Source organism: Sceloporus occidentalis, unplaced genomic scaffold, assembly GCF_023333645.1.
Source record: "Sceloporus occidentalis isolate IW3139 unplaced genomic scaffold, rSceOcc1.0.p SCAF_9, whole genome shotgun sequence".
Lineage (NCBI taxonomy): Eukaryota > Metazoa > Chordata > Lepidosauria > Squamata > Phrynosomatidae > Sceloporus > Sceloporus occidentalis.
This window is the reverse complement of record NW_028316989.1, coordinates 21180358-21757073: the sequence shown is the minus strand read 5'-3', so window position 1 is coordinate 21757073 and position 576716 is coordinate 21180358. Positions and strand designations below refer to the sequence as shown.

The following is a 576716-nucleotide window of genomic DNA, read 5'->3' as shown; positions in this document are numbered from 1 at the left end:
ATACAATAACAGCAACTAAAGAGGCTATTTGAAAGGTGCAGGCCTTTCTTCCTTTTGAAATAAATAAATCTGGAGGGGGGATTCCCTTTCTTTACTTCTCTTCCACATGAGACAAGGTTCATGAGGAGAGAACCACAAAGGACCTCCATCTACCTTTATTTTGTGTGGGGTGCTTGCATTTGCATATAAGGTAGCAAATTAAAAGAGAAGAATTATATGTGTGTGTGTGACATTCAGGTCCATGGGTTGAAATAATGTACAATTTTGCAGCTATGATATAGAAGAATGAACGATTCTGTGAAAAGTAAGAAATGAATGTGTGATTCTATCTTATCAGAAATACCCACCCATCCTTTCACATTTATTAACAATCAAAATATCCTAAACCAGACACCCCCAACCTAGTGTTTCAAATGAATGGAACTACACTTCCAATAACCTGCAGCCAGTGTGGTTGCCCTGGGGATGATGTCAGTTGCAGTCTAAGAAATCTAAGGGGCACTGGATCGGAGAAGGCCACCTTGTAGGTTCAGAGCAGGGCTGTATAGTAATGGGTTCTTTTTGTATTATTGGTCTGTCACTTCTATGACCCTTTGCCTTTGGCTATGCTGGCTAATGCTGATGGAAACTGCAGTCCCATCAACATTACATTTTACACTCCTGGCTTAAATGGGAGAATCATATAGCTCAGTCTGCTTTAATATCCTGAATGCACCAGATGCTGTCTGATCTCAGAAGATAACCAAGATCAGTCCTGGTTTGTACTCAGAAGGAAGACTACTAGGACATATCAAATAAAGGTAAAGGTAAAGTTAATCCCTTGACATGAATATCTAATCGTAACCGACTGTAGGGAGTGGTGCTCATCTCCATTTCTAAACCAAAGAGCCAGTGTTGTCTGAACACTGCTCTGGTGGTCATGTGGCCATCATGACTTCACCAAATTCAGTTACCTTCCCACCAGAGTGGTACCTATCTACTTGTATTTGCATGCTTTTGAACTGCTAGGTTGGCAGAAGGTGGGACTAATGACAGGAGCTCACCCCATTATGCAGCACTTTAGCCTCAAACTGCCAACTTTCCAATCTTCTGATCATCAGAACTGGCGTCTTAACCGCTAAGCCACCACATCCCTAAAATACGAAATGCTATAGCCTATATTCAGAGGAAGGCAATGGCAGACTATCTCTAAGTCTTTTTCCTAAGAAAACTATGAAATTCATGGGATTGTCACAAGCTGATTGTGACTTCAAGACTCATACATTCCATTCCTTTCATATAGTTCAAGAGTAGAATGTGTGCACAGCATACAGAAAAGCTAAATGTCAGTCCCCAGTATTTCCTTTTAGAGATAAATCTGTTCTGTCTGACTCCTTGGACAGTCACTGTCAATCAGTACAAAGAATGTGAACCACTGGTCTCCAGTTTTATATAAGACAGCTTTCAAGATGTCAGGATCCAAGCCTGAAAACTGTTCCGTTTTACTCCATACATCCGCATATCAGAGGTTGACAGAAGGCTGATCTGGATCTAGGAGTAGATTTTTGGGTGTCCTGCAGTCAGTCAGCAAGGATTGCTGAATCCTAATTGTTTCAAAATAGTAGCAGCAAAGTGACTCCCACCCCACACCTGAAATAATACTGGTGGAAAAATGAAAAAAATCTTGGTGTAACCAGGAGTGTATTACACTACACACTTGCAATAGTTTGAGACCCTTCAGTTGTCATGAATCTATCCTTCTGAATTCTGAGATTTGTAATTTGGTGAGATACTCCAGCTTCTTTATTAGAAAGCTCCTCTAGTGCTGTTGTTCAAAGGAGGGCTCTAGAACTGTTTAGTCCAACAGCAATGTCTAAGCACTCCTTATTAAACAACAGGTCCAAAGATGCAGCCATGACATATCAAAGTACTATTACCATGTATGTAGATATACTCCAGGCATGCAAAAGGATTGTGAACTCAGATTCCTGGACTCAGAACTCTTTGGCTAGAATCCTGTTGGTGTCTCACATGTGTGTTAAGTTCTTGTATAGAAGCAGTTGGACAGGTTTTTTGAGAAGTAGGCTGTTTGCTTTCAATTCAAGGTTTTGTGGTGTTCTGTAAGTAGCAACATTGCACATGCAAAAGCACAGTTGCGTGTACAGGAAGATGCAGACACATATGTGTATATACATTCTCTAACACATTTCAGTGTGTTCAGCTGCAGAACTTTGCCATTCAATCTGACACTTCTTTGTTGCTTTCAGACATCAACCCTGATACAGCATATAATGTTGCCAGTTCTGTGCAGCTGTGATTAAAATTTGCCAGGCAATGACCTCCACTGTGGACTGATACCAATCTTGTCCTGTTATACTGAATCAAAACTGTGTTTAACCTGTGTTCTTACCTTCTTATATTCATGTCCCCTTTTTATGTGTGTTGGTCTATGACCCTAATAAAGATTCCATTCTATTTCACATATGGAAATTTACACAACTTCAATGTAAGATTTTGTCCATTAATTCCAAAGGTGTTACCTTTTGCATTCTTTGGTGATTCTTGGCTTCCTAGAGAGAGAGAAAATCTGCCCACTTTCCCAGTATGAATGTTTGTGTGTATAATGCAAAGCAACAGCAGCTTACTCTTGCTATTAAAACTTTCCTCATTGCTTCTGAATCTTCCGCTTACCATGGCCACCTTGAGTCCATGTATTCTGGGTCTCTGATGGTGATGGTCTCCTGTTTTTCACATAAATAACAGCCATGTGCCCACCAGTATCTAGAAATAGCATGAGAGAGGTAGAGAGTCTCCCAGCCAGTGCACTTCATAATTCATTTTACACATGATCTTTTTACTACTCTCCAAGCATTTCAGAGCTGTGGCCTTATGCACAGCATCTCAGTGTTCAATACTTTGGACGCAAATTATTCAAATCTCAGAGCGTTTTAATGACTGTTCCTGCTTCAGGGAAGGAGGCTGGTGGTGATTGTTTTGAAGAGACCAGGCTGTTATTTTTTACAGGTTGGATTTAATGAGTCTGTTGATTTGATTTCCTTTCAGACTGGCAGCCTGCTTGCTAGCCTGTTCCGTGGTTTGAAATTGGCTCGCAGTAAAATTCACTATCAACAGGGTTCTTTGTGTTGAAAATTCACCACCACCATCACCACTACCAGACAAGTGCTTGAATATAGGAGACGGCAGAATGGGGGTGGGGGACATTTTACAAACAGGAATTTGGATATAACTTATTTAAAGTAGGAAATTTTATAACAGAAAGCCTTGAACACCTCTTTCCACATTTTCTCTTTGTGTGTCCTTTTTTTAAAAAGCACCAATACATTTTGCTACACAATACAAACAGCAAGATAGTGACTTTTCCATTCCATGTAAAAAGCTAACAGTAAACACTTCTAGCCGTTGCATGTATCTGAGCTATCATTTGGAGTGAGGGATCCAGAAGCACCCCAGGCTGTGAATACAGTCTTTCAGGGGGAGTGTAACCCTATCCAGGACTGTGCGACACACCACCATGCCCTGGCTAGGATCTTTGATAGTTAGCACCTCTGTCTTGTCTGGCCTCAGCTTCAATTTGTTTTTCCTCATCCAGCCTTTTACTTTCTGCAGGCATTCATTCAGAGGAGACATATTATCCTTAGCTGAAGCTGTATCTGAACATGTAGAGAAATATATTTGGGTATTGTCATCATACTGATAGCACTCCACCCCGTGCCTCTGGTTGTTCTCTCCCAGCGGTTTCATGTAGATGTTGAATAGCACTGGGGATAGAATGGCACCTTGTCATATGCCATATAATAGCTCTTTTTAAAAAGGATCAGCTATCCCCAAGCACTACCATCTGGAACCTGCTGGAGAGATAGGACTAGAATTACTGAAGCACAGTGCCTCTGATTCCTAAATTCCCCAGGCATTTCAGAAGGACATCATGGTCAATGGTAATGAATGCCACCGAGAGATCCAAAAGCACCATGAGGGACACACTCCCCCTGTCAATGCTCAGGCAAAGATCATCCATCAAGGCAACAATTTCAGTCTTGACTCCATATCCTGTTTTGAAGCTGGTTTGAAATGGGTTTAGATAATTTGTAACATCCACGATGACTTTGCAGTAAATGAAATAATCTGTGGATAAAAAGAGAAAGTGGTAAGTGGACAGAGAAAACAGGACATTTTAAAGCAGCTGGAAAAGTGGGTTAACAGAGGACTAATCAGGACTGTCCTTACCAAATCCAGACAGTTGGAGGGTATGATATAGAATCATAGAATCATCATAGAGTTGGAAGAGGCCACAAGGGCCATCCAGTCCAACCCCATTCTGCCATGCAGGAAATCTCAATCAAAGCATCCCCGACAGATGGCTATCCAGCCTCTGCTTAAACACCTCCAAGGAAGGAGTGTGTTCCACTGTCGAACAGCCCTTACTGTCAGGAAGTTCCTCCTAATGTTGAGCTGGAATCTGGAGCTTGCATCCATTGTTCTGGGTCTTGTTCTCTGGAGCAGCAGAAAACAAGCTTGCTCCCTCCTCAATATGACATCCCTTCAAGTATTTAAACAGAGCTATCATATCACCTCTTAACCTTCTCTTCTCCAGGCTAAACATCCCCCACCTCCCTAAGTTGTTCCTCATAGGGCTTCATGGTTTCCAGACCCTTCACCATTTTAGTCACCCTCCTTTGGATACGCTCCAGTTTCTCAACATCCTTTTTAAATTCTAGTGCCCAGAACTGGACACAATATCCCAGGTGGGAATATTTCTATTATCACATCCATATATTTCTGATATCACATCCTAGCTAGACATGACACAGGAGCTGAGGAGGCCATATTGTCCCCTTTGTGCCTTTAGATGACCACACACTGTCATGCACTGCCCCCATCCCATTTTTTAAAACTTTTTTTTTTTGGGGGGGGGGAATAAAAAGTTAACCTCCTGGTTTTGAAATAGACCTCTTCTTGACCTAAAACAGCCATGGCAAAAGTGTTCCCTGAGGTCTGTGGAGTCAAATCTGGTAAGAAGGCTAGAGGGGTCCAGAATGGCTCTGGGGTTCAGACTGACCTAACTGAAACAGACACCACCACCATCATCATTATTCTGAGAATGAAATTGGTTCTGAAGGAATAAAAAACAAATATGGATGGTCGGCTCATGGATACCATGTATATAAACTCCATATACTACATATATAAACTGTTTAATCTCAGTGTTTATGCTTCCTCAGATCAAAATTCATGGGATATCTCACAGTTAGCAAGCCATACATCTCCAGAGGATAACAGGATGCTGTAGATAGGAAGGCTGGGTTTAGCTGCAGGAAGAACTAATCAATACTATGGATTGGAAAGTCAGACTACTGAGTGCAGATGCTGCTTGTTTATTGTGAAATCATGTCCCTCCTGATTCATGACTATCAATGGTTGTTTTTCTTTTATGCAACCACTTAGTGAAGGAAGTCAAGGTAGAAGATGCTTACTGTGTGAAGTGTTTGAGGCATACATAATAAGAGATACAGCTTTTCACACTGCTATCCCTTGTTCTTCAATATTGCATGTGATGTAAGAGAGAATGATTCATAGTAAATGATCTGTCCCAGCAGTTTTATACATTTGAGTAATGACTTTCAAGCTGCATGCTTTGAGGAAAAAAATTCAAGTTTGTCTTGAAAAATTAAGCCACAATGTCGAATGTAGTGAATACTTGAATGGCTTTTAATAGATACATGATATATGGATTTATCCACTTTCATGCACTTAGATTAGGGATAGGGAAGAGATGACCCTTCTGATGTTGTTGGACTCTCTGCATTCTTCACTATTGACTATACCGTCAATAGTTGAGAGTTACAGTCCAACAACTAGTCCAACATCTAGAGAGCCAAACTTTTTCCAACCCTGACTTGGATGGTAACTAGCATTTCACCTGTCGTTAACTAGTCCTGGGACCCTTTCATTTTACAGAATTATAGTGCTATCATCCCACTTCAACTACCATGGCTCTATCTTATGGAATTCCAGGTTGTGGGCCATTAGAGCTCTCTGGCTGAAAATTCTCAATTCACCTCTCTCAACCGCAAAACCCAGTATTTCATAGAGTCTTCCCATGGCAATTAAAGTGGAATCATAGCACTATAATTGTGTAGTCTGAAAGAGTCCTTTATGTTTTTCGGGATGCTCCTGCCTTTTCTACTGAACGCAGCCCTGTCCTAAAGTATTGCCTAAAAGATCCTAATGAGCATTAGTGGAAGGCAAAAATCTATTCATTTACTGACTAGAAGAGGGAGAAATGGAACATCAAGAGGCTGCACCTCCACTGCCATCCTTCAGTAATTCTATAAGACCTTTTTCTTGTGAGACTTGGGATTGCTCTGACCAAAAATCCACAACAACTTAATGTAAAACAAAAAGTTTATTATAAAGAATAAGGTAGAAGCACTCTGGACCACGTCTTTGCAGAATCTGAGGCACTCAAAGGGGAAGCCTTAATTTAAACTGACCACTGACCCCCACCCTTTTTTCCTTCACCCCCCCTCAGCAGAGGTTGAAGCCCTACATCAAAGCAACCCAAATGCAGGCATCATTTGGTCTCCAGACATCCTCTGCCCTGGGAAAGCTATTGATGCCTTAATTGATGACTTGTATCTGTGGAACCTCTTCCAGTCATAAATCTTTCTCAGGGTGTGAAGGATTCTTTGCCCTGCTAGCCTGTGTTCTACTTACGTGATACATTCGATTACAGATCATGGCCGCAGATGGGCATTTCCCATAATGCTTTTCCAATTGAGTCCTACAGATACATACCTTTATTTATACATACATATATTGCTAACACACCCTAAGATTTATATTTATATATGAGAAGATATATATATATATATATATATGTGTGTGTGTGTGTGTGTGTGTGTGTATGTTCACTACTAGATATGATCAGCAGCTTTAAACAGTCTGCCACTCCTAAGATGCCGCCTTCAAACATTCCAACACATCATACAACAAAGTAAAGGTTGTATGTACATATCATCAATGTGCATGTAACCAATTACTAACTTAAATGACTTAATCTAAACTCTTTACCTCATCATGACAGAACCCCGAATGAATAAATGAATGAAGGGGATTTCTGACATTTCTCACAGTTATAAAATGTCCAGAAAACAAAATGATCAGGAAAGGAAGTTGTAATTACAGCCAGCCTTCTGTATTCACAGATTTGATTTTATCATTTTATATTTTATTTTATATCATGCCATCTATGCCATTGCATTTAATGGGACTTGAGCATCCACAAATCTTGGTATCCACGGAGGGTCCTGGAACCAAGCCCCACAGAATACCAAGGGCCCATTGGAAGTAGTGGGTGATGATTCCCATTTCTATGGGGGACAAATCCTTTTTAGCTTTTTAATTTGATCATTAAACATACATAACCAATTTAGGGCTAGGCCCAGGGGAGAACCCTGTGGCCCCTAACTAGTCACTTCTCTCCAGGATGAAAAGGAGCCATTGTTGAGCACCCTTTGGGTTCGGTCAATGAACCAACTACTAATCCACCTAACAGTTGCATTAAAGAAGAGTTCTCTAAAAATTCAGACTAAAACCCAGAAGGGATTCGTTGTCTGATTAATAGCAGAGCAAAATGTGGAAACTGTGCTGACTTTGATGTGATGAGTGTCTGGCGGGAAGGCCTCTGAAAGCCCTGGGATATATGTGCAACTATAGTAAGAAATGTTTTAAGTTGTTGCTGCTGTTCCTCCTCCTCTATATTTAAGAAGATAAATAAAAGCAAGAATCAAGGAAGCTTATCAATTAAAATATAAAACAGTTCAAACTTACAAGAATTTGGCATTCAAATGGAATAAAAGATCAACATGAAAATGAAATTATAACTGCCGGCATGTTTTTTTTAATGAAAATGTCCAGTTAAAAATAGAAAAGGCAATTTAAAGGAACAGAACAGTTAAAACAATAAAAATTGTAAAGCATCTTCCTAAAAGCCCTTTCAGAATAAAAAAGACTCTGCCTGCCAATGGAAGGATTGTCCGATAACCTGGACCAAAACCGTATAGGACTTTATAAGTCATAACCAGCACTATGAATTGTGCCCAGAAAAAATATTGTCAATTATGAACACTCTTTCTGCAGATCTGTGTAAACCCCAGCAGGTCTGTTTATTTATGACATGGTATAGTCACTATAAAATGACTTTCCCCCCTATTATGCTTTTATCATTCTACATAGGAACAGATGTTGCTGCCTTAGTCTGTGCTTGTATATTTCTCTACTTATCTTAGCAATTCCTACTCTTGACAGTAGCTCTTGGGGACAGAATAGGATGCTAAATGCATCTAACTTTGTGGAGGAATATTAGCTGTAGGTGCTAGTAATCAATGGGATCAGAGAAGATATACAAGCAACCTAACTCTTTCCTCCCTTGCTACATCTTAAAGCAGGAGGGAAACACTCTGTCTTGTATTTACATTGGAAGTATAGAGAATTTGCCTCTGCACATAGCAGCTTCAGAACAAGGACTTCCCAAAGGACTTCAACAGGGGAGGAAAAGCTTATATACCACCACTGACTCTTCCTTTGATCACATTAGTCATCAACAGAACCAAGGGTGCAATTTTGCATACAATGGCCTATTTTAATGCATTTAAGTGTAGTTCATTGCTCATGCAGAATCTTTCCAAAATAAAAGACATTTATTCAACCTGGGACATTTCTCAAGATGTTTCTATCCTCATATTCTGAGACTAAGAAGTGATATGATAGCCCTGTTTAAATATTTGAAGGGATGCCATATTGAGGAGGGAGCAAGCTTGTTTTCTGATGCTCCAGAGAATAGGACACAATGGAGCAATGGATGCGAGCTCCAGGAAAAGAGATTCCAGCTCAAAATTAGGAGGAACATCCTGAGAGTAAGGGTTGTTCAACAGAGGAACAAATTCCCTTGGAGTGTAATGGAGTCTCCTTCCTTAGAGGTCTTTAAACAAAGGCTGGATGGCCATCTTTTGGGGATGCTTTGACTGAGAGTTCCTGCATGGCAGAATGGGGTTGGACTGGATGGCTCTTGAGATCTCTTCCAACTTTGCGATTCTATGATTCTATGATTCTATGACTTAACATTGTGTCTCTAAAAAGCTTCTTAGAAAAGAAAAACAAGCATGTAAGGTTTCTATTCCCCTAGCAAATTGATTATTCTTTATAAGGAGACAGACTGAGACTGTGTTTTAGCATCTGGATCCATGCCTTGCATATGGCATCATGATTTTCTGCACAAGTAGCACCTATTGCAAAGGAAGACGTTCTTGTTTCTGTTGCCAGTACAGGTTTGGCAGAATACAAGCCTGAGTGAAGCAGGCAACACAAGGGAAAACTGAGAAGAGAGCGGAGACGCCAAATGTCTGGCATCTGAGCCCAGCTGGAAAAATCCAAGAAGCAGTGGGAGACATAGAGGGCAGTGCCTTTGGGGGGAAAGGCGGGTGTCTTTCCCTCAATTCTAGGTCATGTTATTATCATATATAAAGAAAGAGGGACTTATTGTAAATAATCAAAGATGATGACAAGTATCAGCATCATCTGGCATTCTCTCAAAATGTTGTTCAGAATTCCTACTTAATATATGAGGCAGAGGGAATATTTATACAGTGTAAAATCAAATGCAAAAGAGGGATAAACAGGAAACAAATGTTATAATTTAATTAGTTATAAAGGGGGGGGGGGCTTTGAAATCTGTTGCTATCTATGTTGCATCTGGCTTCAATAAAAGGATGCCAACCATTAGAAGAAATAGGCAGTCTTGCCTACTGTGTTTTAACAGGCTGAAATCTGTTGATTTAATCATTTTCACAACTTTACAAAACCATACTTTACAGAATTATTCTTTCAAATTCTGTATAGCATGACACTTATAGTTTCTGGTTATCATAATCCAAGAAGAACTCCATAGACTGTGAACTATTTCTTTATGTAGAGGATCTTCTTTCATTTACATCACTAAACAGAACAGCAAGATGGTCGTGTAATATAGAAAAAAGGTAACGGATATTGCATATGTATCCTTTTCTCATAAAGAAATTAGTTAATAGATACTTCACCAGTAGGCATGTAAGGGGAATGCACTCACGGGAAAGAGCTTGATATTATAGATGCAGTCCTGAACACTCTTCTCTGCAAATCCCTTTAAATTCACAGAGACTCCCATTTGAGTCAAGAGAGGTTTGGGCTATGCATGTCAGAATCTCCTCCAGATCCTGGGAGACATCCTTGGCTTGGAGATTACATTTAAATCATCCTTAATTATGTGCAGAGTTGCTCAAGGCTGCACTGAGGAAAGTGCTCCTGTTCACGTCTTTTAACTCTGGCTCCTAGAGGAGGTCATTTTTCATTTGGTTATAATGAAGCAAATGAGCATGGACATAAAGAGTGACAGCATGGCCCATTAAGCGTGCCTTGGGGGAGAAAAGTCAGATGGCCTGCTCCTGTGCTGAACAGAGGGCACCCAAGAATCCTGAGCCATAAAAATGGCATTGGATGCTTGCTCCTTTTACTCCTCCTGTAATTACTCCTTTTATTTCTGATGTTCAGGAGGCACATAGAATGAAGGCCAGCCCCAAGATTTGAAGAAGTGTCATGCAAACACACAGACACACACACACACACACACACACACACACAGGTAGGACAGGAAGAAACTAAGGGGAGAAACCATTAAAACCAACCCACTAAACACGCTCAGAGACCAGTGAATGCTGGTTGATTGCTCAAGTGGTAGGCAAAATTGAATGGGAGGCAGAATGGAATGGACTACACCAGAGATGAGCATGGGTCGAACCCTGAAGAGTACCACATTGTAACATTGGGTTTTCATTTCTGCTTGTATCAGCTTACACATTGGAGAGAGCTACTGGGCAGATATGCATGCATTCAAAGCCTCTGGAACCCCCTAGTCATAAAGCCCCAGCACCCCACGATAATTAATCCTAAGAATTTGTAATTGAAATAACACATTCTCTTTCTCTATTTAACCTCATCACCTTCTGTTGCTTCCCCTTTCTTGAATTATTTCCCATTCAGTAATCACTTGAGGCCAACAAGGGAAACCGTTAGCATCTGATGGCTGTCAGATCAAGACAGTAAATGACCCACTAGGAAACATTGGCAGGTCACACTAGGAGAGATCAAGTAACCATCTGATCAAAGCAGATACTGTCATGTCAAAGTAGATCTGTTAGTTACAGAAGAAAAGGCAACATCATGCAGGAACAGGACCTTGGACAGCTCCAGCTCAAGAAAGACTTTGAGCCTGTGCTTCACCTTCACTGGAAACCACTGTTGTGGAAGATCTATGAACATGGGACCTGCAAATCAGCATGAATATTGATGTTGTCAAGCGAATAAATAACAACACATTGCTATCTGCATCAGAGGTTGGAAAATTTACTTTTTTACAGTATAAATATCAGAGCAGTGACCATGGGAGCTAGAAGAGTCTGGCAATTGCAGCCTAAAACATTAACTCTGCCAACCTCTGATCTGCATCAAAATGTCCCTTCAAGCCATAATAATAATAACAATAACAACAACAACAACAACAATCCTTATTAAACCTGTTAAATGTGCCTGCTGTGGTTGAAGAAGTGACATTGACAAGCTAGAGGATGGTGACCAAGATGGTAACAGGTCTGAAAACCATGAGATACAGTTGAGGGCCATGAATAGGTTCAGACTAAAGAAGAAAAGAATAAAGGTGATATAATGACCATCTGTAAATACCCGGAGAGATGTAATTAGGTGACTATGTTTTCTGCTGTTCCAGAGGAAAGGACTTGAACAGTTGGAACAAATGGATTGAAATTATATGAAAGAAGAGTCGAACTAATCATGAGGAGGAAACAGTGGAAAAGATTACCTGAGAAACTGATGGATTCTCCTTCATCGGATGTTTTTAAGCAGAGATGGAATGTCCATCTCTCAGGAATACTTAGCCATGAATTCCAGCACTGGCCAGGGGTTGCATTAGATGGCCCTTGGTGTTCCTTCCACCTCTATAATCATATGATTCCAAATGTAGACTGGAACTGTGAAGACCTAGATCCAATTCATGCTTTCTTTAGGACCAACACAGTCTTTTATTCCCATTGGCTGACAGTGGTGTTGTGAGAATAAAATAAATAGGAAAGGCAGAGAAACAGCAGTGCTTAAAAGGAGAAGGGACAAAAACAAGTCTGTAATGCTTATACGTAATACAAATAAAGCCATGTGAATCAGCATCTGCATTATCCATTATTATGGATGACTGGTTACCCAGTACTACAGCTGAATCAGGACTTTAAGGTGGAAGGCATGCTTCCTTTCCCCAGCTGTGTATTTACTCTAATGTAAATCCCACCATATTAAAGGGAATTTACTGCCACATAAATGGGCGAACAGTGCTGAAGCTTTACAGAAGCAACATTGAGCTTGACACTTCTTTGAGTGTGTGCTTGTGTGTTGTAGCCTATGGGCTTGACTTGAGTTGCATCAGAACAGCCAAGCTCACTGCCATGTCAGCATTGCCTCTATAACTTGACAAATCCTGCAGTGTGTGAACTTCTTTCACCACAGTGCAGACAAGTTCAGACTATTGCCTTCCTCCTGTTCCTATCTGGAGCCCTGTTTCCCAAAGAGATACCTTTGAAAAGTTGTTTTTATTTATGGCTTCCCTACTCCAGGGGTTTCTGGATGAAACAAGTTGAAACTTAATCCAGACAACACAGTTGGAAGGCAGATCGGGGTATAGGGATCCAGCCTGTGTTAGATGGGGTCACACTCCCCCTGAAGACACAGGTTTGCAGTCTGGGGGTACTCTTGGACTCAGCTTTGAACCTGGAGGCCCAGGCCTCTGCGGGAGTGCTTTTGCACATTTAAAGCTTGGGCGCCAACTGTGCCTGTTCCTTGAGATGTCGGATCTGGCCTCAGTGGTACATGCCTTGGTTACATCCCATTTGGACTACTGTAATGGGGTCTACATGGGGCTGCCTTTGAAGATTGTTCAGAAACTTCAGCTGGTCTAAAGAGCTGCAGCCAGGCTGTTAACTGGGGCAGGTTACAGAGACCACACAACACCTTTGTTGAAACAGCTCCATTGGCTGCCAGTTTGTTTCCGGGCACAATTTAAAGTTCTGGTAATGACCTATAAAGCCCTATATGGCTCAGGTCCATGCTATTTGGCAGACTGTATCTACTTGTATGAATCAGTCCAGCCCCTGAGATCCTCTGGAGAGGCCCTTCTCTCTGTCCCATCACTATCACAAGCACGGTTGGTGGGGACGCGAGAGAGGGCCTTGTTGGTGGCTGCCCCTAGTCTCTGGAACTCCCTTCCCAGGGAGAGCAGAGTGGCTCCCTCTTTGTTGGCCTTTTGCCGGCAGGCTAAGACCTACCTGTTTAGACAGGCTTTTAAAACAGAATAGTTGTAATTGGCTGTGGTGTTGTTTCATTTAAAAGTGTTTTATACAGTTTTATCTTTTTTTAAAAAATGCATTTTATTCTTTTAATAACTATCTATTTTAACACTGTAATTCTTTTTTTAAATGTACTTCATTTCTATGTTTTAAATTGTATTATGGCAAAGCCGCTCTGTGTCCCAGTTCTGGGAAAAGAGCGGGATACAAATAAATATAATAACAATAGCAATAACAATAATTCTTTTTGTGAAGTCGAAGGCTTTCGTGGTCGGCATCCATAGTCTTTTCTGGGTTTTTCGGGCTATGTGGCCATGTTCTAGAAGAGTTTCTTCCTGACGTTTCGCCAGCATCTGTGGCTGGCATCTTCAGAGAAGTACGCCATAGGCAGGTTTACTCTTATATATGTCTTGTTTTATGTACAGCGCTGTGCAAATCTACAGCACTATATAAATAATAATAATAATAATAATAATAATAATAATAATAATATGCCAGCCACAGCTGCTGGCAAAACATCAGGAAGAAACACTTCTAGAACATGGCCACATAGCTTGAAAATCCCACAAAAAACTAATAATTCTTTTTGCTTGTTTGTTTGCAGAAATAGAGGGACAGACAGCATCTGCACGCACGCAAACACTGTACTCATCCTCAGCTGCTGCATGCCATCCATCTCCTGCTTTCTTGAGATCCATCTCCCATCTGCTAAGGAAGAGGATGAAGACGAGGACAAGGAGGATAGGCCTACTGGGGAGCAGAAATCCTTGTGGTTCATTAGGTGGGCTTAGAATGAGAGCTACAGAACTGGCAGCAAGGGATGCTTTCTAGCTAGAAAGTACAGGCATCTTGTTTTATCAAGGCAACTGATGTCTAATCTCTTTCCAGCCACTCCCCCGGCCATCAGATAGGGCATTGGTCCTATCTGTGCAGCCTCTAATGCAAAGCATCCAAACCCCTTCTTTCTCTAGTCTCCCCCCTCTAGCTCCACTTCCACCTTTTCTTTCCCTTCCCTTCCCTTGCCTTCATGTTCATTCAGAACAGATGATGCTCTGATCACATGGACCCATCAACCTCCCCTCCCTTCCCCTCCCCTCCAGCCTTTTAAATAGCTATATTACACAGAGAATTCATTTGTACTATACACTCAGAGAGAAAGGGGGAAGAGAGAGCAGCAGCAGCAGGAGGCATGGAGAGGGAAATTTAACAGGCAAACATGACAGGGAGGTTTAGAGATGAGGTTTGACAGAGCTCTCTGGAAGAGCAGGGGTGGCTAAGAACAGGGGGGCGTGAGCAATGGTGCTCCCTGCCTCTTTTGTTGTAGCAGGCACAAGGCAAAAGGGCCAGCCAGAGGAGTCTTGCTGCAGAAAATCTCTGGAGAGGTTGATGGCATGGACTGGACAATCCGAGAGCATCTCTTTTGCCTTCAGCCCACCTTTGGGGTCACCGCCAGCAGCCCTCCAGCATGTCTTATGATGGAATTCCCAATTCCAGGTAAGGCACCTCCTCTGGAGTGTTTATTTCTTCATTTATTTCTCTGCTCCTTTGGTGAAGGAATCCTGGAGAAAGCAAGAAACGATAAGATCAGCCAAGGAGGGAAGAATCATTACCCTCTTACCCCCTTCATCTCCCTGCTAGCTTCTTCCAATGTAAGCTGTGCTCTGTTCTTAAATCTAGCAAGGCCCAAAGATCAGAAAAGTATGCAAAGTTACCCCATGTTAGAATTAGCTCTGGAGCATCCAGAATTGAAATATGGGTCTGCAATGAATTCACAATTTAATTAGAAATGCAAAGAAAGTTTTAGCTTATCTTTTTAAATGGCAGGCTGTAATATGCAGAGCTCACTGGTATAATTGGAGATACTCTGGATGTATTATTCCATGATCATTCACCTTACTCTAATCCTGTAGATGGCAATCTGTGTCACTTCAAAATGTAGTAAACCAGCCTTGATACGGCTGTGCTCTCTCTCTCTCTCTCATGCCACCCTGGACCTCTGTTCTGAAGTCCTGTCCTGATAGCCCTGGCAGAGATTCATGACAGTACAATGTGACAGTCATTCATACGGATTAGATAAAACCGTATATTTGAACCTCCATCAATGAAGGCACTATACCTCCAAATGCCAGATACTGGTGCTATGTAACTGGGAGGAGATATACCTTCTATGCCGTGCCTCTGGGTTTTTGGAAAGCTATGGTTGTATTCTGTCTATCAAAATCTTATACTACAGTGAGTGTTTGGGGTGATACACCTGGGGATCTTCTTATGTTCCTGAGCAGCTGAAATGACCATTTGGAAGCAGACAGTAGGTCTTTTCAACAGTCTGGATGATCCCAGGGATTAGAAAATAAAAGTGACACTTAAAAAGAAAAACTGTGTGATTACAAGTATGTATGTTTGTGTGTGTGATGTGAATGTCCTTTTCAACTGTAAGGTGAGATGGGAGCCAGAAGCAAGACCAACCATTGTAATCTCATCAGATTGCAACATTCAAATCTTAAATATCTAGATCCAATTTCTCTTTCATTTATGGACCCAAAATATGGTCTGTGACTGTCCTCCCAAAACAGTTGTTGTTTGCACCACAAGGGTGTTGTAGGAGGGAATTTATCCATTCCCCCTCCCCACAAACACCCACAACTTCCCTTCTTCCATGAAATAATTTAGCCTTGCAGTTTTGACTTTCTGCTGAAAGGAAGCCTGAGTGTATTTCTGTATATTTGCTTGCATGTATTCCATGTTATTGTGGATTCTTTCCTTCCTCCTCTGTTCTTTCATCTGCCCTGGTCCAGACCTAGCTATCTGATTTGTAGGATTTATAGGGAGACTTCTCTAATCATAGATGAAACAGGAGTGGGTCTGATTTTTAGAGAGAAAATAGGAACTGAACCATCTCTGCACCCCGTCACTCCTTCCTCCTAGTCTTTCCTCTTGACACACCTCTTCCAGATATAGAGGCATCAGGTTGAGAGGAGGCAAAACCACAAGTCAGAGATTTTAGCAATTGTCTTTTTGCTCTGAGAGCCAGACCCCTGCCCTTTTACGCATGGCCAGCAACAAGCCAGATCTCCTTTTATCACATATAGTATTATAAACATCTTGGCGTAAAGATTGCTTTTGTGTAGGGCGGGGATCATGTTCTTCTGTGAACTGCTAATACATTCTTGCTACTAGGTGTTTTTTTAAATATCTTTTTAAAATTAAGAATTTTAAAGATTTTTTTTTAAAAAAAATAGTGCGTGTTAAATATAAGTGCTATTGACATGGCAATAATGATCGTGATTTATATCAGTGTTGGAGATATGCAAATTATTATTGTTCTTCTACTGATCTAGATAAGACTTTAGACCCACTTGGACATCCAAGCACATGGGGGTGTGTATGAGTGCAAACATACTTTCTGGCTTTTTCTATGTGCTGGAAGGAAAACATTGACAGTAGGAAGGAGTCTGAACTGATGCAGCTTCTTTGGGTTCTCAGTCTTCCAGGGGGCTATCAGTGAACAAGGTCCCATTCTCTTTCCTAAAATGACATGTGCTTTAATATGCAAACACAGTTGTAAGTGTTTAGATGCAGGGCTGGTCTTATCACTAAGCATAGAGAGGCGTTGTCTGAAACATTTAGGGCCCTTCCACACTACACAGTTAGAGCACTATGATTCCATTTTAACTGCCCTGACTGAGTCCTATGGAATCCTGGGCTTTGCAGTTTGGTGAGGCATTAGAGCTCTCTGGCTGAGAATTTGAAATACTTCTCCCTAAACTGCAAAAGAGAACTAGAGTGGTCTAGTGATTTCAGTATTGGTCTAGGACTCTGGAGAACAAGGTTTGAATCCCCACTTGACCACAGAAACTCTCTGAGTGACCTTTGCAAGTCACACTCTCTCAGTCTCAGAGGGTAGCAATGGCAAATCCCCTCCGAAGGAACTTGCCAAGAAACTCCCATGATAGGTGCCATAAGCCAGAAACGACTTAAAGACACAAAATGACAATAACAAACAACATATCCCAGGATGAATCACAGCGCTATAATTGTGTAGTGTGTGAAAACACCCTTAGATAGCTTAGGTCCAGGGTATCTGATAGTTTAGCATGCTGTATCTCCATGCAGGAGTTTTCTAGGCCCTGAAATCATCATCGGTAGCACTTCTATCAGTCCCACCACCTTGATATGAATGGTTGGTGGGGACATGAGACAGAGCCTTCCTGGTGCTTGCCCCTAGGATCTGGAACTTCCTTCCTTGAGAGGCTAGAATAGTTCCCTCCTTGCAGTCTTGCAGTCAGCAGCCAAAAACTGTTTTATCCTGACAGGCTGAATGTTTTTAAATAAAAGCCTCTTAAGAGGCTGCTGAAATTTTTGTAAATTTACTGATTTCTGAAACTAGATGGGGGACACCTGGCTGAATGAGACTAAATGCGAAAGTGATCTAGGAGTCCAAACAGACCACAAGTTGAACATGAGTCAACAGTGTGATGCGGCAGCTAAAAAGGCCAAAGTGATTTTAGGCTGCATCAACAGAAGTATAGTATCTAGATCAAGGAAAGTAATAGTGCCACTGTATTCTGCTTTGGTCAGGCCCCACCTGGAATATTGTGTTCAGTTCTGGGCCCCACAATTTGAAAAAGACATTGAGAAACTGGAGCATGTCCAAAGGAGGGAGACTCAAATGGTGAAGGGTCTAGAAACCATAAAGCCCTGTGAGGAATGACTGAGGGAGCTGGGGATGTTTAGCCTGGAGAAGAGAAGGTTAAGAGGTGATATGATAGCCTTGTTTAAATATTTGAAGGGATGTCATATTGAGGAGGGAGCAAGCTTGTTTTCTGCTGCTCCAGAGACTAGGACCAGGAACAATTGATGCAAGCTCCAGGAAAAGAGATTCCGCCTCAACTTTTGGAGGAACTCCCTGACAGCAAGGGCTGTTCGACCGAGGAACACGCTCCCTCAATGGAGGATGATGGAGTCTCCTTCCTTGGAGGTCTTTAAACAGAGACTGGATGGCCATCTGCCAGGGATCCTTTGACTGAGAGTTCCTGCATGGCAGAATGGGGTTGGACTGGATGGCCCTTTTGTCTCTTCCAACTCTATGATTCTTTGATTTTTAATTTATGTTTTAAATGGATTGTTGTCGACCATTTAATTCCATTTTGATATTGATCTTTTGTATGTTTTGACTGTATTCTCATTTGGAAGTTATTCTGCATCCCAATTCTGGAGGAAAGGAGAAGCACAGATGATGATGATGATGATGATGATGATGGCAACAACAACGAGTTGTTGTTGGGGTTGAGATTAAATAATATTTGCAAACTTTTTCCTTCTCAACAAGAACTCGGTGCCTTTGGTGTAACAAATTAGTCTCCTCCAAAGAAGCAGAGTCGCAACTCCATCCTATTTCAAAAATAATTGAATGCCATGAGATTTTTGCTTTGTTTCTGCCTCGGAGCATGAAAGAAAAAGGCCACTACATTTTTAAAAGGTCTTGTTAGTTTTTAAAATGACAAAACAGTAACTTTTCCCCCAAAATAAATCTTTTGTGGGCAAAAATGTATTTTCTGAGGAGCCCAGTATTTTTCAACAAAAAGTCCCATGGGCAACTTTTGCAAAAGAGATTCAGAGAGATTCCAGAATTGTAAAACAAATGGTTTAAAATGCACAAATTTGCTTACCAGAGATGTTAATTTTTATTTATTCATTTATTTAGCCCTCACATACAGCAATGAAATTAGCAAAGTGTTATATCCCCCCCCCCCCCATTTCCGGTGTCATGTTTTAAAGTTATGTAATTTATTGTGGTTGTATTTTTACTACCAGAGAAAGGGAAATTGTGGGATTAACCTGGATGTAAGAGAGGATGAGTGTTATTTGCTGCTTTACATAGGCAGTGAAGTGTACCTACCAATATAAATGAATATGTGTATGTGTGCATGCGTAATTTTCAAATATAAAGAAAGGACAATGTATTATTTTAAAGGTAAATATAAAGTCAAGTGCATAGATAATGTCCATTGTAATTCCTCTGCTGTTGTTGCTTTGATTAAGGTTTGCTTCCAGTCCCAAAGAAGTAACATGTCTGCAGTTTGATTTAAATTGATTTAAATTTGGAAAAGAAAACTGACTTATTGAAGAATTAAGTCTCATTAATGTCCAAAAGGATTTTAGAGGGATCACTTAACAAACCTATAGGGCATAGAATGAAGAGAGCCAGCATGATGTAGTGATTTGAGCATTGGACTAGGAGCATTGGTCTCTGGAGAACAGGGTTTGAATCCCACTGAGTGAACTTGGGCAAGTCACACTCTCTCAGCCTCAGAGAAAGGCAAACTTGCTCTGAAGAAATCTTGTCAAGAAAATGCCATAAGTTGCCAACAACCTGAAGGCATGCAACGATAACAATAGGGTATAGATTATGGGATCTGAAGTTTAGGGAGAAGCATTTAGACCTCTGGGCCATAGCATTCCTGTGCCTCACCAAAATACAAACTCCAGCACTGCATGGGAATTCGCCATGACAGCTAAAACGGAATCATTGTGCTTTGTCTGAATGATGTGAAAGGCCCTCGGTTTTTAACTTTTAGCCATTGCGGTAGCTACTTGTTCACTGACAGCACTGTATTCTTCAAACTGGAAGCCAGGGGAGTTTGAATTATCCTCACCCAAAGCTTTTGCTGTCCCGCTGGGGACAACTTGACTTTAATATGATTGGAACTCATTGGTCATTTAAGGGCAAACTGCTGTGGATCTTCTTTACAAAGACTACTTGTGATGCTCTCTTTTTCCAAGACCCTGCCAATGAACAAGGCAGAAGGCTAAGTTTCTCTTCATAGTCAATTTAAAAATAAAGCATCTTTTAAAAATAAATATATGTGCATGGGGTTCACTCCTGAATTCCTTTAAGAAATGTGAGATACTTTCTCTGAAAAAGGAAACACTTTACATCACTGACCTCATAAACACAGAATATCAATAGCAGCCATATAAACCTGAACACTTCTTGATTTATGGGACATGAACATGATCATAGCCATCTATCTCTTTTATGGACTATGTGTTCATCAAGCAATCTGGATGCTTTCTCCATTTGTGGACTATGCAATGCCATATTTTCTTCACCTTAGCAAATATTAAATCCACAACTATTATTAAAAGTTAAATTATTCCCAGAACTGATCCCTTTGCAGTTGCTCCTTCATTTATTCATTTATTTGCAATTCTTCGCCTCTGCCTTTATTTGCCTTTCTGTCACAACTGGGACTCAAGGCAACTCCCAACAAGATTAAAAATACATTCAGATGCACTAGAAAAATGGCAATGTTAAAACAGACTGAAATATACCATTGCTTTAAAAGACTGAATTTTCAAAGCAGTTTATGATCTCATTGATTATCCTTTTTTAGCAGCTAATCAATTGCCAAAAACCCACCTCAATAGTAAAAAAAGGTCTTTCCCTATTGTTAAAAAAACCAAACAAACAGGAAGGAGGACAGGTTGTCATCCCTAGAAAGGGAATTTCGCAGCCTGGGAGCAGCTACCAACAAGGCCCTGTATTGTTTTCCCATGAAATATGCCTTTGAGAGAGTCAGTACAGCAACTAAGATGTCTCTTGATGATGGCAGAATCCAGGTAAGCACACATACATCCATCTTTATTGAGTAAGTCTCCAGACCATTTCAAAGAATACAAGATAAAAGGGGGGGCATACATAGTTAAAACTTATATAAAAAGAAATCTCTATAAAATTTAAAATATATGGCTCTGATTATACTGTTCTTGTAATTTGCACAATAATCTATCTGGGGTCCTTTTCTTCTTCTCGCTTTTGTAGAATAGCAGCTTTCACTGTGAACAAGGCAAGCCTAAGAGTAATAAAAGGCTCAACTCCTCGCAATAGCAGAACCAGCTTGCTTTCAGCATCCCTTTCCCTCAAATTTCTGAGGATGGGAGCTAGATCTTGCTCTCTAATACTGTTATATAATTGACAATGCAGCAGGTAATGTGTAAGATCTTCAACTTTAGGTGCCCCACATATACAGAGTCGATCAAGAAAAGGGATATCCTGGTATCTTCCTTGAATCACCTTTGAGTCCATTTGCTCAAAGCCAAGTTTGGTAAAAGCCTTCTGATGTTCTCTTTTCATAAGGAAAAACAGATATTTTTTTCTTCCTGGAAGAACGTTTTGGCCCTTGATAGCCTGGACCAAAATCATATATCCTAGCAGTACATTCATTTGTGGCCTTTCTTCTTCTTTTGAGTTTGGCCAATGGTTGCTCAGCATAGTTGCTACTGAGTTTCATGTTTTTTGTTTCTTCTCCTGACTCTAGACTGGGAGTTGGGAATTTGGGATCTATTGACATGTCTTCCCATTCTGGTTGACTGTATGCATTATGTGCTCTTTGAGAGGTGTCTGAGTCAGGGGAATATTCTCTAGGAAATGTAACCTTCTGGGAAACAGATACTGTTTTTTGCTGTGACTTCGTAAAATCCATTGCTTTATCATACAACATTTCCAGAGACCTTTAAAGGAGCACCACGGTGTTGCCAGAGATATATATGTGCTGTAGTTTCTGGAAAATATGTTTCGTGTCACTTCTAGAAATACATTCCGTGCATCCTCCCAAGCAGATGTCATCTTCTTTTTCCTTCTTTCTTTTGGCCTTCCCAGGCAAAAATAAGGTCACAGTAAAAACAAGCCAGTGGGGATGAGTCTCCTCTCTTGACAGTGTCCTAAGACCAAGTGAAGAACTGGACTAAATGACAGCATGTACCATTCTTTGAGGACATTCCCTTGGAGATTTGGGTGTGTGAGTTGGGATATCATGCTACTTATTGTGGGATGCACATCCCTGGTTCCTTATCTGTTTCTGCATATATTGGGCACTGCTGGTTCAGAGCCTCCATATTTATGTATAAATCTCTATAAGAAGACCTGCAGAGGATGCAACACTGTGGAGTCTCGCAGACCCCTGGGGTTGACAGCACATGGAGCTAACATTTATTAGGAGGTACAGATATACTGCAGCTAACAAAGTAGATGTATTCCTGAGCATTACTTCTTTAACAGAAAAAAGAATTAGTACCAAAGGCAAAACTAACATGGCAAGAATAGAGACTGGCTACTACAACACAAAAAGAAGAGCAGCTCATCCTGTTTCAGCGAATAAGAAAAGAAAAAGAAAAGAAAATCAAAATTAACAATATGCCCATGTGAAATAAAACAACCAGGTCAGCTTTGCATAAATAAAAGAAAACATTGGCCCGTTACAAACGGGCCTTTGCGGCGCCCCCATCACGTGCTAGGGGTTGGCTGAGGACCTAGTGTCCATACCGGCCTGAACCCTAGCACGTGACGGGAGCGTAATAATGGCGGCGCCCTATACACACGGACGCCGCCATTTTGACGTATCGGACGCATAGTGTCCGTACGTTGTACCCTGGATGTGACGCTGCAAGTGCGCGAGTAGCGCCTCACGGCGTCCCATCCAGGGTGCAAGAAGAAGCGCCATTTTGGCGCTTCTTCTTTGCTGCATCCGGGAACCGCACAGTTTGGCTGCTGCGGTTCCCAGATGCAGCAACCGGTGGCGGCGGCAGAGCGCCGCTTTTCAGAGGTCTGTAACCCACAATTGTGAACTTTCTAGGGATCACTTAAGGGCTTCTTCCAAAATATATCTCAAGATGACTTTCAGCAGCTCCTCCTTTATAAGAGTTCCATTTTGGTGGCCAAACATATAGATCTATCCTTTTTGTTTGCTTATTTGTTTGTTGTTGTTGTTTGTTTTGCTTTTTTGTTAAAACTCTTGGGGGTTGTTGGTAAGTCAGGCTTAATCTGAGCTTCACTTTTCTCTCTGTTTTGTCATTCAAGCATGTTTGGCAAAGGATTCTGGAGGAGGATGCTGTTCCTCTTGCTTGTCACAGGCAGGTATACACAGCTACAACAGGATTAGCTAGAGCTGGATGTTGTTCTTTCCAAGATGAAGCAATAGTCATTATTTATGGCAGACATGCTACTGCAACCCAACACTTAAAATCTGTGTTTCTCCAACTATCCTTCAGCACATTCCCAATGCCAATGCTGCTAAAAATGTCCAGCTGGATAGAAAATGGATAGAGGATGAAAAGGGGAGTTGGATGGCTGTAAAAACACTTTGCAAAAAGGAGCTTCACTGTCGAGGGCTTTATTAACTATGAGGCTGTACAGACCGACATTATACGCCAGCCTCAGGGCAGAGTGGGGTGTGTGCCATCCAAACGACACACACCCTGATGTTGCCCTGATGCCGCTGTCACGCCATGTGCCTGGCCACAGGGCAGACAGCATCATGGCGTTCCTTTGACACTGCGTCCAGATGTCGCAGTGCCAAAAGGAGGGCTAGGAGGTGCCACTGTGGTGACAAAGGCTCCCTTTCTTCAGCACAAAAAAGAGCCACTTTTTGCAGCTCCTTTTTCCATCACAGAAATGCCAGATTGGGGTTGCGGCATGTATTTGTTGTGGCTTTTATCCGGCACTGAAAGGGGTGGCAGCAGGCCGCTCTAAATGGGCAGTTTGTTTAGCCCCATAGGCATGCCTGCGTATAGTTCCAGTTCCAGGTTCCTTTCTACATACACTGGATACCATTTGTACAGTAGCTGGCTCTACTCTGATAGCATCTGGTCCTCAAAGAAGGCACTGGATCAGAAGAAACACTATGGCTTTTCATGAAATACATTGTCCTAGAAGTGATGGGTGTAAGATTTGAGAAGAGTGAACACTTAGCTTGGACTGCATATCCACAGCTCTTTATTGATTTGTAAATACTGATTTATCCTTTTTGTTGCTGGTGGGGTCCTTGAGTCGATCCCAACTCATAGTGACCTTGTGGCTGAGACATCTCCAGGCCACCATGTCCTCCATTGCTCTGCTCAGGTTCTGTAAATTCATACCTGTGATCTCATTGAGTCTATACATCTAGCTTGTGATTTTCCTCTCTTTCTACTGCTTTCTACCTTTCCTAATATTATTATCTTTTCTAATGAGTCATGCCTTCTCATGATGTGGCCAGAGTACAGCAGCCTCAGTTTGACCATTTTGGCTTCTAGGGAGATTTCAGGCTTGATTTGTTCAAGAACATATTTGTTTGTTTGTTTTTGGCTGTCTATGATATCCTGAGCAGTCTTTTCCAGCAAGACATCTCAAATGAACTGATTTTCTTCATATCTGCTTTCTTCACTGTCCAGCTCTTGCATGATGATGATGGTGAATACAATGGTTTGGACGATTCTAACTTTATTGCTCAGTTGTATATCTTTATTCTTTAGGAACTTTTCTAGCTCTTTCATGGCTGCTCTTCCCATTGGCTGTGGTCTCCATTTTGATCAATGTTTGATCCAAGGCATGGGAACTCAAGGTACAGGAACTCATACTTAATAGTGTCTTATGCCCAAATGAAGCAGCTCATTGAAGACAGTGTGTGCATGACTTTTGGGGAATCACACGCATTGTTTTGAGGTGTACCCCTACATTTCCAGATTAATTTTTATGTTCTTTGGATTTTTTTGGCAAGGAGGCACCATGGATTACTGTATTTTGTGCTCTAGTAATATATGGTTGAGGGAAGTCCAGAGATTAATTTGAGGTTCATGTGGCCTAGTTTTGTATTTATTTTATGGTTGCTGATGATGATGGTTTGACATTCATGGCCCCATGCTTGATTTGACCATATTGGGTATATCAGGAGATTATTGCACCCAGCGGGAGAGACACGGGGTCTAAAAGACAAAAAGGGATGTTATTGCATTTACCCATGTCTGGGCTATAGGCACTCGGAAGACGTCCAAGTTGCAGATGGGCTTCCCAAGTGGTTATGGGCTGCTTACAGCCTGGACATGGGTAAATGCAATAACATCCATTTTCATGTATTAGATCCCGCGTATCTCCCACTGGGATTCCTGGGTGCAATAATGTCCTCAGACAAAGGTTGGAAATATTACATTCTCTAACTCTAAGAATCCCACATGGATCATCCAGGTGAGAGATAATTGCTCAGCCAGGTGCTCAGGTGCTGCTCCCAAGGTGACTGGCTACCTGATCACTGCTAGACTGGCTGCTTGGGTGCTGCTACCTTTCCACCTGGTCACTCTGGGAACAGCAACTGAGCAGCTGGCCTTCCTTTTACTGTAAAGCCGGTGCAGGTGAGAGGGAGGAACAGGCCTGAGTCACTGCTGCTGTTGTTTTTCACACATAAGACTCTGAGGAAGAGGAGGCAGTGGTGAACAGGGCATCTGTGAAGTAGATGTGGCTGGCTGTTGGGGGGTGCTAGGGTTTTTCCTCAAGAGGAAAGAGGGTGACAGCTCTTACTGTCAGAAGGTTCTTCCCAATAATTAGCCACCATCCCCTTTCTTATCCTTTGAATCCACTGGGTTGGATTCTGTCCTCTGGAGCAGAAGAAAACAAGCTTGCTCCATCTTTGATATGACAGCCTTTCAAAGTTGGTTATCATCTGCTTCCCTATCTTCTTTTCTGCAGACTTACAGAACTTAACATGATCAGTGCTCTCAACTATTCGTCCTAAAGGTATAAAAGAAAGAAAGAAGTATCAGCCCTTCCAATCCATTCCAGATAAGGGAGTGTGTACAACAGAGGGATAAAGTGTGTGTGGGGGGGGGGGGAGAAGAGAGTGGGGGACACAGAGGGAAAGCATGGGGGAGTTAGCTGAATGCTGATAGCAGGGTTGGAACAGATCTCTGGGCACAAGAAAATCTTCCTCATTCATTTTAGTCATATAAACCGCCTTGATTGATGCAGCAGAAAGGCAGGGTATACGAATAAAGTTTATTATTTTATTATTTATTTATTAATAAAGTCTGTTGTTTTTTATTTGTTTAATGGCATACATGGTGCTTAATTTGTGCTTAATTTATCATGCTTGGTGGTAGCAGAAATGGCTGCTGCTTCTAATATTACTCTTGTAGCATCATCAGGATGGGCATCCTGTGACATTACAAGGATTTATCCCTAGGTCTCAGGTTTTTGTCCTGAAATCTCTAGATCTGAATCATAGAATCAATCAAACAAACAAATAGCTTTATTTATATCCCACTTCATTCTGAACTAGCAGCATCTAAGCGGTTTGCAACTGTAAGCTAATTGCCCCCAACAAGCTGGGTACTCATTTTAGCAACCTAGGAAGGATGCAAGCCTGAGTCAAGCTTGAGCCTTTTCGCTGGTATTGAACTCACAGCCTTATGGTTTTTGAGTGAGTGGCTGCAGTACAGGCATTTAACCACCAGCTTGCTCCATCCTCAATATGACACCCCGTCAAATATTTAAACAGGGCTATCATATCACCTCTTAACCATCTCTTCTCCAGGCTAAACATCCCCAGCTCCCTAAGTCACTGTTCATAGTTCTCTAATTTTATCTCTCCTGTGGGACAATTAATCCTGATCTGAGAGTCGCATATGCTGCTTCCTTCCACTTTTGTGCCACTTGTGCAGCACATTATTCTTGCACCTTAGCCACTCACAGTTTATTATAATTTGAAAGGATCTCTTTTCAGCCTATGCTTTCATTTTAATTATACCCTTCATATGTGAAGCAAGAGTTGGCATCAAACATAAAGACTAGAATAAGGGGGTGTTTGTAAATACAGGGAACCTTTCAATTCAGCTCTCTATCTCAAACTTCCCATGACAGTTTTAGAGTTAATTAACTCTAGAGGACAAGTCAAATAGCTACTGTCCTATTAACCTTCCATCCCTGGAAATACACTAGCTAGATATTAATGTCTGTAGCTCCGGTTTATCGAGAGGAATACATGGGCTAATTACTAGGATTGGGTTTGGGTGCAACTAACAATTTTCACGCTGAACTTTGTCACAGCTCTGTTTTTTTGAACTGGCCTAATTCTGCATTCCAGTGGTTTCACAGTGGTTCAGTTCACCAACACAACTGTCCCAGCAGATGGAGACTGCAAAAGAAAAGATCATGAAAAAGGTTAGATTTAAACTGAACCTTACGGTTTCCCTCTAACCCATACATAACCCTGAAGTGACATTACTGTGGCATATTCTATTTAAGGCCTGATATGAGGACTCAGTGCGCACATTGTATCTTCTGCACTGGCTTCTTTAAAAAGCAGTACTGTTACGGTGTGGCATACAATTATCACATTTGGTACAGTATATTAAAATTTCACACTATTCAGATTAATTTTTTAAATCAAATTTATTATGATTATGATTATTACAAATGGAGCTACAAAGTCCTGAACTTTAAATAACACTGAATCATAAGGAACCCCTGGTTTCACAGTGAGCAGACTAAAAACTCTCCACTGAAAACAGTGGAGACCATCATCATCGGTGAAACAGAGAAAACTGTTTTGCCCCCATTCATTCTCCATAGTGTCAAGAAGACATAACACACTCATTCCCACAAAAAATATCTGAGAGAAGGAAACCAATACTAGGAATTGTACTGATCTGATATTGTATATAATCTGAAATAACAGTCTTCTTCTCATATAGCTTTTAGAAATGATTTTTGGGAAGTAATTACATACATTGGGCAATAGGCATCTTGTTGGGGTTTTGTTCCAGGATCTCCTGTGGATACAAAAATCCATGGGTGCGCAATTCCATTATATATGACTGTATAATAAAATATAAACTAACAAAAGTATAAACTAGCAAAATCAAGGTTTGCTTATATATATATAAAATCTTGATTTTGCTAGTTTATACTTTTGCTAGTTTATATTTTACTATACCGTCATCTATAATGGGGTAACAACACAAAGGAAGTAATAATTTGACATTGCCAAAGGTCACATGGAGTCTTGTGCACAGAGGGACCCTTTATAGTCTGATGGTATAAAGTAACTTGTTGAGAGAATTTGGGGAAGTTATTTTAGGGGACTATCAAAATTATCCAGGCAGCAATTGTGGAAGTTGATGTCTTTCAGCTGTTCACTCCCTTTTAATATTAATATGGTACTAACCTCCTTCTTCTTTAGTCCAAAATAGAGCATAATCATCCTGGCAGATGAGGATCAACAAAACATAATGATGCCACTGCTCTTGTATCTATGCTATCTACCCACTTTGGCGACACAATGAAGATCCTTTCCTCCTAAAAACATTCAGAACCTAGTATGCTTAGAGAATACCTTGCCCACTGGGTTAGTTTGATCACAGTCTTGACTGTATTATCCATATCAGGATCTGTTCTTAAGGGTGCTTCATGATCACCAACAGTGGAACACCATTCTGGTAGAGAAGAGATGGGCAAGTTGCTGCTTGAGAGCCTCCTGGGGTCCCTGACCTAATTTTGAAATCTGTGTGTGAGTGATTAGTTCAGACCTATGACAAGAGATATTTATGTCTTATTTGAGAGGTCACTTTGTGGAAGGAAGAGTGGAGAAGAGGAAGGAGAAAGAAAGGGAAGGGGAGGTCAGAAAATGAAAGCAAAGAGGGGGAGAAAGAGAAGGTGTGAAGATCTAAAGACATGTCCATATTCAGGCTCCAGCCGCTTCTGATATGTGACAACCAATTGCCAATGAAACAATCTCGGACTTGAGAGAGATAAGATTTCTGACTTCCTGCATGAGAGATTTGTCAAACTCTGCAGCTAAACAGAATCATATAATCATAGAGTTGGAAGAGACCGCAAGGGCCATCCAGTCCAACCCCCTGCCATGCAGGAAATCTCAATCAATCAAAGTAGCTTGTTAAGTGCCAGCGGACCTGGGAATTCCATATTTTGTCACTATCTCTTGTTTCATTTTGAATTGTCTCATCATAGAGTTTTCATGGTAAAAGATATCCAGTAGGAGTTTACCATGCCTCCTCTTTCTTTTCTTTTTATTGAGCAGGCTTCCTAACTGCCAGCAGTTGAGCAAGGGCAAGGTAGAATCATATAGTTAGAAGAGATCACAAGGGCCATGCAGGAAGACACAGTCAAAGCACTAACAACAGATGTCCAACCGGCCCGTTTTTAAAAATCTCCAAAGGAGGAGACTCTGCCACTCTCTGAGGCAACAAATTCCACTGTCATACAGCCCTTACTGTCACGAGATTCTTCTTAATGTTGAGGTGGAATCTCTTTTCCTGAAGTCTGAATCCATTGCACCATGCCCTAGTCTCTGGAAAAGTAGAAAACAAGCTTACTCCATCCTCAATATGACATCCCTTCAAATATTTAAACATGGCTACCATGTCACCTTCCCAAAGCTAAACATACTCATCTCCCTAACCCACTCCTCATAGGGCATGTTTTTCAGATCTTCCATTATTTTGGTCACCCTCTTTTGGATACGCCGCAGCTTTTTAATCAGATCTTAATAAAATTTTAATCAGGTTTTAAAAAATGCACTCTTTTTCCATTTTGAGGTTTTACTCTGCTTTTTTATTACAATGTTCTATTCTTCTTCTCTCATTTTTTTCTTTGTTCTTTTTTCCAAACCTGTTCATACCAGCTCTGAACTGCAGTGAAAGACATAACAAATTAAATTACATAAGATAATGGGGATCTTTGCCTCCACCAGGTTGACTTTGTGACATCTGAATTTGCCTGTTCCCTTTTCTGCTCTCATTAAGAAATCAAAAGGGAAGACAAAATAAAAATGCAACCATTCTCAGCAATAGCACGAGTAAATTTCAATCATCAGGAGCTCATCAGGAAGTATGTGTATGTGTGTGTGTGAGAGAGAGATAGAGCATAATTCTCCATTTATTAGTGTCAGCATGACTGTAAACCTATTCATAATTACCTGAGAGTACATAGGATTAAGCTCCATAGAAAGGGAGCCAGCATGGTTTAAGTGTTGGACTATGACTCTGGAGACCAGGGTTCAAATCCCTCCTTGGCCATGGAAACCCACTGGGTCACCTTGCGGAAGTCACACTCTTTCAGCCTCAGAGAGAGACAAGGGCAAACATTTTCTGAACAAATCTTGGCAAGAAAATTCTGTGATAGCTTGTCAGAATATGGTCGAATCTGTCATGAGCTGTGCGTATGGTTGGCAAACAGTGAATGATCAAAACAACAAAGCATGGAGGACACCTGGCTGAATGAAACAAAATCAGTGGATGCTCATGTCCCATTAAATATAATGACATACCAAAATGGTGTCTTTTATAAAAAAATGGAAAATCAAGGTTTGATATTTGAAATTTATACTTTTTTGGAACATTTTCAAACCGTGGATGCTTGAATCTGGGTATAAAAAATCCATGTCTAAGAAGGGCCGACTGTATATCAAAGGGTCTCCTAACTGTGCCATGGAAAAACCTTGTTGCAACCACTCCCTACAACCACCATACCCTGGTCACATATTGTCATGGACTTTATGCCAGACCTCCCAGTTATTAATGTAGTAATATAGAGGATATCATTTTAAAATTGTGCAACATGTGTGTACTGTAGATATGGGGAATGATGAGAGGTGAAGTGTTGGGGAAGAACCTTGATGGTTCACAGTGAAGATAATTGCTTGGTTCAGGAATGCATGGATGTGTATGAGATGTGGTTTCTCACAGAAGAAAAGATGTAGAGGGGAAAGTGGAAGTGTTTAAGGAGAGCTGGGTGATTAGACCAAGAAGATAGTACATGGTTATGTATTGATTTATGGGTGAATCATAGTCAAGTCCACAAAGTTTTAGGGTGGGGAATTGTGAACATGGGATTTGAACATGGGAATGATAGCCATTCTGTCTGCAAACATCTTCCTGCTAACACTTACAATTACCGGAATAAAGTTTCTTGCAGTTTGAAATATATAAGGCTGGTTCACTGAACTGAAGGGAAGGGCAGTTCTTGACATAGGTTTGCCTTTGGGTCATAAATCAGAAATGATTTGAAGGAACCAAAAAACAACAACAAGCTCAGTTGAACTCAGTGGCGCTTACTTCTGACTGCAAGGGATTTTGTAAATGCACTGAGATCTCCAATGTGGAATTTGGCATTTACCTGATCATAAGAAATACAATATTAGAAATCAGTGTTACCACTTAAACCCCTAGTCTGAAGTAGGAAGTGCATCAAAGGAAAATGAATAAAATTCCAATTTTGGCTTGATTTTTTTCCCCAACCTCTTTGATGGTAAACTTTGAATAAGTCAAACAAAATGTCACGAAAGCCTTTGAGTTTTTCCAGAAAACCTTGGACTTGAAGAAGGATTCTGAAGAACTTGAAAGCTCACATCCTTTGTGACCTTTTGGCCCACCCAATAAAACTGGACCTAATATTATCCACTTTGATTATTGATTATACTTGATAGCTACTTCTGTTTTGTTTTTAACAGCAGTGGCAGCCGATATCTTCCTCATCAATATCAATGGAGTGGGCATTCCACTCTAGTTTTTACTCCGAACTGTAATTGAGATATCCAAGGTGTTGAACCCAATCTGCCAAAGAGGTTCAGAATTTGGACAACTTCTTAAAAATTTGGAATATAACCTGGTATAGATTTACAACCCACTAGTATTGGAACTGCCACCCCATAGATAACAGATAGTCTTGTTATTCCCACATTCCCTTGTCAGAGCAAGGGGAGAACCAGCATTTTGGCAATAAAAACCAGCACTTCTCCCCTGAAAATAAAGTCACAGCATTTCACCTCCACGGCATTCGCCTCCTCCATACCACTAATCACTTTTTTCAGTGACTGAATGCCAAATGTTCAGCTGGTGCTTGCGGTATAGAGGGATTTCTAAGAGGCCATAGTTCTTGTCTTCCTGCCCCAATAAAGCAAATGAGGAAACCAAGAAACATTTTTCTCCCCGCTTTCCTTCTATCAATACAGTATTTCCAGGACTAATACATTACAATGAAACCAGCAGTCACCAGCTGGAGCTCTATTATACCAGGCAGTGAGGCTACTCTCTTGCTTTGGTAAGGCAACTATTGTCAATCAGTCCCCTTTGTACTTCTGGCAGTAGGTATCCCAGGCAGCCCTTGAAGGATTCCATTGTAAGCTGGCATTAATTTTCCCTCTCCGCTGTTGGAAAGTGCTACTACCAATGTAACAAAAGAAAGAAGAAACCCTCTTCCATAGATGAAATGGATGTAATTTTCATTACTTTGACACTAAGCCAAGATTACATTTTGAATAGGAAATAATACAGGGAAGATGGCAAGACATAGACTCATAGAGTTGGAAGAGACCACAAGGGCCATCCATTCCAACCCCATTCTGCCATTCAGCCTCTGTTTAAAGATCTCAAAGGAAGAAGATTCCACTACACCCTGAGGGAGTTTGTTCCACTGTCGAACAGGCCTTACTGTCGGGAAGTTCCTCCTAATGTTGAGGTGGAATCTCTTTTCCTGTAGCTTGCATCCATTGTTCCAGGTCCTGTTCTCTGGAGCAGCAAAAAACAAGCTTGCTCCCTCAATATAGCATCACTTTAAGTATTTAAACAGGGCTATCATATCACCTTGATCTAGACACTATACTTCTATTGATGCAGCCTAAGATCGCATTGGCCTTTTTAGCTGCCGCATTGCACTGTTAACTCATGTTCATCTTCTGGTCTACTGGTCTGGACTCCAAGATCACTTTCACATGTAGTCTCCTTAAGCCAGGTGTCCCTCATCCTTTTCATTTCATTTTTCCATCCTAAGTGCAATACCTTACATTTCTCCGTGTTGAATTTCATGGATGAATTTATTTCGTAGTGCTCTGGAGTGCACTTAGCTTGAGGCACACTTTCTTCATGCATCATCATCACCATCAGTAGCACATGTCAGCCTTCCATGTTCTGTTTATAGTCAGATGCACTATCCAGAATCGAGGCAAAAGATGTAAGGATTCACAACCTCAGTTATGAATGCATAACCTAGAGTTATGCATTCCATAATGGATTCATATTAAATTGTCCCTATGCATTCAATAGTGCATAAAAGTTTCTCAGTCCTGAGTTGCTGGCAGCAGCCACTACAAACAACATGGGTTTGTTCTTCTTCCAACCAGGGCATAGCAGAGGGGCATTTCCATCCCTTCCCACCATTGATCTCCAGTGTAAGGAGTTATTCTGACTGGGATCTTGTTTCCGACTGTCACACAAGAGATCACTCACAGAAAGGGGTGACAACAGTGCCCCTGTTGAGGAGAGACTCATGGTGTTCAAAGTGGCTGTTAATATTATTTGTTCCCACTTCATGACGCCGTCTTTGAAAAATAACTGTGGATGTTACTCATCGCCTGTGAGTGGAGCACCTGGAAAACCAAGAGTGAATTTGCTACTTCCATGGCAATGCACCCAGCATCCATTCCTGCTTGCTACTTTTTCACCTCTCTCTAAACCTTTTTCTTGATGAGGAAGAAATTGAGAAAGAAAATGGCATAAAACATGGGAAGAAATCTACTGAAAATACCTCTAAAATGCCCTTTAAAGATAATTTATTTTTCAGCATCAGAGGAACTTTATAAATGCTTATTGCATTAAGTTTTCTAACAGATTTTTTTTACAGTCCCATTGCTCAAACTATTAATTGTTAAAAAAAATTTAAATGGGAAAAATACGATTGAAATGAGAACAGCGCAAAACTTGAAAAATTCAAAACACATCCAAAAACACCCTTTTAATATAAATAAGTTGAAGGTAGAAACAGTCATTCATTACTCCATTAAAGGAAATTCACTTTAGTTCTTTGCAGCAACTTTTGTAATGGTACTTCTTTACAGATCGCTTGTCCCAAAACTAAATAGTTAAGTGTAGGAAATATTGGTACTTATATCAAGCAGAGTGCAATGTACCTCTACAGTGCTGTATAAATAACAACAACAACAACAACAACAACAACAACAACAATAATGTGGCCCAATGCAACATGAACCTCTGGTGTACAATAGGATAGAAATATGTAGGATGCTCTGGTAAGGCTAAAAATACAAACTTACTTTTACTGTTTCAAGGAATCCAGCAAAAGGAGGAAAGTAGATAGACAAAAGAAAGTTACCTGTACCTGTGAGAGTCACTAATGCTGGCTCTCATGTGAGTATATTATATGAACCATGCTTCCTTCCATACATGCTTCCTTCTCAGACTAAAAGAGTTGTAAAACTCTAGTACTAACTTTTGGAGAAAAAGTGAGGCGTGATCTCAAAGTTTCTTCTCAGTCAGTTCAGTCAATTTGACAACTATCATTGTTAAACAATCAGAAGTCAGAATTACCTGATGGTCTACTTCAGAATCTCCAGGGACCTGCCAGTAGATTCTCTCATTCTCTCATTCATTCATCCATTGATTAAGCTGAGTTTGTATTTAAATCCTTTCCTCCAAAATGGGCCCCAAAGCAACTAAAAAAGAAACAACTGAAATGTGGGTTTCAGCCCACGTGGGATGGTCAGTAACAGTGGATAAGATCAGAGCTTGGTAAAATTAGTTTCTGGCCTAGTCCTAGTGGCCAGGCTGGCTAGAAGATTTTGAAAACTATAGTCCAAGAAAGTACAGTGGACTCTTGTTATCTGCTGGGGTTTGGTTCCAAGATCCCCCGTGGATAGCAAAATCTGTGGATGCTCAAGTCCCATTAAATATAATGACATAGCAAAAAGAAAAAGAAAAGAAAAAAAAAAGGAAAATCAAGGTTTGATATTTGAAATTTATACTTTTTAAAAACATTTTCATACTGTGGATGCTTGAATCTGTGTATAAAAAATTCTGTGTATAAGAAGGGCCAATTGTAATTGCTGAGATCCTGCATCACATTTGAACCTATGAATGGCCTAAGGAATTGATCCCTAAAACCCACTCAGAGCAGGCAGTGCTTCTCTTTGTGACACTGTGGCCCAGGAGCAGGAAAGGGGGCTGGCTGCATAATCCTGACACAACCCGCTCAACCTTACCACCACCTCCATTGCTCAGAGGGTCTCTCAGGAGTTTAAGATGGTTTTCAGAGGCTGATTCCATAGGCCATCCATAACTTTAGGTTACAATTCCATAACTGGAGTGCAAGATGCCACCCAGCATTTTAAAATTCTGTGGCAGGGATGCTGTTGTGACATCCTGCACTGCATATTCTGCATCTGGATGGAGTTCAGCCAGATGACATCCCTCAAGGTCCCCTCCAGCTCTGTTGTTCTATATTTCCATGGCCATTCAGCAGTATTTAGAGATGCCAACTAGCTGGAATTAAATGTCATCCTGCTGAACAGTTGCCAAAACAGGAGGACATTTAACCAGAATAAAACTGTATGCTCAGCTGGTGTTGTTGTATCCCAAATTTCCACAAGATGTTTGCAAAAGGAGAAGGAAGAAAGATGTTACTCTTTGATCGGGTGGGTGTGTCTACGCATGTGTGCATGTACACACACACAGACACACACACACACACATGTAATATATATATACTATAAGTCATAAGTGGGCTTTAAGTGGCCGTAGACCATTTGAGAACCATAGCTGATTCTGAAGCCCCAAAAGCTTAATTCAACTGCCCCCCACCCCCATTTATTTTTCAAAAAAAGTGTTCTTTAATGATAAGATCAAAACTAGATAGTAATTCACTTTTTCTAATGATTTATTTTGGTAACTAATTACTTTTTGTGGCACAAGTAACTGGAACTGAGATATGTTTTTGCCTGTGACAACCCTGGCTGTAATAACACACTATTCTACACTGGACTGAAATCAAGTTTTCTGCCTGTTCCTTATTACTGGTGTGGATGTGGATATGGATGTGTTGTGGGTGTGCTGACTCAGTCTGAGCAATGAGAAGGAAAGGAGGAAAAGACGCATGGTTAGCTACCTTGTGCTCCAGCTCAGAAGGATTATTTTATATTTTTCTTTGCTTTATTTGGGAGGTGTTGTTTGCTGTTGCTGTTTGCATTTTGCATTTGGCTGATTTGCCAGGATACAATAACTGAACTGGGCATTTGGAGGAAACAGACTATTTTCAAATGGCACAGTAGTAACAGTAATCTGTTAGTTACTAAGAACTTAAAGAGTTTCCTTTCTGAACTTCAGCAATAGTAACAAAACTGTGTGGTCAGAATAATGATTAAATGAGTTATCCTGGGCCTGCCATATTGGCTTCTTAGCTATCAATGGATTGGAGCTCTCACAGATCACACCACGCCATACTTAATATAGATTTGAGCTCCCATATTTTCCCCATCTGCAAAGGGGCAGAACCAGTTATTTCTGTAACCTCTTTATAAACAGAGGATTTGTTTTTTAAAAAAAATAGAGTAAGGGGCTGTGCAGACCTACCCTAACAGCTGGCCTGCAGCCGCCTCCATCTCTACTAGATTGGGGCACGCCGCAGACCCAATCTGGCCTTTCCACTTTAAGACGCTCCTTTGCTGCTGCATTGTGTAAAGTCAGCACCAGAGGATCATCATGATGCCATGCACTGTGTGGAGCAGCGCTTAGTGTCATGCCACCATGGGGGCAGAGTCAGGGCATGCGTCGAACTGACGTGACACCCCGACTTCTCCTCCAGGCCAGTCATAATGGCCAGTCTGCACAGGCCCTAACTTTCAAATGCCCAAGTACCATCCAACCCCTACAATTCTTTTGCTTCTTGTCAGAAAGGTAAAACACATCAGGGAACGACTGAAGAATCTCTGAAACAGAATGTAAGCTTTCCTTTCAAACAATCTCAGGTTCAGTGTCTGTCTGAACCTCTGGAGGGTTGCAACAAATCAGTTTGCAAAGATATTGGGGGGGGGGAGTATAATATGCCCCACAGCATGCTTAGAAATAAAGGCAGCCAACTGAACATCCCATAGGTATGTTCAGGTAGGAATTTTATAGCATCCTCACCGAATGCACCTGTGCTAGTGGCAGGGTGGAGAGAAAGCCCTGGTTCAAAGATTTTCAATTTGGGTAGGCACATAGAGGGAGATGTAGTCCGCGATTCTGTATCACAGTCTATGCATATCAAGGCACCAGGAAGAGCATCTCGATGCGCATCGGCTCTATTGAAGTACATCAGCAGTCTCTAGCTGTTGTCCAGATGGGTTTCAGGAGCAATGGATGCACAACAGTCCCCATTGCCCCATTCATGCCCATGTGATGTCTGCCCCAATATATATAGGTCCCAATCCATAGTAGTCACTTTTCTGGCTTCTATATGTAGTAAAATCATGGCAGCCCCCCCTCCCCGCCCTTCTGCCACCTTGCTGAATGTCGACATTGTAAAACTGCTCAGTTTTATTGCTTGCTTAGGTAAGTCCACTTACGTAGACATAAGTCTCTTACTGAATTTCAGCCAGTCTCTTCCAAATAGTCTGGACTCAAAGCCATGTTGGGTTTTATAGGGTTTTATAGGTCATAGCCAGTGCTTTGAATTGTTTTCAAAAAGAGATCAGTAACCGGTGAAGTTGCTGTAATATGGTAGTTACATGTTCCCTGTAGCCAGCCCTGATCAGCAACTTGGCTGTAGCATTTTGGACCCAATATCCTGACATTTGTGCAGCTTTTCCCTTTGCACTCTGCATAGGCTCAGTTGCATTGTCCCTATTTAAAAGAGATCTCAGTTCTCCTCAGAGTAAAGGTACTATGCCCATACTCAGAGGCACAGTTTGAAATACCAGAATTATTTGAAGCAGTTCAGTGATAAGGAGATGGTGGCCCCAGCCCCCAGCTGGGTTCCTTTCCGTTCCGTGAGATGCTTGGCTTTCTCTTAATATCACTCCTACCCCCTCCAGCCTTGGTATGTCAGTAAAAGCTCCATGATATGGAGAAGCTTGATAAAAAGCCTCTTTGTGTCACTGATAACAGAGTGACACATTGCCTTTTCCTTTCCTTTTGCAGCCATGGCAGTTTTCAACAGCCTGTCCTCAAGGAGCAAGTGGCTTTATACTAAAGTGACATATTTATTATCCTTAGCCCTATTTAGCCAAGGATGGTGGTCCATGCGACTTGAGGGGTTCTATGGCACTGGAGGGCTATGGTCTGCTGTGAGAAGTATGCCATGGTTTCACAGAGCTTGCTGCTCCTGCTAGCAGGAAAATGCCAATGATATAACATTTCCCCAATAAGAAAATACTCACAAGTACATCTGACTAGGTAATTGGTTTGATTTCAGCAATGGGACTTAAAATAGCAACAACAATAAAAGTCAAAGTATGTTTCTATTAAAACATTTGCATTGTTAACATTCTGACACTATATGGAGATGGGGAAATTGCTTACAATGCAATTTTTCCCCATGTCTCCTGGGGCAAACTTTGTTTGAGTGTGAATTACATTATGGCCTTAAGCATTTAGTGGAAGGCAGGATACCTTAAACAGAGTGGGCCAGAGGGGGGGGGGGGGGAGGTTACCATTTGGACTATAGTTCCCAGAATCCACTGACAGTCATAGCTGCTGGGAATCTTGGCGTTATATTCCCCAAAAAGCTACTGTTCCAGATCTGGACTCAATCAGGGTGAGGAAAGTATGGCCCTCCACGTTGTGTTGGACTGCAACCATTATCAGTTTAAATAATGAAGGATCATGGGATTTGAGGTCCAATAACATTTGGAGGGCCACAGATCCCTTGCCCCTCCCCTAAATTAAACATCAATTTGAGGTTGAATTGCGTGACTAATTAAAATTATGAGCTGATCAGGGAATTACAAAAGCAGCATGAAAAATACGTCCTCCCTCTTCCATGCCCTACTTTTTATACATATCATATTTTGTATATTTGTACCTAATTTGTATAATTTTGCATTAAATTGCACTTCGGTTATTTTTGTTACATGTAAAAAAAACATTTTAAAAGATGTAGGCATTATGTCTGAGAGACTGCTACCAGTAATAGTGGATTGTTAGTTTTCCCATGTTTTCCTTATCTTTGCACTCTCTTACTTCTATTTCTGTAGCAGTTGAGCTGATGTTAATGGAGAAATGACTGTTCCAGGTCTAGCTAAAACATGCAAGACTACGATGGGATCTGAACTCAGGGTTTCCAGGATCAAAGCCAACATCTTATGTCTTGTACTGCACTGCCTCTCATACTGAGGTAAGGCTTCTTTCATAAACACGCATACATTTCACTCACTGTTACTGGGTTATCTCATTAGCTTCTTCTATGAAAATCAAGATGATAACAGGTTTTTATTCTGAAATATTTCCATCTTTTAACTCAAATGTACTGTTCTTGCTAAGGAAGTAAAGAACATGCACAAAAAATCTCAACTGCAATGAGAAAGTGTATCTTCACTAGAGTTGCCAGAATGAAAACTGGAGAACGCTACTGGACCTTAAATGATTCTGTAGAAGAGGCAATTTAGGCAGATATTCCTAATCAGCTAACAAGCGACAGCAGCTAAAATGTACTCTTCTACCCCACCATTAAGAGGACAGGAACCCTTCCAGCTTTCACACTGACAACTCTAGTATTGACACATCGAGGCACTGCCATCATAGAATCATAGAGTTGAAAGAAACCCCAAGGGCCATCCAGTCCAACCCCCCTTCTGCCATACAGGAACTCTCAGTCAAAGCATCCCTGACAGATGGCCATCCAGCCTCTGTTTAAAGACTCCACTAATCTTTGAGGAAGGAGTGCGTTCCACTGTCGAACAGCCCTTACTTTCAGGACGTTCCTGTTAATGTTGAGGTGGAATCTCTTTTCCTGAAGCTTGCATCCATTACTCCATGTCTTGTTCTCTGGAGCAGCAGAAAACAAGCTTGCTCCCTCCTCAATATGACATCCCTCCAAATATTTAAACAGGGTTATCATATCACCTCTTAACCTTCTCTTCTCCAGGCTAAACATCCCAAGCTCCCTGAGTCGTTCTCATAGGGCATGATTTCCAGACCCTTCACCATTTCAGTCACCCTCCTTTGGACATGCTCCAGTTTCTCAATGTCCTTTTTGAATTGTGGTGCTCAGAACTGGACAAACATCAAAAAACAAACATGTCTGTTACCATGATATCCCCCCCCTTCTGTAATCTGGATTTTAATTTGACCCAGTTAATGCTTACCTCTCCTTTGAGGCCACCATTAATGATCCACTCTAGTTCTTTTCTAGTTCTGAGCCTGGCAAACATCATTGTCACCCAGTGGCTCTGATGCCAACCGTATTTCTTTTCAGTCTCCAAATGTCTACTATTGCACAGGGTGAGAGCGTGAGCATCATTCCTACTTAGGCAATTACATTGGCTGTGTTTAAATTCTCTTGGTAAATGCCAAATGTCTGCCTCATTTACCCAAATGCCTAAAATGTATTTCTAAATGTGCATCAGAAGTGTGAAGTTACTATAGCGCTCAAAAGGACTGGAGGAAAGTTCCATCTGAGGGGACAGGATTCTTATTTGGAGAGGTCAATACCCTCATTTTGAACTCCCAATAGATACATTCCTGATTTAAAAGCTTATTGCACCCATTCCCCCCCCCCCCCCCCGTTACGGGAATGGGAAGGGGACACTTGGGGCCGTGTGTCACTGAGAAAAAAAACAGATTTTACCACACACTAAAGTGTCCTCAAAATGGCCCCATTCCGTTCCCCTAGCCCCAAACCGACCCCATTCAGTGCTGAGGAGTGCCATTTTGCTCGGCTGGAAGACTTCCGACCTGAACATTTAACGTCCCTCAGCACTAAATGGGGTCGGCTTGGGGCCTGGGAACGGAATGGGGCCATTTTGAGGCCACTTCAGTGTGTGGTAAAATCTGTTTTTTTTCTCGGTGACGCAGGGCCCCAAGTGACCCCTTCCTGTTCCCGTAATGGGGGAGAAATGGGTGCAATAAGCTTCTTAGTCTTTAAAATTTGAGCTAAAACTCAGGGTGGACATATTGCCCCGCTAGTCTTCTCCATGTTTTTGTTTCTTCTGCGACTTGGTTTAGACTTATGAGTTTGCTTTTTCAAGGCACACCAGTCCATTCACATTGTTGCTTCATCTCACTCTAAAGATGTGAGAAGATCAAAGATAGAGAATGTGCAGAGCTGGTTAGATTTTAATAGGATTTTCAATGTACAGGCATCATGATGCATGTTGCTATCTTCTTTCTTTGATGTATTGAGGCGTTGGTAAGCAGTTCTCCACAGGAGATTCTTCCTTTGTCCAAAAATGAATGAAAACTTTCATGGGAGGTTCTTTTCTTTTCCTTTCCGGCTCTCAATAGGAACAAAGGGATTCCATTAATATGTGCAGCATCTTACGGTACTTGCAAAAGATTATTGATTTGCTAGAGATTATATTTGACAAGTCATTTGCATTTATACCTTGTTATCTACGAAACCTGTATTAATTTGTCTAGGCAAATTTTTTCGACAAAAGTAACAACAACTCTTTAATGAACAAAACGTCTAAGGGATCAGAAGACTAGAGGGATGAGGGTGGCTCTAAACAGAAATATTTGACAATGATTTATTAGTACTGATGATGAACTTACAAGATATCCGGCATCTAAAAATACCTATTGTGCTGTGCCAGAAAACGTAGACAAACCTGGGTATTGCTGTACATGTTAATAGAGTTCTAGTATTACAATTTTGGATATTATAATGGCATGATGGGCAGAATAATCATTACCATGTTATAGAAAGCTATAAGTATTGCAGGAGTTGGCCCTTGGGCAAGGATGCTAAGCCTAAGGCAAGGGTAGGGAACCTCAAGCTGTAGCACTGAATGTGGCCCTTCTGAAATCGCAGTCTGGCTCTCTGGGGTTCCCAGATGGCCATGCTTCTTCCACGTGATGCCATTGCCCCCACTTTTTGTTTGGTTTCCCAGCTTGTTTGTGTGTGTGTTTTCCCATGCTCAAATGTTGAAGTGACTCTCCTAAGGCTTAGTGTCTGGCAATAAGAGCTGGAAGCTAAAATACACTAATTTCTTTTGGCCCCTTTTGTCTTTTCCTCCACCCACCATTAGAATGCACCCCCTTAAGATTATTCCTCTTTCATGCTGAAAGAGGTTCTCTCATCTTTGCCTAAAAATTACTCCCAGCTTTTGGGAGGTTATCTGCAAGATGTCCTCTGATAGGACTCCCTCATCATTGTCTCTCCTAATCTGGTTCTTGAAAATGGCTACATCTGCTAACAGATGGTGGCAACTGCTGCTCCTTGTTGCTGTCCCTGTTTATTCATCCACATGGGTGAGTCAACTTGGGTCTTGTTTTGCACCCATAACTGATTTGTATTCATGATTCCTACTTCTTCAGAATGGTGGCAATAGTTTTGGAGGTATGGAGGGATGTAAGTGTTCCCAAATCCTGCCTTATTGGACATTAGTCTCTGCAATCAATGGGATTTTGTTGTTCTGTTGATCAGAGTGCTTCAGATTGATGTTTCCACCTCCCTCCAGTACAAGGAGAAATTGTGACAGTGATCCTGCTTCTGATTGTTGCACTGGAGATCATTAGTGGGATGCAGAAGGAAACAACAGTCTGCTTTGTCCAGACCAACAGGAGAACAGCTCTCTATTGCTCAGAAGGCCAGATTGGGGTGTGGGGTTGGACCAGGAGATGCTACTTAGTTAACAGTGCAACATATACTTAAGTATACTTACCTAAGTAACTGATCTAGAATCTCAGCCATACTTCTTAAACATTTCTTCAAAGCTGCACCTAGTTGGGATAGTGGCCCTCTTAATTTGGCTGAACTACCAACTGCTCCATCTGTCACCACTGACAGACTGGCTGGAGAAGATGGGTACACATTTCAAGCACCACAGTTTCCCTAGCCTTTGTTTGAACAGCTCAGCAATAGAATCTTGGACTAGAACTCTAATCATCCCCACTGTGCATGTCTGGTGAACATGCTGTTTGTGAATTATGGGGACTGTAGTACAATATATCTGGGGGAGGCCAGGCTGAGGAAGGGTGTTATAGCTATCCAAGGGGGTCCTCTCAGTCTTCAGTTCTGTTTCTTTTTCCTTCATGTAGCCCAACCATGGCTGGAGATTCTAGGATCTTCATGAACCAGGACATGGAAATTGGTGTCACTCCAAGAGAGCATAAGAAGATTCCCAAGCAAGCCCGGGATGATATCCCAATTGCCACTGATCGAACGCGTCTTTTGGCAGCAGAAATCAAAAAGCCACGCCAACGCTACATGGAAAAAAGTGGCAAATGCAATGTGCACCATGGAAATGTCCAGGAAACTTATCGATATCTTAGTGACCTCTTTACCACTTTGGTGGACCTCAAGTGGCGCTTTAACCTTCTTGTGTTTACCATGGTCTACACCATCACTTGGTTGTTTTTTGGTTTCATCTGGTGGCTCATTGCCTATATCCGAGGAGACCTAGACCATGCAGAAGATGAAGACTGGATCCCTTGTGTTGACAATCTCAGTGGGTTTGTCTCAGCATTCCTGTTCTCCATTGAGACAGAGACCACCATTGGATATGGCCATCGAGTGATCACAGAAAAATGTCCTGAGGGTATCATATTACTTTTGGTTCAGGCCATACTGGGCTCTATAGTCAATGCATTCATGGTGGGATGCATGTTTGTGAAGATCAGCCAACCAAAGAAGAGGGCAGAGACCCTCATGTTTTCCAACAATGCTGTGATTTCAATGAGAGATGAGAAGCTTTGTCTTATGTTCCGAGTTGGGGACCTAAGGAATTCCCACATTGTCGAGGCCTCTATTCGAGCCAAGCTGATAAAATCCAAACAGACCAAAGAAGGGGAATTCATCCCTTTGAATCAAACAGACATCAATGTGGGATTTGACACAGGGGACGACAGGCTGTTTTTAGTGTCCCCACTCATTATTTCTCATGAAATCAACGAGAAGAGCCCCTTTTGGGAGATGTCCCGTGCCCAGCTGGAAAAAGAGGAGTTTGAAATTGTGGTCATTTTGGAAGGGATGGTGGAAGCAACTGGTAAGACTAATCATAGTGTTTATCTTGATGTTGCTGCTGCTACTGTTAATGAAGTTGAAGTTAGAGTAGAAACCTGACTTATCTAACTTCTAGCACTGCCTACTCTAGTTAGCAGTTCCTCTCTGTCGTCTCTAGTATGTTTTTCCCTATTATTGTATCATTAGCTAAAATTTCTAGGAATTACACATGGTAATTTATAAATTCAGCTCATATGCTCTAACATTGGGTTATGTCAGCAGCCTACATAGCTCTAAGACAGGGATGAGATTCATGTGGCCTTCTTAATGTTGTTGCTGACTTCAGCAACCCTAGCCAGCATAGACAATAGTGAAGAATGCTGGGAGTTGTAGTAGTGTGTTATAAGCCTTCTGTCATTTACATAATTGTGATTTATAGAAACTTGGGAAATAGAAATTGATTGCACAGGGTTGCTTTGGATAGCACCCAGTGGTACCATAGCTTCAGGATTTAGTTGTAGATGTTTAGGGCCCACCATGAGCAGAAAAATCCAGAATGATCAGCATTCAAGTAGCCTCCTTACTACATTTTGAATAAAAACAGTACATACTGCCACCCCTCCCCTCATAAAATCCTGAAATCCAGAATCTAAAATGAGCTAACTGCACCACTGCTAGTGCTGAATGGGCAAATATTTTAGAGTGGCTCTTATAAGCATGGTTCTTATGTTTCCAGCAGCCAATCCTTTGATCAAGAATTTGCAGGAAAGCCCTGCCCAGCCAGCTGGGAACACAGAGTTTTCTGTGCTAGTTAAATCCCAAGAGGGGCATCCAGGGTTGGCTCAGAGATGTTCATCCAGCTGGGAAGCAAATAGGTGCACCTGAGACAAGACTGATGCTGGACTTATTTCAGGAGAAAGAGTGGGCTGGCTACATCAGACAGATCTAGGTAAGGGATTTCTAAGGGCCCAAACAGACAGGCCAAAATAAAGCTGCTTTGGGTCACTTTGGAGGTATGTTGTTTAAATGCTGCATGCGTCTTAAGAGGCTGGAAGCTGCACCAAAGCCACGCTCCTGTCCTAGAGACTGGAGCGCAGCTCTCGCACAGCTTCTGGCCTCTTAAGATGCATGTGTCATATTAAACAGCACACCTCCAAAGTGACCCAAAGCAGCTTTATTTTGGCCTGTCTGTTTGGGCCCTAAGTCACTTAGAAAGCCCATACTTGATACACAAGCAGTTCAAGGCAGAGAAAGGAATGTGGAAAAAGCAATGGGCCATGCTTAGAAGAGTAAAAATTCCAGCATACCATTGAGACACATATGTGAGGAAACACTATGATAGAGAATTTCTTGTCCCTTATGACTGGTGTGTGTTAAAATTACTTCTTTTGAACTATGCTACTCAAAATCTCCTGGCCAGCATGGCGACTCTGAGAGTTGTGGAGAGTCCAAAAAAGTAGCTTTCCCAAACTCTGTTCTTGATGCAGTTGCATCATGGGCAACAGTCAGGAACGTATCTGAATGCTTGCATAGAATGGAACTTTCATTTCTTCCTTTTAATTTCTTATTCAGACTATACATACATAAACAGTCTGAAACACAACCAAAGCAGCACTGAGTTTACTTGAGCTCTGGCTCCTTAGGGAGATACAGGCTGTCATGGAAATTATAGGTAAATGAGTGCATAACAAAACAAAAACTGGGTGTTTACTTTCCTTTCCTGAGTGCTATGTATGGCGTACTCTAGGGAGAGAGTTTCACTGTTCTGCTTAAGAGGAGCTGCTTTAACATCTCTCATTTCAGCTGCATGAGGAAGAAGGAGGAAAAGGATCTACTTCCTGCAAATGAAGACTGGCATGGATTCTCAGACTAGTGGAGGTTGCAAAATGGGCAGTGAGCTTTCAATCAGGGCCAAGGGCAGGGAAAAGAACTGCATTTTTGACAGAAAGAGGGTGAATAGATACTAATTTGTGTAGGAGACTGACAAAAATTAGGTGTTGATGGAAATGTGCATAAATATGCAGCAATGTGTATAATACACTTATGTGTAGACACCTCTGGATGCCGTGCTTGTGTCCTGGATGCGTCACAGTGCCAGTGCCAATGGCTCACTGATGTCGGCATCCCCGTGCACCAAGAAGAACCCTCTTTTTGGTCCAGAGGGATGCCACACAGTTTGAGTGCTGTGGCATCCCTCCGGAGGAAAACTGGGTGCCTCTTTCAAGCGGTCTGGAGAGCCCCTCAGTTGAGTAGGAGAAAGGGGAGAAGATAGCAGAAACAATTAGCTTGGTTTTACTGGCACATTGGCCAGTATGAGACCCTGCACAGCAATCCACCTGGTGACAGTGGGGCCAGAAATTACTCCACACTGCCAGGTGGATATGCCATGCAATTCAGCCTCTCTAGGACTCTTTTGGTGCAGACAAGTACAGTGGTAGCCAGTCATGTATCCATATTACAAGCTATAGTCCATTGGGGGGGGGGGGGGGCTCTTCATAGCACTAGTCAGCTTGGGCATGTAGGAATTTCCCAGACTCTGCAAGGGGAAGTAATCTACCACAAGGTAAAGGTGCCTTTGAGTACTCAAGGGCCTAAATACCCTGAAGGCACCAAAGCCCATCTGATCTTGGAAGCTAAGAAGGGTCAGCCCTGGTCAGCCATTAGATGGGAAACTGCCAATAAATACCTGTTGCTGTCAGCTATATTTCAGAGGAAGAAACTGGCAAAACCATTGCTGAGTATTCCTTGCCTAAGAAAACCCAATGAAATTGTTGGGTTTGCCATAAATTAGCAGGAGACTTGAAAGCATGCAGCCACCCACACACCCACAGGGTCTACTGGAAGGGTTCTTTAACTTGGGTGGAGAAGGAATGAGACTAGCCTTGTGTCCATGATGTGATGAGGCCGTTGAAGTGTTAACACAGTCTGCGGCTGTCAACAAAACATTGTCGAACTACATTCTACAGTGTACACACATGGCCTTCAAGGAGCAGGAGAGATTTGGCATTCCCCTCTCAAAGGACATAACAGTGAAAAACAAGACAAGAATGCCACAATCTTCATACTCTTTTATCATTCCACATGGCTCTTTCTGGCTGGTGATGCCAGTTGGGTCCAGAGAGTAAAAGGCAATGACAGCTGGTGACTGTGATGTCACTGGGGTGGTGAATCTGCTTTGGGTTTTAGTCAACTTTCAAAGGTTATTTCCAAAGTGCTGGACTTCTTTTGGGGATAAGGCCCATCATCTAGCTCATTTGAAGTTTGAACGGAAGCCATCAGCTGGTACTGGGCAGTGGCTAAAGGCCAGAGGAGGAGGAGAAAGTGTCAAAAGAACCTCAAAACATGAAGCTGACACTACTTTTATAGGCATAGTGAAACAGATACTTGACTTGTTATGTTGAGTGATGTATATATCTGATTTATATTCTACATTTTTACCAAAACTGAGATTCAAGGAAACGCACAAGATTAACCAATACAGATAAAAACACCCAACGTTATTATATTAAAATATTATATGTAAAAACAAATTTACATATGAAAACACGACAGCATTGAAAAGAGTTTTAAAAGTACATATGTGAAAACTGAGCACACCACATCCTTGGCATCCACTTCATTGTCAAAGAGAAACAAGTCTTGTCTGGTAGAAGGACAAAAGGGAGGTAACCAACCTAACTTTGCCTTCCTGGAAAAGTCTAGGAACCGCTAGAAGTAGCAAGAAGGCCCTTCTTTTCCATCTGGTCAGAATTTCATGGGCTATGTCTGAAATACCTCACCATATGCCATGCTACTGAAAGACTCCTTCTCTGTGGGTTTTGTGTAAACTCTGTTTAAAGATCCAGTCCTAATGGCATTTCTGCATGGGGGAAGGTACTGCTGTTGTGATAGGCTTGCACACATTTCTTCACGCAGCAGTTGTTCTGAAGCAAAATCTCCCCCCTGCTGCAACTTCCATTAGCACTCTCTTGGAAACTTCCGCAGAATAGCCACTTCTGTGGCCTTCAAGGCACAGTTTGTTGCCATGAGAGCCTATAGACGACTAAAACAATGTCAACAAAGAAAATGCATTTGTTGAGATTCTTTTTATCTTGGTTGAATGCATTTTTTTTTTAAAAAAAAAAGCTGAAATTGACAGACTTGGAGCTGTGGGTTGAAAATCAATACCTGAAACTTTCCACCGTTCATGAGATTTCAAAAGGAGAATGCTGAAAATTAATCCCAACTGATTTATTGGGGGGTAGCATTCTTTCTGTCATAAAGTTACCAGATCCCATCTAATCTTGGAAGCTAGGCATGGTCAGACCTGGTTAGTACTTGGATGGGAGACCACTAGCAAATACCAGGTGCAGCAGTCTATATTTCAAAGGAAGGAACTGGCAAAACCACCTCTGAGTATTCCTTGCCTAAGAAAACCCTATGAAATTCATGGGGTCACTATAAAACAAGTGACTTGAAGGTACACACAGCACACCGCATTCTTTGTGGAGTATAAATGGATTACAGAAAAATTGCACACAACAGATTTTAATTATGCAAATAACTCTAGGTGTCAAGACAGAAGGGGGAAATGCCACAGGACTGCTAGAAATTGCTGTTGACTGTATATGCTCTCCCATGGTTCACATGTTATGCTTGGCTGCCTGAATAAAATGGCTGCATATGGCCAAACCATCTTACATAGATCAAGAATGCATTGTGTGTGCAAATGGGTGAGAGACAGACACAGAGAGAATGTATTTCTCTGCTTAACCTACCACATAGTGTTGCTGCGAAGGTGAAACGGGATAATCCTCTGCTTATAATAAATAATAATTTGCTGTAATTATATTCCTAGCAGTATACCTCAGTGTTCCATTTTCCAGTACAAAGATGAAGATGATCTCTCTAGCTTCTCAAGAATGTAACATTTCTGGTGTCAGAAAACCGACATCTGTTTACACACCAGTAATGTCAGAACTGATTCCACTTCTTTAGACCTTCAGTCCTAACAGTGCACAATTTTGGTGGCATCCAAAGAGTTAGAGAGTCAGCATCGTGTAGTGGTTTGAGCTTTGGACTATGATTCTGGAAACTAAGGCCCAAGACAAACGGGCCAAAAGGGGCGTGGCGGTGGCAATACGAGAGTTCCAGACCATGCAGCAACCACACGGTCTGGAACCTTAGTATGTAACGGCGGCGGCCTGATGGTGGTGTCCCATCCGCACAGCCACCACCATTTTCATGTAATGGACACATAGCGTCTGCATGTTGCAGTGCGTCTGTTACGTCACAAGTGCGCCATTGGCGCACTTGCTACGTAACCTGGGTGCTGGTAAAAGAACCCAGGAAAACTGGGTTCTTTTAACTCCGGAGGGACGTTGTGTGGTCTAGTGGCTGTGACGTCCCTCCAGAGTTAAAATGGGCACCTGCAGACCACCGTTTTCAGGTTGTCTGTACTGCGCCTAGAGTTTGAATCCCCACTCAACCATGGCAGCCCCCCTGAGTGACCTTGGGCAAGTCACACTGTCTCAGCCTCAGAGGAAGACAAAGGCAAGCCTCCTCTAAACAAATGTTGCCAAAAGAAAAACTATAATACGTCCTCATCGCACTTCTGTTTTCTTCCTGAGGGGCGACAGCCATGAAAGTGTGCCTTTTGTCGAATGGATTTATGCCCTTGTAGCACTCCCATTCTCTCTCCGATGGGAGACATTCATCAAAGTGTGCCTTTTGCCAAACGGAAAAAATCTGTTTGGCAAAAGGCATACTTTGACGATCATCTCCCCTTGAAAAAGAACAGAAGTGTTACAAGGGCATGCAGAACAGCACAGAGAAAGCTGCTACTCCCAATTGGTTTCACCTTTCGTTTCTCATACAGTAAAGACTTCAGGACTTAAACCCCTACATTACATACAGAGTTGCTAAATTTTATGTTGCTGCAATGAAAATAAGACAAATCCAGATTAAAAATACCTCCCTATCTTAAATACATTCGTATTTTATTTATTATTATCACTTTAATATTAAAGTTTTATAGAAATATTCTCAGGTGAAACATCATCTTAGTACTCCGTTTTAATTTATTTTACTTTATAGTACTGAAGTATTGTACTGAATTACTTCGAATTCCACTGTTGTACTTATGTGCTGGGCTTTGAAATCTTTTAAAATCTTGTGGGACATTGGCCAAATAGAATATGTCTGTTTATGCAATGCTGCCCTTCAGTCGGCATGTTGCCCTTAGACTACAAGATTTGGATAGATGCTTGTGTAATGGAAGAAAAACTACCTTTCTTTTTGCTAGTTGTGCCTTTCATCTCCACACAGTAAGTATGCTCCAGATACTTGTATCTGTTATAGAACAATAGAACAGATAAGGGGGGGGGATCCTTACCTACTACTAAATACTCTCTACCTACTAGTAATAGCTGCTGTTCTGTACCTTCATGTCATTTATGGTAACCTTGTCATGGGTTTTCTTGGCAAGATTTGTTCAGGAGAAGTTTCCCATTGCCCTTTTCTGAGGCTGAGAGAGTGTGACTTGCCCACGGTGTTTCCATGGCCAAGCGGGTATTTCATAATCATCTATAAAGTTATGCATGTGATTCAAACTTATTTCAGTGCTGTCATGTAGATCTGAAAGGTTATCATTTCACACAGTCTTAGCTACAACCATCCCAACGTTAATTGATAGAAGCAATTCCTTGAAAGCCATCAAACCTGTCCATTTGATTCTCTAGCGTCCCTTGTGTTGGTCTCTTTCTGAGGTTTGTTGGAAGGAGGGGGAGGCCATAGGTATCTACAACTTATCATCACTTATATTTTAATCCAGTCATTGAAGCTACACATCTTAGTCTACATTAACATTGGTAGAGTCTCTAAATTATAAGAAATGTCAAAGGGATGTGGTAACGCTCAGTATTGCTCTTAAGTATTGACTTTTGAGCGTACTCCAGTATGGATCACCCATAGTGCTAGGGACATTAGAACATGTGCAAGGTGTCTACTTACCTCACCTGTGTGGAAAGGGGAGAGATTGATTGGAAGCTATTCTGAGGACCAGGAGTATTTGTTGGAGAGCAACAACACGGAAAGAGCCAGCATGGTGCAGTTGTTTAAATGCTGTGCTCTGACAGCAGGATATCAAGCCCCCCTTGGAATAAATCTCACCAAGAAAATCCCTTGATAGGGTTGCTTTAGGGTTGTCATATTTCAGAAATGACTTGGAGGCCCACAATATCATCAACAACACGGAAGAGCCGTTGTCTTCACATTGTACTTATCGACATATCAGAGGCATCTTATTTGCCAACTTGAAACAGGAGGCTGGGGTAGATGGACCCATTAATTTAAGCCAGTAAAGTTCTCCTTTTGTTCTTATCTCAGCTCTTAAGCAGACATTTGCAACTCAGAACCCCTTTGGTGAGTGTGGAGTAAAGACCTTGTAATCTTTAAGAGGTTAACGTTGTGTCCAAATCAATTTTCTTCCTTCTTTGGCATTTTGGAACATTAAGAAAACATTTTTCTAGTGGTGACATTGATTATAGCTCGGGTCTTTGACATTGGCTCTTATCAGTTTAGGCTTGATGCATTTGCATATTTATGCTATTAAGTTAAAAGTTGTTCTTAACCTTTCCAAGGGCTTCCTCTCTCTTCTTGGACAATATTTCCCATTTTAATGTTGGTTTTGTTTTTGGTTATTTTCAACAGCCGTGTTGTTATGGTTTCGGGAAAACAGTGAAGGACAGGGCAGTGATTATCAATATTACTATTATTATTTTGTTGTTGGTGGCAGTTTGGGGATTGTTTATTGATTATTTTGTTGGATTACATATTGACTATTATCTTGCGTTATGTATTTTTATTTCTTTTTATTGTAACCCGCCTCGATCTGCAGGGAGAGGCAGGATAATAATAATAATAATAATAATAATAATAATAATAATAACTACATAGCCTCAAATATAAGTGGGCTCGGGACATAAAACTATAACTTCCCAGGTCCAAAACTGATCAATATACTTATTGATGAGAGACAAACACTGTTCAGAGTGGTACATTTCAAAGACATAGCTGTATTAATCTGGACAGTATGCAAAAGGATCTTGTACCTCCTAAATGAGAGAAAGAAGTTGGTATCATAAGCTTTCATAGCCCACGTCTGCATGAAAACAGACTTCTAATTCCCATATCCTCCCGCATTTCAAATATGAAAAGTGGGACTTATATGACAAAGCAGCATCAGAGTGTGGTCAAGGTGACAGAAGGTATTAATGAGGAAGAAGGAGCCCTGGTGGCACAGTGGTTAAAATGTTAGTGCTAGAGCCACGACGTTGTAAGTTCAGTCCTAGAGGAGGGCTCCAAGGTCCACTCAGCCTTCCATCCTTTCTATCCTAGGTCAGTAAAATGAGTACCCAGCTTGTTGGGGACAATTGGCTTACACATTGTAAACCACTTAGGGAGTGCTAATTCACTGTTAAGTGCTATAGAAATGTATTTTCTATTGCTATAAGAATGCACAAGCTAGGAAAGGCGAAGGATGCTGGGGTCCAATGCGGGGGGGGGGGGGGTAATACATTTTGAAAGCAGCTGGAAAAATGGGATAATAGAGGGTTAATCAGCTGCCAAATCAGGACAGTTGGAGGGTGTGAATCCCTCTGATCTCTATTTTGCGTTATTAAACTTGGCCAAATTGTTGGCCATGCAAATGGAAAGGTAGTCATTTCCAAATCATATGACTGGGCAATGAAAGTAGTGCAAACCTGCACAGGATCTCAGGAGTAAAATATTTAACCCACTCCCCATTGCCATTATGCCCCCTAAATTATCCTTCAAGTTTTGCACTGCACTGGATATTTCAACACAGGTATATATCCATTTAAAAATGTCTGTGAAAATTTATATTTTGGAAGGCACATGGTCTACAAAAGGCATAGGGGAAAGTGCTTTCAGAGCTTGCATTTATTAGAAAACACTGTACACACGCAAAAGTTGCACAAAGGGACAGGAACTGGATGGAAGGGAGGAAAAAATGTGACTATTATAGGAAGCATAACTGATATAATTGTCCATCTCAGGTCTATCCTCTGTGCTCCGTCATTCAGAAGCCCAAGCATGACTAATGAAGTACAAGAGGAAGTCATTATCAGTAACAACCTCAGAATTAAAAGCATGGTCAAAGCATATTGCTTCATAAAAGGGTCTCTTCCACTCAAGGGAGCAGATAGGCTGGTGATTAATAGCATTAAAATGCTTGTGCATGTGCAGATTATAGGGTTGTTGGGTTTTCCCCCCTCTCTAATTCCAGAAGAGCAAGCTGTATCTACTCTTAAGTCTAAAACAAGGAGCTGAAACTGCCAGAGAAATGTCATGTAGAAAGTACAGCCTGAGGGCCATAGGTGGCCTGCTGGGGCCATCATGCATCCTCCAAACCCGCAAAGCCCCATTGCTGTTGCCCATTCCAGATCTAAGTCAAGGGTAGGAAAAGGCTGTCATCCACATGTTGCTGGACTACAGTTCTCATATTCTCTTACTATGGACAGTGTTGGCTCTAGCTTGTGGGATCTGGAGTCCTATAATATCTGGACGATCATAGATTCCCCATTTAGCTACCTACCTCTGCTGCATGTGCACTGCAGAAATAATCCAGTTTGCAACCACTTTAAGTGCCATGGCTCAATGCTATGGAATTCTGGGAATTTTGGTTGGTTGTGACGCCAGAGCGCTCTGACAGAAAAGTCTAGGATGGTGAATAGATGAGGTATAGCTTAGTAATAGGTGACTCCACCCCAGAAGTGTTTCAAACACTGAAGGCAATAACAACTTCTTTATTATATTTCCATCCCAAGCACGCTCCAAAATACACTTTTCTTCACAAATCCTGCACTGGCTGAGATTTCATAACTGAGCAAGGAATTTGAGTCTGTGTTTCTCTGAAGATGCCAGCCACAGATGCTGGCAAAACATCAGGAATAAACTCTTCTAGGACATGACTATATAGCCCCAAACCCCCACAAAAAAACAATTAAATAACTCTTTGAACTGTATGCAAAGAGATCTTTTAGTGCCTTTGAGACTAACTGAAGGAAAGAAGTTGGTGGCATAAGCTTTTGTAGACTGAAGTCTACTTCGTCGGATGCATGGAGTGAAGTGCCTAGGAACAGACCCTCATAGTTATGAATAAGCTGGTTGTATGTGTTTATAACAATAGCAATGGCAAACATGTGGGTGTGGTGATAAGCTGACAAACAGAACACTTCAGCCTTCCTGGGCATTCAATCTCAGACCTCAGTAGAGCAATTGTTGAACTACAACAAGAGAAACAAGGAAGACTGGAAAGAGAAATGGCAGAATTGGAATATATGCACAAACTCCAGTCTATTGACAGTGAGTTGAACAGAGATGATGGTTTCTTGGCACACTACATATATTATAAAACTAGTTAACACCCAGCTTCATGGGTGCTCTCTTGGCCAGTTTAGCACATCACACCCAATTCCAGTACCTCCCTCCATTATCTATTCACTTAGCATTAGGCAACATCTTTCCTCCTGCATTTGTCCCACAACAACCATTTTAAAACTGAAATGGTCACTTTATCACCATACTCTCAAGTTTTGCATTTCTATTACTCTTCACAGATACAACCAGCTTATTCATCACCATAGAGGTTCATTCCTAGTCACTTCACTCTATGCATTTTTAAACTACAGGACCTTATGCTACCAACTTCTTTCTCTCAGGTAGTCTCAAAGATGCTACAAGATCCTTTTGCATACTGATCCAGACTAAAACAGCTATGTCTTTGAATTCTACTATTTTGAGCAGTGATTTTCTGTCATCAATAAGTATATTGATCAATTTTGGACCTGGGAAGTTATATGTTGAAAGTCCTGAGCCCATTTATATTTGAGGCTATGCATGTAGGGTCCTGAGAAGACACAATGGAGCTTGGTCAGACCAAGATGGTGGTGACTTTAGGGGGCTTGACAAAGACCTAAATGGATTGTCTGCCTAGGTTTACCCTGGATCTGACCAACTGAACATAAATCATGATTTGGCACAATCATCATTAGCCTTGCAGTTCATGCTTGAATAAACTATATAGAGAGGAGCAATGAAAGAGCAGTGCATACATAATGCAGCCTTAAGTACAGACTTGGTATTTTTCAAATCCCCATTACATCCAGGTGCCTTTTCAAGCTAAACAATTATAGCAATATGATTCCACTTTAACTGTCATCACTGCATCCTATGGAATGAAAGGGTCTATAGTGTGGGAAGACAGAAAAGCGCTCTGGATGAGAATGCTAAATGCCACTCCCTAACCTACAACTGCTAAAGTGGAATCATAGTGCTATAATTGTATAGTATGAAAGCACCCTGGGAGAATTGCCTCCAAAGTGACATAGATCGTTGCCCATGGCAATTATTAACAGAATTTTTTGTCTCTGTCAGTCCATTTTGCATAATCCATTCTGCTTCTGTGAATTATAGCATACCCTCCAATATTTCACAGATAAAAACTGAGGCATGTGTGGCCAAGCAACATCACATTGTAGTCAAGATGGGAAAAGTTATTGATGAGGAAGAACACACATGTTTTTGCCTGAGCGTATTAAGAGGGGCAACATTTCACCCCTCCTCTCTTTTCCTCCCTGCTGAGTTAATTGAATGAAAACTACTTCTGCCTTTTGAATTCAGGTTCCACCGATTGAACTAAATGGAGAATGAAGGGAGAAAGTGGGAGGAGGAGAAAGAAACCGTGAGATTTTAAAAACAGCTGTAAAAGAGGGAAGACAGAGGATTAATCAGGACTGTCCTTGCCCAATTGCAGTAGCTGGAAGGAATGTTGGGTGAGAGGCAGAAGGACATAAAACATTCTTATGACCAAGAGGAAACTCATAAAGCATATTTACATTCATCCATAGCGCTTACAACTTAGGCCTGGAACAGATGGGCCGAATGCATCGTGCTGGCGCCAATACTAGGGTTAGGGACCGCGCACCAACCGCATGGTCCCTAACCCTAGCATGGCATGACGACGGAGTGATGGCGATGTCCCGTCCATTTGGTGATGTCCTGCCACCATTTTAACGTAAGTGACGTGCAGCATCTGCATGTCGTCACGCGTTGCTTACGTTGCGAGTGCACCAGTGCTCCAGCGAGTGCACCAGTCTGTACTGCCCCTTAATTACAAATCTGTCTCTAAAAGGCTGGAGGGCTAGTAATTTGATTCTTTAGAAAAAATCAGTCTCTGCCAATGATGTACATTTCTGTGATTTTATGATAAGGCTGCAGAACTATAGGATTCAGGAAGTTCTTCCTGCAGCTAAGTTAATAGGGGTTAAATGTATGGGAATGCTGTTTCTATATAAGATACAGAGCTTCCTGTGATGACCAGGATCTGGGGGTGAAATTGAACCACAATTGCCAGAATTACCCAGCCAACTTCGCCAATGACCATGTTGGCTGAGTGATTCTGGGAGCTGTAGTCTCCAAAAGGGGTTTTTCCAAGCTCTGCTCATGAGTGGGAAAACAGGTTGTTTTTTTTAAACAGGATTAAATAACTGTCAGATTCCTTCCCTGTGCTTCAACATTCACATTTTTAATAATGGAGAAGTGCAAAAAACAGAAGGAGGAGAAAAACTGATGATGTGATCATAATAAGAAAACACACGTTCCTCCAGGCGAATTGGCACCTGGGTCCTGAGTTAAACATTTTGTCATTGTAGAAATGAGAGAGGATATGCTTTGGAAGAAGCTGCCTGTGCTCAATTAGTATTTATTTCCCTAGTTCTTAAAGCATTGCAGCCGTAGGTCATTTAAAAATGAGATTGTAAGCCTCCTACACATCCCAGTATTTCAGATGAAGAAACGTGGGATGCTGTCTGGGCATTGCATGGGACGTGCTCTGCTCCACTTGTGGCACTGTGTTGAGCAATATTCTCCTCTCCGTCTCCATCCGCACTTTATTTTAATTGCAACCAGCAGGTCCCAGACAGTTTTCAAAGTCAGCACTAAGACAGCCAATTAAGACTCTGGTTGTTAGGATGATTTTTGCTGTTGTGTTGTGACCTACTATCTCTGGAATTAGCAGCTACAACATAGCTTTCAATTGCATGGGGCTAAATCAGAATATCTAATCAAAATAGGAGAAGCTACAAATGGATAATATTCCACAGCATATGGAAATCCCCTCTTGTCTCATTTATTGACTCATACAGTAATACACAGTCATTCACACAGTCATACACATTTCAGCTGAGTAATAAATTGAATGTATTGCCTCTTGATCTTCCAAGCCTTTTTCACCTCAGCAGAATTTCCTCACCCTGATGCAAAAGCATAGGGACAGAATGGGGTGAAAACCACCTTCTATCCATCCCACCTCCACCAAAATCTCAAGTGGATGAATGTTTTAATTTTGCAAGTCAGATCCAGCTTTGCAAAACCCATCACTGAAATTTGACATTCACCCTTTGGAGTTGAAATGTGAAAGGAAAAAAAATAATTTGGGTTGGGTGTTTTGTTTTTGTTTTTTGGTATTAAAAATGAGGGTCTCTTGGCTGGTTAAGAGAAGGAAGCTAGTGGGCACATGATATCCTTAAATATAATGACATGTCAGCTGTCAGAGAACTGTCAAAAGCTGACTGTAAGGTGTACAGTGCTGTCATACACCGACCGCTCATGAAAATCATTGGATGTCAAAAGCTAAAACTGAATACCAAATGGTTGATGGTGTGCCAAATATTTGCACATCCAACATGTATTTGGAGAAATTTGTAGGATGTGTTCTCTTTGGTAGGATGGTTAAACAAGCTTGGAACTGGTGTGTGTGTGTGTGTGTGTGTGTGTGTGTGTGTATAGCTACTTTATATCAAGTTGGATCATTGGACCTGCCAGTCCAATATTATCAACCCAATTAAAAGTTCAAGCAGATTTTTTTCCTTGCCTCTATTCAGAAATCCTTGGAGTCATAGAACCATAGAATCACAGATTTGGAAGACATAAGGGCCATGCAGTCCAAGTCCCTGCCATGCAGGAATACACAGTCAAAGCACCTCAGCAGATGGCCATCCAGCCTCTATTTAAAAACCTTCAAAGAAGGAAACTCCACTACTCTCTGAAGGAGTGTGTTCCACTGTCAAACAGCTCTTATTGTCATGATGTTCTTGCTAATGTTGAGGTGGAATCTCTTTTCCTGTAATTTGAATCCATTGCTCTGGGTCCTATACCCTGGAGCAGTAGAAAACAGGTGTGCTCCATCTTCAGTATGACATCCCTTCAAATATTTCAATAGGGCTATTATATCACCTTTTAACCGTCTCTTCTCCAGGCTGAACGTACCCAGCTTCCTAAGTCACTCCTCAGAGGGCATGGTTTTCAGACCTTTCAACATTTTGGTTGGTGATGTCTCATCCAGGTTCTAATCAGTTCCAATTATGCTTAGCTTCAAAAGACTGGAATCTGGTTGGTGTCTTACACATTCCTAACTTCTCCAATAGAAATCAGAAGCCTAAAAGCCACATTCATTTCAAGGTTATGGAAGCAGAGTTGTGTACGTGGTGCCATTGCACATAGATGTACATGCCCATTGTGTGTGGATTCACATGTGCACTGACTTCGGGTATGTATCCATGCACATTTGGTTGTGTATTTGGCATATTTGGTATCATGATTCCATGACACAGCATTGCCCATTCAGCACAATGAGTGCATAACTACAATGAAGCATGTCAGCCAACATCAGAGGAGACTGGATGTGTTCAGCACAGCATGGTAGGCTATAATGCAATGGCATGTCTTTGAATTTCAAGTGGGTGAGATCACCTTTCTTTATGGTTTCTCAGTCCATAGAGGTGTCTTTGATCAACAGAAGCAGGGGGAATTGATTCTGAGAGCAAAACAACAAAAGCCATTGGCTGCCTGCAGCCTGGATGTATTCAGCTTTGTTGGAGTTATCTGATGAATGATTTGGCTGATTCAATTAAAGAACATTAGTGAGTACAATCTTTTCACTCCCAAGCCATCGTTGCATATGATGAAGCAGTCTGCATATTGTCTCAGACACTGTGACAGAAACAATCTCGATGCCAAACCTCCCACTCAGGCTGAGCATTGTTGACAGTTAGCCAGCTGGAGATTTATTATTTTTAGTGATCTTGACCAAATTTGCAAGCAATGGACTTGGATTATAGGCCCGAAATAGCTAAAACAAACAAACAACCCATGCTCTTTTGCTACACTTTTTTATTGCAAAGTAGAACAGCTTGAAATAGGTGATGATTAATAACAGCATACATTATGACTTGACAGTATGCTTTTTATATCAATCTTAGACTAGTCTGGGGAATCCAGAAGTTGCTATTCATAGCTACTTAGAAGCTTTAACCCTTTAAATCAGGAGTGAGGAACCCACTTTGCCCTCCACAAGTTGTTGGAATCCATTTGCCATTCAGGCCAGGAAAGGAGGTAGTATCAAGGAGCTATACTCCAACAACATTTGCATGACCTGGTTCATATTTCTGCTTTAAGCAGAATGTTGGCCCTGCCCTCTGCTTTTGCCCACATCTCCCTGCCCCATTGCGCTCCCTGCATTGGAAGTCAAATCCTAGCAACATCAGGGAGGCTATTCAACATGTGAAGGCTCCCCATGAGGACTCTCATGATGACGGTGGTGGTGGTGGTGGTGGTGATCAAAGTGGGGAACAACAACAAATATATAACATCAATTAAAACACACAACAGTAAAGAACAAATAAGATGTGCATGTATTAAAACAATTCTTATTTAAAATTCACAGTTTAAAAATCACCTGGATAAGCCTGCTGAAGAGACTGGTCTTTAATGTTGGCCCCATACAGACAGGCCAAAATAAAGCTGCTTCAGGTCACTTTGGAGGTTTGCTGTTTAAATGATGCATGTGTACTAAGAGTCCGGATGCCATGCCAAAATCCCAATCCAGTCCTAAGGACTAGAGTGCAGCTTTGGCACAGTTTCCAGACTCTTAATGCACCATTGAAACAACATACCTCCAAAGTGACCCAAAGCAGCTTTATTTTGGCCTGTCTGTATGGGGCCGTTGTTTTAAATTCAGATGGTGATGATGATCATGATGACTGCAATCCTATCTTTCCCCCAGATTGGGATTTAAAGTGGTTTACAGCAACTTAAAAAAATATGTAAAACCCCACAAGATTCACAAGTCAAAACACAATGAAACAAAAAAAATAATAAATAAAACCAGGTTAAAACACACAAACACACCAACACAACAATTTCATAGAATCATACAGTTGGAAGAGACCACAAGGGCCATCCAGTCCAACCCCGTTCTGCCATGCAGCAATTCTCAATCAAAGCATCCCCAACAGATGGCCATCCAGCCTCTGCTTAAAGACTTCCAAGGAAGGAGACTCCACTACAAGGAAAGAGTGTATTCCACTGTCGAACAGCCCTGACTATCAGGAAGGTCCTCCTAATGTTGAGGTGGAGTCTCTTTTCCTGCAGTTTGGATCCATTCCTCTATTGGGTCCTGTTCTCTGGAGCAGCAGAAAACAAGCTTTCTCCCTCCTCAATATGACATCCTTTCAAGTGTTTAAACAGGGCTATCATATCACCTCTTCACCTTCTCTTCTCCAGGCTGAACATCCCTAGCTCTCTAAGTCGTTCCTGATAGGACATGGTTTCCAGACCTTTCACCATTTTAGTCACTCTCTTTTGGACACGCTCCAGTTTCTCAATGTCCTTTTTGAATTGTGGGGCCCAGAACTGGACACAATATTCCAGGTAGGGCCTGACCAAAGCAGAATGGAGTGGCACTATTACTTCCCTTGATCGAGACACTATACCTCTATTGATGCAGCCTAAAATAGCATTGGCCTTGTTAGCTGCCGCATCGCACTGTTGACTCATGTTCAACTTGTGGTCTACTTGGACTCCTAGATCCCTTTCCACATGTATAAGTCTCATTCAGCCAGGTGTCCCCCATCCTATATCTATGCATTTCGTTTTTCCGCCGTAAGCGCAGTACCTGGACCTGAATTGTGTAGGGCTTTAATTCACAGATCATGAAGGATTCTTGATCTCATGGGAAGTTGGCACATGTTGACATAGTTCTCTGCTGCAGAACTCCTGGTGGTGCTAGTGGAGCCCTGGTGGTTGCTTGTACTGCAGCCACTCACTAACAAACCACAAGGTTGCGAGTTTAATACCAGCCAAGAGCTCAAGTTTGACTCAGGCTTGCATCCTTCGGAGGTTGCTAAAATGAGTACCCAGTTTGTTGGAGGCAATTAGCTTACACATTGCAAACTGCTTGGGGAGCGCTTAAGTGCACTGATAAGCGGTATAGAAATGTACTTGCTATTGCTATTGCTATTCTCCATCCAGGTCAGGAAGTAGCTGGAAGAGGGAGTTATATGGATGTGATGGAAGGAGTAGTATAAGTAAACACCTCTCTCTTCCCACATTTCTATTTGATGAGGACTAGCATACCTGAACGGGGCTTTATTCTTTGATACTCAGAAAATGTCTGTAGCCATGGAAACAGACTTTACATTTTAAAGAGGGCAATATATTTAGAGAACAATGGTTTAACATTCTTTCCCAGTATGGCACTTCCCAGATGTGCTCATCTCAGTGGCAGCTTACATATTACTGAGGCAATATATCTTCTCCAGATTTTAGTCCAGACTTTAAATAAGCTATTTTAGGATCCAAACAGACAGGCCAAAATCAAGCTGCTTCGGGTCACTCTGGAGGTATGCTGTTTAAATTCTGCATGCATCCAAAGAGGCCAGAAGCCGTGCTGAAGCCACATTCCAGTCTAAGGACTGGAGCGCAACTTTGGTGCAGCTTCTGGCCTCTTAAGATGCATCATTTCAACAGCATACTTCCAAAATGACCAGAAGCAGCTTGATTTTGGCCTGTCTGTTTGGGCCCTAAGGGGCTGAACCACATCCCTCAAATAGTGTCAGCACCTTGGATAAATCCTTTAACGTCCGAGCCAAAACTGAGAGCAGATTCCCTTCTCTGGAGGCAGCATTGGTTCAGTTACAACCCTCATCTTCCCACAGTTGATACATGCTCTTGGGTGAAATGATGGAAGATGTAATCCAAAACATTTGGAAGTTGCCACGTTGTGGAAAGCTACTTCAGCTTTTCTGTGACAAATTTTCTCTGGAATGAAACCTGACTGGTGAGGCGAGAGTGGTAGATTTATACAATTTCTTGAGCCTTACCTTAAAAAGCTTGGAATCTTGTTGCTTAGTCTAAACTGGAAGAGACCCATTCAGTCAATTGTTGACAGGCGAGCCAACATATTGGTAAATCCTGCTGATTTAGTGAGTCTACTCTAATAAGTATTAGCTATAGTTATGGTGTCTCATTGCTACTTTAATGAGCTATTTGTGAAGGTGACCAGATGTATGGAGGCATGTGTCAGTGTGTGTAGTTGAAAGTTCATTGGATCACTCATGGTTTGAAGTTTTGTTCAAGGAAGTGTGCTTGCTTTTCCCACCTTTACACAAATATTTGCAAAGCACTGCACAACCCACATGCCCAAAGTAGTGCATGCACACCAAAGGTGACCTATTAAGGGATGAGTACAAGTCTAGATATAAAAAGATAATTTATTGGGAGAGGAGCTTAAGATGCTGTATAACATCTGTATATTGGTAGATCGTATTGTTCTAATACTAGTACAAACAATAGTGCTTTGCTGGAAGCTAAGGTTTTACTTCAATTGAATAAGGGAAATGGGATACTATTTGTTTGCTTGTTTGCTTGCTTTATTCTTCACCGTTCTCCTAGCAATGGATTCAAAGCAGCTTGCGAATATTGGGGGAGGGGGAGTCCCACTAATATTTTATTTTACAAAACTTTAAAAAACCAATTATACAAGCAGTTTTTATTTTTAAAGCATATGGGCTAACACAGTTCAAAATACACTTTGAATTGTATTTTAAACATCTAGAAGCCTATGAAAGGCATTTTTCTATGCTCACTTATGATGACTTACCAGCCAGTTATGACAAGAGCCAGGTGGAGTTTGCACATCGGTAGGTTTTTGACAATGCCGTATAAGGTTGCTGGAATGAAAACCAGAGATCGCTCCTGTTGCTTTAATGGTTGTGTAGAAGAGGGAATTTGACCGGGTGCTTCTTGTCACCTGGTTGTGTGACAAGCAACACCTCTTCTACACAACCATTAAAGGCACCGGAGTCTTCAGTCTGGCAAACCTAGCACTGCTATAAAGTTTCAAAATCCATAGCTGAATTAGTGCCTGGGGGAATCTTAACGTAAATATGGGAACGTCATAAAACTATTTACATCACTGCAGTTGTACACTGATAAACTCTGCTATACAGGCCGAATACATCATGACACTCCCTATGGCTGAGCCTCCAAGAAAGATCCAAAGGTTCAGTCAAATTGTGTCAATCTAATTATGAACAACAACCCAGTTGTTATAGCATTTTTCATCTCCATCGAGGGGTTTTCTTGTGCAAAGGTAATGGGTCTGAATTCCCCATTCAGAACTAAGCTACCTCAGAATACTTATGACAACAAGGATAATATATTGTAATTAGGAAAAATTATTTCCATCTCAACTGCTGTGACGACTGCAGCTAAGCATGAGAAGAACAGCTATCCTCAAAGGAGATGGCAGATGGTATCATTGACCATGCTAAACAAAAAATCCAGGTTCTTTAACCCTGCGAGGCCTAATGTCACTAGTTCAAACCTCTACTTTGCCGCAAACACTTGTCAGTCTTTAGGCAAAATGTTTTTTCTCAGCCTCAGTCCTTCCCAATTTGCAATATGAGATTCATAATCATGACCTACTTTATTGAAAGGGCTGCCATGAGGATTACTAAAAGAAAATGAATGTGGAGAGCTTTTAAAACTCTGCAGTGCTCTAGAGAGGTGAAGTCTTATATACTGCACTGTGGATCTTGCACTGAACAGGACTTTGGACCAGTGGCCTCCAAGGTCTTTTCCAACTCTAAAATGCTGATTCTATAAGAATTATCTTTTTTAAAAATATATATATATCTGTGGTGAAAAAGAGATTACTAGAATGGTTACCAAAAAGAAAGAAAGAAAGAAAGAAAGAAAGAAAGAAAGAAAGAAAAAGAGAAAAGGAAGAAAGGAACAGAGACAGAGACAGAGGAGGGGAGACATTTTTTTTTGTTTGTTTGTTTACTGATCCAGTAAAATAAATCTTTCTTTTTCAAAAGGATGGCATTCTTCTTGGAACTTACACCTTTGTAAATGGTCTTATATGTGTGCAAAACTGAAATGAGCCATTTTATAATGTCAGTATTGTTGTAATATTACAATATGTGAGTGTCTGTTACACAACGGTAGCCAATGGAGTGACTGATGTGCCATGACCCAATGTTCAATAGACACTGATGCACATTGGAACAATCCGCAGTGGCTAGAAAGTCCCAGAACACAAAGGAGCATCTGATGTGCTTCAGAAGTGTCAAATGTGCACCAGAAATGTCTGATGTAAATCAGAGCACTCTTTCCCAGATACGTATCTTTGCAGTTCACCAACGAGATATTGTTGCATTACCACAATGTTACAGGTTTGTAAAGTTACAAAATGCAGAGTGTGCTGTAGGGCCTTGCCAAAGTCTAAACTCAAATGTTAGTCCAACCACAGTAGACCCCCTGAATTGATGAAAACTTGATAGGACAACATTTATTGTTGGGGTGGGATATCATGGGGCCATCTAGACCTTGTTGGACTGCAACTCCCAGCAGCCCTAGGCAAAATAGCCAGTGGTGAGGAATTCTGGATGTTTCAGTCCAACAACAGCTAAATGGTCACAGGATTCCAGTTCAATTTTAAAGGATTGTGTTGATTTGATGTGTCATCTTAGTCATGATTAGCAATTAAATTTAGGCCTAAAGCATTAATTTTTAATTTTAAAAGTAAATTAAATATTAAAGCATAAGCCTATTGAAAATTGAAGAAGTTACTTTTTAGAATACAGCTCCCAGTATCCCCCCCAGCCAGCATGTTCCATGCTGTGCATGATTTAAGAAAACACGTTCCCATATTCCACTCAGCCTAATGCACAGTGCAACTCTGCCCCACACCCATCCATTCCAGTCCTTACCTTTATTTTAATTAACAAATCCTGGGATGGTTTTGTAGCTCACAGAGTATTCGACAAAGATAGAAACATGCCATCTTTCCTCCAGCATTGAAATCAAAGTGAACTGTGTGCAGACACACTGTTCTATGGCCGAACTGTATCAAATTAATAGGGCACTGAGCCCAGACCACTTTTAAATATCTTTTTGAAGTAAAAGAGAGGAACAGTACTGACTTTATCAGAAGCCAATGTTTTAGTTAGATTAATTAGTGCAAATGGAGTACTAATGTCTACAACCATTCAAAAACATACTTTAGAGTCTTTGATGAAGGATACACATATCTAATTAGTGAAATGGTCGTTAGAATAGTTACGACTTTCCCACTCAGGCTAGCCAGCAATGTCCATTCCCTCATGTCTTCGCAGTCAACTCTCTTTCATCTTCCTTGAATCCTCTTCATATGAGTGTAATATAATTTCATTGGAAGTAACTTTTTCTGCCTGGGCACACACATGCGCATAAACACAAAAGTTGCAGCCTGTGTTTGGATTAACAGAACTTTTGCCAGGGATTTAAAACTCTTCATGAATACTTTGTGCAGATTTATTTATTTGTGCCTTTTATGCAGTGTTGTTTTCAGCACATTTATTCAGGGAGAAGCAATACACTACTCAGTGAGACTGATTTGTGGGCTCACATATTTAAGATTGCACTCTTGTGGCACTGATATAGGTCCCTTTCTTTTCAGTTGTATTGTTGCTTATTCCCGTATAAATGTGCATTGATTTGCAAGCAAAATCAACATTCTTTTATGGGGCAAAAGGGGTACAAAATTGAACACAAGAAAGATATATTCACCTGTCAAACAGAGCAATTAAATTTTAAAATACTATTTAAAAGCAGTATGCAAAGGGATCTTGTAGCACCTTTGAGACTAACTGAAAGAAATAAGATGGTAGCATGAGCATTCATAGATGTGAGTCTACTTCCTCAGATGCATAGGTCTACAAAATCTCATGCAATCAGTTGCTTTCTTTCAGTTAGTCTCAAAGGTGCTACAAGAACCCTTTGCATACTGCTTTTCCAGACTAACACAGCTATGTCTTTGAATTCTGTCTAAAAGCAGGAGAATATATTAAAGTGATCAAGGTGCTGGATCAGATCTACTGTAAAGTTCAGCACAATGCAGAACAAGGATATGGCAGGTGTTTTCATGAAGTCCTCCAGAGATCCCATATATGATACCATTGCTGTGCAGCCAGGAACATAGCAGGATGCTGCGCTCCCTCTACCTCCCATTCTCTGCCAGCCAATCCATGGCCATGGCGCAAGTGCGGCTGCAGCATCGTAAAAGGTGAGAGTTGGTTATTATACAATTAACAGAGAATTCTGGCCAGATAGAGAGAATTTCAGTTTCTTCAATAATAAAAAAAAGTGACGTGATTTGGATTTATACTTTCAGTATGTTTGCTTCCCTGGATCAAAACTTGCTACCATAAAATTGTCTTCATGGCTTACAAAGAGAAAAGAAGGAGAGCTAGTACATCTCCCCCTTCCCAACTTATTTCTTAGGGGTAGAGGTTTAAAGACAGGTAGGAGTGAATCTCAGGCTTCTGCATATTGAGGACTCCAGGAGGTCAGATTGAGGCTTCAGAGCAGGTGTTCCCTTCCATTGCTCTATAAAGCAAATTCTGTCAGTGGCTGATTGTCATGATGAAAGCCATCTAGGAGGAACCTGCACTTTCAGGAGGCACTGCAACACCGAAATCTAGTTTCTCTGGAGCAATTATAGGGAAAGGTTGTTGCACTGGGGATTTACTTCTAGTCTTCCCCAAAGCAACTGGTTGGCAAATGTAGGAAACAGAATGTGGGACTTGGTGGCCAGGCCAAGCATATTTGAAGAACTGTAGAGCTTGGTAACATTACTTTTTCTTGGATTGTAGCACCTGGTATTCCCTAATGTTTGAAAAACAATGAAGGCTATTGTGGCACCTAAAAGGTGGGCCAACTTTAGCTGAGGTATGTTTTTGTGGATGCCAGTCCAACTGTCAGAGGCCAACAAGATCATGGGTGCAGTACGTTTGATTTACTGTTAGTGCTAAGGGTCTTGAGCAGACAGGACATAAGGAGTGGGCAGAGGCTGCTCCCATTCTGATTGCTGCAGGACCCTGGCAGCCAGATGCCAGTCGCTGCCACATAGTCCTAAACAGGCTATGGCAAGGAGCAAATAAAATCTGCTCCTTTTGTGGCTGGGTTTGGGCTGCCTTAGGCGGCCCTGGTGTGGCTTCCATGCAGTTTGGGGGCATGTGTTGCCTGTTTCAGGCCTAAGTCACCCCAAGGGTTTGGGTTTGGTTTTTGCTGTAGCAGACTAACACAATTACAGTCCCACACTTTGAAAAGTAACCTTTCTCAGCTCTGGTAGATCTCTACGTCCAAGCTGATCTATCTCCTTAGAATAGGGGAAGGAGAAGTATCAACAAATAATCGACAAAATCTAAATCCTTGTGGTAGTATCTTTCTAGGACTAACCAAAAATCATTATGTTAGCTTCCAAAGCACACTGGCTTCTTCATCAGGCAAAAACGGCAATCACAAAATCATAGGGTTGGAAGAGACCTCAAGGGCCATCCAGTCCAACCCCCTGCCATGCAGGAACTCACAATCAAAGCACCTGATAATGATGATAGTGATAATAATGTCGGAAAGAAAGATGAGATTGGACTCAGGGATCTTTGTCTTGCTTTTTTGAAGTGTTATAAAGAGAGAGCCCATGCAGATAGAAAGAAGTACAGCTCATAGTTAGTACTAATAATTAATAACTAAAAGGAATAACTAACTATTAAAGCTAAATCAGTGATTTCAGTTGAGGATTCTCTTGTTCAGCCTGGCTTACTTCATTATATTGTTCCAGGTTAAAATAGGATGAATGAGAACTGTATGTCATCCATGCTTCATGGATAGAGTACAATATAAAATGTAGTAATGAAACTAACACTGATCCTATAGAAGTAATGGATCCTGAGCTCCTTGGCAGGGCTTTGCTATCTTAATGCTTGCAAAGCATTTTAAATACTGTATCCCAAAGCAGGCTTTCCCAACTTGGTAGTTTACAAAAGTGGTGGTTAATGTTGCTTAATTATTGTAGTCCAACATGTCTGGAGGATGCTACATTTGGGGAGATTTCTCCAAAGTGACACTTCCCTGATATGATATCCCTGTAATATAATATCACAGATATCACATCAGTGATAAAGTCAGTGCTATGCCATTGGCTTATAGTATCACTGTGAACGGAAAATTATTATAGTGAAAATCAAAGAGACCTTTCCGGTCTTTGCTTCATCGCTTTTAAACTCTCTGTGGATTTTAAAATCTGATGTAGTGTCAACATAGCATGATGTGTGCATCCACAAACATCATTTGGAAAGCATTCTTGCAGAGGAGGATATCAGAATTGATCCTCTGGGCCTCTAGTGTAAAACAAAGTAGATGTGGGATTATATTATCAGTAGTATTAGTAGAATCATAGACTCACTGAGTTGGAAGAGACCACAAGGGTTATCCAGACCAACCCCCAGCATGCCCCCCTCTACAAATGGCCATCCAGCCTCTGTTTTAAAACCTCCAAAGGAAGAGACTCCAAGACAGTTGAATAGCTCTTACTGTCAGGTTGCTCTTCCTAATGTTTAGGTGAAATCACTTTTCTTGTAGTTTGAATCCATTGCTCCATGTCCTAGTCTCTGGAGCAGAAGAAAACAAGCTTAATCCATCCTCAATATAACATTCTTTCAAATATTTAAACACGTCATCTCATCACTTAAATTTTCTACCCCAGACTATACCTAGCTCCCTAAACTGCTCCCCATAAGGCATGATTTCCCAGCCTTTCACCATTTGGTCACCCTCCTCTAGAAATGCTTCCGCTTCTCAACATCCTTTTTGAATTGTGGTGCCCAGAACTGGACATAATATTCCAAGTGATGTTTGATGAAAGCAGAACAGAATGGCAATATTACTTCTCTTGATCTAGAAGACACTACACTTCTATTAATGCTGCCTAGTATGATGTTGGATTTTTTAGCTGCTACAACACACTGTTGACTCATGTTCAGCTTGTGGTCTGCTCTTTGAACTAAGCAAAGCTCATTCCCATACCCTTCAGCTTTCCCAATTTGGCAAGGACAGTCCGGACTTAATCCTTTATCATCCCACTTTCTCAGCTGCTTTGAAAATGGCTCAGTTTGTTTCTCCTCCTCCCACTTTCCCCCTTTGTCCTCAACTTACTTAGTTGGCTAAAAACTGAAATAAAAATGCAGAAGTAGTTTGAACTCAGTTAATTCAACTGGGAAGAAAGGAGGAATAAAACCTTGCCTTTCCCAATAGGCTCAGGCAACAGCAGCATCTCCTAGCTTGTATGTTATTTCTTATTAATAACTTTTGCCATCTTGGCTGCATTCTGATATTGCTTGGTCACACATGTCCCAGATTTCATCTGCAAAACGTTGGAGACTATATATTTATCCTCTCCTAGCACTCCTCTTATGGTCTTCATTTGAATTGCTATATAATTATCCAGGAAAATTGAAATGCATTTGTGAGTTCAGACCAGGGAGAATGGGCAGCTTATTCCAAGCCGGCTGCTTAATGGAGTCTGAAGCGAGCGAGGACACGGCTGCGTTGCTTTTCCCAGGGACATCAGAGTTGCCAGGCAGTGCATCCCTGTACAATTAACTCCAATGAACATGGTGCTAAAAAGGAATATCTGAATGGCATTATAAAGCAATTACACATTGCTTCAGTTGTGTTGGCTCTCGGTACCCGTGGGGTTGTGAAAAAGCCGCTCCGGCAGGAAGCCGACAGAAAGGCAATGCAATGTATGAAAACGGTGAAAGCTTTCCATTGTTCCTGCCTTAATTGAATACTTACAGCAGGAGAGAACAGCAAATTGACAGTGGAGTTCCAAATCAGGATGAGGTTGTCCCTTAGGTACAGGACCAATTCCAAGAATTGATTGCAAAGCAGGCTTTACATGTGAGATTTCGGAGGCCTCCCTTTGGTGGGAGAGAAGGATAGTATTCTTTTCTGCCCATTATGTTCTGTTTATTTTTAATCATGGCCAAGCTAGCCACAAATGAGAACAGATAGGTCTGTCATGGGATTGGAAGACTTGGATATGTAAGGTACAATTTAAATCCACTGCCTGGAGCAAAACGGCATGCCACTTCATGCTGCTACTCCTGATCCTTCTTAGACTGACACAACAAAGAGAAAATGGAGAGTCAAGATAAGTGTGCCTTGTATCCTGCTACTCAGTCAGGCGTGTTACAAACGCGCCAAAGGGGTGTGCTAAAGCTGAGGAGGGGCGTCACTTCCTGACGCCCCTCAACCCGAGTACGGACCGAGTCCGTACAAAATGGCGGCGCCCGTCCACACAGGGGCCGCCATTTTGACATCGCAGATGTGTAGCGTCTGGACGTCACACAGCGGAAGTGATACCGCGAGTGCACGACTAGCGCCTCACGGCACCACTTCTGGGGCCCAGAAAGAAGCGCCATTTTGGCGCTTCTTTCTGGCTGCGCCTGGGAACCGTGCAGTTTAGCCGCTGTGGTTCCCAGACGCAGCAACTGGCGGTGGCAGCAGACCGCCCGTTTTGGGCGGTCTGTAATGCACCTAAGTTTGTTTCTTGGCACTTTTTTTAAATTAATATTTATATTATTCATACATTCAAAACATCACGTTATACAGGATAACTCACAGTACTTACAAAAACATAAACCCATAAAACATTCCAACCCCGGACATAGACACACAAATTTGTTTCTTGGCACTTTTTGATAAGAAGTGCCCTGCCTTGGCTACTAATGGCTAGTAGAGAACATTGTTGTTAATATATAAATAAATACCATTTCATGCCCTCCAACTGTCCTGATTTGGCAGGGACAATCCTGATTAATTTTATGTCACCCAATTTTCCAGCTGCTTTTAACATGTCCTGTTTTTTCTCGCCTCTTCCTGGTTTCCTCCTTCATCCTCAGCTTACATCAATTCCTGCAGACTGAGTTCCAAGTAAAAACATTGCATTCAACTTACTCTGCAGAGGGAGTTAATTGCCCTTCCCAGTAGGCTCAGGCAAAAGCAAATCATTTTAGCCTCTTCTAGCTTGTGTGATCTTACTCATTAATAACTTTTATCTTGGGAGAAAAGTGGGATATTATTATTATTATTATTATTATTATTATTATTATTATACCATCTGGACCACACTCTGATGCTCCTTGGCCACATATATCCTAGTATTACTGACATTGCAAGGCTGGAAATTGGTTTACACTTGAATGTTTTGTGCTATTGTTTAGTGTACTTTGTATTAATTTATTTCACTAATTATTTTCTATGCTGCATCGTCTAAATAATAAATAAAATAAATAATAAAACTTTTATTTATATCCCGCTTTTCTGTTACAAGACAATCAAAGTGGCTCACAACATATTAAAATCCACATTTACAAAACTATGTCCCAAATTCCCCCCCCCTTAAAACAGGATTAAACATGTACAATTAAAATATCTATTTAAAACACAATAAAAATATAACAAGGACAGAGCAGAGGGCTAATCCATGATGTGGGGGGCAGTCATTCTGTGGCTGGGCACTTTATTCAGGAAAGGCCTGCTGGAAGAGATCCATCTTGACAGCTTTTTTAAAGCTGTCTAAGCTGGCAATTTGACGGATCTCGTCCGGCAGACTGTTCCATAGTTTAGGAGCAATTGCAGAGAAGGCCCTCTGGGAGGTAGCAGTTAGTCTGGTTTTTAAAGGCTGCAACAGATTCCTCCCAGAGGACCTGAGGGTGCGGGGCGGATTATATGGAAGCAGGCGATCCCTCAAATAGGTTGGACCCAAGCCATGTAGGGCTTTAAAGGTTATAACCAACACCTTGTACTGTGCCCGGAAACTAATAGGCAGCCAGTGAAGAGATTTTAAGATGGGTGTAATTCGGTCACTCCTAGTTTTTCTGGCGACCAGCCTGGCTGCCATATTTTGCACTAGTTGAAGTTTCTGGACTAGGCATAAGGGTAGCCCCATGTAGAGCGTGTTACAGAAATCAAGTCGTGAGGTTACCAGTGACTGTACAACAGTTTCTAGGTCCTTTACTTCCAGGAAAGGGTGCAGCTGGAGTATCAGCCAAAGCTGATAGCAGGCACTCCTGATTGTCGCATTCACTTGGTTCGTCATGTGAAGCGATGGATCTAGGAGCACCCATATTGCAGAAGCCCAATTTTTGGAACTGTTCCAGGGCCCTGACCATGTTAATCTGGCATTTTCACATGTTGGGTGTTATGCTTGTTGTGGTGCTCTGCCACAACGAGAAATATATCTCTGTCTGCATGCAACCCTGATAACTTGCAAAGGTATTCATCTTTCTGACAAGCAGTGAAGGCAAGAAGACATTTGCATTGCTTGCTCCAGTGTCTGGACTCTGAACCAGCATGTTACTTTCTCCTATTTTGATATATTTTCCATTCAGTCACTCATCCAATGGTCAGGGATGGTGGGAGGTGTAGTCAAATGGAATCAGGATTCTTTCCTGACCTACTTAGGGGAAGAATCTTAATTAATAGCCATGCTTGCTGCTTCCTGAGCAGGGCCCACTCGCCCTGTTCAGAACATGCTGGATTTCCTTTCCTCCTCCGGCATATTATTTTTCATAGCAGCCTCTGCACTTCCCCGTTTCTGCATTTGCTGAAAGCCAGAATGCCATGACTAACACTGTTCTTGTTGATTCTGTCTGTCCAGAAGCCTGCTGTAACGGAAGTCTTCTCCAACAGCCAGCTGAAGAGCTTTCCAACCCTGCTTCAACTAGAGGAAGCATTGCTGAGGCTTCCTTTTTAATTGTTTTTACTGTCATCTTCTTCAAAATTGACTTTGTTTTCCACAATGTAGAACCAGCATAGGGATGAAGAAGCCCTCCAGATGGTCTCAGATTACAGGCCCCATTAGCCGTAGTGCTAAGGCATGCTGGGAGCTGCAGTTCAAAAAATCAAATAAAAAGACGCCAGATCTTAAAAACCAGGAATTTACTGTCTATGTGTGCTTGCAAGACATTTCTGACTTATGGTGATCCTAAAATGGACCTATTACAGGGTTTTCCTGGCAAGATTTGTTCAGAGGGGGGTTACTTTTGCCTTCTTCTGAGGTTGAGAGAGTATGACTTTCCTAAGGTCTGTGGTGGAGCAGGGATTCAAACCATGATCTCCAGATTTCTAATCCAACACTATGCCACACAGCTCCTGTAAAGAGTGATGCCAGCCCAAAAGGTTCTGTCTTCAGTGCGACAAGGAATATATGTGTGAGCCAGCACTGTCTAGTTGGAGTATGAGTCTGAACATCAAGGTTCAGTTCCTTACTCAACCATGGAGTGGGCAAGTCACACACTCTCAGCCCCAGAAAACTCCATGATAAGTTGGAACAGCATACACACACACACACACACACACACACACACACACTTTTCAAATAGTGCTCTCACCATAAGATTTTTCTTCTTCCGTTTGATGTATGTGTGCACATGCAATCATGCAAAAGAGGCATGGTCAGTTCATTGGGTTCTTGAGCTTTTTGTTTAAACATAAACATACTCACTTTATGTTTTTTAAAAAAGAGGGAACTTATTAAGCAAAGACTCTTTTCATGTCCCAGTGCAATCGGGTATGGCAACGACACTGAAGTGCTTTTAAACTAAAAAAAAGAGGGAGCAGAGCATGAGCATTAAGGAGACTGTCTATATACCATGTTTACCTTTTCGCCACATCCAGTAAACATCCTTCCACTCTGGAGCCCTGGTGGCGCAGTGGGTAAATGCCTGTACTGCAGCCATTCACTCAAAAACCACAAGGTTGCGAGTTCAAGACCAGCAAAAGGGCCCAAGCTCGACTCAGGCTTGCATCCTTCCGAGGTCGCTAAAATGAGTATCCAGACTGTTGGGGGCAAATTAGCTTACTTGCTAATTAGCTTACTTGCTGTTCACCGCTATGATCTTTGGAATAGCGGTATATAAATAAAACAAATTATTATTAATTATTAAATTCTCTTCCTGTAGGAATGACCTGCCAGGCTCGGAGCTCCTACATGGACACAGAAGTGCTCTGGGGACACCGCTTCACTCCTGTGCTCACCCTGGAGAAGGACTTCTACGAAGTCGATTACAATAGCTTCCACAACACCTACGAAACCAACACCCCCTCATGCTGTGCCAAAGAACTAGCTGAGTCTTTCCAGGAAGGGCGGCTCCTCAGTCACCCATCCAATGCCAACCTGCTGAGTGGGGTGGAATCAGAGAAAGGGAAAGAGGATGAGGAGAAGGAGAAGGAAGAGCAGCAGGAAGAGAAAGTCAAGGGCAGTCAAGAGGAGAACAAAGCTGAAGGCCAGGAGCCTGTTGAGTTGAACGGAGCCAACGGGACAGCAGGAGAAGTGAAGGACAACAAGTCCTTATAATGCAAAGACCTTTTTCTGAACTCTAGGAAATTCAGGTGCACCTACCACGGAAGGGGCACAGAGAGATATCAGGGAACTAAAGGCTAAGGGACAATGCTGTCATCCCCCGGCGACATTCCTGCAATTGGATGGGCCCCTCCGTATATTTGGGCTTCTCCCTCCATTCTGAAAAATGAGGGGGGCATTACTACAGGGACATACTCACCAGTCTGAGATCCATGGACTAGCTAAGAAGTATTAATTTAAGATGTGTTGTGATTATAATAAGTAATGTTGGAATTTCACTGTTACTATTATTTTATTTTTATTTATTTTGGACTGTCTCTCTTCAGGAAGAAGGAGGGTATCTCCTTTAAAACTCCTTGTCTGGTGAAAGGAATGTAACTCCAAATCTTTTCCTTCCTTATCTCAGTGCATTGCAGACACTAACTATTTAATTTTAAAAGGAGAGGGAGAGAGAGAGAGAAAGGGAGGACTGAGGAAGGTGACCTTCTGTATTCCATCAAGTAGTGTTTTTTTGTAACTTCCTCTGTGCAATACTATGTACTCTGACTATTTTGCCTTTTGGATCTTATCCACTGTGCTTTCCCTCAAGACAGGCTGAGATATACTTGATGGGAAAATGGATTTCACCCTCAGAAAAGAAGCCATTGTCCATGATGGCTGGGGATGATGATGGTTATAATATAACATGGCTGGAGGGCAGTGGGTTGAGGAATGCTGTTTTATGGTTTGCGTAAAGAGTGATGCCAGCCAAAAGGTTCTGTTTTCAATTTGATAAGAAGTTCAGTTGATGCTGGATGGTTAGATGGTTTGAGTCTTACCTTATCCAGCAGCCATTTTGTACATCATGTAGTAATTGCCAATGCCTATCATGGAACATACACTGAATGAAGCTGAAACTTTAAAAATCTAAGCAAATATTGACATGAAAGTGATTGGGTACAATTTCATATATGCTTCAGTTTATATCTCTATTTCAAACATTGAAGCCTTTGAGTATCATTGCTCATACAGTCAAAACCACACTACCCATACATATGAATATCAAAATATTCAGGTGAACACCGGGGTTTGCAGAAATACTGAAAGCCTTTGGTGGGATTAGTCTTGTGATTAGAATGTAGTAATAAAGGGGTAAAACCTATTTTGGAGAACTAGAAAAACAAGAAGGCAGGAGGAGTAGCATTAAATGTCAAGGCTATTTACACCTTTGAAAAGATCCATGACCTTAATCCTGGAAGCCAGGTTGGGAGCATCTATGTAAAGATTATGGAGGAAAGAAAAAACAGAAATGTTATTGTGGGGGTCTACTACAGACCTCCAAGCCAGACTGAGTAGGTGGATTATTCTATTCTGGAACAGATGGCCACACATTCACAAAGGAGAGCTGTAGTAGTAATGGAGGATTTCAACTATCCTGATATTTGTTGGAAATTAAACTCTACCTAAACTTTAAGGTCCAGTGAATACCTTACTTGCCTTGGAGACACTTTCATTGTCCAGAAGGTGGAAAAGACAACTAGGGGATGGGCTATTTTAGATCTGATCCTAACCAATAGTGATGACCTGGTTAATAGGATGGAAGTGGTGAGATCCTTAGGTAGGAATGACCATGTTCTCCTGGAGTTTGTTGTACAGTAGAAGGGGGAAGCCAAGCATAGTCAGACATGCATTCCACACTTTTAGAAAGCTGATTTCAGTAAACCTAGGGAAATACTGGGGATGATCCCATGGTTAGGAATACTAAAAGAGAAGAGAGTTCACGATAAGAGTTTTTTAAAAAGTGAAATATTGAAGACATAATTTCAAACAGTTCCAATGAGGAGGAAGAATGGGAGGTGTCTAAAGAAATTAGGATGGATGTCTAAAGACCTTTTAACTGAGCTAAGATGTGAAAGGATCATGTACAAGAAATGGAAAAGGAGGGATATCGCCAAAGAGGAACTCAAACAAATAGCCAGCATGTATAGGGAGAAAGTAAGTAAAGCTCAAGCCCAGAATGAGCTCAGGCTTGCTAGAGGTTAAAAAGAAGAAAAGGATCCATTCCAGACCCCCGCATAACGCAAAAAATGCATATGCTCAAGCCCCTTTAAAAACAATGCGGCTTGTGTATGCAGCACCATTCTTTTTATTACAGCATATTACAGCATAAGCTGAAAGCCGCATATGGCATGCCTGCATATGGTGCGGGTGCACTGTATAGTGTCTAGATAGAGGGAAGTAATAATGCCAGTCTATTTTGCTTTGGTCAGACCTGATCAGAGACACTTGTGTCCAGTCCTGGGCAACACAATTCAAGAGGGATATTAACAAGCTGGAACATGTTCAGAGGAGGGTGACCAAAGTCATGAAAGGTCTGAAAACCATGCCCTAAGAGGAGAGGCTTAAGGAAGGGGGGTATGTTTAGCCTGGGACAGAGAAGGTTAAGAGGTTAAGGTTAAATATCTGAAGGGATGTCTTATTGAGAATGGAGCAAACTTGCTTTCTGCTGCTCCAGAGACTAGGACACAGGGCAATGGATTCAAACTGCATGGAAAGAGATTCCTCCTAAATATTAGGTAGAACTTCCTGATGGTAAGAGCTATTTAGCAGCAGATTGTGCTGCCTTGGAGTGTAGGAGAGTCCTTTGTGGAGGTTTTTAAGCAAAAGCCAGATTAGTATCTTTTAGGAGTGCCTTTGTAGGGTATTTCTGCATGCCAGGGGGTTGGACTGGAAAGCCCTTGTGGTTTCTTCCAGTTCTATGATACTATGATGCTAAGAGAGGACAGCATGGTGAGAGAGGGCCTAAACCCTATTATTATATTATTAGGCTGAGGCCTAAACCCTACTATTATTCCATATGGAAATCAGCTGAATTTGCCTTTGTGTTAACTCACTATTCAGCCATTGATTGAATGGGTCTACTCTAGCCTGAAATGTTGGGTGATGGAGAATAAAATGGGGTGGGGGGGGGGACAGAATAGAAGTATTGGAACCATGAGTTTGCACATTTCAGCATTTTGTTGCAGGTTCTACCAGTGGTGCTACAAAAAAGATGTATAACATTTCTGTCACGCGAAAGAACAAGCTAATAAGGTGGATGGCTATTGCTGCCATGTTATTAGAAACCATGCCGACTGGGAGAGTTTTGGTGGCGCGGTTTTCTTTTTCAAAGACAGAAGGGGAACCAGTGCAAGAAATGAACTTGCCTAAAGCTAATGAATAATGACAAAAGCTGAAATGGAATTTTAAAAAATGATCTCCACTTTGGAATAAATTTGAATAAAGGTCACCATTGACAAAACTGTACTAGCTCTCCAATACTAGGGATGGGACATTTCCAGAAAAATCTGCATACATTCCACCCTTCTTATTATTCTTATTCTTGTTCCTGCAAAACAAAACAAAAGGCATCCTCATATCACCTTAGCCCTCACCTGGGTCTTATCTATAACCCAAGCAAGATGAAAAAATACTATCCAATGGTGATGGTGGTAGCAATGGTGATGTAGTCCAAGCAAGACATTTTATTTTAATGTGGCACAAGTATTCAAACAAACACTTTTGACAATTCGACCAGGTTTAATTAATTAATTAATTAAAATATTTATAGCCCACACTTAATCAGAAGATCTCAGGGCGGCTTAACAGTAAAATCAGTTTAAAACAAAAGTTTAAAAAGGTTTAAAATGTATTAAGTGGTTTCCCAATTAAAAAGAGACAATTTAAAACTGGTTAAAACAAACTTGAATGATAGAGCCACAAGACATGTGCAGCCTGGATAAAAAAAAATCAGTTTAATAAAAAGCTAAGTTTTAACTTGATGCTGAAATGATTACAACTTTGGCACCAATCCGGTCTCCTCTCCCACTTCTTCTCACAATGTACCTCCCCTATTGATAAGGCCCAAAGGAGGACTCCACAAATTTTAATGTAATTTCAGCTCAAAATGACATCTCTTGGACCTAAGGAGGAGTCCAACAAATATCTTGCAAATACAAAATAGATAACGAAATCTGTTTCGTATTCCTGATCTCTACTTCGTAACTATTTTTAGAGAGATCTTGTAGCACCTTTGAGACTGAAAGACAGCAGTTGGCAGCATGAGCTTTTGTAGAAGTCTACTTATGTCTACATCTTTGAATTCTAGTCACTATTTTGTCACGATTGCCACGATGGTAACTCCCTCCCCAGACAACTGTACATGGGGAGATGGAGGGTCATTCTGCCAGTGACAGGAGCATGCTTGAGTCATGTTTCTGTCAGGTTTTGTGGAGTCAAATCAAGGCATATAATTCAGTTAACTAAGTAGCTGATGTGGAATTCTGATCTTCATCATCTTAGAATCATAGAGTTGGAAGAGACTCCAGGGGCCATTTAGTCTAACATCCTGCCATGCAGGAACTCTCAATCAAAGCATCTCTGACAGATGGCCATCCAGCCTCTGCTTAAAGACCTCCAAGGAAGGAGACTCCACTATACTCCAAGGAAGGAGTGTGTTCCACTGTCAAACAGCCCTTACTCTCAGGAAGTTTCTCCTAATGTTGAGGTGGAATCTCTTTTCCTGCAGCTTGCATCCACTGCTCTGGGTCCTAGTCTCTGGAGCAGCAGAAAACAAGCTTACTCCCTCCTCAATATGACATCCCTTCAAATATTTAAACAGGGCTATCATATCACCTCTTAACCTTCTCTTTTCCAGGCTAAACATACCCAGCTCCCTAAGTCTTTCATCATAGGGCATGGTTTTCAGACCCTTCACCATTTTAGTTGCCCTTGTTGAACCCCATTGTTAGCATTGTCATTATTCCTGGAAACCATTTGTTAATCACTCTTCTGCTCTCCAAAATTCTTAAAGTAAGACAATCCACTAAAACCACCTATAAAGTAGATTTTAATCACTTTTTAAAACCAAAGGTCATATAAAGTAACACCGTTTTGACTACCTCCTGGAAAGATAAAGCCAGCATAACTTCCCTGGGAAATTCTATTGCCTTGTATGTGCTTGTCAAAATAACCACAGAACACCGACATGGGAGAAAAGGCCACAACTTTATTAAACCATTGGTAGGGTTGGCACAAAGCATAAGGTCAGGATCTGTGCAATCAAACAACCCGTTGTTGTTTGATTATCCAAAGTCGGGTCCCTACCCGGTGCTTGGGATGACCAAGGGGCTAAGGAACACCGCTTGAGCGCAAACCATGCCTTGCGTTCCCCAATTCACAAAGCCCCTAGTCACCGGGAGGCGCACCTGCGTTCTGGCCCCCGCAATGGCCAGACGCCTTCGCTCATCGCCCCCGGGTACCTTGTGACTCCCAAACCAGAACTCCATAGCCCTGGTACCACCAACGTTCAGATCCTGGCCTATGCTGCCGAACAGTTGTGACAAAAAACCACCTGAAACAGCGGTGGGCGGGCGGGAGAAGCTCAAGGCTATCTCCCTTCCCAGCTTGGCTCCGCACTGCTCGAAGCCAAGCGCCGACTGAGGCGGAGAGGCCTCCGAGCAGCATTATATACTGCTCGGCCCCTCCCCTCTGCATCATTTGCGGGGCCCCGCCCCCAAGGCCAAGCCCACCAATGGGCAGCCTTGGAGGACCGGAAGCCCCGCACCAGCAAGCCCGGCTCCTAGAGTGTCCCCAGGCCGGAAGGGCCGCCCCTTCCGGCCCCAATAGCCAATCGGGAGCCGGGCAAGCCCCAGAGCACTCTGAGGCTTGTAGTTTTTGCCGCTCTACAGCGGCAAAGCAGTCTGCCCCGCGAACGGGGTGACTGCATTTAATCACAGTGCTGCCACAGAGAAAGCCTTGCCTTGTGACTTTCCGATATCCAGCCACTGTTGCATAAGAATACTTTTGTGGGGATTGGAGAGGAATGAGCTTCAATTGAAGGCAGGGAAGGGAGGATGACATTCAGACAGGGTGACTCTAACTGCTAGCAGACGGAGTTGCATTTTCCTACCCATTTGCCAGTCCTTGAGGTGTTACTGTAGAACAAAACAGACTTGCCAAAAATATGCAAGCTGCCTCCTGATGCCTCTCTGCAATCTGGAGGCCATGCCAAGCAGGTGCATTTGGGGACATTTCTGGGGAATTTGTTATTGCGCAGAGATGTCCTAATTGGCAAAACACTGGTGCATTACTTCCAGTTCTGAAGAACATCTGAACTGCCATGGGACTGCAAGAGAAAGAATGACAATTGGGGTACAGAAATCTGACTTTTGAAAGCATCACTCATTGAAAAGAGGATGTGGGATGCCATTCACCATGTTCTCCTGTGACTTAAAGAGGCTTGATAAAGAAAACAAAGGGCTTTTCCTTTCCTGACAACATGAACAAAATCCCAAACTGAGTTTTAATGTATAGGGTTGAGAGCTAAATCAGGATGAACAACGAGGAAAGCTGCCTCTGATTTTCTAGGACAAATGTTGTTTAGAAGCTCTGGCGGCACAACTCTCGCTTTCTCCCTGCCCTGAAAAACATAATAATAATAGATTGTGAAATAGTAGACCATCTGGGTAAAGCAGAGGGGACTTTTTGGACAATGGGAAGCTTAAGCACTGCAAAAAAGACTGACTTTTCTGAACAGTAAAAGACCTGTCTGATGGAAATATCAGGATGTGTGTGATGGCAAGGAAGAAAGCTTCAGGGCTTGCACCAGGTTTCACCCGAGATTCATCCATAGACCACCTACATCCCTGGCCCCTCTTTGGTAGCTCTGGAAGCCCTCCTTAACCATCCAGACCCCCAGTACCCTCAGTTTTGAAAACATTAGCACAATTTTCAGGAAATCCTTTGCCCTTAAATCATGCTGAAAGTCCGCCGAACACGTGAAAACACACAAACATTCCAGAACCATGTAGAACTTTCAAATGCTTCTGTTTTCTTCTGAAGTCAAAATGATGACATGAAGGGAAACCCATCACTTCCTGATGCCATTGTGAGAGAGAGTGCAGAGGAAAACAGTTATTTGGGCACACTGGAGCCCATGGGGGTTCTGGTGAACATAGGCTCCTGGCAACACACAGTTGTACACCCTTCTCTAGTTTTTATTATAGAGGGACTGCAGAGGAAAACAAAGGTATTTGGTGTGAAGTCAAAGGCTTTCATGGTCGGCATCCACAAGCAGACAACAGCCTCTGTACATAGAGGATACATTTATATATCAGGAGAGTGGATTTATCATGATATGCCTGATTTTGTATTGGAGCCAAAACAAGTGACTACCAGTTATATTCAGCCGAGGGCTGCCAGTTCACCAGCATCTTATCCCAAATTTCATTTCCTATTCCAAAATGTCAGAAACCTGTGGAGGAAGGAATTCTTACGATTTCACAGATGGGCAAAGGTTTAGAGAGGAGCAAAATTATTTCTTGTAGGAATAGGCATAAGTGAAATCTGAGCAGGTGAGCCCAGAATCTAGGGCAGCCTTATCATGGAGGTCTCTTGGCATCTTTCTTCAGAGGAGGTTTGTCATTGCCATCTTCTGAAGCTGAGAGAGTGTCACTTGCCTAAGGTCACCCTGTGGGTTTATATGGATTCAAACCCTGGTCTCCAGGATCATAGTCCCATAGTCATAGCCGAGGGTCAGACTACAACACCTCACAATGTCATAATGGGCCTCAGTGCATGTACACACTGGCTCACTTCTTACTCCTGATTTTCAAAGGAGGGTGGCAATATTACAAAGACCCTAAACATATACAAATACCTTCATGCTGAGCTAATGAGCCTTAGTGCCATCTCAGAATGGATAGAAATAGGTGCCCAGGCTCTAAAGTCACTTCATATGTAAAACAAAACAAAATAAAACCCTTGAGAGATATCTCCTTGCTTAGAGGTCCAGGAAAGCATCACAATTCCTTGAGACCTCAACCAGAGCTCAGGATTCAACAAATCTTGTTTGTGTGAGTGACAGAACGCAGAAAAGTTCCATTGTTGGATCAGTGCAAAAAATATAATTTTTCCAAGTTCTGGTCAGTGAATAAATAATAAATAATAATAATAAATAAATGGTTTATTTGTATACCGCCCTTCCAGAGATCAGGGCGGTTCACAACAGATAAAAAATTACATAAAAGTTTCAATATACAATGTTAAAAATACAAACTACACAAAAGAAAAACAACAACAAATGCCCCCAGGTTAGATACCCATTGCCTGTGCGGTCATATGGCGGGGGGGGCTTATAAGGACTAATCGGGGAATGCGATGCCAAACAGGTGGGTCTTCAACTCCCGCTTGAATTGGGCCAGGGAGGTGACTGAGCGGAGCTCTATGGGCAGCGTGTTCCAAAGGGCCGGGGCGGCGATGGAAAAAGACCTCCTGGAAGTGGAGGATAACCTCGTCCCGGGAACCCTAAGGAGTTGCTGCCCAGATGTTCTGAGGGTGCGAGGCGGAATGTATGGGGAGAGGCGGTCCTTCAGGTAACCTGGGCCCAAGCCATTTAGGACTTTATAGGTCATTACCAGCACCTTGTATTGCGCCCGGAAGCGAATGGGCAGCCAATGGAGGTTTTTTAGAACCGGTGTTATATGGCTGGCCCTGGACGTGCCAGTGACCAGCCTTGCAGCCATGTTCTGCACCAGTTGAAGCTTCCGGGTTAGGTACAAGGGCTGTCCCATGTAGAGCCCATTGCAGAAATCCAATCTCGAGGTTACCAGGGCATGTACCACAGTTTCAAGGTCCCTCTGGGTCAGGTATGGGCGCAGCTGGCGAAGAAGCCGAAGCTGATAACAGGTGCTCTTGACCGTCGCATTCACCTGAGCAGTCAGGTGAAGGGACGAGTCAAGAAGCACCCCCAGACTGCGCACGGAGTCCTTCACAGGGAGCGTGACCCCGTTCAGGACAGGTGGAACCACCGCCATTCCTGGACCAGGGGAACCTATCACGAGTACCTCCGTTTTCTCTGGATTTAGCTTTAGTCGGTTTTCCCTCATCCAGCCCATTACTGACTCCAAACAGGCCACGAGAGGAGAGACGCCATCCTCGGTCACTGCATCAGTCGGAGACATAGAGAAAATGATCTGGGTGTCATCAGCGTACTGATAACCCTGCGCCCCATGTCTCCGGATGATCTCTCCCAGCGGTTTCATGTAAATGTTAAATAGCATGGGAGACAGAATGGCCCCTTGAGGGACCCCAGTTTTAAGGGGTCTCCCATCGGAGCACACGTCTCCCAGCTGCACCATCTGGGACCTCCCGGAGAGGTAGGACCGGAACCACTGGAGCGCAGTGCCCCCGATCCCCACCTCTGCCAGGCGTCCCAGAAGGATACCATGGTCTATGGTATCGAAAGCCGCTGAGATGTCCAAGAGCACCAACAGGGACACGCTTCCCCTGTCGATGCTCAGACGGAGATCATCGACCAAGGCGACCATGGCCGTCTCAACCCCATAACCTGCCCGAAAGCCAGTTTGAAATGGGTCCAGATAATCCGTTTCATCCAAGACCCCCTGAAGCTGGATTGCAACCGCCCTCTCGATCACCTTCCCTAAAAATGGCAGCAGTGAAACAGGCCGGTAATTATTATACACCAGGGGGTCGAGGGAGGGCTTTTTTAACAAAGGTTTTACCACGGCCAATTTGAGAACAGATGGAAATTGCCCTTCCCTCAAAGATGTATTAATTATCCGGTGCAACAATGAGGTTACAGCCGGTCCCCCCTGGGCTGCTAACCACGAAGGACAGGGATCGAGAGAGCAGGTTGTCTTCCGAACGCTTCCGAGGATCCTGTCCACATCCTCGGTACTAACCGACTCGAACTGATCCAGCTTAACTAAGTCCACGGAGGCCCTGGACGCCTCTACATTAGGTTCTGCCTGAATGTCGGCGTTAAGACCTTCGCTTATACGAGAAGTTTTATCCACGAAGAAGTCATTAAATAAGTCACAGCAGGCCTTAGAAGGTTCCAGGATCTGGTTCGGGGCAGGAGGGAGCTGAGTTAGCTCCCTGACTACCCTGAACAACTCTGCTGGACGCGACTCCGCGGACGCGATACGAGCACCATAGAACGAATTCTTTGCTGCTCGTATCACACAAGTGTGGTATGTGTGTAATGAACTCTTATTCTTTTTGTCCTGAATCTATTGTCAGTCGGTTCACTATGGTATCCTAATTGCAGGAGAGGAAGAAAATAATCTTTGTTCTCTACTTTCTCAATGCAATGGTTAATTTTATAAACATAAACCGTTATCATCATATTCATTTATATCCTACCCTGTTTCCCCCACTCTGCAACTCAAGGAGGTTTACAAAGATTAAAAGAGATGTAACTAAGCCATATATATATATATATATATATATATATATATATATATACACTATCAATGAAAGTAAAAGCAGTTAAAATAAACTAATAAAAAGAACAACAAATATAAGCAACACAGTCCATCAAAGGCCCTTTCCCCCTGAACTGTCAGCCATCAAAGGTGCTTTGAATGGGGGGGGGGGGAAACTTGCCTGCAATGGGATAGCAAGGAAGGTGTCTGTCTGAACTCTCTAGAAAATGAGTTCTGTTGACTAGTAGCAGCCACCAAGAAGGTCCTCTCTCATGTTCCCACCACAATTCAAAATTCAAAAAGGATGTTAAGAAACTGGAGCATGTCCAAAGGAGGATGACTAAAATGGTGAAGGCTCTGGAAACCATGAAGCCCTATGAGGAACGACTTAGGGAGCTGGGGATGTTTAGCCTGGAGAAGAGAAGGTTAAGAGCTGATATGATAGCCCTGTTTAAATATTTGAAGGGATGACATACTGAGGAGGGAGCAATCTTGTTTTCTGCTGCTCTAGAGAACAGGACCAGAAACAATGGATGCAAGCTCCAGGAAAAGAGATTCCACCTCAACATTAGGAGGAACTTCCTGACAGTAAGGGCTGTTTGACAGTGGAACACAATCCTTCAGAGAGTGGTGGAGTCTCCCTCCTTGAAAGTCTTTAAACAGAGGCTGGATATGCTTTGCTTGAGAGTTCCTGCATGGCAGGCAGTTGTACTGGATGGCCCTTGCGATCTCTTCCAACTCTATGATTCTATGATTCTATAATAAGTACCTGTGAGTGTGGTGACACAGAGAAGGGCCTCTCCAGAAGGTCTCAAGATACAAGCAAGTTCTTACAGGGAGATGCAATACTGGGCATGGGTCAGATAAGGCTTTGAAGGAACCAGCATTTCAAATCCTTTACCTTTTTAGTCATCATATGTACACATTGTTTAAATGTAAACCAAAGAAAACCCATTTTTTTCAAAAGGAAAGTGCTCCAATTGCTTTGCCATTTCCCCCTTGATATCAGGCTGCTTTACATCAAATAGGATAGGATATAGGAAAGTAGCTTGCAATCAATGTCTTTTGCTGTTAGAAAGAAAACCTTGGCACCAGGTGAAATCAAATATTACCATATAAAAGGCTGGACTCTGTGAAGTACTATTGCTTTTGTATCTTGCCTGCATTTCTTGTGAACATTTATTCCATTGCTGCAAGTCATGGGGAAATAGCAAAGGGCTGTGCAAGGTTACAGCTCTGTTGCTTGCAACTGGGCTTATTCTAAGTATAACTAAGCTTTGCCTTGTATGCATGGTGGAGTAAAATATCCACATGTTTATGAATTACATCTGGCCCCACCCAATTTGATCTGCTCCAACCACTTTAATGCTTTCTCATTCCCTTAGCAAAGTCCAATTATGGTATGTTTTTGCTGAGATTTTTCCTCCATTGCAGTTCATCCCAGTCTCTACCAGTTGGCTGGCTGGAGGGCCTAGGATCCTTGTCTGAAAGGGCCTTCTGCATTTGCTCAAGCCTCACCCAAGACATTGTCTCAACAGCTAGCCCCTGAGAGTCTTTTGGCACTAAATATCTTGATGGTGGAGGAAGCATCTCAAACATTAAGAACTGGGATATATCACTGTATTTGCAGAAGAGCTATAGCTTTGGGCATCATAAAGAATTAGTGAAATGGGTTGTTTAAGAAATAAACCAAGGAATTTTATTCAACTCCTTCAGATGCCATTCAGTCCAATCCATCAGTAAAAAGTGTGCAGCCCTTCACAGGTACTGCTTGAAAATCACAAGTGCATCAGCATGAAGACTGGCTGGCCCAGGTCTTGCTCCAGTTGTCATTCAACCCGAATAGCAATAAGAAAGTTCTCCCTGCAGGGTCAACATTAGCATTTGGACGAATGAGGCAACCATCTCAAGTGGCAGATCCAGGGATGGGGCAGAAATGACTGCCCACCAGCAGTGCCTCTTGTTAGTTTTCTTTTGTGTTGGAGGACAGAACATGTCCATCAAACAGCCTGCCCTGTCTCCTACCAGAGTTGATGGTTTCCATGTCAATGGGAAAATGAATCCATTCTGAGTCATAGAATCGTATAGTTGGAAGAGACCACAAGGGCCAAGGGCCTGGGTTTTAGTTAAACTTTAAAGGAACTATCTAAGTTGCAAAGACTATTTGGGAGATAGTACTCAGCATCTTTCTTAAAAGTGATGACTAGCTACCAGCCACCACAGGCTCCTATTACCGTCAAATGCCATGAAGGATCTTATCCCTTGCTGCCTGGTTATGAGAATGCATCAAGACAATGTTTATTTGCAATGGTTTCATTTTCTCCAGATGGATTTTTCTCCCTCCTATCCCACTGCAGAGAAGAATAACTCGATAAGGTTGGAAGATTCAAACCAATGGATTACAAGAAGAAAAAAGATGCCACCTAAACATTGGGATAAATTTCCTGATGGCAAGAGCTGTTCAACAGTGAAACTGACTGGTGGTGGACTTATCTTCTCTGGAGATTTCTGAATGGAAAGTTGGTGTTTATTCCTACATCCAAGTTGGACTGGATGTTCCTTGAAGTTCTTTCCAGTTCTATGAGTCTATAATTCTATTATTCTAAGACTTAAGGTCTAGGGAAGAATATTTGGAAATATTTTTTTAATTGTCAAAAACATATGTTTTGTGTCAAGAAACCCTGACAACAAGAATCCTGGACAGATGAGAATCTTTGCTGTTCATGAAGCATTCTATGTAGGAAACAACACTGTCTAGGAAAAAATAGTATTTCCTGAAAGGACATGCAGTTTTCTGCACAAAACAACCATGTGCAAGTCTTGTCCAGACTAAATCTGAAATTGTTAATAGTAATCAAAAATGTCCATTTCCAAAGACTTTCTTTGGCAAAGACAGAATTGTTAAAAATTACTCATTGCTTCCTTTAAGAAGAAAATTAGTGAAGAATTGCATCTGATTCTCATTTTTATACTGAAAGCATGTACAAATTGTTGCCTCAATGTGTGGTCAGCTGTTTGTGAGAAAAATCTTCTACATGCTCAGATCTGAAATGACCACAGGTAGCCGTCTCCAGCTGAACATGCTCTACTTGTCATAGATAAATCACTTATCACCATCTATCTCAATGATCTGGGAAAGTCAGAGAGGGACCAGCTCCTTACCCAGACCTGTTTCTCATTCAACTGGAATTGGTATTCACCTTTTCTTCAAACAAAATCCTGTTACAATATTATGCCAATTCCCCACCAGCCCTGAATCCAGTAAATTATTTTAACCTTGCTATTTTTGTTTGATTTTATGCAATGTCAAAACAAAGTGCAGAGGTATCCAGGATGAGATGAGACATACTGTTTGACATTTCATCTGAATGCAGCTGATCAGACACAGCAGGGAAATGAAGTATGATTGCAAATCATGAATTTCGTTGTTCCTCCCCAAACTAGTGATTTACATTGTCAATCTTCTCCATAACCAAACAACCTCCGCACCTCTTCCTATGGATCTGACACATATGAGATACCTTTGTCATAAAATATGGTAGCGACATATGCATTAATGAGAGAAGGAGGAGGCGATCCATCATCTTCAAAAAAGAGAACAAAAAAGATTCCAGTTATTTGCATAACTATTCTGACTTATGGTGGCCCTAAGATGAACTTATCATAAGGTTCTCCTGGCAAGATTTGTTCCGAGAGCATTTGCCATTGCCTTGCTCAAAAGCTGAGAGAGTGTGACTTGCCCAAGGTCATCCAGTGGTTTTCATGGCTAGTTCAACATCCAAACCACTACACCATACTGGCTCTTATTAATGTAATAATAATAATAATAATAATAATAATAATAATAATAATAAGAAGAAGAAGAAGAAGTTTATTTCTTTCCCACCTCTCCTCAAGGCTCAAGGTGGGGTGCTACATGTTAAAATACAAAACACAATTAAAAACGCACAAACTCACAGTTAAAATACAACACTATAAAATCATTAAAATATGCTCATTATTGCACATATACAATTAAAATGTCATGATTTAAAATTGACTGAGTAGGTCTGCCAGAAGAGATATGTCTTTAATGCTGTTTTGAAAGCAGTCAGCATTTTCAGCTGTTGTATCTCCTCTGGCAGGTCATTCCACAGTCAAAAAAGTCCTCTGGGAAGCTGTTCCCAGTCTAGGCCTGGCCAGTTGGAGCAAACATTTCCCAAAGGACCTGAGTGTACAAGGCGGACTGTATGTGAGAAGATGATCCTGTAGGTAGCCTGGACCCAAACTATATAGGGCTTTAAAGGTAAAAACCAATTTCCTCCCTACAGTATATATATATATCCAGCTGTCTTCTATGCCAACATTCTCTGAAGATGCCAGACACAGATGCTGGTGAAACGTCAGGAATAAACTCTTCTAGATATGGCCACATAGCCCGGAAAACCCTCCAAAACTATGGATGCCAGCCATGAAAGCCTTCGACTTTACATCATAATAACCAACACTTTTTTTCCTTGTTCGGAAACTAATTGGCAGCCAGTGGAGTGAATTTAAGATCGGTGTGATATGATATGATCACCCCTGGATGTACTTGTAATCAGTCTGGCTGCCATATTCTGAACCAGTTGGAGTTTCCAGACTTGGTACAAAGGTAGCCCAATGTTGAGAGCGTTGCACAAGTCCAGCCTTGAGGTTACCAGCACATGCACTACCATTTTTAGATCCTCTGATTCTAGGAAGGGGCTCGGTTAGCATATCAGCCAAAGCTGATAACAGACACTCTTGACCATCACATCCATCTGAGCTGACATTTGGAGGGATGGATCCAGGAGCTGTCCCAGACCGTGAACATAGACTTTCAGGAGGAGTGTGACTCAATTAGTGACATACATAAGCATAATTCCACTTTAAACTGGAGTAGGTCTTTTTTCTTTCTTGTTTCTTGTTTTCTTTTTTTCGTGGGAAGAGGGGAGTCATTGCAGAGATTGATATTTTCTTCAATTTTCCTCCGGCCAGGGCCTAGTCAACTGTTTTTCCAATCCTCCATGCTCTCCATCTGCCACAAAATGGTCATTCAAGAGGACTATTGCAGTAAAACTGAGTCCTTGGAGGTGGTGAGTGGGGAGCTATAGTGGATTTCCACATGCAGAACTGTTACACTATGCTGGGCAGCATAGGATCTCAGCCTTTATGTGAGTCTGCACATGGACATGCAAATGTAGAGATAATTACTATTCATTTAAACAAAGAATCTCACATTATTATGGTCACGGGCTGCAGACCGCACCCCCCACACCTCACTAGTGAAACCCTTGGTTGTGAATCCATAAGCTCCTGCCTATCTGAGTATGCCACACTGGCCTCTTGTCATTGGAACCATTGGAGGGTGCCTTCTAAAGTATGTTTATGAGAGGACTGGTGTGGTATAATGGTTAGATTACTGGACTGACGCTTAGGATAGTGAGACTCAAGGCCCCACGGAAGCATGAAACTCATAGGGTGACCTTGGTCTACTCATGCTATCTGTCAGCCTGACATACATCACGAGATTGTTATGAGGATAAAGTGCAGGAATTGGTGAACCATGCATGCTGCCTTGAGTAAACTGGAGAAAATAAATAAGAGATAGAGAAGATCTAACTGACTGCTAATATCTAGTTCCCAATACAAACTCTGCTTCTCACTTCCCTAGCCCATATTTCCCTTATCACCCATTTATTATTGAGCATTTTCATTAGCAGGAGAAATGCTGAACCACATTGCTGAGATTAGAGTGGATGTTATTTGTGCTGAAGTAATTAATATCTTATGATAAGCTTCCTATGCTCTGTTGCTGCTTGTATCTGCAACCAACAAGAGATGGCAAGAGGGCATGATGCCAGAAGAGGCCAAAACAAAAAGAACAAAGAAAAGAAACCCAGCAGCTCAGTGGGTGGCTGTGAGGTTAACTTAATTAAGGTGCCAAGAAATTTGACAAGCTTTCCATCTATTTATAGCAGTGTCTCCACTTTTTGACATCAAGGCCACATGAAGGACACTGAGTGTGTGAGCGCTTGGGCTTGCTTGCTTGGCATGCCACATCATTAGGAGCAACCTGGCTGAAATCAAAGCTGAGACATAGGGATAAGATCTAGTTTATGCACAGTGCAAACCAAATGCTGAAACTGTTCTGAGACTATACTGACTCACCTTGCAGGGTGACCAGATGTCCTAACTGCAAAGGAGGACAAAGCACCATAAAATATATAACATTTTGCAGGTGAGACAAGATCAGCGTATCAGCCTTGTGCAAACAAAGGCTGATACCTTGTTGGTAGCAAAGTTGATTATAACTCCCAGTTAGGCCCGAGATAGATAGGCCAAAAGCGCCATCTTGCTGCCGAAACTAGGGTCCCGTCTGCGTGGCAAACGCATGCTCAAGAACCCTAGTACATGAGGGTGGCAACCTAATGGCAGCCTTCTGTCCACATGGAGTCCGCCATCTTTACGTAACCAACGCACAGCATCCACGCATCGCTGCGTGTCACTTATGTCATGAGTGCCCCAGTGGCGCACTTGCAACATAACCCGGCACCACAAAAAGAGCCAGCAACATTTTTTAAGCAAATGCTAAGCAAAAGCATTTTTAAAGCAAACGTTGGTGAGTAATAGAAACTCAGAACAGCCCTGTGGAACCACCTGTCTAGTTTCCACATTTATGCCCACAGAACTGGGCTTATCAATAGGCCAAGGTAACTGTTAAACACACAGATGCATACATGTAACTTTTGTTGCATCTTAACCTCTTCAAGAGAAATTTTCATATGCTGGTTTTTAATCAACTGTAAGTTGCTGAGATAACTAGATAATGTGAAATCTTCCATGAAGAGAGCCCATCTGTCTTTGTTGTGGATTCAGCAGGATTGCGCTGGCAGTATATACAAATCAAAAATCTTGAGAGAGACAGAGGGCAAGAGGGTAGATTTTATTGATTTATTTTTAAAAAACACATCAAGAATATTGATTGCTGTAACTGGATATAAGAGGATGATACACAATTCTAAAATGTTAGAAATGTTAGTAATGGGGAACAGACTTTTCAAGCCATCTTTAAAATTCTAAAGATTTCAAGGGATGTCTTTAAATCAATATCTCACCACGAAGGATTTTCCTTCAGGACAAAGGAGGGTAGGAGTCAAGATGATTTGCCTCAGTAGGAACTAAACCTCATAATTATATCCTCTGAACACTCAGTCAGCTACAGTTTCTAACTTTTTATAAACATCTTTGAACAGCAGTTTTCAGCATTGGGTTATTTATATTTCAGGTGAGATACCTGAGAAATGATGTTTCTCTCCCCCCCCCCCTTTTTTTTTTTTTTGGTCAGCATTTTCAAACAATGGCCTTGTTCAAAACAAAATTTTTGACCTTAGTGCATATTTAAGGCCCGAGACAGATAGGCCAAAAGCGGCGTGGCAGCGGTGATACTAGGGTTCTGGACTGCGCAGCAACCACACGGTCCAGAACCCTAATGTGTAATGGAAGTGGCCTAATGGTGGCATCCCATCCACACGGGGTGCCGCCTTCTTGATGTAAGGGATGCACAGCATCTGCACGTCATTGCGTGTCGCTTACTTCACGAATGTGCCAGTGGCGCACTCGCAACATAACCCAGGTGCTACAAAAAGAACCCAGAAGAACTAAGGTTCTTTTTACTCCAGAGGGACATTGCATGGTTTGGCAGCTGAGGCATCCCTCCGGAGTTAAAATGGGTGCCTGCAGACCACCATTTTGGGGCGATCTGTCTCAAGCCTAAGTTTCCTTCCTTTTGATCCTCAAGATTTCTGGGTTTGGAATAAACTGCAAAGAACTCTGTTCTCAGACTCTTTCCTCCTGTCTTTTGCATTTCAGTATCTTAAGCAGTGAGTCAGTGTGACATAGTGATTTGAGTGTTGGACTATGGCGCGGTACATACTGCCCAAAAAGGGCAGCCTTCCGGTGCCTGTTTTCCCTCTGCAGGGAAGCCGCAGCTGCCAAACCACGCGACTTCCCTCTGGAGTAAAAAGAACTCATGAAAAACAGGCTCTTTTTACGCCACGGCTGTGCATAACAAGTGCACCACAGTGCGCCACTGGTGCACTTGTTACACAAGCACCACGCAGCACCATGCAGATGCCACATGGTGCTTGCGTAACAATGGCGGCACCAATGTGTACAGGGCGCTGCCATTGTGACACTCTCGTCATGTGCTAGGGTGGAGGGGCATGTGGAAGCGCCACTCCGAGGCAACCCTAGCATGTCACCATGACACCACAAAGGGCCGGTATGTACCGGGCCTATGAATCTGGAGACCAGGGTTCAAATCCTGGCTTGGGCACATAAACCAACTGGGTAATCTTGGGCAAGTTATACTCTCTCAGCCTCAGAGGATGGCAATGGCAACCCCCCTCTAAATAAACTTGTCAAGAAAATCCCATGATAGGGTCACCCTAGGGTTGCCATAAGTCAGAAAGTACTTGAAGGCACACAGCAACAACATCTTAAGCAAGGGAAATAGTTTTTAATAACTATCCAAGTAGCCTCCTGCATCCTCTCTTTCCAAAGCCATTGTTTTGTCTCTCTTAACACTTCAGAGATCATGGAATTGCTGAGACAAAGGTGGACAAAGTCCTGTCTTATTTGTTACTGGCTTCAAACAGAGACACAAACATATCTAACTAAGAAGAGGAGCAAACTAGATAGAGGTAAACAGGTTAGAAGAACAAATCAAGTTAAAATGAAGGTGGATGAAGCTCATATTTTCACTGCAGCTTACAGACAACATGTATCCTTGGCTCAAAGGATAAAGCTTATGAAGTTAAGATGCTCACGGGGCAAAAAGAGACATTTCAGACTAAGCAAAAAAATTATACAGCCATGAGAAGAAAGATTCTGTAGTAATTGGGATTGAGCAATCATTGCACCAAAACAAAAAATTGTATTGAAATCCATTTCCAGCCTATATATCCATTTTACTTTGCATGGGAAACCTACTTTGGTATAATCCTGTGAGAGGTTGTATTTGATGCAAATGTGGAGTGAAGCCAGGTGCACCACTTTGCAACAGAAGACGGAACTTTTAAATTAGTGCTAGGCAAACGCACAGATTAATAAGTGAGAAAGAAAAGAGCCGGCGGCTGAGATGCATGCCTGAGCAATTGATAAAGGAGCATCAGGCCAAACGAAGGGGCTTTTTCCCATACACTGCTCTGCAGAGTTCATTTAATTAAGCCATATACAGTCTATCCAAGGAGAAGTCAGTAAAGGCTAGGCTGAGGTCAGGAACAAAGGACACTTTAATTAGCACAGTGCCTTAACTTGGTTTTGAATGACGTTACTGAGTCCCATCGGACATTGAAATAGGAACTGTTTAAGCCACAACTGAATAAAAAAAGAATACAAATTGTTCTAATCTATATTTTAAAGGCCTGCCTTTCAACAGATACAGCAAGGTCCACACTTTATATGTTGGATCTATGGCCTCAGAGCAAAAGTTGATCACACTGGCTGTGTGAAGAACTTGGTAAATTAAGGTTCAACTCTGAAGCTAAGAGGACTATGGGTTCTCTACAATTTGCACATTTTGTCCCACACAAAAGTTTCTTCAGAGTCATGGGCCTCAACAGTTAGACATGTAAACAAAGCATGTGTTTAAATTCCAGTTACCAGGCATGCTAAATGCAAGATACATAGTTGAAGATAAGCACATGTTATGACAAACAAATACTTTCCATAACTTGAGGGACTAGACCTAAATATATGCTAACTGTAACACTTAAGAGTAGATGCACAATCATTTGAATGGTTCCTTTTCATGCTTCCCATATAATGTTAAAATTTAAAGTTTCCACATCTCATGAGTTGTCACTCACCAGTGCTCTACAATGCCCAAACCTTCTCAAAGTTCTGGGTTCGAATCACTGCTCAGCAGTGGATGAATGCAAGGTCATTTGCACATTAATATTGCTGTGGGTTTACACCAGGGGTGGGCAACTTTCTAGTGTGAAGAGCCACAGTTGTTCCCTCAAGCAACTCAAAGCAAAACTTGGAGCAAACCTGGATGTTCTGTATAGTTCTTAGAAATGCCTTTCATTTGCATTTTCGTTTTCTTGAGAGCCCCAAAAACTAGTGGGAAAGAGTTTATTTTGCTTGTTTGTTGTTTTAATTTATAACCCACCTTTCTCCCAATGTGGGACCAAATGTACCACGTAGAATTGGAACAAAATACAGTCAAACAAATAGGTAGTGCACTTAAAAACCAACAAAGACCATCATATTAAAGTATTTAGATATCTTAAAATGTACAGCAAACTCTGTAAAAGGACTCTTCTACCAGACCCTCTTCCAAAGATCTCAAGATTCAGGCAAGCTTCTATAGGGAGAAATGGACCATATACAATCTGGCAGAAAAATCCAGCCTATGAGCAGAGTCAGGGCGCAGCGTTCTGATGCTGAATGCCCTCACTCTGCCCCCATGGTTCCATTTTGGCACACGCTGGTCCACACAGCGCATGCCATCATGATGCATCTTCAGCACTGTATCCACATGATGTAGAGCCGAAGGGGCATCATAAAGCTGTGTCATTGAGGCTATAGCACCCCTTGGAGGGCGCAAAAAGGAGCTGCTTTTTGCACTCTTCAGAGGCCGGATCAGGGCCGTGGCATGAGGTTGCCATGGCCCCAATCCAACCAGGAAAGGGGTGGTCTGTATAGCCCCAATCTCGATAACCCCATGGTCTTTCATATAGTCTGAACCTAAGATATCTAGGGCTTTATAGATCATATCCAGCACTTAGAACTCAGTTTCCCCATTGCATTTGTGCTTAACATGTTTTCAGATGGACTGGAAAAAGTGGAGCCCACAAGCTTCATATGGCTTCCGAGACCATTTTGGCTCCAGAGTCCCTCAAGCTCTAAGAACATATAGTTTTAAAAATGCCCCAAAATTCTCTCTAAGGGTGTGAGAGGGAAATTTCTCTATGCTTTTGCCTCCCCTGGACCATTTTAGACCAAGATGGGGCTTGACACACCACCCTGAAAGGGTGGGCTGGAGCTGCCCATTTTTGCTCCTGAGGGAGCCCACAGCAACCAAATCACACGGGCTCCCTCTGCACCAAAAAAACCCTGCTAAAAGCAGGTTCTTCTTGATGCATGTGGCCACCACCATGAGTGCACCATTGGCACACTGTCACGCTTCGATGACGCAAGTGTGGCGCCATGACATGCAGATGCTATGCTGCGCTTGCATCATCATGTCAGCCCCCATGTAGACGGGAGGCCACCATGATGGTGCCACTGGTGCATGGTAGAGTTCAGTAGTGTGCTATTGCTCCGTTCTCCTGAACCCTAATTTTGATCCCAAGTGGCAGTCTGTTCTGGGCTAGATAAGACCTTTTAACAGAAATTTCCCTTTGGGGATCAGGTTAAAAAGTAAAGGTAAAGGCAGCCCCTTGACATGAATGTCTAGTCATAACCAACTGTGGGGGCAGTGGTCATATCCGTTTGTAAGCCAAAGAGCCAGTGTTGTCCGAGAACTACTCTGGTGGTCATGTAGCCAGCATGACTGCACCAAACACTTTTATCTTCCCACTGAGGAGTGGTACCTATGTATCTATTTGCATTTGCATGCTTTCAAACTGCTAGGTTGGCAGAAGCTGGGACTAGTGATAGGAGCTCACCTCATCATGCAGCACTTGAGCCTCAATCTGCCAAGTTTCTGATCTTCCTTTTTTTTTTTTTAACTTTTATTTATAATTATATATATACATACACCTATACACATATACAAAAAATACATATATACATCACAATTAACTTAAAACAAACACCACAAAACATATAAATCCTCGTATTATTGAATTTCTCTTACTTAGTGGCTTCCTCCACAAAGTATATGCATTTTCAAAATTTTCAAGTTTCTGATCTTCCGATCATCAGAATTGGCGTCTTAACCATTAAGCCACAGAGTGGAAACTAAAGATGGTTCATATGCTTGTAATTATTGTTTAGAAGAGGAAATTTCAGGAAGTATTGCTTGTTTTCTAACTGTATGATGAACCTGCTGAAATTTCATGTTCTGAAATGTTTCCAGTTTTCAGTCTAGCAGCTCTATGACCTGGGCCTAAAATGGTCCAGGAGAGCAAAAACATGGTAAACTTGCCCACCCCACACCCAGAGAACATTTTGGGGCATATGAGAGCAGGGAAGCCCTCCAAGGTCTCCTGGAGGGCCAATATGGCTTTCTAATTTTGTGATTCTAACCCTGACAATGGTCCACCACTCTTTTAAGTCTATACCTGAAGGTGAAAATTGTAAATGTGATAAACATAATCCAGGTGAGCTCATCAAAGAACTGTGATTTGCTCCACATCAGTGCTAAGTACCAATTCAGAAGCTGGCCTTGGCGCTTCTGCAGAATGTGTTCTGAATACCCTTTAGGCAAGTTACATTAACATCTACAAGGTTTCAATAAATCACTTCTGTCATCATTGAGATGGTACACTTTAAGAGAGTTGATTGATGGACTAATCGACAAGTACCTTAACTTCAGATTAATAGTCCCTTCCCAAAACCATTAGCAACATTTAGAGTGAAAGGTGCATTACCTATCAAATCTTGCTGATGCATTGACTCCCTCCGTCCTCCTTACTCCAGACTTAATGAAAAAGAAAATTAAACTTGGCCTTTCCTTCCAGTTTATATCCCAAACTTGCAGATGTTTGACATTTCAGGGTGAATCCGTTATGACCTTCCCTCTAGCAAAAAAGTGCCATCGTATTCTGTTGTAATAAATGTCAGTGTGCTGATGGGATTCTGTTTCAAAAGCAATTGATCATGAAGGCTTGGGTAAGCCTTTTCATCTTTAAAATATTTGTATAGGTTACATTCTTGAAGAAGGAGGCTTTTTGGTTTGGAATGCTTAGGGAATAATCAGCAACACCACTGTATACATATCCACTTGCATCTTTTGTGATTCACCACTTTAGTTCATTTGAAACCATCTCATATGAAAATGTCCTGAAGACGGAAGACTAGTATTTCTGAAACTAGAAATCCTGACTCTGACATCTTAACTATAACCTAGTTGAAACATGTATAATACAACTAAAGATTCATCTTTACTATCTACAACCCCAATGTAGATCAAGACCAGTGTGCATGGAGGTTAAACCTTCCCTCATTTTTTAAATTTTATCTTGAGGGAATGTAAGAATGATACATTCAGATGGCATGCATGCTTACTTTTAAGTAAAATAAAGGTCCTTAAGAGTCTAATGTAGCATGGGGTTTGACCCTTACATTAACCCATGTCAGAAGATTTAAATATCAAGACAATTTTACATTGCAGTCATTGGCATACATGTGATATATTCCTTAACGAAGGATAAGCACATATAGAAATTGTGAAAGTTACCTGGGATTCTGGAAATTGTGGAACAAAAAGGAACATTCCTGTCCCTTGGTTATAATGTCAGAGAAATGGTTATCTGAGATTTATATTTTACCCTGTTTTATTTTATTTTAGCCTGAGGATATATTGTGCAAGAATGCAGTCTAATGGATCTGCAGACCAAAGTTTTTGATTCAGATCATACCTGATATAAAAATGGATATCAGAATAAAATACTAGTATTCATATACTGACTATCCTATCCTATCTTTACTATCCTGACTATCCTAACTATCCTAATATTCTTTATATGATTTTTTTTTAAATCAATAGATTTTTTTTCCTGAAAGGGAAGTTGTATTACTTAAGGGACATAATGCCACTCTGTATTTTTGTATTCTGGGGATTATTTCTGTATCCATGGAAACTTGGGCAATAGCAGTATTTGCATGATGTATCATTTGCTAATAAGGAACATCCTCCTATTTCCAGGAAATGCTTGCATAAAAGATTTCCAGGGCAGCACCCTCAGGGCATCCTTAGAATTATGATAATGGCCACATCTGTCAATGCATAGAAATTCAGCCGCAGAAGGTAGGGCAGAGCAACTTACTGAAAGAGAGAGCTGACAAAGCATATAGCAGTTTGCCACAATGTAAAAAGTTGTAGCTCTTGTTTCAATATAGCCCTAAAATCCATAAAGCCAAATCCGGGTATGCCAACAACATTTATTGTTTTCATTGGAAGGGCTGGATTGTCTGGGGTTTCTTCATAGCTTCTTGTTTCATGGTCTTCCAGTGCCATGGACAGGGATTCACTTGAAATGCCAGAGTTCATATAATGCAAGATGTCTGTTTCTGGAAAATGTCCGACCTCCAGTTACTGCCCTTTGTTTGCTGTTGGAAGAGGACCTATACCTCCCTGAACCATACATCTTGGAAGAGGTACTTCTTGAAAGAGCGATTTCAGAAAAGGGTCCAGGGATTTCCAGAAAATGGCAGTCAAATTTTTCCCTTCAACTGGAATTGTTATTTTTTTAAATTTAATAATTAAAATATGTTTGTCCTGCCCTATATCAAAAGATCTCAGGGCATTGTACAAGTAAAATCAATACCAAAAAGGCTAAAATAATTTAAAACTTTGGAAAGAATTCAAATAGGCTAAAACTTATCAGACACCTTAATTCTTTTATCATAGGTTTAAAATATTAAAACAGTTTTAAACCATGGGCATAAGCATTTGAAGCCAATCAGTGGGGCTCAAGGGTTTTAATAAAAGAGCCATGTTTTGACTTGGCATCTAAATGAAACCAGCATCGGTGCCATTCAGTTCTCCAAGGAGAAGGCATTCCACAGTTCGAGTGCCACAGTTGAGAAGACTCTCTCACACGTCTTCACATATTTACATTACTGGTGGGTCACAGAGGAAGGCCTTTGTGTGTCCAATGATGGTCTCACTGCCATCTTTTTTGTTCTTGTTGTTGCTAGATCAGATTAGCTCAGAATTCTGTTCCACTAGTGGATAGCCAAATGCCAATAGAAATAACATAGGTAAGATATGAGTACAATTCTCTTATCCATGCTCACCACAAACTGGTGTTCAGTAGATTACTGCTTCGGATTCTCACTAAAGATATGATCCTGCCTTCAGTGGCCATACACTTCTCTTGGACATCATTCCAATTATTCCCCCAAGCTGCAGGTACCATTTATATATTTATATTGTATGTTTCCTCTAGTGAGTTCAAAGCAGTGTACGTGGCTTTCTTCTTTCCTACTTTATCTTAAGAAAAACCCTGATAGGTAGGTCAGGCGGAGAGAAAGTCAGCCAAGTTCATCCAGTGAGTTTCCCAGCTCCATGGATATGGGTTTCAGAAGTATGGGATCATAGAATCATAGAGTTGGAAGAGATCACAAGGGCCATCCAGTTCAAGCCCTTGCCATGCAGGAACTCTCATTCAAAGCATCCCCGACAGATGGCCATCCAGCCTCTGTTTAAAGACCTCTAAGGAAGGAGTGTGTTCCACTGTCGAACAGCCCTTACTGTCAAGAAGTTCCTCTTAATGTTGAGTTGAAATCTCTTTTCCTGTAACTTGCATCCATTGTTCTGGGTCCTATTCTCTGGAGGAGCAGAAAACAAGCTTGCTCCCTCTTCAATATGACATCCCTTCGAATAGTTAAACAGGGCTATCATATCACTTCTTAACCTTCTCTTCTCCAGGCTAAACATACCCAGCTTCCTAAAGTGTTCCTCATAGGGCTTCATGGTTTCCAGGCCCTTCACCATTTTAGTCGCTCTCCTTTGGACACACTCCAATTTCTCAACATCGTTTTTGAATTGTGGGGCCCTGAACTAGACACAATATTCCAGGTGGGGCCTGACCAGAGCAGAATAGAGAGGCACTATTACTTCCCTTGATCTAGACACTATACATCTATTGATACAGCCTATAATACCATTGGCCTTTTTAGCTGCTGCATCACACTGTTGACTCATGTTAAATTTGTGGTCTACTTGGACTCCTAGATCCCTTTCATATAAGTCTAATTCAGCCAGGTGTCCCCCATGATCCTATATCTGTGCATTTCATTTTTCTACTCAATGAATATAAGTTCAGTACCTTACATTTCTCCATGTTGAATTTCATTTTGTTAGCTTTGGCCCAGCTTTCTAGTCTATTTAGGTCATTTTGAATTTTGATCCTGTCCTCTGTGGTATTAGCTACTCCTCCTAGTTTGGTGTCATCTGCAAATGATGAGTTACTGCAGGACACTAGGATTAAACCCTGAGATTTAGACTCTATAGCAATTGTATTCAAACTCAACCTCAGATGTTCCCTAAATGATGACCTTGACAACTCAGAGATTCAGATGCTCATCTGTAATACAGAGAATAATAATAATAATGATCTGAGCCAGGAACTGGCCACTGTGGCCCTTCAGAGATTATTTGACTCTAGTTCCCATTATCTTTAGCCTGCATTACCAGTTGGTGAATTTATATAACTTGTAGAAAGTTAAATTAAGAGGATATCATAACAGCAATTATAAGGCACTTCTAGCAGTTTAACTGGTACAAGAAAAATATAAATAATATCACTGCAAATGCTGTCAGTTAAAAAAAAAAAAACAGATGAATCATTGCATTTCCTCAAAAACACCCTGTCCTCAGAAATGTGCCAAGGCAGCAAATGCTTCTGTAACACTAGCATTCAATGGGAGAAAATCTCTTTCACTAACTTGAAAAATTCTGAGGTTTTGAGTTATGACCTCCTGGGAAGGCAGAGTCTATCTTACATGGGCTGTTCCTGTAACTTTATCAGTATTTAGCACTGAAAATTTGTAACACAGGTTTACCAACAATGCTTTCCTACAAATTCTTATACATGTTACTTTGCTGGATCATACCTCCCAGAATCCCCTAGATAGCATATCACTTTATTGTGTTAATGCTTCATAAAGCTACCCCAAAAAATTGAGCTAAATTATTACAATAAATGAGGCTGGATTTCAGAGGGACTGTAACCCCATCCAGCACAGACAAAGTTTCTATTCCCTGATCTGCTTTTTGACTATCCAGGAGCACTTCTATCTTGCCTGGATTAAGTTTCAAGTTGTTTGCACTGATCTAGACCATTAATGACCGCAGACATCGGTTCAGGGCAGAGATAGTTTGCTTGGAATCAGATGGAAAGGCAAGATAGAGCTGAGTATTATCAGCATATTGGTGACAACAAACCCCAAATAATGATTTCATATAGACATAAAATATTATAGGGGACAGAACCAAGCTCAGAGAGACCCCAACAGCCAATGGACAGGGCATGGAGCAGGAACCCTCCAACAGCAGTTTCTGAGTTTGCCCCTCCAGAAAGACCAGAACCACTGTAAAACAGTGCCCCAAGTCTCCTTCCAGAGAGGCAACCCAGATGGCATCAAAAGGCCCAACAAAGAGGGCCAGCAGAACCAACAGGCACACAATGTGAAGTCAAAGACTTTCATGGCCAGAATCCATACAGTAGTTTTTTGTGGGTTTTTTGGGCTATGTGGCCACATAGCCTGAAAATACCACAGAAAACAACAGGCTCACACTTCCATTGTCCAGTTCCCTGCATAGCTAATCCACCAAGGGGACCAAAGCTGCATTCTGCCCTATAGCCAGGACCAAAGCCAGACTGAAATGGATCTACATAATCCATTTCATCCAAGACTTCCTAGAGCTAAAAGGCTACCACATGCTCTAGAACAATGATTCTCTAACCTTAGCCCTCCAGGTGTTTTGGACTTCAACTCTCAGAAGCCCCAGCCAACTTGGACAAGAGTTGGAAATTCTGGGAGCTGAAGTCCAAAACATCTTGAGGACCGAAGTTGGGAAACCACTGCCCTAGAACTTTTCCGAGAGAAGGAATATTGGAAACTGGCTTGTAATGCTCTTATATGGTGGGATTCGAAGAAAGGATTTTTCAGTATCAGCCTCATCCAGCCTCTTTTAGGTAGGACAGAAAGCTGGCTTGCTGCAGTTTGTCATTCACATCTCCTCTGACCCACTTGGACATTCCCTTTCTAAACGCTTATAGGAACCAGGAAGGGCAAGTTGTTAATACCGATTAATTATTTTATTTATTATCTCTCTTGTGGAGCAGTGTATAGAAGACCTCTAACCAGTCAAGACAACTGTGCAGATGCAGTGGTGGCATAGAAGTACAGTTTCTTTGCTGCCATCACTTTCACAGCATAAGCTTTCCAGTGGGCTCTAGCCGGTGGTCAGTCAGACTCGCTCTGAGTTTTCTGCCATCACTGCTGTAGTTTCCATCTCTCTGTATAGGAATATGATTGGGTGGGAGCTAGGTCAGTGGGCACAATCTTCTTCCTCTATATGTAATACGGTTTACACTGAAGTTGCACTAACATTTCCTCCTGTGCATGAGAGACTGAAGGATGTCTCTGCTTAGAGGCCACTTAACATTCAAGGGTTTTATGCGTACCTTTATTTGAGGTCATATACTTTTAGTTTGCTGCCTGATTAATCAGGACAGGTTTTTAACAAATCCTAATGAAAGTTATTCATCTGTAACTGATAAAATGATTGGACGAGGCAGCCCTAATACAACCATATTATTTAATTATGTAGAGAAATTCGTAGATATTAACAATATGAATTCATGTCAAGCTCTGTTTTTGATGAATGATGGTTATGTTTGGCAAATTGGGTAATCAGACTTTCATCAGTCATTGCTGTGTGCCATCAAGTCATTTTTGATTCATGGTGACCCTAAGGCAAAACTATCATGGAGTTTCCTTGGCAAGATTTGTGCAAAGGGCATTTCCTTTTGCCTTTCTATGGGGCTGAAAAAGCATGACTTGTCCAAGGTTACCGAGTGGGTTTCCATGGCCAAGCAGGGATTCGAGCTCTGGTTTCCAGAGTCATAGTCCAGCTTCCAAACCATTACACCATTCTGCCCCCCCCCCCAAATCAGTAATGGAGATCAAAACAAGTAGCAGACAGACTGTTCTCTCCTTCCTGCATCTTCTCTTTTAGCTCTAAGAGCTGAGGGTGATGCAAGCCATACATCTGTATGTATTTAATTTGCAAACAGGAGGTTGAACATAATAAGCTTCTGGCTTGCTTGTAATATCTTCATTGCTGTTTTCATGTCTTTCTAATACAGCAGCTGAATTATCTTGCTGCTGTGGAACTAGTTTGCTATGGCAGTTGCTTGGGACTCGTTTTGGTAATATAAAATCCTAGGCACACATTTAGGCAAACTTTGCAATTAGTTTTCCAGATGAAGAATCCGGACCCGAATGCAGATGCATGAACAGTGAGACACAACTCTCTCTTCTAATTAATATTAAACTATCCAAAGAAGCAGCTTTGTATTCAATTTTGAGGAGTGAAATTGTATTTCCCACCCACTTGTGAGATGAGCTTCTCAGGGCTGTTCTCAATGCAGTCACTCTAGGAGAAGAGCAGCTTTGATCTGGGACTAGGTGGGGAACAGTGGCCCTGAAGGATTCTGCAATAAACGGGGTGATGTTAGGAATCCAAGGGAAGAGCTTACTTAAAATCTCAAGTTTCCAGTCTGCAAACACTTACAAAGGAAATAGATCAATACAAGGGGTTACAACTTCAAGTTTGGACGGCACTTGGTTATTTTATTTTATTCTTTTACTACAAGTCCCAGAATCTTCCACCTGTCAGGGTTAGTAGCCAGGCAGATTGGAGAGTCTGGGACTCGTAATCCAAAATGTAATTTTTTTAGGCCCAGGGTTTTAGAGGGATTGGAAGAGGTGGTTTCAAAGAAGAGCAGGTCTGACTTCATTGAAAGGGGCTGGTCAGTTTAGTAGTAAACCCCATAGGGATGCTGCTCCTTGATCCACTATCCCATGGCCATGTGCCTTTCTCACCCTCCTGATGCTAGACCTATTCTTGCTGCTCATAGGCTGCTGCCATACTTCAGAAATAAAGCAGTAAGATGCTATGGAATTCTGGGATTTGTAGCCTGTCAGAGAAAGCTATTTATCTGACAAAATTACCAATCCCAGAATTCTATAGCATTGAGCCTTCAAAGCTCAAGAGTGGGGACAAGAAGCATATGTCATGTATGATCCTCCTGCTCCACACAGGAGTTTAGCCAATAAGTCTTGAAGCCTCAAGACCATCCAGCCACAAAATACTTCAGATTGAACAGAGATAGCTCACAAAAATAGATGCTTGCAAGAAAAATCCGTTCCTCTTCGGCTTCTGTAGGAATTTCAGCTAAATTCAGAGTGAACACAGGAATCCAAGAGATCCCCTGCTAATAAGAAAAGGGGGTGGATGACTTGGGATGTTCTGTATTAAATTATTCATAGCTACCAGAGAGAACAAATAATTCAATCCGATTTCTCCACACTGCCAGACATCTTTGAAAATGATACATTTCTGAGTGGTCTCACATGGGGAAGCATTGGTTCAGCTGTCTTTCGCCCTTGTCCATCTCAAACAGCTTTGAGGATGGGAAGCAGCCAATGGTCTAGAAAGCTACACCTCTTGCAAAGGGGGATTTTCAAAACTTCTTAAGGTTCATGAATGGAAGCTGATAGTCAATTTAACTCAGCAGACACAGTACTGGGTGGACTCTGGCTTGGAAGACCAAGTTCCACACTGAACAAGCAATTAAACCAACTCTATTGAATTCTTCCAAAGACACACAATGGCAGCAACTGAGCAACAAAATGCTATGACATACATATGCATTCAACACCAGTAAGGAGGGAGTACTATTCCAATACTATGTACATCAAATTTATATTTTCTATCTTATTTCAGTGTTCTAGCTGTTGTATCAGCAGAACATATGAAGATGATTTGGAACATGGCTCAGATGTTTCGTACATGTTTGACGTAACTTGAAATCACTAGAAACTTACAACATTTTTGATAACCAAGCAAACTTGTCTTCAACATAGCTCTCCCTTCCTTTGGCTTTATGGACTTTCTGACCTTTCTCCTTTGCTTGCTATCCCTCTTTGCCCATCTGCTGTGACATCAAGGCAGTTTGGGGAGGGAAGAAAGCCAAGGATCTGAAAAGCTGTACCTTTCCCCACTCCATGCGACATTCAGAGGATGCAGGGAAGGTAGCCAAGGCTATAGCCTTCTGCGATCCTTTCTGGGCTCTCTTGTGCCTGGTCACCGACCAATATTGGGAAGCAAGTCCATTTGAGGACTTGTGGAAGAATGAGAAAGGAGCTTAAGAAGGTTTTCCTCACTGGGTATTCAGAGAATTGTGTGTGTGTGTGTGATGACACCAAATTAAGAGGAGTAGCTAATACTCCAGAGGACAGGATCAAAATTCAAAATGACCTGAATAGACTAGAAAGCTGGAACAAAGCTAACAAAATGAAATTCAATACGGAGAAATGTAAGGTACTGCACTTAGGGCAGAAAAACAAAATACATAGACATAGGATGGGGAAACGTAGCTGAAAGAGACTTATACGTGTGAAAGGTATCTAGGAGTCCAAGTAGACCATAAATTGAACATGAGTCAACAGTGCGTTGTGACAGCTAAAAAGGCCAATGCGATTGTATGCTGCATCAATAGAAGTATAGTGTCTAGATCAAGGGAAGTAATAGTGCCACTGATTTCTGCTTTGGTCAGGCCCCACCTGGAATATTGCATTCAGTTCTGGGCACCACAATTTTAAAAGGATATGGAGAAACTGGAGCATGTCCAAAGGAGGGCGACTAAAATGTGAAGGGTCTGAAAACTATGAAGCCGTATGAGGAAAGACTTAGGGAGCTGGGGATGTTTAGCCTGGAGAAGAGAAGGTTAAGAGGGAATATGATAGCCCTGTTTAAATATTTGAAGGGATGTCATATTGAGGAGAGAGAAAGCTTGTTTTCTGCTGCTCCAGAGACTAGGACCCAGAACAATGGATGCAAGCTCCAGGAAAAGAGATTCCAGCTCAACATAAGGAGGAACTTCCTGACAGTAAGGGCTGTTCAACCATGGAACACACTTCTTCCTCGTAGTGTTGTGGATTCTCCTTCCTTGGAGGTCTTTAAACACAGGTTGGATGGCCATCTGTCAGGGATCCTTTGATTGAGAGTTCCTGCATGGCAGAATGGGGTTGAACTGGATGGTCCTTGTGGTCTCTTCCAACTCTATGATTCTATTATTCTATGATTACCACTTCAGCAATATCCTTTTCATTTCTGTCAGTCCCCAGGCTTTCAACCCAATGAATCCTGGTTCCACTATACCAATGGTTCCCAAACTTTGCTCCTCCACGTGTTTTGTTCTTCAGCTACCATAAACCTCAGCCAGATAGGCCAAGAGTCAATGATTCTGGGAGGTGAAGTCCAAAACATCTGGAGGATACAAGTTTGGGAACCACTTCACTACACCGTTGTCCTGTGTTATAATGGATTTTGCATGCAGAAGGTTTCAAATTCAGTCCCAGCATTGCCACTTAAAGACCAATAACTAGCTGGTGGTAAAAAGGAAGATTCCTGAGGACCTGGCTGCTAGTCAATGAAGACAAGATTTTCCCAACTTGGTAATTTCCCCATCAGAGCTTGGAAAAACTTGCTGGGCTGTATTCCAGGGATGCAATTCTTCACTAAGTTTCTTCTTGAAGATGCAATAAGTAATTTTAGCTATTTTCTTGCCACTGCAAGAAAGTCTTCAAAAACCACACCATCTTGGAAGCCTATTCAAAGTAGGGACATATTCTGTGCAAAATTCATACATGGTGTTGTTTTTCCCCCATATAGAACAGCATTTTCTGTGCCAAAAATATTATTCCTATATAGAAGTATTACTTTCTTTACTGAAAAAGTTGTTTTCTAAACAAATCACTTGTGTCAATTTTGTGCAGAATAATCCCTGAATTACAGTATATCCCCACTCAGAAAATAGTTTTTGTTGTGGAAGAAATAATATTTCTGCATCCTAATAACCTTTTCTGTGCAGAAAATGCAGTTTCCTGTGCAGAAAATTCTGCATAGAATAAGTCCCAAACTACAAAAATTCTCACCAGTCTTGGATTCGTTTTGCCAGGATTTCTCAACACTCAAAAAAGCCTGTTTTTCAACCTTTTAAAAAATATTTTTGAAATATACTTTCCACCCTTTCTGCAATCTGGCAGTTGTCAAAAGAAAGTTGTGAATGATAGCACAAGACAACTATTTCTGCTGTTTGTGCTGTTTTCTCTCACTCATTTGCCAATTCCAATCCAAATTTTTCATAGGCTCGACCTGTCTACTTCAATGTCTCAAAAGTTAATCTATGCCTTTCTGTCTCTTTATAATGAATTATATGTTTTAAAATGTCAGTGTAGTATTGGAGAGTTGCTAGGAATGTTTACTGTGAAATTACTTCCCTGAATGCAATGCCACACAATTTTGCATTAGGAAAGAGTAAGGGACGTAAGAGTGCTTAAACTTAACAGTGTTCTTTATGGGACAGCAGAGAAATCTAAATGCAAAACTGAATCAGGGAAGAGGAGATTATGTTGGTTACTTCCAAAGTGCCACAAGGATGAGAGCTATTAAAATAGTAAAATGTTAAACAGCACAGTCTAGCCAATGCATTCAGATATAGTACCAAGCTGAGCATGGAAAAGTTGCCCTTTGTGTGTTATAACACCCATAATCTGCCATCCATCATGACCATATAGTTTCCCAGCATCTGTACCAAGATTTGAAAGGGCTCATCCACCAAAGACATGTACCCTCAGGGCTCTTGGCTGGCTGGCAAGCCTGTTTATTTATGTATCGTTTAAAATATTCATTCCACACTTATCTGTCTTGTCCCTTCCCCAAGTTATCTAAAAATCTGCTTGAAGTCTTAACATTAAACCACAGATAAAACAAACAAAACAAAAACATAAGACAAACCATTGCATAGAACAAGATCACCAATTTCTGGGGAAATGTGAATCTCCAGCTTGCAGAAGAGAAGACTGAGAGATTGATATGATGGGCTATTTTAAAATCTCTGAAAGGATGTCATATAGAAGATGGGGAAGATTTTTTTTCCCTGCTCCAGAGACTAGAACACAAACCAATAGATTCAAATCAGTCCCTTCCAACTCTACAATTCTACAATATGACCAGCAAATGATCCCTTTAAGTAATGTTATACAAGAAAACTACATTTATTGTCACTTGATACACAAGGCTAGTAATTAGTAATCAGAGAGATAGCCAGGCCTCTGTGTATTCCACTGAATTGTAAGTCATTTCACAACCATTCATCTTCAGTATTTTCTTTGTGCAGGACATTGGCAAAACAAAATACCTGTTTCTTTTGGCCATTAAATGATTGCAATGCCTGTTCCAGTACTATTTTTTCCTCTGGGCACTGACAGGAAAACCCAGTATCTTTGGGTTACCCTGATCTGCAGCAACCATCGGCTTGTCTACACAGAATATGGTAAACTAGGGGGATGTGTCCATACAGTTCTCTCTTTGAAACACACTCTAGTCCATTAAATCACGGTATGTGCAGCCACACAGCCATAGCCACTCCTGGGTCCCCCCCCCACACACACATGCAAATGTACATATTTCTGAACTCCCCCCACACCTCACATTGAAATTGCTATGGAATGCAGTCCACATGCACAAATATCCAGATTTTTCACTCAAAACCGGGATAAATCCCCACTTTTGTTCCTCCAGATTAAAGTCCTGAGGTGATGAAAAGGCCCAGATTTGGGTCCAATCATCCTGTACATCATTTGAACAGCTCACTGGAAAAACTAAGGACTGTTACAGACAGGCCAAAATAAAGCTGCTTTGAGTCACTTTGGAGGTATGGTATTTCAATGATGCATGAGTCCTAAGAGTCCAAAAGCCACACCAAAGCTGCACTCCAGTCCTTAGGACTGGAGCATGGCTTTGGTGCGGGTTTTGGACTCTTAGGACGCATGCATCATTGAAATACCATACCTCCAAAGTGACTCGAAGCAGCTTTATTTTGGTCTGTCTGTAACAGGCCGACTGTCTTATTTGTAGGTGCACTGCAAGATTTTTTTTACCCTGCCCTCCATACAAGTGGCGTTGCCTAACATTATCCAAAGAAAGCATGATTTGCTTTGCAGCAACTTCTGGAAATGTCTGAGGAAGCTCAGCGCTGTTAACAGGATCTCTGCTTCTTATTTGTTTCACCCTCTCTTATCTTATCAGACCATGGGGCTTCCAAATCGGGAAGTACTTCACGGCTATTGTGAAAATTGTGAAGAGGTGTCAAGAGCAAATTAGGTGTGAACAAGAGGGCAGCCACAAAGCCACCCGCAACTGTTAATCCCTTCCTCTGTAAAAATAGAAGGCGGTGAAGAGCAGGTCCAAAACACAAATACCAAGCATACTAGAAGCACTTGTTTGAGTCTCTTCCTATCTCTAAGAGAAGGAAAGTCAGGTCAGCACATAGTTCAGTGGTGGAATTTGCTACCACAAGAGGCGGTGACAGTCTTCAACTTAGATTACTTTAAAAGGCGATTAGACACATTAATAGAAGTTCAATCTATCATTGGCTGGGAGTTGAGATAACTTATGTTCTTCCCTCCAGGATCAGAGGCAGGTTGCCACTCAATGCCAGTTGCTGGGGGAATAACAATAAGACAGGGCCTTAACTTTCACCTTTTGCTTCTGGGCCTCCAAGAGGCTTCCGGTTGGCACTATGTGAACAACAGGTTGGTCTTGCTAAGTCTTTGGTGTGCTCCAGAATAAATCTTATTTAACAGAAGGGTACGCAAAGGTTAGGGGGACACGTTGCTTCTTCAGGACAATTTAGAGGGCAATCTCCTCCACAAACTGCAACCTTTGCAAAAACAACAAAACAGTCTTCCCCAAAATGTTCTCTAGGGGACATTTGGGCAATTTCCCCATATTTGGGGCCCTCAAAACTTCCATAACATATCCCACAAAAAAAAAAAAAATTGCCTCTCTTGGACAAAAATAGCCCAGAGAGATCCCAAATCAGGGCAAAATTGACTCCCATGCCTCATAGAGAGCATTTAGAAGAATAAAAAAAGTTTTTGAAAGGATATTGGATTTGTTAGATTCTGGAAGCCAACAAAAGAGCTCTGGAGAGAGAGAGAGAGACACCCTAATATTGTTAGGTTTGGGAATGGACCAAGATGGTTGGTGTTTGTTGGAAAGCAGAGACTCCTTATTGCGGTGATGGTGAATGTTTTAGAGACTGAGTGTCCAAACTTAGTGGTGTTCCCACACCAGGTGTCACCCGGTGCCAGGGGGGGTGGGACTTTTGGGGGTGGGAATACCTCCTTCTGGTGCAGGACTTTTGGGAGGTGGGACTTCTGCTTTCGAGGGGCAGGACTTCTGGGGGGGATCCTAAAGCGTACTCTCTCAGCCTCAGGCTAGCAATAGCAAATTACCCTCTGACAAAACTTGCCAAGAAAACTCGATGATAGTTTCACCTTAGGGTTGCCATAAGTTGGAAATGCCTTAAAGGCACCACACACACAAGTCACACTCTCTCAGCCTCATAAAATAGAATCATAGAGTTGGAAGAGACCAAAAGGGACATCCAGTCCAACCCCTGTCATGCAGGAACTCTCAGTCAAAGCCTCCCCGACAGATGGCCATCAAGTCTCTGTTTAAAGACCTCCAAAGAAGGAGACTCCATCACACTCCTAGGAAGAAGTGTGTTCCATTGTTGAACAGCCCTTACTGTCAGGAAGTTCCTCCTAGTGTTGAGGTGGGATCTCTTTTCCTGGAGCTTGCATCCATTGTTCTGTATCCTGTTCTCTGGAGCAGCAGAAAACAAGATTGCTCCCTCCTCAGTATGACATCCCTTCAAGTATTTAAACAGGGTTATAGTATCACCCCCTAACCTTTTCTTCTTCAGACTAAAATCCCCCTCTGATGAAGCTTGCCTCATGGTAGTTTCACCTTAGGGTCACCAGGAATGACTCTCAGCCTCAAGGGATAGCAAGTGCAAACCCCCTCTTAAAAAATGGCCAAGAAAAAACCACTATAGCATTCCCACATAGGTTGGAAAGGACTTGAAGGCACACAACTACATAACAGTAACAATCCTTTTAAGAGAGGCTTCTCCCAAGCCTTTCCAGGGTAGGAGGGGTTCGGCGTTTAACATTCTCAAATAACCAGAACTGTGAATGTCAAACCCGTGAATGTGGAGGGCCAACTGTACTCCTATTGAAGTAACAGATGATGCACATGCTCACAGAGAGAGATCTGCATGCCAGAGAGAACACGCATGCCATAGGTTCACCACTACTGCTTTATTAGACTGGCTACCATGTATATCTATGCGTTTTGGTTAACAAGCTAGAGTTTGTTCCTTACTGTAATTATCAGAATTATTTTGCCCTGCTAACTACTTTCTAGCATGTTAGTACTTAGTAGTTCTGAGAGCCAATGTGGTAGGTAATCAGATAATTAATTAAGTATACTCAGCTAACATGTACTTCTTCACAGTTGTTCTACTACTTAGTTATAGTTGTGACACTATTGCCACAGTTGTAAATTCTTCCCTCCCAACCAATATAACCTGGCATCAGCTACATGGAAAAAGAGGTTTGGTCTGCCAGAAATCAGAACATCGATGACTGACATTTCTATCAGGTGAGCTCAGGTCAGAAGAGATTACTTAGGTCCAAAGCACACTGCAGAAATAATCCAGTTTGCGACTGCTTGAATTTCCCTGGCTCCAGGGAATTGTAGTTTATTGTGGCACCAGAACTCTGGCAGAGAAGGATAAATGTCTCACAAAACTACAGTTTCCAGAGTTCCCTAGCATCGAGCCAGAACAGTTAAAGCAATCTGGATGATTTCTGCAGTGTGTTTTGGACCTATGTTACTTAACTAAGTAGCTGATATACAGGATTTTGGCCATGATTTTGCACACGTGCACACGTGCACACGCACACACATATTTATGTTTTTGCACATGCACAATATAAATTTCCCCCAAAAAGTGCACCTATTTTTTTGGGAAACAGTGTTTTTGTGTGCCAAAAACATGTTTTGTATACCAAAATAGTTTTTAGGCAACTCCTCCCACTGATTTTAGAAACACATCTTTTTCTGCAAAATCATGCAACCCTTCCTCCAATTTTACACTTACTCCCCACCCCACCTCACTGCTTTCCTTTCTGGAAACAGAGTAAATGTGAGGGTTTTTATATGGGGAAAAAATAACAAAAATTACATGTTTTTGCACACACAAAAAAACAAAACAAAACAACAACCTCACATCTGTTTTCCAAAGATTTCAGGATGTGTGAATACTGGGGGAAACTGCAGAAATGTTCTTTTTTTTCTTGCAGCATCTGTCTTCACATGCAAAATAGTTAAAGATTTACATTCCTACTTCAGAGGTTGGTGGATGAGCCCCAGATTGATTATCCCTTGCTGGCCATTTGGAAACCATCTCTTCATCCATGGATGTTTTCAGACAAGGGAAATTGAAAGTATAATCCAATGGCAATTCGAATGCAATCATGGGGTTTAACGTTATTGCGTGATAAGACTACCACACGCAATTTTGGGCAATGGGAAGTCAGTCCGATCGCAATCATGGGGTTTCACCTTATTGTGTGAGAGGTGATCGCACGCAATTTCGGGCAATGGCATGCTATTTTCGGGCAATGGGAAATCAGTTTGAATGCAATTCGAATTCACAGAAATTCACTGAACTAGCGAATTCATGTGAATGCATTCTGGCCCCACTTTCTTTTCATTCGAAATTAAGAGAAATTCCTCCCATGTGATAAACTCCCCAATTTCCCCAGCTGCTCAGAAGATAGTACTATGTGATAAATTTACAGTACCAAATAAACAGTAACAAATATTTACAGCCCTAAATTTCAGGCCAGCTAGTGCAACATTTGTCCAAAAGGCTACAATGCTTACAGACACCGAACCCAGGGCCAAAGGAATCATTAGGCAGAAGGAAGCTATTATACTCCAGACACCAGAGGCTGAGCTGGAGTTCAACAGTAAATGTAAGGGCAGATTTTCTGAGCCTCAAGGCCTTTCCTGCTGTCTGTCTTACACCCCAAAGCTAACCTTTGAGTGTGGCAGAAAACATTGCTTAGGTACCAGTATTGAAATAAAGTCCATCTGCCAGGTATATTTGGTCCTGTGTGTAGAAGGGGACACTGCCATTTTGCCTTGGCTCAGGCAGCAAAACATCTTGATCAACTTCCAACTCAAAGGAATTTGCACCAAGAAAATACATAGTGTCTGGCTTTCCTCTTCCCTATCTGAGTTACAGGCTTTCTGCTCAAATGTGTATCTTTTCCTTTATGTCAGTCAAAGGAGGAAATGTAGACCAGTATATCTTGGGTATGCAGATGCTCCGTTCTCCTGAATGGACTACAAAGGAATGGGTTTGGGCTGGGCGTGATTAAGATACGGAGCCAAAATACCATTCCTTTTGAAGTTTGTGGGCCTCCTGCCACCGACGTCAATGGGATCCACATTTAGCTTGGGGAGAACAAGCACTGAGAATAAAAATTCAGACACCCTCTGGCCATAGATGCACTTAGAGTTTTTAAAAGCATTAGTAGAGCATCTAAATTTAGATACTGTGCTTCCCTTTCATTAAAAATTCTACTTCATTACAAAAAGATCCATGCTTCAGCTTTCTTACCACCAGAAACAGCTGGCTCCTTAATCCATCTATTTTTTTTTTCTTTCTTTTTTTAAATGGCTTGGCCTAACCCACAACTTTTCCCATCTTATCACCTTTACTGGTGTCTATGAATAGAACTTGAATGGGCACAGAATAGAGATCATGAATAAAATGCTGCTTCATCTCATTCTCCCACCCATCCTCCCAAATCTCATGTACAGAACAAAGCCAGACTGAAATGAGGCTAAGAGAAAGCTTTTAAAAAACCCTCACATTTACTAATCTGTGTTTCTATTTTCCCACTATCCAGGACAGCTAGCAGCAAATACAGCCAAGTACAAAATACTATAAAATTGCATAAAATATAATATCATCACAAGCACAACAGTATATGTGTTGTTACTGTTGTGTACCCTTAAGTCACTTACAACTTATGGCAACCCTAAGGGGCTCAGCATGTGTGATTTCCCTAAGGTCACTTGAGTTTTTGTGGCCAAGTGGGGAATCAAACCCTGATCTCCAGAGTCATAGTCCAGTGCTCAAACCACTACACCACATTGGCTCTCATAATATCTCATATCATTCTCCGATATAATTTGCATAACAGCAATATAATAAAAAGAGACCAATAAACTTTAGTCAAATTGTTACAGCAAGTATCTGTCTGAAGGTCTTGGCCCTTCCAAACAAATTTGTTGGAACAAAGACATCCACTATTTAGGTGTAAACATTAAGAAAGGCCTTCTTATCTCCATTAAATGAACATCTACTAGAGTTAGATGTAAAGTGGAGTCCCAAGGGTAAAACGTTTAAGTACCACTGGTTTATGGCAATGCATTTAACACAGCTACTGGAGCATGGATGCAGCATTCTTTGCTCACATGTATTTCAAGTATAGTCCACAAATCAAAACAGAACACTTTGTAGATGTGTAGAAGTTATTTTAAAAAAACACTTTGTGGATGGAATTAGCACACATGTGGCAGGTCTTTACCATTTCCCCTCTATACATAACTTTGACCCTTGAACATCCTGGCTTCACTACACACTGTCTGCAAGTCCCATGACTGCCAGTGACCCATGGGACTTGCAGCCTAGCACATCAGGAGGGAACCAAATATGGAACTGTGGAAATTGGGACTGTGGAATCTTGAATAAAAATTACAGCTTGGACCTTAGATTTGTATTTGTGGTGTATGAAACAATCCAATAAAACTGTATTGCTAAGGGAGAAGTTCCTAATTGTCAGAATGTTTTAAACAGGTTGCAGAAAGCATGAGGTCCTACCTTTATGGAGGGATAGCATGATGTACTGGTTTGAGCACTGGACTACAACTCTGGAGACCAGGGTTCGATTCCTGCTCAGCGATGAAAACCCACTGAATCTGATGGCAAGTCGAATCCTCTCAACCCCAGAGGAAAACAAAGGCAAAATCCATCTGAACAAATCTTGCTAAGAAAACCCAGTGACAGGGTTGCATTAAGGTCACCATAAGTTGGAAACTTGAAGACACAAAACAATAAAACCATTATGGATGGCATTTAGTAGACCACAAGTTGAACATGAGTCAACAGTGCGATGTGGCAGCTAAAAAGGCTAATGCAATTTTAGGATACATCAATAAAAGTATAATGTCTAGATCAAGGGAAGTCATAGTGCCACTCTATTCTGCTCTGGTCAGGCCCCACCTGGAATATTTTGTCCAGTTCTGGACACCACAATTCAAAAAGGACATTGAGAAACTGGAGCGTGTCCAAAGGAGGGCAACTAAAATGGTGAAGGTCTGGATACCATGCTCTATGTGGAAAGACTTAGGGAGCTGGGGATGTTTAGCCTGGAGAAGAGAAGGTTAAGAGATGATATGAAAGCTCTGTTTAAATACTTGAAGGGATGCCATATTGAGGAGCGAGCGAGCTTGTTTTCTGCTACTCCAGAGAACAGGAATAATGGATTAAAGCTAATGCCATAGGACTGGCAATCATGAAACCTCAGTGCTAATGCAACCACTGCCCCTTGCTTGGACCCTTGTCAGTATACACACAATGACAAGTGGAAAAACACATGCTGGGGCTGGATTCCACCTTAAAATGCTACTGGCAGCAACACCAAAACAGGAAGAAAAAGAGTTTAAATCCCTCCCAAAAGTTACCAACTGTCTCAATTTGGTAAGGACCATCCTGATTAAAAGTGATCCCACTTTTTCAGCTACTTTTAAAATGTCCCAGTTTTACTCTTCTCTTCCCACTTTTCCTCTTTGTCCTCAGCTTATTTCAATTGCTGCTAACTGAGTTCAAACTGCAAAAGTAGTTTGCACTCAGTGGGATGGAGAGGATAGAATCTTGCTCTCCCCGTCAACTCTGCTGAAAGCAAATTGCTGCAGCTTGTGTGTCCTTCCTCCTTAATAACTGTTACTATCTTGACCACAATCTCATGTTCTTTAGCCATGCATATCTCACTTTCCATTTGTGAAATGTTGAAGGGTATGGAATATCACTTCTGGTCACTTAAAATGGCAGCCACAGTGGGACTGTGTAGCCCTCCATAGTCTTAGAGAAGCTGAAAGTGGCCATCTTAGCCCACCCCTATTGTAAAGCCTGCACTTAACTGTGTTGTCTGATTCTTCAGCTAGAATTGTTAACTTTGAAATGGAATAATGATCATGCCTTTGAGTAGCCTGAACCCAAACCATTTAGGGAAAAGAGAGAATGGACTTGTGCAACCAAATGTGGCTCACCAAGCCCTCAGCTTCCTCCCATCAGCTCTTTCATCCCAATTTTTCTTGTTAAAAGTAGAAAACAACATTTTAAGCTCAGTCCAGCAGCAAATTGATACCCGGTGATGCTCTTTTGATATCAGTAAAATAATTCAAACCAAACCCAAGGTGGGAACCATACTGGCTTGGGTTAGGTCCCAAGTCCTTGGAACTTCCCCAAATCCTTTCCAAAATCTAAGCACAAAATTTTGGCCAAACATGCTCTTCTTGACCCCAGTTGCCTGGGAAGGGGAAACATTATTTTTGCAAGGCACCTCAAAACAGAACTACTGCTAATGTCACTTCTGCCTGTTGTCAACATGCAGGTGTGGTCCACAAGGCAACTAGCAGAGATGAGAATGGCCCTCTAACCCTTGTACCTATTCTAAATGTTTAATTGGGGGAATTCAGGGACAGAGAAGGAGAAAAGAATCTAACTGCTCCAAAGTGCTTGGCTTCAGCAGAGCTCTGCCACACAGAGTGAGTTGCTTGCACACCTTCACACTAGTAGGACATCCCAGACATATCATTTAGCCTAAAGAAGTCTGGCTGGGATCTGAGATGACACTGACGGATTGTAAAGATCTACCAGGCATTTGTAAATGTTCTCCCCCTTCCCCATACTCTTTACCTACAGATCCAGTGCAAGCGCACTGTTGTTACCATGCATGCCCTACACCCCCATGTGCCAGATGGGGTTTCATATTTGGTATTTAGTGTCAGGCATGCTTTTGAATGGTCACAATGACCTGTAGAAACAAACCTAAGGAATGTGGAAGACCTAAATAGATTTGTCATTCAGACAAATGCTGAATGAGTTTGCGGATCCACTCCAACAACCCCCTAGCCTTTTTGCACTTCCTCCTGCAATAAAGTAAGTCCCGTCAAAAAGCAGTTAAAGACCATACCTCCACCTCACAACAGGCTATATTTCTGTTCACCCTTTCTGTCTGACTATCCAGGGGTTTTCTCAGTTGTCCTGAAGTCCTTTTGCCAATTCTACAGGAAAACCACCAAAACTTTGTTATTACCATGGGAGAGCATCCAGTACCTCGTGGGGCTATGCAATAGGATATAAATATCAGCCCCAGACATAACCACCGTGCTCACAGTTTGCTCACAGACCTGGTGTGCACAGAAGGCCCCTTTCACCCCCTTTGTTGCCCTCAGATAATAATAATAATAAATTTTATTTATATACCCCTTTTCCAAAAGATCAAAGCGGTTTACATAGAGTTTAAAACCAATTACAAAACACATCATAAAATAGATAAAACCAAGAGCACTAAATACAATATACAAATCTAAAAACAATCATTCAATCAATCAATAGGGTGAGGTAGAGAGTCAATGGGATCAGAGTACACGACTTCATTTTCCAGGGGGGAAGGCTTGACAGAAGAGGAAGGTTTTAAGCCTCTTTTTAAATGTTTCCAGGGGGTTGATAAGACTGAGCTCGTCGGGAAGACTATTCCAGATTTGTGGGGCCGCTACTGAGAAGGCCATCTGGGAAGTAATAACATATTTAGAAGGTGGAATTTCCAGCAAGTTCTTCCCAAGTTCTGAGTGTGCAGGGCGGATTATATGGGGAGACGCGGTTCCTCAAGTAACTCAGGCCCAAGCCATGTAGGGCTTTATAGGTAATAACCAACACCTTGTATTGTGCTCGGGAGTGAATAGGCAGCCAGTGCAGATCTTTCAGAATAGGTGTTATATGGACAAACCTGGACACACCGGTGACCAATCTGGCCGCCATATTTTGTACTAACTGAAGCTTCTGGGCTTGGTACAAGGGTTGCCCCATGTAGAGTGCATTACAGAAATCCAAGTGAGAGGTTACCAGAGCATGTACCAACATTTCAAGGTCCCTTTGGCCCAGGTAGGGTCGCAGTTGGCGTATTAACCAAAGTTGATAGCAAGCACTTCTGACCGTCGCATCTACTTGAGATGTCAATTGCAGGGACGAGTCCAGAAGTACTCCTAAACTGCGAACTTCGTCCTTCAGGGGAAGTGTGACCCCATTCAGGACTGGTGGACAAATTTCCTTCCCCGGGCCTGGGGAACCTATCACCAGTACTTTCGTTTTCTCTGGATTCAAACTGAGTTTGTTTTGCCTCATCCAGCCCATTACTGACTCCAGGCAGGTATTCAGAGGAGAGATGCCATCCTTAGTCACTGCATCAGTCGGGGACACAGAGAAACATATTTGGGTGTCATCAGCATATTGATAACACCGCGCCCCGTGTCTCTGGATGATCTCTCCCAGCCGTTTCATGTAAATGTTAAACAAAGTGGGGGACAAAATAGCTCCCTGAGGGACCCCAGATGTTAGTTCCCTCTTAGAGGAGCAAGTGTCCCCCAACTGCACCATCTGGAATCTTCCCGAGAGGTAGGAATGGAACCACTGGAGCACAGTGCCCCCGATGCCCAACTCCCTCAGGCGTTCCAGAAGGATATCGTGGTCAATGATATCGAAAGCCGCTGAGATGTCCAATAGCTCCAACAAGGTCACACTTCCCCTGTCGATGCCCAGATGGAGATCATCAACTAAGGCGACCATGGCAGTCTCAACTCCATAACCTGCTCTGAAGCCAGTTTGAAATGGGTCCAGATAATCGGTTTCATCCAAGACAGCTTGGAGTTGGAAGGCAACTGCTCTCTCGATCACCTTACCTAAAAATGGCAATAGTGAGACCGGGCAATAGTTGTTTCTTAACAGGTGGTCCAGGGAGGGTTTTTTTGAGCAACGGTCTGACTGTTGCTAATTTCAAACTAGATGGAAATTTTCCCTCCCTGAATGATGCATTAATCATACGACACAATAAAGATGTTACCGCATCACCACCCTGGGCAGTCAGCCAAGAAGGACAGGGGTCTAGAGAGCACGTCATCCTCCTAACACTTCCAAGAAGTTTGTCCACTTCATCGGTATGTACAAACAAAAATGATCCAGTTTAATGGAGTCCACGGAAGCTCTGGACACCTCTTCTATTGTCTCTGAAGAAATGCCAGCGTCGAGATCAGCCCTTATCCGAGAGATTTTATCTGCAAAGAAGTTGTTAAAGTCGTCACAGCAGGCCTTAGTTGGTTCTAAAATAGAGTTCAGGGCAGGGGAAAGCTGAGTTACCTCCCTGACCACCCTGAACAGCTCTGCCGGATGCGACTCCGCAGACGCAATACGGGCAGCATAGAAAGAATTTTTTGCTGCACCTATTGCCACTCCATAAGAGCTTGATGGAGTGTCTTGTCGGACAAGCGCTGGTGTCTCCTCCAGCTGTGCTCTAGTCGTTGCGTGGCCCGCTTCATTTCCTTGAGATCTTCCGTGTACCAGGGTTTCTTGTTCGAAGCGGGCCGGAAAGGACACTTAGGAGTGATACTGTGTATCGCCCTGGAGAGATCATTATCCCAGATGTTAGTCAGGGCATCAACAGAATCGCCGTCAGATCCAACCATAAACCCCTCTAAGGCTTTTTGGAACCGTTTGGGTTCCATCAGCCTTCAAGGGTGGACCATTCTAATAGGTCTTCCACCCCCAGGGGGGATTTGGGTAGTTGCCTTAAGTCAGACCTCGACCAGGAAATGGTCTGTCCATGATAGAGCAGAGGTACTACAGACCTCTGCCCATGGATTATCCCAATCCGTACTGAAGACGACATCTGTCTGAGCAATTCTCCATCTTCCATGGACCATTCTCTTTAGGTAATTATCACCCCTTCTAATTCCTGATTTCTTGACATTCAACCTTTCACATCTTTTTTTTCTGTTAGCTTTGTATGATTTTTAAGGCTGCATTGATTTTGTGTGTTTGCAGGCACCTTTGCACATTTCTGAGTAAGACTCTCTTGTTCACTGAAACCTGAGTCTCTCTGCAGTTAGTACTGTTATGCATAGGTTAAAAGATCCTCAAAGTTACCCTTTTCTCACAGGCCTCCTTTTGGGGTAATAATTCCCCCAACATTCTAAGGAGATGCTGACACTTGTAGTGGGGACCACAAGTCCCCCCCACACACACACACACCTTTGTGGCCCACAACCATTTAGCAGCTGGAGGAGATGGAGGAGTAGTCAGACAGTGATTGATGTGTGTCTGCAGTTGAGATGCTGGAAGATGGCATCATTCTCATGGACCTACAGAGTACCCTTGGGAGGCTCAAGAGGATGCCTGTTTATTTCTACAGACTGCTGTTGGCACATGCCCAGCCACTACCTGCCTGCCCCTTGTGCTCTCCCAGCTACAAAATGGTCATGAGGAGCATCAGCTCAATAAGTAAAGAATGCAGGAGGTGCAACGAGAGGTGCTCAATACTTCCATCTGCAATGGCCATTAAATAGATGTGCAGGAGGAATTATACATTCTGCTTGTGTATATCACCAACAGGATTCTGGGCTCTGCTGCAGCTAAGGCGATCACATGCATAAACACCCTTAAGCTTCTAAGGAGGTGGTGGTGATCTCATGGGAACTTTTCTCTCTGATTTCACACTTTCCTTGAAAATAAGTGGAAGAAAGTCACTGAAGAAGAAAAACAATGCACTGCTACATCCACATTGGAGACTGACTGGCAGAGTTGCTTGGAAATAACAGTTTTGTGTCTATTAAACAGTTGGAAACAGCCTTTGGGTCCTTGCTCTTCTCTCTCTTATTTTCCCTCTGTCTCTTTGATGTGGATTAGAGCAGGGGAAAGGTGAAGAAAATCTCATTAGCTCTTAAGGGCTTGCTTCAGCATCCATGCTCTTATTCTCTGGGACTGAAGAGGGTTTTCCACCAACCTCTTTAAGGTTCTTTATTCCAACAGCAATTAAGGCTGACAAAGAATGAGGGCTTCTGGGATAGCCTTGCATATCTGTGACTTTCCTGTTCCATTTATAGGTAGCATTACCTGCTCCAGGTTCCTGTTATGGAGAAATGTTTGGGACATTTTCTTGAGAGCTTCTCCTTTCAGAGAGACTCAGTTAGATACCTTCACAGAATGGATTCTAGAGACCACTAAACCATCTGCCCCTCCTAAAGTACTGGTCTAGTACACAGGAAGGTCAGCCCTACCATTAGGCAGAGGGAGGTGGCTTTGCGGTCTCACAAAAGAACATTAAACTATTAGTGATGGTGGCCAGTGATGTCGGTGGCCATGATTCTGCTCCATGTTATTATACAAACTTTAAAGAACCTATACAGTTGGCCCTCCTTATGTACAGATTTTTTTATCCATGGATTCAAGCATCCACGGGTTGAAAAATATTTTTTAAAAATTAAGTTCCAAATAGCAAACCTTGATTTTCCATTTTATATAAGGGGCACCATTTTATTATACCATTATATGTAATGGGACTGGATTTTGTTATCCACAGGGGAGCCTGGAAACAAACCCCAGCAGATAACAAGGACCCACTGTACAAGGTGCTAGATTAATTCGGAAATATGTTTTTGCAACTTGGACAGCTCCTTTAAACACACTGGGGGGGAGGGGGCACTAGCTGCCACAGATTGTTAGGAATTTGAGTGGTTGTTGGATTATTGCTGCCAAGGTAAAGAAAACGTGAGATATTTTGCCATCAGATGCCTTAATAACCTAACTGGCCTTTGGTACTCTACACAGGGGTTGGGCGAAATAGGGCCCTGGTGCTGCATATGGCTCCTGAGGATGTTTCTGTGGCCTTTCACAACTTCAGAATCCCCAGTACAACCTTTATCTGGCCAAGAGAGATGGGAGTGAATTGCTGCTCCTTGGAAGCCACCAGGTGTAACACTTTGACCATTTTGTTTTATTTTCTGATAGTCCATATGGCCCCCAAAGGCTCCCAGGGAATAAACGTGGCCCCAGGACCTGCTGTAATTGCCCATCCCTATTCTACAGCTTGTCTTGGGGAAGAAGACACTTCTTTTTGCCTCACTCTCAGATAGCAAAATTTCCTAGGGCAGCTCTGCAAACACATAAGGAAACAACAATTTGTATAGATATTGGGTAAACTTGAAGCCTTGAAAAGTTAGTTTTTGAGACTTTAGCTCCCTGGATCCCTCCATCAACAGGACCAATAGATATGTCACTTTTCCAAGCTGTAGGTCAGAGCAAAGAAAGTTCAGCCTGCAGGCTACAAACATCCTTCAACCCAACTTTTGCTGTCCATTCCCAAAGCTTCCTTCTAGTGCCTCTGTTTTAATCACAATTCTTTCTAAAATAGCAACCAGAAGTGACTTGATATTTCTGGTCTTCATTTTAAGAGAGACTTAAATGGAGGATGTTTGTGTTTTGGGATGGCACAGGACAACAGGGGAAACTAGGCAGTTACCCACTCTAAGTAAACATCTGCAAGATATGGTTTGAGTCAGGAATTTCACTGGTATCTTTAGGGGCATTTTTTAAGAATTCTTTTGGGCAACAGCTAACTGTATCACAGTTGACACGAGCTTCAAGATGAGAACTTCTTCACTTCTAACTCATCATTTTAGCAATCATTTCTCTCAGCCAGCATAACCAATATGATAGCCAACACAGTAGAGTCTTAGTATCAAATAATCAGGATTTTATTACAAAATAAGAATGCATGGAAATGACAGGTCCAAGCTATCCTGCCTGGACAATTGTTGAGGAAATGATTCCTTCTGGGTACTTCCTTGTTAGGAAGTAGATATTCTCTTTATTGCTCAGAGAATAAGGTCACCCACAGCAGAGAGCATGATTGAAATTTCTGACTCAAACAATATCAGAAGTTTGCTCTACTCTCCTCCCCTCTATGCATAGCCATTGGACTTTGCTGCAGGCAGTACACAGAAAAGTGACTTATTGGATTGCAATTCCCAGAATGCCTCTCCCCAGTCAGCAACACGCTTTCTGGTGGATTCTGTGGGGTGTGATCCCAAAAGTCAATTTTCTGAGTACTACTTTCAGGCCGCTTCTATATTGCATAAATTTTCATTTCAAAACAGCATGGCAAGCATAAACCATGTTCACAACAAATCAAGATCATGTTCACCACATATCAATTAAGTCTGGTTCACACACACATTTATACTGTTAGCTTGATTGAACAGGGAAGCAACCCCTGATCTCCAGAGTTTTAATCCAACACTGAAACCAGTATACCATGCTGGCTCTGGATATCAACTCCATACTGATTCTAAATGGCCAGGTTTCATACAAAGCCAAGAAAGGAGAACTGGGAATGGCACTCACTCTTATCCACTTTAGGGCATGGATGAAAATAATGTTGTTGCTGAACTGTAACTCTCAGCATGCTTCACTGTTGGCCATGCTGCCTGGGTCTACAGCAAACCACAGGTCACCAACATCTGGAGTACAGCAAAATTCCCATCCCTGCTTAGGACTCCATTTCAATTCACATTCTCTTTTTTGTGATGGCCATCCCAAAAAACATTATATAACATTCTTCTTATGTAAATGCATTAAGGTTTCTTCCATTCCTTTTAAAAGGGATCAACCAAAGCCTGAGAAAGTTCATGGACCACAGATCAAAACACTGATGTGAGATGGACACTTGCAATGAGTGCTGGGGTGCTTAGCAGAGGCGATCTAAAGAGGCCAGGACAGCTCACTGCCACATCAGCAGTGTCTAAAAGGAGTTCGGAAAGTGCTGAGTGAAAACTAAGGATGCACCTGAATTTGAACATAAGATGCCTCAGCTCTTAAGAAGCATCAGAGCATATAGGTTTGTTAAGATGTGCTGAAGTGGCAGTGCTTCGCAGAGTGATCAGTGAATGGGGAGCTAGGTAGTCCCTGTGGTTTCTATCCCCTGTCTTCCTTACATCTTTGTACTTACACATCTCTGTCAGGGATGCTTTGGTTGTGAGTTCCTGCATGGCAAGGGGTTGGACTGGATGGTCCTTGAGGTCTCTTCCAACTCTGTGATTCTGCGATTCTGTAACCAAGTATAGCTCAGCTCATTTTGCCTATCTCAGCATGGACTTGCTGACAAAATAAATGTAACATTTTTTTAAAGCTTACTAGAGCATCCTGAGTAATTACACTTGTTTCTATCATAAGCTCATATTTCACTAGCCCTGCTGTGGCTTTGCATCATATAAATATTAAACATACCTACACTTAGGCTGTGGGGGAGGACTGGAAATGTTAGTCAGAATTCATTAGCGGATGACAAACTGACGCTTTGTATTGCACATTGTTAGCAGGTCTAGATGCTGGCGATGCAAAAATTAATAAATAAACCCCCCAGTCCAGCAAAACAAAACAAAAAACATTCTAAACCTGTTTAGTTCCAGATGGTGGGTCCTTTCTTCCTGACTCAGATAGAGACTGTTTGCTAGATATGGATATGGGTGAGGCAGAGATAAAAGCATGCTCCAAGTAGAGCCTGGGAAAGTTTGGGGTGTATTTTTCAGTGGGAGGAAGTTGGAAGTCCTAAAATCCCTCAGCAAGCCTTGCCCAGAGTACAGGTGCTTTGATTCATCTTTGCATGATAAAGAGAAAATAAGTGAACCTCCTTATAAACCAAAACCTTCCTTGTTGAAAGATGTCAAGGGGTCCATTCACACTATAGAATTATAATTCCACTTTAACTGCCATGGTTCCATCCTATGAAATCCTGGGATTAAGAGAGGAACATTTAGAAAGATCTAGTGCCTCAACAGGCTAAAGACCTCATGAATGCCAAATGATGCAGTCATGGCAGTTAAAGTGAATTAACAGCATTATAATTCTAACTGCCATGACTGCATCCTTTGGCATTCATGAGGTTTTTAACCTGGTGAGGCACTAGATCTTTCTAAATGTTCTTCTCTAAATCCCAGGATTTCATAGGATGAAACCATGGCACTTAATGTGGAATAATAGCACTATAATTCTATAGTGTGAATGGGCCCAAGATTTTGTGTCTAGTCTCAGGAAAACTTTGCACATTCTCAAGACTGGTTTTTTGCACATCTATGAAAATCCACAGCATTTAAAACCATAAAGTATTGCTTTGTGGCATGTACTATTTAGCAGCAGTGGTATTGAATGGACTGTCTGTATCTTTTTTATCAATCAGCTTGCCCTTTTGATGGGTTACAGAATATGCGTGCTTGGCTACACAAAGAGGAAAGATAGCAGTTGTCCACAGAAACATCTTGGTCAAATTGTGGAAAACACAACAGCAGCAGCATTTGATTGCTCCTAGCAGAGATAAAAACTCACACTAGGCTTGGAGAATCCTCCACAGGTTGTGTTGCGATATCAAGATGGCCCGTCTTGAAAAAAATCTCACCAATTGTGATATATGTTCACGCCCTTGACCAATGACCACTAGATGGGAATGGAGTCAGATTATTATTCCATCCCTCTCTCTGTGTGTGTATGCATGGCCACAGTACATTGCCGGTAAAATCATAGAGCTGGAAGAGACTACAAGGGCCATCCAGTCCAACCCCATTCTGCCATGCAGGAACTCTCAATCAAAGCATCCCTGACAGGTGGCCATCCAGCCTCTGTTTAAAGACCTCCAAGGAGGGAGATTCCACCAAAGTCTCAGAGGGAGTGTATTCCACTGTCGAACAGCCATTTCTGTCAGGAAGTTCCTCCTAATGTTGAGGTGGAATCTCTTTTCCTGCAGTTTGCATCTGTTGCTTCATGTCCTGTTCTCTGGAGCAGCAAAAAACAAGCTTGCTCCCTCCTCAAGTATTTAAACAGGGCTATCATATCGCCTCTTACCCTTCTCTTCTCCAGATTAAACATTGCCAGTTCCCTAAGTTTCCAAGACCCTTCACCATTTTAGTCACCCTCCTTTGGACACGCTCCAGTTTCTTTTAGAATGATGGGCCAAATACCCTCAAGACATCAGATCCCATCTGATCTTGGAAGTTAAGCAGGGTCAGTCCCAGTTTTGTGAGACATTTAGCCTTCATCAGGGAGCTCTGGTGCCACAACAAACTACAATTCCCTGAAATTCCACAGCATTAAGCTATGGCAGTTAAAGGGGTGTCGAATTGGGTTATTTCTGCAGAGCAGATGCAGCTGCAAACTTTGAGGAAGAGTTCAGGCTTGATTTGCTATAGGGCCCATTTATTTGTCTTTTTGGCAGTCCATGGTGTCTGCAGAGTTCTCTTTCTGCACAGTTTTCCAAATGACTGGATTCCCTTGCTGTCAGCCTTCTTCATTGTCCATCTTTCACCAGCACACATAAGAAACTGGATATACATGGTAAGAATTCAAGGTTCTCGGCTTATTTTTTAAAATATTCTTTTCATTCCAGTCTAAAAGTAACCCACTGCAGGTGCTAATGACAGAAGGAGGAAGAGGAGATTCCAAGGTACAAAGCCTGCAGGAGCCCTGGGGAGGGTGTGCATCCATTTGGGTCAGCTCTGCAGTCTGTTTATTTCTGAAAGGAGCAGCTGTGCTTTGATCCCAGGTGAATAAAGCTTTGGGAATTAATTTCTTTCTGGTTTCCTGGGATACTGAGTGGGTTGGAAGGCTATAATGTTTGTTTGATGTATAGGCTAGGTTGCACAATCTGGTCTTACACAGGGCATAATGTATACGAAAACATCCGTGCTGTGCTGAAACAGATGAAAGTGATCGATCCTTCTCAAAGTGTCAGCAGCCCCTGGGATCTACAGTCATGGTCTTTCATAGCTGATCTTTTAACTCAGTGGCAGGGTGTTGAGTGGCCCACCAAATGTTGTTGGGCTGTCATTCTGAGCAGCACTAACCAGCATAGCCAATCGTCAAGAATGATGGGAATTGCAGTTTGACAACATCTAGAGGGATACACAATTCCCACCTCTGCTTTAACTGGCTATTTCAGGAATTCAGTCTGGTAGGGTTAAAAGGCACAAAATCCCTTCCTTTAGACAGAGTGAGGGAGCTGTGTTTGTCAGCTAAGTGCCACAGCAATCTAATGGCTAGTCCCCAGCAGAGTAGAACCAGGGAATAAACTGGCTTTATATAAGCACAGACTTACCATTTAATAGATGATACAATGGATCTACTTTAGCTGGGACTAGCAAATAGATTCGGGCTGTATGAAAGTGAGAATCAGTTTACTACTTGAGTGAGCAACGAGGTACAACATCGCTGGCATGTTCTTCTGTTTATGTCCCACTTCTTGGCTTCCAATAGACTTTGGTGCAATCCAACATAATAATTAATAATAATAATAATAATATATTTATATACCGCTATTCCAAAGATCATAGCAGTGAACAGCAAGTAAGCTAATTAGCAAGCAAGCTAATTTGCCCCCAACAGTCTGGGTACTCATTTTAGCGACCTCGGAAGGATGCAAGCCTGAGTCGAGCTTGGGCCCTTTTGCTGGTCTTGAACTCGCAACCTTGTGGTCTTGAGTGAATGGCTGCAGTACAGGCATTTAGCCACTGCACCACCAGGGCTCCTATATTTATATTTAGAAAAGTCAGTATGATTATATCTGCTGAAATGACATATTCTTGGTGATGTGAAGTGATGATGTTGGAGGATTGATCCAGAGCAAAAAAGTGAGTTATTTCCAGTGTAGCTAGTGGTTTCTGTGTCATTTGGGCCTGTATAGTAATTGTTATGTACCTGCAAGTGGACTCCGATTTATAGTAATCCTATCCTAGGGTTTTCTTGGCAAGATTTACTCAGAGAGGGTTTGCCATTGCTTTCCTTTGAGGATGAGAGAGTGTTAAGTTTATTGCATGGGACTTGGAAAATGGGAATAGAGCAGAAGGGAACAGAACAGGGGGGAAAGCATGTTATCACATCGGAGAACACTGCCAATGCCGCCAGGAGTCCCCAATCTGTTCCCCATGCGTCCCATAGCAGCCTATTTTGAAGAATGATTCTGAACAGTTCTTCAAAATTGGCTGCTGTGGGACAGATGGGGAACGGACTGGGGCCTCCCAGAGGCATTGGCAGCATTCTCCTGTGCGATAACATGCATTTCTCCCCGTTCCGTTCCGTTCCCCTCCATTCGCTCCTTTCCCCAAGTCCTGTGCGATAAACATATGTGACTTGCCTATAGTCTCACAGTGGCTTTCCACTATGGCTAAGTGGGATCCAAACCCTGACCCCAAGAGTCCTAGTCCAATACTCAAAGCATTATATTCCTGAAGTCAAATTGCTACTGCCCACCAGTTGGTTCAACCCTTGAAGAATATTAGAGAGGGTTCACCAACAAATTCTGTGGATTACTTCTGAAACCAGGTTCATTTTAGCTCTTTATTTTGACAGCTTGTTCCCAATACTACTTTCAGCCCTTCCACTCTGGAGCTAATTCCAAGAGTCCATAATTTGAAAAGGTAGCAGCTTCTTGAAAATGATCTAAGACACCTCTAGCTGCCCTATTTCTCTCTCTTTGACAATTATCCCCCTCCCCAACTCCATCTGCCTTGAGCATTAAATGCAAGAACCTCCCTCTATTACCAAAAATAGAGACTAGGTATCAGGGGACTCTTCACCTTGGCTAAATCACTAACCTTCTTAACTTCTTGCCTTCATGGCATTTACAGAACAGTGAGACCGAGAAGAGCTTGGAGGGGAGAGAGAGAAGAAAAGGAAGGAAGGAAGGAAGGAAGGAAGGAAGGAAGGAAGGAAGGAAGAAGAAAAAGTCACACATAGCATTAGCAGAAGGCAAATATTTCAGGTTCGTTACACAAGCAGTCCTTCCCAAATCTAGAGAGCAAGATGAAATCCTTGCCTTATGCTGGCGGAAATGACTTTTTAGGCTCCCCTGTTAGTTACTATTTGCTCAAGGGTTTCTTGAAAAATATAACTAAAGCCACCATAATTCCTCTCTGAAGAGCAGACTGAGCTCTTTCTAGGCAGGTTAAGTCCATATTGATGTGTTGCCATCCTTATCAACAAAGGAAATAATCCACACAAAAATGCCGCAGAAGGAGAGGACAGATTATAGGCAAGGCGAAGGCTGCAGTGAGAGCAAGCAAGGTTGCGGGACATAAGATTGTTGTTGGTTTTTTATCTACCTTTAACAGTAGGGCAGCACATACAAATAAAGCAGGTGACTTTTCTCCTGTCAAGGAGATAAAGGAAAAATAAGCTTGACCTGATTAATTTCTTCACTCACTGTTGATGGAGGAACAGGGCATGATAGATGATGGATGGATAGCTAGCTAGCTAGCTAGACAGACAGACAAATACATTCAATTGAGTGGGAACTTGGATAGAGGCTGCTCCATGGGAATCAACTATGAAGGACAAACAAGAGGTTTGTGTCTGGAGAGCATAGTAAACTGTGGTGGTAGTGGTGATACCGGTATCCATCATCATCATCATCATCATCATCATCATCATCATCATCCCAGAAAACAAATATACTTCTGTACTACTATTCTTTGGTTTTAGCCTTGATTATACAATACAAATCTATACTTTGATACAATACTTCTATACTCCCATTCAAATTCTATACAAATCTATATTTGTATTCTTTGGTTTGAGCCTTTATTATGCAGCATCAATGTTTATAGACTAAATGTAACTAGTGTAACAGTCGGAAATATACGCTTTGTTATTTGTAATATTTGGGGGCTAGCTAGGATAAAAAAATTTAAAAAACCCTTTATTCTGTGCCTTAGGAGTGACAAATGTTAAACCCAAGAACTCTGAGACAGTGTTTGAACAAGAGGAAAAACCATCTGAACCAGCAGATGATAGAGGGTGCATCTACACTGGCCCCCTTAATGTGGATTATTATGCTTTAGAGCTGCGCCAGGTTGACACAATGCAAGCCAAATGGGCCCAGATGGGCCAGCAGACAACATCGCAGCTTCCTGTTGGGTGTTGTCTTCAGTGCCAGTGTTGCTGTCTCTACAACTTGGCCAGCCAAGCAGCTCCATGTGAGAGCCTGGCCATCAACATTGCCTCTGCTGAGGTCTCCACGTGATCAACAAGGAGGATGTGACTCCTCTTCCTGTTCTGACATCAGCAGAAGCTATGGCAATGGAGGAATGGTCCAGAACAAAAAATGAGGTATTTCCACAATGTGGCTCATGGTTTCTATGTCACTTGGGAAGCTAATCCAATGGTTTTGTTATGACCTTCAAAAGAACGATCCAAGGTACTAACCATAAGTTCAATATTTTGCATAATTACTGTTTTGCAATTATAATCTTTGGAGGATGCTGGCAGATCTCAGAGATGATGTCGTCTTGCCATGTTTGGCTATGAGAACATAACCAGATGCTTCTCTGATCCTACCCACTCCTCAGAAGGCACAGAATGGCCATATGGTTCAGCCTAGAATAGATCTGCATATGTAACTACTATGCTATACAGGATTGCAGCTTGTGCCTGCTGGCCCCCTGTGGACCCATAGCTGCTTGTACAATTGTAGACGTTGGCCCCATTCCCACTTGCCCATTTGTCCTGGATAGAACTGGGCAGATCCGGGTCCCCCAGATCGAATCTGCTTGGAAAAAAGTGCCTACTACCCTTTACCTGGATCGGGGTAATTTGACCCTCTGAAGTTCACATTTGTGGTACTGCTTTAAAATGGAGCCTCCTTTCATGCCAATCAAATTCACTTCCGCTTTTGTCAAAGGTGACGTCTCCTACAACCATTGGCCGACAGAATGGGGGCTTTCCCCCCTCCTTTTTAAAAAAAACTGGCAGCAGCGTTCTCATATTCTATCACCACCTTCTGCTCAGCTCCACTCTGCTCTGTTCTGCTCAGCCTGTGGCCTCTCTGGAGGGAGGGAAAGCCGGCTGGCTGAGCGGCCAAGGACCCCCACCTGGCCTGCCTTGCCTGCCTGCCTGCCTGCCTGCCTGCCTTGGGAGCCAAGGGTCAGCCGAGGCTGCTGCTCTTTGGCTCCTGGGGGTCACTCTCAGCCCACCCCACCTCCTGTGCATTCCTGCTGCTCCCTTTCCCCACTCCGCCGCTCTTCTGCCTCTTGGCCTCCTTTTCTGTCCTCCTCCTCTACTCTGCTCTTCCTCTTCCTCAGCTGCAGGTGTGGAAGAAGCAGGGAGAGGAGGAAGAGAGGGAAAGAGGAGATGGATGAAGAAGCTAAAAAAGAAGGGCAAGCAGCAGTAGGGCAGTGGAGAGCAAAAGAGGAGGAGGAAGAAGGAAAAGGAGGAGGAGAACAACGATGAGCAGCAGCATGGCAATGGAGGGGGTAAAAAGAGGAGAAAGAGGAGGAATGAGGAGAAGGCATGGGGAGAGGAGGAAGAAGAGGAACAGGAAAAGGAAGAGAAGGAAGAAGAGCAGGAGGTCAGGAGGAGGAGGAGGAGAAAGAGCCCGTGGGGTTGGTGGCGTTAGCAGAGGAGGAGGGAGAAGGAGAATGAGGGAGAGTGGAGAAGAGGAAGAAGAAAAAAAGGAGGGCAAGCAGCGGCAGGAGGGTGAGGGGGATAAGAGGGGAAGGAGGAAGGCAGAGAAGGTGAGGGAAGAGGAGAAGGAAGAGCCACAGCAGTGGCGACAAGGAAGAAGAGGAGGAGGAGGAGGAGGAGAGGGGGAAGAAGACAAAAGAGGTACCCCCCCTGCTGCCTTCCGCAATGAGAGTAGCGAGGCTGACATTGGGGAGGGGGTGGCAGCAAGTAAAGGAAAGGGAAATGTAGCACAAGCATACACATTCTATCCATATGTACCCATCTGTAGCACAAGCATGCACATAATCCGTCAATAAAATTACAAAAAAAAGGGGGAGGGAAGCTGCTTGCAAAAAGCCGGTGGGAGAGGGGAGGCATCATCCTCCCACTGCCTGGCCTCTGACCTAAATTCCTCCCTGAACTTGACCCAATCATGACCAGGGCTGAGTTCACATTTGCCGGCAGCAGAGAAGAACTGGTTTTTCCATAAAGAAAGAGGGGAAAGTCCGCTTTCAGAAAAACTGACCTAAGGGGGATTTTCCCTGGATCTGTTGTGCAAGCCCCTGATCGAGTTGTGTAAAAATCAGCGTGAGTGAGAACTTCCAACTTTTAAACAGGTTTGGGAACTGGGGTAAAACGTAGTCTGAATGGCCCCGTTGATTCTTCACTTCTAACATCCAGAAGAGCCAGTGTGGCATATCATTTGAGTGTTGGACTACAACTCTGGAGACCAGGGTTCAATTCCCAGCTCAGTCATGGAAACCAACTGGGTGACCTTGGGCAAGTCACATGCTCTCAGCCTCATGAGAAGGCTATGGCAAACCTCCTCTGAACAAAATCTTGCCAAGAAAAACCCATAATAGAGTCACCTTAGGTTCATCATAAGTCCGAAATGACTTGAAGGCACACAACAACAACAACAACAACAACAACAACAACATCCAGAAATGGCCATTACTCTGAAAAGACCACAGATCACAACATAATACACAACAGCCTTGTTCCCTTGCTTATCCTCCAGCAACTGGCTAGTCCATTGTGGACCATCTTCAGTTGTGGATATGCTGAAAAGTTGCAATAGAAGTGAACTTAGTAAAGTTATGTTAAAACTGGGTCACCATGAGCCAGTTCGCTGCACATGGATCTATGAAGCATAGTTTTTTAAAAATGACTTAAACTGAGTTAAATATAGGCTTTTAAAAAATAAGGTAAAATATAGCTGTACCACAATAGTGTTCATAAAACAATAAGCATTCTTGTCAATATACAGCAGAGTGGATCAACATTTAGTCACAGTTGTAGTAGACAAATTACTTCAAAGAGTGGTGAATAAACCAGCAAATTCAAGAATCATTAAAGGATTCCTTTAAACCTGGGTTGGGAAATACATGGTCCTCTAGGTGTTGTTGAACGGCAGGTCTTATCAATCTCAGCCACTATAGTCAGTGTTGAGGAATTACAAGAATTGCATCTAAGTACTCAAGGTCCAGTTGCTTATCCCCATTGTAGACCAAGAGTAGGGAAGAAATGGACTACCAGATATCATTGGATGCTAATTTTCAGCCCCCGACAGCATAGTCAGTCATTAGGAATGATGGGAACTGTAGTAAAGCAACATCTGGAGCAACACTGATCCCAGTCACTATTGAAATCTGGAACAGGTGGCCCAATGTCATGGGCCATTTTTGTACACTCCCTGTCACATTTACTGCCATTACCATTAATTGACAAAGTAAGAATAATTAAAGATCATACAACATTTTCATCCATACATATTTTGTACATGTTTGCACTGTTTCAAAGGTTTTGTAAGTTGTACCATGGTGAGGCCCTGCTATTATATAAGTAATAGAATTGCCACAAAGACTGGGACATATCTTTTCTTCTGAAGGCGAAAGATGCTATTCTTTATATAAGTAATAGAATTGCCACAAAGACTGGGACATATCTTTTCTTCTGAAGGAAAAAGATGCTATACTTTACATAAAAGCAGGGCCTCACCATGGTACAACTTACAAAACCTTTGAAACAGTGCAAACATGTACAAAATATGTATGTATAACAAGAAACAGTGTGTTTGATTTAACATCATCATCATTATTTATTACGGCATACAGCCTGTCCAAAGATTTAAGAGTGATCAGAGCAGCAGCATATCTGAAACTAGATCAAGCCAGATGATACATTTGTTATGGTCTTTTTTGTTTTTGTCTTTGTGTTTTTGCCAAGGTGCTCTCCTAATGGAAGAACACATTCTTTTGTGATAGTATGTGATCTCCCTCACCAATGCATCTTCTCTTTAGCATGTTTGCTTTGTGATTGTTGCTGGAAGGTAATCATCAGCTGAAATTGTAGACTGATTGTTGAGGTACATATATCTAAGGAAATTTCCTGTTTGCAAGAGAAAGCAGATTATTTGTAGGGTATATAAATTCCTCATTAATACTCAAACAAGCAGGTAGATCTTTTGCTGAGCTCCTCTTGAAAAATTAAGGAAGCCAATGGAAAATTTGAACTAATTTTACTGGATTTAATTCTTGCATGCAATCACATGGTATATGGACCTTCCACATTAGAGGGAAGATTGGACGTGTGAAGCTATGGTTTGTGGGTTGAGCATTGGCCTAGGACTGCTGTGCCAAAGAAATTCACTGGGTGACCTTGGGCAAGCCACACTCTGTATATTGGGTGCATGTGTCTTCCAGTTGCCTGTTGACTGATGAATGGTGAAGGGTCTTGAAACTATGCCCTATGAGGAACAACTTAGGGAGCTGTGGATGTTTAGCCTGGAGAAGAGAAGGTTATGATAGCCCTATTTAAATATTTGAAGGGATGTAATACTGAGGAGGCAGCAAGCTTGTTTTCTGCTGCTCCAGAGAACAGGACCTGGAAAAATGGATGCAAGCTCCAGTAAAAGAGATTCCAACTCAACATTAGGAGGAACTTCCTGAGAGTAAGGGCTGTTCGACAGTGGAACACACTCCTTCCTCGAAGTGTAGTGGAGTCTCCTTCCTTGGAGTTCTTTAAGCAGAGGCTGGATGGCCATCTGTCGGGGATGCTTTGTTTGAGAGTTCCTGCATGACAGAATGGGGTTGGACTGGATGACCCTTCTTGGGGTCTCTTCCAACTCTATCATTCTATGATTCTTCTATGACTTCTACCTCCTCGGGAATTGCATGGAGTTTCTTTAGGCAAGGAATACTCAGAGGTCGTTTGTCCATTTTTTCCCCTCTGAAATATAGCCTGCAGCACCTGGTATTTGTTGGTGGTCTCCCATCCAAGTAGTAACCAGTACTGACCTTTTTAGCTTCCAAAACCAGACATCGTCTGGTGCCTTTAGGGCATTTAGGCCTCAGATGTGCATAAAATTGAACTGAGCCATTTTGCAATGTCCATATTCATCTAGTAGCTGCCATGATATCACAAGGCATGGGCATCCATTGTGCAGTGCTGAAGTGACAGATGGGCCATATCCCACTGCACAATATGCACTGATGTGTATTCAGACACCTACTAGGAAGAACCAGGGCACAATAGAAATGCCCAATGCACATCAAAAGATCCTGCTATGCATTAGAAGTTCCACAGGCAATCAAAAGTCCCCTGGATGATTCAAACACTCTTGCCAGTGTCTGGATGCACATCTTCACAATTTACAAACAGGGTTTTGTGGCATTTCTGCAACCTAGTTATAGATTTATAAAGCTACAAAACATAAACTGTGATATAGTGGCCATTAATATCACCCTACCCTTTTCCCACTTCAGGACCTAGGACAGCTTGCAACAGATAAAACAAGTACAGCTAAAATTCACATCATACAAAGTTTAAACTATCGCCATGGAAAAGAAAACAACCAATTCACAATGCAGAAGCCCTTTCCCCTTGAGCAATCCATCTTCAAAAGACTGCTGAAACAAGAAAGCCCTCACCTGCCCCTGGAAGGATAGTAATTAATTAGGCATAGCAAATTGGCTTCTAATGAGTGATTTGTACATCCTCCTTTCAGCATTTTTCAATACAGACACTGAATGAGTGAAAAACTACTATGCGAGTAATCCTCCTTGTGTCTGAGCTGATGGCTTGCTTGATCTTGCCCAGTCCTGAGCCCATGACCTGGAGTAACACTTATTTTCTCCAGGGTTCTTGCACATCTATCAAACCTGGGCTTTAGCCTCCCATTTGTAGAGAAGGATGCTCTTTGCCCATGTGCTTTGTTTTTTCATGTGCCAACTCGAGGTAAAAGGGCTGCCCAGGCACACATCCGAGATGCACATGATGATAACCACATGTCATCTTCAGCTTCCATTAGCCAATATTTAAGTGAAGTGAGAGGTTTTTAAATGGGGTGTTTTTAGAGACGGTTATCTCAGGCTCTTAAAGATTTTATGGGTTCCTTGTTCTGTTAATTTTGCTATAGTTAAGCTATGAATTAATAATACCTCACTGCTGGGATTGTTGTGGATCAAAATGACATCCTCTGGATGTATCTCTTAATAATTTATACCACTAAATGAGCGTTTTTGCTGTCCAAAGCCTGCTTACCTGCTGCGAATACAGATGCTCAGTGAGCTTCATGGTATAGTGAAATATGCACTGGGGCACATGGAATGTGGGACTATTCAAACTGGGAGGGATGAAATAATTTTGGATTTGACCATAGCACAAATAACATTTATTTGTTCATTACAACTGCCTACATGGGTGGACATTCTTCAGCCAGAAGTCTGTTGATGCACTGTGCTAATGTTCGCTTTTTCTCCAAGGTCATACATGGGTCATTATGGCTGCATCCACACTGCAGAAATAATCCAGTTTGATACCATATTAACTGCCATGGCTCAGTGCTATGGAATTATGGCAACTGTAGTTTTGTGAGACATTTAGCCATCTCTGTTAGAGAGCTCTGGTGTGCCACCAAATTACAAATTCAAGAATTCCATAGCATTGTGCCATGACAGTTATAATGGTGTGGATGAAGCCAATTTCAAACAGTTACTTTCTCCAATGCCTTCTTTTCTTTTCTTTTTTCTCTTTTCTTTTCTTTCCTTTTCTGCTGCTATCACTATCGCCAGAAGCTGTGCCAAAGCTGTATTCTTGTCCTTAAGATTGGAGCCTGACTTTGGTGCAGCTTCCGCCTCTTGGGAGTCATGCAACATTTAAACAACATACCTCCAAAGTGACCCGAAGCAGCTTTATTTTGGCCTGTCTGTTTAGGCCCTGTGATAGTGAATGGGGATCATCTGGCTTTCAAAGCCAACCTAGTGAAGTTTTCAAAGCCAAGAAACCGGAATGGGAGAGGGGAAAAATGCATGTACTAATTATTCAAGATATCATAGGACAATATATGAAAGCATGATAGTATTCATTCAGGAGAGAAATTGTGCTGCAGTGTAGCTCTTTGGTGCCAGTGATGACTTTAAAAGTGAAAGACATTTAAGAGTCACACCTAAACATAAAATAGAATCCTGCAGATTAATTTCAGTTAGAGTAGACCCAATTGTTGAACATGTACAAAATCCATGTAGAAAAATCCAATTATTTCAGTAGACTTACTCTGATTGGGACAAACAATAGGACTGAGGCCTTATTCTTTCTGCACCTTGGCTGGAATTTGGAAGTTGTTTGAGGGGGAACTAAAACTCCTCCCAAGAAGCCATGCCAGTGGATGGATTTTTGGAACTGTAGCCCAAACGAAACACTTTTTCAGGTTCTAACCTGCACCCATGACTGCACAGCCTTTGAAAATCAAAATCCTGCTTTGCAAATAAACAAACATTTTTAATCCATTAATTCCTTTGTTCTTGCAGTTCTCTCTGGGTGAACCTCATTATTTCCTAAAAGGAAAGTAAAACATATTGTCAAGCATTTCTCCAGGTAAATATTGGGTTCAGTTCCATCCCACTTCATGTTTAATTCAAAATGGTAAGATTACTTTGTCACTCAGCTACTTGCACCTGTTTGAAACCGAATGTTCCCCATGGGAGAAATTAAAGCAGCAGGATATTATTTTGTTCTGGATGTAATATCATTGATTGCTGGGGGCGTGGTAGTGGTGAGAACAAAAGCTTACATTACTCTTTAAAGATGACCTCTGAAACTGTCACCTCCAGTAAAATTTTAGGGGCAACCAGGACTCTAATGCTTCAGATTTTACATCAGAGACACAATTAATGTGTGATTCTGCCAGTTCCACATCTGATTAACATTGGAATCACCCCTTCTACCCTTTACATTATGTATAAATTATATGTGCTGAGAGCGAGTGATTCATCTAGCAAAAGACTGCATAATAGATTTGCTTGAAGACACAATCACTGTGTAACACGCCCATCTAGTGCAGTTTCTCACAGGGCATAATCCCTTGATTATTCTTTTAAATATCAATCAAAATGTTATGGTCTAGCTGTAGGCTACTGCAAACTTTAAATATATAAAAGAAGATAAGAAGGGAGCCCACATTGTCCCAGCTGGATTCTTCCTGGGCTAAGAATAGTGCTCTTTGGTAGTTCTAAAGGAGCTCCGGTTTCTGTGCAGGACTGACACTCCATGGCGACTCCAGGGAGGACAGATTTATGCCATCGGTGGACTGAATGCTCTTTAGAAATAGAGGCTGTTCTCAAGATATAGCCAGGTTCATATCAAGAAATACAGTCCTTTAGATAACTTAGAATCATAGAATAGAATCATAGAGTTAGAAGAAACTACATGGGCTATCCAGTCCAACCCCATTCTGTCATGCAGGAACTCTAAATCAAAAGATGGCCATCCAGCCTTTGTTTAAAGACCTCCAAGGAAGGAGACTCCACCACAATCTCTGAGGGTGTTTTCCACTTTCAAACAGCCCTTATTGTCAGGAAGTTCCTCAGCTCCCTCCTCAATATGACTTCCCTTCAAATATTTAAACAGGGCTGTCATATCACCCCTTAACCTTCTCTTCTCCAGACTTGGATTTCAGCCACATAGGCTTTGTAAGTCACAACCTGGACTTATGTTTTGTGAATTGTAAATTGTACCTGGAAACAGACTGGCTGCCAGTGGAGGTTTCTCCATCAGTCAGAAACCTCCTTGGTATATGGTGCCTTACCAGTTTACCTTTCAGTTAAATGAGTGGTATCTGACTGGTCACATTCACTTTCACAGTCATTCTGTGAGCAGACATCCCTCCCATGGCAGCCATTTTGTAATGATGCCCTGGATGCCAAGACGTTTACTGGTCCAAAAAAAGGTTAGGGACCCCAGTGTAGTAGGTAACCTTCCTCTTTGTGAGTGCCATAACTGCAGGTGGACCTTTCTGTACCGGGTTAATTATTTTTCACCCTCTGATGTCATCACATGCTTGCAGCACAGTGGAATGGCTTGTAGAGCAGCAGATACATACATGACTTCCAGATCCTCATCTAGCCTTCTACTCAATCGATCAACATCAGCTTCAGAATATATGTAATTTGGACAGAGGGAGAAACCTGGGTGGTGATCTGGCAGGCACACAAAGATCTCTCATTTCCTATAATGGGCCATGATGATGGTTATGTCCCCTAAGGCATGGGGTGGTTAGCAGAGAAAGAGTAGGTCTCCTGAGCACCCTACAATTCCTGCCAAGTCAGGATCATAGCCAGCACATTCTGAATTAAAACCGACAAACAGACGATAACACGACTTTGTGATTCACATGTGAATAACTCTTTATGGGAAAGCAGGGACTCGTGTCTTCTTTTGCCACACCAGTCCAAGTATAACCATCTGTTGGAGTACATGCCACTAGGGATATAAATCTGGAATAATTCATTGGCTTAACTCATTGAGCTTTGCCTCTGGTGTATATGCATTTTAACATTTTGACTTGCAAAGGAGACATTCCTTTAAAAGGGTATTAATTTCTCTTGTTTCCAACTATGCCCCCCTCCAGCTCTCAGCTGTTCTTCAAAACCATCCCTTTAAATGAGGGGACCAAAAAAGAGCCTGTGCAATTTTATTTGCATGGTAAATGCAAATTTTATTCCAACTTATCTGGGCAGGGGGTGGGGAAACTGATTTGCATGAATTGTTAAACAGAAGGAACACTGGGGGTCCTGCTTAGGCAGAGTTGCAATGTGGCGATACTGACAGGAACAAGCCAGAAGTGCCATCAACTGCTTACAGCCATCCCTTTTACAAACCTGGTTGCTTTTTAGACCCTGCCCCCAAAGTAATGGCTAAAAATATTTTTTGCATAAATATTTCCTTAAATTACATTTGGAACAGTTGAGTTCCCACATCCCACCCCAACGTTCCTTCTTCCCCTCTGTGTATTTTTCAGGCTGAGAAGCACACTCTGCAAAGATTTGTATGAATCACTAGATGTGGAGCAAACCAACATTTATTCCTTGACCTCTGGCCTGACAACAGGCCCCAAAACTGTCCATAATCAGTACTGTGGCGAATATAACATATTGAGATATCTGGGGTCAAGAGAATAGGTCATTCTTAATATAACAGTGCACTGGCATGACCTTCGGAATTAAAGTGTCACTAACAGGACAATGATTTGTTACCTTAAGCCAGCCATGAGAATCTTGTGGTCCTCTAAATGTTGTACTGCAGTTCCCAGCACTCCTCACATGCTCATCCGCCAAAGTGATTTATGCCATAATATGTCATCAATGCCCAACAGAACTTGACATTGAGCAAAGAGGCCAGTCCCTGCAGCAGAGGATAAACAGACATAAATCAGACATTAGGAATGGGGACACACAAAAATGAGTTGCAGAACATTTCAATCTCCTTGGGCATTCCATTTCAGACCTCAGAACAGCGGTCCTTGAACAAAAGAACTACAAAAGTAGATTGGAAAGAGAAATGGCAGAATTGGTATTCATCCATAAACTGCAGTCCCTCAGCAATGGACAGGGACATTGGCTTCCTGACTCACTACATACATTGCAACATTATCCGACCCCATCTTCAAGGGAGCATCCTACACTCATCTGTCCTCCCCACCTACAGGCTAGTTTCCAAGGCCAAACTGGTCTTGCCACTTCATTTCCATACCCAATGGCTATGTCTTTGTGCACAAATGACTGTTGTTAAAACTGGACTTGGTATTTCATTTCTAGACACAAAGGATTTTGAATTTAAATTGACGTTCTCACATACCAATGTCATATATATGTCTGTCCCTGGCTTTCACTCCACCAAAAGCATCTGAGGAAATCTATGAAAGCTGACTGAAGTCTCCTAAAGCTCATGCTGCCAACTTGTTTAATCTCAACGGTGCTACAAGATCTCTTTTTACATATTGACTCTATAAACTAACATGGCTATATCTTTGAATTCTACCACTGGCTTTGATGGCTAAGGTTGCAGGAAGACAGTCCAACAACATATGGAGGGTCTCCTGGCTCTGCCATATACACTGATGGCCTTATGAGCTTCTTTTCAATGACAATGGTGACTTACTGAAGTGTGTGGAGCAGGAGCTGAATACAGCAAATATGCCCTTCCTAAGTTTGGATGGTGCTTCTGCAAAGACAGTCCAAGCTCTTGCTGTTTTAGAAGGTGGCGATTACAGTAGAGAATAGCTCTTTCAGCAACTGGACCAGAAAATATCTAAACTTTTTGGTCAAGTAGAAGGAAATAGAGAATTGGGCAATTTGCATCTCCTGAGCCTTCCAGCTGCACAGCAACCAGAGCTGTTGAAGAGTGAGGATGAAAGTATCGTGTGCAGCCAGGCAACACCAGAGTGTCATGAAAACGGCAAGTTATTAATGAAGAAGAACAACCAAGCTAGCAGAAGCTACAGCAGTTTGCTTTTTCATGGAGCCTACTGGGAAGAGCAAAATCCTGCTTAGTGGACAATTATGGCAACCCTACGGGGCCTCTCTCATCTCTGCTGAGACAATGGATTACAAACTATTTTTGCATTTTGAACTCAGTTTGCAGCAACTGAAGCAAGCAAAGGACAAATGGGAGATGGAGAAACTGAAAGGAGGACAGAGAAACTGGGGCATTTTAATAGCAACTGGAAAGTGGGATAACAGAGAATTAACAAGGACTGTTCCTACCAAACTGGGACAGTTGGAAGCCATTAAACACCTTTCGAGACTGCAAGACCCTTTTGATAGATCTTTGGGACTGAACAGACAGGCCAAAATAAAGCTGCTTCGGGTCACTTTAGAGATATGTTGTTTAAATGCTGCATGCGTCCTAAGAATCCAGAAGCTGCACCAAAGCCATGCTCCAATCCTAAGGACTGGAGTGCAGCTTTGGCACAGTTTCTAGCCATTTAAGATGTGCATGTCATTTAAACAGAATACCTCCAAAATGACCTGATGCAACTTTATTTTGATCTGTCGGTTTGGGCCCTTTCAGTGCAATGGTGCATTTAATAAATTAAGTCAAGCCAAGAAAGCCATAGCATTAGTGCCTAGATTGCCAACTGTCTGATAATAATATTCAGCTGTTTTATTCTCTTCTGTAACTTTTCAAATAAATTATCCCTCTTTCATTCCTTTTCCCAGGTGGATTGAGGTGGGATTACAACCCACCAGTAACAATATAATACAAGAATATTGATGCTCAGTTACACCATGGAGCATCTATATTGTAGAAATAATGCTATGTGACACTTAAGTGTTGCAGCGCCAGCCTATTGAATCCTAGGATTTGTATTTTTACAAGGTCTTTAGCCTTCTGACAATCTGTGTTCATGCGTCAGTCATAAGACTACAAATCCCAGGATTCTGTAGGAGGGAACCATGCCAGTTAAAGTGGTGTCAAACTACTTTATTTCTGCAGTGCAGATGCACCCCAGGCTAGTTTAAAGGAGATATTTTTAAATATATATTTAAAACATTTGTACATGTTTACAAACGGGACATATTTTTTAATTAACATGAGTAAGCCAATTGATTTAGAACAACACAATTCTATATCACCATCTACTAGTCCCTTAACTCTGGAGCTTCTCTCATTTTCCCAGACCTTACTATAAATAACCTTTGGTGACAGCCACTATCACAAGAAACAACGATGCCCCTTTGTTCTCAGAGGCATGGTCTTTAATGCATTCAGTAGCAATATTTTGGGATCTAAGGCAAGATTTATAGTCAAGTTATTATTAATTAGCATTTTTATTTAGTATTTTAAACTGAGTACCTTGGCAGAAAAGGCAGCACATAAACAGAGTTAATGAATAAATGAACCATTCGGATCTTTGTTTGGTTTAATTTAACCACAAAAAGTTGCAATAATTAAATCTGAAATGAAAACTGAGTGGTAGATCTGGCACAGCTACTCTGCTGATCAGTGATGGATCAGAAAAATGTCCAACGGTGCTGCAAAAACACACCTGGATCTTACTCTCCCATCGCCAATCCAGAATAATCTGTTACAAATGTTTATCTAGCTGTATGGCTGCCAAAATCCTTAATACAGTGATTGCTGCTGGTTTTCATGTCAGTGAGAGAAGGAAGTCCACTCTTCATTTTAATCTGAAATTTAAAGACATAATCCAAAGTGCTGGACCCAATTGCCAAATTAAGGGCAATTCTCAATTTACTTCAGTTGCTGCAAACTTAGTTCAAAGTACAAAAATAGGTTTGCACTCTCTTAGCTTGGAAGTGGGGAATGGAGAGAAGAAGTGACCCTTTCCCTGTAGACTCAGCCAAAAACAAATTGCTCCAGATGATATGTTCCTCACTCACCATTTTTGTTAGCTTGATAACTCTATGATGTTGCTTAGCTACACTTGTCCTGGTTTTCCTATGTGAAATGTAGGGAAGGTGTAGAAATCCCAAGTCTGCACTTTAGCAGAACCTGAAACCTGGGATCCCAGATTAGGTTCACGGTGTACAAAATGTTGGAGCAAACCAGCTCAGAGAGTTCTACTTCCCTGCGCTTTGTCATTTCACTGTGCCAGCCCACGCATGTTGTTGAGCTAGCACAGCCACCAAACCCAGCTGATGTGGGAGGAATTTGCTGTTGTTTCCATAAATTAGTCCTCTGGGGTTGTAAGGGGTTTGAAAACCTTTCGTCGTCATGCTGCGTCCTGCCACCTAATCCCGCAAGGAATGACAGAGGTATGAAACAGGGAGACTGGATCTAGTTACTCCCATATTATGCACCAGAGACGCTTCCAAGATCCAAATCCATGCTAGGCATTATTCAGTCCTGCTCACTTTCCTCCATGTCTCCTACTGTGGTGCTCCTAGTAGGGCTGGGCATTTTTTTCGCCAGGCATTGTTCTAGCATTAGCAGCAAGGTGAAAGCCACTTCTTCTCATTTCCTATTTGTTTCCTTGGTTACTGATCTCCAGCTACTCACCTGCGCTCTTCTGGTTTGTGCATGAGCAGTGTCTTACACACAGGCATACAGCAACAGAATGCCAGCAGGCCAGGCTTTGCTTTCAATCTGCTCGAAGGGCAACTTGCAGTTGATGCAAAACAAAAGCCAGAGAAGGATCCAGAGCTTCAGGTGCTATATAATTTGCTCAATGATTAGCAAGAAACAAAGTCAGGGTAAAGAAGTATTTGTCATTTCTGTTTTAGACCATGTCAAAAAGGAAAGTAGTGCCCATTCCAAAACAGAGACAGCAAAAAGACTGGGAAGGAATGGGCCTGTCCACATTGTTTTCTCCCTCGATGCTGGAGGATAATGCGGAGGAGCGCTCTTGTCCCTCTTGAATTCTTCTTGGTAAAGGAGGTTGCCTCCATTGAAACCTTATGTTTCATATCCACCAGCTTTTTACAGATTAAAACTGGAACAATTGTGACCAAGCAGTATCTGAGGTTGGGTAAGACAAGGAAAATTATCAATGAGGAAATTAGGAGGGGCTGCAGCAGTTTGCTTTTGCTTGAGCCTACTGGGAAGAACAATAAGATCCTTCCCCTTCCTCTCTTCTCCCCCGCCTCACTGAGTTAGTTGAGTTAATTCTTTTTAAACTTTTGCATAAATAACGTTTTATCTGTATCTTGATTTTTAAATGCCATAGGAAATGTGGGGCGTAAATCAAATAAGCAGGATATTAGTTCATACCACCCTTCTTTAAAGCTTACTGCTCAACCTAAGGGCACCCAGAGGGCTGGGCTGATGTTCATGGAGATAGTCAGTCAGTCAACCTTTATTGGGCATAGAAAACAACATGCGTTTACAATAAATTACAATAAAATTTAAAATAAAATTTACAGAAACTTCAGGGTCATTGTTCGAATTTGAGCCATAGTCTTGTTGCCTCCACTAGAAAATTGGCCATTAGCCTGGTTATATATGGGTTTCAATCTTCTAATAGAAATTCCACTGTTAACCCAATTAAAGAGATATTCATTTCCACTAACCTTCTTAACAATTTTTCCCTTGGAGTTATATACATTGGACAAAGCAATACAATGTGATGGAGAACGTCTGGAGCTTGATCACAGTGACATACATGATTCAAAAATGGGGTCTTCTGATATCTACTCCTTGTCAGCTTCATTTCAGGCAGCCCATTTCCCTTAGTTTATGCTGTATTTTCAGGCTAAAGTTTAACCTCTGTCAGCACTGAAGTGGAATGAAGAACAGCAAGAATTCAAAAGTGCTGTTGCTTGAATTTTAAAATGAAACGCTTTGATGAAACCTTTGCAATACACCTGACTTTCTTCTGTCTAATGAGAAAGAAATGTACAGTCCCTATCATGATAGTTTTATTTACTCAGTGAAGCCTTTGTCATGTTTAACCTGTACTTTTGTAATTAGTTAGCTCAATATCCTGCTTTTCACCCAATAACAGGGCTCAAGGTAGCTAACAACAGATTTAAAAGAATGCAAATTAAAAACAAAGTATAAATATAAGATGATTAAACAATTCATAAAGTTAAAGCATTAAACATTTCAAAATCTTAACATTCGTTAAAAGACTATCTGTCCTTGCCGTGCGCCTTCAAGTTATTTCTAACCTATGGCGAGCCTAAGGCAAACCTATCACAGTGTTTTCTGGGGCTGAGAGTGTGTGGTTCACCAAGGGTCACCCAGCAGGTTTCCATGACCTAGCCGAGAATTGCATCCTGGGCTCCAATGCTCAAACCATCACATTGGCTACCAAAAAAAAAAAAAAAGACTATACATAAACCTTCAAAACTGTTGGATCCCCTCCCATTATAAAACCTGTGGGAAGAAATTCAGCAATATCACTAAGGGGCTGTTCAGACAGCCCCAAAGGGGTGGCATGGAGCTGCCCCTATTTCAGCCAGATTGGGGTGGTGGTAACCACATGCCACAGCCCCGATCTGACCTTTCCCGGGCGTGAAAAGAAGTTGCAAAAAGTGGCTCCTTTTTGTGCCTTGGAAAGGGCATTATAGCTGCATTGCCACAGCTTGATGGTGCTCCTTTGGCACTGCGTCGTATGGATGCAGCGCCAGAGGAGTGCCATGAAGCTGCGCACCATGTGGAGTGGTGCGCTGCATTGTGGTGCCCTGGGGGGTGGAGTCGAGGCATGCGTCATGTGGATGCGACACCCCAACTTTACCCCAAGGCTGGCCTTAATAACCGGTCTGAACAGGGTCTAATTCTACTAAGATTAAAAATTAGTTAGCTGACATCTATGCTGTTATTCATTTCATATCTGCATAAGAAGTGGACTGTAGCCTGCAAAAGAGCCATGTGTTACCACTTAGGGTCCCAGGAGGAAAGCCACAAATTGTATTCAATGGAGAAATTAATTTAGATCAATAGGAAACAGCGAGAAGGCCAGACTTTTAGCCTATGCATATAGGTTCCGAACCCTAAGAACGCCAGGCAGGTCCCTGGTGAAGTTAAACTTCCTTCTATCCTTTCGTAAACAGGTGAAGAACTTTGTTTTTATTTAAGCAGGCCTTTAAGGGTTGACTGTTCAGCAGGGAAAGCTCCCTTTTTTGTGCTGTGTTGTTGATATCTGTTCTTATTATTATTATTATTGGTTACGCTTAGAACTTTTAATGTTATCAGTAGTTTAATTATATTTTCCACTTGTGTAGAATGAAAATTATAGATGTACAGTAATTCTTTTCACCATTGTAAACTGCCTTGAGTCCCAGAGTGGGGAAAAGGTGAGATATAAATCATAATCATAAGACACAGTGGTTGTGTTACACACACTTTTACTGAATTGGAATATTGTGCAGCTGACTTCATCTTTGATTATCATCCCATTGTCCAAAAAGGAGATGCCTAATAGTTGTTCTTAGAATCCTAGTCAATCAAATATTACATTTGAGGCACTGATAAATAATTAGACACAATCTAACAGTACACAGCCATGGAAAGCTACTCATTGATCTTAGGCAAATCACACTTTATAAGCCTCAGAGGAAGGCAACAGTAAACTCCCTCTGAATAATAATAATAATAATAATAATAATAATAATAATAATCCTGCAACTACCTGTGCCACTCATGTCCTTGTAACCAGTGAAAAACCCAGGCTTTTCCGCATGGAGTTTAAATTAGAGGATTTGCATCGTTGGAAATGCCAAGGCAACAGCTGCCAACACTATTACAGTGAAAGCAGACACTGGCAAGAACTGTGCAGAAGCACATTTTTGGCACATGCTAATGACAGCTTCCCACCAGAAACTAGATTAAGTGGGTTTCGGTATATGTGCGTGACACAAGGACATAATTTAAGACAGCACTACCGAATGTTGACTAAAAGGTTGGTTGAAATCAGTGGTGTTGAAGCTCCATTGGCAAGATCTTAATAGCAAGCTTAAAGGTTCAGGGAAGAAAAATTGAAATGATTGAGGGAGAAGAGCAACTATGATTACAATGGTTACAATGTTTGGGGCTTATTATCTTAGCAAAAAGGCAAGTGGCTGGAATGAATACATGATATAACATTGAAAGAGACATTTGGGATTACCATTTAGAAGGAGGTTAGGTAAATACATGGAAGAGAAAGGGAACAGGGACTACTATCGCTGGACTATGTCTCCAGGATACTGGAGTTCGAATCCCTGCTTAACCATGGAAATCCACTGGATGAGCTCTCGTCTTGGCTTCTGATGAAAGCAATGGAAAACTTCCTCTGTTCAAATCCTGTCAAGAATACCCCAAGATAGATTCATCTTAGGGTTGTTCTAGGTCAGAAATGACTTGAAAGCAAGTAACAAAAACAGCTACAGCATCAGGATTGCAGTCCAAGTTTTCTTCATTTTTAAAAAAATAAACAGCTTGAGATATGGCCATTCAATATTTATTTAAAAACCTCCAAAGATGGAGAGTCTGCTACCCTGTGAGCCAGTCTATGCTATCCTCAAACAGTTTTTACAGTCAAGACGTTCTTCCCAGTATTTAAGTGGAATCTTTTTCTTACAGTCAAGAAGTTCTTCCTAGTGTTTAGATGGAATCTTTTTCCTCTTGTAATTTCAACCTATTGTTTCATGTTCTAGTCTCTGGTGCAGCAGAAAACAAGCTTGCACCATCTTCCATATTACACCCCTTTGGATATTTAAAGATGTCTATTACATCACCAGGGCCTAAATGCCCTTAAGGCACCAGATCCTGTCTGATCTTAGACGCTAAGTTGGTGTAGGCTATATTTCAGAGGAAGAAAACTGGCAAGACCACATCTGAGCATTCCTTGCCTAAGAAAACCCTATGAGATTCATGGGGTTGCCATAAGTTTACAAGTGACTTGAAGGCACATACACACAACCACACATCACCTCAACTCTCAGTCTTCTCTTCTCCAAGGAAAACATACCAGCTTCCTGAGCCATTCCTCATAGGACTTGGTTTCCAGACTTTTGACCATCTTTGTTGTCCCCTTCTGGACTCATTCTCTCCCAACTAAGAGAAAAGAAGATTTTATGAAAGAGGCCTTTGATCGGATCCACTTGAGCCTTTATGTCCTGATGACGATGACAAAACACAGAGAGCCACATAGGTGTAAGAACTGTCACAAGTCTTACAGTGTGCAATGACCTTTGGTCAAAAACAATAAAATTTGAATTTGAAATTTGAATTCTTACAGTGCCAGTTTTTTAAAAAACTGTAGTTTCTTGCCCTTGGCTAGAATTTTGTACAACTTGGAATCCTACAAGACACTGCGCTGTCTACTTTTGAGCTATTCTTGAAATAAAAGTGCTCAGTGTTTGCAACATTTAAGATTTATGAATCCCTGTCTAATGTGGCTTGCATAATTGATTGTTCATGAGCAATTTGTCTGAAACAAGTCAGCAAACCTTCTTGCAAATATCTCTCAGTGAATAAGTGGAAGTAAACCGCAAAGTGCCCTTGAGTTAAAAGGGACAAAACCCACTGAAAACATTGTTGTTGCTAGCTGCCCTTGAGTCAACCTCGACTCATGGTGACCCTGTGGATGAGACATCTCCAAGATGTCCTCTGCTCAGATCTTGCAGGATCAGAGCCGTGGATTCCCTGATTGAGTCTAGCCTTCTTGTGGTCTTTCTCTCTTTTTGAAGCCTTCCACTTTTTCCAGCAGCATTGCCTTTTTTAAATAAACCGTAACACAAGAAGCTCCTTCTAATGGTGTGTCCAAAGTACAACAACCTCAATTTAGTCATTCTGGCTTCCAGGGAGAGTTCAGGCTTGATCTGTTCAAGGATACATTTGCTTGCATTTTTTGCCCATCCACGGTATCCTCAGCACTCTTTGCCAGCACCACATTACTTTTCTTCCTTTCTTTCATGTCCAGCTCTCACATCCGTACATGGTGAAGAAGAATACAATGGTTTGGACAATCCTAACTTTAGCAGTCAGTATTATGCCTTTGCACTTTAGGATCCTGTCTCGTTCTTTCATAGCTGCCCTATGACTAGTTCTAGATTCCAAATCCCATCAGCCTCAGACAACGTGTTCAAATGACAGGGATGAGGAGAGATGTAGTCCTGAGGGCTATAATTAAAGTGCCAGATTTGGACAAACCTGGTTTAGGATCACCATTTGTCCCTCTTCACAGGTTCAAGGTGCTACTTGGAGCATTGACATCACTGTTCCCTGTCCAGCTTTATTCAGGAAGAAGTGCTATGAAACTTAGATGAAACTATTCATGCCCATTGGGTACCAAAATACCATTTTTGCAAGTTGATGTAATTTATCCTGATATGCATCACCACCAAAGTCTCCTTTTTGTGAGACATGTGCCCTGAAATATTCTGCTTTATATCACAAAGAATTCATTGGTAGATACGACTGTCCCTTGGGACTTAAATCTTGTTGTGTGTAGACAGGTCTCTCAGGAGACCAGTCAGATGTAAAACACAATCCCTTCCTTTTTTTACAGACTGCTCACAGGCCCCTTCTGCTTGTAACTACTTTGCCTAAAAGCAATGCCCAAGTGATAGCAGATACAATGACCCATATTCCAAGTGACACTTGTGTATGCATAAAAATTACAGAAGCTTAGAATCATTTCTTTTTCAGATGACAGCTCCCAGAATCTCCAGTCAACATAACTATAGTTGTAATCCCCCAAAAGTCACTTTCCAAGCTGTAGAAAATGCTTAGTTTTCCTCCATTCAGTTTGCTTCATTTGGCTTTCCCTTTGCATTTGCAGTTTTGCTAGAACGCCTACTTCTATTCAGTCTCCTTCACCTAACTTCTGTGTGTGCATCTGCCAGCACCACATCCTGCACTACTGATAAAGTGGTTCCAGTGTCTCGGTCTTTTTATAGGCTTTCCTGGGATGTTCAGCCATCTTCTCTGAACTGAAATCAGGTCCCACTGCAACCATGGATTTGCCTCTTCTTAGCCAAACAGCAAACCAAAGTCTCCACACTGGGAAAACTCCGAACACTAATGTCAGTTTGTGCTCAGGGAAGAAGCCAGTAAGCAGATGAACTGGTGTGTGTGTGTGTGAAATCGAAAGAGACACACAAAGAGAGACAGACACACAGAGAGATTTTTTTCCAAGCTCTACTACGTCTGCTTCCTTTCAGTTCAAAAAGAGCACAGTAGATTATTCCCACCTTGACTGCAGAGAGAGTTAATCCAATACATATTTGGATCAGGCCTCATGTTCAAAACATTGGTGTGTGGATTGGGTTGCTGTCAGAGCTCATCTTCAATACCTGACATGACATCCTGTTCATTAAACAGGCATGAGTACAACTTATATCTTTGTAAGTTGTTTTTGAAGTTGTTTCCAAGGTTGTAACTTTGTGCAAAGACCAAAAACCCTCCTAAAACCCACTTTTTATCTGCTACAACCTCCCCTCTCCACTCCTGCAACATAGCCATTTACTGATTTGTGGGGTACTGGAGGAGTGGCAGAGAAGTGTCCAGCTTAGGGCTGCTAGGTCCAGTAATGGACAGGGCTCCTATACATTTAATGGTTGTGTAGAAGAGGGAACGTCAGCAGAGATTTCTTGTCAAGCAAGCACCCTCTTCTGAAATGTCCTTTTCTACAAAACTATTAATGGTACAGGAGTTGTATCTCTTGTATCACCTGGCAATCCTACTCCAGCTATGTTCCTTCAACTGGATACTGTACCCTCCGACAATTTAAAGGTAAAACTGAGACATGTGTAGCTGAGCAACGTCAGAGTGTGGCCAAGATGACAAAAGTTATCAGTGAGGAAAAACACATAAGCTAGGCGGGGATGCAGCAGTTTGCTTTTTCCTGGGCCTACTGGGAAGGGCAAGAGTCCAAAAGAAGAACTTGGAAAACTTGATTTCATTCCACTGTAATTCTCATGTATCATGCTTGATGACATTGCAAGGACATGAACAGGGGCTGCCCCTTGTGGCATTGCAAGGGACCACTCCTTGGTTTTAGGTTTCAACATGAAATCTCAGGGTCTGGGATGCTCCTGACTTAGTGCACACTCCTACTTCTGGATTTCACACCATCTGAAGCAGCTTGCTCCCACCCCTATTCCTTTTAGTATACCCATTCCAGCCCTCATTTGGATTTCCTTGATGCTGGATTTTTGTAACACAAAATCTTTGCCTGTGTGGCCAGACAGCCTTCCACTTTATTGCTAGTTCTACAACTGCCAGAGCTATTTGTTCTCTTCTTGCTCAACAGACTGATGCCATTTTAAAAAACAACAACCACATAATGTTCCCTGGTTATTGCTCCCCAGGCCCTGAAATATGCTACAAGAAAGGTATTGGGTCCTAAAACATGGGCTTCATTTGAAAGAAACCTTTTCCAGAAACTGTGACAAACAGTATCTTCCCCCCAAAGAACTTGTTAACAGGATGTACCATGTTTTCATGAGACGCCTTATTCTAAAGTACATTGAAGGATTTACCCAGGCCTGCAAGCAAAACGTGAATAACTGTAAATATTCTAGCAGCTTTACTTGTCTCTTTTGATGTGAATGTGGACCAAAAGCTTGTAATTCCCAGTTTCTTCCCAATGGTCTAAAAATACCCCCCTGGAGTTTCAGTGGTATGTTGCCGAACTGATAACAAATCACTGCAGCATTCCCTGTCTGTCAGGCATTTTGCTGAAGTCTAGTGCCCTACCACTCTGATTTAAGGACAAGAGAAGAATGCAGAAGAGTTGGTGAAAACCTCAGATACTGCAACCTCTCTAAGAAGAGAGATAGGAGGTTCTTCTATTCCTCATCTGTGCACACCAGAACACCTTCAGCTGCACCTGGAGGATTCTAAGTGTTGTCATCCAAAAAGGAAATTTCTTCAGAGATTAAATCAGGTTGATTTCATAGAATCATAGAGTTGGAAGAGACTACAAGGGCCATCCAGTCCAACCCCATTCTGCCAAGCAGGAATTCTCAATCAAAGCATCCCCGACAGATGGCCATCCAGCCTCTCTTTAAAGACGTCCAAGGAAGGAGATTCCACTACACTCCGAGGGAATTTGTTCCACTGTCAAACAGCCCTTACTGTCAGGAAGTTCCTCCTAATGTTGAGCTGGAATCTCTTTTCCTGGAGCTTGCATCCATTGCTCCGGGTCCAGTTCTCTGGAGCAGCAGAAAACAAGCTTGTTCCCTCCTCAGTATGACATCCCTTCAAATATTTAAACAGGGCTATTTGAATCAAATGTTAATCTAATCAAACTCACTAAAAGTACACTGGTCTTTGAAAATCAGAGGTGGCCTTCTCCAACCCAGAGTCAGATTACAAGTTACCCATGGAGCATCTCAGTATATTTGTTAAAATTCACCCATATTACATTTTGGTGGGGTACAGTTTTTGCAGGTCTAGTGTATGTCCTACTGATGGCCAGATCTGAATGTTTGTCCTGCTTACCTCTACTGAGGGTAGCACAGCAGGGGAATATGCAAAGGTGTAGTCCATAGTCCAGTCCAAGGGTCACACAATACCAGTCAGTCAGTCACAGCAAAGGGCAGATGCAAGAGCATAGTCACAAGGCAAGTCCAGATAATTTGAACCCAAGAGCAAGGAATACAGGAACAACAAGGCTATAAAACTGGTTGTTCACTGCAAAGAACCTCTGTAGCTGGAGGTCTTTTAAAAGGCCTCTGCTTCTCTCAGCTGAAACCTATTAGCTCTCCTCTTGGCTTCCAGCCTGGAAGAACACCTCAAGGACTCCTTGACCTGTCTTCTCTCCACAGGTCCTAGCACCTGCAGCCTAGAGTCCAGAGAGTCTGTGAAGTCAAAGGCTTTCATGGTTGGCTTCCATAGTTTTTTGTGGGGTTTTTGGACTATGTGGCCATGTTCTAGAAGATTTTATTCCTGACCCTTTGCCAGCATCTGTGGCTGGCATCTTCAGAGAATATCATATTCTCTGAAGATGCCAGCCACAGATGCTGGCAAAAGGTCAGGCATAAACTCTTCTAGAACATGGCCACATAGTAAAAAACACCACAAAAAACTAATCCAGAGAGTCTGTTTCTCCCTCTGCAGTTTCCTGAGCTTGCTCTGGGACTGCTAATCTAGGCAGCCCCAGATCTGTCTCAGCCTCCTCCATGTCTTCAGAGTCTGAGTCCTCTGACTGTGCCTCTAAGTTAGGTCCATGACACCACTTCCCCTCCTATCATCCTCCCCCCCCCCCCAGCCAACACGGGGCTTGGTTTAGCAGGATAACAGGGGTGAAAGGCATGGACCAAATCAGGAGCATGGACCATTGAGGTGTCTTCCCAAAAGCATTTCTCTGGCCTGTACCCTGCCCAGTCAATCAGGTACTGGAGCCGACCACGCTGTCTCTGGGAATCCAGGATCTGGGCCACTTCAAACTCCTTCTCCCCATCGACCAGGACCGGAGGCAGTGCAGATACAGAGCCAGCATCAGGATGGACATCTGCGGCAGGAACCAAGAGGGAATGGTGGAACACTGGATATATCCGCAGGGACTGAGGTATTTGCAACCAGAAAGCCACCAGGTTGATCTGGGCCATAATCCGTTAAGGACCAACAAAACAGGCATCCAAGGCTTTCACTGCTCACACCCCACTGCCAAAGGCAAGACTACTTTACTTATTGATCTTGGATAGCTAACAAGTACATGGAATGGTAGTGTGATAAGATTCATGGGCAACCTATCAATTCGCGATTGTGTGGTAATGTGATAAGAATAGTTGCTGTTTCGGGTGTTTAAATAGCCACAACTGCATTGGGAGGGAAGCATGTGCAATAATTTCCATAGATGTAAACAAAAATGGGGGGGGGGGGGGAACATGTGAGGTCATGGATTGATAATGCTACAATGCTGAACAGGAGTTGCCAGTTCAGACATTTCAGTACAGAGGTGAGGAACCTCAGGCCCTGCGAGAAAATCCAGACTTTGTGGGCCCTCAATCCATCCCTCTTGCTTTTTCCAATTGTCAAAGCAGCTTTTCTGTGATATTATCTTTCAGTGGTTTCCAAAGTTTTTTATGGGTTGAAATGCCACTCCTGAGGCTTAATTATTTGAGTCCCATCTATAGCAGATATTAAATCAATGGCCAAACAATAAGTCAAAATTTATGTAAATCCCATTGATTCAATGTGTCCACTCTAATTGAACCAGTAATTGGATTTAGGTCTCTGTTGCATGGCTTTTCTGGGAATTAAGAGAATTGAGTTTAACATAGGAAAGAGTAAAAGATCTTTACAAAGTGTGTGATTGTGGCAGTGGAAACAATTTAGATGGAAAACTGGCAAACTCCTTAGCCTGCCATTTATTGACTTGGATGTTGGCACTCTGGGAAATATCTATAATTTATTTTGCTGTGCAGAAAACATTTGCTGCCAACGTCACTCTTGAAAAAACAGCGTAGATAATGTAATTGAACCAGCAAATCATTTCCAGTATCGCCCAGCATTTAGAACAGGAGCAAAATAGGTGATGGGAGGGTATAGCAGAGACAGAAGGGGTCTGTTCTTTCTCATCCTGAAGGCCCTTGCTCAACGTTTCCTATATTCATTTGCTCCTATGGATGTAATGATCTGATTGGGTTGGATACCTGAAAGACACACAGGTACCTTTACTGTGAATTGCCAGTAAAATTGGACATTCATGAAAAGTTACAGACAACAGTGTTGAGCGCTGCAACTTTGCTAATGGAAAAACACGGAAAGTGATCTCTCTTCCTTTTTCAAAAGTTCAAGTTTCTGGCCTTCAAGGTATAAGAGAAATGGTTGAAAAAATATAATATAATAAGAATGATAGAGATAATGTATTGTATTTATTTATAAACCACCATTTCCCCAGCCTTGAGACTCAAGGCAGCTTGCAAAATTAAGAGGTACCGATCAAAAGACCACATCATTAAAATTACAATCAAACTATAAATGGAAATAAAGACAATTTTAAAACATAGCCATTAGAAAAGAACAACAGACAACAGAACACATGATTAAAATCTCTTTTATGATGCTGATTCGAAAGGATGCAATGGGGCCAGTCAAATCCAGAGTTTCCTCCCCATTTTTTCAGTGTATAATGGTCAGCATTCCAGGGGATAATTCTGTTGCTGATTCTACAATTAAAGGCTTTCAGAAAACAAGGGCCACTTGATAATCTGCATACAGTGCACCCTTCTTTTATGCGGGGGATCTGTTCCGGACCCCTCCTCATAAAAGAAATAGCGCATATGTTTGAGCCCCATTACAAATAATGGGGCTCGTGCTCGCGGCGGCACGGTTTCTTCATTGTTTCTTCTGGCACACGGCGCCGCTTCTTCCAGCACTGCTTTCAGCATATGCTGAAAGCAGCATATGATGTGGGTGCACTGTACTACAGTTAATCCCCTTCAACCCACACAGGATTAAATGGCCTATGGAGATTACCAAGTAGTCTGTGAGACTAGGGTTCAAATCTCCACTCAATGATGAGAACCCTCTGGATGACCTTGGGCAAGTAACACTCTCAGCTCATGGCAGGATCATGGCTGATAAAGGAAGCCACATGGCACAACTGGGGGATTGACAGCAACAGGATGCAGTGTGGCCACCAGTTTGGAGGGTTTTAAAGGGGGGGTCAGATAAATTCATGGTTAAACTCTGCGGTGGCTACTAGTCAGGATGGCTGAATTTCTCCTCCAACATCAGAGGTAATATGTCTCTGTTTATCAGTTGCTTGGAAATGCAAGACAGTAGATGCAATTTCATTCACATCCTGTTGGCAGGCTTACCATACCATAAATGGCGAAGCCATCATCTCTTAACCGACAAGGCTCTCCTAGTCTCTCTTTTAGATGACTATGGAGAGGCGATAGACGCAGCAAAGAATTCGTTCTATGCTGCGCGTATCGCGTCCGCGTAGTCGCGTCCAGCAGAGCTGTTCAGAGTAGTGAGGGAGCTCACGCAGCCTTCCCCCTCTCTGAACCCTATTTTGGAACCATCCAAGGCCTGCTGTGACCAACTTAACAACTTCTTCGTGGACAAAACCTCTCGGATAAGGGCTGATCTCGACGCCATTATTGGGTCAGAATCCGGAGTAGAGGCCTCCAGAGCTTCCGTGGACTCTATTGTACTGGATCAATTTGAGCCTGTAAGTACCGAGGACGTGGACAAGATCCTTAGAAGCGTTAGGAAGACAACCTGCTCACTCGATCCCTGTCCCTCATGGCTAGCGGCTCAGGGGGGAGTAGGTGTAACGTCTTTGTTGCACCAGATTATTAATACATCATTCAGGGATGGGCAGTTTCCAACCAGCTTGAAATTGGCCACAGTAAAACCGCTGATTAAAAAGCCCTCCCTTGACCCCCTGTTGCATAGTAATTATCGGCCTGTTTCGCTATTGCCATTTTTAGGGAAGGTGATCGAGAAAGCGGTTGCACTCCAGCTTCAATCGATCTTGGATGATACAGATTATCTAGACCCATTTCAAACTGGGTTCCGGGCGGGCTATGGAGTTGAGACTGCCATGGTCGCCCTGGTCGATGATCTCCGTCTGGGCATAGACAGGGGTAGCGTGTCCCTGTTGGTGCTCTTGGACATCTCAGCGGCTTTCGATACCATTGACCATGGTATCCTTCTGGAGCGCCTGAGAGAGTTAGGAATCGGGGGCACTGCGCTCCAGTGGTTCCGATCCTACCTCTCAGGAAGGTTCCAGATGGTGCAGCTGGGAGACGTGTGCTCTGATAAGAGGGCACTTACATCTGGTGTCCCTCAAGGAGCCATTCTGTCTCCCATGCTATTTAACATTTACATGAAACCGCTGGGAGAGATCATCCGGAGGCACGGGGCGCGGTGTTATCAGTATGCTGATGACACCCAAACAGTCTTCTCTGTGTCTCCGACTGATGCAGTGACCAGGGATGGCATCTCTCCTCTAGATGCCTGTCTGGAGTCAGTAATGGGCTGGATGAGGGAAAACAGACTCAGGCTGAATCCAGAGAAAACGGAAGTACTTGTGATAGGTTCCCCAGGTCCAGGTTTGGAGGTTTGTCCACCTGTCCTTGACGGGGTCACGCTTCCCCTGAAGGACTCTGTTCGCAGTCTGGGGGTGCTCTTGGACTCGTCGCTCCACCTCACATCTCAGGTGGATGCGACGGTCAGGAGTACCTGCTATCACCTTCGGTTGATACGCCAGCTGCGACTCTACCTGGGCCGGGGGGACCTTGAAACTGTAGTACATGCTCTGGTAACCTCTCGTTTGGATTTCTGCAACGCGCTCTACATGGGGCAACCCTTGTACCATACCCGGAAGCTTCAGTTGGTTCAGAACATGGCAGCAAGGCTGGTCACTGGATCTTCCAGGGCTAGCCACATAACACCGGTACTTGAAGATCTCCATTGGCTGCCTATTCGCTTCCGGGCGCAATACAAGGCGTTGGTTGTTACCTATAAAGCCCTAAATGGCTTGGGCCCAGGGTACTTAGAGGACCGCCTCTCTCCATATAATCCGCCCCGCACTCTCAGATCTGGGGATAAACATCTATTAAAAGTTCCAGATGTGAGACGAGCTGTCACCACGCAAAGGGCCTTCTCAATAGCGGCCCCTAAGCTCTGGAACTTGATTCCCGACGAGCTCCGCTCGACCCCCTCCCTAGCCCAATTTAAAAAAGGGCTGAAAACGTATTTGTTCAAACAGGCTTACCCTCAATAGCCCTATTATGTTCCCCTCCCTCATTGCTAGCTTGGATGCTTGTAAATGCGATTGTGTATTGTTGTTTTTAAGCTGATATTGTAACTGTTTTTATTGTATTTTATCTGTTATTGTATTTTATTTGTTATTGGGATGATATATCCCATTATTGTATGCCGCCTTGATCCCTGGAAAGGCGGGATAGAAATAAAACTTTTATTATTATTTTATTTATATGCAGCCAGTTTTCCACTCTTATGAAGTGAAGACTAAATTAGATAAGCCTTTGATCTGACCGCCCATGTCTCTTCTTCCATTCTCAGGTGCTGTTTATTTGACAGAAGAGACAGCACGAATGGACTCCATGGCACTAGACCATTTAAAAAACAGTTGGGGGGGGGGAACAAGAGGAGAAAGAGACTTGCCCAAAATGTGGCTTTTCTGTTTACAGTTATTCCATTACAAATTTCCCAGACTCGCATATTTTGGTACACGCCGTAGTCAGGAAAAGGAAAATGTTTCTTCAACAGCACCTAATTTTAAGGCTTGGCCTGAGGCAATTCCTTTGGGTCTTTCCCACCATATAATTATAGCATTACTTTAACTGTCAAGGTTCCATCCTATGAAATCCTGGGATTTGCAGTTTAGGGAAAGGTGTTTAGAATTCTCAGCCAGAGAACTGAGAACCCCCAGGCTTCCTTAGGATTTTCCCATGGCAGTTAGAGTGGATTCATAAATGCTATACATCTCTAGCATGTTACAGCTAAATGGGGCTGGACCAGCAGCATACCAAGGGTGGTGTGGTGGGAATAATCTGTCCCAGGAGCATGTAATAAGGGAGTGCATTGTAATGGGGTCTGCAGCAGCCCACCCAGATCTGGAACACAAGAATCATCAGCAGGGGAGCAACAGTGATAGTGGTCAGGGAGCAGTCTGGGCCTCTGCTAACTGGGCCACCAAGGAAACCCAGACAGACCTCTCAGCCATGGCCTTGTGGTCAACCTTAGAATCACAGAATCATAGAATTGTAGAGTTGGAAGAGACCATAAGGGCCATCCATTCCAACCCCCTGTCATGCAGGAAATCCAAATCAAAGCATCCCCGACAGATGGCCATCCAGCCTCTACTTAAAGACCTCCAAGGAAGGAGACTCCACCACTCTCCGAGGAAGGAGTGCGTTCCACTGTTTAACAGCCTTTACTGTCAGGAAGTTCCTCCTACTGTTGAAGTGGAATCTCTTTTCCTGGAGCCTGCATCCATTGGTCTGGGTCCTGTTCTCTGGAGCAGCAGAAAACAAGCTTGCTCCCTCCTCAATATGACATCCCTTCAAATATTTAAACAGGGATATCATATCACCTTTTAGCCTTCTGTTCTTCAGGCTAAACATCCCCAGCTCCCTGAGTTGTTCCTCATAGGGCATGATTTCCAGACCCTTCACCATTTTAGTCACCCTCCTTTGGACACGCTCCAGTTTCTCAATGTCCTTTTTGAACTGCGGTGCCCAGAACTGGGCACAATATTCCAGGTGGGGCCTGACCAGAGCAGAATACAGTGGCACTATTACTTCCCTTGATCTGGACACTATACCTTCTCATCATCACCACCACTGCTACTTCTGTGGAACCCCAAGGTGAGCTGCAATGTCAGTAACACCAGAAGCACTAGCAGCATGATTGTGTCATGCGGGTTGTTTGGGTTATGTGTCCGAGCCAATAGTCAATGGCATATACGTAGTGCACATACTGCCATGGATGTACTGCCATAGCATGTACATAGTTGTGGCTGCCAACTTGAATGGCGTTTAAAAAGGAGTGGCTCAATTCCTGGAAGTTAGGGATATCAACAGCTACAACTTAGGATGCAAGAGGGTAGGTGTACTTGCACTCTTTTCAGTGGGCTTCTCATAGGCAATGGGGTGGGCCACTTTGGACTGAAGATCTGGACTAGATAGGCTTTTGTCTGACCCAACACAGCTTTTCTTATACCTCTTAGCCAGCCCCAAACCTAACTGTTCCAAACTGTATCCCATTGTAGAATTTGACCTCAATCAGATTTTAAAAAAAGAGTGCATGCTCTTCTCTCTTCCATTGGCTCAGTTGTGCTCCGTTCCACTGGCAGACATGATGAATGTTTGCTTTTGCCAACCAGTTACAGAGCAAATCCTCTCCCTTCCTTATCAACCTCTACTGCTAGCTCTTTCCAGGCAGGTTAGTTCATGGGGAACACAGCCTCACAGGTTGTGGAGCTAATAGAAATTGGCCTTCAGGGCCAAACCAGTGCTCCCTTCTGACTCTCTGTAGCGGCCACCTGCACCGCTGACGTAAGCAGAATGCCGAGATAGAACCACGTAATGAGAAAAACACCAATGTGGAGATGATCTTTGCAACTTTTAATTAAGTGTAATGGTTTGGAAGTAGAAATCTCATAATTGAGTATGATTTGAAAAGAAAGGGCAGGGCAGGCACATTGCTACTGGTGAAACAAACTAAGCACAACAGCAGACCAGGCCTTTTGTGTGTCTGACTTTTCAACTCTTTTCATAGCACAGCAAGACCATTGAGGCCTTGCTGAGAGAAGGGGCTGGGAATCTATCCATTCTTGCCAATCTAAAGGAAAGGAGAGGAGTTATGGGTCATTTCGTAAGGAATTAAGGGTGACCCATGCTAATCTCACATTAGTTCTAGGTGAAGGTAGGGTGTAGCTCGATCGCAAGACTCCTGAATTTCTAGTTTTTAAAACAAAAGTTATTTTTTATTTTTAATATTTTATAACTGTTAAACATTGTTGAAAGGTAAGTCACTGCTCTTGGAGGCTCATGGGAGAGACAATTAACCTTTTTTTATTAATTGCCAGAAAAAGGGGGTTTGGTTGAAGACCACAAAGACAGTGTTGGGGTCCACTCTTTGATAAGCCCCTTTAGAATTAATTTTGTTCACTTTTTGTTTGTCCTGATTCTGAAGTTTGGAGGAACAACAGTAAGATATATAACTGCAATCCTGCAAATGCCATGCACAGAAATATATTTCAAAATGTATAGCTGAATTGGATGTTGAAAAGCAGTAGTGATGAACATGTGGTCCTCCAGACGTTGTGGTGTAAGTCTCCTACTCCTCCGGCCAACATGATTGACAGTAAGGGATTATGGAATTTTCAGTCCAAAACATCTGGCAGGTCCAAGTCACATTACATTCGCCCATCTCTTGTTATTTGTTTGTTCAAAGCATTGAATGCAGTCACACGAGGTGACAGAATTAAAAATGCTGTAGAAAACCCAGATAAATGGCGGATTCCTGAATGCTTCAACTACTTTGGACATAACAGCTTTTTAGTGAAGTTGGAGGTGGGTTTTGGTGGAAGGTGTCAATCTACATGTGACAGAGAACTAAACTTTATCTCTCTCATACCCGGTTCCTCTTGGTAAGCTGCTTTTTTGCACTCATCAGCTTCAACATGGTAACACCAGCTCCGCTGAGATGTGTATTAATAGTACGAACAAATCTTCATCCCAATGGCACCTTTCATCATAGCGCCTGTGAAATGACACCACCCTCTAGTGACTTGAAACTATAGCCTGGCAGCCCTAATCCATAAACATTCCCTCCCTTGCACATGGATCCCACATACGTTTTAGAAGCATGGGGTGCTCTTGTCCAGTTCTTGATAAGACAAATGACCCCATGTTGCTGATTGCTTTTCACAGTAGCACTTCATCAGGACAGCGCATGTTGTGATGAATAGGGCAATCAACAGTTTGAGTGCCAGAGGCTGCCATATCTTGGGAGATGACCCCAGTTCATGTGACCACTTTGCTGTTGGCAGCGTGTATGGTTTCTATTGCATCCAGATGGTACAGATTAATTAGGTTATATATGTGGAACATTTGAAATGCAAAACACTTGAAAGTCTGGATATGGACGTTCTGTTTATTTAAGAGGAACATTAGTCCAAAATCTATTGTTAGTCCCATTAGAGTGGAACCACTGAATTCATGCCACCTAACAAAAGTGTTGCTTTACCAAGTTCCCATTGTTTAGATGGATTGTTTACAACTGCATAGAAGCTATTGTTTCTGCTTAGATTCAGTTCAGTTTATTATGGCCATAGACCAGTTAGATTGGTTCTGTTGAGCAGCTAAAGTTTAACTAGCATGGGTACTGTGTTTATCTAAGCCAGTTGTTGTTGCTAACTGCCTTCACCTTGATCTCGACCCATGGTGACACTATGAATGAGATATCTCCAGGCCACCCTGTCCTTTACTGCTCTGCCTAGCTCCTACAAACTCATATTTGTGGTCCCTAAGTCCATCCATCTAGCATGTGGCCTTCCTCTCTTTCTACTTCTCTCCACCTTTCCTAACATTATTGTCTTTTCCAAAGATTCATGCCTTCTCATGATGTGTCCAAGATATAACAGTCCAAGTTTTGTCATCTTGGCTTCTAGGGAGATTTCCAGCCTGATCTGCTCTAGGACCCATTTGTTTTGGCTGTCCATGGAATCCTCAGCACTCTTCTCCAGCACCACATCTCAAACAAATTGATTTTCTCCCTATCTTCTTTCTTGACAATCCAACTATAACATCCATACATGGTAATAGGGAGCACAATGGTTTGTATGATTCTGATTTTTGTGCTGAGTTGTATGCCTTTTCATTTTAGGATCTTTTCTAGTTCTTTCATAGCCGTCTTCCCCATTCTTAATCTTCTTCTGTTTTCCTGGCTGCAGTCCCCGTTCCGATCAATGTTTGATCCCAGATATGAGAACTCTTTTACTATTTCTGTTTTCTCATTGCCTAGTTTGAATGTGTGGAAATTCTGTGGGGTCATTATTTTTGTTTTTATGTTCAACAGCCTGAGCCTGTTTGCTCTAACATTACTTCTTGCTCACAGCTGCAGTCCAAACTACCCAAGGATTAGCTACAGAGATGGAAATCTTCCAACCATATTTCTATCCTCCCCTGGGGAGAATTCCCAAATGCTTAATGTCTGCAGACCTTTCTCAATTTGGGGAAATCATTTAAGCACTGTGATTCCCAAACTTTGGTCTTTCATGTGTTTTGGACTTCAACTCCCAGAAACCCTAGCCACCTTGGCCAACAGTCAGGAATTCTAGGAGCTGAAGTCCAAAACATCTGGAGGACTAGTTTAGAAATTGTGGGGTCTGCCAAAGACCTTCAAAAGTGGGAGCAGGGAAGAGAGATTGCCTGCACCATTGCATGTTGGCTTCAGAGTCAAAGGGTCCTTTCACATTACACAACTATGATTCCACTTTCACTGCCATGGTTGCATCTTATGGACTCCTGGAGTTTGCAGTTTGGGCACTAAAGCTCTCTGACTGAGAATTCTAAATGCCCCTCCCTGAACTATAAATCCCAAGATTCTATAGGATGTTGCCATGGCAGTTAAAAGTGGAATCACAGTGCTACTCTGCTTTCCTTTTGGCGGCAGGTAAAAACATTTTTGTGTCTATAGGCGTTCCCAAACTGAGGAAGGGTGGGATTTTAAATGCTGTGCATAATTTATGTGTAATATTTTAAACTTAAAAAAACTAAATTGCTTTACAAATAGTGTAAATATTTGCACTCATTCCTCCACATTTGCTGGGGTTAAGGGCACAGGACCCCCATGAATGTGGAAAAACTGCAAATAACAAAAACACTATGTTTTTACCTGAGAGAACACCTCTCTAGGAATCTCTAGGTCCTCCAGTGCAACTCTCTGGTCAACATTTGCCATACATTGACCATAGAATTGCACTGGAGGAGCTACCAATGCCTGGTGGAGTGTTCTCTCTAGGAATCTCTAGGTCCTTCAGTGCGGCTTTTGGTTAAAGTTGACCACAGAGTTGCACTGGAAGACCTAGAGATTTCTAGGGAGAACATATTAATAAAATGTATGAGTATTCAAATCTGCAAAAGTCAAAACCACAAATGTGGAGGGATGAGTATACACTGTTTTTAATGCTTTTGCAGTTTTCAATTTGGGTGGTTTTAAAATTTGTTGCTAGCCACCTTGAATCCCTATATTGGGAGAAAGGCAGGATATAAATAAAATAATAAATAATCATGGTTGTGTAGTGTAAAAAAGCCCGAATAGTGGAGAGAACAACAGTTTTCTCATTGGATTGCGGTCAGCTTGCCATGTGACAGGATCACTGGTAGTCCAAGTCTCTCTCTTTGAGTATGTTACCTGTGGTAGCAGAAATAGGGAAGGAGCACATGTGTGAGCATACTCATGCTGTGCTGAGGACTGAATTCCATTTCAGAGAAGTTCTGGTGAACTGTATTCCACTAGTGGGTAGGGTCTAAACCAAAGGGGAGGACCGAAAATACCAGCCATGTTTTAGTGTCAACTTCTTATTAACAGTACTAAAGCCCCAAAGGAACCATTTTATCTTTCTAGAATGGGGAAAATGCCACACAAAACAGTAGGAAACCACTAAATGGTGGTGCCTTGGGAAATCCTAGGACAGTGCTGCTCAAAATGGTGGTCCCTTAGCAGATGCTACTCCACAAACGAATGGCTCTTGGTCCACAGAGTTTCCAGACAAGAAGCACTTGTAGCCAGTGGTCACAAATAAAAATGCTCAGTTTCCCACATCAGATAGCCTGATAGAGGACCAGATTAGGGCTGGGGGCTGCCTTTGACCAAAAGGGTCAAGTGCCCCCTGATAACTGATGTCAATTTGACTCCGACTTATGGGGATCCTATGAATGAGAGACCTCCAAGTCTTCCTGTTATCAACAGCCCTGCTCAGATCTTGCACGCTCAGGGCCATGGCTTCCTTGACTGGCTCTATCTACCTGTAGCCCCTGCCCTTTATTGTGGATACAAGGAGGGAAGAATTCAAAAGACCTTCTAGAGCTGCAGAAGCAGGACAAGGGTGCTGCAGGGTGCACAGACCAAATGCTATTCAGGTAGCAGGCAAAAGAGAATTAAAATTTTAACTAGAATATTTTCTGCAGCCCCCCACTCCTTGGTTAAAAAAAACCCAAGTTGTCTACTACTTGGTTAGGTCTTACACAGATGAATTTTAATAAGCTTCCCTTATAGCAGAACTCTAAGCGCAACTGTGCCTCCAAGTGGCCATAATGAGCAAAGCTGCAACACTTTCAGTCCACAGCTAATCTATCCTTAAAAATTATGTGCAGCATGAATCTCTAGTTCCATATACCTCTCTACACTCTCCCAAATGCCCTTTTAATCAGATCTTTTTTTAAAAGTAGCTACCAGAATATCTGTTTCCTAACTCAAAAGTCTTTCATGAATAACTGTGTTGTACAACTGGGAGTAAGCCAGAGGCAGTGATGGATTTGATGCAGTGTTAACAACTGGTTTTGCGGCTGTATCATCATAATGTGAGGCACTATATTGATTTATGAAACCACGTCAAGTAAGAAAATTATTTTTCTCCTGCAACGTATTTCTTCCATCACATGACATCATGCACTTAGCTTTATGCCCCATTGTGACAAAGGCTCCGGACAGACCGTCCCAAAAGGGTGGCCTGCCGGTGGCTTATTTCCCTCTGGAGGGACATTGCAGCCGCCAAACCGTGCAGTGTCCCTACGGAGTAAAAAGAACCCAGAAAAAACAGGTTCTTTTTGAGCCACCGGGCAGATGTCAGGAGTGCACCAATGGCGCACTTGTGACGTAAGTGACACACAGCTACGTGTATATGCTGCACATCATTTACATCAAAATGGTGGTGCCCATGTACATGGGACACCGCCATTAGTCTGCCGTCGCTCTGTGCTAGGGTTAGGGGCTGTGCGGTTGGTGTGTGGTACCTAACCCTAGAATTGGGACCGTCTGTCCCACGCCAAAGTTTCATGAATGAGAAGTATCATTTAAAAGCAGAAGACAAAGAAATTGGATTCAGGGGTAACAATAAGCTATGCTTTAGTGTTATGTTGATTTAGAGGTAAAATGTTAAAAATAATGTTATGAATTAGCTTTTTTGGGGTAATGAGCGAACAATGTTATCGCAAAACATTTGGAGGGTGAAGAGCATTTGGACTGGGAAGCGGGAAGCAACGTGAGACAAATCACTGTCCTGAAGGAACCCAGTGTTTCACCTATCTACCTTCTCATTTAAGACATAGTCACTTTGTGATGCTGCTGGTTCTAGAGGTAAAGGAGACAGATGTGAGGGTTATCTTGATGATGATGATGTAGACATGGGCCTTGTGTTGTGTTTTCAGTTTTAACAGAACTGCACTAAAGAGAAATGCATTGCTACCTGAGCCTTACTACGTACTTGTACAGCGGTGGGAAAATGCTAATTTTAAATTGAACTGGACTCTTACTGATTTTTGAGAATCCTCCTAACAATCTCCCCTCTAAAGGCCAAACTTTGTGATTAACATGCATGTCTCAAACTTTTATGAATGATCGCTTCTCATCTTGCATAAAATCTTGTTAAGACAGAAGATGAAAAAAAAAAGTGTGGATGCAAAAATGAAGGTGCCCAATATTTACTATTAAGAACAAAATTAAACTCAAAATCCTTGAGTCCCAGCTTTGGAAAAAATATGCAGATGATAAAGAAAATTATATAGAAAGGTAGAGATTCCACTGGCAAGCAATATTTAGGGGTGGGTTGAGGAATCTACAATTTGCAAACTTTTGGGTTGTCTAGAACTCTTCATCAGACTGGATGGTAAGAAGAAAAATGTGGGACATTGATTCCCTGATCGAAACAACACATCTGTAATGCAGACATGCACTTTTTGTACTGCCTTCAGCTTCATCCAGCATTATTTTCTTTGTTGGTCTTCATAATTGTTTTAAGGAAAAATATGTATGAATGTAATTAGTTGTTCTTTTCTCAGATTACTTAAACTGTGCAAGTAACCAAACACAGTCACAGTATTAACTCCCCATCTTCAAGGATGGTAGCACAACAGCATTAAGTGTTGTTGACTTCTCAGTGCCTTGGAAACTGCAAGCTGTCAACACCTGATTCTTGTACACGTCGCAATGTAGAGAAAGAACAAAAACACACAAAGTTAAGTTTTAACCTGGCTTCATTAATTGCTGAGCTGTACATCTGAGTTTTGTGGGGCTGTCAGGTCGATGGCGGTGGTTGTTTTAATAGCACAAGACACCTCAAATCTGATCATAGCATTACAGTACAAATTAAAAAAGGAAAGAAAAAGAAACACATCCGCCCCAAACCAGTGTGGGAAAAATGAGGTTCTAGATATTTACAAGAGATGGATGGGAGTGGGATGTCACAAAAATATTTACATAAAAAGGACATGAGCTCATTAGCATATACATTTTACACCAATTCTCACACACAAAAGTAAAAAAAATTAAAGAATAAAAAATAAGACACTATATAAATTAAAAGAGAAGGAAAGACCTAGAGGTCACCCGAGTCTTTGTGGGGTGGCTCTCTTGTGTGGCTCAAAAAGACAACTCAAGTTTTTCCACAGCAGGAAAAGAAGCTGCACAACAACCATTTCTTGTTCATTTTGCACTGGAACTATACAATATAAAACTTACTGTAGACACTGAAGTTACTGAGCACATGTTAAAAACTGTCCCATGCCCATTGCCTCAGTTTCCATTGCACAAGAATCTGGAGAAAATGTCATGCTAAAGCCACCTTTAAAATGCAAAACAGAAACCAAGAAGTCTACAATTTTGTTCCCTACCATATAATGCTACACTGTTGTCAGTCAACACTATCATTAATGTACCAAATGAGATGAATGGAGTGGGGGTGAAAGAACATTAGGGTTGCCAGGGAGGGTATGAGTTCCTTGTAGCTTTCATGGAGCAAGATCTGGTAAATAAAACTCTCTCGAGTTGGACGAAGGTACCTGTCCTCTCTTACCATTTCTTGCCTTTCAGCACAGCAGTCTCTCCTAACATGGTTCATGTTCCCTGGTTGGAGGAGCACCCCAGTTCTGTTCTTGCTCCTGGCATTTCAATGGCCTTCCCCAGCTATGCACCAATGGAGGAAGAACTGTGTTGGAAGGAGGCAGCTGAAAGATGGTGTTTGGAAGGGACATGAGGACAGGTACCTTCATTCCACTTGAGAAGACTTCTATGGTAGCTCCTTTTGCTCCATGATCTATTCTGAATCAAAATTATTGGAGTCTCATCCTGAATCCAACCTGGCAATCCTAAAGAACACAAAAGGGTCCATTTTTTCCCTCTGGCAATAAGGGTACATTATTCCAAGTACATTTTGGCTGCAGGTGGCAATTTCTGCCACAGTTGTGCAATTCTCATCTTGAACCCCTCCAGGTAATAAGCCGCCCTTGCCCCCTGGTTATGTCTGCAAAGACCTAGGCACAATTTTTTGTTTCACTGTCATCTGCATAAAATTTTTACCTGATTAAAATAGCTTACTATTAGGAACTTATTTCATAAAATCTCAAGTACTTGCTATCTCTATTTAAGGGGCCCACAATGAAAGGCACCCAATTTTGTCTCTCGGCAGACATGCGAACATGGATTTTGATGCGTGCACATGAAGTGAGAGCGACATTTGAATCTTGACCTCCAAGAGTGGGGGAAAAAAAGCTTTGCTCAAAGCTCAGCAAGCAGATAAAGGCAGTGATTGCTAAGTGTCAAGAGAAGCTGCCAAACTGGGGTTGTTGTCGCAATTACACTTACACCAACAGGGAGGCTGCTATAGGGGATTAGGGCTAGCATTTATGGCTGATAAGGACACCCCTCGCCTGGTTTTGCCTTCCCTTGGAAGGTTTGCCCTACTTTTCCAACAGATGGGATCATGCCTATCCATTCCCTCCCCATTGGATGGCAATGTCACACAACTGTTTTTAGCTCCACAGAGGTTACTACTCCTGTGAGAGTGGAGCCGTGACTGGGTTCAACCAAGAACACAAGGAATGGATAAAGAGGCAGAGTTCCCTAAAACGTTGAGAATAACAAAATTAACCACAGTACATATAAAGGACTGCATAGTTAATTTTATGGCTTTCTTGGGTGTATGTTTATGTGTGCAGGGGTGGACAAATGTATATTTGCTCAAGACATTACAGTGGCAAAACGTAGAGGGGAACAGGCAACTGTTCATTGTCCTTCAAGCTTGGGAAATGTCTGAATACATTGGCTTCCATTTATGGCCACGGTTGTACTATCACACCATTGTGCAGCACTTTCTGGGCATAGGGCCCTCAGCTAATTTGTGGTCAGACAATCTAAGTGATATGTACTATACAAGGGAAGACTGAATTCAAGGAATTGTTTTGAAACTAGGCTGGATATCCTGACTGTGGAGCATGGGGACACAAATGTGTGGTTTAAGTATTTTTAAGGAAACGACTTGAAAGTGATGAGCATTCAAAACCTAACCTGTGGGGCCCTTTCTCCTGACCAGGCGGCAAGTTTTGTGAGCTAAAAGGATTTCAGTTTTGGATTCCAATTACTACTTACACTGGGCATAAAGATGTACAAAAATTACAGCTTTATAGTAAGTTAGCTTGCTTCTGATCTTACCTGTAGGGCAATCAACATAAGGCCAATATATGGATACAAGGAAAATTAAGGCTTTCATGAAGACAGAGGTTCGCCCTGCAGCCCTCGCTACCTGAACATTGTATATCCTAAAACACACTAGTTATTTTGTTGCCGTAACCCCCGCAAGAGAACCAATACTAAGTGGAGCTATGCAGGCATTTGACAGTATGTTGAACTTAAATGTAAAAAATATGTGGTTATATGGAGGAAGCCTTTGTGGGTCACAGCCGGCTTCACTTGCTAGGATGCACAAGGTCTCAACAGATGGCAGAACAACCTTGCTCACACAACTAGCAGACTGGAATGCCCTAGCTACATATTTCTTATTTACCTACCAAACCAAAAAGACTTAAGGTTCTTCATAAGGAGGAGGAAAAGGCTGAGGTAAACATGGTTCACAGTGAGTTTTCTGGCCACTAAATATACACTTAGCACATTCAGGAACGATACCTACTCCAAATAATGTTGAGACCTTTAAAATAATGCATACAAGCAGCAACAACAAAAAGAGACAAAACTTAGTATTACAAAGCAAGTTGGGAAATCCAGAGAATCAAATAACATGTTGCCTTTAGAAAAGGCTATGTGCCCCTGCAAAATATTTTCTTATTTAAAAACATGGAATGCCAGTGGACAAAACCTTTTGTTCCAAGAGGATGAGACACAGGCTTCTTCCTTCTAATGATACACATCAACTGTGCAAGCAGCAAAGGCTTAAATGGTACAAAAGATGCCTCAGGTGCCTCCTCTGGGCTTCAACCAAGCTATGCAATTTGGGCTGGATTCTGGCCTATTGGTGAACTTCTTTCAAGCTCATTAAATCAAGCAGAAACACAATCTCTTGCCGAATGGAATGCTGGGAAATGCACAGCTAGGATCTTATTGCCCGGTTTCCTAAGGTTATGTACAAGCCTGAGGCCTCTAACTGCTCCTATGCCAGCAAGGATATAATGTTCAAAAGCACTGAATATTTATAACTTCACCACAAAAAGCAAACTTAATATACTGTTCTGTTGCTACAGGTATCTCAGAAATAAGGAAGATGATGCACCAGACTTTGTGCACAGCATCACCGATATAAATGCATAAAACACGGTATACCTTACTATAAGGCTAAAGAATCCAGTGGCCTTCCAAATGTTGGACTATAACTCAGTCATTAGCCATGCTAGCTGGGGCTGATAGAAGTTGGCATCTACTAAGATTTGGAGAGCCATGGGTCCATCTCCGCCTCAGGAACACAGTTAGCCAGGTGTGTAGGCTACACCAAAGTCACTATCCCTTAGGTCAAGCCAACTGGCATTATTCTAGGTTTGTAGTAGTCGGGTCACTAAATTCATGCCTTTGTCCTAACCAACAGATAATCAGCAAGAGACTTGTGGATAACAATAACTATTTTGTGAACTTAATTTAATGGGGGATTAAAACAGCTTGACCATGCCTTATGCAGAATGTATTGCAACTCTCCCAACTGAAAAGACTGGGAGTTGGGGCCCCAGCTATTTTGCTATTCTGACATTTCAATGGGGCTCATCCATCAAAAGATCACTGAACATTCCACTGTTAGGGGACTGCATAGGGAAATGTATTTGTTGTAAAAAAGGGATTCCTATTAAAAATGTGACAAATGTTGATATTACCAACATTTATTGGTAACCAACTAACCAACATAGCAGCTTGGGCAAAGCAGCTCCACTCAAAATAATAGTAATTAATGCTGAGGTTTATACATCCAAACTGCTTAATGTTTGAAGCAGCTTGTTTTGGATTTCTTAAGAGAAAGTACTGAAACATATATTTTTTGTTTTTCTCCCCACCTCTATGGTCCATATCCAATGTTTACTGCTATCAACTGACCAATTTCTGTTTTGGATGAGATTTTAACAAGCACTGAGAGGACATTTGGGGGAAAGGTACCATATATTTTTTAAAAATAAAAATGTAGCATGGAGCAAATAATATAAATTCATGTCTTCCTAGAATTTAGTGCGTGAAGGCTAAAAGACCAAGTTAAAGTATTTATGAAAGCATGTCATTATATAAATCTCTCTAGTGATCACATATTAAGGGACTTTTACCTGGAGAAGAAATGTCTGTATCAACCTATAAATACATACATCATGCATAGGGTTTGGAAGGATAGTGACCAATTATGGGAAATGTCATTGTCTGAAATCTAAGGAAGTGAGAACCCGTCACTGCAACCCCCCCTCCACCCCCCCATATTTCCAGCTCTTATTTCTGCTTTTCTCAGAGACTGGTTTCGCCTTCAAGTTTAAACAAAAGCCTGCATGATGGCTGCAACCTACTTTTAAACAACGTGAGAGAAAAATGATACATTTGCAATATAAAAAACGGTAAGCATCGGTGGGGGGGGGGGGCTGGAGCTGAGTGGGAGGCTAATGGCAGGAGTTGCTTTGATGTTTGCTTTTTTTAAAATTTTGTGTATCACTGAAAAAATAAACCAGTCCACTGTCCAGCAGAGGCTGCTTACACTCTACCCCTTCTGCCCCTAAGCTCACTCTGCATGGATCTCAGTCTCTTGCCGCTGTAGGCAAAGCTCTGTGGGAAGGAACGCTCCTTGGCCCAAGGCTGTGGCATAAGTCCTGCTGTGTGGGTGAGCAAAGGGGGGAAGAAAGCCCCCTCCTCCAGCATAGCCTCCTCCTCTTTGGTGCTGAGGCATGGTATGGTAATCTTCCAGATTATCATACTGGGACACTACAGTCATAGTGCTTTGGCGTTTGCCAAGGGTTTGGTACGGGTAAAGGAGGCCACCGGCATCCCGCTCTATGCTCTCTGGGTGTTGGAGTCGAAGGCTGTGGCTCCTTTCTGGTTTAGGAGGTGGCACCGCTGCAGGCTGTCCGTAGTGCTCACCCTCTTTGTAGCAGTCTCTGGAGTGCTTTTCAGCAGCAGGAAGAGGAGGAGGAGGAGGTGGAGGAGGTGGCCTGGCTCGAGGGCGCTCCATATCAGGCCTGTCCTCTGCCAGCTTCACTTCCTTATGATTTAGTCTTGAGGGATCATGGCTGGCTGGGACACACTTCCCACCAGAGTGATGATATCCAATGGATTCGGATAGTTCCTGGTGGCCCTTTGGCCGGTAATCAGGATATGAAGGTCCATTTTTAGAATCTAGGGGCTGCCTGTGGCTTGCTTCATGTGGCAGGTGTGTTCTGTACTCGGTTGAATTACAGCTCACCTCATGTTGCTTTCTACTCCTGAGGCTGCTTTGCTTTTGAGGAACAGAAGGTTTTTCTGGTTGCAGATTCCCATAGTTCCCATGGTAATGGGCTCTATCTACATCAGGTTCTGGATGTGGCACATAATAGCGTTCATCTCCTTCGGGGCTGCCTACCTTGCCTGGGTACCGCCCTTCTTTTCCATCAGCAACCGTGAGAAGTCCAGTTTTCCCAGGATCAGATTTGCTACGCATGTGAACAACATCCATAGTTCGCATATCATCCTGTAATGAAGGAGCTACATTGTCATACTGGGACATGACGGGCCCTTTCACTTTCTGGCGTGCACGGCTCTCTCGACGGATGGACTGCATGCGGTATTTTTCCATGTCCTCCAAATCCCAGGAGATATACATGGGCTTGATATCAGGGGCAGGTGGCACATCCCTGCTGATGAAGCTGTGTTCTTTACCTGCTAGGTGTCCAACAAGGCCTCCTCGTGGATATGGAGGTAGGCCTGGATAGCGATAGAGACTTTTGGTCTGCAACCTGGAGTAAGATGCAAAATCTCTGCCTGGCAAAGGATGAAACTGCCTCATTCTCATTGTACCATAAGGGTCTAGGTCATAAAGTCCACCATCAGCTGCAGTGTAGCAAGAAGAGCTGGATGAGCTTGAGTAGGGGCTATATCGGTAATGAACCCGCCCATTCTCAAAGTAAGGCTGTAGCTGTGTGACATGATAATCTGCATGGGGCTGATATGGCTTATATTGGTAGAGAGGTCTTGGACAATAAAGAGGCTCATCATCGGGAGGCACCTCTGTGCGGGAGATAGGAACTGATCGGATGGTGGAAGGAGCAGTAACGTGCAGGGAATGCACTCTCCGAATGGTGGGATAAGGTGGGGTCTCCTCAGCATAACTGGTGCTCCTCATTGGTGGGCTCATGGAGGATATGTATTCCACCCGGCTGCGAGGCTTGGGGTGATGGACAGATGAGCTCTTTCCTTGAGTGGCATATGCATTATACCTGGAGCCCATGGAAGGGGCAGCCTCTGCCAGAGGAGGATAGCCTGGATGTTGCTCAGACTTGCTGTGATACAAGTGTGCTGGGATAGTTTCAGACCTGTACTGGTGGACAGATGTTGGCTTGTGATGTGCATAGTTTTCTGATGCTGGAGGATCTGGAGTGCTCTCCGTCTTTGAATGACAGAAGTATGTGGGCTGAAGAGAAGCTTGTTTGGGTGGAGGAGGTGGCGGAGGTGGCGGCAACAGAGGATCCTCTACTGATGGTTGCAGTGTAGAGGGAGCCACATAGGAATGGTATGTTGCAGGATTCACAGCATCCATACTGTTTGAATGCATGGCTGCTGCAATTTTACTTTCCATTGTCCTCACAGGAGGAACTGGGGGGGTAAAACCATAAGAGGATGGAGCTGGAACAGAATCAGACCTCAGGTGCAAAGGTGGAGCCCTGGCATTCTCTCGAGGTTTTTCCAAGTGTGCTTGATGAAATGTGGCAACTGGGGTGGCTGATGTACACTGGATTGCAGCACTACCCTCGGGGATGAAAATGGGAGCTGGTTCAGCTGATCGAGGCTCAGGGAGTTTCTCTGGAATTGCCTCCCCTCGTACCTGGGATGAGAAAGCAAACCAAAAGTCAATTGTGGCCCTGAACTCATCAGAACCTTTTAAACTGAAGGTAGACTCTGAAGCTGGCTTTTCTGATATAAGCAGAAAAACCGGAATGAATCTGTTTCGTATTGAGACTAAGAGATGGAGGAATTTGTCTGCAAACACAAACACAAATTACTGACAACGTTGCTGGCAAGTATTTAATAATAAGCATTCATAATTTCCTAAGTATAACTGACCAAGTCCTTATATTGCTCAAAGACAAAGCAAGCCAACTGATCAACTGTAAGAAAGACATTTCAAAGGTCTGGGGTAACTCAGAGAAGGCTCCCCTTTTTTACTGGAGTTGAGGATTTAATAACATCACAGTGATGGCTAACTAATGGCCCTCAAGATGTTGTTAAATTGCAAATGCCTCTCATTCCTTGCTATTGACTATTCTGCCCAAGTCTCTTAGGAACTGCTCTTCAACAGCATCTAAAGGGCCACTGTATTGGGTGCTCTTGGATGTCACAAGTTAGGATGCAATTCAAATCTGAACCTTAAGCAAATTTTTACAAATCTCTTCTTAATCTTACGCTGCTTACAAATTATTGTTCCATAACCATGACCTTAAAGGAAGTGGAACCAAGTGCACTCCATGGGGGCAGGGGAGGTAGGAACCCAGTTTTGGTCATGTGCCCCCCCACTCAAAAAAAAAAATAAAAATAGAGCTGTGTCAGTTCCTGCTTCACCTACTTTGTGGCCACTCTTTAATATTGGTGTTGGGAGGAAAGAAGCAAGCTATCACATTTGTGTGATGTTTGGGGATATCTGCAAAATGTTGGGGGTGAAATATCACCTGAAAATTGCAGGGATTTTTTTCAGGGCTTCTGGGGACTTGAGGAGAGTGCTGGCAGGCTTCAGCAGCCACAAAAGTGGGATCCACAACACTCTCCCCACCTCTGAATAAATGGCAGAAAAAGGTCTAACTGAAAAAACATGATGGTCAAAAGGCACTGGTAGCTCTCTATTCAGGAAAGCTCACAGATCCTTCTTGGACTCTGCCAGTTACTGTGGTTAGTTAGATGGTACAACAGTGCTGCCTACTGCTTCTGTTGTTATGGCATCTCAAAGTTAGAAGGGACCAAATCTCAAAATCTGTATAGCTGCCTTTTTTGAGAACAGTTTTGACAACATTTTGTCGCTTCTAAGAATTGTATTAAGGGTGACTTATTACAAATTCCCAATTTTCATTTGTCTTCTGGCAGCACTTAGCTTCAAATAAATTCACTTCACTTTTCAAATACATTTCACGCCTATTTAAATATCTTTGGAAATTTTGGATTTAAAAAAAAGAAAAAATCATTAAAATTAAGAACAGAAAAAGAGGGGCAGGTTTGGCATAGTGGTCTGGGGGTAGGACTAGGGCTCTAGAGACCAGAGTTCAAATCCTCACTTGGTCATGGAAGCCCACTAGGTCACCTTGGGAAAGTCACACTCTCAAAGCCTCAGAGGAAGGCAAATGCAAAACCTCTCTGAATCAATTTTGCCAAGAAAACCCCAAAATAGATTCACCTTAGGGTTGCCATGAGTCAGAAATGACTTGAAATGATCTGAAAGCACAAAGCAACAACAAAATGACAGGCAAATGAAATGGAGTATTGTGGCATTATTCTAGATTTGTAGAAGTCAGGTCACTAAATTCACACTTTTGTCATAACCAACAGATAATCAGAAGAGACTTGAGGATAACAATAATTACTTTGTGAAGTTAATTGAATGGGGAATTAAAACAGCTTGAGCACACCTTATGCACTGTTATGGGTTGGAGAAATTTTTCTGCAGATACGTTTTCCATTCTATGTGTGTTTGTGTGTGTGTGTGGGGGGGGGGGGGTTAAACAAGGCTTTAGTGTTTCAGTATATCCTTTACCTGACTGAAGCCACAAGAAGTTTTAGTGGCTGGAGCTGGACATTGTCCCATGGCCGGCTGATGGTCCTCTGGTCTCTGTGCCGGAACTTGGTGGGTGTTTGCAAGAGTGTACTGAGCATTCCCAAGACCCACTTCACCCCACGCGTGGTTAGTACTGACTACGGTAGGCTGGGGAGGAACAATGTTCTGGCTGGATACTCCAGGGTCTGTTTCAGTTGCTGCCATCTGGTTCTTTATCATGTATGCCAAAACTGTGGCAGGTGTTTTCTCTCCAGCAGTAACAGGAGGAAACTGGAGTTTGTCATCTACTGTGCTGATAGGAAAATGAAGCTTGTTGTTGTGGATTTGGTTCTTCTCCAAAGGGAGACAGGTGTGGAGGGGAGGGTTTTCTACAGGTATCTCTGTGGTGGGTGGTTCTGATTGAACAGGTCCTCTTGTACAAGAATCAGTCTGGTTCTGATCTTCAGTTACAACAGAATGAGGAGGATGGTGTGTGTCTCCCAACATGCATGGATGGAAGTGGGAATGGTCCCAGCCCATGTTGTTGCCACTATGAAGGTTTCCAGGCATGTCAGCAGGGAGAAGGGGATGGTCCCGAAATCCAGGGGTGCCAACATGGAAGTGATTGCTACTCTCTGGCATGCTACTGTTTTGATCAGCAGGTAATCCACTCCTGTGGTGATCTCCAGCTGTAGTAGCTGGAAAACTGAGCTGGGTCTCTGTCAGAGAATAGAGGTGAAGCTTTTCTGGAGTAATGTTAGAATATGGATGGAACTTTTCTACCGTTCCTCCACTCTCAGTCTCTGTGCAGGTATTGCACTCCGAATGAACATCCGGTTTCTTCTGGGACTGAACAGAAGCTTGTTGGGCAGATTCTGCAAGGGCTAAGGCTAATATACGTGCAGCATTTTTGGGAGGAGGAGGAGGGACAACAGAGAGAGAATTGACTGGCACAGCATCCTGGGGGGAGTCGAGGGCAACTGCTCCTAGTGGGAGGAAGAGTAGAAAAACAAAAACAAAAGAGAATAATTTATTTTATCCTGTAAGGAGAGTGAGCAATCCCTATAGACCATTATAAAAATAAGATTCCTCCAACATTTGACAGTGGAAACTCCTTGGCGTGACAAAGTGCATCTTCTGCGTCATACATGCAAACAGGACAGCAGTTCGATGTGAAAAGTGCAAGAGATTGTCTAAAGGTTCCTGTTGCACTCCTAAAGAGCTAAGCAGTAGATAATGCAGAAAGGAAAGGTCAGATCCTTGGATAGGATCTTTTGTACAATTAACTCACTTTCAGGTCAAAAAGGTCCCTTCTTCAAGTATAGCCAGATTTATTTATTTAGTTTTAGTTAAAAATAGAAGGTTTATCAAGTTGCAAGGATCGCAAGAGATCATTTCATTTTATGAAAGAGTGGAAAGATATAAGGCTATACAAAATATTCAAGCATTTATCTTTTTAGATATAGATATATATATATATAATTGTGATGCAAGGAGGCGGCAGAGAAGCTTGGGGTTCCTTTAATGCCGTCTACTAGGGCCTGATCAACCTCCACATGCTCTGGAAGACACACAGTCTGGCTTTTTATTACCAGATTTTCCCCCTCTTAAAGGCACGCAGAGAAGCGAGAGAGCTGGTCGCTTGTGAACTTAAAGAAAGAATGGAGGAAAACACACTGTACCTGGCTGCGTCTGTCCAGAAGGTACAGGCTTACTCTGGCTGCTGCTGGGCATGGATTGTTCCATCTCTTTTTGAAGCTCTGGTTTCTTACCATCTTCTTGGTTCTGGAATTCTTGTTGGGGTCCCTCACTTGGTTTCACCTCATTGCCTTGTAATGGTGATGTTACCAGATGGGGTGGGGACATTGTTGCAGCTTCACTACTGCCAGCATTTCCTTTGGTCCAGTCTGAAGAGCCTGTACTTCCTGACACACCTCCAATGACAACATCCGGCATTCGGCTGGGTATAGTGAAGGAGACTGGCTCTGATATATGCAGCGGTGGAGATCTGATTGGCTTTCGCCCCATCTTGGGGGAGAAGGCATGGGAGACCTTCTCTGAGAAAGACTGGGGTCTGGGTGATTTGTCTTCTGTTGGGCTCAAGTCTAGAGTGAAAAAGGGACTCATGGTCTTCTCTTGATAGGGGGAAACTGGTTCAGAGCTTGTGGCACTGCCAGGGGTCTGACACTGGCTGCCTGAGTCTAGCTCCCTCTTAAAGGTACCTTGCTTGTCCTTATTAAAGTCTACTGACTCCAGTAGGGAAGTGCTGCTGTCGAGGCACTCAGACTCTGCTTTTGGTGGGCTGCATTGGAAAGACATAGGATCAAAATCCAGGCTAGCCACACCAATTTCTGGTGGGCTCAGGTCAACATCCTCAGCTGACCTTGGAGAAATGAGAGCAGGAACATGGATATGTCCTTCTTCCCCATCACTGTCATGGTCATGGGGCAGGTTATCATAGGAATTGCAGCGGTTCATGTTCCCTAGGAGGTCTCCATTAAAAGAAGCAGACAACGCATCACTGCTAGATCTTGGTCTCCTGGGTCGAAACAGTTTAGATTCACCTTGCAAGAAAGAGAGCAAATATACATTAATATATTTTGATCAGTTAAATCAAAAGCACCTCAAACATGTAAAATTCTATTGAGCTCCTCATGTCAGAGATATATAATATCCATAGGCTTACGTTTTCTTCCATATCTCCATAATGAGAATGAATGTCCTGCTCAAAGTTTAGTCCCATGGGTTTTGAATTGAAATGATCTACTCCACCTCCACCCTTTTCCCTGCAATCCTTCTGGTTTTTTTCTTTGAAACTGAGAAGGAACAAAGGTCCATGAAATTCCTGTTTTGGATAATTTTAATGGTAAAGGGGCATTTTCTGACAATTCCACTAAAATAAAAATCAAATTTGGATCATTAAAAAGTAAGCCGACTGCTTCTTTCCCAGTGGAGTGGATTCATTAAATGTTGCCATCTTACCATCAATAGCATGTAAAGAGGAGAGAGACTCTTCACTTTTAGCTGAGCGCAGGGTCCCACTGTCTCCTCGCCCTCCTGGACAACCAGAAACAGAATGGTCAAATTAATTTAACAAATTGGTATACGTTAGCAGAGACAAATAATTCAGATGAAGATAGTACAATCCTTATAGAGTTAGACTTCAACTCCCCCAACCCCTGATGTCAGGAAAGCAAGCTTCATATTACTTTGACAGTCTATAAATGTCAAACAATGTTTATACTGTACTTTCCTCAGACTATCCAAAGAGAGTATTTTACAAATACAAAGGACCTTTAAAGGGTGTCTCCTCTGAAGATGTCAGCCACAGATGCTGGCGAAACGTAAGCAAGAAACTCTTCTAGAACATGGTCACACAGTCTGAAAAACCCACAAAAAACTATGGATGCCGGCCATGAAAGCCTTCGACTTCACATCGGTACAGTTAGTGCTGTGGTCATCAGCATATAACATGCTACTCAGGTGATGTTTACTTTGCAACCAATGCTAAGTCACAGAAGTGTTACCCTGTACCCATATCTTCCTGAGACAATGGTTATCAGCACAGTGAGGACAGCATTCAAACTATTCTACAACCAGATGTGTAGTAATCCCATGATTTAAAACAAACAATATGAAATATTGGTGGAATGAAAAATTAAACTTAGCCCTGTAGTGTAAGATACCTTGTTCCTTTTGCTATCACGGACAAGGTGCACCCTCACCTGCTAGAGCGATTGCTTTCATTTCAGAAGGCTCACTTGGATTACGCTGCAGTTTCCGTTTGGAGAGAGATGAAGATTTCCCTAGATTAAAGAAGGAGCGCCAGCTGCCAACAGGTGACTTTTTCACTTTAGTGGGTGGTCTCTTTCTGTAGGGAGACAAGAAGGAGTTTCCATTTAGAGGATGTCCTGAACTGTGTATTGCATTTCTGGCTCTGGGAAAGGGAGCAGGGACACAATCCTACTCTTAAACAAGTTCTCCTAAGGCCCTCTTTTAGTCAACACCCCACAAACATGTGTATGTTATGTGCCTTTAAGCTGTCTGCCATGGGGTCTGCAACACCATGAATTTCATGAGGTTTTCTTAGGCAAGGAATACTCAAAGGTGGTTTTGCAATTCCCTTCCTCTGAATTATAGCCTACACCACCCGGGATTTGTTGGCAGTCTCCCATCCAAGTATTAACCAGGGTTGACTCTGTTCAGCTTCCAAGATCAGATGGGATCTGGTGCCTTTAGACTATAAGGTGGTATTGAATACTGTGTCAGTAGTCCAGTAGGAGGATTGCAGTGCTGACTGCACCCAGGATAAAATGACATCTGCAGATTTTCAAGACTGTCTCTCCTCCTTTTTTTTCTAAATCTGTCCTTAAAACTACCCCCCCCCCCCCAATAAAATGCAACCATGCTTCCATAACCCATCCATTTGGGTTGGCTTCAGATCTTTGGGGCATGCATAGATACACATGCACACACACACACACTTCTACCTTTCAGATGGAAAGTCTATGATAGTATGGAATTTCCCCTGTAGAGCAGCAGGTCCTTCTCCCACTTCGATGTATTTGCTGTCTGGCACTATAGGAGAATTTATCTGGGCCTGAGTCCTCGCCTGTGCTTCCTCCAAAGTGAGCAGCTTTGTGGAAGGAGAAGACACCAGCAGGGATTTAGGTCGTGACAAGGAACTGTGACCTGCCAGAAAAACACAAGATAAAAGGAAGATGAGAAAGTGTGCAAGCGGAGGCAGGAAGTAAGAAGCACCTTTTGAACCAAAGTCAGTGAGATGTTTCCAGAATTCAGTACAGTAAACCCTTGTTATAAGCTGGGGTTTGGTTCAAAGATCCCCGGTGGATAACAAACTTCGTGGATACTCAAGTCCCATTAAATATAATGACATAGCAAAATGGTATCCCTTATAAAACATGGAAAATCAAGGTTCGATATTTGAAATTTATACTTTTTTGGAACATTTTCAAACAGTGGATGCCTGAATCCATGTATAAAAAAATCTGTGTATAAGAAGGGCCGACTGTATTTTATCCATTACATGTATACAGGGGCTAGATGTCACTAAGGCACTTTTTAAAAGTGAAAATATGGATTTGAGTTTATATGAAAATGTATGTTTTACCAAATTATTTTTCTTACCCTTTAATCATGTCTACTAGGAAGCAAGTCTGGGTTTTGATACCCAATTTGATTTTAAATCCACATGAAACTGGATATTAACATACGAGTTCTCCTTTCCCTACTTATATCTGAAAGAAGGGTGCCTGTGCTACTCAGAGGTCACTGGAAGCTATCCAGCTGGTGTAGAATGATCCTTGTCAAGCAAATCAGTGGGAAACAAGTGTGAGTTTTACCCACAAATGAAATCCAAGACACAACACCAATTAGTATAATTACACAAATTACCACAGCCTGTTCTTACTTCTATTTTGACTATTTTTCCCCTACTGAGATTGATAGGAAATGGGATAATTGAAATCAGGACCTGCCAGCAATATATTAGAAGAGTCTGTGTGCAGTTTACACATCGTGACAATCACAGCAAACCAAACATTTCATCTGTATAGTTTTATACGCATATTTGTGGGAGTGAATCAAGAGTCTGAATATTTGAAGAGATAATAAAGCCACATATATTAAAGAATACAATAACTAAAAATATCAAATGTAGTAGGAAAAAATGAATAGAAGCTACAGGTCATGGTAAACTCATTCTAAACCACTATGTTGCACACGCCCCATTAGTTCTTTCAGGGCACGCGATGGGCTCTACTGGCATGGCTTTCTGCGTATGCTGAAAGCCGCGTATGGCGCGCCCACATAAAACGCGGGCGCACTGTATTTTGGTTTGTGCCAAAGGGCCATAAACTAGATATAACACTTCATAATGCCATAAAGTGAAGTGAATAAAAAAAATGACATGCAAAATCAAGATAGTTGAAATCGTGAGGTGATTTCATTTGGCAAAAGTTTGTCTTAATCCATTCTTCCCATCCTTGGACCAATAATGAAAATGCCAGCTAAAATATTATCTTCATGCCACTTGTTTGAGAATGGTCTCTATACTGATAACTGATTCTGTAGCACCAACATCTTGCCTGGATAAAGTCACAGTTTCTAGTCTTCTCAGCAGTGATCCAGACTCTGCATCTCATATTAAATAACATACAGCTGGCACTCTTCAGTGCTGGTGTTCAAAAGGATTTGAAGACCTATGTCTCTAATAAACATCCTGGCTGGGGTTGATGGAAATTATAGGCCAGCACACATGAGGGTCCCAAGTTGAGGAATGTGGTAATAGAGCATATATCATGGTGGAAGAAAAATGTGATATAAAATCTTCGAATGTCAGTAGTGCTTTTAGAATTGAACTCCTAAAACTAGAGGAAATCATCATGGATGAATATGACAGTTTAAGAGAGGGGCTGTACAGACAAGTCCCAAAGGGGCAGCCTGAAGCCCCCCCTTTTTGTGTTGGATTGGGGCATTTTTCTGGGCCACAGAGAAGTGGCAAAATGCCGCTTCTCCATGGCCCAGAAAAGAGTTGTCCTTGTGGCTTCATGCCCCCGGACACCCCAGCCCTACAGAGGAGAGGGGCAAAGGAAAGGGGCGACCCCTTTCCCCTCTGCATTGTTGGCACGGCCATGCGGTTGCCGTGCCAACAATGCGTTTGCCAAAATGGAGCTCTGAAATGGAGCTCCTTTCCACGCCACTGGTAAGGTGCTATAAGCACCCTCCAGCAGCACGGTGACGTGTCCTGTGCTACACGCTGTTTGGACATGTCACACAGGACATGTCATGGATACGTGCCGTGTGGGTGGGGCCGCGTAATCATGGCAGCGCCCACACGTACTAGGGTTAGGGAGCGTGCGGTTGCTGCACGCTCCCTAACCCTACTATCGGCCTCATGACAGTGCTTCCTGGCCGTCTGTCTTGAGCCCGAGTTCACCTTTTGATGGGACAAACTTTGGGGTGAAACAGACTACCCTCAAGCGACAGTGTGATGCTGCCCCTGAAAGAGCTGGGTGGATGCCATGGCAATCGCATGCCATGGCCCCACTCCGGCATTTTGCAACCACAAAAAAGAAGTGGCAAACTGCTGTTCCTTTTTGCGGCTGGTTTTACTGACCCCCAGGCTTTGCCGTGCTGCGTGGCATCTAAATGCTGTGCTGCCGCAGTACCATAAAACCGGCCCATGTGCGATCAGCCATGCAGCTTCCCGGCAGTGTGGGGGCATGCACCGTCTGAATGTCACACCCCCATGCTACTGTGAAGCTGCTGTATTGTGCTGATCTGTACTGGCCCATAGTTCCATTTTATAAACTTAGTAACATTAGCCTGTTGTGAAGTGAGGGGTGATTATCAACAACAAAATTTGACCTGCATGTCTCCATTTAGGCACCAAGTATAAAAACAACATACTTTGATGTTGTGTATATATGTTCTGTGTTACTGGAACCCTTTGAATTTCAGACTGTTTTTCTGTCTTGGGGGACAACATACCTGCACTTTCTCGAATGACTGAGCTTAGTTTGGAGCTGAAAAGAACATCTACATGATTGAGAATGAATTCCACAACCACTGATTGGATTCGCACCTCCATAAAGGCTGCTGTTCCACTGAAGCAAGCAGATTCTATCTGCTTTGATCTAAGGGGAAAAAACAAGAGAAATTAAATATTAACAATCACTACAGCCAAGATAATCTCTGGAACAAGATGTCCCATTATAATCAAGTCGGCATAAAATCTATTACTTTTGTATTTTACAAGCACAAAATTAGGTTTGGTGCAGAGTGGGCAACCTGTGGCTCCCAAATATTGTTGGCATATAACTCCCATAATCTCTGTCCAGTGGCTGTGCATATTAGGGATTAAACTCCAACATTTGCAAGTTTCTTACTCTTTGTTTAGTGGTTCACCAATGACATATTGCACTCCAAATTGCTCCATAGGGCACTTATTATTGTGAGTGGAAAAGAATGTCATTGGGAATAAAATATGACATTTAGTTGTTTCACAATTTGTAAATTTTCCAGTTGCTAACAAGGTATCTAGCTAATAATCATTGTGATAGAAGTTTGACACAAATCGCAACCTTTGAAAAGGAGCTTTTCAGTGACAAAATGACAAAGTGTATCAGGAAGATATAGTGTGGAGAATGCACACGAAATGGTGCAGAGACATAAGCCTATGGCTTGCACATCTCAATCTTGAGTAGTCCCAAAGCTTCTATTTAATAACACTTCTCACTGCTTTCAAGAAAGACTGTGACACAAAGTAAAATCTTAAAAGCCAGGTATCAGTCATCCCAGTTATATATAAAAGTGCTTTTAGATGTTTTATATCATCTTGTGCATAAAATATAAAACAGTTATGGCTTGAGATATTGCATCTTTGATATGATACAAAAAAGGTACCTTAGCAGGTTTGGTGCCCAGACAATTGCCAAGTTCTTGGTGTGCATGTTTGTGATGGCACAGTAATCCGCAAGATGAGCCAAGTGCCTCATTAGGAACTCTAGTGTCCTAGAAAATTAGGGAGAATTATTAGTAGTAAAAGAAAACATTTTACATAGAGACAACCTATCAAGCTACAAACCAAGTAACAAAAACTAATGGGGAACAACAAAATGAGAAACTCTGAAAAGGTACCTTAAGTAGAGATGAAATATCTACTCTGTGAAAAATAACTGAGTATTCTTTTCATTTTATGCCACAAAGGAAGAGAGCAATTTAAAAATTCCCCGAACACAACAGCGGCCAACAGAATGCAGTGTAATTCCAAATGCAGCTAATTCTAACTGTTTAGTGATGTAATGGCCATTCATTTGCACAATGAAACGTTTGAAACACCTTGGTTTGCTTCTGCAAATCGCATCCTTCTGCACTGAAATCTTTAGGTGCTTTTTATGTGGTGCATTTATGTCAATAAACCATACAAACTGTACAGCCTAAGAAATCTTGAACCCATATTAATACAAAATCCACTGTATCTTTAGTTCCTCCAAATCTACAAACTAGCAGTATGAATATCAGGTTAGTTGGTTCTCTACTTAGCAGCTTCTCAAGGAGGTGCATGCTAACCACCATCTCACTTAGCATCATGATTGGTTAGCTATGAGGAAGGCTTTTGTACTGGTAAGTACCCCAACCTAACTTGCACTTCTCAGAATAATACATGAATTAGAATGCAGTTACCTTTAGAGTGCACATTTCTCTGAATTTTGTACTGCTATTCTTGGTCTGGAAACAAACTGATTGGTATTTTCAATGAAATGGTCCAGAAAGCAGGATACCACCTTTCCTTACCCTGTTAGTAAAATGCTGACAGGTTTGATCTGACAACACTGGGCAAGGAGGAGAAAGAGTAATTGGGGAACCATCCTTTTAGGGAAAAGGTTTTGGTTCCTAGAGGTCTGGTGCCTTTTCGCCTGATCAGTTTCCCTCCAGAATCTGTATATTCAAAACTATTATCTCTGAAAATTCCAGGAAAAAAACACAGGTGCCTATATTTAATTGTTAGTCTTGACTACAGCAGATCCACTGACTTCATGGAACATATGTATAACCAAGTTTACATTAATTCAGTGGGTCTACTGCAGTTGATAGTAATTGCTGCCTTACGACAAGGTTTCTAATAGACATGTTGGCAGTTTCTGTTACAGAAAAGAGAAAAGTGAAGATGTCTCAATCGCAGGTAGGCCAGTACATCAATTCACTCTGTGTGATATGAGAATCTGAAGGCAGTGTTAGATAATGCTAACTCTGATTGTATGGAATTGTCTTTACCCAGTCTTATTTTATTAATCCCAGTGTCTCTCTCAGAAGGATACACTGTTTTACAATCTGTATTACTGCAGTCTACTTATGACCCTACTTATTCAACTTATACACAGAAAATATCATATGAAGGCAGGTTTAGACTTAGAAGAAGAAAGAGTGAAGATAGGAAGAAAGAACACCAACAATCTAAGATATGTAGATGACACCATAGTGGGAAACATCACAGGCTTGGGAAAATTGCTAAAGAAGGTCCAAAAAGAAAGGGCAAAGGCAGGCTTACTGCTGAACATAAAACAAAAATAATGAGCATGGAGTATCTACATAAATTTAACCTAGACAATGAGGAAATCTAAATAAGGAGCTCCTGTACCTTGGATTAAACACTGATCAGAGTGAAGATTGCGTCAAGCATCAAAAGAAGACTAGGAATAGGAAGCTATGAAAGAACTAGATAACATCCTAAAGAATAAAGATGTACATTGCTCCTCCTTATCCATGGATTTTTTATCCACAGATTCAAGCATCCACGGCTTGAATATATTCAAAAAAAGTATAAATTCCAAACAGCAAACTTTGATTTTCCATTTTATATAAAGGACACCATTTTACCGTTTCATTGTATTTAATGGGACTTGAGCATCCACAGATTTTGTTATCCATGGAGGTTCCTGGAACGAAACCCCAGCAGACAACAAGGACCCACTGTACAACTGAAAACTAAAGTTAGACTTGTCCAAGCCATTGTATTCCCCATCATTATGAGAGCTGGAAAATGAAGAAAGTGGAAAGAAAGAAAATCAACTCATTTGACATGTGGTGCTGAAGAAGAGTGCTGAGGATACTGTGGACAGCCAAAAGGACTAACAAATATGTCCTTGAACAGATCAAACCTGAAATATCCCTGGAAGCTAAAATGATCAAATTGAGGCTGTAATATTTTGGCGACATCTTAGGAAATCATGACTGATTTAGAAAAGACAATATTGTTAGGAAAGGTAGAAGGTAGTAGAAAGAGAGGAAGACTACAAGCTAGATGTTGAGACTCAGAGAGGGAGGTCACAGGCCTAAATCTACAGGATCTAAGCAGAACAATGGAGGACAGGGGATCTTGGAGATGTCTCATCCAAAGGGTTGCCATGAGTTGGGGTTGACCCAAGGACAGTTAACAACAACAACAACAACAACAACAACAACAACAACAACACATACCTTCACCTAAAACCATGCAACTAAATTTGATTTTATTGCATTCACAATTTATCCCAGTTGCAAACCATGGGGTTATACTAGGAGAGCCAAGGATTTTATTTTATTAGTAGTGCAAAAATCCAGTTAGGTGCACTATGCTTGACCAAAAGGCTAATTTATTCCAACAACCAGACAAGAAGAAAACTCAAGTATAATTCTCTACTTCTTTTGAAGCCACCAGAGGGAGCATTTGAAATATGCATCTAACTTACAAACTGTAATAGTACTATTAACACTGCTGAACATAGCTCTCTTTAAATTTTTCCATGGTGGAGGAAAGAACAAGACTGATCTACTCAAAAGAAAGCATAAAACACAGAATGCATCAAGAGATTACACAATCGTAGAAAGTGCAATATGCAATATTCTGGTTAAAAATCAAGAACAAGACATTGGTCTTTTTGGGGAGAGTTTGCTTACAGAACTTGTAGGTGAACCATTCAATGAGAAATGTGCTTCATGATGTTGGAGAACAAAGCAGATTCTTTAGATTCTGCTTCCTAATTTTCAATTACATGCAGTAACTAAGGCTGTAGTTTGGGGCTGTTAAGTAACTTCAAAGTCAAAGGAAGGTTCCACTGTATGTGAGTAGTTTGTAGCAAAACTGGAAGGGAGTGCAATGCCTCTTTTATTGATATGAGCACCCAGGGGTAGGATATGATAATCCTTGATCAGGAAGGCTCACTATAAGGTTCCACCAGGAGGAACTATGGCACCTCTCCTCTCTCAACTGCATCACATTTTAGCTGATACAATCATAAAATCATGGGGCTGGAAGGGCCCCATAGGCCAATCCCCTCTCAATGCAGCAACTCCACCTAGAGCAGTGATGCCCAAAATTTGATCCTCCAGATCAGTGGTTCTCAACCTTCCTAATGCAGTTCCTCATGTTGTGGTGATCCTCAACCATAAAATTGTCGTGTCTCGGTTCCTAAGACCATCGGAAATATGTGTTTTCCAATAGTCTTAGGCGAACCCTGTGAAAGGGTCGTTCAACCCCTAAAGGGGTCGCGACCCACAGGTTGGGAACCGTTGCTCCAGATGTTTTTGACTTCAGCTCTCAGAATTCTTGACTATTGGTCAAGCTTGCTGGGATTTCTGGGAGTTGAAGTCCAAAACATCTGGAGGACCAAAGTTTGGGAAACATTGACCTAGAGCATCCCCAACAGGTACCAGTCTAGTCTCTTTCTGAAGACATCCACATAAAGACACCCCACTATCTCTTTTGGAAACAGATTCCATTCTTGAACTACTTTTACTGTCAAGATGTTCCTTCTAATGCTCAATAGAAATATGGGGTCCTGTAATTTAAAGCATGAAGGGCTGGTTTTACCCTCTGGGGCAGCAGAGAACAAAAGAGCACCTTCCTCTCTCTGCACCTTGAGGTATCACCCCTCAGTCTTCTCTTTAGCAGGCTGAACATACTGAAATCTCTAAACCCTTCATGTGGTACGTGTGTGAGTGTGTGCATGTGCCAGAGAAATGTTCCACTCCATTCCTGTAGCTGGATGCACCACAACAAGCATCCTCCATGGTCTCACAGAGGTCCTCGTGAGGTCTATGAGGATAAAGTTATTGCTGTACATCTAGCTATAGGAAAGGAGAAAGACAACTCTCCACTGCTGCCCACCCTCCACTTTGCATCAGCCAGTAAATAGCCATGCTGGGATGGGGGAAACTGGGTTACAGGGGTAGGGATGGGGGAAACTGGGTTACAGGGGTAAAGGTGCCATAGTTCCTCTTGACAGAATTGTACAGTAAGCATTTCTGGTTGAGGATTGGCTAAATATGAAAGTTTGTCCTTTGTTCAACCTGGCAACTGTATTTCCAGCTCACTTGCGTCTCATGTTTTCCATCGATTTTGTGTTTCTATTATGTTTTCCATCCGCCGCCTCCATTCTCTCCCTCTTTCTCTCATACACACACACACACACACACAATCCTTGTTACTTTTATTTTTCCTCCTCCTCCCATTCTCCAGATGGAGTCAGAATGCACCTGGTCACGCGTAATCAGGGCAAATTCTATTACATTAGACAAAAAAATACTGAATTACAGGCTTGGATATGACAGGCAACAAAGTGACACCATTCCAACTGGTTACTGCAAAAGGTAACTCGTTACCAAAGAAACATGTCAGAAATGACACATTAGCTCTACCATTGCCATTCTTTGTTCCTTCTGGCATGTCAAAAGAAAAAGGAGCAGGAAAACCACAAACTCTTGAATCTTCTACTAATCGTCTCTGTTTCTACAGAACATCGAAAGAATGTGCTGTCTACTACAACTTGCAGTTTCTATATTTTACTGTATCCTTACCACCACCACCCTGAATCTGAATGCCCATAAATTACTAAGGCAGCCAAATGCTCCAAGTTTAATTAGGGAGAGCCTTGAAAGGGTTCCCAGTCAAACCACTTGTCTGACTCACTTTTGCCAGTATTCTTACTTGTGCTTAATGTGGATAGTAGCTCTGTCCTAGTTCCCTGTTGCCAATTAAGCCCATTTGGTGTCTCAACTACAGTCAGGCATTTTTATGGTTGCATTTGTGCTTTACACGGTTCACCTTAATTGACAATCAAACTTGCAGAATTATTGCCTAAAATGCTGGATGAGAGCCCCACATTTCTTGCAATTTCTATTTCACATGCTTGATTTTTCTAATTTGACCAGATATGCCTCCTGCTACCATTAAAAACTCGGCACATTTCACAGCCTCTCCTTTCCTTAGTAAAATGAGATAGTTCTGCCCTTCTTCACCCTGTTCATACTTCATAAAACATCAACTTAGATAGCTCAGAAGATACACTCTTTGTCTTGTTACTGATCTAATTAAAATAGAAGTCAGCTTTATGTAGCTATAAATCCCTCGGTGTGCATTCAACCATTTAATTTAATACATGCAAGAATAATGCTGCTTCAGTAAGCCAGCCATCTTAGAATGTAGAAATTGGAAAGCAAACAGAAAATGTTAACCCTCCTTTTAATAGCGATTATATAACTACATAATGAATGTGCAAAGTACTTTAGAAAGGAAGGCATCAGCTCAGGATCTCACACACAATACAATGTGGATTTAGATTAATATAAACAGACATGGCCCATCTTTGTGTTCTAGGAGAGACAGAACTCTACTGCAAAACCTGCAGGGAACAAGAGGGCACAGCCAAATGTAATTAAAGGCACCCTGGGTTTTTTTTAAAGGGAACCACAGAGATGTGTTAATTTTTGTTAAAAAAAAGTGGTGCATTGAGAAATAACTAAGAATACTAAAGAATACTAAGGCTAAAAAGGCAGCTAGAATTCCAATGAAATTTTAGGTTGCATCAATAGAAGTATACTGTCTAGATCAAGGGAAGTCATAATGCCACTCTATTCTGCTTTGGTCAGGCCCCACCTGGAATAATGTGTCCAGTTCTGGGCCCCACAATTCAAAAAGGATGTAGAGAAACTGGAGCATGTCCAAAGGAGGGCAACTAAAATGGTGAAGGGTCTGGAAAACATAAAGCCCTATGAAGATCGACTTAGGGAGCTGGGGATGTTTAGCATGGAGAAGAGAAGGTTAAGAGGTGATATGATAGTCCTGTTTAAATACTTGAAGGGATGTCATATTGAGGAGGGAGCAAGCTTGTTTTTTTGCTGCTCCAGAGAACAGGACCCAGAACAATGGGTGCAAACTCCAGGAAAAGAGATTCCAGCTGAACATTAGGAAGAACTTCCTGACAGTAAGGGCTGCTTGACAAACTCCTTCCTGGAGAGTAGTGGAGTCTCCATCCTTGGAGGTCTTTAAGCAGAGGCTGGATGGCCATCTGTTGGGAATGCTTTGATTGAGAGTTCCTGCATGGCACAATGGGGTTGGACTGGGTGGCCCTTGTGGTCTCTTCCAACTCTATGATTCTATGATCCTAACCTGTAGTGAGGAGGTGGTAACTGCTGGATGACATCGTGGATTTTAACTAAACGTTCTTCATCTGTAGCAGCAGATACAGCATCCTGGAAGGAAACAAAACAACATAGTTTAAATCCATGCTTTTATTTCAATGCACCACATATCTGGATGGCTTCCTTCTAGTCAAAGAAGGACCCTGCTGTCAATTACAATGAAAGTTATGTGGGGGAAAAACACATACATCAATCTAGTACTCAATCTAGCAAGCCTTGAGGGAACTAGTGGAGGGAGCACTGCATCGAGCTAAATCCCGTTAGTGTTGACTAGAGTAGGAGCCTTTGAGTCAAACTGAGTGGACTGCTTGCTGACTTACCATCCTACAATTGATCTAATGGGTCTATTCTACTGAGACAAGCCAACAGGATTTCAGCCATTCTCTGGATGCAGGAGGGTCAACTATCAGTTAAAACCACAAAGAGCTGCAGCTTGTAACTGCAGACAGTACTAGGCTATAGCAATCAATGATCTGTTTTAGAATAAACCTGCTACAAAGGCAAGGATTTATTGTTAATTAGACTATAACGATAGAAAAACAGGAAGCCACTTCATACTGAGACAGATCACTAGTTTGTCAAATTGGTCCATCATTGATCCAACAGTATTTTTTTAAAACTGATTTGTCAGTAGCTTCCAACAGGATTCTTTCCTTGCCATAGGAAAGGAAAGATTATCCATAATTTTCATCCTCAGGCTAAAAAACAACAACAACAACACAGGTTTCTGTACAATTGGGAAACCTCATCAGGAAGAATAACAGAGAGTAAGAATTTTGTGTCATTTTTTCCTGGTATACAAACATCCCAAAGTGTTGCAGAAGATTTATTCTGAGGAGAAAAACATGAGTTTCACCCCAAAACAAAACACCTCATGGATTCTGCACAGAATATACTTCTTTTCTGCATGGGAAACCTTTTTTTAAACCAAAGAATGAATACACACACACACACACACTTGCACAAAAAAAATCCAGGTGTTATTTCTGCAGAGTAATTCCTCTGCAACATTTGGGAAATGACACTGGAGGAATATTTATTTTATTCATCTTCACATATGAGCATGAAACAGTCAAGGATTTACTCCCCTATCATGCCATATGTCAAATTGTCAAACATTGAATCCAGGAATGTTTGCATGCAAAGGAGGTGTTTGCCAACCTACAGCCCTTCATTATTATTTATTGCCTTAGTATTCCGCTCTAACTGCAGCACAGTCAGAGGAAGCTGGTGCTCTTGCTATGTTTATGCTCACATTATTGCTATAAGGCAGGTCAGGACGAGATATATAACTTGCCCCAAATCACCCAGCGAACTTCACAACAGACAACATTTTTCAATAAAACAACATAGCATATTTCCCTTGTGAGTGAAAGAAATGCACATGTATCATTAGAGGCCCCAAAAATGCTGTAAAGCTTTTCCCAAGGGCATATCAAGGGCAAAGAGTCATGTCATGTGGTGTAGCAGAACAACTGTTAACCGATTCCCATGGAAATGTGTAGGAAATATGTATAGGGAATGTGCCAATTCCTAATTGGTAAGCTTAATTTAACTATTTCTAAGAACAACATGATTCACACTAATGCTACCTGTACAACGACTATTTCATGCTACCCAGTTTTAGCACTCTGATCCCACTTTAACTGTTATGGCTGCATATTATGGAATACTGGAATTTATAGCCCAAGAGCTCTCATGCTGAACATTCTAAATACCCTTCTCTAAACTGCAAACCCGAAGAGTGCATAAAACTGAACCTTGGTAGTTAAAACAGAATCATATTATACATAGTGTGAAAGGGCCAAAGGAGGAAAAAAATGCATCTTGCACTTACAGAGAACTTCTCATAGAGCTGATAGGTGAGCAGAGGATTTGGGAGCTCTCGGAAGTAGAGCTTACAGAGTGAACCCACACAGTGTATATCTTGGATATATACATCTTTTGTCAAGTCAGGGATTTGTTCAGAGTCAAACTCATGCCTGGAGAAAAAAAAGAATAAAGGAGAAGGTGGTAGAGAAAACAAGAGAATATACAATCAAACAGTGATAAGAGTTCCATTTATTGGAGGAAGTATACCCCAAGATAGGTTTTTGAAAGTTCACATTTCTTCTTTACAACCCTGATTTTGGGGAGGCAGCTTTAGTGATCTTATAAATAAAATCAGATTGCCTATAAAGGTGAAGACACCATTTCATAAGTTAATTCATACTATGTTCTCAATCTGGATGCAACCCAAACAGCTTCACATATACATACACACAGGTTCCCCATTCTTGTCCAGGTACTTCCCTCCTTCAAAACTGCATTTTATTCACTCAGGGACATCCATAGGCTTGCCTACCCAAATCATGATTTGCAAGTATTGAGTCATGCTATGCAAACCACAAAACCAAGAATCAAAGGAGGAAAATCTTGTCGATTTCCCTTCATTGTCCACAATAATTACAGAGAGCTATAAAGCAAAAAGGCCTTCTTGTGAGAGCCATGGCTGAGTATGCTTTTCCATGCTGGATAAAAATACTTGGAAATTGCTGTTTTAGATTAGCAAGGCTTGGACACATAGGGACTAATGTGGTGAGTCACACAACTGACATCGGTGAAGGGGCACTAGAGTTTTTGAAGTTCACATCCTCATGAGCCATAAATAAAGCTGCAAATTATTTGTTATCTTGCAGGCATTTTGCATTGAAAAATCATATGCAGTGGCACTAAAGCAACAAAACGGTTTGCTATTTCACAGAGACATGCATTTACTTTCTCTGAGTCATATAAAAGAGGACATGTGAGACTTCAAAATTTAACTGTTCTAGAACTGGACCAGAAAATCAATTTTTATGTATATGCTTTGGGGGGGGGGGTGGAAAGTTCACACAGGGAAAAAGGCCTTTTAGAGTTAGCATACCTTGGACTTGAATAACACAATACATGCAACACGTACCGTAGCTTCTGGATATTGGATGCAATCCCAGATAGGCGATATATTCCGTCCACAATGCCATGCTTTTCGATAAATTCAGTACAACTCTTGAGAACCTGGGGGACTTAAAAGCAAAAGGAATGGTGTTAGGTGACATTGTATGAGATGTTCTCACTGTGATCATACCAAGCTTCTCCATAACTGTCACATGGAAGCCCTTTGGAAAACTATGTCAATGAGAGATTTCATTAAGGTTATTTTGATGTGAAATTTCATATCCTGAAGATCTGCCAGTCAAAATTTTGGAATGACCTGCCGGAGGAGATTCGTCTTATTACCACCTTAGATGCCTTCAAGAAGGCAGTCAAGATGGATCTCTTCCGGCAGGCCTTCCCACCTTGACCCCTTGCAAAACAGCCCCATCCGCCTTAATGGTTCAGTCCATTTTGATCATGGCTTGATGAGAATTTTAATTGTGATTTTATTATGTAAAATGGGAGTGATAGGGGTTTTGTTGTAGTTATCATTGTTTTTATTGTATTTACTTTGTTGTAATCCCGCCTCGATCCACCGGGAGAGACAGGAAATACAATTTATTTATTTGTTTGTTTGTTTATTATTGATACAAACTAATCTCCTCTACAGAAGAATTGTAGGATGGAGCACAGTGTTTCCATCTTGAACTTCCTCGGTCTGATATATTGGTTCACATCATGAAGGTAACAAATGTATGTGTGTATGTGTGTCTGTGTATGCATATATACTGGGGGGTTGAGGGGAATAAGTTAGGTAAGGTTAGGAAAGAGAGAAAGAAACAAGCAGCAAAGAGTGAAAGAGTGGTGAGAAAGAGAAAAAAATACGAGGAGGATTTACTTTGCCAAAGAGTTCTCAAGGCAGACAATGCGGCACAGAGACCATGAAGAAACTGATTTACATGATGATGCCTTCCCAACTGTATCCCTTGGTTTCTTTCATAATTCAGGGCCTAACTCCTACTCACATATACATCTCATAATGGCGCATAACCCTTCATCAGTACCTGCCAGGTACCACTTGATTCACTGGGATTGTAGGAACAGCACTTAGCAGAAAGGTGGTATAGTACAACCACTGTGTAAGTACACAAGTGTAGATTTATATTATGCAAGTATGATGTAGGGCCTTGGCTCTATGCATGTACCTAAATGTTTTTAACATTGCAACAGAAAAAATGAGGCAAGTCATAACTACAATTTTCAGGAGAAAACTGGGTGTGAAGTTAATCTGTAACTGAAAAGGCAGGAACTCAGATTAAAATCTAGAAGACAAGTAGTATTAAGCACACATTAACATTCAGGCCAACATAGCAATCAGGTGCCTGTTTAAAACAACAAGTCTCCTGCCACATAATTTTACAGCTGCAAATAATTTTAGCCACTGGATAGGACTGATTTTACTGTCAAAGTACAGTTGGCCCTTCTTATTTGCAGATTTTTATACACGGATTCAAGCATCCATGGTTTGAAAATGTTCAAAAAAAGTATAAATTTTAAATATCAAACCTTGATTTTCCATTTTTTATAAGTGACACCATTTTGCTATGTCATTATATTTAAGGGGACTTGAGCATCCACTGATTTTGTTATCCATGGGGGATCTTGGAATCCAACCCCAGCGTATAACAAGGGCCCACTGTATCAGCACCTTTCAAACATGTATTTTTCTTGCTTTGAAAAGCAAAACAAAAATGTCACTCCACATACTTAACCTACACCCATACAACACCCATACAATTGTTATGGAACTGTATAAAAACTCTGACTCTTTTGATATTCTCGAAAATAGATTGCATGGCCTCTCTTACAATTTGTTATTAGATAAGATATACTGAATGTTGTTGTTAACTGCCCTCTGGTCAACTGAGATGCATGCCGACCCTATGGTTAAGACATCTCCAAGACCCCCCATCTTCCACTGCCCTATTTCAGTCCTGCAGGTTCAGGCCTGTGACCTCCTTGGTTGAATCCATCCATCTGGTATGCAGCCTGCCTCTCTCTCTCTCTCTGCTACCTTCAACCTTCTTTTCTAATGAGCCATGTCTTCTCAAGATATGGCCAAACTATGACAACCTCAGTTTAGTCATTTTGGCTTCTAGGGCCCATTTGTTTGTCCTGTGGTTGTCCATGGTACCCTCGGCACTCTTCTCCAACACCACATCTCAAATGACCTGATTTTCTTTCTGTCAGCTTTCTTTATTGTCCAGCTCTCATATCTGTACATGGTGACGGGGAATACAATGGCTTGGGCGATTCTAACTTTAGTGCTCAGTTTAGGATCTTGTCTTGTTCTTTCATAGCTCCCCTTCCCATTTTTAGTCTTCCTCTGATTTCTTGACTGCAGACGCTCTTCTAGTCAATATTTGGTCCAAGATATGGGAAATCTTTGATCCAAGGTATAGGAAATCTTTGATTATTTTGATTTCCCCATTATCTAGATTGAATTTATGTTTTACAACATTTCTGCAACCTTCCCTTCAAACTCTGCATTGGATCTACAGTCAGGATACAGTAATCTGCTCCAAAGACACCTACTGTATTGCATCTTTCCACAGAAGATGCTCCCCCTAAAACATGCCAAAATCAAGGGCATTTAATGTTGGTGACAAAATTACTCAAATGAGCTAAGAAACACTGTTTGCTGTAGGCTATCTTGTTATAATGGTCATAATTTTTTCAAGATCCAGTAATGGGAACTAATAGCCTGAAGTAAATTATGGACTGAGTTTGAAATTTGCCAGTGAAAAAAGATAACCTACATTCATTTTTAAAACCATTGTTTTCAAATCATCAACAACCACAGCAGCAGCAGCAACAAAACACTTCTTCACAAAGTACAAAGTTAAAATTGGGATTCATTGCCACAAAATGTTGTGATGGCTGCCAACTAGGCCAACTTTAAAAGATGTAAAAAGGGTATCAGTGGTTACCAATCAGAATGGCTATACACAGCTTCCAATATCAGACACAGTATGGCAGACAGTCACTGGGGAATGTGAGATAGAGGTATAGTTGCACATGCACCAGTTGGTTGATTTCCTGCAAGTAACTAGTTCACCACTATGCAAACAGAAAACTGGACAAGCTAGGCCTTTGGTCTTATTAAGCATGGCTCCTCTTATATTCTTATAAGGAGATGTGACTAGTTTAGATAGCCTTATAAGAGAAAAATACAAGGATAGACCTGGCACCAGCTTTCAGCCAATATGATAACATGGATTTTTCATGCTCAGAAAGAAGGGCCAGGAAATGAGAAACAGTGGACGGGGATTACAGCCTTCTGTGGCTTTTGCCCCCTGGCACTTGTGGGCTTCCCAGGACCAGTTGGGTGACTACTGAGCGAAACAGGAGTCAGGGTACATTGGACCTTTGATCTGATCTAGGAAACCTTTTCTTATATTCTTAACTATTCTATTATCATACTGATTGAGCTATCTTCCATGAATCTGTTTGATAGATTTTTGTGGTTTTGGGGGGCTATGTGGCCATGTTCTAGAAGAGTTTATTGCTGATGTTTCGCCACCATCTGTGGCTGGTATCTTCATTCTGTGAAGATGCCAGCCACAGATGCTGCTGAAACATCAGGAATAAACTCTTCTAGAACACGGCCACATAGCCTGAAAAAAACACAAAAAACTATTAATGCCGTCCATGAAAGGCTTTGACTTCAAATCTGTTTTGATTCTCCCACCATCACATCAACTTGTGGCAATAACCACCAAATATTAATCATAACTTTAATTATACTTATACGCTCCATGAAGAATGTATTTGTTTTATTGACCTAAATCTAGTATAAATGATTTATTGGACTATTGCACATTCTAATATATTTGCAAAAGAAAATGATCTTTCAAATGACTATGGCAGCATACTAATTAGATACTATGAATCCTTTAATAACTGGCAGTCCTATCAAAAGGACTACCCTGGTTACGAGAATATATCACATTATGCAAAATCATGCACTCTAAACTTTGTTTTTTCATACTTCAGAGGTGTGGAAAAATCCCCTTTACTTTCTAAATCCATTCCTTGTTTTGGCCACTTTGAATTTTTAAATTTTAAGATCTTTTTCTCTTGTCTTTCTTTATACATTCGTATTACAGGAATAATATCTTGAAATAAGACAGTAATGTAGACAGCCAACTAATACCATGTTCTTCAGACTATATTTCAGAGTAAGGACCTCTGAGTATTCCTTGCCTAAGCAAACCCAATAAAACTCATGGGGTCATCACAAATGGAATGGCGATAGAACCTGAAAGTGTACATGCTCACACCCATAAATACAGATTTTACATAGAAGAGAAAAGGAATCAGACAAGTTCCATGCAAATCTGTATTTTCAAATGAATTTAATATTTAATGGGTTTATTTTAAAATGACGGAACAGTTTGGGGCTGTAAAGCCGACTGATATAATAGGGTCTGGTTTTAAAAGACAGTGCAAATATGCATAAAACATGCAGCATTTTCCTATTCTTTTGTAACTTTCACTTCCAGAAAACATATCCAGTGGTAGCTGTGTTGGGGCACAGTAGAAATCTGTGACAGAGACCATGAGTTCCCAGTGGTCTCTGGCATCATCAGCACCATTTGCCTGAACTGCCTAATTGAAGCACTGTGCCACTGAGAACAAGTTCGGCATGTTTCCACAGCTTTTGCCCCCTGGAGCTTTCCAGCCTTATAAACAAACATCATGGCAATGGGGTATATTTGTCATAATTAAATATCAGGGGCACCCTACTGTGACATTTAACATCAAGCGAAGATAGCAAATAGAAAGGGAGGGGGTTCAGTCAGTGCAGTATGCTCACGTCACTGCAATGTGTTCAAGTCACTACCTCTTTTGCCATGTCAAAAAAGAACACTGAACCGACAGTGCACACTACAGACTCATCTGCCCTGCAGACATGACTGGTATACAATTAATTCTCTGGTCTTATTGTCACAATAGATAAGAGGATCCACTAACAATTCAACTGTGTCAGAAATGACTCATTTAAAACCACTTCAAAATGCATTGTGAAATATCCAAAATTAACAGTTAAACCATTCTTACATTAACTGGGTCTGCTGTTGATGATCAGAGAGCTAGTGGTTTAAGTGGTGGACTAGAACTGTCTTGCTATGAAAACTCTATGGCAGGTTCACTTTAAATTGGAGTCAACTTGAAGGCACATAACAACTGCTGTTAATTATGATGTTGATGATAACAATCAGATATTTCTGACTGCTTATGATTTGTTTGACTGCTTGATTATAATCAGTCTCCCCACATTTCTTATTCACTAATAGTTTTGTTCTCTCCATATCTATGAAGATATTAACCTGTTGGAGTCCTTCATTTAGGTGGCTCCTAAAGAAAATTCAAGCCCAACAATTGATTGGCACAGCATATTGCATACATTATAAATGTGCACATTGGTGTTACTGTGAAGGACAAAATCCACATAACTAGTTTTATTGCAAGTTGTCTTACACCAAACATGTTGGTTGTCTGTGTTATATGCCACAAAGCTCTCCTCCAAAATTGGCCTGAAAAAGTAAACTCCTAGTATGTTGGTATCCTTCATGCTTCCTTTGACAGACAAACCAACATGCGCACACACCTGAAATTTAGCATGCATGCTCTGATACAAGGGGTAATTCTGCAACACTTACGTTATTTGTGTTATTGCTGAGGAATCTACACTTGTTCCTCAAAATACAATAGCTCTAAATCAGGAATTCCATCTTTTTATCTAATTGAAAAATGAGCCATTTGCAGCTAACATGGAAGGCTTGCACATGATTAAGATGTCGTCAGTATAACATTCAACTCTCAAAGACATAAAACAAGGCTAGTGTGAAAGGATACGTTTTTATATTCATTCCAAGTTGCATTCAACACTCTTTTCATGAAGTTGGTAAGTATGCCAAGCACAGAACATGCTTTCCCAGAGGCCAGGTAATCTCATCAGCCTCCATGGCAATGCTAAGAAAGCATGCCACCTAAGTAGAATAAGCTGATGTGCTGATGACTTTGGTGCATTTTTTTGTCTTCTTCAGCCTGATAATAAAGCTAAAGCATTCTGCTTATGTGTATAGAAATATACAAAAGTGCAATTAACAATGTTCAAATCAAGTCAAGATACTTGGGTTACTATTTTTAGTTCGCCAGTTTCTAGGCAACATGCCACCCATGTTTCCCAGATTTGGAGGTAGCCTGATACATTTAAACATTATGAGTCTGTGGGATGCTGAGCACCACAGGCTCCTCTTGTCGATGAGAGACAAAGCAAGCAGTCTGTTTCCTTTCCCCATTGCCATAATTACTGCTCTAAATTCTAGAAATAGACTTGCAAATTCAGGAATAAAGGAAAATGAAAAGATAACTTATAAAGCTCTCTCACTTTGAGTGAAAAAGGAATGTTAACTGGTAATATGTCACAGGAAGTTTAAAAGTTGTGCTGCAGTGATGAAAAATGTGTGGCATTCCAGATGTTACTGGACTGCAGTTCCTGTCAGCCTTTGCACCACAGGCTTTTCTGGATAGGATTGATAGGAACTATAGTCCAGCAGCATATGTTCCTAGTCTTCCGGTTTACTGTATTTCCAAACTTCAACCTGAAAGGGATCCTTGAATTCATATCTAACTATTGTTAGATGTGGATTTGTTTTGTCTCTCCTATCAAGCGTGGGCCAAAAGAGAAAATGATCAAGAAACCAGTACAGAAGATTCAACAGCAATAGTGTCATACTTGCTGATGGCTACCTCAAGAAAGCTTTGAGTTCAGCTGTTCAATGGTTTGAATTTTTGAAGATTGTAGTTCTGGTCCCTGAGAATGACATTTCTCTTAACAACAATAATTCATTCCTGAAGATCAGCACCATGAAGATATCTCCAGGAGGTAGGTAGTCTCTTGGAGGAAAATCAATCAAGAGTAAAGACTGAGTAAGACTGAGTAAATACAACTGCTAACAGCAACCAGAATAGAGCCAGTACGGACAGCAGCTTGCTTCAACAAATACTCGCAATGCAAGAGATACTTGGCTTGGGCAAAGCCATTTCATTGCTATACATGTGTTAATCCTAGGATGTATTTGCCACCTCCCATGATTATTAAATGATTATTGTTATCATCACTACTCTGATACAAGTGAGGTATCCCTTATGACAAATTCTGAAATCCAAAATACTCCAAAATGTCCACATGGGATGAGTCAGAGATAGTGACACCTTGCTTTCTGATGATTCAATGTACATAAACTTAGTTCCATGCTCAAAATGGTTCATATGGGATGACTCAGATATAGTGACATCTTGCTTTCTGATGATTCAGTGTACATAATCTTAGTTCCATGCTCAAAATTATTAAAATATTATGTATAAAATTATCTTCATGCTATGTGTATAAGGTGTATAGAAAACATAAATGAATTTCATCTTTAGACTTGGGTCCCATCTCCAAGATAGTTTATGATGTACTAGCTGTGCCCAGCCATGCGTTGCTGTGGTTCAATCTGGTTAAATGGAAAAAAAGAAAAGATAAAGCACACATTTCTAAAACATTTAATTTCACAATGCTTGTGGGTATACAATATGTTTTGTTGTTCCATTGTCTGAGTAGATATAGAGATTGTCTGGTTTGCCGACTCTACAACATGCAACATATAACTGTCCATGTGAGGAGCAATCTGTGTCTAGATATAAACTGCACAGTTCTAAAGATTGGCCCTGAGCTTTGTTGATGGTGATTGCAAACGCCAATCAAATTGGGAATTGCAATCTCTTAAATTGAAATGGCACATCCGTTCGGGTGTGTTGCTGTTACGTCCGACAGAAGGTGATGTTTTTCAAAAAACATATTTTTACCTGTCACAGGTGTGACATCTATATATAAAAACATATTTGGTAAAAAAAAAACATGCATGTATTCAAATGGAACGTTGTGTCAAAATTTCAAAGCAATCGGTGAAGAACTTTCAGAGATTTAAGATTTTCAACAAACAAACATTTCCATTTTTATTTATATAGATGTGCAAATACTCCAAATATTCCAGAATCCAAAAACTCCATGCATCTAAAGATGTGGTTGCCAGTCTGCAAAAGTTTGTGTCAATTAAAACATGTTAGTTTTAAAAGATGTGAAAGGACTCTCTGTTGTTTTTAAAATGGGGATGGCGGCTCCAAGTTCAATAAAATTTTGGGCAAGTGCTTATAAAGAAACCTGTTCCCACTGAAATTGAGGGCAGTAACATGTTGTGTTCTCATGCGCTATGCGTTTCAACTGGATTTAAGCATCATCAACCTTTTTTTGGAATTTGGCCTCAAACTGATACCTAAGCACTGGACATAAGAACATAACAGGTTACTACACCTAATTTCAAAAAGAAGAGAGGTAAATGCAATTGTTATCAGCATACATTTTAACAGATATGCTATTTAAGGCAGGGATTTGCCTTCACCTCAATCCTAATCCTGCCTATAAAAACATTTACATGTATTCATTTGTTTTGCATTTATATCCCAGCTTTCTCCCAGAATGGGATCCAAAGCAGTTTGCAAAGATACAAAATAAAAATTACAAAATAAAATAAATTACAAATAAAATAAAATACAAAATAAAAATACAAGATATAAGCAATAATGCAATTAATTAAAACATAGTTTAAAACATATCACTGAAGAAAATACAGCACCAAACTGGTCAGAGCAACCCATCTGTTACTAAAAAACTGTATGTTAAAAATCAAAACTGTATATTAAAAAAGCAAATGTGTATTAAAAGAGCCCTAATCACTGGCAAGATAGGAAAATGTTCCATATCTGTGTCATTATAACTTGCAAAGAGGAGGATGAAACAAGCTTGTAAAATACAAAATGATTCAATGAATTACTGCTGTATCATGACTATCTGGGGCACAGAGGGAGTAGCAGACTGTTTAGTGAAACTAAAAATCTATTCAAACACCAGAACGATTTGTAAATACAGACTGTCTGACTTCTGAAGAAACTTGTATTTAATGTTGCTTAAGCCTACTGAATGTTAATTGCTACTACACACAAATGTATTATAACATCAAAAATCCACAGAACCGCAATACCTTTATAGAACCCATAGCACAAAATACATGATGTATGCTTTCTAAACTACACTGGCTTTTTCGATAAGTAAGGATTTTATAAATAATAGAAGGGAGGAGGTTATTTATTTAGTTCATTTCTATGCCGCCTTTCTCCCTGAAAGGGACTCAAGGCGGCTCACAGATAAAAAATAGTTTAAAACTTTTGTTGTTGTTGTTAACCACCCTCGAGTTGTCCCCAACTCATGATGACCCTGTGGCTGAGACATGTGGCCAAGACCCCTGTCCTCCACTGCTCTGCTTGGGTTCTGCAAATCCAGGCCTATTATCCCCCTGATTCAGTCTGTTCATCTCTTTCTGCTGCTCTACCTTCCCTAACATTATCATCTTTTCTAATGAGTTGAGCCTTTTCATGATGTGGCCAAAGTACATCAACCTTAGTTTTGTCATCTTTCCTTCCAGCAGTTCAGGCTCATTTGTCTTTTTGGCTGACTACGGTTTCATCAGCACTACATTGAAAAACAATTTAAAAATCATCCAGCTAAAACGGTATAAAATGATGATGTTTGAGTCACAGGCCTACATTTTGTTAAGATGTTGTAATTTTTGTTCTCAGTTAAGAGGTTACAGAGGGATGTCCATGTAGGCAGAGGCCATTCCTCCCTTTTGGCCATGTGGGCTCTGGGAGGCAAAGACTTGTAAAGTTCAGGAAATAAAATTTGATAACAATGAAAATAATAATAATATCATCATCAACAACAACAACAACAGCAATGATCATATTTATTTCTTACCCACCTCTCCCCAAGGATTGAGGGGGTAAACAAGGCCAATTGGCAACCAACATAAGTTAAAAACACATCAGTTTAAAAGGACAAAGAAGATGTACACATGTTACAACAATCCATGGCCCAGTACAGACCGCGGAAAAGGGGTGGTCTGCAGCCACCCCTTTCTGCAGAGGATTGGGGCCAAGGCAGCCATACTGGCAGCCCAGAGGCCCCAATCCAGCACTTTTCCAGGCCACGGAGAAGTGGCAAAATGCTGCTTCCCCGTGGCCTGGAAAAGGGGTGTCCTTGGGGCTTCATGCCCCTGGACACCCCGGGAGCCAGAGCCATGGGAGAAAGGGGCCCCTTTCTCCCTGGCGTTGTTCCTGCAGCCATTTGGTGGCTGCAGGAATGAGGCATGAGCCCAGAAGGAGCTCCATTTTGGAGCTCCTTCTCACACCGCAGCCAGGTTTCCGTAAGCGGCCTAGGGCGGGGCAAAGACGTCACGCATGCACCGTGGATGTGGCGCATACATGGTCATAATGGCAGTGCCCGTGTACACAGGGCGCCGCCATTATCACCCCACCGGCACATATTAGGGTTAGGGAGCGTAGCATGTACATGGTGCATGCTCCCTAACCCTAATACCAGTGCTGTCAAGTGCCTAATACACAGTACCATCCCCCCACCCTTGCTTATTAAAAAGTTGCATCAATAGTTTCTTTTAATTAGCAGATAAATTAGCAGAATGAATTAATATTTGAGAAAGCATCGCATCTAATTGCCAAGCTGGAGACAATGCAAATATATAGAAATGCTGCAATGCAAAATTGCCACCACCCAAACTGAAACAGCTGTAAAGTGCTGGCAATTTTCTTCATCTGTGAGTGAATATTTCTCATTTCCTTTAGTAGTCTAGCTGATTATTTCAGTCAGTGCAACCAGTACTAATGACCTGAGCTGCTGCCAGTCCCAGCTCCTAACATAATAGAAAGGTAGATGGATGCCCACCTACAGTTAGGGACTACAATATGCTGACAAAACTGCAGACTGCATCACTATAAAATCAGCCAGCATGACAGGGTGCCAGCAAAGCAAACCAGGAACCTCAACTGGATGATGAACAGCTACTGCTTTAGCAAGCTTAGTTCTTTTCAAACTCTTATTCAGCATATAAAAATGACATTAGAAGAAACTGAGTTTAAGGACCTGAAATAAAGCAATTATTCTAGTTCAAGATAGGTCACTGCAGTCAGGGAGTGCAGCTAATGTCAATCTTAGGGCCCGAACAGACAGGCCAAAATAAAGCTGCTTTGGATCACCTTGGAGGTATGCTGTTTAAATGACACACACATCTTAAAAGGCCAGAAGCTGCGCCAAAGCTATGTGGTGGTCCTTAGGACTGGACTGTGGCTTTGGCATGGCTTCCAGACTCTTCGAATGCATGCATCATTTGAACAGCTTACTACCAAAGTGACCCAAAGTCTCTTTATTTTGGCCTGTCTGTTTGGGCCCATAGTAACCAAACTGAGTTGGTTCATAAAACTGTACCCTAATATTTAGTTAAGTACTAACGTTCTGGTTTTCCCACATAATTTCCATCAAGCACCGGAATCATGGCATAAAAAGAAGGACGAGAGCAAAGGAAAGGAATATAGCAGCACCTTTAAAACTAACTTGTTTTTATTTTTATACCTGCTTTTGTGGATATAAATCCACTTCTTTAGATGCAGTACAGAGTGAAACTGAGGCCTCAGTGATAAAGCATACTTGGTCTCTCCTAACACATTTCTTATTCTACTCAGCGTTGCTAGTGTCCTAAACCAGGGAGTTCCTCAGCCAAGGACAAAGCAACACTAAGGTTCCACTGCTCTATTAATAATAATAATAATAATAATAATAATAACAACAATAATAACAACAACAATAATAAACTTTATTTATACCCCGCCTCTCTGTCCATAATAATCAAGGTGGCTTATAATTAAAAGAGTACATACAAAGCCTCATATCCCATTAGTTCTCACCCTCCCCTAAACCATCAATTAAACAATTAACTATTAAAAACATACATTAAAAAAGAACATTTTACTCTTCCCATGTAATAATGTTTAGACTTAAAATCTCTGAGTCTTTCTGTTGATGCTTTTTGCAGACTTTATAGCCAAGTGGATTAGAGAAGCAGAGCTGGATTTTCTTGCACAGTCACTAAATTTATGGCCCTTTTTACATGCTATCTGTGTAGCATGGCATAGCTTTGAAGATAAATTTTCCAGCTCTCCTCCTTCCCTTTAAGAACCCAATAACCAATTAAAATGAAAGTAATTGGCAAGAGGGTGCAATTGCTACCGCAGTCTTCCCTAAAAGAGCAAAATGTAATCTGAACATTTGTCTTGTTTGTATTAAAACCTGGCTTTCTTTCACTTTTGCACAACTTTTAATTGGCAACTCTTTTTTTTTTTTCACCTGCAAATGGAGGCTTCCAAAACTCTGAAAGTAATAAATTACTTGGGGGATTTTGAATAAAGCAGACTTGTCATGCTGCTTTTCATTTGCTTCTCATATCACTTGAAACCAGTGCCTGCACACACATGCTTTTTTCCTGGAACAGTTTGGGCTTTCTAGAGTTACCTAATTGATGCTTCTCTTATAGCCAAACACCCACATTCACTCCAACCAATCTGACACATATGAACTTCCCCCTTTTCTTAAGCCAAAACCTTAACGAACATCTGAACTGAGTCTGCAGTGTTGCTTTCTGATTTTAATGCCTGCCCTGATGGAGGTTTCCATCCTATCAAGATCTAAAAAGCACATGCTGAAACACAGGCAGGTGCTGAGCCAGAAGAAAGGCATGCAGGCACCATAAATCTCCAGGGCATAAGATCACAAAGCAGTAATGGAACATGGTAATAGTATAAGTATTGACACACTGATGACTAATACTCAGAACTGAGACAAAGGGCATGTCTTGATGGGATGGCGTAAGCACTAAGCAGGCAATTTATATTGCACCGTCTAGCTATAAAAGGAAAAAAGCAATGAATAACAAAAGCATCACTAGGATACGTCAGGAGGCATGTCTTAAAGCAGTAGTACACAATGGTGGTTCACTTGAACCTCTTCCATTAGATCAGGGTTGGACAGTGTCATTCTGTGGTCACATGCAGCTCTTGACCACTCCATACTCCCTGGGCCACTATCTTTTCTGGCCAATGAATGAATGCATGAATAAAAGAAAAGATGGATTGCCTCTCTTATAAGTCTTCAGAAGGCAGCAATTCACTTTTCTAAAGAATGCACCGCCCATGAGCTGTCAGTTCCCCCCTCCATTTTTCAAAACTGTATGTTAACTTCAAGCTATGTTCAGGTTTTTTGGGGGAAGGTCACTGTTGGCACTTTTTGCAGCCCCTAGTGAGTCCTGAGTGCCACAATTGCCTATTATAGGTTAAAGTCAGTTTCACTATGGGCCCAAACAGACAGGACAAAATAAAGCTGCTTCAGGTCACTTTGGAGGTATGCTATTTAAATGACACACACATCTTAAGAGGTCAGAAGCTACACCAAAGCTGTGCTCCAAGTCTTTAGGACTGGTGTGTGACTTTGGTGCAGCTTCCAGCCTCTTAGGATGCATGCATCATTTAAACAGCATACCTCCAAAGTGACCCAAAGCAGCTCTATTTTGGCCTGTCTGTTCAGGCCCTATATCAGCATATGCTCAAACTGATGTTTTGTTAATAAGAGGAATTATGAAAATGCAGACTAAGTGTTAGGGGATTATCAAGCCGCAGGTAAAATGACATTATAGTCAGTTGGACAGTATGGGACCCCAACAGACACTTGGATGTATAAAACGGTTTACTTAGCATGTGCAACATTTATCTTGAAGATGCTGAAAGGCAAGTTGTAGAGTGTACACACCCATTCCCCAACCCTGTACTTGGGAACCAAGGCTTCTTCCACAGAGCAGCAGTTTCAATCAGATAACCTTTTGGTCCTCTTTGAGTCATTAATTCCATCCCTCTATGGCTCCCCTCTCTCTCCTTGTGCAAATGCCAAAGTACAACTAACTCAGAGATTTTAGCCTCTTGGGCTTCATCCTGTAGTTGGAAATTACATCAACAGGGACTTTGACATATGATGCCAAGGTGGAGGATGCTTGTTTTGTAAAGACATTTTCTGGTAGCAAAGACATGAACAAAATGAAAAGCAACATGTCAGAAAGATGACAATTTATCTTTGGCTTCCTTGCAGATGCCGTTCATTCCTGGGGAAACAGTCTGGCCTGATTCTTTCCTAAATAATCTCTGCCAGGACAACCTGTTTATCTGAATCTTCTGTGACTGATGTCAAAATGGAGCACAAGAATAGGTGAATTTACCCAGCAGCGCACAGAATTGTGTTGTTCCAAAAGAACTGGATGCCTGGTGGGACATTTCTGAAGAGCTCAGGTCTTAAGGGAATGGAAATCCTGGACATATGAGATTGATATTAAATGCTGAATAAATGGACTTTGGCTAAATAGAATTTTGCTTCTTTGGCCAGATTTGGGGAGCCAGGGGGCTTAGAGTGAATTCTATCTCTTTATTCTGTTGTAAGAAAACCATCTATGAGTAGAGAGGCACTAGCCTCACATCCCCAATAAGCATGAAGGGTCAAGGTGGAATACCTCATCAATACCAGTTAAGCCTTTGGACAAATCGTAACTTTCTTCATTCTTACCATCATGGCCAGAGTTGAGAAGATGCTCTCCAAGGTCACAGCCAAAAACCCTCTCCTTTAAGATCCCGCGTTGCTTCAGTTTCTGTTTTGTTGGCCGAGACTTCATGAATGTGCGCAGGAAAGTGATAAGCTTGCCGTGTTTTTTTGACACTGTGAATTGAAACACAAAAACAAAAACAAAATCTGATTGACAGAAATTTGTGTAATGTACACTACTGAAGCACAGCTGATTCTAGCCAAAGTCAATCACTAGTATAGCCATACGCATATCTTCTTAGTTCTCGAAAGCCTTCAGCTCTTAGTCCCACTACCATTAAATAGAAAGGATTCGGGGAAAACAAAAACTGTAAAGAAACATATAGTTATGACTATAAATATAGTTGTAAATCTCATGTATTTGCAGTGTGTTAGGTGGGAAGGGAAGGGAAGGTAGAAGTTACAGCTAAAGTGCAGCTTTGTTTTATCCTCATAATTTCCCTATTGGTTTGTAAATTGCAGAGGTAACCTTTTCAATGTCAACCATGCAGGAAAAATGCCAGATGAGATAAGGGAAAAGGTGTTTCTAAGCTAGACAAAAGGGCCTCAGTTGTTTGCATTGTACCGAAACATAAAAAACACAGGGCTGTCTAGCACTAGTCTGCTGCTTTTCACAGTATTGGGGTCTTCAGGTCCCTCTTGGTCTTTCTCCTGTCACTGAGAATTTGTGTCTCACTCTGAGGGCTTTGCTACTTTTGTCTTGTTCGTGAATATTGCAACTGTGTTGATACTATAGTTATAAGGCAGTGATGTCCAAACTCTGGCCCTCCAGGTGTGTTGTACTTCAGCTCCCAGCATCCCAGACATTGGCCAAAGTGGCTGAGGCTTTTGGGAGCTGAAGTCCAAAACACCTGGAGGGCCAGAGTTTGGACATGACTGCTCTAAGAACTAAAAGTGAGCTCTGGAGGACTTAGAAGACATGCAGAAGGCCAATATTTGTGGCTTTTCCACTTTCGTGGGGATCCTGTGTCCATAAGCCTTGCAAAAGTTGAGGGCTGACTTTATAATTATGAGTGTTGCAATTTATTAAGTACATATTATTAGTATTAACTCCATATTATTACATTTATAAGCAAAAGAGGCAAGTATGTACATAATCAACCTTATCTGGAGAATGTCCAACAAGATTCTATGATTCTATAAGTTTTTGTGTAAAAACAGAGCTAAGAAAATGTGCAAATGGCTAAAACAAGGAGAACCACTTAAGAAGGAGAAATGCAGGTCTGCCAAAGAACCCCCATATGCTGTTTCAATTCACCATTAAAATAAACTGGGTTACAATTTTCAATTTTGCCAAGATATTCCAAGCTCGATCACACTACAGACAATACATCCAAGATTTATACATGTAGCAATTACAATCTGATAGGAAGGAAATGACCCTGGGTCAAAAGGGAAATAAAGTTAGCATACATTTGAATTAGCAAGTAGAAGAGAGCTATTCATTTCCAATGTTGGAGGGGCACTCAAAAGGAAACACCATGAAGCAGCATACAAAGACACCCTATTTACTTTGCTGAATAGCTTTTGTTTGTATTCTATTAAAATAAAAGTCACAACATGATGCATATGGGAAAAGGATTTCCTTTGTATCCAACCTTTTCAATATCAGGAAGTTATAAAGGGTCATTAAGCAGCAGTATGGCAGTCGGATTTTCTGTGCATTTGTTTCTACAGCCTAAATGGAAGGGGCAAGTTCATAGCACATTAAAGCTAAAAATGCTCACCTGGCAATCATGCATAACAGTTTTCTTTTTGAGGAAAGGGCCAAGATTTCTGATTTCAAGTGACAAAATATCGAGGGTCTTATCTCTAAACATTGCAATACTGGAAACATATTCAGGGGCAGCCATGTTAGCCATGCACAAAAATACAACAAAATATTTCTCCTGTTCAGAGAAGCGTTCCCAGGCATTGCATAATTGTCACTTGCTATTTGATGTTCCTTTGTTGCCTGTTTTATCGAATCATTTCCTGTATTGCTATGTCCTCCCTCCAGTCCATCTCCCTTGATCCAGGCCTCGGAGGTAGAGAAGAACTGTTGGCCCTCATCCCCTTCCCCTTCTCCTTTTGTGTCGTGTCTTTTTAGATTGTAAGCCTTAGGGCAGGGAACCGTCCAATTAAAAAGATTGTATGTACAGCACTGTGTAAATTTACAGCGCTTTATAAATATAGGTTAATAATAATAATAATAATAATAATAATAACAACAACGTCTGCAGGATTTTAAACATCTTTGCCTGATGAAGAAGCCAATGCAGTGTTGACAACTTGAAGGGTGTATTTTCTGCATTTCGGTTGGCTAATAAAGGCATCACACTTTCGTAGATTTTGGATTTTGTTGCACTATATTCTGCAATATTGGAATATCAATCTGAGGATCCAAAACTGTATTTGATGTGACTAATTCCAAAGAAGTAACAGTTGCAATGAGATCATTATGACAGCCTAGTCTGTGGGCGCTGCGTCTACTGCTGAGGTGAACTCTGATGTGGTTAAACTTTACTCAGAATTTTGGAATGAGATGTTGGCATTCAAAGTGGAGGCAAACCCATTTTCTGCCTTCTATATTTTTTAATTCTCTAAAAAGTAACACGATGATATAGGCTCATTTAGCTGCCACTCCACAACTACAGCAACTCTCAAAGGGACACTGGGGGGGGGGGGAGGGGGGGTAAACTGATAACCCTCATTAAAATGGCAAGGGCCATCCAAGCTCCATTTCACGGTCCTGTCTAAACTGTGTGACAAAACTATGGATGTTTATTTTTGTTTTGCAAAATTTAAAAGACTACATGAAAAGGAAAATATTATTAAAAGATGCTATTCCTCTTTACAGTTTACTTGAGTCCAAGCAAAGTTCAAAGCACAGTCTGCAGCCTTTTCTGTCTAATGCCATTACAGCTGAGATTTATAGCCACGCATCACACTGAGTCCCAAGTACAGGAGACCTTGGCTGAGGTCAAGGTGCTAACCGACAACACTGTCTGCTAGTTGGCTGATGACAAATACTACCTTTAGTAAGGGTGTTTTATGAAACTGAAGAAGAACAAAGGGAAAAGACAGATATTTCAACTGCTCTTTTAGAAAAGTGATGCAAATAAAACCCCCAAACAAACAGAAACACATCTCCTGTTGCATTTCCTACTTACTCTGTTTACATAGCAATATCTGACCTCCCAAACTTGCTGCATGAATGCTCAAGGGGTGACTTTCTGCTAATGGTGCATTGGATTTTAAGCCTCTCCCACCTCGATCTGTTTGACTTCAACAGAAGGATACCAAGGCCTTTGTCAGCAACCATAACAATCACACTAGTATTACAATTTTATGGGGAAAGTCCTTCATTCTCCAAATGGTATTTATTTGGAATCAACTGGGACATATCCTTATGCACTTTGTTTCAGAAAATAAATACAGAGACTTCCTTCTATTTATAAGCACCATATTATGAAACATAGGCCAGGCTTGCCTTTCAATGTACCAGATCTTTTACAGGAAATACAGACACCAGATCCTGTCTGATCTTGGAAGCTAAACAGGGTAAACGCTTGTTAGTATTGGTTGAGAGTCTGTCAATGAATGCCAGGTATTCCTTGCCTAAGAAAACCCTATAAAACAACTCAGCAGGTGACTTGAAGGCATATATATTCAGAGAGAGAGAGAGACACACACACACACACACACTAAAAAAGGATGTGTTACTCAATACTGGTAAATATTCTAAAGTTACACTCCTGCATGCAAGCTATGCCAAGGGACAACAAGACACGGCACACACTTTACTACACCAGTGAAACGTGAGATGTGACTTCATCATGGGAAATATGCCAGTGCCATTTTGCAACAGCATGCTACCCCACTGACTTAACAAAATGGAGGCAGGACATGAACTGAAAAAGGGAAATGTTGGCGGGTTACAGACCGCCGAAATGCGGCAGTCTGCTGCCGCCGCCGGTTGCTGCGTCCGGGAACCACAGCAGCCAAACGGCGCGGTTCCCGGATGCAGCAAAGAAGGAGCACGAAAATCGCGCTCCTTCTTGCTCCCCGGAAGAGACGCCGCAAGGCGCTAGTCGCGCACTCGCGGTGTCACTTCCGGGGCGCAACGTGCAGACGCAGAGTGTCTGTTACATCAAGATGACGGCGGCCATGTGGAACGTCTGCCACCATTTGTTATGGACTCAGTCCATGCTATGATTAGGGGTGTCTGGAAGAGACGCCCCTTTCTAACCCTAGCACGGACTGAGTCTGTCCTAGGGTGCCCGTTTGTAATGGGCCGTAGGCTTATTTCAAATCTTACTCCCCTAAATAATGTGGTACTTTGCACTAACCATAAAGCTGGCGTAAAGGAAAATTCCTCCCATCAAACTCAACAAGAAGGCGTCTTTTACCCACATTGCCACAAGTAGTATAGGATATGGTATAAATTGATAATAATGCTATTATTTCTTAGATTGTATGCCATGGGCAGGTTTACTTTATCTGTCTTATTGTTTGTATGTACAGCGCTGTGTAAATCTACCGTGCTATATAAATAAAGCATAATAATAATAATAATAATAATAATAATAATAAATAGTAAATGACAGCTTACCAAGATTTGTACATAAACCTCCAAAACGAAAGTTAATTCAGAAGAAACACTGAGTGATGCTAGATCACTGTGATCTCATGTTGTGCATACTTAACAATATAGACGGGGGAGCTGTGGTGAAGGGAACCGTAAAGAAAGGTTGGATTTCAATACACAGTCTTCTAGCTAAGCTTGTATTACTTGAATTGGTAGGCAAATGACAGGGGTTGTCACTCCACACTAGTGCCCTACATGACTTTGGAGGATTCCACACACACCCATACTCCACTTTTTTTTAACTTCTTTTCCCATTCTCCTCGGATCATGTTTTCCTTCACCACTGGCTCTGCAAGATATAGCTATCAGGAGCTGCAGTTTAACTGCACAACTCCCACCCTTGTGTTTGAGCTTTTGATCACTGTTATCACTTTCCATCACACCCACTTATTTGAAGACTATCAGGGTGCCCTTCAGCAGTGACCAGAATGCTCTTAGCTGTTCCTATGTAATGCTGCCAACTAATGTGTTCCAGTCAGTCTTCTGTGCCTTTGCAAATTTGGTGACAGACAGTTGTGCAACTACTAGTATCAAAATGACAGCCATGCAGGATGCTACATTTACATATTGTCTATCTATTGAGCATTTGACTATGACTCTGGAGACTAGGGCCTCAATCCCTGTTTGGCCACAGAAACTCACTGAATGGCCTTGGGCAAGTCACATTTCCTCAGCCTCAGAGGAAGGCAAAAGCCCCCCGGACAAATCTTGCCAAGAAAACCCTGTGATAGGGTCATCTTGAGATTGCCCAATGGACTGAATTATGTCTAGGAGGCTGTGTATGAATTTGGGGAATAGAGCATTCCCTTGCCAGTGTGAGTGTCTGGATTACATGAAGACCTTCACTACTCTGCAAGTTCTTCACATCAGTTCTGCATCATCATAGAATCATAGAATCAAAGAGTTGGAAGAGACCCCAAGGGCCATCCAGTCCAACCCCATTCTGCCATGCAGGAACTCTCAGTCAAAGTATCCCCAAAAGATGGCCATCCAGCCTCTCCTTAAAGACCTCAAAGGAAGGAGACTCCACAGTTCTCCATTGAGGGAGTTTGCTCCACTGTCAAACAGCCCTTACTGTCAGAATCTCTTTTCCTGTAACTTGCATCCATTGTTCAGGGTCCTGTTCTCTGGAGCAGCAGAAGACAAGCTTGCTCCCTTCTCAATATGACATCCCTTCAAAAATTTAACCAGGGCTATCATATCACCTCTTAACCTTCTCTTCTCCAGGCTAAACATCCCCACCTCCCTAAGGTGTTCCTCATAGGACATGGTTTCCAGGCCCTTCACCATTTTAGTTGTCCTCCTTTGAACACGCTCCAGTTTCTCAATGTCCTTTTTGAACTGTGATGCCCACAACTGGACGTAGTATTCCAGGTGGGGTCTGACCAAAGCAGAATAGAGTGGCACTATTACTGCCCTTGATCTAGGCACTATACTTCTATTGATGAAGCCTAAAATTGCATTGGCCTTTTTAGCTGCCGCATCACACTGTTGACTCATGTTCATCTTGTCGTCTACTTGGACTCCTAGATCCCTTTTGCATGTACAGCGCACCCGCATCATACGCGGGCGCGCCTTACGCGGCTTGAGCATACGCGCTCAAGCCGCGGGGCGCACGCGGGGCGGAAGGGTCAGCGCGTCCCATTCAATTGAATGGGCACGCGCGCCCGTTGCGCCCTGCGTGCCGCTGCGCATGAGCCCCATTGTTTACAATGGGGCTTGAGCATAGGCGGAATTCGCCTTACGCGGAGGGATCCGGAATGGATCCCCGCGTAAGGCGAGGACCCACTGTAATCTCATTCAGCCAGGTGTCCCCCATCCTATATCTATGCATTTCGTTTTTCCACCCTAAGTGCAGTACCTTACATTTCTCTGTATTGAATTTCATTTTGTTAGCTTTGGCCCAGCTTTCTAGTCATCATCCAAATGAACTTGATGCCATTTCTGGATGCTGTGTGTTGTCATTGTTGTTTGTGCCATTTGGCAAACTGTTCTCTGGCTACTCTGGGCTGGAAGGGTGGAGGATGAGGTAGCCATTGCATAAAAGTAGGGACAGCATGTCCATCTCAGTGTACTGGAATATAGGCTTGCTCTGCTGGGTGTAAAGTGTCTGTGAAAATAATATTCATATAACTTCCTCTTGAGGGGAGGGAGGGGAAAGAGACAGCAACTAAAAGCTGCTTACACCACATGGGGACAAGCATGGCTTTTCAATCCACTTAGAAGATCTAGTGGCAATTTCACAAGAGTTCATGGATGAATTAAAACCACTCACATCATATAGTTGTCCTATTAGAGGCACATCTGAAACGTGCCCTTTCCTGGTTTAGGACTCCTGATGGCAGTAGGATTGCTAATACAGGATTAGCAGCCTAGCAAAGAAAATCTTTCCACATACAGAATGACCCACATTTCAGGCTCATGGCCAGCATACTGGTTGCAGATTTTGCTGCTGGTTTTATTCCTGGAATGTGGAAAATGTTGAGGCAGGGTCAAAAACTAGACCATGAACAGTTGCATGGATTTAAGCAGATAACTATAGCCTGCTTACCAGCAAAATCAAAAGGAAAATGGAAAGAGGATGCAAAAGGTTACTGTTTTCCCCATATCTTTTGTCTGAATAAATAAATAAATGGCCTGACACTGATATTTAAGGAATGCAATGGCACCAGGTCACCAAAATACAAAGAAATCTATTTAATGAACAGACTGTGAGGCCATTACAGTTCTGTATCAATGAATTCTAAATTTTACTGCAATGAGCAATGAGGTAAACTTGCTTACAGATTTTAAACTTTTCCCCCCTACTAACTGAGCTGTCATTGAAGGAGCAAATATCTCAATTTTGTGATTATGAAATATTCTACCAATTTAAGTTGGCTTTGGAATTAGAACCTTAAGCTTACATTCAACAGTTGAATCCAAACAAATCAATGTACCTTACCTGAGCATTGATTTGCCAAGTTCCCACTTTACTGAAGCATCTCAGTACAAAATACAGTGGACCATTGCCTTATGTGGGGGATTCATTCTGGACCCCCCCCCCTTCGCATAAGGTGAATAATGCGTATGCTGAAGCCCCACTTAATTAAATGGGGCTCGGGCGTGGCAATGCACACGCATGGGCATGCATGCCATTCATTCTATTGCAGCATGACTTCAGTGTAAGCTGAAAGCCGTGTATAGTCCATATGGCGCTGGTGCACGGTAGTTGTTATAAATATTTGTTATAAATATTAATATACACATTAATTTAAAATGTCTATTAAAACAATTTAGACCACCACATTAATAAAAGCATTTTTAAGTTTTAGGTGTCTATTATCTCTATTTAAACCTCATGAATGACTACTAGCTGGCTGGCCTAAGGACACCAGGGAGGATGGTGGTCTAATCTTCCTGGAAAGGGCTTTTCATAGCCTAAGAACAGTCACTGAGAAGACTATCTGTGTCTGCATGAAGAATAGTTCTGAAGGTAGTGAAAGTGGACCATCCGCTGTAGATCTAAAAAGACAGCTAGACTCATATGGGGAGATACGGTCCTTCAGATATCCTGGACCTTAGCCATGTTGGGCTTTTATAGGTTACAACCTATGTTTTTAATCGAACCATGACCTGGAGACAATGTCCCCTGTAACCATCCTTGGCCAACAGTCTGGGTACACATTCTGAAATGGGGAACTCTTCAAAGGCAGCCCTACACAGAAAGCATTACAATAATCCAAACACGAGGCAACTAAGACAGGTGTCACCATGGTCAGATCAGATATCTCCAGGAATGGGCCCACATGGCACACTAGCTTTAACTCTGCAAAAACACTCCTAACCACTGCTGAAACTTCATCTTCCAAACTCAGGACTGCCTTTGGAAGTTCACACAGATTGCAAACCTGCCTCTTCATGTAGAAGTGTAATCTATCCAGCATGGGTTGAATCTCTATTCCCAGATCTACCTTTTGACCACTAACACCTCTCTCTTGCTCTTTACTTGCTTCCTATGGTTTAGTTGGAAAGGAAAAATAGAGCTGGGTGCCATCAGCATATTGGTGGTATGAAACCCCAAACATTTGAACAATGTCTCTCAGCAGTTTCATTTAAATGCTGTATAGTATGGGGGACAAGACAGAACCCTGAAAGATCTCAACAGACTAATTAAACAGGAATTCTCCAGCACCATCCGCTGTGATCCCAATTGTCTGGGAAGAACGAAACCCTTTGTGAAACATTCCCATCCTAGAGAAGCAGACCAGAAAGACACTAGTCACTGGTAGTGAAAGCCACTGCGAGGTGCAGCAGAACAAACAGGAACATGCCCCTTATCCAATTTCCTATACTGGTCATCCACCAAGGCCATCAAATCTGTGTGTCCCATAACCGCTGGTCCAATGAGTCCACTCTAGCTGTGACTAGTAATTTGATATAGGCCTTTCTGCTAATACAGGTAGCAAGAGCTTCTCAGGAAGTTGAATGCATTGCCCAGTATAGCGAATTAGCTCATTATAATGTATCTTATCTCACCGTTTCACGCAAATTGTTCTTAAGTCAGATCATTTACATTATATGTGTCATGCTCTTTCAGACATCAGCTGTTTATATACCAATCATGACTGAAGCTGCACATGTCTGTTAGTGAAGAGGTTACGGTCTGACATGGAAACAAGATTATCCAGGTATTGTAAGTGGTTTTTAATCTTGTTCTTTAGGCAAACACTGAACATGGAGCTTCACACTGACAGGCTTGTGTAAGTTCAGTCCACTGTGGTATGTATGTGCTGACACATTTAGATGTAAATATATAAATATGCTAGCACAGATTAAGGCAGCCAAAGGAAACCTTGTTGTGAAATATACTCCCATGGAAGCAGCCATTTTGTATTTCTGCATGTGATACTGTAGAATTCTCCATGGAGGGAACATGTCTTGGTATCCCAGGAGCATTCATGTGTTGTTGTTTTTAGCACAAGTATGTGAATAATTTCATTCACGCATTCCGGGTTTGTTGTTCACACTATGGAACCACATCTATGCACATCTCTGTGAGTTTGGTTGTTCACATGTGTCATGTATTAGAAGCACTTTCAAGGGATGCAGAGTTTTATCCCAGTTTATCCTGGGCCTATTTGCATCGGTTATTCATGCAGTGAGGAGAATCCTAATCTTTTGGAAAAACTCAGGAAAACTCCCCCAAACATCGATTATCCTGGGTTAAGTGGGTTTTTTGTCAGGCCTCCAAAAAACTTAATCAGATGCATTCAAAATTAAGCGAACAACAAAAATTCAGTCCAGATTCTACCTGCATTTTATTTTCACCATCTGAATAACCTCTCAGAGATACAACCAATATGTTATGTCCAGATTAACAGAACTATTTAAGAAGGCCTTTAGATTAGAGATGCACAGAGTAAGAAAATAAGGCTATTTTTGTCACCCTTGACATGTCCTGGCTCCTTAGATGTTTTGGTCCTATATGTCCTTTCTCTAGAGAAAAATAGTTTGAAGGACATATCTGCACTGCTTAACATCACAGAATAATAGTTTTACAAAAACAGAAGTGTATGCCTGCCCATTTCCATAGGGAAAAGAGGTTGGTTTGGGATTTCTTGGCAGTCCACACAGCACTGAGAAGGCCCTGGGATAGGAAACCCATCACAGTTGCTCACATTAGTTTAGATAACAGTATGAAACTGCCACAGCATAAATCAAGATAACAAAACTTGGATATAACAGAATTGAAAAGAAGAATAGATCATGAGAGCTTCATATTCCTCCAATCCCATACACACACACACACACACAAAAGATGAAGCTACTGACATGAGAACAAGATTCTAAATCAGCTTGTCCCAACCTGGTTCTCTCAGCTTATGGCAGAGTATAATATTCAAAATACTCCAGAAAGCATGGGTGAAGACCGCTTTAAATATTTCAGGAAAATAAAAATGGTGTACAGTTTCAAAGACAGAAAACAGCCACGCAGGACATGGCTCTAAAATAGATGGATTTTAGGAAGCAAAAGATCCAGCATGGAATACCCAAGTGTTCTATAGGGAAGATAATTTTTAGGAGACAAAAACTAAAGCAAATAACTTAGATTTTTAAAAGAATCATTAGAGTTCTATGTCTGTACCATTAGTACCTGGAGTGCAGAAATCAAGTCCTAGTCTCCTATCATGGAAAAATGTTTTCTGCTAGATACTATAATTAAGCTCACTTAAACCCTCTGGTGGCATTTCATAACTTGATGATCTAATGTTCTACCTGTAAATGTGGATCAGATCTCTGGTATCCAATTAAATGGAACTAAATGCATCATCCCTCAGTAAAGCATTGCTGTTCTGCTATCAATGTTCACTCTGGGAATGCATTATCATTTGCTGAAACATTCCTCCGAAACTGCACCACTAATGTCGGAGCTGTTCAGAAAATCTAATTGGAGCCTTGGTTGAGAAATGAAATCATTTTCCTTACAAATGAGCATCATGATAAAAGAGAAGTTAAATCAATATATAGACTGATGGGGAAAGCATGTTAAGCAGTAATACCACCACCACCCTCCAAAAAATATCATTAAAAAGGGACTGCTACTCCAGCGTCTACCTTAATGTTTGAAAAACCTCTCCTGAGGTTGGTTCTACAAAGCCCTGAAAACAGAGAAGAGGTCTTCACTGTTTTCACTAAGCTTATCTCACTAAATATTATTTCATTAATTATAATATCCCTAGTTGACTTAATGAACCAAATTCCAATCAAGCACATAATCTTTAAGATTATTATAAACCTAAATTAAAATCCAACTGAGAATTAGTTGAACTTTTTAATTAATCACTTAAGACAAGACAATATCTTTATATTTCTATCCTACCTTTCCTCCAACTTTCTCAAAGCATGTTAAGTGGTAATATCCCCCTTGCAAAAAAAATATCATTCTCAACTTCCTCAAGGTGACATACACGGTTGCTTTCCTATCCATTTTGTCTTCATGATCAAGTTGTGGGGGACTATAACTAAAGATAAAGTGACTGGGTGAAGATCACCCAATGGACTTCATGGCTGATTGGAAATTTGAATATGTGTCTCTCATTTTCTAGGCTAACACTTTAGCCAGTATGCCATCCTAGGTCAGTGTTTAAAATACAACCATTTAATTGTAGGTCCAGAATAGGAAATGGGAAAAAAAGTAAATAAAGTGTGTGTGTGAGAGAGAGTAGGCTTTACAAAGAGCCCTCTCAAAACACACTATTCTATACAGGGTTGTAAGCAATAGCAACAGCGAGTACATTTCTACACAACTTATCAATGAACCTAAGCACTCCCAGCAAGCTGAGTTTAGCGACCTACAGAAGGATGCAAGGCTGAGTCAACCCTGAAGCCCTGTAGGACCCAACTCACAATCTTGTGGCTGCGAGAGGCTGCAACACCAGCATTTAACCACTGCACCACCAGTGGTTAACTTAAGGGAAGCCTGATAGAATTATAGAATAATAAGAGTTGGAAGAGACCTCAAGGGCCATCCAGTCCAACCCCATTCTGCCATGCAGGAACCCTCCATTAAAGCATCCCCAACAGATGGCAATCCAGCCTCTGTTTAAAGACCTCCAAGGAGGGAGACTCCACTACACTCCGAGGGAATATGTTCTTCTGTCGAACAGCCCTTACTGTCAGGAAGTTCCTCCGAATGTCAAGGTGGAATCTCTTTTCCTGGAGCTTGCTTCCATTGCTCCGGGTCCTAGTCTCTGGAGCAGCAGAAAACAAGCTTGCTCCCTCCTCAATATGACCACAAGTTCAAATATCAATAGCAAGTATATTTCTATAACGCTTACTGATGTACTAAGCAGTTTACAAAGAGTAAGCTAATTGTGGTTTTGGAAGCACCAGTTGACTTTATACTGAGATTAATTATCCAGACTCATTTTTTTTTTCAAAACCACAGTTGTCATTAACTGATAGTCATTTGTTTGGATTCATTTTCTAAATTCTCATGTTCATCATTTTCAAATGGTCATATAAACTGACCTATAAATGATGCACTCAGTTATGGGCACATTGGCCAGCTAAAAGAAGATTCCAATGAAGTTGGTTTAAACAGTGATAGTTCCCAGGTTACTACTATGTGCACAATAGTATGAGGGGCTAAAATGAGGGTTTCCATTATGGTTTCCACATCATGGGTGGGGCCAAAATGGAGGTGCCAAACCTGCACAGAATATTGTCATAAACCCCAGAACAACTGGACCAATCTCTGTTCAATTTTATAGAAGGCCACAAACAGAGAGCAAAAGGGATTAAGGTCATATGTTTTAAAAGACGATGGCTGCAATCCTTTTAGAGACATATGCATGCATGCCTTCATTTGGATGGTACACAATAAGCTACTTACTATTTCCCTTGTGCACTGCTCAAAACCTCTCCCCATGGTAACTGTCAAGTACCAGGGGGTGCCAATATTGGTGGAAAGGTGACTCAGGTGACCAAGAAGTGGTCCATCTTGCTGCAATGGCAGTTAGGGGAAGAGGAGCAAAATGGGGGGCTATACAGACCACCCCATTCGCTCCTTTACTGATCTGATCAGGGATGTGACAATCTCACGTTGTGGCCCCAATCCAGCCTCCGATCAATGACTATGGTCAATGTCTGGCAGATGTTGACCACAAAGTTGCACTGGATGATCTAGAGATTCTTAGAGAGGTGTTCTCTCAGGTAAAAAAACATAGTGTTTTTGTTATTTGCAGTTCTTCCACATTCACAGGGGTCCTGTGCCCCTAACCAGAGGGACAAGTGTACATTGTTACCTATGTATGCATTGGCAATTAGGGAAACCTAGAGAAATACAGTCACCCCTCCTGACTCACACATCTCGGATCTGCACCCTCAATTACCCGCGGAGGGGTGACCTCCACCATTTTTTCAATGGTGCATGTCCCCAAGCCGCGCACATATGTGTGAGCCTCCGTTTGTGCGGGAGTGGCGGGTCCGGAATGGAAATGAAGGGCCAACTGTACTTCAGTTCAATAAAAACTTCTCTCTCTCCAGTCTTCACTTCTGTGAAAAAATGTTTTTCATCTGAAATGCATCCACACTGTCAAACACTCTCCTGTGCTCAGGCCGTTCTTGGTATAAGCTGCAGACTCAAATGGACCAAGAAACCCCTGATACAACATCTCTGAATTCCCCAAAAATGACACAGTAAAAAATCAAGGAAAGCGTGGGAGAATGAAGGGGTGGTTTCCTGTGTGTGTCTGTGTTTACCCTAAGCTTTTTAGCACATGCATGTGAAGCATGTTTAAGCATCTACCTCTTCTCTAGTGGTTTGCTATGAGCTAACGTCTACTTCAGTAAACTCCACTCTGGAGTTAACAAATAACCCAGACCGAAGGCCAGACATTTCTGGAAGAAGCAAACAAACAATTAAAGCCTCTATAATTAATGCAGATCAGGAGAAAGAGTACTTCTTAAAACGGTTTTACTAGTTTAAGAAGGGAAGCTCAGAGGCAGGCAAATGACTGCAGGGCACACATCCAACAACCCCAACCGCTCTTAAAACAAGAAAACTAGTTTGTCTAGATGTAACAGTTGCGGTCCCACACAACAAAGCATTATTCACTATTCTTGAGTAACAGGTTTTGCGTTTTTTCCACTTAGCAGCAAGAGCAAAACTGATTGGGATCGGCAGGGTGAAATATGTTGCTGCCCATAAAACCAGCCACTTCATTCTTTCTGCTGCTCAGCTGACCCCACTGTGTTGGCGTAATATATTTGCCTCCCTGGGACAAATCAGAAACAACCACTCCCATGTGCTCCGTAACCCTATATGATGGGAGAGGGATATTTTCAACCTGTGTCTATATCAGGCAAATATTTCAAACACTGCACTACCCAGTGTAGCTTTTATCAGTGAACCAACAGAAGGTAAAGATATTTCCTGAAAGCAGCTACAAGATCCTGTCTTACCTTTGCCGTTCTCTATTTCTTTGTGGTCCAATTTCTTTCTGAAAGCAGCTTTACTACTTGGGGAGACCAGATCACTGCTGTTCCAAGGGAGCAATGGAGTTCTCCAACCAGCTCAGCTCAGCATTCCAGCCACAGATGATTACAAACCAGCCGGGCTGAAAGGTCAGTAGCAGAAAGGAATTTCTTTCCTGCAAATATCCACACCAAGCAATATTCCCCCTTCCACTCAGCTGTCTTCCTCTGCTTTAAAATCCACTCTGGCTGCCTCTCAGGGTTAGTTGTGCATTTCGAGGTGAGCTCAGTGCCTTCCAGTGACACACACACACACTGCTTGTCTGCTCTGTTGTACAATCAGAGAAGGCTCCTCCCAAAGATCTCACCCCGTGAAACAAGCTATGCTGGTCTATGCTCCTCCCTGTAGAGCCACTCCTCCGTTCAGGTGACTCCCCGACCTTCAGAAGCTCAGGATCTTTAGCACTTTTGCATATCTTTCTCCCTAGCCTTCTCTCTTCCCTGGAAAGCACTGTGTGGCGTGACCAAGGAACTGGACAACAAGCCTAGTCCATCCGCAAACTGACTGAATCAGCAGGGAGAGGGAGGGAACAAAAGGGGAAGGCAATTAAAAAGGATGATTCACTACATATGGCAGTTCGGATTCAAGGAGATCACTAGAGAATTGCATTGAAATCATTGCTGTTCACACAAGCCTTGTGTGGGAGGAAGTCTCACAGAATACAATGGGATGCTTTTCTGCTTTCAAATGCAAGTGCCTCGGGATTCTGGACCTCTCCTGCTTCTGAGCATATGACAGTGAAGTATGTATAAAGGAACTGAAGTGCTTATAATAAAGAGCTAGCAAAGGATCAAATAATGCCAGAAATTTTTATGGCTTGATGACACTTTGGGGGGAAATGATTGCGCTAAATAGATTTAAGGAAGGTTAACTAAGCTTTGAGGTACGTGTTAAATAGGTCTGGCAAATATAACTAGATCAACTGAAAATTGATTTAAACAACACTAACAGAGCCTTATATATAAAGTTTCCTGGAGACCGATTAAATAGTACTTCAGCTGTTTGGATAGGCTTATTGAAACCTGCAATGCTGCTTGGCAGCTAACTCCAGCTAAAATCTAACCTCCCACCCCCAGCTTGACAACTGCAATTGCTCTTGTGTGCCAAGATCTGCAGATGGTTAAAAGAAGGGAACTGATGCTATTAAAGTGCAATATCAACCCCTTTCTGTTAAATTTGGAAATAATATATCCACCATTATTTAGAATGATTTGACTTCATGTAATAAGAATGACCTACTTTGCTCAAACTATCTAATGGTATCAACCTGTTTTTATGACCATCCGCATAACTCTGCAACAGCTATCAGCAACAGTGTCTTTGCTTCTGCTTCTGCAGGCATTTCTTAGGGCTATGCTGGCAGGCTTTTCAAAGCCTGCAGCATGGCAATATATGCAACTACAAAATCACACTTTTTGATGGCATCCAAAACTTCTAGATAGGTAAACGTCCCACTATACTGCTGCGTCCCAGAAAAATAAAGTTTTAACTTCTTTGTTTCTATCTGCTACATTTTGAAAGCATTCAGAAATAAATGACAATGAGCTTAGCCTGCCAAATGTTAACTGTTTTGGAAACTGGAGAGTAATCAAGTAACCAATTATCATTAAAAATTAAAAAAAAATCCTGCTATCATCATTATATAAAACTACATATGCTTTGGTCATCCGTGTACAAAATGACACCAAATTTACCAAAAATAAATACAGAGCCCTAGCTAGAAAGTGAAATGAGAATAGGTGGCTCCGTTAAATAAACACTAAGTGAAGTGCAATATTTGTAAAGACATTATTAAATAACCCACAGCAGTTTTAGTTTATTAAAAACAATTTCATTAAACCATAAAAATGCAAGTATGCACAATTGTAGTAAACAACAAACATAATTCAGAAGTGCAGGAATGATGATGGAAACTTCTTTGAGGTAAATTGGAGTTTTCGGGGAAATGATTGTTTTGGATTCTTAGCTCGCAAACCGGAAGAGAGAGTAGTCCAAAAAAGTGTCTTTAATAAGCAGCGATGTTCTCCATTTTCCAAACTGCTGACATCTTCCAGAATGGTGATGTTTTGATGGCTAAACTGCAGGATTTTGCAGTGGGCAGGGATGAGCCAATCTGCACACACTCTTGCCATTTTTAAACGGTCATAGCAAAGAAGCACACCGGAAAATGAAACATGATGCTAATATAATATGTGCATAAACATGGGAGTTTGGCTATTAGTCAATCTTTATCCATTGCCAAACAAGGGAGAGCAATCTTCTCAGTAAAGGTTTAAAGAAAACTGGAGAAGTCAGAAGAGGTCCCTTAATGAACTGCTGCAGCTGCAACAGAGAGAAAGGAAGTGAGGAAAAGACTGGGAATTCTGCCTAGACATGAGCAGAAGAAGAGGGCAGGGTTCCCACCAAAACATGCTGCTCAGCTTGAGAAGGTTTTGAACAGCTGCACACAGGCAGCAAACAAACTATATGTGTGACTCCTAAGAACACATAGAGGAGCCTATGTTAACTTCTCCCGTGAATTTTTGATCTGTGGAAGAGATTCCCTAAAAAGATCAGTTTGTAGATGTTGCTTTTATATCCTTAAGTCAAACCAAGATATAGAACATTCATAGTACGATTATTATTCTCACCAACCTTTAGTGTATGCACACAATATGCTTGTGAGATAGATTAGGCTAAGAGATAGGCCTGGTTCATCTGGCTAAACAGGGATCTGAATCAAAGCCTCCCCCATTCCTGTAAGGGATATATTCATATGGCACAACTAATCACTCTTGCTTCAGCAAAACAGAGTCTTGCTCCATGGTAGGCAATGAGCAGCTACCCTTCTCCGACTTATAACTACTCCAAATGGGGATACGCAGAGGGCAGAGATGCCAAGACTAAACTCTAGATCACAAGTGGGTAACTGTGGAAGGCTAGGGGACTGCATTAACATCACCAGGAGACCTTGATGAACCACATTTACTGAACCCACTCCCACCCCACCAAAAAAGCCCCAAACACCCTTTAGGGAGCATTCTCACCATATTCTGGGGCCTTCCTGAGTATAAATTTCAGAAAAGGCCTCTCCTGGGTATAAATTGGCCATGATGTCACCAGGACTTGCCAGGAGAATGTAGGGCGCGTGACGGAGGCCCTTTAACATCTTCGCCCCTCTCCAGCCCCAGGCCAACTCAGCATGGGCAGTGGCCCATAAAGCCTTGGGCGATAGTAAGAATATTATTTTGTTGCTAATTTTTAGTCTCCCCCCTTTTTAGGGTGTTAGATTGTAATCTTTTAATTGTGACTTCTTAACTGTAATCTTCCAATTTGCTGTGCTGTATTTGTTTTATTATTTTATTGTTTATTGGCATTTGCTTCATTGTTTTTTGAATAAGGGGTTGGAAATGGGGATTTCCTTTTGATAATTATCGATTCGAATGTAATCTTTTGTGTTATCCTTTGTTATTATTGAATTATTATGAAATATTATTATTATTATTATGATTTACTATGTATTGCTATGTTATATTTTTTATTATTTTCATGTTTATTGTTACTGTTTGTATTATCCCACTGTTGTAAGCCGCCCAGATTCCCAGTGATTGGGCGGGATATAAATAAATCCTATTATTGTTGTTGTTGTTGTTAAAAACATGGTGGAAATGCTCCCACACCCACCAGAGGCCACCTTGGTGCAAAAAATGGTTTTTGAAAAATGTTAAAAAAAAAACACCAAACCACACCAAAACAAAAGAAACCCTGAGGGGTCCAGAGGGTTTCTAAATGTGGTGGAAATGCCCTCCATGTAATCTAGAGGTCATTTGGGGGCATTTTGCAAAACAATTGACTCATAGTGGTCCCTGGAAGCCACTTGTGGGTTCATGGCCATACTGTGCCCACATGACCCTAGATTCTTTCATGATTTGATGGACAAGAACGCACCAAAGCATGGGAGCAACTAACTTATGTGCACCAGCTCAAAGCAAGTAACAGCTCTTGGACAGGTGGTGGAGTCTCCTTCCTTGGAGGTCTTTAAACAGAGGCTGGATGGTCATCTGTCAGGGATGCTTTGATTGAGAATTCCTGCATGGCAGAATAGGGTTGGACTGGATGGTCATTGCAGTCCCTTCCAACTCTATGATTCTAGGTCACAAAACACAGGGGGCATTACACTGCACATAATACATGAATATTACCATGTCACAGGGGCAGGCATCTTCTATGATACTCACTACAATTAGGAGCTGTCTTAAAGGCACATAACAATACCATAAGTGTATGTATAACATAAGAGATTCAAATGTTCAGGCTAAAATGGGCTAAAAATCCAAATAACTAGCGTAATCATAGCCAGTGGATATACAGTTATCTGACAAAGAGGAGTGTGTCATATGCTTCCATTATCATTAGCCATCTGTGTTCTCTTTGTACATGTTCCAGTTGTCATCTTAACAAATTTGGACAGAGTACGAATCGTCTTCTCTAGAGCCAAAGTAGTAACAATATTAAATGTTTCACACACTGCCAATATTTATACTGCCAGTGAGGATTCTAGATATCCACATTAGAGGAGATAAGAGTGTAGACAGTGTCAAACAACAAAATCTAAATCTATACACACAAAACATGAGCCTTAAGAGTGACCATGATACTGCTGCTCACAGAATATTTGGCCATAAAGAAGTCTTGGTGTCAAAATAAAACATTAAATCAGTGGGATGATGTGGGTTGTATGGTTTAAGATTTGCCTTTTGTAACTGAGCTAAAGTATGAAATAATATCTCTTTTTGTATAAAACTGATAAAGTTTTTCTACTGACAAATGAAATGGTAGTTATGGGCACTAGACTATTAGGAAGAAAAGGAGGAAACAAGATGCATATCAAATATTAGGTTAAAATCCATCCTTTTTAGAATATCAGTTTAAAGTTACAAAATAAGCTGGGAGGGACGAAGGAAGACCTGAAACTGAACTTTCAGTTCTTTCCAATCATTCTCAGCTCTTTGAGGCAAGGGGAGATCTTTCAGTGTTTGAATTAGTTCCACAAATGGTCAACATGTTTCCCAGCTGCCAACATCAAATCCTGTCAAATTATATTAACTGTGGTGCATACCCAGTTTATACTCACTTGGCATTCATATAATGAACATGACAGCAACAAATGAGGTTGAAGGAATTACTGTACAGCTTGTAAACAGAAAATTAACTGATCAGAAACATAAAACTGTGTGTGTGTGTTTGTGTATGTATGCTTTGGGATGGGAGAAGAATAGTCAAGACCATTTATTATTTTATCCTATTTTATTTGTATGTTGCCTTTCTCCCAGAAGGGATCTAAAGTGGGTGAAATTCTAAAATTAAAATTGGGCACATTTAAGTATGGGGCCACGCTCAATCTAGACATTAATTGTAGATGTGATGTAACCGAAATGCAGTTTTTCTCCAACTAAAATACAGCCTTTGAATGAAGACACCATATTTGACTCTCCTTTGCAAGGGAATCAAAGCTTTTGACACCTTTGCAGGACTTCAGAATGCTTTTGGATACAGACTGAATCACCTTGGCTGCATCCACACTGCAGATGTAATCTGTTTTGACACCACTTCAGCTGTCATGGCTCCATGCTATGGAATTCTGGGAATGGTAATTTTTTGTGGCACCAGAGCAATGCTGAATTTAAATCAAAGCTCTGGTGCCACAACAAAGTACAATTTCCAGAATTCTACATCATGGAGCCATGGCAATTAAAGTGGTGTCAAATCGGGTTAATTCTGCTGACTAGACACAGCCAGATAGATCACCAACAATGGTCCTCCCTGGTCTCGCATCGGGAGGCATGGAGATGCACTATCCATGACGCTGCAGCCTTCTTCGAAAGCTCACGCCGAACAAGCCTCAAAGAGAAACGACAACGCAGAAAGAACCGCAACCTGGAAACATCACCCAAGGAGACTTTCTGCTGTGCTTTCTGCAACCGGACCTGTTTATCCCAAATTGGCCTTTTTAGTCACCAATGTGCTTGTACAAAGCGCGGGATGAGTCCTTCCTGAATCTTCGTTCGCGAAGTGAAGCCAGAGAGGAGTAGACACAGCCATTGCTTGTAATACCATTCCAGGCTCTATCAACATGCTATTATAATTGTCCAGGGTTACAATTATTTAGCTAGGTGTTCACCTGGGTAGTTAGGAATACAATGTCTGGCACCGAGAACAGAAATCAGAGATTTTTGCATAGGGTTTAGTGGTAACAAAGGGGAAGGTAATAATACACCATAGCTTGTATTACTTGTTATGTATCTTACATATAAAAGCAATGGGGGGGGGGGGGGCAGCAGCAAGAATGATGCCAGTACCATAGGAATGAAAGGTCTCTATGGTCTCAATGAAAGCCTGCAAGGCAGCTGATGTGTGACAATTAAATTATACTTAAAAACAAGAACAACACATATCCATGTAAGTAGAGATTTGTGTGTAAAAAAGATGTGTCATACACATATTTTGGTTTCGTTTAAAAATAATCTACTTGGAATTTAGAGTTCAAGCACATTGTGGTATAATGACTCACCATGAGATCCTGCAAAAAAAAAAAAAAAAAAAAGGGGGGGGTGTAAACTGGAAGGAACTGAAGCCACATGCTGACACATTATGTCTATTGCTCAGTTTTGTCTGTTATATTCAGCACATGGGATAATGCTCAGATGTGTTCATGGGATATAGAGTCTGAGAAGCAAAAAAGTCCAGCATTTCAAATGGAACCAATATCCCACTGTTTAATTTTGCATGACCTGAATCATACCCTCATAGCAGGCAAGGAGAAAGAAACCACACTGCTCTGCAGCCCTCTCCTCTGTTTAGCTGAAGAATGGGGAGAAATGTTTTTGGAGAGGTCTATGACCCTGTTCCCACCCCATGGCCCCACTAAAACTTGAAGTGAATTTCTAAGGAATCTATTCAAGTGGCTGGACCATATCCTGAAAAGCAGGTTCTACACTTAGATATTTCTTTTAGACTTCAGACTAAAACCCGGAACAGATTCGCCACCTTACAACTGGTTACCACTGGAGGGTGGTATGTGTGCATGGTACCTTTGTGTAGATGAACATGTGTGAAAGGAGTGTGACAGTGAGGGTGGCAATCTTAACACAAAATGGTCCCTATCTGATAATTTCTCCATTTCCCAAGTTCATCATCCTTATCCTCACTCCTTGAATTCATGAGATAAAGAAAGAGTAGGGGGTGGTGACCTTGGGAATATGGCCTGCTGTAGGGAAAATGATAGCCATACCTTATGTAAAACACTAATTTAGGCTTATGTTTACATCCCTAGTTGGCATGAGAGATTATACAGTGACTTAACTAATTCTATCTCAGCTTCAATTTACCATCTAGAGTTTGCAACCTTTAGGTCTTCACACAAGGGTGAAGGCTGTAAAGCACTTTATAACTCTATTTGAAGGAAGCATCCCTACGGAAGGCAACTTCTTTGACATCAGGGCACAGCTTCTCTAGACCCTAAACTGTCACAACTGACAAGTCTGTTTAGCAGTAGGAGATGCTGGTAGTGCATATCATTCAAGTCCCAGATTTTACCATTATTGCTCCTACACACTGTGAGGGGAGGGATGCCCTCTTAACAAAACAAGATTTTTTAAACCTATGAATTTTTGTTCTCAAAATATCATAGAGGTAATTCCATCTGCTCTCTTCATCTACATCTATTTTGTCATTCTAGAATCATAGAATCAAACAGTTGGAAGAGATCCCAATGGCCATCCAGCCCAACCCCATTCTGCCATGCAGGAACTCACAATCAAAGCATCCCTGACAGATGGCCTTCAAGCTTTTGTTTGAAGACCTCCAAGGAAGGAGACTCCACTACACTCTGGGTGTAGTGTTATAGTTACTGTCGAACAGCCCTTACTGTCATAAAGTTCCTCCTAATGTTGAGTTGGAATCTATTTTCCTATAGATTGCATCCATTGTTCTGGGTTCTGTTCTCTGAATCAGCAGAAAACAAGCTTGCTCCCTCCCCAATATGACTTCCCTTCAAGTATTTAAACAGGGCTTTCATATCACCCCTTAACCTTCGCTTCTCCAGGCTAAACATCCCTGCTCCCTAAGGCGTTCCTCATAGGGCTTCATGGTTTCCAGATCCTTCACCATTTTAGTCACCCTCCTTTGGACACATGGCTCCAGTTTCTCAATGTCCTTTTTGAATTGTGGAGCCCAGAACTGGACACAATATTCCAGGTGGGGACTGACCAGAGCAGAATAGAGTGGCACTATTACTTCTCTTGATCTAGACACTATACTTCTATTGATGTAGACTAAAATCACATTGACAGCATCCTATAAATGGAAGACGTACATTCTCTACTTCACTCCTTCCTACAGCTGTTCTGGTAGTGGATGCCTTTGTGTTTTCATTCACCTTCTTAACAGTTGCAAATTGTTATAGTTTACAGTCCCCCTCTACAGACTTACTCTCTACTGCTTTAGGCTAAAGTTTTTCTCTCTCTTCCTCAGAATGAGAGCTTGCTTCCCTACTAGTATAGTAAGTGAGTGCGGCTATTTTTCTGAGTGCTTGGAAGAACGCAACATTTTTTGTTACTCTGACCCAGGTACAAGGGCATTGCCATGCAGATATTCGACCAAGAACGCCAGGCAGAAGGGACAGAGATGGGGACAATGCAACAGTCACCTCTAGAGACATAGATCCTGGCTATTAAAGCCTGAATAGAAAGAGTTCTTCCATTACCCCTAAGTGTTCCAGGTTATCCAACATTAATGATGTTTCATCTCATAAGAGACAAAGAAGGTTATCGCATGGGGGCAAAACCGTCCCCCAATGTGTTCTAACGAGCACGAGCGCGGGCGCGCACGGAGCGTGATGGGAACCCGATGGGAACCAGAACGCTAGTTTACCGCAGGGTGGAATGCCGCCGCTGCCACCGGCGTTCCCATCGGGTTCCCGATATGTTCCAGGAGGCGCCATTTCTGGGAACAGTTTCAAAAGTGTTCCCAGAAATGGCGCCTTCTGGAACACATCGGGAACCCGATGGGAACGCCGGCGGCAGCGGCGGCGTTCCACTGTGCGGTAAACTAGCATTCTGGTTCCCATCGGGTTCCTATCACGCTCCGTGCGCGCCCGTGCTCGTGCTCGTTAGAACACATCGGGGGACGGTTTTGCTCCCATGCGATAACCTTCACATACTGTGTCTAAATTTATGCAAGGCTCAAATACCATTAAAACTAATCCTGGCGTCTCCAAGCTTTCTTGCAGATAAACAAACAGGATGGATTTTTGTTTTTAGTGAATGACCCTAACACTTAACAACTGCTTCAAAGGAGGCAGATTATCCAATATCCATGACTCACAAAACCATGCTTTGGTTATTTTTATTCCAATAGACGTTGTTTCTTCACAAACCCTTGCGACGTAGTCATGGCAACCACAACATAGCTGTTTCTAGTTATAGCTGTGCAGCTGTGTATTTAATACGGTTGTTTGAGCTACTGCTAAACAACAGGGTTTCAATAATATTCCATCTCCCCTTCCTTGCTAGTCTTACCATCCCTATCCCAGCATTATGAGCCAATTCCCTATGGCAGGCAACATGTCTATTTTGGAAATGTGTCGCAGCCAGATATAATCCAAGTTTCACACATAAACTGACAGGCACAAGAAAAAGTGTTGCCTATGAACCCTTTCTAGCAGTGATCCCTTTGATTTCCAAGGCATTTTCAAAGCAAATCCTCTATTTACAGATATAAATACGCAGATCAGAAGGTAATACTTTTTGGCCAGCCATGAGAAGACAAATGTTTGGATGTAACTAGAACTGTATTTTCTAACACCAAATCTACATTCATTAGCAGGTATTATTGCTAGTACACACAACGTTAGACTCTAGGTTAGTCCACTTAAGAAACTACAGTTGACTATAAGGTGCTCTACCTGAGCTCAGCTGGGATGGGTTCAAAGGATCTGAAACATATGGTGAACCTTGCTTTACACTATCCATCTCCAAATCTGCATGCAGTTGTGAGGAAAGGGAGAAAGTGAGGTGAGAAAAGGATAAATAAGTTTAATGCAAAATTAAGTTGATTAAAATAAACCCTGGACATTGGCAGCTTAGTTTGCCGATTTAATAATAATATAGCAGAACTTCAGTCTTCTGGAGATGATCCAATTTACATTTTCTATACTGGGGAGGGCAATTGTGGTCCTTCAGATATATTTGGCTTACAGTTCCCAGTAGCCCTAGCCAGCATAGCTGATGGTAAAGAATTACAGAAGCTGCAGTCCAAAGATATCTATAAGGCCTGGTATAGAGACAGGAAGAAATATGACCATTAGAATCAACATTTACTCTCTGCTGCCTGTAAATACAGCCAATGCTACCTGATATGTAAAGGTGACATTGATCAGTGTCTGCTATTACTTTCCTCCACGAGTAATAAAAATGTTTGTAGCCTTTTTTTTTTTCTTTGTATAAAGAACTGTATGTATAGCAAGCAGACCGGTTAGAATATATCAGCAGGCTAGAAGGTGCCATGATGACAGTAAGGTCTGCCAGAGTCTGCAGAATTATCTGCAGAATAAGCACAGTAAGTTCAAAACCCAACCACCGTGTTGTCAAGATGATAAGAGGCAGGTTGATATGTGTGTATTGTGACTATATGTGCAGACGAGAGAGATATAGTGAACAAGCTAAGGTTTAAAAGCAAAACCTTTTTGTTTAAACTGTTCAGTAGTAACATCATAGTTTTTATTCACTGATAACACTCCCCTCTAACCAAATAATCTGCAAAAATGCATCTTTTTTTAAAGACAAGCCTGACTAGCTAAATAAGTAGCATAGTTGTCATCTAAGGTCAGCCATTGCTGAGGCCAAGTGACAAAGCCATATAGGCCGAAGAATTTAGTTCTACATTTTCACCAAGGATGAAATCATACTACACTCATCCCTCCATATTTGCAGCTTTGATATTTGCGGGTTTGATTATTCACAGATTTGATTAATATGTTCTCTCTAGGAATATCTAGGTCCTCCAGTGTAACTCTATGGTCAACTTTAACTCAAAGTTGCACTGAAAGACCTAGAGATTCCTAGAGAGAATACGCTGCTTGGCATTTGTAGCTCCTCCAGTGCAGTTCTGTGGTCAATGTCTGGCAGAAGTTGACCACAGAGTTGCATTGGAGGACCTAGAGATTCCTAGAGAGGTGTCCTCTCAGGTAAAAACATGGTGTTTTTGTTATTTGTGGATTTTCCATATTCACGGGGATCTTGTGCCCCTAATCCTAGCAAATATGGAGGAACAAGTGTACTTTGAAAAAGAGAGTAGCATCCTCCCCTTTTCTTTCTCTTCTTTACAGTTACAATATCAGGAAAATTCATCTATTAGCATGCTCTTAAGGAGCTGGGGATGTTTAGTCTGGAGAAAAAAAGGTTAAGAGGCGATATGATAGCCCTGTTTAAATACTTGAAGGGTGTCATATTGAGGAGGGAGGAAGCTTGCTTTCTGCTGCTCCAGAAAACAGGGCCCAATGAAGCAATGGATGCAAACTCCAGGAGAGTAAGGGCTGTTCAACAGTGGAACAAACTCCTTCCTCTGAGTGTAATGGAGTCTCCTTCCTTGGAGCTCTTTAAACAGAGGCTGGATGGCCATCTGCCGGGGATGCTTTGATTTGTATTTCTTGCATGGCAGGGGGTTGGACTGGATGGCCCTTGCGGTCTCTTCCAACTCTATGATTCTATGCTCTCTATTCATGCTCTCTTTCTTCCAGAGAGCCAGTTCTCATTCCCTTGCCTTAGGGAAGCCAGCCACTGATAGGGAGAGAAGGGAAGGGTATATTCATGCACACATGTCCACATAAACTCCCTTCTGTTTCTCTTTCTACAATTTTGGAGTTTGACACATCTCCATTATAACTGCTAATATGTACAGAGGGAAAAATGCTCTCCTGATCCGTGATCAAAATATGAATACCTTGGCAATCTGTCTCCTATGACACTTTTCTTTGTGAATGTTAACATATTCATGTAAGTAATTAAGGAGTTCTATAACATCCATCCATATTATAAAACAGTTTTTATATCATGCATACTGAACATGCCTACATTAAAACATATTTTTCTAACAGAAGAAACTATGCTATTGAACTATGCTAAGGTGACACTCCTTCATGACTATTTTTCAATCTCAAGGGTAAAAACAAGCAAATACTAATTTGGGGGATGAAGGCGATAGTGATGCTTTCATTTTCCATTTGGAAGATCAGATAACATGAACAACATAAATATCTTATTCAAGGAAATACTGAACAGTTTATGTACTTTAGTAAAGTAGACTGATTAAAAAGCACCATTGGAAGATACACATGAAGATGCAGCTGTTTTGTACCTATAAATCTTTGCATATTATGGTTAAATAGGCCCAACTGAAATTACAACTATCTCTAAAAATCTAAAAGTAACAACAAGAAAGTTTCAGATTATTGCCATTCTATTTTTTTATCTTTGCTTTGTATTTCTAAGTAACTATGAAACAAAAAAGTGTAAAAAAATAAGAATGTAATAAATTTAAGACTGATCTCCTTCCCAAGTATTCAAACAGAAACTGACAAAAGAAGTTAAGATATGAGAAGTAAATGAAAACGTACAAGGGGGGAAGTAGCTCCAGGATGCTGGACGGCTTCCATGGGCAGGGGAAACTGGGAAAGTACAAGCCAAAGGAAAAGACATTATTACAGCGAACATCCATTTTCAAAAAGACATTTCATTTGAAAAGACAGGAAAGGTTCATATCAATTGGCTCTGGATCTAATTCCCCATTCCTCGTTGGGCATCTCCGCAATTGCATATACACATACTCTGAATCTCTTAAAATCTATTGGACTGTAATGCTAAATGGGAACTGAGAATAGATCGGGGAAAATGTGCCTATTTCCAAAACACAGAAACTAAATCTTTCTGTAATGTGATGATACACAACTGCTCAACCCAATTCTAAGTGTCACATTTCTAGACAAAGAGATATTTTGGGCGTGTACAGACAGGCCAAAATGAAGCTGCTTCAAGTCACTTTGGAGGTATGCTCTTTAAATGACGCATGCATCTTAAGAGGCCAGAAGCGGTGCCAAAGCTGTGCTCCAGTCCTTAGGACTGGAGCATGGCTTTGGTGCGGTTTCTGGCCTCTTTGGACACATGCATCATTTAAACAGCATATCTCCAAAGTGATCTGAAGCAGCTTTATTTTGGCATGTCTGTACAGGCCCATTGTCAAACATTCAAAAGACCGCAGCATTTGCAAATGTTCAGCAATCTGCTTCCTGAAGTCTTCTTCCATCAAACCAGATTTAATTAAACTGAAGAGAGCACAGCTGCTTTTATTTATTTCTCTGTGTACGTTTCTATCCTCTTTTTGCCACTGCTAGACTGAGAGGAAGTACAGAACGAAAGGTGTTGAAAGTGACGATGGCCACTTAATGAACTATCACATGGAATGAGAAACAAGGAACTTGTTATGGTATGTCAATACAATCTAGTGGACCCAAAGCCAGCATTAAATCTCAATTTCCTATAAATTAACAAAGGTGAAAATGGGTTGAAACGTTCAAGCTTCTGCATGAAATAAACCATTCTGCTTCTTTCCCATCTGGGTTCCAGCTCAGGTTCAGAGAAGGAATTGTCTTGGCTGAAAACTTTAACTAGGAAATGCTTGGCTGATTTGTCACTCTCTGCAACTTTTGATACCATGGCCATCTGTTGGGGATGCTTTGATTGAGAGTTCCTGCATGGCAGAATGGGGTTGGACTGGATCAGGACCCTTGTGGTCTCTTCCAACTCTATGATTCTATGACAACCCCATGATCAAGTGGCCAGCATGACTGCTCTGAATGCTGTTACTTTCCCACCAAAGTGGTACCTATCTATCTACTTGTATTTCCATGCTTTCCAACTGCTAAGTTGGCAAAAGATGGGACTAGTAACAGGAGCTCACTCCATCAGGTAGCACTCGAGCCTCAAACTGCCAACCTTCTGATCGTCCAGTCATTAGAACTGGCATCTTAACCACTAAACCACTGCATCGCGCACAAATTATACATGGGCAAAATTTCCTGGTAGAAATCCTGAGCCTGGACCAGCAGCTTCACAATTTCAGCAGAAGAAGGCCTTCCATGCACCCCTTCCCACCACAGTCAAACTGAGTGGGATGTCTTCTGAGGTCATGTCAGACACTACAACTTCTACTAACTTGTACTAAACTTAAATTCTATAGTGGGTTGGTAGCAGCACTCCACTTGAATTGTGGTTATTATACTAACTGAGGAGGAGTTCACATTTCCATTTTTGAATTTTTAAACCAACTCTCCTGAAACTAATGCTTCTTCCAGAATTAATATATGGGTTTCTGGAGCATTCTATTCCACCTCCTACAAAAGCTTCTTCAAGCACTCCTATACTGTATATAACTTAGATGCATTACATGCTTTAACATCTCCCAAAGATAATGTCTCCTCTGCCAATGGCTGTTGGTGCATTTAATAAGTTGTTTATTTCTATATTTTAGTACTTTTTGTGATAATGTTACAAAAAGGCAGTTATATACTTCTAAACAGCTTCCTCAATATATCATACATCAAAATGTTAGTAATCTTTCCTAATCCACTGAAATAATTCCCTGCCAAATTGTTGAATTGTAGATCAAATTTAGCCATAACATCATCCTTTTAAAACCTTGTATTATTTGCCCAGCCTCCCAGCTGACTTTAACATCCATAACAAATGACAATAGTGTCTAAAGAATTTCACAGATGTTTGATTTAGTACCAAAACCATACGTACGAACAGTTTCAAGCAATGTGATAAAGTGATAGAGGCCTTTCGTTGTAATGGATTAATCAGAAACGGAAAATAGAAAGTGTCCTGCAGGACAAGGCACCACATTTCTTCATGTCAAGCTTTCAGTCTCCTTTCAAACTTCTTTTTTTGTACATTGACATATTTACTGCCTTTTAGGAAGAAAACTGATTTCTACAATTACATACTATAGGGTGGTAAGAACAGTAAACCATGGAGTGAAGTAGGATCTTTCTTTTTAATTTAGTGCCCTTCACCAGGAATAAAGGACTTCAGTTCCCATCAACCATGCTGGCTAGGGCTTTTGAGAACTGAAGTCCACCAATATCTGGAGGGTCAAAGGTTTCACACCTCTGAACACAGAGACACACCGACATTCCTTCCAATTACAAAATTCAGCTAGATCAAACTATGATCTGAAGAGACAGTTCAACCATCAGGATCATGAGGACAGCTTGAGATTGCTATATGCATCAGCTCCCTGATGGTTCATACACCATTGAGGACACTTTATTTGATGTATCATACAGGTGGCTTGTAGACAACCTTATGGACACAAAAGCAAGCCAAAGCCCTCAATGACTTATATTTTCATAATATTCAAAAAGAAGCAAAATGTTTATTCATGTACAGTAGCATCAATGAGTATAGAAACAGAATGAAATATTCAGATCCCAAATGGCACTTAGTTATTCATTTGCCATTTCTATAATCAAGCAAATTGACAAAACTATGAAAACATCTTGATACCAAATCTGGTACAGAATGAGATGGATGCCATGCTTGATTTTTACAAAAAGACATATGATGCATTTACAAGATGATGATAGCGGAAGACCTCAGCTAGTATGGCTAACATTCAAAACAATGATGAAACAGCAGCAAAAGAGACAAACAAGAAAAGATAGTATCTATTAGGGGAACATCACAGAACAGACAGGTTGGGGAGGATAGAACACCTGCCCCATTCTTAGCCCTCATAGTGACTGCCAAGAAACTGACAACCCCTGGTTTAAATACAACTAGAAATGGAATTATATGCCAGAAAGGAGGATGCTGTTCAGAATTAACTGGAATCAATGTTACAATAAGGTGCATGTTCTCACTTTCTCTTTTAACTTTGAACTAAATATGGAGAGACAATGAAGAGACAATTTTGTGTCAGGAGGAATACATTTTGCATCCTCCATGACAGAAGCATTTGGATTTTAATAAGTAGCACAACAATGTATCTCCCAGCTGAGGTCCAGTTAGAAGTCTGGCAAAGTGTAAACCTTTCCCAGTGTGCATATGTCAGATGTCCACGGGACCAGGGCTCCTCCTTCTCCTCTAAATGCAATATAGCATCTGGAGGTTCCCTGGCCCAGTTCTGTCCTGTTGGCCACTGACTGGGCAATGGGAGTATGCCTGGAGATGTTCTGGCTGTACTCAAGTAGCTGGGGAAAAAGAACAACCTCCACCTCCAGCATAAGGCTGCTCCTTCTTCCTCAGATGCTCAAGTACAGCAATACCATGCGCAGGCACACCTCCGCAATGGTGTGGAGCAGGGAAATAGAACTGTACCGGCTGCTACTGTGGCTGCTACTGTGCACCCAATGAAATAATCCAGCACAGATGGCCATCCAGCCTCTGATTAAAGACCTCCAGGGAAAGAGACTCCACCAAAATCTCAGAGGAAGGAGCATGTTCCACTGTCGAACAGCCCTTACTGTCAGGAAGTTCCTCCTAATGTTGAGGTGGAATCTCTTTTCCTGGAGCTTGCATCCATTGCTCCGGGTCCTAGTTTCTGGAGCAGCAGAAAACAAGCTTGCTTCCTCCTCAATATGGCATCCCATCAAGTATTTAAACAGGGCTCTCATATCACCTCTTAACCTTCTTTTCTCCAGACTAAACATCCCCACCTCTCTGAGTTTTTCCACATAGGGCTTCATGGTTTCCAGACCCTTCACCATTTTAGTTGCCCTCCTTTGGACACACTCCAGTTTCTCAATGTCCTTTTTCAATTGTGGTGCCCAGAATTGGACACAGTATTCCAGGTGGGGCCTGACCAAAGCAGAATAGAGTGGAACTATTACTTTCCTTGATCTAGACACTATACTTTTATTGATGCAGCCTAAAATTGCATTGGCTTTTTTAGCTGCCGCATCACACAGTTGACTCATGTTCAACTTGAGGTTTACTTGGACTCCTAGATCCCTTTCACACTTATAAATGTCGTTAAGCCAAGTGTCTCCCATCCTATATCTGTGCATTTTATTTTTCTGCCCTAAGTGCAGTACCTTACATTTCTCCCTGTTGAAGTTCTTCACATCTATTAGGCTGCAATGGTGGCTTTAGTCTCTTTTTACCACTGCCCAGACTCCTGAGAGGTATTGCTGCATCAAGATTACTGCCCCAGGTTCTCTTAGTAGATATCTCATTTGTGGTTGGGTAGCAAATCTGGATTTGCCTGCATGCAGTTGGACTCTCCCCTGTCCCCCAATCTTGAGATATATAGAACATTCACAACCCTAACAGGAAAAGGAAAGACGGCTGAGGCTTGATCTACACTACATAAACAATCCAGGTTGATACCACTTTACATGCTGAATTCTATGGAATTCTGGGATTTGTAGTTTCTTGAGAAATTTAGCTTTCTCTGGCAGAGCACTGGTGCGACAATAAACTAAAATTCTCAGAATTCCATTGCACTGAGCTATGGCGATTAAAGCAGTGTCAAACCGATTATACATATCTTCCTTCAGTTCCTCTTCAGCTGCATCCTTCACTTATCATATTCCAAGAAGCGGAGAATTCATATATTAGCAGAATTCTTATATAGCAAATTTTAACCTCTTTCTTCTGATCCTTCTTTCCTCTGCTTCCGTTCATTGTGGGTCCATTTCAGCAGCCTATTTTGTTTTTATTGTGGTGCCCTTGAGGAAAATGGATCCATGCTCTCTATATTTTAAAAGCAAGTTTATACTGCCTTGAGGCTGCAACAGAATTCTCAGGCAGTTTATAGTAAAATCCCAATACTCTTAAAAGTAGAAGATATTAAAAGCCAATATAAAAATTCACAGGGGATGTAAGCTGAACACTCAGGACTGAGTGGACTGAATACGATAAACAGCTTTTTGGAACATCCTTGAGTCTAAAAAAAAAGGTTTGCCACAAAGAAGGAACGGAGGCTGTTCAAGAAACAGGAGACCAACATTTCAACAGACGAGATCTTTTAAACACATTATATAGTTGGGATAGGGGTTAAGAAATGTTTGAAAATTATGGTCAGGACCAAACCGTGCATCTGTTCTTAGTCTGTTTTTACTTTTAAACAGATTTTCTTTTTAATTTGACAGTCTCAATGAAAGTAGCATTGTTATACTTCCTAACACGGCTTATGAGAAAATGCGTACTTTGCTTCAAATATTGACAGATTTTCAAGACTTATGGCACATGTATATTTTAACATATAATAAAAGAGGAATAAAATAATAAATTATACACACACACACACACGGATAAAAAACTAAAACATTTTAAACATTTATAGGTATGCTTTAGTCAATGAGGAAGTTGCACAAGTTAAGTAAAACTGCAAATATCAATGTTCCAATTAGGATAAAAACATACTAAACTCTGAATTTCAGTGCAAGATGAAAATACTGAATCATGCAACATGAGATGAAACAGGGATGGGACAAAAGTGCTGGTATCATTCCCTGCCTAATAAAACCCTTTGAAATTCTTGGGGTCATCATAAGTTGACAGGAGACTTGTGAGAGAAAGAGAGAGGATTCAGAGAAAGTTCACTGAAATCAAGACAAGAGATTTTCACATCCCTGATTTGGGAGGGTATAAATTTACCAAAACCAACAAATTCGCTGACTCAATGAGGTGCAGTTGTGGGGGGTAGGACATAAACGGTTTAGTTTGTGATTTCAAATGCAAAGCCAAACATATTTAGGAACCAGACTGAAAGGGAGAAAAGGTGAAGGCAGACCTTGAGCACTTTTTTTTAAAACATGGGAAGACATCAGCTTCCTCCAAAAGAAATATCACATCCCACACTAAACATCATGTGATAACAGAACTAGTCCAGCAGTAGTTTTACCGTATATACTCAACTATAAGTCAACCTCATGTATAAGACGAGGGCTAGTTCTGGGGCCAAAATTATGGATTTTGCTATGACCCGAGGAGAAGTCGAGGGTAAAACTTAGGGGCATATAGCAAAGGATCTAAAGGATGAAGCAAAGCAAAACAATGTAATAGACTTACAAAATTCCAGCAGAAATAACTCTTTATGCTTACTCTTAGGCTGGATGGATGAGAGGATAGAGGGGATCAGTGCTTCCGGGACAAATTATACTCTTGCTTTTCACCAGGGAATGGTTCCTTCTTATACATAAGAGTTAAGATCCAGTACTGACATTGCCCTATGGATAAGTTGACTTTTTGTTGACCTAAATTTCTAGGCTTATACATGAGTATATACAGTAAATATGCCCTGATACTTTATAAAACATGAAAATCAGGTCAAAAATAGATCAAAATATTTATATGATTTTACATTCATTCTGAAAGCCATTAAGACTGAATTAACACCATACAGTGCATTCTTCCCATCCATGGGGATTCAGACCTGGCCCCCTCGTGACAAAAATGTGCATGCTCAAGACCCACTATAATCAATGGGTGGCAACATGTACGCAACTACGTCAGTGCGGCTGCCTGAACAAGGCACCATTGACAGCACTGTCTTATCTTGTTTAAAATGCACACTCTCATACCTGGCTTTGGCACAGAGTTGGTCATAGACTGAGGAACTTTGTCATTGATGAGTTCTACACATTCACTAGGAAAGAATCCCACCTGTGGCAATGAGAGAGAGCAAGAGAGAGAGAGAGAAAGTATCTCATGTCAGCAGCATATTTAAGGCAGCATCTTAACAGAACCATGTGTGAAGCCATGTCCTTAACATTTTAACAATACAGAGCTATTTGCATAACACCACAATGTTTAAATAACTGAAAAGAAACCTTCTAAGACTGCAAATGGAACTGTTCATTACAAAATGTATACACCTTCTTAAATCGGCATTGCTAATCATATTCAGAGAACCAATGTTTTGTAGTGGTTTGAGTACTGGAGTATGACTCTCGAGATCAGGGTTTGATTCCCCTCTTGGCCATGGAAACCCAAGTTACTCAGTTCTAGAAGTTTCTAAAGTCTCTGCATAGGCACAATAACCCAATTGTGTGAGGCACAGAGACCACCAAGAACAGGTTTCAATTTCCCTCTTGGCCACTGTAACCCATTGAAACCTGCTGGGTGACCTTAGGTGGGTCCCAGATTTGGCCCTAGAATACCCCATGATAGGTGCCTTACTGCTACCATAAATCAGAAACAATTCAAAGGAACATAACAACAACAAAAACCATACTTGATTTCATTTTTTTTGGTAAATGTCTTCAAATGTCTTACATTTATATGACTAGCCACAAGACAGCCTAATAGATGAGCCTGCATACTTGCTGGGAATTCTGGGGCATGTAGCTGAAAATCATAGAATCATACAGTTGGAAGAGACCCCAAGGGCCATTCAGTCCAACCCCATTCTGCCATGCAGGAACTCTTGATCAAAGCATCCTCATTCACAGATGGCCATCCAGCCTCTGTTTAAAGACCTCCAAGGAAGGAGACTCCAATGCACTGCGAGGAAGGAATATGTTCCACTGTTGAATAGCCCTTACTGTCAGGAGGTTCCTCCTAATGTTGAGCTCGAATCTCTTTTCCTGGAGCTTGAATCCATTGCTCCATTGGGTCCTGTTCTCCTCAATATGACATCCCTTCAAGTATTTAAACAGGGTTATCATATCACCTCTTAACCTTCTCTTCTCCAGGCTAAACATCCCCAGCTCCCTGAGTCGTTCCTCATAGGGCATGGTTTCCAGACCCTTCACTATTTTAGCCATCCTCCTTTGAACATGCTTCAGTTTCTCAATGTCCTTTTTGAATTGTGGTGCCCAGAACTGGACACAGTATTCCAGGTGGGGACCGACCAAAGCAGAATATAGTGGCACTATTACTTCCCTTGATCTAGACACTATACTTCTATTGATGCAGCCTAAAATTGCATTGGCCTTTTTAGCTGCTGGATCACAATGTTGACTCATGTTCAACTTGTGGTCTACCTGGACTCCTAGATCCCTTTCACATGTAGTCTTGTTCAGCCAGGTATCCCCCATCTGTGCATTTCATTTTTCTGCCCAAAGCTTACATTTCTCCCTGTTGAATTTCATTTTGTTTGCTTTGGCCCAGCTTTCTAGTCTATTCAGGTCATTTTGAGTTTTGATCCTGTCCTAAGGTGTATTAGCTACTCCTCCTATCCTGAGCACCACAAATCTCTCAATGCTTGGCAGTTCTTTTATGTCAAAGGTATCAATCTAGCTCCAGAGCTCCAGCAAGCATATTACTTTATACACCTTGTGGCAAAAAAGAGGACCCTTTAGTTTAGTTCTAACCTCCCATCCCAAGTATGTTGTATATGCTTCCTGTGTTTTCCCCACAAAGAGCTATGTGGTATATCTCTCTTTATGTATGAATGATTATTGTTCCTTCATCTCCTCACATTCCTTTGAATATAGTTGAGGGAACTTGGTTTAAAAACATTGGAAGTAAAAATTCAAGATGAGGAACAAAAGAAGAAAGTGAGCCCTAATCAGACTAGTAATAAAATCATCATCATGATGGATTGTGCTGGCTGTCACTGACAGGTTTAGGCTACCCTGTCTAATTTCTGCCCTTTAACTTCTTAATTTTGCTATCTATCTTATTCAAGACTCTTGACATTTAAGTATTTTCTATTTTAAGACCTTTCTACTTTCATAACTCTTCTAATTTCCCTTCCTGATGGTCCTTGGGGCTACATGTCACCACTGATCATTTCTGGCATCTTGCCTTTAAAAGCCTTATCTCTTTCCCTTAATATATCAGACTCCCCCTCTTAAACTTCCAGCTATAACAGTAACTATTTTCATTTTCCTTAGCATATGAACAAAAAGTTGTAAAACGGTTGAATTTTGTAAACCTTGCCTCTATGCTTTCTTCTTTTCTTATGAAAGAAAGAGAACAAAACATGAACAAACTGGGCATGGTAGTTGTTAAGCACATTAACTCTCTTGGAAATGCTTAAAGCTTGGAAACAATTGAAGCTGCCTTAAGCTAGCAAGCATCCATACTTCACTAATGCTCATGGTCAAAAGTCTTGACATTAGGGACCAAGTTGGACAAGGGGTTCAACCACAGTTGAAGTATCCAAAAATGGTACTGTGTTGGTAGAATGGCAGAATCCAGACAGGCCTCCTTTATGACTGAAGCCCCAATGCACCACCAAAATTAGATCTGGAGGGATGGAAAACTCTTTAGAGTTTAAAGTTCCTCTGTGACCTCCAAAGAATGTTGTATTTAGCCTGTTACGTGCCCCATTCATATATAAAGCAAGGCTGGATGGAGGTTGCTGTTCCCTAACTTGTCTCACTGCACTTTGAACAATATTTGTGATGGCTGACTCACTTTAATATAAAACTGGATTGCAGGGGTAGGGTTTAAAAAGCACTAAAGGGCATGAGGTAAGACCCCATTTTGTATTTCATCAAAGGAAGCAGTTTTAACAGGTATGTGGTTGCCCCACCTAATGCCTAGTTTGGCCCCTATTTCAAAACTTATACCTTTGCTCCTTCAATAAAGCCGCTACCTATTTCTCTGTAGCTTTATGCACACGCATACACACACTTCTCTAGAAACATTTTGGCATGCATTTGCACTTTTTTTTCCAGGTACCACATTTTCTCCCCTCGGAAGTACTCAGACTACCTACTTAGGTACTGGCAAACTTAAAGGTGGTTTCAGAAGAAAGACCACCTCAGTCTCCTTGACATATTCCTGATTTAAAGGGGATACTATTTCTCTTTAGATTCACCTTAAGACTCTGTAAAATGACAAATAAAAGAAAGAGGTCATGGCCCTTTAGGATTGAAAGTTTTTTTTTTAAAATGGGAGTTGAAGTATTTCACTTATCTCACTTTGGAGTTTATCCAAGGGGGGCATTGGTAGTTTAAACAGTGATTAGCTGTCAAAACTGTGCAATCAAGATTAAAAGGTTATTAAAATTCATTTAACATTAATAATAATAATAATAATAATAATAATAATAATAATAATAATAATGTTTATTTATATACCGCTTTTCCAAATTAGATCAAAGCGGTGTACAACAGGAAGTACAATACAAACTCAAAATAAAACATGACAGGCCTCTCTCCCCCTCAAGATGGTGGCTGAAGGGAGGGCTTTTCTTTTTTCAGGCAGGCAGTTGGAGCTTGCCTGCCTCTCTCACACAAGAGCCATTATCCCAGGAATAAGCAGGCAGTAACCAGGCAATAAACAGCAAAAAAATAATTCACAGGAAAATCCCGAGGATGATTTGTTGCTGTTTATTGCCTGGTTATTCGTGGGATAATGACACTTTAATCACTTTTCATTGTGGCATCACGTGAAAACCATTAGCACAATTGAGCAATTATCATGGGGTATTCCTGGGATAATTGCACTTTGAATGTGATGTCATGTGAAAATGTTAATCGCGAATGCAGGTTAATCACCGTTTATACTTCCAATTGTCCCCGTATGATAAACTCTTTTGTTGTTGTTGTTAACTGCCCTCCAGTTGGCCACAACTCATGGAGATCCTGTGGATGAGACATCTCCAAGCTCTTCTATCATCCACTTCTCTGCTTAATTCGTATTTGTAACCTCCCCAACTGAATCTATCCATCTGGCATATGGTTTCCTCTCTTTCTACTACCCTCTACCTTTCCTGGTCTCATTGTGTTTTCTAGTGATCCGTGTCTACTCATTATGTGGCCAAAGATCAATAGCCTCAGTTTGATCATACTGGCTTCCAAGGAGATTTCAGGTTTCATCTGTTCAAGGACCCATCTGTTTGTCTTTTTGGCTGTCTATGGTATCCTAAGCACTCTTCTCCAGCACATTTCAAATGAGTTGATTTTATTTCTGTCTGCTTTCTTTACTTTCCAGCTCTCACATTTATACACACTGATGGGGAATACAATGGCTTGGGCAATTCTAATTTGGTTGCTTATCCTCACTTTTGCATGCCCAAGGAAACAAGGAATCACTCGGAGGTCATCATACAAAGTAGTGTCCCACAAAACTGCAAGTAATGGGATGAGTTTAAGAAGGATGAGTTGTTTACATGTAACTGGTTTTTTGAGTAGTCATCTGTGTCCTCACACAAATGGGTCTTGTGCATGCGTAGAACCAGAACCAGAACCAGAACCTTCCAGAGCTTAGGAGCTTTTGGCAGAAACTCCATCCTCCTTCCTCCAGCAGAGCATTTTCTGTACTGCCAAAGCCAGTCTCCCCAGGCACAAGATCCATTTGTGTGAGGTGCAGAGGCCACAAAGAACAACAATTTCCACAAACATAGTGCTAACAAGAAAAATGTATCTATCTATACAACCAGTAATTATGCCAACATTCCTTACAAGGAGATTTTTATGCCCTTAAATCCTTCTATAGATTCATTGAAACAATATATTATGGACAAAATAGAGAACACTCTGTTACCAGCAGTAATAAATCCACAGAATATATCCAATGAAAGTTTTCTTAGGTGTGGTACTATTAACTAACCTAATTGTTAAGCTTACCTGAAATCCGTGCTTTCCCCTCCACCAGGTGGTCAATTCTTTTGGAGGCATATCAATAACAGACACAATATCTCCCACCTGGAAATAAGCAACATACATTCTTATCTCATTATCACTTTGTTTCATCCTTGTGGATAAAAGCACATGTTCTGCAAGAATGTAAAAACACACACAACCAAATACACCATACACTTAAAAAAAAAACACCTTTAGTTTGCTTATGGCATTAAGCAGTCATAAAATCTAAACTGTGAGGTAAAGTATTACAAATGCTATATAATGTACATTTTAATACATTCATAAAGAGAATATGGTTGATAGCAGTTAAAAGGCCAAAAGCTGTTATGAGTAAAATGTGTAGTGTGTGCTGAAGTGTAGTTATCCTGAAAGCTTGGAATCCTTTGAAAAGAGACCTTGAACAATGAACTGCTGCTTTTGAATCTTGTATTCATCTAAGTATTAGCTCTCTGTCCCAGTCTTTTCTTTTTGTATGAACTTCAGAGTAACCTTACAAAGGCATGTTCCACTAAGTTAAAGTTAGCAATGTGATAAGGAAATGTGATGTTACATCAGCAGGATGGGAAGATGAAAGAAGACATTTAAAATTTCCTCTGAGACCACTTGCCTCGCATAAAACATTTATCATAGTTTGCATGCATCACTAAGTCTTTGCAAATGACACCAGCAAAACTCGACATATGAATGCAAGATTTTTTTTCCTATATGCCCTTTGAGTCCTTTAGCCACACTGCATTCATATTGTTCAGGTTTATTGCTATGTCCACAAGTTCTGTAAGTGTGCTTGGTTTTAATACAAGATAAAAAATTTGAAAACATTACGTGAACATTTGGCAAGATATAATTTTTTAAAGAAAAACATTAACATTTATTTCAAAACCCGCGACCTCTTCTTTTTTCTCCCACTTAAACCTCAACCCACTCATACAACTTCTTCAGTGATTTAAAGGGAGACAAGGACACAGCCTGTTTCTAATAAAAGGCAGCTGTTTGGGGAGCAGTGGTGTCACCCCTGTTTATGGTGTCACCTGCACCCCCGCGTCCCCCTAGTGATACCTCGCCTAGGAATTAGCTAGAATGGATCAAGTTTACATAAACAGCCAGGGACATATTTTCAGTCCCCCATCAGCTACCAGGATGAAGTCTGAGACCAAAAAGGAAAATGAAACGCATAATCATCTTATTATGACCAAAGGAGTTACAATGACTCACTTGCTGTCATGTCTAAATGGGGAAAGTGCTTTACAAATCTTTATACATGTGTCCATTATCTAACTTACTTTTTAATGAGTATAGTTTACTCAAATGGAGGGAGGTTTTTTTTTCCATCTGTGTGTGACCCAAGAATAACTAGGAAAGGACTTTTCAAAATTGAATTTTCATGCTGTTTGCTACAAGAATGTAACTGTCAGGGTTAGGATTTGGTATATGTAATGGGCATCCAAACAGGCTCTCCCTGGATGCACAGATGGCTTATGTGTCCACCCTTATTTCTAGTTGGTCTCTAAATCCCAAACATGTGCACATATAGTAACATGTAACAATTCTTCTTTCTCCATTTTATAAGGAAAATTTTATTCCTTTAAAATATTTACCTCAAACGACAGTTCGTCTGCTGCCTGAGCAATGTATCTCTTAATAACGTGGGCAGCTGCAATAGCAGGAACATTAATGGAAGATTCTTCATGGACTAGGAGGTGATTCCCCTTGTTATCAATCTGTTAAAATGACATGATAGACTGTGAGGCAGTTGAAGACAAGCAGCTCTGCAGATTTATTGTACTAAGTGTTTGCATGAATGTGGGATTTCATGCTGATTTGCAAAGGCAGCAAAGCTTGAAGGGCTCCCTGTAAAACGAGTGCACAAGCACAGCATAGGTACTGCATACTAAAAACAGAAAAAGAATGGCCACAGATACTATCACTTTCTATGGATCAGAGCTTTTTTTTCTACTATGAATAACAATATATGCATCTGAGGAAAGAGACCATGAAAGCTTATGCTACAACTTATTTTGCACAGTTAGTCTCAAAGATGTTCCAAGATCTTACTGCATATTTTGTTGTTGTCACTGTTGTGGCATTGGTGGCATGGGCGCACCACCATTGAGGACAACGGGGCATGAGCATACTGTATCTGGATTTTGGTATCCACGGGGGGGGGCAGAATCTGGAACAGATCCCCCACAAATACTGTATATCAATGCATATCATAAAGAAAGAGGAGAATAAATTGGACATATCTGGAATATCTACATATTCCGTTTTAAATTTACACGGTCCCTTTCAACTACATTTGCCCCTACAAGTCTGCGGACTTGAAATCCGCAGACTTGAAAATTTGTGGAGGGTCGACTGCCATTAACCTCAATGGGGTGCACACCCCATTCAAGCCTATGGGGCTTGAACATGTGCAAGTTTTGGAACTTGCAGGGAGTCTGAAACGGATCCCCTGCAAGTTTCAAGGGATGACTATATACTAGGAAATAGCAAGCAGCAGGGATTTCTCATTTAATACTGTATTCTCACATTCTATTTCCAACTTGTATGGCTGCAGATGCTAACCAGCACTCATATTAAATGGCACAATGTTGTACATGCTAGAGTACCTCCATCCATGTGAGGGCCGGTCCACAATTTATCTTGTTGCCTGCTATGGCTGAGAGTCGTGACAGGTAAGCCATCAGCATCTGGGTGACCAACTACAAAAAGTTAGAAAGGAACAGTATGATTCTGCTGAAGACTTGAAAACATTTTTATGCTCAACTACAATTCTATGTATTAGAAAACCAGAGGCATTAATTAAAAGTACTGATTCATCAAACGGGGAAATCAAGTTATCAGGCCAGAGGATTCGTCTATCAACACTTTCCTTCACCTTAAATTTTAAACCCCTCCATTTGCCACAGGAATACAGAAATCAAAGAAAGCTACAGTTATAAAACAGTTGTTATATGAGAAAAAAAATCTTGTAAAACAAGCTATCTTTGATGCCTAAGAAAATATATGTCCCTTTTACACAATGGAGTCTTTATTTTTCATCTCTTACAGAAAAACAAAGGAACTTCCAACAATATCCAAACACTGAAAATTAATTAAATTCTAATATAAACCATGATCAACACAACCCTCTCTTTCAGTAGATTTAATGACTTGCCTAACATTTTTTTCTGCCTCCAGTCCTCCAGTTATACAGAAATGCATTATTCCCCATATAGTTAAGAAATAAATAAAATGATAACATTCAGTTTCTAAAAATTAAAGATGTACCATTCTCTCTGATCATTAACTAGTTTCTCAGAACTAGACACAAACTGGTATTTTACCTCCGGACTGTCCTTCAAGGCATCAGAGCGGGGAAGCTCCGAGAGCTGGGAGAATCGCCGATCATAAATACACAGATGAAGATGTTTATCAAGCACTCTGAAATCTTCATAACTCCGCTTCACAATCCAGCTCTTACCCTGCAGACAGATGAAGAAATCACTGAAGTGCTACATATTCCCTCACAATTCATTTTTCAGTGACCAGCAGTATAAAACACTGTTACTAGTGGAAACAAAGGACAAGGCGCTGTCAGCTCTCCTAAGCAAAATAGTTAAAACTTTGAACTCAGACAGCCAGATTTTCTTTTTTGCTATCAGCCAATGTTAAATCTGCCTAAAATAAAATGATCCTGACTTGTTTCTACAGTATAAAGATCTTGTAGCACCTTTGAGACTAACTGAAATAAAGAAGTTGGCAGCATGAGCCAACTTCTTTATTTCAGTTAATCTCAAAGGTGCTACAAGATCTCTCTACATACTGATTCTACAGACTAACGCGGCTATACAGTGGGCCCTTCCTTTACACGGGGAGATCTGTTCTGGATCCCCCCACATATAGGAAAATATGTGTATGCTTGCATCCCATTGGAAACAATAGGGTGCATGCACGTGGCGACACAGTGGCACAGGCCATTGTTTTTCTCCTCACGTGGCTTCAGCTTATGCTGGAAGCCGCGTATGGTGCGGGCACACTGTATCTTTGTTTCTACAGTCATTTCATCCATTTTTTAAAAAAAATTACCATTAACAGACAGCTGGTCCATCTAACTCAAGTGCTGGGGTTAAGTTGTGCATCTCCGGAATGTTCTAGGGGCCCATCTTCTCACCACTTATGTAGACATAACTGCCCCAGCACATTTCTATTGTGCCACTGACATTTTTGCCACTGCAGCAAAATCCTACTGCTGCTTTGCATCATAATTCCACTGCCGGTAGCCCATGGAAGTGTGATGCTGCTAGGAAATCAGGCACATGTTCCAGGTGTGCCATGCCTCTTTGCCGAATCACTGTGATTTAGACAATGGCAGGAAGAGCAGAGGCAAGCAAGGAATGGTGCAGGGATGTCAAGTTGATACATTGCCTGACTTGGTCTAGCCATTGTATATCGATTCAAATGCCAGCATCTCTAAGCTTCTTCTGTACTGTGATGTCTCTCAGTATGAAATCTCATTTCATCCACAATTTCATGAACTTGACTGCTACTGTACTATCAGCCTTCCTTATACATGGATTTTTTATACACGGATTCAAGCATCCATGGTTTGAAAATGTTCAAAAAAAGTATGAATTTCAAATATTAAACCTTGATTTTACATTGTTTATAAGGGACACCATTTTGCTATGTCATTATATTTAATGGGACTTGAGCATCCACAGATTTTGTTATCCACTGGGGATCTTGGAACCGAACCCCAGCGGATAACAAGGGTCCACTGTATAGCTGTTTAACTTAACATTGCATCCTCTTTCGTTATTCATTTTAAAAAATATGATAGCTGTCTTTAAGTATCTCTAGGGTTGTTATGTACAAGATGGAGCAAGTTTGTTTTCTGCTGCTCCAGAGACTAGAACAGTGGGATAGACTGCTTCTGAGGGTGGTGGATCCTCCATCTTTGGAGGACTTTAAACAGAAGTTGGACGGCCATCTTTCAGGAGTGGTTTAGTTATGTATTCCTGCATGGCAGTCAGTTGGACTACATGTCCCTTGTAGCACCCTCCAACATTTAGATTGTATGATTCTATAAACAGTCGGGGTTTTGCATCAGAAAAGCATTTCATTAAATATTGTTTCAGATACCTTTTGAAACCATACATATATATTAAAAATGCTGTGAACATATGTGTTACAATACATAAAACATTCAAATACTTCCCTTGGAATTTTGACTCAGAAAAACCAGGACCCAATACCAGCAGGAGCCTTAATTATGGAAGAACTTGATGAGGATGGTGTTTATGGTAGATAAAAGACTATGAGACAAAAGAGATGGCACATTTGTGGTGGCTTCCAAGCATCTTGGAGGCATGTCATTTGGACGATGTATCACTGGAAGCCATCATGAAACTTTGTGGCGCTCTGGTGATGCGGTGTTCATACACCGCATACCGCAGGAGTGCTGCAAAGCCGGAGGAAAAACTAGCTTTTTGCTGGCACAAAACGGAGTGTCTTTCCGCTGCTCCTTTTTGTGCTCGTAAAAAGCCGGCTTGGGGCCACAGCATGTAGTTGCTGCAGCCCCGATCCAGTGATCAAAAGGGCAGCATCAAGCCACCCCTTCAGGGCCCTGTGTTTTGGCCCTAAATTAAATGGTTTAGAAGCATGATGTTCTTACGTGTGTTAATTATTACCAAGTCTGTTAAAGAGGTGCAGAGGTTAAGGCTCTATCCTTATGAAAGTCACTACTGAAACTGTAACATTCAACATAGTCATATTCTATAATGCAATGGCAGGAATGATGCCTTAAATGAAATGTAACAGTGATTACAGTATTTATGACAACTCAGTCTGATTGTAACCTAAAAAAGATGACAAACATACACAAATGTCTTATTCAAATTCTTTATTGACCATTTCCTCTTTGATGCAATAACATCACTGGAATCCCTTTCTCCAAGTGGCAAAAAGCAAGAGCTCATCCCAGGAAAACCTAAAAGAAGCACTGACTCCTCAATTCTCTTGGTGCTCCTTTTGGGGGGGAAGCACCAAAGAGCTGCCATTGCTGCCATTTTCCCATCCAGATATTCAAAAAGGCCAGAAGGATTACCACAAAAGACACATTAGAAGGACCAATGCTTTATTAAGTAATCCTGGGATGGACTAAGCTCTTGCTTTGTGCCATCTACTCAGAGAAAGAAATGGTTCCTTTTTTGATAAGTCAGGCGCTGTACAGACCGGCAGATATGGCACCCCCGTCACATGCTAGGGGTTGGCCGAGGACGCAACATCCATATTGGCCTCAACCCTAGGACATGACGGGGGTGTAATCATGGCGGCCTCTCATCCACACAGGGGCCACCATGATTACCTCACACGCACGCCACCTCCAAACGGAGCAGCGCGCTTGTGGAGCCCTTTCAGCGGCGCCGGAAGGAGCTCTGAAACGGAGCTCCTTTTGCCACTTGTATCTCTGGCGCAGCCTTTACATGGCCACGCCAGCGACACAGAAGAGAAAGGGGCTGAGCGGCCCCTTTCTCTCTTTCCCCACCGCTGTTGGGGTGTTCTTGGGGCATGAAGCTTTTTACTGCTTCCCCAAGGCCTGGAAAAGCAGCAGATCGGGGCCTCTGGGGCTGCCGCTGTGGCAGCTCAGGCCCTGATCCATCAGGGAAAGGGGCAGTCTGTATCCCGCCTTACTTACACTGATCTGTAGATAAGTCAACCCAGGTTTTTGCGGTCAATTTTTCTGACTAAAATTTCTAGACCAATACATGAGTGTATACAGTACTCCCAAAGCTTTGGAATGCCCCTCCAAGCAAGATGGATTAAAAAAAATTAAAATAAAAAGTACTCAAAATAACAAATTTATAACTTATAAATATAAATACAAATAAATAGATACTAAGTTTATAACTTAATCTTAGCAATTAAATAATACTATATATTATAAACTTAGTATATAATGTTTGACCTCATCTCAGCATGGCATTTACAGCTGCTTGAACATTCCCATATGTCTGTTTTTGTAAGCATGACCTTACACCTTTTTATTACAAGTCACAGTGGAAAAGAGCGTTAAAATTTAATCAAAACACATTGAGATCCTGATAAAATCCTGCTGTATGTATTTGCCCAATGTTATTTCTAATTTCATGTTATTGGATAGTATCAAGAAGTGTAAAACTCAGCATGAAAGGGAAAAAAACAAGCCATCTCACATTGTAACACAAAGTCCAAACTATTACCACTAATTGTTTGAGTTCAGAAATATCTGCAGAACTTCAGCCTGGGCTTAGTTTTAGGTTCACGTTTGGTAAGCTTAAACTAAATGAATGCAAAACCACTGTCCGAATCCAGACACTGTCCAAATCCAAATTAAGTTTTAAACAGAAAAACAAAAAAGGAATTCAGTAGCCTCTTTGTGAGTGAGCCAGCATGGTTTAGTGGCTTGAGTGCTGGACTGCGGCTGACCAAGGTGCAAATCCTTGCTCAGTTGCTGTGTGATTCCAGGCAAGCTATGTGCTCTCAACTTTAGGGGAAGGCCATGGAAAACATCCTCTGAATAAAACACTATTACATAGATTTTTGTGGGTTTTTCGGGCTATGTGGCCATGTTCTAGAAGAGTTTATCCCCGATGTTTTGCCAGCATCTGTGGCTGGCATCTTTAGAGAGAACTGAAGATGGCCCTCCATATCCACAAATTCAACCATCCAGAGCTTAAAAATATTCACACACACAAAAAATTCCCCAACGCAAACCTCAATTGTTGCTATTTTATATAAGGGACACCCTTTTACTACCCTGTTGTTTATAATAAGATCTGAGCATCCATGGAATTTGGTATCCATGGAGGGTCTTGCAACCAAACTTTCAGATTCCAAGGGTCCACTGCATAGGGTTGTCAAATGTTGGTGTCAACTTAAAGGCACATAACAACAACAATGAAGCACTTTTGAGACTAACTGGGAAGAAAAAAAAATCCAAGCATAGGCTTTTCTAGACCTAGTCCACTTCATGAGATGCATATATACAAATAGGGGAGTGCGCGTGTGTAAAAATAATGGAAATGCAAAAAAATATTTATCCAAATGTTTGTATACATATCACACAACCATTAGAATAATCAAAAGGATTTATAGGATTCCAAGTACAGAGGTAAAACCTGCTATGCAATACCCAAAGAACTAATAAAGCTATTCATTCAGGAGCAAAGACCATATAAAGTCTTCCAAAAGATAGCTGTGTAACAGACTCAAACAAGACACTTGGCAACAGTAAAACACTTGTGTGTGCATGGCTGAAATCAATTTCTTTTCCACCTCAACAGTTCCTCATAATCCAGTCTTTCAAAATCTATTTAATAAATATCTCACCAGTATGTTTTCTGGTGGACATTATTAAATGAATCTGAAGAGGAACAAGATCCTATAAAAAGGTAACAGCATAATAATAAAGAGTCTCCAGCAATGTTTAACTCTTTTCCTTGATGAAATGAATTTTTGAATGGCAGGATGGAAAATATACAGCTTAAGCCTCTTGCTAGTTGAAAAGGGATTTGTTTCTCTCAACATTTTATTAGATTACCATATCTCTTTAAGCTTGTAATTTAAACAAATCACTATCAGCCACATCCTCATGTAGAATATATGATAAGGAGGTCAGAGAGAAGGGGGACAAAGGAGAAAACAGAATTAGTGGTGGTCCAAATGGCTGAACATTTGTGTGCAATTGTTATGTTCCTTCAAGTTGTTTCTGACTTATGGCAAACCTAAGATAAAGCTATCGTGGGGTTTTCTTGGCAAGATTTACCAGATATAAATCTACAGCATGGAGCAATATTGCAGCACAAATAACAGAACGTGGTGAAATGCTTAACATCAAATTAATCAAAATGCTAACCAAAATAAACCGTAGCTCTTTGTAAGTAACTTTTGGATCAACGACCAACATATATGAAAGACTTTAAGCCCACTTCCATGACATGCAGTGGTTTCAGAGCACCATTTATATAGAAACCCCACAACTATTTGAAGCCATCAATGCCAATAACATTATTTTACTAACAACATAGTTCCATTTCAAAACAGAAAACAGGCTGAGTCAAAGTCACTGGAAAAGATGTAATGGCAGAACAGCGAACAGACCTTCTGGACCCACAGATGTCACACTCCCGGCTAGAAGCAATGTGGCATTGTGTGTGCACAGTCAGATATATTGTGTGTGCACAGTCAGATATATATTAAGCAGGGACTATTTCATTGTTCTTATAAATCATCTATTGAATAATGACATCACTTGCTTCTGGTGAGTTTGTTGAGAGATTCAAAACATCCCTCAGCAAGATCTATGAGGGAGTTATTTCTAATGAGTTATGGCCTTACATGTATTTGGATCAACAGTAGTGAACCCTTCACTCTAAAGGTGAAATGTCCTGGCCATACCCATGTAAGTTATTCTATAGACAACCAACAGAACCTCATGGCCTCAAGCAGAATCTGCTACAATGGACTTTACCACATGGAGGAGAAAGCGTCATGCCCCCTTTTGTTTCCTGTTACCATTGTGCAATTGAGGTGAAGATGATCACACGATGTTGGAATGATGGCGTTGTCAACAAGTTATCAAAGTGTCATGTTCCCGTCTCAAAAGCACAAACGAAACATTATCAGCACAGGTGTGTACTTACAAAGCACTTCAATTCCACAGTTGTGCAATTGCGCTTTCATTCCTGGCTTGCTATTTGGTGCTGCCTCTCTCTTTCTCCCTCCCCATCCATCCTTCCAGACAATTCACCATTAGTGTGAGGACACATACCAATAACTCCAAAGTATCAGTATCCATCTCCGAAATAATCCCAAAAATATCCTCCGTCCCTCAACAACACTGTCTAAGGAAGTCTGCAATACTGGAAGTCTGCAATAGAGGTAAACCGGAAGTGTGAAATCACAGCTAAACTGGGGGTGGGGGGACGCGATGATTCAGCAAGGTTTTTTATGCGCATGTGCAGACACTGCAAATAACACTTCAGGTATGTACACTAAAAGCGCTATTCTTCTGTAATTAAAATGGAACTGCATCGTTTTTGGTTTAGGTGTGATCATCTCCCGTTACTGTTTCATCGCTATTCCAATACAGAGCAAATGCGCAATGGTAATAGAAAAAAAATGGGAGCATGACGCTTTCTCCCCCGTGTGATAAACACCAATGAAAAAGTACAGCAAAATGACTAGATTGTCACAGACAGGAAAGGAGGCCGATTCAGAAAGACTAAACTGAGTAGGTCCACTTGACCAATGGGAAATTAATGTGGCAACCCTTACATCAGTTCCATTGATTCAATTTAATTTAGACCAAACTATATAATATATGAGGGTCTAAGGGCCAGAGCAGATAGGCAGGAAAAAGTAGCTTGATCTTCCCAAGGTGGGTGCAATACCCACAGGCAAACCTCACAGTGTAATGTGTAGCTGTGCTACTGCACTGGGTAATGTTTTTAGTCACCTCACTACCATGCATGCGCACTATTGCACAAACACACCACCTGAAACCTCTGAGTACATCCATGTCTGCCCAGATGCCATCCTATTGGATGGCCACACATTCGCACATGCGATGTTCAAACACTACAGGACACTGGTGCATCGGTGTGTGATACATTGGCAAAGCATAAGCATGGAGCCCCCCCCCCCCCACATGCCCCCTTCACCCCATGCCCCCTGGTTGGACTGCTGGTTTGTGTATAGTTGAAAGTTGTCACACTTTGTGTTTCTTTTTTTCCTTTGCTTTGCTGCACCTCTCTGCACTGGGCTGTTTATATGCAGGCATGGAGATGCACATTTTCTGAGCTAAGGTGGAATGTTCTGGCTTCTTTTTGCTCCAGTTTTTAGCCGCAGAGAACAGCTCCATTTCTGTTTTCACCTGCTTTGGAGGCTAGCAAGGGATTTATATGCCACCATATAAATGCTGTAAGCCACATTATTTTCCCCATCTGTTTCACCCCTAAGGCACCAGATATTTTCTGACCTTGGAAGCTAAGCAGAGTCAGCTCTGGCTAGTACTTGGATGCGGGTCTTCCAATGAATACTAGGTGCTGTAGGCTGTATTTCAAAGAAGGAACTGGCATAACCACTTGTGAGTAGTCTGTGCCTATGAAAACCCTATGAAATTCGTGGGGTTGTCATAAGCTGACAAGCAACTTGAAAGCATACACACACACATATAATACATATGAAATTCAGTCAAACTATCCAATGATACTTTTCACTCTCAGTGAAAAAGTCAAGCTCCTTGTATTTTGCCATGTATATTTTCAGTGTTTTCAGTTTAAAATATTTGCTCTACTTTTCCTAGTGTTGTGCAGTTCTCCATTTATTGGAGAAGATATTAAAATCTATTTTGCTCAGCCTTGAAACTAGCTTTTTGGCGGCTTATACCCTGATAAACTATTTAAGCTCCTACTATATTTGAGAAGTGTGCTTGAAATGTGAGCAGACCTATTTTATTCCACTTCAAATGAGCTGATTTTGCAACCTGACAGCTTTTGCTGCACAGCAATCATCCCAGCAGACATCCAGCCGTTCCAAGTCAGAGGGACATTCTCTTAAGCTACTTCACAGCTTTTCATTCAGCTATGCTTTGAGGGGAAATTTTTCCTTGGAGTTTGCCATCGGATATACAAGGCATGCTTAGCCATTATTCTGAAATCAACTGGAGTTCTCCCTGTGCTGATGTGAATGGAAATGAACGAAAGAGAAATGATGGATGCTGTTTCGTATCGTTATGATTTTTATCTTAATAAGTAATTCCAATTCACTCACAAAACAGGTGTTTCCGATTCAAGCAATATATTTAATAAATTCTGTTCCAGCACCTATCTACTTATATTTTTAAGGGTATTTTATTAGAGTGCTGTTTTGGGAGGGAGAGATCAATGGGTATTTTATTATGTATGATATATTTTTATACTATTTTAACATATTGTAAGCCACCTCAATCCTGAGGGAGAGGTGGGATAAAAATAAAATAAAATAAAATAATTAATTTGGCATGGACAACACACACAATCCTGGACATATTAGTAGACATATACAGGAAATATCTTTCCTATTCCAGATTTACACCAAGCCCAACTCTTAGACAAGCTGATATACAAGAAAAACGCAGTTAAGTCTGCAATAAACTATATGTTTAACAAAGCAGCAGAAAATCTATACCAATTGCAAATACAAACTATGGGGATGCTTTAGAGTGTTCAAACCATTTCACACACATACTATTATTGTACTCTTTAGACCAGATTTATAAGTTGAAGCAGTATTATCCAAACTACAGATGAGGACTGTAGTTTAAGGCAATCTGTTTTCATGATAGTGACAAGAATGGAACTGGGGACTGGTTTGTAGCCCAATTACATCTATTATAATATGCTGCAGTAGTTCCCAGTCTTGGGTCCTAAATGTGATCAGACTAGCTTTTTCTCTTATGTCAATAGGACTCTTTCATTGTAAATGGAATACATTTACATTTAAGCTATGCTACTGAATTAAAAACTGCATCTAGATGCACAATGACTTGGAACTAACTGCTATCCATTTACAGTACTAAAACCATCCATCACAAAGCAACATACTTAAGAGACTTTACATTTTAGCTGAAATTTTAAGAAGCTTTAATTCTGTGAAACCCATATGGATCGGCATTTGCAATGCACAGAAGGACTGTGAGAATGAAACTCTCTCAGATTGTATAACTTGATTTTTATACACAATGACTACACCAAACTATCTGAGCAACCATGGTGCCATTTCTCAGACAAAACAAATTAAGAACAGATCAGCAGAAGCTAATGCTGGCATTTTGATTTACCAGCAAATATACAAACAAGAACTGATCTAGGGGCTGAACAGACAGGCCAAAATAAAGCTGCTTCGGGTCACTTTGGAGGTATGCTGTTTAAATGATGCATGCATCCAAGGAGGCTGGAAGCCGCGCCAAAGCCATGCTCCAGTCCTAAGCACTGGAGCACAGCTTTGGCGTTGCTTCTGCCCTCTTAAGATGCATGTGTCATTTAAACAGCATACCTCCAAAGTGTCCCAAAGCAGCTTTATTTTAGCCTGTCTGTTCAGGCCTCAAAATAGCACTGAAGGGGACCTTTTCAAACAAATCAGGAGAAATCAAGAGGGGAAAATGATCTTTTGAGAATATTAGAGTCAAGGTAGATGCTGAGGCTGGCTGGCTGCTGAGCAAAGTGGGGGCAGCAAGGAGGCAGCTTCCATCCTTCTTGTCCTGTAACAGGTGAGGATGGACAGACATGCAAGGGGAAGAAAGGAAAGAGGAGCCAGTTGGCGCACCACTTCCTTCCCTCCCTTGCCACCTCCTACAAGGAAAAGGTGAGGAAGGAGCATGGCTGGTGGTGGCAACAGCGATGGACTGCAAGTAAGATAAACCAGGACAATTGGTCCTGCAAGTATGGCAGCTGTACTGTATTTTTAATAATGTGCTGTTTTTAAAGTGTTGTAACTGATGTTTTAAATTAATGTTGTAATTGAATATTTATAACCTACTATGCTTTTCTGATTTCCATAGTAGTAGAATTCAAAGATACAGCCATGTTAGTCTGTAGAATCAGTATGTAGAGAGATCTTGTAGCACCTTTGAGACTAACTGAAAGAAAGACGTTGGCAGCATGAGCTTTCGCAGACTTCAGTCTATTCCTTAGATGCTTTTGGTGGAGTAGAAGTAAGGTACAGACATATATATATATGCCATAGGTATGTGAGAATGTCAATCCAAATTCAAAATCCTTTGGGTATGGAAATGAAATAGCAAGTCCAGTTTTGATGATGGCCGTTTGTGGACAAAGACTTGGCCAACTTCATGCTGCCAACTTCTTTCTTTCACTTTGCAGCTCAACAGACGGGGAGAAAGGGGGATGGAGACTGCAGCAACCAAACAGTGCAGCCTCCGCAAAGCATAAAAAGAACCTGTTTCCAGAGGGTTATTTCTGGGATGCGCTCGGGGTGCCATTGGAGCCCTCATACATACAAATGACATATGTGTGGCACAGTGCCATTTGGATGCTGCACCATGCGTACATCATCATGGCAGCCCCCACGTGGATGAAGGTGAGTCATGATGGCACCCGTGGCATGTGGTATGACTTTGGAGCATGCGGACACTCCGTTCTCTCAAGCCCTAAAATCAGCCCCAGGATGGCGCAAGGCACCAGTCTGTACTGGGCCTTAGTCTCAAAGGTACTACAAGATCTCTCTACATACCATGTTTTACTGGTATGGGAGTTAACTGTTTGTTTTTACTTATTGAAACTTTATTGTTAAAATCTAAGATACATACACACAAGGAAAAAGGGGAGAAAGGAAAAACAAATATCCAATTACTATTTACCTACATACATTAATAAACACATACACAATAAATGTACTAACAGTAAGAACAATGAAAGACTTCTAACTTACTCCAGCTGCGGGTGTTAACTGACCCTCCAGGAGTTAACTGTTATCAAGGCACCAGCCAAAAACATAAAATTTGTTCAAAATTTGACTTGATACACAAAGTGGGACAAAGCTAAAAGACTCTCCTTGTTTTGACTTTACTGATACGATAAAAATGTCCCCTATAAAAATCTATGATTCTATGATTCTATATTATTGATTACTATCCTCATATCATCATGATATGATTATGATAATCTTAGCAAAAAATTGATATGGTTATTGATAATAAAATGGCATTATCAGCTCTTCCGTAAATGAAAACAATTTTTTAAACAACCTGAATGTCAAGATCACATTATTAGAAGAAACGAGACACACTTGATGTAAAAATGTGAGTAATGCATTTTCCATGTATATACATGGAAATTTTATACATGTTCCATTGGAGGAGTAGAGCAGAGATGTATTCAGCCATGAACAAATCTAAGTACAAAAATTGCTGTGGGCTTGTAGCCGAAAGCATAATGGAATACTCTTAAGAGAAAACCAAGGAGATTAAACTACACCTGGACTTTAGCTTAGAAAATTGAGAGTTATTACATATCTAGCAACTGCAAGCAAAATATGAGTTGCATGAAGAAGAAAATATAGCTGACGTTTTGTTCACACCCACACACTGCATGCTCATCTGTGAGAAAGTGGAAACATGGAGAAATTCATGGCAACTACACTCATGGCAACTACATGAGGGAGCTGTGATACAAATGCCTAGCCACTTAATTACTGGAAGAAGTCACCTCCAGCCTATTATGTTTCCAAACCCATCTTAGCAGAAATGATATTTCCATTAATCTGTGGCTGTATGTACATTTAGACACATTTCCAACCCAATTCAACCGATCAAAGCAGAATTCAGCAGTTGTTGCCCACAAGGGATTATACCTGGGGGGGAGATCAGGAACAGACTTCTAGTTTACATTTTAACTCACCTGTTCCCTTCACCAAAGGAAAAGCAAGCAACTTGAAAAGGTAAATTATTTGGCCATCGTTTGGAGAATCAAACTGCTTTGATCTGGAGGAAAGGTGGTATATAAATAAAAGTTTTATTATTTTATTATTTTATTAAGTGGAGAAGGTAGGGAAAAAAGGACACCGGAGGGGGGGGGAGGGGAAACCTTTCTAAGGCTTGACACAGACAGTCCCAAAGTGGTGTGCCACCGCCGATACTAGGGTTAGGGGCCATGCACCAACTGTATGGCCCCTAACCCTAGCACATCATGTCGGCGACATCATTGCAGCATCGTGTCCACACGAGCGCCACCATCATGATGTAAGCGAAGTGCAGCATATAGACATTGCTGTGCATTGCTTACATCATGAGTGCATCATTGGCGCCCCTGTTTTTTCCAGGTTCTTTTTGGGGTGGAGGGACGCCGGGCAGTTTGGCTGCTGAGGCGTCCCTCCGGAGGGAAACAAGCTGCCACCAGCCCATCCTTTAGGGGCAGTCTGTCTTTCCTATCTGTTCAAGAAACTCTGGTTGTACATAAAGCAGTATTTTAACAACAAGGACAAACCTCATCTAAAAAAATGCATTATGCACCCCTCTCAAGGGGAGAGGGAATTTTTCCAGGCTATAATAAGTAAATAAATTTAGCCAAATCAGTGAGTTGGCCAAATTGTAGGTGTAGTGCTTTTGGTTTTCTGCTGCTTTTTTGGTCTGATGATCTGCTGCAGATTGAGTTGACAAACCAAAGTGCTTTCAACAGGCTACCCAGTGAAGAGAATGCAACAAATTTTCCAGTCCAAGAGTTCTAAATAGCAGTTACTGGTATGACTCATTCCTTTTGCTTTCCACAACACCACTCACGTTTGCAACAAAATGCCCCTAAACATCTAGAATTAATGAAAAGTACATGGATTCAGGCCAAGCTAATAAGCTAACTTCTGGGCTTGATTTGAACAATGACACTGTTCTGCAGCCTTACTTCACTTTTGAACAAAGTTTCATAAATGATTCCAACAAACCCAATATTTTAGCTCATTTGAATGTTATGATCTCGCACTGATTTCCTTTCATCATTGTACTGACAGAGATGATTGTTTCAAGAGCCAATTGGCTGGAAATATTCACACATCAGTTACTGCATCACCATCCTGACTCTGTACCATAAAAGTGGAAAATCAGAACTTATCCTAAGGCAACAGTGGCATGTGTGCATGTATGTGTGCGTATTTCTACTATCATCACCACCACCACCATTATTATCGTCATCATGATTATTTCATCTTTTCCCCAAAATTGGGACTCAAAGAGGCTCACAATTTAAAACAATACAATTAAAAACATACAAAACCTGAGCATTAACACAAAATTAAACTATTACTGCATTAATACAAATCACGCTATAAAAGAATAAATGCTATAACAGGTAAGTACCAACATTCTTTTCCCCAGGAGAGATGTTCAGAACACCTTCTAGAGTGGGATTTACCAAAGCCCCTTGGTTAGGGAGGGTACACTGGTGCCCTGATAGAGGAACCTGGAACCATGTGTTAGAGGGCTCTCCTACCAAAGGCCTCCTCCAACTGAAAAGAATCCAGCTTGTAATGTCTGACAAATGTGGATGGGGATTTCCACATGGCCACCCTGCAGATCTCTGCCAGGACGCACTGGTGGCCAGAGTCTCGGTAGTGGTTGAACTTCTGGTAAAATGAGCCATTACTTTCTCCAAGGGCTCAAATTCGACGTTTGATATCAGTTGGCAATGCAGCCTCTGATTCATCTGCTGAGTGTGGAAGTGGTCACCTTTCCCCCCTCCAAGAAGCATGGTTGGAAGGAGATAAACTGTGCCTCTGATGTGCAGAAATTCCTTGTCCTCTTTGGATAAATCATCATGGCTCTACACACATCAAGTGTATGCCAGATCCTCTCCAGATCCTTAGACAGCCAAGAGCAGAACGGCAGCAGCGTCACATGCTGTGAAAGGTGGTATGGCAACTTTACTTTGGAAAAGAAGGTAGTGCTGTTTATTGCAGAATCGAGTCTGGTCTGATGATACGTAGTTCCTTGAACACTGACAGTGCACCGAATTCAGATATCTGGTCTAATGGTTATAACCAGGAGGACCTTCCATAACAGGTGCTTCAAAGATGCCTCCTGAGGCCTCGAACATCCAAAAATGTTTGAGTAAGTACGCAGATCCCAGGATAGTAAGCGATGTACCATAGGCGGCGCTATATTGGCTATGTCCTTAAGGGGTCTCCAGATGTGTCGGGGTGAAGATATCCTCACCATGGGACAGGATGCATGTTATGGTGACCACCTGTCTCTTGACCATGTTAGACCTCAAGAGCAGGGGAAAATCCTCAACATGGAAGAGCTGCACAGAGCTGATTCTCAAGCATACTTTGCTAAGCATACTGAGAAATAATTGTTACAACATTTTAATTTATTTCCAGCAGGAAGAGAATTTTGAATTTTGCAAGAGATACAGATGCAGATAGTGTATCCATGTTCCCTAACACTAAATAATTAATGCTGACACTAATTTTAATTTAGCTCCTAGACATGTGTGAGATGCTTTGGTTATGGAGTTCTGGTTAGCTGAAAGGTTATTCTGGCAGGTTCAGTTCAGTTAATAAAGTTACACTCTACTTTCCCTCCTTTGAAAGTAAGTAAACCAACCATAGTTTTTGTACAACACACCGCTAATTCCTCAATCATCATTTCATTGGCTAGCTCAGGAATGAAAATAAACCTACTCCATATGTACACAAAGATGCAGGAACACATATCTAAATACACATCTAGATGGACCTGCTGTTCCAGAATAAATGTTATTGGAACCAACACAGTACTTGTTCGTAAGTATTTCTCTCATTAAAACCCCAGTTCTCTCATTAAAAGCTCAGTGCTTCCTTTACCCCACAACATAAACAGTGGAAAATATGAGAGAGAAATGAGAGGCTTCAAAATAGCCTGTCGTTCATGTGATGTTTCATAAAAGCAAAAAGAGAAGAAAATGCATACAATTTACCTGACAAGAGATTTGTACAAGGTAGACAAGCTCCTTGGATTCACATCCATTCCTTGTTATTTCATTCTGTTCCTCTGGAAGGGAAAGCTAGTCCAAGAAGCAAAGCAAGTTTTTTGGAGGGGAAGAAATATAGGGAAGGAGGGAAGGAAGGAGAAAAGAAAGAAAGAAATACCAGGTCAGTTAACAGGAATATACAAAAATAGGATCTTTAATTCCAATTTCCAATGCATTTCAAGGTGCACTTTATATTGAGTAACATGAGAATGTGTTTGTTACCACACTGAAACCATTCTTTATCACAAAACCCTATATAAATGTGGTTGCTAAATCAAACAATCTCAGCATAACAAAGACTTCAAAGCTAAATATAACATTCCTAGTTATAAAATACTGTAAATTAATATTTGCATAAACACAGCTAGAAAAGAGTATACAAAAGAATCTATGTATTTAGCTAATAACTTATAAGATAAAATGTAGCTAATTCAGTCTGAATAACTAAAAGCAAGAAAAGGGGGAACCTCTCAAAAATGGAAGAAATAAGCAAATCAGCTAGGAAACGTAATGTCTGTTGATTCTTTACTGTAGTCTCCCAATTAATTAATTAATAACTTACTTTAAAATTTGATGTTACAATTGTTAATGCTGAAATTTAAATTTAAGTCAAACAATTTATAATAATAATAATAATAAATGTCCCCAGGTTTGATACAAAATATTTAACTTAATTAATTTTCATTAGTTTTTATTGTTGCAAAGGAACATTGGTGCAGTCTGCCATGAATATTTATGAGAATCCTCATGTAACTATCCACTATTCATTATATAGCAAGTTGTCTTGGAAGGCCCTAAATAATAAAACAGTTCTAAATTCCAATGTAATTGAATATATATATATATATAAAAACACAACATGATACTCTGTAGCATAAGTCTAGAGTCTTTAACATGTTATAATAAGTTTTTTATTGGAAGAAATAGATTTGGATATTTAATTATGTATGAGGATATAGAGCAACTATTTTGTACTATGAAAATTCACGCAATGAACTATATTGTAAAAGAGATTATGATCTGGTTATCTTTTATGCAACGGGATCTGACAAAATAACACTGAGGATTAGAAAGAACACTTCTGGAAGAAAAAGTGATTGATTATTACACTTGTGGAGTGACTGTATGGATTCCACTGTAATGCAGGTTGAGCATCCCTTATCCAGAACGAAGTCCAAAATACTTCACAATTGTTCACACAGATCACTGAGACAGTGCTTTCTGATGGTTCTGTATACACAACCTTTGTTTCATGCACAAAATTATTAAAAGTATTGTCTATAAAATTACCTTCACCTATGTGTATGAGATGTATATGAAACATAAATGAATTTTGTATTTAGACTATCTCATTATGTACAGTGGAGCCTTGTTATCCGCTGGGGTTTGGATGCTCAAGTCCCATTAAATATAATGACATAATGGTTTGATATTTGAAGTTTATACATTTTCAAACCGTGGATGCTTGAATCTGTGTATAAAAAATGTGTGTATAAGAAGGGCTGACTGTATATGCAAATATTCCAAAATCCAAATAACAATAACAATAATATGAAATCCATAACATGTCTGGTCCCAAGCATTGCAGATAAGGGATACTCAACCTGCACTACTGCTTGTTGATTCCATCGTATATTGCATATTTAAAAATTAACGCTGGCTGCCCTATACAATTACAAAATGCATTCAAAGACTTTCTGTGATAGACCCTTGATAGGAACTTTTTGCAAGTGTCACTCTAAGCCCTCAACAGGACATTACCTGAACTTGCTCTTCAGTTATACACAGATATGCATAAAGCATGGTTAACCCCAGAAGGTTGATTGACACATTCTCAACCTGTCTTTTCTGCTGGATAGTATATGATGACCCTAATAAAGATGAACTGTCAGTGTCTTGCCCAACACAACATTACAGGGTGGGATTCAAACTCACTGGAACTTGGATGCTTGCGTGGGAGGGGATTTGCCAGGAGGCTGATGGGAGCCAGATCATTTTTTCTGGTAGCACTTGGTGAGTTTTTGGTTGCCTCATCTGCTGCATGCAACACTCAGCTAGGCTTTGGCTGTCAGAAGCAGCAGCAGCAGCACCTTCCTATACTGCAGGAGTTGGTGTTTGTCTGAGGCACGTTGGCAAGAGAAGAGGGATGGAGGCAGGGGGAAAATGATGGGAGTGCAATGATAAAATTTCCACTCCAGCAATTCCTGAAATGTGGCGATGTGTAGCAGCAGCAGTTGCTGCTCCTAAGAACATAAGTCTAGTCAAGTATTGGGGTGGAGGCAGTGATGGGGGAAGCAGGATAGTCTCAACAAAACATGAGTGGCAATAGCAGTTAGTGACTAGCGGGACAGAGAAGAGGAGAAGCTGGAATATTCGGATGTAAGATTGCAAATGTATTCACTGGCATTTATTCTCATGCATATGCAGTATTGTTTATGAAGGTGTCCATCACACTTCAACAAAATTTCCAACCATGACCCCCAAAGTTTTGTAACTCTGGTCTACACCAAATGGCAAGACCTACATCTTTCCCACCTGAAAATACTAGGAACTGAATCTTGAAATTTTCTGCATAAAATCCATATGGTCTACAAAGTTCCTATATTAAAGGTTTCTTTCCTGATTAGGAATAATCCATGGTTGGTGGATGGATAATTATTTAATTATATTAACTATGTAATTTGTATTTGATTGCTATTATTTTGTTGTTAGTGGAGGGGTGGGGATTGTCTAACTGGTTTTTGTTTCTGTTGGGTTATGTATTGATTATTATATAGTGCTACATATTTTTATTTCTTTTATTGTAACCTGCCTTGATCTGTAGGGAAAGGTGCGGTTATTATTATTATTATTATTATTATTCAGACTCTGCAGCTGGCGGTTTGTCAAACTAGGCCCCATTTTGAGTACAAGCCTCACTTTTGTTGGAACAGCAATAACAGTGATATTTGTCTAACTCAGAACAGAAGCATTGTGCCCCAACAGGAAGGAGAGCCTGGAAAAATAACCATGCAAACCAACCATGGTTTGTTGTTATGTCAGGCTTGTCAAAAGCATTATGGTTTGCAGAAAGGTTTTGCTATTTTGAAGCTGGTCCTAATTCTCTGACAGTAAATAAATCCAGAAAAAAACCATCTTTTTTGCAAAGACTTTCTATACACAAATTAGGGAAAGTCTCCTTATGCAAGCACCTCCTTGATTTTGTTAAGATGGAGAGGGAATTTCATAGTATTTTAAACACTTCTTCATGCAAAAAGGGGGAGAAACACAAGCAAGAAGGCAAAATTAGAATTTCTTTCCTTGATGTACTCATTTTCCCCATGTAAAAAATTTATTGGGGTGAAGAAATGCATTCAAAACTACATCAGCTGCACACAGGCTGAGTCAGTACATCTATTCTGCTTAGGAAAGTATGTCATGGATTTGTAGAACAGATAGTTCAACTGTAATAGAACTGATGGGAAACAAAAACTACATATGTTTTGCCACGAGAAACCAAAGTCTCACTACACTTTTTTCTAAGTAGATGCTCTCCAATTATCCATTTAAGTAAGTCTTTAACATCATAATTATGGAAAGTAACTTTAAAATCACATGAAAGTAGGCTCAAAATGGAAATTAAAAACTAGATCTTGGTGATGAATACCTTTTCTTAAAATAATATATAATAAAATAAAATATTTATTTATAGCCCGCCTTTCCGTAGATCAAGGCGGGTTACAACAATAACAGTACAAAGTAAAAACACAATACACAGTAACAACAATTATACATTAAAATCACAATTCTTATTATCAAAGATGGACCCAAAAAGAGGTTGCAAACTTATCAGCACTGTGTTGCACTGGAGAGTATCTTTCAAGACAATTTAGATAAGACAAAGTTCATATATGATCAATGAATTCCTTGTTCAAACTTTAGACTACATATCCATGTCCTACTTCTAAACGGAAAAAAAAATCAGAATCTACAAAAAAGAAGTCAGACTATCTCATATCCCTTCTTGTACATCTTTTCCTTCACCATAAATTTCATTTTTTAAAAGAATCTCAGCAAATCTTGACAAGAAACCCCATGACAGAGTCACCTTAGAGTCACTTCAAGTCAGATATGCTTTTAAGGCTTACAACAACAACCACCACAACAACTGTATCAATTAAAGCTCATTTTCAATAGAAACACCAAGGTATACATCAGGGTTTTCTCATGCCTTGCTTTTAAGAAGTCCCATGTGAGCATGAACACTTTACTCACATAGTAGTAATGGCACTTGCAGATACACACGGGGCTCTGAAATGAAGGAAGCAGGTACTAAGTCATTTTTCTCAATGTAGGTTTAATACACAACAATCAACCACGGACAGAAGTAAAATTAAATATAAAAATTCTGTTTTCTTCTTTGTTCTGCTATATCTTTCTATTTCTGGTTTTGTTTCAAGATATAAAAAAAATTAAAGTAGTGTTCAAAGGAATATGGAGTGCTATAATATTTGCTTTGCAATTGCACCTAAAATTTACTGTAACTAAGTTGTACGCACCCAACTTACCAGTATATTAGACTCTCAAGAGGTTACTCCTCAGAGTGAACAGAGAGAAAATTCTGATGGTTTTATTACATCCCCCAGTTTTGCACTCTGCAAACATTTCATATAAAATCTCTTGCTGTTATATTTGAAACCTGCATATAACAATGTTAATAGAAATGTATTTATAATCACCTGAAAATGCTGCCATGCTCAAAATACTTATCCAAACATCTGTAACGTTACAGTCTCGTGCATTTCAAAATGTCTGAAAAGATGCCTTTAAAAATGATCCCTGCTCATCCAGACTACACTTACCCTTCCCACAATGAATGATTCTTTCCATGGATAGAAGCCCTAGTCAAAGGCCTAAGAGGTCCAAGCCTGTCCTTAGTTTCCCAGCAGCTAATTCAAAACACACACACACACACACACACACACACACACACAAACCTTCCAGGCATCAGCTCCGAGACTCAAGAACGGCAGCCAGTAAAATCAAATTAAAATCCCCACATTCCGCTTGATCGCCCCTTTTCCCAATTCTAATGCTCTTTTGGATGAATGTGCCTACGAATAAGGATGGAGATCTCGCTTAGTAGCCCTGTTAGCCTTTTCCCCACTACCCATTTCATGCTCAATTTGTGCTATAGAGAAATCAGAGCTGTTCCTTTCCTTTTTTTCACTAGCGCTTACGCTGGAAAGGTCCCACAAGACAAGCCACGGAGCTTAAGGAGTGCCAAGAGAAACAAGGGAGGGAGGGAATGCATGCAGGGACCATGCTCACGCTAGGCACTAGCTGGCCAAGGCAATTTGGAAATCACAACGGCAAGAGGAGACGGCATCTGATGCACAGAATAAAAGCACCATCTCACTCCACTTGCTTTCTGGTTCCTGTTTCTTTCTACTGATGTTATCCCATCTGATCTTAAGTGCTTAAGAGAGTGCAGTTCAGTCCAATATTCAGAGACTTAACATCTAACAAAAATCAAGCAGTGCTGCTGAGCTTTACAGATTACTGGGAAAGGACCTAAATGAGGCAGTCAACCTCTAAGTCCAAAGGGCTGTCAGAGTTGGGTCCTGGCACATTACCCAAACATATAAAGACTGCAGTGTCAGTTCATACAGTCAGATTAGCATAAATGCTGGAATGGAAATTTAGGAAAAGGTACATAACTATTGTCACGTACCTCACCAGTGAAGCCAGGCCACCTAGTAGGAAATATTTTTAGGCATGATTTTTAAATCACTTTCCTCAACCAAAAGGTTTCAAAGAGTGGCTTACATATAATCAATCAAAAGTATTAGAGAGATCTTGTACTGTAACATCTTTGTGACTAACTAAAAGAAACAAGTGGGTAGTATGAGCTTTCGTAGACTTAAGTCTACTTCCTCAGATGCATTAATGCCTCTCTCATGCTGCCAACTTCTTTCTTTCAGTTAGTCTCAAAGGTGCTACAAGATCTCTCTACATACTGATTATACAGATTAACATGGCTATATCTTTCAATTAAAAGCAAGACAAGGCATGCTTGCAGTCTTCCAATCCAAGAATACCTGACATAAAAAGAAAAGACGGGAGAGAATGGGGTGAAGAAAGGGTTTTTCAAGAGGCTGGTGGAATAGCCCCACTTCTATCTCTCCATCTGTTGCAGGATGGTGGAACGGTTGTTGCTGGTGACAAATTTATTATTATTATTATTATTATTATTATTATTAACACTATATCAGTCCTCAAGTACTTATTCTGGACATCTATCCTTGTACAGCTTGCACTGAAAAACACGTTAATTAACTTAGTCATATTAATTATTTTGATTACCTCAAAAAATACAAAGCTTGAACTCAATACAAACACTCATGAAAATAAAACTATATAGAATGAGAAGAAAATGATTATCACCCTTTATAGGGTGTTTTTTTTCCTATTAGAAGGTTAATATCGTCGACATAAATGCTAAATACATTTATTTGGAATAGTCGATTTATACAAAATGAACATATCACTGTAATATAGAAAGATGTATATATGTCAATTAATGCAGTGTATTTTTCTTTTTAAACTAATAAAATTTAATTTAAAAACATGTTAATAAATGAAAACAGACAGCTCTCAAGCCTACAAACATCCAGGCTTAAATACGAGTCTCCCAAACTTCATCACCGCTATCAGCACCACCAAAATTTTTAAAAAATTGTTGTTGGTTTTATTGTTAGAATCAAACATCATCCTAATAAAATCATCATTTTATTGTTTAGATGTATAGAAAAGTTTCTCATTAACCCCCAGGAAAGAGTTAAATCAGCTCTGAAGCAGTTGCTAGGTTACAATGCCCTCTTTGCAAAAATACACTCCAGTGAAATCATGCCTCTACCTTATCTTTCATCTGAAATACTCCACAGTGTTATGAATGTGTGACAAAAAGGAGATCAAAAACAAAATAATGTATACACGTCTACTTGTACATTTCTTTAAACAAAACCTTGAAATTGTTAATGATATATTCAGACATTCCTATTATACATATCATAAGCAGTGTGTATAATACACTGATAAAGATGCGTGTGTGTCATTTCAGACTTATGGAGACCCTATCATCAGGTTTTCTTGGCAAGACTGGTTCAGAGGAGGTTTGCCATTGCCATCCTCTAAGGCTAAGAGTATGACTTGTCCAAGGTTACCCAATGGATTTTATGGCCAAGCTGGGAATTAAAACCTGGTGTCCAAAGTCATAGTCCAACACTCAAACCACTATGCCATGCTGGTTCTCATGCTGATATATATATGAGGGGGAGAAATAGGGACTGAAGGCTGAAATTTCTTGGTATTAAGGGCCCGTACAGACAGGCCAAAATAAAGCTGCTTCAGGTCACTTTGGAGGTATGCTGTTTAAATGGGACATGCATCTTCAGAGGCCAGAAGCTGCACCGAAGCTGTGCTTCAGTCCTTAGGTCTGGAGTGTGGTTTTGGAATGGCTTCTGGCCTCTTAGGACACATGCATCTTTTAAACAACATACCTCCAAAGTGACCTGAAGCAGCTTTATTTTGGCCTGTCTGTTCAGGCCCTAAAAGAGCAAAAATGCTCTTCTTTAAAATCCATTAAATAGACAATAAATTTATTATTTACATAATACAATGTAAACCACTATGATAATATGATATGGGAATGCAATAATAACATTAACATTGCCCAGGATCCTACTGGAGCAGGCTGGAACTGTGTTGCTGCTCCTGCTTTTTTTCATTGGACAGGCTGAGAGAAGAGGTAGCTGAAGAAACAAAGGAGGGAGATGAGTATCCAGGGTCAGTTATTTGAAAGAGTCCATCTCCACCTCTCAAACTGAGAGTCCTTCCTTGCCAGGGAAAAAAGTGGGAAGCCAGCTGTGCCCTTGCCCACCTTGGTGAAGGACTGAGAGTCTTTCCTCACCAGGGAAAGATTTCTCCCTTTGCACTGAGTCACCTTGGGAGCAGTGACCGAGATCTTTCAGAGCCTGAGAAGGCTCTCACCCATGCCAGCTTCTCCCACAAGGCTGGCATGGGTGAGAGCCTTTTCAGTCACTGCTCAGCCAAGGTGACCAGATGCAAAGGGAGCAGTGACCAAGCAGCTGGTTGAGCAGTTTGCTTCAAGGCCAGCGTTGGTGGGAGGCTTATCGGTTGCTGCTCGACTGGCTGCTCAGTTGCTGCTGCCTTTTCACCCAGTCATCCTAGGAGCAGCAACCAAGCAGCCAGCCTTCTGTTTGCTATAAGGTGAGACGGAGGAGCTGGCCTGGGCTGCTGCCACTGCTGTACTCAGACATGAGAGGCGAAGTGGAAGAGCTGGGTGCAGCTGATGTAAATGCCGCTGGACAGCTAGTTGCTGTACAAACAGTAGACCTGGTATCAAGAAACAACCATGGGGTGGGGGGGAGACTAGGGTTATCACCCAAGAGGAAAGGAGGCAGTAGCCCAAATCCACAAACATTTACTGTGCTAAGAGGTGGTTTTTGTCCACCAAGCTGACTATCACAGCTGTTCATAAAGCAATTGCATCCTCTCTGAAGGAAGATGATTACTGTCTACACTCATCTATAAGTCTAGAACTTTTAGTCAAAAAATTGGCCCCAAAAAATTGGGTCGACTTATCCATGGGTCAGTGAAAGTACTGTACTTTAACTTGTGTGTGTGTGTGTGGAACCATCCAATTAATGTCTGCTGGAATTTTCTAAGTTCTGGGCATCATTTTCCTTTGCATCATCCTTTACATCCTTTATTACGTGGCCTTACTTTTTACCCTCGACTTATCCAAGGATCATATCAAAATCCATCATTTTGGCCCCCAAACCTGCCCTCAATTTATACATGAGATCAACTTATAATTGAGTATATAGTGTAGTTGGAGGTGCTTCTGAATCCATCAGTATCACTCGAGGTGCAAGTGGCTTCTTTAATCAGCTCACATTCATAAGACAATCTGGAGAAATGCAGTCTGGTGACAGATACTTGTGCTCCTGTGGCCTCCAACTTGGATTGGTGCAATCTTGTGGTATGCAGATCTCTCTTTGAAATGAACTAGGAGGAGGGGGGGTGGGGAATTAGTTATTTCAAAATAGACCTGTCAGTTTACCAACTGGAACACTGTTATATCAAGCAGTGCCAACTGGAACTACTTGATATAATAATGTGATGCAAGTACTACACTGGCTTCAAAATATTGGTGTTAACATTTAAAGCTCTGAAGAGCTTGGTGCTAGACTAACTTGGCGATATCTCTTCCTGAATGTACTTGCTCTTAGCTCCCCATGGGGTGCCTCTTCCAAAAACATTAAGCAAGTGGCTACAAAAATGAGTTTTCTCAACTGTGATATCCCATTTGTAGAACGTCCACCATCAGTGCCTGAGATTTTCCGAATACCACAACATTGGCACATTTCAAGTGCCAGAAAAGGTCCTTCTTTCTTAACAATTTTAGATTTTATGACCATTGATTTATTTTCCTGTGTGGTTTGGTTTTTTATGTACTGTATTTAACTACTCTGTATTTTATTTCCTTAGCTTTTTATAATGAACCTAGACAAGTTTGGTTATTAGGCAGGGTAACAAATGCTATCAATCTCTAAATATTCATGCCAGCCTTCCACAATGTAGTGCCCTGAAGATGCCTTGGACTTCAGCTCCCATCAGACCCAGCCACCACAGCTATTTGTGAGAAGTCCCACAGGTTTTGGGGTGAAGGCAAGAACGTGAGAACTGATTTATACATAAAGCAAAGGCAATTGTGTGAAATGTGGCATTTTCTTAGGCGAATGTGGTTGATTTGCTTTATGAGACTAAGAGTATACTGAACTTAGCCATCAAGCAAAATCTATTCAAGAAGGTTAAAAAGCTGATACTTTATGTAAACCTACCCAATTTGCTTTGCATTAACTTTTCATTCCCCTTTTACTTGCTTTTCCATCTAAAATGATCTCTGGCTTTCTAAATATGAAAACTGTCTAGTTTCTATAGTTTTTTGTGGGTTTTTCAGTCTATGTGCCATGTTCTAGAAGAGTTTATTCCTGACGTTTTGCCATCATCTGTGGCTGGCATCTTCAGAGAACTGTCTAGTTTCTCTCTATTTCTGTTTTCCACCTACCAAGCACCTTTATGTTCTCCCTGAGATAACAGCAGGATTTTATATTTATCCCCCTCCCTACACACATATGCAGAAACACACAGGGGACCACTCACTGTTTGTTTCTTGGACTTGGCAACCCTTGGGAGAGTCTGCGCATTACAACATGAAGCCATCACATCACCTGTACAAGCTAATATGAATATCTGCAGCATCTCTGCACATTCCATACTAAAACTGTAACTAAATAAAGAATGCTTGAACTTTCTGGTTGCTTGAACATCACCGAATCCTACTCCTACTCTATTTTGCTTTATCGTGAGGCTTTCTAGGGAAAAAGTCATACAATATTTTTGTGACCTCAGATTGGCCTGATAAAGGCATAGCTAAAAGGATTTGGAAATTTAAAAATCTAGATAGTCCAACAACTATACACTTTCAGCCTCTTAAATCTTTTGTGCTCTTTTTTCTAAGTGAACATTCCTTTATTTGCTGCTAAATTCACATGACTTAGGACCTTATCACACAGGATTTTCCCAAAAGTAAAAAGGGGCTGATTTTTCCCACTTTCTGCATGGGTTAATGTTACGTTAATGCTCAATGTGTGCAACGTCATCTGAAAACAATCCCGCTTTTGCGGGATTTGCCCAGATTTAAACCCCGTTTTTGCACAGGATTTGGCTGCTTCACTCCCATGTGATAAATTCTTCAGAGCTGCCCTTTCAGTCCAACAGCTAACTTCAGGTTTTGAAGTCATCAAATCCAATCAGAATATTTCAGAATGCAATTTCAGACCCAGAGGTTGTGATGGATCCTTGTTCCTCCCATTGTGAGTGTCCAAAATGAGCTATAACTTTTATCCAGAATGGGTTACAATAGGCCAAAGTCTGTATTCATATAGTAGTATTAGGTGAGTGGGGACATATGAAGCAGTATGCCTTTGAAATATATATGTTTCATCTGCAGTGATGTTCATTTTTGTTAAAATACTATTTGGACATTATTAGTAGCCTTAGGTTGCAATACTATGAACAGTTACCTCTGAGTGATCCCCAGTGATCTCAGTCAGAGTTCCTTCTACATAAACATGTGTAAGATCAAGCTATTCATATACAAAATATTAACTTTTTATGGCATGAGTTCGGTTTATATTATTAACTTTAAAGATGAGATGGTCAGGAATGAAACAGAGATAGACCATGAACAAGCATTATTCATCCCCTGCTCCCAAGAGTATGTGAGAATCTGTGTAAAACAGAGGACTACAGACTAAGACCATGCAATGCCTACAAATGCATCCTTATCTAAAAGGGGGAAAGCAAATTAGCACTGAAGAACCAAGTGGCAATCATGGTTCTCCAGATATTGTTTGACTACAAATACCGACATTCCTCACTGTTGGCTGTGCTAGGCAGGAATAAGGAGAATTTCATCCCAACAACACATGAAAGCTCACATGATTCCCAACCCTATTTCTGGACAGGGCATTCCCATGTTAGCATTTAGAAAGGTCTTTTACATTTGGGAATTCCCCAAATGAAAAAAAATCTATAGGGCAGGGATGTGCAACCTGTTGATTGACAGATGTTGTTGCATTCAATTCTGTCAGCCTAAGTCAGCATGGTCAGTGGTCAGGGATAAAAGGGATTAGAGTCCAGCAACATGAATAAAGATGGCCCACATCTGTAGTAAGGGATGCCTCTTATCTAATGAGGAAATAAATTCAGATTGTTGCTGAGGCAGAGATTACTCTGTGCCCCACAGGAAAAGATAAAGCAAATATTAGAACATTAATGACAAATTAGCAACACTTGATCCATCAGTATTTGAAGCCACTTAAATGAGTGGGTAACCCACCTGCAAAACTGCATATGAAGTCAAATTATACTTAGAATTGTGGTTTCTTCAAATTTTATGATTCTAACACCTTTGTCACTGGTATATGAGCGATGTGTCTTCCACCCCATATCACCTAGTACTTTAACAAAGAATCATAGAGTTGGGAGAGATCTCCAGGGCCATTCAGTCCAATCCCCTGCCATGCAGGAATATACATTTAAAACAACCCCTGCAGATGACCATTCAGCCTCTGTTTAAAAACCTCCAAAGAAGGAAACTCCACCACACTCTGAGGCAGCATCTTCCACTGTCAAAACAGCTCTTACTATCAGGAAGTTATTCCTAATGTTTTGTTGGAATCTCTTTTCCTGGAGCTTGCATCCATTGCTCTGGCTCCTACTCTCTCAAGCAGCAGCAGCAAACAAGCTTGCACCATCTTCAATATGACACCCCTTCACATACTAAACAGGTCTGTCATATATCACCTCTTAACTGTCTCTTCATGCAAATGCTGGGAGGGGCTGTCTGCAGTTATGGAGTTTGCCAGTAGGCTAATATGGCACCCAATTCTACCTCTCTTTTTCCACCTAAGTCCAAGGAAACCATTACAGGGCTAAATCAGTACCTGCTGTCAGTAATGTGCTCGATGGCAGCAAACACAGAGAAGGTCAATCCAGATAAGACAGAGGTGCTGCTGGTCTGTGCTGTACTTAGCCCTGAAATCTCAGGTTTACAGCTTGGCTGTACTTCTGGATTCAGCCCTGAGACTGGATGCCCAGATTTCAGCAGTGGCCAAGGGTCACGCCAATAAAAACAGTGTATCAGCTGTGCCTGTTCCTAGAGATGTGAGATCTGGCTAAAGTGCTACCTGTCCTGATTATATCCTTGGTTTTCCATTTGTTCTACCAAATCTGGTTTCATATAATAAACACAACATCAGAATTAGTCAAATGTGGCTATGTGACAACTTGGTTAAGGGCAAAGTAACAATGCTTGTACACTGATCTAGCACCAATTATGCCTGAATACGCTGTGGACTGCATATCTGCATAAACAAGAACAGGGAGCATCTATTTGAGAAGAGTAGGAAATCTAATTGACTGAAAAAAGATAATCTACTGGATTTGTGAAGCAGGTAAGCAGATTTACCGAGAAGACAAAAAGTAGATTGTTTGATTATTATTACCATGCCAACTAGGCTTATGTGATGACTTTGGAATAGTTTGCTCATAATGCTTCCCTTTCCATGCAAATGGAAGTGGAGCTTCAGAGTTCATTTTGTCAGAAGTGGACAGGTTAGGGGGATATTCCTCTGGCAACCAATCTGAAGCTTGCAACTTGATGGCACCAGCTTTGTTTTGCCTTGATGTAAGCTGCCCAGTGACATTCTCATAAACGGCAATCCCCAGAATTAATAGGCTCCAAAACCTCTTTCAAATGAACCACCCCCCAAGTGACTGGCTCTGACCTGCAGTGACAGCAGTCCTCCATCACAAAGGTCTAGCAGGAGCATGTGCAAACACTCTCTTGAGCATCCTTTAGACCAATTACCTTCCAGATCACCATGGAAACCATTTTTTCAAGCAGAAGAATCAGTATCCTGTAAGTCTAAAAACTCAACCCCAAAGGCTACAAAATATGCAGAGACAACGTCAGGATCACAAATTAAATCAAATCTTGTGAGCTGGATGGTTATAATTGACCCCGAAGGTATTTCTGAAGTGCAAACAACAAGAAGGTGAGTGTTAATGCCCTTATAGAGGAGGTTTGTTGTGAACCTGATTGTTTTAGCTCAAGAGAGAAGGAAAAGAATACAAGAAATGAAGAGATGCATTAAGAACCTGTGTGATGTAGTGCTTTGAGTGTTAAGAGTAGGGCTCTAAGAGAGCAAGGTTCAAAACCTGGCTTGGCCATGGAAACCCCATTGGGTGGCCATGAGAAATTCACAATCTCAGCCTCAGAGGAAGGTAATGGCACGCCACTTCTAATCAAATCTGGCCAGGAAAACCCCAAGATGGAGTAGTCATACATCAGAAACAACTTGAGGGCACTATGCCAAGTACACAGCAGTTGTCCCAGTTACTGCTTTTGGCTACTAAAGGGTCACAGTAAGCATAACGTAACATTCATGGTGAATCTACAGATCAGACATTCCAAAAGCTAACTTACAATGCCTCACGTTGACTTTTCAACATTTTGTTCTGTTACAAACTGGAATTGAAATGGATTAAACTGTGCCAGTTTGGATTTCTGTATATCATTGTTGTGCATCAATATATAACATTTTGCACCATCGCTGTGTTGAGAATCTTGTGTGCATCAATTGATAACCAAGTAAATTAAATCCATCACAATTCCAGGTTGTGAATACCAATACAGTGACTGGAAAATCCAGACCAAGCGCCTTCCTATGCACTCTTCCTTACCTAGCATCCCCGGCAAACATATGCCACCAGTCCAGCTGTTGCTGCTGTTGTGTGCCTTCAAGACATTTCAGACTTATGGCAATCTTATGGCAAACCGATAATGAGATTTTCTTAGCAAGATTTGTTAAAAGAAGGTTTACCATTGCCTTCCACTAAAGCTAAGAGCATGTGACTTGCCAAAGGTCACCAAGTGGGTTTAATGGCACAGCAGGGAATCGAACCCTAGTCTCCAGAATCATAGTCTAACATTCAAACTGCTGCCACACTGGCTCTCTCCCACAAGTCTATGACTAGCTTTAAATTTGATTGAAAACACATGCTAGAACCAAAGGAATCCATCATGCTTTAGATAGCAGATACCTTTGGCGCGTTACAGACGCGCCGAAGGGGCGTGCTAGGGTTAGGAAGGGGCATGTTAGGGTTGAGAAGGGGCGTCCCTTCCGGACGCCCCTCAACCCTAATACGGACTGAGTCCGTACAAAATGGCGGTGCCCGTCCACACGGGGGCCACCATTTTGACGTCGCAGATGCATAGCGTCGGATGCCGCGCAGTGGAAGTGATGCCGCGAGTGCGCGACTAGCGCCTCACAGCACCACTTTCGGATCGCAGAAAGAAGCGCCATTTCAGTGCTTCTTTCTTGCTGCACCCGAGAACCGCATGGTTTGGCCGCTGCGGTTCCCGGACGTAGCAAATGGTGGCGGCGGCAGAGCACCCTTCTTGGGTGCTCTGTAACGTGCCTTTTTCTGAGCAGACAGATGAACTATCTTCTCCACATCCCTACAGCATCTACCTAAGTGAAACCAGCAACTGCCACAATTTTTGCTGTTATTGTTGTTTCGTTGCTGTTGTTGTGTGTGCCTTCAAGTAGTTCCTGGCTTATGGTGACCCTAAGGTCCATTTGATTTAAGCTCCTTTTTTCTGTTTAAAAAAGAAACTGTACATGTGAGGGACAATGAGGAGATGTGGGGGGGGGGAACGAGCTTCAGAAGTGGAAATATCTAGTAGTTTGTTGGAGAAAAGGAGAGAGAAGAGCAATAGTGATGCTATGCTACTGGTTTTGTAGAAGCACTAACATTTATCTGGTTAGATATTTAGAGCACCTGTCTAAAACACAGTCTTGTCCTTCTCTCTTAGGGGCTAAACGTTTATTAATATAAAAACAAAAAACTTATTAGGGACTTGTGAAATCAAAGGCTGGCTTTCATGGCCAGCATCCATAGTTTATTGTGGGTTTTTCGGGCTATGTGGCCATGTTCTAGAAGAGTTTCTTCCTGACATTTCACCAGCATGTATGGCTGGCATCTTCAGGGAAACAAACCCCAGACTCCCCTGGAGGCAGGCTGGGCAATTCTGGGATCTGTCATCTAAAAAGTAACCTTTCTCCATGTATGGAAAATAAAACATATGATCAAAGGAAGTCTAAAAGTAAATTCTGGCAAGGCAAAACTTCCATGCTGCTTGCTTTTGAAGCATTCTGGTCATACTACCTGGGGCATTCTAGGAACTGTAGTCAAAAGCTGTTACAAATCAAAACTTTACAACTTTCATATAAATCACAATATTGGTTCATGTTGAAAAAGTCATCATAAATTAAGAAACTTTTAGCCCCTAAGAGAGAATGACAAGGAAATCATAAATTAAGAAACGTTTAACTTTTAGACAGGTGCTCTAAATACATACACAGATGAATGATAGCAAAGCATCACTATTGCTTTTCTCTCACTTTATCCCCTTCTGTCAGATATCTGCCAGCTTCAGAAGCTCAGCTCTTTTTACTTCACTGTTCTGCACACATACAGCTTAATTCTGAAAAAGTAGACTAAATGAAATATTTTTTAAAATTCACTACTTTGACACTTTTCATTACCTTTAACAGATGCTGCATGCTCTGAACACCAGGTGGCAGTGCATGACAAAGAATACACCAAACCCTTTCTTGCAATAAGTAGAAGCCTAAATCAACCATAGTTCTGGGTTCCCTAACATCTGTGGAATCATAGTCATGGAGTTGAAAGAGACCCCAAGGGTCATCCAGTCCAACCCTCTCCTGCCATGTAGGAACACACGATCAAAGCACCCCTGGCAGATGGCCATTCAACCTCTGTTAAAAACCTTCAAAGGAAAAGACTCCACCACACTCCAAGGGAGTGTGTTCCACTGTTCAACAACTCTTACTCTCAAGATGTTCTTCCTAATGTTGAGCTGGAATCTCTTTTCCTCTAGTTTGCATCCACTGCTCCATGTCCTGATCTTGGAACTAAAGAAAACAAACGTGCTCCATCTTCAGTATAACATCCATTCAAGTTTTTAAACAGGGCGATCATTATCACCTTTTCATCTCCAGGCTTAGGGTATAAACATACCCAGCGCCCTAACTCACTCCTCATAGGGCATGGTTTCCAGACCATTCCCCATTTTGTTTGCCATCCTCTGGACATGCTCCAGCTTGTCAACATCCTTTTCGAACTGGACCCAATATTCCAGATGAGGCCTGACCAAAGCAGAATAGAGTGGCACTACTCCTTCCCTTGATTCTAGACAATATACTTCTATTGGTGCAGCCTAGAATCACATTGACCTTTTTATCGCTGCTCCATCACACTGCTGATGCAGTGTTTTTTTGTTTTGTTTTTTTAATTTATTTTTATTGCAAATTTCATATATACATTAACATAAGAAGAGAAGAAATAACAAAAAAAAGTAAAAAAAAGTAAGAGAAGGTATGTATATATTGTACAATTCCATATACAGTAGATTAAACGAATATCTGATGTTCATTACAATATCTGTCCGTCAATAGCCTCAGTTTCTGAAGATCCTTATATCTCAGTACTAGTAGAGTTGCCATAATTTAATTACATTTTCCCATTTAGTAGCATGCTCCTGTATGGTTCTGTTTGTTCCTAGCATTGTCACTTTATCCATTACATAGTAGTCATGTAATCTTGTTAACCAGTCTTCCAGTGAGGGCAGTGTCTTAGATCTCCAGTTTTTTGCTAGACTAATGCGTGCTGCCGTTACCATATATAGTATAATACTCATTGCATCCATTGATAATTTTGATTGTATTATATCTAGCATATTCAGTAAAAATATTTCAGGCTTTAAGGGGAATCTTAACATCAACGTTTCTTGCATCTTTTTATGGATCATGATCCAATATTTCTTTACATATTCACACTGCCACCATAGATGGAAGTAAGTTCCGACCTTCTCTTTGCACTTCCAACATTTATTATCATAGGACACTGACGCAGTGTTTTTAACTCTTTACCTGTGCTCCCAGGGAGCAAAACCGAGCTTCAATAAATTAGCAACAACAAATTGATACAATTATTTTAATGGGTAGCAAGTTTTCATTATGAAAACAATTTGCAGGTGTTAATTACTTTGCAGCCCTCTATCAGCATGTCTGTTTATCTAGCTATCTGTCTATCTTTGTTGTTGCTGTTGTTGTTGTTCCCCTTCAAGTCATTTTTGCCTTATGGTAACCCTAAGGTGAACCTGCCATGGGGTCTTCTTGGCAAAATTTGTAAAAAGGGAATTTGCCTTTTGTCTTCCTCTGAAACTGAGAAAGTGTGACTTGCCCAAGGTCATGCAATGGGTTTCCATAGCCAAATGAAGAGTGAATGCAGGTTTCCAAATTTGTAGTCCAATGCTCAAACCACTACATCACCCTGGTGCATATATACGTATGTGTGTGTGTGTATTAACGGTGGCTGTGGATTCCCAAACACATGCCAGTACAAACACACAAACAAGAAAGTTCTATCTAGTTCCAAACTGCACAAACCTTCCCCTTGCCAAACTAGTGCTGAGTAGGGAGGGGATTAAGTCTATCAGATACTGCCTACTCTTCTCTCTCTCACAGGCCATTGCAGTGGCACTTGGAACAGAGTGATTCATTTTACTTTTCACAGAGAAGCAAATTTCCTAAAGAATAGTACAGTCAGCCCTCGGGATCATTCCGACCCTCTCCCCCTCCCATTGATACCAATTCTGCAGATGCTCAAGTTCCCATTTCCCCAATGGTAGTGTGTGCACATGGCTACATTGGTGACAATGAGACTTCAATGGGGGTGCATGCACATGGCCATGCCGACATTAAGAACAGCCTCAGTTATCCCCAGTGGCAGGATGTTCACATGGCCACACTGCCATTTGGGACAACAAGAGCTATCTCTAACGGCGGAGTGACCATGGGGGGCAATGTGGGCTTGCCATCTGCGGATGTTTGAATCTGTGGGTGGCAAGTCCACGGATACCGAGGGCTGGCTGCATACTATTTGTTGGGTTATGATGGATAAAGAAGAAGAAGGGATGATCAGCATTGAAATTCTCTTCCATGGGCATGCTGCATAACATCATCATCATGCCTGTTGCTGCTGCAGCTTCTGTGCCCTCTGCATTCCAAGTGTTTTTCATCAGCTCAGGGGCCAAGGCATTTTGAATGTGATGAAGCTAGCTTTCTTGGATCCATTCTGCATCATAGACAAGGAAAGCAGGGTTTCCAAATCAGTCCAGTTTTTAAAATTTGTGTCGTAAACATGCAATTGGAAGCCTCAAGCTTTCTACCTTCCTCTTCCAGTTGTCATCTCATTTTATTGGCAGTCCTAAGCAAATAACAGCTTGTGAAGGATACTGTAACCTTTGAAAGTGGGTTAAGAAATTCCTTTTAAGGCAAACAGTATAGTCCTAAATGTGTTTGCTTAATTATGCTTATTCCCAGGGAATAAGCCCTGCACAGCCCTGCAGTCTTAAGATTCTTGCACTATACAACTGACTTGGTTTAAACACATTACAGACATTTTATCTTTTCCTTTTGAAAGGGGGAATGCTGAAAGGGGTAATTTGAAAAAGAAAGGGGTGGAAAAAGAAGATAGGTTAACCCTTCCTCAGACTTAAGAAATGGAATATGACAACTCTAGACAATGAGGTGGTTTGCAGCTTGCTCTACTTGTATGTGAATATACATAAAACACATAATTATTTTTCTTTCTTATATATGAATAACAATTTGACAGAAACATTAAGACAAAATGTGATGGATGCCTAAGTGAATCACAATCAAGTGTAATTCTCACAGCAACCATGTTTAATGTATGCTATTCAGCACTGCTGTTAATCAAGCCAGGGGACAAATGAGAGCTACATTTTTTGCATGGTATGAAGTGATCCTGCAATCCAATAAATATTTGGAATGCGCTAACTGTGACTTCGCTTACATAGTCATGAGATCCCAGGAGCCAGTGAATGACCATGATGTTCAGATGGTGGTGGTAAAGTCAGTGAACACTTTAACCAAGTGTCTGGCTGCTATGAGAAAGAAAATTCAATGCTGGGTATGAATAATAAAAGAACTAGGGGGAAAACCCTGCGAATATAATACTACTACTTCATGCTGGTACCCTTAGCATGGCCCTTTGTGGAAAACTATACTGTGGGCCCTTGTTATCCACAGGGGTTTGGTTCCAGGACAATCCCCACCACCCCGTGGATAACAAAATCCATGGATGCTCAAGTCCACAAGTTGAACATGAGTCAACAGTGTGATGTGGCAGCTAAAAAGGCCAATGCAATTTTAGGTTGCATCAACAGAAGTATAGTGTCTAGATCAAGGGAAGTAATAGTGCCACTGTACTCTGCTCTGGTCAGGCCCCACCTGGAATACTGTGTCCAGTTCTGGGCACCACAATTCAAAAAGGACGTGGAGAAACTGGAGTGTGTCCAAAGGAGGGAGGCTAAAATGGTGAAGGGCCTGGAAACCATGAAGCCCTATGAAGAATGACTCAGGGAGCTGGGGATGTTTAGCCTGGAGAAGAGAGAATTAAGAGGTGATATGATAGCCCTGTTTAAATATTTGAAGGGATGTCAAATTGAGGAAGGAGCAAGCTTGTTTTCTGCTGCTCCAGAGACAAGGACAAGAAACAATGGATGCAAGCTGCAGGAAAAGATATTCCACCTCAACATTCGGAAGAACTTCCTAACAGTAAGGGCTGTTTGACAGTGGAGCGCATTTCTTCCTTGTAGTGTAGTGAACTTCCTTAGAGGCCTTTAAATAGAGGCTGGATGGCCATCAATGTCAATGGGGATGCTTTGATGGAGAGTCCCTGCATGGCAGAATGGGGTTGGACTGGATGGCCCTTGCAGTCTCTTCTAACTCTATGATTCTATGATTCTATGAAATATAATGGAAAAGGAAAATGGTGTTTCTAATATAAAATGGAAAATCAAGGTTTGCTATTTGGAACTTATACTTTTTTTGAATATTTTCAAGCTGTGGATGCTTGAATCTGTGGATAAAAAAAATCCGTGGATAAGGAGGGCTGACTGTATACTGTTTTGTCATTGCATCTCCCCTCTCCTCCTTCCAAAAAAAGATACTGAGAACAAACATGGTATAGTGGTTTGCGTGTTGGACTAGAACTTTGGAGACTAGGGTTATAATCCCCATTTGCCCACTGAAAGGGTGTTTGCTTTTGTATGTTTGTAATGGTTTTGTATTTTTATTTATTTTATTTTTACAGCCCGCCCAACTTTAACTTTGCATTGTTATATTGTCGTGATGTTTTTAATTCAGTTTTTTTAAAAGGTTGTACTTTTTTAAAGTGTCTTTTGTGTGCCACCTTAGGTCCAATTTAGGAGAAAGATGGCATATAAATAAAATAAAATAAAATAAAAATAGTTGATGTCATCAAAATACAGTCAGCCCTTCTTCTACATGGATTTCTTATGCACGGATTCAAGCATCCACAGTTTGAAAACGTTCAAAAAAAGTATAAATTTTAAATATCCAACCTTGATTTTCCATTTTTATAAGGGACACCATTTTGCTATGTCAATATATTTAATGGGACTTGAGCATCCATGGATTTTGTTATCCACAAGGGATCTTGGAACCAAACCTCAGCGTATAAAAAGGGTCTTCTGCAAAGTACTTTTCTACAAATAAGCACATACATTCACAAATACAGGTGCACCTCACTTAACAGAGCAGAAGGGTTCCTGGGCATTACCTCTTTAAGAGAAATTAGGATATCAGAGGTAGAAATAGCATGGGGAGAATAGAGACTACAAAAAAGAAGGTGGCACAACTTGCTTCTGCACCTTTCTTATTCATTACTAACAATATGCACATGTGAAATAAAAGAACCAAGTCAGGTAAGCCTTGAGTAAATATTGAAAAGCATTTTGAACTTTCTAGAGACCTCTGGAAGGCTGCTTCCATAATGCATCCTAATACACATGAGATACACTTGAAGACAAGTGGAGTGTTATTCTGACAAGATGAAAGGTCCTCTTCTTTCGGAGGTGTAGGAAGGGTACTAAAAATATGGAAAATTACTTTCGGGGAAGGGATGACTCTGGCTAAGAAAAGAAGATTTCAGTGCAGAAGTTCAAGATGAACAAGTTCAATGAAATTGAACTGCCTACCCTTACCGTGCTTTTCCTACCCTATCATCAAATGTGGGTCCTCTCATCCATTTCTACCACTGTCTGCTTCAACAGCAATTTTCACTGTCATTGCTGGATTGATATTACTTTTCCATTACCCAAAACTCTATCATAAAACTTAACTGTATAGGACAGAGATGAAATTGTATGTGCTGCTTCTTTTCTTTTCAGATCTACGGCCTGTTACAGACAGCCAAAATAAAGCTGCTTCGAGTCACTTTGGAGGTATGGTATTTCAATGATACATGCGGCCTAAGAGTCCAAAGGCCGCACCAAAGCCATGCTCCAGTCCTAAGGACTGGAGTGCAGCTTTGGTGAAACTTCCAGACTCTTAGGACTCATGCATCATTGAAATACCATACCTCCAAAGTGACTCGAAGCAGCTTTATTTTGGCTGTCTGTAACAGGCCTACATATCCATTCAGAAAGGAAGACATTGCTCACCAACCTTTGCTTTACAGCAGAATTTATACAGGATGTTTGGCAAAACCCTATACTCTGGTTGCAAAGCCTTTGAATCAAATGCACAGGTGCATTAAGAGGAATGGTGATTTAAATTCCTAGATGCTGGGTTTTGTTTTTTCGTATTTATAAAGTGGAAGCTCATGTGTGAGGTGCCTGAGGCATGATCAACATGATGTTCTTTAAGCAGGAGACTCTTGCTTCATTCACAAGAATAGGAGAAATTCGGTCAAGTGAAATATATAAAGCAATGTCAACACTTTCCCTCAGGCCTCAGGAGAACGACAAGAACTCATTTTTGTTGCTGTCAGGGTAAAAAAAAAGATCAGTCACAGAACAAAACTGGACCATGAAACACAGAATGAAGAAGCATTTCGTTTCAGACGCTGTCTGATATGGCACTCTAAACTACAGCATACGCACTGAATCAACTGCCGAACGCTGAATTCAGTGGGTCTACTCTAATTCCAATGACCAATTGGATTCAGATTATATTTAAAAATTCATTACTCCATGGTAACTTTTTAACAATCTGGATAGCAATTTGGCTGCTGCCTCTCATTATTGTTTCTGGATGCATAATTGATTATTATTCTGAGTGTTCTCTTCAACAGAAAATGACAGCATGCAAACATTCACATAAAAATAAAACATTGGAGAAACAATACACAGAAGGACAGCACAGTGCTCTTGTTCAGTCATCACCAAAACAGATCCTTTTTGCAAGCCACAGAATTAAGTTGCAACTCCATCCCTCATAGGGAACCTTGGAGTCCCTGATCTCCTCCTCTCTGTCTTCCCAATCTTTTTCTATCCTGGAGGGGAAAAGAAAATCAAGGAGGGTGCTTGCAAATCTGCCTGAATGAGAAGGAGGAGGAAGAAGAAGAACAGGAGATCTATTTCCTTATAAATAGGAATATGCCTAAATGTGCAAATGAAAATATCCACACAGAATCATAGAATCAGAGAGTTGGAAAGCAACAAAACATTTTTATTCATGTACTATGTTGAACCGGGGAGCATGATATCCACATGTAGATGTAAAGGGGGGTCACAAGGGTAGAAAATCACTGCTCTAAGAAGTAGTGGACAATTCAAAATTCCCATTATGGACTATGGAAACCTACACAGCATAGCTTTAGCCTAACTAAGGGCCCAAACAGACAGGCCAAAAGAAAGCTGCTTCGGGTCACTTTGGAGGTATGCTGTTTAAATGACACACACATCTTAATAGTCCAGAAGCTGCGCCAAAGATGCGCTCCAATCCTTAGGAGTGGGCCATGGCTTTGGTGCGGCTTTCAGCCTCTTAGGACACATGCATCATTTAAACAGCATACCTCCAAAGTGACCCGAAGCAGCTTTATTTTGGCCTGTCTGTTCAGGCCCTAAATGACCATATTTCTCCTTTATAAGTCTCACTAGCATCTGACATCTTGCAGAGACGTTCTTCCTTCCCTTGGATCATCTGAAGGACACTGATTTCAGGCATCAGAAGAGGCTTTCTAAGTGGCTGTTCGCAGACTGTTAAATTCTGTTCCTATGGATGTTAGGAGTGTTCATCCATCCAACCTATAGTTGTTTCATTGGGAGACAATATGTGTGTGTGTGTGGGGGGGGGGGGGTTCTGTGAATTTTTGGGAACTGTTCAATTTTACTTAGTAGATGTTTTGTATACATTTTAGCTACTACAGTGGACCCTTGTTATACGCTGGGGTTTGGTTCCAAGATCCTCTGTGGATAACAAAATCTGTGGATGTTCAAGCCCCATTAAATATACTTTTATGTGGCATGGAAGATGTTTGTATATGTATTTGTATTTGAAATGTTGATTTTATGTTTGTTTTTTCAGAAAAAAATTCAATAAAGAAAAATTTAAAAAATATATATAATGGCATAACAAAATGGTGTCCCTTATAAAAACTGGAAAATCAAGGTTTGATATTTGAAATTTATACTTATTTTTTGAACATTTTCAAACCATGGATGCTTGAATCCGTGTATTAAAAAATCTGTGTATAAGACTGTAGTTTTAAAGGTGCATTGTACTGCTTTTTAACTTCTTCATGTGTTTTTAAATAGTCGTCTTAATATCACAGATAATTATATATGTATTTGTTTTAATTGTGTTTGTTTTAGTTTTGAAAGCTGCCTTAAGGTCCAGTTTTGAAGGGGTGAAAATTGTAATAAATACATTCTGGGGAGGAAAAGGTAATAAACAAACAAACAAACAAACACTGTGTCAGTAACTGCTGTTTCCGCAGCCAGCAGCTGACACAGTTCTTATGTTTCAATTTATATCCCACCTTTCACTCTTTCTGGGTCAAACTAAAGTGTGATTGAAGTTTGTAAAGTAATGGAGGAAGGGAGAATGCAAGGCAAACAGGCAGGATGACTTAAGAGACATTTTCCCAATATCTGTAATGGGATTACCTGGCATACAGTATTTGTGCTACTAAAACTTCCTTCAGTACCAGAACATTGATGTAACATCATTTCTGACCTTGCTACACTCCACTGTAAACGTTCATTTGCTGGCTCAGCGAGATTTATGGGTCAAGCTGTTGGAGACCTGCCACCATCAAAACAGCACTAGTACTAAAGACAATACTGTACTACATTCATCAGCTTTGCAATGCAAAGGCTCTATGGCATATTCACGTAAAATCCTTCTTGTGATAGGAAACATGCTCTTATCATTGCTAGATGTTACAAGACAATGAAACCATGGTACAAGAAAGTGTGAAGAAAGAAAAAGAAAGCTCTACAGGCCCCAAGGGACTCAGTCAGCCTTAAAATTGCTAATATTGATATGTATTATCTGGAATAGCTTTTAGCCCCTTGTCTTTTTTTAAAACTATAACCAGAGTTGCAGACACCAACAGAACAAACTAAATTTATCATGCGAAGAATGACCTTTTGGCACATGTTTTACAATGGCTCTAGCTCAGTCTTGAAGGATTGATGTAATTATAAATATGATTTACTCTCCCAATGCATTCCTGCAGTCTTATTGTTGACAGCAGCAGCAAAATCCATCCTATTCTGAAGTGCAGAGAGCCCAATGAATTCAATTATTTGCACTGCTAGCTAATGCTTAGGCTCACAGTCGTCTTGCTGAAAGATCTGCAATGCATTTTAATGGGGAAAAGGTCTTTTCATTTCACAATAGGGAATTAACAATGAATGGCCTAAATTCTTTGATTAGTCCTAACCACAGTACAGCGACTGAATCTATTGGACTTATCTACTCAACATTCAACAACTGATTTAATAGGTCTACTCTAGTAGGAACTAACCAGCAGTGAAAGACAGATGAACATTATGAAAGCCAAAGGCCTTTAGAAAACATAAAATAAGAGGCAATTACCAAAACAATGTCTCTCTCTTTTTAAAGGATTATTATAATATTAATACCTTAAATATTTTTTCACCATTATCATTCTGAATAAATTGAGAGCACAACCTCTTAGCAGCCACTGTAGGATATGTAATGGATAAATCATTATGAGCTCACTATTGTACATATTACCAAATCCTTGGTTATACAAACTGAGTACAACTGAAAAATAGGTGACAATAATCTGTGTTCTAAGATCTGAGTAGAAGGGGGAAAGCAAACAATGAGTTATATCTTCAGTCTGGTTGCAAACATAAGTGCCTTTCCATTCTGTAGAAGAGATTCCTAAGATTCAAAGTAACCAAAAGAAATTTGGAATCCCAATTCATTAAAGGCTCCAGCCAGAAAAGCATTGAAAAAGAGTGGTCTTCCAGGCTGTTTTGCCTATGCCAGTATCTAAAATAGACTGAATTTATTCTCACTGCAAATGATGGGACACCTAGCTCAGGTCTAAGTTGAGATGTTGGAGACCCAAGGAAAGTCCTGTTATCTGTCTCTTAAATTTGTTTTGCAGAACATTTATTTCAGATTTGGCTTCCTGTCCCCAGACTTTTCAATACAACATCAACCAGAACATTTATTTGAATGCCTGACATTGAAATACTGGCTCACATTTTAGGTTTTAAACAGGACCACGTAAAATCAAGCATTGCAACATCAAGGATTGTCATTCCAAGTACAGGAAAAATGCAGGTCTTGAACCCATATTTGTGTCCCCAGGTTGGGCTAGTGACCAATAACAAAAAAGTACAATTAGTCACAAGTCAATGTAATTTCTTTCCAAAAGCCTTGATTTAAGTTTCTCACATTTGCCCACAGCCAATCTCCTTTACGCAATTGAGTCTACATAGCCAGTCACATAGATGGCTTCCACTTACAATTCATAAAATATTTCATTATCAAAATGGTTCAAATATCAAATTAAATGATGAAACTAGAATGCCATTACCCCATAGCCCTGGAAGAAATACTGCAAGTTAAGAGCTACTGCCCAGGTATAATATCCTTCTTCCAAACACCTTACCCATTTCTGTAATGTCTTTGAGAATGTTAACCCTAGGGCAGGGCCTTTCCTATTACAGTGGGCCTCTGCTATCTGCTGGGTTTTGGTTCCAGGACTCCGTGGATGTTCATGTCCTAGTAAATACAATAGATAATAAAATGGTGGCCCTTATATAAAATGGCAAAAACTAAGGTTTGCTTTTTGGAATTTGGATATTTCTTTTTCAAGCTGTGGATGCTTGAATCCGTAGATGAATCCATGGACATGGAGAGCTAATTTTACTGATCTTTCTGAACATTTGGGAGCCTTTCTCAGCTGAAGAGTCTGGTAAACATCCCTTAGATGAATAAATAAAGTAAATACTAAAATAGTAATAACTGTTTTCTTTTTCTGATGAAGCTATATACTTCGAACACTAAAGTACATCTTTGGAGAAGGGGCCTTTGAGAGTACGGATTACTGCAAACTGCTTAAATGAAAGCAAAATGAAGAAAGTGTTCTAGTTTCTATCATGTGCATCTCATCTAAAAGAACTATACCCACTGAAGTATATAATGCAGAAGCTACTACATAAGAAAAATACAGATATAATAGATTATACTGATAACAAGGTGTGCTCTAGAATAAATTTAGTTGTGACAGGAACAAAAGAGTACAGCTAATGATAAATAATTCACTAGCACTTTTGAATGCACGATAGTTCTGATTCTGCAGGTGGTATTATTAGGTTAAGCTAAGTATTTAAAAGCTTTGTTAAACAAGGATCAACTTCAAAAAGATTCATTATCAGAAAATAACAAGGAATATGTTCAAGAATGCTAATATTTTCAACAGATTTCACAGTGGAAATGCATTTAGTGCAGCAGGAAGATTCAGTATTTGTGTCATCTTTAATGCCAAGACAAGGGAGAAAACATATCAGAGGAATGTGTAAGGTCAAGTTGCAGCAGTTCGAGTTGATAAAGGGCTCCTGAAAAATCCTGTCAATTCCATAGGATGCCAATGGAGCCATCTTTGTGAACTAGCAAGACACGACAACGAAAGGATGGGTGGGGTTGTGTGCATTCACAGATAACCACTCAAAGAACTACAGTTACAGGTATGCAGCCTGTCTTTCTTCATGGGCTCTGTGACTCACACAACTCAGAGACTAGTAAGCTACAAGAAGTAGGAGGTGGGAGTGTCAGTGCAAGTAATCAAAGTTTATTGAAAAAACATAGGTAGTCACAAGCATAAGCACAACAACCCCTTACTCCAATGTATTACATAAGAGAAATGACTAAATAAATATAGTGTCAAGGGAAGATAGAATCCACAAAACCACATAGCATGGTATAGATATAAGACTGGAATGAAAGGCCTGTTACAGACTGCCAAAATAAAGCTGCTTCGGGTCTCTTTGGAGGTATGCTATTTAAATGATGCATGGGTCCTAAGAGTCCGGAGGTTGCGCCAAAGCCGCACTCCATTCCTAAGCACTGGAGTGCAGCTTTGGTGCAGCTTCCGGATTCTTAGGATGCATGCATCATTTAAATAGCACACCTCCAAAGAGACCCGAAGCAGCTTTATTTTGGCAGTCTGTAACAGGCCGGAGTCATTCACCAATATGGTACAGAGGCAGCACTCTCAACAGAGGTATGCAGCACTATGGAAACTTGGCTAGAATCATATGAATACAATTGTATGATACACAAAAAAAACCCCATTACCACAATGCAATCAGTTAAGAAATAAATGGAATACAGATCCCCCCAGTATGAGACCTCAAGTCCACTCTGTAGCATGAAATAAAAGTCATAGGCGGAGACCAAGTAGCCACACAGCAAATGCTCTTGATCAGAACACCAGCTAGGAAGACATGAGAGGCGGCAACTGCCCTGATGGAGTGCACTTGAATTTGAGTGGGAGGGTCCTTTTGAGCCAGTTTGTATGACAACTGGATTGTTGATGTCACCTACTTCAAGAACTGTTGCAATGACATAGGCAGTCGCTTCCTCGACAACAAAAATAGGAGAGCTTCAGAAGGCAGCAGTACTGTCCACATGAAAGACTAATGCCCTCCATACAGTGAGGTGGTGCCAATGCCTCTCACAGTCCGAAAAAGAGAAGTCAACACAGTGCCCTGGTAGAGATGGAAGAATGACACCATCTTTGGCAAGACGTTGATGTCAGGTCTCAACAAAACCCTGTCTGGATGGAACCAAAGAAACAGGTATCCACCCAAAGGGCATAAAACTCACCAGCAATCCAAGCAGTCACAATGGCAACCAAAAATGCATTCCACCACAACAGTAGCTATAAATCATAGGTTGCCATAGGCTTGAAGGCTCTAACGCAGAGCTGGCCAGGCACCAGCTTACCAAGGTCTTACCAAGAAACTGAAAATGTGTCGAAATGGCAACTAAGCAGCAATCAATTGAAGACAACAAGAGGCCTTGAATCAACAAAGAAAGTCCAAAACAGGTGCAACAGTAGCTTCAGCCATATCAACTGACCATGGAAGCAGGAAGTCATCAAACCTCTTCTAGCTGTAGGACCACTTTGTAGAAACTTAATGGGCAGCATCAATAATTTATTTTCAATGCAACTGGTGGAGCATCTAGGGTAGGATCCCCAATGCTACAGAACACTCCAAAAGAGGCACTGCATAGGTGAATAAAAGCCCCAATTGTATGAGTCACAGAGACCAACAAGAGCAAAGATTTCCTATTCAAGGTGAATTTATTATGAAACCCTTATTTGAAAAAATTGACAGGATTGATATAATTTAAAAACATAGCAAACCCGCAGAACTGTTCACACAGAACAGAATTATACTCATTCAGAACTGAAGACTCAAAATCAAATTGACCTGGTACAAGGAGTAATGAGAATACATGAAATAGCCACCGAGTCACTCAGTGGCAGCTACAGAATCTGGCAGGTTATAAACTAAAGAGAGTACAGGTGAAAGTATATTGCCATTAGGAGAGATTAGATAATATGCACAGCCTGTGGGGAAAGAACAGATTAGTAACCTAACAGCACAATGCACAAGCAGGTTTATAATGTAGGTTTATAATGAATTTGTAGTTCATTCATCTAGGCTAAACTGAGAAACACCATCACCAAGCTCACCTGGATATTGCCAAAGTCCACATTTTCGTAATGGAAGTGTGCACATTCAGCCATCTTTGGAAAGTGGCCCTTGGTAAAGGATAACCTGAAACACAAGCAATAATCCAGACTAAGTTATTGCAATAACTGATGAATAATATAGGCTAAGCAAAAAGTGTGACCCAGACACCAAGTAATCCCATATCCATAAGAATGTGGAGGGCTGTCCAAGTGACCACAGAAAAAGCAGTGACAAAAGAATTCTGCAAGGCAGTGGTTCCCAACCTGGAGTACGCGTAACTGACAAGACAAGGAGGACATGGGATGATAACCATCTTCAAAATTTCAGACAATACTGAATCTGTGGGCCCATACAGACAGGCCAAAATAAAACTGCTTCAGGTCACTTTGGAGGTATGCTGTTTAAATGATGCATGCATCCTAAGAGGCTGGAAGCCGTGCCAAAGCCATGCTCCAGTCCTGTCTGTATGGGGCCTATGATTTAAAAGTATTTTTTTTTTTTTTTGGTCCTGTATTGAGAAAGGTATTTGAAACCTTACACAGTTTCCTACCTGAGAACAAGCCACAGGTCTCTCAGGAAATGAGCGAGAAAATAGCTGAACAACTGTAAGTTTTGAGAAATAATCTTTTGAGAAGTACTTCTCAAAACTTAAGAGAACGACTGGTTTGCAAATTCCTTTGTAGAAGAATCCCTCCAATCAAGGAAAAAGAGAAGTTGATTGAGCTTTCAACTGATGCTACTTTAAAAGCTAAATTCAAAGAAAAATTCCTTATTAACTTTTGGTCAACCATCAGCAGAGAATAGGAACAGATTTCTGACAAGACATTTAAGTTTTCCATTTACAAATACAGAGCTTATGGAAAGGGCTTTAACTTCTTATACTTTTATACTGTAGTAAGCTGAATGAAGATCCAGATTTAAAAATGTATCTTACATCAGTTCAACCCAATTTCAAAAAACTTTGTGTCTTCAAAATAAGATTAAAGAGTGTACTAAAATTTTGTTGTATATAAAGTATTTGTTGTGTTTTTTTTTAAATACACTGACTGCTCACATTATTATTAAATTGCTTTTTAATTCCTTTATTTGGCTATCTATTTACCATTATAACATATTCTTATATGGAAATTTGTGTCCAGTAGTGGAGTCTCCTTCTTTGGAGATTTGCAGGAGGGTTGGAGTCGATGGCCCTTGGGGTCTCTTCCAACTCTGGGATTCTATTATTCTATGATATAAACTTAAAATAACAGCAACTATATTAATTACAAACATTTTGTTGGCACAAAAGTACAATTTATGGAAATGGGCTGCAAAGGGGTATGCAAGTGAGAAAAGGTTGGGAACCACTGCTGTGAGGGAACAAACTATTATGTCCATTTGCCACAGGCTTTTTACAGACAACAGTGCACATTGCCTATGGGGAAACCGCAGTCACTAGGTGTTCATTCGCAGCATGAATAATCCCACACCAATGAATTCAGTGTTTTACTTGTGAAAGGAATCACAGCCCAAGAATTCTGGGATGGTGAATCTGAGAAAGTAGAATTTTTTAAAATCATTTCTTTATTTTTCATATAGTGATGAACCATAATTGTCTACAAGTGTTCCACGCGTTGGAAAGGCTGTACTTTCCCAGGTTGTGGAGCTATTTGACTCCTAGAACTGATTATTTCTGGTTGTAAAATGAATAGACTGTGATCATCACTCACTCTTCCCACAGAAATTTAAGAGGGAAAATGAGATTTAACATCTGGCCTCTTCCCCTTGGAAACAGGGTCATCAGCTGTTCTAGCAAAATCAGCAGATGATGCATGGATGCTCTGAACAAATCCATCCCTGCTGGACAGCCCTCTGAACCTTAAATCAACATTATAGCTAAAGATGGGTGAAGTACAAATCCAGCTAGCAGATTATATGAAAGTGCCTTCTGCTTAGGCAACAGAAAAAGACAACAAAACATGGCAAAGAAGCACTGCTAAAGATATAGTTAAGATGGCACTTAGGAGGTATAATACCTCTTCTGAGGCAAACACTTTGGCATACTGCCAAATTTCCTCTAAATTAAATGTGGAGGCATACTTCCATCTTACACACACACACACACACAGAGTATATACTCATCTATAAGTCTAGAAATTTAGGTCAAATAAATGTCCCAAAAACCCCAAGTCAACCTCTCCAGGGATCAATGTAAATATTGGCGCATTACAGATGGGCCCATGAGGCGCCGTCATCGCGCGTGAGGGGCGGTGCTTTGTGATGCACCTTGCCCTCAAGCGTAATGACTACGCCAAAATGATGGCTGCCATTCCACACGGCCGCCGCCATTTTGACATAGCGGACGCTCTGTGTCCGCATGTCGAGCGGCGGAAGTGACGCCGCGAGTGCGTGACTAGCGCCTCACGGCGTCTCTTCCAGGGCCGAGGAAGGAGAGCGATTTTCATGCTCCTTCTTTGCTGCGTCCGGGAACCGCGCGGTTTGGATGCTGCGGTTCCCAGACACAGCAACCAGCAGCGGCGCGAGACTGCCCCTTCTGGGCCGTCTGTAACGTGCCATTGTATCTTAACTCTTATAAAAAAGAAGGAACCATCTGGTGAAAAGCAAGAGTATAATATGTGAAGCACCAACCCCCTCTACTCTCTCATCCATCCAGTCTTAAGAGTAAGCACAAAGAGTTATGTCTGCTAGACTTTTGTAAGTTCTTTGACATTGTTTTTCTTTGCTTCATCTTTTAGATCCTTTGCTATATGCCCCTAAATTTTATAATAATAATAATAATAATAATAATAATAATAATAATTCTCGACTTATCCACGGATCGTAGCAAAATCCATAATTTTGGCCCCAAAACTTGCCCTCGACTTATACATGAGGTCGACTTATAGTCGAGTTTATACAGTATATATAGATTTATTACGATCAACTGATCAAACATACTTCATCTTATATGAGACATTATCTATTTTAGCCCTCATTCTGACATATACCAAACCATACTTGTGAGGAAGCTTATCTTTGACTTGCTGTGATGTTTGAAGTGATAAATGAAGATTAGCAAACCAGAATCAGAAAGCAGTGTCGAACTACGTTATTTCTGCAGTGCAAATGAAACCTTAGTTAAATACTGCTTCGGTTCATCCATCGCTACTCCAAAAATAGTTGATAATAAAAACAAAATGCTTTGAAACAAGAGCAGAAAAGTTAAGGAGTTTTATGAACAATCTTCTGTGGTTCTTTCCTTATTTCCAAATGCACTACATCAATCACTGAAAATGTTTGTGCCATTTCCTGTTACTTTAGAGTAACATAAGTGGGGTACAGACCGCCAGAAAGAGGTGGCCAGGAGCCACCTCTCTTTTCTGCATAGCCGTGCCGCAGCAACCAAATTGCGCTGCACAGCTACGTGGAAAGCAAAGGAGCGCTGAAAAGTGGCTCCTTTTAGCACCGCCGCAAACTGCCTGCTGCTACGCGTGCCCATCTGGACGGCGCACAGCAGTGACATCACAGCTGTGTGCACCGTGTATCCAGCTCTGTGCAGTGATGACGTCCTGGTGACATCCTAGGGTTGTGGGGCATCTGAAAACGGTGCCCCGAGGCAACCCTAGCATGTTGCCAGGATGTGCTAAAGGGCCCGTCTGTCCAGGGCCATAGTTTGTTTCTAATTTGTTGGTTTTTTATGCTTCCATCAGTAACAAATTACCCAGTGCCTTGGAATCTAACAAGTGAGAGCTCAGTGTCAATAACAGGTGCTACAAAAGTAATAAACCAGCTTACTTTTTCACATTTTTCACTTTCATGCTAGCTGTGCTCCCACATGTCCGCAATGGTAGCTCTCCTGAAATCTCAGGGATGTCTGCTCCTCGCGCCTAAGGGGAATAAAAGAGTTGGAAAAGTTTAGGTGCTTTTTCAGCAGCATTATCAAATCCATAGTTAAAAAGACTTCTTTGGATTTTGAAAATTACAGTTGGCCCTCCATATCCACTGATCTTTTTATCCACTGATTCCAGCATCCATGGCTTGAAAATATTCCAAAAAATATATAAATTCCAACAAGCAAACCTTGATTTTGCCATTTTATATAAGACACATCAATTGACTGTGCCATTGTATTTAATGGGACTGAAGAGTATCTATGGATTTTGGTAACCACAGGAACCAAACCCCAACAGATATCAAGGGTCCACTGTAATCAAATTGAGAGAGAGAGGAGACAAAGTTACATGTTAAGTATAAATATTGGTTCAAAAACCTAGCCTCTGCATACAGATCTTTCAGGCTGCCCTGGGATATGTATGTCTGAGCCGCTGCCATTTTCCATGGTTTACTCATCAGATAGGAAATTATCACCCCAATGCAAAACCCTAAAACTCCGCTATCCCTTTTCCATATTTCCATTTCGGTTAACTCTGAATCTGAATGCTATGTCTGTGTGAATTGCTATTGTGTGTATTTGAAACTCTCCTAAATGAAGCTCTCTTAATTCTCCCCAAAACCTGGAGTTCTCCTCAGCTAGTACTGGTATAAACAGGTGCAAATGGTCCTATAGTTACCCAGCCTCTTGCAAAGCTGGTTTCCACAACAATTAGAGCAATACTGTCATACCAAGTGGAGATCCCACCCCTCAGTGCTCCAACTTTCCTTGGGTAACAACCTGTAGTATCAACCTGCATCAATAAATATTAAAGTGCTTCCATTGCAGCATGCAGTTGTAAGTTTTACTGCATTGCAGGAAAAATTAACAGTGTAGATCTGGGACAGTTTCCAATGATTCCATTCCACTAACACAAATGATGCTGTGCTGGTAGAAACCTAGTTCTAGACAGTGTATAAGAAGTAATTCCAGTGCAGTCTCGTTGTGCAACTAGTTGTTCAAGAGGAGATACAACTGAACGTCCCCCTAGTGATGGTGCAACCCATTGACTAGGGACTACAAAAAGAAGTGCACTAATAACAAATGATATGTTACATCTCAGCCTCAGTGCTAATTTTCACAAAATATTGTAACTTATAATGTGCACAAAGCACTGTTCCCTGTTTCTTCACTCAAAAGAAGAAACACACACAAGATCTAAAATACATTTAGAGAGAGAGAAAGAGTGAGAGAGACGGTCCTCTTACTCCATCTCCCTCCAGGTTTTTGGTTGTTGGAAACTGTTTGTGTCACATATTTAATCAATGAGTTAAATTTAACAGTTTTTTCTTAACTTAAGCACCCAAAGTAAGCTCTGAGAATTCTGCACGCTGCTCATGGACCTCTTAGTAATACATGGAATAAATGAAACAAAGAAATTTTACCGACTCCTGAAAACAATCTGTGAAATCTAATGGGGCTGATTTTTTAACCGTCACTGTTTATCATCTCTAACATGTAAAGGACCATGGGCAGTCAGATATCTCTAAGACTGTTTATATGTAGGAAACATGTTAACTCTATCCAGATCTTTTCAACTGAGGGAATATTTTCTAGGTTACACACCGGAGAGGGGATCCTGAGAACCAAAGATGAAAATAGCTCACACAAGGGCCTTTTCCTTCTGCCTCTGTGTTATAACCCCATACATGCCTATCAGTTGGAAAACCCACAAAAATGTGGTATTATATGCAGTGGTGAATCATATGGAGGAATAGCAAAAGAAAATTGGGGCAGGGAGAGAAAGGGACCTCATACAAACACACACACACACATGATTTAGATCCCACACAGAAGGAGGGTATGATCACTGCACATGACCCTAATTTATGGCCTCTGAACTTTGGATTTCTGAAAACCCTGAGGTTCCATATATGTGTTTCAGGGTATCCACACAAAACACAGGGTGTCCGCACAAGTACAAAAAACTATGTATGATCAGCCCTCCTTGTCCATAGATTTTTTTTAATCCATGGATTCAAGTATCCATGGAATGCTGGATGCACAAAGTCATGCAAATCTTTTGGTGACAGGTGCCACTATCTCTCAAGGTGTCATTCAAAGGGAGCTACAGCCAAGCACCCACTTGAACTTCCTTCTTTTTGTTCTCACATAGCCAGCTCACTGCAGCATCATCCATGTTTCTCTCAGCCAGCCTAGTAGCATGAACTGGAGCCAGTGGTATGGCAGCAGCAAGCTCAAAGCAGCCAAGGCAGATGCTGCTGTCCAACTGGTTGCTGCACAACGTGGGAAATGGCGACAAGGAGGCAGCTCTCCATATTCCTAATCCTACAACTGGTGAAGATGGGAAAGGGTGCACAGGGATCTAGCCAAGCCCACTTGGGAAAGAGAGGTAGTGCTGCCTCCTTCCCTCACTATCTCGCCCACCTGGAATTTGTTACTATCCACAGTTCTGCATATCTGTGCAAAGTCCAGGAACATACCTCCTGCAGATACAAGGGTTGAACTATATATTGAAAGTTGTCTCACAGCAAAAACCAACATGCTGCACATTCTAAACACACAAATATTGCTCAGCTGAGAAGCCATTTTATCTAGAACTGCTCTTTAAAAATATGGTTATAATAGGTATCTTAAAACATTATGCGTATAATAGCTTTTTGTGGGGTTTTTGGGCTATGTGGACACGTTCTAGAAGAGCTTATTCCTGAATTTCTCTGAAGATGCCAGCCACAGATGCTGGCGAAACGTCACGAATAAACTCTTCTAGACATGGCCACATAGCCTGAAAACCCCACAAAAAACTATGGATGCCGGCCATGAAAGCCTTCGACTTCACATTATGTGCATAGTGTTTATTACTATATTAATAAGTTTTTGGAACAAGATTTTTGTTTCCATTGTCCCCAGACCACAGACACCCACAGTAATGTTTCTTTTCTTTTTCCCCCCAAGGAGAGGGGTCTCATGTCATCATGATGGAAATCTGAATTAAAGAATCAAAAGGACCAGTTTTTGTTATTTGGCTCAATACTTTACTTTTAGGTGCTGAGCATTTAAGGAAACAAAGTGGAGGTTCAGCACATCAGTAGGAGGTTCCACCACTAGCTTCTCCACTTCATGCCTTCTGAAAAACTATTCCAGAACATCAGGAGAATCAATAGCTGTTGATTCACCATTTGAAGCAGTGACCATTATGAAAAAAAACAAAGACCTCTCTCCCTAAAAACATGCTGGTTATTCCACAAAAGGACTGGAACTGCACCTTCGGTCTCTCACCTAGTAGCAAATTGGTTAGAAAGCTAGAACTGAAAGCTAGAGCTATTAATGCATTCTCTTTCCCTCCCTCCTTTTTCTTCTTGTTCTTTAAAGAATTGTAGTACAGAGAATTCCAGTAGAGCATGAGCACAACTTAAGTCCTCAGCTGGCACACATCTAGCATATTTGATTCCTCAGTGCTGTTCATGGTTGCTTTGGAGCTTGTCCAAAGGACTATAGAGGCAATGTATATCACTGTCATTTTGTTCAAGACTACAAAGCAGAAAGGCGCTTACAAGAATGCAATTTCAAGATATGACACTTGAGAATTTTATCACGTAAGAAAAAGCGAGAACTATCAAACACTAAATTCCTGTACCCCACCTTTTAGTCTTGTCTTTGCATCCCTCCTGTGTCCTCTCACTTTTGGCTCATTAAGAGTCATTTAACTTCATTTTCTGAACTCTGAATTGTACACATTGCTGAGCATTGAGCACAAGATTCTGCAGTCAAATACTACGGCGTGACAAACGGTTCTTAAACCTGTTTGTTGCATTCATCAGGTCTCTGCATGAAGCAGTTGTAGAAGTAGTGAAAGTAACTACAAAAGCATCTTATACTGTGCTCTTCAAAGACCTGAGGGGTAGGCAAACTGTAGAACTGATTCCTGGTACAGTAAAGCACAATAATGGTCCCACTAGGAAAGCTGCAGGCCATTCTTATGCAAATATCTGAAGCAAGGCAATGACTGCTAGGTCCAAGGTCAAGTCGAAGACAAGCAAGCAAAAAAGTTCTTAACATCTGCAATAACATCCAAAATCCACAAACAATGGGACCACCGAAATGCATAAAATAATATGTCAAAGGCCTGTTACAGACTGCCAAAATAAAACTGCTTCGGGTCTCTTTGGAGGTATGCTGTTTAAATTATGCATGCATCCTAAGAATCCGGAAGCTGCACCAAAGCTGCACTCCAGTGCTTAGGAATGGAGTGTGGTTTTGGCGCGACCTCCGGACTCTTAGGACCCATGCATCGTTTAAATAGCATCCCTCCAAAGAGACCCGAAGCAGCTTTATTTTGGCAGTCTGTAACAGGCCATAGAAAACAAGCTTAAGAAATGCTTTACACCACTCAAAGCACAGTTCTATACAGTGGTACCTCGGGATACGAAATACCCAGGTTACGAAATTTTCGGGATACGAAAAAATCCCATAGGGAATTATTGTTCCGGGTTACGAATGTTTTTTCGGGTTACAAAAAAACTTTTGGTGCTTTTTTCGGCTTTTTCGCACCAAATCGCGGCTTTTCCCCATTAGCGCCTATGGGTTTTTCGGCTTACGAAGCCTTTCGGGTTACGAAAGCGGCCGCGGAACGAATTACTTTCGTAACCCGAGGCACCACTGTATAGATACAGATGTCTAGCTCTGACAAGGATTTGGGTAGAAAGCTGCCTAAGAATTGCAAGAAACAAGTGATCCACAGCATCTCTGGCCTCATTTCTAGAATTTAAAGTATAATTTTATATTTAAGGCAGAAATCCTTCTCCATCTTTTTCCCCCCAGAAAAAGAGGCATAGCATGCCTAAGACCTCTTTAGGTAACAGCTGACAGAGCAATCATGTAGAGATTCTCCTAGAAACATTACAGGACATTTTGTTCTCGGAAACTTCAGCACCTGCTGAGGATAGCTCTTCAGCACTAACTTGGAATGCCTTGATCTATGTGAGGATAATATGTCCAGGATGAGCAGCAAGAGCAAACTTGTCACATCAGGGTGTACTGCCAGGAAATAGGTGATTTTATTAATGGGAGGGAAAACTATTGTTATGATTAGATTGCATCCTCCTGAGGCTTGCTTTCCAGCATTTTTCCATATCCCAGCCAAAGCACTGAGCCAACTCTGGTGGTTTGATCAAAGGCCAATCCATCCAAATAGTTTTTGTTGACTCCCCTTTTGCCCTTGATGCTTACTTCGTTGAAAACAATGTGGAACTGCAGATTGAACTTGACCCTCAGAATGGTTTTTCCTAGATAACATTTTCCTACAGTCTTGATGACATAAGAGTCCTACGATTATAGGGCAGATGAAAGTGGACGAAGTGACAAACCAGTTGCTAAAACGCCTGTTGTTAACGCTTGTGGCCAAGACGTTTAAACATACTGCACCCAGACAGCGGCTAAAGAAATCCACATTGGCTGTTATTACCTTTGAAAAAAGTGCCAAATACTAGTCCGCCTCTATTCAGAAATTTTGCTGTGTTTTTTGTGCCATGCCAATTGTGTCAAAGACAACTGCTGTATTGGGAGAGAGGTGGGATATAAGAAACTACAATAATAATAATAATAATAATAATAATAATAATAATAATAATAATAATAGTCTTTTGTGTGACACGGAGATCAGGGATAAAGGTTTTCAACCTGGCACTATTTGTTTCAGTAAGATTGATCTGGTAGCAATCATTTTTAAAAAAGAGATTAAACTAAACCATGCTTGTAGGTTATGTGCTTTTTCTTAATCTTTATTTTTAATACAACATGTGAGTAATATGTACTTCTGTTCACTTTCAGCTTTTCACGAACACAATGGGATTTGTTTCACATACTTAATTTGCAGCAATCCCCCCCAACATCATTTTGAGGTTATAATTCTGTTCATACATAACTATTAAGACTTCAGCAGACCAATCATCATCATCATCATCATCATCATCATCATCATCATCATCATCATCATCATCCTTTATTTATATAGTGCTGTAGATTTACACAGTGCTGTACATACAAACAATACAATCGACAAAATTGATGAGGGGGAAGCAAGGGAAGAAAAGGAAAGCTGTGTGTTTTTACCTAGATATCAGCTATTGTTACCAAGGTCAATGTTAGACCTTTAGTAGAAATCAGATATGAGTAGTAGACTGAAATGCTATCATGTGTAAATATTAGTCACTCAATTAAAGGGAACAGAACAATACCATTTGTTTTGAATGACAACTGTACAAAGCTATGGGAAGCTAAATCACTAAATAAATTCATAAAATGTCAATGATAAAGGGGTCCTCTATTATTCACTGAGATTGATTTGTGGGGGAGGCATATGCAGTGTGCTTTTATGGGAAGCTTTACCAAAATTCATTCATTACAGTCACATTTTAGTGCCACTGGAGAATTTCCATTTTTCAAAGCGATTGAATTTTGAGCTAAGAAAAATGGCAACTGATGATCAGTAAGTATAAGTTGGAGAACGCCTGTCTTATCAAGACTCCACGTGAAAGGGATCTAGAAGTTCTAATAGACCACAAGTTGAACATGAGTCAACAGTGTGATGCGGCAGTTAAAAAGGCCAATGCGATTTTACGCTGCATCAATAGAAGTATAATATCTAGATCAAGGGAGTAATAGTGCCACTCTATTCTGCTTTGTTCAGTCCCCACCATCAACATCAACATCAACAAGGATGTTTAGAAACTGGAGCGTGTCCAAAGGAGGGTTATCAAAATGTTGAAGAGTCTTGAAAATGTGCCCTTTGAGGAACAACTTAGGGAGCTGGAGATGTTTAGCCTGGAGAAGAAAAGGTTAAGGGGTGATATGATAGCCCTGTTTCAATATTTGAAGGGATGGCATAGTGAGGAGGGAGAAGGCTTGTTTTCTGCTGCTCCAGAGACTAGGATCTGGAGCAGGGGGTCAGCAACCCCTGGCCCATGGGCCAGAGGCGGCCCATGGAGGCGGCAGGACCGGCCCCAGCTCGATCCTGCCGCTGCCACCACCACCAAAGCCACCACTGCTGAAGCCGCCACCTCCTCCTCCACCTCCTCCTGGGCAGCACCGCCGCCACCACACCACCCACGGCAGGGCTAGGACGTAGGAGGTCGTCCCCTTTGGCCAGCCAGTCATTGGCCAGCTGGCCAAAGGCGACAGGCTCCTCTTTCCTGGAGTGCGCCGCCCGGGAGGAGGAGGAGGAGGAGGAGGAGGAGGAGGAGGAGGAGGAGGACTTCCGTGGGCTCCTTCTCGGCCCATGAGGCCCCAGGCCTCTCCCTCTGGAGAGAGAGGCCTGGAGCCGCACTGGCCAAGAAGGGGCCCGTGGAAGCGGCGTGCCGCCTCCTGGGCTCCTCCACGGCCCTTGGAGCCCTTTCGGCCAAAGGGAAGGGCCTGGAACGGGTGCCCAAGCCCTTCCCTTCAGCCTCCCTCCCCTTCGGCCGAAAGGGCCCCTTGGAGCCCATTTGGCCGAAGGAAGAGACCGAGGAGGAGCGGGTGGGCACATGCTTCCTCCTCCCCGCGGGGCTTCGGTAGAAGCTCCACCCCCGGCGTGCGGCTCCGCCCCCGGAGAGTGGAAGCTCCACCACCCCCCGGCTTCAGCCCCCCAGTTGTCTGAGGGACAGCAACCCGGCCCCCATCTCAAAAAGGTTGCCTACCCCTGATCTGGAGCAATGGATGCAAGCTTCAGGAAAAGAGATTCCAGCTCAACATTAGGAGGAACCTCCTGACAGTAAGAGCTGTTCAACAGTGGCACACGCTCCCTTGGAGCATGGTGGAGTCTCCTTCCTTGGAGGTCTTTACACAGAGGCTGGATGGCCATCTGTCAGTGGGTATGTTTTGACTGAGAGTTCCTGCATGGCAGAATGGGGTTGAACTGGATGGCCCTTGTGGTCTCTTCCAACTCTATGATTCTAACTTTCAACACAGTTGCTGTGCTTCCATGTTTCATTATCCATGATTCACCTGTGTCCTGAAGACATAGCAACCTGTGCTTCATCTTAACTATTGTTAAAAAGGCAATTTCAAATTATCATTCATTAAGATGGTTTGTTCAATAAACCAGTTAAGATCAGTCACAGATTAAGACTTAGATTGTAGTTAGTATAAAACAAAAGCAGAAGCTTCCAATCTCATCCAGACAGCTGGGCTTGTGGAAAGGGTGTTTGAATCTGGAGAAAGCTAGGCTCATTTGTGAAATATTAAAGCTGATTTTATTTTATGTCTACAGCTGATTTTATTTTAAAGTGCAAAGTTTGCTCTGCAATCTGATAGTCTAAACCTTGTACATTAGTAGTTCCCTATGGAATACTTTGATACCTGAGCATAAAAGTGGTTCTGCAATCTAATGAAAGACTGAGGCTCCAAACCAAAAAGAATGAAATATCTTTGGGATTTCAGTATTCATTTCAGATCCTATTTTGAAATTATTTTGATTTTGCAGATACTTTCAGCTATATGTCGCTGAATTCCATACCTCTTAATTAGACTTGCTGGATTTCAAAAGCACATAAAGGAGCTTCTGCACTCCTGTAGGTTTACGATAGATATGGTTGGATCCCAATAACATGATATCAATGTATAAGGCAAATTACAGAATAAAGGAAGCACAAAGACAGGCCTATGCTCCAAGGAGAGAACTGGTGTTTGTTGTTGTGATGTGCTTTCAAATCAACACTGAGTTACGACAAGTGTCTCCTAGGCTTTTCTCTTCAAGATTTATTCAAGTTTGCAATTGCCTTCACTGGAGACTAAAGGGGTTTATGAAATACCCAAGGCATTTCTATGGCTGAAAAGGAATTTGCACCCTGGTCTCCCAGAGTCCTGCACTCAAAAGATGTGGAGAAAACTGGTGCTGTCAACTGACTAATGAAATAGTGCGCCTGTGACAGGTACGCATCATTGGTAGGTGTACATCATCAGTTGGCAAATACACTGGACCTCGGATGAGGAAACAGCTAATGAGTTAATAACAGCTGCAGAAGACATTCTGCAGTCAATTATTGTCACTTCATTCCTATCAAGTCCAGCCAAGACCCATTTAAAAACCCTTTTTAAGGCAACTATTTTCTTTATAATTTCTCTAGGGAACAATTTTATCTCAATACAAAAAAATACTAGTTTCAATAAAGGGGTCAGGCACCGGAACAATTCGATTCTTGACACAGACTCACAGGTCTCCTCCAGTGAAGATGAGCAATTCCCCCACAAGACAGAGAATGGTGAAGAACTGGTCCCTCTGTGGACCCAGTATAGTGGGGGCCCACCATCTGCGCACTTGCCATCCACAAATCTAAACATTTGCAGATGATAAGCCTCATTGTTCTCAATGGTGTGTGCATATGGCCACACTGCGCACACATCATGACATTATTGGGTACAATGGAACATGAGGTCCCATGTTCTTTTTTATCCACAGGGAAAGAGTCCAGAATGGTTTTAATTCTAAATTAGAATCATAAAGTTGGAAGAGACCCCAAGGGCCATCCAGTCCAACCCATTTCTGCCATGCAGGAACTCTCACTCAAAGCATATTCGACAGATGGCCATCCAGCCTCTGTTTAAAGATCTCCAAGGAAGGAGACTCCACCAAAATCTCCAAGGAAGAAGTGTGTTCCACTGTTGAACAGCCCTTATGTCAGGAAGTTCCTCCTAATGTTTAGCCAGAATCTCTTTTCCTTTAAGCTTGCATCCATTGCTCCGGGTCCCAGTCTCTGGATCAGCAGAAAACAAGCTTGCTCCCTCCTCAATATATCCTTTTAAGTATTTAAACAGGGCTATCATATCACCTCTTAGCCTTCTCTTCTCCAGACTAAACATCCCCAGCTCCCTAAGTCGTTCTTCATAGACCTTCATGGTTTCCAGGCCCTTCACCATTTTAGTTGCCCTCCTTTGGACACGCTCCAGTTTCTAAAGGAAGGCAACTAAAATGGTGAAGGGCCTGGAAACCATGTCCTATGAGGAACAACTTAGGGAGCTGGGAATATTTACCCTGGAGAAGAGAAGATTAAGAGGTGGTATGATAGCCCTGTTTAAATATTTGCAGGGATATCATATTAAAGACCTTCTTGTTCTCTAAAGCATTTGGAACTGCATTGTAATATTGTTTTATAATTTTATATTTGATTATATGTATTAGTTGTTTTTACAGTTTGTATTTTAACTGCATAACTTGCTTCATTTTGCATAGTTCATATTTTATTACTTTTAGACTGTAAGCCATTGACAGATTATATGCTGTTTTGATGATGATTGTAAAGTGCCATGCAAATTTATGGTGCTATATAAATAAACATTCATCATCCATCATCCATCATCCATCATCATCATCATCATCATCATCATCATCATCCCTGGGAATACAAAGGACCAACTGTAATTATATCTCTGGTCACTGAGTTGGTCCCTAGTCTATGTGTACAACATCCTATAAAGCAGTGGTTCTCAAGCCTCCCAATGCCATGACCGTTTAATATAGTTCCTCATGTTGTGCTGACCCCCAACCATAAAATTATTTTCATTGCTACATGCAAATATGTATTTTCTGATGGTCTTAGGCAACCCCTGTGAAAGGGTTGTTCGACCCCCAAAGGGATCCCGACCCACAGGTTGGGAACCACTGATGTAAAAGTTCTTAGAAACAAGCACAAATTCTTTGTAAGAATGACATGCTGCATGACATAGATGAGAATGACCGATGCTCCTTCTTTTATCTTCTTAACCACACATATGGAAGCCACACATATGGGAACCACTGCTATAAAGGCACAAGCTTGGCTTGAATGCCCAACCAAAGAGGAATTTCAGAAAAAAGAGGAAGAGTAACAAGTCTCCTCAAGAGTAGGACCCTCCACAAAGGGAGATTTAATGAAGTGCAGCAGAGCTCTGGCAAGCCAGCCATTCTTCCTTAGAGCTGTCTTCAAGTAAACTGCTAGGACAATGCTGTCCTTGTGTGCTAGACTCTAGTAATGACTGTTTTTCTGGTGACTGACATTATTTGGATTCTGCCTCTCCGAATATCTCTGCCTGCTTGCCTTCTAGGCTGGCCTCATTAAATCCTGGAGTGATGCTGGATTTTAGTTTTGGGTCCAATAGTAAAAGAGGTAAAGGATTATTTCCACTGATGAAGGATTTTTTATTTTTTGCAATCTGCATTTTCAAAGCTCTTCTGGTTTAGGAATGCAACAAAAATAAATTGCTGGATAATGAAAATAAAGCTAACATGACAGGCAGTGGAAACAATATTTATCCATTCACAAGGGTCATGGAAATAAGAGGTAAAATAACAAGAGTACATATAAACAGTGCACTGACAAAGGATTATCACTGTTCTTCAAAGAACACAACTTGCACATACAACATGCGCACCAATTTCAGGCAGGTCTAAAACAGTTTGCAAAATAGATGAGAACAAAAGCCACTCACAAAAGTCTGTGGAACATCATGTCTTGTTTTTATTCATGAGCCATCTCATAGTGGCAGATGCAGTCTTTCAATCTCTGTATTAATTTTCTTTCCATAGCCATTTTACAAGAAAGAGCCACTGTGCCTTGGATTGTAGCTTTGAAATAAAATTGCCTTTATTGTAGAAGGAAAAGGAAAATGACTAAGATGAAGCCCGCCAGAATAAAGCAGGATGAGCGTCATTCCAAATCCATGGGTTGTATTTGGAAGTTTTGCCTTATTTAAAAATAGAGAGAGCTGCAGGTAATGGCAAATTTAGTAGAGGTGCCTACAAAAAAAATAATGGGTCCTATATTCCTTTTGATTATTCTTCTCAGGATGGAACAACATTTGATGTCCAGATATCAGAAGTTCAAAAGAGAATCAAATAGCATAATAGAGAATGGTCAATTTGCAGTCAAAGTGGGTTAAGAACAACACAGCATTAAACTAGTACTGGAGTTACTATTTTCTTATGGTGATATGCATATGTAGCATATCTGTCAGACAAAACAAGAAGATGGGAAGGTAACACTTATTGGGACTGACCACAGATACAGGACAGATAAAGAGAAAATAGAAGTAGTAAAACAAGTACGGTGAGGGCACCACTGTTCATGAAAAGAAGTAACTATGCTTTCATAAAGGAAAGGGAAGGAGCTTGATGGTCAGAGAGAAAGTGGACCACATGTAAGTGGCATTGTGTTTTATGTACAGACATATTTATAGTCTCGCTGTATTATTATGAAGTACAAGCATATCAATTGCTGTTCTCAGGAGACTCCAAACTTAAATGAGCAAAACACCTTGAGAAACCTGTAATAGCATATGAGCAAATCTTTATTAATCAACAACTCCTATCCCTCGGCTATTATGAGTTTCAAATGCCAAGCACGCTTTTATTATTGCAGGTCCAAACATATAAAGAGCCCTGTAAAGGCAGGGAACTGAGGTAGCATGCCTTCAAGAAGTCAACTTAAAATTAATCCAAGATGAAGCCGAAATCCAAGTGTCTTATCGCTTCAGTCCTTGTTGGAAACCAATCCTATTTTTATCCCAAAAATACATACAGTGGACCCTTGTTATACGCTGGGGTTTGGTTCCAGGATCCCCCGTGGATAACAAAATCCATGGATGCTCAAGTACCATTAAATATAATGACAAAGCAAAATGGTGTCCCTTATTTAAAAAAATGGAAAATCAAGGTTTGATATTTCAAAAATTTATACTTTTTTGAAACATTTTCAAACTGTGTATGCTTGAATCCTTGTATTAGAAATCCATGTATAAGAAGGGCCGACTGTAAATGTGTACAGCTCCATATTTTAAATTTATATGTTATTATTAGATTATCACATCTGGTGTGAGTTAGGGTATGCTCTAAATTTGATCTTCCATAGTTAACCAATATCTTAAACAGACACAGCATGATGTAAAACAGTGGTTTGCAACCTTCCTAATGCTGTGACCCCGTAATATAGTTACTCATGTTGTGTTGACCCCCAACCATAAAATTATTTTCATTGCCACATGCAAATATGGGTTTTCCAATGGTCTTAGGCGACCCCTGTGAAAGGGTTGTTCGACCCCCAAAGAGGTCCTGACCCACAGGTTGGGAACCATTGATGTAAAAGTTCTTAGAAACAAGAACAAATTGTTTGTAAGAATGACATGCTGCATGACATAGACAAGAATGACAAATGCTCCTTCTTTTATCTTCTTAGCCACACATATGGAAGAACGTCTTTTCAGTATTTTACCTAGCCTCCTCAAACACAGTTATCAAGCATCTAGATTTGTATTGCTTGTTGTGGCTCCGGAGCAGAGCTCATATTAGTATACATGCTATTACTTATACTTCTGCAACACTTTTCTGTTGATTTTAAGTCAAGAGATTCCGCTCTACAGAATGAGGACATCCCTGAGCTATTTAAAAAGCTGGCCAAGACTTTGACTCAAGGCAGGCCTGAACAAAAAGGAAGAATGCTAAAAGCTCTTGTAACCAATTAATTATACCATATCAATACTGATTTGAGCACTGTGAAAAGCATGACTTCTCACATACATTTGCTGTACAACCTGATCTTGAAGGAGGCAGGTCAAGAGAATGCACTATTAGCCAGGAAGCTCAAATCCTTCCCCAGTTCACTTGAATAACAATGAGGCATTAAGTTTAAGATTTTTATAAATTATTTTTAGTTAAACACCAGCTTTGCGCAAGCTGTCAGAAGACGTCAATGACAAGTCTCATTTGGGAGGAAAATAAAAGCCCTCTGCAAACATAATTTTATTTTTAGAAAGACTAGTGAAGGCAAAATTTGACAGCTGCAGAAGCTAGGTCTTAATTATCATACATGAGTCCTTGGTCTGTGCATGTGTGCGTGTGCGCATGTGTTTAACACAACATTTCTTACGCTTCATAACCTCTGCTTGTTTTAAATGGCAATACCTCTCCATTTCGCAAAGATGGTCAGTTTCTAATTCTTCCTGTTGCTGTTCACCAAACTGGAATAGTTTCAAAGGGGCAGTCATGTTTTTCTCTGTGACACCTTAACTACTAACAAATCTATTACATGATAAGCTTGCATGGGCTTCGAAACCATTGTCATATACAGGAAATGCAATCCTCACTTACCAAGTACATGTATCAACTGTGAAGGGGAAAATTTCCATTAAAATGGAAAACTAAAGCCAAATGGCAAAATGTAACATTTATGCTATCATCACAAGTGTGCTTATGTGCTTTCATGTCACCTGTTGACTTCAATTTCATAGACCTTTTGTAGGTAAGCAATACTCAGAGATGGTTTTACTAACCCCTTCCTCTAAAATATAGCCTACAGCATCTGGTATCCATTGGCGGTCTCCCGTACAAGTAGTAAGCACTTGTAAAGGTCAAGGAGGAAAAACCAGAAGTTCATCTTTAAACCATTAAAGCAATAGAATGGCTTGGAGGAATAAGTCTGATCTTCAGTACAGTTTGATAAAGATACAACTAATACAATTCTAGAAATTCAGAGATAGCCAATATGCTCAGGCCCTGAAAGCTGATTTCCAAATGTCCAAAATGTCAAATTGTAGTGGTTTGAGTGTTGGAATAGGACACTGGATGACCAGGGTCCAAATCCCTGCTGAGCCATGAAAACCCATTGGGTGACCGTCAGCAAGTCACACTCTTTCAACCTCAGAGGATGACAATGACAAACCACTCTGAAAAACCTGCCAAGAAAACCCTGGGATAGGTTCACCTTAGGGTTCCCATAAGTCAGAATCGACTTGAAGACAAACACACACACACACACTACGCAGGGGCAGCTGTTGGCCATTTAACAAACACAAACAAAAATCCATCAGTGATACTGTTATTGGCTAACCAAAATGCACAATATACTTCTTGCAAGCGTTCGAAGCTATTATACAAGCTTCTCCTACCAGCTATATACCTTCTTCACTAGAGCGGGAGCCAACCAAAGATTTCGATATCCTCAAGTATCCCCCCATGGACACATATAAAGTCTCTCACTATTGTGCCCTTTTACGCCAAAAGGATATTTCTGCCTCTATATCTTTTGCTTGTCTCTTACCTATATACAAATTAGCCAAATTTTAGACTGATAAACCGAAGGTAATTTCTGTGTAAATGGGATAGAAGCAGCTTATGAGAATTAAATACAAGACTGTGCATTAAGAAATGGATTCCTAAGACTCTGAGCTATGAATAATTTAGAGCTAAACAGCCAATTTCACATACTATACAGGGACGTAGCCAAGGGGGGGGATCTTGGGGTCCGGACCCCCCCCCTTCCATTAGAAAAATGAATGGTGTGTGCTGCTGCGCTGCCGCACCCAAGCCCCATTATAATGGTGGCACTTAGTCTGGACCCCCCCCCTTCCTAAAATCCTGGCTACGTCCCTGTACTATAAAAAGGAGCAAGTCCTATTTTAACATACATTCCCATTAGAATGACCCACCTAAGTTCATATAACAAACACAAATATTCTTTAGACCATTTAGTACACTTGAAACACATATGTCAAGATCTGTTTTCTGTTTGCAAGGAACAATGCCATGTAATTTGTCTTACAAATGAAAATAATTATGTTATAAAAAAGATGCCTACAAGCCAGGCTATTGTGGTTATAAAAATAATAAAATAATCTTTAATAAGAAAACATAAATAGAAGTCAACAAACCAGTTATACAACTGGTTAATACAGGTGTGCAGAGGAATTGCAACAGCAACATATGTACATTTAAACTGCCTTAAGCAGCATTATATGCGAAAAAGGCTTTGGGATTATTGTTGCTCATAAGTTGTACATGAGTCAACAAAGTTGAACAGTGAATAAATAAATTCAATTCATGACCCAATGAGGGGGGAAAATACATTAAGCAAATTGAAGGCAGCAAACAGAAAGTAAAGGCCTCTACTTCAAAGCACACAGTTTGTAGTGATTAAAGTAATTTGCCCTGTTTTATGTTTCTGATCTTTTTTATATAATTTATTTGCAAACCAGCAAAATTTTCATTCATTTGCATCTAATGAATCCTATCATTCACCACTTAGCAGGAGTCTGTTAATCATAATCAGCATTTACAGGACCCATATTCTACAGATTCCTCCTAAATAACAAAAAATGGCACTATACAAACCGGCCTATAGTGCGCCCTCATCGCATGCTAGGGGTTGGCCGAGGGCACACCGCCCATACATGCCTCACCCCTAGCACGTGACAAGGGTATCAAAATGGTGGTGCCCTGTACACACGAGCGCCACCATTTTGACGTGACGGCCGAATACTTGTGATGTAACAGGTGATGGAATACCTGTGATGTAACAAGTGTGCCAGGAAAAGAACCCACTTTTTGTGGGTTCTTTTTGTTCTGCGAGGGAGCCATGCGGTTTGTCCGCTGCGGCTTCCTCGCAGAGCAAAGCAAAGTGCCGACAGACCGCCCTTTTTGGGCCATCTGTATCCTGCCAATGTTAGTTTTTTGTACCGTTGGAGTAGAACTGATGTGTAAATGAAAAATAAAACAACTGTCACTTTCCATATCAAACGTGTTCTTCATTCCAGATCATGACTTTAGTAAATCACAGTAGACATATGTAAGTAGAATGTCATATTACTATATATCCTCTTACAATTTTCCTGTGAAATGAAGGATACCTTTCACAGAAACCCATCTAAAATGTATTTAGCTCAAACCTTTGATTTAATTGTGCTTGATCTTGTCAAGGATACCAGAACACCTATCTTCATTTAAGAGAACAAAGTAATAGCTCTAGGAATTTCCCCACTAGAAGAACACCCAATTTATTACTGCAGGAAGCCTCAATGAAAGCTGATGTCACTCTGTAGCAAGCATTGACACAGATAACAGTACCTAGACTGAAACACATTTCTCAAAAGCACAGACATCAATAAAATAGATAAAGCTTTTATTTATATCCCGCTCTTCTGCCATAAGGCAATCAGAGCGGCTTACAGTATAAAAACATCCCATACACAATACAATATATCATAACCCCCCCTAAAAAAAGAATGAAACATATTACTATGAAAATCACTGTATTAAATAAACTATTAAAACCAATAACAACAGGCGAGAGTAGCATAATATAAAACAGCAGCATATAAGGGCGTTCTTTCATGCTGGGTGGAAACTATTCCGGAAAGGCCTGCCAGAAGAGAGCCGTCTTAATAGCTTTTTTGAAGCGATCCAGGTTGGTGATTTGATGGATCTCTTCTGACAAGTCATTCCACAATCTAGGAACGGTCACGGAGAATGTCCTCTGGGAAGTTGCAGCCAGTCTGGTCTTTTTTGGCTGCAATAAATTCCTCCCAGAGGACCTGAGAGTGCGGAGTGGATTATACGGAAGTAGGCAATCCCTTAGATAGGCTGGACCCAAGCCATGTAGGGCTTTGAAGGTAATAACCAACACCTTATACTGTGTCCAGAAGCTAATAGGCAGCCAGTGGAGTAACTTTAGGATCTGTGTTATCCAGTCACTCCTGGAATTTCTGGTAACTAACCTGGCTGCCATGTTTTGTACTAATTGGAGTATCCGGACTAGGCACAAGGGTAGCCCCATGTAGAGCGCATTACAGAAATTGAGTCATGGGGTTACCAGCGTATATACTACAGTCTCAAGGTCCCTTACTTCCAGGAAAGGGCGCAGCTGGCATATCTGACAAAGCTGATAACTGGCACTCCTGACCGTTGCATTCACCTGGTTTGTCATGTGAAGCGATGGATCTAGGAGCACCCCCTTGACTGCGAACATCAGTTTAAAGACAGATAAAAAATATAAGAATGAGAATTAACCTGCTTACTGGTTCAGAATATAGGTCTCCTTGGGCATATCCCCTACTTCCAGTTTATAACATGCCATCTTTCTGATAAATTGTGACTTGAACATGATTCCCAACTCTTCCTCCTCCAAACACCAAATGAATCCCTTAGCATGTCAAGAACTGAGCCTGGTACTTTCTGCAGGATCCAAAAGAACCTTCAACAAAGTAGTACCCTTTCTATATACTGGACTACAGCTTCATTATCCCAAGCCGTATTCCAGGTGCTTAACTATAACTCCCCAAATCCCCTGCCATGTTGAGACTTGTAATCTAACAAATCTGGAGAGAAACAGTCTAGTTTAATTAATATCCAAATCACTTACAAATCTGACACCTAGAAGACAAGTGTCAGATTAAAATGCTGTTTCTGTTCTTTGCCCTCAGAATGTTTTGACCTATGGCAACCTTAAGACAAATCTATCAAGGGGTTTTCTTGGCAAGAATTGCTCAGAGGGGGGTTGCATTTGTCTTCCTATGAAGCTGAGACAGTGTGACTTGCCAAAGATCATGCAGTAAATTTCCATGGCTGAGTGGCAATTCAAATCCTGGTCTCCAGAGTCTTAGTCCAACACTCAAATCACTCTGCCACACTGACACTCAAAATGATATTACAATATTATAAAATGTAATGTTATAATAGTATAAAATAATATTATACTAAAGTGATTTGTTTATATTTCTAAGACCATTTACCAATGGGAGGGAGGGAAATCGTGCATGTTATGGATGCTAGCTGAATGAGAGGTTAATGCAAACTGAAAATCACTGCGACATGATGGAGCATTTAAATGATCACTAGCAATGCTTCAGGCATGTATTAGTGGGACAGAATAACCAGGAATCATCATCATCATCATCATCATCATCATCTCCTTCTCCTCTCTACTTCAACACACATCTAAAGATTGGAATGCTTTCCACAATTCTCAGGCTTGTACAGGAAATCTTGCTATGGTTTGAAATATCAATAAAAGGGGTAAACCAATCTCTCTATGCCAGAGAACAACATTTTAAGGACTACTGGCAACACAACAAAAATCCTGCTTTACCATTGCACTGAGAGTCTCTTCCCAATCTGGTCTTTCGCGGGGATGAATGCTCCTCTGAAGCTCTGGCACAAAATCATCCTCTTCTGAATGTAGAGAGGACTTCATCATCCTAAAGAGAAAAAGAATGCATAGGAATTACAAATTTGGAGTTGTTCAAGTCATTACAAACCTTCTTTTAATATATACTCGATGCCCTCCTACAGCTTGCTCTTTACAAATATGTTCTTCTTTGTTTTTTCTTTTGTAAATGTCGTAAGCTTGCCTTTATTTAATCCTTAAACCCACAGCAAAGAACTCTTTTCCGGTTAGTAGCATTCAATTTATAAATGTGTGTGTTACAGAATGTACCTCTGTAAATAAACAAAACAAGTCAGACCATAAGTTACTAAAGTAGAACCCAATGAAATGGTGAGAGGGACCAATTATTATTGTTATACCTAGAAGACCAAGAACTAAATATGCTCAGGAACAGTCATTTTCAAACTCTCCACCAGAAATCTCTGCTATTCTGCAATGGCATCGTGAGTCATAAATAAAACCAACGTGGGAAAGGAAAGCTTCTCCAGAACCATGTGTTGAAGTAACAGTGAGACCAGAAGATTTGACCTGTAACCAGCAGATACATTACAGTTTAATTTCAGCAGAAACCTCCTTCTAGGATGCAGGTGGCCCTCAATAAACCTATATGCAGAGAAAGTTCCCCAACGGAAAAAAGCTTTTAAACCACTGTAATGCAGAAAATAGTATATTCATTTTCTAAGGTGCAACAATCACACTAACATTGTGAAGTCAAAGGCTTTCATGGCCGGCATCAATAGTTTTTTGTGGGTTTTTTGGGGCTATGTGTCCATGTTCTAGAAGAGTTTATTCCTGACGTTTTGCCAGCATCTGTGGCTGGCATCTTCAGAGAATGGCATCTCTCTTTGAGTACATGGCCACATAACCCCAAAAACCCACCAAAAACTAATCACACTAATACTTGCTACAAAAAAAAAAAGCTTCCTCAAAGCAATACATTTTATTCAGAAGAGACATACAGTAAAAATCATATTATGTATTAGGTCATGAGGAGCATTTTTAGAAGATCAGAAGAACATAGTGGCTTTCTATGTAGCTTTACGATGGAGACTCTAAAGATAATTTTTTTTACTGCTAAGAATTCATAGGAGAGTCTATTGCCACAGTTTCTTTGAAACTTGGTTCTTCCATGGTTTAGTTTAGACTAAGCTTTTTATTCATTTTCCGTTATTAGGATGAAAAACACATCTGTAAACTTTTCGGTTCCAACACTGTCACACTAGTAGCTGAATAAATGAGAGCAACTTATGCTATAGAACTGGCACAGTCTCATTATAGTAGCGATTTCTCATATATTAATTTATTTGAGCCAATTATTTCATTAGTTAATATAGAACAGAGAGCACAAGCCAAGACAACGATGGGTCATTATAACAACTCTGAATCTCAATGTTATGATATCATCAAAGAAATAAGCAGAGTACAAATACTTTTTCAATGGCCATTTCATCTGTTAGCAAAATACAAGGTGATCATAATTTTCAATTCCTAACTGCCCTTCTTAACAAGAACTTGAGATTTAATGTGGGATATATAAAGATCCTATCTGATTCTGGAAGCTAAGTAGGGTTAATCCTGGTTAGTACCTGGATGGGAAGCCACCAATGAATACCATACTTCAGAGGAAGGAAATAGCAAACCACCTGTTAGTATACCCTGCCTAAGAAAACCCTATGAAATTCATGGAGTCACCACTAAGTTGACAGATGATGTGAAGGCACACACACACACACACACACACATATACACAAATGCACAGATATAGGATGGGGGACAACTGGCTGAATGAAACTATGTGTGAAAGGGATCTAGGAGTACAAGTAGACGACAAATTGAACATGGGTCAACAGTGCGACAGCTAAAAAGGCCAATGCGACTTTAGGCTGCATCAATAGAAGTATAAGGAAGTAATAGTCCTGCTCTATTCTGCTTTGGTCAGGCCTCACCTGGAATAATATTGTCCCCATTCTGGGGACCACAATTCAAAAAGGACATTGAGAAACTGGAGTGTGCCCAAAGAAGGGCAACTAAAATGGTGAAGGGTCTGGAAACCATGAAACCCTATGAGGAGAGACCTAGGGAGCTGGGGATGCTTAGCCTGGAGAAGAGAAGGTTAAGAGGTGATATATAGCCCTATTTAAATACTTGAAGGGATGTCATATTGAGGAGGGAGCAAGTTTGCTCTCTGCTGCTCCAGAGAACAGGACCCAATGGAGCAATGGATGCAAGATATAGGAAAAGAAATTCCAGCTCAACTCTAGGAGGAACTTCCTGACAGTGAGGGCTGTTTGACAGTTGAACACTTTCCTTCTTCATATAGTAGTGGAGTCTTCTTCCTTGGAGGTCTTTAAGCAGAGGCTGGATGGCCATCTGTCAGGGATGCTTTGATTGAGAGTTCCTGCATGGCAGAATGGGCTTGGACTGGATCAGGGCCCTTGTGATCTCCTCCAACTCTATGAATCTATGATTCTATGCAGGACAGTGAACTGAAAGTTTAAATCACAAAACCATTTTCTGTTAATAACAGTGCAAACTTGAATTCTCTTTTTATAATACAATCAGTCTGCCTGACTCCCATTTTTGAGGTTAAAAGAGACAAAAAGCCAAGTTTGCTCCCTATAGCTTTTTCATTTTCTTTGGATCGTGACCGCTTTGAAGATCTTTCACTAATGATATGTCCACGGTATTATGTTGTCCTTTCAGCACTTCAGACTGAAACGACAGAAATAAAAATTAAACACATGACTTCTGGGGGTAGAGAGTACTTGTTATTCCAAAAGAGTTTGATACTTTATTTCGGTACTTTTAAAATTGAACTACAGTTGCTGTATTTCGCTGCTGGTAACAAGACACAGAGTTTCAGTTTTCATTTTTTTCATCCTTGTAAAATTAATGGATTTTGCTCACTTCTCTCATTTGTTTCTGCTGCCTTTGCTGCTTCTGCCAACAGAGAACTACTTATTTAAAAACTGTGGGGCCACTTTAGCCCTCTTAAATATTCAGCTGATGCTCGGGTATCTTAAAGTGCTACTTTATCTAGAGTGTTCCCATTAATTTGTATTCATAAGAGTTGAACTTTAAGACTACAAAACTCAAGATTCAAATAATTAAAGAGTATTAGTCACAGCTTCTAGTATTCACTGACATACATTGCAACAAAACAGTTTTAGTCACAGACTTGCTTATTTTTAAAGTTGACTAACATACCACACAAGTATGCACATACAGATGGACTTTGTGCCACTAGTTTCTTGTGTATACCATTTACATCATCAAAACATTCTACTGTCAGGATGCTACAACAAACTCTTCCAAATGTTAATACCTTGAGAATGGCCATGAAAACAACACAAAATTCATTGACCAACTACTATACTACTGTTGGAAGAATGAAATAGCAGTGACTCATGTGCTTCAAGATGAAGGCTGAACACTGTGTGGGTTGGATTCAATATGTCAAGATTGTTTAGTCCTAAAAATTACATGTTTCCCCCCCTCTAAGATGTACAAGACAATGAATATAAGCTATATAACACCACCACCTCCACCAATTACTAAAAACCAGATATATGAAAATATGATTACAGTTTTAACAAAAACACACACACACATAAGAGGGTTTTATATCATCTAATCACTCCTCAAAGGCCAAGACATCAAAGCCTTAAAATATTCATAGAATCATAGAATCCTAGAGTTGGAAGAGACCAAAGAGCTATCCAGTCCAACCCCATTCTGCCATGCAGGAACTCTGAATCAAAGCATCCCTGACAGATGGCCATCCAGCATCTGTTTAAAGACCTCCAAAGAAGGAGACTCCACTGCACTCTGAGGAAGAAGTGTGTTCCACTGTCAAACAGCCCTTACTGTCCTAATGTTGAGGTGGAATCTCTTTTCCTGGAGCTTACATCCATTGCTCTGGGTCCCAGTCTCTGGAGAAGCATAAAACAAGCTTGCTCCCTCTTCAATATGACCTCCCTTCAAATATTTAAACAGGGCTTTCATATCACCTCTTAACCTTCTCTCCTCCAGGCTAAACATCCCCAACTCCCTTAGTTGTTCCTCATAGGGCTTTATGGTTTCCAGACCCTTCACCATTTTAGTCATCCTCCTTTGGACACGCTCCAGTTTCTCCACATCCTTTTTGAATTGTGGTGCCCAGAACTGGACACAGGTCTAACCATTATCTTTATACAAAACCCACTGCATGAATACTTTCTTCCTTTGCAGAAACCACTACAGCTTCCAGTAGTGCCAAAACAACAAGAACAACAACAACAGCCCTCTCCTACAAAGGGCTTGCCAGCCATCTAGGGCAGATTTGTAGAGAATGGCTGTGCAAACACGGGAACTATTCCTTGTCTCCTCCTATGTAAAATATTTAGGAATTAAATTTGAAACAAGGGCTCTTAAATGATTTCAAAGCTTAAAACAGTGGATCCAGAGGAGCCTGGATATATTTCAACATGTGCAGACATCATTTTCTTTTATTTCTTTCCTGTTACTCACACCTTTTCCTGTGAGTAATGCTTAATTTGAAGGTAAATTTTTACCTTTTCCACAGTTGACTGCAATTTTTTTTTCATTCCAGACTTGCCTACGTAAAGCAAATCAATTTCTAATGCAATAAATTATTATGCATGCAAAATATTGAGTGTTAATCTACAGTTTCCTAAGAAGGGAGGAAGTCTATAGCTTTCATCATTTTCGCAAAGGATGTTATAGAACTTGACAAAATTAAGAACTATTGATTTATAAGAAAAGCTTATAGCAGCCTCCCTACTATCTTCTAATGAGAAAAAGTAGCATTTAGTTTGACCAAAAAAGGAAATCGGAGCCAATGACACTAAAAAATCCATCTGTAATTTACCTATTTTAATCCAAAACAGTGTAGTAGAGAGCTCCAGGCTTTTTAGAGCTGAATGAGCAAGTGTCAGCCGCTAAGAGAAAGACAGCTTCCTTGACTTTGTCTATCTTGACATGTTCAAATATTCTGCTTTTGTCCATTAACCTGCCAAGACCAGGTTTAATTAGCTTTAAATAAAGGGCAATGACACCTTTATATAAGAAAAAGGAATCGGAAAGTTAGTTAACACATTTCTATTCTTCCCTTCTACCCAAATACCCAGGTGGTTTACAATTAAAATGAGCATATATTAACCCTCTCTCCTGACAATGGACATTATCAGACAAGGGAAATGGGAAGTATAATCCAATGGCAATCGAACACAATCATGGGGTTTCATGTTATTGCGTGATAGACTACCCCACGCAATTTCGGGCAATGGGAAGTCAGTCCGAACGCAACCATGGGGTTTCACGTTATTGCGTGAGAAGTGATCACAAGCAATTTCGGGCAATGGCAAGCTATTTTCAGGCAGTTCAAACACAGTTCGACTTCATGTAAATTCGCTGAACTACCGAATTCACGTGAATGCGTTCTGGACCCACTTTCTTTTCATTCGAAATTAAGAGAAATTCCTCCCATGTGATAAGCTCCAATAATAACAGCAAGAAAAAGCCGGAATACAATTCTCTTGGAAAGACTCTTTAGGACAAATAATAATGAGAACCCTGACCAGGATTTTCATTTTTGTCTTCCCACGGAGCACAGATATCTTAACTCAGAGCTTGAAAATGGTTTGGAAATAGTATTTTCAGTGAGATTACATAATATTGACAAGAATAACTCAACAAATTGTTGGAGAGGTTGTCAAGAAGTAGGGTCATGCATGCATATGTGCTGGCAATGTAAATATGTGCAAAAAATTTGGGGAAAAGTAATATTACAAATAGAAAATATTATGAATATAAAAATAGATAGAAAACCAAATATAGTTTTGTTGTCATTATATAATGCTGAGGAATTGGGGAAAAAAGAGGGAAAAGATTTGGTAACAAATTTGCTTACAGCAGTGAGGTTTATTATAGCAAGATATTGGAAAACAAAAATGAATGTAGAATCAGAGGATTAGTATAAAGAAGTATGGAAATCAGCGATTAATGACAAATTAACTTGTAAATTGAAAGTGAAAAAAGGACTATGGAAAAGAAATGACTTTGATGAGATATGGAAAAAATTGAAAAAGTACGAGAAAAGAAGATCGAAAATTAACTTCATGAGAGGAGCTGAAAATTTGGGTGGAATATAAGGGTGGGAATGACTCCTGGGAAGGAGAGCACTGGGGTGGTATATTAAAGATATTTAGATATAATGTATTAGAAAGAATCTAAGAATACATACATTATATACATACAGTATATAATGTTATATACTGTTATATACTGTATAATCTTAAGAATATTAAATAAATGTTTTATTTAATTATAGCAAGACATTGGAAACCGAAAATGAATGTTGAATTGGAGAGCACTGAGGTGGTATATTAAAGATATTTAAATATAATGTATTAGAAAAAAAATTGAAGCAGATTTATGGATGTAGAAGCATCTTTCATGTTTAAATGTTCCATATATATATATATATATATATATATACACACACACCCAAATCAATATATACTCACCCTGTCATCCCTACTGCATCCATTTGTTTAACATTGACTGTGTCATAAATGGGCATTAATAAACGGGCATTAAAACGAGAAGCAATTGGTTCTACTGAACTCGCGTGCTGAATATGTCAAGCGAGTCCAAATTAGCCTATGGTCAAAAATTATGTTGATATAAGTAATTGGATATGACCACAGTAACAAGTCCCTTCTGGCATTTGTCTCTTGCGATTTGTAAGTTAATGCTTTGGTGATTATTTTGTCTACGAAGAAACTAGATATATTATGCAACCCAAAGCGTACACGAAGCCAATTAAAACTATTGTGTTAACTGTAATTAATTTTGGTTCGAGAATTAACTACTAAGGAGCTACTTTGGGTTGGTTTTGACTGGTAAAGTTATCTGTTACATTTTATAATTGCAACTGTAAAATGAATAAGCTTTTTGGGAGGCTTTAAAACAATTAAAATAACATTTTGAAAGCAACATCTGAAACTCAAACAGTTAAATATAAATACTAATATGCTATAATAAAGTTAAATCACACTAGCTACCGTTCTTTTACATCTATTTACACTTCTTTAAAAATTCACATCTTTCCCTATATTCAATCCAAGGATCTTATGGTATTATACAATAAACTTGACTGAGGCAGTTCAAAACATTTTTAAAAAGGAGAATAACTTTAAAAGATTTAAAACATATTAAACCATTTAACTTTTAGAAGAAGAGAGTTTAAGGGCAGTCAAAACAGTTGAATTATAAGCTATTTAATACAGTGGACCCTTGTTATCCGCTGGGGTTTGGTTGCAAGATCCCCGTGGATAACAAAATCCATGGATGCTCAAGTCCCATTAAATATAATGACAAAGCAAAATGGTGTCCCTTATAAAAAATGGAAAATCAAGGTTTGATATTTGAAATTTATACTTTTTTTTGAACATTTTCAAACCGTGGATGCTTGAATCCGTGTTTAAAAAAATCCATGTATAAGAAGGGCCGACTGTATGTTGTTTCTCCTACAAGGCGCTACTGGTGGTGCGCATCAATCTGCCATAGTAGCATGGCAAAACTGTGAGCTACATTAATCTGAGAGATAGAGGCTAGCCCAAGGTTGCCCAACAAGAGTTTGATGGCTGAGTAGGAATATGAAAAGGGATCTCTACACTCCTAATCAAACACTTTAACCACTACACCATGCTGGTTTCAATATAAAGAACAGATAATATTATTATTTTATTTTGCTGTTGTTATTATTATTAAACTTTAATAAACGTTATTTATATAGCACTGTAGATTTAATAAGGGGAATACCTCAGTGAGGTTCATAATAGTTTGTAAACAAGGAAAAGCCATTTCAAGAGCTACAAAAGTATACCTGTGCCAACTAATTATCTCTCCTAAGGCTGCGTGCATTCAATCATGTAGAAAAGACAGATTTTCAAAGGTCATTCCAGCTACCATCTAGTCCCTGCCACCTTTTGACTGTCATAAGGCTAAGTGCATAAGAAGTTAATACTAATCATTGTGTGTCCTTATGGCAGAACGTTCTTGAGAATCACTAAATTCCATTTAATAGATTGAGATAATATCCCAACAATAAATCATTGATTTCTTTGAAAAGAAATGCAAGATGTAAATTACATTCTCCTATTGTTGCTGGTAACTTAGAATCATAGAATCATAGAGTTGGAAGAGACCCCAAGGGCTATCCAGTCAAACCCCTTTCTGCCATGCAAGAAATCTCAGTCAAAGCATCCCCGACAGATGGCCATCCAGCTTCTGGTTAAAGACCTCCAAAGAAGGAAACTCCACCAAAATCTCCAAGGAAGGAGTGTGTTCCACTGTCAAACAGCCCTTACTCTCAGGAGGTTCCTCCTAATGTTGAGCTGGAATCTCTTTCCCTGCAGCTTGCATCCATTGTTCCAAGTCCTGTTCTTACTCCTTCCTCAATATGGCAACCCTTCAAATATTTAAACAGGGCTATCATATCACCTCTTAACCTTCTCTTCTCCAGGCTAAACATCCCCAGCTCCCTGAATCTCTCCTCATAAGGCTTCATGGTTTCCAGACCCTTCATCATTTTAGTCTCCCTCCTTTGGGCACACTCCGGTTTCTCAATGTCCTTTTTGAAATGGACAATGTCCCCTTAACAGAAATCTAATTTCTCCCAATTCTATGATTAGAAATGTGTTTATCAGGTATTAACCCATTTGACTACAAGAATAAAAGTGACACAAATGCAGGACTGTTGGATATGGTAATGGTCAGCTGGCACCATTCTCATGGGGTTCAGTGAGGGAGAGAGTGGCAGTCATGAGGCTACCAGTTTGGAGACAAGTTTGAATTGGTGATTCCCCTCCCTGGAAAAGGGGAGGACTTGGAAATCAACCGCAAGGGTCCCACAGCTTGTGGGAGCTGTAACAGCTTTCAGGGAGTGACTTGCATACTCCCAAACCACCCTAAAGCTGGCCAGAAGTTGGGCAGCAGCCCAGACATGTGCAGCTCCAAGGCGCTCCAGCAGTGTGGCATTTATATGCATTGGAGTGGCTTGAAGCCACCGTGGGGCTGTGGCAGGGTAGGAAAGGCCTCCTTTTTCCTGGATGAAAAAAGAGCGGATCTTTGCCGCTCCTTTTCTGGCCAGCCTCAAGGCAGATTGGGGCCACGGGTCACCCTTTCTGCCAACCTGTTTTGCCCCAAAGATGCTAAACCGGGATGCTTTGGATGTGATTTCCTGCACAGCAGGGAGTTGGACTGGATAGCCCTTGTGGTCTCTTACAACTCTATGATTCTATGATTTCAGCAATACGGCAAGAAATATTGGAATCACAGAATCGTAGAGTTGGAAGAAACCGCAAGGGCCATCCAGTCCAACCTCATTCTGCCATGCAGGAAATCACAAAGTATCCCTAACAGATGGTCATCCAGCCTCTGCTTAAAGACCTCCAAAGAAGGAGACACATCTCCAACACAGCCAAAAGCTGCACCAAGACCTCACTCTGGGATAAACTGGCTGCTGGCAGTATAGCTTGGATCTGCTGGTGGCTGCCCACTTTCTAAGTGGGCCGTGCAGTTGCTAAAGATCCAATCCACTTGTGGTTAGAGATGTGAAGGCCACCAACAAAAAATGAAAATACAGGAGAAAACGGGAGGGGGGGGCACAAATGGAAAAAAATGAAGAAAATCAATTATGGAATGTTTTATTTTAGCATAATGGGGGGGGTGTGTGGAACCACAGTCTCTACTTATGGCCAGAGTGGCATTGCGTCGCACCATCCCAGCTGCCTGCTTCACCACACAGTTTAACAACCACTTAAGAGAAGATTTCTCTTCTTTTCTCCTTTTTTTCCCCTTCCTCATTTTTTTATCTCTATCCTCTCTCCTTCCTTTTTTTATTTTTAAAAACAAAACAAAGCAGAAATAGCAAAAATAAATAAATAAAAACAATACATTCTCTTAGTCTAATGTATTTTGCACCCTATTTTATTATATTTGCTTTTTGTTTAGCTAGTATTGGTTTTAACTCTTAACTCTTGCCTTAATTTTATATGAGCTTTTAGATGTGACCAAAGTTTTATTTTTGTATGTATTTTGACACTCAGATTTTCTATTTTGTATTATGCAATCTGTATTGTGCATTTCTTGACACAGTCAGATGACTAATCAATAAACTTATTTTGTTGTTGTTCTACTTTACTATATGTAGAAAAATCTCAATAAAAAATACTGGGGGATGTACAAAATTGACACAAACGCAGAGTTTCAAATTTCCCTTCCTATGAACTGTACCAAACCAGCAAAGCTGTTTACAGAGATACTTGGAAGGCCACTCACTATCTAATAGACAACTTAGTACAAATTAGGGTTTTTTTCATCTTCTACTTCAAATGAACTTACCATAGTCATTTTCAAATAGGACCTCTCTCAGTTGTTTCCATGCGTTTATAATGGGAACAGGATCACAGACAGAGCACAAGTTAATACACTGGTTCTAAATGATTATTCTTCTCCTGTTTATGCCAGGTGAACATGATACATGGCACAAACAATGCAAGCAACATTCAAAGGTATCTCTCTAGTAGGTTGGGGGGAAAGACTTTGTCAATTTTGCTCTGTTGGCAAAGGAGCGTGGGTTCAATGATTAACGCAATGTCACAAGGCATGACATTATGCCAGCACTGCGAGCAGATATGTTTGCACAAATGTTTGAGATCAAGATGCCAGTTGCATTAATTTCTCTGCAGTCCGCCACACTGTCTTGTGCTAGAGGCAGATGTATTTCAATATGACCTTTCTAATTATCCGGAGTTACACTGTAGATAATGAAATGTTTTCCTGAGCAAGAATTTTAAAAAGGACTTCAAAGACCTGGCACTGTATGTTATAGAGGAAATTCAGGATACTTTTTTAAAATAGATAGATAGATAGATAGATAGATAGATAGATAGATAGATAGACAGATAGACAGACAGACAGACAGGATATAAAATAGTTCATGGGTACTTAAACAATTTCACATGAAAGAATAGTATGATGCATAGAATGGTAACTGTCATGGTTAGCCATGGTTTAAGCTGTGAAAAAATATGTCTTGGAACTCATTAAAAAGTGCTCAAAGAACAATGACTAATATCAATAATGCTGCTGCTAGAGAAAGAAAGTGGAATAATGAAATGGCCATGCTATTAGCCTTACAGGGGGAAAAAGCATTGCTGAAATCAAGTTAAGGCTGTTTTCATTAGTCAGGGGAAACCAAGGTAAACAGGTATAACAAATTAGTTTCAAGCACTGGATTTTAAAAGAATTGCATCGGGCAAATAGGAAAATCAATAGGAACATCATCATCTGCAGAATGAATTAGGAACAAGATGTTTCAGGTTAACATCAGTAGTCACTCCGGTATTCTTTCTGTGAGTGTGCCATTTCTCATAGCCATATTAAGATTTGAATGAAAGACTTCCCATCTCGTAGTTCGTTCTCATTCATTTCCCAAATTGCAACCAGGGCACTATTTTTCTGGCAAATGCTTTTCTCTTTTTAAAAAAAAAAAAAAAAACCTTTAAAAATAATCAATAAAAACAGTTACTCCACCACAAGAGAAAATCCCAAGAATAAAGTCACGTATGACTTAGTAAACTGTGTGTGTGTGCGCGGGGGGATTATGCAAAAGATATGTAAGTATAGGTACACTGTGAATATAGTATTCTGGCTGGAAACTGAATCACACCAACATGTAACTGGTTGTGCAATTCACATAATGCTCCAATTTCACAATATCCAGTGGATCCCTGGTCAAAATGCAAATGTAAGTACACACCTTGCAGAACGCAACCATTTGTACAATGGATCTCTGCTTGCACAACCGTAATCAGGACGATTCAACCTTTGTGCAACATCCTAAAACGTGCAATCATTAGCATAGGGATACATAAGCTTCCCTGTGACACCAACAGAATTCTAGATGCCAGAACAGACCAAAGATTTATGTAGTCCATTATTGTGCTCACGTAATAATAATAATAATAATAATAATAATAATAATTTTGAATTCATTGCTAAATTATCCCTTGACTTCCTCTCCCTATCTGTAGAATTCAAATCATTCTAGTGATTTTATCATGTCCTTTAAAAATATTACATGCCTATTAGGGCCAAAAAGTGAAAAGTGATTTAATGACTATCAGAAGTATATCATGTTAATTAGCTATTTACCCAAAAGACCCTTTAAAGCAACGATTCAGTGGCAATTCATTGCAAGAGATTTGTCAGGCAGGCAGAATTTGTTATGTGTATGTTCTATAGAAATGGTATGATTAAATATAATTAAATAAAAAAATTAAATATTTGCTTGGTAGCCTACATTTGTTACTTGGGATTTCATCCATATTATCTTTCTGTGTGAGAGATTTTGTTTAAATGCCTACAATGCAACATCCATGTAATGGCAGATACATAACAGAAAAAGAGCAGGTATGAACGTCTTTTCGTACCTGAGTGTGAAAGTTATGTTAAATCATTGATTCCCAACCTAGTGTACATGTAACCTTAGGAGTACGGATCAGGATATTTAGGGGTGTGTGGGGGGAAAACTGAATGTCAGGAAAAGGCATATACATCAACATTATAAAACAAAATTCAATGGCAGATGGCACACTCCCAGCAGAAAGAATGTGCACTTGCCACCCACAGCTTCCAACCATAGCCTCCATCTCTCCTAAAGCTTAAATCCCATTATGATGATGATGATGATTATTATTATTATTATTATTATTATTATACTTTATTTATATAGCGCTGTAGATTTACTCAGTGCTGTAGCTCTAGCTAACAAAGGCAAGCTTGGCATCATGGAGAGACTTGCCAAGACTTGCCCAGTAGCTATAAGTAATCTTCTCCTCTTTTTCATCCCTCCCTGCTCACAAACAAACCAGTGGCGGCTGCTTCTCAATGTGCGAGTTCTTCTGGGTGTTCTCTACATCTCTTCTCTTTGTCACTGCCTGAAGTTTGAAATTATTGTTTTCAATTTGACTATTATCAGATATGAAGCGGTGCTTGAAAACCGGCACAGTCAAAATGCCGGAACATGACATGGATTATTGACCAATCGCCCGGAATTTCTTGGGATGGGTCTAGCGCTTTAGCCGTGGTTTCATAAAAAACATCCCAACAACAATAATTCTTTATTACAGTCCAGAGACCCAGCAAAATCAGATTCACAACATACAAATTTATAAAATATAAAATATGTTTTAGGTACTCTAAAAAGCTGTCCTGGAAGCCTAGGAAGTGTTCTTGAGCAGGTTTTTGCCTAATGAAGTCAGCAGTGAGAGTGGAAAAGGAAGACTCCACTAGCATTGGGCATAGAAGTAGACCGATGTAATCTGGCCTAGAAGTACAAGTTAATTCCAACAGAACCTTTCTTATCTGTCTTACATGGATATAAATCCATCCTGTCTTTGTTGTTGTTGTTGTGGAGACCCTTAACCTATCATGGGGTTTTCTTGGCAAAATTGATTCAGAGGAGGTTTATTACTGCTATCCCCTGAGCCTGAGGTAGTTTGACTTGCCCAATGATCACCCAATGAGTTTACATGGCCAAGCAGGGTTAATAATCATAATAATATGGTTTATTTATATTCCACCTTTTCCTTGCGGAATCAAGGCAGATTACAAAGCAAAGGGATCAAAAATACAAAATTCAACCCCCCTACAAAATACATCACAACAATTACGATTCGAACCCTGGTCTCCAGTGTCACTATCCAATGCTCAAACCACTACGCCATGCTAGCTCTTATCTTACCAGTATGCATTTAAGATTATCTAGCATTGCTTTGTTATCAAATCAGGAAGTAATGAATGAATCAATTATATCATTATCAGTTTGCTTTTAGAGTCAAAAATGTATTTCATAATCATGTCCTGTAACAAAAATAATAATAATCACAACTTAAAGATCTAGAAACCTGCAGTAATTTAGCAGAAAATGTTGTCCTGTGTCCCATTTCTCCCATCCATATTTTAACTTTCCTTGTTTCCTTCTTCCTCCATACGTCCTTCTTTCTCCTTATTTCTTGTGTCCCATTTCTCCCATCCATATTTTAACTTTCCTTGTTTCCTTCTTCCTCCATAAGTCCTTCTTTCTCTTTATTTCTTGTGTCCCATTTCTCCCATCCATATTTTAACATTCCTTCATTCGCCATACTTCCTTCTTTCTCCATATTTATTAGGTTCTACTCATAAACGCTCTATGCCATTTTAGGATACTTCACAGGAAAGGTTACTATAAATACAATTTTGAAAAACAAAAAAGCATATCAGTTACTTAGGTTTTGTACCTTATTCAGATGAACCAGGTTAATGTCAAGGCTTATAACTCAAGTTCCAATCCCATGTCATTTCAATGAAGCATAGACCAGGGATGGGGGGAGGAGCAAAGTTCAGTCATTTATATCCTGGGGCTAGGATTAGGGGAGGCTGATGTGTATTCCTAACAAATAATTATTCTTCCGGTCTCTCAAGATTTACTTCTGTAGCTAGTTTGTCCAGTAAAATTTCATTGTCTTCATGCAAACATACCAAAATATTTTGACACTCGAAGACATTTGGTCACAAAGGTTTTCAGAGATGGCAACAGTGGAAAGTAATGAAAGCCCCTACAGCAGTATGATCCTTTCCTATAAGCCTGAGGGCAAACACATCTTTAACTAATAAGATTTTTTTCCTTCTTTTTTTACTGTTACTATTTCAACAATAAGAGCCTAACAAGAGCTTTAAAAGAGCAGGGGAGGTTGCAGGGATGAGGATTCCCATGCCTTGAGAGTTATCTAAAAGGACAAAATTAAAGCAATTCTCTCGTGACAGTTGCTCAGCAGCACGCTGCCTTATTTCTACTCCACCTTTCCTATCAAAAAGCTCAACTCTTTAATATGTATTCAGGTTAAAAAATATACTGTATAACAATTCTAAATTACTAAAAGTATTTAAAACACACACACACAAAGCCCAATTCAATATAGCATATTAAAAAGACGCACATATATAAAGTTTAAAACTTTCAATAACAGGAAAACGGGTTTTTTTTACAGGCTTTCTGTCAATAAGGTTAAGGAAAGGAAAGGCAAATCCAGTGATAAGGGACAGTTTCCTGATCCCAGGTGAACCCAATAAGAAGTTTATCTCTTTCATGCCATGTAAACATGGGAACTGGCAAACCACTTCTGAGTATTTCTTGCCTAAGAAAACCCTATGAAATTCCCAGGCAAGTGAACAGGCAACTTGAAGGAACATACAAACACACACACAAACATTAGGACAAAGAGTACACTTGCATCTTTCTATCTGTTAGAAGCAACACAAACATCTTATTCTGTACTGGCAACTCAGCAATAGGTTTGGATACCTTGCAGCATAGAAGCAACTTAATTGTTTCTTCCTTTAAAGTAAAACAGCATGACATTATGAGTCATTACAACTGAAAAGAGACCTGTGGTGGAGCTGCTAGTTGTCATCATCATCATATCTTCAATTTTCTTATACATTCTGGATGCATCCCACACACTCTTGATATCTCCTGTGTTTTTAACCTAATTCTTGGTTCCCTCCTGTGCTTTAACTTGAGGGCTATTGTGGTTACCTCTTCCCATATTCAATAATGAAGTATATGAAGTATACAAAACTTTGGCTGTTTGACAGTGGAACACACTCCTTCCTCGGAGATTTTGGTGGAGTCTCCCTCCTTGGAGGTCTTTAAACAGAGGCTGGATAGCCATCTGTCGGAGATGCTTTGACTGAGAGTTCCTGCATGGCAGAATGGGGTTGGACTGGATGGCCCTTTGGTCTCTTCCAACTCTATGATTCCACGATTCTAAGACTATATTTTTTAACAGAATAATACAAAACGAACAACAGAGGTCCAACCAAAGGTCACACAGTGTATATATGCCCTACTCACTTCCATGCCAGCATTCTCTGAAGATGCCACACAGAGATGCTGGTGAAACATCAAGAAAAAAACTCTTATCGAACACAGCCATATAGCCCAAAAAACCCACAAAAAACTACGGATGCCAGCTGTGAAAGCCTTTGACTTCACAGAGGTCCTATGATTTCAGAAACGGCCGAAGTCCAAATACAAGAGCAAGCAATTCCAAAACATATCTAAAATTAGTCCACGCCTCCAAAATACTCCCCACTAACAATATATTTAAACTGCATCTAAAAATCTGAAATCTCAAACTGGAAGGGAGGGAAATTACATTTGCATACTCTCTTTAAACTCACATATTTACAGTATCAACCGACTGTGTCCCATAAGATTTAGGGTGCACCTATACTACACAATGATTACAGACTGATGCTGCTTTAACTGTCATGGCTCCATCCTATGTAATAACCAGTTCTGTAGTTTGGTGAGATACTTTACATTCTTCACTAGAGTTTTTTCAGTGTTACAGTTTTGAGGAATGCACTAAAGGTGTCTACTAGAGGATACTAAGTATGGCCCAGTGCAGACTGGCACTTTGCACCAGCCTGAGACCAAAAGTAGGGCTCGGGAGAGCAGAGCATCCGCATGTTCCCGAGCCGTACCATGCACCACAGGTGCCATCTTGCACCACTGCCGTTTACACAGGGCACGCAACGATGACATTTGCATGGCACAGAGCCCAAGCAGTGCAGCACTGCACAGACATTATCATTGCGCGGAAGCATGCCAATGGCACCCCGGGAGCAAGTTCTTTTTAAGCCTCATGGAGGCTGTAATGTTTGTCTGCTGTAGCCTCCATCCGGGGCAAAAATAAGTCACATCTGGCCACCCCTTTCTGCCCATGTGTTGTATCCCCCCTATCTCACCAAATTGCAAATCCCAGGACTTGTGTTGTATTCTTTCACTGTTGTAACATGATTGGGCGGGCTATAAATAAATAGTTATTACTGGGACTCCTAGATCCTTTTTTGTCTATAAGATTTAAATCTAATGTGGTCAATCTGACAAAATTATTTAGATGACATTATTTCTGGGGGGAAATCCTCCTTTTGCAGGAAATCCTTACCTCAGGTGATAAAACAAGAGTCCTCTGTGGCAGCTAAGAGAGGCAAACCAGCCTGTCTCTCCACTGTTAGCTTATTTTTAAATCTGGTGCCCAATCTCCTCCAAGTAAGCAGTCTACTGTAAGGCAGCAACAGTGGCATTTTTCAAGGGTGTTCACATGTACACTAAGTACTAAGACAAGTAGCTCAGGCTGGGTGCCTCCAGACTGAACGGCTAGCTTCAAAAAGCAGCTGCTTTCCAGCTGACATATCCATCCATGTTTTACCACACACAGCAAATAGCCAAGGATAGTCCAATTACTCTGCCCTTAACTTATTTTCTTTTTATGGTATACTCTATATTCTGTCATCAGACCTGCTCCAGCATTGTCTCCTCCAAAAATAAAAGTTGGAAAATACATAATCTTCTACGCTTCCAATCTTAATGGAAAGAATGGAACTGTCCAAATTGTTTATCAGAAAACCGATGTTCCATAGATTTAATCTCCACGTTTGAAAAATCAGACTCCATTTCCATATCTGCCATTTATAGATACTTGATCTGAATCAGTTTGAATGCCTCAGCCCATCTTTTCGTAAATGCTATTAATTTATTTAATCCAACCTTTTCCATGTTTCACCAAATTTAGACAAGTCACTGCCTTGTTACTCCACAGAAATGAAATGTATCTTTATTGGTCAATGACTGAATAAACAGATTGATTGATTATCTTTGTTTATTATGATCATATAAAAACTTTCTTGGGCTTCAAAACATCTTCTGTTTTATATGCATCACTCTAAACCAGTGATTCCCAACCTGTGGGTCGGGACCCCTTTGGGGGTCGAATGACCCTTTCATGGAGGTCGCCTAAGACCATTGGAAAACACCTATTTAATGAAAGTTATGAAGTAGCAACGAAAATAATTTCATGGGTTTGGGTCACCACAACGTGAGGAACTGTATTAAAGGGTTGCGGCATTAGAAAGGTTGGGAACCACTACTCTAAACCATAGTTTAGCACGAACCGCAGGTCCTGAAGCAAAAACCAGCCCCACTCCAGTCCAGCAGCATCCTGATTTTTCACCTTTCTAACTTTATTGGTCTCAGTCTTTTGCATTCAGCATTTTCTACCATTGCAAAGTGTCTCTCAAAAATTTATCTGAAATTCATTTCAAACAGGCTGACACATGTTCCCCATGTCTGGTTTTGCAGAACATATGAAAGCTAAAAAGAGCCCAAGTGAGCTTCCCTCCTTGATCCATGCAGCCAGGAAGAAGAGTCTGGAAACAATTATTCTAGCTTTTATCTAAACGTGGCTACTTTTCATCTAAGTATCACTGCAAACCTACCAGAAACTGAGGTTTAAAACAAACACAGGACAAGTCAAGTTAGTTTAATTTCAATCTCAGATATGGGCACACCCAGTGTGTCTTTTTGTGACTATTGGTGTCATCTTAAATGTAGATTTTGGTCACTTAAGAGTCAGTGTTCTATTTATGCAAATATTTCAGAATACTGCATTTTACAAAGGAAAATCTGGAACATGCACATATGCAAACGTAATAAATCATTGCTAAGTGGAGATTAACTTGGAAATATTAGTTTGGTATAGAATTAAATAACTGCATTTCTAAAACGGATTGGAACTAGGAGCAGAATGAGATGAAACAGTTCTGTGTTAAATATAACATCAAGTCAATCGCAATGAAACATGGAGAAGAGGTGTGAAGTAGAAGAGGGCATGCTGGTAGAAAGTAAGCTTCGAGTGATTAAATATTTTTCAAACGTAATTAAATATTATTTGTATCTATAAATGATGATGTGGTGATGAAGGGTTTTTTGAATAAGCAAGAAAAATGAATCATGCTCATCCCTGAGATACTCGCTAGTATAAAATATTTCTTTCCAAAGCACTTTAATTTCTTTTTAGAACAACTCTGTTTAAAGCTTAGAAGTCACTGTCAACATAAAGCTGAGGACCACTATGAATGAACAGAACAGTAGAATCATTCTAAATAAACAGATTACCTATGGAATCTCCTTCTTTGGAGGCCTTTAAGCAGAGGCTGGATGGCCATCTCTCGGGTATGCTTTGATTGAGATTTCCTGCATGGCAGAATGGGGTTGGAGTGGATGGCCCTTGGGGTCTCTTCCAACTCTACGATTCTATGAAAGTCAGTCCTATCCATAATGTTAGATGTGTTGAAAGTAGAAACCAGAGGCCCTCCCTGACTGCAAGTAATTGGTAGTGAAAGACATTAATATTTTCTCCTCTTTGAATCGCTAACTTCAGCATCTGGACAGCACAGAGTTAAAGCGGGAATGAGTAGATCAGTCCCTCCCAGAAGCCCAAACTTTCTTTGGTCTTCTTCCAAACCTGATATTACTAACAAATCAAAATGAAGCCATGTTATGGAGTCTTAATGGTTGGGAAACGACCTTGAACAGGGACTACTGAAGACTGCAGTTCCCAGTATGAATTCTATCTCTTTTGGATAGATCTGAGCAACAGGGGCTGATTAAAGGAAAGTGAATTGAAGGCTCAATTGTTGGTCACTAAAACTAACTCCTAATAGACACAGGCACTGAACAAAATCATGAGAAACTCTGTGATGTGCACATACATTTTTAGTCATCTGCAACGTCACCTTTCAAGTGTATATATCTTGGAATTCCATCAATAAAGTTGTTCTTCTTTGCTCCTGGTACAAACTGCTGGGCTGTTCTGTTCTGGGACTGGAGAGAACCTCCTTGATCAAGGATAACAATCTTACAACAAAGATTCAGGGTCTAAACTACAGTCCATGTACAGACGGCCCTTCTTACACACTGATTTTTTATACACAGATTCAAGCATCCACAGTTTGAAAATGTTCAAAAAAGTATAAATTTCAAATACCAAACCTTGATTTTTCCACTTTATATAAGGGACACCATTTTGCTCTGTCATCATATTTAATGGGACTTGAGCATTCATGGATTTTGTTATCCACGGGGGATCTTGGAACCAAACCCCAGCGGATAACAAGGATCCACTGTACACTCGGGTTGTATTATAGGCATTTATGAAGGCCTCCATAGCTTGTTATTGTGAGACCAAACCCAATAGCTGTTAGAGTGTGTGTGTGTGTGTGTGTGTGTGTGTGTGTGTGTGTGTGTGTGTGTGTGTCATGGGAATCAACAGCTCCCAATTGTGGTTGCCAGCATTTATGTTCAATGAAAGTTGTCTCTGCTATTTCCATTTTTTGTAGAGCTGCACTTGCGTGGGCTAGAGCTCTTGTTAAAAAGACTTAAGGGCAAAATAAAGTTCTGCCAGGGAATTAGCAAATGGAAAACACTTAAGGGCAAAATAAAGTTCTGCCACGGCATAAACAAAAAATGGTGGAAGATAGTGGCTATTTCAGGAGACACTAGATTCAACGTGATTTTACAGAATCCAAGACCACAACTGGTTCAGTTCCAGTCCAAGGACAGATTTGACTAAAGAACTGACACGTAGATGCCCATTCCAAACAAAAGCTGACATTTCCACCTCTTTCTGGGGGCAAATTGTTTGGAAAAAAAGTCTCTTGGCTGAGACTAAGGATGAGAAGAAGGCCTTACCATCTTTTTATTTAAAAAGAAATAGACAAGAAAGAAAAGAGGCCTTCTGGAAGAGTCTTCAGGTGAAGACATTGCATTATAGGCATTTAAATAAAGTCACACACACACAGCGAGAGAGAGAGAGAGAGAGAGAGATTTCCAAAAATGTTTGTTTTGCTTACTTCATTTTCTCCTTTATACTATGACAGCTTTTCAGATCAACTAAGAATAATCTTCTTGTCATCTGTATACCAAATTACAACATTTATTCCTCTGTCTTTACTGTATATAACGGTTATTCCTTAATTGTGCAACTCCACTTCATCTGCTAGATTTCCGTGTCTAAATACTTGCTTTGACAACGCATTGCTCATGGGGAAAGGATGTCTAATAATGTTCTGTACTGTCAGCATTTTGCTGTTGTAGCGGTATGATTTTAATGTTTGTTTTTTAAATTCTATTGATTCTATTTTAACTTTTGTACCTTTAGGGATGTCAACTTTTTAAAATGTCTATTTTAACTTCTGTAAGATGTCTTGAGGTCCAAGGATGAAAAAAGACAGGATATGAATAAATATAATTGATGATGACAATATTGAAGAAGAAGAAGAACCAAAGATATGTTACCATTTTGCCCCATCATTCATATGCATCAGTGAACAAGTATCTAAATTAGCCCATATCTTTATTACTTCCCCCAATAACAATACACTTAAACTGTATCTAAAGTTAAAATACTACAATTTAAAGAAAAACTCAGCTGGAAGGGCTGAAATAATCCCATGTTTAAGGGGTTTTTTTCACATGTGTCTATGCATGTATGGGCCTTTAAATCACAAAAAGCTTATACAGTGGGAAGTCAAATATCAGTCACTGGCCTAATAGGCTGTTGTGTGTGTGTGTGTGTGCGTGTGTGTGTGTACATATGCATATCATAGAATCAAAGAATCATAGAGTTGGAAGAGATCACAAGGGCCATCTAGTCCAATCCCATTCTGCCATGCAGGAAATCTCAATAAAAGCATCCCTGAGAGATGGCCATCCAGCCTCTGTTTAAAGACCTCAAAGGAAGGAGACTCCACCACAATCTCCATTGAGGGAGTGTATTCCACTGTTGAACAGCCCTTACACTGGCACTATTACTTCCCTTGATCTAGACACTATACTTCTGTTGATGCAGCCTAAAATCACATTGGCCTTGTTAGCTGCCGCATCGCACTGTTGACTCATGTTCAACTTGTGGTCTACTTGGACTTCCAGATCCCTTTCACACGTATAAGTCTCTTGTTCATCCAGGTGTCCCCCATCCTATATCTGTGCATTTCATTCTTCCGCTCTAAGTGCAGTACCTTACATTTCTCCATGTTGAAATTCATTTCGTTAGCTTTGGCCCAGCTTTCTAGTCTATTCAGGTCATTCTGAATTTTGATCCTGTCCTCTGGAGTATTAGCTATTCCTCCTAGTTTGGTGTCATCTGCAAATTTGATAAGTATGCCCTCAGTTCTGCCATCCAAGTCATTGATAAAGATGTTGAAGAACACTGGGCCCAGGAGAGAACGCTATGGGACATATGTCTGCAACGTACGACAACCCCATGAATTTCACAGGCATTTCTTATGCAAGGAGTGCTAAGATGTGGTTCCTTCCTCTGAAATATAGTCTACAGGACCTGGCACATTCTGATGGTTTCCCATCCAAGTACTAACCAGAACTTACCCTACTTAGCTTACAAGATGAGAAGGGCTCTGGTGCCTTTATGGTATTTAGGCCCTAATGTCCCAAAAGACTTATACTGTATCCATACTGCACACTACAAGCTAGTTAGTTTCGAGTACAGCAGGTATGTATCAATTTTAAATTTCTTTTTTTATTGTTGTTCAAATTGTATATTAATTTTGTTAAAATATGCTACTTCCTAAAATCTTTCGGTAGAACTAGCACAGTGAGCAAACAGTAGAGCAAGAAGCAAAGCTTAAAAAGACTGACCTGTATCCAAATAATTACATTGTTCCATGGGACCCAATTTTGATTTTGGCTCACATTCCTTCCAGAAGCCATGAGATCTTGGAACATTTACTTTTCTTGGCTGCAACTCACAGAGGCTGCATCTGCACTGCAGAAATAATCCAGGTTGGCACCACTTTAACTGCCATGATTCCATCCTACCGAATCTGGGGATTTGTATTTTGTTGTGGCACCAGAGCTTTCTGACAGAGAAGGCTAAAACGTCTCACAAAACCACAGTTCTCAGAATTCAACAGCATTGACTAATGGAAGTTAGAGTGGTGTCAACCTGCATTATTTCTGCAGTGCAGATGCAGGCAGAGTCCTGTGGAACTGGAGTGATTCCGGAAGTTGTGGCTCTTACAAATTGTAGAAAACTTTTTCCAGTTCTAAAATACAGCCATTCAATATGGAAAAAGTCTGTTGGCTCCATCTTCCATGGGGATGGGGATGGGAGTTTTATATATTCCACTGAAATTACTCTATTGTGCAAAGGACACCATAGGTGGATCCAGGCTGCTGATTCAATCATTAAGCAATTGCCCCGCTTTAATACAGTACTCCAGATCCAATGCTGAAATCATTCTGTGACACACACACACAAATGTATGCAAAGAACTGCATTTTCTCCCTGCAGCACAAAGTTGAGCATACATCATCTGCAGGATTTCTTGCTATCATAAACTGAAACCTTCCTTCTCATTCTTGTCTGTGCATTTGTTACATCAAAATAATGGATTTTCAGAACAAAATCCTCATTCCAATTGCTAGTTTGAAACAATCTACAGAACCAATAGTGAAATCCAGATGTACCTAGGAATGCGTAACAAATATGCAAAGTACTGCATCAAAAACAGTAGTCGGTTATTTGATCCATTAACAACTTACCAATAGCCAAGATTTATTTCTGGGGCATTAAACCTTTCAGAGTATCAGAATTTGCACATCAAATAATCAAAAGCATTGGGCAAACAATCCTAAAAGGTGTGGCTGTGTTTCAGTAGAAGATTCTTCCTTTAATTCCTCGAACACTTCTGTTTGTATTCTACATTTACGTCTTACTTGAGGCTTTTGCTTTTCTTTTCCAGATCTCCTTGATCTGGTTTTTGAACAGGTTTTTTTTCCATTCTTCATTTGAAGAACAGATCTATCTATCACCTTTTTTTAATTTGAAAAATCTCTATCCTACCGTTCAGTCTGATCATCCTGCTTTTTCGCCAAGCTTCTTGAACAGATTCTTATCAGACAGCCATCAATATCATTCTACAAACATTGCTCTAGCTTGTATTTCTAGCTATCTTCTTTTTGCTTTAAAAAAAACACAGGGATTTACACTGTTCTGGTTTTGCTCAAGCCTTCTTCACCTCTTGAGACTGTCAATCATCCTTACTTTATTGAATCTCTTGCTAGTTTAGAGTTTTGTTCCTTGATCCTTTTTGTAGTTTTGTCGAGGGATTTCTCTAGGTATCCTTTTCACTTTCTTAGTATCTCCCAGCACCAGAATAATGTACTTCTGGTGCTTAGCTTGGTATTGCTACTTAGCATCATTTTTATGCTGATAATATCCAGTTGTGTCCTTATGCTTTCCATTCTTCTTGTGTTATGATCATATATTTGAAAATTTGTTCCCAAAGATGTCTAACTGATCTGATTTCCCCTCCAAAAGTTTATTTTATATTTTCATTATTTTGCCAGTAATTATTATAATCATATTTATTTATCACTACTGTCCCCATCTCTCATTTCCCTCCCTTTTCTTATCTTCGTTTTGCAGCGAAGATCATTTTTCCCACTCTTCTCGCCACCTTGAGTCTCATTCGTGACAGAGGACAGATACAAGCTAAATAAATACACAAAATTATAATCGGCTTCGTATTTCCTTCACATGGCACAGATTACTGTTTCATCCCATGTAAATTCAACGCAAAACATATTTTCACCCTATTTTTTCCTTAATCTCCAGTTTGCTTTCTCTTGTCTTCCAAAATAGTACTTATTAAGTCAAATTGCTTCACTTAAATCTTTTAAAATCCATCCCTCTACCTCTGGGTTCTCTAAAGTCTGGTAATCACAGAATGAACCTATCCTCACATAAATCTATCCTCACCAATATTCTTTTCCAAAGCCTCTCCCTCCTAATAGCAATAATTACAGCTAACAATCAGCAAGAATTTCTCTTTGTATTTATAGCAAAAGCCTTCCCATTACTTAATACTTTTCGTCCCCGTTTGTTAAGACTAAATCTGAGTCTCATGTCTATCGGTAGGAGCAGAAGTAGGGGCAGTGCTGCATATAGGGACTAGCACAATATTAGATATTACACAAAAATGGATGAAAACAGAAAAGCTACATTGGAAACAGTTCTCAGGACATCCTGTAAAACATCACCACTGAAAACAGGTGCACATACATAAAAAAAAAGAATGGTAATGTAAATCCAAATGTGGGATACATTGAATGCAGAATGGGAACTCTGATGCCATTCTACACTATGCTTGCTCTCAGTTTGAAAACTACAGATGGGTCAGTCACTCACAGCCAGAGAGAACCCATATGCCTCATTTGGAACAGCCAAACCAGCACAGGACTTGGAATCATTGAATCATAGAATCCTAGAGTTGGAAGATACCCCCAAGGGCCATCTAGTCCAACGCCATTCTGCCATGCAGGAACTCTCAGTCAAAGCATTCCCAACAGATGGCCATCCAACCTCTGTTTAAAGACCTTCAAGGAAGGAGACTCCACTAGGAGACTCCACAAGAAAGGAGACTCCTTCCTCCGAGGAAGGAGTGTGTTCCACTGTCTAACAGTCATTACTGTCAGGAAGTTCCTCCTAATGTTGCGCTGGAATCTCGTTTCCTGGAGCTTCCATTCATTGTTCCGGGTCCTTGTCTCTGGAGCAGCAGAAAACAAGCTTGCTCCCTCCTCAATATAACTTCCCTTCAAGTATCATATCACCTCTTAACCTTCTCTTCTCCAGGCTAAACTTCCCAAGCTCTCTGAGTCATTCCTCATAGGGCTTCATGGTTTCCAGACCCTTCACCATTTTAGTCGCCCTCCTTCGGACATGCTCCAGGTTAACTGATGACTGAGAAAAAAGGTACCTAGGAAACTAAAGCCTATATTTCTTGCAAGAAAGGGCAGGAAGGAGCATTCTTGAAGGTAATGGTTGGAGGCTTTGGGGAAGGCAATGCTAGAAAGGCTGCAAAACGTGAAAGGTATTGGGTAGTCATGTGAAAGGACACTGGTAGATATCTGGCAGTCAGATTTTTGTGCCTAGTGAGCAAGACCATCCAAACATTCCAGACACCTCCTTTTAAGGGAGCTTTTGAATCTAACATATAATAATTATTACAGGTATTTTAAAGCTAATCTATATGTTGCAACATGCTAAGCAGAACTGTTGGTGGTAACAGCAGAAAAACAAAGGTCTCGTGTGCAGAATCTAGAAAGCCAGAACTGGAAGGAATCTGAAGAGGATGAAGTCCAATAAAAGAAGGCCAAATGTAGGTGTCAAATAAGAAATCAAATTTGAAGTGAAAATACCTGGGGCTATTTTTACATATAAATTTGAAATAACCTTCTAAATCTTTGGCTTGATGCTTCCAGTTCTACCTTGAGTACTTTAAAACTCTCCTCCCATGCTATCATGCTTTCTCCCTTGAATTATCTCCATCAGAATTCAAGGTGTGATTTACATTTACTAAATTTTTGATTTGACTTGTTTTACTCCTCTCCGCTAACATTGATATGTCGTCCACGTAACTGTGATCTTCAGTCTTGCTATGAATGTGGATACAACTGCAAATCATTAAGAAGATATCAATAAAATTATTTTTAGATCCCTTTGAGCACAGCATGCCTTTCTGCAAAACTATTCTAATTTAAAATAGAATCCGATTATTAAACGGAAACATGTTAAGAGCATGCATCAAAACTGTATGCATGATTCTTGATCAAATGCATTGAGGCCTTCTTTTCCATGTTTTGTGTTGCAGGATGACAAACCGTAGAGGAAAATACCTCATTTTTAAAATTAAGCATTATCCACATGACACTACAAGTTGTAGAGAAATCTTGTAGCACCTTTGAGTCTAACTGAAATAAAGAGGTTGGCAGCATGAGCACTTCAGTCTACTTTCTCAGATCATAGAATCATTGGATTGGAAGAGACCACAAGGGCCTCCAGTCCAACCCCATTCTGCCATGCAGGAACTCTCAATCAAAGCATACCCAACAGGTGACTATTCAGCCTCTGCTTAAAGACCTTCAAGGAGGGAGACTCCACCATAATCTCCAAGGAAGGAGTGTGTTCCACTGTCGAAGAGCCCTTTCTGTCATTAAGTTCCTCTGAATGTTGAGCTGGAATCTCTTTTCCTGGAGCTTGCATCCATTTTTCTGAGTCCTGTTCTCTGGAGCAAGCTTGCTCCCTCCTCAATATGACACCCCTTCAAGTATTTATACAGGACTATCATATCACCTCTTAACCTTCTCCTCTCCAGGCTAAACATCCCCAGCTCTCTAAGGCGTTCCTCATAGGGCTTCATGGCTTCCAGACCCTTCACCATTTTAGTCGCTCTCCTTTGGACACCCTCCAGTTTCTCACTGTCCTTTTTTAATTGTGAGGCCCAGAACTGGACACAGTATTCCAGGTGGGGCCTGACCAAAGCAGAATAGAGTAGCACTATTACTTCCCTTGATCCTTATGCATCTGAGGAAGTAGACTGAAGTCTACTGGATGGCCCTTGTAGACTCTCCCAACTCTATGATTCCATTATGCATATTTACAAACTCCTATTGAGCACATGTCCAGGAATTAACTACCATCAAGATCAAGGAAGCTTTGTATCATACATTTCTTTCATTTACTGTATTTATCATGAACATTTCTATACCGACATGGACCCTAGAACTGTATGCATGAAAACTTCAAACAGTATTACAAAATGAAAAAGACAATAAAAATCAAAGCAGCATAATAAAATTAGAATGTGATTAAACTGTACAAGAAGAAAGCATGCAGACAGGTTCTGTCTTCCTTAATGCCCTTAAATGTTTGCAGCACAAGGAGAAATCCATTTATTTCACAACTGCTATTATTTATGTATTATGAAGTACCAATAAGCTGCTGTGACCTCTCAAAGTGATGTAGAAAGAAGTATGCTGCAAGAAACATTAGGCATATTAGGTGCACAGCTACTCTGAGAAGAATTGCTTTGTCCTTGGCGACTTTCTCTGCAAATAAGACCCTTGTACAAAAACAACATGTGATGTATGACCCCAAAAAATGGATTACAGGAAACTCAGTGATTTTAAACTGTGGTATGTACTCCCCCATTCAACGTATCAGAAATGAAGCAATGGAGGAGAGTTCTATGGATCCCATGGAGTGTCAAAAGGAGAAATAGATCCGTGACCAAAGCAAGCAAACTCTCTCAGAAGCCAAAATGACCAAACATGAGAATCGTATTTCAGTAATATCATGAAATGGCATGACTCATTAATAGTCAGTAATGCTAGAAGCAAACAAGGGAGACCACACTACAGATAGATGGACTTGAATTTGCAGGACCTATGCAAGGCTGCTGATAAGAAGGTGTCCTGGATCTCTCTCATTCATAAGGTTACCATAATGAATAATAGAACCATAGAATCGTGGAGTTGGAAGAGACCACAAGGGCCATCCAGTCTAACCCCATTTCTGCCATGCAGGAACTCTCCATCAAAGCATACCCAACGGATGGCCATCCAGACTTTGCTTAAAGACCTCCAAGTAAGGAAACTCTACTACACTCCAAGGAAGGAGTGTGTTCCTCTGTGGAACAGCCCTTACTGTCAGGAAGTTCCTCCTAATGTTGAGCTAGAATCTCTATTCATGGTACTTGCATCCATTGTTCGGTTTCTTGTTCTCTGGAGCAGAAGGAAACAAGTTTGCTCCTTCCTCAATATGACATGCCTTCAAATATTTAAACAGGGCTATCATATCACCTCTTAACCTTCTCTTCTCCAGGCTAAACATCCCCAGCTCCCTAAGTCTTTCCTCATAGGGCATGGTTTCCAGACTCTTCTCCTTTGGACACGCTCCAGCTTCTCAATGTCCTTTTTGAATTGTAGCAATTAAAAACAAACCTCTCCCAATCTTCTTGGGTCATTTATATCCATTTGCCCATGTGAATTGTATCCATTCTTTTCTATTAGCAACTCTTCCCCATGTATGCCATTGTTCAGAAACTTAACTTGCTCTGGATTTGTTCCCATTCTGAACTCCTTTTCGGTTTCTCAGTCCACTCTATGCCCTTATTGAACTGCTTTGCCACGTCTGATCTTGTCTGTGCCCCATTAAACACTCTGTGAAGCCGGAAATACTTTCTACTATATTTTGTAAATCCTATACACAATTGAAATCAGTATATACAAATCCGCTTTGATCTTCTTGGAAAGGCGGTATATAAATAAAATTTTTATTATTATTTTATTATACTAACTAGAGAACCGAAATCAGATAATAAACCACCAGTTACTAAACAACTTCAATTTATAATTTCAAAACAAACAAAAAACTCCAAAGAGTGAATAATATTTGCACCTATGTTTTAAGACTTTTTTTATTACAGCCTCTTTAAAACAGAGCTATAGAATTTACCCCTGACAGATATTCCTAAGTCAAAGAAACAGTAATACTTTTAGAAGGATTCGTGATATAAGAAGTGAAGCCGATCATAAACTAGACCTAAGAACTAAAGCTGATCATGAGCTAGATTGAATAAAACTAAAAGTCTATCCATATTTATAGCTTTAAGAACACAGATGCATTAGCTTAAGTGACAATACAGCATATCCGTCACCTGAAGTAACTTTCCTAGTGTGTACTTTGATAAGATTCTACTTCAGATGTATACTTGCAATCTCTTTAGCTTCAGCTTCCACTTGATAAAATGAGAATTTCATTGAGCTAACTTCCTGACCTGTTGTGAGAATTAAGGAAGTAAAAGGCTTGAAATATACACCATATAGTAACAAACAGCTTACAAATGCTACAGCAGCTTTCTGTAGTATATTCACAAAATATAATCACTTGGATATACATTTGCCTTCTGTAAGTGGAAGAACTCCTGACATGCCTGGCAACTTCTAAGCCACCAATGGCAAAACTGGGAAGAAGGCATGGACAAATCCTGTATCAAATCTCACCATGGTTTCTTACTCCATTATTAAAAGCCCATCGCAATAGATGCATTAAGGAAGAGATGAGCAAAGAGAGGCTATATTACCCCTACATTTTAGCCCAAGAGAGGCACTTTTTAAAGCAGAAAGTGAATTGGTCACGTCGTATTTATTTCCCATTTCAAAAAAGGCCTCTCCTGGGTCTACATTGGCTTGGGGGGGGGGGGTCGAAATTATGTATGGAAACTACGGCGGGATACAAACGGGCAGGGGAAGACGTCTTGGAGGTGTATTCTGCTGAATACGGAGCCTCCAGACCGCCCGCCCCGGGGGCGTGGCTCAGGAGATGGGGCTTCCACATGGGGGGCAGTGAAGACGCCTCACCTGGGGCCATTTCAGACCCGGAGTTTCCAAACCACCACCTCGGAGGATGCTGCAAAGAGAGAGGCAGCTTCCTCACGGGCAGCCAAAAACGGGGCTTTTTTTTTCTTTTGCCGGCTGGCGGGTGCGCAGCTGCGCAGCTGCAGCGCTAAGCAGCGGCGGCAGAAAACCTATGGGCACATTTAAAGTGCCCAAGCCCCTTTAAAACTTTTTTCCCTGCTCTGCCCAAGAACAATGGTGGTCTCCTGCCAGCTGGTGATCAGCTGGTGTTGGCATCCTTGTCCGCTTGCACTTTGCCAGTGTCACCAGCATCATGGATGCCTCCTCTCCTTTGGTCCCCGCGCTCTTGCTGAATGCAATGCACAGCCACAGCTGTCGCCGCTGCCACCGCTGTCCCCCTGCCATCCCCCATCACCTCCCTTGTACATATGTAAATATTTACAGTTTTAGCGGTTTTTATTGTTAGGTGAAAATGGCACAGGAATGTGTGTATGGGCTCACTTTAAAGTCCAAACTTTCCAAGCAGCGCATGCGTACATGTTGCTCTAGGGTTAGGGTTAGGGTTAGGGTTAGGGTTACGAGTCTTAAAATGTGCTGCAGCTGTGCTGCAGCTTCCACACTTGCATGGCAGCTGACGCTGCAATTAAAGCCTGACTGCAAACTGCGCATGTTCCAGGACCCCGACTCATTATGCGACGCAGCTGACTCGGAGCTTTTAAATGGGCAACTTAAATTAGCGGCGTAGCAATTCTGACGTACCGGTGCAGCAGCTTACAGACGGAGCTGCGCAGCTGCGCATCAAACGGAAAAGAAGCGGAGAAAAGCAGCACCTCTTCCCGCTTGGGGCGTGCGGGGGGCGTGTTCATGGCGGCATTCAGGTAAGGCCCGTCTGAAGGCTCTACCTTCTTGACGTCATGAATACACCCCTTTTTGCCCGTCTGTATCCCGCCTACATTCCTTAAAGGGCATTTGCCTTTTAAAGACCTCCAAATGTGGTGGAAATGCCCTCCATACTCCCTCAAAGCCACTGTGGGGCATTTTGAGGCCCTGAGTGCCACAAAATCGTCTCTGTGGGCCACATGTAGACTATGGGCCAACCCTCTAGTAAGGGGTGTCATCCCCTATTGGCTTGGAATAAATGGCTCTGGCTAAGCCATGTCCCGGCGACTAAAATGGTGAAGGGTCTGGAAACCATGAAGCCCTATGAAGAACGACTTAGGGAGCTGGGAATGTTTAGCCTGGAGAAGAGAAGGTGAAGCAGTGATATGATAGCCCTGTTAAAATATTTGAAGGGATGTCATATTGAGGAGGGAGCAAGCTTGTTTTCTGCTGCTCCAGAGAACAGGACCCAGAACAATGGATGCAAGCTCCAGGAAAAGAGATTCCAGCTCAACATTAGGAGGAACCTCCTGACAGTAAGGGCTGTTCAACAGTGGAATATATTCCCTTGGAGAGTGGTGGAGTCTCCCTCCTTGGAGGCCTTTAAACAGAGGCTGGATGGCCATCTGTCAATGGGGATGCTTTGATTGAAAGTTCCTACATGGCAGAATGGGGTTGGACTGGATGGCCCTTGCGGTCTCTTCCAACTCTATGATTCCATGATTCTATGATTAAGTTCTACCCTGTACTTGCAATATCTAAAGTATTTGCAATATCTAAAGTATTTGCAATATCTAAGCTGGCTGTCCCATTAATTCCTTAATCAAATCATCTCAGATAATCAATTAACGTTTACAACCCTATTGGTAGAAACTGTGTTCATCTTCGTTCTTGCTTTCTGCAAGGTAAGGGTGTGTGTGTGTCCACTCTAAGCAATTACTACAGTAAATTTGCACCAGCACACTCCCCTGCAGCAGAACAAAAAGCCAGAAAAGGAATGGGAAATGGGGAAGGAGATGTGCATAGATAATAGGGAGGCATTCCAGGTAGGATGAGAACAGTCAAATCACTCTTTCTTCAACGAAGATGGTTCTATATTGCCTAATACAACTTGTAGAAGACTCTACATAAGAGAATTCTTTGCACAATTTCTGCATTGAGTACAGGAATTGGAATTCCAGGTAGTTTCATTCATATAATATAAGCTTTCTATTCTTATTTTATCAGAACCAGAAAAGGATTTGGTCATATCAATAATCAATTAATCAAATAATCAATCAATGGAATTCCAGGTGGTTTCACTCTTATAAGCTTTCTATTCTTATTTTCTCAGACCCAGAAAAGGGTTTGGTCATATCACTAATCAATCAATCAATCAATCAATCAATCTTTATTTATTAGCCCATAGGCCATCTCAAAGTACAATACAAAATAGAAAAACAAGGTAAAATTCTACATAAAACTGAGTAGAACTCTAAATAAGAGTTATATAAGAGAATGTGAGAGTAAAATATATAAAAATAATAAAAATATAATAAAAATGTATAGATATAATACATTAGGCAATACAATGAATGCAACAAAACTAAAAAATCATATCAATAATCATTCCCTCATATAAGCCCTCTATACTTATTTTCACCAAAAAAGAGAGTTTTGTCATATCAATAGCCATTCAAAAATACAAGACATTCAAGTAAAATACAGTGGGACCTTGTTATCCGCTGGGGTTTGGTTCCAGGAACCCCCGTGGATAACAAAATCCATGGATGCTCAAGTCCCATTAAATACAATGGCAAAGCAAAATGGTGTCCCTTATATAAAATAGAAAATCAAGGTTTGATATTTGAAATTTATACTTTTTTGAATATTTTCAAGCTGTGGATGCTTGAATCCGTGGATAATAAATCCGTGTATAAGGAGGGCTGACTGTATGTAATATGTTGACCCATAATTTCCCATGCCACAGCAATAAATGAAACTCTCTTAAATTGTTCAAACAGATGAGATGCAGTATTTCTGGACACTGCGAAGCTATTCAAAGAGAGAAAACTCAGTAGGGAATCCATCCTGGGCTTCATTTAGTCCTAGAGACTAACATGAGTTTGAAGCTGAGTCTACTATGTGGGTGGAGTCACATATTAAAATAGCTGAACTTCGTATGTTTGCATGTCAAATGAAACTGGAGATCACGAAGCCACCAACTTCCCGCTTTTCAGTCTTGCAAATAACCTTGTATTTTAAAAAATACAATAAAATAAAGATAAATAAAGACCATGTTGCAGTTGTTTCAGTTAAGGTAAGTTTGCAGTTCAGCAGCAGTGCTCCCTGCAAGTATCTTTGCTTAGCAGAAAATCCTAACTGAACTGAATCAGTAACTGCTTTATTTTAAATCAACATCCGTGAAAATCTAAGTGCCAAGGTGAAAGGAGAGGGGGAATGGATTGCCCTGAAGCTATCAAACGCTGTTTCATTCCACAAACATTTCAGCTAAACAACCAAGGCTCAAACAAGTTTTTGGAAACTACAGTGCTAAATTCGGTTAGCACCTCTTACTAAATGCAAACACACCAAATTCCTTATTCCTTGTTAAACTCATAAGAATTGTATTTTACCCATTTTAATGTTGTCCTTAAAGGTTAGATGGTACATGCATAAATAACACTGCAGCATTCTTCTACACAGCCTATGAAACGTTTAAAAGATCACCACCAAAAAGAAAATGGGAAGACTAATAATTTTTTTGATCAAATCATGTAATAAGGACGACTGAGAGAGGCTTGGGGCAAATATCTATTTTTCTGAGGGTTTTCTTAATTCTCCTCTTCATTCCACAACAAGGATTTAAAATGGGCTTACGACTACGAAAAAATTACATGAATTTTAGTATCATGGCTTATATATATGCATTGCAAAATTAATGACTAAATCAAACAACTGAATACATGTTTCCCCCCTTAGAGGAAGCTAGCATATCTGCTGGAGATCAGAGTGGGTTAAAATGTTTCTCAAATACCTTTCTGTGGATGATTTATTGATAGCACTGACCTTTTGGATTCATCAAGATTGCCTCCAGTTCTTATCGTCCCTGCAGTGGAAGCTGCTGAATAGATATTGGTAAAAGCAGCAGCAGCGTACACTCTTCCAGTCCCTCCCTCCATGTTGGACACACATCCACACACTGCAGAAGCAGCTGGCAAGAGGCAGGGAGAGGAAGCAACAGCACAAGAAGCCAAAGGAAAGGGCTGAGGACCCAAAGTTCCTTCTCTTCTCTCCCTCGGCACACAACGACACATGCAGTCGAACAGGCCGCCCTCCAAAAATGTGTAAAATTAACAATGTCTCTGCATACGTTTGTGGCAAAAATCCTGACCCAGAGCCAGAAAACAGCTTGCAACAGCCGCTTCCCTTTCTTTCTTCATTCAGTGATTCACATTTTCTACGGACTGCTACAGGCATTTCAACTGTAACCCTTTCCAGGCTGAGGCTTTGGGGAGAAAAGAGAATTTCTTGACTGTACCATGAAACGGCACACTAAATGGCACATATTTAGGGGAATGTTCTGTGTTTCGTTTTGTAGCCAACTCCATAGACTGTGCCTAACTAGAATATGGTATTTGGAAACAAATTTGCACACAGCATGCAATCTAACCTTGAGCAGGTCACATAATCTCTTTGAAATTCAGCTCTCCCTCCTCGATGAAGGTTTGATGCTGCATTGGAAAGACTATTAATATTTATGATGCACTCCAACAACGCCTTTGTGCTTTTGTCACTTTTTGAATTTGCTGCAGTGTATAAAACTTGGATTGCAAGGTTTAATTGATGAATCAACATGAGCTACGGCAGGAGGTGGACTTCGAGACAACGTGCAGCCTGTAAACTCTCAGTTATAAAAATGCAGGCAGCTGATAGAGGACTATTGTTAGATTTTTCTCTTAACCAAGTTGTGTATCTGTGTTGTGTTATTTTTAAAATTATTTATGCTGCCATCTTGGCTTAGCATTCAAAGGGGTTTATCAAAGTCTTGCAAACAAATCAACAAAATGAAAGCTTAAAACAATACTGTAGAACAAAAGACATACTACCCCACATATATAAAAGCAATCACAGTGGTCCCTCCACCTTCACTGGGGTTAGGGTAAAGTACCCTGTGAATGTGGGGAAACCGCAAATAAAATGACACTATTCTTTTTTTCAGTAAGGGAACACCTCTCTAGGAATCTCCAGCTCCTCCAGGACAACTCTATGGTCAACACCTGCCAGAAGTAGATCACAGAATCATGCTGGAAGATCTACAAATGCCTAGAGAAGCATCTTCTTTGGGAACTTCTAGGTTCTCCAGAACAACTCTATGCTCAACTTCTGGCAGAGTTGCTCTGGAGGACCTAGTGATTCCTAGAAAGGACATATTAATCAAAACTGCAAATAATCAAATCCACAAAAGTTGGAGCCACAAAAGAGGGGCAACTTTGGCATGGGACAGACTGCTGCCGCCAAACGGGCTGCAGCCGTCAAACCGCACGGTTTCCCTCAAAAGGAAAAAGAACCCGGAAAAACTGGGGTCTTTTTGTGCCACAGGTGCAAGCAATGCGTGGCAATGTGTAGATGATGTGTGGTGCTTACGTAACAATGGTGGCGCCCATGTAGACGGGCCACCGCCATTGTTACAGCGCTGTGTCGTGCTAAAGCTAGGGACTGTGCGGTTGCTGCGCAGTCCCTAACCCTAAATTCTGTGCCAGCATGGCACATTTGCACAGTCTGTACCACACCTTTATTTCAGAGGACATTTTTTGGCCAGAATCCTATTGAGGAGTCCTAAATGCAGTTAGACATCCTGAAGTGTGTGGTATTCATGATCCCTATGTAGCCCCTAGCTTAAGGAACACGTAGAGACTGTGAAAGTCCCCCAAATTCCCACTTTTCAGGAAGCAGCTGCTGTAATTGACAAAGGTCCATTCCCTGTCACTTGGAAAGTAGCTGACATACCCACCACCCTTCATGTAAGCAATCTTCAGAGCAAGACAGAATTGCAACAGGAACCTACTTCTTCCTGTTGCAATAGAGATCACTCATAGGAGAGTATGAGCACATCAGTCAGTTGCTTCCCAAGTTACAAGGGAATGAATCCACATTGATCGCGGTGGCTGTTTCCCAGTAATATGGGGAGATGGGCTGGAATTCACTGTGTTGCTCCATAACTACTGTGGCTATGTATTAGTAACTGGACAATACTTCTGACCAAAATCACCATCGCTTATAGATTGTCCCATAACACTGAGGCGAAAGAATTTCATAAAAGAAAACTCCTGTATAAAGTCAAAGGAATATTACAAAGGCAGCAGATATTCTAACTGATTAATAGTTTATTGTGTCCAATACATATGCAAAAGGTACCAGATCTCATCTGATCTTTGAAGCTAAGCCGAGTCAGCCCTGATTAGTACTGGAATCCCTGATGCTATAGGCTCCATTTCAGAAGAAGGAAAACCACCTCTGAGTATTTCTTGCCTAAAAAAAAAAAAAAACTATGAAATTCATGTGGTTATAAGTTGACAGGTGACTTGAAGGGACATACCCACACAAACACTGGAAGAACCTTTCAGACTAGCGATTGTGACTTGAATACCCAGCATGTAAGTGTTTTGTAACTAAGGGCCTGAACAGACAGGGCAAAATAAAGCTGCTTTGGGTCACTTTGGAGGTATGCTGTTTAAATGACACATGCATCTTAAGAGTCCAGAAGCTACGCCAAAACTGCGCTCCAGTCCTTAGAATTGGAGTGTGGCTTTGGCGCAGCTTCCAGTCTCTTCAGACGCATGCAGCATTTAAACAACATACTTCCAAAGTGACCCGAAGCAGCTTTATTTTGGCCTGTCTGTTTGGGTCCAAATGAATGTTTTTAAACATTTGTATATTTAAACAAAACAAGTAACTTAATTTGTAATAATGCATCTGTTTACTGTTCCGCTTAACAATAACATTTCTCCAGCACTAATGGAATAGCCATGTTAGTATACTGCAGCAAAAGCAAGAAAGCGAGAATATATATTCTTAGATATCATACACATGGACAACAGGAGACTTCACATATATGAACGAAAATCTAATCTATGTTGAAGAGAATTTCTTCTGCTGCAAAGTATTAACTTCTCATTTACTCCACATGAACTATATTAAATACGAAGTCACAGGTATCCTGAAACAAAACACTGGATTACAAACACCTATTAGTTATCCTCAGATTAAGAACAACTAATACTTTTGAAAGCCTGATTATCAATTGATATTGAGCAGGTCTAGTAAGTGCTCAAAACATCATGGAAATGCTTCTGATGCCCCTAGAAGGTATTTTGAGAAAACTTTTAAAAAAAGAAAAAAGAATTGCAAAAAAATTTAATAACAATTCAACTGGGGGAGGGATCTAAACCTGGTGCAAATACCTGGAATCCAGAAAATAACCCTGAGAGCCACATGTGGCCTGCAGATCATACTAGATCTCAATCTATTGATAATCCTGACTAAAGCAAACATACTCAATTGAATTTACTTATGTGCTGACTCACCAACAAGGACTGAAGATGGACTGAAAATAGGAGGAAGAAATATTAACAATCTAAGATATGCAGATGACACCATAATACTAGCAGAAAACCTCCCAGACCAGGAACAACTACTAAGGAAGCTCAAGGAAGAAAGTGCAAAGGGAGGCTTAGTGTTGAACATAAAGTAATGACCACAGAGAACATAAAGTAATGACCACAGAGAATGTACACAAATTCAAACTAGACAACAAGGAAACAGAAATAGTAAAAGAATTATCATATCTGGGATCAAAAATCGATAGAAATGGAGACTGCAGCCAAGAAATCAGAAGAAGATTGGGAATGGGGAGGGCAGCTATGAAAGAACTATTAAAGATCCTAAAATGCAAAGATATACAACTCAGTACAAAAGTTAAAATCATTACAAGCCATTGTATTCCCCATTACCATGTATAGATGTGAGAGTTGGACAGTTAAGAAAGAAGACAGGAAGAAAATCAATTCATTTGAGAATATGTGGTGCTGGAGAAGAGTGCCAAGGATTCCATGGAAAGCCAAAAGGACAAAGAAATGGGTCCTAGAGCAGATCAAGACAGAAATCTCTCTAGAAGCCAAGATGACAAAATTTAGGCTGGCATACTTTGGGCACATCATGAGAAGGCAGGAATCATTTGATGGGGCATAGAGAGATTAACTGTGTCCCTTACAACCACACACAGAGTAGGCAGGACGCCTAGAAGAAGGTCTGCGGAGAGCAAAGGTTCTGCGAAGCCTCTGAGCTGCAAAGCAAATTTCCTCCCAGACACAGGCTGCCGCCTTGAGCTCCCAGCTTGAGAAAATGAATCTCTGGACAGTGAGACTTCACTCAACACGAGGGCTTTTAATCTTTGTTGCAAACTATTTACAAAGATTACACTGAGTATCAGCCAGCCATCTTGAATACTCACTGTCATACAGTCCAACAAAGTGCTTCACCAACCACCGAGCACAACAACCCAACAAGGGAGATAATCACTTTCTCTCTTATATAGGTGGTCTTCTTGGCAGTCATGCGACAGCCATGCCACCAATGAAACCTGGCTGGTTTCATACCCAGTACCTGTTGCATCAGAATATTGCCCATGATGCACTGCTGGCTGACTTCACCTGTGCATGTTGCGTCAGACTTCCCATGATGCACAGCTCACCAAATGCTGATTCATGCACCTGCCACTTAAACTGTAGTAACCTCTGCTCCTGTTCCTCCTAGTAGCCACTCTCATGTCATTTTCAGACCAGTGTGGCACATGGTCCTGACATCATTGGAAAAAACAATAATGCTAGGAGAGGTAAAAGGAAGTAGAAAGAGAGGAAGGCCACATGCTAGATCGATGGACTCTATTAAAGAGATCACAAGTATGAGTTTGCAGGAGCTGGGCAGAACAGTGGAGGACAGAAGTCTTGGAGATGTCTCATCCACAGGGTCACCATGAGTCAAGATCACTATGAAGACAGTTAACAACAACAACAACTCCTGACCTAGGCATGGGCTCAAACCTTTTAAGCACTGATTTTACCACATACATGCCTCTGCTCCGAGGTCGGAGGCATCCCATTCTTTCAAAAACTGCCGGAGAAGTCCAGATAAGGTGCAGGATGCCATGATCGGGTAAGAGATGCCTCCGACCTGGGCTCAAGGCATGAGATAAAATCCATGCTTAAAATCCATCTCTGAAGATGCCAGCCACAGATGCTGGCGAAATGTCAGGAAGAAACTCTTCTAGAACATGGCCACATAGCCCAAAAACCCCACAAAAAAACTATGGATGTCAGCCATGAAAGCCTTCGACTTCACATGTTTAAAAGGTTTCAGCCCATGCCTAAGTTGGGAGGGAAGGATGAAAAAGGGCAGTGCGATAATCTCCTAAAATACACTGCAATGCATTTTTAATAAAAACACTATAAAGCCAAACAGAGAAATCTTGAATTCTAAATTATATGTCAGGTGCTTTGGGTCCTCTTGCAGGAGAAAGTTGCCATATAAAATAAAAATAATAATAAATAAAATAAATACTTCCATACCAGAAAATGACGTCCTAGCTTAACAGTATAAAAATATTTCCCCTCCAGCTGACAACTACAGTACATATTGCAGAAGGAAGTTATAAGTATGTGGAGGCTTGCCAGTCACCTCTGCATATTCAGTTTTCCAAAGAATCTATGGGAACCTCTCATAATCAATTTTGCATTGTATAATTATGTCTTTATGGTTTCTTGATCCAATCAAACTACGTATATTAATCTACAATAAAGAATTTTTGCCATATGGGCTAGACACCTGCTGTGACTGAAGACATTTGCACAGCTGCATTTGGTATCCTTGATATTCCCTTCAAATGGTAGCAGAATCTCTTGGCCAATATTGCAATAATAATAATAATAATAATAATAATAATAATAATAGTTTATTTCTATCCCGCTTTTCCAGTTCAGATCAAAGCAGCGTACAAATCCAGATAAAATTACAATAATCAGTAAAACAGATAAAACAAGATATAAAACAGCATATAAAACTAATACTCGAGTAGCTGAGTAGGGGAATCCAGAAAATCATAGCCAGAGTCATTACCAAATAGAGGGGGAAAACCAAAGTCACATCTCATGGGGGGAAAGCTTGGGAAAAGAAGAAGGTCTTGAGATTCTTCTCAAACAAGTCCAAAGATGTGGTGGAGCGGAGCTCATCAGGGAGATTATTCCGAATTCTCGGGGCCGAGATTGAAAAGGCCCGTTGCGAGGTCCTCACAGTTAGGACCTCCAGCAAGTTTTTCCCTGCAGACCTGAGTGTGCGGGGTGGATTATATGGGGAGAGGCGGTCCTCCAAGTACCCTGGGCCCAAGCCATTTAGGGCTTTATAGGTAATAACCAACACTTTGTATTGTGCCCGGAAGCAAATAGTCAGCCAATGGAGATCTTTCAAAATAGGTGTTATATGGTCTGACCTGGAACCACCAGTGGCCAATCTCGCTGCCATGTTTTGCACTATCTGCAGCTTCCAGGTTTGGTACAAGGGTTGCCCCATGTACAGCGCATTACAGAAATCCAATCGAGAGGTTACCAGAGCGTGTACTACAGTTTCAAGGTCCCTTCGATCCAGGTAGGGTCGCAGCTGGCGTATCAGCCGAAGCTGATAACAAGCGCTTCTGACCGTCGCATTCAGTTGAGATGTCAATTGGAGCGACAAGTCCAGAAGCACCCCCAGATTGCGAACTGAGTCCTTCCATTCAGGATAGGTGGACGAATTCCACTACCCGGGCCCGATGAACCTATCACCAGTACTTCCATTTTCTCTGGATTCAGGCTGAGTTTGTTTTCCCTCATCCAGCCCATTACCGACTCCAAGCAGGCATTTAGAGGAGAGATGCCATCCCTAGTCACTGCATCAGTTGGAGACACAGAGAAGTATATTTGGGTGTCATCAGCATACTGATAACACAGCGCCCCGTGACTCCGGATGATCTCTCCCAGCGGTTTCATGTAAATGTTAAATAGCATGGGGGACAGAATTGCTCCTTGAGGGATGCCAGATGTAAGCGCCCTCTTATCGGAGCAAACGTCCCCCAGCTGCACCATCTGGAATCTGCCCAAGAGGTAGGAACGGAGCCACTGGAGCGCAGTGCCCCCGATACCTAACTCCTTCAGGCGTTCCAGAAGGATACCATGGTCAATGGTATTGAAAGCCGCTGAGATGTCCAAAAGCACTAACAGGGACACGCCTCCCCTGTCCATGCCCAGACGGAGATCATCGACTAAGGCGACCATGGCAGTCTCAACTCCATAGCCCGCCCAGAAGCCGGTTTGAAATAAGCCTCAAAACCTGGATTAAGGTTGTTTTTGGTTTTTTTCCAGAGAGAATATACTTTATGCTTATCTCTTCCAATCCAAGATGTTTTGCAGTATTCTTCAAGATGTTGTGCCACTAGTTTGAAATTTTACTCACTCACTGTGCAAATAGTGGTGAATATCCACTTGTTAGTCCCAATGAGCACAAACCTATGGAATCCATGGGAACATGGAAAATCAACACTAATGTAACTTCTATTGAGTTAATGGAATAGTTCAATTAAAACTAATAATAATAGCTCAGTGCTTCTGTCATGACATCTTGTTCAGACTTTAGAGTAGTGGCCTCCAAGCTTCCTCTTAAATATAGGCTACAGCACCATCCAAGTACTAACCAGGGCTGGCCCGGCTTAGCATCCAAGATCAGGCTATTTATGTATTACTGATACAGTATTACTGATGCAATATTACTGATACTGATACAGAGACAGTGGAAATACAGAAAGTGAGGAAAATACATTATTTTTAAGCATCCATGGCCTTTCAGGCAAGTATACTCTTGATCCTGGAAAGATGTGAATAATCACAAAGACTGCATTTCTTGCCCTCACTAACACAATTGTAATATTAAAGCAAAAGGTTTCCACTCCTAACTTCTTCAAAAACAGCTGAAATTAGAAGCCAAAACAAGTCCCCTGAAAACTTTGTAACATTTCTGATATTTCTGATACATTCTGGCAAATAAGTATAAAATATATCTACTTCTTGTCCTTCCTTTCAAGTTGTTTCTAACTTATGATGGGGTTTTCCTGAAAAGATTCGTTCAGAGGTTTACCATTGCCTTCCACTGAGGCTGAGAGCATGTGACTTCCCAAAGTGGGTTTCCAAGGCTGAGCAGAGAATCGAACCCTGATTTCCAGGGTTATAGTCCAACACTCAAACCACAGCCAAAGAATAAAAGTCAATATTATGGTACAGACCCAAATAGACCCACAGCATGTTTCAAGAGCAAGGTAACATTTGTAAAATGACATGGTGGCCTTAACTAGGCAGAGGTATATAGAGTGTATCAGTGTATGGCGCATTCTATATGTAGCAAGGATGGAGAACCTGTGGTTTTCTATGTGCTGTCCAACTGCACTTCCCATTACAGCCACTGACAGGAGATGTGAAGACTTGTAATCCATTAACAATTGGGAAGCCACGTATTTCACAGCCTGATCTATACATATAGGCCAAAAGACACATTCTCCATGCAGCTCTGCCATCATCCTGTTGAGACGATGCAGGCCAGCAGCCCAAGCCAGGAACTGCTTCCTGCAACTTGAACCACAAGTTGAACATGAGTCAACTGAACGTGATGCAGCAGCCAAAAAGGCCAATGCAATTTTAGAATGCATCAATAAAAGTATAGTGTCTAGATCAGTGGTTCCCAACCTGTGGGTCGGGACCTCTTTGGGGGTCGAATAACCCTGTCACAGGGGTTGCCTAAGACCATTGGAAAACACATATTTGCATGTAACAATGAAAATAATTTTATGGTTGGAGGTCACCACAACATGAGGAACTGTATTAAAGGGTCGCGGACTTAGGAAGGTTGAGAACCACTGGTCTAGATCAAGGGAAGCAATGGTGCCACTCTATTCTGCTTTGGTCAGGCCCCACCTGGAATACTGTGTCCAGTTGTGGGCACAATTAAAAAGAGGATGTTGAGAAACTGGAGTATGTCCAAAGGAGAGTGACTAAAATGGTGAAGGGTCTGGAAACCATGTCTTATGAGGAAAGACTTAGGGAGCTGGGGATGTTTAGCCTGGAGAAGAGAAGGTTAAGAGGTGATATGATAGCCTTGTTGAAATATTTGAAGGGATGTCATACTGAGGAGGGAACAAGCTTGTTTTCTGCTGCTCCAGAGACTAGGACCCGAAGCAATGGATGCAAGCTCCAGGAAAAGAGATTCCACCTCAACATTAGGAGGAACCTCCTGACAGTAAGGGCTGTTTGACAGTGGAACACACTCCTTCCTGGGAGTATAATGGAGTCTCTTTCCTTGGAGGTCTTTAAACAGAGGCTTGATGGCCATCTGTCGGGTATACTTTGATCGAGATTTCCTGCATGGCAGAATGGGGTTGGACTGGATGGCCCTTGTGGTCTCTTCCAGTTCTCTGATTCTATGACTGGTAAACCAGATGCTATTTGGGGAGATTCAACCCAACCTCAGCCCAGCCAGCTCTTAGCCCAGTTTTAAATAACTGGCTGTTTGCAGCAGTTTCTCAGAAATCCCGCCATGTCAATCTCCCTTACCTGCCACTGCTGCCACCCTTCTCCTTGCAAGCCCCAGTAATGTCAAGTCCTGTGATGGCACTTGACCATGTGCATGAAGCCAGGCAACCCATTTCTGCCCTTATGGACCATAGCAGGGGTCTGCAGGGAGAACAGCAGTGACAGGCAAGTTAGCAGCAGGTGGCATGTGGCCACCTGAACACCCTCCCATCACTGTGCCAGACAGGGCAAATGCCAGGGGTGGGAAAAGGCCAAATCCATAGACAGAATATGACAGTGTTGTCTTCTCATATACTGACCATGCATTTTTGTCCTATGTCACTTCAGAGGCAAAGCTTCACTGAACTTTGTCTAGTTCTCCCAATATTTGGAGGTTATTATAAGACAGGGAGCTGCAAAGTAGACAGAAATACATTACAACACTCAATGAAAGTGAGCCCATTTTATCAGCATAGTAATATGCTATTATGCAAAATCGCCATGAAATTCTGGGTGCTCTTAATAGCATTGCTGGGAATTTCCCAAAGGAACTTCATCTGTTCTCATTTAAGAAGATGCTCACAGAAGCCAGAAAAGTAGGTCAAGATTAGTTCTGCTTCCTAAATTCAGACAATGAACAAAAACTTGCAGAATGCTACTGAAGTAGTCTTCCTGCGGGTGGCAGATGCAGGAAAAATGAGCCAAATGTTTACACAAGGTCAAAAGTAAGATAAGTGTCCTCATTACGGTGCCGAAAATCATTTTTGGGTTGTTGTTGTTTTTACATTTCTCCCCCTTGCACAAAATAAGTAGTTTATCTAGTCCCTTAATACTAGCATTAGTCCAGTAAAAGATTTTTCTTCCTATGCAATAGAGACCAGGCAAAGTCAGCTCTGCTAATCAATATCTCCATATTTGCTGCAGCGGTAAGACTGTTGTAGTCATCTCCTTGTGCTGCATCCTCTGGACATATAACAAGCATATGGAACTACTGAGACAACTTTGCAACAAGGGAATATAGGATATTTGCCCAGGACATTTAACCAAAACAACATTTTGAGAGTAGCACACATGGCCCCAACATACATGGTTTAGTAGTTTGAGTGTTGGACTATGTCTCTGGAGACCAGGATTCATGGGAAGGCAATGGAAAATCTCCTCTGAACAAATCTTGCCAAGAAAAACCTATGATAGGTTTTGCCATACATCAGAAATGACTTGGAGGCACACAACACACACACACACGTCCCAACTATCCCAGTTTTCTAAGGACACACAGACTTTTCCTGTGTCTACTTAGAGATGTTCCTTTTCTATTCTTTCTGGTGCCACAGAGGGATTCCCCATCCTTTGGCTTGGGGTGTATTTATTAAAAAAATAAAATAAAAATCTGGCTTGACTAAAAAGATTTAAATCTTTGTGAAATTCACTCTATCCAGATTCTATATGAAGAAAAACAATCTTCTAACTACACACTGTACATCATGCCATGTAGCCTTGAGACTCAATGTGGCAGTTTTTTTCCTGAAAGTCATTACAGATGGGAGGGACGCATATTTACCTATCCGCCTGTTCAACACATGCGTATGGGAGAAAAACACATTCTGAACCACATTCTGATGGTGCGGCTGGTAATATGGGATCATTAAAACTGAAGGATGCTCATAGAACTATGGCCCTGTACAGACAGCCCAGAATAAAGCTGCTTCGGATCACTTTGGAGGTATGCTGTTTTAATGATGCATGCGTCCTAAGAGTCCAGAAGCTCTGCCAAAGCCATGCTCCAGTGCGACTTCAGGACTCTTATGACACGTGCATCATTTAAACGGCATACCTCCAAAGTGACCCGAAGCAGATTTATTTTGGCCTGTCTGTATGGGCCCAATATTACATAAGAAAGTTTGTCTCACACACACAAGAGGTGGGGGGAGAGAAGAAAAGCTTTTTTACTGCAGTTGTGTTATAATGTTCGAAAAAGCCTTTAACTACTGGCTAAAGATTCTTAAAATGGACTCAGGGAGACTCCCTAAACTCTGCTTAGAAGAACATATTAGCTATAAGGCGTTCAAACTTTTGCATTTGTCAGCTATCCCTACAATTGTACCAGTTAGGCTTCTCTCCCTCCTATCTTCTCTCTGCTGGCCATAAAGTTCAGAAAACCCTAAAAGAAAGGGTTTGGGACATTAGTGCCCAAACGGACATAGCTTTGTCAGCCGGTTGTAAATCTTTAAACTGGTTAGCCAAAAATAAAATTCTTTTTGGCTTAGCAAAATACCTTAGGTTGCAGCTAACACAGAGTCAGAGAACTGCTTTCACTTGAGCTAGATTTGAGCAACTAAACTCTATGGTTCCAAAAAATACCCTGCCATGAAAGAACATGTATCTGTGGTGCTCCGATGTCGTTGAGGACATTGCACATATTCTGTTCAGTTGCTGCATATATGATAAGGAGAGATCCCATTTCTTACAACCTTTTTTTGCTTAGAATGACTAACTGGGATCCTATTGTTAAATTGTCTCATTTCCTCTCAGGAGAGAATTTACATTTAGTGTGTTGTGCTGCAAAATTTATTATAAAGGCTGCTTACTTGAGTGATCAATTTATCATACAAGATGGGGTTTCATGCCATAGAGATCAGTTCATTTAAACACCCCCCTTTTTGATTTCCTTCACACCCCCATGTTTTAGTTTGTTTTTATTCTATATTTTTGTATTTTATCAAACTTGTTTTTATTCAACTTTTATGTGTCTCAACCCTCTAGCTAATTTTACATGCGCTTTAGGAGTGATCCAGTTGTATCTTTGTTTGTACTTTGATATTCTGATATTTGTATTTTACCATTGATATGGTCAGTTGACTAATCAATAAACCTGTTGTTGTTGTTGTTGTTGCTGCTGACTACATGTGTAAAACTGACCATAAAGAAACAACCTGAATTTTGATCTACAAATTTGTCCCTTGCAAGTCTGTAATACACAAGACACACAAAATTATCTCATGCGCAAGGTGGGAGTAGAAGGTTGTGTGCATTTAACATGGAAATACATTTAAATGTGTTTTTTAAATATAACATTTGCTATTGAATATTTTAAAATGCTATTTTCATTCAGTATTTGAACTGTTAGGTGCATTAACTGTCCAGAACACAGTAGAGGCTACTACCACATGCTAAGCATGAGCACTTGTCTTCTTGTGTATTTTTAATGCATCCGCCATTACTTGAAATCTGGGTGCTGGGAATAAAAAACATTTTAAAAGCAATGAAAATATACATAAGAAGAATAAACAAAACACTCTGGAGAAATGCAAGTGTAGTGTACGTTAATTATTTATCTTCTATGAGTCTTACTCTAAAAATAAACACGGATGGATGAAAACTCCCAATAAGAACAATAAAACTATTCTGCAACTAAAATTTTCATTAGGCTCTTAATATTTTTTTTATTATTATTATTATTATTATTATTATTATTATTATTTGTATCCTGCTTCTCCCTGTATTGGATCAATATTAATATTTAAAGTAAAGCTCTTGACCAACAAGATATATTGAATGAGCATTGTTATCCTTCTCCAACAAAATAAATGGTAGTTTTCCCACTAACACCAGCAGGAAGTATTCCAACTAACAGTTCCAACTAAGCAGTCTTTGTGACAGATGCTACCAACAAAGAATTACTTATGAAGGTTTTTACAAGACCTTTCCTACACTGTATCTTGCTATAAAAGAGCAGCAGTTTCTGAAGAAAAAGTTAAGATCATTTTAAAGGAATTGTCTTGTTCAATAGCAGGACTCTGTCCTAGTTTTGCAAAAGTGACCAGGCTCAAAGATACCTATTCTGCTAGAAACTCACTAATTTATCTACCTTTACTTCACCACCCTTCCAGATTCGTGGGGCTCCTTGGAGATTATGATGGAGTCTCCTTCCTTGGAGGTCTTTAAACAGAGGCTGGATGGCCATCTGTTAATAGGGATGCTTTGATTGAGAGTTCCTGCATGGCAGAATGGGGTTGGACTGGATGGCCCCTGGGGTCTCTTCCAACTCTAGGCTTCTATGTTTCTATGGTTCTAAATTATTTACTGCTTTGCAGTTTTTTACCTCGGTGACAATTATTTTCTTGGTGGCGGAACCCTCTTTTGTTATACATTTTGTTATACATGGGGGATCTTGGAACCAAACCCCAGCATATAACAAGGGTCCACTGTATTCCTAAACATGTAGGGGCAGACCATTTAGGGCTTTTGAAGATAAAGCCAGTGTCTGGAACATCTCTTAGAAATCTGTTTTCTAGGTACAGCATGGTTTTATTTACCAGCACAAACCAGCTTGACTACTGGTTCTGAAGCAGTTGTAGTTTGCCACAGGCATAGCAAATTACTATAGTCTGGTCTAGATAACCACTTTGCAACCTGTGAGATGCAACCTGCAAGTGGGTCATGATGCCTTGGCAAATGGCCTGTTATGATGAATGCCTTTTTATTTGTGTTTTTCTGTTTACATAAACTGAGTAATCAATATTTCTACAAAGTATTTTAATGGGGTGCTGGATAATTTTATGGCTTTGATGCCACTGGAAATTGTTCTGAAATTCTCTGACATACATTTAAAATGTACAAAACCAGCAACTGCCAAAAACAGTGCACATTTTTTGTTCTTTATGACCTGCCTCAAGAATTACAGACCACTTTCGCAGATTCTGTTTGCAAAGGTATCTGGCGTGAGATCTACTTTCTTGGTTCTTGCCATCAGAATCTCATTATCCAAGCCACTGTCTTTAATAAATTTCATCTAGTGATAAATTTAGTATTGCCCCATGGTGCGCTGGCATGTTCAGCTTCTCATTAGTCACACTGCTTATGATTTAGTAACACACACACATAAAGAGAGAGAATGATGTTCATTTTGCATATGACTGCAAGATCTGCTCTCCAGAACTGCATTTTAAGAAACAGTGAGCTTCCTGAATATTCACGCATACTCTGGGTATATATGTGTAAAGTACAAGGGAGAAAAATAGTAGTAATAATATTAACAACAACAATAATAATAATAATGGTAGTAGTAGTAATAATTGGAATGTGCTATATTATCCAATGATATCTCATTGAAGCCTTGATTTTGGGGTAGAATCTAAACCATTGATGATCCAAAACTCTGGTCAATAACACCTAAGGGAATAAACTTAACATGGTAGCGATGGTGACGATTTGCCAAATGGCAGTATTTGAACCAAGATATGGGAACTCTTTGACTATTTCAATTTTCTCATTGTCTAGGATGAATCCTTGCAGATCTTCCATGTTCACTATGCTTATACCTTGCCCTATATCCAAACGTTTCAGGACAGCTTACAAGAAAATCCATGTGAATAGTTTAGAACAATTTAAAACAATTAAAATAATGTAAATGTCCAAATTATTTAACACTTAAAACTGTACAATTTAAATGTAGCTAAAACAACTGAAAACCATTCAAATCTAAATGAAAGCAATGAGACCCCAAAAGCTTTAGTAAATGGTCATATGTTACTTGGCACCAAATGACAGCAGTATTTCTTCCAAGGGCATCTGATGTTGCCTAGCCACCAAATGTTCAAGCACCTTCCCCAAAATGGGGATATTAGTAATATTAGTGATACGCACGTGAATTTGAATTCAAAGGTATCCTGTTCAAAAGAGGACACACTACAGCCTACAAAAAGGATTTGGAATCATGGTGATGAGGATCACTAAAAATGTCAATTTAGTGCAGCATCATTTTGAAAAATATAAATTCCATGCTAGTCCTTATTATTGCAAAGGAACTGCAAATAAACCCTCCAGTCTCATAATGCCTTAAAGCAAACCCATGCTGCAGCCACATTTAAAACTGTATACAATTCTTTCTCTTTTCCCTGTCCAATTTTTCTCCCTCTCTCTCAATACTAGATTTCAGGGTCACCCAATTAAATTGACTGGCAGAAGATTGCAGACAAACGAAAAGAAGGTACGCTACACACAATGCATAATTAACTTAGCACCATTTTTAGTCTGAGTTCAGCAAATGTCCATCTCAGCGCTGTTAGTCAAACTCCTCTCAAATGGTCTACCCAGGATTGACCCCAGAATTTTTTACATTCAAATAATTTATTTACAGCATTCTTACAGCTCTCCCTTTTACAAGAAGATTCCCATGATGGCTTCCAAAATACCACACACACCATGAAATATTAACAATTTGCTGAAAGCATAACTTCTGCATGGTACCTAATACTTGGTTCGAGACAAATAACTCTAGAGAGGGAGTTCCACAGCCAATGCACCCCCAGCTATAAGAGCTAGTATTATGATATGCTTTTCAGCTAGGCTCCCCTCCCTGCATCTCCATCTATTTCTAACAGCCGGAGTAGTGTAGTGGTTTGAGCTTTGGACTACAATAAGGGCTCCCTACTTTCATAAGTATAAAAGGTCACTGAGGCACTAGCAGAAGACAAGACTTGTCGCTTCAGCTGTCATCTCAGGTGGATGCGACGGCCAGGAGTGCCTGTTATCAGCTTTGGCTGATACGCCAGCTATGACCCTTCCTGGAACACGAAAACCTAGAAACGTTTGTACATTCATCACTGGTAACTTCTCATCTCGATTTCTGCAATGCGCTCTACATGGGGCAACCCTCATGCCACGTTTGGAAGCTGCAGCTGGTCCAAAACATGGCAGCCAGATTGGTGACTGGGAGTTCCAAGTTTGATTCTATCACACCTATCTTAAAATCCCTACACTGGCTGCCTATTAGCTTCTGGGCACAGTATAAGGTGTTGGTCATTGGGTGGCTATATAAATAAACTACAATAATAGTAATAGTAAAACATGCAAAGACTAAGTGTATGGTCTTAAATACCCCACCAAACAGGATAAATGCTAAGTTACTGCTCTTTAAAATAGCGGCTTCAATTGTCCTTGGACAGAGAAGCGAGGTATAAATAAAGCTTTTATTTTATCCCTAATATAATTAATTAATTAATTAATTGGAAAACCAACTACCAGTTGCCTTGAAACTGCAAAACTGAAGAAGAGTAAACTCTATTCCCCGCCTACAGCTAAAGGTCTCATATCCACCAAAAGTCTTATGATTAAATAATAATATCTAGACTACTTCCTAAAGAAAAAGCAATAGAATTAAGATTTTTGACGTTCTAAAGAAGTATCATATATAAGAAATTGCATTTCTTCATGTAATATTCATACACAACTTGCCAGCATTTTGAATTAAGTGGGAATGTCATGATCATAAAATGTATAGGTCTCTAAACAAGTTGGACTTTTTCTTTCCTTCAAAGGTTTATTTCCTCCTTAATGCAATCTAAGTGGCAACACAACATAAACGCTAAAGGCAGAACTACCAACTGAAGGATTGCATGTATTTTAGGCTTTTCACCAAGATTTTAGACTATTCTAAATTCCAACAATTCGCAAGGGACTAGTGTTTAGTGCTTACATCAAGGTTTCTTTCTATGTAGTCTCCCCTCTTGCTGCAGATGAAATACAAACCTTTCAAAGCATTTTTAAAAAATATGGTACTTGACAAAGAAAGCTATATTCTCAAAATATTTTACTGAAATAACTGCAACGAAAAGGGGGAGAGAGTGCAAAAGGTAGCCATGTAGATCTATAAGACAGAAGAACACCTCCAACATCCACAAACAGTTAAGAACAGCATAAACAATTAAGATCAACATAGATGTCACAACTGTGGATGTTGGAGTTCTAAAGAACTAGGAGTATGTATGAGAAAGGAGTTGGAAGATTAGTAGTTTGTGAGTACATCTGTGCTACAGCATTTCATAGTAGATATAAGTGTCCTTGAGCATTAAAATTGCCATGTATTATGGTGCACAGTAACTGGGGTGGTACAAGCCTGAGAAATTAGGGAGGAATCCTTGTCTTCTCAAGCTTTACTTGGTACAAACATCTGCACCTAGGGAGATATCCAAGGACAGTTCATGAGAGTTGGGAACATGGCCTTCATGCTTGATGTTTGTAGCCCAAAAGGTACAGTGCGCCCACGTTATACGCAGTTTCAGCATACGCTGAAAGCTGCGAGGGAGCCACACACGGGGCGCAACAGTCAGCGCGTCCCATTCAAATAAATGGGGCGTGTGCTTGAGGTATGGGTTTTTTACACGGCGGGGGGTCTGGAATGAATCCCCCGCGTAAAAAAGGGCACACTGTACTGAGTTATGCTGTTTAAATGACACATACATCTTAAGAGACCAGAAGCCGTGCCAAAGCTGCGCTCCAGTCCTTAGGACTGGATCGTAGCTTTGGCGCAGCTTCTGGACTCTTAGGGCACATGCATCATTGAAACAGCATAACTTCAAAGTGACCTGAAGCAGCTTTATTTTGGCCTGTCTGTAAGGGGCCTAAATTTTAACTAAGGAAGGATTGAAGAAGTGGAAATATGGGTTTTTGGAGAGGGTTCAGCACCACACATGACACTTTGGGAAGGGTCTCACTGTGCAATCTCAATCACATGGAAAGAGAATACACCTTCAGATAAGGTTTCCACATATTGCAGTCCAAAGGGAAATCCGTGCAATCATAAGAAGAAGGTAAAAGTTTTCCCTTGACATTAATGTCTAGTCATGAAGGATTGTAGGGGATTGAGCTCATCGCCATTACTAAACTGAAGAGTCAGCGTTGTCAGAGACTACTCTGTGATCATATGGCTAGCATGATTGCACAGAACACTATTTACCTTCCCACCGAAGTGGTAACTATTTAGCTCCTTGTATTTGCATGCTTTCAAACTGCTAGGTTGGCAGACAGAACTGGCTTCTTAACAACTAAGCATCCCTTAATCACAAGATAACAGGTGCTTATTAAACTGCATTAATAAAGCATGCTGAAAAGAAACCTGGGAATTTTTGAAGCTGAAAGAACAATTTGTCAGGCCCAGCGCCATTTACTGGCATGGCAGAAAACTCAAATTTGGCATAACAACACCATTACTTTATCATTAGAGTAGATTCATTATAGACATCTCTTTAACATACAGTGGACCCTTGTTATACACTGGGGTTTGGTTCCAAGATCCCCTGTAGATAACAAAATCCATGGATGCTCAAGTCCCATTAAATATAATGACATAGCAAAATGGTGTCCCTTATAAAAATTGGAAAATCAACATTTGATATTTGAAATTTATACTTTTTTGAACATTTTCAAACTGTGTATGCTTAAATCCATGTATAAAAAAATCTGTGCATAAGAAGGGCCAACTATATGTACTCCAAGATTGCTCTACTGTTTCAAAAATCAGTTCCCATTCTCTAACAGTATTGGGTTTATCTTTTTCCTCTGCTGTTCTATGAATGTAAGAATAACACGATTTGATGCTACTGAGCTCTTCCAAAACAAAATGATTTAAAAGGTTGATTACATTAATCGCTATTCCTAAAAGGATATGAAATCTGGTTGAATACTATAAAGGTACAACTATATTTATCTGACTTTTAAAAGAATGCAATGAGTATCCTTAATAGAGCTTTTAACACCAATCAGAGTCACAAAACTCTGAATGCTTCCTGGGAAAGGGAAGTAAGATGTATGTCAAAGCACACTTAGTAAAATTTAGAATGCAAAGGTTATTCATAATTCAATATAAATATTGATTTTCAGTTTAAATTATAAAGCTGTCCATCCCGAGGGAACAGAGTTGCTATAATTCACAAGAACAAAGCACATTTTGTGAGCTGCCTTTGAAAAGCAGCAGCTGAAACACCTCAGAATAATATTTCAAATCCAGCCAAGCAAACAAAATGTTGTCTCCGTATGTTTTATTTGATAAGACATGTGACCTACTTTAGGCTTCACTTTGATTATAATTAACTGTAATTTGTACAGATTCCAATTTAATACACAAACTCATTCATTGAGAACCTGGCTGATTAAAAGCTAAATTAAAATTCATAAATACGCTTTCTGATGTTTAATTTAAAACAATGAAAAGACAGTCCATGTATCAGCCTTATTTAATGTTTTTTCCTTCAAACATCATAGATGCAAAATTGAGATTATAACTATACATACAGGAAAGCTTTAGTGTGCATAATTAGGATTGAAGAGGGCAAAGAAACCCATGTTCCCTTTAAGGAATGATTTGGATTATGACTTATTTAAATAAGCCTTATTGATAACATGATTTTTTGTCTGCTCTTTATTCCCATTACACAAACATGAACGAAACTATGTGTGAAAGGGATCTGGGAGTCTAAGTAGACCACAAGTTGAACATGAGTCAACAGTGCAATGCGGCAGCTAAAAAGGTCAATACTATTTTAGGCTGCATCAACAGAAGTATAGTGTCTAAATCAAGAGAAGTATTAGTGCCACTCTATTCTGCTTTGGTCAGGCCCCACTTGGAATATTGTGTCGAGTTCTGGGCATCACAATTTACAAAGGACATTGAGAAACTGGAGCATGTCCAAAGGAGAGCGACCAAAATGTCCTATCAGGAACGGCTTAGGGAGCTGGGAATGTTTAGTCTGGAGAAGAGAAGGTTAAGAGGTGATATGATAACCCTGTTTAAATGCTTGAAGGGATGTCATATTGAGGAGGAAGAAAGCTTGGTTTCTGCTGTTCCAGAGAAAAGGACCTGGAATGATGGATGCAAGCTCCAGGAAAAGAGATTCTACCTCAACATTAGGAGGAACTTCCAACAGTGAAACACACTCCTTCCTCAGAGATTTTGGTGGAGTCTCCTTCCTTGGAGGTCTTTAAACAGAGGCTGGATGGCCATCTGTCAGGGATGCTTTGACTGAGAGTTCCTCCATGGCAGAATGGGGTTGGACTGGATGGCCCTTGGGGTCTCTTCCAACTCTATGAGCCCATACAGACAGGCCAAAATAAAGCTGCTTCGGGTCACTTTGGAGGTATGCTGTTTAAATGATGCATGTGTCCTTAGAGGCCAGAAGCCATGCCAAAGCCATGCTCCAGTCCTAAGGACAGGAGTGCAGCTTTCGCAGAGCTTCTAGCCTCTTAAGATGTGTGTGTCATTTAAACAGCATACCTCCAAAGTGATTCGAAGCAGCTTTATTTTGGCCTGTCTGTTCTGACCCTATGATGCTATGATTATGGCAACTCTATGAATGAGAGACCTCGAAATCACCTTATTCTCAACCACCCTGTTCATCTCTAGAAGATTCACGGCCATGACCTCTTTGCTTTTTCAATCCATCTATAATGCAGTCTTCCTCTTTTCCTATTGCCCTCACATTTACAGTCTGTTACAGTGAGTCCTTTCTTCCCATTATATGGCCAAAACATATTGGGATTTGCTCTAAGGACCCATCCACTGGTCTTTTTAGCAATCCACAGTATTCACAGGTCTCTTCTCCAATACCATGTCTCAAATGAATTGAATTATTCCTACCAGAGTTGTCCAGCTTTCACAACCATGCATAGAAATGGTAAACGCAATGGCATGGACAATCCTAACTTTAGTATTTAATGATTTATCACTACACTTCAGTACCTTGTTTAATTCCTTCATAGCTGCTCTTCCAAGTACACTTTGATCTTCTTTTGGTTTATGGGATTATAATGAGACTGGAATGCAGAAATCTATGTTGTTTGGGGTGGGTTGACATATCTTTATGACTTAGAGATAAGTATCTTACCTAAATCAAACTTCCTTTTGATGCAAAAAAAGAGGGAGAGATTGGAGAAAGTGATGGTGAGAAAAGTATGTTTCTGAACACATTTGTCCAGTTAGAGAATTATAAGGAAAGGGTGAAAACTGAATTGCATGTTCCTTTCAGACTGTTGATAAATACACGAAACATTCTCTAATATTTATTTTGGAAGAAAACTAACATATTGGGAAACTGAAAGTTTCTACCCAAAGGGGCTCATATCTCTGAAGCAGCGAAATCAAACTGAATTTTATTCCACTCAAAATGGCCAAAAAGTCTCAGATAAGAATTTTGCATAAGGGTTCAAAAACAAATGTAATTTTATATTTATTATAAATATCAAAAGAAGATTATTTTCATCTTTTTTTTAATTGTGAAAGTCCAGAGGAAATCTGGATTACAATAGAAACATCTTTGTGTCCAAAGTAAAGTACTGTATGAATCACACTGCTTTTCAAAGACTGCTTTTTAAATTCAGTCTACAAAGGCTATTTAGATGTATTTTGATTATGAGAGATGGTAAATTACTATCATCATTTCCTTGTTATCCCTTTTCCAGTCACCTTAATATGTCTTCACACAATTCTCATGCATCAAACCTAGATTCATTATTTTTCACACAGGCAGTGCACCCATTCCTTGAGAACTGTATGGGCGAAACAATGGGGAGTCTATTCTATGCCTTTTCATGATTCTACAGCTATTCTTTTGTATAACATTTTGTACCTTTAGAACTGATTCCTGAATGTCAAATTAAACTTCAAGGGAAGATATGTGAGGGATAGGGAATTTAGTTCACCCATCAAACTGTGCAACTCATACACAGCACAAACTAGATAAAAGGTGTTCTTCCTACATCAGAATCAACCATTTGAATGTTTCCTATTTGAATTATATCTGTGATACAAGAACTGGCTTTGCTGCCAAAGGACAAGTAGTAAGGTATACAACCTGTCAGGACTTCCATTGAGAAAAGTCCACCTTTTATCAATAGACGTCTTGCCAGGTTGTATTCCTGTTGACACTGATAACAACCTTACTACAAAAATGGCTGGTTTGATAGTAAACGAATGTGAAGATTTATTCATCCTGTTCCTCTGACACATCTGTCTAATCATTCAGCTCCTGATATAGAAAGTGAGCAGATAACAAATTATTTCTATATGGTAGAAAACAACTGGCATCCTATTAGCTGTATCCTGTTAGACAGTGAAAGCAAAAGTCAGAGCTAGGAAGAGGATAATGTGAGTTGTAGTAAAAAATAACTTTTCCAATATTAAATAAAAATCATACAAGTTTCAGGTACTGATGCACCAGCTTCCAAAGAAACCAGATCAGACTCTGCAGGGGGAAAACCCCACTTATACAAAAATTAACTTCACTGCCAGACTGCCACATGTTTAAGAATGAAGGACATCCCAATGAGAGATATAGCGTTCTACTATCCAATGCAATCACATCTGGGTTTGTGGGATGCAGTTAAGAAATCATGTCAGGAGACAATATGCAATGGGTCCTCCACATTCGCTGGGTGCAGTGGGGGGGGGGGGGATATAAATAACAAACACACCTTTTTTGCTTGAGAATATACCTCTCTAGGAATCTATAGGTCCTCCGGTGCAACTCTATGGGTAACATCTGGCAGATGTGGACTACAGAATTGCACTGGAGGACCTAGAAGTACCTAGAGAAGTGTTTTCTCTAGGAATCTCTAGGTCGTCCAGTGTGATCCAGTGGAGGAACACTTGAGCTTCAGCTAACTGAGACTAAGTTTATCACACGGGCTCTAAAACAGGCCCGTTGCGTTTCAAAACGGGGGCAGGCATGGAACAGGATGGGGCTAAGAACTGGAGTTTACCACACACTGGAACGCCACCGCTGCCACTGGGCATTGCAATTGCATCCTACATCCATTCCAGAGGCTGTGATTTCTGAGAATTGTTCCAAAGTGTTCTCAGAAATCGTGCCCTCTGGAATGGATGTAGGATGCGACTGGAACGCCCGGCGGCAGCAGCGGTGTTCCAGTGTGCAGTAAACTCCAGTTCTTAGTCCCATCCCGTTCCATGTGTGCCCCCATTTTGAAACGCAATGGGCCTGTTTTAAGGCCCATGCGATAAACTTCTAAGTGAAGGGACACTTCAACTACTTGCAACTAATAACTGGATTTAGGATAGCATGTACAGTTGACACAGCTTCAAGTATTTACACACACACACACACACACACACACACACACACACGAATTGTTTCTTTTTCCCCCTTCTTCTCTCAGCCTGTTCAATGAAAGAAAGTAGGAGCACCAGTGAGGTTCCAAACTGACAGCCAAGTCCATGAATAGCTCACAAAGTTTAAGCAGGGTCCAAAATCTGAAAGTTTCTTTTTGCTGCCTCATCTCCCCACCACCGCCAAGCATTCTAATTTTATTTATTTATTGGTTTGTTTATTTATTAGATTTATGTCCCACCTTTCTCCCAAAATGGGATTCAAGGCTGCTCAGTCAGTCTGTCCCAAAAGGTGGCCACTCCAAGGCACATATGATGCCTTGCACCCAAACCTCACAAGAGTTTCTCAAATGCCACCAGTGCTAGTAGCAAGAGATGCAGCTGAGAGAGCAAGTGAATGGAGGCAGGAGAAGGGCAGAAGACACTACCACCATCCAAGCGATCAGAAAGGATGCAGAGTGGTTTTAAGAGATCCTGGATACAAGTTTCATGCAACCCTCATCCCCACTATGGTCCTAAAGTTCACTGGTTCCCCTCATCTTTCTTGTTCAGCAATACAGTACTTTGAAGGTCTCCTGACTACCCCCCTTTCCTGTCACTGTTCACATGGATATTTCCTCCACTCCTGGAGTGGTGATGGTGGTGGTGGTGGTGGTAGCAAACACTTTGGGAAACACTATTCAAGTACCAAGCCAGAAAATAGGGTGACATAGGGCCAAAACAGATGGCCAAAAAAAGTCTGCTTCTGGGCATCATCGGAGCATGGCATTTACGTGCCACATGCTGCAATGGCACCTAGAAACCAGGCAGCTGCCCAGACAATGGGCAGCTTCAAGACGTTCAGGTGGCATGGCATTTAGACACCGCACACCGCCAGCATGTCTTGAAGCTGGCTTCCCATCACATCAAAGCCTGCTTTTGCCAGCCAAAAAAGGAGCTCTTTGCCACTCCTTTTTCGGTTAGCCCAAGGAAGATTGGGGCTGCAGTGTCTGTTCTCCAGGGTCCCAATCTTGCTTTGGAAGCTGCCAGCCTGTTTCCCCTTATAGTTTTGCAACCATTTTAAACCATGAGAAAAATGCTATCAATACCAGACCCCGTTACCACGCAAGAATTAAAACCGTCCTCAGACTTTATTTTACCCAAATTGAATCTTGACGTTATTAGGGCTGTTACTGGCTTCCTACTACTCCAGTTTTTAAGGGAATGAGATGACCAAGATATTCCACTGAACTGCCTCTTAAATTAAATGGGCAAACTAAACCCAGGAGCACCCATTTAGGCTGCAGAATTTACTGTATAATACTTTGAAGTTATGAAGTTCCACTGAACTAACTGAGTCTCTCTTCTCAATAAGCCTTCTTAGGATCATGCCACTAAGCACCCCTGCTTCCATTTCTTAAAAACTGAATGTGACGGGCAGGAACAGTCCCTTATTCTGCTTTAGACTGGCTCTCAGTCTCACCTTAATGAAAAGCCTTGCTCCTGTCCTTTCCTCAGCATTATCTCCTTCCTACCTACTTTGTGTCAGAGGTCTAGGAACCCCAGTTGCAGCTTGCTAGGCAGATGCTCCAAAGGACTCTCCATCATAAAACGTCACAAAGCCACTAATAATAGAAATCTCCTTTCTTCCTAATAGTTACTGTCACATGAAAACACCTCTTGCCAGTTCAACAAATGATCAGCTCTCTTACAGTATGAAAAGAGAGGAAATGACTTAAACCAACTACAAAAATTGTCATCAGATCTGGTTACTCAATTTCACTGCATTTTTAAAAAACAAATTTTGTAAGAGATTAAGAATTAAGAACAAAAGGGGGAACCCAAAAAAGAGTTACAATGGATAATACTTCCAGTATACTTTGCTACATACATATCAAATCTTGAGGTCCTTGACATGGAGAGTCTTTGTTTTTTTTTCTTCCACAACGGTCAATTACAAATACACTAAACGTGTCACCTTTAGACTAAAAATAAAATATCTTTTGTTCTCCTGTTTCATTTTTAAAGCCATCAGAAAAGGGTAGCAAGGTCTAGCAGGCTCTTTCAAAGGAACCATTTTGACATTTTTCCTTCTGAATACAGCATTATTAAGTCACTGAGCAGTAAGTACCTTCGTGTAAAGAAAGATGCCTGTTCATCTAAACTTGCAATGCCAACACTTATTTCAACACAGCTGGAGCCTAAAACTAAAGTGGCATTGCAGTACAGACATAAAACTCAAAGAAACGGTAAAATAAAACTCCATGGAGAGTATTACCTTAAATTTCAATTACCCGAACATCCCAAGCTTGAATGGAAGTCATGCTTGGAGAAATTGCTTGCTTATTATGCAATGAATATAGTAGCAAACTGCCATAGATCCAGAACCTAAGGAGAGCAATTAAATCTATTCCATCCATTAACAGTATCTGAAAGGAATAATGCCTACCTGCTTCCCTAGTTTTATCTTTTTCTAGATAGGTTAGGATTCTACAATGCACTTTCTTTCCCTAATGCCATAATTCTGCAGCTACATGACTGCATCTGGCAAAATACTCCATTAGGTAAAGGGAACACATGGTCCACCAGATGTTGCTTGACTGCAACTCACATTATTTTTCACCACAGTTTATGCTGGCTATGTGAGAAGGGAGCTGCAGTTCAACATGCATAAGGCCATACAGTCTCCATCACTAATCTTTAGCCTATTTCTGAGAGGGATATAAAGGAATGACTGATGATAGAGCCTGTTAAGTAGGGCTGAACAATTAGTATGGGCAGCACCTTTGCAGGAAGATACAGCATCACAAATCTACACTTTTTAAAAAATGGTTACAAGAAGAATCAGAAGCAATACAGGCCAAAATAAAGCTGCTTCAGGTCACTTTGAAGGTATGTTGTTTAAATGATGCATGCGTCCTAAGAGTCCAAAAGCCATGCCAATGCCATGATCTAGTCCTAAGGACTGAAGCACAGCTTTGGCACACCTTCCAGACTCTTAGGAAGCATGCATCATTTAAATAGCATACCTCCAAAGTGACCTGAAGCAGCTTTATTCTGGCCTGTCTGTATGGGGCTATTGTTTTCCTCTGACCCAAATGAAGGAACATCTTTGGAAAAAATAACCCTCTGACCAAAAAAGATGTACAAACAAGGGATTTATTGTGACCTAAGGGATGTAAGGGCTACAGAGATGATTCCATCAATTTACCAGTATCCCAGTGCCTCCAAGTTCTGTAAATCAGAAACTGCTTGGTACCATCTATAAGAGGCCTATAAAAGCTAAGACAGAGTACAGCTGAAACCATGGGAGAAGATACTTTAGTTTTGTAAACTGAATTGCTCTGTGAACATTTTGAAATTGAAGAGGATGGCATAAATTTACACATGAATCAATATAGTTTGAGTTTTTATTATATGTTGTGCCACGCATCTGACAGATGGTTTAGGGATCACTGAGAGGAGAGGAATCAGGATGGCTACAGTTTTTATGTTTTATAGTTTTATATCTCATAAATGAAGATGTTTTAGCTTAGCCTAAAGCTTTTAATCTCTTAATTCTATCCAGATCGCCAAAAATGGTAATTCTGCAATGTAATTCTTTAACCTTTGTAAAAAAAAAAACAGATGAACAACCAATTCTGTTTCTAATGAATGCAACCTAAAGGCAGTTTACAAGAAGCTATTCCATAACTCTCCTCTTCAATGCAAGGAACAAATACACCTGAAAATATATCAAAATGACATGCCTCATAAGTCCAAGATTTGTACTACTGTATCTACATTGAGAATGACAGAAGTCAATATACAAATATTTTTCTGGCGACTAAGAGCTAAGAATTTAGTAAAAAGCAGCACTAACCACTAATCGGCTTTCTCCACTATAAAGAATGCCTAAAGAAATGAATGCCTCAAATAGAATGATCTCTACAATTCAGCCAAATTATTCTATCTATTTCAAACTTTAAGAAACAAAATTGCACACAATGTCAAAAAATGTGTTGATCTCCTTCCTGTGATTACTGCTGCATATAAATAGATATTTTCAACACCCTTCACTGCAAATTGAAGCAAAAGAGAAAAGTTAACTGTAATATTTCAGATTATTTTAAAAGAATGAGTGGACCGAAGTAATCTGGTTTCCAGAAAGCACCCACATAAAGCCCAATAACCAGCCACTGCAATGCCAGTTACTATGACAATGTCAATATTTCTGAGGTAGACAGTCTTACCCAGGAAGGTAATCCATTCAAAATAAATCATGAACCAGAGAATCTGAGCAGAGAAATTGAAAGGAAACTGATTATCATAGTCACTTGATGGAAAGGCAACTGCCGAAAGTTATGACAATTAAATCACTCAGCGTTGCTATTCCTAGAGATGAATGCCACCTGATTTGCTTGAATGTCTGTGTGTCATGTTAAAAAGCAATGCTCTATTCCATATACTGTACTGGTTAAAAGCTGGATGTTTTCAAAGGTTCTCTTTAAACATCGACAAACTGTAGCCTAAATGGATGCAAAATGTAAGTCGTAGCAGCTCCTTGTCTTCCTGTGTTTTAAGACAATGCCAAACTGACAGCAGGAAATGTTTACAGTTCTTCAATTGGACTAAAAATAAGGATATATAACACTATATTCAATATTGGCTTGTACAGTGGGCCCTCCACATTTGCTGGGGTCAAGAGTGTAGGATCACTGTGAAAGGAGAGACAATAAAAAATAACCTGTTTTTTTATGTGAAGTCAAAGGCTTTCATGGCCAGCATCCTGAAAACCCCCCAAAAAACTATTTGTATATCTGAGAGATCACCTCTCCAAGAATCTCTAGGTCCTACAACACAAATCTGTAGTCAATGTCTGCCAGAGGTTGACCACAGAATTGCCCTGGAAGACCTACAATTATCACACGAAGGTTTTTGCAGCTCAGATCTGGGGTGACTCCTGGTTCAGCTATGTGAATTCACGTTGTAATGTGAAAGTTTTATCACACCTGGTTGCCCTTCCGTTGCCCTTCTGAATTGAGGATGAATCGAATCCAAGGCAAGGCAAAGCGGAGTGAGTGCAAATTGTATTACCACACTGGTGCATACCATGTGGATTCAACAATTCAAATCGGCACCCTTGCACATGCTCAGTGGGGGTCTGAACGCATTGTGACCTTGTACATTTCTGGGGTGGAAAAGGGCACAAGTTCTTGTTCCCTGTTTTGTGTAATTGCGTGAATATTTGCCTCGTGAATATTTCTGTGTCTTCTTCATCCCCCTTTTTTATTTCCCCTTCCATTTCAGCAATTTCAACACACACATAGATAAATAGATAGATAGATAGATAGATCTGTATATTAACATCCACGCACATACACATATATATATATTCCCAAAAAATGAGTTGGCCTGAAAGTTGCCCTGAAAGTGAATGGACCACCAAAAGGAAATGGGGGAAAAACTGCACCGCAGCATCATGGGAAATTTTCAACCCGGGGGGGGGGTTTGCGGTGGTGTTCCAGAGCAGAAGCAAAGTTGCGTTCCACACCAGACCAATTCGGAGTGAAATCGAAGGGAGTTTGGAAGCAAATTCTGTGAATTCACTTTTTTCCGAATTCATCAAAATGAGTCACTTTGGATTCAATGTGGAAGCGCCCCCCATAGAAAGGAATTGTGTGTGATAACACATTCACATTATCGTGTGAATTCACATCGTTGGACCCACAATCACCACAGATCTGAGCTGCAAAAACCTCCGTGTGATAAACCTCCTTCAAATGGCTATAGAAGTGTTATTACTTGGAATCACTAGGTCCTCCAGTCTGACATGTGGCAGACATTGAGCATAGAGTTGCGCTGGAAGACCTAAAGCTTCCTAAAGAGAACACATTAATCAAAAACATGAATAATCAAATCCACAAAAGTCAAAGCTACAAATATGGAGGGACAACTGTAATCTGTTTACGCTCCTTCAAAAGTTGTTTCCATATATGCATTGGTTCAGCTTCAAATTTTTCTCATAACTTCTCTAAAGATACCCTTTTGGGCCAATTTCACAGCCACAAACTGAAAATAACATAAACAAAGTAGAGTACTTTGTGAAGATAGCCACTATTTGCTATTCATTGACTATAGAGGAGAAATATAAAACCATCCTGTCGAAACTGAAACAAAGTTCACAGGTTTTCTTCTACCAAACAATAAATACAGCCACAAAGACCAAACCTAAGTATTAAAACATACTGAACATCCATGGGACTATTCATCTGTGATTGTGCAGAATGAGCTTTTCAGTATTTAATGGCCCTTGAAAGCATTTTTGATGTTGGCAAATAGCAAGTGACTTTAAAACTATGATTCAGAAAAAGCTTTTTCTTAACATTAAGAAGCTCCAACGACTTTAAGTAGTGCCATATATTTATTAATGGTTACTCTTCTTGTCTCTTTTTATTAAATTTCTTAGATTTGCTCTTTGGGAGATGCCACAAACCACATAACTGTCAGCCGGGCACCACATTTTTCTCAGTGCAAATCAGCATTAAAAAGAAGAAGAGAAAATGTTAAAAGAACGATAGCTACCGAATAGGAGAAATTATTTGAAAGCAGTGGGGTTTCTATTATGGGTGTATTGCTATTAATATTATTCTGCCACTAAATAAATTATATACCTAAAAGCAAAGCTTGACCAAGATATTACTCCCTCTTTAACTGGAATAGCCAGAAATGCTTCTACCCTGGAATATATACCAGTAGTAAATGCTCTCAACATTGCTAACTTATTTTCCACATATTAGATTGGATCCATTTATCCTTTTATCCACTGAGATCAATAGGGCAAATTTGTTCAAAATCTCACACGTTTCAATGGATGGAAATTGGTCAACAGCACAGTTGCCTCCTTTCTGCTACAGTTCTGTTCAACTCCCATTTATTTGAATGGACCATGCACAGAAACCATTGGATTTTGCTGTTATGTCTTTTATGCAAGACACAACAAAACTAAAGTCATATTGGACTCTAATAATAAATAAATAAAACTTTTATTTATATCCTGCTTTTCTGTGACAGGACAATCAAAGCGGCTTACAACACGTTAAAATCCACATTTACAAATTTATATCCCAAATTCTCCCCACATTCTCAGGTCCATTCAGATCTTCCCAATTCCCTCCTTGGAACTAGCTCTCACACTCTCATTTCTGACTCTCTACGTTTGTTTCATCCTGTTCCCATCTCGCTTTTTAACAGACAAGCCTCTAGGTGTTTCCTAAACTTTGGCCCTCCAGATGTTTTGGACTTCAGCTCCCAGAATTCCTGACGGTTGGCCAAATCGGCTGGGGCTTCTGGGAGTTGAAGTCCAAAATACCTGGAGGACTAAACTTTGGAAAACACTCCTAGGCCCTCCTTTGCAACATTTGAAAGGCTGTGATTAGCTGGCTATAACTGGGCTTGCACTGCTTCTTCTTTTACAACATTGTTCTGTTTTCCTCTTTCATGAACATAAGAGTGCTAGATCATATTGAAAGACTATATAACCCAATACTTGGTTTACATAACAGCCAAACAGCTGCCTATGGGAAGTTCACCAAGCGATCACATGAATGCAACCGCATCTCTATCTCACATTCCCTAGCAACTGATACGCAAAGATATATTGCCTCTGATACTGGAGGTGGCACATCGTCATTCTAACTAACAGCTACCAAAGGGTCTACACATTTCTCAAATTCCCTTTTAATGCTATCCAACTTGGCAGTCATCACTATCCCATCTAGCGTTGAATTTGTTTAATTCGAAGCTGTGCTTCCTTTTATCTGTCCTGAATCCCTCGCCATTAAGCTTTAGTGGATGCTCCCAAGTTCTAGTGTTACATGTTCTAGGATTACAGTCCCATCAGATAGGTAGGATTTTGAGTTCCCATAATCTGTGTTGCTTTCTTCTTTAAAAAAAATGTGGGGGGAATATATCGCAGCTTGTTTTTGGCTACAACGGAGGCATCTGAGCATTTCTGACTATAGTACATTTGTGACAAAGGCTAAGTAATATATAAACTATGAAAATGCTGTGAAATGTGGGTGGCTGGGCATGAGTGTCAATAACCTTCTGTGGGCTATATGAGAAGACAGAGATATTTTTGCCTGCTTGCTGTCACAGGATCTAAACACTAGAAACTGAAAGCTGGAGGGAAGCAATTTTTGAACAATGAGGTACGAGAATTGCTTATTGTCTACATGCCAAAGCACTTTGTGTTACCTGAGCGTAGCAATTTATGCTGGTCGCAACGATTAAGCGAAGAGAAAGACCGTATAGCTCGTTGTGTTCGAACATATTTTTAAATACAGTAGCTTGACAAGAAAACAAATGAATTCCTTAGCACAATGGAATGCACATATTAACTGAATCATAGAATCATAGAGTTGGAAAAGACCACAAGGCCATCCAGTCCAACCCCTTTCTGCCATGCAGGAACTCTCAATCAAAGCATCCCTGACAGATGGCCATCCAGCCTCTGCTTAAAAAGACCTCCAAGGAAGGAGTGTGTTCCACTGTCAAACAGCCCTTACTATCAGGAAGTAACTCCTAATGCTGAGCTGGAATCTCTTTTCCTGCAGTTTGCATCCATTGCTCCGGGTCCTAGTCCCCAGAGCAGCAGAAAACAAGCTTGCTCCCTCCTCCATATGACATCCCTTCAGGTATTTAAACAGGGCTATCATATCACCTCTTAACCTTCTCTTCTCCAGACTAAACATCCCCAGCTGTGGTGCCCAGAACTGAACACAGTATTCCAGGTGGAGCCTAACCAAAGCAGAACAGAGTGGCACTATTACTTCCCTGAAGGAAGAGATAGATGGGAACAGCTCCAGATACAAAATAAGCCTGGCAATGAGAGGGATAACCCTCAAACTGGCACAAAACAATACAATCACCAAAGTCACACTCTAAATTATAAAACATTAAGTCCAACTGCATTTTATGGAAAACGAGGACAAGGTGAACCTGGTTAAAGGGACCCCATCCATATCATCTTGCTTGGTGAGATAACTGTGCACTGTTAAGGATCTCAAGAGCATTAGAGGTCTTCAAACAGAGGCTGGATGGCCATCTGTCAGGGATGCTTTGATTTAGATTTCCTGGATGGCAGAATGGGGTTGGACTGGATGGCCCTTTTGGTCTCTTCCAACCCTATGATTCTAGGACAGTTTTAGGATGGTGCACAGACCTTTAGGAAACAGAGAATTCACCTTAAACTATTCAGAAGATCTATTCAGAAGTATGTACACCATTAATAATTTTCACATGAAAGAACCTTTGATAAGCTTCTGAATAACACCTCCAAGAAATGGCAGGGATTCCTGAAATACAGCCAAAGATCATGTGAAGTTAACTGGCAGGGCTTTTCTGACCTTCCTAGACAAAGCAGAAAACAAATCTGAGCAGCAAGATGTATAGGTTTTGCCTAGCAGCCAATGCGTCTCTCTCTTTTTTCATTCTCATATCTGGTCAGCTGACGGATTTAAGTGCTCATATATTAGGATATAAATTAGCATATGCAGTTTAGCATAGGAGGTCAGGTGCTTCGTGCTGACAATTTCTGTTTAATCTATAGAGAGAACTCAGCTTCTAATGAAAGTGAACAGTCACTTTATGGCTGGCAGTATTTCAGCGTGTATTAATTATACAAGAAAAGAAGCTCTAAAAAGAGGGGAAATGCCTCAGAGAGTGGAGGCTAATCAAATGCATTCAACATAAAAATAAAATAGGCTGTCAAATTTCAGTGAATCTCAGAATCTCAAATATGATGTGGAAGAGAAGATTTTTAGTTGCCATCTGTTTTGTTAAATTTTAATGTCATTATTTTTTTTCTCTGTATATCAACTGCTTGAAAAAATGTATGTATATATAATTTTTGTGTAGATGTTTTATTTTTATCTACTATCAGGAAGCAAACCATATCAAAAACTGAAAACTCAGAAAAGGTCTGTAAGAGAACAGGAATAGGGACAAAAATGCCCATTGTAATGCATATGTACAACAACCTCCAAAATAAATATATTTATTTTGAGTGGGACCACTCTAACGCAGGAAAGAAATTACTACTAAATTTCTTTCAAGTTGCACAAAACGTACATTTTCTTGTATCTTTGGATGCATATTGTCGAGCCAGATATAACACCTCTGATTATTAACAGTTGCAAATGCTGCAAAGCAATATCTTATATATCCGAATTGTACAACCCGTGACCCACAAAGCCAAAAGGAACTCACCCATGCCTTAACCATATATCCTTGCTTTGCTACTTACCTAAAATCAGAATAGGAACAGCTACACAGTCTTAAGGAAATACATGGCAGCTGGACTACTTCAGCCTAAGGCTATGATGGCGACAGTGCCCAAACTCAAAGGCATTTCCATACCAAATGTTATGCGGTGGGACTTCCCTGGAGACAGCTAAAGGTCCCAGAGGGTGGGGGGAATAATAATAATAATAATAATAATAATAATAATAATAATAATATATTATATATATCCCGCCTACTCCGATTAGGACCGAGGCAGCTTACAGTAAAACAGTGAAAACATAGTAAAATAACAATATACAATAGTCCCAAGTTCTACCCTCCCCCTCTAAAATAATTTCAATTAAATCACAGCTATATTTTAAAAAATCATACTAAAAAGATTAATTAAATCAAATAAAAACAAATAAACCGGAGGATGGGGGGTGCGAGAAAACCAATAGCCTATATAGCTCCATCAGGGCTAGCCTGAAGAAGAAGAGCCCTCCCTCCAGTCCATCTTGCCTTGGTCCAGGCCTCAGAGGGAGAAAAGAATGCTGGACCTGATCCCCTACCCACCTCACCATTCCCTTCTCCTTTTGTGTTGTGTCTTTTTAGATTGTAAACCTGAGGGCAGGGAACCGTCTATTATCCCTTCTGTTGTAAGCTGCCCGGATTCCCAGTGATTGGGCGGCATATAAATAAATCCTATTATTATTATTATTATTAGTCTCTTCAATGGGTGGCTGAGATCCGTCTTGACAGCTTTCTTAAAGCTATCCAGGCTTTTGTATTATGTATTTTGTATTATGACAGATTTCATCCGACAGGCCATTCCATAGTCAAAAAGGTCCTCTGGGTTGCCATAGTTGTTCTGGTCTTCATTGGTTGCAATAAATTCCTCCCAGAGGACCTGAGGGCATGGGGTGAGTTATATGGGAGGAGGCGATCCCGTAAATAGCTTGGATCCAAGCCACGTTCCTCCTCTTCCCTCATCCTCTTGTCTCTCCGCATGCCCTTAGACATGTCTTCGCGTGCCAGAGAGGGCATGCATGCCATAGGTTCGCCATCACATGCCTAAGGTATAGTGTATACACATCTATATGTGAATGGATACACTTTCAATTGTGGGAGGTTTTGGATCTGTTGTATTCAAAGCTTCTTCACTTCTCCTAGAGCAGGGGTAGGCAACCTTTTTGAGCCGGGGGCCGGGTTGCTGTCCCTCAGACAACTGGGGGGCCGAAGCCAAAAAATAAATAATTAAATAATTTTTAAAAAATTTAAATAAATAAATAAACCGGGACAAATGTAGGACAGCATTTTCAAATGGTGGACACTTTTTTTTGAAAAAGTGGAGGACACGCAAAAAAATTTGCTGATTTTTTAAAAAATGTTAACATAAATGCATGTTTCTGAGGCATCTATAGACAATTGCCCCCCTTGCCCCTGCGCGCGAGGCCAAAGGCCCCGGCGGCAATCAGCGGCAGGACCGAGCTAGGGCCAGTCCCAAGGCCTCGCCGGGCCGCATCCGGCCCGCGGGCCGCAGGTTGCCTACCCCTGTCCTAGAGGTTCCTATTAACTAAGTCTGCTTGGAAACAACACGGTAAGTTACATATGAAATCTTTAAAATAATGGGGAAATATAAAAAATCAAAACCCAGACATGGGAGAGGGCTTTCTCCATGGTGACAACACAACTGTGGAATTCCCTTACTCATCCCCAATGCACAATTTGTGCCAACATTTGGATCATTTCAATGTCACATCAAAAATTATTATTATTATTATTATTATTATTATTATTATTATTATTGACCCTGGACCTGATTTTAGCCAGGATGATACGTATGTCCTATGCACATCCCTATTTAAAATTGGGTTTTGAATCATCTGGTTTTAATTGACGAACTATTAAAAATAATTTTAATCTTTTTCAACAATTGTTATTCATTGTTTTAAACTGATTTTATTGTCAGCCACCCTGAGATCCTTAAATATAGGGCAGAATATGAATATTTGAATCAATCAATCAATCAAATAAACCAATTTGAACCAAAAGGCCCACTACTACCTTGGCCTCCTGCCTCAATGAGGATATACCACCTCCTCTTAGGACTGTTTTGTTAGTCAAATATATAGAGATACATACAGAGGGGATATTTTATTCTCTTTAACATAATGATGGACATCACTCTTTTTCCTATATATGGTATGATTTTGTCTCTCTCTTTGAATTAGTAAATTTATGCTTTTTAAAAAATTACCATTTCTTATTGTAAAGAGGAGTTGACAAAATATTAATTTCCTTTAATTACAAATGCCCCGTTTCTGAAAAGCAGTAACACAGTTGGGGAGTGAAAATTCTTCTGTGGTAATAACTATATGTGTCTATGATTCTATGATTCTATATATTGGTTGAGTGTAATTTTGGGGGAGCAAAAATTGTAAATGGAAGGCAAGCAGAATAAAGAAGCTCGCCTCTGCATATTATTGTTAACTGAAACTGGTTTCTCCCAAAGCCAGGCAGACGTCAGTAATTCTATAATGAGATTTTTTTACCCTCCCATTTCTGTCCCCATTTCCTAACAGACAGAATTATCTTTAGGGAAAAGGAGAACTCTGGATGAGACACTTACAATGCCTAATGTTCCCCCTAGTTTCTTCTATTATTTTTAACCTCATTTCTACCCTGCTGACAGTCCGCCTGAAATATTTACCATTGCACCGAAAATGCACTGGTGACTGGAATCTGTAAGGAATCCTGCTGACACAGATTTAGATAACCCCTGGTTCGCTGCATATTATGATAAAACGTTTTTAAAATGCTGACTTCTAAGAGTCATTAAGCTTCTGCTTCACTAACCTTGCTGGAGAAAGCAAGAGACAAATAGTTTCTGCAGCGCACTAAATTAAGAGCAGCTGCTATGCTCCAGCTTTGTGACAGCTTTGAAATTTCCCTCAGTCAAATTATTTTTTTCACCCTCTCGTGTAAATTTTAATATCATTTTCATACCCATTACTACCAAAAAAAGAGAGAGAAAGGCCTGATACAGACAGGCCAAAATAAAGCTGCTTCAGGTCACTTTGGAGTCCAGAAGCCACACCAAAGCCACGCTTTGGTGCAGCTTCCAGACTCTTAAACAGCATACCTCCAAAGTGACCTGAAGCAGCTTTATTTTGGCCTGTCTGTATAGGGCCAATTATTTCTAGCTAGCAGGCCATGTGTAAAAGGGGGGGGGGGGGGGGTAGAGAAAATACCACTGTAACACCATAATGCAGTTAACAGAAACAACTGGTAGTAGTATCATAGTATCAGCAAACTGAAAATATAAAATAGGAAATGCCTAGAAATTTGATCTAAATTTGGAGTCTTTCTCTAAGGTTCGTAGTAATGGCACTGATCCTTGAAAAAGGAAGCAGGTGAGGTGAGGTGAGGTGAGGTGAAATCTCATTCTTTAGCTAATTTTTATGACCAACTGCACCAGTACATACTTGTTTGCATGTGCAGTACTGTGTAAATCTACAGCGCTATATAGATAAAGTATAATAATACATAGGCATTATCTGGAATAAAGAAATTAAAAGCAAAAATAAATAATTTGGGGAAAAATACTTTGCAGCAAAAAAATAAAATAAACTAGATTAAATCAATATAAAGGCAATGCAGATGTGTTAAGATGGATGGAGTAGCACTCCAAAGGTGGCAGGGCATATATTTTCACTGTGCCCTGATGCATTTTGATCACACAATGTAAGTGAAATGGAATCCAGAAAAGGAAGCACAGTAATGAGTAGTGAAGATACTACTAAAGTGGTAGTAAAGATGTACTAAAACTGACAAAAAACACAAACAGTAAAAACCACACACTCTTCATGGCACAGACTCACAAAAACCTGACAGCAGCCTACCAATACTTATCCATCCCTCATTTAATATTCCCCAGAAAACTTCCTAGCCAATACTACTCAAGGCTCATGTCAGATAGTTTCAGCAAAACACCCCGGTTTTTCTACTGTAATGCTGGACACTGTTAGAAGCATCAGATACATGACTCATGCTTCAAATATGACATGGTTCCATGACAAGGGTAAAGGATTATTAAAAGTGTAATATTAAGTAACATAATTCTAATGCTCTTCAAACATTTTTCCAAGTTCAAGAAACAAATAATTCTGAGGCAAGTTTCCAGAAGGATAGTGAAGAGCGAACCAGAAAACTAACTAGCCAGCTCTAGGTATTTGGCAATCCTAGGCGAGAAATATTTTGGCATCATCATCATCATCATCATCATCATCATCATCATCATAGTTTATTTCTATAGCGCTGTAAATGTACACAGTGCTTTACCCCTTGATTTCCGCTGTGTTCTTTGTTAAAGCTAAACATGACCTAAAACTTAGGTTTAGTCAATATAAGTAGTTTGCCTCCTTTTGTTAAAGTTTTAGCATTCTGCTTGTATTGTCTCTGCAGCCTAATTTATTGCCTTTTGTAGAACAACATTCTTTTTTCTGATTTCTGATTACCTAACAATAAAAGACATAGGATACAGGGCGGCTGTACACTCCCCATCCCCTAAGATAATGTAATAATAAATAGAGTACTACTACTAAAACTTCCTCTTTACTTAGTTTAAAACTTGTCATAAAAATGCAACACAGTATTAAACGTACTAGGCAAACATTCAAAATCAAACACAAACACTGAAACACTATTGCATGATCACTACCAAAAATGCAAAACATGAAAACAGACTAGTTTGTTGTAAACAGTAAACTCAAGACAACTGGTGACTGGCATCCCATGTTGTGGCACCAATGGAAAGGTGGGTTTAGAGGCGGCGAGAGAAGAGGGGGCTGTTGACCATGAGGTTACATTCAAGGTGCATGCGGAAGGTGGATGATGCACCATGTGGCTGAACCACAGACACATGGGGGGTGCGCATTTATGTTTTAGCCATTGTACAAAGAAACCGTCACACGGTAGCTTGCTTTTACGTCACTTGCTGTAATGATTTTTCACTTTAAAATGTTCAATTATGCAAAAAAAAAATTAAAAATCCACCAAGCCACCTCTATATTTTGCCACCCTGGGCGACTGCCTAGTTTGTTTATATGGATGAGCCAGCTCTTTTTATGGGCATAGGCATACAAAAAGATGGCCGGTTGAAACTTGAACATTTGGAAATAGCATCCTCGCTCCAGATTTCATAATATCAACTTACTGCTGAAATCCAAATCCATCTGAATTGCAGCTTGGCTAATAAATAGGGATGTCTCCTTCTTTTGTACTTCTCCAAAACCTACCTTCCAAAGAAACCTTTCAAACCACAGTGTAAATTTCTACAACTAATTAAAACCAACAGCAACCATTTACTCCTGTTTACAATGGTCATGCTGGCCACTCCATTTTGGGAATATTAAAGTTTTGGATGATCATCCTGCTCTCAGTTGCATCATCTAAGCTTAGCGTATAGAACTGGGGAAGTATTGATACAAGAAATGCAATTCTCAGTCAAGTATAAATTACTTTATGACAGAATCACAGAACCTCAGAGTTAGAAGAGACTGTAGTGGCCATCTAGTCTAGTTCTTTGCTATAAGAGATGATCTTCCAACCTCTGTTTAAAAACTTCCAAAGAAGGAAAGTCCGCCAACTTCTGATGCAGACTATTCCATTGTCACACAGCTTTTGCAAGATGTTCTTCAAAACTTTTAGTTGGCTTTTTTGTAATTTGAATCCTTTGGTTTGTGTTGTAGTCTTTAGAGCAGCAGAAAACATGCTTGCTCTGTCTTCTGCACATCTTCCCTTCAAGTATTTAAAAGATAGATTTCATATCATTTCTCAGTCTCTCCTCTTCTTGTAGCTAAACATACCCAGTGATTCCTCATAAAGCTTGGTTTCCAAACTTTTGATCATGTTGGTAATGCTTCTCTGGACATGTTACAAATTGTCAATACATTTATTGAATGGTGATGTCCAAAATTGGCCATAGTATTCCAGATAAGGTTTGACCAAAACAGAAAAGAGTGGTACTATTCCTTCCCTCAAGCTGGACACTATGATCCTGTTGATGCAACATAGAATTACATTAGGTTTTCTGGCTGCCACAGCACGCTGTTGATTCCTGTTTAGCCTGTGCCCTACTAAGACCCCAGATCTTTTTCAAATCTACTGCAGATACGCCAGGTGCCACTCATCCTGTATTTCTGCAATTCATTTTTCTTGCCTAGATGTAGTAGCTTGCATTGATCATTGCAGAAATTCATTTTGTTAGCTTTGGCCCAGCTCTCTGATCTGTCACAGTCATTTTGAATTCTGATCCTGCCCTCTGGTATATTAGCTATGGGGCTGTACAGACTGGCACTTTGTGCCGACCTGTATGCGCGATAAGGGCTGAGTATCCACACACTCTGATCCCTTACCATGCCACCCAGCTGCCATTATGGTGCACACCCATCCATACAGCGCACACCATGATGAAGCACATCATGCACAGCGCCCAAATGTTGCTGAGTGGAAGGGGTGTCATGTCGTCGCACGACAGCACTTATGATGCCCCTTCAAGGATGCTGCTTAGAACAGCTTCTTTTTGCTCCCTATAGGGAGCGGATCAGTGAAACTGCGTGCGGCTGCTGTGGCACTGATCCGGGGCAAAGAGGTGCAGCATCCCGCCACCCATCTATACAGCCCCTATCCTAATTTGATGTTACCTGCAAATGTGAAAGGCATGCACTCTATTCCATTGACCAATTCATTTATAACATTACTTTATAACCCTGGGGCACCCCACTAGTCAAGTCCCTTTGAGATGAAAATGAATCATTGGTGAGAACTCTTGGGCTTTGCTGGTCAACTTACATTGACCTTTGCAGAACCTTACATCTAACAGCAGCACTGTCTAGCCCACATTTTACTAGCTTGTCTAAGGGGGGGGGGGGGGGATTTGAGACATAATATTGAATGTGGATATTTCAATGTGTTGTGGGTCGCTTTGATTGTCTCGTCACAGAAAAGTGGGATAAAAATAAGTTTTATTTATTTATTTTATTCAATTATTTTATTAAATTATATAGTCAAAAACCTGACTCACATCAAGATATACTACATACACAGCACTTTCCCTGATCTACCAAATTTGTAAATCTGTCAAAAAAAGAGAGGTAAAATTAATGTGGCATGACTTGTTTCCTAAAACTGCTTGTTATACAGCTGATGTATATTGTACAAAAGACATCAAAATGTCAAAAAGTTCCATTTTCCAAAGTATTTCTTTTATTTCAAGCTTTCTGTGATGAAACTTGAGTGAATTCAATTGTCCGAAAATATATATGAAGTACCCAAGAGACAAAATCTTAATTGCACAACTTGAATAAAAATGTATTCAAACTATAATAGTAGCCCCAACATTTGCTATCCCAACATATGATTTGCCCACTTCAGTTCTATGTTATTTTGCAAGACTCTTAACAAGCTATTTAATTTGATTTCAACTTTTATTACAAGATATAAAACTAGGTATCAAGCAGATTTACTGCTTCAAAGGTATACCTTATTTTTTAAAAAAGAAAATTAAACCTTTCAGATGTCCCCACTTAGGCATCAGGATCAGGATAAACAGAACCAGGGGTATACTCCTCCTTGAATGTACACAACACTCCTAGCAAAATGCTAGTTGTCCCAAAGTGCAACGTAACATAACATGATGTGATATCTTGTGTTGTGAAAAAAGGGCATGTGCGTATATTTTAAACACGAGAAAGAACAGCTTAGCTAACGTTCAGCAGGAATATTGTGGGCTGCTGTGGACAAAACTAAAGTCACAGCAGTTTAATCCCTGTAGCTATTTTTATTTCATTAGAAATAAGGGTTTTAAATCTCTTATGGCTAAAGCTCAGCTCCCAGTACTACTGAAAGAGATACTAGTTGGTCATTTGGTGCTACTGTTAAACGGAAGCACACATAATTCACAGTGTGCTCTTGCCAAAGGAACAATTATGTACAAAACATGTTCAATGTGCATGTGTACCTTCAAGTCACTGGTCCACCTATTTGTTGTTGCTAACTGCCCTCAAGTCAACTTCAACCTCTGGCTACCCTCTGAATGAAACATCTCCAATACTCACTATCCTCGACTGACTGCTCCATTCCTGCAAACATAGGGCCTTGTCTTCTTCGATTGAATCTCTCCATCTTCTCTTTCTGCTGACCTTTATCTTTAGAAGCATTATAGTGAGTCATGTCCTCTCATGATTTGGCCAAAGAACTACAGCCGCAATTTAGTCATTTTGGCCTCTAGGGAAAATTCAACTCCGAATTACTCATATCCAAAATGGGATTTCGTGTCATGGTGATGAGTTCATTTAAACATTTTTACTGTTATCTCCCACTCTGTTTTAGCCAGTTTTATCTTAGGCTATTTTATTTTGTATCCCATTTTATTAAATTTGCTTTTATTTAGTCTGTATCTGTTTTAACCGCCTATATAAGTTTAGGTGTGATCCAGTTTTATCTTTGAATGTACGCGGATATTTTGATACTTTTTTATCTTGTATTTTATATTTTGTGTTTTGTAATTGTATTTAGTATTGCATTGATATGGTCAGCTGACTAATCTTTAAATTTGTTGTTATTATTTAATTATTTGTCTTTTTAGCTGTGCATAGTATCTGCAGAACTCCATTCCAGCACCACATCTCAAACTAATTGATTTTCTTCCTATCAGCTTTCGTCACTATCCTGCTCTCACATCCATATAGCGTGATGGGAAAACAATGGCATGAATGATCCTTAACATCTCTGCCCAACTGGGCAGCAATGGGATAAGAGACCAGAGAGAGAGAGAATCCATCCACCACTGCCAGTCCACTTATAGCAACCCTTTTAATTTTCCATAGGATTATTTTTAGTCAAGGAATACTCAGAGGTGGTTTGCCAGTTCCTTCCTCTGAATAGCAGCCTCTCTGGCTTTTCGTCGCGAATGAAGATTCAGGAAGGACTCATCCCGTGCTTTCTACAAGCGCACTGATGACTAAACAAGTCCGGTTTCAGAAAGCACAGCAGAAAGTCTCCTTGGATTATGTTTCCGGGTTGTGGTTCTTTCTGTGTTGTCGTTTCTCTTCGAGACTCGTTCGGTGTGAGCTTTCAAAGAAGGCTGCCGCATTGTGGATAGTGCATCTCCATGCCTCCCGGTGTGAGGCCAGGGCAGACCCTTGTTGATGATCAATTTGGCCGAGCCTGATATGTTGTTTCAGGGAGTCCTTGTATCTCTTCTTTGGAGGGTCCCTCTTACGCTGACCCGTGGTGAGGTCACCATAGAATACTACAGCATCTAGTATTCATTGGTAGTCCAGATTTGATGTCTTTTGGAGTCTCCCTCCTTGGAGGTCTTTAAGCAGAGGCTAGATGGCCATCTCTCAGGCATGCTTTAATTGAGAGTTCCTGCATGGCAGAATGGGGTTGGACTCGATGGCCCTCGTGGTCTCTTCCAATTCTACGATTCTATGATTTCCTTTCAGCTGCATGTGGTTCTTTCTCCGCATCTCATATCTTCTGTGTGTATTTGGAGGACTTGAAGAAAATGAGCAGCAATTTTCAGCTCTGGATTTAGGTCACAGAATCATTTTGGGGCTAATGACTATCCAAAAAATACATGCATACAGTCAGCTCTCCCCATAGGCAGGCTTGCCTTCCACGGCTTTGAGCTTACGCGGAAGGCAAGCTCCGGCAAAAGTAATGGGGCACATAGCCATGCTGCGTGCCCCATGTTGCAAGCATGCACCCCATTATTTCCTATGGTGCCTGAGCATACGCTCTTTTCCCCATACGTGGGGGCCCAGAACGAATCCTCTATGTATGGGGAGGGCAAACTGTATTTACTCTAATTTTTCTTACATACTTATTATTTGATGACAAATGCACTTGTACTTGGTTCTGTACACCACATTAATGGGGTGTTTTTAAGCACTCATATTGTAATCAGAAGCTGGGGTATATATAAGTATTATACAGTTACAGCAACACATCTTAATATTACAGTTGTTTTGTTGGAATTCACAAAACATATCTACAAATTGACTAAGTGGTACAGTGTACAATATACTGCACTTTAAAAAAGTAATTATTGGGATTTTTGTCAGTGTTTTACATTGTTATGTTGTTGTTTCTCTGTGTCTCTGTTATTTTCAAACTTCCAAGAACAGACAGGATCTGATGCTTTTAGGGTATTATGCAAGATAAGAATCAGAATGAGGAAGGGTGAATATTTTTAACATGCAATCTTAATGTAGCACTGAAAAAAAATCCCACAGTCATTTGAGTAATTCTTTAAGTTTGGAATCTGAAACTATATCTAAAATGCAACCCTGGTTCAGCAAAACCACCGTGTGTGTGTGTGTGTGTGTGTGTGTGTGTGTGTGTGTGTGTGTATCTCCACACACACACACACACACACACATTGCACAGATGCGCACACACAAACACACACTTCCTGTCAAAACTGAAACAACACAGAACTAATATAAATCTGAGGTTCAAGATATCACCATTACCCAAACCTAAATCTTGTTGCTTGTGCTAGCTAGAGTAGGCTCAATGAATCAACTACTAGATGGTTAAGGAAAGACTTGTTTAAATTGCATCAATACAGTGTATCTACCATATATGCCTGACTATAAGTCGACCTCAAGTATAAGTAATGGGCAAATTTTGGTGCCAAAATTATGGATTTTGCTAGGACCCGAGGAGAGGTCGAGGGTAAAACTTAGGGACATATAGAAAAGGATCTGAAGGATGAAGCAAAGCAAAACAATGTCAAAGAACTTACAAAATTCCAACAGACCATAACTCTTTGTGCTTATTCTTAAGGCTGGAGGATGAGAGAATATAGAGGTTAAGTGCTTCCAGGACAGATTATATTCTTACTTTTTACCAGGGGATGGTTCCTTCTTTTAAATAAGAGTTAAGATACACTACATACATTGACCCATGGATAAGGCAACTCAGTTTTTTGGGGCCAATTTTTGACCTAAATTTCTAGACTTATACATGAGTATATACAGTAATCTAGCTGAAATGTAGGTTACAGATTCATTTTGGGTCTTATGATTACTAAAGACTACATGCTTATTTATTCTGGTTTCTCTTACATTCTCTTTATTGCACTTGATTTTCCAAAGTCTAACTCTATTTTTAAAGCCTAATTTTGCATCACGGTGAGTAAGAAGAACTGTCTGGCTTTTCAAACCCACTCAACAAAATGGATGGTAGGCATTCCAACAACTCTGCAGCCCTTGAATTACATGGTAATAAAGTTCTGGTTCAAGCACCAGAAACTAATTTTTCTGATGTGATGACTTTATCGCTACATGTGAATGGTAAACATAGTGTGGCTGAGCTGTGAGGGGGTGATCAAAATGCCCCCCTTCTCTTTTTTGCAATCACTTTGCATAAGGAATATATGCAATATATGAGATGGATGGATAGACAGACATATGTGATCTACACTCTACAAACAGGTATAAAGTTTCATGATGTGAGGGTGGGGAATGAAAATGCACACATCTATTATGCATACAAAAACAGATCCAACATCACAATTAATGACGATCAAAGTGGTAATTAAAAAATTATGCATTTGTGCATTGTCCTAATAATTACAGGTTGCAAATGAACAACAACATGTGCTGGGTCTCAGAAAGTTGATAGAATCCATTGAAGCAGCACTGAAGAGAAATGTTAAGAACTTCTCTTTGACAGACAAATTGAATACCCATCTAGATGTCATTCTCATATATATATATATATATATATATATATATATATATATATATATAACCATCCAATCATGCATTCCCCCAGCTGCCAAATTTCTTCCCTGACAAACATTCGGTTCACCAGACTGTAGTCATCTGGGACTAATGAAAGTGAATAGAGCTCATTTCATTCAATTATTCATAGACTAATATTAAAGGTTTTAAAAGAATGGGCACTGTACATGATAGATAGCAATTATCACTTCATTTATACTACCATTAAAGCCCAACTCTCGTTGTGAAAGGGCTGTATTTCAGTTCTGCGGAGCCTATTTCATCTTTGAGCTCCAGGTATGTAAAAAAAATAAAGTACAAAATCATGATCCATCTTCAAAAAAATAATCACAGATCCTAACTAGAATGAGAGCTTTATAGCTCTAGTGTATGTGTTTACTTTGATGACAGATCGTAGACAGAGAATACTTATTTAACATTCTACACATACATACACAGAGTATTTCTAGCAAGTGCCACAGACAGTATTAAATATTGCTTGTGGAGTATTAAAATTTCAGTAAATGAGAAAAAAATCAGAGTTTAACATTATTTCAAACACATTTTGAAACATTTTACAGATGATAATCCATTGTTCATTATGCATTACATATAGTTCCCAAGTCTTCCCAGGAACAAGTGTGGCACAAAGGACCAGAATTCTATGTTAAAAGCCCTAATCGTTTTGCCATGAAGAACACCCAAACTGTGCCCTTTAAGAGATTTTGGACTTCAGTTCCCAGAAATATCAGCCATGTTGACCAAGAACTTATTGCATATATTATTTTCCCCATTATGGGAACTGGAAGGGTATGGATGTACATACTGTAATACAAAATATAATATTATAGTATACTGTTTAAGCTATAGGTGAATGGGGTTGGACTGGATGGTCCTTGTGGTCTCTTCCAACTCTATGGTTTTATGACTTTATGACTTTATTGTGAACCACTTCCAGTATTAACATGTTCATAAATAAAGGTCTGGTTATGAACCAGGACCTTAAACCAAAGTTTTAAGTTATTGATTAGTAAATTGAAAGTGAACCACAGCATTTGATGGTGGCAGATCTCTATGTCTATACAAAATTAATATGGCTCCCTATACTGCCACTAGGAAAAGCAGGTCCCGGTAATGCATTGGTATGGGGTTTTTTTCTTTTACATTTCTTTTCAGTCAGCCCTAGCAATATCAATTGTGAAATCCCTTTTTAAATTCAGAGCAAGATTATAATTTAATGCAGATAGACTACTGCGCTTAGGAGACCTTGGTCTGAATCTTGGCATTAAGCCATTAGGTTCATTGAATGGTGATGGACCTAATCTGCATCTCAGACTGATCTCCTACATCTGTCCAGTTTAGCTTCTTAGAGGAAAAGCAAGCTAAAAATATACAAATAGTAACTGTTCTACCAAACTATGAAGAGGGAAACAATGAATATTTATGAATTTTATAATATCATCCAGGGTTTGAAAGAAGGTCTAAGCAAGGCCTTATCTAGTAGACATCACCAAAAACAGCCTAACCACCCTCTTTAGCACTTGCTGCTCTAAAAACCCAGGCTTCCAATGTACATTCAGTTACAAATCCCCAATAAAAATAATGCCGTACTGGATTTCCCCAGTCAGGTCAGCATTTCGAAACCGGTAATGTTTGTTTTCACGTTAAGCCCCAATTATTATTTTTAAGCAGAAAATCCTCCAATGCGCTAAGCGTTATTTTACACAGAACGGCGGCACATATTCTGAGGTTATCATCAAGTTCTGCTTGTACTTGCCAAACACATGGGGGCAGCTGACAACAGCATTAGACGCATGTACAGCTGTTCTCAAAGGATTTCAAAGAGACAAGTACACTCTTTTGCAATTCAATAAACTGCGTTTTCTCACGCTCAAGTGGTGACCTCTTCTTAAATACAAACACAACAAGATACAGGGAAAAAAACCCAAACCCCAGAGCATCTCAGATCTCAATCTACATTTCAAAGCCAACGAACAAAATCCTTATACTGCTCACAATTTTATTAAACATGCTTTATATTTACGTTTATTCACACGGTTTTAGTTTTGAAAAGGCAGAGGATGAAGAAAGCTTATGCAAATTAATTCAAAATACAGTATGCCAAAACATCTGCAAATCATTAGTCATTGCTACCCTATTTTCTGGAAGAGATGAGTGGGTTAAAGAAAAGCAAGTCAAAGATTTTCCTGGGGTTTACTTATCAAGGACTGGTCCATTCTCTTAGATGCATTGCTAGAGAAGGCAACCAAAAAGGAAACATTGATATAAGACCCTTCCAAAAATCTAGTCTCCACCTACAGAATTCAGGTCCTCAATTCTGCAAAGGAAACAGTGACTTCAAAACAAAAATACTTGCCAGAAACTGAAGTAAAGAAGTGGCCATAGCTTTAACCAGACTCTAAGGCACTATGTTTGAAGAAGGAAAGGAGAAATGGTCTTTAGATTCTCTTTGAATAGCTCACATCGCACCTTTAACACAGAGACATGCGCATATCCACAATCTTAATTCCGCTTATTGCTTGGAATTCAGTATCCAACTGACAGAATCTTGGCTAAGAATGAAGGAATCCCACAAGCAATATTTAATGGACCAAAAACAGGAGCAGAATGCAGGCTAAGTAGTCAAAAGCACCACAAATCTGTCTGCATTCTGAAGCGTGAAAAAATATACTTCTTTGGAACTAAGGCCCAAGACACACTGCAGAAATGATCCAGTTTGAGACCAGTTTAACAGCCCTGGCTCAATGCTAGGGGATTCTGGGAACTGTAGCTTTGTGAGGCATTTAGCCTTCTCTGTCTGGTGACACAATAAACTACAGTTTCCAGGATTCCCTAGAGCTGAGCCAAGACAGTTAAAGTGGTCTCAAACTGGATTATTCCTGCAGTGTGTTTTGGACCTAAGTATTTTACAGCCCACTAATGTAACATTTCCATACCTTAAAATCTGATTAATAAGACTATGAATAAACAAGGGAAGAATTTTGCATTCTACACAACCTAAGCCACAAGGCAAAGAACACAGTGCAATGCACACTACAGTCAGCCATCTGTATCAACAGATTCTTTATCCACGGATTCTAGTATCCACGGCTTGAACATATTCAAAAATGTATATAACATTCAAAACGCAAACATTGAGTGTGCCATTTTACATAATGTAATTTTACTTCCATTATGTTTAATGGGACTTGAGAATCCATGGATTCTGTATCCACGGGGGGTCCTGGAACCAAACCCTAACGGATACCAAGGGCCCACTGTACTACTTATCAGAGTTTACAAAGATGAATTTAAGAACATGACAGACTATGAAATAAGTCATCACTGGTGAAAGGGGGTTATTTCTCATACTCCCAAGATTATTTCTGCATTATTCCAGGGTGGGGAAGGTGCAGCACTCCAAAGGCTATAAGACTACAAATCCAGTCAGTGGTGTATGGCGAGAGGACTATCAGTTCTATTTGAAGAGACATATTCTCTATCTCTTGCCAAAATTTGTAACACTTTTCTTCAAAATATTTGGCTAAGGAACACTACTATTGTTAATATTAAAATGTTGTATTATGAACCATCTTAAGCTTTAGAAAGGAAATTTAAATATAAGCCAATACTGCCTTCAAGTTGCCAGAGCTGTCAGAGGTGGTTTGCAATTGCTTACCTCTAAATATACTCCACAGCAGCTAGTATTCCCTCGTTATTTCCTTCCCCAAGTATTACCCAGCATGGCAGAATGGGGTTGGGCTGGATGTCCCTTGGGGTGTCTTCCAACTCTATGATTCTATGGTCAGATCTATCGATATAGGATTTCAACCGTATTCTTTGCCTTCCAACTGTGTTTGGGATTTGTTTGGTTGAGTATCAATCCCCTTTCTCTTCGTCTTCTTTCATAGTTGAAGAATCTATATACTACCCAGGTCTCACTCTGGTTAGCTTCCAAGATTAGACAGGATTTCATGTTTTCAAGTATAGTTTTATCGGTATGCAATAAGCTAACTACAGCCATAAATTCTGTACTGGCCGCTGAGTAACTGCAGCTGGGAACACATCATGGCTCCTAGATGCACTAAAATTATCAGAAAATTATTTACTTTAAAAGCATATAAAACAAGTAGAATACTAGTTAAATGAAAGAACACAGATGGGGGCAACTATGGGACAAATGCACTTCGGGCCCATACAGACAGGCCCAAATAAAGCTGCTTCGGGTCACTTTGGAGGTATGCTATTTAAATGATCCATGCGTCCTAAGAGACCGGAAACTGCACCAAAGCTGCGCTCCAATCCTTTGGCACCACTTCTGGCCTCTTAGGACGCATGCATCATTTAAACAGCATGCCTCCAAAGTGACTCAAAGCAGCTTTATTTTCGCCTGTGTGTATGGGCCCATTTCCTTGGTTCAGGGATCCAATGAAGTTGGAGGCTAACTGACAAATGAGGATCCCTGAACCAAGGAAATTAAATGATAGCGGTAGAACAGAACTGAGGATACAAAACATACAGAATTCACTTCAACCACTGAAAGAGTAAACACTGATCAAGAAACTAAAGTATTCTGCAAATGTGACTAAAAAGCAACAAAAACATTGTTCCCACCCAAAGGTGCAAGGAAACTATATGCACTATAAAAAGGGATCCAAAGAATTTTCTTTCTCTGCCCCTTTCTATAATGTTATGACAAGGAAAGCTGCCATGTTTTCCAGCTGAACAAGGAAGATTTCTTCTGAAAAGCTTTATAGCATTTAATTCCTCTTTTAAAATACCTATGTACCAATTATTGGGGGTACATAGGGAGAGAATGAAGCAATGTTAACTTTTTCATATCTGTTCAATTGTAGATGACACCCATGGAAGATTTCCCCTTTTTGTCACATTTCCTATTCATTTTGCTTCAAAAGTAACCTTTGGGTTATTTAAAGCAGCAATTAATTTTACAAGTAATTTTGAAGGGATCTCCTGTACTACATACATCAAAGAAGGTGAAACCCTTTCATTTTCTTCAGGGCCTGAATGTGAGGGATTTTTTTTAAAATGGATTAAGCATTAATAAATATGATTTCAAAGATTTATTACAAAAAAAAAAAACATCCCTGAATATTTATGAGAATCTAAATAATGGGGGGGGGGGGGCAGAAAGGTTTGATTTAACTGTTTTAAGATACAAATACATAATGAAATGTTACATTAAGTAATGAGTTCTTATTGTCAATTTCAAAACATTAGGCAAGCACAAGTGGTTACCAAGACAGAATACAAAGACCTGAAGTTTTTGTGATGGAGATAATTCTTCATAGGCTTATATTTAGCACCTTAGCTATTCAGTCACAGTTGTTGTTTATGGAATCATAGAATCATAGAGTTGGGGCCCCATTCTGCCCTGCAGGAACTCTCAATCAAAGCATCCCCGACAGATGGCCATTCAGCCTCTGCTTAAAGACCTCCAAGGAAGGAGACTCCACCAAAATCTCTGAGGAAGGAGTGTGTTCCACTATCGAACAGCCCTTACACTCAGGAAGTTCCTCCTAATGTTAAGCTGGAATCTCTTTTCCTGCAGCTTGCTTCCATTATTCCGGGTCCTGTTCTCTGGAGCAGCAGAAAACAAGCTTGCTCCCTCCTGAATATGACATCCCTTCTAATACTTAAACAGGACTATCATATCACCTCTTAACCTTCTCTTCTCCAAGCTAAACATACCCAGCATCTCCCTAAGTCTTTCCTCATAGGGCTTTATGGTTTCCAGACCCTTCACCATTTTAGTTGCCCTCCTTTGGACACACTCCAGTTTCTCAATGTCTTTTTTGAATTGTGGTGCCCCAAACTAGATGCAATATACCAGGTGGGACCTGACCAAAGCAGAATAGAGTGGCACTATTACTTCCCTTGATCTAGACACTATAGTTTTATTGATGCAGTTTAAAATTGCATTGGCCTTTTTAGCTGCCGCATCACACTGTTGACTCATGTTCAACTTGTGGTCTGCTTGGACTCACAGATCCTTTTCACACATATAAAGTCTCATTCAGCCAGGTGTCCCCCATCCTATATCTGTGCATTTTATTTTTCTGCCCTAAGTGCAGTACCTTACATTTCTCCCTGTTGGAAGTTCATTTTGTTAGCTGTGGCCCAACTTTCTAGTTCATTCAGGTCATTTTGAATTTTGATCCTGTCCTCAGGGGTATTAGCTCCCACTCCTAGTTTGGTGTCATCTGCAAATTTGATAAGTATGCCCCCAATTCGGTGATCCAAGTCATTGATAAAGATGTTGAATAGCACAGGGCCCAGGACAGAGCCCTGTGGGACCCCACTGGACACTTCTCTTCAGGATGAAAATGAGCCATTGTTGTTGTTGTTGTTGTAGTGGTGGTGGTGGTGGTGTGCCTTCAAGTCATTTCCAACTTATGACAACCATCAGGAGAAACTATCATGGGGTTTTCTTGGTGAGATTGTTTCAGAGGCAGTTTGCCATTGTCTTCCCCTGAGACTGAGAGCATGTAACTTTCTAAGGCAGCCCATCAGGTTTTAGGCCTGAGCAGGGAATCGAACCCTGGTCTCCAGAGTCATAGTTCAACACTCAAACCACTATGCTATGCTAGCTCTCTATTCAGTTAAGCACTGTATTTTAAGAACTATTTGTCAGTAAAGTCAGTTTTGCAAAACATGGTCAATTACTTTCTGCAAATCATCATTTATTGTACTAGCCAAAAGCCATGACAAAAAACTTTCAAAAATGCACAAAACCTTTAAAAGTACAAGAGTACAAAAAGAACAAAAGCCACCCCATAATTTAACATGGAGTGGCCAAAGCTACTGCTATTATAAAGATAAAAGAGAGCCAGTATGTTGTAGTGGTTTGAGTGTTGGACTATGATTCTAGAGACCAGAGTTTGATTCCCAGCTCAGCCATGAAACTCACTACCTGACCTTGGGCAAGTCAGAAATCCTACTTTTCATACAGAAATGCTTCACTGAAATGTAAATGTTAGTCTTTGATTTGATGATCAATATATAAAAACAAACATTAATAGTGATATGTTTACCTTTGAGAACACTGTATCTGAGCAAAATCCAACTTCTCATGGACTAGGGCAAGACAAATCCGCATTGAGAGATAAGTGAGACATGAGGTATACAGAGCTTGCGGCTGCTTCCTGCCATGATATGGATTTTATTTTCTGCCCTTCGCAGCAATAACTCAATGTGCACCATGTATGCTGAACTTTATTTTCAAACTTCACCGGGAATACCATACAAAAGTTTCCTTTAAAGGTAATGGTAAAGGTTTCCCCTGTGACAAGGGTGTCAAGTTGTGTCCAACTGTAGGGGGTGGTGGTCATCTCCATTACTAAGCCAAAGAGCCAGCATTGTCAAAGATAGCTCTGTGTCATGTGGCCAGCATGATTGCACAGAACGCTGTTAGCTTCCCACCAAAGTGGTACCTATTTATCTACTAGCATTCTTGCATGCTAGGTTGGCAGAAGCTGGCACTAGTGATGGGAGCTCACGCTGCGCTTCGGTCTCCAACTGCCGACCTGCCAACCTTGCAATCAACAGAGTCAACATCTTAACCACTGAGCCACTGTGTTTCCTTAGCATTTAGGAAAAGACTGTCAATAAATTTGCAGATGACACCAAATTAGAAGGCGTAGCTAACGCCCCAGGGGACAAGTTCAAAATTCAAAATGATCTTAACACATCAGAGAGCTGGGCTAAAATTAAAAAAAATGAATTTCAACAGGGAGAAAGGTAAGGTACTACACTTAGGTGGAAAAAATTAAATGCACCGATATAGGATGGGTGACACCTGCCTTGACAACTGTACATGGAAAGGGATCTAGGCGCCTTAGTAGTCCACAAGCTAAACATGAGTCAACACTGTGATGCAGCAGCTAAAAAAATCAATAGGATCCTAGGCTGCATCAATAGGAGTGTAGTGTCTAGATAGAGGGAAATAATAGCATCACTGTATTCTGCTTTGGCCAGGCCTCACCTGGAATACTGTGCCCTGTTCTTGGCACAACAATTCAAGGGTGTGTATGTACAGCACTGTGTAACTCTACAGCACTATATAAATAAAGCATAATAATAATAATAATAATAATAATAATAATAATAATAATAATAATAACAATAATAATAAGGGGCATATTGACAAGCTGGAGTGTATCCAGAGGAAAGTGATCAAAATGGTGAAAGCTCTATGCCCTATGATATGTATTACTATATTCTGGTTGGCCTGTAGAAATAATTATTGACTATTAAACGTGGATATAATTTACTTCTTTCACATGGCAAATACCTTAGGAAAGTTTGGAAAGCAATTTGATAAAAAATAGTTACTATATTTCTCCCTGATGTTTTTCAAGTACTGAGGAGCAGCAGCACACAAAAAGTAGATGGGAAAGTGCCAATGAAAGCTCAAATGCAGGGTTATGGACTCTATCCAGGGTTATGAAAACTCAAACAGGGTTTTCATCTTTTTAAAGGATTCCCCCCCCCCCCATACTTTTCTTTGAGCTCTTTATTGTCAGTACTTCATCCATGCCCATAGCTAAGAGTATCTCCCTTTACGGAAACTTTCTAGTTCTTATCTTAATACAAATCTTCAATGGATACTACAAATTCAGAATGTTTGATTGCCATTGGTAAAATGTCTGCTTTAATGCAATCCCAAATAAATAACAAATCAAGAATCCATTGATGCAAAGAGAGTCAATTTAAAGTTATCTTCAAAACAGACATTTTTAAGCACTGACCCATGAGCTCTATATAATATCCTTGGCTTGCCATTTCTTGGGTCATTGCAATGCAATGTAGTGCAAGGCAGTGATTTTAATGAAAAAGAAAAAAAATATACACAATGCGTTTGACATTCTTTTTTGCATTTACATATCTCTCCAGCACATTATCAAACAGCCAATTGCTTTATTTCTGCTGCCAAGCCTCTGTTGAGCTCAATGCAGATTGGCCTTAACATTTTCACCAGATATGCACAGATTGCTAGTGCTTTCTGTGACATTAAGTATATTGAATGGTCTGAAAGGTTTCAATCAATGTGCATGGCTGACTTTCTACAAGACGGCATGCAGCCAGTTAGAGAAAGTGCATGCACTCATATTCCACTATAATTCTATAAGATCCATTAATATGTGCCTTCAGTTCTATTCTAACTTGAGGCAACTCTATCACAGGGTTTTCAGGGCAAGATTTATTCAGAAGAAGCTTGTCACTCCCTTTTTCTAAGGCTGAGAAAGTGTGACCTACCCAACGTCTCCCAGCAGTTTTCTGTGCTGAAACCCTGGTATCACACAGACCTAGTACAACACTCAAACCACTAACCCCACTGGATCATCCTATAACTACTATCACCTATAGCAGGAATGGCACTCTTTTCAGTGTATCAGCTTTATTCTCTGCTCAGATTTTGCTAAGTAACATCTTGCAAACACAGCAACATCATTATACAAAAGTTTCCCTGGTAACAGCCAATAATTACAATAATTTACAGGTGTCTTCTTAAAGCGGCTTCTCATCCTCTACTGAAGCAGAAATCAAAGAAAGCACCTCACTAATAGCCATATTAAACTGCACTTGACTGTTTAAAACTCTGTAATAACTGATCAGAGACACCTCTTTATATGTATGTACCAATTTTCTCTATTTTTCTACTGCAATTTTGTTTTTGTTTTTTGTTTGGACCACCAAAAGCCACTAGAGAAGAGTCCATCTGAAACCTACCCAAGACTGCATTTTGTCTCGCCTTATTCCCTGGAATCATACAGTTTACTACACAATTGAATGGAAGTAACAACATTTTGTTTGTATGAAGTTGCTGTTAAGGGAATCATCATGTCAGCACACAAACAAGTGATATGTAAATATTTCCATCTTTCATCCCATCATGCGGTTGACAGACCCACAAAGCAGCTCACAATATGAGCACAATCACTATAATGTAAAATATTAAAATATATTGAGAATAAGCTCACTAACTTCACAAACCGAAAGAAAAATATAAGTCGGGAAGATACTGACTGGTCCTTTGCAGATGGGCAGAATACCATGGGCCAACTGCATGGTATCCTACCTGCAATTCTGACCTGGCACAGCAATGAGTGGGTGTTCACATGACTGCCCATCATTGTACCATGGAAGCACCAGACCATGCAGCCCTTAGAAGAACTCTCCTCTCCATCCACCATCATCCACAGGGAGAGAAAGGCAACCCAGCTCCATCAGGCCTTGCCTGAAAGAAGGCCCTCCCTCCATCCATCATCAAGAGGGAGAGAAAGACAGGCCAGCTCCATTGGGCCTAATCAGAGTAAGAAGAAGGGCCCTCCCTCCAGTCCATCTGTGAAAATAATCATGAGGGGCAACAGGGGGTGCCAAAATATTTTGCGCCTAGGGTGGCCAAATGCCTAGAGCCGGCCCTGATAATGGCAGAAACTGGGCACCTGGCCTCACCCACATAGCCAGGTGCCCCCTTTTAATGTTACAGACTACAACAAGGGCCTTCAGAGTGGATGTTGTGGCAGCGGCAGGAAAGGAGCGCATGGGGCCATAAAGTCTGCTGGCTGTCATGGAGGAATTTCCATGGCACAAACATCCGGTCTTTTTAAACCATGTTGGGTTCCCTTTGATCTGAGGTCTGTCTGGAAATCCCAAACTGGTATACAAACTGGCCATCCAAGAGGGGGCTATTGGCCTGCATCGTCCATAAAAGGTGACCTCAGGCTGGGGAGAATATGGGCCTTTTGACCTGTCCATTCTGCCCCTGGGAAACACAACAAAAAGAGGAGATTTTAGCACACCATCCAAATACAACAACCATGGGCTGGCTATCCATGGGAATCAGTTGCTCCACATACAGTAGATCCTTGGGGTTTGGTTCCAAGATCCCCCATGGATAACAAAATCCATGGATGCTCAAGTCCCATTAAATATAATGACATAGCAAAATGGTGTCCCTTATAAAAAATGGAAAATCAAGGTCTGATATTTGAAATTTATACTTTTTTGGAACATTTTCAAACCATGGATGTTTGAATCCGTGTATAAAAAATCCGTGTGTAAGAAGGGCTGACTGTACTTCCAAGAGACAATCAGTTGTCACCATACACTCAGGGATAGTTAAAAACCTTTTCATTGATACATAGGCAAGCATCTCCTTTGTCTTTCACCGATGCTTGTTCATATTGCTTTTATTAAATTTTAGCAAACTGCTTCTAAGAGAATTCCACAACTCGACTTCTACAAAAGAGAAGGCCCTGCCCATATCTCAGCCAGACCTCCCCTTCAAAGGGAGGAAAATGGTCCTTCAGGCAGTCTAAAGACTAGCTCTCTCTGACAGGTTGCTGGGAGAAACGGAGACCTGGTTTGACCTGACATGCACCTAGCAGGCATACACTTTGCATGCCTGCTACTTTCCATCTTGGCCGCGATCCCGATTAGAAAGGCATAAAAGTATCAGACCCAAACTTCTCAAGAAGAAAAGCATTTCTCCGCCTCATCAAAGCTCCTTCAAGCACTTCAGCAACTCAAAGCGACTTTTTTTCCTGTCCTTATTTTGGAGGGGAGGGTTAATTAGAATATTGTCGATTAAAGGGACATTCATTCTGCCTATGGAAGAGGTTTGTGCTATTAACATATTTTTAATAGGGACATTAAAACAGGAATATGCAAAGGGACTGAAACATAGATCTCCGGTCTCCTGGCAGTTATTCCAGTTCTTTAGACAATTCATCCTTCAGATGCACAGCCACTAAGATCCAAAGGTCATTGGAGCCTTTGTATCCCGTTGTATGGTCCTTAACAAACAACCTTTTGTTCTCCTTTTCTCAACGGAATAAAGTTGCAGCCATTACAATAATTAAGTTCTACATCCAAGGCTTGCATAGGCATCATTTAGCTAGAAACCTCTGCTGTCTCATTTATTTTTCCCAAGTTGCCAACAGTAAGCATCTCTTTTTACATAAGTATATGGAGAAACTTAAGGTGGGATCTCGATTGCAAGAAAGGAGTTTCCTATTTTGATTCATATTGCTCACTCTTGTTTTTATGCACTATGGCAGTTGTCAATATTTATTGGTTAGCGCATGGGCCGTCTCAAAGTACCACAAAACTAAGCAGAACTCTATATAAAACGCTACACAAAAGTTATATATAAAAGTTAGATGAAGAATATGAAAATAAAATGAAATATGTAAAAATAGAAATAGAACTACAATACACTAAACAATACAGCGAGTACAAACGTGTGCAACAAAACTTGTAAAACACTGTGTGTAAATTCTATGTGAAAGGTTAAAAGATATGAAGATATAAAAATAAGAATAAACAAAAAACATTAACACAAAAGTCAATAACACCATAAGCAATTGGAATTTTTATGCGCTACATTTTACTCTTTAAACATGAAGTTTTAATAATTATTTTTGGATAAATTTATATAATAACACATGTGCACGCGCGCACACACACGCACACACACACAAAGAAAGGTAGTCCATGCAATACACCAAGATTCACACAAATGCCACTATTTTATATAAAGGACACAATTTCACGTTGCCATTGTGTTTAATGGGACTTGAGCATCCATGGATTTTGTTATCCACAGGGGAGCCTGGGACCAAACCCCAGCAGATAACAAAGGCCCACTGTACTAAACTTTTTTAAATGGAAAAACTCTTTCAAACTCCTCATGTATCTTTACTCCAAGTCTAGTATGGGTCCTTGTACTAAGGAGTGGGTCCTACTAACCAGCATTTTGCAAAACTATACTGTATTTTAAAATTGATATTGTCCCCTCTGACACTTAGGATAGCATTGTATCCTCTTCCCGGTGAATTCCCATGAAAGTGTTGCAAGGCACAGGACAATAAAATTCAGTGAGTCATGTCCTGAGGACCTTATTTGTAAACCAAACAGCAGCCTTCTTTAAGGCTATAGCAAAAGATACTACGTCATATCCTCAAAGTGTAAATGTTGATGGTAGGTAGGTTAGTTGTTTAACAGCAAACATCTCAACAGAGTTTCGGAGTATCAACCAAAGTAACTATATTGAAAAATTGCCCTCAAAATCCAACAGGAGGGTTAATGTAACATACTTTTAGTAGTGAGAAATACAGAAACTTCTTCAGAATGAGGATATGCAGGTTTACAATCCAGGAACAACAATACTAAACTGCTTGTACTGAAAAAGAAATACAGAAATCTAGCGTTGCCATATTTGTTACCTGGAATTACAGGCTTTTATAGCAATATTCATACAATCATAGAGTTACGTCCCTTGATCTAGACACTATACTTCTATTGATGCAGCCTAAAATCGCATTGGCCTTTTTAACTGCCGCATCGCACTGTTGACTCATGTTCAACTTGTGTCAACAGTGCGATGGGGCAGCTAAAAAGGCCAGTGCGATTTTAGGCTGCGTCAATAAAAGTAACATGTCACGTTTTGTTAGTGAGCATTAATAACTATATAAAAAAAGTTAAATCTAGCATTTCAGTGGAAATTCTGGGGGGAAAAACACAGACTCTTATGATGTTACGTGACGTTGGTTTCAATAGTAGAAATCAAGTGAGACAAATAGAAGAGCAAATACACTGTCACTTACCATAAAGAGCCATGAGCAATTGGAGGGGTCCCCCCAAAAGCCACTCATCTCTAGAAGGAGCAGATATAAAACTTATTTGTGGGAATTTGCACATGGCGACTTGAAGACAAACTAATTTTTAATACTAAAAAAACAAAACTGGGGGGGCACATCTATAGAAGCCACTTCCAAGTCAAGTTTATTGCTTATGGCCAATGGACTTTGCATAAAGCGACAATACATACAACAAATGCATACAAAGTTCAAACATATCATATTTATATTAAAAATACAAAACTTTATAGATTTAAAATTTAAAATAATTGTTATACCCAGTTAAGTTTCTCAAATTTCGTCATCATCTTTACAACTTATGACTAACTCTGTTGTGTATTTCTTCCTAATTTCTTTGGCTGCTAGGGCACACAAGGCTACTCTCCAAGTCACGTATTTGTCAGAAGCCACTTAATCCAAAGCCAGACCAGAGCACTATGCTCCAGACTGGCTCCAGACCAACCACAATGGTGACCACATGCACCAAGCCAAATCTGGTGTGGTATTGCATCACTGTGCCCATGAATCGGTCATTTTGTCACCGCATCAGCTCCACTAGCCTGCCCCCTTCAGTGTCACTGCTGCAGCCTCACTAGCCAAGTACCTCAATGGTCATAAGACCATTTGGAGAGCCTCGCCATTGCTTCTGTTGAGGTCAGAATGGGATGCCTCACCATCAAATCAACAAAGAAGGGTCACTCTATCCCTTCTCTTTGATCGCACTGGTGTCCTGTTCTGCCATCAGCATAAAGCAACAGCAATGGCTCGAGTCTTATGGCCAGTTTCTCACTGCTTGGCTAGTGAGAAGGTTAAGAGTTGATATGATAGCCCTGTTTAAATACTTTATGGGATGTCATATTGAGGAGGGAGCAAGCTTGTTGTCTGCTGCTTCAGAGAACAGGACCCGGAACAATGGATGCAAGCTCCAGGAAAAGAGATTCCACCTGACAGTAAGGGATGTTTGACAGTGGAACAAACTCCCTCGGTGTGTAGTGGAGTCTCCTCCTTTGGAGATCTTTAAACAGAGGCTGGATGGCCATCTGTCAGGGATATTTTGATTGAGAGTTCCTGCATGGCAGGGGTCTCTTCCAACTCTATGGCCTGTTACAGACAGCCAAAATATAGCTGCTTCGAGTCACAGTGGAGGTATGGTGTTTCAATGATGCATGCGCCCTAAGAGTCCAGAAGCCACACCAAAGCCATGCTCCAGTCCTTAGGGCATGCATCATTGAAACACCATACCTCCACTGTGACTCGAAGCAGCTTTATTTTGGCTGGCTGTAACAGGCCTATGATTCTATGGTGTTTATCACACTATACTCTTATAGTGCTACTATTCCACTTTCACTGCTCTAGCTGCCTCTCAGGCAGAGAAGTTCTCTGCCTGAGAATTCTAAATACCCCTCTTTAAAACTGCCAATCCCAGAATGCAACAGGAGGCAGCTAGAGCAGTGAAAGTGGAATAGTAGCACTATAAGAGTATAGTGTGATAAACACCTATGATTCTATGAAACAGCATTGCTGGTTCCAAAGAGGATCTATCTCCTTCCCTGTGTTTTTCAGCAAAGGTATGGGAGATGGCACCACGTTTGCTGTCTAGACAATGGGATCAGGCCTAATCAGACCTCTGAATTCTACCCCAATACAAAATACAAAACCTTATAGATCACAGCTGAAAGGTGCAAAGTCTGAACGTTAAGCATGATCGGTGTAAATAAATTCAATTTATGTTTTCTATGTTTGTTGTACTCTTGTCGCTATAACACCAACAATACAATGATACTGACACCTCACTCTCATCCCACCGCAGCTGGGCTCTGCTGGTGTGGTGAACTAGTAGCTGAGATTGACAAATCCCAGGTTTTCTGCTCACTGAACTCCATTGTGTTTCTGCTATCAACCCCAGAGCTGGTATTTACTGCAACCTGAATCTTCAGGCCAAATAGCAGTTACGAAGGAAAAGCAGGAAACAAATATAGTGGCCTCATCCAAACAAGGATCACATACTTGTTTAGGGCCTAGCAGCTGTTTTCTCCAAACACTTTTAAAAAGTGTCACTAGTATAATATGTGGTTTAGCCCTGAGGGGAATGTGTTAATATGTGGTTTGGTCCTGAGCTTTTGCTTGCAGGTAGCAATTTCTGCTTGCCTGCCTGCCTACCCAAAAAGGCTGTGGATGTCTAACAAAACAGCTGCTGTGGGTTCCTTTTGACATATCTGGGGACCATATGGGGAACTGAGTATGAACTAGGTGGGTAACGCCATAATATTCTCAAGGCATTATCACATTTTGACTGATGGTTAACGTGGGGGTGTCCCTGGTGTAAATGTTGATGATTGGTCCATGGCAACAGTGTTGCCAGGGATGTTGAGAACATGCTAGCACTGTAACATTGACTTTTGTTTCTGGAACTGTTCTGGTCTTTTCTGTTCTGCTGCAGAGGACTGTAGCTATATTTTATGCAGCATCAGTATTTTCTGGGGGATGCCAACATAAACATACTGTAGCGGAGTGGACAACTTGTAACATTCACAATGCTGTTGGAGCACAACTCCCAAAGGGCTATTGCTAGTTAAGGCTGATGGGAGTTTCAGTCTGGCATCTCTAGTATGGAACATTCAAAAGAAAATTTATATTCCAAAAGCAAGGCTGGCACAGCAAACCTCTGGTGCCCCACCAAACTACAATTCCCAGAATTCCACAGCACTGAGCCATGGCAGTTAAAGTGGTGTCAAACCAGATTACATCTGCAATGGAGATGCAGCCTTGTTCTGCTTCCTCAGAAATGTGCGTGTATCTGATTCTTTTCTAGCTATATATCCTTATGGGGGGGGGGGGGGGACAGAGTTTAACTGATGAGCAGTATTTGAATCGTAGGAGTAGCTACACACATATGTAACTTAAGTAGATTTGACTCCTACTGTAAAGATGGATTTATGCATATACACCATGTGATAACAAAAGTGAACATTTTTGCATATCATTTCTATTTTAAGCAGCGCTACAATTCAGAGCAAATAAAATCTACAGGATGGGGCGTCCTGCATTTCCGACCATATTTAGGATTATCAGCAATCCTAAAAATACCTGTTGATTTACTTCTGAATAAGCATATTTAGGATATTCCTATAAAGTAAATGAGAATGGTGCAGGAAGTAAGGCACAAATTGGTAAGTTTTGATCCCAAAGGGTATTGTCATGTACTTGTGCTTCATGCAGTATACTAGTGTTTCAAACATGTTTCTAAAATATCCTTGAATACCAGCTACACTTGTCCCACCACATTCACTGGGGTTAGGGGCACAGGACCCCCCATGAATGTGGAAAAACTGCAAATAACAAAAACACTATGGTGGGTTACAGACCGCCCGTTTGGGGCGGCCTGCACCCGCCCTTTTCCCTGATGTATCAGAGCCTCAGCTGCCAGACCGGCAGCCTCCGAGGCCCCGATCCGCCGCTTTGCAGGCCACGGGGAAGCGGGAAAAGGCCGCTTCCCCGCAGCCTGGAAAAGAGTGTCCTTGGGGCTTCAAGCCCCAAGGACACCCGGCGATGGCGGGGAGGAGGAGAAAGGGGCCGCTTGGCCCCTTTCTCCTCTGTGTCGCTGGGCACAGCCATGTAAAGGCTGCACCCAGCGACGCAAACTCCAGAAGGAGCTCCGTTTCGGAGCTCCTTCTTGCACCGCAGAAATGGCGCTCTAGGCGCCCTCCTGCGGCGCAAAGACGTCACGTCCGTGCCGCCTTGTTTGGAGGTGGCGTGGTCGTGATGTCGTAATGGCAGCGGCCGTGTGGAACGGCCACCGCCATTTTGTATGGACTGGGTCCGTATTAGGGTTAGGGGCGTCAGGAAGTGATGCCCCTTTCTAACCCTAATATGGACCCAGTCCGTATTTTCAAGCCCGTCTGTAACGGGTCCAAGTTTTTACACCTCTAGGTCTTCCAGTGCAACTCGGTGGTCAACATCTGCCAGACATAGAATTGCGCTGGAGGCGCTACAAATGCCTAGTGGAATGCTCTCTCTAGCAATCTCTAGGTCCTTCAGTGCAACCTTTGGTTAAAGTTGACCATAAAGTTGTGCTGAAGGACCTAGATATTCATAGAGAGAACATATTCATAAAATCCGTGAATAATCAAATCCACAAAAGTCAAAGCCGCAAATGTGGAAGGATGAGTGTAGTTCGTTACAAAAATCAAGACTAAACAAAAACCTGAATATGCTTTGCAACAGCATTTGTGGGCCGTTCATGTCAATCCCAAGCAAAAGCAGTAGGTGACTACAGGGAGAGTAACAAGTTTAATCAAGTTCAAAGTGTTTCTCAGACAGGACAGGCTTTGTTGCTGTAGGCCTTTAGGTCATTTGCAACTTATGGTGACACAAAATCATGGGGTTTTCTTGGCAATATTTGTTCAAAGGGGTGGGGGATTGCCTTTCTCTAAGGCTTTCTTGGCCAAGGCAACCCAGTGGGTTTCCACAATTAGGGAGAGATTTGAACCCTGGTTTCCAGAGTCATAGTCCAATGCTCAGACCACTACATGACACTGATTCTCCAACTGATGCAAAATTAACTAACTAATGAAAGTTGCTTGCTCTTAATAAGATATTTTAATGCAGCCTTCCCCATCATTCTGCACACAAATGTTTTGATGCACAACCCACATAATCTATCACCGCCAAAGGAATTTGTAAGGCAAATGTGGAAGGCCACCTTCATGTTTCTCATAATGCATAATCCTTGACTATCCCATTATGACTTAGGCAAAGTAAAGCTGCCTGATTCAAGTAGATCATATCAAAAGGAATCCCAGTTCTGTTTAGCACAGACCTTTAAATAATAAAATAAATAAATAAAAATATTTATTTGTATCCCGCCTCTCCCTGGATTGGATCGAGGCTGGAAACAAAAAGAAGGAACAGAAATATCCCTAAAGGAACTGATACATTTAATCGCTGACCAAAAACTAGAGAAATGAATTAATAGTTTAAGCGGTACCAATTGAACTGAAACCTATTTTTTAAAATGCTTCTCACAGATTATAACTGTATCAGTAACTATCTTCATGACCATCATCAGATATATTCTCATAGGATCAGAGACACATAACAAACCATAAAATGCTTGAAACCATTAACTAAAGGTCAGTGCACCTTTAACCTCCTCTCCTCAAAAGAGAAAAACAGAGGAAGCAATGCTGGACTGTTGGCATTTATTCTAAAATAATAATAAAAAAGAAATGTTGGCACAGTGTAAAGTAAACAGAGGTGTGCGGATTAAATGCTTCAAGAAATAAGAAACAAAAAAGAGAAATCAAAAGGAAGCCTGTTCAGAAATGCTCCGTGATTCATTAACCAAACGTCCTGATCGCCACTGAGGATCATACTAGCAATCCAAGATCTTTTCACTTCCAGCTTCTGAAAGAACAAAGACCAGGAAGAGAATAATAGCTTCCAAGCCTGAACTGGTTCGGGGCATTTCATTCTATGTACATAATGAGAATGCAATGAGCAGTAAAACCGGGGAAGGAGCATGTGCTTTGCGGCCTCTGCTCACTGCAGCACCGAGTGTCACACACAGTTTATGAAGCACTTCCAGGATGGTAATGAGCGCACTTTATGGCTGCACTTGCACACTCCAGAACACCTCCCCTTTCTTTCCCAGATCATTAGACCTTTCCTGCATTGCACAGAACAACTTCCTCCTGCAACACTGAAACACTTCCTAGCCGTCACCACAGCAGGTTTCAGAGCCAATGTCTTTTTAATTCAAAGCAATGCTCCTTATCTTTGGGGCCTGGCAGCTCTCCAGGAACCTACACAACTGTTCAGCGCAACCCAAACAAAATCTCGATAAGGACAGATGCCACTTTTCACAATCCAGAGATGCAGCCTCAAAAAGCCACCGGATTAGTTTTCACCGGCAATTACGCATCCGCAAATCTATATTCAGAATATGCTTTCTGACTCTCCTTGCTTCAAAGCTTCACAGAAATCCAGCTCAACATGAATCCACCCACATGTATACCTCCAGACCACAAGCCACATCAACAGACATGCTCATCGTGCCCCATCACACTTCATGATGATCTGCGGAACAGAGATTAATAAGCCTTAGTAGATCTCCAAGATATAAGTCATTTTGGCCCCCAGGAAAATCCATGAAAGAGAGTTCTGTGGTACCCAAAACATAACAGTGTAACTCTACAGCGCTATATAAATAAAGTATAACAACAACAACAACAACAACAACAACAACAGTGAAAGAAACACAACTCAGTCCACATATGTGGGTACGTGGGTTGTTTTGATACACCTTGGGATGGGCACATTAACTATCAAATTACATATTTGGAACGGACCTAAAAGGTAATATAGTGCAATCTGTTGATGCAAGATGTTCACTACTTACTGCATCATCCCCATCCAGCCTTGGCTTACAAACTTCTAACAATTGCATTAATAGGGAATGGATTTTTGTGTCCAATCCTGGCTGCAGTCATACAGAAGAAAACCCCACAGATTTCAATGGCACTTTCTCCCAAAGTAACTGAAGGCTGAAAAATCTAATCCACACTTTATTCAGAAATAAGCTTTATGCCTATGATGGAAACCAGTTAACACCAGCCTAGAAGTCAACACAATTTTGTTCCATAAAACTGTAAGGTGAACACACTTTCGACCAGGCTGGATCTGGGTCTCTGGCCTAAATCCAACAGCTAGCCCCAATTGAAGCAGACACAACAAATTAAGTGCTCAAATGTAAGTGAATGCTTATGTAAATCCCACTGCTTCAATGGATCTAGTGTCTTGGGGACCAGCAGTGGCCTGAGTGTTGGATGAAGAGTCCAAGATACCAGGGTTCAAATCCCTGCTTCCACTGGGTGACCCTGGGCAAGTTACACCATCTCAGCTTCCAAGAAAGGCAATGCCAAACCTTGTCTGAAGAAATCTTTGGAAGAAAACCCTTTGAAAAGGATGAAGATGATGATGATGGAGGAGGCGGAGGAGATGAAGGAGGAGGAGGAGGAGGAGATGAAGGAGATGAAGATGAAGGAGATGAAAAGAGGAGGAGAAGGAGATGAAGAAGAAGATGATGAAGAAGAAGATGGAGGAAATGAAGAAGGTGAAGATGAAGGAGATGAAAAAAGGAGGAGGAGGAGGAGATGAAGGAGATGAAGATGAAGGAGATGAAAAGAGGAGGAGAAGGAGATGATGAAGAAGATGATGAAGAAGAAGATGGAGGAAATGAAGAAGGTGAAGATGAAGGAGATGAAAAAGGAGGAGGAGGAGGGGATGAAGAAGATGATGAAGATGGAGGAGGAGAAGGAGGAGATGAAGGAGATGATGAAGATGGAGGAGATGAAGAAGATTATGAAGGAGATGAAAAAGAAGGAGATAAAGAAGGAGAAGAGGAAGCCGAGGAGGCAATCCCCCGGAGAAGGCCCTGGCCTTGGGGTGGCCCTGCCTTGCCTTGGGGGCCCACCTGGGGCCACCCCTGGGACGCCCAGCCAGATAGCCTTGACTCCTCCGGTTTGGTCCCGCTTGAGCTGCCCTGGCTCCTTGGGAGGGGGTTGTGTGTGGCCCGGCGTGGCAGCTGGAGCGGTCCGAAAGCGGATGAGAGCCTTAGCCACGTGCGGAAGGCAGAGAGGCCTGGGGTCCTTACCTGCGTTGGGAGGGAGCCCCCAGCCCTCTTAGCTGCTGCAGAGGCAGAGGGTCCCTTCCCTTCGGAGCTCGCCGCCTTCTTCTTCTCCTCCTTTCTTCCCTTCCTTCCTTCCTTCCTTCCTTGCTTTCTTTCAAGGGCTCTCCAGAGCCTCCTTGCCTTCTTCCTTTCTTTCGCCTTCCCCCATTTTCGCGTCCTTCGCAGAGAGCAAGCAGAGCCCTTGCAACAAAAGCCGGGCGTGGAGGCAGAAAAGAGGAGGAGGAGAGGAAGGAGGGAAGGAGGAGAAAGAGGAGGGAAGGAGGGGGCAATGGGGGCGAGGCCAAAGAAGAGAAAAGGCTGAGGCTCTCTCTCTCTCTCTCTCTCTCTCTCTCTCTCTCTCTCTCTCTCTCTGGCCTCTTTCTCTCCCTCTGCATTCAAGATGGAAGGGATGGAGGAGGGGGAAAGGCCCATTGGCACCAATGGAAAAAGAGGAGCCCAGTCTCTGTCAGCAAAAGGCTCCTCCTTCACCTGGGAAGGCTTTGGGGGGGGGAGGCATCCGCACTGCAGGGCTAACCCGCTTCCACCCTACTTTTTCTTTCCTTTCCCAAGTTATTTTTGCAGCAAGTACTAGACAACATCAGAACATACAAAACAGTGGGCAGGTTTTGTTTTCCAAACCTACGTCTTTACAATGGATTCCCCATGTCCATCCAGTTTATCCAAACCTTTATCATTTCATGACCAGCTTGGTAGATGAAGGGAACGCTGTGGATATAATATATCTTGATTTCAGTAAGGACTTTGACAAGGTTTCCCATGGCATTCTTGCAAACAAGACTGTAAAATGTGGGCTAGACAAGGCAACTGTTACATGGATTTGTCATTGGTTGACTGGGTGAAGCCAAAGGGTGCTCAACAATGGCTCCTCTTCATCCTGGAGAGAAGTGACCAGTGGGGTCTCACAGGGCTCTGTCCTGGGCCCAGGGCTATTCAACATCTTTATCAATGACTTCAGTGACAGAATTGGGGGCATACTTATCAAATTTGCAGATGACACCAACTTAGGAGGAGTAGCTAACACCCCTGAGGACAGGATCAAAATTCAAAAGGACCTGAATAGACTAGAAAATTGGGCCAAAGCTAACAAAATGAACGTCAACAGGGAGAAATGTAAAGTACTACACTTAGGGCAGAAAAATGAAATGCACAGATATAGGATGGGAGACATCTGGCTGAATGAAAGTACGTGTGAAAGGGATCTGGCAGTCCAAGTAGACCATCAGTTGAGCATGAGTCAACAGTGTGATGTGGCAGCTAAAAAGGCCAATGCAATTTTGGGCTGCATCAATAGAAGTATAGTGTCTAGTTCTGTGCACCACAATTCAAAAAGGACATTGAGAAACTGGAGCCATGTATCCAAAGGAGGGTAACTAAAATGGTGAAGGGTCTGGAAACCATGCCCTATGAGGAAAGACTCAGGGAGCTGGGGATGTTTAGCCTGGAGAAGAGAAGGTTAAGAAGCGATATGATAGCCCTGTTTAAATATTTGAAGGCATGTTATGTTGAGGAGAGAACAAGCTTGTTTTCTGCTGCTCCAGAGACTAGGACCCGGAGCAATGGATGCAAGCTCCAGGAAAAGAGATTCCACCTCAACATCAGGAGGAACTTCCTGAGAGTAAGGACTGTTCGACAGTGGAACACACTTCTTCCTCAGAGTGTAGTGGACCCTCCTTCCGTGGAGGTCTTTAAACAGAGGCTGGATGGCCATCTGTGGGGTATGCTTTGATTTAGATTTCCTGCATGGCAGAATGGGGTTGGACTGGATGGCCCTTGGGGTCTCTCTCTTCCAACTCCATGATTCTATGATTCTATAATTCTATATTAAGGGCTAGTTTTCTGTCTGCAGGGAGTGTTTCTGCATTGGGATCATTTGTTCATACAGACTTCCGCCTACAAGCTGAAGAAACACTGTCACAAGACCTATTTCCCAGTGAGAAGCAGGCCTGGGAAAAAGCACCAGGGTGACATGGAAGGAAGAAATCAAATGTGGTTTGGCTACATGACTTGGCAAGGAAAGGTTTCATTCATGGATGTTTAGAGCTGCTTGAACAGAATGGGCTGATGCAGTTCCTGCAGTTTAATAACATTGTATCCATATCTCTTCCCCCATGTTACTGGTTTCAAATCTACAATGTAGCATTCAAAAATTTGGTTTCCCCCCAAGGCATCCTAGCTACTTTGAGCCATATGGAGTTGCTGGAACTTTGGAAGGTCACTGTGTTTCTATCCACAAAAGGGAACTCCCCTCCCATCGTAACAAAATTGCAATTGTTTATTATAATCTCTGTAGAAAGGATCCTCAGATCTTGCCAGGATCTGTCGATGTGCGCTAGTGTCATACCCTCCACAATTCTCAGATGAAAACTGGAACATGTGCAGGGCAAACAGACTGGGGTAAAGATGGCAAAAGTTATTACTGAGGAAGAATATATAAACCAGGAGAAGTTGCACTGCTTTGCCTGAACCAACTGGGAAGAGCAAGATTCTCCTTCTTTCTCCTTCACTGAGTGCAAACTACTTTTGCACTTTGAACTTAGCTTGCAGCAACTGAAGTAAATGGAGGACAAAGTGTGAAAGTGGGAGAAGGAGAGAGAAATTGGTACATTTTAAAAGCCGTGAGACAATTAACCGGGAGTGTGCCAAATCGAGACAGCTTTGAGGTATGTAGTTTCTGATGCACTCCTTGAACATATATGTGCCAGAAACTGAAATGAAGAAGAGTAGTTATTTAGGCCTGTTACAGACTGCCAAAATAAAGCTGCTTCGGGTCTCTTTGGAGGTATGCTATTTAAATGATGCATGCATCCTAAGAATCCGGAAGCTGCACCAAAAGCTGCACTCCAGTGCTCAGGAATGGAGTGTGGCTTTGGTGCGACCTCCGGACTCTTAGGATGCATGCAGCATTTAAATAGCATACCTCCAAAGAGACCCGAAGCAGCTTTATTTTGGCAGTCTGTAACAGGCCTTACTCATAGCACCTGATTATGTAAAGGAGATCATAAGGAATTCCTTATAATAGTTATCCCATTTTATTTAAGAGCAATGATCCTGACTGTGAAAATATCTCAGCTTTGACTTTGTGGAGCTTCTCAGAATCCTAAACACATTTTTATTTCAGAGTGTGGGACTTTGTGTTTTCCTCCTGCACTGAAATTACCACACCTTTTTTTACTCTTTAATTTGGTAAATTGACACAATTTTGCCCAATCGCCTAAGGCATGTTGCAACATACTTTTTTTCAGTTGTGCACATTTTAGTTATTCACATTTGCAAATAAAGGCATAGCTTTGTGTGAATTTTATCCACCTAAATATAGTACCCTGCAGATATGTGAGTCAAGGTCCACATTTTCAGATCAGAACAAGTTTCAGGAACTGTAGGAAAAATACTTTCATGGGGACTATTAAGTCCATTTTTAAACCACCCCTTAACCATATTTAACCATCATATTTTTGTGCATGTGTGAATATTTAGTATTTAAAAACCTTGCAGTGCAACCTTTTGAAAGCTTCCTTTTCTTTCTGTTCCTAATTTTATTTTTCCTATGAATTTATTTTTCCAGACCTGCACTGCTGAAATTACTGAGTGCATGCCTCTCTTCGCACAATGCCTTTAAATCAACCTGAACTCTAGGTCCATGCCAGGGTTTCACTGTGTGAGATCAGCCTCAAATCAATAAGTTGCTACTTATGCCTTTCATGAATTATGGAACCATTCATCTCTGGTAATTCAATAGCTTGTATCACCGTTGCAATTAAGTATTAATTTGTCAAAGATCCCTCTGCTTAACAGTAAAACAACACTTGGTCATGCTTAGGTAAAACTTGGAATTTTAATAAAAAGTGGTTTTCTTCTCGCAGCCATTTTCTTGGGTAGATGTGGGGGAAGAGAATCGGATTCACTATGCTGAAGCTCTCAATATGCCCCTGCAGACACTTAACAATGCCTTAACAATGCTATACTCAGCTAAACCTAAAAATGTGGCTGTAGCTGGATTTTGAAGAGCAGGAAGGAATCAAAAATGCCTTAGAATCATAGAATCGTAGAGTTGAAAGATATCCCAAGGGGCCATCCAGTCCAACCCCATTCTGCCATGCAGGAACTCTCAATCAAAGCATCCCTGACAGATGGCCATCCAGCCTCTGCTTAAAGACCTCCAAGGAAGGAGACTCTACCAACATCTCCAAGGAAGGAGTGTGTTCCACTGTCGGACTGTTCTTACTGTCAGGAAGTTCCTCCTCATGTTGAGGTGGGATCTCTTTTCCTGGAGCTTGCATCCCTCCTCAATATGACATCCCTTCAAATATTTAAACAGGGCTATCATATCACCTCTTTACCTTCTCTTCTCCAGGCTAAACATCCCCAGCTCCCTAAGTCTTTCCTCATAGGGCTTCATGGCTTCCAGACCCTTCACCATTTTAGTTGCCCTCCTTTGGACACATGGCTCCAGTTTCTCAACACCCTTTTTGAATTGTTTTGCCCAGAACTGGAGACAATATTCCAGGTGGTGTCTGACCAAAGCAGAATACAGTGGCACTATTACTTCCCTTGATCTATACACTATACTTCTATTGATGCAGCCTAAAACTGCATTGGCCTTGTTAGCTGCCGCATCACACTGTTGACTCATGTTCAACTTGTGGTCAACTTGGACTCCCAGATCCCTTTCACATGTATAAATCTCCTTAAGCCAGGTGTCCCCCATCCTATATCTGTGCATTTCATTTTTCCGCCCTAAGTGTAGTACCTTACATTTCTCCATGTTGACGTTCATTGTGTTAGCTTTGGCCCAGCTTCCTAGTCTATTCAAGTCATTTTGGATTTTGATCCTGTCCTCTGGGGTATTAGCTTGAGATGCTACATCTTATTGACCCAACAGAGTTTGAAAAGAAGGTGGCTTTCATATGGCACAGAAAGCTTGAGGCAACAGTAAGAACGAGAGAGCAACAGAGTGAACCAGATAAAATAAAAATCACCTTTTTGGTCTTGGAGATTCAAAACAACTAAGGGCAATTCCTGTTCATATTGGTGGCTCTTGCTTCCAAGTAAGTGTGCCGGGTATTAAAATGCAAGGTTATTAATTGCATACAGGCCTAGAGCTGCAAACAGTTTTCTGCACATGCTGACAAAGCCCACTCCCACTGCTTGCTTCTCTCTTTTCCTGCTGCAGATGCTGTAAATAGGTCATCCATATTTGGGTGAGGGGTACACAAGAGAGACTTGTAATATGAGTGTTAATCGATTTCTTCCCCTGCTCTAACAGAGATATGCCAGACTCAGTTCATGAAAGATCATTACCAAGGAAGCATGAGAAAATCGGGAAAAGATGCAGTACCCTTAGAGATGATCTATTATGAACTGAGTATGGAAAGATTTTTTCCAGTTTGAACTGTTGCAGAATCCAGTACCTTGATGATCCGGTTTTGGGAGAAAGCCCGCATGCTTTCTGCTTACACACTACAATGGAGTTGATCATACAGGGGAAATTCATGCAAAAATGGGATTTAAAAGCTGGAAAGAAACCCACAAAAGTGGTGTTTTTTTCCACACACGTCATTGTTAAAGTGGTGTTAACCCGAACGGAAAGTAGACAAAGGGCCCAAACAGACAGGCCAAAATAAAGCTGTTTTGGATCACTTTGGAGGTATGCTGTGTAAATGATGATGTGTCCTAAGAGTCTGAAAACTGTGCAGTTTTGGCACAGCTTCTGGCCTCTTAAGATGCATATAACAGCATACCTCCAAAGTGTCCCAAAGCAGCTTAATTTTGGCCTGTCTGTTCAGGCCCAAAGCCACCCCTTTTTACTTTCTGGATTTTGTCTACTTTCCATCTCTTTTCAAGTTAACACCACTTTAACAATGACGTTGTGTGGAAATCAACCCGCTTTTGCGGTTCTTTCCTGATTTAAACCCCTGTTTCCACATGGGATTTCCCCTGTGTGATAAACAGTTAGCCCTATCATCCCCAGACAGGTTCCCATTGCCACTGCAGGTCTTTTCTGCACTATAAAGCCATTGCTGGTGGTGTGAAACAATGAAGTTAAAAAATACCAACATCTGTGAACTTGATGATTTGCTCTTTCCTGACCTAGAACATCTTTGCAGAGATTTTTTAAAAATACCTCTTGCTTAAGTTACCCCGCATAACCATTCCCTCCTGGACATTGCAACATAAATTCACTAGAGCTTTAAAAAGTTACTTGTTTGGACTATTGCTCCCAGAATCCCATAGCCAGACTGGATTATTCATTCTGAAAGGTGTAATCCAATGATAATAAATAAATAAATAAATAAATAAATAAATAAATAAATAAATAAATAAATAAAATCCCAGAATTACTAAAGGAACAACTAAAGGAACCCCAGAGACCAGGGTTTGAGGCCATGAAGCCACTCTCTTTCCCCTTCCCATTCTTTTTCTTACCATTTCCCATAGTCTCAGGTCACTTTCTCATTTTTAATTTTGCTATTTGTGTATACGCAAACTGTGACAAGGTCGGCTGGCAATAGCATTAAACACACCACAGACGCCCCTAAAATAATAATGCCAAACCTGATGAGTATGAGCATCTACCCAAAAGGAAATGCATAGCTGTTATCACTGTTAAGGGTTCAGGGCAATTCCCTTGCCTCACTGGAATGTCATTTTAAGAAAAGACAAATATTTTGCAGCCTTTGCTTTACTTGCTGTATATACTCATGTATAAGTCTGGAAATTTTAGTCAAAAAATTGACCCAAAAAACCTGAGTTGACTTATCCATGGGTCATTGTAAGTACTGCACTTTAACTCTTATTTAAAAAGAAACCATACCTTTGTGAAAAGCAAGAGCATAATCTGTCCTGGATGCTCTGACTTCTGTTCTCTCATCCATCCAGCCTTTAGGATGAGCACAAACAGTTGTGCTTGCTGAAATTTTGTAAGTTGTTTGGCTTTGTTTTCCTTGCTTCATTCTGTAGATCCTTTGTTACATGCCCCTAAGTTTTACCCTCGACTTATCCATGGGTCATATCAAAACCCATAATTTTGGCCCCCAAACCTATCCTCTACTTATACATGGGGTCAACTTATAGTCAAGTATATACAGTATACATCATTAAAATTACATGTAAACTTAAAAAGCAAACAGCAGACTAAACAGCATGTCCCTTAGGGCCAACCCACACTGCAGAAATAATGCAGTCTGACACTGCTTTAACTATCTTGGCTCAGTGCTAGGGAATCCTGAGAATGGTAGTTCATTGTGGCATCAGAGCTCTTTAACAGAGAAGGCTAAATGTCTCACAAAACTGTATTCCCTAGCATTGAGCCAGGGCAGTTAAAGTGGTCTCAGACTAGATTATTTCTGCAGTCTGGATTGAACCTTAGAGTTCCAGGACGCCAATATAGCAAACGTATTTCCCCCCAAGAAATGAGACAGAGCTTGAGAAGGCTGTTGTTTTGAGCTACATCTCCCAGAATCCCCCCAGGCAGCATGGCACAAAAAGCAACATTCTCAAACTTTTAATAGGGATAAAATTAAAAGTAACTACCAAGGCTTGGGAAAGTTGCTTCATATGACGCCAACAGTACAAACATGTAACCTTGAGAAGCTTTGGTTACTACAGACTGGATAGGTTCAAAGATATAGCCGTGTGAGTCCATAGAATCAGTATGTAGAGAGATATTGTAGCATCGTTGAGGCTAACTGAAAGAAAGAAGTTGGCAGCATGAGCTATATGGTCCACATTCAGTATTGAAGCTATTGAATGAACTCTTAAAGGAATGGAGCACTATAAGAAGGACAGTATGGTTTGGCTTCTCATAAAATGCAGTATGCTGGCTGAGGCAAGAGTTAAAGTGAAGTCAAACCTTAAAGCCAAAGGTTCAGGATTCAAAGCAATACCTTACTCATTTTTCTTGTTACCTGCACTGCACAGCTTTTGTTACAGACCTGTGCATTCGTACGTTTGCCTATAAACTGTCCAGATACCTCTCTTCTCCAGGGTGAACCATATATTGAGAAAAGGAGATGAAAAATACACACATGCATGACATTTCTGCAGTCTGAGTCAGGGATGTTTTGCTGCTGTGACGGGGCTGTTGCCCTTTGCAACCCAGAAGGAAAGGTCATTCAGCTTTGCTCACTTCAAAGCTTCACATTAATGGGGGATGTTCAAGAGCTTTGTACAAAGGGCAAAAAAGAGAGAGGAATTTGTCAATCCCATTAGCTGAACAGACCTGTGTATTTCAAATGCTCCATTTGCCTGGGATTGGTTTTGTCAATGAGGGTTTCTTCCCTCATTGGCTTTGTAATACTTGGGGCTTTTTTGGAAGCAGAGAGTGATATAAAGTGATCCCTTGTTCTGGTCTTTGGACATGGGACTGATTTCTCCAAGGACTCCCATGCTAAAATGTGTCAAGTATCCCAGAGAGGAAGGAAAATGGGACCTTTGTCAGATGAAGTCACTCATGATACTTTGGCATGTCAACTTTTTTCCATGCCTTGTCATCTAAATTATATTTTCAAGTGCTCACAAGGGAGAAAGAAGCTGGGAATGAGGCAAGAAGCAAGGCTCCCTACGGAGGATATTTGAACCTGTTTTTCTAGTAGGATCTGATAAGTAAAAGGCCACACATTTTCATGACCAAAGAAGCAATAAATATCATTGTCACTGCGGAGACAATATTAACTGTGGTCACTCCAGAATGCTTGCTCTATGTGTGTTATGTACATGCACATATTTGTTCATGCATTCCTTTAGGTTGCCTGCCAACTTACGGCTACTCCATCACATAAAGATTTAGGAGCAACTTATGGCATAAATGTTTATGGCATAAAAGATTTAGGAGCAATTTATGGCATTATGGCATAACAATCCTATTTCAGTCCATTGTGATAGATCCCAGTAGGATTTTATTCTCTGCATTTTGCAGAATGGTAACTTCTGACCTCCAGATATTGTTGGACTGCAATTTCCATAAGTCCTAGCAAAAACAGTGATGAAAGTTAGCAGGAGTTGCAGTCAGCAACATTAGGAAGACAACAAGTCACCTATCCCAGTGTACTACATTGCTATTTATTATTTACCATAACATAAAAAAGAATGAGGAGAAGGCAGTACTTTATAAAGTGAATAAACAAATTCTGGAATTGGCTTCCATATTTCTAGTATTTCTTACGCTTGTTGTCAATTGCTTAAGTGTTTATACATAAATTCATGTAAGCTAGGCAACTGATTTTTAACAAAGGACTTTTATGGTGGTGTATTGTTTCTAATCTTTATTTTAAAGCCTAATTTTTATTTCAAAGTTCCATTGTTATTGAATACTATTTTAATCTAAATTTTGTCCATTTTCACGATGTGTTTTTATTGCATTTTCTGCATTTTTATAAGTTACTTTGAGTTGTAATCTAGACGAAAGGAAAGACACACACACACACACACACACACATAGTGGTGGATGGATGATGGAATTTCACAGGCAAGGAGGAGGAGGAGGAGGTATTATTTTGTTCCTCTGAAATGTAGTCTACAGCAGTGATTAGACTATCTGATGTGGGAGACTGGTTATTATTATTAATATTATTATTATTTCTATCAAGCCAGGGACTGGCACTATATTTTCCCCCATTAGTTATATTTGATTTCCTGGAAGCTTACCAGGGATTTTCACTGGTCCATGAATCACCACTTTGAGTAGCACTATCCTACAGCGACTTGTTTTCCTTGGCGCTCCCCCATCCAAGTACAAACCAGTCCTGACCCTGCTTTACTTCCAAGATTAGACAAGATTTGGTGCCTTCAGGCCTTCAGAATACTTGCTACTCCTCCTTGCTAAAAGAAAATGAGTACCTAATATCTCCTGCAGGTATCCCTTGCCTCTTGGTGGGTTCCTAAAACTTTGTCAGACTGCCTTTGAAAAAGTGTTGTGAAACTTAGGCCCGAGACACACTGTCCAAAAGCGGTGTGCCAGTGCCGAAACTAGGGTTCCAGAGTGCGTGGCAACCACACACTCAGGAACCCTAGTCTGTATGGGGTTGACATCATGGTGTCGTCCTCTCCACATGGTGCTATGCATTGTGTATGTCACCAGTGCGCCAATGCAATGCACTACAAAAAGAACCTGGAAGAACCAGGTTCTTTTTACTGCGGAGGGATGCCACACAGTTTGGAGGCTGCGGCGTCCTTCCGCAGTTAAAACGGGCGACTCCAGCCCACCGTTTTGGGAGGTCTGTACTGCCCCTTAATCTGGTCTAGAATGCTGCAGCAAATCTGTTGAGTTCAAATGCTTATAGGAACAAGCCATTCCCTTACAGATCTTTGAAAAGTGACCTTTTTTAAAAAACAAATCCCTGAATTCCTCAACTAGGAATTCTGGGTATTCTGGATCCTTAGCTATGCATACATGGCTACCTGTCTGTTTCTGGGATCAATCTAAAGTGCTCGTTTTGACTGACAAAGTCCGCTAAGACGTAGGCCCAAGTTTGTTTTTTTGCTTGAGAAATAGCATTCTTTCCTATGACTCTTCAGATAGACTCTTCTGTTTATCCTCTACTACTGTAAACATAGTTGACGGAAATGGAAAAGAAGTTGGTTAATCCCAGGCCCTAGAATCCTATGTCATATTTGTTGTGCTACTACCAGTAGGCAAAACACTTAAAGCTTTTGGGCATCTCAACTGACTTTTGGGCCGGAAGATGTTTTAAGTGTTGAGTGACATTTATTTATTATTATTTATGCATTTTAAATGTATTTTTAAATGTATTGCATGTTTCTTAGATGTATTTTTTAAATGTAATTATTCCTAGCTGACTGGAGTAGAATAACAAGATATATATTAAATCAATAACTAAACCAGTTCAGTTCTTTATCACCAGCAGCGGTGCATTAGACTTTGCATAGAATTTTGTTTGTGAATGTTCAACATTTGTTTTAGTTCAGTACTTTCGTTGGGTCAACTAAACATTCACCAAAAATACATATAGTTTCAAGATCTCCAGGTGGTTCCTTCGGGGAAGATGTTACAAAAAGTAGGTTGGAGGGAAGTAGGCAGGCTTGATGTACGAATAAAGTTGAAGATAAAAAAGGGAGAAGAAGTGTGCAGACATTAAAACTGGGCCTTACCTAGTACTACAGGGAGCAAGCAGGAAAGAAATGTTTGGTTCTTCATATAAAATCCAGCTATTGCTTGGAGCTGTCTCCATCCTGGGTGAATACTTATGAAAACCATCTTGATTTTCTTTTTAAAGATGCAGGTCGGCAGCACACTGGAGGCTTTCGGTGGAATAGTTCCAAGTGATATTTAATGCCACCCTAAAACTCGATCACCATGAGACTCTCTATTCACTGTTATATTATTCAGTGAAATTGATCTCTACTATAGGACAAGAAGACAGCGTTTGCTTTCAGAGCTATTGTTAAGGTTTGCTTATTATTCACAAACAAGCTGAGAAACAGGTGTGTGTATGTGCACTTGCTGCAATGGGAGTGAGTAGGAATTGTCCTCAAAGCAACTAGGAGTAACTTGAGAAGTGCTTAAGCCAAGGGTTTTGATTCACAGTCAAAGCCCTTTCCAAAATCTATGCTCAAACTTAATGGAAATATTTAATCCTTGGTTACACCAGTATTACTGCAAAGGCAGTTTACTGCACTTAACATGTATCCTAGGATGGGAAGATAACCTTCTTCAAATGCAACCAATAACACTCTGAGATATAGCCATGATAGTCTGGAAAATCAGTATGCAAAGGGATCTTGTAGCACCTTTGAGACTAAGGTCCAAAACACACTGCAGAAATAATGCAGTTTGAAACCGCTTTAACTGCCTTGGCTCAGTGCTAGAGAATCCCAGGAACTGTAGTTTATTGTGGCACCAGAGCTCTCTGACAGAGAAGGCTAAATGTTTCCCAAAACTACAGTTCCCAGACTTCCCTAGCATTGAGCCAGGGCAGTTAAAACAGTCTCAAACTAGATTATTTCTGCAGTGTGGTTTGGACCCAACTGAAAGAAATAAGTTCTTTTGCAGACTTGAGCCTATTTCCTCAGATGCATGTATGTAGGATGTCTTTAGTATGCAAGTCAAGTTTTAGATGTCTTGGTTTATGGTCTTGGAGCTACAGATCAGAGACAAATGCACACACATATTCACATTTATCCACTGTACCAGAGCTCTTGCAGCATTAAGGCTTGTGCAGACTCCAAAACAGAAACAAACATTCAGGTCTTTAAACCCCTGTGAACATATACAACTGAGAGCTTACTGCTTATCCAGATAGAAGTGGAACATTAAGTTATGCAATGATTTTGTAAACCCTCACAAATCTAATCAAAGTTATGCCCATGTTCACACACACACATCCTACGAGCATTAAAGCGAACCTGATTTCAGCAGGGCCAAGATTTTGCCAATAGTCTTTACCCTTACTCACCCATCTGCACTTGGGAAGTGTTCTAGAGACAAATGACAAGACCACAGAGAGCAATAAAGCTCAAAGCTTAAACTTCGGATCTTAATACCAATTGCAGATCGAAGGTGAAAGTGAGAAAGAAGGCTTAATGTTCACTGAAATATGTTCTAGAGAAAGCCACTAGCAGCAGGTGTTGTTAAGTGAGAAGTGACAAGGTTTGGCAGATATTTGTGCATTTATCCAGGATTAGGAGCCAGCAGACTGGCAGAAAAGTACATTGTCAAGACAGTTGCGTAATGGAGGGAAAAGCCCAATATTTAGAACATATTATGAGCCACAACTAAGCCCAGGGAACAGTGAGAAAGACAATGACAGTGGGAGCTGGGCTACAGATTGTATCTCCACTTGTGAGTTTTGTCTGGTGCTGCTTCAAGGATAGCTTTCTTAATTTCTTTAGGGGGGTTAATTTTGATGTGCGATTCTTTTCTCAGGAGAGAGAGCCAGCATGGGACCAGACTGGGGCTTGAAGATCTAGATTCAAGTCTCCATGCGGCTATGGCACTCACTGGGTGACTTTGGGTCAGTCAGCCTGGCCTTCTTCACATGGGTGTTGTGAGGATAAGGGAAAGAAGAGAGCCATGGATGCTGCCTTGAGCTCCTTGGCAGGAAAGTAATTTATAAATCTAAGAATGAATGACTCTGTCATTAATTGTAAAAGGGTGAATATATAAGGGCATCAATTGTGGGCATGTGTTGGGAAGGAACAACCAAGCAATTAATGGGAAAATTCTGAGAAGCTGCATTCAGATGCTTTCCCCTAGACCTGAATCCCCACAGTTCACTTTCTCAATGCCCAGTGATTTTTCCATGGTTTGTTGACAGTATGGCAGAATTAATGTGACTGACAAGGAACATCTTAAAATGGAATCCATCTACGTTACATGATGAGCTTGTGCTCTAGAGTTTCGCGTAAACTGGGCTGCTTCAGGTGAACTAATTCTACCTCGTCACCATTGTGAGACCTCTGCAAATGTCCATGGGTTGTGGTCCGTGGGAGTGTGGTCCATGGCCCATGTATGGAGCCAGCCTTTGGACTATCCAATGTGCAATTCTGGTACTTCCTATTTAAAAGGATCAGGTAGCCAGTGATGGGGAAGACCATTGCCAGATACCCCAGAAAGCTGCTGCTATGGAAAACTATGAGAAAGTTGTGGTTGTAATTTTTTTTTAAAATCCCAGAATCCTCCAGCCAACATGAGCAGTTGGCCATGCTAGTTGGAAGATTCAGTATTTGCAGAGTTGCATCCTCTCTGAAGGTGCCAGCCCAGATGCTGGCGAAACATCCAGAATAAACTCTCCCAGAACACATAGCCTGAAAAACCAAGACTCTGGTCCATGCCCTAGTGGTTTCGAGACTAGATTATTGTAACCTCCTTCTAACAGGGCTTCCTCTTTCACACCTCCATCCTTTAATCTCTGTCCAGTATTCAGCTGCCCATATTGTCACATCCGCTCGCCGCTTTGACCATGTTTCTCCTCTTTTCTCCTCCCTTCATTGGCTTCCCTTCCCCTTCCGCATCCGGTACAAGCTTTTATTATTGACTTTCAAAGCCCTCCATGGATTGGCCCCTCCTTACTTATCTGACCTTCTTTCTCCTTACATTCCTACTCTCACCCTCTGGTAGTCAGGGTCTCCTGTCACAGTGTAGGACTACCACTGCCCCCTCCCGAATTCATCCCTTCTCGCTTGCTGCCCCTTACTCCTGGAACCTTCTTCCCCCACATGCACACCTCATCTCTTCTCTACCCAGTTTCAAAACTGAATTAAAGACTATATTGTTTAGAGAAGCATTCCCAGAGGTGAGCCCCTCTCTGACCCAGGAAGCTTCCTTATAACCATCCATCAAGAAGCCAAGCCCTTCCTCCAGTCCATCTGCCTTGGTCCAGGCCTCAGAGGTGGAGAAGATCTGCTGGACCTGATCCTATTCCCCCCCACCACTCCCTTCTCCTTTTGTGTCATGTCTTTTAGATTGTTAGCCTGAGGACAGGGAACTGTCTGACTAAAAAATTTATGTACAGCGCTGTGTAAATTTACAGCGCTTTATAAATAAAGGTTAATAATAATAATAATAAAAACCCACAAAAACCTATAGTTGCAGAGTAAGTCGTTCAAGCTTTGCCGAACAGCACTCAGCTCCCCCCCCCAAAAAAAAGCGCTACTGTGGGATATTCTGATGAATGTAGGATCACTGCATTCCTGTCTCAAAAATTGTAAATATAGTGTTTTTTTACAAATGTAAATGAATTGCATACCAACTGCTGCCTTTGACTGGGGCTCTTTGATCCCCTCCATATACCCACTTGCCCACCCGGCCTTGCACTGCCCACTTCTTAGGCCCCAAAAGGCCACTGCTGTGTGTCAATAACAGTGTCGACGCATGCCGTGCAATTGGAACAAGTACACACCTGAAGCAGCTCAGGCAGGGGTGTGAAATGTTAATGAAAAGTTCATGCAGCACATTGGTAGATTAAGATAATGTAATGTTTTCCTTTACGCATTAAATCCTTCAGCAGGCTTTCAAGATGATAGATGAAAAACCAGATACCAATTTGCTCAAAGGCCTAGCGAGGGCACCAGGCCAGACAGCGTTGCACAATTCCAGGCCGTTATGCCTGCAGACTATAGACCAGTTTTCTTTCTTATGCAGATGCCCTTCAAAACAAATTTGGCTTCCAACACCCATAATCTCTAACCATTGGTGGAGAGCTTTTTGAAATAGCTCAGACAGACTACTCCATCTTGGAAACTGCTTTGCAGAATGCATCCCTGACATCGTATTTATGTTACGGAATGCAAGTAGCATTATCCTTCAACTGTCCTGATTTGATTGGAACAGTCCCCATTAATCCTAGTTTGTCCTTCTTTATCATATGATTTTAAAATGCCCCAATTTCTCTCTCCTCCTCCCACTTTCCCCCTTTCTCTTCAGCTTTCTTCAATCATCTGCAGTTACAGTCATCGCGTGTAACTGAAAAACTATGGTGGCAGTGTTACCTATTGGCTGTTTCAAAACCATAGCCTGCAATATTTCTGGGTGCCTTTCCGCCAAGACCTAAAAGCAATACTAGGAACTAAAAGCTGTTTTGAGAAAAACATTTTGTGTCCTATCCTTTCCAGGCTCACACAATCTCACTGCTTTGCTTAAGAAACCTATTGCAATTGCTTCCTGGTAGGAAGCCAAGGATTTTATAATCTTAAATTGATGCTGCAGCCAAAAGCAGACAATGGAATCAGGGGGAATAACAAAAACAGCCCAGTGAGAAGCCAGTCAATGCAAGGGGTTTATTCTGTTGAAATGGAGATTAGCATCTGATGCAATGAACATTGTATGAGCCAGATATCTGTGAATGTTTCATTAAATGCCTGTGCCCACATACTTTGGGTGGGTGATTTTTACAGCTGGAAGGAGCTAAAAATAAACCAAGTGGGTTGCCAGCTTCATCTCCCCTCGCGGTGGTCTCTTTCTTCCTCTGTCCTCATCTCCCAGAGGGATGAGCCAGTGCTCTTGCTGTCTGGCCATACCACATTCTGGAATTTCACTTGCTTTGCTCACTGTATTTCCATGTCTAGCTGCTACACTCTGCTGATGACTACTGCAAAACCTGATGGGATGCTGAAATATCTGGAATCCCAAATGTAAAAGGATGCTGCTTTCTTACCAAGTCACTCTTTATTATCTCAGCAGGAAATAGATTTCAGAATGAAATTCGTAGCGAATGTTTATTAAATGGTGCGTCTGCCAGAGGTGGGTAATTTTGATCATCAGCCTATTATGATGATGAGTCACAGAATCTATTAATCATAGAACCACAGGGATGAAGAGCTCTCTCCCTGGGCTGGCTTGTTCCAGGAAAGAGTTCCTTTCCTTTGGTGCCCCCCCTCCCTTTCATTGTAAATGCAATACTTATAAACAACTGTGGAAAATAAAACCTGTCTCTTTTTGGAGCAGGTGTGCAAAGGGCCTGCAGGCAATGGAAGCTTTGCTTACAGCATCTAACTAGTGGACTTCCACACTGACTTGGGTTGCAGGACTGCTGTTGTATCACTGCCAAGAATACACCCACCATTATTGTCAGCCATAATGGAGATAGCCAGAGTCAGAGAGAGGCAACAGCTTTGGATGGCAAATGCTGAGGGACAGCAGTGACAACTACACATGACCCTTTCCTTCACTTACAGGACAAAGCTGTATGTGCCGTGCAAGCCTATCTAGAACTCCCTAAAATTGTTCTGCTTGGATAATTCAGTTTTGAGTCTGGTGACTTTGATTCTGGTGACAGGCAAAGGCTATGACTCTTCTCCTATGGGGCAAAACATAATGCGCTGGCTCGAGGGTAGTGTGCGGGTGTGGCATTTAGATAATGCATGCCCTGACGATGCGCTCAAGCCAGCATTACACCTCCCACACGACCATAAGGTGGGCATTGTTACGACACTCTGGAAGCACAGCGTTTGGAAGCCGCACACCACCCGGGAGTTGCAAAACCATGGCAGCAGAAAAAAGGGTGCCCTTTTGCTGACTCCAAAAGAAGCGGCATTTGCCAGCAAATAGCTGGATTGAAGCCATGGTATGCAGTTGCCACAGCCCCAATACAGCATTCAAAGGGGCGACATGAAGCCACCCCTTCAAAGCCACCTGTTTCGACCCTCTATGTCTGTTTACCCACAGTCTGTTGCAACTCACCTTCAGGTAGAGGCTGATTATGGACGAGCGACAGTTGGGACTTCTGACTGTGTTGCAGATATCACTTATGTGCTAGACCACTACTCAGACACTTGTAGTCATAGTTTAGCTATCAGAGAGAAGTATGGCATTGGGTTCATGCACTCAACTCCTGTTTCTCTTTCAGTCTTCCAAGGAGGTGATTGGAAGAATCTGTTCTCACTGTCTGAATTCAATGAACGGTGGCTTGTTATAACTAGGTTTCAAAACAAGCCATTCGATCTTGGGTTGTTCTTTGTCTTTGTATTTTAACCTATGGTTAATGAGAAGTGGGATGTGGTGGCTCAGTGGTTAAGACACTGACTCTGATGATTGCAAGATCGGCAGGTTGACAGTTCCAGTCCCAAGTGCCACATAACAGAGTGAGCTCCCATCACTAGTCCCAGCTTCTGCCAACCTAGAAGTTCAAAAGCATGTAAAAGTGCAAGTAGATAAAATAGGTACCACTTTGGTAGGAAGATAACAGCATTCTGTACAGTCATGCTGGCCACCTGGTCACAGAGTTGTCTTTGATAATGCTGGTTCCTCAGCTTAGTAATGATGATCAGAACTGCCCGTTACAGTCAGACACGACTTGACAACCTTGACAAAGGGGAAACCTTTACCTTACTTTAATGAGAAAAATCAGAATCAAGCAATAGTTTGCTCTGAAACTATCAAGTAAAGAAACCACAATTCCCCGAGACAGTATTGCTTGTTCACAGAGTGGAACTCCATGGTTTCCCATTACAGTCAGCCCTCTATATCCATGGATTCTTCAACCACGAATTCAGCCATCCATGGCTTGGAAATATTTTTCCCTCAGAAATTCCAGAAAGCAAACCTTGATTTTGCCATTTTATATAAGGGACATCATTTTACTGTGCCATTGTATATAATCCATGGATCCTCTTTTTCATGAAGGGTGTGTATGTCCTGGAATCAAACCCCAGCAGATACCACTGTACATCTGAATGGGTTCCTTCACCTTTCTTGCTCATGTTCTGTAGTATGTTTGATCCTGACCATTTCCTATACTGTATTATTTATTTTTTATATTATATTATATTATCATGGTCAGAGTCTGAACAGGAATTGAAATGAGCAGTTGGACATATATCTGCACCACTAAAGGAAACTAGGACAGCCAGCCATCTCCTCTTTGCAACATTGCTGTGTACCCAAGTGAGAGTGTTTTTAAAGAATGTTCAAGAGCAAGGTATTTGTGTTTGAAATTAAAGAGTCAGATACATGAATGTAGCTTATTGCTGTTTTACGTACTCTTAGTTTACTTGTGTCTTCACATTTCCAAGACAGGAATGGTTTAAAGGCATAATAAAATGAGAAAAGAATGGCTATTATTTTAAAATGCTTTCTCCTTTGTTGCACATCCAGTGACTTGATGCATACAAAAATGTCCATGGTTCTCTGCTCAATTGCTGTCTTTCATTTAAGTGAACCTCTAAGTACCCACTAAGTCCATTCCTGTGGTTGTTTTGATACTATCAAATAAGCACCTTTAGATTGTCACTTTCCTTTTCTTACATAGAAGATAGAATTGCTACCTAAACCAATTGGAGTACATTAATGAATATGTTCTCAAATAAATCAAGAACTATAAACCAAATGAAAAATCAAATGTATTCTCTGGTCAGAGGGTCTATTACTGTATATGCATATGGTATGTAGGACACTTATTATTTATTTTATGCTTTTTAAATAAAGCTTTTATTAACTACACAAGTGTGAAGGACAAACTTCATTTTAAAGGAGACAGAGTAGGGTCGATATGGGGACTTTGACCATCCAAATGATTTGGATTACAGCTCTCACAATCCCTTACCATCAATCATATTGGGAGTGATAGGGTAAAGTGTTGGAGGAGCACAGACTTCCCACTTCTGCACTATGGAAAGCATCTTCTGCCACACATGTGTGCATACAAAAATGCAAACAAAGATATTTCTTGCTTCAAAAATACTTTTAAGGAAAGATGAGAAATGCATTCAATGGCTTGACTGATTCATCTGTTTAAACCTGGGCAAGTAATCAAGAGGAATTTCTGCAACTGGACTACAACTGGAGCAGCCGGTGCCTTCCACAGCAGCAGTACAGAGAATCTGCTCTGGGCTTTAGTCTGAATTTAAAGGGGATATCCAAGGTGCTGAAAACCATTTTTTATAAATAGATTTGGCACCTTGAACAGCTCCTTTAAATTTTGTCTTAAACCCAGAGAAGATTTAGTACCCCAATGACATGGAAACCACCAGTTACCACTTACTACAACCCTTCCATAAGTGCATACCTAAAAATGTAGAAAGGGATGTGCAATAAATATGTGTTTGCCAACATATGCATTATAAAGATGAGCACATCATTGAGCTATGATTGTTCCCTGCTGAGCATACCATTCATTTGCATTCATGTGTGAAATGGCCCATAACACTTTGAAGAAGAGCCAATTCTCCGGAACTGATCAATTTTCACAACAAGTTGCATTTAAATCTAACACATAAAATAACTCTGCCAGGGCTGGGGAACCTGTGGCCCACCAGATGTTGATCAAGTCTTCTCATCATTTCTCAGGCTGGCAGGGGATGATAGGAATTGAAGCACAACAACATCTGGAAGGCCACAAGTTCCCCAGCCTTGTTTTTATCTTCTGTACTGTAGTCCCAGTGGTTTCCTTGATCAGCCTAAACATTAATGTCTTTTATCCCATGAGACTGCAGTCTTATGCAGAAATTGGCCAAAATTACTTTTTTGAATGAGAATTCACAGAACTCCCCGGCCAATTTACTTTGTTGGATTGCGCTTCTCAGAAATTTCCCAGCCCCATGTTGTCAAGGGAAATCTGGAAATTGTAATGCTTTTGAAGGTCTAGTCCTTTGTTCACAGTCTCCAGAGTAATCAGGGCTACTCAATTCAATAGGCTTTTAAATCTAAGGGAACATGCTCAGGACTGGGATGTTTGCAAGACCAAAGCATATTGGATGTTCCCTTTTGGTCTTAGAATTCAAACAACCAGCAGAAAAAGGAGGGAACAGAGAATCTGAGGTTCAGTGGAGATGCTATTGTCAGTGGAGTGGCATCCCGAATTGGGTTCTTTGCACAGAGGCTCTGGTGTCATATGTGCTGTACATCTGGAAAACACCCTATAAAAATATTCCAGTCACCTATTGGCCTAGCATTGCCCTATAGATGTCATGAGGTTGTCTTAGTTGAGGAATACTCAGAGTTGGTTTGGCATAGGGTTGCCATAATTTTGGCATTGTCTTCCTTTGGATATAGCCTTTAGTACTTGATATTCTCTGGCAGTCTCTCTTTCAAGTACTAACCAGGCCTGATCCTCCTTTGTTTCTGAGATAAGATGGAATCTGGTGCCTTCAGGATATTTAGGCAGAGCATTCTGCAGAACCTGTTATATGAAAAAGACATATGTTGAGATACAGTGAAATGATGTTTTAGCATTAAGTGGTCTTTTTGGCCTCTTCTGGAGGAGTTTTAAATAAACATAATGAGCAAGACTTAAATGCCTTGGTATAAACACCATAAATTGTAGAATAATTAAAATAATTATATTCTGCCTTATTGTTGTTGTCATGCCAGCTTCAGCTTAGAACAACCCTCTGCATGAGAGACCTGCAGGAGCCCTGGACATCAACTGCCCTGCTCAGGTCTTGTACACTCAGGACCATGCTTCTTTCATTGAATCAATCCCCTGTAGTGGGTCTTCCTCTTTTCCTACTGCCTTCCACTGCATTTCTATGAATTTTTGCATTTGTATGCATTATTATCTTTTCCTATGAGTCACATTATCCAAAGTACAACAGTATCAGTTTATGTTTTTTTGAGGCTATTTCGGGCTATGTGTCCATGTTTTGTTGTTGATGGCTGAACAATACACAGAATAACATGGAATTCCTCCAGACCCAGGGTCACACAGTGTGTGTGTGTGTGTGTGTGTGTGTGTGTGTGTGTGTGTGTGTGTGTGTATCCAGCTCTCTTCTAGGCCAGCATTCTCTGAAGATGCCAGCCACAGATGCTGGCGAAACATCAGGAATAAACTCTTCTAGAACATGGCCACATAGCCCAAAAAACCCACATAAAACTATGGATGCTGGCCATGAAAGCCTTCGACTTCACACAGTATCAGTTTAGTCCTCTTGGCTTCTAGTGAGAATTCAGGATTGATTTGCTCTGAGATGCATTTGTTTGTCTTTTTAAGCATCCCTTAATATCCATAGAACTCTTCTCCAGCAGCATCACATTTCAAATGAGTCGATTTTCTTCCTGCCTACTGTCTTCTTTGTCCAGTTTTCACAATAATGCATAGAGATGATAAATACTGCTTCATAGCCATACTCAAGGCAAAATGACAGCAGGTGTTTCTGACAAAATAAACTTTGATACAACTTTCCAGTGCCTGAAAAATTCCCAAAGTCTGGTAACTCCATCTTAGCAAGTATTAGCAAGACTTAAAAAGAAGCATCTCACCTCTTGTTGCTTCATTCCACTCAGCTTGTTCCCTCCTGTCTAGTTGCTCAAGCAGTTTCATTCTAAGTTCATCCTTTGTTTCTGTGTGCAATATGATATAACAGGCAAAATAGTAGAGTTATTTCTTGTGGATTGTAGGAGCTACTTCAAGAAACCTGTTGAACCAGCACTTTGACACATTCCAAGTGGATGAACATGAGCCGCAAACTGGTTGAAGGTCGCCGGCTGAGTCTCACGGCAAGGAGCAGACTCTTTGCTTGGAGGTCTACCAAACTGACTGTACTGGAACCTTCACTATTGGGAGCATATGTGTGTGTTTTTAAACAAACATTTTCTCAGTTTTCTTAGAAATGCAGGAAAGGGATAGAAACAAAATTTGGGAAACTTTGACAGGCCTGAATAAAAGCAAAATGAGGAAACAAAGGGTATTAAATAATGATTTAAGCAACTTGGTAGATTGTGTCACAGTAAGGTGTAAGAGAACAAGACTGTGTGTCCAAAGGAGGACAACTGAAATGGTGAAGGGTCTGGAAACCATGAAGCCCTGTGAGGAATGACTTAGGAAGGTGGGGATGTTTAGCATGGAGAAGAGAAGGTTAAGAGGTGATATGATAGCCCTGTTTAAATACTTGAAGGGATGTCATATTGAGGAGGGAGCAAACTTGTTTTCTGCTGCTCCAGAGAACAGAACACGGAACAATGGATGCAAACTGCAGGAAAAGAGATTCCAGTTCAACATTCAGAGGAACTTCCTGGCAGTAAGGGCTGTTCGACAGTGGAACACATTCCTTCCTCAGAGTTTGTGGTGGAGTCTCCTTCCCTGGAGGTCTTTAAACAGAGGCTGGATGGTCATCTTTCAGGAATGCTTTGATTGAGAGTTCCTGCATGGCAGAATGGGGTTGGACTGGATGGCCCTTGAGGTCTCTTCCAACTTTATGATTCTATGATTCTACCACAAAGGGCCCTTTCACACTATGCAGTTATAGTGCATTTATTCTACTTTAACTGCTGTGGCTGCAGTCAGAATTGAAGGAGTTGTAGGTAGTTGAAACACTGACACTCTTTGGCTCAGAATCCCAAATACCTCTCTCTAAATCCCAGGATTCCTCAGGACTGAACCGTGACAGTTAATGCGAAATCATAGCATTATAGTTGTGTAGTTTGGAGGGTTGCCATGAACCATCAACCAGACCCAATTCATACACATATAAGTAATGAATTCTGAGCCCGTGATGTTGTTCTAATACTGTACAAATAATTTATTACGGCACATGGCCAGCACAAAATAATAAAACATTTACAAAAATTACATTGCATTACATCCATTGGAAACATTATATTCTAGCATATCGTATAAATACATATATACATATAAATGTCAAGGATAAAATCAAGAGTTGTGCACCTAAATGGATTTAACAATATGCTAAATATATGGGTATAATAAAGATAATTGACTATCTACTATCAAAATATCTCTGGAAGAAGGTATATGATACCACACTTTATATTTAGTATGCATATTAAATATGACACAATCTATAGTATGTGCAAAGTGGTTGCCCTACAAGGTTGGGGGACTGATTCGTTTGTATAAATTGAGAGTTGGTCGAGTTATAAAATACAAAAACATTTTATACAGACTTAATGGTTATAGTAACATTAAGTTTGAGAACTAAACAGACCTCATAGTCCATCCCTAGGTTTCTCCATTTGGGAAACAGACAATCATTTGGTTCCTGCTATTGTTAAACAATTGAGAGTTAGGAATCCTTGCCAATGGACTGCAAATAACTTGATCTACAGGTAAATGCACATCTACTTCCTGCCCAGCCCTGCTTTATTGGAACTGAGGAAAGGTGAATGCAAATGACAGCACAGCAGTCCAGTCTGTTAAACCAGTTAGGCAACCCTGAAGAAACACCTAGCCTTCCAGTAGTTACTTGAGCCATCCAGGGACAGTTTTACATTCCCAGCCTAGTTATAAGAAAAGAGAATGATATTTCCAGACTCAGCCGTGCTTCATGAAGCACATTTGCACCATTGTCCCTGCCACTTTGATGAGTATCACCGAGAAAGCTTTCTCACTATCCACCAAGTCTCTTTACAGGGAAAGAAAAGCAAGTGTGGGTTGTAGTTTCACTTTATTTATTATTAACCATTCCTGTATTTATTTTTAGTGCTCAGAGAAATTTAAAGTCCTCGTGACTTTAATTTCAACAGAGAAAAATGCAAGGTACTGGACTTAGGCAGAAAAATGACACACACAGACATAGGATGGAGAGCACCTGACTTGACAACAGTACATGGGAAAGGGATCTATGTACCTCTTATGCGCATGTCTTGTCTGTCTCTGCATGTTCATTTGATAAGTAGACTCTGTGTTTTAGAATTAATTGTAGATGGGGTTATAAGAGCATAGTTACCCCGCAGGGTGGATCAGGATAATGTTGGGAATTTAGGACTGAGCTGTAAAACCTCTGAAAGTGACATGCTTCAGAAATCAAAACTTTCATTGTTTCAAACTTTTTTTAAAGAACGAGTTTTAAACATGGCTTACAGCTGTGACTTCCAACCTACCACAGTGTCCTATATTTTAAGCAGGTGAGACATGGTCAGTAGTTGGTACACATTTAAATAAATACATTTCTGTATTTTATATAAAAAAACAACTTATTAGGGACTTGTGAAGTCAAAGGCTTTCATGGTGGGCATCCATAGTTTTTGTGGGTTTTTTTGGGCTATGTGGCCATGTTCTAAAAGAGTTTATTCTTGATGTTTCACCAGCATCTGTGGCTTTGGCATCTTCAGAGAATGCTGGCATGGAAGAGAGTTGGGTATACATACTGTACTCTCTTCTAGGCCAGCATTTTCTGAAGATGCCAGCCACAGATGCTGGAGAAATGTCAGGAATAAACTCTTCTAGAACATGGCCACATAGCCTGAAAAAAACACAAAAATATTAGGGACTTGTTTAAAATGGCTTGTCTGAAATGTAGTGGAGTGTGTATGTGTGTGAAATTAAATGCTAACTCACCCTTGCACATAGAAGTCATGCAGTGTAGCTAGAGGGCTAGCAGCATTGAAGTACTGGTACTTTGTGATGAGCAAGTATGATGGCACCATCTGCCACCCAGATCAGGCTTCTCTGTTCTTACTGAATTTATCTGCATTCCTCACAGATAGTAGGAATGGAATATGCTGGATCTTCCCAGCAACCATACATTGTTACAAGATATCTTGTTACTATGCAAAAATATTTTTGGGGTGACTTTGCCTTGAATTAGCTATTAGATCTCATTCGCCTCCCTAAGCTCATGCTCCTGAAAACTGCCAAGTCTGGTTTATTGATATGGACAAACACAGTTGCCGGTAAATCTGGATTCTTCATGAATATGGAGACAACAATGATGAATGCTGGCACTTAGATTCTACCATTACATCTAGTGCTTTGTGTATATATTTGATCCAAAGTCAGTTGCTGCAACACTCATACACAGGATAACAAAATAAGGCTACCTTATGAGACAACAGATCCAGACTGAAGGATATGGGTTTTCAAACAATATTGCACCAGCTGAGTAGTTTTAATCACAAGATCTTCATCCTTCTTCTGATGTGCTTCTGGGAATACAGTAAAAGAAGCTAAATGTAAGCCTCTTCTGTGTGTGTTTTTTCCTTCATTCTGGGTACATGAAAAGTACCAAATTGTAGAATCTGGGCTGAGCTCCAAAACCTCTGATTGCGGTTCCTTTTGAAAATGAAAACTTTCACTGATGTGTCAAAAAAGGAATCTTGAGCATGTCACATGGCTGACGCCCATCTTACCACAGTGTCCTGTCTTCCAAATAGCTTCATCTGTCAACTTTTGTATACATGAGTGAACCGCCACAGCAACCTGACTGTGTAAAGATTTGAACACAGTTATGTGTAGTGGTTGAGTGATTTATGCCGGTGGATTACTTCCTCTCCAGTGAACTCCCTGTTGAACATGCTTGCACATTCTTTCCCCCTGCTGAGAATGGTGCAGAAATTTCCCCACAGGAAAGCAGCCTATGCCTCTGATGCTGTTGGTTTGACCTCAAAATGGAATGTGTCTCCTTGTTTGTCTACTTACTATCAGATCCTCAAGTCATGACTGCCTCACATCTTGCATGCCAGGGATCCCAGTTCTTTAGGTAATGACACATTCATTGTGTGATATTGTGAGCAAAAAGTAAACAGTCAGGAAGCCATGCTAAACCAAAGCTTCAAAACAGTGTGAAGTTGAAGGCTTTCATGGCCTGCATCCATAGTTGTTTGTGGGTTTTTGGGCTATGTGGCCATGTTCTAGAAAAGGTTATTCCTCACGATTCACTGGCATCTGTGGCTGGCACAGATGCCAACGAAACATCAGTCTTTTTTTCTTTCTGTTTTTTTGGACTACATCTCTGGGTGGGGGATTCTAGGAGTTATAGTACAACCATGAACTTACCCAGGTTCTGACTTAGCATGGTTCCCTGGTTGCCTGCCTTCTTTGCATGAGATGATAATCCCAGTTCATACACTTACTAGGGACTGTTCACAGTCTTTGCATTGCTCTAGCATGCCAAAATGTACAAGGCAAGGAAATTGTCACTTGTTCTATCTGTGCTTCCTCTATGCCTTGCTCTTATAACAAAGGCTCTGCTGTACAATATAATTCTCTTTGAGCTATTGCTGTTGTCATCCTCTCCTTTCTTTCTTTCTTTCTTTCTTTCTTTCTCTTTTTGCATGACGCTAAGACTGAAAGAGCTGTTTAGACACACCCAAAGGTTGGGCATGTTTAGCAGGATTTTAAAAAAATACACCTTTCTCCCTTTAAATAGCACATTCCCACATGACAAAGTGCTTTTGAAAGAAGCTTCTGATTCAGAAGTTATTTGGCATGGGACATTCTGATCTAATATAAAGCAATGCCATGTGGCATCTATCTGAACTTGAGAATTTTATTGTTCAAAAGCCACAGCTCCCATAGCCTCATACTGGTTGGATTCCAGAAGCAGCTGTCCTAAAAAATAACATTCCACAGTATTTTGTAAAACTCATTGGTTCTTGGCTTTAGCATTAAATGCCATACCTTTCTCATCTCCTACCATCTGGTCCTATTGGTGGGAGCTCCTGAGAAATTAATTGATATTAGAGCTTGGAAATACTAGGGTTTTTTGGATTACAACTCCCAGCACCCTTCAGCCAGCATGGGAGTAGTAGTCTAAAAAGTAACATTTCCAAATTCTATATCAGATCTTGTAAATCCAAAGCATGTACTCATTAATGGTTCTTCAGCGTCCCTCTGTAGTTAAAATGGGTTCCTGCAGACCACCATTTTTGGGTGGTCTGTACTCCCCCTTAATTCCTTTTTTTTTTTTTTTTTTTTTTTTTTTTTTTTTTTTGCTTTATTTTTGGTAACTGCAGCACTCTGAACTCAGTTTGCAGTAACTGGAGTAAGTAGAGGATGGAGTAAGTAGAGAAAAATAGAAGCAGGAGAGAAAAAAAAAACTGGAACATTTTAAAAGTGAGAAAGAGGATTGGGATTGTTCCTGCCAAACTGGAACAGTTGAAGGATATGAATCTTCATTCTCACTGGGTGGGTGTTCCCATCATAGCCATTCAGTAGCTGTGGGAGGGCTAGCCAGCATCCAGCTGTGTTCCTGTAACCAGATGAGCAAAGAAACAAGCATCCTGGTGGACCTCCCAGGAGGAGGATGTAATCTTTGTGTGTCTAGCTGCAGGAATACAACTGGAAGCTGCCTGGTGACCCATTCTCCTTCCTCAGGCCACTGAACATCCATAGAGTGCAACCATCAAGGAAGAAGGTAGGTGGCACACCTGGGGAGAGAAAGAGGGAGAACAAGTACATGTGTCAGAGATTGACACTCTGCCAGGTCCATGCAGGATCTTGGTCCAAATTTTTTGGCCTATAACTGCTCTTTACCTTAACCAGCCTTGCCAGTGGGGAGAGATTATGGGAGGCACAGTCCAAAACATCTGAAACACTCCAATCAAGACACCCTCTGCCCTTCCATTATACCACCAGAGCTTCATTTCTGCATGCAACTATTTATGCTGACAGCTGAATCTATTCTCCCAGCACTAGACATCCTCAGCCGCAAAAACAGTGGGGGCTGTGCGATTTCCATAACAGCACACCCAGCTGAGGAATGCTGACATATTTTTGTCATCAGGTCAAAGCCTTCCATCCTTTGACAGCAACCAGGATTTCTGAGCCCCCTTGGCTGTATCAAGTGTGCTTTCACACTTGCGGAGTTGTCTGATAAATTTAAACAAGATGCAGACATTTTTAAACAGAGGCTTGAAGTGCAGCTTGAGTGTCCCTCTAAATAACGGAACAGTACAACCAGCAGCTGCCAAACCCTACCTTAAAAAAAAAAAAAAAGGTTGTTGTAAGCCAAGTTTGATAGAATTGCTGACAGCGGCTATTGGCAAAGCATGTAACAGGCTCTGCATATATTGGAACACTCTGATTGAAAACACACTTTATATGTTTATTCATCACCGCTGGGCTACTTAAGATTCAGAAGGAAAAGTGTGTGTCTCTGTGTGTGTGTCTGCAAGTGTGTAAAATGTAAACATGCACCCTATCTATCTATCTATCTATCTATCTATCTATCTATCTAGGCTGGCGGTTTCACTGCCTTGAGTTACTTCTAGATTTTGGCTTTTTTTCATGGCCACTTTCATTTAAAGGTACTCTTTTGGATAACAGCTTTCCCAGTGGTTCAGTTATTTAACTATTTAATTTTTCCCCCTATTTACAAATATTTACTGCTGAGATTCAAACATTTCAAAGTGGTGTACATCAACAAAACACAAACTATATATAATACAGAAATACTCGATACAAAAAATAAGACTGGCATCCAGTGACAAACATAGAAATGCATATGTCACACTATGCATGCAGGGATAAAAAGTCACAATTGCACAATGGATGTTACTAGCAGTAGAAGAGAAGTTGCACAGACAGCATGTTCCTCTGTGCCTTGTCTTTCTACACTGCACTTGTGCACTGAGCATTTCAGTTGTGTATCATTTATTGTGCATTGTAGTTAAGCATCATATATCGTGCCCTGCAGTTGTGCATCATATATCGTGCATCATGTGTGTGTATTTCATTTCTGCATTCTGTGTCATGTATTGCACATTGTTCAACAGCATCCAGTCACTGAAGTGTGTTGCACATTGTTGTTATTCTGCAACATTCTGCATAGTGCTCACCTAGCATGCAGACATTTACTCAGCTCTAAGGAGAGGCTGGATCGCAGCCCATCACTGTTAGCACTGTTTATGTGATCCATGAAACAGATGTTAGTTTGGACTTAAACAGAGAAGGCTTTCACAAATGAGTATGGTTACAACATATGTAAAACTATAAACAGAGCATGCCAAGGATCTTATGGAACAACATTTCACATAGTAGGAGCCACTGTACCAATTTCAAATGAAAATGACCAGGTACTGGGGATGATCAGTGGAGTAAGACTCGTGCTTTCATGTCATACTTTTAAAAATAGAGTTGTGAGAGATGGACCTTGCTGATATCCCACAAAGAAATACTATATCCTTATATTCCTAAGAAGGCCACAGGAAGTGGCATTCTTTTCTTTATTACAGCTTAGAAACAACTTGTTATAAATAATGAGTTTATTGTTGTTGTTAACTGCCTTCAAGTTGATCACAACCCTTGGCAACCCTGTGGATGAGACACCTCCCAGACTCTGTGTCCTCCCCAGCTCTTCTTAGTCCTTGCAAAGTCATACTTGTGACCTCCCTAACAGAGACCATCCATCTAGCTTGCGGCCTTCCTCTCTTTCTATTTCCCTCCACTTCTCTTAGCATTATTGTTTTTTTTCCCCATTGAGTCATGCAGTCTCATGATGAGTCCAAAATACGACAGCCTAAGTTTTGTCATCTTGTCTTCCAGGGGGATTTCTGGCATGATCTGCTCTAGGACCCATTTAACTAAAGTTAAAAAAAAAACTTTTTTATTATTATGTTTTTAGCTGATCTTGTTTTTAGCCTTTTTGAGCTATATTGGATCCCATGCCTTAAAAAGAAGACATATAATAAAGAAAGAAAGAGAAGAAAGAAATAAGGAAAGAAAGAAAGAAATAAAGAAAGAAAGAAAGATTTCTAAAAGATACTGCTCCTTTCCCCATATGTATGAACCCTCCCTCCTTCCTATAATGTTCCTGTGCTAATGAATCCTAAAAACTCACCCCAGAACAAGTTTTTGAGAACAGTGATGGCTGTGATAGGATAGTGGGATCAACAAAAATCCCAGTTCTGCAACAGTTGAATAGTGAAGTAGAGCACTGGACCATGATTATATGTAATTACTTTTTAAAGAGACTTTCAGATCTCCTTCTTTCTTTATGGGAGATGCAAAAACAATGTACAGTAGAAGATTAAAACAGAAAATTGTCAAATGCTGAGATAGTAAATAATCCTTTGTCATTTGAATATCACAACAAGAATGTTGTGCCTTAAGAATTCCTGGCATCAGTTTGGGTGTCTGTTCCTGACAAAGCCATTCACTCAAAATAGGAACCTTCTTGCCCTGTGTCCCAGTTGCCTCTATGGCCAACAGAGATTCTACTAACCTACAACAAGGAGCAACTATGAAGTGCCATATTTGGATGATAAAAGAAACTGTACACATTTATAGCTGTACTGTTATTCTTCTCCTTTTATAGTTTCAGAAACGGTTTTAATCCACACAGGTGCCTAAGGCACTCAGAGCTGCTGAAAGATCTTAAAAGAAACAAAAATCTCTCCCATAGTCTTGGAATAAAGTACCATAATTACAAGGGAAAGCTGGCTACCTATTAATGCCAAAGAGGTATGAAAGGGATACAAAAAAAAAAGTAGCTAATGCAGCAGAAGAACAAGAGGAGAGTCAAAAGAGAGCTTTTTGCACAAGCAGCCCAAATGAGTGCCTAACCCAAGCCATTAGAAAAGGACTTAGTTAATAAATAATTTGACATCAAATGGGCATAATGGAACTGATTGTCTGGGAGTTCTGGAAAGGAAACATGAATGCCATCAATGGAACTGAAAAAATATCACATCAGGTTTTTGTTTTTTTTTTTCATCTGAGCCTTTCAAATGGAACTAACATCTGGATAGTGATTGAAAACTGCAGCATCTCTTTTGGGGTGCATCTTAATGTCAGTGACTCATGAAAGCAACGACTGAGGCATAAACATCAGCTTTGCAACAGAGCTTCAAAAAGTGCCTTTCTCTCTCTCTTTCTCTCTCTCTCTTTATTTTATACTACAATATATATGAATAAATTTCTTTTTTCCAAGCTACAGTTTCCAGAATACCCCAGCGTCATTGTCAGTTGTCATTTTGGCAGAGGGATTTTAAGAGCTGTGATCCAAAAAAGGTACTTTTCCAAACTTTGTTTGAAAAACCATACTGTTCTGCAATACCCAATAAATCAGCATAATTCAGAAATGAAGGATGTGTGGACCTCTCTTTTTCCCTTTGACATCATTACTGTGTTAGGCTGTGTAGAGCTGATGGGAGTTGTAGCCCAGCAGTATCTGCAGAGCCACCCATTGCCTGTCCTTGGAACAACTAAAAGCAAAGAATGCACAATCCTACAAGGCACAGGATCTGTTTCCATGCACTAGATCCCTGGACCAAGATTAAGATGCTTAATAGCATTTTGCTACCCCTGTCTCAAATGATTCAGAAATCAGTCTTGGTCTGATAATTTATGGTGGAGAAGATGGTGAAGGAGAGAGAAGGGCAAGGGTTAAATTCCCTGACTTGGCAAACAATACATTATGCAATAAAGTTTGGGAGCTGTGCAGTTCAGTGAGTGCCTATAATATCTGTTGCTAAATTATGGGAGAGGGACCTTGCTGCAAGCCCAGTGCCTGCTCCCAGATGTTGTGGCTATAGCCACTTGCGGAGAGGATGTACTTGTACGTTTCATTATTGCCCTTCCACTTCTTCCCACTCAACTTTGATGCTTCTATTCCAATTTGCTAAACTGGAGTTTTCTGTGACAACTGAATTGGGAATTGCTTGATTATAAAGGCAGGCCATGATTCTGATTCCAAGCAGTGGTTAAAATGGAGAATCCAGGTCCAGACATTACAGATAACTATGTAGATAAATATTATAGTTTTTCAAGCTAGGATATAAATGTTAAGCCAGGTAGGTAAGAGCGGAGAGGGAAAGAGATGGTTGAAGTCAGTGTGTAAACCCCATGGTTTGTTCTTGAGTTTACAAACCATTATGTCTGAACTAGGGTTGTGTATGACTATCTTGGTTTGGTTCAGAGCCTAAGGTCCAATACAGACTGGCACTTTGTGCCTACCTGGGAGTGGAGCTATGGTACAGCGTTCGCAACCTGGATGCCATGACTCCACCCCATCGCTGTGCACCCTTCTAGATGGTGCATAGCATCATGGTGTGACTCCAGCGCAGTGCTCAAATGGCACAGCATGGAAGGGGTGTCATCATGCCACCCCATCACAGCTATGATGCCCATTCCAGGAAGCTAAAATGAAGCCCCTTTTCATGGCTTCTTTTTGCTCCCTGAGGAGGTCGTGGCCCCAAACTGGGGTGAAAATGGGCAGCATCCATCCACCCGTCTGTACAGCCCCTAATTTGCAATTTGGAACTGGTCCTGATTTGATTCAGATTTGATTCATTCTGATCCAGATCCCGAGACCAAATCCAGAATTGAGAATTTATCAGTCCTCTTTCATTGACTTGCATTGGGAAATAAAAATGGCCATACCTTGTACTTATATTTTTTGTCACATATCTTCATAACATTTGGAAACATGGCAGACTCTAAGTTCTTAAATCTTTGCTAATCAGTTTCATGCTGCTTTAATTCTGGCACTGCCCACGTAGAATATCCATCATATATACCTGTTCAAGTTTAACTAAAATATATGATAATATTAATGATAATGACTGGATGAGAGAGTGCTTTTTAAAAAATTCTTCTATCAGCAGATCAACAAATCAACTGGTGAAATTCAAATACACAGCATAAGGACATAGGAGGTGATGAGAGAATACTTAATTTATTACCAACGCACCAAATTTGCTCACACCCTGATGATTCCTCTACTGCCTCTGAAATTATTTGGTGATGTAGGCTAGTTTTAGAACATCCCTATCACAGCCCCATACTCTGATCCCATATCATCCAGAGGTGTCAGATTAAACCTGAGGAAAGACTAAGCTAAGCTATTAAAAAAAGAAGAAAAGAGAAATCAGAAGATTCAGCAAGTCCAACTCAGATGACAATCAAACATGTCCTTCTCCCAGCAGCCCTTCCATGTTACAAACTGGAGACAGCAGGACGAAATAGTTATCTAACCTCAACATAATCCTGCCCCATAATACTATCTAGTTTATCACATGGGTGAAATCCTGTGCAAAAACAGGGGTTTAAATTGGGGGGAAACCCTCCATAAAAGTAAGTTGATTTTCACATGACTTCATTGTTAAACTAATGTTAACCTAAATGGGAAGTGGAGGAAAAGTAGACAAAAGCAGCTCCTTTTTACTTTTGGCAGGAGCAGCTTTTGTTTACTTTCTGTTCAGATTAACACAACAATGACATGTGTGAAAATCAACCCATTTTTGTGTTTTTTCCTACCTTTTAAATCTCATTTTTGTACGGGATTTCCCCCCGTGTGATAAACTCTCATGACTGAATGGCGAACCAGCATAGTATAATGGTTTGAGCATTGGACTACAACTCCAGAGACCAGTGTTCAAATACATGCTCAGCCATGGAAACCCACTGGGAGACCTTGGGTGAGTCAAACTCTCTCGGCCTCAGAGGAAGGCAGAGGCAAAGCCCATCTGAACAAATCTTGCCAAGAAAACCCTGTAATAGGCTCACCTGGGGTTGGCATAAGTCAGAAACAACCTGAGGATACAATCTTCCCTGAAGATGCCAGCCACAGATGCTGGTGAAACATCAGGAATAAACTCTTCTAGAACATGGCCACATTGCCCGAAAAACCCACAAAAAACTATGGATGCCGGCCATGAAAGCCTTCGACTTCAAATCTGAAGGTACATAGCAACAAAGTACGATGAGTAGTGAATGATGGTTTGATTCCGGACTCTGATTTCATGATAGAGCTGTCAATGAGCAAAGCCTAATGGTAAAACTCAAGAGTTAAAGAGTCAAATGTATGTGTAGCAGAAAGAGCAATATTAATGTTAAATTAATATTTAACTGAAAAAGTAGGCTGTGTGTTTCTGGGTATGAACCCAAATAAACCAAAGCAAGCTCCTGCCTTAGGGGAAAAATGGTAAAGAAAAATGGTGTTGATTCTTGACAGAACTGAAACATGTGATGGCATCTCAGAGGACTGGGAAATGAGTAGCTTCTACATATGGTAAAGCAAGCTACCACATAAAGGAAGCGGGAAGCATTGCAGATCTCTCATTTCTGGGAAGAGCTATCTTCTTATTGGATGAGAGAAAAGATAAACAAATGCTGTCAAAGGTATATAAACAGTTTGAAGCACGTTGAGAACGGTTGTTTGAGCCAGAAAACACAGATGCTGGTGGGTGAGACTATTTTGTGTACTATTCTCTGATTAAGACGTTGTTATAACATATGCAGTCGACAGTCGTCTCTAAACAGAGGCTTACTCTCAGCATCTAAGCTAATGCTTAGCTGAATGAAATGCTGGAATGCGACAAAATAAGCAACTGCCTTATTTACATCCATCTGAGTATAAGTGGCCAAAGTTGTAAACTCCAATGAACTCTAGCTTAAACAAATCGAAAAGCATAAGGCAAAGAACCTTTAGTCCCTCAATAAACCTTCTCGCTATCTGTTCTCTTTTCTTACCAACCTGCTGCTGGGGTGCTCCCTGCATGGCAGCTAAAAAGGCCAATGCAGTTCTAGGCTGCATCAATAAAAGTATAGTGTCTAGATCAAGGGAAGTAATAGTGCCACTCTATTCTGCTCTGGACAGGCTCCACCTGGAATATTGTGTCCAGTTCTGGGCACCACAATTCAAAAAAGACATTGAGAAACTGGAGTGTGTCCAAAGGAGGACAACTAAAATGGTGAAGTTCTGGAAACCATGAAGCCCTATGAGGAAAAACTCGGGGAGCTGGGGATGTTTAGCTTGGAGAAGAGAAGGTTAAGAGGTGATATGATAGCCATATTTAAATACTTGAAGGGATGTCATATTGAGGAGGGAGCAAGCTTGTTTTCTGCTGCTCCAGAGACTAAGAACAATGGACGCAAGCTCCAGGAAAAGAGATTCCAACGCAACATTATGAGGAACTTCCTGACAGTAAGGGCTGTTTGACAGTGGAACGCACTCCCTCAATGGAGGATGGTGGAGTCTCCTTCCTTGAAGGTCTTTAAACAGAGGCTGGATGGCCACCTGTTGGGTATGCTTTGATTGAGAGTTCCTGCATGGCAGAATGGGGTTGGACTGGATGGCCATTGTGGTCTCTTCCAACTCTACGATTCTATGATTCTACGTTTTTATGATTTAGTGGTTGGGGAAGATGTAGGTGGTGCCCAGGTACCTGCTGGGTGTTTTTCAACAGCCCACTGCAAGCAGACAATGTTATCCTCCCCGTCCTCTGGAGGATTTGGGAGGTCCTGGAAGATATCTCCTTCTTTCAACTGGCTACTGATACACACCAGATGATAAGTGGTTACTCCCCATCCTCTCCTCTTGTTGTTGTTGTTGCAGGGTTGGGATCAGAATCTTCCCCTTCCCAATCCCACCTCAGATGTTAGAAATCAAAACCAGAAACAAGGATCTGTTCACTCCCATTTTTCTTTATTGTTTGACTTTTTTGCTGCTGAATGTGCCACCTGAATACATCCAAGTCCATCCCTGCTTCCAGAGCTGCTCTGTTGGCCATTTTCTTAAGTCAGAAAACAGCTGGATCCAAAAAGAATATCACTGAATGCCTTTCCCAATAAAATTGCACAGAATTATGCTGCAAATCTTGTGTTAAATGGGATTTTAGATATGCCTCCTCTAGATCACCATCACAAATTAGCTCTGTGAATAAATGGATAATGCCACTGGAAGGTTTCATGGGACAATTCCTTGCTGCTTTGCCGCAAGGTAAACATGATGCTCAAAAACAGTCTGTGCAATGTAATGAGCTAAGCACACAAGGGCACTCACTAAAATGCTGCAGCAAACCAGAAATGTAATGGCGAGGAGCAAGCTAGAGTCTCCGTTTATTTTCCCTCCTTTCCTTAAAACCAACTGCAGGACTGGCAGAAAATCAAAATCAAAGCCAAAAGAAGCGGAGAGAGGAAGGAGGTCATATTTACAGCTGTGCCTTTCTGTGCTTTCAGCTCTGGTAGATAAAATGCATGCGCTGGAATGGAAAAACACAGTGGAGTGAATTAAAGGTCATGATATATCACTAACCTTTACATCTTTATGCTTTGGTTCTCAATGACTAGATGGTATCCTTTCAGTCTCTTCTCTTCCAATAAAATTATTATTATTGTTCCCAGCATCTTTTCCATCTGGTTATGAATTTTTTCTCCATCAACCTTTAATCTAAATCATGACCAAGTGTCACATCTTGGAGGAATTTTTTGGTGAAAGGAAATATAGGTGGGTTTTTAAAATTATACAGATATGAGTAAAGATTTTAATGAAGAGCTGGCTGCTAGTATTTTCTTGATAAAAAATGGACTCATTGTTCCAGAAATTAGTTATTTGCTTTATTTCATTTCATATCATATCCATGCTGCCTTCCTCTCAGAAAGGGACCCAAGGTGGCTCACAGATAAAATTGTTTAAAAACTTTACAATAAGAAATTAAAAACAATTAATATCATCTAGCTAAAAACAGCATAAAATGTCATAAAACAAAATACAAAAGATTTAAAAAAAAAACCATAGGTAGAACATACACACAGTATAAATGCCTTTCTGACATGACTATGTATTAAAAGCCTGCTTGAATATAAAATGTCTTTTTACCGCTGGCAATTATTTTTATACATGATGGCTCCCCCAGAATCCCCATTTAGTCTGTTGCCATGCTGTCTGGGGGACTGTAGGAGTTATACCAAGAAATAATTGTTCCAAGGGGCTTGATGGCCATCTGTCAAGGATGCTTTGATTGAGAGTTCCTGCATGGCAGAAAGGGGTTGGACTGGATGGCCCTTGGGGTCTCTTCCAACTCTACAATTCTATGATTCTATGAGTCTATGAGTCTATCCAAGCTCTATCATATGTAGCCTACAATCATTACTAAAAAATACTACAAAAGATAGCAAATGAGCAGACATAGGGAGGATTCTCCAAGGAGGATATTACTACTATTCAGTGATGTAGTGATAACATTTCAAGGGCAGGTGTTCATGAGGGCCTCCACAGTTGTATCCCTAGTGAGAGAAAGAAAAAAAATGTAAGCAACTGTGATGATCCACATCAATGAATCAGTTGAAATAGTTTCCATCTGCAGGAATAAGTCTTTTGTAAAGCTAAGGGATCTCAAATGCTTCCTCAAGACCAAGTCACTCATTTGCATCATGACAAGATACTATGCAGCAATATATTGTTGCTGGAAAAGTCACATCATCCCATAACCTGCTGTGAAGATTATAGCTAAATACAGAGGGAACAGGGGGAGTCTAAGTGGCACATTATGTAAGCCTCATGTATAAATTGAGGGCAGGTTTTAGGGCCAAAATTATGGATTTTGGTCTGACTCTTGGATAAGTTAGGGGTAAAACGTAGGGGCATATAACAAAGTATGTATAGGATGAAGCAAAGGAAAATGATGCCCAAGAACTTACAAAATTCCAGCAGGCATAACTGTTTGTGCGCATACTAAAGGCTGGCTGGATGAGAGTGTTTAAACAGGGGTCAGTGCTTCCAGGCCTTTCACAAGAGGATGGTTCCTTGGGGCCCGAACAGACAAGCCAAAATAAAGCTGCTTCAGGTCACATGGGAGGTATGCCGTTTAAAGGACACATGCATCCTAAGAGGCCAGAAGCTGCACCAAAGCTGCGCTCCAGTCTTTAGGACTGGAGTGTGGCTTTGGCATGGTTTCTGGCTTCTTAGGACGCATGGAGCATTTAAACAGCACATCTCCAAAGTCACCTGAAGCAGCTTTATTTTGGCCTGTCTGTTTGGGCCCTTGGTTCTGGTTTGTTTTTTTTAAAATGAGAGTTAAAATACAATACTTACATTGACCCATGGATGTCAACTCAGGTCAATTTTTTGACTAAAATGTCAAGATTTATACATGAGCATATACAGTAATCTGTTCTAATCCAAAAGTATTGGCTCTCCAGCGCTGCAGGTTCTGATTTCACTGCACCACTGTCAATTCTTCAAAGGTTTGAATTATTATAGCCACATGCCTATCTCCCCCAAATTTCAATCTCAGGGCTGTCTGCTCATCTCACCATCCTGACCTGTTCCAAATATATAAGTCTGTCAGTTTAATCAACCAGAGTCTTTTTCGAGGGGAAAATGAGCAACACGTCAACACTCCCTTCTGCAATCTCTCTCCGTTCCTGCTCTCTTGTCTCTCAAATGTTCCAGTACTTTAAAAACCACAAATCTTGGTTTGTCATCTGAGATGAAGCCACAGATTGCTGCTTCAGATGTAACAGGAAGCTGTGGTTTAACAAATTTTTCAAGTAAAGAACTGTGGTGTGCAAGGGGAAAGAGAAATGAAAAGGTCAAAAGGAGGGAATGATTTGGCCTTGGACCCTCACATCTTTAGCTCTGCCACTTTACTGCTGGGCACCACCCACCTACTACAGTTGCCCCTTCTTTTTTACGAGGGATCTGTTCAGGACCCCCTCGCAAAAATGGAGCTTCACTTATATTCAAGCCCCATTGGCTTGAATATAGGTGCGGGTGCACCTAGGTGTGCAGGAGTGCACCATGGGCACATGCCCCATTCATTCCCCCTCCATTTGTCCCTCACTCATAAGCAAGGGATGCAAGTCTGAAGACCGCAATAATGGAGGGAGGACTGCATATTGTGCTTTAGAAGCTATCATCAGCTCCCATGAGATCATGAAGTCCCACCACACTTTACGGAAAACTGTAAAGTGACAGGAAGAGAATCAATTCATTTGAAATGTGGTGCTGGGTAAGAGTACTCCAGGTACTACGGACTGCTGAAAATACATATAAATGGGTTCTAGAGCACACATGATGGCATGATTTGAGTGTTGGACAAGGACATCTTGGCCAACGAAACCCACTGGGTGACTTTCGGCAAGTCATACTCTTTTAGCCTCAAAGGATGACAATGGCAAACCCCTTCTGAAGAAACTTGCTAAGAAAACCCTATGATAGGGTTGTCTTAGAGTTTCCATAAGTTGGAATCAACTTGAAGGCACACAGCAGCAACAGCAATGAGCAAATCAACCCTGAACTCTCACAAGAAGCCAAAAGGACTAAACTGAGGTGCGTTATGAGATGACATGACTGATAGGAAAAGACACTAATTCTTGGGAAAATTAAAGGGATTATAGGGAAAGAGGAAAACCACATTACAGATAGCTTGATTCAAACACGGAAGCCACAGGCCTGAGTTTGCAAGACCTGAGCAAGCTTGTTGATGACCAGAGCTCACAGAAATCTCTCATGCATTGCTGTCATTATGTCATAAGGTTCTCTTCTCAAGATATATTAGAGGACATTCCCTCTAAGATGGAGAGACTGTGACTTGCCCATGGTCACCCAGTCAGTTTCCATGTCTGATTGGAAATTGAGAACTGATCTCCTAATGTATTAGTCCAACAGCCAGACCACTACACTATGGTGGATCTCAATCCTAGGGTCACCATACATTGTAGTCATCCTGATGGAAAATTGCATACAAAGCAAGCAAGAATCTAAAACTACCTAGTTCTACTACCAGATATGCCCTTTCTCCTACTTCATGGAAGCCAAGAATCTGATATTAAGCAGCTGTCTCCAACTTTTTGAAAGGGGAAAAAAGAAGTTGAGAACCGTGCTTCCAGTATTTACTCAATCAAGCATTTTCCAGCCACTCAGTAAGATTTCAGAATATTTTGGAACCGTTTTAGGAATAACTTGGTTTTTCTTGATAGTTTCCAGTAGATTTATTGCCTATTATAGTGTCATCCAGGTTCCCTCCCCCTCTTTTGTTCCTTCAGTTTCTGCTTTGAATGCTTGGCTCACAGACCTGTGCAAATGGCAATTCGATAAATGGCGCATCTGGCAACTGATAATGTGCTTCTGGTACAATTCTTCATATTATCCTGAGGAATGCATTTCTCTAAGAATTGGAATCCAGAGAAACCACAGAGCTCTGAATTCTGTATTCCTCATTCTTTAAAGGCCATTGGAGGCATTATCAGAACCAACTAGTACAATGGAAGTGCAAAGGACAACTGTTTTCCCATTTATTTTAAAAGTTTAATTTGTTTTCATTTTTTGAGTATTCAAAAATTCATTTTGGAGGCAAATTGATCAGGACATAACAGTAACAGTTTGGTACTCCTGATCAATTCATTTAAACATGGTCTGTATTTAAATTCCCACTTCATTCATCCCACTTCACAAACTCACACACCAGTGCAGCCTTCAATCATTTCACCACAAAATGCTTGGCTATGGGCTTGTGCCATTTTGAAATTCATTCCTGTTCTTAAAACCCAAACAAAATGCTGGCAACCACAAGATCTAATATTTCTAGCTGAAAACCACAAAACTTAGTAACTTGTGATGTCCTAACATGAACCATTTCAGCGTCACAGAGTTACTTTCTTGAATTTTTCATGGCTCCATCCATCCGCCAGACTCTTCCCCTCCTCTGATGCTTTTAACAGTGCACACAATTACTGTGAAGTTATTTTATGCGCTCAGGGCACATGCCTTTCTATGTTCCGTCGCTCGTTTCTTTGATACGTCTTCAGAGACAAGAACAAAGGGCCTTAAAGAGCCTTGTTTGGTGTTTAGATGCTCTGTGCTCTTCGGCAAATGAGGACCTGTCACAAATAATCCACTGCAGATCTGGACTTCTGAATACAAGTTTGGCATCTCTTAGAGAGGAAAGAAAGATTAATCTTCCTTACAATGAGGGGGGGAAAGGCATAGAATGAATGCATTCCTGCTGAAGATTGCTAGCAAGCCAACAACATGTCAGAATCGATAGGCTGCTAATAGTATGAAACGTGGCCATTGCAAGGAAGGAATACTTCATATCAGCTCTGGGCTGTATTGATCAGCTAGATCGGTGGAGGCAACTAGCAATGATAGCTGCTTCAGCATCCCTTTCTCAGAAAGACAGAATGAGAAAATGGACCTTGATGGATGAGGATGGGAGCCCCAGGGTGTGATTTTTCAAATGACGGTGTCTTCATGACTGCCAGTTAAAGGGCTTAGGTTTATGTTTGTTGTTGCTGCTGCTGTTGTTGTTGTGTGCCTTCAAGTCATCTCAGACTTCTAGAAACCTAAGGCAAACCATGGGGTTTTCTTGGCAAGATTTGGTCAGAGGAGGTTTGTCTTTGCCCCCTCTGAGGCTGTGAGAATGTGACTTGCCCAAGTACAGTAGCTGATTTATTCATCCTCTCTCCTCTCAACATCAGTCAACTCATTAAATCTCTCCCTTCAAAAACATTCCTGACACAGGTTGCACAACACTGCAAATGCTATAATATAATACAAATAATAGCAACATACAAAATCTAAAACAGCATAAAAATCAGAAGTTGGGAGAGGTTTTTTTGGCAGGATCGGAATACACAGAATCCCATACAATGAGTATGGTCAGTGGCAAAGTTGGCGGAGGGATTGATGACCAATCATGGAATAATGAGACCAAACACAGAAAGTTGGATTCAATAAGGGCCATTTTATTTGATCTATAGCCTATTTAAGTGAATTGGACCTGAAAGGAGGAAGAGAGAAAGCAACTTTATGTGGGCCAACCTGAGGTATCTACGCTAGGTTTCCTCTTCAGTTCTCCCTTGGATGAAACACCGGAGCCCCAAGGGCAAGCAAATGATTGGTTTGCTCCCTGTCTAGCCACTTTGTGGAAGGAAAATGGTACTCCCACCCAAGTTGCAGGACCTTATAAGTGAGAGCAAAATCCCCAAGTCAACCTCAAGGTTAGACTCATTTCCACTCCCAGATCACAGGAACTGTAGAAGCAGTTCCAGTGCCCTGCCATTCATGAAAAGTGTGCCAAAGTGTGCACTGAAGTCTTAAATTGTCCCGTAACTACCTGCCAAATATTGGACTATTTAAAGGCATCACCCAGAGTCAATCGTCAAAATTCCTCCAAAGTGACCAGGAAACTTACACTACACTGAGGGTGTGCCACACTGCGATGATCTCAAGAGGCAAATGAGGGGGCAGCCAGACCTTAAATAGTAACTGCCCCATTCCGGTACCCTATGCAGCATACAAAGCCTCCTGGTCCATGGAGACCATAAAAAAGTTCACTCCCCTCTGTGTCTTTTGCGGTGCTGATCCACGTATGTATTCTGGGAGTTGTAGTCAAAAAGTCACCAGGATAAAATCAAAAACAGCACAAAAATTAGAAAGTTATTCTTTTGGACTACTACAGCTCCCTGACCTTCACAGCAAGAATGGCCTATAGCTATGCTAGCTGTGAGATTTAGGGGATTGTAATCTTTCAGATTCACTTTTCCAAGTTCTGTTTCTATTGCCCAGCTCTGCTTAGCAGTAAGGTTTTCACTAGCTCCTTTTAATATGAAGTATAACAATGCCACATACAAATCTTCATCAGTTGTCATCATCATCATCATCAAAATGGGTCCATTCTGCATGGAGAATTTTAAAGCATCTGAACTGAGTGCAAGAAAAGGCCTACTTTGAACAGCATTCAAGTTTCCAAACATTTGTGTGTGTGTGTGTGTCTTTAACTGAAAGACTGTCTTGGTTTAGTTATCTGTCTTTTCCCAATGTTGCTACAATAGCATCTCCATTGTGACTACCCTGAAGTTCTCCATATAGACCGATGCACAGTTCATGGTGTCTGCTTTGAATTTGGATGGTCTGTTTTTCAAGTGCAGAGGAACTACCATCTGGCTTTATATAGAAACATATACAAACACAAACCAAGGAATCCATAAGAAATGCAGATGTTCTCTTGTTTACAACCCCAGATACTTCAACCCAGCCTGGGAATCCTATTCTGTAGGTCAGCAAACACTGCTGTGAGAAGTCCAGCCTTCAGATTCCCCAGTGCTTCCAAAATGTAAAAATCTCTCTCTTTTTTTTATTTCAACTGTTTTTGCCTGCTAGTTAAACTGTAATTGAGACTACAAAGTCTTTTTTAAAAATCAGGAAGAATAATATGTCAAAGCGAAGCAAACCATTCTGTGTGCATTCAGATTCTTTCCTTCCATTTTTCTTTTCTGGCTGCTTGAACTGAAGCACTCACTAATCCTGATTTTTGGCATTGCTGCTGCCAGCAGCCGCCCTGTGGGACAAAATCCCTTTCTGCATGGTTAGCGGATGAATGTAAAGGACTTTCTCAGCCAGTCTTGCCTGTGGGGTGAACTTGTCTGCTGAGAGATTCTACTTGAATGGGTTAAAAGAATCCATATATTCACCACGTAACGCCTACACAGGCCTGTGCCACAAAAGGGGGGGGGACTTGAATGAGATGCGCACATGCACACATACACAGAATGTGAATCAGGAATGGAACTGAAGGAAGAATGACTCTGGCTTTTGGAAATTAGCAAAGGGCCTACATTTCCGTGGTTACAGCACTCGAGGCAATGAGAACAGCCTGCTAATCAGCTGCATCATTGTAAGGCTCTTTTCGGATTCCCTTGCCTGCTTCTTCTTCTTTATTTTATCATTTGAAGAGGTTAAAATCAACATTTCTTGGTCTTTGCTCCCCCCCACCTGAGTCACTTTCTCCCAGCCACGCAATGAATCAGCAGCTGCATATGCACCGACAGAAAAGGGATGCATACTTCAGATGCTCCAAGCTAGCTAAGACAAGGAGGAGAAATCTGCTTATAGGGGAGTCGTCTTAGGGAACCAAGTACCATTTCACACATAGTTGCTGTTGCTGTTGTGTACCTTCAAGTTATTTCCAACTTATGGCGACCCTAACATGGAGTTTTCTTGGCAAAATTTGCTCAAAGGAGGTTTGCTGTTGCCTTCCCCTGAGGCTGAGAGTGTGTGACTTGCCCAAGTTCATCCAGTGGGTTTCATGGCTGACTTGGGAATCGAACTCTCGTCTTCAGATCCGCAGTCCAGTACTCAAACCACTACGCCATGCTGTCTCATTTCACACATTACGTGGAGCTAAATCTTAGAAGCATTAGTAGAGCCAGTGTGGTGCAGTGGTTGCGTATTGAACTACAAGTCTAGAGAACAGGGTTCAAATCCCTGCTCTGCCATGGAAATCCTTTAGGTGACCTTGGGCAAATTACACTTTTCCAGACTCAGAGGAAGGCAAAAGCAACCCCTGTCTGAACAAATCTTGCCAAGAAAAGCCTGTGATAGGTTCACCTTCAGGTCACCGCAAGTTGGGAATGACTTGAAGGCACAGAACAGCAAAGCATTAGAGCAAGTACAATCTAGTGGCTTGAGTGTTAGACTAGGACTCCAGGAGGCCAGAGTTCAAATCCTTGCTCCCCCTGGAACTAATCCACTGGGTGACTGTGCACATGTCACACTTTTCTGAGCCTTATAGAAAGGCAGTGACAAACCTCCTCTGAATAGATCTTGTCAAGAAAATCCTTTGAGAGAGTAACCATAAGTTGGAGTCAACTTGAGGATACAACAATTAACATTGATTTGCTAGCTGCGATCCATGCCAAAGGGAGTTGCAGACAGTCTGATGCAAAGACCCGCAGAAAAATTAGGGGGAAAAACATTTTCCTGAGTCATGCTAAAATAAAATATTCTTTAATTGATTTTCTTCCTTTCCCCCCCCCAATTTTTTCTTGGTTTTTTCCCCCCCATGGGCTTTTTAAAAAAAAATTATAAAAAATATTTTAATATTCTTGAGATTAGACTGTACAGTATATAACACACACACACATGCACACACACAGAGAGAGAGAGAGAGAGAGGCATATTCTTATATTCTAATACATTATATCTAAATATCTTTAATATGATATGCGGCTCTGAGGGGGAGAGAAAGAGAGCGAAGGAGTGGCATAGAGAGACAAAGGGGGTAGCAGAGAAAGAGGGAAAGTGAGAAATGTGGTGGCATGGAAAGAGAAAAAAGAGTGAAGTGGCAAGAAAAGAAATTATTATTATTATTATTATTATTATTATTATTATTAAACTTTATTTATATAGCGCTGTAGATTTACACAGCAGTGTACATACAAAGAAAGAGAATAAAAAATGGCCACTCCACCTATTTTTGCCTCTGGTTCCACCCTCAGCCAATCTCATTTCTGGTGTATGGCCCCCATCCAATTATTCCCAAATAGACATGACTCTAGCCAAGGAAGGAAGGAAGGAAAAGAAAAAAGCTTTTCCTGACTTTGAATTAAAGATGGCTCCATGATGCTAATCACAGAGGCTTTTGTACAAGCTTTCCTTGCTGCAGCTGGAACAACAGACGCAAAAGGGATGTCCATGCCATCCCAGCCTGAGTGCCATCTGTCTGGACTGCATGGCATTCAATGCTATGCACATCCACAGAGTGCACCCACTTGTTTAAATGGGCTGTCTGGTTTAAATTGGCAAAAGTGAGGGGTTTGATCGCCATTGTTTTTTCTCAACTAATGTCCCCTGAAATTTTATCTTGATCAGCCAAGCATTTCTGAGGTTTGAACTTAGCTGAAGGAAAAGGAATTAGGGTTTGAAGCTGTTGTGGACAGCTAGCCCTGATCTGACAAAGATTCTACATACAGTATTTCACACATGTACTTTTTTTTCTTGCTAAAATCAGATCTCCAGGTATTTCTTTCAACTAGACTGGAGCAGTTCCATCTTTAGGGACATGGAACTGCGGATCATACATCTGGTCTGGCCCTTGGTGGGGTTTGTTTCATGGCAGTCCTGTTTCCCCTATGATCAACATTTCATGGTGGTAGCGAATACCACAGGGACTAGAATCTTTGTCAAGAAATGTCATGTAACAAGGCGTTATGCAATATCATGGAGGCTCATGATGCTTAAATAAGTAAACACTTAGGATGAGAAAAGCGGGGAGGGATCAGCTACGGATGGAGGCCAAAGCAAAAAGTTCAGAGTGTTATAAACAAAGGAAATGAACTGTGGGAAATGAACTGAGAGAGAGCTTAGGGCAGGGAAATATATCCAGCAATGTGCCAGAGATGAGAGACAAAGATGCTACTGTGCCTTCAGACTTCAGTTTTACTGCCACAAGCTGTGCAGAGCCCATGAAGACCGCTCATAATCTGCTTTTCCTCTTCGACTTTCCACTGGGAATGGCTGTTTGCATCGAACTGACCCCTGGACTCTTCTCTCCGCTTCCTTTCCGAATGGGGTCTCCCTGGGATGCTCAGCCATCTGGTTGTTTGTTACAGTTGGAGCATCAATGGGAATTCAATGTACTCATGTTTTTTCTCTCTCTCTCTCTCCCTCCCTCCTTCTCTCTCCTTCCTGTGGCAAAGTCTTCACTGCATCTTTTGATTTTGTCAGCAAATGCTCTTCTTCACCTGAGAATCTCCCTCTTCCCAGGTCTCTTTAAGGAGCAGCCTCTTTGTTCTTGCTGTTCCAAGATCAATCCAAGGTGCTGGTGTTGACCAACAAAGCCTTAAATGACTTTGGGCTGAGATATCGAAAAGACTGCCTCCTCCCATAGGAGACTGCCAGAAATTTGAGAGGAGGTCCTGTTGCATGTCCCAACACCGCATGAATTTAGATGGGTGGGTACACGTAATAGGGCTTTCTCTGTAGCAGCACCTTGACTATGGAATCCCTTACCCAATGAAGTTAGGATTACTGATGGGCACAACAGTAAAGGCACAATTGTTGTTGTAATGTATGGGTGTACTCTGACTTTCTTCCAAGGAAGTTTGGAAGTGTATCCCCTCCACTACCTGCTTATTGTCACAATAACTTTGTGAAGTAGTTTAAGGTGGAAGATAGTGAGTGGCCTCCTTGGATTGCTGGTTGAGGGTGGGTTTGAACCTGACTTTAACCAGTCATTGTCCAATATTCTGACCAGTTGTAGCTGACTGAGAGAGGAGAGAAGCCATGTGAGAAATATCCAGAGGTCAAGAAGCTGAGGAATCAGTCAGTAGTCAGGAAAACCAAAACAGGCAGAGGGACATGCAAAAGAGTAGTCAGAGTCCAGTTCCAAGGGTCCAGAAAGCAGGGCAGTCTCCAAGCTGACTTGAGTGTCTTTTCCATAGAATGTGTGATGGACATTGCTCCCAGCAGCTTATGAGTATTTGCTGCCTGCCTTATCTAGACAAGCTAATTGTTCAGTGTGAACAACTGAAACAGATGTACTCAGCCCCTCCTCAAACACTCTGCTATCCTACAGAGAGGCACAACACAGTAGTGGCTAGTGGGTCCTATGCCACTGGGATGGCGACTCCACTGTGGGTTATGGATAGTTTTAGAGAATCTATATGTCATAAATAACTTGGTGTGGAATGCAGCTAGCAGGAATCAAAGAGTCCAGAGGTCCAAAAATGAGTAAAATCAGTCTGAGTGAAACCAACTGGGGGGAGGGTTGTGCAGAAGGACAGTCTGGAGAAGCCATTGCCAGAAGTCACAGGAATTAAGGGCAAGGTATCAGATCTGGGGGGAAATGGCTTGTATGAATAATGTCCTATCATTGCTTTGGTCAGTTATGCTGTGATCTAGCCTGCCTTTCCTATACAGGGTGATGATGGAGTAAGAATAGTGCGGGGCTGTTTTGACTGTTGTTGTTGTTAACTGCCTTTGACTTGGCCCTGTGGCAGCCCTGTGGATGAGACATCTTCAAGCCCAACTATTCTCCTCTGCACTGTTTAGGTCCTGTAGATTTAGACCTGTGGCCTGATTGAGTCCATCCATATGACATGCAGCCTTCCTCTCTTTCTATTACCCTCAACCTTTCCTAGTATTATTGTCCTTTCCAGTGAGTCGTGCCTTCTCATGATGTGGCCAAAGATTGATAGCTTCAGTTTGATCATCTTTCCTTCTAGGGGTATATCAAACTTGATCTGATCAAATTGAGGGCAGTTAACAACAACAAGCCTGGACTACATTGTCTGCTTGACTATTCTTGCATTATAACCCCTTGCTTCCCAGGATCTTTGCTGACAGGAGCACAGGACAAATATGTTTTTCACTTTTAATTGTTTTAATTGTTTACACTGTTTTAAATTGATCATTTTGATTTTATTGTATGCTGCCCTCAGATCTTTAGACAGAGGATGAAATATAAATGTTTTAATAATTTAATAAGCAATAAATTGAGGGCCAACCCTGCTTTCCCCCCAATCTATATATGTTGTGCCAATGGACCAATGTGCCTGAATTATCTTATTGAACATCAGCAACATGAACATAATTCTAGTTTGGCTTGCCATTGAGAAAAGTGAATTTGTTATGCTGAATGCTGAAGCACTATTCTGCACTGGAAATGACTTAATCAGCCATGGATACATTTTTGTCTACACACTTACAAATAACTTTTTGCTGTATCATAAGAGCTAGAAACCTGATTTTCTTTAAGAAAAGCTAAATGGTCAGGAAGCCGAGCTTTGTGCCTAATGCATAGTCTGCACTTCACTTGGACACCTGCTGAACTTGAAGCTTGAACGTAACCTCAGCCTTATCCATGCCTCTGCACCAGCTTATGTTGCACCACCTGATAGCTGGAGAGAGATGGCTGCTCACATTTTATTGGTCAGTTTGCAAAAGTGGCAGTTTGCTTCTCTTCTTTACAGAATTGAATGGATTGTAACAAATTTCCAGTGGCAAAGGCCAACACAGATGGACACAGCCTGATTAAATAATTGTGGTTTTCTCTAACACTCTCTAACAGCTTCCAGATGCTAAGTTAAATGGTCTCAGATGTGTTCATGGGCACCAAGGACAGAACTGAGCATCTGCATTTGGGATAGAGAAAGAATAACATCCTGCTTGTTTGTGACACACATTTGGGCCGCTTCCTCCTCCAGGTGATCCACACAACAAGCGGCTATCTGTTTCTAAAAGATGGAAAAGGGAGAATCATAGAATCATAGAATGATAGAGTTGGAAGAGACCCCAAGGGCCATCCAGTCCAACCCCATTCTGCTATGCAGGAACTCTCAGTCAAAACATCCCCGACAGATGGCCATCCAGCCTCTGTTTAAAGACCTCCAAGGAAGGAGACTCCACTATACTCCAAGGAAGAAGTGTGTCCCACTGTTGAAAAAGCCCTTACTGTCAGGAATTTCCTCCTAAAGTTGAGTGGAATCTCTTTTCCTGTAACTTGCATCCATTGTTCTGGGTCCTGTTCTCTGGAGCAGCAGAAAACAAGCTTGCTCTCTCCTCAATATGACATCCCTTCAAATATTTAAATAGGGCTATCATATCATAGAATCATAGAATTATAGAATCATAGAATAATAGAGTTGGATGAGACCCCAAGGGCCATCCAGTCCAACCCCCTGCCATGCAGGAAATCCAAATCAAAGCATCCCCAACAGATGGCCATCCAGCCTCTGCTTAAAGACCTCCATGGAAGGAGGCTCCACTACACTCCTAGGGAGTTTGTTCCACTGTCAAACAGCCCTTACTATCAGGAAGTTCTTCCTAATATTGAGTTGGAATCTCTTTTACTGTAGCTTGCATCCATTGTTCCGAGTCCTGTTCTCTAGAGGAGCAGAAAACAAGCTTGCTTCCTCCTCAATATGACATCCCTTCAAATATTTAAACAGGGCTATCATATCACCCCTTAACCTTTTCTTCTCCAGGCTAAACACCCCTAGCTCCCTAAGTCTTTCCTCATAGGACATAGTTTCCAGACCCTTCACCATTTTATGTTGCACAATTGTAGCCGCTATCGTTTCATCCTATAGGAGCCTGAGATTTGCAGTTCAAGGAGGAGGATTTAGAATCCTCAGCCAGATAGCTCTAGTGCCTGAACCAAAGTAGAAATTCCAGGATTCCTTAGGATGTAGCCATGTCAATTTAAGTGGAATTATAGCTCTATAAATGTGTAGTGTGTCAGAGTCCTAAAGATTCTGTATTGTGTGGGATAGGAGGAGGTCAGTGGTGACAGGTGTGTGCGACACAATGAATTACCACACTGGGTGATGCCAACCCTAGCGATGCCACCGTGTCTTAGCCAAACATTTTATAATGATGCTGCCCATCCCTATATTCACATAAGAGAAAAGAAGATTGTTCTGGAATTTAGCTCATCTCCCCACATCCAAGCCAATGTATCATATCCCTAACTATCATATCCCTATAATTCATGGCCATATTTGAGGTATTGGCATTGCTTATTAAGGGCTAAATTGTATGCACTGCAGGTAAGTGCCTTCACCTACAAGAATCTCCCTTTCCCAGTCAGTTTAAGAGCTGCAAGGAGGTCTGATTCAATTGCTCCTCATGAGGAATCACAACAGTCATGTAAGATGAGGTTAGGCTGAAGGACTGACCCAAAAACACCCAGCAGGTTTCATGACTAATTGGATATTTTAACTTGGGCCTCCCAGGCCTTAATCCAACATGCTAAGCACTATCCCCTTGCCCCATAATAAAGCTTTTATTCACTTGGATATAAATCAAGAGGCTAGAGATCACCACAACACTTTTAGAGAATATTTTATGTTTTACAATTCAGTTTTTGTAAAAATGGATCCTCCACTGTCTCTGGTGATGCATCTTTTTGTCATTAGAAAGTCAAAAACCTTTGCTAGTTTCGAAAGGTTTCTGCTGATAGAGTGCCTCCTGGTGGTCTTTGCTATTCTTGGAAGCCATTTCCATCATCTGTCTGATTTGCTGAAATGCCTGTGAGAGAGGGTTTAGTCCCTTAAGCTTTGTATGGGGAAGCAAAAAAGGAGAAGCTGAAGCCAGAGAGTTGAAACTACAAGGTCCTCACTAAGGCAGCAATAGCCAGAGAGAATTTGGCTCTTTTGTACATTTTAATAGATCACCTGAAGTGCATAGACAGAAAGATGGCAAATAAGGGCACTAAGTAGAACCAAACAAATGCATTGCATAAACACAATGACAAAGTAAAACAAGATCCAAAGAAGTGGAGAGAACAGAAGAGTCTTGGCTGGCTCACTCTGTACTCTTGGTCTCTGGAACAGGGTTTTCAGTCGTGCCAAAGGGAGGCTGTGAAAGACAGATTTGAATTCATAGTTCAGGAAAGTTATTTGATTGGGCTAGAAATCCCAGAATCCCCAGCAGAATGCCAACTGCTGAGAGTTATAGTCCACTCACCCCCCCCCCCCCAGGCTTTGATGCCAAAGGCTGCAGAAACTAAGACATAACCACCAAAGTCCCTTTCACCCTGAACAAACATAGCAGTTTGATACCACTTCAGCTGCAATGGCTGCATCCTCCGGAATCCTGGGATTTGCAGTTTGGGAAAGCACTACAGCAGTGGTTCTCAAACTTTGGTCCTCCATGTATTTTGGACTTCAACTTCCAGAAGCTCCCATCACATTGGCCGACAGTCAGGAACTCTCGGAGCTGAAGTCCAAAATATCTGGAGGACCAAAATTTAGTAACTATTGTACTAGATGTAAAGTCGAAGGCTTTCATGGCCAGCATCCATAGTTTTTGTGGGTTTTTCGGGTTATGTGGCCATGTTCTAGCAGAGTTTCTTTCTGATGTTTTGCCAGCATCTGTGGCTGGCATCTTTCGCCAGCCACAGATGCTGGCGAAACATCAGAAAGGAACTCTGCTAGAACATGGCCACATAGCCCGAAAAACCCACAAAAAACCATTGTACTATAGCTCATTGACATAAATTTCTGAATACCACCTTAAAATACAAATGCCAAGATTACATAAGATGCAGCTGTGGCAGTTATAGTGGAATCACACTGCTATAAATACCCAGTGTGACAGGTCTTTTGTTTTTCTGGGGAAATAACGTAACGCTGAAACTTATGGTCCATTTAAGTCAGCATTTCTGAAGTGTCACTCATCACCACTGGCACTGTTGAAAGGCAAGCAGGGCTTCTGTGCTTTTAACACAGAGGTAGGAAAGCCAGTGTGGCATAGTAGTTTTGAGTGTTGGACTACAACTCTGGAGACCAGGGTTCGATTTCCAGCTTGGCTATGAAACTAACTAAGTGACCTTGTGCCAGTCACATGCTCTCGGCAATGGAATCATAGAAACTGTAGTACACGCTCTGGTAACTTCGAGATTGGACTTCTGCAATGTACTCTACATGGGGCAACCCTTATACCAAACTCGGAAGCTTCAAATGGTACAGAACATGGCAGCCCGGCTGGTCACTGGTGTCTCCAGGACCAGCCATATAACACCTGTGTTAAAAGATCTTCACTGGCTGCCCATTCGCTTCCGAGCTCAATATAAGGCGTTGGTTATTACCTATAAAGCCCTAAATGGCTTGGGCCCAGGTTACCTGAAGGACCGCCTCTCTCCGTACATTCCGCCTCGCACCCTCAGAACATCTGGGCAGCAACTGCTGAAGGTGCCTGGGGCCAGGTTAGCTTCTACTTCAAGAAGGACCTTTTCCACAGCTGCCCCAGCCCTTTGGAATACGCTGCCCACGGAGCTCCGCTCATCTTCCACCCTGGCCCAATTTAGGAAGGACCTCAAAACCTTCCTATTCAATCAGGCATTCCCCGATTAAATATCCTGTGGGCCTCCCTCCTCTTCCGTGGCCATGAGGCTGGGCTAATGGGGATTTTTATTGTTATTTTAAGATTGCTGTATGTGTTTTTAACTTTGTATTTTGATGCACGTGTTGCATGCTGTAAGCCGCCCTGATCTTTTGGAAGGGCGGGATATAAATAAAAATTTTATTATTATTATTTATATAGTTGGAAGAGACCAAAGGCCATGCAGTCCAACCCCATTCTGCCATGCAAGAACTCACAATCAAAGCATCCCAGACAGATGGCCATCCAGCCTCTGTTTAAAGACCTCAAAGGAAGGAGACTCCACCAAAATCTCAATTGAGGGAGTGTGCTCCACTGTCGAACAGCCCTTACTGTCATGAAGTTCCTCCTAATGTTCAGCTGGAATCCCTTTTCCTGTAGCTTGCATCCATTGTTCCAGGTACCTCCTCTGAATAAATTTTGCCAGGAAAACCCCATGAAAGCTTCACCTTAGGTTCACCATAAGTCAGAAACGACTTGAAGGCACACAACACACATATAAAAACTGCCGCCCTCCAGATATTGTTCTACAAGTCCCAGCAGCTCTAGCCCACAAGATGCCTGATTCCTGATTCAAAGGGCCCTCTGGTGGCAGTTGACACTCAACGTTTAGCAGAAAATAACAAAGGTGTGGAGCAATTACCAAGGAAAGTCGAAGATGAAAGTGCTACGGCCAGCTTGCTGTTGAACATTTAAGAAAACAAAAATAATGAAATTGGAGGATTTGCAGACAGTGGGCTGAGGTTTGGTTCCAGGACTCCCCGTGGATAACAAAATCCATGGATGCTCAAGTCCCATTATATATAACAGAAAAGGAAAATAGTGTCTCCTTTGGAAACTGTTCAGAAACATCAGCCAGTTCAAATTGCAGTGGCCAGAATGATGACTGGGGCCAAGACGACCAGACAGCCTCCTTTTCCAGAATCATGGGGGGATGGGGGGTCCCCACCAATTATGTCAGCTTCTCTTTAAATGTTGCTTTGCAAGAGTTTGAGTAACCTTTAGGATGGCTGGCACGTATGTATACAGTGGGACCTTGTTATCTGCTAGGGTTCGGTTCCAGGATCCCCCATGGATAATGAAATCCAAGGATGCTCAAGTGCCATTAAATATAATGACAGAGCAAAATGGTGTCCCTTATATAAAATTGAAAATCAAGGTTTGCTATTTGGAATGTATACTTTATAAAAAATATTTTCAAGCTGTGGATGCTTGAATCTGTGGATTAAAAAAACCCATGGATAAGGAGGGCCAAGTGTAAATGCAACATAGACAGTGAGGAAACACAATCATGGCGGGGTACAGACGGGCAGGGGAAGACGTCTTGGAGGTGTATTCTGCTGAATACGGAGCCTCCAGACCGCCCGCCCCGGGGGCGTGGCTCAGGTGTATGGGGCTTCCACATGGCGGGCAGTGAAGACGCCTCACCTTGGGCCGTTTCTGACCCGCAGTTTCCATACCGCCACCTTGGAGGACGCTGCAAAGAGAGAGGCAGCTTCTGCACAGGCGGCCAAAAACGGGGCTTTTTTTTCTTTTGCCGGCTGGCGGATGCGCAGCTGCGCAGCTGCGGCGCTCAGCACCGGTGGCAGAAAGCCCATGTGCACATTTAAAGCGCCCAAGCCCCTTTAAACTTTTTCCCTCGCCCTGCCCAAGAACAATGGTGGTCTCCTGCCAGCTGGTGATCAGCTGGTGTTGGCATCCTTGTCCGCTTGCACGTTGGTAGTGTCACCAGCATCATGGATGCCTCCTCTCCTTTGGTCCCCACGCTCTTGCTGAATCTGCAATGCATAGCCGCTGCCACCGCTGTCCCCCTGCCAACCCCCATCACCTCCCTTGTACATATGTAAATATTTAAAGTTTTAGGGGTTTTTTATTGTTAGGTGAAAATGGCACAGGAATGTGTGTAGGGGCTCACTTTAAAGTCCAAACTTTCCCCAATTCTAGCAGCGCATGCGTACATGTTGCTCTAGGGTTAGGGTTAGGGTTAGGGTTACGAGCATTAAAATAGAGTGCAGCTGTGCTGCAGCTTCCACATCTGCATGGCATCTGACGCTCTAATTAGAGCCTCGGTGCAAACTGCGCATGTTCCAGGACCCTGACTCATTATGCGACGCAGCAGATACGGAGCTTTTAAATGGGCAACTTAAATTAGCGGCATAACAATTCTGGCATACCGGTGCAGCAGCTAATAGATGGAGCTGCGCAGTTGCGCAGTATATAGAAAAGAAGTGGGGAAAAGCACCACCTTTTTAATGCCGCTTCTTCCCGCTTGGGGCGTGCGGGCGGCGTGTTCATGGCGGCATTCAGGTAAGGGCCGTCTGAAGGCTATACCTTCATGACGTCATGAACACACCCCTTTTTGCCCGTCTGTATCCCGCCCATATTTCCCAAAGCTATCCATACAGATCATATTTCCCAAATGGGCGTGAGAGATGGACAGTGAAGAAAGCTGATAGGGAGAAAATCAACTCACTTGAGATGTGGTGCTGGAGAAGAGCTCTGCGGACACCGTGCACAGCTATAAACACAAAGAAATGGGTCCTAGAACAAATAAAGCCAGAACACATGACAAGACATAACATTCTAGAAAAGACTTTCCTGCTTCAAAAGGTGGAAGGCAATAAGAAGAGAGGAAGACTGCATAACAGATTGATAGGCTTAGTCAAGGCAGAGTTATTGGGGATAGGGGATCTTGGAGGTGTCTCATTCACAGGGTCACTATGAGTTAATGTCTACTTGAAGGCAGGTAACAATAACAACTGGTGGTGGTGTTCTGAGTTATGATGGTATGGAGGGATATCTATGTAGACCAGCCATTCCTACTTCTGGCCATGTGGATGTGGTCAGACACAAAATGGACAAGGGCCATGCTCTGTTAATAGCTGTTTGCAGAATGGGTCCTGGAGTAAATCAAGCCTGAACCTGTCTAGGGATGCCAGGTTGAAAACTGGAGATGATTCCTGTATCTTTAATGGCTGTGTAGAAGACACAATTCCAGCGCAGTGGTTAAATGCCTGTACTGCAGCCATTCACTCAAAACCACAAGGTTGCGAGTTCAAGACCAGCAAAAGGGCCCAAGCTCGACTCAGGCTTGCATCCTTCCGAGGTCGCTAAAATGAGTACCCAGACTGTTGGGGGCAAATTAGCTTACTTGCTAATTAGCTTACTTGCTGTTCACCGCTATGATCTTTCGAATAGCGGTATATAAATAAAACAAATTATTTATTATTATTATTAGTCACACAACCAGGTAACAAGTAACATCTGTTGTAATTCCTTCTAGACATTTGTTGTTGTTGTGTGCCATTAACTTGACTCTGAGTTATGGCAACCACCTCCTAGGCATTCTTGGCAAGATTTGATCAGAGGTGGTTTGTCATTTCATTCCTCTGAGGCTGAGAAAGTGGGTTTCTGTGGCTGAGTGGTTTTCAATCTGCTTTCATTCATAGGGTTGCCATAAATTGAAGTTGACTTGGAAGTAAATAACAACAACACAGAGAATTTCACCAGTGTAGTTTGTCACGTAAGTTAAAGTGCTGCTGTTTCTTCTTCCACACATCTACTATTTGCACTGTGTGTATTTCTAAAATAGTTTGCCTTGCTTTTAATTATAAGATTGAAGATTTAATTTCTTTGTTCTCATGGGTTGTAAATCCCTCATCCTAGTCATCCTTATGTTTCAGTTCTTTTAAGTGGTTGTTGTTGTTGTTCTTAAAAAGAAATGTTATTGTAAGCAGCCTTGGGGGCCCTTATAAAATTAATTAGTTTACTAAAAGTGACTGCTTATCTAGCATTTGAAACCTCTATTAAAACAGAGTTGGACAAAAATAGGTTCTTTTAGGATAGGTGTTGTTGGACTGCTGTTCCCAGCATTCCTCACCACTGGAGATGCTGGCTAGGGCTGATGGGACTTCCAGTGCAACAGCCTCTAGAGTGGGATATCAGGTTTATCCCTGTGGGGAGCTGAAGAATGGCAAGATTTTAAAGCAGTGTTGCCAAACAAGTTGTGTTTAAAAAATGGCACAGTATTACCATCTTTCAGGATAGCATGGGAAATATGATGCCCTACAGTGGTTGAACTGCAGTTCTCGTCACCATTTACTTGGGCTGATGGAAGTTGCAATCTCATAGAATCATCGAATCATAGAGTTGGAAGAGACCGCAAGGGCCATCCAGTCCAACCCTTTGCCATGCAGGAAATCTAAATCAAAGCATCCCCGGCAGATGGTCATCCAGCCTCTGTTTAAAGACCTCCAAGGAAGGAGACTCGACTACACTCTGAGGAAGTTTGTTCCACCGTCGAACAGCCCTTACTGTCAGGAAGTTCCTCCTAATGTTGAGGTGGAATCTCTCTTCCTATAGCTTGCATTCATTCTTCTGGGTCCTAGTCTCTGGAGCAACAGAAAACAAGCTTGCTCCCTCCTCAATATGACATCCCTTCAAATACTTAAACAGGGCTATCATATCACCTCTTAACCTTCTCTTCTCTAGGCTGAACATCCCAGCTCCCTAAATTGTTCCTCATAGGGCATGGTTTCCAGACCCTTCACCATTTTAGTTGCCCTCTTTGGACACGCTCAAGTTTCTCCACATCCTTTTTGAATTGTGGTGGCCAGAACTGGACACAATATTCCAGGTGGGGCCTGACCAAAGCAGAATAGAGTGACACTATTACTTCCCTTGATGTTGACATTATACTTCTATTGATGCAGCCTAAAATCACATTGGCCTTATTAGCTGCCACATCACACTGTTGACTCATGTTCAACTTGGGGTCTACTTGGACTCCTAGATCCCTTTCACATGCTGTCCCCTTAAGCCAGGTTTCCCCCATCCTATATCTGTGCATTTAATTTTTCCGCCCTAAGTGCATTTCTCCGTGTTGACTTTCATTTTGTTAGCTTTGGCCCAGTTTTCTAGTCTGTTCAGGTCATTTTGAATCTTGATCCTTTCCTCTGGGGTATTAGCTACTCCTTCTAATCTGATCATATCCAAAGGGCCACACATTCCATATATTCCCTATATCTGCAGTAAGGGAAACACTTCCATCCCAGCAATAGGTCATTCCATAGCCTTGGAAAACAGAATTCTAGACCTCTGGGGTATCTATAGTAGTCTACAGTGTGTTCTGTTCTTAAATTTGGATTAAGAAGAAGTGCATGATGGCTTGCATATTTTACTCCATGGCAATGCCATATCTCCTGATAAGAGTGAGCCCAAGTTTTGAGATCTGTTGGGGAGGGCTTTCTCTCAACAGAGAGCCAGCATGGTACAGTGGTCTGAGTGCTGGACTAAGGATTCATCTACACTGCAGAACTGATACAGTTTGACCCCACTTTAACTGCCATGGCTCAATGCTATGGAATTCTGAGATTTGTAGTTTTGAGAGTTCTGGTGCCACAACACACTACAAATCCCAGGATTCCATAAGATGGAGCCATGACAGCTAAAGCAATGTCAATCTGCATTAATTCTGCAGTGTGGCCACAGCCTTGGACTCCAAGGCACCAGGGTTTGATTTCCCCCACAACCATGGAAGTCCACTGGGTGAGATCGTGCAAACTACATTCTGTTAAGCCTTGGAAGGCAAACCTCTCATGAACAAATCTTGTTAAGGAAACCCCATGATAGGTTTGCCTATGCCTACATTAGGGTCACCATAACTTGGAAATAACTTGAAGACACACAGCAAAAACTTCTCCTTGTCTGTCTACCATCACAGGAGCATTTGGGAATTGTAGTTTATTGTGGCACCAGAGCTCTCTAACAGAGAAGGCTAAATGTCTCACAAATCTACAGTTCCCAGGTCTCAGACTGGGTTATTTCTGCATTGTGTTTCGGACCACTGTGAATGCAGGGCTTTTCAAGCAACTATATGGTTCTTTGCATGTTAAACCAGCAGAAGGAGCTATGACTCTATGCTCAGCACTAGAAGTAGTTGAAGGGAAAGCTTCTGGAACCATTATTGATTTCTCCAAAAAAGAAACATGGATCTAGAAAACTAAACAATATTTCATGCACAAAGATTGGAAGGTGTCACATACCAAACCATACAGAATCCTTAATGATATTTTTTGTACTAATGCTACCCATATATCACAATTCTCATTTATCACTGAATGTAATGGTCATGGTTGTGACATCAACAATGAACAAAATTAAAATGATACCTTTAAATTACATACCACAAAATGCATGCATTTACATATATATAGGTTCATGTGATTAAAGTTAAAATTTGGTAAAATGTGATGTTTTTAAAGAAAATTTTTTAAAAATACAAAATTACATTAAAAATAAAAAAATAATATTTTTAATTTATGGCTTTTTAAAAACAAACAAACAAACTGAGGCCTCTCCTTTTTCCTCCCACTGACCTTCATCCCAGTCATCCCATCTCTTTAGCATTTTAAAAGGATGCCGGTGAATGCCACCGCCTGTTTTTGCCAAAACGCAGGCGTTTGAGTAGCAGTGGTGTCCCCCTCCTTAGGTACCCCCCTCTTAATGAAGCCACTGCCTGCCAATTTTCCTTATAGATCACGAATAGTTCCTCACTCTCAGGTATTCGGCAAGAGCTTGAGGTAGTGATGGTCAAAACCAGGAGTTAATGTTTCTGCGTATGAAAAGACTGTGAGCTATTTTCTAGTCTAATTGCTTCTTTGTTGTGTGCCTTTGAGTCGTTTCTTACTTATGGCGACTCTAAGGCGAACCTATCACAGGGTTTTCTTGGCACGTTTCTTCAGAGAGGGGTTGCCATTGCCATCCTTTGAGGCTGAGAGAGTGTGACTTGCCCAAAGACACCAGTAGGTTTCCATGGCCAAACCAGGATTTGAACCCTGGTCTCCCAGTTAATGAATTTATTACGGCATACAGCCAGCATAAAGTAATAAAATATTTAGAAAAATTACCTTGCATCCAGTTAGAAACATTTATATCCCAGCATATCATATCATATAAACATTATATTCAAGCATATCATATAAATGCATGAGTGCATACAAATGTTAAGGATAAAAATTTGAACTGTGATTCTGGAAGGATTTAGTGTCCTAGTCCAATGCTCAAACCATACCTACCCTTAAAATGCTTTTTAATTGTTTGTATGTGAGTTGTTTTAATATTATCAATGGTTTAATTCTACTTTAATGGTAACTTTTTTGTATTTTAAGTACCTTATAATCATTTTAATTTGTAAGTCCCGTCAGTCCCAGGTTATTTTGGGTGGAAAGCACAGGGTTATAATTCAAGCTGAGGAAAAGGTGGCACATTGAGGCAGCCATATCTGTTGGCAAATGTCAAGAGCTGCAGAAAAGTGGCAAGGTGTTGGGGATGCTGAAGGACAGAGAAAGACAAAGTGTTACATAGCCTGTCCTGAGCTTTTGGAACCCAGCTGCCAGTAATTGGGTTCTGTAGGTTGGATGGAAAGAGGTGGTGTGGTGTGCCAAATTGTCCTTTGTCCCAGGAAGCAAAATGTGTTAAAGCAGTCATGTCGTCAGCTGAGCACATGCTTGAGAAATATGAGGATCCCAAATACAGTATGGGATATGCAAGGTGTGCTAATGTTCAGGTTTACCTGGAAGTGGGCATCACCCTCCAAACAGGAATTTTGCTTCCCAGTGGAATTTTTCTTCAGTCACCAAATCTGTAGCATTGCAGTAAATGAAAACATCAGGCAATCATTTAGAAATAGAGTTTCCTCATCCAAAGAACAGGTGTAAGCAAACTGAGCAAGGAAATGTGAACACAACAGATAGATGTGAATGTTTTTCAATGGGGCTGAGCAGATGAGCCGAATAAAGTGGTTTCCATCTGCTTTGAAGTCGGGGCATTTAGATGGTGCATGCCTCCAAAGAGGATGGAAAATAGACCAAAGCCATGCATGGGAAGTACTTTGGGGTTGCCAGTGGTGTGTACATAACATGCTCTGCTAGATTTAATGAGAAAGAAAGAATTTATTGTAAATCCTCTTTTTTAATTTAAGCAAATTTTATACTTTTTTTCATTGAAGCCCCCCCCCCCCAAGTGGTTTATAGCAAAAAGATGCAATAAAACCCATGGCTAAAACAATAGTAACATAATAAAATATTTCATCAAAATCTCCAGTGGTGAGTGACTGTAGGCGCATGATTTCATTTCTTTTAAGACAATGAAGAAAAATGAAAACTGCAAAATTATGGTAGGCATCGTGTTGATGTCTTATGTGTACATTCAGTGTCCTATGGGGGCAGCTGGAGGTTTTTCCAGTGCAGAACAAATGTGTTCAGTTGAAGGCTGGAGAATTAGACTTGCATATGTGGGGCCGTTGTGTTTGGGGACAACGGCAAGGCAACTCAGCAAAAATATTGATAGCAACACAGTGCCCGATATAACAGTGGTCTATACAAATAACATTACTATAACAACATATTGTTATATACACTACATATAGCTGTTGTTATAGTAATGGTATTTGTATAGACCACTGTTACACCAGGTCTTGTGTTGCTATCACTGTTATGCCACTGGTATACCAGGTGTTGTATTGCCATTGTGCATTGCTCATGGAGACCATTAGATATCATTACATGTTCAGTTGGGTAATGGCACAATTCACTAATGAGGTGGTATTGCCCAATCTCTGTGCAACTCCATAACTCCAGGTTGTTAAAGAGATAAAGAATAACTCTCATTCTCTCTCTGATTGTGAGTGCTTAAGATGTGTATATATAGAAGAAAGTATGCCAGTTTGGGAGACATCAACTATGGCTATATAGAAACCACCCAATGAATTTCATAATAATGGTGTCCCAGTTTTAGGGGAAAGGTAGGATATAAATCATACAATTAGGTAGGCTTATTAGATAGATAGATAGATAGATAGATAGATAGATAGATAGATAGATAGATAGATAGATATTTTGTGCTTTCAAGTCCATTCCAACTTATGTCAAGCCACTCCTAGGGTTTTCTTGTCAAGATTTATTCAGAGAATCCTAGAATCATAGAGTTGGAAGAGACCGCAAGGGCCATCCAATCCAACCCCCTGCCATGCAGGAACTCTCAGTCAAAGCATCCCTGACAGATGGCCATCCAGCCTCAGTTTAAAAAACTCCAAAGAAGGAGACTTTACTACTCTCCATGGGAGTGCGTTCTACTGTCCAACCGCTCTTACTCTCAGGAAGTTCCTCCAAATGTTGAAGTGGAATCTCTTTTCCTGGAGCTTGCATCCTTCCTCAATATGACATCCCTTCAAATATTTAAACAGGGCTATCATATCACCTCTTAACCTTCTCTTCTCCAGACTAAACATCCCCAGCTCCCTAAGGCGTTCCTCATAGGGCATGGCTTCCAGACACTTCACCATTTTAGTCACTCTCCTTTGAACATGCTCCAGTTTCTCCACATCCTTTTTAAATTGTTTTGCCCAGAACTGGATACAATATTCCAGGTGAGGCCTGACCAAAGCAGAATAGAGTGGCACTATTACTTCCCTTGATCTGGACACTATACTTCTATTGATGCAGCCTAAAATTGCATTTGCCTTTTTAGTGCTGTATCACACTGTTGACTCATGTTCAATTTGTGATCTACTTGGACTCCTAGATCCCTTTCCACATAGTTTCATTCAGCCAGATGTCCCCCATCCTATATCTGTGCATTTCATTTTTTCGCCCGAAGTGCAGTACCTTACATTTCTCCATGTTGAATTTCATTTTGTTAGCTTTGGCCCAGATTTCTAGTCTATTCAGGTCATTTTGAATTTTGATCCGGATTTTCCATTGTCTTCCCCTAATGATGAGAGAATGTGACTTGCCCATAGACACCCAGTGGGTTTCCATGATGACTGAGTGTGGATTTGAACCTTGGCCCCCTACCGTCCTAATCCAAACCCCAAACTCATACACCAAAATAGGTATAGATAGTATTTTCAAGTCAGTCAGTCAGTCAGTCAGTCAGTCAGTCAGTCAGTCAGTCAACCTTTCTTCACACCTCACCAAAAGGCAGAACTACTGTCCACAAGTAGAAAAAGGGTGCTGAAGTAGGTAGGTGGGTGTTCATGTTACGTTATGTTCACAGAAGAAGTGAGAGGCATGCTAATTGAAAGCTATGCTAGTACACATTTTCCAACCAGTTTATGCCCCCAGCACCTGTTTTCTCTTCCTTCTTTCTCTCTCTGTGTCTTAGTTGGCCAGCAAAACCAATCCACTCAGAAGCTCCTCACCTTCAGTGTAATGGAAACATTTACTAATGAATGAGCCCCTCATTACAGCCATTACGAGGAAATGCTTAATTTGCAATAGCCACCAGATAACTGGGTTTAATTAATAAATCTGGCTGGCGTCTCCTAAACCACGGGAAGGGATTAGGGGAGTTAAGGCATCTGTCTGATGGACTTTTATGGAAGAATTTCGCTGCCTGCCTTGAAACATGAAAAACCTGCCGCTCTCCATGCAAATGTATTGGGGGCAGGCAGGAGAGTCAACTGGTTGCAAAAACACAGGATGTCCTTCTGGATGTTTGAACTCGGGCCGGTATCTGCGGATATGAAAAACAAGGGAAATGGAGGATTCCTTCCCTCTTTATCCAGTTTAGGGCTTTGGAGCATTACCATTTAGGAACAGACGATTAGATTATTTCATTTTCATTGGACTTTTCAAAAGGTGGCCATTTTAGCCTTGGAGACACAGGCATGCTTTGCATCACATTCAATTATTCTTCTATCTTCTTAGATCGATGTTCTATCTTCTTAGATAATCTTCTTCTAACTACTCTTCTTAGCCATCTTTGAGATTCATATTTGACCCTCAAATAGAAAGAAGAAAAGGATCATATTTTAGCATACAATAAAAATTGCTAACATGGTTTATATCTCCAAAGTAGCTAATTACCATGAGATGTATAGCTTTTAAAAGGGCTCAGAAGTAACCATTACTCAAAAGTGGCTAAATACTTATTAATTAGTTTATCTGAAAATTCTGAATGCTACCATGAGTTGCAAAATACACTTTCCAAGAGCCTATCTTGTTCATTACTTCAACACCCACAACAAACCCCAAGATAGATGAACTGTGCAATATTTTTCTCTGTCATTTAGCAAGCCTCTTGGTAACTATAAAATTAACTAAAGTAATTTAGAGTCAGTGAAGTTACTCCTCTTTAAGGTACAACTGTGATGAAAAGTCATCCATAACCATTAACTATTTAAAATAAATTGAGTTTCAAAAACCTTCTTCAGATATCATTCTTGTTCCAAATTAAATAGGTATAGTTCTTCGTGTAACATTTGTCTTGTGTGTTTATTACTGCCATTTTGCATTGTTTCCCTATATATTTGATATATCTAGATAACGTCAGTATATTTATCGCTTTATTAATTTACACACCCCTATTATTGTAAAATAGACCTTGCTTGTAAGTATACATTCCTAACTACACTCTATTATTTCCAACGTTTACCACAAAAAACCTTTACCGTCTCCCATTCCTTTTCCATTTTTTCCTCCTCTTTTCCATGAATAATGTTTGTCAAACGGTCCATTTCCATCATATCATATAGTTTTAATAGCTCAAGGAGAGCTTTAACCCCAATACTCCAAGTGCCAGTCCAGAACTTTAACCACAGTGTTGCATAGGGTCCCAATTTGAAAAGCCTAAAGACCGGCAAGTTTCTCATCATGTCTAGTCCTTCCCACTGTTAGCCATGCGTACAGCGATTGTATGCAATGGGTGTGTGAAACAGTGATGATAACAAGAAGTATGTTTATGGGTGGCCTCTGGTTTTGCATAATCTGCTCACTCAACTGCTAGCTGTCACTCAACTGCTGTTAATTAATCATCACATTTCAAAAATAATCGGTATGCAAATATCTACATTGACATACACGTGCAAAAACATTAACTAAAAATAATATAAATGTACGTGGAGGATTACCTTCCTTTTCACAGGGGGAAAAAAGAGCCAATGTTGTAAAATGAAACATCACATCTCTGAATAATTTAGAAGCTGACCTATGGCCACATTACACTGTTATAGCACTCTGATTCTGCTTTGATTGCTGTTGCTCCATTCTGTGGAATCCTGGGATTAGTAATTTGGTGAGGAATTCTCTGATGAGGAGTTCTGCCTCTCCTCCAAACTAGAGCTATCTAGCAAAATAATTAAAGTGCCTCGCCAAACTACAAATCGCACGATTCCATAGGATGAAGCCATGACAGTAATATTATTGGGTTCAAGCAGCTGCAATTCTGCAGGGAAGATATACTGTTCTTTACACTCTTGCTACTTTTCTATTCTTCTGCTAGCGTTGTGCAACCAGGACCTCTTGGAGTCAAGCTCAAAGGGGTGAAATAAACTATATGAGATACCAGAGATTTCCTGTCTCTTTAAGTCTTTGTAAAAAAAAGAACGATGCTCCAAAGAGCACATGGTGGTGTGATTTAAGCATTGAGGTATGTCTCTGGACACCAGGATTTAAATCCTTGCTCAGCCGTGGAAACATGGGATCCTCAAACGGGAGAAGTGGGATATAAATAAATAAATAAATAAATAAATAAATAAATAAATAAATAAATATTATTAGAGTATTTATATCCCGCCCTTCAACCCTAAAGGCTATCAGAGTGGCTTACAATTATTATTATTATTATTATTATTATTATTATTATTATTATTATACACTGGATGACCTTGGGCAAGTAACATTCTCTCAGCCTCAAAGGAAGGAAAGGCAAAAAACCCTCTGGACAAGACATGAAAACACACAATAGCAATGACAACAACAACAACAACAACAACCCTCCCACCCATTTTAATCTATACTCTGGTGCTAAGTTTTGACATTCCTAGAAACAGCGCAGCAATAGAGGAGGAAAATATTGTCAAATTAGAGCTTTCATTCATTGCACAGCAAACTGTAAATGCAACTCTAAAGGTAGTTGCATAGCAACACCAAGTTGCAGGGCAACCAAGAAAGCCATTTTGCAAGATAAATGCTTTTAGAGCAGCATGATTTCATCTCATCCTCCCCCCCCCCCCCCAACACACATTTATTTTACTTTAAATATTCTACCTGTCTTTTAACCTGAGGATGTCAGGGCAGCATACAGTAAAACAACAACACCAGTTTAAAACAAGATAATAAAAAAGATTTCGGAAGGATAAAACCATGTTGAAGAATGCTAAAAGAAGACAGATTAAAACCAATTAAAATACTTTAAAACAATCTGATACCATTACATGCAAGGGTTTGTGCAAAACCAGTTAGGACCCAAGAGTTTTTATCATCATCCATGTTTGCACTTTGTGCCGAAATGACAGCAATGTTGGCACCAGTCACGCCTCTAAAGGGAGGGCATGCCATAACTGGGGTGCCACCGCAGAGGAGACACTCTCCCACATTTTCTGGCAGCATATTGTCCTAACTGTTCTTGGTCCTACTACCAAATAATGCCCAGTTAATCATACTGTTCAAGATTAAGCATCTGTATAGTAGGTTTGAGCCAGCATGCCACTCAAGATTAAGCATCAGCATTGTAGTTTTGAGCCAAGTTTAAGTGCTGGACTAGGGCTCCAGGACACCAAGATTCCTATCTCCACTCACCTTGGAAACCTACTGGATGAACATGATCAAGTCTCCCTTCTTCTCATCCTCAAAGGAAAGCAATGGCAAACACCCTCTGAATAAATCTTGCCAAGAAAACAATGTACTGAGATTCTTTGAAGATGTCAGCCACAGATGCTGGTGAAACATCAGGAATAAACTCTTCTAGAACATGGCCACAGAGCCTGAAAAACCCACAAAACACTATGGATGCCGGCCATGAAAGCCTTCAACTTCACACAAGATGTTTTTTATTTGGCAATAGCGGTGTCACTTCTTGTTCACTTCCTCCTTTTAAAAAAGGGCCTCTCCTGGCCTAAAATTGCCTTGGGGGGGGGGGGCGAGGTAAATGTGGAGGAAATGTCACCCCACCAAATCCTTTAGGGGCGAATGCTTTTAAAAGTCCATTTTATAAACTCTTGGGAGTCTCCAGGGTCACAAAAATCACTCTGGGTGCTGCCTATGGCCTGTAGGCTACACCTTCCCCATTCCTGACATAGAGCAACAGTGCCCAAGATCCTATAATGTACAATGTGTCATACATGAAAGGGAAATGCTTCTCATACAGTCCATCTGCATCTCTTGCCTTCTGGAGTCAGGGAAGGGCAATGGACCAGAAGAGGCTTTCATGAGGTCTGGCAGCTTGAAAACCACCTGGTGCTTGACTGAAAAATGACCATCATCTCTACCACCTTTGAAACGATGGTCAAAGTTCAGCCTGATCCATCGGTTCAAGGAGATTAAATACTGAGATTGCTGAGATTAGGGACTAACTGAGAAGGAAAGGGGTAAAGGGCAGTGTTGGAAGCTGCTCCTTAACCAAAGGGAAGCTTAGGCAGTTGTTGAGCGCAATTCTTCCAGGGTTAGCTCAGCCTAATGCAGCAAAAGCTCCTGGGTTTAACCAGTGGCACCAGAGTCTTTACATCTACATGTGTTTTTAATTTCCTAATTATTCTCAGTGACAATTGAATTACTTGTCTTCTCACTGATAATGAACATTCTTCTTCGGAAAGATCATGGGGGGAGAAGAGACAAGGAAAATGGAAATGGAGAGGAATTAATTTGGGAGGAGAAGGCAAGAGGTCGTGTGTGTGTATTTTCTCAAGGGTTACTTTCCGCACAAGATATATTAATTAAAAGTAGTGTCAACCCGCTTTTGCAGATTTTGGCAGATAAATCTTTGTTTTCGTTTCAGCGTGTCTATGTGGAAACATCCGGTGCTCAAATCCTTAATCTTCCATGCCAACAAAAATGCAGCATACATCTAAGCAAATAGATTTTTTTTCATGTGTATGCCCCCTGCTCATTTTAAAAAAAGATTTGTTGAAACAGTGATGATTAAAAATCACAAGTCGAAATGGATACTTCAGTTCAGTGTAACTCATATATACATTGTTGTTGTTAACTGCCTTTGAATTGATCCCAAATGAGACATCTCCAACACTCCCTATCCTCCACTGCTCTGCTTAGATCCTGAAAATTCATACCTGTGACCTCCTTAATAGAATCAATCCATCTAGCAAGTAGTCTTCCTCTCATTCTACATTCCTCCATCTTTCCCAGAATTATTGTCTTTTCCAATGAGTCGTACCTTCTCATAACATGACCAAAGTACAACAACCTCAACTTTATCATCTTGGCTTCCAGGGAGATTTCAGGTTTGATCTGTTTTATGACCCATTTGTTTGTCTTTTTAGCTTCCATGGTATTCTCAGCACTCTTCTCCAGTACCACATTTGAAACAAACTTATTTTCCTATTACCAGCTTTTCTTAGTCTCTCATCCAAACTGGCAATGGGGAATAGGATGGCTTGTATGATTCTGACTTTCCCATTCCTAGTGTACCATTAACCAAAGAGATAGAAACGAATATATAATATAATGTCATATTTTATAATTTAATGTTAAGTGCATCACCTATAGAGATTACTTGCATTTTGAGTATAATATATGTATATATAATATAATGTTATATAATATAATAAAATGTTAAGTGCTTCACCTATAGAGATTACTTGAGTTTTGGACCTCTTGTCAACATTAGGAAAAAATAGTTAATCCTTCCTCGCTCTGCTTTCTACCTCTTTGGTTAATGGCGCATTCTTGGTGTACCATTAACCAAACAGATAGAAAGAAATGCTAGAAAGAATTAGTCCCCCCCCCCTTATTTTTGCAGGAGGTCCAAAACTCATGTAATCCCTATAGGTGAAGCAAATGATATTATAACATTTTTCCATATTGGTTCCCCCCCCCCCCCCAATGGCTGAAAGTGTGTGTGAAAGAACAGAAGGATTTTCAACACCTGGGTTTTCTTTCACCTGGCAACCCTCCATGTTGACATAAAAATGTTGCCCAGTTTCCCCTAAAGTTCTTGGCAGCAGTTCCAGGTGGAAGAGGTGTTTTTGTTGTTGTGCGCCTTCAGGTTTTTTCTGACTTATGGTGACCCTAAGGCAAACCCATCAAGGGGTTTTCTTTGCAAGTTTCTTCTGAGGAGGTTTGCCATTACCTTCCCCTGAGGTTGAGAGCATATGACTAGCCTAAGGTCACCCAGTAGGTTTCCATGGCCAAGCCAGGATTCAACCTCTGGTCTCCAGAGTCATAATCCAACACACAAACCATTATGGCATGTGTGGAAGAGGTAGCAAGGGAAAAAGAACAACTTTCACACCAAAGGTGTATCCCATCCATCTCCAACCTGTATGCTACTAAAACTCCCATTCTCTTCAATGTCCAAAGAGAATCCCTCCATCCCATGCAATTTTCCTTCAACTGCCAAATTCCTAACATTGCAGAGAGGGGGACATTGAACATTTGTCCACACTTAGAGCTCCTGTATTTGCTGTGTTCACATTGCCTTGGCCACTTTTATCTCTGGATAGCTAAACTCAATTTCTAAATGCTCAGCTGAGGGTCTAAGTTACTGCACTGCTAGAATCCAGGGGACTGAGGGAAAATTTCATTGGAGGGGGCAGATTTTTTATCATTAGGGAAATAATGTCCTCATTGAAAGCCACTGTGGAGTACTGGTTTTAGTGTTGGACCAGGACACCAGCCATGGAAACCCACTGGTTGACTTTGGACAAGTCACACTCAGAGGAAGGTGAAGTCAAAGCCTCTCTGAACAAATCTGCCAAGAAAACCCTGTTCTAGGCTCTCTTTATTGCTGTAAGACTTGAAGGCACACAACAATAACAATGCCCTCATTACCCCCATTGTGAAACCCTGGCAGTGACCCATTCTGCCTTTGACAAGCTGAAGTAGGCAAAGATGGAGGAGGAGAGAAAGAGTGCTTCCTAGTGTGTCTTTTACGGTGCTGTCCTCTGGCCTGGACTTTTAGGGCAGATCTAAATGTTACTGTCTTCGATTTGTAGGCTTCCCTACATTCTTCCCAGCTTTTTCTTTACTTTTCTGGACTTTTCTGCAGTAGGTGTGCAAGGCCTGAATTGTTATTGTTAGTCTCAATAAGAGTAGATCCCTTGAATCAGTTGAATTGGAACCACAATTCAAAAAGGATGTTGAGAAACTGGAGCGTGTCCAAAGGAAAGCGACTAAAATGGTGAAGGGTCTTGAAACCATGCCCTATGAGGAATGACTTAGGGAGCTGGGGTTGTTTAGCCTACAGAAAAGAAGGTTAAGAGGTAATATGTTAGCCCTGTTTAAATATTTGAAGGGATGTCATATTGAGGAGGGAGCAAGCTTGTTTTCTGCTGCTCCAGAGACTAGGACCAGGAACAATGGATGCAAGCTCCAGAAAAAGAGATTCCAGCTCAACATTAGGAGGAACTTTCCTGATAGTAAGGGCTGTTTGACAGATGAGCACACTTCCTCAATGGAGAGTGGTGGAATCCCCTTCCCTGGAGGTCTTTAAGCAGACGCTGGATGGCCATCTGTCGGGTATGCTTTAATTGTGAGTTCCTGCATGGCAGAATGGGGTTGGACTGGATGGCCCTTGTGGTCTCTTCCAATTTTATGATTCTATGATTGTATGAATTTCCATGTATCTTGACTTGCCATTCAACAACAGACAGAACAGGTCTGCTCTGCTGGGGACTAACCAATGGGATTCAGCTTTGGAAGCACCTGTGGTCACAAGAAAGCTCCCTAAAGTGCTTTCAAGAACTGGAAAAATTATGTTTTGGATTCTAGTTTCCAGAATCCCCAGCAAGGCTTCCTCAGAGAGTTTCTCCCACATATCCAGTCAATCCTGCTTCCGTCTGCCCCAAATTGGTCTGCAAATTAAGACGCCTGTCTAGAAGCCAGCTCATGAAGACTGATGCCTGATGGTGCTGGCAAGTCCCTCTGAGCTGCTTCTCACCGACAGAAGTCATGGCAGACTGTCAAAGTCGCTTAAGCTTCTGGGGTGCCACCTGCTCACACACTATGAATAGACTCCTTGTGAAAAGCCAGCACCAGGCAGGTGTCTCTGTGGATATGAGAAGGACAAGCGCACTGATCCTCTGAGCCTGCAAGAGCCATAACAATGTGGAGGGGGTGTCTTTGGCTGAAAAGCAGCCATCCCATTCCCCCCAGTAGTTTCTACACTGGGAGGTAGGCACCCTGGCTGGCTTGCTTGCTTATTTATTCATTTCATTTCTATACTGCCTTTCTCTGTGGGAAATAAAGTTTCCTATACATTTGTCAACTGGTGATCGGCAGTAGATGGTGACTTCCATGTTAGTGGAGCATGTCTGTGTTTCAGTCTGAACTTTAAAGATGCTAGCCAGTGTCATCGAGTCCAATATCTAATCTAATCCAGTATTTGGGGGGGTGGGGGGTGGGTAGGGGGAGATTCAGCACCCTGTATAGCTCTTTTATTATAGTTAAGAGCAGAATCACTGCCCCTCTGCCATGGAGGCCAAAAGCCACCACTAAGGATCCCTTACTACTGTGCATGTACACATGCACCTATATACATATGTGCACCCTCCCTTCCTTTCACCACAGTGAGAAGCCCAGTGTACTTAGAAAGATAGGGATCTGCTCTTCCGTCTCAGAGACCCAGAGGTTATGAGTAAATAATGATGTGTTTGAGTTTGCTTTACTTTATATGCCCAAGATCCCTTATCACAGAATCATAAGAGAATCAGAGAGTCATAGAATTGGAGGCGAGCACAAGAACCACCCAGTCCAACATCCTGCCATGCAGGAAGACACAATCAAAGCAGATGGCCATCCAGCCTCTGTATAAAAACCTCCAAAAAGGTTTTGTAGAGTTTTATGATGATTTTTAATCAAAATGATGGCCAGCTAGTTCTTCAGCCAGATTCGAAATGCAGTCAGTAAGGTTTCGCGGAACTTCACCTGTCCTTCCTCGCTGCTAAGCGGAGCTAGCTAAAGCTAAATTACAAAAGGCAGACTTGCCCAGCCCACATGGTCACTGATTATTTTGTTTCTAGGGTTTCTGGGAGCTGTAGCTCCCAAAAGTAAAAATTTTCAAGATCAGTACGCAAGGATCCACCATGGAGTTTGGATCATAGTTTAGACAAAACGCCAAAGCATATTCCCCATCTCTGCTGGCATTAAGGCCACTGAAGGCACCAGTTGCCAGTGAGGGACAACTGACCTAGCGCATCATATGTTGTGCAAGATAAGCCAAAATTAACTAAAGAGAAATTTACCCGAAGGGTATGGGGTGCAGAACTGATCTAGGCCTTCGAAGGATACATCAGAGAGAGCTGGTGTCATAAGAGGTGCTGCAGTAGGCACCATCTTCTCTGTTTTTTTCATTGTCGTGCATTTGTCATGTTGTGGACTTCATGATGACTTGGTTTAGGCCTCCACGAAGATGCCACTTTTGGAGTGTGGACAAGAAGCTTCATAATCTCACCATCTTTCTGATTTCCAGTTCACAAGCTGGGTCTGAGATAATACATATCTCCACTCACTTTGAGGAGAGGGTTAATTCGTTCCTGATTCCACTGCAGAAAGAGAGGCCCTTTCTGACTCACAAGTTGCAAAGTACTAATTAATGTAATTAGATCTTCCTGAAGATGCTGATTTGTGGGATGTGACCCTTGTTTCCCTTTTCTGATGTGATAAAGAGTCAAACCTGCAGAGCTGGTGGCTGGATTGGGATCTCACTCACCCTAAATCTAAAAGCTGCAAAAGCTTGGAACCAGCCTTACATGAGGAACATAGATTCATCAGAGGCATTGCTAGGCATTAACAATATCTTTTTTTACTACTCCAGTCTAACTAATCTGTATGCGAAGATAAGACGTCTAATTGGTTGGAATCTTAGTAATGTGTGCATGCATAAGTGTGGCTTATGAATGTATATGTTTCTTTTTAGATGGAGTGTAAGGTGCTACTCTGTAGCCTTTTGCAATTGTCCACCCTTACACTACTTCGGGAATAGTTTTGTGCAATATTATTATCCCTGTATTTGTGTGTCTTGAAGTGTTCCAGATAATCTTTCTATGCCAAATAACAGTAAACTCTGATTTCCAGTGCAAAAACTTTTCTGCATAGAAAATATCTCTTGCATAAAAAGGCACATGTTTCTCTGTGAAGAAAAATCCTTTGGAACACTCCAGAATGTTCAAATAAGGTGAGAAACTTTTGCATAAGTCTTGCTTGTCATACAGCCAGGCAACAAGCAACAACATTTGAACAAGTGTTCTATGTAATAGTTGTCACTCTGGCAATCGTATAAAATCATCCATCCTTATTTCCTATGGCAATGATAAGAACACCTATTGCCAACCACTGCGCAATCACCCATTTTATAAATACTCTAATGCAGATGGTCTTCTAGAGTACATATGGTCATCTGCAGCCCATCTACCACATATAACCCACAACTAATATTTTTGTAGTCCACCAAGATGTTGAGCATATATTCCTTCTCAGATGGTAGATATGGAAGAAATTGGTCTTTGATGCTGTTATTGAGGACCGGAGGACAATAAAGTGTAGGAAGGGACAAAGATTCCCTATATGAGGATCTTTAGGGGAAGGTGATGGATGCCATTCTCTCTTCCCATGCTTCTGAGATCCTCATACTTTCTTCCCTCAACAAGAAACCAGGAAAAATGGCCTGCATCAGAATCAAGGATTCCACAGCAATCATCATTCTTTAACTGATGCTGGTGCTATCCGGATTCTCAGTAGTGCTGAGTTAACTAAATACAAACTACTTTTGCACTTTAACTGAATGGTAACTAAAAGCAGTTAACCGAATGCATACTACTTACTTTTACACATTAAGTTCAGTGTGCACCCAGACAGTCCTCAATAAGCTGAGGACAAAGGAGGAAAGTGAGAGAAGGTGAGAGAAACTGGGATATCTTAAAAGCATCTGAAAAGTGGGATGACAGTGGATTGACTGGGATGGTTCCTGCCAAACAGGGCCAATTGGGGGATATGCCTTGCTAGTGTAGTGTTACGGGAGCTATGGAATTCTGTTCACTCTCCTCCAACTCTATTAACTTATTTACATATTATGTGAAATGGAGCCATCTTGTATTTCATCTGAGGTAGCAAACCATTTTGGGATGGCTTCATCCCTTTTGGGTATCAGACTGTAGTGGAGTATCCTTCCTTGGAGGTCTTCAAACAGAGGCTGGATGGCCATCTGTCAGGGATGCTTTGATTGAGAGTTCCTGCATGGCAGAATGGGGTTGGACTGGATGGCCCTTGCGGCCTCTTCCAACTCTATGATTCTATGATTCTATGTCACCCAGATAGTATGTAAGATATTATGAAGCATTCAACATTGGATAGAGTCCAACTGCAAATTGGACAAAACAGGAACACAGGCAAAGCTGAAAATATTTAGAGATATGTTTACCGGGTGGTGCGCATTTTCAGATGGGCGTTGCAGAGGCGCTGCTGCATATTCTTGACTGTAAGCCAGGAAAGGCAGCTTCCTTTTGGCAGGTGCAAATTAGATTTTTTCTCACACCGTGGGAGGAGGTGAGAAGTTGTAGCAAGAAAAGCAAATAAGAATGGAAGCATTTTCATATAGATTTGGGGAATTAGGATTTACAAAGAGGATTGGTTGTCAAAAGATAAACATAACCACCGCATCAGCCCCCAGATTGCTTTCATATAAAAGGTAGGGGTTGGGAAATGTGTTTTCATGACCATCACAGTATTAAGAAGGTGCTGTTTTCTCTTTCTTTCACAGTGGTTTTTGCTGCCATATTTTAAGGTAGGGATTGGCAATCTATGGCCCTTCAAAAGGCTATAGATCCTAGATCACCATCTACATTATGTAACTTTATGTATACTCAGCTATGTAGCACAGATGCTAAGAAATCCTGATAGTGAATTACAAAGATGGATAACAGGACACAATGGCATGATGGGAGAAATGCACAAAGGTCCCTGATTCACATTGGGACCATTGTGCGTTTGTCCCATTGTGCAACGGTCACTTTTCTTGCTCTGCTATGTAGTAATATAACAAGCAGCCTGGATACAAATGTTACAGAACTGCCCAATCTTAATTCCCACAGACATAAATAACACCCTGACAGGATTCTGGCCATCATCATCTCCATCATCATTATCATCAGCTTTTTTTATATCCCAACTTTCCCTCCAAGTTTGGGACTGAAGGTAAGTTACAAATTAAAATGATTACAAGGTCATTAAAAACATATCAAAAGTGAACATTAAAACAGAATTAAACTACAGTCGGCCCTCCTTATCCACGGATTCAAGCATCCGCGGCTTGAAAATATTCATAAAAAGTATAAATTCCAAATAGCAAACCTTGATTTTCCATTTCATATAAAGGACAACATTTTGCTCTGGCATTAAATATAATGGGACTTGAGCATCCACAGATTTTGTTATCCACGGGGGATCTTGGAACCAAACCTCAGCAGATAACAAGGTCCCACTGTATTAAGAATACTGAATCAATTTAAAACATAAACTGTAAAAGGATAAAAATCAGTGAAAAATAATACAATTTAAAACAATCCAGTACTTTCTCAAAAGCCTTTTCCTTAAAAACCTGCCATTCTAAAGGCTTGCTTGACTTTTTGAAAAGTATTTGCCTGATGAGAGAAGGCCAGCAAAGAAGGGGCCATTCCTGCTTCTTAGGGAAGGAATTCTGGAGCTTAGGGGCAGCCACTGAGAAGGCCTTGTCCTGTTTACCCACCAACTGTACCTATGAAGGCGGTGGGACTGAAAAAAGGGACTCTCCTGAGGATCTCAAGGTTGCAGCAAGCTCATATTGGGAGATACAGCAGCTATGCCTCCCATCATCCCTGACAATTGGCTGGGCTTTTTGATACAACAGCATGCAGAACCAAATTTCACTGACTGTCAATTATTTCCCCAGTTACAGGAATACAATGTAAAAATCCCTAAGCATCCTCAAAGGATAAAATATGTTTTTCTCAATAAAAAAATGACTACGCTGCAATACATCCAGCCAGAAAGGAGCCACCACTGGACACGCCTACATTATCTGCCACAAGAAAGCCTTATCTGCCTCACATCAGCAGCATTTAGCTGATCTGGGCTATTTCTTCCTGAACTTGCATGGTTGCCAACTCCGGCTGCAAAGGTGAAGACAGACATAACATGCTTTCCAAGGGGGAATGGTGTCGAAAGCATCCTTGCTATCCCAAATGCAAGTGCACCTTTTCTGTCTCCTAATGTCAGCTCAAAACTCCAGTTCGACAAGTTTCTAGCCTAGGCAGTGCCAAAAGAAAAAGCTGACTCTGGATGGCACCTATTGGCTAGTGCCTGTATCATCACCAGCACACCTCCCTCCAATCCTTAGAGAAGTTTAACTCTTTCAGAAAGCTTTGTGGCTTAAGATTAAGGATGGAACAGGGCTCCTGCTACAGCAGGGGATAGGATCATGGGGCTCTCCAGGTGTTGTTCAACTGCAACTCCTAGCAGACCTAGCCATGACAGCTGATCACAAGGGATTCTAGGAGCCACTCTCCAAAAGCACCTGGAGGGCTTCCTGATCCCCATGCCATGATATAGCAACCTTGCTGGAGCAAAACACTTCTAGCTCAGTTAATACGTTCAACAGTATGGGAACCTCATCTTAAAAACTATTACTAGTCCCAACAATAACTCAGTTTCTTCAATGAGATTCACATAGCTGATGACTTACCATTTAGCAATTGATTCAATGCATCTATTGCAGCTGGGATTATGCTCTTATGTACACTACCCATGGCAGAGAAGTGGCAAAATAAGGGAAAAGCCAGGATATATCAGGCCCAAACTTCCATCAGATCAGAGATAGACACAAAGCCAGCACAGAGGTGTTTTGCTTAGCTGTCCTAGTATTATAGAATCCTAGAGTTGGAAGAAACCCCAAGGGCCATCCAGTTCAACCCCATTTTGACATGCAGGAACTCTCAATCAAAGCATCCCTGACAGATGGCCATCCAGTCTCTGTTTAAAGACTTCCAAGGAAGGAGACTCCACCACTCTCCAACAAATGGCGACCTTGTGGATGAGACATCTCCAGGACTCCCTATCCTCCAATGGTCTGCTCAGGTCCTGCAAACCCATATGTGTGACCCCTTCCAATCCATCTGGCATGTGGTCTTCCTCTCCTTCTTCAACACAACTTGGAAATGTTGCTTTCCCCCCAAGAACTGAGGGATAGTGGGAGCTGTAGGCTGCAAAAATAAACTTTTCAAAACTTGGCCTATAATCTTCTGCCTATGGACTGAAGCTCCTTTCTGGACTACAGCTCTCAGAAAGATGGTCAGGAGATTATGGGAGTTGTAGTCCACAGAAGTAGCATTCCAAAGCTCTGCTTCGTCATTGGTGACAAGGGAAATGTTGTCTACTTCAGCTGGAATGTACAGGCCAGTCTTGTGAAGCAGAGAGACAGATTTCCAACAGATGGAACAGTCAGAAGGACACAGGTCTTCCCATGCCACTTATCATCTGGTACTTGAAGCCACTGCCTCATACCACTGGCCTTGCCCTCAACTACTCTCAGACCACCTCAGCGAGTGATGTTTGTGCCACCTTCCCTCCCTTAGGAGGCACTTTGTTTCTCCTTTGCTTTCCATCCATCCCCACATCTCATGTTCCTGGGGAGAAATAGGTTGAACCAGACAAAGCAGCTTTTTGGTGATCCTAGCACCTGTAGAGGGAGTGTTGAGCCCCATGGCAGACGTTCCAAGCCACTTCATTACTGGGCTGTTTTAGAAACAAAACCCCTGATCCTTCCTGACCAAAACAGGGTTGGTTTTGATCCACAGCCTGGGTGTCTTTCATGCAACAGAAACCAGATTATCACAATGGATATTCTTCAAAAATAAAAACAACAACGCCACCAAGCCTCAGATTCAAATGTTTTCCTAGAACCTTCCAGAGAACATGAAGCCTAGGTAAAATCAGAATATCCCAGTCTTGGAACGTTTGGAAAAGACCTTTGCTAGGCCACCTTATTTGATCAAGCTAATAGTACCCAAATTTAGGGCGGCCTTTACTGCAGCCCACTTCAATGTTCTTCCCTCTGCAGTTTTGGAAGGGAAATATAAGAACCTCCCTTATGAGAACCGGACTTGCTTATGTTTTGACTCCTCAGTTGAATCACTCCAGCATATCATACTATCAAGGTATGCGATCCTCTTTAATTTATCCAGTCTTACAAACTTTCCCAGCTGCTTACTATCTGACTTTATTGCTCGAGGATGTAGATCCACTAAGTACTGAGAATATGGCCCTATTTTGTGCAGTTGTTATTGCCACACGCAAACAAACCATTCAGGGTCAGAATCGCTGGTAATAGCTGGAAACGAGATCTTAGAAGAAGGCTTCCTTTCTGCTGGTGCATAATGCTCTCTGTTTACTTGCATATTTTTGTTTTTGTTTTAATTTGATTTTAGCTTAGATCATTATTTTTATATGAGCGTTTTATTAATATGCATCCAATTCTGAGATATTTTTGGTCAATGACCGTAAATAAAGATTGATTGATTGATGAAGCCTAGGTCCATATGTACTCCTGGGTCTGTTGTTCCCCAGTTTCTCACTTCCCATCCTTTCATGCTCAGGCAAACTTCAGGAAGTGCTGGGATTAAAGATGACAATATATGTTAGCGCTAGATCACTATCTAAGAGCTTAATTTTCTACCCAAACAGATGCTGGTACAATCATCACAAGCATACATATGCACATATATACGTGCTATCTCTTTCTTCCTTTATACATAACAGAATAAAGAAATGCTATGGATAACGTGTGAAATTCATCCTAATATTCTTATTTTCATCTCAAATCATCTAGGACCATCTACGCCGTACGTACATAAAAGATAACTTTGAAAGGTTTCAAATTTTCCTCAAATGAACTTTTAGAAAGCAGGTACCTTTGGCATCTCAAGAGTCATAACCAATTGTAGCAGCATGGATGCATTACGCAAGGTCATGCAAGATACTGGAAACATCCTACAATGCCTGAATTGTCAGAAGGTTGTTTGAAAATAAGTTACATCAATATACTACAGGGTTAAAACGGCCTTTATACATATCCTAGGAAAGTAGTATTCAAAGACATAGCTGTGTTAATCTGTTGCAGCATGAAGAAAGGCCTAAAGGGATCTTTGTTTCTTAGGGTGCATCTGCGCTGTAGAAATAATGAAGCTTGACACCACTTTAACTGCCATGGCTCCATCCCACAGAATCCTGGGATTTGTAGTTTTCTGAGGTGCCAGCACTCTTTGGGACACCAGGCCTTGTAAAACTACAAACCTGAGATTCCATAGCATCCTGGACTATAGCTGCCATGCTTAAAATTGTGTCAGACTACATTATTTCTTACAGTGCAGATGTAGACTTTATGACAAAAGTGCCACAGGATTTTCTTTTTCTTGTTGCATGCCTTCAAGTTGTTTCTGAGTTATGACGATCCTAAGATAAACCTATCTATTCTTTGTGACTCAGAAAGTGTGACTTGCCCAAATGGGTTTCAATGGGAGCCAGGATTTGAATCTTGGTCTCCAAAATCATAGTCCAGTATACCATTCTGGACCTCTTTATACCTTTCATATAAAAGTACAAGACTTATTATCTTATACTTTGATTCAAAACTAAATGACTTGCATCGGCTACTGTAGAAAAAGTCAAGATACAGGATGCTTCAAAGAATACATTGCAATCCTATACATGTATCGGACCAAAATTGGAAAGGCCGATATGACTTTATTCTTAGCATGTTGTTCTTCTCCAGCTTCTCTCTCGGTCCTTTCATCTCTGAAAGCAGTATCATTGCGTGTGGCATCAAAAGAAGATTATCTCTCTTTGTCGGCTTCCCTGGATCAATTTTTGTTCACAAAAAAGAAGAGAGAGGTTTTTTTAAATAAAAAGAACAGTTGTTTAACAGTCAAAAAAGTCAATGGTTCCCTAGTGTTGTTTTTTTTTGTGTGTGTGTGTATAGGAAAAAGACAAAAACCTAAACTGGAAATGGTTAAGTGGGTCAAATTGTAGGACCTTGCAAGTGGCAAGGTCATAGGCAGATTGTGTGGTCTTCAAGCCATTTGTAACTTACGGTGGCCCTAAGGCAAAGCTATTTTGGGGTTTCCTAAGCAAGATTTGTCCAGAGAGCCATCTCCTACTTAAGCCCCATGAATTTCACAGGGATTTCTTAGAGATTGATTTTCTTAATCATATATATATATATATATATATATATGAAGGAGAGTTTGATTTTCTTAATCATATATATATATATATATATATATATATGATGGAGAGTTTGATTTTCATATATATATATATAATATGATGGAGAGTTTGATTTTCATATATATATATATATATATATATGATGGAGAGCTTGATTTTCTTAATCATATATATATATATATGATGGAGACTTTGATTTTCATATATATATAATATGATGGAGAGTTTGATTTTCATATATATATAATATGATGGAGAGTTTGATTTTCATATATATATATATATATATATATATGATGGAGAGCTTGATTTTCTTAATCATATATATATATATATATATATGATGGAGACTTTGATTTTCATATATATATATATGATGGAGAGTTTCATTTTCTTAATCATATATATATATATATATATATATATGACGGAGAGTTTGATTTTCTTAATCATCTATCTATCTATCTATCTATCTATCTATCTATCTATCTATCTATCTATTTGATGGAGTGTTTGATTTTCTCAGTCATATAACTATATCTCTATATATGATACATATGATGGAAAGTTTCATTTTCTTATATATATATATATATATATATATATATACACATATGATTAAGAAAATGAAACTTCCCATCCTCTGACTCATTCAAAGGGAAGCTCATGGATCAAATGCACCTCAAATAAATATGGGAAAAGGGAAGTTGTAAGTTGGAAGGATGCTAGAAAGCGATCTGTTCTCTGAAGATGCCAGCCACAGATGCAGGCGAAACGTCAGGAATAAACTCTGCTAGAACCTGGCCACAGAGCCCGAAAAACCCACAAGAAAACTGTAAAACGATCTGTTAAAACTCTCACCAAAGTTTTGCAAAACCCAAAAGGTTTCCATAAAGCATCTCCAGCCCAGAGGCAAATCCTGCTGAATGGAACAGCACTTACTTCCAAGGAGACCTGGTTGGGGAATTGGGAAATTCGATTTTGACTGGGTCTGTTCTTGAAAGCTAAGCAGGGCCAGCCCTGGTTAGTCCTTGGATGGGGAACGGCCAACCCATGCCAGGGTTATGCCTACGAATCGAGACTTGAAGACACAGAATGAGACATGCGTTCTGTTTATCTGTTGCAGCCAAAGCAATATCTATTTTCATATGGCTCCATGATCTGCAATTCTGGGAATGGTAATTTGTTGTGGCACCTATATATATATGATTAAGAAAATCAAACTCTCCATCATATACAGTATATTATATATATATATATATATATATATATATATATATACTGCAGAAAAATTGTGATCTTGTTTGAAATGAAAAGACTGTTAATAGGTTTAAGAGGCAGCTAAATGTTACTGAGGCACTTTTGCTTGGAAGATCTCCAGCTCCAGCATCGAAATCTTAAATACATAAAATAATAAATATAAATATAAATATAAATATAAATAAATAAAATAAAACCACCATTCTTCATAGCCTTTATTTTTAATTTGCAAAATGAGAGGGAGGCAAACCATCCTGAGGTCCAGCTTTAGGGGGAAAAGCAGGCTAGACAATGACATTTAAAAGCCAAAGAACGATACGTTTATTTTATGGATGGTAAAATTCAAAGACTTTAGCAGGGTTGGTCTGGAAAAATCAGTATACAAAGAAATCTTGCAGCCCCGTTTATTTTCTTCTTTTATTTTAACCTTATTAACATTAATTTTTTCCCTATATTATTATTCTTTTAGAATATCTTTCCCCTGCAAAAACCAAAACCAAACCATCGATAGTATTAATAACAGTATTGATCGGTCTTTTGGATGCCTTTCAGAGGCTGAGGTTTTGGAAGTTTGCATGTTAAAGGATGGGGCAGTCAATCCAATTTTTTTAAAACTCTGTTTGAATTGCCTTGAAAAGGAAGATCTTTTAACCCATCCCTTGAAAAGGTTTATTAAATTCTAGAGACACTGGTTTGGGAATAAATCGGTTGCCAGGAATGGCTGAGAAAAGACCCTGTTTTAGAAGGGAAAAGAAGGGGGAAAGGGAACCCACCAAAAGAGAGATGGAGGAACCCAAGGCAAAGAGCAGCACCAGCCAAGAGGTTTCCCCGTATCCTTTGGAGATCTCTCTCTGGGATGAGAACCAGACAGATCTTGGCTCACGAAATGAAGGGTTATCAATGAGGCTGGATAAGAAATAGACATAGATAAGACTTCCTGATCAATTGGAATTGCAATTGCAGTGAAAGCTCCAAACGGATCAAGGCGCGGCTCCCTGGGAACCCGGTTCTTCTGCCCCCCTCCTCCAAATAACAGGATTTGCCAAAGATATATATATATATATATATATATATATATATATATATATATATATATGGAAAGAATAAAGTACTTCCCTGATGATTTATCAGTTCTTCCCTGGAAACGCAGCCAAGAACTTATTTTAGATAGAGGCAGACAGTTATATAGTTCTATCTGTCTATCGGTCTACTTCCCCCCTCTCTCCTCCCTCTCTCTATACCTCTGTCTGTCTGTCTGTCTGTCTATTCATCCATCTATCTCCGTCCCCCCTCTCTAGCTATTTATCTATCTCTATCTCCCTCTTTCCCTCTCTATCTATCTATCTATCTATCTATCTATCATCTATCTATCTTCCTCCCCCTCTCTCTATCTATTCCATCCCTCCTTCTCTCTCTGTCTCTCTCTCTCTTTCACTCACTCACCCTCTATCTATTCCTTCCCTCCTTCTCTCTCTCTCTCTCTCTCTGTCTCTCCCTCTTTCTCTCTCTCTACCTCTGTCTGTCTATCTGTCTATCTATCTATCTATCTATCTATCTATCTATCTATCTATCTATCTACCCCTCCCTCCCCACTCTCTCTACCTCTGTCTGTCTGTTTGTTTGTCCATCCATCCAAAATAGATCCTTGGCTGCGTTTCCGGGGAAGAACCGAGGGATCGTCAGGGATGGACTTTCTTTGTCCCCCAAACGAGAGTTATTCTCCCCAATGAACTTTCCCTTGAGTCTCCTGGTGTCTCTCATTCGATGCCCTCCTCCAGGAGTGGCTCACTTTCCCCCTTTCCTTTGGATGCCCAAACTCTTCTCTTTCTCCTAAGGCTGGGAGTCAGAGCAGCCAAGGAGGATTTCATGGGGAAAGGGGGGAAAGGAAAGGCAATTCCTCATCGGGGGCAATGGCTGCAAAATCCCGGGCAAAAGAGGCAGGTTTGGAGGCAGTGCTGGGTTCAAAACCAGATCGTCCTTGGCTGCGTTCAGAGTTGTGAATTGCACAGATGCGTCTTCCTTATTCTTATCTGAATCACAGACATGTCTGTGGTTTTTTCCCCTTCCCTGAATCATAGACATGTGTGATCCTTTTTCTTTTCTATCTATGATGATTCAAAAAAGAAAAGACACCTGTGTTTCTTTTTCCTTTTTTGAATCATAGACACGTGTCTTTCTTTTCGGAATCACAGATAGGTCTTTCTTTTTTCTTTTCTTTTTGGAATCATAAATATATATATATCTTTTTATTTTTGGAATCAAATATGTGTATGTGAGCTGAGAAAGGTGAATTATTTGAAATTATTTGGAAGCAAGCTTGGAGGCAGCTTCACTTTTTAAAACCGTATTCTTCTTTCTCCTCTTTCTTCGTTTAAAAACACAAATCACCGATCTGATACCATCAGAGACCCCTAAGGAGGTTTTTAATGAATGTTTGTGAGAAGATATATGAGACCATATAACTTGAAAGTTGCAAAGATTTTGCAAACTTTGCAAAACATCCCAGGAACCTGATGCCAAGGAGTCCAATTTCCAGAAAGAAAGAAAGAAAGAAAGAAAGAAAGAGAAGGAAGGGAGGGAGGGAGGAAAATAAAGAAGCAAGGAAGGAAGGAAGGAAAGAAGGAGGGAAGGAAGAGAAAGGGAAAGGGAAGGGAGGAGGAAGGGAGGAAGGAAGGAAGAGAAAGAGAGAGAGAGAAAGAGAAAGGGAAGGAAGGAAGGGAGGGAGGAAGGAAGGAAGGAAGGAAGGAAGGAAGGAAGGAAGGAAGGAAAAGGGAAAGGGAAAGGGAAAGGGAAGGAAGGAAGGAAGGAAGGAAGGAAGGAAGGAAGGAAGGAAAAGAAAGAGAGAGAGAAAGAGAAAGAGAAAGGGAAGGAAGGAAGGAAGGAAGGAAGGAAGGAAGGAAGGAAAAGGGAAAGGGAAAGAAGGAAGGAAGGAAAAGAAAGAGAGAGAGAGAGAGAGAGAGAGAGAGAGAAAGGGAAGGAAGGAAGGAAGGAAGGAAGGAAGGAAGGAAGGAAGGAAGGAAGGCTTTTCTCTTCTCTTGCTAGCCTTCCTATATTATATACTGAATCTTCCCTCAAACCAAAAAAGGTGCCTTTGCTATCTGTCTAAAAGTAAAAGATATCTGTAGAAAAGAGAGAGAGAGAAGGAGAAAAAGGAGAAGAAAGACGAAGAGGTAGCAGAGAGTGGGATAAAGAGGACTTTATAGCGCTCTATAAATAAATGTTAATAATAATAATCACAATAATAATAATAATAATAATAATAATCATGAAGGACAGAAATAGGAATAGAAAAGGTGAAAAGGAAGAAGGGGAAATAAGAGTAGAGGGAAGGAAGAAAGCAAGGGGACATTTAAGAAAGGCGATGTAAAAAGATGGGAATAAATGTATTGCTGGCCATTGGTTGAAGGAAGAGGAGGAAGGCAAAGAACAATAAAAAGACAACGGAAGAAGGAGAAGGAGGACGGAAGAGAAGAATATCGACAGAATATTGGGAAAACGTAAAAGGGACTAAAAACTGGAGGAGTCCTAATATAAGGAAAGGAGAGGTTAAATCGTTTGCAATGACGCTTCGTTTCGTTTAAGGCGTGTGAGTCTTTTTGCAGAGAGATCTCGAAGCACCTTTGAGGCTCACTGGAAGAAAAAAAGTTGGCAGCAGCAAAGCGCTTTCGAAGACCAAAGCCTACTTCCTCCGATGCATTTTATTTTCCCTTCTTGCTACTATTCTTCTTCTTAAGCTCGATTTCTAAAGCGCTGTAAATTTGCACCGTTTAAAGATAAAACAAAACAAAATACATTGATTAATCAATATACTTTAATTAATTTATTTATTGTCGACTTTTGTTTGGTTTGTCGGTTTCTTTCGTTGGGAATCCAAATGCGAGAGAGACACAACGCTCCCGGGAATTGGAAAATCCTTGCTCCGAGGGATTTGGGGATTCCTCCCGGACCAGAAGGACTGGGAATGGAGGACAGGTCCTGGAAAAGGAGGACGTACCAAACCTAGCCCTTTGCCACAAAACGCAGCCCAGTTTTTACCCCTGAGTTGGCACCTTGGTGGCTTTGATTGCGCTCTATGGGTGCATCCAGACTGCGAGAATGATGGGGGTTGATCCCGGGATGAACCCGGGTTATCCCTGCAATGCGGATACATTGGAAAAGTGCTTTATTTCCCAATTCAAAGAGGTAGGGAAAGGACAAAGCCAAGAAAACTCACTTATAACTCAGGTTCAAAACATACAAGCAACGATCCAGTTTGAGACCGGTTTAATTGCTCTGAGGGATGCTGGGAAGTGTAGTTGATTGTGGGCCTAGAGCTCAATGTCTCACAAAGCCCCAGGCTTCCCTAGCCTTGAGCCAGGGCACTGAAAGCGCTCTCAAAGCGGATTATTTCTGCAATGTGGTGTTGGGTCCTCAACCCCCTGCCCTTGCCCCAATCCTTAGGGAGGAGGAAGAAATAGAAGTCCTCCTCCCAAGGATGATGATGATGATGATGATGATGATGATGATGATGATGATGATGATGATGATGATGATGATGATGTCTTGCAAGAGCGGGACGATCTCCTGAGTGATAACCCTCCCTTTGATTGACAGCCGGCGTGGCGAGGCTATATAGAGGCGGGGAAGGAGGGCGAGGGAGGCAGAGCTGGAGGCAGCAGCGCTGGGAAAGGAAGCAGCCTCGGCACTTGGAAGGGATCGAGGCACCTGGGCACTTTGCGGGGGGCATGATCCCTTAGATCTCTTAGTGTTTGGGGGGGATCGCTTCCCTCCAAGGATCCCTGCAGTTGGCTTTTGGTGATTAGGCTTTTATTGGAGAGGAAAGGATCCCTCTTGTCCCCATTGGTGCCACTGCTGCTGCCTCTTCCTCCTCCTCCTCCTCCTCCTCCTCCTCCTCGGTGCCAGCCATGCAGTGCCCACCGGGAGAGGTCCGCCTGGCCTCCGCTGGGCATCTCAAGGCATCAGCAGCAGCAGCAGCATCGGCTTCGTCCAGGCGGCGCTACAAGACCTTCATGATCGACGAGATCCTGGCCAAGGAGACCTGCGACTACTTCGAGAAGCTCTCCCTCTACTCCGTCTGCCCTTCGCTGGTCCTCCGGCCCAAAGCCCTCCACTCCTGCGCAGGTAAGATGGGCATGGATCCCTCAAAGATCCACCTGGAAGCCCCCTCCCCCCCCCCAGAGAAAGATTACTTCTTGTCTCACCTTTGAGGCTCCCGGAAAGAAAAAAGTTGGCAGCAGGAACTTTCCTAGACTTCAGCCCTTTGGTGGAGTGGGAAGTCAGGGACAGGGTTAGATTCACCACCACCATCATCATCATCATTATTTATAAAGCATTGTACATACTGAGTAGGTACTGACTATGTACAAATTGAAAGAAAAATGGGTATGTGAATTGAATTGAATTGGAATGGGCATTCTCACACACCAATGGACTATATATGCCGCCATCATCATCATCATCATCATCATCATCATCATCATTAAACTTTATTTATAAGGCGCACAGCGCTGTACGTACTGAGTACGTGCAAATTAAAACAAAAATGGGTATGTGAACTGAACTGAACCGAATTCCAGTGGACATTCTTGCATACCAATGGCACATATAGGTCTGTCCCTGGCTTTCCACTCCACCAAATGCATCTGAGGAAGTTGACTGAAGTCTAGGAACATCTTTCCTTCAGTTTGTCTCAAAAGGGCAACAAGATCTCTGCATACTGATTCCACAGATTAACATGGCTATATCTTTCAATTCTGCCCCAGAGAGAATATGCTGAGAGACCTTCTAGCACCTATGAGACTAACTAAAGAAATGCTACAAGATCTCTCTACATAGTGATTCTCTAGATGAACACACTCTGTCTTTGAATTCTAAAGAGAGAGAGAGAGAGTCAGAGAGAGATATAGTTTCCAGCCACTCCACCAAATAAGAATTCTGCATCCCCTTGTTGTGTGCCTTCAGGTATTTCCAATTTATGGAGACCCCATCATGGGGTTTTTCTTTTTGGCCAGTTTAGAATTATAGAACCATAGGGCCATCCAGTCCAACCCCATTCTGCCATGCAAAAACCCACAACCAAAGCACCCCAAGAGATGCCCATAGAGCCTCTGTTTAAAGGCCTCCAAAGAAGAAGACTCCAACCACACTTCCAAGAAAGTGTGTTCCACTGTTGGACAGCCCTTACTCTCAGGATGCTCCTCCTAAGGTTGAGGTGGAATCTCCTTTCCTGTAGTTTGCATCCATTGTTCTGGGCTGAGAATCTCAGGATCCTGAGGCTGAGAGAGTGTGTCTTGGCTATAGTCACCCATTGGGTTTCTATGGCCCAGCTTGGATTCAAACTCTGGTCTCCAGAGCCATAGTCCAAGACCCAACTATACCGCCATGCTTGCTCCATAGCCAGAAAAACCCAGAAAGATTCAAAATTGGACCAAAGTGAGAAGGGGGGGGGGCGGCTGTAGATTTCAACCACTTCCCCAAAATAAGGATTCAGCAGCTCCTTCTTGGTGTTGTTGTCTGCCTTCAAGTCATCTCTGACTTATGGCAACCCTATCATGGTTTTCTTCTTCTTCTTGGCATGTTTCGTCAGGGGATTGTGAATGCAGACAAAACACAGGAACAGTGGGCGATTTTCAGGGTTTCACGAGGGTGAAAAAATGGGGGCTGAAGGAAAATGAATAATTCTTATTTTGGGGGGTGAGGTCCATGTCTTCCTTTTGCTCCTCTGTAGCAACACACTCCCAGTGCTATTCCCCTTCAGCATAAAATAAAGATGGGGGATTAGAATCCAGTACAGTGGGCCTTTTGTATCTGCTGGGATTTGCTTGCAGGACCTCCAGAGGATACCAAAATCTGTGGATGCTCAAGTCCCATTAAATACAGTGGCAAAGTAAAATGGTGCCTCTTATAGAAAAGGGCAAAACTTTTGCATTTTGGAATTTATATTTTTGAAAATATTTGCACGCCGTGAATGCTTGAATCCATGAATATAGAGAGCCAACTGTAGTACCTTTATGACTACTTTATTTTAGTTGGCGCTTTCATAGATTTTCCATCCACTTCTTCAGAGGCATTGAAGGAGGTCAAAGCTGAGGCTGGGTCCCTTCCTGCTTTTCCTTTTTCGCTCCCCACAGTTTTATATTTATGGCAAGTACGATTGGATGGTATTTTTTAGTAAAAGGAAAACAATTAAGTGTCAGTGATGGCATAAGGATTGGAGTGTTGGACTCTGTGACTCTTGGGAGACCAGGGTTTGAATCCCTGCTCTGCCACAAAAACCCACTGGCTACTCACACTCTCTCAGCCTCGGAGGAAAGCAAACCTCCTCTGAACAAATGTTGCCAAGAAACCCCCATGGCAGCTTCACTTTGGGGCCACCATGAATTGGAAACAACTTGAAGGCACATGGTGACAACTATCTTCTCTGAGCGATGCAGGCATACTAGAAGGGGTGCATGAATATGCCTGCAAAGGATATTCAAAGCCCGTTCAGGGGCACCTCTCAGTGGCTGCCTCCTAGGTTGGGAAAAGTAAGTTTGTCCTAGTAAGTTTTCTGAACCTAACAAAGAAATGTGCAGTCTCTCTGACAGTGGTTCGACAATTTTGTGATTTCAAGATTAGCAACTGGCAGCCTGTGGACCAAATCGGTCCAGTTGAGAAAATGTCTATTTGCACTCTTCTGACAGATTGATTTATAGTATTTCTATACTCAGGGCCCCACAGGCATTGCACAACAGGTAAAAACCTTTAAAACGATGTGGTTCTTATTAACCTAAGAGCAGTTTGTAGTGCAGGATGGGGGCCTCCCCTGTCAGTGATCTTGTAAACTAGTTGCTGACCACATGGCAGCCGAATCTTTTCTGCTCAGTGACTCTCCTGCCTAAAAAGACTAGCCAAGTTCCTTCCAGTCTGAGTGTCTTTACAAAGCAGTTACTGGATTCAGATTTCTCAATATTAGAATCTTTCTTCTGTAAGGGGGAAAAAAGGCCACTGGCTGGATCCTCTAGTGACCATGTTGACCATGTTGAATGCAGCAGTAAACTCTTCTGCTTCTTTCTCTCCTACGATGAGCACATTTGGTCAAGCAGAGAGGTAGTAGAAACAATACACTGAAATTGAGGGAAGGTGGACTTTGCAGGCGTTGAAAGCCAGCCCAAGAGCATGCTTGGACATTCATCGCCAATGCGAGTTTTTAAAAATGCATTAACTATTCCCCTCTCCACTTTGGAAGCCCAAAGTGAGGAAATAAAAAGTGGAGGAGGAGGAGTGCTCAGTTTATGCGCAAAGTGTGCTGGATTCCTATGTGGATGATTGTGAACATGGAACTTAAAAAAAAAATCACAACTTATGGTTTCATTGGCCTGGAGTGAAATAGTCTATGCTTGTATGTGTGTGGACGTTACACACCTTGTTGAGCTGGACAAATGTGTCAGGAGTTAAAAAGTCAGACCAAAGGAGCTTGGTAAGGAGAATGATTTGGCCTTGCCTCCACTTAGGCATCCTCATGTATCTCCCACTCAACATTTTCTTTTATGGATCCTGGATCCCACCCAGGTTTTATTTGCATGTGATATGGAATGAAGCCTATAGCTGGGTTGCATTGGCCTAGAAATGGGTAGATTTGCAGTTTTATCCCAAACGTGGAAGTACTGTTTTACAACTTGGTTTATTCCCTTGGCAGCTAAGCATTAGGGGTTATGGTTGGACCGGAAAAGCCAATTTCAAATCCTTGCTCAGCTTTGAATTCATTGGGTGACCTTTGGAAATCCCCTGTCTCTTGGCCTAATCCATTTCAAGGATGATTGGGAGGAAAAAGTGGGATATATTTAACAATATTGCATTTTCTTTCCTTGCTAGGAAATAAATGTAACAATATTGCAATTTCTTTCCTTGCTAGGAAATAAATTTAAGATTCCAAGTGTTAACTTCAGTCAAAAAAGTTAGTTGCAAACCATAAACTCAGGGCTGAGTTGGGAAATGAGTACTCCTTGGGTTTAAATTGCTCCATTGAACTAATTAGTTATCATATAAGTGTGGACTGAGATTGCATAGAATCTCTTAGTGGCAAATAGATTTGTTTTGACAATGAGCCATTGATGCCAAAATCCTGACCTGTGAAAACATGTTTTGACTGAATCTCTGAATTGGACAAGACTTAGAGAAGCGTGGATCCCAATCCTCTATTATTATTATTATTATTATTATTATTATTATTATTTTGCTTTGAGTTAAAATGTCAGAAATGAGAACTCAAATCTCTAAAGAAATAGTTAACTTTTAAGGTACTATTAGATGTTTGATTTTTCTACAACAGAATAACATGGGTGGCCCTTGGGAAACAGAATGGGAAATGTGTACAAGAAAAAGATGCCTGTTTTAAGTATTTTAATGGGACCTATGCTGTTTTCAATGCAGTAAGGACCATGTGCCTCCCATGTGAAACTGTGCTATAAAGTTGGCAGATGTTGTTGGATCATGCCCATGGTCTTTGGATAAGTTGCTGTTGTTGTGTGCCTTCAAGTCGTTTCTGACTTGTGGCGCCTTGAAGGTGAATCTATCATGGGGTTTCCTTGGCAAATTTCTTCAGAGAGGGTTTGCCATTTCTCTCCTCTGAGGCTGAGAGAGTGTGACTTGCCCAAGGCCACAAGTCCCTTAAAAGCAAAATGAAGCCAGAACTAACTTAGAACAAAACACAAGCAATGCATTTATTTCACCAGGGATTTTGTAGATGTTCTGCTGACGTGAAAGACGGTTGCAATGTAGAAGCGCAAATCAGGTGCTAAACAACCTGTAGGAAATAAGTAAACTCCTCCAAATATGATTTGATGAAGGTGCTTTTCCTACCATTATGATTTTTTGGATGTTTCTTTAGATAACTTTCAAGACTCACAAGTCATTTTTATAATAGTGAAAATGAAGCAATTCATGTTAAAGGATATTTGCACTTCAAATTTGATAACTAAGCACTCTGTCCTGTACATATTATTAGTCAAAATGGAACTCCTATATGAATAGTATAGTACTACAACCTGGATTCCTAACTGTGTCATTGTTTTTAAAACAAAACCCCAAAACCTCAAAATTTGGAAGTGAATGTTTTATTTTGCTTTACAAATGTGCCGCGCAGTATATTGGTTGCTCATTATTATTACTGCTTTGTTAATTTTAATAATCATATTATTATTGCCCCAGTTAGTACTTGGATGGGAAACTACAGAGGAATAACAGGTATTGTAGGCAAAGTTTCAGAGAAAGGCAAACTACGTCTCTGAGTCTTCCTTGGCTAAGAAAACCCTATGAGATTCATGGGGTTGCCATAAATCAACAAACAACTTGAAAGATCTCCTTCTCTCGTGCATGTATGCGCAAACACATACACACACTGCAGCTGGTATCATCCTTATCTATGTAAATGTAGATAAACTGCCCTGTTATCTACATTATAAACTGTCAGCCATTTCAATAACACGTTTCTTTCAAAAGAAGGGGATTGAGAATGATGAGGATCTATTTGGGTTTTACAGTGGTACCTCGGGATACGAATTACCCAGCTTACGAAATTTTCAGGATACGAAAAAAATTAATTTAAAAAAACTGTTTCGGGTTAAGAAAGTTTTTTCGGGTTACGAAAAAACTTTTGGTGCTTTTCGGCGCTATTTTACACCAAATCGCGGCTTTTCCCCATTAGCGCCTATGGGGATTCGGCTTGCGAAAGCCTTTCGGGTTACGAAATTGACAGCGGAACGAATTAATTTCGTAACCCGAGGCACCACTGTACTTCAAATTCCACTCTGTGACTTTCTGTCCGATGAAGAAATTGTTTTCCTATTTGACTGCTAGATTGATGTTCTAAACACACATATTAAGGAGATGAAAACCTTACTAAATGAAATTTATTTTTGAGTAAATTACATTAGGAAATGACAGCTCTGGGCCGAAAGGCGATATTTTCCAGCTGCCGTCAATGAGATTGTGGCCATTTGAGATTCACCAATTTCATCCGCAAAGGTCTTTGAACGCCTTTACATCTTAGTCTGGAGAAACAGACTGCAAAGTATAAACAGAATGAATCATTAATTAAATGGTTAGAAAAGTGCCTAGAGGCCAAACCCCTCCTCCATGCTTGCTACAATATTATCTTGTCATTTTCTATTTTCATATCAATTTCCTCTGAACTTTCTCTTTTACGCCTTCGGTAAGCCAAGAAGTTTGAAGTAAAATAACTCCCCATGAGAGACCTGCAGGCAAGATTTTGTGTTACTTTTTCTACTCAAGTTATAATCCTTGAGTAGTGACGCAAAGCATGTCTCCGTTATAAAATGATGTTGGGATATAAATCCATTATTTAATCTGATCTGCTGGAATATATGAATTACCTTTCCATGCAGAAATCCCAAGGCAATCTGAGCAATGAGACAAAACCATTTGTGGGTTTCAAACGTCATCATTAAAGTTTTCATTCTCTCCTGGGAATAAATCTCATTTAACACAGTCATGCTAACATGCAACTAAACTTGTGCTCCAAGGTGCCATTTATCTTTCTCCGTTGTATGAAAGATCGCTTCTGTATAGATTCTATTTTATAAAAGGAAATAATGCCTGCTGAGTATCTACTAGCTCTGAGCAGTTTTAAAGTACACCCACTTTTCTTGGGTGGAGAGGGATGTACTTAATATTAAAAGACATAGGTTTTAATGAACTTTTTGTTGACAAAAGAGGCTACTCACTTTAGTTTCGCAAGTATGAGCCGTCTTTGTCGTGTCATAAAATGATTCAGTGGCTACTCATGGATGATGCAGTTTTAAACAATTATACATTTCAGTTGATTCAGATACAATCTCACTTGGTTCAAACACTTAGTTACTATGAAAGGATTTATTACAGATTACTCCTGAAATATAATTCTTTTGAGTGGGATTGGCCACAATATGAAGATCTGGGAACAGTTGGCCAGCTGGATTTGTTTTAAAAAAGAGGCCACAGACGTTTCTCCTGCTGTTGTTGTTAGTCCTACTATTTTAGACTTCAGTGTGTATATGTTCTGTACATACAATGCAGAAAGAAGAGACAACTGTTACTTCAAATTTAGGTAGATGCTGCCAATAATTTTTTTTAAATTATCAGTTGCCCTTTAAAAAAATAATAATCAAAATGTAATGGTTTGTAGCAAAAACTTTGGGGAGCCAGTGTGGTATAAGTGGCTTGGGCAAAGTTATATGCTGAGTTTTGGATTATGGATTTTGACTTACACTCTCTTAGCCTCAGAGGAAGGCAAAGACAAAACCCTGCTGAACAAATCTTGCCAAGAAAGGTTCACCTTAGGACTCCCATAACTCAGAAATGAAGGCACACAACACAAAGCACAAACCTCCATATATTTGTTATCCGCTGGGGTTTGGTTTCATGGATAACAAAATCTGTGGCTGCTCAAGTCCCATTAAAGACAGCAGCATAGCAAAATGGTGTCCCTTATATAAAATGGAAAATCAAGTTTTGCTGAAATCTAGCAGGTGTCACCCCCTCCTTGGGTTAAAATATGCTTTACACTTCCATCTATTTCTGGAAACGAGAAAAACAAAGTCATAGCCACTGGTTGATTTCTAACCATGGGGGGGAAGCAAGGAGATTTTTGAACAGTACTGGGAGTCCAAGTTGACCACAAACTGAACATGAGTCAACAGTGCAATGCGGCAGCTAAAAAGGCTAATGCAATTTTAGGCTGCATAAATAGAAGTATAGTGTCTAGATCAAGGGAAGTAATAGTGCCACTCTGTTCTGCTCTGGTCAGGCCACACCTGGAATATTGTGTCCAGTTCTGGGTAAAACAATTCCAAAAGGATGTTGAGAAACTGGAGCTGTGTCCAAAGGAGGGTGACTAAAATGGTGAAGGGTCTGGAAACCATGAAGCCCTATGAGGAACACCTTAGGGAGCTGGGGATGTTTAGCCTGGAGAAGAGATGTTTAAGAGGTGATATAATAGCCTTGTTTAAGTATTTGAAGGGGTGTCATATTAAGGATGGAGCAAGCTTGTTTTCTGCTGCTGTAGAGAATAGGAGACAGGGCAATGTATGCAAGCTCCAGGAAAAGAGATTCCAGCTCAACATTAGGAGAAACTTCCTGACAGTAAGGGCTGTTCGACAGTGGAACACACTCCTTTCTCGGAGTGTAGTGGAGTCTCCTTCCTTAGAGGTCTTTAAACAGAAGCTGGATGGCCATCTTTTGGTTATGCTTTGATTGAGAGTTCCTGCATGGCAGAATGGGCTTAGACTGGATGGCCCTTGTGGTCTCTTCCAACTCTATGATTCTATGATTCTATGGCTCTTTCTCTTGAAGTCAGTCCCGATGGCGTTGGATCCGTCCCCTCACTCCCTCCAAGATGGATGGCCATCTCTCAGGGGTGCTTTGATTGAGAGTTCCTGCATGGCAGAATGGGATTGGACTGGATGGCCCTTGTGGTCTCTTCCAACTCTATGATTCTATGATTCTAGCCTGAGTGAAATTGGGCAGCCTTCAGATGGACCCAAACCAGAGCAGTCTCTTTTCCAAGTTAGGGTCCAAACTGAATCTTGTAGTTCATGCAAACTCCTTTCTGAAAGCAGCAAGCATGGGGAAGTACGGATGCAACAGACAATTGTAGGGGAGGGAATTCATGCAATCCGATGCAGTTACACCTAGTCAGAGCTCACTGCAGTGGGAAAAGAGGAAAATTTAGCAAGATCTTCACAGAAAGGGGCATTATAAGGGAGGAATGGAGAGAGATAGGCCAAACCACCTAGATTTGTCAGGACAACATGATTACAGAATAGAACCATGTCAAATTAGAGGTTTCCCATGTCTCTAAACACAGCAATTAAAGCCTGAATTGCAAGGCTAATCCTGAAAAGGGATACATTCAGTGATCAAGGAAATGAAAATAACACAGAGAGAGAGACATATATGTGAAATTAATACGACTGTAATTAGAGCTGAATTTAAACTCTGGTGCTCTCAAACGAGATGTTGCCTCCAAAAACAGAAATACTGAGAAAGTTACTAGGCTGTTGCAAAATTTTGCATTGTGGGAAAATATTGTTTTCAATATCTATTGTATATTCCCCCAACATTTGGAGTTTAATTGACTTACTTTTACGTCTTCCCGTTGTGGAAGGCTGCAATGTGAAAGGAGACGACAGCATGTAACTTTGTCCAAGCATGACCGCCCTTAATTGAAACTGTGTAAAGTTTGCCCAGATATTACAGCAAAGTCTGCCGCAAAGAATGCTTGGAATAATAATCTTCATAATTAATCACTTCATCTTCACAGCTGTGCAGCAAGGACTGATCCTTCTTGCGTTGGGAGTCAAATCTCTTAGTATTTGTGTTGGCCGGAGTGGCAACAATCTCTTTGTTTTATCTTGGAGTCACTTGGTTGGTAGGGTCAAATATGCCTTTCCAATATTCTTGGAGATCCCACTGTGACTGGAATGAGATAAGATGTCTGCAGACTTACGCTTAAGCAGCATAGCAATCTAACACAACTCCTTTATGATCAAGCAGAAACCTTAAAAGCATTCTGGAATCCCAGACAGCTAAGTCTCACAACTGTCTCCAATCTCTCAAGGGATTGCCACAAATTCACAAGGTCTTCCGCATTAGTTTTCAGCAGCCGTGCCATGACCTTGACTTCTATTTACACAGGCAAGTTTCTAGCCCATCGCACAGCAAAACATGGAAGAACAGGAACATATTGCTTAGCAAAAAGTGCAAAATCCATTTCAGCCAGAAACTGGAGAAGAAAAGATGAGCGGAAAAGACAGCAAAGTGGGGGAGGAGATTTATTCAGTTCAGTTATTGGTGCTTTTCAAATTAAAAACACTGTCTATTAGATTTTAATGCTGAAATGCATCCTAGCTAATGCAAACTGTATACAGTGGACCCTTGTTATCCGCTGTGGTTTGGTTCCAGGACCCTTTGTGGATAACAAAATCTGTGGATGCTCAATCCCATTAAAGACAGTGGCATAGCAAAATGGTGTCCCTTATATAAAATGGAAAATCAAGTTTTGCTATTTGGAATTTAGACTTTTTTGGAATATTTTCAAACAGCGGGTGCTTGAATCTGTGGATATAAAATCCACAGATAAGGAGGGCTGACTGTATATCTTTAGTAAAACTGCAGTCTCATTCAAAGGATCTTGGGAACAAGTTCTGGAGTTAAGTAGATGACTACTAGGGGTTCTTTGGTATGACTGTAATCTTTTTGTGTGATAATTTGGAGAATTCCCTCCCTTTATAAAGGTCGGAATTTGGGAAAGTGGCTGGGGAATTCTGAGACTGTTGAAGAAAGAAATATAAGTTGGTTGTTGTTTGACTATAAAGTGTTCAGGAGTACTCAGAGAATATCTCCTATCTTTTGCTAGCTGTCACACTAAGAGAATGTGAGCCAGGAATGCATTTCTTTAATAAAGTTGTTTTCTCTTCAATTTATCTCTTGTCTAGATGTTGAATTTGCAGGGGTAATTTGCTGAGGGAGTGATTTTCCCCATCCATGTCTCCAAAAGTAACAGTGTGAAACTCCGATCTTCCTGTAAAATGTCTGATTTAAAATCAGTAGTAGTATAATAATATATTCTTGGTTGGTATTGAAAACATGGGATATTTCGGTTGATCATAGAATGGCTGTTCAGAGAGTGAGAAGCTGTGGAAATGGGCAAACTTAGATTGTCTGATGGAGAAACATACCACTTCAATGTCATTAGGAGTCACGCTGGTATTTTTTTTGCTAATTATTGAAATATACATTATTTCACTGTATTGCACTAGATTTGTTTTTGTAAAAATCCTCTGTAATTTAAATACGATGACAATGTGAACAGTAACAACAACTTATCTGTATCTGCAAAAGCAAACATGATTCTTAGTCAATTCTTTTTCGTTCCTTGAAAAACAATTGTCTGATGAAGACACTAATATCTTACCATTTTCATAGAGTAACCAACCCGAACTGGATTCCTAATACTACAATCATGTGCATATTTAGTCTCATTGTTTTCAAGAGTGCATGGTATCAAGCAAGTACCTACAGTTATGATTTACTCTGGGACAGACCATGCATATTATGTGCCCTTTCCCTGCTCTCCAATGTGTACAATTCTAGTTTGCCAAATTGAGTAGTGGTTGACTGTTAAACTAGGAATCCAGAGGACCAGGATTCAAATCCCTGCTCTGCCATGGAAACCGACTGGGGTGATGTTGGACAAGTTACATTCTCTCAACCGAAGAGAGATCACAGTCACAGTCTCTCACTGAATGGCAAACCTCTTTGCTCTGAATAAATCCTGTCAAGAAAACCCTAGGATATTGTTGCCATAAGTCAGAGCCAGCTTGAAGGAACATGGCAACAGTTCCCCAAATATGCATGTGTGCCACAGGAATATTGTGCAAAGTGTGTAAATGTTATGATGTGCAAAGTGTGTGTGAAGATGGCCATGGCTAGCAACAAATTCAGGATCTAAACTGAGTCTGGGAAATGTGTGTTCTCCTGGTTGCAAGGAACAAACAGTGGGAAAGTTGTCTATTTTATACCCTTCTCACGAGGGTCCTTGAATCATCTGGTGGATGATCCACTCTAATCAGGCTCTTCTTATGTCTTTATCATCATAGAACAGTATTGACTAAGGACTTTACAGCTTTTGATGTGCCTGTATTGAGAGCGGTAGGATGCGTGGGATGGAAGTGGTAACATCTATATGTCATTAGCATGAGTTCTCTGTTTGTGTTGACAGCTTAGATCATACTTTGGCAAAGAACAGAGGTACTATGGATGAAGGTGATCAGCTGGGCTGGGATTTCTGTGGTGCATCCACAGCTTCTGCATCCATTTCTACCAACAGTAAAGGAAAACTATAATGTCAGCGCTGCAGGATGGGAGTTTGTTTATTTTTTAACCCTATACCTCAGCAGGCAGGAAAGACTGGTTTAAAATGGAGGTTGGAGGAAGGCTACACCATCCTCCATTGTATATATGACACAAAGCCATAGTTGCTCAGATTTTTTACTGATACCATTACTCTTTTTGTGCTGCTTGTTACTTTTCAAAACATGACAGAGAAGGAGCCTCTGAGTTTGGGCCATGGCCATAGAAACACAGGAGTTTCTGAATCCTCCGTGAGCTGAACAGCACAGTCTTTCATTCGAAGGATCCCAAGCTTTGAAGCCTCCATATGGTTTAGCTATGAGACCAAGCAAGAACAAGATCAGTGTGGGATTAAGTGTGGCCAGTTGAGGCCTCCAAAGTCCATCTTCAGTGTTCATCTTCACTGTGCTTTTGTATGTGCCTTCAATTTGCCGACCAATTTGTGGTGACCTCATTTTCATAGCGTTTCCTTAGGCATGCAATACTCAAGAGGTGGTTTTGCCAGTTCCTTTATATGAAATACAGCCTAAAGCACCTGGTATTCATTTGCAGTCTCCCATCCAAGTACTAACCTGAACTGACCCTGTTTAGCTTCCACGACCAGAAGGGATCTGGTACCTTTAGGGTATTTAGGTCCCATCAGGTTGCTGATCATTGTGCGCTCTTGGATCGGGATGCAGCATCAGATCCCTGTAAATCTATAACACTTTTAAAAAGTCATGCACAATTCTCTTTTGCACGCAGGTGTTTTTGGATGGAGCTCTTCTGAATATCAAACTCTAATCTTTATGTAAAGTATATCAGGGCTTGTTTCCAAATAAACATGGATGGAATCAGGTGGTCCTTTGATCAGGTTCAGTCTTGCTAGAAAGCTCAATTGATGCTTCTGCATGTAAGCGAATAATCTATTGCAGCATTAAGTTAATTAGCAAAACACACTTGGGGTAAAGATGATCGCTATCTGTCAAAACTGTGGGTAAATATGAGTCAATTTCAGTCCTTCTTTGCTCCATTTACTATAATGATACAGTGTGACTTAGATGTTTATTCTACCCTGCTTTGTTCTTCTAAAATAAATCAATTTTCTTCTAAAATATTATCAAAATATATAAAAATACATTGCCTGGAATCCTGTTGGCAGGCCAACTTGTGTAGATCCATTCAATAAATTGTGGAATCCCACCGATTCAATGGGTTTACTCTAGCCAGAACTAACAACGGAATTTAGTCCATCGTGTTCAAGGGCATAATAATGGTGACTGTATATACAGGCTCAGTCTCCCTTAACTGAAATGCTTGGAAGAGTTTTGGATTTTGGAATATTTGTATACACATAATGAGATGTCTTGGAGTCTAGACATGAAATTCATTGCTGCTTTTTGTACACCTTATACACATAGCATATTATACATAATATTTTTAATACTTTTGTGCATAAAAAAAGTTGGTGAACACTGAACCATCAGAAAGCAAAGGTGTTACTATCGCAGCCACACAAAATTGTCGACAATTTTGGATTTTTGAGTATTTCAGATTTTGGAATTCTGGAGGAAGGATATTCAACCTGTAATACTGTAATACCTGTAATACCCAAAGGCTCTTCTAGATTGCTTTAAAGAAGCACAGGTTTTCAAGCTATACACCTTGGGTTGCATCCACTCCTTTCATTATTTTTAGGAAGTATTTAGTAATTTCTTGGATTTGCATCAGGGCTCTTCCATTCTTTTTTTTTAGAAAATAGAGGCATAGTTTGTTGAAGTGGTTTGAAGGACACCTTTCCTCCTCTCTGCTTTTCATATATATGTGTATGTGTGTTTGTGTGTAAGAATCATAGTGCAGCAGTGCTGTTTCAGTGGTGCACTGTGACACTCAATATTATTTATTTATTTATTTATTTTTGTTTAAAGAGTAGGGTGGGAATAAAAGTTTGCAACTAGTGCTGGAAATGATCAGAAAACACTCTGAAATATTAAAAAAAAAAGAGGACTGCAGCAATACACACACACACATCCAGCACAGCACAACCGTTTGACACATTTGTCCCTTCTTGGATGACAGAATTGCAGGCATACTTATCAAACTTGCAGATGACACCAAATTAGGAGGAATACCCCAGAGGACAGGATCAAAATTCAAAATGACCTGAATAGACTAGAAAGCTGGGCCAAAGCTGACAAAATCAAATTCAACACGGAGAAATGTAAGGTACTGCCCTTAGGGTGGAAAAACGAAATGCACAGATACAGGATGGGTGACACCTGGTTGAACAAAACTACAGGTGAAAGGGATGTAGGAGTCCAAATAGACCACAAGTTGAACATGAGTCAACAGTGCGATGCGGCAGCTAACAAGGCCAATGCGATTTTAGGCTGCATCAATAGAAGTATAGTGCCTAGATCAAGGGAAGTCATAGTGCCACTCTATTCTGCTTTTGTCAGGCCCCACCTGGAATATTTTGTCCAGTTCTGGGCACCACAATTTAAAAAGGATGTTGAGAAACTGGAACGTGTCCAAAGGAGGGCAAATAAAATGATGAAGGGTCTGGAAACCATGCCCTATGAGGAACGATTTAGGGAGCTGGGGATGTTTAGCCCGGAGAAGAGAAGGTTAAGAATAATATGAGAGCCCTGTTTAAATACTTGAAGGGATGTCATATTGAGGATGAAGCAAGCTTGTTTTCTGCTACTCCAGAGAACAGGACACGGAACAATGGATGCAAGCTCCAGGAAAAGAGATTCCAGCTCAACATTCGGAGGAACTTCATGACAGTAAGGGCTGTTCAACAGTGGAACACATTCCTTCCTTGGAGTACAATGGAGTCTCCTTTCTTAAAAGTCTTTAAACAGAGGCTGGATGGCCATCTGTCGGGGATGCTTTGATTGAGAGTTCCTGCATGGCAGACTGGATGGCCCTTGTGGTCTCTTCCAGCGCTATGATTCTATGATTCTGCAGAAGTCTAGTGTTTTGAAGTGCTTTCCATACATTGGACAGAATCCTGCTTGTGGACTAGACTAGTGGTTGCAACCTTTCCAGGGTGATGCCCTAGCAGCAAAGAAAGGCAGACAAAATTTGTTGGCTTTGAGCATCTTATTTCTACAGTGCTTCCCTTCCTTCATACATGATGCCACCGACTGACAATTGACTGCAAACAAGATTCCAGCCACTGTCTGTAATTGTAACAACTGCCTTGGAATGTAGGTCAGTATTATTGCCACCACTGTAGATGGAAGGTCCAAAGAAAGGCCACTATATTTTTGAGCCAGAGGTGAGAGCTGAACCAGGAAACCAGGTTCTAAGCAGCTGTATTACAAGTTGGAATCTATAAATACACAGACCTGTCAGACAACCTGTTTCCAGGTCAGATTATATATGTGTGATGGAAATTCAAAACGTATTCCTTCCCCCTGTTAATTTGGTAAAGAAGATAAATTAAAGAACACATTCAAAATGGAAAGTAGAAGCAGGCTATACCACTTTCCATGGGATCTACTATGCAAGGCAATGGCTGCTTTTTTCATTTTCCAGTAATGCCATTGCTGCTTGCTCATATCCTCCAGCATTTCAGAGATTAAAACTAGGGCCAATCATACTGTAGTTAAAATGGCAGAAAGTTATTCATGAAAAATAAGAGACAAGCTAGGAGAGACTTCAGCAATTTGCTTTTGCCAGAGCTTACTGGGAAGGAGAAGGTTCTGTTTCCTATTGTCTTCTTTTCTCTCCTGAATTGATCGAGTGCAAAATACTTTGGCAGTTAGAAATCATTTTGCATCAGCTGAACTGAGGCAGGATGAACAGGGAAAATAAGAGATAGAGAGAGAAACCAGGACATTTTAAAAGGAGCTGAAAAAGTGAGATGACAGAGGATTAATTGGGACTATCCCTGCCAAACTGTGACACTCGGGAAGCATGCTTACTGTGCTGGTTTTTTTGCCCTTCACAAAGGGAGAGAGTAGAAAGAGTCCATAGGTTTCCAACTCATGGAATGATCACAGCTCTTGAACCCTCCATGGGCTGAACTACATGGTCTTCGAACCTGCAGAAACGTATTAGAGAGACGTTTGGGTTGTCAAATAAAACATGGGTGCTGATATTTCTGAGCCTCGATCAGCCTTGTTGTTCTGATGGAAAACCAGGCTAGCAAACAGATTTATGGCATATTATAAAACAGTCCAGTTGTTGTGTTGGTGACCCCACAAGCACAACATGGCATTCTCCGTGGACAAGGTCAAACGAGTCCCAGCATGGCACATCTAGCACTGTTTTAAATTTGATCTGGGACACTCTTCGAAATCCGGGGTGGAAACCATTTCTGCTGGGAAACATTTAGCGGGACCCCTTTCCCCCTTTTAATTGAACGGATACTGTTACGGCATTCCTGAGGGACAGTGCCAGGCTGTGGGAAAGGGAAAGAGGAATGGATACAGTCTGTGAGATACCCTTCCACCTAAAGCTTATTATCTGAAACGTAACAGCTGTATTAATCCAGTTAAATAAAGCAAACACAATATTGTGGATAATACCTTTTATCAGGCTCATTTACACCTGAGGCCAGTGAGGTTGGATCCTGTCAGTCACATACTGAACTGGAATTGGGTGGCTGGTTATAGACACAATTGCCCTTTTGAATTTAAGTGTATTTGTCTGACACACAAACACACACACACACACACACAAACCATAGAAGGATCATTCAGATCCCCGCCTCAACGTTACAACTTTGGTGGATGTAATCCATGGATGTCACTGGAACAAAGAGAACTGAGCCCTTCAGATCATTCAGATATATATTTCAGCTGTGTTTCTGTATTTGTCAAAAGGCTGCACAGAAGATGCAACTGAAAAAATAATTACATGTTATCGTCGCCACAGATTAGGATGATGGATGTAAAGTAGGTTAACCAGAATTAATTATCATTGATAACAGTCCACAAGAGGGAAGTTTTGTTACCTAAGATTTGGGTAATGTCAAATTGCTAAATTCATTAGCAATCCCTGCCATGTATTTGCTAACCCAGAGTTTGTTGTCTGAAGATCTTAACTCATCCACAGCAGGAGAAGATGTTGTGATTCAAACTAATCCATGAATAGGTTTTTAAAAAAGAAAGTATATGCAAGATCTTCCATTTTCCTGGCCCACAAAAACATGAATGTATTTTAATTTTTTTAATGGTTTTAATTCTGCTGTTTTCTAACAAGCAGCTTGGAGACCTAATGTGGCTGAAAGATAACCTGAAAAGAATAAATAAATCCCAGTGGCATGTTATTTATTTGTTTTAAAATGACTAAGATTTAGTTTAAAATAAAACAAAACAAGTGACTGCATATTGCTATGTCACCATGAGATCCTCAGATGTAGGACAAAATGTTAAAACATTTTAATAAATAAGTAAGCAAGCAATGTGAAAGGGATGAAGTAAGCAGGAGGAAAGAGATGTGACCTATGATCACAAGCTAATAAAGCCAGAGGATTTGGGTTAAACCTTATTCATATAGGACCTTATTGCACACATTATTTTCCCCGTTATGGGAACTGGAAGGTGATGCGCGGGGACACGTGCGACCGTGAAAAACCAGATTTTACTGCACAGCAAATCGTACACAAAATGGCCCCATTCCATTCCCCAGCTCCAAGACGTCCCCATTCAGTGCTGGGGAGAGTTAAATGTTCAGGTCAGAAGTTTTCTGATTGAGCAAAACGGTGCCCCACAGCAATGAATGGTGATGGCTTGGTGCCAGGGAATGGAACACGGCCATTTTGTGGATGATTTGCTGTGTGGTAAAATCTGTTTTTTCCCGGTCGTGCATGGCCCCAAGCGGCCCCTTCCAGTTCTCATAATGGGGAAAATAATGTGTGCGATAAGGTTCTAAATCTGTGAATGCATGCTTACTCTTTAGACATCAAGAGACCAAAAAAGCTAACTGCTAGACATCAGCAGAGCTTTGGCAGACACAAGACTGACATAGGAAATGACATCCCTATGCCTCCCTCCATAACCTCCTATATCCTCCCAACTTTTCACTGTTGAAAACAAGGACGTGTGTGGCCAAGCAACGTCAGAGTGTGGTCAAGATGGCAACATTTATTCATGAGGAGTAACAAACAAGCTAGAAGAGGCTGCAGCAGTTTGCTTTTGTCTGGGCCTACTGGGATGGGCAAGATTCCACCCCTTCTCTCCTCTCCCTCTTGCTGAATTAATGCATAGTTAGGCAATTACTTTTGCCCTTTGGAAACAGTTATCATCATTATTTATTATGGCATACAGCCAGTACAAAGAAAAAATACAATAATGACCAAATATCCATATAGACACAATACGATCATGATGGAAATTTCACTGCCTTCATTGTTCCAAATGAGGTGAGGACTACTGGGCGATGGTTTGAAGAAGAGTGAAGAATAGTCTTGATTGTCTGCAGTCTTTCCTTCCATGTTATCCCCAAATTTTACCCATGTAATAATCAACTTTATTATAATCATAGATCATTCATAAATTTTACTCACCTTTGCCCAGTGAGGAAACCTGTGTGCTACAAAGGCTTGCACAGATAATACCTTTTTGATGTGAAGTCGAAGGCTTTCATGGCCGGCATCCATAGTTTGTTGTGGGTTTTTTGGGCTAAGTGGCCATCTTCTAGAAGAGTTTATTCCTGACGTTTCGCCAGCATCTGTGGCCGGCATCTTCAGACAATGCTGAAAATTTAGAGGAAGTGAACTAGAACATGGCCGCATATCCCGAAATACCCACAAAAAACAATACCTTTTTGGAAGTCCTAATAAAGGTATCACCAAGGAGCATCACTAGGGGGATGCAAAGGGTGCGGACAGCAGAAGGTGACATCTTGGGGAGGTGGCACCATTGCTTCCCAAACATCTGCCTTTGGGCAGAAATTGATGGTAGCATTTGCATGCATCCTTTTAAAATGCTGAAGAGATGGTGGGAGTGGGGTGAGGATCAGTGGGAGAAGAACGGAGACACCCCATATGTTTTGTTTTTTAATTAAATTTTAGTTTTTACATGTTAATTTAACCATTTTTTATTTTTTTCAAAAAATATTATTTTTTCTTTTTTTCTTTTAAAAAGTCACATCTTACCCAATTTTCACTTTAACTACATGAAACAATGCACATGGAAATATATTTAGGCTGTGTGTGTGTCATTGTAATTTAAAGATACAGTTTTAATTTTGCTAGTTGCCATTACATTCATTGATATACGGGAACTACGGTTTACGAGTAACCTTAGTATAAAGTTGTTTTTACTAAGGATTCAGTTTGGTATGGTATGGCACCATGAGTTACCACACAGGATGATGCCAACCCTAGTGCCAACCCAAGGTCCACAATATGGACCTTGGAATTTTTCCTCTAGTCTGCATGGCTGCCTCTGCATATGTAAATACTGGAAGGATAAACTGGCATCAATCTGGGATACAGCCCTTTCTGATCAATAGATTGTATGTACAGCGCTGTGTAAATTTACAGCACTTTATAAATAAAGGTTAATAATAATAATAATAATAATAATAGGCACAGAATTGCACCTTATGGGAAGTCAGGTTGAATCACAGATTGAATAGACATTACTTCCTATGCAAATAAAGAAGCCTTGGCAGAAGTTTATATTATATTATATCATATTATATTATATTATATTATCATCTATGGATTAGGTCTATGAAATTGTGCTATTTTCTTAAACAAGGTAATTAGGGAAATTGGACAAAATTATCGGGGAAATTATATACTGGGTTTAATAAAAAGTGACATTTGACATTGGGGAACACCGTTCAGTTAAACTTGTGAGAATAGACAACAGGATATTTCCTTTACCAGTTGCCCCCCACCAATTTATATCTGTTCTCTAGCTGTGGACTGAATCTATACATATGTGAATATGTGTGTGTGTGTGTGTGTGAGAGAGAGAGAGAGAGAGAGAGATAAGAGTGAGTCACATGAGTGTTTGTTAAGATTTTTAACTGATATTTCCTTTAATAAATGTTTATTTTTGTTTAAAGGGGGGGGGGACTAATTATGTTCCAAAATGCTTCTAAAAGGATCTGCTTTTCACATCTTCCCCAGTGAATGCAATGAGCGACTTGTTGAGCTTGCTGCCAGCAATACATCCTGCCCCATTTTCCATTCGAGTTCTGGATTTTCTGGTGCTATATTTAGACCCTTAATAACTATGTACCACTAGACTTAACTGCAAAGTCCCCAAATAGATGCTACCTAATGTTCCTTGAATGGAAGCATTATTCTGTTGCTTTCCCTCCCAGTTACTGTCCTACCCTTCCTCCTCCACCTTTATCAGAGTTTATAATCTTCTCTGGATTTTTGTTGCTCTTGGTAATCCAACTGTGCACATGTCCACCTATTTGATGATCTTCATATAAATAAAGAACTCATCCTCAGCTATGTGGATGAATGGCTTTTCATACAAAAGAATCAAGAGAAGAATCTGCGTATTATAGCTGTGGTTTGGTGTGCTTAAGTGCTGTGTGGGAGCCATGCAACAGTTGCTTCACGTACATTGTGAAAAAAAATGCAACCAGAGAGGTTGGATGAGATTAAGATTTTAAAAAGAAGAAGAAAAGAAAAACCCACGGGAACGATTGTCGTGAAAGCAAAATTGTAGGAATGAGTCATCGTATGTCTATACAAAGGTGCTGATGGCCTTGTGATGATAGATCCGCCATGCAATTTTGAAATACTTTTTTTCCTTCTGTCACTCAGGCCCCAAATGTATTTCCAGCCCAATCCAATGCATGTTTACTTAAAAGCCCCACATAGCTGAACTGCATTTATTTCTTTGAAAGAGTGAGGAGTGATAAAACACTTTTCACTCGCTGCCCCTCACTCCTGGAACCTTCTCCCCCCGCGAGCAAGGGCCATCACTTCTTTAACCAGCTTCAAAACAGAGTTGAAGACCATCTTGTTCAGAGAAGCGTTCCCAGGCATTGCATAATTGTCGCTTGCTATTTGATGTTCTTTTGATGCCTGTTTTATCAAACCATTTCCTGTATTGCTATGTACTTTATATGTATTAGCCTACTAGCCCCACCACCTTTCCCTTCTCCTTTTATGTCACGTCTTTTTAGATTGTAAGCCTGAGGGCAGGGAACCGTCTAATTAAAAAGATTGTATGTACAGCGCTGTGTAAATTTACAGCACTTTATAAATAAAGGTTAATAATAATAATAATAATAATAATAATAATAATGGACCAATTGCTGTAGGTTATTTACCCACAATGTGTACCTGGATATCACAGCCTTAACTGCAGGTGTACCATCCATTGGATCAATCAAAGACAATGCAGGAGATGGCATTCTTCCCCCACTTCCACAAGTCCTCCCTTGAACGCAGTCAGAATTGGCTTAAAATATGTAACATTTCATTTTGGACCAGGAAACAGAACTCACAAATTCCATGCAACTATGGCGGGGTACAAACCACCAGAAAGAGGTACGTCCCCAGTGCCTCTCTTTGCTCCACAGGAGCGCCTCAGGAACCAAATTGCACGGCGCTCCTGTGGAGCAAAAAAGGAGCACCGGGAAGTGGCTCCTTTTTTGTGGCGCACCTCCGCAACCTAAAGCGGCAGTGCCGCCGTGGTGACGTCGCAACTGCTCCACCCTGTTTGGAGGTGGCGCAGCCACGATGTCACCAGTACGCACTGCGTCTGGTGGGTGCGCTGCAGCTGCGGTGCCTTCGTCACGTGCGAGGGCTGTCAGGCGTGTGGGCACTCTGCCCACCAGGCAGCCCTCGCACATGACGAGGGCACCTCAAAGGCCCTTCTGTTCCGGGCCTATATTACCTACCTGGTCTTCTCATAGGTTCTTCCCACATGGGCCCCCAAACCCAAAGAACTGACACTGAGCCAAAGATAAATACTTGCTAGAAAGCTTTTTCAAGGATTTGTGCACACTTTGCCCGACCATCTTTTTTGCTGGATTTATCGAGGAGGATTTACTAGTCCTATCCAAGTTGAAAGGGATTTGCTATTACTTAAGGTAAATGGCTTTCTTGTCTAATGGTAGGTTTGGCCTCTTTCTGACATTCTGTTAAGTCAAAGATTGAATTAGGCATCCATCTTCCTCTCAGCTGACATCATTTCTGGTTTTCCTGGGAATGGAAATGATGTAGCCCATTGCAGACATTGGAAATGACCAGATGACCAATCTCATCCTTGCTGTCCTAAAACAGATATATCATTCTCAGATGTTTAGGACAGAATGCAAAATTGCAGAAAGATTGTAATCCAAGCCATGTCCTATTGATGGACAACATTTACATTCAGAAAGATCTTAATGTTACCAGTTTGCACTAAAGATGCAAATCTGTGCTTGGTCCCAAAGTCTTCTCCCAGATGGACATGATCACAAATGTTTTTGTGCATTTTTTCAATGAATTTCCACATTTCCAGGATTTGGTGAACATTGTCGGAAGGGTTATTTTGTGTGAAATAAACATTTTCTCAGCAAAATATGGCCTTTATTATTTTTTGGAGTGGCCTGTGATGAAAAAAAGCACTAGCCTTCTTGCTTTCATGGCAGCTGAGATTTTTTTCAACGTGTCTCGACTCTCTAGTACTTCATTGATTTCAATGGGGAACCCTTGTGAAATGAAGAACGTCCTTCTTAATCTCCTAGTAAACTCCTTGTGCCTGGATCAGGACATGGGAGCATTCATTAAATTAATGGTAGGTGATGTCAGAAGGGCAATGAATCTGCTCCGTGTTTTATTCCAGACTTTAAATGATTTCTCCAAAGTGCTGAACCTTATTGCCCAAATAGGTTCAGGACTTTAGATAGTTCCTTTAAAGTCTGGAATAAAACTTATCATGGAAGGCACTGGTTACCTGACATTCCTTTCCCACCTTCATTTCCATGTGAAAAGGTGTGAAAAAAGATCTTTTAAGATTTGAAGAAAATTAATAATAAAGCAATAACTCCATTTTAGCTCCTCCTGAGTTACTCAGTCATTAACAAAAAGGGGGGAAAGTTTGCTTTAAGCTTTGTAGAACAAAATTAATTTCGATGTACTGTTTTGCTCATGTTTGATCCTACCAGCTGGAGTCTCCCAGTTGAATCATTGCACTTTGGGATCTAAATATTATATAAACTAGTATCAAAATAGAAACACTTACCCAGTTGGTGATCAGCTTGATTTATGTGTCTGGAAAGCTACGGTGGAATATGACACACAGTTGCAGGCTGACACCAGGTCCAACATGTATCACCTCCCCTTTAGAGGCTTGAAGGCCTATGAAAATAAGAGTCATCTTCCTAGTGATTTATAGGGCTTTGATAAGCCTCTTTCCTGCTTTCATTTTAAGTGTGGACCATTTAAGCCTCCTGTATTTCTCAAGTGAGAAATAACCTTTACATCGTGTTGGGTTGGGTGAGGTTTTAATAGGAAACTGGATTATTATCAGATGTCACTATTTTTCCATCTAGCCTGGGGTGGAAAAAGGCAGCCCAGCTTTATATGTCCTCCATTGATTCACCCACAAAGCTTCCAACCTCCTAAAAACAATTCTATTTTTTTTGGCAGGAGACAGAATGGCTGTAAATACAGTTGACCCTCCATATCCAGGGATTCTGGATCCATGGATTCAACTATACACAATTTGAAAATATATGGACCCAAACAGACAGGCCAAAATAAAGCTGCTTCAGGTCACATTGAAGGTATGCTATTTAAATGACACACACGTCTTAAGAGGCCAGAAGCTGCCCCAAAGCTGCGCTCTAGTGGTTAGGACTGCAGTGTGGCTTTGGAGCGGCTTCCAGACTCTTAGGACGCATGCATCATTTAAACAGCATACCTCCAAAGTGAGCTGAAGCAGCTTTATTTTTGCCTGTCTGTTTGGGCCCATATATTTTTTAAAATCTAAAAAGCAAACCTTGATTTTGCCATTGTCTATAATGGAACTTTAGTATCCACAGTTTTTGGTATCCACAGGGGGTCCTGGAACCATAGCAGAAACCAAAGGCCCACTGCAGAACCATCACTACATCTGGAGACCTCTATCTATGGTGGATTATTTAATTTTACACCCAGTCACTCCAGTTCCTGAATCCTTGAAAGTATCAAAACAATATCTGATCACTTCTACATTGGGTATTTGGGAGTACTTTGGCCTGCCAGAGAGTGTTCAGGTGAAATTTGGCCCTACCAAACAAAAACAAAAAAAACAAACAAGCTTCATTTATATACCGCTTCAGTGTCTAAGCAGTGTCTAAGCGGTTTACAACTGTAAGCTACCACAGTTGCCTACTACCTTCTAGCTCAGTAGGATCTTTTCCGGTATTCAGTGGCTTTCCAGAATCCCATGCAGAGAACTTTGCCATTGCATATCACCTGATCTTTTTAATCCGGGATACCAGGGACTGAAGCTGGAAACCTTTATGCATTCAAGGCATGTGGTCTACCACAGAGCTATGGGCCTTTCCCACTGAGCCTCTGTCAAAGAAAAGGCTCCACACAAGTGAAGATGATATGCCTTCAAGTTGACTCTGGCTAATGGCAGCCCTATCGCATGGTGGGGCTGTTTTTAGTTTGGCAAGATTTATTCAGGGGAGGTTCACCATTGCCTTCCTTTGAAATATTGCATACAGTACTTGGTATTCATTGGCAGTCTCCCTTCTAAGTACTAAAAACCGAGCACCAGAAATGGACTTTCAGCCACATGGTATGTTTTGTTTTATCGGGGAGGGTTTGCTTCTTGTTCAGTAGTTAATGTGACTCTTAGTGTCCCAGGCCACAGAGGTGCCCCCAGGTCTGCCACAAGTTGCCCACCCTTGTGCTCAGGTCCCCTGCTGAAATTACTTCTTCTATTTAACCATTAAAGGAACAGGAGCCCTGTCCCTTATTTCACTGGTCAGTCCTAACCTGAGGAGACGATAAAATTTGACAAGCGAATGTGTTTTATGTTGGGTTTTGGTTTGTAATTGCATCACCATTTCCTACTATGAAGCCTTAAATGAAGAACTCCCAGGCACAAATCTAAAACGAAACTATAGTAAATACTTATTTCACCACAAAGAGTTCTCACGTATGCTGGCCCTGAATTTATTTCAGTGCATCAACCAGTTTAATATCATTGTAACTGCTTTTCCCCTGAACTTCTTACTCAACACTTCACTATCTCCTGAGCTCCTGAGTCTCTATTTGATCTCTATAAGAAAGGGAAAGAGAGGGAGGGAAAAAAGAATCTAGCAGTATCACTGAGTTTTATTTTAGTGTGAGTGTTTATGGATATCAATCCACTTCTTCTGGTGCAATATAGTCATTTTTATGATAAACATAAGACTGACATGGATACATATTTTATCCATGGATACATCTCAACTCTCTCTCTGTCTCTAACTGCCTGTATTTGACAGTTAAACATGCAGACCTCTTATTTGATATTCTTCCATCTCTGTCCCTCTTTGGGACAGAGAACAGATGTATCTGTGTGCTTAGTTCTTGCTTTATATCTCAGGGTTTTCAACCATGGTTTGACTGTAATGCTGAATTAGGAGTTGCCTCTTCTTTTTTTCCTGACAGGCTCCTCATCTTTAAAAACTTTATGGTAGTCAGACACAACAGAGACAATTTTGTCAATGCATTGTACTGATAGTGGTGTTACTGTTTATTGAGTGTATTTTATATGATATTGTAGTTTTTACTATCAGAATGTTGTTTTTATTGTTGTAATCCTGCCTTGTGGGAAATATAAATAAAATTATTATTATTATTATTATTATTATTATTATTATTATTATTATTATTCCTCTCCATCTGCACATACTGAACTTGGCTGGGTGAGACTTTAGTTTGGTGAAAATTTTGATACAAATATATTAAAGTAAAGACAGGTACCCCCAAAAGCTAGTGAAGATACCCACAATTTTTTTCCTCAAACCGGAAAATGTGAGATTTTAAAATCTAATTGAATGAGGGGGGAAGAAAACAATACATAGGATGAATGCTCTTATGGCCCATATCTTCGAATCAATGAAGATGTTTCAACAAAGTGTTGTCATTCCTGCATTGACTTCACTGAAGCTGTTCCCAAGGTATAGATGCAAGTCAAAGAGAACAGGTTGGGCAATCCCAATCTGTCCTGTTGCTCCATTTCAATGAACGTACATGGTACATAAAGAGATGTCATAACCCTAACAAGGAACAAAAGAACACTCTCCATGTAGAACATCCCTGCAATCTGCGAGTGGGAAATAAACTACAGATTAACAATGCCTTCTCATTCACCAGGGCCTTCCATCTGAGCCGTTTCTTTTTAATGGGAGAGAACTTAGAGCTTATGACATTTTGTGTAGGTGGAACCGACATCTTCATTACACTCAGGGGAAACAAACCCCAGGGCAGTTTGCTAAGCAGAAGAATTTTAGTCACCCTGATCCACAAATCAATTAACATGGATTCTTTGAACTGAAAGAGATTTAGTCACAGTGAAGTCACCAGGATTAAGCGCATCTGAAAGTTCGCCTTTGCCTTAGCTAGTTAGGCAATGGAGTTAGATGGCTGTGAATTCTTCAAGCTTTGAGTCTATCTATCTGGCATGTAGTCTTCCTCTCTTCCTACTTCACCTTTCCTAGCATTATTGACTTTTCCAATGAATGTTCCCTTCTCATGATTTGGCCAAAGTACGACAGCCTTAGTTTGATCATCTTGGCTTCCAGGGAAATTTCTGGTTTCATCAGTTCAAGAACCCACTTGTTTGTCTTTTTGGCTATCCACTGTCTTCTCAGAACTCTTCTCTAGATCTCAAAAGAGTTGAATTTCCTCTTATCCGCCTTCTTCACTGTCCAGTTTCCACATCCATACATGGTGATAGGGAATACAATGGATTGGACGATTCTAACCTTAGTGCTCAGTTGTGTATCTTTCCACATTAGTATCTTAATAAATCAAATAAATGATTAATCAAATAAAACATCTCTAAACTAGTTTAGACTATGCAAGAAATGGTGGGACACATGTCAAAGCAACCTTCTACCCATTTTTTGTTAAAAGGAAGATGGCTTGTATTTTGTTGGTAGCCCCTAAAGTCAATGGTTGAATGTTGAGGTGAATCTCTTTGATTCCTTGGGTATATGGTACTTTTATCAACATTATGGCTGCTGTGTCCTCTTTCTGTGTCAATGCTGGGTCCTTTCACTGGTGTTGAAGGTGTTAATGGATGAGCCCTGCAGTTAGCAAGACTTGATCTGTGTTGTGTCTCATTCCCTCCTTATTACCCAGCTGAGAGAGAGATTTGTCTGAGTTAATTGACAAAAACAAAGGTTAGGCAGGGAGGCCAAAACTCTATCAAGTGTCATTATGCATCCTTCTAAATTGCATTGTTTGTGCAGCTGTTCTACAAAAGTGGCCAGAGGGTTTATTTCTGTCCCAGAGAGTGAGGTGGGTTGGTAGAAGGGAAGGGTGTTCTTTCTATTGTAACAGGTCTCAGATGAAAGAATTAAAATAACATTGCTCAGGAGATTCAGGGAAATTGTATCCATTCCAAAGGTCTCCGGTAGAGGTTCGGATGAAATGAAGACTGTGTATGGTTATTTTATTGATTTTTATATAAAAAGGGGGAACCTCATAATACGTGCAGAACTTAAATTTAAGGATGGATGTATTTTATTGGTTTGGGTTGGGAAAAAAGAAGACATTTTATATTGCATATTTAAGACAACATTTTTGGACTCTGTGCTATAGACAAGAAAATTATTTCATAAGCATTCAAAGCTCAAGTACAAGTTCATCACCTCAGTGAGAACTATACCTGAATCTCATCCTTAGAAAAAGGATGTACTTGCTCTTCCTTAGTGAGAGCATGGATTCATCTGGAGTGGGAAGAACCCATTTGCACGCCTGACAAGAAGAATGTTTGGGCCTATAAGTGTCTCAATTGGTCAGTTGTGCTCACCTGAGGTATGTCCAGCCTTCGCTTTAAAACCGAGTATAGCTTCTTTACTCTTTGAAGCAAGTTCTTGAACTTGGCTTTCCATGTGGAGCATCCATTTTGTTTACGTTAATTGCAAGATTGTTCGTAATCTTAGGTAAATGTATATAATTACAAGCTGTTGGGATTTGAAGTCATAGCTATGTTAGTCTGGCAAATCCGTATATAAAGAGATCTTGCAGCACCTTTGAGACTAATGGAAAGTAGAAGTTGGTAGCATGCGCTTTTTGTAGACTTGAGTCCACTTCCTCTGATGCTCAAGCCTACAAAAGCTCATACAACCAACTTCTGACTTTCAGTTAGTCTCAAAGGTGTTGCAAGATCCCTTTGCATACTGATTTGCCAGACTAACAAGGCTATGTTAGTGGCTATGGCATGGGAAAGGTGGTACAAGATTCCCTTGCATATGAAATGCAAGCTGGAAAGTGATCATGTGCATCGACAGCTGGAAGGTTAGGATTTCATTTATAGGCTCATAAGAAGCTGCCACACACAGAAGCAGACAGCCTGGTCAATTGCCCATTTAGTCAGTTGTCCTCACTGACTGAAAGCTTCTGAATTATTCATTCATTCTTCCAATATGTAACCCAAAGTGGTTCACAAGATGGCCCCCATTACAATACAAGACACACTCTGCACCAGATATTCAACACTCAAAGGGCTGAGTAAACAAATGTCTCAACCTCTGAGCAGAAAGAGAGCAGAGAAGGGGTAACATAGCCTCCTATGGCAGGGTACTCCACCATCTCTCTCCTCTGTCCTCACCAAACATTTCCGTGGTGATTTTGGGACCAAATGAAAGCCCTCCTTGAAGGATCTTGAAACTCAGGCAGGCTCATCTTGGGAGATAAGATCTTTTGGACAGTGTGGATTCAAACTGTATGGCCTTTACACGTCATGACTAGTACTTTGAATTGCACCTACAAGTGAACCAGCAGCCAATGAAGCCGCTTCAGCTGCTATCTGGACTTTCATACAGGGCTCCTTCCTAGTCTTATCCGTCAGGGAAATGCCAGGGAAACTCTGCCACAGAACTGTAACAATTCTAGAAACATTATTGGGCTGATGCCACACTGCAGTATCAATCCAGTTTGACACCGCTTTAGCTGTTATGGCTCTGTCTATGAATTCCTGGGAGCTCTAGTTTGTGGGGGCACCAGAGCTCTCTGACAGAGAAGGCTAAATACCTCACAAATCTCAGAATTGCTTAGCACTGAGCTACAACAGTGTCATACTGCATTAATTCTGCAATGTGTGGATCCAGCCTAGGTTGTGTTGAGAAGAAGCCATCAGTGGAATAAATGTCAACTGATGATCAGTGCAATTGAATTGGATTGTGTATTCCTGCATGGCAGGGGCTTAGACTGGATGGCTCTTGTGGTCTCTTCCAATTCTATGATTCTATGCTACCCAAAGAAGAGAATGCCTCCCCTGTCCAATTTATACAATCATAGTAAAACAAATAAACAAACAAAGAGCTGGCTGTATAGTATTCCCACAATAAAATATGGAAAAGCCATTCCCTGATGCTCACCCAGCACACCATGAACCCCGGGCATGTATCTCCTTGTAAGATGAATCCATTTTCCAAAAGCTTTGACAGCCAAGAGTAAAAAAAAGAGCTCTTAGCTTCCAAATGATTAATTTCAGTTTCTGTCTCGGTGCATCACTCATCAATTTATTTTACAAGCGGGAAGCAGGCATTTACAGCAAGTGTTTCCTTGGCACCTGGCACTAGGGTGGGCTTGTGAAACCTGAAGCGCCTTTTGTGTCCATTCTGAGTCACCAGTCCAGAATCTGTTTGCTTATGGATGCGGCGATAATTAACAGAGCAGGAAGCCAGTAACCAATTGCTTAAAATACCTCCATGGGCATCCACATTAGCAATGTGCCTCATGGAGTACACAGAGAGAGTTACACTTGTACACTTTTACTTCAGTAAGACTAGCTGCATGCAGGATTGCAGCTATTGCCTATTCTGTTGTGTGTTGATATGTTTGTTTGTGTGTAGGTGCACGAGTAATTGGCTCCATTATTTCTTGCTGCATGCACTCTGTCTTGATTTGAAAGGCCAGTCCTGATTATTGCTCAGCATGTCTGCAGTGAACAATGCAACAAGGGATGTTACTGCACACAGCCCTGGTCTTGCAACAGTCATGCTTTTCATTAAAAAAAAAAAAGGAAACTTACTGCTTTTAGGAAGCCATCACTACACATTTTCCAATTGCTTGATCAACAGTGTGATGTGGCAGCTAAAAAGACCAATGAGATTTTAGGCTGCATTGATAGAAGTATAGTGTCTAGATCAAGGGAAGTATTAGTGCCACTCTATTCTGCTATGGTCAGACCCCACCTGGAATACTGTGTCCAGTTCTGGGCACCACAATTCAAAAAGGACATTGAGAAACTAGAGTGTGTCCAAAGGAGGGTGACTAAAATGGTGAATGGTCTGGAAACCGTGAAGCCCTATGAGGAAGGACTTAGGGAGCTGGGGATGTTTAGCCAGGAGAAGAGAAGGTTAAGAGGTGATATGAGAGCCCTGTTTAAATACTTGAAGGGGTGTCATATTGAGGAGGGAGCAAGCTTGTTTTCTGCTGCTCCAGAGACTAGGACCAGGAGCAATGGATGCAAGCTCCAGGAAAAGAGATTCCACCTCAATATTAGGAGGAACTTCCTGCCAGTAAGAGCTGTTCGACAGTGGAACACACTCCTTCCCCGAAATGTAGTGGCGTCCCCTTTCCTGGAGGTCTTTAAATAGAGGCTGGATTGGCATCTTTTGTGGATGCTTTGATGGAGAGTTCCTGCATGGCAGAATGGGGTTGGACTGGATGGCCCTTGTGGTCTCTCCCAACTCTACAATTCTATGATTCTATGATTGTGCTCTCTTCCTGAACCCTTTGTTAACCTCCCTGCTTGCTGCCACCGTGCCTTTAGGCACTCTGCAGCCTTGACCTAACACTCAAAAGTTTTTTTTTAAAAAAAAGAAAGATAGAAAATAATTAGAATTTTTTTAAAAAGGTAATTCAGAATAGTGAGGGGAGGGTGGATGCAGGGAGGAGGGGCATTGGTGCCACATGTTTCACAATCATGCAACTGACCCAGGAGTAACATCCACACTTGTTGATTTACAAAGCAAACACAACAGTCCTTTTCTGCCAAAAGGAAGATGTTTAGAGAGCTGTGGTGTCACTCCCCTCACCAGGTGTCACTAGATGTGGTCCACACTCCCAGCAGTTAGTGCAACATAAAGACTGTTTTGTTTTGTTTGTTTGTTTGTTTGTTTGTGGGGGGGGGAGTAGGAAGTACTGGTTTTTAGATGCATGTCTTAAACAAGCCTTTTCCTACTCAGTACTCTGATTATCATGCTCATTTTAAATCAATGGTGTCTGGTGACTTCTTTGTTGGTGGAATGGTGAACCCACTCCAGGTTTTAAAGGAGAGATCTAGTGTTGAATCTTGTTTGTGGATAGGATGCAGCATCTCAGAGAGCGCTTTTATAGTTTGGACTAAAACCTAGAGCAGATTCTCTATCTCACTGATACGGAAATGCCCAACTGCCATAGGTTAAATATATAGGCTTGTATCTTGTTTTTTCCAGCTCCCTGATCAATGGTATTTACCACCGTGTTGTCCAACAATTGATTCACTGCATCTACTCTAATTAGGACTTATCAATATTGTAAACTAGAGTTCTGTCTGGCTTTCGTTAGAGTCTGTGAGTGGGACTGATGGATGAGGTGACCATTGATTGGGACTTCCAAACAATATTCATGGAGCATATTTAAACATATAGAAGACAATTTAGAAATAATTGCTATAATTTCAAAAAGAAAAAATGCACCCGTTCCTTGAGATGCTGGATCTGCCCACGGTGGTACATGCCTTAGTTACACCCCACTTGGACTGCTGTATAACATGCTCTATACAGGCTGCCTTTGAAGAGTGTTTGGAAACTTCAGCTAGTATGAAGGGCTGCGGCCAAAAGAATTTCCTGGAACAATTCAAAGTGCTAGTTATGACCTATAAAGCCCTGTATGGCTCAGGTCCAGGCTATTTGGCATATCTCCTTGTATGATTCTGCCCAGGCTGCAAGATCATCAGAAGAGGCCTATATCTCAGTCTCACCACTATCACAGGAATGGGGACAAAATATAGGGTCTTCTCAGTGGAAGCCCCTAGACTCTGGACCTCCCTTCTAAGAGGTTTAATGACCTCTCCTTTTTAAAATACATAAAGTTTTAAAAGAATGGATTAAAGGATGCTGCATTGCTTTCAAGTCAGTTGTTTTTAATAGGGTCACACAAAATATATGTTTACCATGTTTTTTCACAGAAGTGATCCTGCAAGTCCTGAAATACATCTCTTTGTTATATAGCATGAGGTTCTTCCTCAGCTACACATCTTATATTTAGTGTGCTTTGTTTTGTGATTGGCCATTAGAAAATGAACATGGTCTTCATTTTCAAGTCTGATTGATAAGACATGCATTTCAGAGGAAATCATGTTGTTGGGAGGGAAAGTGGATTAATTGTTTGAAACACATTGCCTATCTAGTTTGAACCTCAACAGTCAGAGTTGCAAATGAAGGCCATGTTTACCTTCCAGTGACCAATCCCAAAGTAAAGCACATTAGCTCCAAGGTATGTAGAAGAATAAAATCGTGTGCTGTGGCAAGCAAACATCTTTGGCCATTTTGGGAAGCACCTGGAAAGCAAAAAATCTGCAAACACTTCAAATAGAGGACTTTGTGAAACAGGACAGATGGCCATCTTGTGTGCGTGTGTGTATGTGCCTTCAAGTTGCCTGTCAACATACAGTGACTCCATGAATTCATAGGGTTTTCTTAGCCAAGGAATATTCAGAGGTGGTTGTGCCAGTTCCTTCCTCTGAAATACAGCACTGCATATTCATTGGGAGTTTCTCATCCAAGTACTAACCAGGGATGACCCTGCTTAGCTTCCAAGATCAAATGAACAAATCCTGAATGGGTGAAATGAGGATGGAACATGTTAAATTGTTATTACACATGACTTTGCTATTTAGTACTCTAAATAGAGCACACTGCAACACTGCCACTATTAAATTCTTTTCAGTTTCCAAAGGTTACAGGTTGTTGCATATTTTGTAGCTAATTGGTTACTGTCAGTGCATTTACCTTGAAGAGGTAAACACTGTAGCAGTGTGGGAAGTGTCATCGTTAAGTAAGTGTTAATTATTCTCTCGATTAGCTTTTGGTATAACCTCCAAAGGCCTTCAGGCATGGGAGCTGTAAGTGCAGTCAAATTTATTAATTACTATTATTATGCCCAAATTATGCTACAGTGCGGAGTTGATAGGCTGCTAATGGGGTTGGGCTTTGCTACCACTTGTAGCAGCAGAATCACACTAAATGGGAAGGTTTCAGAGTAATGGGAATTGTCAGACTTGAAGAACAGGGAGGTTTGGTGCCGTATATAGCAAATGAAAAGGCACGCAGCAATGCTGCTCACCTCCTCCATTATTTATTAGGGCTTTGTTAATTAGCCTTGCTTAATGATTCCCGCAAATAATTTGAAAATGAAAAGTGCCCTCTAATTGCTAAGCATAATTATAATAATCATCATCACAGCTTAGTCAAGCAATTAAAGTGCTGCTTGCAGCTGTTTGGAAGCTCAGAGAAACGACCCCCCCCCCAATAGGGGTTGTCCCCTTTTTACCTTTTCTAAGGTATGGTTGAAAGCACTGAAGGGAACAGAGACAGCTTTGGTAACTTAGGGGATTGGGACAGCTGGAGTGTGTCCTGATGATTTTGCTGGACCTCTTGGAGACTTTTGATACCATCAACCATGGTATCCTTCTGGACTCCTTTGCTGGAATGGGACTTGCAGACATTCTCCTAAAGTGGCTCTGTTCCTTCTTGGAGGGGTGAACCCAGAAGGTGATGTTGGGGGACTCCTACTAAACCCTTTGGCAATGGGGATCCATAGCATAGGGTTCAGTTCTGGCCCTAAGCTATTCAACATCAAAATGACACCACTAAGAGAGGTTGTCCAGAGGTTTGGGGTATGGTGTCACCACCATCATCATCATAGAATCATAGAGTTGGAAGAGGCCACAAGGGCCATCCAGTCCAAGCTCCTGCCATGCAGGAACTCTCAATCAAAGCATCCCCGATAGATGGCCATCCAGCCTCTGTTAAAAAACCTCTAAGGAAGGAGACTCCACCATTCTCTGAGGAAGGAGTGTGTTCCATCATGCTGGTGACCCCATACCCCAAACCTCTAGACAACATCTCTTAGGAGTTTATCACACTGGGGCTAATTTTGACATTAAAGAGAGATTAAAGTGCATTTAAAGCACCCCACAAATAAAGCGAAAATGGCGAGTAATTGCACAAATGATTATCGCACGCAATTGGGCAAATAAAGTGATGTCGGAAATGCATTGTTGCTGAAATTCTGAAAATAAAAAGATGAGTGTTAATGCTTCTTTGTGACCACTTTAATGGAGGGCTTTGTCCAATGTCATGTAAAATTGTTTCCCATAATTACGTAATTTTTCCAGAATATTCATGGGATAAACTCCTGATCTCCTTCATGTGATAAACTCCTGGTTTCATGTCAATGTTGAATAGCATGGGGCCAACTCTAATTATCCTTTCAGCCAAAATCCAAAGGAATTGTTTTGGTTCTAAATTAGTGTCTGGCATTGATTTTGGACTGGATGAAGGCAAAGAAACTGAAGAGAAGAAAGAGGTGCTCCTGATCAGATGAAGGGCAGATCAGGGTTGATGGATGGGGTTAGACTCACCTGATGATGCAGATTCACAGTGATGTGCTTCAGGACTCAGCTTTGGGCCTGGATGCCCAGAGTTCTGCAGTGGCCAGGAATGCTATTGAGCTTAAAATTGTTGAGCCAACTGATTGGGCCACAGTGACATGTGGCTTAGATACATCCCATTTGGATTACTGTTACATGCTCTACCTGGGTCTGCCCTTTAAAAATGTTTAGAAATGTTAGGTAGTACAAAGAGCTGCAGACAAAGTGCTAACTGGGGCAGTTTAAAGAAACCATACAACTTCCCTTGTTCAAAAGCTCCACGGATTGTGAGTCTATTTTGAGGAGCAATTCAAAGAGCTGGTTATGAACCATATATAGCTCAGGTCCAGGCTACCTGTCAGATCCTATCTCTCTCCATAACAGACATATTAGCCTGTCCAGAATCTGAGATCCTCAGTCCCACAACTTTCACAGACATAGCTGGTGAGGATGCCAGAGAGGGCCTTTTTGGTGGTTGTTGCTAAGCTATGGAACTCAGTTCCCAGGGAGGCAGGCATGGCCTCCTCCTTGCTGTTTTTCCATTAGCAGGCAATGGCGTTTTTATTTTGACAACTTTTTAGAATGGAAGGTTTCTAAAGAAAGGACTTTGAACTTGGTGCTCTATATTTTAATTGTAATGTTTTTAACTACTTTTAATTATTTTAACTTGTATGTTTTAAACTCTTTAAACTTTGCGAACACAGGTAGTTTCATTCTATTTTTATGCTGCTCTTTTGTATGTTTTAAGATCGATTATGCTTCTCTAAATTTATACGCTGCTTTGAGTTCCATTTTAGAGGGAATGAAGGTGGTGGTGGTGATGATGATGATGATGATGATATTGATAAGGTGGACAGTTTGATCCAGACCTCCCCAAACTGCTGCTTGAATGTGTTGGGCTACAATGAGGGGGAAACATTCAGCTCTCCTGATGTTATTAGACTGCAAATAAGGAAATATCTGAAGGAAAGTCATGTAGAAGATGTTGCAAGCTCATTTTCCGCTGCTTCAGACACAGTGGCTGCATCTACACTGAAGAATTAATGAAGTATGACACCACTTAAACTGCCATAGGTCAATGCTGTGGAATTCTGGGACTGGAATATTTGGCTGATATAGCTGAGCTATTTAGCATTCCCTCTGTCAAAGCGTTCTGGTGGCACAACAAACTACAAATCCCTGGATTCCATAGGTTGAAGCCATGATAATTAAAGCAGTGTTGAAATGTGTTAATTCAGCGTAGGACATGAATGAATGGAACCAACTGCAAGAGATTGCATCTGAATATTATTATTGTATTATTGTTGCATTATTTTAAAGTGTGTGGTTTTTAAGTGGTTTTTTAAGTGCTTACATATTTTTAAATTGTATTCTGTTCTTAAACAAATGATCTGTTTTAATATTGTAATAGCTTTATTCCATTTTACTTGTCACTTTTAATTGTACTGTGTTTTTAAGCTTCTCTGAATCCCAATTTGGAGGGGAAAGTGGGGTAATAATAATAATAATAATGGACAACTTTCTGATGGTAACAGGTGTTTAACAGTGGACAGCGACTCATTGGAAGTCTTTAAGCAGAGGTTGAATGACCATTTCTCAGCAGTGCCTTAGAAGTCCCTTCCAGCTCTATGATTCTGTGATTCTAGGTCCCAACATTCATAGAGAGAGAATATATCCAACAGCTCCCAGTACCTCCATCATGTGTCTGGATGGTGCTGTACTGGTCATGTAAATGCAGACACTCAAACACTTAGGTCACTATTCCAGTTAAGAGCACAACCATGGAAGAAACACTGGATACATCAGCCAAATATATCTGATCTGTCTGTAGAACACCAGCCTTTTCCTTGGGGTAGATATCCATTAACACCTATCTGTAATTTCAGAATGTGATGCTAGATAGATTCCCCCGGGACTACAACTCCCAGAATCCTCCAGCCATCATTGCAGGTCAGGCTAGGTGAACGATCCTGGGAGACATAGTCCAAAAAGCCACTTGTCCAAACTCTGTGCTGGATCCACTCCATGCATCAAAGGCCAGTACTGGATGCAGCCAAAGCACTCAGTGGCATTTCTCTGGGCTTTCAGCTCCAAGTCTATCCTTGGTCGAGTTTGAAATGGAACAAGCTGTCTTTTGCTTTCCCTTTCCCTTTGATCCTCTCAAGCCAAAGAGATTTATAGACTTTCTCATGTCTCAAGTTCATTCATTTTCTTCTGCTGTTTACCTTGCGTGCTGCACAGCCTTCTCAGCAAAGATCTCATTTCTGCCTCCAAGCGGAGCTGATCTGCCAGCAAGGAGCAGATCCATAAATCTTTCCTTCTCCTTCTTGTCTTCCAAAGCAGATTTAGCTGAGTTTTTGCCTGGAAGGAAAAAGTGTGCTGCCATCACCGGTGTTCAGACAGTGCAATTAATTAGTGTTTCCCGCATAGCTTTCCCTTTTCTGTCTCTGCTTCCCCATTGTTCTAACATCTGCAGTGTGGGTCCATGTCAAGCTAAAAAGACAAGGAGCTAAGAAGCATGTCAGGGAGGAGAAAATGGCTTCATCCAAAGCAGTGGACCTCAACTAAATCTTTTGAAGGGTGATCTCATACAGCTGGAAAAGAGACAGAAAGGGATGAGGAAAATGACCAAGGAAGTGGAGTAACTGCATTAGGAGGAAAGGTTTGAGACTGTTTAGATGTGTGTGTGTGTGTGTGAAACTATTAATGATAGAGATGTATAGAATTATGCAGGGTGCGGAAAATGTAGGGAGGGAGAAACTGTATGTGCGATTTTAACTTAGACAAAAGTGTGAGTAAGTAGAAGTGTAAGGAGTCAAGCATGGCTTAGTGGCTTGAGTGTTGGACTATGACTTTGGAGACCAAGGTTTGAATTCCTGCTTGGCCGTGAAACCCACTGGGTGACCCTGGGTAAGTCACACACTCTCGTCCTCAAGGGAAGGAGAAGTATGTCCCTAATACGACTAGCAATAGGGACATACTTCTGTAAGGCAATGGTAAGCCTCCTCTGAACAAATCTTGCCAAGAAACACCGATAATAGGATTGTCTTAGTCTCACCATAAGTTGGAAATGACTTGAAAGCACACAGCAACAACGACAGAAATGATAGAAACGTATAAATTATGTAAGCTTCTCATAACAGAAGCCTAAATAACCTAAAGACATCAGATCCTGTCTGATCTTTGAACTTAGATGGGAGACCATCAATAAATACCTGGTGCCATAGGTTATATTTCAGAGGAAGGTACTGGCAAACCACCTCTGAGTGTTCCTTACCTAGGAAAACCCCATGAAATCCATGTTGTCATAAGTCAACAAGTGACTTAAATAACAATAAATAAATAAAATCTTTATTTATATACCGCCTTTCCTGTAGATCAAAGCAGTTCACAACATAGTAAGCATGTGACATGTCACAGTACAAAACAGTAAAATGGCTCAGTAATTACAATCACAATTTCATACAGTTTCCTAAAAACCTGAACCATATACAGATCCTTAAAACCATAAGTTGTGGTGGGGGGAACTCCTTAATCTAAACAGAATCGGGAGGATATGCTACTTGAAAGAGGTGGGTTTTTAATGCCTTCTAATGTAGAACAGAGTCGGATCTTGAAGACATACATATGCATAGCAGTAGAATCTGATGTCATCAAGTGAAGCTGAAAGATGTACTTCTTCCTATGGCACATAATTAAAACGTGGAACTCATGAATACAAGATGTAGTGATAGCTACCAGCCTGAACAGCAATAAAAAGTAATTAGACTAAGCCATGGCTGGTAAGGCTCTCAAGGACTAACAGTCATGATGAGCGCAATATAACACTAGGATTCCTCTTGGTAACAGCTGCTGGGGAATAATAATAATGATATGTTTTAATGATTTTTAATGTTATTGGCCATTGAATTACAGTTTACAGTTCTCCCTTGTAAAGTGGATGGCGAAAAAGCAGGTTATAAATGAGGATGATGATTATAATAATGTCCTCAGAGGAGTTCAAGACACCTGTCATGCTTTCATAACAACCCCATGCTGCTTTAAGAAAAGGTCTGACCAAGGTTTATGTTCTATGGCTGACTGGGGATTTTAACTTGGGTCTATACAATGCTAATCCAATGCTTTAACCACAAAGGCCTCATTCCCACTACCTTTTCAACCATATCGCAAATCGGTTTGAATCGGTTCAAATGACCCTTGTTCCCACTTGAATCAATGCATTGAAGTGATTCAGAGAGGGGCCCCCCGCGCTACACACATTTAACTCGTGTCTTTTTTATACTGATGTTTTCTGCGTCTTTTTGGATAAATTGATTCTGTGCAAATGTGATGTGGATCGGAATTGATTTAACTTTGCCCTTTGGCCATCTGGAGCGGGTCCATTTTGAACCGATTCATTCATGAATGTGAACCACAAGTGGGTTAATTTACAGAGGGAAAATGTAGTGGGAACCAGGCTCCACTGTCGAATCGATCCATCAATTCAGATCGCAAACTGCTTTTTTTGTAAGTGGGAAAGAGGTCTTAAACAGGGGCAGCAGGTGGATTCCATGTCAGGGGTGCAATGATTCTGCTCCAGGTGTTATTCCAGACTTGAAAGGAGCTTTCCAAGGTGCTAAACTCTATCCCTAAAATAGGTAGCAGCTTAAATGTCTGGAGCAAAACCCAGAACAGATTCAATGCACTATTGACATGGAAGACTCTGACCAACCAAGATACCACCACACCATTAAAGAAATGACTTTCAGTCAAAGAAGACCCCTTCCCCCATTTTAAATCTCATCCTATGCATGGGTTTAGTTGTTGTCCTTTGGTAAATCACTTTTTCTCCCTGAGCTGTAATGTCAGGATAACACCCAAAGTATTCCTGTAAGGCTTACTAAGGACAATGCATGCAAATCATCTAGGGAAAGTGCTTTTCAAGCCAGTGGGCTTACTGCCAAGTAAATATTTTTTAGGATGGGGTGCCAATAAATGAAATGGAGATGGAGATGTAAAGTGACTTGTTAAAGGTCAATCAGTGAGTCAGAACTCAGAATAGAACTGTGCCATTTGAGTTTATGGCCAAACTCTCATTGGTTGGAAATAACTATGTTAATTGTTTCATTTTTTAGCTTAAGCCATTTTAAAAAAGAAAATTGTAAGGCTTGTGTGAAGTTGCAGCTCAACATCATAGGATTAAAGATTTCAGCATTCATCACCATTGACTATGCAGACTGGCACTGCTGTGAGTTGCAGTCCAACAAAAACTGGAAGGCTGTATCATTTCTGCATCTGCTGTTCTTAGTTCATTTAGAGTATAACCACTGAACTGATGGCATTTACGTAAGTGTTGACTCATCACCATTCAGCAATTGATTCAATGGGACTATGAAAAGCATGCAGGCTTAACTATCCCATACTCCTCCAGTCTACTAGCTGAACTTTTGAAATGCAATGCAGATGCTGTTGTAGTAGTAATAACTGGTGTTATTACTGTTACAGCTAGTAATACTACAACTAGTGTACTTAGAAAGTATTGGTAGTAATTGCTACTACTACTACTACTCCTCATGGGACCTTACCATTGCCAAATTCAATACTAATGCAGGAAGGAGCTGGGTCCTATCACACACATAAATCGCCACCAAAATTGCCACCCAGATTGAGCCTGGGTCAAAGTTGCACCCAGCTGGCCTCTTTTTCAACATGGAAGCTTCCAAAATTACAAAATGGCCACCAAAGTGTCTCCGAAGACCCAGGCTGCATCCAGGATGGAACCGGGCTGTGATTTCGGTGGCGATTTCTGTGTGATAGGATCCGGCTCCCTCCCAAATTAGAACTGAATTTGGGAAAGGTAAGCTGGGGTTTTAACCCCATGAAATAGGGTCCTTTGTAATCTTGGTTTACAGGGAGAAGTCAGTCTTGATCAGTTCAGGGACCCACTTGTTTGTCTTTTTCACTATCCATGTTATCTTTAACACTCTTCTCCAGCAACACATCTGCAATGAGTTTTTTTTCTATCCCTGTTCAGCCATACACAGTGATGGGGAATATGAAAGCTTGGACAATCCTAACTGTAGTATTCAGCTTGATATCTTTGCAATTTAAAATCTCATCTAGTAGGACTGTCATAGCTGCCCTTCCCAACCCTAGTCTTCTGGTTTACTGACTGCATTCTCCATTTTGATCAATGATTGATTGAAGATATGAGAAAATCCTTAACTATTTCATTACCCCCCCCCCCCCAAATGTGTTATAAGCAATTATGTTATTGGTAATTCATCACTTGCAATCTCTGTATACTGTTTGGAGCAAGCTGGACACAGCTCCATAACCTATTTATTTATTGAGGTTTAAAATCCCCCTCAAGTCTGAATCCAAACATCAGTCTCAAACCCCTACATTTCCCAGAAGGTGTTCTTAAATTCCAGACAGGCCCATTTTAGTAGAACTCGAGTGCATAGCATGCATGTGCGCGCACACATATTATTGACAAGCAATTAAAAATTGGCATAAGGCAGCTATGTCTAGTTGGTGCTGCTGAGGCTTGTCTGTGTGTCTGAGTAGATCTGCGTTTTCTTTGTTGTTTCTTGCTCTGTTTTACGGATGAATATCTGCCATCAAGTGTAGATATGTCAATGCCCAAGGGTAAAAACCGAGGGAGAGTGGTTCTCTCCCTAAGTTTTCACTTTCTTTTTCAAGTGTTTATATCTCTCACTGTGTGTGCATTTTGTGCATTTTCAGACATACCAAGAGAGCTGATCACAATAATCTTCTACTTAAATGCAGTTATTATGCACTGCTGGACCCCTTTATAGCACATTAGCACAGTAAGAAATTTGGAGCCAGAAATATTTGGCCATGGTTCCAAAGTACAGATCCTTTTCTCCGGAGGGTTACAAACATTACTTCTTTCATTTCTGTAGATATTGCAAAATCTCTTCTTTCTAACGGGCATTTGACTGAGCTATGTCATCGCTGTTCCGTATCGATGTTGTTGTTTTTGTTATTATGATTAATATGCCAACTTCTGTGGTTAATTTATGTCACACATTTATTTTGATATTAATAAATTTATACAGCTGGCCCTGCACAATTGCAGTTTTGACTTTTACAGATTGGATTATTTGTGGTTTTGATTAAGATGATCTCTCCAGGAATCTCAGGGTCCTCCAATGCAACTCTGCCAGAAGTTGACCATAGGATTGTGCCGGAGAACCCAGAAGTTCCTGGACAAAACATTTCTCTAGGCATTTGTAGGTCCTCCAGCATGATTTGATGACCAATCTCTGGTAGATGTTGACCATAGAGTTGTCCTGGAAGACCTGGAAATTCCTAGAGAGGTAAAAATAATAGTGCTCTTTTATTTGTGGCTTTTGCACATTCACAGGGGTCTTTCACCCCTAATCCTAGCAAATGTGGTGGGGCCACTGTATATTAATAATAATATTAAATTAAATTAAATTAATAACTGGTAGTAACAACTGTTGTTTGTCATTGTTGTATGCCTTCAAGTAATTTTCAACTTACGGTGACCCTAAAGTGGTTTTCATGGGGTTTTCTTGACAAGATTTGTTCAGAGGAGGTTTGCCATTAGCTTCGAACCCTGGTCTCCAAGTTACATTCCAACACTCAGACCTCTACACCACACTAACAACTACTAGAAGTAGTTTTTTGTGGGGTTTTCGGGCTATGTGGCCATGTTCTAGAAGAGTTTCTTCCTGACGTTTTGACAGCATCTGTGGCTGAAACTATGGATGATGGCCATGAAAGCCTTCGACTCAACTACTAGGAGTAATAATAAATATATAGTATTTATTATTATTATTATTAGTAGTAGTAGTAGCAATTTATCATTTTATCTCTCATGGCCCCAGTGTAGATACACCCCAAAAGAGTAAGATCAGAACTCTCACCACATTGTCATCAGTGCCAAACTATTTCTGATAGGGTTTGGTTTCCTTATAAATGGTGAAATTTTGTGTATCGTTCTGCTCTAAGAACGGACAAAAAGGGCACCTCTCGTCTTTCATTCAGTCTTGACTGCAGCGTAGTAGAAAACTGTTAATTGCTGCTCTCTGCCACCAGCAGGCTTTAAAACATCAAGGCTGCAATCCTATGCATGCAGTTCTGGAAACAGATTCCCATTGAACAGGATAAGAATTCTTTCCAAGTAAACAGAAATAGGATCAGACCACTGGAGTTGGCTGGAGAGCTGTTCTGTATTAAACACGCTGGAGAGGGAGGAGATCGCACTAACAAACAAGGTTCACATTTCCACCTCATCTCTTTCTGTCTCACACCTTTTTAAAAGTCTGTTCCCATTTCTCTCCTTTTTCTTTTTTCCACCATCCTCTTTTCCTTTTGCTGTCCCAGCTTCTCGGTATTACTGTCATTCATGTCACCACCCTTGTACACCACCCAATGAGGAAAACAAATATTAACCCTGATTGCTCTTGATATAGAATACCCTTAGCTAAGCTCTTTAGAAGCCATTCCCTTGTAAAAATGCTTCCCACCAAAGGTTTCGGTCACCCGAACCTTCGCTGTGGTTTCTGAGCTTCATTGATTTATTGCTTTTTAATGACTTTTGTGGTTGCTTATGTGTCTTGCTTGAGAGAGACAGGGAAAACAGTAATGTATATGATATTTTGTACCTCTGTACAAGGATGAGAACAATGTTTGGATGAAAAGGTCTGGCTGACATATACAGCTTTAGCATATATATATATATATATATATATATATATATATATATATATTTGCATTTATATCTACTTGTTTTTACACTAAGGATTGCTGCAAGGATGCAAGCATGTGTGTAGTGTACGCCTGTACAAAATGTTCAAGAATTTTGCAGTCAAGATGTCTTTTTAAGAGCAAATGGATATCATAGCAAAGAAAGCTTAAGCTCAGTCATTCAAAGCCCTTAGTTCTTTTTATTTTTAAGGTGGGGAGGGGTAATTTTATTTTATATAATTAATACTGTTTATTGTTTTTCAGTTGTAATTTTAAAAATTTCAATTAAAAAGAATAAGATAAGGAGTTGAAAAAGATTCATTTTTGGACTATAGCTCCCATAGTCCCCAAACTATAATGACCAGTGGCCATATTAACTGGGAAAATCTGGGGTTGTAGTCCAAAAGTAATGTTTCCAAACACTGGGTTCATAGGAACACTCATAGTGCTCAGCTACCAAACAGATGTTCTTTGTCCCTCACTTTCTCAACTTCAAACTCACTCATGGACTTGGAGAGCCACTGCCAGCCCATATAGAAATTATGATGCTAAGAACCAGTTCAGTAGTGTCAACACTAAATGGCAGAGGCTTACCAGGGTTTCAGGTGGGAGTTATGTGAGCCTTTCCTGGTGATAACAGGGATGGGAACTTGGAACCTTTTGCATGTCAGGCATGTGCTCTGCCACTGACTTAGAGTCCTGTCCCTAAAAGATAGGCCAGATGATCAGCTATTTTCTGCTTCAGCAGAAGGCTGAAACATGTGAATGCTAAAATACTGATGTACACAAAATTCTGTTTCCACATTAGAAATAGTCCAGGCATATGTAACTCAAGGTTATATATGCATATGTCTGATTTTGGATGGGGTGCATGGAGTGATTAATTTGCACATTATTCTAACCCTCCTACTCCAGCAACTGTCTAAACTTCATGAGGATGCCACAACAACCATTAAATAGCCATGGGAAGAGATGGAGAGAGGTGGCCAAACATTGCGGACAGTGGTTTATTCTAGCTATGGCTCTCCAGAAGACAGAACATATTTCAATTTCAATAAGAGCATAGCGTGCAGATCAAGGGAAGTAGTGCTAATCTGTTTTGCTTTGGTCAAATCCTATGCTCAATACTGTGTCTAGTTCTGGGCCACCACAATTCAAGAGAGATATTAACAAGCTGGTGGGATATTTTGTATATATGGTGTATTCTTTTAACATTGTAAGCCGCTTTGATTGTATTTACAAAAAGTGGGGAAGAAATAAAAGATGATGATGATGATGATGATGATGATGATGATGATATGATCAAGGGTCTCAAAACCATGTTTTATAAGGAATGACTTAGGGAGCTGGGTATGCTTAGTTTAGGGATGAGAAGGCTGACATTATATCTATCTTTAAATATCTGAAGGACTTATGCAAAAGATGGATCAAGCTTGTTTTCTGCTGTTTCAGAAACGAAAACCATGAACCAATGAGTTCAAATTACAGTGAAAGAGATTCTACTTAAATGTTAGAAAATCCTTTTTTTCTTACTCTATGTAAGAGCTGTTAGACAATGGACTAGATTGCCTCTTTCCATCTTGGGAGATTTTTAAGCAGAGGTTAGATGGGTATCCTTCAGGAATGAGATACAGGAGTTGTGTATTTCTGCACGGTAGAGGGTTGGAAACGAAGGCCCTTGTGGTCCCTAGGATTCTATGAAACAAGGCCATTATTTCTAACTTCCATGTCAACTGAATCCAGATTTTGAACCTTAAAGATGAAACATCCTGCAAAGTCTATACTCCATGATCTAACCCCTTTCTTTCTCTGACATTTCTTCTCCAGGCTCCCCTTCTCTGCGGGCTTATCCCCTCATCTCTGTCATCACCAGGCAGCCCTCAGCCATCTCCCACTTCATCCCCTCAGCAAGCACCTCTCGGGTTCTCTCACCACATCCACCTCCAGGGAGCACCTGCTCGGAGACCCCGGCCAGTGAAACCCATGGGAGCAGCGAATCAGAGACAGAGCAGCCCACTCCTCGCTTGAAAAAGCCCCGCCGGAGTCGGACCATCTTTACAGAACTACAGCTCATGGGACTGGAGAAGAAATTCCAAAAACAGAAATATCTATCCACGCCAGACAGGTTGGTTGGTTGGTTGGTTTATTGGTTGGTTGTGAAATTATAAATGGTGTGATCTTCCAAATTGGTTACGAATGTTGGCCAGGGAAGGTTGTAAATCTTCTAGACCAGGAGTTGGAAATACTCCTCTTCCTACTACTATTTATATCTTACCCATCTCTCCCCATGGACTGAGGCAGGGGACAACGACAATGAACAGGCAAACAACAACAGCATCAACCTACATCAACCTACATCAACCAAAAGCATCAACCTACACCAATTTAAAAGGACAAATAAAGTGTGCACATATTAAAACAATCCACATCTAAAATTCATCATTTAAAAGTCACAATTTAAACCTCTCAGGAGGCCATGGAGGACTGCAAATCCCCACCAAATCCCCTGCAGCCTTATGACACCCCTTTGGTCCTGCATTGTGTAGATGCAGCACCAGAGTCACGGCATGATGGTGCATGCCTTGTAGACTGGCACATGCCAAAATGCCACCTTAGGGGCGGAGTTAGGGTATCCAGTCTGCGGACACTGTGCCCTAACTCCGCCCATAAGCTGGCACAAAGTGCCAGTCTGTATAGGGCCTAAAGTCCTATAGAAGAGTGGTGTCTTTTTGTTCTGCTTATGATTTTAATATATATATATATATTTTAAAGATTTCTTTGCATTTACTCTTTGAAGACAACCTAGGACAAAATCACAAGCATCAGCTTCAGGAATGGGAATCATGCAACTCTCCAGATGGTGTTGGACTGTCATTCCCAGAATTCCTCACCACTGGATAAGCTGGCTGGGGTTGTTGGGACTTGCATCCCAACAATACCAGAAGGACTGTACGATTCCCACATCTGATCTACTTGCCTATTCTTTAAGGGTTTATTATACATCCTCTGTTTCACCTTTTATGGAAAATGTAAGTAAACCAAGTAGCTCTTCTTGTCTCAGTGGAGAATTCCTATTTGCTCATGAATAACACAGTGAATCAAAGATATAGCCATGTTAGTCTGTAGAATCAGTATTTAGAGAGATCTTGTAGCACCTTTGACACTAACTGAAAAAAATTAAGTTGGCAGCATGAGATTTTGTAGACAGCAGTCTATTTCCTCAATTTGTAAGCAAGCACATGCTCGTGATCTTAACTGCTCCTAAATATTCATTTAAATGTTCCATTCTCCTCTTGCCTGTGTTGTTGTTTGTAAAGTTCCTTATGGGAATTAGCCCTGGAGCAAAGTGTTTCTGGAGCTGGGATTGGTGGGAGGGATGTCCTCCCAGCCACAAGAGGACGGGTGCTTGTTATGATGCTCTCAGCTGTTTAGGTGCTGAGAGCCCCATGATGGCTTCTGAGCACATGAAGAGGAGCCTGCTCTTAGTCGAGGGTTTGCTCGCAGGACTGGATCAGATTTCAAAGCGCCCTTTCCTTAGAATCAAAGGTTACATGAATAGATCATATCAGTGGAAAATACATACCAGGCTATGGGCGTTCTTGATACATGTGTTCATGCCAGCGTGGATTTATGTACACTGATATTTATGAGGAACAGAGAGAGAAACTGGTTTTCTTCCCTGTACCCTTTGCAAAGGTGACCTAGATATTTCCACTGGTTGATATAAAGGGGGAAAAGATTCAAGTTGTGAGTCAATGGAGAAGGAAGCCAATTGTGCTCCCTCCCTTTTCACACTTCAACGCAAGGCGAATAGCCAAACCAAGGCACAAAGCCATTCACAGTTGGCACAGTTGGCTCCCCACCCCCAGGAATCCCCACCCACTCAGTCCAGTTCTGGATTGGTACCCTGTCTTGTGATGCCGGAAGGAGACTTTGCATTGACATTGGAGCATAAGAGGAAGGCATCTGCTGTTAAAAAATAATCAGTGCTAATAAACGCAGCCAAAGAACAGGTATAGAATAGACTAGAGTGAATTGTAGGGGGGTATGTGTCTATGTGTCTGTCTGTCTGTCTGTCTGTCTGTCTGTCTGTCTGTCTGAGAGAGGAGACACAATTAATTGAGCTGGCATAGGCATGGCATAGTGGTTTGAGTGTTGGACTACAACTCTGGAGACCAGGGTTCAATTCCCCACTCTGAAACCCATTGAGTGACATTGGGCAAGTCACATGTTCTCAGCCTCAGGGGGAAGGCAAACCTCCTCTGAACAAATCTTGCCAAGAAAACTCTATGATAGATTTGCCTTAGGGTCTCCATAAGTTGGAAATGACTTCAAGGCATTCAACAACAACAAGATGATAAAAAGAAGTTGTTCTTGTTGTTAATGATCACCCCCTCCTCCCTCATCTTATTATTCTCAAGATGGCTCACAAGGTTTGTTTCTCAGAGTGTACTTAGGTTACACATGCTGAGTGGCAGGGAACATTGGTGAGATGTTGGTCGAAAGTATGCTAGAGCCGCATGTGTCCCTGCTGTCTTTCAGGTACAGTGATGGATACTATCCTACTCACCATGTGTAAGTTAAAAATAAATAGACTTCTGTATATTATGTATCTTGGAATATGAAATGGGGAGAGAAGAGAGAACATCTCATCCTCCCAGATCTTCAGTAGCCTCACATGTTTTCACTGGAGATCCAGCAGGATGACATCTCTTTTCTTCTAGCTGCAGAAGAGCAGTCATATACTTCCTAGGTACCTCTTCTTTCTTAGGCACTAACTGGCCACAGGGACACATTGTCATTTGGAAAAGGCTGACTTTGCTGAGTGGTTGTTGTGCAAGGAGACACTGAATTGTGCAACAATTTAAAAAACATATACACTGGAAGATTATGGTCAAGATGCTGCATGAGCAAAGAGAGCATAAAGCTTTACCCAGGTGGAACTCTGCATTGTATCCCACCTCTCATCCCACAAGGCTCTCGTCCCCCTGTGCACTTCCCCCATACAACCATGTATTGGCTAGCAAGGCTCAAAAATATCAAGCTTGTGTCCTCCTATCCCTGAAGAATGGCATCATCAGTGTGTGTTAGGCTGTAGAGACATAGCTAGATATTTCTCAGCTGTCCCCAGCCTTCCAGGCACTACATGCAGGGGCTTCAGGTAGAAGGTGAGTCTTGAGGAGGTGAGGGTCATTGCATGGAAGAAGAAGTGAATTTCTGTCACTGAAAAGATGCCAGTCCTTGCCTGTATATGTTATCAATAGGACTCAAGCTATTTTGTCCACCTTTGCTATTGGTACAGTGAAAATGTTTGCCTAACATTATGGAGGTTAGAAAACTGCCATTGGCCCAGTTCTTAATACAAACCTTGGTATACATTGGATTATATATCCTTGCAGCTCACACACTGTGTACTTGGCGAAGTTTGTTGTTTGCTATGCCACCACCAGAGACATGCTCTATATAATTCACCTCAACTGATTAACAAAACTGAGCCTTATAAATATTTGCCTTTTGGCTTTTCTCGTTTAACCCTCTACTCTCTTTTTGGCAAACTCAGATTCTCCTCCTCCTTTCTTTTTACCCACAAACTGTCAAAGCATGAAGTCATGCTAGTGGCATTTCAGTTGTTTGGCATTCATGATCAGGGCTAGATGCCCATCAGCACACCCAATGCATTCAGTTGCTTCAAACTGTCGGATTTTCAACATGCTCAGCATTTTAGAATTATGTACCCCTTAAGCAAATGGTCCATGTTCATGAAAGTTCGAGTACCTGGATGGTGAACATGAGGCCAGAACATCACATGACTGGTTGGGTGGCACCATCAATCATGCGCTCAGGCTGCTGCATGAATTTCTCACTGTTAATACTCCTTGGCATTGTACGTGACTGAGCCTGATGAGCAAGCCTCGCTTCTGCAGTTCTCCGACCCTCTCCCTCTGTTTGTTGCTTTGGTTTCCTAGGCAGTGCTTGTTGTTTTGAACAGGCATGGCAATGAATTTGCAAGGGCCACAGGTAATCTAGTTGCCATGTGGTACATGCCAATTGGCACAAGAAAACCAACCTGACCCATTTCCCATGTGAACATTGAGCTTTGGTAATGCACTGGCAGGGACATACCCAGTTAGCCTTCACTAGAGCAGAACCATTGAATCAGTGGGATTCATTTGATCAACAGACCTGTATCATCTTATGCAACCCTTTGAAGACTTACGCTGGGCATCACCACCTTTCATCTTTCTGTTTCCCATTACACCAGGGAGAGCAAAATATACCTCACCAGCTGTTTAGGTGCAAGGTTATTTTTTGTCAATTTTTTTTACAAAAATAATTTTTTCTAAAACTGTTTTTCTCTCTCCAAAATTCCTTCTGAGAGTGTGGGGGGCATTTTTATCCTGTTTGGATGCCCCCTGGACCAATTTAAGTGCAATAAAATCTTTTTTGAAACAGAAAGTGGACATGAAGCAATGTCTCCTTGCTTCCTGTTGTTAAAAAAGACCTCTCTTGGGCCTAAAAATGGCTCAATAAGGCCAGAAAACATGGTGGAAGTGCCCCCTTTGTCCCCTTGAGGACACCTGAGGCAAAAAAATCATTTTTGGTGAAAGTGGGTGCAATGGGGTACAGCCTTCCAAGGTCTCCTGAGGGGCTAATACTCTTTTACAATTGCCCATTCCTTGCATTGCACTCCGATTGCACCCGCACAACTATGTATTTATGCTAAAATACCTTCCGTTTACTACTGTTCTCCATAAAGTCATCTGAAAATGTATGTTGAAATCCACAAAAACTCAGGCAAATGCAGATAAAACACATGTAGGGGAAAATATACAAAAGGAATGGCTACAACATAATTAAGCTATTTATAAATCTCAAAACAGCTTTAAAAGTATCCATTAGAAAGGCAAGAACAAGATTCTTGATCATTCAGAAGGCAAACTGCAGTATTCAAAGTAGTGATGTTAGTATATAAGTAATCAATAACTGATATCGGTAATCCTTATGTCTCCTCCATAAAAAAATAATTCTGTTATACAGATGCAGGTGTGTATGGAGGAGAAAAAGTTTCCATCAGTTTCCGGGCCCAGTACAAGGTGTTGGTTATCACCTTGGGTCCAACCTATCTTCGGGACTGCCTCCTTGCATATAATCCTCCCCGCACACTTAGATCCTCAGGGAAAAATTTGTTACAGCCTTTTAAAACAAGGATTTAAAACAAGGCTGTCCACGACCTCCCAGAGGACATTCTCAGCTGTTGCTCCCAGATTGTGGAATGGCTTGCCAGACGAGATCCGTCATATTACCACTCTAAACAGCTTTTAAAAAGCTATAAAGACAGATCTCTTCCAGCAGGCCTTCCCTGAATAGTTCTCCAGACATCGGAAGGAAAATCTAACTGCTGACCTCCGACTTCACCACAGTTATTGTATTGTTTTTTTAAGTATGTTTTTATGTTTTTAATTCCACACTGTTTAATTGTATTTTAAGGGGGTGGGTGGGTTGGACTGTATATTTTAACTTTGTAAGCTGCCCCGATTGCTTTTGTAGAGAGGCGGGATATAAATAAATTTATTATTATTATTATTATTATTAGAAAAATACAGCACGCCCGCACCATACAATGGGGAACATGCACCATTCATTTAATGAGGGCTTGCCATGTGCAGACTTGACGTCATGCAGATGGCGAGCCCTCATTAAATGAATGGTGCATGTTCCCCATGGTGCATGCATGGCATGGCAAGCAGGAGCATGATGCCATTGGAAACAACGGGACTAGAGGTCCTGCAGTATTTCTTTTACATGGTGGGAAGGGTCTAAAATGGATCCCCCGCATAAATCGAGGGTCCATTGTAATGTTTTCTCCTCTAAGACTACCCAGCCCCTACTCAGATGTGTCCTATATATTGTGCCCTGTCTGTGAGGGTAAGTGGATGCAAAGCAGCTTCTAATTACCTCATGATGCTACAAATCCCAGGATCCCATAGGATGGATCCATGGTAGTTAGAGACCAACCAGTGCTATAATTGTATACTGTGGACAGGCCCATAGTGTTAACCATGAATGAGGACACTGGTGTGATGTGAATAAGTTTATCCAAGTTTACAAAAGAAGGAAATGGTATAGATCTCATTCCAATCCTAGAAGCCCTGGCCACCATGATCAACAGCTGGGGATTCTAGGAGCTGAAATTCCAATCATCTGGTGAACCAAAGATTAAGAATAATGAAGTAGATTGATGGATCAATGGTTTAATATCCAAGGGGCTGTGCAGACCACTTCTAAGGGGTGGCCTGCAGCCTCCCTTTTGGAGCCAGATTGGGGCTGTGGTAACCACATGCTGCGGCCCTGATCTGGCCTTTCCGTGGCACAAAAAGCCAAAAAAGAGCTCCTTTTTGTGTCCTCCAAAGGGTGTCATAGCCACCATGCCATGGCTTTACAGTGCTCCTTTGGCACTGGATCATCTAAATGCAGTGCCAGAGGAACACCATGACATTGGCATGGCATGTGGCGCCATGCTGCCATGGAGGCAGAGTCAGGGCGTGCAGCATGTGGATACCACAACTGGAATCCACCCCCAGGCCAGCCTTAATGGCCAGTCTGCACAGCTCCTAACTCAGTCTAAAACAGCTTCTTATATTTCCAACCTCTGGGAGATATTTTAAAGTGGACCTTAGATTGTAAGTAGTCAAAAAAGGAAGTTGATCTTTCTCTTTGAAAAAGGAACTGTCTTTACTTTTTGGTGTTCTAATGGAGAGATTAAGAATGCCATGTGTACAAAAGCACTGGAAGTACATCTTATAGAAAATTACTTGGTAAAATGCAAGAGTAATTCAAAATCATTTACCATGCAATCCTTGGTGTGTGAGACGTGACAGGGAGCATCAGGTTTGGCTTATGTTGCCCTCACACCTTTTGTGTTTCTGGTTCACTGAAGTTAATCATGGCATGGGCATAACTAATATGTAATAGCAGCAGGTTTCATCTAAGTTTCTTTGTTCAGTGAGTTTCATCCAAGCAAATGTATTATTTTGTTCTGCCCTTACTCTGGATTAAAAGACTCGCTATATAAACACAGTACTTGTTTGGGGGGAAACCTCCCTGATCTCTTCGAGTTAATTTCCCATGAGGCCCAGCTATGAGATGTGAAATGATTTCAGATTGGACTAGATAGTCAAAGGAGATTTATACCATTTCCTCTTGTTGTAAAATTGGATAAACTTATTTTACATTTCACCATATGACCATGTTATGCTTAGAAGAACTCTAAGGAAGGCAGAGGCAGAAGATAGATTGTAATATTATGGTAGATCTCAAGTGATCTGTGGTAGATTGCCAAGGGTTACCGATGTCCACCTTCAAAATATCTTTCATCTTATCACTGGTTGTTAGAGATTCAAATTAAGAATCAATTAATTAAACCAACAAAAAGGTAGACTTCCTCTCTAAGTTTCTATGACTCCTTTTTTGGGGCATTCTGCATGCTATTCCAATCACTTGATTTTTATCTTTTCTCTGAACAGAATTGAAAACACCAGTTACAAGATGCTGGTTCTTGGCGTTCCTTGATTTCCACCCTCCAAGATATGAACAACTTGTTCATTTCCAGCAGGGTGTAATATAATCAGATTTTGGCAGCCTCACCATTGTTTATGTCATTAATTTGGATCTCTTCTTTGCCAGGCTGGATCTTGCCCAGTCCCTGGGTCTAACTCAACTCCAAGTGAAGACTTGGTACCAAAATCGCAGAATGAAATGGAAGAAAATGGTAAGAAGCATGATGATTGGGCTGTGACTACCTTCAGTCCCAAATGTAGGGTTGGGATGTACCTCCCATGTCAGTCTGCTCTGGGTTTTAGTCCAAAGTTTAAACAGAATATCCAAAGTGCTGAACTTATTTTGGGAATAGTGTTGAATACCTTGGAAAGCTCCATTGAAGTTTGGAGTAACACTTTAAGTTGATTCTCTGCCTGCAGACATGGCTGCCACCAACTGCTACTATTCAAATGAGCTTAAGTATTACTTTAAAGCTTAAGTGTGGCTTTAAAAATGGCTTTCCATACAGTTCTTACCTTCAAGGCAAGATGATGGTGATTAATGATAATGATATCTATTTGCATCCCATCTTTTTCCCATTTCAGGATTCTATGTGGCTTACAACCATTAAACATAGTTAAATTCACAGCATACAACTAATTAAATTATAAAAAAAATAAAAATAAAAATTAGTTAAATCATAAAACACTAAAAATACAAATTAAAGTCCAATATTGTGCATTATACATTTCAAAGGCCTTCCAGAATGAGAAGGTATTAACATGCCTGGGAAAGATAGTAAGGAGGGTGCCAGTTTAGCTTCTGTGGGAATTTAGTTCCAGTATCTGTGAGGATGGAGGGGCAGAGAGAAGGGCCTCCCCAAAATCCCTTCAATTATTTAAATACTGTTCTGCTGCTCCAGAGAACAGGACATGGAACAATGGATGCAAGCTCCAGGAAAAGAGATTCCAGCTCAACATTAGGAGGAACTTCTTGACTCTGAGATTTTGGTGGAGTCTCCTTCTTTGGAGGTCTTTAAGGAGAGGATGGATAGTTATCTGTTGGGGATACTTTGATTGAGAGTTCCTGCATGGCAGAATGGAGTTGGACTGGATGGCCCTTGAGGTCTCTTTCAATTCTATGATTCTATGAAAATATCTCAAAACACAGGCAGGTTTGAATGGGAAAATATGAACCTTCAATGATGGCCAGTCTTTCTGACCAGCATGTTGCCTGTCAACTCCAAAGAATGAGACAGTGCCAATCTGGCCCACAAATGCACACTTAAGCATAGTTTTAAAATGTTTTAAACTATTTAAAAGCATCAGATCCTATCTGATCTTGGAAGCTAAACAGTTTTGGCTCTGGTTAGTACTTGGATGGGAGACTGCCAATAAATCCCAGGTGCTGTAGGCTATATTTCAGAGGAAGGAACTAGCAAACTCCCTCTGGGTATTCTGTGTCTAGGAAGCCTCTATGAAATTTATGTAGTCACTATAAGTCAACTTGAAGACACATACACACATGCACAGCTGGTGTTAAGGCCTCTTCTTTTAACTTGCTAAATTGTCCCATAGCTATTTAGCCTTTTAAAATCATTTCATTGTTTACATGGTTTTAAGTTACTCAAGTTGCTCCTGACATCTTTAAATAAAAATCAGGATATAAATATTTTAATAAATGAATGGACAAATAGGCCACACAGCAAGACATACGTATCTTCTGCTTGTGCTGTGCTTTGCAGTGCAACATTTTATTATGTGTCCCACTTGTATTAAACATGGAAAATTCGGGAGGTCAGCTTATTTGGGGGGGGGGGGGGGTCTAGTCCAGGGAATTCCAGGTGTCCAAGGGCCTCCAGGACCACATGATCCACACCTCTGATCTAATGCATCTTTGTCCTAGGTCCTGAAAGGTGGCCAAGAAGCTCCCACTAAGCCCAAAGGCCGTCCCAAGAAAAACTCCATTCCGACTTCAGAAGAAATTGAAGCAGAGGAAAAGATGAACAGCCAGGCTCAGCAACAAGCTTTGGAGGAAGGCCAGGCCACAGATGAGTGTGAGTCGACCAAAGAGCAATTGGATGCCTCCTTAGAGACACAGGAATCTCCTAAACACACAGTGGAAACCTCCCAGGGGGAGACAGCTTCAAGTTAAAAGAGAGAAAGGAAGAAATAACTCCATCCCCATACCTCCCAAAGGACAGTGTAAAAACTGAATTTGCCTGCACTTTGTGCCTTAAAAAACTGACTGGTTTGATGGGTCACCATGGGGCAAGGAAACTCAATGTAAGTGGTGACCTAATGTGATTGGTGAAAAGGGGTTTCCTTTTTTCCTATGTTGTGTGTACACCCCTCTCATAGGTATGTTGGAACTGGGGCTCCCCTCTGAAGGAGATTGCATGCTGTAAAAATCTGATGCTCTGGAGATGGGCGAGGAACCCAGCTTCCCATCGTATTATGAGAAGAGCTTTTTAAGAATAGTACTGTGCTAGTGAGATTGGCTCTTTCTCATGCCATTGTTATCCTGAGCTCTGAAATGAGTTCAGAGCAACAGCTGCCAAAGAATGAGAGAGCATTCCTACCACCAGCATAGTTTTTTTCCTGCAAGTAAAGCGTAACTGGTTATGGGTCAAAACCAGCATTTTTTGTGAGATTTTTGTCAAACTTTGGGATATTGATGTTCTACCATACTACAACCAGAGTTATTTTGGGGGAAGGGGAAAAATACAGATTTCAAACTCGCTTGGAAAACTCAAAGTTGTTTTCATAATGGAGGAACTCAGAGCCATCTAAAAGGAAGCTTCCAAAATGGCAGCCCTGAACAACTATGAGCAGAAACAGAGATAAGAGTGGTAGGAAGGGTGCCAGTTTGGCTGAATGCATTGGTTAGGAATGGATGCTTAGGAATGGTTGCGGAAGCAAAATTAGCTAAAGTTGCAGGAGCAAAAGGCTATGGCTGCCTTAAGCTATAAAGTGGACTGCCTATAATCCAAAACTCTAGCCCACTTGTATTGTTCAAGATGGCACTTTGGGTCATCTGCCAAGACCCATGCATCTTCAAAAGGCTGACTGTTAAGTCCCAGTGGGCTTTGCTGGTCTCTTACTGTTACTGCTTATTAATCTGTCTTCTTGAGCAAACAAGGACTGGCATCCTGTTAGTGGCATACACAGGCATAAGTCTATCATAGGCTTGGGTGTTGTTGTTGTTGTTGTTGGTGGTGGTGTTGTGAAGCTCTGCATTCCCTTCTACCCTCAACAACTCAAGCCCTCCACTAGACTTCTGACTGAGCTGCTGCAGCTACCCAGTAGCCATTCTGCAGCTTATACAGAATAGGAAAGTGAAAGCCAAGAAGCCTATCTGAGAAGGTTATGTCCCAATAGCCATATGTGAAATGATGACAGCATCTGCTGAGATCTGCTGGGACCTCCCTGTGTCTCCAGCAGATGATGTTATCATTCTACCTTTGTCTATGGTGACATATAAGTTTATTTCACTCCATTTCCAGGCCGTTCTGGGCATGGGATGGGATCGGTACGGAAGGAGTGAGATGGGTGTTACCACACAGGAGAATGCCGCCAATGCTGTCGGGAGTCGCCAAGCCATTCCCCATCTGTGCTATGGCAGCCTATTTTGAACAACAATTTTGAATTGTTCTTCAAAACCATCTGCCATAACATGGATGGGGAACGACTTGGGGACTTCAGACAATGGTGGCGGTGTTCTCCTGTGTGGTAACACCCATTATCACCCATTCTGTGCCAATCTCATCCCATGCCCAGAATGGTTTGGAAATGGCAGACTTTCCACCAGGCACAGAATGGCTGGGCAGGGCTTCAGTGGAGCAACAGTAAATCTTGGGAGTGTTGAATGGCCCAACTGTGGCATAGTTCCACATGCCTGTCCCATACAGGATTTGAGACAAGCAGTACCACGAAAAAACTTCCAGAATGGCAGTCCTGAACAACTATGAGCAGAAATAGAGATAAGAGTGGCAGGAAAGGGGCCACTTTGGCTGAATGCATTGGTTTGCATTCCCTGGCAGTGGTGCAGATAAGAAGGCTATCCAATAGGCAACAATCAGTGACAGTGTCAAGGAGGAGGCATATATACTCAATGGATCACAGTAGGGAATGTAGAAGGCATCTTACCTAATTGTTGTTCTTGTTGTGTGTGCCTTCAAGTCGTTTTTTGACTTATAGTGACCCTAAGGCAGACCTATCATAGGGTTTTCTTGACAAGTTTCTTTAGATGGAATTTGCCATTGCCATGCTCTGAGGCTGAGAGAGTGTGATTTGCCCAACTTCACCCAGGGGTTCTTTTGCTCAAGCGGGGAATCAAAACCTGATCTCCAGAGTTGTAGTCCAATTCCCAAACCACTACACCACACTAGCTCACTCTGATAGCAACCCCAAATTTGGAGCCCATATTAATAGCATTCAACCACCTGCCAAAGAGAAGATAGAGGGATCCTTTGTGCCAATATATCTGCATATGTGAGCAGCTTCTAAATCTAGACTCAGGACTTCAGTTAATAAAAGAAAGGGTATCTACTCTTTGTCTGTGCATGCTTTGTCTATCCTAAGTCTACCCTTTGACCACCTGCTCTTCAGTATCATACACTAAAAACACAACAAGAGTGAATGGGAGAGCAGGCCTGCATCCAGTGTTGTACCTCCCTAAAAAGAGCCATGAAATTAGAATACAACTAAAAGTCAAGTCACACTTTAAAGGCTGCATCTTATTGGTAATCCTACCAATCCCAATTAGGTAATCAAAGTTAGAGTAGGATGAAACATATTTATTTGAGCAAGCCTTTCTCGTTTCATGCAGCCCAACATCTGTTTCATTGATTTTGAAAAGAACTTGCATGTTGAGTACTATATATTTGTGTATTGTGTATAGCCTACATTTGATTGATGGACAGTGCCTTGATATTTTTGGTTATAAGTGGTATATAAATATTTTGAAATAAAAGAGAATGGACCTATTCAGTCAATAGGATTTACATATAGGCTAACTCACTATTCAGCAGCTGATTCCGTGAGTCTACTCTGGTTGGGACTACCAATAGGATTCAAGTCTGTATTTTCAACTCATACCTGGGCTATAGTAAGGACAAATGAATCTCTCCATTTCATGCTCCTTTCTAACTAGTTCAGCCATAAACCCATCCCATTCTATTCCATTTCTGAATTAATCTATGATTTAAAAGAAAATCTGCATGCAGATTTGCATTTCAAGATTTCCCCTCAGAATGTTTGGTTCTAACTCCATTTTCTCTTAAAATATATATTGTAAAACACATTTCAATACATGTTTGGAGCTGAGATTTCTACTGGAATATTCTGGAAATGCTGACCCATGCATATCCCCCAACTTTCCTGATTTGGCAGAAACAATCCCAGTTAATCCACTATCCTTCCACTTTTCCCAGCTGCCTTTAAAATGTTCTAGTTCCTCTTTCCTTCTCCCATTTCTGCCCTCCTCCCATTGAGCTCAGTTTACTTTACTTGCTTTAAACTGAGCTAAAAGTATAAAAGTAACTTGTACACAATGAAATCAGCAAGAGAGATAGAAGAGAAATTTTGTCCTTCCGTGTAGGTCCCGGCAAAAGCAAACTGCAGCAGTCCCTCCTTTCTTATATTTTCTTCCTCACTGATAACATTGGCCACCCCATGTCAGAGTTTTGTTCCAGTTTTCACATGTGAAATGTTGGAGGATATGTTCATTCAGTTCATTAATTCCTGAGATGTCACTAAGGTCAGTCTGAATCAGAATCTGCAAAGGTTTTGCAAAGGGCCTATAGTTTACACACACTGAAGAATAAAGCAGTAAGAATCTTGAGAGCCTACTGTAGTCAGAAGGGTTTATATAAATTAATTTAACCAACCAACTAAACACGCAATTCTAAGCACATCCAAGGGTAGCCATGTTGGCCATGTAGCAAAGTACAATAGCATTCAAAGCCCAGAAAACAGTGATACCTTTATTGGGTCTGCCAAAATGTACAATATACATGTTGCAAATCTCAAAGGCAGTATGTTTTTGTCTTGCTAATGGAATTTAAAATTTATTTCTTGGACTTTAAGACTTGCCCAGTACTCATATGGTCAGGAGAAGGAGGGTCCTACCTGCATGAATACTCCGACACTGTACCTAGAGAATCAATTCAGGTGAACCCAATGGAATTATGAATAAACATGTTTAGAACTGTTGTAAGCTTTCAAAGCGCGACTGGCTTCTTCATCAGGCAAAGATGTTAAAAATACAAATCTGGGAGGGGAAATGACACTGGATTCTTCATTAGACAGGAGGGTGAAAATATTGTTAGTCATTTGGTCCAGATGTTGTGATGTTTGTCCTCAGTTCAGATGGTATGGAGGAGTACTGGGCGAGTCTTAAAGTCCAAGAAATAAATTTTAAATTCCATTAGCAAGACAAAAACATACTGCCTTTGAGATCCAGTCTCCATCCTTTGTGACGCTACAACACCTTTGTTGGGGAGAGAACACTGAATTTCTCTGTAAGCCTCCATGCCATCTAAACTGAGGACAGCAACCACATCTTGAAAAATGCAGGCCTATGACTAATATGTCATCCCTCCTCCCAGATTTGTATTTTTAATATCTTTGCCTGATGAAGAAGCCAGTGGCGCTTTGAAAGCTTACAACAGTTCTAAGCATGTTTATTCATAATTCCATTGGGTTCACCTGAATTGATTCTCTAGGTACAGTGTTGGCGAACCTTTTTGAGATTGAGTGTCCAAACTGAAAGACGGTCCTGCACCGAGTGTCACTCAGTGCGGAGGGAGCGGGACTTTCAGGGGCGGGACTTCTGCCTTCTGGGGACAGGACTTCCTTGGAGAGATTTAAAGGCAAAGGAATATAGAATCATAGACTTGGAAGAGACCACAAGGGCCATCCTGTCCAACCCCATTCTGCCATGCAGAAACTCACAATCAAAGCACCTCTGACTGATGGCCATCCAACCTATGTTTAAAGACCTCAAAGAAAGAGACTCCACCACTCTCCAAGGAAGTGTCTTTCACTGTCATATAGCTCTCACTGTCAGGAAGTTCCTCCTCTGCAAATCTACAGTGCTATATAAATAAATTAATAATAATAATAATAATAATAATAATAATAATAATGTTACGGTGGGATCTCTTTTCTTGTAGTTGGTGCTCGAGAAATAGTTGGAATGCAACTTACTAGAGAAGGACTACTGGGACTTGCAGTTCAGCTGGAGAGCTGCATGATCCCCACCCCATGTAAACCCTAATATTTAAGCATTAGGGATGTAACCAGAATTTTTTAAAAGTAAGGTGTGAATGGATGATTAACTCAAGTTTGTAGTAAAATCAGCTTCATCATCATCTGAAGGAGATTTGTGATGCTGAGCACTGTGCAGAAGTGAGTATTCATAATTTGTCAGTTTGGATCCATTTCTCCTGCTTTGAAAGCACTTAACTTTAGGAACACTGAAACATCTTTAGGTACTGGGCAGAGCAAGCCATGGAATTAAGAAAACTTTGCAGGAGAAGTATTGCGTTTATTTTCCAGTCTGGTGTGCCAAGATCTAGATATTCCTCGTGTTTCCTATAGTCTTGTTTAATGGCGCATTTTTTGCCCAAAGGCTGCAAAGAGATGTATCAAGATAACTTTTATTTTTTAATTAAAAAATAAAATATATAAATAAAGGAGATAAAAAAATGCCTCACTCCTGTCCAAGGTTTTGAGAACTGGATACCTGTTTATGTTTATGTTTTGTTTTGGTGTTTTTTTTTTTTTTTTTTTTTTTTTTTTTGGCTGCAGCTGAACGAAAACACTTGGAGAGAAAAAAAAATAGAGACTCCGGATTTCCAATTAATAACAACAGCAAAAACAACACACTAAAACATGCCTCCTTTCATGCATTAGCTCTTCCAGAATCAGTGTTGCATCTTGATTAGGACACAGTTTTAGTAGTGTATATTTGATCAGTTCGACACAAGACTATTAAATCAATGGCATTGCCATAAGTTGAAAGGCGATTTGAAGGCACATGTACACACGCGAGACTCATACCTTCCAACTTCCCCGATTTGGAAGACAGTCCTGATACTCTGTCATCTCACTTTTTGAACTCCTTTTAAAATGTCTCTTTCTCTTCCTCCCACTTTACTTCTTTGTCCTTAATTTCAGTTGCTGCAAACTGAGTTCAAAGTGCAAAATAGTTTGCACTCCATTAACTCAGCATGGAGGAGAGGAGATGTTTCTTCTGTGAAATGTTGGAGGGTATGAAGACTCAATTTCTGGTTTTATTTCTGCCCTGTTGGAAAGAAAGACACCTGTTGCATCTGGATTCACACTCCTGTATATGGATTCCTCCCTCCCAATTCATTTGTAACATAAACTGCAATTGTTGAAAAGAAAGCCATCCTTTCGGCACAGCTGGCCCTGTAGCAGTGTCATCTTTTTTTAACAGCAGGATTTCTGTGCATTTTATCTACTTCATCATGAGAATAACTGCCCTCACAACTGTCCCCACCCTGCAGTTTCCTTTGAATTAATATGTGTCCTATATTGTCCAAGACCATTGCCAGGGGATATGGTAAGGCTGGGATTTATTGTTATATCCTGAAAAACAAATGAATATTTTCAAAATTTCTTATTTATCTAGTGGGTAGAATCTGCAATGAGATTTTCCTATATAACTAGGATCCTACACATTTTTAGAATAATGTTACACACTTGTTGACTACCACTCCACCAAGTCACAATGAAAAACAGGATTGTGTAGAGATGTAGAATTGCTTTTAGTTGCAGCTTTCACTTTGCTTTCCAAAGTTTGGAGTTCATCTTTGTATGTTCCTTCTGCTCATGTGTCATTTGACCTTTCACAATTTTTAAAATAGCTCTTCCATATATTGTCTCCAACTTCATAAAATATTAATCATGACCATGCATTATGTGCCTTTTCTGATCTTAGAGCTTCCTCACCCTTAGTCTAAATTTCACTTTAATTTTTCGGATCTTGGGGAAAAGGTCTCGCCTTCCTTCCTTCCTTCTTTTTTTGTCCAGCTTCTATTTCCCTGCATTGATTCTAACTATATTTCTTTCTCCCTTTCCTTTGCTTCTTGCCTTTTTTAACTGCTTGAAGTGTTTTGTACACCATCCATTGTTTCATCTCCTTTTGGGCCAAGGGTATTATTTTTCTGCATTCCTCTTTTACTGTGTCCCTGACTTCTATCCATTGTTCATCTGGTTGTCGATCCACTAGGTTTAAAAATCTATTTCTCACACTTTCTTTAAATTCTCTTGGGATGTTCTTTAGATCATCTTTTGGCAATGTGATAGATCTGGAATGTTTCTTCAGCTTTATTCTAATTTTGGATATTCATGGTCTGAGACTCTCAGGCCAAGGGCCAAATTCAATTTCACAGATATTCCTGGAGGCCACATGCTAGTGGTTGGTGGGGCCAAAGACAATGGAGCAGGAACCAAAGTACCAGCATATTTTAGCTTCAAGCTTTTACTTTCAGCAACTAAGCCTTAGGAGAGGATGGAATAAGAACCTGTACAAAACTGAGGCCTTGTCTTCATGAGACAAAAGGCTCATTTCTCCCCTGTTCTGTTTGAAGGATGCACATGTCTTGCAGACAAGATCTCAGAAACCAAACCATGGTGTCATGAGGAAAGAGGCTTAACTCTTTCAGGAAACTGAAAGGATCAGGTCCTTAGGAGGACAGATTCAGCCCCGGAGCCTAAAGTTGATGTATAGCTTTATAGGTCAAAATGAACACGTTGAATTGAACCCAGAGATGAATTAGGAACTAGCAAAGGGTCTCTCCTACCAATAAAGGGCCTGTACAGACAGGCAAAATAAAGCTGCTTCGGGTCACTTTGTAGGTATGCTGTTTAAATTATGCATGTGTCCTAAGAGTCCAGAAGCTGTGCCAAAGCCATGCTTAGGACTGGAGAGTGGCTTTGGCATGGCTTCCAGCCTCTTAGGAAGCATGCAGCATTTAAACAGCATACCGCCAAAGTGACCCGAAGCAGCTTTATTTTGGCCTGTCTGTACAGGGCCGAAGTCTACTTTGTGGAAATGTGCGCCTCTTCTCATAAAGTTAAAGAACATTTTTTTATCAGCCACTGTTCCATGCAAAGCTTAAGTCCTGAAGCATTTCCTCATTTGCCTCTAAGCTTAACAGCTGGCTCAGTTTCAACTTCCCTTCCACCCAAAAAACAGTTTCAGATTGAGACAGTTCTGCAGGTGTAGTCTTTGGCCCTGAGATATCATTTAGCCCTTGGAGAAAGCCCGCAGCAGTGTTATGATATGGGAACCTCTAACAAGCCTGCACAAGGATGAGCTGGAAGCCTGGCTTTTATCATCTCTGCTCAATAGAAGCAATATATCCCTTCATTCAAGGATCTCTCTCTTTCTCTCTCATGATGGATGTTCTCTTTGGGATGCTTTAAACAACCCAGAAAAATGTTGCTTAAAACATTTATGCCCTGCCCTATATATACGTTGGTGGCTTAGAGTAGAATGAATTTAAACAATTTAAGTGTCGAGCAATGACAATTCAAAATGGTAATTTAAATATTCTAAAAATCTAATAGATCAAAATCACATGGTAGCTAATGAAAGGCCCTCCCTCCATCCCAACTGCCATTGCTCTGGCCTCTGAGGAAGAGAAAAGCAGCCAGCATTTGCTGGATTTAATCCACTTCCCCACTGCCACTACCTTTTCTTTTCAGCCTTTTTTGGCTGAGGGGCAAGGTATAACTGTTCTAGATAAATAAATAGTAACTTTGTAGGAGGCATCATTGTGTAGTGGCTTGGATGTTAGTTTGGGAACCTGGAGACCAGGGTTCAAACCCCCACTCATTCACAGAAATCCACTGGGTGATCTTTGGCAAGCCACCCTCTCTCAGCCTCAGAGGAAGGCAAACTCTCTCCAAGAAAATGCTGCGATAGGTTCCCCTTAGAGTCACCATAATCTGGAAATGACTTGAAAGTGCACAACAACAACATGGTAGAAGCCATTGTAGAAGTGTTTGAGCGGGACCTTGGTAACCAGGGTTCAGATCCCCACTTAGCCATGGAAATCCACTGGGTGACCTTCAGCAAGTCCCATGCTCTCAGCTTTAGAGGATGGCAAACTCCTTCCAAACAAATCTTGCCAAGAAACCCTGTGTTACAGTCACCATAAGATGGAATTGACTTGAAGACACACAACAACAATATTGTGCCACAATAGCTACAAGTTCTGGGAGGCTCTTGATCAAGACTTCACCCTCCCAGAATGCGTCCCAGCTTCTCCTCACCAATCTTGCTGATCCCCTTGCCTCTTTTTTTGAGCCCAATAACCCTAGAGAAAGAGGAGAAACAAAAATGTAAGCAGGTTTCATTTCACTGTATCACCCTTCTCATTCCTTGGAATGGGCAAATGAATGGGCAGCAATAGCAAAGAGTCTTTAGGTGCTGCTACTCTTTGAGCCTGGGAACTTTCTCATGCTCTTACAGCTCTGAAGCAGAGCTGCCTCAATCTCCAGTAGGGACAGAGTCACAGCCTTCTTACCCAGGGACCCTAGATCTTCTAGGATAGTCTATAGGTCCCTGAGCTCAGGCTGTTACTTCATGATATCAAACTTAGAATCATAGAGACTTGGAAAACTCCAGATCAGTTTTCGAGGAGGATTTCTCCAGTAGGGTGAATGAGAATGGTGAAAAGAGAATGCTGATGTTACTAAGGAAAACGGGATGAAAATGAAAACATAGTCCGGATACAAACAATGCTTCCTTTTTTAGTGGAAAGTCCTATTGTTTGATTTAGAAAGTATTCAAGAAAAAAAGCTATTGAGAGAGGTACGCTGTTACCATCACGCTGCTCCTTGGGAACTGTATTTCATGCACTCCTGCTTCTCCAGGAGAACTCATGTTTACCAACTGGAACCTGTCTTCTGTTATCAGAAAATAATCTCATGCTGATACAATGCACCATAACTGGGGCTGCCTACACAGAGTTTAAAGAGCGTAAGGACCATGCTGGATGATGGCTTGGGTCCAGGATACCTGAAGGACCGCCTCTCCCCATATATTCCGTCCCGCACCCTCAGAACATCTGGGCAGCAACTCCTGAAGGTGCCAGGGGCTAGGCTTTCTTCCGTCACTAAGCGGACGTTTTCCATCGCCGCCCCGGCCCTCTGGAATACGCTGCCCGCTGAGCTCCGCTCGACTACCTCCCTGGCTCAATTCAAGAAGGATTTAAAGACCTTCTTATTTCATCAAGCATTCCCCCCATGAACATCTTTTAGGGCCTCCCTCCTCTTCCGTGGCCATGAGGAAGGGCTAACTGGGGTTTTATTTTTTCATTGCTTTTATTGTTTCTTTGATGCACTGTTTGCGCGCGATCTGTTGATTTATGTATTTTTCATTGTTGTAAACCGCCCTGATCTATGGAAGGCTGCGGTATATAAATAAAACTTTTATTATTTTATTATTATTTAGACCAAAGGGCCTATTTAATCCAGCATTCTGTTCACACGGTGTCCAACCAGTTGCAGATGGGAAGCTTGCACTCACGAGCAAGATCTTGAATAAATTCATGATAGTCCTACATTTAAACTTTCACAGCCATTTCAAGCATGGGAATCAATATGGTGGGAAACTGATATGGAATTGGAAAAGATTCATCACCTCTCCACAGAGATTTTCCCATTTCTATCTGAATGCAAATGGAAAGCCACAAAAGTGTATCCACCAAAGGGATCAGTTTGTTGAAGTGGGTTGCTGCTCTAGATTAACTCTCTGAATCACAACCCTGTGTGTAAACCATTCGAGGCTGAACTGAATGACAGAAATAATTACGTTTCTGCCCCATAGCACTCAGGGTGAACCCAGACTTGCCTTGGCTGATGAGTTGTGTCAGTGCTGCCAAGAGGGAAAGGTGTGCTGCTAGGTTGCTGCCAGACAAACAAGGTGAGCTAACCCCGCTGGTCTGTTCCAACACGTCCATTACCTGGTGGAAACACTGAGGCTATTGTTTTCTCAGGAGGAGAAGGAGCCCAGGTTCCTTCACAGGCATTTGTGAGTTACTCCCAAGCTCAGGGGGCATATGGCAGACTTGAAGTTTTACTTTGCCCTCTTTCCAATTTTGTAAGACAACTCATTAGGCGAAGGAGTTTCCCCCTTTGGGAGGTGAGTTATCATATAATAGCAATCTCTGAGTGTATCAGAAAGAAAGTAATCTGCAGTTGACAAAATAATTTTCCCTATCTGCAGAGTACCATGCGTACCTATAGTAGGCTGTAAATCTTTGTTACAATAATTAGACCATATTCTTCTCATTTTGTGCTTGTATGTTCCTAGTGATCTCAGAATACTATGGCCTCAGGGTTGCACTATAACACCATCAGATTCTCAAGATCTGCTGCTGGCTTTTGAATGCCTAATTGTTTTAAGATTTGATTGTAATTTTCCCCCTTGTTTAAATCAGAGTGGAGAACAGTGAAGTCTCCAGATGGGTTAGATTACAACTCCAATCATCCCCTGCTACTGGCTGGGGATTCTGAAAGCTGAAGGCCAAAACATATGGGAGGTCAATGGCTTTTCACATTAGGGGCCTTTGCACATGACACAGTTGTGTAGTCCTATGATTCCCTTTTAACTGCCATGGTTCCTTCACCTGCCGACCTTATTCTGGAGGATCCCCATGAATTTGAGGTCCATCTTGTATGGAACAATTTTCAGAGTGTGAAACAAGAAGAGCAAGGCAAGGCTGTAAAAATTACCCCTGTTGAATTCATGTTGATGCTTGATCAGAACACACTGAACGACGTGTGCGTTCTCATAGGTCTTCGATAATAATAAATAATATAAATAATCCATCTGGATCTCCACCAAAAGGTGACTGCAAAGAATCCAGCCCTGCTCAACGGCGCATCTGGCACTCGCACAAACAGGTACCGACAAAATGGCTTGACTGACACATTTTGCAACTCTGCAGTTTCTATTTTTAAGTCTAGTGAAACTCCTTGGTTTGAAAGAGAACTAACGTTTGGAGCAGAATGCTGATTATTATTATTATTATTATTATTATTATTATCCATCTGTGATCTACACTTGTAATCATTATATTAATAATGATTTAGTTAGTTCCTTGTCAGGTTTTGATACCACTTGTAGAACTATCCTGATCAAACAGTAACATTTAAAAACAGCCCCATTTGTAAAGGAAAATGCTGCAGCTCTTCCCACTCTTTGGGGCCTAAATTCTGGACTATAACTACCAGCATCCCTGACTATGGCTCATGCTGGCTGGGGATTGTGTGGATTGATATCCAGTGATATCCAATGACATCTAACATTGTAGGACTGGGAAAAGCTGGTGACAAAGAAAAAGTGCCACAAACAGCTAACAAAAACAGCAGAAATCAGTCCTTAAAGATGAGGCAGAATATGTGGACCTTAGTATGTTTTTGCAACTATGAGAAAATCTGATAAAAGTCGGGATATTTTGAATGGCTCACCTCCAATTAACTGGCTTTTTTGAGTGTAATTGTGCTATTTTAAACCTTTAAACCAAAAGCTACAAATTTTTTCAGCTATTCCCCATTTCATGAAAGTATAAAAATATGCATTTAATTATGGCTAAGATAATAACCCTGCATTATATAGCATTTCAAAGTGTTAAAAAGTGCTTTTCAATAGCTTTCATCACAACCCTGTAATTCTGCCAATAAACAGCCTACGCTGTAAGAGAGTATTGATTTCTTCCATCTCCTGCATTATGGGAACTGTAGTCCAGTGCATCTGGAGGACATTAGGTTGAAGAAGGTTAAGCTGTCATAGACACTATTCCAACACATAATACTGCAGATTGAAAATATCATTCCCTATGTCAGTCCAACCATTTCCCCTTTGAGGATCCAAAGTTCAGTTATGAAACAGGAGACGCCAAAGGAAATTCTCTCTCACAATCCATTATAGTGACAATTTCCCTGCAGCCCTTCCAGCAATTTTCTTTCTTTTTTCCTTCTTTCCCCTCCCTTCTTTCTCTTTCTATTCCATCTCCCACCCTGCTTGACTCTTCTCTATTTATTTTCCTTGCAATTTCATCGGGTCTCACCGTTAAGTGTCACTTCATTTTTGTGGTTGTTGTGCAAAACTGTCATCGCAGGCACTTTATTTGCGAGATAATTCACTGACAAAACTATTTAAATGGCAAAAGAAAGAAGGGGGGTCGAATTGGAGGGCTGTAAGAGGAAAAGGAATTTACTGCCTCAGGCCAATGGGAAGGCTAAGATCAACTGAAACGCAACCATGTGTACCATGAACTGAAGAATGCCATGAGGTTCATCACAGCTTCTTTTATAATTATCTTCACATATCAACCTGATTGTCACCCTGCCTGAGTTTATGTTGGGTGTCAAGATTGCTTTTATAGCTTATAGCTTCGAGCAACTATAAAATATGTTTTTTTCCACACTTTCCTTTCTTTCTTTTTTTAAAAAGGCAATAACCCAAACCTTCAGAATAAAAAGGTAATCATGCACCTGTTAATACGGCATATGATTTATCTGGGATCCATCTTGTTAAGACTTTGGATGTCTCTGGTAAAGCCTATGCTTCCACCTAACAAACTGACTTGTATACTGTTTTCTATACTAAAAGGTGGAAAGTAAGGGAATGTCTCCATTGGCCACTTTCCCTCCATTCTCAAGGCAACCTGTCTGCAACACAGGGACAAATCTCCAGTTCAGGTGTGGACAGTCTTACAATGTAATGCTAGTTCTGCACTGAGTCCACCCTTTCCCTCCCTTAAACTTGATAAAAATAAGGTCCTTTTTTGCTCTGGGTTTGCAGAAAAATCTAGAGCACTCCATAGTGGCCATTTACATGTGTTGCCCAATGCAAATGCCATGAGTAGCTCCCTTGAAGGTCACAAGGTGACCAGCCATGAAACTGACACCAAATGCCTCATTTCTGACATCTCAGGGAGTGACTTGCACTAGTGGTGGCACAGCCGAATGACACATCAGGACACATGTATAGTCATCCCTCCCAATTCACAGATTTGGAGTCTGTGGTCTCACCCATTTGTGGATGGCAACCAGGGAGGGACAAAATGGTGCCCATGTCCAAGGCACAAAGACAGCGGCACATGCAGGAGCACGCTGCTATTGAAATCAATGGTGTCTTGAATATCAGCGTTTTTTCTGGATTCATTGGGGGGGGGGGTGTCTGAAATGGATCCCCCATGAATTGGGAGGGATGACTGTATAGATATCCACCCAGCATCCTATAGAAAGCAGATGTAATACAGGGAATCCAGGGCAGGTCAAGGGCTAGAATACTCCAGGAGTAGTTCATAGTATTTTGGCAACTGTAGATGAGCCCTTAGAGGAATATGCAAAAAGCAGGAGCATTGAAAAATGAAGGCAGAACTACCTGTTACAAAACTGAAAAGAAAGATGTTGCTTACACACACACACACACACAGAGAGAGAGAGAGAGAGAGAGAGAGAGAGAGAGAGAGAGAGAGAGAGAGACCACTGTTATTTGTTTGCTTCTTTAATCATTACCGCAGTCTTTCTTGTAAGAGTCCAGTGAGTGGGATTTTACATGAAAACACATTATTTGCAAAAATCTAAAATCATGAACTTAAAATCATGAACTGCACATATCTAAAGTTACAAATATCTAAAATTGCAAACATTTATTGCAAAAATGTGATAAAAACAGTACAAACATGCCACATTCTGATGATGGTGGTGGTGGTGGTGGCGGCGGCTGGAATCCTGTTACTTATGAAGCTAAATTGACAACCTTGTAACTGCTTCATAATCATGGTGGTGCCATTGCCACAAATGCTCCCAT

General features: G+C 41.1%; 3 protein-coding genes across 6 annotated transcripts; 2 read left to right on the top strand and 1 right to left on the bottom strand.

Annotated features, from left to right (window-relative positions):
- Positions 1 to 14586: 14586 nt before the first annotated feature.
- On the top strand, positions 14587 to 77951 carry KCNJ5 (potassium inwardly rectifying channel subfamily J member 5). Its single transcript, XM_089537650.1, has 4 exons — positions 14587 to 14933; positions 39230 to 39369; positions 43236 to 44182; positions 74334 to 77951. Exons 2-4 carry the CDS (start codon positions 39338 to 39340, stop codon positions 74726 to 74728), a joined length of 1374 nt encoding a protein of 457 aa, XP_089393776.1. The 5' UTR covers positions 14587 to 14933; positions 39230 to 39337; the 3' UTR covers positions 74729 to 77951.
- An 89945-nt stretch (positions 77952 to 167896) lies between these two features.
- On the bottom strand, positions 167897 to 421059 carry ARHGAP32 (Rho GTPase activating protein 32). Of its 4 annotated transcripts, XM_089537647.1 has the most exons (24): positions 354138 to 354250; positions 319955 to 320063; positions 300995 to 301086; positions 297220 to 297304; positions 267352 to 267438; positions 252208 to 252345; positions 251491 to 251583; positions 250477 to 250599; positions 248864 to 248941; positions 243920 to 244001; positions 236948 to 236998; positions 234239 to 234313; positions 209609 to 209758; positions 195035 to 195137; positions 193931 to 194075; positions 192062 to 192144; positions 185539 to 185646; positions 184624 to 184769; positions 181602 to 181803; positions 180837 to 180982; positions 180094 to 180168; positions 178794 to 179675; positions 177112 to 178097; positions 167897 to 175197 (listed from the first exon to the last, which is right to left on the bottom strand). In XM_089537647.1, exons 1-24 carry the CDS (start codon positions 354248 to 354250, stop codon positions 172906 to 172908), a joined length of 6444 nt encoding a protein of 2147 aa, XP_089393773.1. In that variant the 3' UTR covers positions 167897 to 172905. The 4 variants fall into 4 exon arrangements, with proteins under 4 accessions (XP_089393773.1, XP_089393770.1, XP_089393771.1 ...); XM_089537644.1 differs by lacking the exons at positions 234239 to 234313; positions 354138 to 354250 and adding an exon at positions 420977 to 421059; XM_089537645.1 differs by lacking the exons at positions 234239 to 234313; positions 236948 to 236998; positions 354138 to 354250 and adding an exon at positions 420977 to 421059.
- An 85787-nt stretch (positions 421060 to 506846) lies between these two features.
- BARX2 (BARX homeobox 2) lies at positions 506847 to 563379 on the top strand. The gene is made up of 4 exons (XM_089538246.1): positions 506847 to 507063; positions 552141 to 552438; positions 559998 to 560082; positions 561756 to 563379. The coding sequence occupies exons 1-4, from the start codon at positions 506847 to 506849 to the stop codon at positions 562002 to 562004; spliced, it is 849 nt and encodes a 282-aa protein (XP_089394372.1). The 3' UTR covers positions 562005 to 563379.
- The last annotated feature ends 13337 nt before the right edge of the window (positions 563380 to 576716 follow it).

What these genes read in the sequence shown, in the direction of transcription:
- KCNJ5 (XM_089537650.1), top strand. Translation starts at nt 39,338, where the DNA reads ATGTCTTGTACTGCACTGCCTCTCATACTGAG. An exon ending in GCACTGCCTCTCATACTGAG is followed by an intron (nt 39,370 to 43,235) that starts GTAAGGCTTCTT and finishes TCCTTCATGTAG; the next exon opens with CCCAACCATGGCTGGAGATT. An exon ending in AGGGATGGTGGAAGCAACTG is followed by an intron (nt 44,183 to 74,333) that starts GTAAGACTAATC and finishes CTCTTCCTGTAG; the next exon opens with GAATGACCTGCCAGGCTCGG.
- ARHGAP32 (XM_089537647.1), bottom strand. Translation starts at nt 354,250, where the DNA reads ATGGAGGGAGGGACTGGAAGAGTGTACGCTGCTGCTGCTTTTACCAAT. An exon ending in AATCTTGATGAATCCAAAAG is followed by an intron (nt 320,064 to 354,137) that starts GTCAGTGCTATC and finishes TTTTCTCTTTAG; the next exon opens with GATGATGAAGTCCTCTCTAC. An exon ending in CTGGAGCTACTTCCCCCCTT is followed by an intron (nt 234,314 to 236,947) that starts GTACGTTTTCAT and finishes AACTGCATGCAG; the next exon opens with ATTTGGAGATGGATAGTGTA.
- BARX2 (XM_089538246.1), top strand. Translation starts at nt 506,847, where the DNA reads ATGCAGTGCCCACCGGGAGAGGTCCGCCTGGCCTCCGCTGGGCATCTC. An exon ending in AGCCCTCCACTCCTGCGCAG is followed by an intron (nt 507,064 to 552,140) that starts GTAAGATGGGCA and finishes TTTCTTCTCCAG; the next exon opens with GCTCCCCTTCTCTGCGGGCT. An exon ending in GAATGAAATGGAAGAAAATG is followed by an intron (nt 560,083 to 561,755) that starts GTAAGAAGCATG and finishes TCTTTGTCCTAG; the next exon opens with GTCCTGAAAGGTGGCCAAGA.